Below are 506,087 nucleotides of genomic sequence, written 5' to 3'. Positions count from 1 at the left end.
GGGGTTTGACTCGCGTCAATGTCCAGGAGCCCTCGTCAGCCGACGCCTTCCACCGCAGCTCATGGCGGCCTTCTTGTTCTTCCTCTTCTTCTTCTTCTTCTTCTTCTTCTTCTTCCTCTTCTTCTTCTTTTCGCCTTCGCACGTGGGGTAGAGTCACGGGTCCAAAGCAGTCACCGATCAGCCGACCGAACGGTTTGTTGGTAGCGAGCGGCGTCACCTCATGAGCATGCCGACATCAACTTGGTAATCGGATAGGTCGCCAATTAGCTTGTATCGGCGTATTGCCGTTTTGCGATTTCATTTTGTGAATTGATTTGAGGAGTTTCCGCCCCCTTGGTGAAGTTATTGTGTCAGCAGCTTGGACGACCATGAGGACAACGAGAGCAGCAGCAACGGTGACGCAATCACAGCACGGGACACGGATCCTCCAGACAGTCACGGACATCGAACTCAGGCATCGTTTGGAGCTTCCGTCGATGTCAAGCGCCTGTACGTGCCAGGTGGTCACGGTGCGCGACACAGCCAACGTCGCCTGCCTTGCTCCCAGGTGGTCACGGTGCGTGACACAGCGAACGTCGCCTGCCTTGCTCCCAGGTGGTCACGGTGCGTGACACAGCCAACGTCGCCTGCCTTGCTCCCAGGTGGTCACGGTGCGTGACACAGCGAACGTCGCCTGCCTTGCTCCCAGGTGGTCACGGTGCGTGACACAGCGAACGTCGCCTGCCTTGCTCCCAGGTGGTCACGGTGCGCGACACAGCCAACGTCGCCTGCCTTGCTCCCAGGTGGTCACGGTGCGTGACACAGCCAACGTCGCCTGCCTTGCTCCCAGGTGGTCACGGTGCGTGACACAGCCAACGTCGCCTGCCTTGCTCCCAGGTGGTCACGGTGCGTGACACAGCCAACGTCGCCTGCCTTGCTCCCAGGTGGTCACGGTGCGTGGCACAGCCAACGTCGCCTGCCTTGCTCCCAGGTGGTCACGGTGCGTGACACAGCCAACGTCGCCTGCCTTGCTCCCAGGTGGTCACGGTGCGTGGCACAGCCAACGTCGCCTGCCTTGCTCCCAGGTGGTCACGGTGCGTGGCACAGCCAACGTCGCCTGCCTTGCTCCCAGGTGGTTCGGTAACCGTGAAATCGCCCCGTCAGTACGCGCTCGCGTGCAACGCGACGCTTACAATCAAAGCACTGGTGCCTCTGATATCTCAGAGGAAGAAGCCAGAGTCATTTGAAGAGAGCGATTCTAAAAGCCGTCAAGTAAAGAGATTACATTACTTAGAAAATACCAGGCACGGAAATATATTACTTTAAACACTCAAATAATGAATGAGAAAATGATGAGTGATTGTTTTGGTTTAAAGTGACCCTCGCAGCACTCTCTGTGTCCATGGAAGCACGCTGCTGTCATTGTCAACCAGCGCGCATTCGATTGAATTGGCATAGCCTAAGGTGACATTGTTCCACGTTGTACATTACACGGGGATTTAAAGTCAGCAGTTGAATTGCTTCCAAACTGAAGTGAGGCTGGCGCCATTGCTCCCTTCTGTTTTAGTGACCTCGAGTCGTGTTGTTGACATTCCACTTTTCTGTGGCAAGGCACAAGTCTAAACTAAAAGATATATTTTTATATTTTACCAGGTAAAGCCCACAGAGCTATGTAGGTCTTTTTCAGAAGCGACCTGGCCACAAATGATAGCTCAACGGAGTGGCTCATCACTTGGAAATGCATAGCAGCCAGATCCTCTAAACGCGTGATGTTGATTCTAAATGTGGAGGAGAAAACCGGAGGGACCCGGAGAAAAATGAACGCGACCACGGGGAGAGAGAGCATTCAACCTTCAAATAGACGAGCATCAGGGTCGGGATCGAACCCTGACCGAATGACCGGCGCGGCACGTCGACTCCTCACTTGAGCTGCTGCTGCCGCTGCTGCTGCTGACCACCACCACCACCACCACGTGCAACGGCCCACTGCGTGTGTTGGTGAAAATGGGCTACCACCCTGATGTTGAGTTCTCGCGCCACTGTTGGCGGAAGGGTCCCCACATGACGGAGCTCTGGAGAAGCCATCAGATGGTGGCCTACTCTATCGCACTGGCCAGAGGTCTTGGGAGCGGCAGGGGAGTACACACACTTTACCCCACCACGCGCAAACTGCCGATCAACAACACTGTGATGTGCAAGCGAGGTACAGGGACTCATTATAAGCCAACGTGGAGATAAGTGTGGATAATAAAGTGATCTGTTTGATTGTTCACGATTGTCAGTTGGGTTTATTGTGACGGATGTGTGAACGGTGTGCATATTGTGAGGAACCTACACACGGCATAGCAAAAGTATGATTCATTTTACCACAATTATCGGTGCTTTACATTTTATGGCTTCATATTTGAAAATGATTTATGGTATGACTGCTGAATATGCCTTCGGGGCCAGACAAGCCCAATAAAGTGTATGTTTATTTTACGAACCAAGCTGAGACCTTGAAGATCACTGCAGATCCCATGTAGACTGCCTATCCAGATCCGAACCAAGGATTTCGTTGTTGCTGCTGCTGCTGCTAGCTGACTCGTGCCAACTCTGCACTCTGACAAGGACATTGCATCCCTAAGCCACGGAGCCATTTCCAATGCGTCTTTAAATATAGTAATTCAATCTAATGCATTCCCTTAGGGTCCCGTGAGCTGGAAAATTCATCAAGCATACAGACAGTCACGTATATCATAATGACAGGTTTATGCAATTGTGTATTTGCAACGTTGGGATGAAACAGCTGTTATAAAAAAAAAACTATTTTCTTATTGCGCCGTTTTAAAACCAATTGCATTCCAATTGTGAAGGCGGGCGAAGTTGTGGTGCACTCCCGTTATCCCACGCTTTCTTGACATGAAAAACTCAACATTTTCGTTAATAACACTATGTGGTCTTAAAAGTATAAAATAGGCGACGTTTTGGGCAATGGCCCTTCCACACAACACATGGAGAGGCCAGAGAGATAGAGTCATTGTACCTCTCTGGACTCTCTCTCTGTGTGCTATGAATAAGGGCCAGTGCCCGAAACGTTGCCAACTATATACTTTATTTTTTTCATTTTAAAGCCACAGTGTTATTTACAGACGTGTTGAGATCGTCTGTTGTTTCTGCTTTGTGCAGCACTGCCAATGCTGCAGAAGCAGCACCAATGGATTTGTTTCACGTGGTTAGACAGTTCTCGGCGTCACGCGAAGATGTTCGCCGTGCACTGTGAGTCCACCTTGGAGTTGGACCGATCTCTTGTGCAAAGACGAGAGCAGGGGTTGGCAACCTGCAGCTTCGGAGTCGCGTGCGGCTCTTGAGATACTGAGTTTCTTACCGAATTACAAAACATAAAATGCCTATTCGTGTTATGATGGTTGCCATGTTGAACTAGAGGTACCGTTAGCACTGCAGGACTATGAGAGACGGCGAGAGCTTGGGGGGGGTTATTCATGCAGCAGTGGATTGAACATGACTGCGGCTGATGATGATGCTGATGATGCTAAGTCACCTAACCTGCTGGACTGCATGGTGGGCTCATTCCTGTCTCTGATGACTTTTAGACATTGATAAGCTGAGTCGACCTTTGACCAGGATTTGAACTTATATCCTTGCACTAGATGAAGTCGAGCGCACTGCTAAGAGCCATACAAACATGAGAGAAAATAATGCAATGCAATAATGAGAAGGAGAGCGTCAGTCCACTGCTGGATGACAGTCTTCCCAAGCCGCTACCATCATCTCTCGAAATCCTGAGATGTAGATCCACCTAGCAGCTGGCAGCATGTGAGACGATTCCATCGCTCCATCTCCACAATGAATGTCCCTTCCTTGGTCGCCGCTCAATAATTGTTATTGATCAATTGAGTCAAGAACCTGCAGCATTGAATGACACGCACAATGTCACTTGTTGACTCCACCAATAGGAGCTCGATTTAGCAAGACTACAGCTGTGTGTGTGTGTGCACCCTTGGGGAGCGGTAGTGTAGTGGTTAGCCAACGTCAGTGACGATTATCTGAACCGATCATGTGCCTCCCCGAGGTCGACTCAGCCTCAAATGAGTTCCTGGTAGGGTGTATAAAAATCGCCACTGGAGAGACAAAGGCGACCGGGCGAGGTGCTGGCCACCCACCCCCTCGTGCGCCGTACCGGACTTCATAGGTGCTCACTAACAGCACTTGCCCCAACAGTCTGCTGAGGCTACACGAGGAGGGATATTTATCTTTGACGTGAACCCGTTTCATCTTTATCTCGCTCTGACTAATACATACATCAGCCAGGCTGATGTACAAGCAAAATTATATTTCTATAAATCTCGCTGTAATGACGGCGCGGTAATGAGGTCTGCGCTGCGTGGTGGCGGAGGGGGTGGCTGAACGGGTGGGGGCTATCGACCCGGGTGTGTCCACACTTTAATGCGGCTCCTAAATCGCCCTTCCGCGCCCCCGCTCTCGCCCCCCCCCCCCCCCCCCAGCGCTGGGACTGTACGAGGTGCAGGAGGAGCAGGAGGAGGTGCAGGTGGAGGAGGAGGTGCAGGAGGTGCAGGAGGAGCAGGAGGAGGAACAGGAGGAGCAGGAGGAAGAGGTGCAGGAGGTGCAGGAGGAGCAGGAGGAGGAGCAGGAGGAGGAACAGGAGGAGCAGGAGGAAGAGGTGCAGGAGGTGCAGGAGGTGCAGGAGGAGGAGCAGGAGGAGGTGCAGGAGGAGCAGGAGGAGGAACAGGTTGAGCAGGAGAAAGAGGTGCAGGAGGTGCAGGAGGAGTAGGAGGAGGAGCAGGAGGAGCAGGAGGAGCAGGAGGAGGAACAGGAGGAGCAGGAGGAGCAGGAGGAAGAGGTGCAGGAGGTGCAGGAGGTGCAGGAGGAACAGGAGGAGCAGGAGGAGCAGGAGAAAGAGGTGCAGGAGGTGCAGGAGGAGCAGGAGGAGGAGCAGGAAGAGCAGGAGGAGCAGGAGGAGGACCGCGCGCCGTGCGTGCGTGTGCGTGTTTGCGTGCGTGCGTGTGCATGCGTGCGTGTGCGTGTGTGCGTATTGAACTCATGTCGCACACCGTGCGTAGCCAACCGTGCTAGTGGGAGGTGCGGGGGAAGGACAACACACTACAGACAAATGGCAGTTCTAAAGAAATTAGTTTTCGATTTGCATGGAGTAGCTGAGCGATATTTAATTCATCGGCGGTGTTGCTACAGAAACAAGCAACAGGAATATGGAGAATGTCTCAGGAAGGGAAAACAGAAGGGCTGGCATAATTAAAAGGATATTCATTTGCATAACGATTCCATCCAATTAGCCCGACAATATATACGTGTATTGTTGTTGGGGAGTTTTTAAGCCATAAAATACTCACTGATTTTAGAGACTTCCTGTGTTTGGATATTTGGGCAATTCCATTTTAATGGATTATTTGTCTTCTTTGGTTCTTTCGGTAAAGTCACGTAGAATGAGAATAAAATAATAAATTGATAAAATGAAATAACACAATAATATTCTCACGACGTTTCGGCCACAACACAAGCGGCCTTCATCAGGTGAAGGGACGAGACTGTCTGGTAGGACAGCGCTGGAGTGAAAGAGCCACGTTCAGATCACGACCTTTAAGCTGTGTGAGAGGAAACAAAGCGCCTTGACAAGGAATTAGCATATAATTTAGCATTGAAATGGCTGAGTGATTAGCTTGTGACTGGTCACAGAAATAGCTATGTTAAAAGTTCAAAGCATACACATCCGCAGAGGCACCCCTTGACAAAGGAATTGGCATAGAATTTAGCATTGAAATAGCTAAGTTAAAGCATACACATCCGCAGAGGCACCCCTTGACAAAGGAATTAGCATATAATTTAGCATTGAAATAGCTGAGTGATTAGCTTGTAACTGGTCACAGAAATAGCTACGTTAAAGTCAGAGCATACACATTCACCGAGGCACTTAGTACAAATCAAACAGGAGAATTTAGCATTGAAATAACTAGGCGAATTTAGCATTGAAATAACTGAGTGATTAGCTAGTGACTGGTCACAAAAATGACTATGTTGAAGTCAAGGCCTACACATCTGAGATATTCACAGTACTATATAGTGAACCAATTAAAAACTAAAATATAAATTACCTTAATGTTATCAATAAACTCTATATTCTCCAATCAGCTAAGCTACCAACAATAAGTCGTTATATATCACAATGCTATATGGCGAAAAAATGGGTGGATTCTTACCCTCAACTTTAGCACCACGGATAGCTACGGGCCCCGTTCAGACGGACGAGTTCATCCATGGTCGGAACAGAGGAGGGGGAGAGAGACAGCTGCGAGGCGCTGTTATACTCCATGTTGTAAACCATACCATTAACCGTGGTGTGAGAGGTATTAAGAGTCAATGCTGGCGAAAGAGCTGCGGTCTGAAGGTCATCGTAAAATACAATTAATTAAGAACAGAAATAGCGGGAGACAACCCATGCAGACGAGGGAATAATACACAAAAGTACCTATAACAATATAGATTAGCGGATAAAAACGCATCACCTTCATACAGGTCTCTCCACATTTCTTACACAATGCACCGGTCCAAAGGCCATCTGCGAGTGCATCATTGCAGTAGCGCTGATTGAGCACAAGCAAAGCGTGGACTGGTTTTGACACACGGTGTCTCATCAGCAGCATCAGGCTTGCTGAACTCATGCTGATGAACTCGCTGATGCTCTTGGCAATGACTACGCTCTTTAAGACATGGATCCCATTATGTATCAAAAGTACATAGAGATGGGTTCACAATCACAATTCTTAAACTGCCATCACCTGGGCACCTTGACCACACAGCCTGATTCCGAGATGGACAGATCACTGCCTACGTGATCCAGCAGCCCGTATACCTCCAATGCACTGGGTGACAGGTGTGACAACTCATGTCAAACACGTTGAGGTTCAACACGGGAGCCTGTTGACTGGTAGGCAAACTCCCTTGGGCAGCACTCCTTAGAAATAGGTTCAGCTTCGAGGCAGCGGTAACAACGATCATCATACTCGCAACGATTTTAACTCGCACCGCGCCTGCTCCACGCTGAGAGAGGACGACTCCGAGACGGAACACCTGCACGTATGGACATCAACTGGACATCTGTGAGAAAAGAGCTTCATAGCTCATCGGATTCCTTCAATGTAAATACATTGTCTGATTCTGAGGCGCGAGGAGGAACCACGGACGAGAGAGACGGCAGCAGCAGCTGGCATTGTGGCTTCTATAATGTCACGTGAAGTTATAAGAATTGAACTTAACGGTGGAATTGTATTTCACACGATCCCACGTGTTGGTAGGCCAACGAAGCCTGTTATGTGCATGGATGGAAGTAATCAAAAAGAGATAGTGCGAAACTCCGAGCGATTAAGTTGTATTCAAATAATTAATTCGATGTCTTTAGATATACTCACTTTTCAATTAAAATGTCTTAATAGGGTAAGATTATAGTTAATGAGGCTTTGTAGATTCAGAGTAATGGGCAATAGCTGGAAACATGAGGCCTCTGGAGGTGGTTATATCTCTAAGCAACGCATTCATTAATGTGCAAATATATCGACACCAACGCCAGATTCAAGGCTGGCGTTGTTACTTTTACTGAAAGGAGCAGAGGATTTTGGTGAGCGCTTGCAGGAGAATGACGTGAATGATGCCAGGGTTTTAGGTTAACGAGTCACGATAAGAGATGAGTCGACCACTGATGAAGGACTTTCTAATTTCAGCTGGAATTGCACGCTGCAACAGTTAGACAAGATGTAGTAGCGGCGGGTAAAGATAAGTTATTCAAACGTAGCGTAAATTTCTTAGCGCGAAAGACCTCGCTCGCAAATTACAAGTGCGGAGATACGAATCGGTGCATGGGCGGCGGTGGAGGGGCGGGGGAGGCGAGAGGAGTTCTCTGGGCGGGGGGAGTTCTCTGGGCGGGGGGAGAGGTGGAGGGGCGGGGGGAGTTCTCTGGGCGGGGTGGAGGGGCGGGGGAGGCGGGGGCGTTCTCTGGGCGGGGGTGGAGGGGCGTGGGGAGTTCTCTGGGCGGGGGGAGAGGTGGAGGGGCGGGGGAAGTTCTCTGGGCGGGGGGGTGGTGGAGGGGCGGGGGGAGTTCTCTGGGCGGGGGTGGAGGGGCGGAGGGAGTTCTTTTGGAGGGGTGGAGGGGCGGGGGAGGCGGGGGGAGTTCTCTGGGCGGGGACAGGGATGGGGGGCGGAGGGAGCACTCTGGGCGGGGGTGGAGGGACGGGGAAGGTTGGAGGGGGAGGCGGAGATGAATTTCACTGAGAATTATGGATCGGCGGGGCCGATGGCTGTGTGATGATGATGATGGCTGGGATTGGGCCAGGCTTGCTGTTCGATACCCACAGACGTTTTGCGGGCGACTCACAAACCCCGATGCCCAGAGCGACCACCGAGACAGCAGCGTCCCACGTGGCCTCCTATGGCAATGAAACTACCGTGCGACACCAATGATGAGCGTCTCGACTCGCATCGCCGACTAGGCGGCCACGATATGGCAGTGCAGTTACCGCAAGTCGTTTGGTTTTGTTTTGGTTTATTTTGTTTGGCAAGGGTAAAACCCATTGGGCGACAAATGCCCTTTTTTCCGACGATGGGGACCTGGCTAAACCATAGACACCTGCTTACTCCAGCAACAAGAATACGAGGACAAAGCGAATGCACACACGAGTGTACGCGGGTCAAGTTCCCAACGGCGGGTCCGTGAATCCACACGGTGCAGACAGCGCAGCGAACACAACGAGGCCGGGAGAGCGCATCCCGTGCACAAAGCATCGCGTCCAACAAGAAGCAGTGAAGATGTGTAAAATTGTACGAAATAATGTTCTGTTACTCCGCCTATTTGGACCTTTGAGTGTTAACCTCTTCTTCATACACACGGGTTTTCCATCGGCGGTCCTGAACCAGTGGTGAGATTCCACATTGCTATACCAGGGACCAGTCCATCCGTAAGATATCCACCGTTGACATCCCACTCCGTGGTGCAGCCTCACCAGGAGATGTCTATTTTACCGACTCCCAGAGGGATAATGGTGATGATGGGGGCTGGTGACCTAGTGGGGTGGGATTCAAACTGGCATACGGCTGAGGGCCTTTGTTGAGCTACCAACTGAACTACATTTCAGCATAAACAGCCACAGCTCGTGTTATTATAGCTAGCGACGTTCAAATATTAGCATAGTGACACCAGCAGTCGATGGATGACTCTTGAGGGCAATGCCCAAGAGTCTTTAAGGCCCAAAGTTGTGGCAGATGGCACGCATTGGTAAACCCTGGCAGGAAACTACCCGCAGGGCAGAAGGAATTTAACGATGACGGCGATACAGCCTGGCTACCCAGCCACCGATTATATTATCTAGCCATGCACGTGTCTGTGCATAGTGATTGTTCCATGAAGCATCACGACAGTACCGTGTGTGAGTGTGTTGTGAGTGTCTGTGAGTATATGTGAGTGTCTGTGAGTGAGTGTGTGTGAGTGTATGTGAGTGTGTGAGTGAGTGTGTGTGAGTGAGTGTGAGTGTCTTGAGTGAGTGTGCGTGTGTGAGTAAGTGTGAGTGAGTGAGAGTGTGTGCGAGTGTGTGAGTGTCTGTGAGCGAGTGTGTGAGTGTCTGTCAGTAGGGGGCACAGGTGATGCATCAGCCAGTCATCTCAGTCATCTTAGTCAGTCGACCCGTGGCACTTGGGTCTGCCCCGTGACCTCCTGCCAGCGGGCGTTCGACACTTCACGTGGCCTCAAGGTGCACATGGCCTGGCACAAGCGTCGTGGTGACGTCACCGCCACTTAGTGGCGAATGGCGGTTGTTGTTGTTGTGTGTATGAGTGTCTGTGAGTGAGTGTGTATGAGTGAGTGTGTGAGCCTGGGTAAATACGCGTCACCGAGAGTGACCTTGACCCGATTTCTACCAGCTGGCCCACCACATTGACTTGCCTCACTTCATCACTTTAGGCGAAGGCCGCACTCTCAGTAAAACTCCTCAAACTACTCACACCGCTCACCTTCTTTTGTGGAGAGAAAACGTTCGCGGTTTTTTTTTCACATTTGTCTAGTTATAACCACATTTGTGCCACAATTGGCATTTCTGGCCCTTCTAGAACGCCGTTAGAATTGACGTTTCCTTGTCTGTCGTCGATGGAGATTGGCGGAGCAGCGGTGAGCACCGTGGACTATGATCCACATGACGTGGATTCAACTCCCGAAACGTGGATAACATCAGCGGCCAAGTTGTGTCACCTTACACCGTCTTGGCCACCTCCTGCCTGCATTGACTTGGACTTAAATGGGCGCCTGGTACATCGTGCAAACATCAGCACTCGGGGAGACGAAGGCGACTGTGCGTGGTGCGCGCGACACCAGCGTTACCTCAATAGGTGCTCGCTAAAGGCACTCGGCTCTGTACGCTCGAATAAAGCTGATCTCTTTGGCTTGGCCTTGCTTTTATTTTATCAACGCATTTCAGAAGGCGGCGGCGGCGGGGTGGGTGGGCGAAACATTGGATGTGCGTGTTGTGCAGGGCGTGGTGGGCGGTAATGGGAAGCAGTGTGGACTTGGCCGGCTTGAGAGACGGTCAATATCGGCATCAAGCGAGAGGGTAGAAATAAAATGCACCGCAGAGCGCTGTGCGCCTTGCAGGCAGGGCACTCGCACAGGCGGGCGCCGCGCTCCGAGTGAAATGCAGCAGCGGCATCAGCACCACGAGCTCGTGGTTGCTCTTCTTGAGGTGGCTCAATGCGGCTTCGCTCACATTGCCCCTCTTGAACCAGCGGTCTGCAATACCGCATTCCCATGGTGGTGGTGGTGGCGGCGGCGTAGTGGAGGGGCGGGTTGGATGCCTTCCATAGCATAACCACTACAGACTTTACCCACGGGCTGGTACTTATTTTATTGACCCTGCTGGCTTAAAGTCCTGATTGTGAGTCGAGCATGAGTACTGATTGTGAGTCGAGCATGAGTACTGATTGTGAGTCGAGCATGAGTATTGATTGTGAGTCGAGCGTGAGTCCTGATTGTGAGTCGAGCATGAGTAGTGATTGTGAGTCGAGCATGAGTACTGATTGTGAGTCGAGCATGAGTACTGATTGTGAGTCGAGCGTGAGTCCTGATTGTGAGTCGAGCATGAGTAGTGATTGTGAGTCGAGCGTGAGTCCTGATTGTGAGTCGAGCATGAGTACTGATTGTGAGTCGATAATGAGCACTGATTGTGAGTCGATAATGAGCACTGATTGTGAGTCGAGCATGAGTAGTGATTGTGAGTCGAGCGTGAGTACTGATTGTGAGGCGAGCGTGAGTCCTGATTGTGAGTCGAGCATGAGTAGTGATTGTGAGTTGAGCGTGAGTACTGATTGTGAGGCGAGCGTGAGTCCTGATTGTGAGTCGAGCATGAGTAGTGATTGTGAGTACTGATTGTGAGTCGAGTATGAGTCCTGATTGTGAGTCGAGCGTGAGTAGTGATTGTGAGTCGAGCGTGAGTAGTGATTGTGAGTCGAGCGTGAGTAGTGATTGTGAGTCGAGCGTGAGCAGTGATTGTGAGTCGACCGTGAGTAGTGATTGTGAGTCGAGCATGAGTACTGATTGTGAGTCGAGCATGAGTACTGATTGTGAGTCGAGCATGAGTACTGATTGTGAGTCGCGTATGAGTAGTGATTGTGAGTCGAGCATGAGTAGTGATTGTGAGTTGAGCGTGAGTACTGATTGTGAGTCGAGCATGAGTACTGATTGTGAGTCGCGTATGAGTAGTGATTGTGAGTCGAGCATGAGTAGTGATTGTGAGTCGAGCATGAGTCCTGATTGTGAGTCGAGCATGAGTAGTGATTGTGAGTACTGATTGTGAGTCGAGTATGAGTCCTGATTGTGAGTCGAGCGTGAGTAGTGATTGTGAGTCCAGCCTGAGTAGTGATTGTGAGTCAAGCGTGAGTACTGATTGTGAGTCGAGCGTGAGTACTGATTGTGAGTCGAGCATGAGTAGTGATTGTGAGTACTGATTGTGAGTCGAGTATGAGTCCTGATTGTGAGTCGAGCGTGAGTAGTGATTGTGAGTCCAGCCTGAGTAGTGATTGTGAGTCAAGCGTGAGTAGTGATTGTGAGTCGAGCATGAGTAGTGATTGTGAGTCAAGCGTGAGTAGTGATTGTGAGTCAAGCGTGAGTAGTGATTGTGAGTCAAGCGTGAGTAGTGATTGTGAGTCGAGCATGAGTAGTGATTGTGAGTCGAGCATGAGTACTGATTGTGAGTCGAGCGTGAGTACTGATTGTGAGTCGAGCATGAGTAGTGATTGTGAGTCGAGCGTGAGTAGTGATTGTGAGTCGAGCGAGAGTACTGATTGTGAGTCGAGCGTGAGTACTGATTGTGAGTCGAGCGTGAGTACTGATTGTGAGTCGAGCGTGAGTACTGATTGTGAGTCGAGCATGAGTAGTGATTGTGAGTACTGATTGTGAGTCGAGCATGAGCACTGATTGTGAGTCGAGCGTGAGTAGTGATTGTGAGTCGAGCATGAGTACTGATTGTGAGTCGAGCATGAGTAGTGATTGTGAATCGAGCATGAGTAGTGATTGTGAGTCGAGCGTGAGTAGTGATTGTGAGTCGAGCATAAGTACTGATTGTGAGTCGAGCATGAGTAGTGATTGTGAGTCGAGCATGAGCACTGATTGTGAGTCGAGCGTGAGTACTGATTGTGAGTCGAGCATGAGTAGTGATTGTGAGTCAAGCGTGAGTACTGATTGTGAGTCGAGCGTGAGTACTGATTGTGAGTCGAGCATGAGTAGTGATTGTGAGTCGAGCATGAGTAGTGATTGTGAGTACTGATTGTGAGTCGAGTATGAGCACTGATTGTGAGTCGAGCATGAGTAGTGATTGTGAGTCGAGCGTGAGTAGTGATTGTGAGTCGAGCATGAGTAGTGATTGTGAGTTGAGCGTGAGTACTGATTGTGAGTCGAGCGTGAGTACTGATTGTGAGTCGAGCATGAACACTGATTGTGAGTCGAGCATGAGTACTGATTGTGAGTCGAGCGTGAGTAGTGATTGTGAGTCGAGCGTGAGTAGTGATTGTGAGTCGAGCGTGAGTAGTGATTGTGAGTCGAGCGTGAGTAGTGATTGTGAGTCGAGCGTGAGTAGTGATTGTGAGTCGACCGTGAGTAGTGATTGTGAGTCGAGCATGAGTACTGATTGTGAGTCGAGCATGAGTACTGATTGTGAGTCGAGCATGAGTACTGATTGTGAGTCGAGCATGAGTAGTGATTGTGAGTTGAGCGTGAGTACTGATTGTGAGTCGAGCGTGAGTACTGATTGTGAGTCGAGCATGAGTCCTGATTGTGAGTCGAGCATGAGTAGTGATTGTGAGTACTGATTGTGAGTCGAGTATGAGTCCTGATTGTGAGTCGAGCGTGAGTAGTGATTGTGAGTCCAGCCTGAGTAGTGATTGTGAGTCAAGCGTGAGTACTGATTGTGAGTCGAGCGTGAGTACTGATTGTGAGTCGAGCATGAGTAGTGATTGTGAGTACTGATTGTGAGTCGAGTATGAGTCCTGATTGTGAGTCGAGCGTGAGTAGTGATTGTGAGTCCAGCCTGAGTAGTGATTGTGAGTCGAGCATGAGTAGTGATTGTGAGTCAAGCGTGAGTAGTGATTGTGAGTCAAGCGTGAGTAGTGATTGTGAGTCGAGCATGAGTACTGATTGTGAGTCGAGCGTGAGTACTGATTGTGAGTCGAGTATGAGTAGTGATTGTGAGTCAAGCGTGAGTAGTGATTGTGAGTCGAGCATGAGTACTGATTGTGAGTCGAGCGTGAGTACTGATTGTGAGTCGAGCATGAGTAGTGATTGTGAGTCGAGCGTGAGTAGTGATTGTGAGTCGAGCGAGAGTACTGATTGTGAGTCGAGCGTGAGTACTGATTGTGAGTCGAGCATGAGTAGTGATTGTGAGTCGAGCATGAGTAGTGATTGTGAGTCCTGATTGTGAGTCGAGCATGAGTACTGATTGTGAGTCGAGCGTGAGTAGTGATTGTGAGTCGAGCATGAGTAGTGATTGTGAGTCGAGCATGAGCACTGATTGTGAGTCGAGCATGAGTACTGATTGTGAGTCGCGTATGAGTAGTGATTGTGAGTCGAGCGTGAGTAGTGATTGTGAGTCCAGCCTGAGTAGTGATTGTGAGTCGAGCGTGAGTACTGATTGTGAGTCGAGCGTGAGTACTGATTGTGAGTCGAGCATGAGTAGTGATTGTGAGTCGAGCGTGAGTAGTGATTGTGAGTCGAGCGAGAGTACTGATTGTGAGTCGAGCGTGAGTAGTGATTGTGAGTCGAGCGTGAGTACTGATTGTGAGTCGAGCGTGAGTAGTGATTGTGAGTCGAGCATGAGTAGTGATTGTGAGTCGAGCGTGAGTAGTGATTGTGAGTCGAGCGTGAGTACTGATTGTGAGTCGAGCGTGAGTAGTGATTGTGAGTCGAGCATGAGTAGTGATTGTGAGTCGAGCATGAGTAGTGATTGTGAGTCGAGCGTGAGTACTGATTGTGAGTACTGATTGTGAGTCGAGCGTGAGTAGTGATTGTGAGTCGAGCGAGAGTACTGATTGTCAGTCGAGCATGAGGACTGTCCACAGCTCACATCACAGGATCGTGAGAGATGGCGACGGCTTGGAATGGCCTTCATTTAGCAGTGGATTGATCATGGCTGATGATTATGATGACGACTGCCCACGCCTAAATATACAATGCACAATATGCAGCATATTACAAATATTAATTTGGCAGAAAGGCATTCAAGGTCAATGTACCACGCAGGTGTCATCATTATTTTTTTTGGCAATTGCGTAACTGGATACGACTTGACAATGGGGACTCAAACTCAACTCCATCCGGCTATATCGCATTGCATATTTTCTCTTCGTATTTAAACACAAATATATAGACAGGATTTACATTCATCCGGAACTACTGAGTCGGCACGGCTGATATTGTGGGTTCAGACCTGGGTCCCCAGAGGATATCACCACACAGTGCACACGGTACAGCAGAGGCGTGTGCTCATCGCGTGGCGAGCGAGGCGCGCTAGTACCGTGAATTCATAAGCAGTTCTTATTTGGTTCTTTCGGCAAAGTCACGTAGAATGAGAATAAAATAAAACAATAAAATTTTCACGACGTTTCGGCCACAACACAAGTGGCCTTCTTCAGGTGAAAGGAACAAACCTGTCGGGACGACAGAGCTACAATGAACGCCGCTAAGATTCGCAGCGTCTTTTAAGCTGGTTGAGAGAAAGTGAGGCACCTTGACAAAGGGGTTTACATATCAAACAGGAGAATTTAGCATTGAAACAGTTGAGGGATTAGCTTGTGACTGGTCACAGAAATAGCTCTGTTAAAGTCAAAGCCTACACATCCACAGAGGCACCTAGTGCATGGACGTCAAAGGGGCTGCAACAACTCAACTATCATACAGTAAACCGATGTGGAAAAAAATCGAAATCATAAGCAGTTGTTAACTCATCTCCACCGTAGTTTTCTCGACCACAAGGTGGTGCACTGATCGCTGCTGCTGCTGCGAGCGTTTTTCAATGGTACCGCCATCGTCACCGACAGCGCAGTCCCGAACGGCTATAGCGAGGCAAGCATCATTCAAACTGAGAGATTCATTTCAGAAGAAAGACAGAAAGAAAACCCTCCAAATTGATCTTGAAAGGTTTCCTGCTCGAATATCGATCTTTCTTCAAACGTCAGCGAATGCTCCTTTTTGTTATATTAATTTAATCTCGCAGAGTATTCAGAACAACTTTTCAGGGTGAAGGCGAATTATTCCGCGGGCTCGCGTGTAACCCCCCCGCCACCACCTGCCCCCCCCCCCCCCGTCCTGGTTACGACTCCACCCAACACTGAACGTTGGCCCAACGTTGATTGTGAATTTCAGCTGCACGTAGTTAAACCCGTTTTACAGGCCAGTCGGACTTACTCTGGCAAATGTCCAGCTACGAATTTAAAAAAGCATGTAAATGTATTGTTACTGCCATGCCAGCGGCATAGAGTTCATGAGCAGCGCGCCCTCTGTGTGGCGGATTCTCCTTCTTTCCGCGGGTCCTCGTCCTGCCAGTCCACAATCGATTCCTCGTCCGCTCGAGATGTCGTCACGTTGCTGCTGTCCAGCTCAACACACTCGATGAGCATAGCGCCTGTGCTGTGCAGAAGGGCCATTGCCCGAAGCGTTGCCGGCTTTATATGTAACTTGTGAATGTTGCAGATTTACTCTCCAACACACCGGTGGGCTGAAGTAGTCAACTAATCGGCGCGTTTTGTTGACGCGACAAAGCTCCTGACTGGCTGTGTCGGGTGGTGGAGGGGTTACGACACATTTATACTTACGCGAATATTCATGTCGCTATGTCAAGGGCACAGAGTTGTCGGATGAGAGTTCGATTCATCATGGCACGACGCGCGTGCAGGGCGCACGGAGCACACCGCGTTGATTGTCGCCGGATTCACCCCCAAGAGGAGGAGACTCCTCCACTGCCTCCATGCTGTGATGGGCGCGGCGCTGTTGGGAGTGGCGCCCTAGAATCTGTGACGGGGAGCTCGTTAACACCTCGTTCCCTACATCGCAAATAGCAACAATGCTGCGCTTATTTGACTCAATATAAAGCACGGTTACGCATTTGTGTGAACGTGATGTATGTTGAACTTCTTTCGCACCGTGCGTAGCCAACCGTGCTGATTGGAGGTGCGGGCGGAAGGACAACAAACTAAACACACAAGTCCACTGTGACAGGCATCGCACCACGGCGACTCGCCGAGACGCGAATGCCCAAATCGTAAATGGATGTGCCTCACTCATTGTCAAACCAATCGAGAGACAAATCAGGTTTTATTATCCTCTTTGCAAGGCGAGCCGACACGATGGCTGCGTTGCGACTTGCGTGAGATGCCCGTGCCTACAGAAACGAAGCAGGCTCTTTGAAGCACTTCTTGCTTGAAATCGCTGCCTTGTGAGGACTGCTACTGAGTGAATACCTCCCATGGAATGTTCACAGTCGCCGTCACTTGACGCTCACTGCGGTTTGCGGTGGGGCAATGGCGCAGAGGTTAGTGTCCAACGCCTCCTGACTCGCATTGCCGGTCACTGCTAACAGAAGTGGTGAGTGGTGCCTCGCCACGCCAACTCCATGTCCTCCCCCCCCCCACGCCTTCCACCCAAACTCCTTCACCAAAGCGCACTGCCCAGTACGGTGAAGTATGGTCAAACAACCCCCGTGACTGGCACGATAGCCTCTGGCGGTGGTGGCTAGGCACGTGGCTGACTTAATCAAGCACATACCGTGGGGGCAGCAGCGAGGGTGGGTGAATCACACGCAGATGTTGTGAAACTCCCTTCTCGTAGGTGTCCAGGAGATGCCATAACCCTGGCCCGTCAGGAGAAGGCAGTCCAGCAAGGTGGACTAATCGCCATCTGTTCCCATCTGTACGGGGATGGAGTGTTGCCACCTCGCGCAAGGCGTGGGTTTTGTCGGTGCACTCCGGCTTCATCCCCACGTGTATACTAAACGTTGCTCATCATTCATAGGCTGACAATATCTACACATTAAAAACCCAATGCAGGACCCTCTTGTAAAGGAGTGCAGTACTATACAGTACTATGGCTCAGGGTGGCTTTCCCGGATAAATAAATACATTATTCTTTAAAATAATAAATTTATTATTATTTTATTCTCATTCTACGTGACTTTACCGAAAGAACCAAAGAAGATGAATCCTTGCAGTCACTAAAGCTTTAAATCGAAATACATTATTATTATACTCAATTATTGTTATTATTACGTGGGTAGGCTTTCATCAGTGAATAAACAAAGGCACAGTATTTTTTAGATATATAAACTATTCATATATAGTTTTAGTATTTTATATTGTAATATAAACTAATGAGAATGTCTATTCAACAAAGCAACTGGACCGCTGTTAAGTTTTACGACAGTATATTGTGCATACAGTCAGCGCCCATGGTATCGCGATGCAATTTACGTGATTAAAACTTTAGATGTCAAATTGAAGCTTTGACTGCGGCGCATTAGCGAGACTGGCCGCTCTCGCCGACGATGACGCAACGGGGTCTTTAACGTAACCGTGAATTATCGCGAAAGCAGACATCGCTCACGCCAATTGAGACATCGAGAAGCGGTCCTGGAAGAGGAATCTAACCTCCACGTCCGCCCTGAGCGGTTCGCCACTGAGGAGCGAGACTGACTAACAAAGACAAAGACCCCCACACCCCCGTATAGCCTCAAACAGGCTTGGGGCAAGTGCTGTTAGCGAGCACCTGTGAAGGAAAACAAGGTACAGGAGGGGGTGGGTGGCCATCACCACGCCCGGCCGCCTTTGTCTCCCCAGTGACGATGTTTACTACACAGCGCACCAGGTACTTATTTGAGGCTGAGTCGACCTCGGGAAGACCCAAGACCGGTTCAGATAATCGTCGCTGGTGTTGGTGGCCGTGAGCGCGAATCGAACTTGGTTTGCCGAATTTGGTACACTGCCGTCTGTCGGGACTGACATACACGAATCCACAGACATTTGTCACTCCACTGCTGGATGACGCCCTCTCTCAGGCCGTACGCGTGGGTCACGGGGTTGTTCGAGCAACCATACTTCACCACGCTGGTGCACAGGTGTTTAGTGAGGAAGTCAGACAGAGGACAGGGTTCAGATATGACGTACACTATTGCCGAGTGTAGCCAAACTCACGTATCACAGTGCGCTAACTGCCGCGCCACCACTCCACCCGTGTGTATGATCGTTTCAAAATTCAGCGGAAATTGACGTCTCGCAGTGACGAGCCTTGAATGCACTCCTCCCTGGTCGCGGAACCAGAGACAAACGGTGGACATTCCACATTTTCATTCCGGGAGCCAGTCTACTCACAGAGCGTTACCGCATGTATCGCCCCCGCAGGGATGATTGGCCTTAAGGGCTGCTTGAGTCGCGAGCGCTGACCGCAGCATCACCGACGCGGGGTTTGACCCCGGGACTGCACCCTCCCGTCCCCATGCATTGCATACGATGTGTAGAGAGGGTCTCTTCAAACTATTGTCCACGATGTTGTTGGTGCGGATTCTTGGCGATGGCACGATCTGTGTGGTGATGATGCAGAGTCAGCACCGACACCATCATCGCGGGGCGTGCTGCGGGGGCTGGGAGGGGAGGGGAGGGGTGGGGAGGGGCGGGGTGGGGAGGGGAGGGGTGGGGAGGGGAGGGGAGGGGTGGGGAGGGGAGGGGAGGGGCCGCAGAACCGCACTCAATAATTAAATCACTGATTCGTTCGTTCATTCACCTACTGAATCGCTCATTCATTCACCAACTAATTCGCTCATTCCTCTGCCCACTCATTCGCGCATTCATTAATAAACCCATTGGCTCATTCATTTACCCACTCATTCGCTCATTGATTCATCCTAGCAATTGCTAATTTATTACCCACACTATCTCGGTTCAGTTATTCACTCATTTTATGATATACTACATAATTAATTGACCAACATAGTAGAGGTATTTACATATATACGTGTAAAATCATTGATACCTTCGTTAACTCATTCATTCAGCCGCAATTTACTCATGCGCCTATTTTCTCACTCGTTCCCTCACTCATTCACTTGTCCATGTACTGACCCCCTTGACTTACTCATTCATACACTCACTCTTTCACCCACTTACTCACTCAGTCACTAATTAAATAATTCATTCACATATTCGCACAATCTTTCCATTAGCTCATTCACTCCCTCACGAACATAATCATTGATCCGCTCGTTCGCTCTCCCACAATAACTCATTCGCTCATACATTGTTTCTTACTCATTCTCACCCACTTATTTGATCAATCATTCACCTGCTCACTCATCTATTCATTCATTTCCTCATTCACTAATTATAATCACCGGTCCGCTCACTCGCTCATTCTGTCACCCATTTAGTCACAAACTCACTCATCCCCTCACCCATCCCCTCACTCACGCACTCACCGACTCAGCCTACTGCACCATCCATCCCTTCTCAATCACTGTCCTATGCACTAATTTGTTCACTCACCTACCAATTAATTCATCTTCCCCCCCCCCCCCCCACTTAAACATTCACTCACTCACCCGTTCACTCACCCGTTCCCTAATCCATTCATTCTCTAACTCAATCACTCATCCATTCATTCCCTCACTCATCCACCCACTCGCGCCTATGCAGCCGCCTTGTCTACCCGCGATGCTGAATAATTGATGTTCGCTTCCAAGACAGTTATCGGGTCCAGCATATCTTACATCGATCCACGTTTCATAAATAACCTTGCGCACAAATGAACTTCATAGCAACCAAAAACAACCCAGTACTTTTACAAGTTGTATGCATTGCTTAAAATGCCAGTTCAGAATCACAAGTGCGACTTAAGAGTACAGGACCGCGCATATGAATCCTAAACTCAAGGAACAAACACATCGCGAATGAGCGCTATTCCGTCATGGCATTTCAAGTGAATCTAGAGCGATGTCAATTGTATGCTCTGTATTCAAATACATGTCCTCCCATAATCAATTCCGGTATGAACCAAACACGATGCATTGAATAGAAATAAACACACAATAAACACACAAAGATCCCCCCGTATAGCCTTAACAGACTGTTGGGGCAAGTGCTGTTAGCGAGTAGCACCTATGAAGGCCGCCACGGCACACGAGGGGGTGGGTGGCCAGCACCACGCCCGGGCGCCTTTGTATCCCCAGCGACGATGTTTACACATCGCACCCGGTCCACATTTGAGGTTGAGTTGACCTAGGGGAGAGCCAGGACCGGTTCAGATAATCGTCACCGGTGTTGGTGGCCGCGAGTTGATGTCGACTCAGATCACACGGGGTTTGTAGTGCAGCGTAACGCTAACCACTACACTACCGCTCCCACACGGGGAAACTGCATGGGCACGAGTGGGTGGTTGAGTGAGAGAATGAATGGGTGAGTGAGAGAATGAATGGGTGGATGGATGAGTGAGAGAATGAATGGGTGAGTGGTTGAGTGAGGGATGAATGGGTGGGTGGTTAAGTGAGAGAATGAATGGGTGAGTGGATGAGTGAGTGAATGAATGGGTGGGTGGATGAGTGAAATAACGAATGGGTAAGTGGTTGAGTGAGAGAATGAATGGATGAGTAGTTGAGTGAGAGAATGAATGAGTGGATGGATGAGTGAGAGAATTGAATTGGTGTATGGTTGAGTGAGAGAATGAATGTGTGGATGGATGAGTGATAAAATTAATGGGTGAGTGGTTGAGTGAGATAATGAATGGGTGGATGGATGAGTGAGAGAATGCATGGGTGAGTGGTTGAGTGAGATAATGAATGGGTGGATGGATGAGTGAGATAATGAATGGGTGAGTGGTTGAGTGAGAGAATGAATGGGTGGATGGATGAGTGAGAGAATGAATTGGGTGGATGGATGAGTGAGAGGATGAATGGGTGGATGGATGAGTGAGAGAATGAATGGGTGGATGGATGAGTGAGAGAACGAATGGGTGAGTGGTTGAGTGAAAGAATGAATGGGTGGATGGATGAGTGAGAGAACGAATGGGTGAGTGGTTGAGTGAGAACATTAATGGGTGGATGGATGAGTGACAGAATGAATGGGTGAGTGGTTGAGTGAGATAATGAATGGGTGAGTGGTTGAGTGAGAGAATGAATGGCTGGATGGATGAGTGAGAGAATGAATAGGTGGATGGATGAGTGAGAGAATGAAAGGGTGAGTGGTTGAGTGAGAGAATGAATTGGTGAGTGGTTGAGTGAGAGAATGAATGGGTGAGTGGTTGAGTGAGAGAATGAATTGGTGAGTGGTTGAGTGAGATAATGAATGGGTGAGTGAATGAGTGGGTGCGTGAATGAGTATAAACACACACACATACACTCACTGTCGCATAACGAATAAAACGTAATTCATATTAGAGTTGCATGTCTTAACCTCGAATATGATTTCACTCCCAAACCCGTTTTGACATTCTTTGCGCGTTCCAGATCGCACCGCAGTATTTCCCACCTCGTCCATTCATTTCAACGCAAAACCACAGATCGCCTTCCCGAATCGTAATCCGTTCACACAATGTACGACATTCCAATTGTCTGCTTGCAACAACAACAAAAATGACCGCTCACGTTGCTCGGCGAGAATTAATCAGTCGTGACCATTCCACATTCCCATGGCGCGCACGGGGGGGGGGATGGAGGGACTGCGGGAGGTTAGAGGCAGCCCGTTCTGTAGAACGATCACAACGTAACCAACAAAATCCAATTCGCTGTCCGTTTAATCCCGGATGGCAAAATACGCGACTGCCGATCACCTTCAACAAACAATGTGAGACAAGCGCTGTGCGAGAACCCTCGGCACGGTCTGTGGTGCACCGTGCATGGCACACCCCGGCGGGCAGAGAGGAGCGACGACTCCGGACTGAGAGCGAGTCAAGTGAGAGACGTGATGAGACACTGTCGGGCGGTGAGGAGGGAGGGAGGGAGGGAGGGAGGGAGCGGGGAGGGGGGAGGCGTAGCCGCGAACGCAATTCCAGACGCGAATCCGCAATGTGGCCACGTGTGGCTTGCAGTCAGCTGACGCGTGATGCGACACGCGCTGCGCAATTGTGCTGCGTTGGGCACAAAGGCGCCGCCGTATTTAAGGAGCGCCCGGCGGATGGAGAGATACAGCGGCCTGCTCGGGGCCGGCAACGGGCTACGATACCATCACCACCACCACATCAACAGCCACAGCAGCAGCAGCATCACCAGCATCAGCAGACTCCAACAGCACCACCGTTCCTCCTCGCACACCACCACCACCCACCACCGCCACCATGAGCTACACAGAGTCGAGCGTGAGCTCGTCCTACCGGCGCGCGTACGCCGACGCGTCCCGCGGTGGCAGCAAGCGCCTGCTGAGCACTCCCTCCAGCGGGTTCCGCTCGCAGTCCTGGTGCCGGGGCAGCAGCGGCGGCGGCTCCGGCTCCCTGGTGTCCCTGCAGAGGCGCCCCAACTACGCGAGCCTCTCGCACGGCTACAGCACCCCGGCGCTCAACTCGGCGGCGGACAGCCTCGACTTCATGAGCCAGTCGAGCGTGTTCAGCGGGGACTTCAAGCACTCGCGCGTCAACGAGAAGCAGCTGCTGCAGGACCTCAACGACCGCTTCGCCGGCTACATCGAGAAGGTGCACGACCTGGAGCAGAAGAACAAGGAGCTCGAGACGGAGATCTCCGCCTACAGGCAGAAGCAGTCGGGTCCCGCGCGGGGCGGCGGCGTGAGCGACGTCTACGAGCAGGAGATCAAGGAGCTGCGAGAGCTCATCGAGCACATCAACGGCGAGAAGACGACCGTGCAGATCGAGCAGGAGCACCTGGACGAGGAGATCCAGCGCCTGCGCGAGAAGACCGACGACGAGGTGCGGCTGCGCAACGAGACGGAGGCGCTCATCAACGCGTTCAGGAAGAACGTGGACGACACGTCGCTGGTGCGCATGGAGATGGACAAGCGCACGCAGTCGCTGCTCGACGAGATCACCTTCCTCAAGAAGAACCACGAGGAGGAGGTGGACGAGCTGCTCGCGCAGATCCAGTCGTCCACGGTGTCGGTGGAGAGGAAGGACTTCGCAGTGCCCGAGATCACGGCGGCGCTGCGCGAGATCCGCGGGCAGCTCGAGGGGCAGTCGGCGCGCAACATCGAGACGGCCGAGGAGTGGTTCAAGGGGAAGTTCTCGCAGCTCACCGAGGCGGCCGAGCAGAACAACGACGCGATCCGCTCCGCCAAGGAGGAGATCACGGAGCACCGACGCAAGCTGCAGATGCGCTGCACGGAGCTGGACGCCTTGCGCGGCACCAAGGAGTCGCTGGAGAGGCAGCTGAGCGAGATGGAGGAGAGACACCAGAGCGACGTGGGCAACCTGCAGGTACCTGGGGGGGGGAGGGGCTGGAGACGCGTGGGGTACGCGCGCACGCGGACAGACGAACCCCGCTGGCTGCACGTTTAGCCCCTCGACTCACAAGGGGATATGTTCTCACGATCCCGGTCGCCTCCTTTGCTTCTCCGGTGCGAATGTTTTCAAAAAGAAAAACGTTCATCAGAGCGTCATGGATGTCGATTGCTTTTGTGGGACGAATTGACTATCCGGGAAGCACAGGGCCGGTTCAGATGTAAGTTTATCACTGGTAGGGAATCGAACTTGGCTCGCCGGGTTCGTGACCCAGTCCGCTAAGCCACTACACCTCCGCTTTTTACGCACGCGCGCGCATACACGCACACATCGCACACACCACACACACCACATACACTTCACACACACGCACGCGCACACACCACACACACGTTCACCACACACACATACACTTCACACACACACGCGCACACACCACACACACGTTCACCACACACACATACACTTCACACACACACGCGCACACACCACACACACGTTCACCACACACACATACACATCACACACACACGAGCACACACCACATACACTTCACACACACGCACGCGCACACACCGCACACACACGCGCACACACACACCACACACACACGCGCCCCACACACACACATACACTTCACACACACACGCGCACCACACACACGCGCGCACACACACACACACGCGCTCCTTCACGCTGGACGCAATGCCGCTGCGTACGAAACGGCACAGCTCCTTGACAGATTGTCGACCCTGCTCAAACCTTAATCTCGCCCTGGTGCCACTGGCGGAAATTCCGCATTATCATCCAATCCATCGTAGGACAAGAGTCGACTTTCCAACAAAGTTGTACCGCACTTATATTTGATATAACGCATCGTGAGATTTGCCGCCTTCGCTAGTCGAGTAGTCGACTGCCGGCGCGATGAGTTTGTGATCGCTGGCGCAGCGTGTGGGGAACATTTCCGCAACGATCAAACTCCCGACCACTCAAACACCGATGCAGGCGACGGGGGGGGGGGGGGGGGGGGGTGATTCCGGCTGTAAAGGTTGCGAGCGCACGACTTGGGGAGGGTGGTTCACGAGAATCGAGAGGCATTTCCATCGGGGGGAGTGAAGCGAACAGCAGCCACGCGGCTTGCTCCAGCTGCTCTCGACGTCTTGCCTTGCGCGTGAAGCACGGCCAGGGAGGGTTCGCCACACACCACAGCGACCCGTTAAGCATAAGCCGCAAGTCACATCGCAAATCTGTAGGACGGCATAACAGGACGGACACGTGGCGGGGTGGGGGTGGACGGAGGGGGGAGCGGGGGGGGGGGGACTGCGGAGTAAGGAAGCGGGGAGCGAGCGAGCGCCGTTTCCCCGCAGGGTGAATCCATGCGATGCCTTTGGAGACATCGATTGAGGGATGTTTTAGTTGCTAATTGCTCTGCACACGGCGGCTCATTTGCGCACTAGAGGCAGCGGAAGTCGATGGAGCCAACGTGGGCCCCGTAAAGGGACTGCGCGCAGCCTTTGAAGACAGGAGAGTCGCGTAATGGCACATTAGCGAGATTTAGTGTACTGTCAGCGATTTGAAGCACTTTTGCCAATGCATATTTACTTATCAACGAAGATGCATCGGTTTATTTTCTTAATCGACAGACGTTGATAGAAATGCTATGCTATACATGCAATCCAACATATATTGATTTTGACCGCCGCAAGAATGCGAGTTTGATGCTGAGCACGCGGTGCTCTCAATGCGGGGAAACCGTCCTCGGTGTGACGTCACTGGCGCTTGGTTGGCTCAGTGACACGTGACGTCACAACACAAGGTAATCCCATGGTCATTGACGTGACCATCTTAACCATTGCCATGCAAACATGTTGAGATTTAGCTATCTATTTGCAGTCTATGACGCAGTGTGCAATTTGTATTTATTTTCAGTTTTGCTGCAAGTATGAGCCACGTTATAAGGAAACATTAATGGATGAATGTGAGGGGAAACCTTTATCACCCACATTGCCTTCATAGAAAACTTGACCTTTCACTTTATATAATCTTCCTACAGTTAATATAATGCAGCAATGAGCTCATTAATTCACTGCCTGTCAGCAAAGCCTTCACTTAGGGACAACGATCTCCCCTTCTGTGCCGGCCTTCATCGGTGCTACTCCCTGCCAGCACTTGGCCCAACATTCAGTGTGTGTGTGTGCGTGTGTGTGTGCGTGCGCGTGTGTGTGCGTGCGTGCGTGTGTGTGCGTGTGTGCGTGTGTGCGTGTGTGTGTGTGCGTGTGCGTGGGAAGCGACGGTGTAATGGTCAGCGCGCTGCGCTACGAATTCGGCGACCCGAGTTTGAATCCCGCTCAAGGCCAACACCGGTGACGAATTATCTGAACTGGTCCTGGACCTTCCCTAGGTTGACTCAGCCTCAAATGAGTACCTGGTGCGGTGTGTAAACATCGCCACTGGGGAGACAAAGGCGTGTGCCGTGCCTGCCTTCATAGGTGCTACTCGCTACCAGCACTTGTGCCGACAGTCTGTTGAGGCTACACGGGGGATCTTTGTCTTTGTCTGCAGGATGCAGCCCAGCAGCTGGAGAACGAACTACGCAACACCAAGTGGGAAATGGCGCGCCACCTGCGCGAGTACCAGGACCTGCTCAACGTCAAGATGGCGCTTGACATCGAGATCGCAGCATACAGGTGGGCGCCACGTGGTAGACCCCTCCATTGTCGACAACAATGATGACAACCATGACGACAACGATGACGACAATGACGACAACGACGATGACGACTCACATTCACAGATTTAACTGTGGGGGGCTTGGAGGCAGTTTTGTAATGTAGACTATTTTATGAGATAATTTTTACGAAAGATTACGTAACACAGACCCCTCTGCCTTACCAATCGCAAGCAGGAATTTATCATAGTCTGCATGCCAGAACTAAAACACCTCAGCCAATTTGTAGATATTGTAGATAGATCTGTCCTCAATTAAATGGTTATAATAAACCGATGGCCGCTCACTTTGTAAAACAATTATTTTAAGCTGAATCAGTACAAAAACGTGAACATAAATGTGCCAGTAATAGCAACATGACTGGCAGATGCAACCGATTGGCCCTTGCCCGAATTAGTTTGCTTGAATCGCCGTGACTTCGCCCTAACAACGAACGCCGTCGTCTCGCGCAGGAAACTCTTGGATGGGGAGGAAATCCGCTACAGCAGTGGCCCGCTGCCGACCCCGGCCAAGCCGCCCAAGGCCCCCTCGGCAAAGCCCAAGGCTGTCAAGGTCGAGAAGAAAGTGGTGAGCAAGAAGCCAGAGATCAAGGTGGAGAGCGAACCAATCAGTGCTCAGCTTGACACCGACCTCGAAGACCTCGCACAGGAAGAGGTGATGGAAGCAAAGGCAGCTCCGGTGGTCAGTGCCGAGAAGGACGAAGAAGAAGAAGAGGAGGAGGAAGAGAAGGAGGAAGAGGAAGCCGAGGCGGAGGAGGAGGAGGAGGAAGAAGCCGAGGCGGAGGAGGGAGAAGCTGAAGCAGAGGAAGAAGCTGAAGAGGAGGTAGAGAAGGAGGAGGCAGAAGAAGCTGAAGTTGAGGAGGCTGAGGCGGAGGAGACAGAAGCTGAAGCAGCTGAAGAAGAGGAAGAAGCCGAGGGTGAGGAAGAGGCTGAGGCTGAAGGCGAGGAGGCGGAGGAGGCTGAAGAAGTTGAAGAGGAAGCGATTGAAAAGGCAGAAGCTGCAGAGGCTAAGGCTGAGGTAGAGGAAGAAGAAGCAGAGGCTGAAGAAGAGGAGGAGGAAGAAGCAGAAGAAGAAGTTGAAGCTGAAACTAAAGAAGAAGTCGAGGCAGAGGCTGAAGTTGAGGAAGAGGGCGAAGCAGCTGAGGAAGAGGCAGAGGAAGAAGAGGCAGAGGAAGAAGAAGTAACTTCAAAAAAGGCTAAAACACAAGAGGCTGAAGTTGAGGAAGAAGAGGCTGAAGCAGCAGAGGCTGAAGCTGAGGAGGAAGCTGAAGAAGAAGCTGGAGAGGAGGACGTTGAAGCTGAATCCAAAGAGGAGGAAGAAGAGGACGGTAAGGAAGCGGACGCTGAAGAAGACGAAGCAGAAGAAGAGGAGGTTAAAGAAGAAGAGGTCACCAAGTCAGATGCTGAAGAAGCTGAGGCTGAAGCAGAAGAAGAGGCTGCCAAGTCAGAGGAGGAAGCGGCTGAAGAAGCCAAAGATGAAGCTGAGGAGGAAGAAGCAGAGGAGGAGGCTGTTGAAGAAACTGAAGCAGCAACGGAAGAAGCTGAAGCAAAGGAGGCCTCAGACGATGAGAAACCTGAGGAAGAGGTGAAAGAGTCAGAGGCTCCTGTTGCACCTGAAGCTAAGAAAGCCCCAGAGCCAAAAGCAGCTGCCAAAAAGAAGGCACCCGCAAAGGTGGAGTCACCCACGTCTGAGCCAGAGGATGAACCAAAAGCAGAAGTTGTTGAGAAGAAAGGCAAAGCTGAAGCTCCCAAACCCAAGGCCAAACCTGCAGCTGCCAAGAAGGAAGCCAAGCCGGTGGAAAAGGAAGAGGAACCGGAGGAATCCCCCACTGAGGAAGAACCGAAGAAACCTGCTGCCGCTAAGCCTGCCAAGGCCCCTGCCAAGCCCAAGCCCGCTCCCAAAGCAGAAGCAGAGGAGAAACCAGAACCAGCGAAACCCGCCCAGGCAAAGCCTGCGCCAGCTGCCGAGGAGGAGGAGGATGAGAAGGAGGATGATGAGGAAGAGGAGGAGGAGGTGGAGGAAGTGAAACCTGAGGACGCCAAACCCGTCAAGTCAAAGCCCGCCCCGGCCAAAGAGGAGGAAGATGAACCCAAACCCGCCAAACAGCCACCCAAGCCCAAGGCGAAGCCCGCTGCTCCTAAAGAGGAGCCAGAAGACAAAGCAGAGCCGGCAAAGGAAAAACACTCACCGGTCGAGGAGGCGAAGCCCATCAAAGAGATCGCCAAACCTGCAAAAGCGGCACCGGCAAAGGCTGACAAAGAGCCAGAAGCGGCCGAGCCCAAAAAGATCGAGGTGAAAGTGAAGAAGGTGACGAAAAAGGTGGTGGAGGAGATCGAGCAGAGCACGCAGCAGGAGGAGTCGTACGAGGAGATCATCGAGGAGACGATCGTCTCCACAAAGAAAGTGGAGAAGGTGGCGGCCCCGAGCAAGGAGCCCAAGAAAGCCGTCAAGGTGAAGGAGGCGCCCAAGGCTGTGGCCCAGGTGGAGGAGTACGAGGAGATCATCGAGGAGACGGTGGTGTCCACCACCAAGAAGCACGAGAAGGGCAAGGCGCCTGTCGATTCCAAGTGAGCCCTGGGAGAGGATTCGATGCCATTCGCTCAGTTACTGAGCATTGTCCAAAAGTGCAATACCGAGCCATGACGACAACAACACAGAACCCAGACCATACCCTACGATAAGAGTCAAACACTTGCACTATTAAGTTTACTTTTTAATCGATTATGCTGCATTGATGTTTCTGCTCGTAATGCTTGCAGAGACCACCGTTACCTTATGTGTTGTGCATGTAATACATTAAAAGTCAATTAATATTAAGAAAACAGAATGTTAAAGAAAAAAAATCTACGGTAATATGATGGAATGAATATCATTGAACAGATCTGCATGAAGGCAGACTTTTGGCAGAAACAGCATAAGGGCATTATTCAGCCAAAATAGCACACAGGCGGATCTATGGTGGTGCTATTCACTCTGCTGCCGGAGTAGGCCCTGCTCACGCTTCCAATAAACCAAACGTGCCGCGGCTTTATGTCTCCTGGTATTAATTTGTTTCCTGTCTTGCTGCTGCTTTGTTAAGCGAATAAATATCATCATGCGAGGCTTGATGTGTGTGGACTGGCAATACCCCGCGGGGAAACGTTGCCGGAGGCTCGGGAATTTAAGTTGGGTGAAGACACCAACTCGTGATGTGGCCAATATTCTCTCTCCATCACCCGAGCACCAATCCCTCCTTCTGACAAGTCACTCAGAGATGCCACTCAAGCATTACCTACACGAAGCCCATCATTCACTCTCATAATTCACTAAATTACACCCTTATGAAACAGGCCCCCTCAGTCAAATCATCATTCACTCTCATCATTCACTAAATTCACCCTCAAGAAACAACCCCCCTCAGTCAAATCATCATTCACTCTCATCATTCACTAAATTCCACCCTTATGAAACAGGCCCACTCAGTCAAATCATCATTCACTCTCAACATTCACTAAATTCACACTCAGGAAACAACCCCCCTCAGTCAAATCATCATTCACTCTCAACATTCACTAAATTCACCCTCAGGAAACAACCCCCCTCAGTCAAATCATCATTCACTCTCATCATTCACTAAATTCACCCTCAGGAAACAACCCCCCTCAGTCAAATCATCATTCACTCTCAACATTCACTAAATTCACCCTCAGGAAACAACCCGCCTCAGTCATATCATCATTCACTATCAACATTCACTAAATTCACCCTCAGGAAACAACCCCCCTCAGTCAAATCATCATTCACTCTCATCATTCACTAAATTCCACCTTTATGAAACAGGCCCCCTCAGTCAAATCATCATTCACTCTCAACATTCACTAAATTCCACCCTTATGAAACAACCCCCCTCAGTCAAATCATCATTCACTCTCATCATTCACTAAATTCACCCTCAGGAAACAACCCCCCTCAGTCAAATCATCATTCACTCTCATCATTCACTAAATTCACCTCCATGAAACAACCCCCCTCAGTCAAATCATCATTCACTCTCATCATTCACTACATTCACCTTCATGAAACAACCCCCTCAGTCAAATCATTATTCACTCTCATCATTCACTAAATTCACCCTCAGGAAACAACCCCCCTCAGTCATATCATCATTCACTCTCAACATTCACTAAATTCACCCTCAGGAAACAACCCCCCTCAGTCAAAACATCATTCACTCTCATCATTCACTAAATTCCACCTTTATGAAACAGGCCCCCTCAGTCAAATCATCATTCACTCTCAACATTCACTAAATTCCACCATTATGAAACAACCCCCCTCAGTCAAATCATCATTCACTCTCATCATTCACTAAATTCACCCTCATGAAACAACCCCCCTCAGTCAAATCATCATTCACTCTCAACATTCACTAAATTCACCCTCAGGAAACAACCCCCCTCAGTCAAATCATCATTCACTCTCATCATTCACTAAATTCACCTTCATGAAACAACCCCCCTCAGTCAAATCATTATTCACTCTCATCATTCACTAAATTCACCCTGATGAGACAACCCCCCTCAGTCAAATCGTCATTCACTCTCATCATTCACTAAATTCCACCCTCATGAGACAATCCCTCTCAGTCAAATCATCATTCACTCTCAACATTTACTAAATTCAGCCTCAGGAAACAACCCCCTTCAGTCAAATCATCATTCACTCTCATCATTCACTAAATCCACCCTCAGGAAACAACCCCCCTCAGTCAAATCATCATTCACTCTCATCATTCACTACATTCACCTTTATGAAACAACCCCCCTCAGTCAAATCATTATTCACTCTCATCATTCACTAAATTCACCCTGATGAGACAATCCCCCTCAGTCAAATCATCTTTCACTCTCATCATTCACTAAATTCACCCTGATGAGACAACCCCCCTCAGTCAAATCGTCATTCACTCTCATCATTCACTAAATTCCACCCTCATGAGACAATCCCTCTCAGTCAAATCATCATTCACTCTCAACATTTACTAAATTCAGCCTCAGGAAACAACCCCCTTCAGTCAAATCATCATTCACTCTCATCATTCACTAAATTCACCCTCAGGAAACAACCCCCCTCAGTCAAATCATCATTCACTCTCATCATTCACTAAATTCACCATCATGAGACAATCCGCCTCAGTCAAATCATCATTCACGCTCATCATTCACTAAATTCACCCTCATGAGACAACCCCTCTCAGTCAAATCATCATTCACTCTCATTCACTAAATTCCACCCTGATGAGACAACCCCCCTCAGTCAAATCATTATTCACTCTCATAATTCACTAAATTCACCCTGATGAGACAATCCCCTCAATCAAATCATCTTCACTCTGATCATTTACTAAATTCCACCCTTATGAGACAATCCCTTCAGTCAAATCATCATTCACTCTCATAATTCACTAAATTCACCCTGATGAGACAACCCCCCTCAGTCAAATCATCATTCACTCTCATCATTCACTAAATTCACCCTGATGAGACAATCCCCCTCAGTCAAATCATCATTCACTCTCATCATTCACTAAATTCACCCTCATGAGACAATCCCCTCAGTCATATCATCATTCACTCTCGTCATTCACTAAATTCACCATCATGAGACAATCCCCCTCAGTCAAATCGTCATTCACTCTCATCATTCACTAAATTCCACCCTTATGAAACAGGCCCCCTCAGTCAAATCATCATTCACTCTCATCATTCACTAAATTCACCCTGATGAGACAATCCCCCTCAGTCAAATCATCATTCACTCTCATCATTCACTAAATTCACCCTGATGAGACAATCCCCCTCAGTCAAATCGTCATTCACTCTCATCATTCACTAAATTCACCATCATGAGACAATCCCCTCAGTCAAATCGTCATTCACTCTCCTCATTCACTAAATTCACCATCATGAGACAATCCCCCTCAGTCAAATCGCCATTCACTCTCATCATTCACTAAATTTCACTCTCGTGAGAAAATCCCCCTCAGTCAAATCATCATTCACTCTCATCATTCACTAAATTCACCCTCATGAGACAATCCCCCTCAGTCAAATCATCATTCACTCTCATCATTCACTAAATTCACCATCATGAGACAATCCCCCTCAGTCAAATCGTCATTCACTCTCATCATTCACTAAATTCACCCTCATGAGACAATCCCCTCAGTCATATCATCATTCACTCTCATCATTCACTAAATTCCACCCTGATGAGACAATCCCCCTCAGTCAAATCATCATTCACTCTCATCATTCACTAAATTCCACCCTTGTGAGACAATCCCCTCAGTCAAATCATCATTCACTCTCATCATTCACTAAATTCACCATCATAAGACAATCCCACTTAGTCAAATCATCATTCACTCTCATCATTCACTAAATTCACCCTCATGAGACAATCCCCCTCAGTTGAATCATCATTCACTCTCATCATTTACTAAATTCACCATCATGAGACAATCCCCCTCAGTCAAATCGTCATTCACTCTCATCATTCACTAAATTCACCCTGATGAGACAACCCCCCTCAGTCAAATCGTCATTCACTCTCGTCATTCACTAAATTCACCTTGATGAGACAACCCCCCTCAGTCATATCGTCATTCACTCTCATCATTCACTAAATTTCACTCCCGTGAGAAAATCCCCCTCAGTCAAATCATCATTCACTCTCATCATTCACTAAATTCACCTTGATGAGACAATCCCCTCAGTCAAATCGTCATTTACTCTCGTCATTCACTAAATTCACCATTATGAGACAATCCCCCTCAGTCATATCATCATTCACTCTCATCATTCACTAAATTCACCCTCATGAGACAATCCCCCTCAGTCAAATCATCATTTACTCTCATCATTCACTAAATTCAGCATCATGAGACAATCCCCCTCAGTAAAATCATCATTCACTCTCATCATTCACTAAATTTCACTCCCGTGAGAAAATCCCGCACTCACATAGAAATCATTCTACCTCAGTCAAATCACTTGTCTGGGAATTCCTTAGCGCACTAAGGGAGTCCAGCAAAGGGGTGGCACATCTCAGAGTGTTCGGCCAGGGTGAGATGGAGGTCCGGTGCAGCTCTTCTGCTGGTGCCTGAGCGGTGGAGGACGCAAGCGAGAAGACGCACGGAACGGACTCTCCGTGTGGACATCACACCGCACCACACGCACCGGTTAAACTCGAGTGGCCAGACTCACATCTAGATGATGGTCCTTGTCATCAAACCTTTAGCAAGAATTGTTACCATTGCCCCTACGATTCAAAACGCAGCCATTCGTCAGCAACGATTCAGCCGACGAAGTGCAGCCAACGGTTTGAAGGAACCGTCACCTCCATGTGCACACAGCATGACCAACGTGCGCCATCTTGCTATCCAGGGTTCACGGGCCTGTCGGAATGAACGCTTCAAATGTCAACAGTAACATTTACCTTCATTTTTTTATTATTCAAATAACAGCATCGATAATGACAGTCGTATTTGTACAATATCACCAGGTGCAATGGGCACCATTTGGTGGAAAGTAAGCGAACAGATTAATCCTCGGCATGAGAATGTGGAATTGCTACTGCTGGCTCTGTTACACGAATAGAGAAGATCATTATGGACACTGGCCTGGTGGGACTTTGTTGCGTTGGTGTAAAGCGCAATGAACACAACACTCAACACTTTCGTCAATTATACTGCGGCTTTAAAGGGAAAAATAAATAATCGCTGACGTTTCGGGCAATGGCCCTTACATGACTTTGCAACGATGACTTCCTCAACACTCAAACTATGATCACACACTGAGTTTCGAGTTGCTGTGTCTTCGCGTAACTTCAGTCTCTTTGACGAAAGGGTATTTGTAAAATCAATAGGTTGGGTTAAAAAAAACATCCTTTAAGCAAAATACCCTCCTCAAGATCGGCACATACATTCGAAATAATAACAATCATCAAGGGCCCTTTGTTCATGCATGCCGGACGAAGGCCGCACTCGCTACTGGTAGAGGAGGCCGTGGCCGTGAACAATCGTCGACTGTGGCAGTGCGCAGAGTACAGCGCCACCGCTCCGCCAAGTGGTGAACGCTGCGTCTCCACTGAGGGCGATGTTGTGCCCCGTGAATGAGAGGAGAGAGAAGCGTTCTGAGTGGACTTCGCCTCCTCCTGATTGCAAGCCCAGCGATTGCCTGGCAATTGCCTAATAGAGCCAAATATACAGACCAACAATTAATGGACCGCGGTTGAGTTTGTCACTCACAATCTGTGGAACTGTTCGGATAATCAATTTAAAAATGCTCTTCGATATCGGTTTTTGGGTTAGATCGCGTAAATGTAAATGTGTCGTTAAACCCGCCACCACCCGACAGAGCCAATTTAGTAAGGTTTGTAATGTAAACAGAACATGCCAATTCGTCACTAGTACAGCTCACCGCTTGTGTGTTGGAGATCAAATCCACAACATTAACAATCTCAGTACGACGTTTCGCCAGTCATTGCAACTAGCATCATAAGGCGGACAGCCAGATTTGTGAAAGCCTACGTGTTAAACTCTCACTAAAAATCAATCTCTCACTAAAACTCAATCTCTCACTAAAATTCAACCTCTCACTAAAACTCAATCCGAGATAAGGGCCGTTGCCCGACATTGTAACGTATTACGTATATAACATGCTTTTTTAAATTCTGGCCCAATGAAGTGTTAATTAGTATTGTTTGTGCGCGTTAAGGACACCGCTTGAACAGAAGCAGGTGCATGTATTCAATCACAGGGCGCAGCTGCTCCGCCACAGGAGGATTGGAATAACATCATCACTCGGAACTCACCAAACCGGCTATTGTTGACACCATCTCTATATACATACACGGGTGTTGGGAACGGTCGGGTGTAACGCAGTGCAGGATTAAGCTAGTGCGGAACCTGTAGTATATGTTATAAAGAGGCCCTAAATATAAAAACACATTTAAACACGCACATTTTTAACTTGCATAGTAAAATAATTGTATTTTCTTTTCATTTGCTATACAGTCGGATAATACAGCAAATTGCTACCCTTAAACACCCAGTCGTTCATAAAAGTTGAAGGCGGTACAGTACTATAGTAATATAGTGCAGAATCACCGAACCGGAATTGATATCTTGAAAGCATTTAGCGCGGGGCTCTTGAAAGTGCGGGGCCCGTAGCTACTACACGTGCAGCGCCTGCACGTGTAGTAGCTACACGTGCTGCAGATACACGTGCCGCAGATACACGTGTCGCAGCTACACGTGCCGCAGATACACGTGCCGCAGATACACGTGCCGCAGATACACGTGCCGCAGATACACGTGCAGCGCCTGCACGTGCTGCGGATACACGTCCTGAAGCTACACGTGCAGCGCCTGCACGTGCTGCAGGCACTTTTTCTCCGAGGATAATCCGGCACTGGTGTAATGTCTAGTCTGGCAACGAAGAATGTCTGAAGACACCGTCCCTATGGTGGAGGTAGCACGGCTGGCTCGCTGCTCTGCTGGTGTCCACATCACATCGGAGAAAGGTGAACACGACGCGGTGGCGTGATGAATGGGATCACTTCTCACGACGCCGATTCTCGACACCGTTATATATGTAGCGCAAATCCAGACGGTGCAATATTAATTAGCACCGAGTGTGTCTACACAGCGGTCGTCGGGATCGGGACCCGAGGTCGATTCCCGCTCACGGCCAACGCCAGTGACGATGGTCTGTACCGGTCCTGAGCCTCCCCTAGGTTGACTCGGCCTCCAAAAGTAGTACCTGGTGCGATGTGCAAACCTCGCCACCGGGGAGACAAAGGCGGTCGGGCGTGGTTGCTGGCCGCCCACCCCCTCGTGTGCCGTGCCGACCTTCATAGGCGCTGCTCTAACAGCACTTGCCCCAACAGTCTGTTAAAGGCTATACGGGGGGTCTTTGTATTTGTTGTCTATAGCCGTCCCCAGGCAGAACGTGCTGCCCTGTGACGTGTGCACGTTATCCACACACAAGCACACTCGTGCCCTCGTCTTTCTATAGCTGATGTTGTTGTTGAGCGACCGCTTTAATTTTACATTGAGGTGCTTGGCGAGCCAGATGATCGCGTTGGCAGTAGCCACTGTGGCGATGCCTCCTCCCTTCCTTCACACGTGTGTGTGTGTGAAACAAGTGAATACGGACCTTTAAACAAACACGTCAATTCCTCGGACTATTGAAACTGCTCAAATGCAGTGCGCAGCGGCATATTCAGTGTTGCGAAGGCACTCCGTGTGGGTACACGTTTCGCCAAACCTGCAAGAGACTGCAAATCGATAACATTTGCGAATAACTGTCAAGTGTCCGCTGCTTGCTTGACCCCACAACCACCTGCGGGGGGAGGGAGGATTACAAGAATGCCCACACATCCAACTCTGTCTCTGCATGCAGGTCTCGCCCGTAGCATTCCTCGTGCCCAGAACTCAACGCCTGACTTGGTTGGTGGTGACGCTGTCGCTGCGGCTGCGTTGGCAGTGATGCACATTGAGCAACAAAGCAACGCTACACGGTCGTGAATAGTGGCTGTCTGTTACGCAATAGCTATTGCTAGATCTTCGTCGCCAATGTTGACCGTGGAACTCGGGTCGACGCTTTTCGGAGTGTATAGTGCGCTAACCACTGCACCACCGCTCCCGGGCACGATTTTCTTATTGCCAAACAACCTCCATGTCCCATACGACAAAGGGGGAGGGAGGCCTTCATCCCGCAGTAGACTGACCCAGAACTGGCGAGGCCTCACCGTTATGATTATATTCGGTGTCAAGCTGGCACATAACAACAACAATGATTATTACTCTGTGGGTCCGTGGGCATGGTGGTGTTCGGAACGCGATAATCCATTGGCGTGTAGCGGGGTGCGCGTTGCAAGGGGGTGGGGGGGGGGTGGGAGCTTCTCTCTCTCGCGTGCACGAGCACCGATTTCTCCCTGCCACACTAAAAAAAAACGGCAGCGTCAGCTCAACCGCGGGCCTCCCATTTTTAAGCTGCTCGATCAATCACGGACTCGAATCGATCAACGGCATAAGCGATAAAACGGCACGATTCGGGCGCAATCACGTTGCGTGGAACATGCTTTAGAGGGACCATTAAACGTTGCTCTCTTACTCTACGTTCGAGAGCATTTTTTGGGGCAGTGCTCGTATTCACCAGCGACCTTCATCCAGTGTTCGGAAATTCCACATTCCTATGGCGGGGAAGGGTTGAGACAATCTTATCCCATAAGACTGTTAGAGTATTTGCAAAGTTGTACCTAATTTTATCGACTTGAGGCCCAGTCTATCCAGAGCACAATCACTGCTTACTACACAAAAGTGGTACGGATTTTATTTCTCCTCGTGATGGGCTGTCAACCTCCCAAAGTGACATTTTATCTTTCTGTCTTGCCTGGCTCTCGCGTGCTCGCTACGGTGTTGAGCTGCCCTCATGCTGGCTCTCCGGCTGGCTCAGGGGGTCACGGCGATAAGACGACCCTGCTGAGATCCTGGATTTAATGTCGGGTGCCAACCGCGCCCATAATTAAACCGGCCCGCCCTTAAGTGCAGGGAATTGGTAGTCTCATCCCAGTCACCATTGGTTACACAAGAAATGCCCGTGTGAAATAGTTTTATTGGCCTAAATTTAGCTTTAGGCCAGCTCTCGAAATTTAAAAAAACACATAAGTTTGAGAAAGTCATGCAGCAGCAATCACAATGCAGTGTGTGGGAAAGTGCGCCCCCTGCTGTGTCAAGGATAGAAAATCTCCTTGAAGGATTCTTCTGAAGAATTTATGTTCATAAATCTCTTGTGTAGCTATTCTCTGGCAGTAACCTACTTGCTGTGTCGCATCATGAAGGAGTCTCGCTCGTTGGCTCCATCTCTGTGTGATCCACCTCTCGATCGCTATGGAGCCAAAAGTGTCTCATTGCTCCAACTCGAGTGAAAATACTCATCTCTATTCAGAATCAGAATATTTATTTATGGAGGAATTCGATGAGCTATAAAGCTTTTTTTTCACAAATGTCCAGTAGGGGCATGGGGTAAGAACGGTACAACAACAAACAGTACAACAACACGATCGTAGTGCAACGTACAAGAAAGGCAAACGAACCGCCCAAAGACGTACAAATAAAACCATCTCCATCCTACCAGGTAAAGCTCACCGAGGCCGAGGTATTCACTTTGAGAAACGACCTGGCTACAAATGATCGCTAAAAAAAAGTGGCTCATCATTTGGACATTACAATGGAATTGCACATTTCTACGGCAAGAGGCAGCCTTTTTACAGAGCAACCACTTGATGTTTTGTCACGTGGTATTAATTTTAACGAACTTATGGTGATGATGCCTTTAAATTAAAATTGTCCTTATCAACTAGTGCATACATTTAAATTCATAGCAAGTGGGGTCCCATCGTTGTGATAGTAATGGGAGTGTGATCAGCCCCACCGCCGATGTCGTCGTCAACATTCCACATGCCTATGGCTGGGACAAGTCACGACCAGATCTATTTCCCATCTCGACGTCAAGGTTATGGTAGCGTGGTGGCACAAAACAGCAGCCAAAACACATTGTACGTCCAGTCCGTGGTTGCAGAGTTTAAGATCGTTGCCCCAAACACACTCGGGTGGAGGCCAAACATGACCCCGTCCCCGATGCAGGACCATCCTGGATGTTTTATAAAGATGCCCCGAGAGTCGGCGCTGTGCCGGGGAAGTCCACGGTGACCGCGGTGTGTGAAATTATTCTCGGCAGCAGCACGGGAACAGCATGGGCACTAACATGGGGACATTGGGTGTAAAGGCAAGCGCAAGGCTGAGGTTCAGCCTTAACAGGTGGCATCGTATCTGATAGGCATTGAAGGCCGAGCCTACCGACACGTAGCAGCTGCCATCCTATCGGTCCCAATAAAAAAAAAACATTTGCCAACAACGAGCTAATGACTCGCTCGTTTCGCACGGTGTGCGCCAGAGCCGGCACCCCACACCCAGCACCCCACACCCAAGCGGCCTTCACAGTCGGTGGCGCCACAAGCCGGAGCACCTCCGCCCGCTCTCCGGGAGTTCGGCCGCGACTCCTCTCGCCCCGTCGCGCTCGTTGACTTCGAGGCGGCGTTTGGCTCGGTGCAGAGGACCGCGAAAGTGGACGGCGCCCTCCGAGGAGGGCGGTGCCGAGCGCCGGAACCAACGGACGCGCCCTGGGCAGCTACCGCGCAGCACAACGACGGCAACGGGCACCACGGCGGGGGTCGGACACGAGAGTCTGCGGGGGGAGGTGGGGGGCGCCCTGTTAGCAGCCCCGCTGGAGTTCGGCAGGGATCCCATTGTGTCTGCCTCTTTCTTTAGTCTTCATAAATCGGATGAGCGTCTCATCCTTACAATCACACCCTGCCGCTTTCCGTCCCGGGACGACCTTCTCCGATGGCAATAACTCACGAGGGCTGACGTGCGTGTGTGTCTCTCTCTCTGGGTCTCCCTCCTCTCGGTCTCAGAGCGAGAGGTTTAACTCCCGCGTGGTCTGACTTGAGCACAAACGTCGCCGTGACCCCCCCCCCCCCCCTCCACACGAGTCCTCCCCGCCACGGTGCACCTCATCCGACACCGCCGTCTGGGCAGATGGACCCCGGACGTCGTGGCTCGCCTTGCCGTGCGGGCAGAGCGTCCACAGGAGATGTGGCACGAAGCCCCAGGACCCAGGGGGCCTCGCGCTCCGTGATGCGGACCGCGCCTGTCTGGTGGGAGGCGCTTGGCTGAGAGGGTCACGGATCGCAAAGAGTCGGAGGGACATTCGAAATGGCCACAGTGATGGCTTAGTGCGGCGGTGGCTGCTGCCGCTGCCCAGGGGAGCCCCCACAATAGGTTTATGGCCTGTTGTAGACATGCATCATAAACATGATGACGGCAAAAAATAAAGCGTTCCGCGTATTTGCAGAAGGTGAATGGATTGCGGCGTTGCAGGAGCATGAAGGATGGTGACGACGAGGAGAGGCCTTCATACAGCACTTGATGGATATCATGGCTGATTATAATAACGAAGGAATTGTTGTCAAGCAATATATACAGTATTTGTGAAAATATTTGTGCAGCTATGAATGTTACGCTCTCGTGGAAGTATTTTTCTCTCCAATGCCATCCCACATGCCACTCAAACAGAAAATCAACTGAAAGAATGGAGACCTAGCGATGCTTCCCTGCCTGAAGGACATTCATGTCGTTATTAACCAGCCGTGGCAATTGTTGCGGTGGAGGGAGGATCTGGTGGTCTTTGCGTGGGGGTGGGGGGGGGGTCAAAAAACACCGAGCAGCCACGTCGTGTTAATTTGGCTGAGAGTTGAACCGTGAACTTTGATGAACGCCGGTAGGCTTGTAGCACAAACACGAATAGACTCGATGTGCAGGGTGCTCGCCCTCTTTATTTTTTTCTTTTTCTCGACGTTCTCCTTCGCGAGAGGGAACGCGCGCGCGCGCAGTCCATCGAGAGTTGCGTGCCCACGACAGCGCGCCGGCGTTTGCGAAGCAGTGACTCAATTTGCAGTCTCGCGTCGTAAATCAGCGCAATCCCACCGACGAGAGGCGATCTCGACCCCATTCCGTTCAGCGTGCACCTCTGCGTCCACTACAGCCTAATAATATCATTAAGGAGCCTCTGTTTTAAACACTACATTTTAACAGGACGATACGTTCGTACAAACGCCGGGCAGTGTCTTGGCTATAATTCAGCTAATTCAGTATTGTAAATTCCTCATTCCTATGACGGGTGCCAGGATGTGCATGGCGCGGCTATTGCGGACTTTGCCCACGCAGCATAACGAGACGGATATAATTCGTTGAATGCGTTGCGTGCGTGCGTGAGATTTAATGCGATACTCAGAAAGCTGTCGCGGCGTTTCGCCGACGCTGTAGACGATCTGTCTCGGTGTTGTTCGCGCATCCACGCGTCGTGTTCACCGCACCGGCCGCGAAGTCGCGCGGGTGACGGATGCATCGCGAATCTCTGGGTGCGTGTGGGTTGATTCGCTGCTCTCGGCTGCTCTGCACACGCCAAGTGAGGCGGGGAAAGTGAAACCCCTCGCTCTGAGACCGAGAGAGAGATACACACACGCGCACGCACGTCAGCCCTCGTGAGTTATTGCCATTAGAGAAGGTCGTTCCGGGATGGCAAGCGGCAGGGTGTGATTGTATTTGGATGAGACGCTCATCGGACTTATAATAATAACAACAACGGGTTTACTCATAAGCGAAATTGTTTTAATACCGTCGGCGAAAGGAAAAGGAGCCTGTTAACTCGTTGGCCGACTGGACTTCTTGAGAAAAGTATCATTCACGGCGATGAAAAATAACGAAGAGCTCAGTGGGCTTTAACTGGTAGAATAAAAACAATGTTTAGTTTTAGTTTACGTATTTATTTTAGTAATTTGTGTTACCTTTCCTATACTTTGCACTCCTATTATATTTTTGTATTGTAACTTTCTGAAACGCCTCTACTGGACATCTGTGAAAGAGCTTCATAGCTCATCGGATTTCTCCAGGATAAATAAAGATTTCGATTCTGAGGTGTCCAGGAATGTGAGGATGCTGCCCGGTTGTAAATAATAGCACGGATATCGTCCACCCAGCCTCATCCAGCAACACATAGCCGACTTGTAAACTTAAAATAGTCTCGAAGATAATTAAGTCTGACATCAGCCACTACACATTTACCTACCGAGACTATTTAAACTCGCTCTCTTCTCTCCGTAAACCTCTAACTTTTCTGAAGAAGGATAGATGGTCGAAACGTCGAGATATTACTTTCCTCTCCATAACAATATGCTAAATTGACCAAATAAGTCGTTTATGAAATAAAAGGGGTTTTCCCCTTTTTTCTGGCAACAAAACTGAAACCGTTTTACAAGGATTCATGCCTGCATTGACCACAATACCTGCAGTCAAAATGCAAACAAAAAACATACTATGATAATATATGCATTGTCCTTGAAACTGATTGGTCCATCTCGCCTAATTCGTTAAAAAACATGTTCATATCACAATGGTCTGAGTTGGGCTAACCAATTTCGCTGTCCTATACAATATGACAAACATTTGGCTTCCGTTTTTGATCGCAATATTGTCAATATGTTAATATTGTCAATATTCGCTTAGGCATGTTACAAGGCGTAGCTTCCAAACGGACACAAGTTGCACCCAAATAATTGAGATGAACAATCTCATCAAAATAATACGTTTAAACGTGCGAATTGTACAACGGTGTTCATCACGTGATGATCCGATGATGATGATGATGGCGATTCTAATATCACACGTTGGCAAATTTTCAACTTTTTTGTTGATGGAAACAATGATGAATCAATAAAAAATGGTAACTTGTCACAATGCTACGTACACATAGGTTATGTTATTGTTGGAACATTGAGCTGTCATGCATATTGACTTATGATAATGTATCTTCAACTTCTTTTGCACCGTACGTATTGGTAATAATACTAATACCATTTGTTCATCTAGGGAAGCCTCGCCGAGTCGTTAAACTCTCCCTGTATTTCAGAAAAGCCCCTTCAAATGGGAGTCTTTGCTCAATTCAATTTCAATCATTCTTGTCACGTCAAAAAAGGAAACCGCGAGTTTCTCGCATGAACCCCACCGCGGATTTGTGTTTAAATTAAGATGACGGTGGCGATGATGTAGATGACGATGTCTTGTTAACGACTATCGCTTGGGTGTGGCTCGGTAGGGTCCCTGGTGCAGGAGGGAGAAGGAGGAGGCTGTGCATGCGCGCTACGGGTTAATCGGTGGGAGCGCTCTCCTCGTCTCGCACGCGGCCGTGGCTGCTGCGCGCTGGGGTCGTGTGAGGCCAAACGCGCGGCCTCCATCCTCGGGCTCCTCCGCAGCGGCGGCGGAGGCGCGTGCACGTGGCTGCGTGCGTGCGCGCGTGCACGTGCCGCATTGCAGTACACTCGCGCCACGTAGGCTGCAGCACGCGCGCACCTGCACTGCGGCGCGCGCGTGTGTGCGCATCGATTCATCATCATCATCACACTCGCCATTATCATCGCCACACTCGCCATTATCATCGCCACACTCGCCATTATCATCATCACTTTAATTACACGCTCTTAATTGCGATTTCCATCATCGCCGTTATTAGCAACTATGAGTAATTGTACATTATTTCATGTTATTTTGCTCATCGTAATCCTCGTTATCATCTTATATTTTTCATTTTATTTCGAAATATCGTCAACATCGCTTCTGCCCATATACTGTACATCCAATCAATTAGTTTTTTCTTAGCGTCGTCACCAACAAATCAGACTTGTAATTCCCATTATCCCCATCATCATAACTAATTTACATACACATTAAACCACGTATCATAATCTCTTACACGTACTTTCATTTTATTTCAATAATTTACAACGTGAATAATTCAATTTACAGTATGATGATTAACGGTTAAGATATTAACATAAGTGCAATCATTACCATAATCGATTTAAATATATTATAAATAATAACCATTACATAGCCATACAAATTTGCTTCCACTATAATCGTCTGTAAAATTATCGTAAATTACAGCTGCCACTGTTTCGCGAGCGTTATATCATGACAATGCAATCAATGCCATCGCATTCGGAACAGTCATTAAAACATCGTGATACAGCACGCGTTAACCCATATACAGGATGACATCAATTGTATTAAATATATTTATTAACGTACACAACGCCTAATCAACCTTGAAGGGTAATTAATATGACAATCCGATACACGTTGGCGGAACGTTATCACCACCTTGAATAATATTGTTCCGTGCTGTGTACCTGTGTCACAGTGACTGCATTCGCAAGAGTCTGCCGTGTGTCGCTGCGATCATGGCAAGAAACGCGTTCCTTAACTGGACCGTCGTGCAGCTTGCTCTGGCTCGCTGATCATCACTCTGGATCACTGATCATCATTCTGGCTCGCTGATCATCACTCTGGCTCGCTGATCATCACTCTGGATCACTGATCATCACTCTGGCTCGCTGATCATCACTGAGGATCACTGATCATCACTCTGGCTCGCTGATCATCACTCTGGCTCGCTGATCATCACTCTGGCTCGCTGATCATCACTCTGGATCGATGATCATCACTCTAGATCGCTGATCATCACTCTGGATCACTGATCATCACTCTGGCTCGCTGATCATCACTCTGGCTCGCTGATCATCACTCTAGATCGCTGATCATCACTCTGGCTCGCTGATCATCACTCTGGCTCGCTGATCATCACTCTGGCTCGCTGATCATCACTCTGGCTCGCTGATCATCACTCTGGCTCGCTGATCATAACTTTGGCTCTCTGATCATCACTCTGGTTCGCTGATCATCACTCTGGATCGCTGATCACCACTCTGGCTCGCTGATCATCACTCTGGATCGATGATCATCACTCTGGCTCGCTGATCATCACTCTGGCTCGCTGATCATCACTCTGGCTCGCTGATCATCACTCTGGCTCGCTGATCATCACTCTGGCTTGCTGATCATCACTCTGGCTCGCTGATCATAACTCTGGCTCTCTGATCATCACTCTGGTTCGCTGATCATCACTCTGGCTCGCTGATCACCACTCTGGCTCGCTGATCATCACTCTGGATCGCTGATCAACACTCTGGCTCGCTGATCATCACTCTGGCTCGCTGATCATCACTCTGGCTCGCTGATCATTACTCTGGCCCGCTGATCATCACTCTGGCTCGCTGATCATAACTCTGGCTCGCTGATCATTACTCTGGCTCGCTGATCATCACTCTGGCTCGCTGATCACCACTCTGGCTCGCTGATCACCACTCTGGCTCGCTGATCATCACTCTGGCTCGCTGATCATCACTCCGGCTCATTGATCATCACTCTGGGCCGATATAATAATGTGGGTAACAATGCAGCGGAGAGCCTACAGCGGTGGTCCAAGCGGACAATTGACACCGCGATCAGAATGTAGAAGTCTCCGCCACTTCCTGAGTCATGCAGCAGAACGGATATTCTCGTCTACACGGGCACTGCTTCAACCCCTGTAACATATGTAAAGTGTCTGTTTTTTTTCTTCTTCAGTTTCTTCCCTTGCTCCGTGAGACGTGTTGACTCAGCGGGCAAGTCTGTGTTAAACAAAGCATCTCGAACTGAACACCTCTAATATGTATATACATCGAAGCGATTAACTCGAGTGAGATCACAAGTCGCCAGCGGCGTTCAGTGCGGGCGGTGCGGGGCCCACCCATCACGTGGCCCGACTCGGCAGGCAGCTGCTGCTGCTGCTGTGTCAGTGAGGGACAGCTGCTGCTGCTGTGTCAGTGAGGGACAGCTGCTGCTGCTGCTGTGTCAGTGAGGGACAGCAGCAGTGACAAACAAATCAAGAGCGCAGAGGCGCAACAAGCGCAAAGACCCCCACCCCCCCTCGTCCGTAGAGCCTTCAGCAGACTCTTGGGTAAAGCACCGTCAGCGTGCGTCCGCGTGAAGGGTGGCGCGGGCGCACACGGTACTCGTTTGAGGCCGAGTCGACCTAGAGGAGACACAGAACTGCTTCAGATAACCGTCACTGGCGTTGGGCCGTGAACGGGAATCGCACTCGGGTCGATTCCCGTTCGTGGCGCAGCGTAGCGCTGACCGCTGCACCACCGCTCCCCGTGAACGACAGGCGGCAGGAGGAGCACGCAGGGGAATGGAGCCTCGTGTGAGCGAGGCGTGCCCCAAGCTCGAAGGGCTCTTCCCTGTGCCGGCTCCCGGTCGCCTCCACCGCCTCCTGCGCTCAAAGTTCGATTTCAAATCCTGCTATTGAGGGTCAACGCAGCCCATCGTCTCTCTCAGAGTCGGTGCAGTCGTTATTTATTCACGTCTTCTACGGGACAGCGGTCACGCAGTGATTGCGCAATGCGCGGCATTCTCCCGGAGCTGCGGTTGTGCAGTGGGGATAGCGGCGACTCCCCACGGCAACGATCCTTAGAGCTCACACAGCATGAGCGCACACAGACAAAGATCCCCCGTGTAGCCCGTAACAGACTGTCGGGGCAAGTGCTGTTAGCGAGCACCTATGAAGGCCGGCGCGGCACACAAGGGGGTGGGTGGCCAGCACCACGCCGGACCGCCTTTGTCTCCCCACTGGCGATGTTTACTACACACCGCACCAGGTACTCATTTTAGGCTGAGTCGACCCAGGGGAGGCCCAGGACCGGTTCAGATAATTCGTCACTGGCGTTGGCCGTGAGCGGGAATCGAACTTTGGTCCCCGGTTCGTAGCGCAGCGTAGCGCTAACCGCGACACCGCCTCGTGTGTGTCTTGCGACATCGTCGTCGTATCACTACGCGCGTGTGCACGTTGAACTTCTGTCGCACCGTACGTTGCCAACCGCGCGCCAACTGCGAGGTGCGACCACTGCCGTGGCCAAGGAGTCGTGCCCAGCGGTGGCTCGGGGTGAGCCGCTGCTGCTGCTGCTGCCCAGGCTGCTGCTGCTGCTGCCCATGCTGCTGCTGCTGCTGCCCATGCTGCTGCTGCTGCTGCCCATGCTGCTGCTGCCCAGGCTGCTGCTGCTGCTGCTGCCCATGCTGCTGCTGCTGCTGCCCATGCTGCTGCTGCCCAGGCTGCTGCTGCTGCTGCTGCCCATGCTGCTGCTGCTGCTGCCCATGCTGCTGCTGCCCAGGCTGCTGCTGCTGCTGCCCATGCTGCTGCTGCTGCTGCCCATGCTGCTGCTGCCCAGGCTGCTGCTGCTGCTGCCCAGGCTGCTGCTGCTGCTGCCCAGGCTGCTGCTGCTGCTGCCCAGGCTGCTGCTGCTGCTGCCCAGGCTGCTGCTGCTGCTGCCCAGGCTGCTGCTGCTGCCCAGGCTGCTGCTGCTGCTGCTGCCCAGGCTGCTGCTGCTGCTGCCCAGGCTGCTGCTGCTGCTGCCCATGCTGCTGCTGCTGCTGCCCATGCTGCTGCTGCTGCTGCCCATGCTGCTGCTGCCCAGGCTGCTGCTGCTGCTGCCCAGGCTGCTGCTGCTGCTGCCCAGGCTGCTGCTGCTGCTGCCCAGGCTGCTGCTGCTGCTGCCCAGGCTGCTGCTGCTGCTGCCCAGGCTGCTGCTGCTGCCCAGGCTGCTGCTGCTGCTGCTGCCCAGGCTGCTGCTGCTGCTGCCCAGGCTGCTGCTGCCCAGGCTGCTGCTGCCCAGGCTGCTGCTGCCCAGGCTGCTGCTGCTGCTGCCCAGGCTGCTGCTGCTGCCGGGCGCAGGGGGCGCAGGGCGGGGGGGGCGAGGGAGCCGCGCGGCCGCTTCACGGCCACCGCGGGCGTGGCTGACAAATGAGCGCCACGCAGAGAACGACAAGAAATCTGGGAGCGCTAAATCTCACCCCCCCTCGCCCTAAATCCAATCGCGAGCAGCGTTTAAAACTCTCCCGCTTGCTCCTCCTTCCTCCTCCTCCCCTTGAGTGCGCGCGTTGGGTTCCGTAGCGCGTGGCGGGCTGCTGGGAGGGGAGGGGGATTGACGAGGGTATTGATCATCAATTAATCAATCCATCACGTGTTTTATGGAAGTAATGTGCGTTATCTAGATGGGGGGTGTTGGGGGGGGGGGTCTCCTTGAGCTCGGCTTTGCTACCGAGAGGAGTTCCTCTGAGCAGACTCGAAGCTGAACAACACTCCGCGTGAACCCCAAACACCGATTGCGCCCTTCGGACTACTCGGCCGGCAGCTCTAATGCCACCTTACAGTGGCCGGGGATGGCCATCTGGTGACGTCTTCACCAACTCGCACTGACCAGCGTGGTGAAGTATGGACGGAACGTGACAGTAGCGAGCACCTATGAAGGCCGGCGCGAGGGTCTTGTTTCAACGGTGTTGATGCTGCCCATCGCCGCTCCAGGTCTAAGTGTTGACCTCTAGCGGTGTTGACCTCTAGCGGTGTTGACCTCTTGTGGTGTTGACCTCTAGCGCGCGATGTGTTCGGGTCGTCGCGCGCTTGGCGGGGAGACGACAAAGCAGACGTCGCTGGGATCGTGACGCAGCGCCGTCACCACTCGCAGCTCTCCGTGTCGACGTCAGCCTCGTGTCGCCCACTTGCACGGAACACGAATAGTCCCGGGGCCAGCGTTTCAGGTGGTCGTGTGAAAGCGGTAACTAAATCCCCGATGTGGCGTGGCTAGCGAGCTCCCATTCACGCCTGCATAGGACACACGAGCGCGTGGACTCGGCCACATCCACGCGCGGCCAGGCGAATCATTCGGGCAACGTTGACAACAGTCGAATCCCAGGAGCGGTTTACACGCCACGTGCACCGTGGACAGGAATCGAACCTGAACACCAAACGCGTTGTTCGCGGTGTTTAGGACTTGGCACCGGATTGGCTCGCAAGTGACGACATCACATTTATCTCTCTGTTTCAGAACGAAACAGGAGGATTTCTCCACAAATCTGCCTGTCGCCTGATGGTGCTAGTTGTAATTACTGGCGAAACATCGTACTCGCATTGTGAATGTTGTGGATTTACTCTCCAACACACCGGTGTGCTGTACTAGTAACGAATTGGCACGTTCTGTTTACGTGACAACCCTTACTAAATTGGCTGTGTCGGGTGGTGGCGGGTCCAACGACATATATTTACGCGACCTAACCCACAACCACCTCTTATGGACAAACACCACGTGTCCTTCGTCTCGACACCGCATGGCGACTCGGGTCGCCCCGTCACCACGGCAGGCGCGGCGCGTCCGGGCCCACTCCTCCACTCCGAACACGTCCCTTCATTTCCTGCTATACCTTGCCGATTAACTCCAAACCATCTCCGATGGAGAGACGCATCCATTATGCTTCCAACTCTCCGACCCCCCCCCCCCATCCCACGCCGGTAAAGTGGGTAGGGTCCTCTCCATGGCACTCCCCGTATCTGACTCCCAATGACCCGGCACAGCGGAGTCGCTTCTGTACCTTGAGCACGGCTCGGGTGAGGCTTGGGCAGTGCTGCTGGTCTCTTTCGGTGATCCTGAGCCAGTAACAGAAATTCCCCATGAGTCCTGCGGCGTTGGACAGTCTCGACACAACAATGCCTCCGTTGGTGACGTCCAACAAAGTGGTACTTGTTTTATGCACGTTGAACTTTTTTTAGCACCGTACGTAGCCGCCCCGTGCTAATCGGAGGTGAGGGGAATGACAACAAACTAAACCCCCAAAATCAGTTGTGAAGAAATGAGCTTCCAACCCAGAATGTATCGGCGCCGCGTGGATGATGGGCTGTGGTCGGGTTGAAGCAGCGTATGTCGCCTTCACCCAGTCGGTCCCTCCTGTCGGTTAGACCCCTCCGCGGCCTGGTGAGTTGTATCTGGAGTACTTTAACGCTCTGCAGCATTATACCACGAGTGTCACCCAAGTGCCGATGTCACGGCAATGGCTTTTTGAAATGCAATCCCCTCCCAATTATATTCCATTAGTAACTCACGCGGCGAGCGATTCTGATAACGGCCTTGAAATGCAACATTGCGGGGCCCCCATGTGCCGCCACGTGGGGTGCATCGTTTACATTCGCGCGCGCGCTCTCTTCGTGTGCCTTGCCCAGCGAGCTTTGGAGCAAGCACAGTCGGTGATTATGAAATAATTAATCAGAATTAAATGGCAGAAAAAATGTAACAACGTACACTTAAATTTAGTTTGAATACACCCAGATATACTTAAATGTAGATGTATTGACCGTAGCATACAATCACAGTAAGTACGTTGAACTTTTTTCACACCGTACGTAGCCAACCGCCGCTAATCGGAGGTGACCTGGCCACCGACGACGGTGTGCCCATTGACACTTATGGGTGGACGGAGAGGGGGTGAGTGTTGCTCAGGAGCCTGTCCGCTGTTTCAACTGCTGCAGCGCGAGATGGAACCGGTGACTTATGGACTACAAGTTCGCTGTGCAAACCATCGCGCCGCGGCAGCCTCGCCCAATTTAGAACCCTCCTGAAGGAGAGTAATGAGACTCGGGCTTTCCTGAATAAATGCATTAGATTATCATCATCATCATCATTATTATTTGATCAAAGTAGAGATGGGCAATCTCACTGGGCTCTCGCCTCGTGTAATCAGTCGCTTGAGTCTTGCTACCCCGGGGAAGCGGTAAGTGCCAAGCGTGCATCGTGATACGCGTCCGTGATAGCCATCGGAGCGGGAATTGATTTGCAGCACGTGGTGTCTGCCTGGAACACATTCATTTTCATTCCATTTAATCCGCCGCCTCTGTGTCCATGATTTGATCATTAGATTAAGTGATCTGTAAAGTTAAAACAACCATACGTTCTTGCTTGATGAGTTCACTTCTAGTACATAATCAAGAAAGAGTACTAATTTTTGTTGTATTATTGTACGTGTGTTTGACTCCATCTAGAATAGACTTGGGATACTGCTATAGTTAAGGGGGCACCTTGATTTTTTTTTACTGTGTGCATGTGTAGTGGGTTCACTGGAGACACACACTTGACTTTGGAGGCAACACGTTTATTCCAAGACCACAACGGGGTAACTTCATAACCGGGCCAGGTCAGTAACACAATGCCTGACCCACGATGCCGAACGTGACGACCGAAGCCCGAAGTGATGTAGCACGGCGGGGTTCATTCCACAAGACAGCCCCGATCGGCTCTCGGGACCTCCCTCTTATGTGTATCTGTGTGTGTGTGTTTGCCCGGAGAACATCTCTGTCAACGAGGTGAGGAGTAATTCGAAAGCTGTTTTTAGTTTATGTGAACGAGGTTGAAGTTGTTCAAGGTTTTGACCTTTGACCCAACAATTCGGATAATTCGGTTTATCAGAGGCGGTGCCGCTTGACCCACTTCCGTTTACAATTCGCCCAGCGCGTGTCGCCTTTCACGAGTTAAAACCGCAGCGATCTCTACCAGCTGAGCTGTACAGTGCCTTGGCTGCCAGTGCACAAGAAATGATCCATCATAGTTGGAGCAATTACATTTCACCAGGGCTCACTACGAACACTTCGTGCTGCAGCACCGCGCGGCGGTCTTGTTATGAGAGCTCCGATGCACAATCAAGATCACGGTCTGGGTTAAGTTGCCCATCATCCTTTAGGGGCGTATACAATTAAGTACCAATTGTATGGGAAGCGAGCAATAACTTGATCTTTTAATAAACTGGTCCTGGCCAAGGTAATTGTGGAATTTTCAACGCTGGCTTACGGCATCTTTAATGGATAGGACACTTTGAGAGTGACAACTCAAATGATGCTGGAGCCTGAGTGATGGCCTGAAGCCCCTTTTACGGGAATCCAGAAACCCCTCTAACTGGCTCGGAGTCACCAGCAAAAAGAGGTGCTCGACGGGGCACGGTGGCTCTTTTTAACTTTTAATCTTTGGGCCTAAATGACTACGCATTGTACTGTGCCGTGTCGCCTCGCCGCGCATGAGAAATCCATGGGAAATCCATGGGATCCTTTTCCAACCCCGCCCTAGGACAGATCGACCGTCCGGGTCAATCACCGTGGGCACACGGAAGGCTCCGCAGGGGTCAGTAATTTCAGCGAGCAGAGCAGAGTCATTAGTATGGACAACTGGGGCACAGCATTGTCCAGTCAAAAGTCAATACTGTCCCTGTTCTGAAACAAATATACGCAGATTAATATTCAGAAGACACGCTCTGGGCCATGTCACCAGACATGGCCTGCCTGGCCACAGAAAAAAAAACGATTGACTTGTCTATATGGGAGTACAATGTGTGTATGTGTACAATGGGGAGGGGTGATGCAGTGGTTCGTGAACTGCCCGAAAACACCCAACCACCTGCCTTTGATTCCCAGCCACGGATAACATGAGCGGCGAGTGATATCTGAACCTGTGCTTAACTAGGCCTTTATTAGGTTAACTCAACCTTAAATTGGTACATGTTGCGGTGTGTACACTTCGGCCTTGGGAAGACAAAGGTGACCGGACGAGGTGCTGACCATAGCATACCCTCGTGTGCCACACAAATTGCATCACCATCCATCTAGATGACTAAAGCAGCTCAAGCCTCCCGTAAACCACGTGGCGACTGTGGCCACCCTCACTCTGAACCCCTCCCCTCTCCCCGCCTCCTGTGAAAACAGACGCTGCTCCATGCCGCTCATTTCTGCTTGCTCCTTCCCTCTCCTATTCCCTCTCTCCTATCCCCTATCATCGTCGTCGTCTCATCCCCGACATCTTGACCCGGTCATTCCTTCTCCATCTCCCCCTCTCCCTCTCTCCCCGCTGCTCATCTCGAGACGTGCCCTTCTCTTTGTCCCTCTCGGGGACTTCCGTTGCAGGATCCCTTTCCTTTTGCCGGACATCTTGCGCCCCCTTCCCCTCCTCCCCTCTGCTGCCCTTTTGAGCAGCTGACTGACTCTCTCCTCCCTTTCCAATGAGAGCAAATGGGGCACCCTGACACACGAGAATGGTGCAGGAAAGAATACCACGCGTTTCAACGAACACACAAATGTGTAAAAAGCGCGCACCAGCCTCTGTGCATGATGCAACAAAAATATATATCCTGCAGCATTTCCTGAAAAAGTGCAGTATGGTCCTCAAAAACCAAAATACATTCGAGCAAATGTGAGCGCGTGTATTGATGGGCACAAGTGTAATACATTTGGCAGGAACAAACTAAAATAAATCCCGTAACTGTCAAGTCCGTTCCACAATTAATGAACCGTAAAATTCGCGTGAACATCCCGCGACATATACAGCCTGGGCCGGGATTGGATGCGTCTTCCTGCAAGTACAGGACACTGATGGACTAAATAAATAAGACGTGGTGGCGGCTTTGAGGGCGAATCACAAACGCCGATCCCATCTGCCCGCTGCAGGCGGTGGCCTCTGCAGACACGGGGGGGGGGGGGGGGGTGAAGGAGTGGGGGGTGAAGGAGGATGGGGGGTGAAGGAGGAGGGGGGTGAAGGAGGTGAAGGAAGGGGGGGAGGAAGGGATGAAGGAAGGGGGTGGTGAAGGAGGATGGGGGGTGAAGGAAGGAGGAGGAGGGGAAGAAGGAAGGGGAGAGGAGGGGATGAAGGAAGGGGGGGGGTGAAAGAAGAGGGTGAAGGAGGAGGGGTGAAGGAGGAGGGGTGAAGGAGGGGGTGAAGGAAGGAGGAGGAGGGAAAGAAGGAAGGGGGGGGGGTGCTTCGTCTCTGCTGCCGCCGCCTGCTGAATGTAAAATGCCCTCTGGGTTGACGCCCGAGCAGTGAGAGCGACCACGAGGCCAATGCCAGGGTCGAGGCGGCGCTTGTGCGACTCCTGCCTGCCGGTGGCTCTGCGCCTCGGAGGAGGGGGGGGGGAGCGAGTCTGGGTGGTTGGGGAAGACTGCAGAGGGAGGGTGGAGGCTGTGGAGGGGGCAGGATAAACTAAAACTCTTTTTGATTTCCCCAGGCAAGGCTCACCGAGCCGTGTCGGGCTTTTATCAGAAGCGAACTGGCTGTCGCAAATGATAGCTCGACGCAGTGGCTTCCGGTGTGGAAATTTATAGCAGCAAAATACTCTCAACGCATGGATTCTAAATGTGGTGGGAAAAAAACCCGGAGGGCCGGGGAAAAAAATCCACGTGACCACGGGGAGAGAGACACGCAAACTCCAAAATAAACAGGCGTCGGGATCGGGATCGATGGATATGGAACCCCCCACGACCCTGTATACCAGGCCAGGTAGTTCACGTATCGCCACCGTGCTGCCCTGTGTGAGACTGGGTGGGCAGGGGAACGGGCGGCGATGGGGGAGATGGCAAGGGGAGGCCCAGCTGGTGGGTAAGGAGGAGGGAGCTCATTGGGCAGCTGCTGCTGTGGCTTCACTGCGGGTGTGCGGTCGTTGAGTGCGCGAGAGGAGCGTGCCTCGTACGTGCGTGGGAGCTGCGTGGGAGTGCGTGGGGGCTGTGTGGGAGCTGCGTGGGAGCTGTGTGGGAGTGCGTGGGAGCTGTGTGTGAGTGTGTGGGAGCTGCGTGGAGTGCGTGGGAGCTGTGTGGGAGTGTGTGGGAGCTGCGTGGGAGTGCGTGGGAGCTGTGTGGGAGTGCGTGGGAGGTGCGTAGGGGCTGTGTGGGAGTGCGTGGGAGCTGCGTGGGAGTGCGTGGGAGCTGTGTGGGAGTGCGTGGGAGCTGTGTGGGAGGTGCGTAGGGGCTGTGTGGGAGTGCGTGGGAGCTGCGTGGGAGTGCGTGGGGGCTGCGTGGGAGTGCGTGGGAGGTGCGTGGTGGCTGTGTGGGAGTGCGTGGGAGCTGCGTGGGAGTGCGTGGGGGCTGTGTGGGAGTGCGTGGGGGCTGTGTGGGAGTGCGTGGGAGCTGTGTGGGAGCTGTGTGCGTTCGATTTTCACTCACGATCCAAAAAAGATCACACAATTACCATTATCCGAACTGGTCCCACGCCTCCCTTAGATCGACTCGGCCTAAAATGAGTACCCGGTACGCTGTGTAAACATCGCCACTCGGGAGACAAAGGCGGCCGGGCGTGGTGCTGGCCACCCACCCCCTCGTGTGCCGTGCCGGCCTTCATAGGCGCTTACTCGCTAACAGCACTTGCCCCCACAGTCTGGTAAGGCTACACGGGGGACCTTTAGTCTGAATCTGACTACGCGAGTGACTCGTTCTGAATCCAGTTCCAGGTGAGTGCACGCGTGTGTCTACGAGTACACGCGTGTCTACGAGTACACGCGTGTCTACGAGTACACGTCTCTACGAGTGCACGCGTGTCTACGGGTACACGCGTGTCTACGAGTACACGCGTGTCTACGACGTCCGTGCTCCGGGCTGGAGGAGGGCGGGAGGGGAGGAGGGAGTGGGGGAGGGGTGGGGGGGAGAGGGGGCGAGGGAGGGGGAGTGGGGGGGGGGGCTGTTGCGGGGCTCTGCAATGCGGACAGCGGCCCGGGGCGCGGTCCGCCGCCCAGCGTCGTCACCACCAGCGGCGTCGTCGCCGTCGGTGTGGACACGGCGACAGCGAGAGACCGAGAGAGACCGAGAGAGATTGTAAACAACAACACGAGGCCCGGGGTCGCCTTTGTCTTCCCCAGTGCTGATGTCTCACTCAGCGCGCCAGCTGCTCGTGTTAAGGCTGAGTCGACCGAGGAGTGGCACAGACCCGATTCGGGCACTCGCGCCACTGATGTTGGCCGTGAGCGGAGAGCGAACTCGGGCCACCGGGTTCGTAGCGCAGCGCGCGAGCCATGCCGCTACCAAAGATAAAGGTCCCCCCCCACGTGTAGCCTTAACAGACTGTTGGGGCAAGTGCTGTTAGCGAGCACCTCACGAAGGCCGGCACGAGGGCACCAACAGCCGCCTCGGTCCCCCTTGCCCCTGCCTTGCGTGACGAGCAGCAGACAGCAGACACACAGCAGACACAGCACATAGCAGACACACTGCACACACAGCAGACACAGCACATAGCAGACACACTGCACACACATAGCAGACACACTGTAGACACACAGCAGACACACAGCACACATCAGACACACTGCAGACACACAGCAGACACACTGCAGACACAGCAGACACAGCACATAGCAGACACACTGCACACACAGCAGACACAGCACACATCAGACACACTGCAGACACAGCAGACACAGCACATAGCAGACACACAGCAGACACAGCAAACACGTTGCTGAGTGGGGGGGGGGATACGTTGGGGGGGGTGTGCAGAGAGTTGCATGGAGTTGTGAAGGAGAGTTGCGTGCACCGCCAGCGAAATTTAATTGCCCGGCTGTCAAGCGGTAGTCGATCGCTGTCCATAATTTAGCCACGTGGCCTCCCATTCATTTAGATTCGTCCACGTGTGTGGGCGAGAGAGAATTAATGAAGCTATCGTAGCCACGACGTGTTGTAGAAATGTTAAAAACAAATTTTAACTGGGATTAAAAAAAGTGTCTCCATGCAAAACGGAAAAGTGTTTCCGTTGCTAGTTGTGAGTGAACCGGTGGTGGTAATTCCACAATATCAAGGCGGGTCTGGTCCATGTATATAATGTACATTTAGGACAACTGTATATAAAGTGGCATACGTAGTGTCGAACCCGAATGGGTGATCGGCTGAATCACGGTGGCGAGGAGATGTTAACTACCTCGCCTGGTATACAGGAGATCGTGGGTTCGATCCCGACCCTGACGCCTGCTGCTGTTTATTTGGAGTTTGCGTCTCTCTCTCATCATCACGGTGGCGAGGAGATGTTAACTACCTCGCCTGGTATACAGGAGATCGTGGGTTCGATCCCGACCCTGACGCCTGCTGCTGTATATTTGGAGTTTGCATTTTCTCGCCTTGGTCGCGTGGATTTTTCTCCGGGTCCTCCGATTTATTCCCTCCATATTTAGAATCAACGGGCGTTTAGAGTATTTGTTTCCCTTCAACGTGACTTTACCGAAAGAGCTAAGAATATGAATTACTGCAGTCAGGAAAGCTTTAAATCAAAAACAAGTTTAGTTTAGAATCGCCCACCCCGACCGAGATTTAATCGTGACCCGGGGCTGTAACCACAGCGACCACCACCCCACTCTGACACCACGAGATGGCACAACATTCATACGAAGCAGACTGCTGCTGCAACGTGCCGCGTATAGTTAGTGGGGAATCTCAGCTTCAACTCTCCACACAGGAGTTCAAGGTTCTAAGTCATACAATTGCCAAGAAAATTCAAGACTCAGGCTGTGTGCGTGTATAATGCGCACACACAGGCGTGTAGACCATTGTGTTCCACATCAAACAACATATAAATGCACTCTCAATGGCATTCCTACCTTGTAATATTAAGGACGAGGATTGACTAATTATGGTATGTTTGCCAAGTCAAAATGTCCGCACGTTCAAAGCAGACTCGCTATGGCAATACGTATAAACATCAGGCGCTATGCGCATAGACACTCACGATTCCAACTGGGCGTTTAAGTCAAAGATACGGACCAGAGAAGCTACCCGTTCGCTTGACTCGCATCGTAACGCCAAGGATATTCAACCCCAAGGATATTCAGCAGCCAACCCATTTTACGAGTGCTCTCTAGTGGTCGAATGTGGCATTGTGGTTCCTGTGTTGTGAGCGCTGTTTGAGCCCATTGTGAATCATATTTGTGAATAATTATTTTGGGAAACAAGTCTAATTTCTTTTCACCTATTCTGTTCTCTGAAGCAGGAAGATGTCCTCAAAGTGGCTGTATTTCACACACACACACTATTGGTGTTCTTTATAAAGCAGCGACTTGGAATGAACACTTGGGTGCCTTGAGCGTACTCCTATATAACTGTAAAACATAGGATCCCTTTGTGTTGTTATCAACATCAACGTTGGTTGTCCTGTAGAATTAATAATTATTTGGTGATACTGTGCTGGCTGTGGTGCACAAGCAAAATGAAACGAACAAAACTCAACAAAGGTGTGAACAACACCGTGGCCTTGCAAATAAAAGATATATACCACGGGTGTCGTTTAGGATAATGGCACTTCTTCACAGCACGTAATGAGAGAGCGCAGGTAGACGGAGTCAGAGACGGCACTTTACACCACGGGGCCTAATGAGATTTATTTTATATTTTCTGATGAAGTTATTTTTTAAATTTGCATTTGAAGTGAACTAATATTAGCTATTGGGTATAAGATAACCCCTTAAATAATAAATTAGTATTCCTAAATAAAACATATAAAACCTGCTTTGTAATTAAGAATTATTGATGGTCACCACGTGACAGTTTCATGATGGAGATTTTATTTTCGCACAACAAAGACAAGTGAAAGACAATAAAAACAGATCAAGGTAAAACGGTGCGCAGGTGAGGTTGGAAACCCAAGAGGGCTTATATAAAAACCACACCAAGAATAGAACAATGTATATACACAAAACAGTTTGTTCAATGAGATGACAATTGTCCAACAGTACGCTTTTAATGAACATTTATTCTCATCCTTGCATGTTTATGTCGTTTGGCTTTCCTAGATTAAGAACAATACAAATTTGTAATATCTCTGATTGCATTTAAAAAGTGACTGTCAAGTTCACAGCTGCATGATGTTATGGTTATAACCCCAGTCGGTGGCACCTCGTGTGCGAGAGCCTTGCACTGAGTGGGCCACTATCGCTGATGCGAGTGGCGAAATGCATTTCACTGCGGTCACAATAATGGCGACTCCCTTCATCCCCATGGAGGAGGTAGCACCGCACCTCCGTCGTGCAGTTTAAACAAGGGTAAGTGCGGTCCTGGGCTATAGGTACCAACGTATCGGGTGGGATGTCAACAGTGGTTGTTATAAACAAAAGGTCCCCGCCATAGGAATGTGGAATTTCACAAACTGATTTGGACCGACAATGGATACTGAGCTCGCGGGATACATACACTCTTTGAGTTGAATATAATTAGACTAGTAACTAGCTAGTCAATGGAGAAAAGAATTGAGATTTAAATCGCTTGGTTCGCACACCGTCTGTGTACATTGCAGTGCATGCACAAAAGAACACAACAATTAAATTAACGAGGGCTACGAATCAGGCTTAAACCAATCATGACATTGCCATGCTATTTGTTGCCATTTCATGAATTGTTAATACACAGCAGCAGCAGTCGGCGCGGCTCCACCCGGCACTGCGGCGAGAGCGACATCAGGCCACGTCACGTTGCGCAGTGCGGAGACATTCACCTCGCTGCGCAAACTTCTACGGGGGAAATGCGCCAAAGCCGACCAGCGGTGATGCCGGAGTGCTGCAAAAATCACTCGGAGCCATCATTCTACGCGGACATTCTTACAGGCACATCGCCATCCCCTGCCTCTCTCACCCCACCTGCACCCTGCCCCCACCCTTACCCATCCCCGGAGCCGCGTCCCCTCCTCCCGGCACCGCCGCAACGCTTGGCCCCGTGAGATGATGTCCGGTGGGGGTTGTGGTGCCAAGCTTGGCCCCGTGAGATGATGCCCGATGGGGGTTGTGGTGCCAAGCTTGACCCCGTGAGATGATGCCCGATGGGGGTTGTGGTGCCAAGCTTGGCCCCGTGAGATGATGCCCAATGGGGGTTGTGGTGCCAAGCTTGACCCCGTGAGATGATGCCCGATGGGGGTTGTGGTGCCAAGCTTGACACCCGTGAGATGATGCCCGATGGGGGTTGTGGTGCCAAGCTTGACCCCGTGAGATGATGCCCGATGGGGGTTGTGGTGCCAAGCTTGGCCCCGTGAGATGATGCCCGATGGGGGTTGTGGTGCCAAGCTTGGCCCCGTGAGATGATGCCCGATGGGGGTTGTGGTGCCAAGCTTGACCCCGTGAGATGATGCCCGATGGGGGTTGTGGTGCCAAGCTTGACCCCGTGAGATGATGCCCGATGGGGGTTGTGGTGCCAAGCTTGGCCCCGTGAGATGATGCCCGATGGGGGTTGTGGTGCCAAGCTTGGCCCCGTGAGATGATGCCCGATGGGGGTTGTGGTGCCAAGCTTGGCCCCGTGAGATGATGCCCGATGGGGGTTGTGGTGCCAAGCTTGGCCCCGTGAGATGATGCCCGATGGGGGTTGTGGTGCCAAGCTGCCGCAAGAGGCCCACTGCAAGCGAACTGTCGGACCCTCATTCGGCACCCTGCATTGTGGTGGCAGGGTGTTATAGAGGGCTGCTTAGCGCCCAGCGTATCCACGAACAGCCACCTACGCTCCCCAGTTATGAACACGAAACCCGGCGTCGTCTCTCCTCTCTGTTGATATGCACTCGTGCGTTGTGTGTGTACAGCAGCGATGGATTCATGATATTAAAATGCAGAGCGCTTCGCGTCCGTCCGCACACTGGCTCCAGCTGTCACGAACACAGCCATCTACATTGTCAAGATAAACTAAATCGACCCCCATTTGTTGATGCTGGGGTCAGATCGCGAGAAAACAAGACCAACGTGTAAGTACAACATCCTCCACCCGACACAGTCGAATGAATAGTATTGTCACGTGAACAAACGCATTAATGTGTATTGCTTCAGAACACCGGTGTAATGGCGAGCGATCCGCAACAGTTAACTGTTAGGAACCTCATTGCTTATTCGGCTGTGTGGTGGAGGGTATACGACATACGTTGGTATCGTATTTACACGATCTGACCCATAACAAAACGATGGATCATGACAGTGGTCGCAGAAGGCTACATGTTAAACACTCGACACCAGATATTAACCCAGACACTTGCATTGCTTGTACCCCTACACTCGCCGCAACGAACGAACACAAACACCCTGCATCCCTATCATCACACTAACTCCACGCTCTGAACACAAACACCCTGCATCCCTATCATCACACTAACTCCACGCTCTGAACACAAACACCCTGCATCCCTATCATCACACTAACTCCACGCTCTGAACTCAGACACCCTGCATCCCTATCATCACACTAACTCCACGCTCTGAACACAGCACCCTGCACAGCGACTCTCACTGATGACACAGCACCCCGCATTGCCATCAACACACCAACTCCCCGCTGTTACATGCAAGCAAACCGATATCGTCCACAACACAGCGGTGACTCCCAGCCACTTATTGCACCGCGTCATGCATCGCCGCCACTGTCGCAGACTCTCACCGTCTCCCCGCTGATGCTTAGCACAGCGCCGTCCCATCGCCTCCAACCCCCACTGCATCCCACCCATCATCATCATCCCAGGGCCCCTCGGCACGGCAGTGACCGTTGCGTCCGAGCTGCTGTGAATCCAGCACCCGGCTTCGCGTAAAACACCACTGCCTCCCAGCGACAAACCCAGCACCCTGCACTCTCACCAAACATCGCCCCGGATGAGTCTGTGACAGACTGCTGGAAGCAAGTGCTGTGAGCGAGCACCTAGCAAGGCCGGCACGGGCCCACGAGCGGGATGGGTGGCCAACAGCCCTCCCGGCCGCCTTTGGCTCCTTAGAGGCGATGTTTACACCTCGGTGGACACTGAGCCCCGGGATAGAGACATCCACTCCAATTTAGACCGAACGCAGCGCCACCCCAATTCAATGTCAGTGCACGATACACAGCGGCTCCCCAACACCCCCCATCTACCCCTGCCATCTCCCCGTCTCCTCCACCCTACCGCCTTCTCCCCCCCAATGCGTAATGCGCGGCTCCTTCGGCCCCCCCCCCCTCTCAGATGTCCGTTCCGCTGCATTGGCGCCACCTATCTCGTTCGCCCGCACGCTGCCCTCGCATCCGCTCATCCCTGGGCTGGGAGCCAAGGGGGGAGAGAGTGGGGGGGGACAAGTGGGGGTGGGTGAAGAGAAACGCACACTCACACGTACGCACACACGTACGCACACACACGCACACACACGTACGCACACACACGTACGCACACACACGTACACACACGTACGCACTCACACGTACACACACGTACGCACACGCGCGCGCACGCAACCTCTGCCGGAATCGATGGCGCAGGCGCGCTGAGACGCTCTGCGTCTGGATAAAAAGCGGCCGGGTGAGTGTGTGCGAGACGGAGAGTGCCACAGCCCCGCCACGACTTGACAACAACGCCGCCGCAGCTCGAGAGCACGAGGGCGACTCCGACCACGAGAGACATTGTCACAGACGCTGCATCCAGCAGCAGCAGCAGCGACCTCCCGCCATGTACGCGAACGAGCGCCGCTCCGCGAGCTCCCTGCGCTCCCAGCAGCCGACGCGCCGCGTCTCTCCCGCGTCCGTGCGCTTCGCCGCGACTCCTTCCTCTTACTCGTACCCGGGGCTCGGCGCCGTGAGCCTCTCCTACGCCTCGGCGCCCCACTCCTCCTCCTCCCCCTACTACCCGTCGACCGGACTCGCGTTCGCCGACGCATTTGACTTCACGCAGGCGAACTCGCTCAACACCGAGATGCTGGCGCTGCGCTCGCAGGAGCACGAGGACCTCAAGGGGCTGAACGACCGCTTCGCGGGCTTCATCGAGAAAGTGCACTCCCTGGAGCAGCAGAACCGCCTGCTCGAGACCGAGCTGCTGGCGCTGCGCAAGTTCGAGTCGGGCGGTGCCGGCGGCGGCGCAGGGCAGCAGCGGCTGCGGGAGCTCTACGAGCGCGAGCTGCGAGAGCTGCGCGCCCAGGCGGACGAGGAGCAGGCGGAAAAGGCGCGCATGGAGGCGGCTCGGGACCAGCTCCGCGGCGTCCTGGAGCGCACCGAGGCGAAGCTGGAGGAGGAGGCGCGGGCGAGGGAGCGCGCCGAGGAGGAGGCGCTCCGGGCGCGCGAGGACGCGGAGAGAGCGGCGCTCGCCAACGCCGAGTTGGACCGCAGGTGCCGCCACCCGTGCACTCACTCACTCTCTCACGCTCCTCTCACTCTCTCTCTCACTCTCTCTCTCACTCTGTCTCACTCTCACACTCTCTCTCACACTCTCACTCTCTCTCACTCTCGCACTCTCTCTCACACTTTCACTCTCTCTCACTCTCTCTGTCTCACGCTCTCACTCTCTCGCACTCTCACTCTCTCGCACTCTCATTCTCTCTCTCTCACGCTCCTCTCACTCTCACACTCTCACTCTCTCTCTCACTTTCTCTCGCGCGCTCTCTCTCACTCTCTCTCACACTCTCACTCTCTCTCATTCTCTCTCACTCTCTCTCACTCTCTCACTCTCTCTCACACTCTCACTCTCTCTCTCACTCTCTCTCGTGCGCTCTCACTCTCTCTCGCGCTCCTCTCACTCTCTCTCGCGCGCGCTCTCGCTGTCACTCTCTCGTTCGCACGGGGCCGGGTGCGCACTCCGGTGAGCGGGCGCATGAGAAGGGGACGGTCGGTGGGTCACGGAGAGGATCCGCCGCTGAGTGACTCACAACCTCGAAACGGGCAGTGTGGAGGTGGCGAGATGGTAAACGTGACAATGTAACCTACAGAGGGCGAGTGATGCTCGATGTCGAGAGAGACGGGTGCGTGTGTGACGACCGTCAGCGAGTCACACGACTCTCTTTCAAATGTGGCCAATTGCAGAGTACCGGAGGAAACCCCGCTAACTCGTGACGTTCATCACCGTGCTACCGCGGTGATCGACGTCTCACGCGGGTCCCCTTGCTCGCATGAGCCGCTGAGGGCGACTCTCATCTCTCGTGCTGTTCGGAGGCCCCGAGCCAGTTGTGGAAATTCCACATTCTTATGGAGGGCATGGGATGATGGACTCGGTCGATCCCTGACCACGATTAGAACTTGCAACCCTCCAATGGTAAAGCGAGTGCTCTGCCAAAGTGTTTAAATCATCCTGATGAAGTTATATTACAATAATACCATAATATTATCACAAAATCCGAGTGATATTATTATCATACTATTAGTAGTTTTTCATGCGTGAAACATCTCATATGTTCTCCCCGTGGTCGCGTGGGTTTTCCTCCGGGCCTTCCGGGTTTTCCCTCACTTAGAATCATCATCACGCGTTTAGAGTATTTGGCTGCTAAACATTTCCACACGACGATAAGCCACTTTCATCGAGCTATCGTTTGTGGCCAGGTCGCTTCTGAAAAAGAGCGACAGAACTCAGTGGGCCTTGACTAGAAAAACAAAATAATAAAATACATCTCTTTTAGTTTGAGTAGTTTCGTTCAATTCCCGCAAAACCGAATATCGCTCTCTCCGCCAGCGGCGCTCCGTCTCACCGCGGCCCCACGCGGAGTCACCGAGTCTCTGTCCCCCTCGACCCCCGTGGCAGGATCGCGTCTCTGCTGGACGAGATCGCTTTCCTGAAGCGCCTGCACGACATGGAGATCTCGGAGCTGCTGCCCCAGGTCCGCTCCGTCACCGCCGTGGTGGAGATGGCGGCGGAGGCGTCGCGGCCGGACCTCTCCGTTGCCCTGCACGACATCCGCTCGCAGTACGAGAAGCTGGCGGCCAAGAACATGCAGGTGGCCGAGGACTGGTACCGCACCAAGTTCCAGGTTGGTTCATTTGTCGCCCTCCGTCTCGATCTCTCTCTCGTCAACACCTTCACACACCCCCGTGTTGCACATTAAGAAACGCGAGGTAACGTCGTTCGTCCACTCTTAATGTCTCCTCGGTTCGTCATCGGTGACAAAGTGCATTCTGGGTGATCAGGTTACACATTTTTGGCCGTGCATCCTCTGTTAAGCAAAGAGATATTTCGACATTTTTTTTATCATCCCCCATTATAACACGCGCGTCTCTGGGCTCGCAAAGTCGGTGGTGTGGTGCGGCACAGGAATCTCCTGCGTGGCCAGCATCGCCTGGACGGTGACGCGGCACGAACTGTGACCCCCGCGACCCCCCAGGTGGTGACGGAGAGCGCGGCCCGCAGCACGGAGACCGTGCGCTCCATCCGCGAGGAGAGCTCCGAGTACAAGAGGCTCATCCAGTCGAGGCAGTCGGAGATCGAGGGCCTCAAGAACATCAACGAGTCGCTGCTCAAGCAGATCCAGGATCTGGACGAGAAGCACGGCGACGATCTCGCCAGGCAGCAGGTGGGGTGGGCGAGTGAGCGGGTGGACGGGTGGGTGAGCGGGTGGACGGGTGGGTGAGCGGGTGGACGGGTGAGTGAGCGGGTGGATGAAATAGCGAGCAGGTGAGTGGTTGAGTGAATGAGTCCTCGGGTGGATGAGCGAGTGAGCAAGCGAGTAGGTGAGGTAATTTAGTGAGTTTGGTAGGTTGTGAATTGACGCGAGGAAGAGTGATTCGGTCAATGGGTGTGTGACTGACTGAATTGATGCTTACGAGCGACTGAGTGATCGAGCAATTGTGTGTTTGGGCATAAACTACGTGAGTGTGAGAATGAGTGAGTACGTGAGCGAGTGATCAGGCGAGTAAATGGGTAAGGCAATGGTTGAGTGAGTGCACAGGGTACATGAGTGAGTCAGTGAGGCCGATGAGAGAAACGATTGGCGAAATGATGAGCAGGTGATTACATTAATGGTGAGCAGGTGAATGGGTGGGTGGGTGGGCGAGCGAGTAATGATTGAGCATTGATGTGTAATGATCCAATTTCCTGGGGATTCTGAATTAATTATCATCCCATTAACTTAATTATTGGTATTTAAGTAGTGTGTGATCCAGTCAGTGCTATGGTTGTGTAACTGAAAAGCATTGGAAGGTTGTAAGATCAAATGATGGTCTGTGTAGTCAAATATTAATTGGAGGTTGATATAATACCCACTTTTTGGGTCATTAAAAGAGGTTGTCATATGGAAAGAGCGGCTGAGTGAACGAGACGATTAATGGAGTGAAATGTGAGAAATGTACGTGAAATATCCACCCCTGGATGAAGGTCACCAGCAGAGATGAACGCTGATTCATGACGCCTTCAAGCGGTGCGACGTTTGACTTCCACTGCAGTCAATTCGGTCTCGGGACGTGAGCGGGCGAGAACAGACGGAGGGTCTGCTCAAGAACAAAATAGGTGGTGCTCACCGTAGTTGGCAGTCCTGACCTCGTGCTGGAAATTCCACATTTCCAATGGCACGGGCAGCCCTTATATTAAGCATACATCCACTTGCGATATGCAAAGCTGCTGCAAACACACGCCAATGCTTTCTTGCTATAAGCACTGGCAATCGACCGCTGATTGGAGTCCTCTCCTGCCGGCGCACGCAGGAGCGCATCCATGAGTTGGAGGACCACATCCGTGACGCCAAGAAGGAGATGGCGCGCTACCTCAAGGAGTACCAGGACCTGCTCAATGTCAAAATGGCGCTCGACATCGAGATCGCCGCTTACAGGTGGGAGCGTACAGGTGGGAGCGTACAGGTGGGACCGTACAGGTGTGAGCGGCGCCCGCCGCGACTACGAATCGTGGATGGCCGCGGGGGGCCCGGGATCGGGTTAGCTGGGCGCGAGTTCGCCCCGCATCGGCTCCGATCGGAGCCAGTGCGTGGGCAGGGTTTGAAGAATGAGTGCTTCAGGGGGGGAAAAAGGTGTGATCGGGATCAGTGCCGGATTTTCCTAGGAGCAAAAGTAACTACATATATAGCTACGGGCCCTGCACTAAATGCTTCCAAGCTATCAATTCCGGTTGAGTGATTCTGCACTTGCGCTATTACTATAGTACTATACTGCCTTCAACTTTTATGAAAGACTGGGTGTTTAAGGTTAGCGATTTGTCCTATTATCTGGCTGTATAGCAAATGAAAAAATACAGTTACTTTACTATGCAAGTCGAAAATTAGTGTTTTACTATTTGTTCTTTTTTATTTAGGGCCCCTTTATAGGATATGCTACAGGCCCCGCACTCGCTTCATCCGGCACTGATCGTGATATGATGAACGAGTCCAAATGGTCAAACGTCTCTCCGCCCACGTGATACACGGGGGGGGGATGGGGCTTTGACAGCCGCTGGGAAGCTTGCACCCCGCCACGGCGTGAGAGCGGTGGAGCAGTGGCTCACGCACCGCGCATCGAAATCCCGTGACCCGAGTTCGATCTCCAGCCGTGGCTAACGGTCCGTGGCGAGCGGCATCTGAACCGGTCCTGGCGACGCGCAGCTGGCCAGCGTCCAAGCACGTCGACCGTGGGATGCGGAGTCGCGCAACCTCGGGTCTCGTACCTCGGCAAATGCTTGGCTTGGCTTTTATTTAGTCAATGCCGCCATCCACAGGATTCTTCCCTATTGTCTGTAGCGTACGCGTGGCACGCCACAGAGTGAAGAGGAAACGGGCACATTATAGAGTTGAAGAGAGAACAAGACCACACGTGCGATTTGTGGCGCTCCTTCCTCACTCCGACATTTTATTTTGTCAAAATTCCGACCTTAAAACGTAAAGTTTAAACGAAGTTGGCTTTAGCCCCCAACGCGGAACCCTGCGCGCCCGCATCCGCGGTGCAGGGATGAAGTGAGGCGTCGTGGGTAGAGGGCGCGGTAAGTCGGTAGGTGGCAGGGAGCAGGCCCGTGGGAATTGCCTCGGAGCCTCCTCCGGGACTTTGCGTGACTTGCGAGAGGCACCGCAGAAGGCTCCGTCCGGGTGGGTGGCGGCGTCGACGAAGGTGCAACTCTCGCCTCATCTTCTCGGTCACGCCACGAGAGGGCGCGCAGGTTCCTCGCGTGAGCGTCGTCGATTTGAGCCGAGAGAGTTCCTGCACCCTTCGCGTTTCTCGGCTCCGAACTCTCGCGAGGCAGCATTGTGGAGGGGGGGGGGAAGGGGACGGGCTACTCGGTGTAATTGCTCAGCGACGCATTCGTCGTCATCCTTCGGTCATCAGTCCATCAGGATAGAACCCCACGTGATGAGAGGGAGACGGACTGTGCCCACGTTGTGGACACGTCGCCCAGTATTGATGCGCAAAAAAACACTGCAGCAGCAAATCGCACACTTTCGGTTGACGGTCGACGTTCTAAGTGAGGACTGAGACCCTCAAAGGAATGCCCCCCCCCCTCCGCACGTGGTCACCCTCCCCCCTCCACCCCCCGTGATTCGTGGATCAAACGACTCACTCGAGACGCGGGTGTACGGCAGTGAGAGCGAACGCTGTCGCAAGAGGTCGCAACGCTTGGGACAAACGGTCCTTCGCTGACGACGCGTGACGAATGAACGAAGGCAGAGCCCGCGAGACTCTTCCCCTTCAACCTATTTTCTTTTCAACCGCAAACACCATTCGCAGGAAACTCCTGGAGGGTGAAGAGATCCGGTACAGCTACTCGCAGACTCCGCTCTTCATCTGACGCGCCGCGGGGCGAACGCGTGCCACGCTGGACCCGCCGCGACCCGGACGCCCGACCCACAACTCTGCCTGTCCTCGAAACTTCCCTCTGCCCCCCGGCCCTCCTATGCCTTACCAGTGCTGTGAACAGCAACGTGCGCATGTGTGGCACTTATACAGACATCACCTAGCTTAGTAGTGCGATTCTGACCACTTATTGTCACTGGACTGGAAACAAAATAAAATTAAATCAATCATGAAAAAAACACCATGAACTATCCGTGATCATTTGTTTGTATAGCATCGTGAAGTTGTTTGATCCTCTTTTTTTTCACTCTTCCCCTTTTCTTCAAGCAATCCGGTGACACTCGTGCCCGAGGATCTGTCGAGCCTCGATTCCTCCTCTGACCGCGTGATTGGCCAGGGCTGTAGAGGGAGGGGAGGGGAGGAATCGTTTTTCCCTGGGCCTCAGATCCAAGAGGAGCTCAGAAGGTGCCGAGAGGAATCATCGGCGATGGACTCCGGCCCCCCCGCGATTATCACGATTCCTCGTCGCGATTACATTTAAAAAAAAAAACACGTGGATTATTTTAGTTTTTGGTTAGCCAGGTAAGAACTCACGAGGCCAGGATAGATTCTCAGGCTCCACCTAACATGAACCTCACAGCAGAATGCAGACTGAGGGCATCACTAAGATCACAGAGGTCCCTGGAGCTGCTTCTCTGAGTGTGACCCCGGATAGGGAGCGAAGCATCATCAGCAGCAGCTCCTCCATCCTTGCCTCCCACAACTCCCACGTGGGGGTCCAGGAGATTGCAGTCATGGCACTCGTGAGTACATGACGTCATACCTACTGATGTTATAAACACAACACATACAGAAGTAACATGCAAAACAGTGTAACAGGCGTGTCGCCCTTAACGGGCGACATCCGAAGTTTTGTCGTGAAGTGAATGTTGGTTAGACGATCACTCCCACGTTCAAATCTCAGTCACGGTTCAGCCCCCAAAATGTTCCACACTTGGAACAACTTTTATCAACGTTAGAAACATGATTTTGAAATAAAGTAACAAAACACCAACTGTGACGCCACACATGAAGAAGCACAAACAGTGCTTGCAGGTGCCCGTCCATGCAATCAATTAGCGCCGCCATCCCCACCACCCACCCACCCCATCCCACCCCACTCACCCACCCACCCCACTCACCCACCCCACTCACCCCGACCCCACTCACCCACCCCACTCACCCACCCACCCCACTCACCCCCACCGCACTCACCCACCCACCTCACCCACCCCCACCCCACTCACCCCCACCCCACTCACCCACCCACCCCACTCACCCACCCCCCCCACTCACCCACCCACCCATTGCAGTGCCACCATGAGGCCACCCCCACACGACGGATCACGCGCGAACGCAGCACAGCGCAGCTGGTAAACAAACACAGCTGTAAACAAACACAGCTGTAAACAAACAGCTGGTAAACAAACAGCTGTAAACAAACAGCTGGTAAACAAACAGCTGTAAACAAACAGCTGGTAAACAAACACAGCTGTAAACAAACAGCTGGTAAACAAACAGCTGGTAAACAAACAGCTGGTAAACAAACACAGCTGTAAACAAACACAGCTGTAAACAAACACAGCTGTAAACAAACACAGCTGGTAAACAAACAGCTGGTAAACAAACACAGCTGTAAACAAACACAGCTGTAAACAAACACAGCTGTAAACAAACAGCTGGTAAACAAACACAGCTGTAAACAAACAGCTGTAAACAAACATCTGGTAAACAAACACAGCTGTAAACAAACACAGCTGTAAACAAACACAGCTGTAAACAAACAGCTGGTAAACAAACAGCTGTAAACAAACAGCTGGTAAACAAACAGCTGGTAAACAAACAGCTGGTAAACAAACACAGCTGTAAACAAACACAGCTGTAAACAAACACAGCTGTAAACAAACACAGCTGGTAAACAAACAGCTGGTAAACAAACACAGCTGTAAACAAACACAGCTGTAAACAAACACAGCTGTAAACAAACAGCTGGTAAACAAACACAGCTGTAAACAAACACAGCTGTAAACAAACATCTGGTAAACAAACACAGCTGTAAACAAACACAGCTGTAAACAAACATCTGGTAAGCAAACACAGCAGTAAACAAACAGCTGGTAAACAAACACAGCTGTAAACAAACACAGCTGTAAACAAACATCTGGTAAACAAACAGCTGTAAACAAACAGCTGGTAAACAAACACAGCTGTAAACAAACAGCTGATAAACAAACACAGCTGTAAACAAACACAGCTGGTAAACAAACAGCTGGTAAACAAACACAGCTGTAAACAAACACAGCTGTAAACAAACACAGCTGTAAACAAACAGCTGGTAAACAAACACAGCTGTAAACAAACAGCTGGTAAACAAACACAGCTGTAAACAAACAGCTGGTAAACAAACACAGCTGTAAACAAACAGCTGGTAAACAAACACAGCTGTAAACAAACAGCTGGTAAACAAACACAGCTGGTAAACAAACACAGCTGTAAACAAACAGCTGGTAAACAAACAGCTGGTTAACACAGCTGGTAAACAAACACAGCTGTAAACAAACAGCTGGTAAACAAACACAGCTGTAAACAAACACAGCTGTAAACAAACAGCTGGTAAACAAACAGCTGGTAAACAAACACAGCTGGTAAACAAACAGCTGGTAAACAAACACAGCTGTAAACAAACAGCTGGTAAACAAACAGCTGGTAAACAAACACAGCTGTAAACAAACATCTGGTAAACAAACACAGCTGTAAACAAACACAGCTGTAAACAAACACAGCTGGTAAACAAACACAGCTGTAAACAAACAGCTGGTAAACAAACAGCTGTAAACAAACAGCTGGTAAACAAACAGCTGGTAACCAAACACAGCTGTAAACAAACACAGCTGTAAACAAACGCAGCTGTAAACAAACATCTGGTAAACAAACACAGCTGTAAACAAACACAGCTGTAAACAAACATCTGGTAAACAAACACAGCTGTAAACAAACACAGCTGTAAACAAACATCTGGTAAACAAACACAGCTGTAAACAAACACAGCTGGTAAACAAACAGCTGTAAACAAACAGCTGGTAAACAAACACAGCTGTAAACAAACAGCTGGTAAACAAACACAGCTGTAAACAAACAGCTGGTAAACAAACACAGCTGGTAAACAAACACAGCTGTAAACAAACAGCTGTAAACAAACAGCTGGTAAACAAACACAGCTGTAAACAAACAGCTGGTAAACAAACACAGCTGGTAAACTAATACAGCTGGTAAACAAACAGCTGTAAACAAACAGCTGGTAAACAAACAGCTGTAAACAAACAGCTGGTAAACAAACAGCTGGTAAACAAATACAGCTGGTAAACAAACAGCTGGTAAACAAACACAGCTGTAAACAAACACAGCTGGTAAACAAACACAGCTGTAAACAAACACAGCTGTAAACAAACACAGCTGTAAACAAACATCTGGTAAACAAACACAGCTGTAAACAAACACAGCTGTAAACAAACATCTGGTAAACAAACACAGCTGTAAACAAACACAGCTGTAAACAAACACAGCTGTAAACAAACATCTGGTAAACAAACACAGCTGTAAACAAACACAGCTGGTAAACAAACAGCTGTAAACAAACAGCTGGTAAACAAACACAGGTGGAAACAAACAGCTGGTAAACAAACACAGCTGTAAACAAACAGCTGGTAAACAAACACAGCTGGTAAACAAACACAGCTGTAAACAAACAGCTGTAAACAAACAGCTGGTAAACAAACACAGCTGTAAACAAACAGCTGGTAAACAAACACAGCTGGTAAACTAATACAGCTGGTAAACAAACAGCTGTAAACAAACAGCTGGTAAACAAACAGCTGTAAACAAACAGCTGGTAAACAAACACAGCTGTAAACAAACAGCTGGTAAACAAACAGCTGGTAAACAAATACAGCTGGTAAACAAACAGCTGGTAAACAAACACAGCTGTAAACAAACACAGCTGGTAAACAAACACAGCTGTAAACAAACAGCTGGTAAACAAACAGCTGGTAAACAAACACAGCTGTAAAAAAACAGCTGTAAACAAACAGCTGTAAACAAACACAGCTAGTAAACAAACAGCTGTAAACAAACACAGCTGGTAAACAAACACAGCTGGTAAACAAACAGCTGTAAACAAACAGCTGGTAAACAAACAGCTGGTAAACAAACACAGCTGGTAAACAAACAGCTGTAAGCAAACACAGCTGTAAACAAACAGCTGTAAACAAACACAGCTGTAAACAAACACAGCTGTAAACAAACACAGCTGGTAAACAAACATTGCTGGTAAACAAACAGCTGTAAACAAACAGCTGGTAAACAATCACAGCTGTAAACAAACAGCTGGTAAACAAACACAGCTGTAAACAAACAGCTGGTAAACAAACACAGCTGGTAAACAAACACAGCTGTAAACAAACAGCTGGTAAACAAACAGCTGTAAACAAACAGCTGGTAAACAAACGCAGCTGTAAACAAACACAGCTGTAAACAAACAGCTGGTAAACAAACAGCTGGTAAACAAACACAGCTGGTAAACAAACAGCTGTAAACAAACAGCTGGTAAACAAACAGCTGGTAAACAAACAGCTGGTAAACAAACACAGCTGTAAACAAACACAGCTGTTAAACAAACAGCTGGTAAACAAACACAGCTGTAAACAAACAGCTGTAAACAAACACAGCTGTAAACAAACAGCTGGTAAACAAACACAGCTGGTAAACAAACACAGCTGTAAACAAACAGCTGGTAAACAAACACAGCTGTAAACAAACACAGCTGTAAACAAACACAGCTGTAAACAAACAGCTGATAAACAAACAGCTGTAAACAAACAGCTGGTAAACAAACAGCTGTAAACAAACACAGCTGGTAAACAAACAGCTGGTAAACAAACACAGCTGGTAAACAAACACAGCTGTAAACAAACAGCTGTAAACAAACACAGCTGTAAACAAACAGCTGGTAAACAAACAGCTGGTAAACAAACAGCTGGTAAACAAACAGCTGTAAACAAACAGCTGGTAAACAAACACAGCTGTAAACAAACACAGCTGTAAACAAACACAGCTGTAAACAAACAGCTGGTAAACAAACACAGCTGTAAACAAACAGCTGGTAAACAAACAGCTGGTAAACAAACACAGCTGGTAAACAAACAGCTGTAAACAAACACAGCTGTAAACAAACACAGCTGTAAACAAACACAGCTGTAAACAAACATCTGGTAAACAAACACAGCTGTAAACAAACACAGCTGTAAACAAACATCTGGTAAACAAACACAGCTGTAAACAAACACAGCTGTAAACAAACACAGCTGTAAACAAACATCTGGTAAACAAACACAGCTGTAAACAAACACAGCTGGTAAACAAACAGCTGTAAACAAACAGCTGGTAAACAAATACAGCTGTAAACAAACAGCTGGTAAACAAACACAGCTGTAAACAAACAGCTGGTAAACAAACACAGCTGGTAAACAAACACAGCTGTAAACAAACAGCTGTAAACAAACAGCTGGTAAACAAACACAGCTGTAAACAAACAGCTGGTAAACAAACACAGCTAGTAAACTAATACAGCTGGTAAACAAACAGCTGTAAACAAACAGCTGGTAAACAAACAGCTGTAAACAAACAGCTGGTAAACAAACACAGCTGTAAACAAACAGCTGGTAAACAAACAGCTGGTAAACAAATACAGCTGGTAAACAAACAGCTGGTAAACAAACACAGCTGTAAACAAACACAGCTGGTAAACAAACACAGCTGTAAACAAACAGCTGGTAAACAAACAGCTGGTAAACAAACACAGCTGTAAAAAAACAGCTGTAAACAAACAGCTGTAAACAAACACAGCTGGTAAACAAACAGCTGTAAACAAACACAGCTGGTAAACAAACAGCTGTAAACAAACAGCTGGTAAACAAACAGCTGGTAAACAAACACAGCTGGTAAACAAACACAGCTGGTAAACAAACAGCTGTAAACAAACAGCTGGTAAACAAACAGCTGGTAAACAAACACAGCTGGTAAACAAACAGCTGTAAACAAACACAGCTGTAAACAAACAGCTGTAAACAAACACAGCTGTAAACAAACACAGCTGTAAACAAACACAGCTGGTAAACAAACATTGCTGGTAAACAAACAGCTGTAAACAAACAGCTGGTAAACAATCACAGCTGTAAACAAACAGCTGGTAAACAAACACAGCTGTAAACAAACAGCTGGTAAACAAACACAGCTGGTAAACAAACACAGCTGTAAACAAACAGCTGGTAAACAAACAGCTGTAAACAAACAGCTGGTAAACAAACACAGCTGTAAACAAACACAGCTGTAAACAAACAGCTGGTAAACAAACAGCTGGTAAACAAACAGCTGGTAAACAAACACAGCTGGTAAACAAACAGCTGTAACAAACAGCTGGTAAACAAACAGCTGGTAAACAAACAGCTGGTAAACAAACACAGCTGTTAAACAAACAGCTGGTAAACAAACACAGCTGTAAACAAACAGCTGTAAACAAACACAGATGTAAACAAACAGCTGGTAAACAAACACAGCTTTTAAACAAACACAGCTGTAAACAAACAGCTGGTAAACAAACACAGCTGTAAACAAACACAGCTGTAAACAAACACAGCTGTAAACAAACAGCTGATAAACAAACAGCTGTAAACAAACAGCTGGTAAACAAACAGCTGTAAACAAACACAGCTGGTAAACAAACAGCTGGTAAACAAACACAGCTGGTAAACAAACACAGCTGTAAACAAACAGCTGTAAACAAACACAGCTGTAAACAAACAGCTGGTAAACAAACAGCTGGTAAACAAACAGCTGGTAAACAAACAGCTGTAAACAAACAGCTGGTAAACAAACAGCTGTAAACAAACACAGCTGTAAACAAACACAGCTGTAAACAAACAGCTGGTAAACAAACACAGCTGTAAACAAACAGCTGGTAAACAAACAGCTGGTAAACAAACACAGCTGGTAAACAAACAGCTGTAAACAAACACAGCTGTAAACAAACAGCTGGTAAACAAACACAGCTGTAAACAAACACAGCTGGTAAACAAACACAGCTGTAAACAAACACAGCCGGTAAACAAACAGCTGGTAAACAAACACAGCTGTAAACAAATACAGCTGGTAAACAAACAGCTGTAAACAAACACAGCTGTAAACAAACAGCTGGTAAACAAACAGCTGGTAAACAAACAGCTGGTAAACAAACAGCTGTAAACAAACATCTGGTAAACAAACACAGCTGTAAACAAACACAGCTGTTAAACAAACAGCTGGTAAACAAACAGCTGTAAACAAACATCTGGTAAACAAACACAGCTGTAAACAAACACAGCTGTAAACAAACACAGCTGTAAACAAACAGCTGTAAACAAACACAGCTGTAAACAAACACAGCTGTAAACAAACAGCTGGTAAACAAACAGCTAGTAAACAAACACAGCTGTAAACAAACACAGCTGTAAACAAACAGCTGGTAAACAAACAGCTGGTAAACAAACAGCTGGTAAACAAACAGCTGTAAACAAACACAGCTGTAAACAAACAGCTGGTAAACAAACAGCTGGTAAACAAACAGCTGGTATACAAACAGCTGTAAACAAACAGCTGGTAAACAAACACAGCTGTAAACAAACAGCTGGTAAACAAACACAGCTGTAAACAAACAGCTGGTAAACAAACATCTGGTAAACAAACACAGCTGTAAACAAACACAGCTGGTAAACAAACGCAGCTGTAAACAAACACAGCTGTAAACAAACACAGCTGTAAACAAACACAGCTGTAAACAAACAGCTGGTAAACAAACAGCTGTAAACAAACACAGCTGGTAAACAAACAGCTGGTAAACAAACAGCTGTAAACAAACAGCTGGTAAACAAACATCTGTAAACAAACACAGCTGTAAACAAACACAGCTGTAAACAAACAGCTGGTAAACAAACACAGCTGTAAACAAACACAGCTGTAAACAAACAGCTGGTAAACAAACACAGCTGTAAACAAACACAGCTGTAAACAAACACAGCTGGTAAACAAACAGCTGGTAAATAAACACAGCTGTAAACAAACAGCTGGTAAACAAACACAGCTGTAAACAAACACAGCTGTAAACAAACAGCTGGTAACAAACACAGCTGTAAACAAACACAGCTGTAAACAAACACAGCTGGAAAACAAACACAGCTGGAAAACAAACACAGCTGTAAACAAACAGCTGGTAAACAAACAGCTGGTAAACAAACAGCTGGTAAACAAACACAGCTGGTAAACAAACACAGCTGTAAACAAACAGCTGGTAAACAAACACAGCTGGTAAACAAACACAGCTGTAAACAAACACAGCTGGTAAACAAACAGCTGGTAAACAAACAGCTGGTAAACAAACACAGCTGTAAACAAACAGCTGTAAACAAACACAGCTGTAACAAACGCAGCTGTAAACAAACAGCTGGTAAACAAACACAGCTGTAAACAAACACAGCTGTAAACAAACACAGCTGTAAACAAACATCTGGTAAACAAACACAGCTGTAAACAAACACAGCTGGTAAACAAACAGCTGTAAACAAACAGCTGGTAAACAAACACAGCTGTAAACAAACAGCTGGTAAACAAACACAGCTGTAAACAAACACAGCTGGTAAACAAACAGCTGGTAAACAAACAGCTGGTAAACAAACACAGCTGTAAACAAACAGCTGTAAACAAACACAGCTGTAACAAACGCAGCTGTAAACAAACAGCTGGTAAACAAACAGCTGGTAAACAAACAGCTGTAAACAAACACAGCTGTAAACAAACAGCTGTAAACTACAGCTATAAACAAACAGCTGGTAAACAAACAGCTGGTAAACAAACACAGCTGGTAAACAAACACAGCTGTAAACAAACACAGCTGTAAACAAACAGCTGGTAAACAAACACAGCTGGCGGGCCCGTGGTGCGCCCCCTACCACCACGGAACGCATTCGATCGATCGGTCTCCGCTCGTTACGCGAACATTTGCTCATTTTGCGAACAATTGGAGTCTAAACTCAAATTGCTCGCCGTAGCGAATTCTCGTAGAAAGAACGCTCGTTAAAAGCGAGGCACGCCTGTACTGTTAAATAAAAACAATAAGAGAATACGTTTTCCTCTTTTTATCTGGCAACAAAACAGGTGTTAAGTTGTTAAAACACCAAACTGAAACCTTTTACAAGGAATCATGTTTGCATTTCGACCACAATACTTGTGGTCAAAATGCAAACAAAAAAATACTGATAATATATGCATTGTCCTTGAAACTGATTGGTCCACACCAGAGACAGCTTTCTTTTGAGCCTCGTCTCAAATTATACCAAAAATGATCAGTTTTTGTTTGCATTCTGACCACAAGTATTGTGGTTAATGAATACATGATTCCTTGTAAAATATTTCAGTTTGGTGTTTTAACAACTTAACACCTGTTTTTGTTGCCAGAAAAAATGGTAAAACGTATTCTTATATTTTGGTACTGGCAAAGGAGGTCCCATGACGTAAAAACAATAAGATTAAGGGCTGGAAAAGCACCTCCATCTTTATACCATTATTCCTTATGGGAAAATAACTCCCGGTTAACGCGAGTTCGCTTGTCGCGGCAATTTTCGGGAACGCATCCCCCGTGTTAAGTGGGGACTTGCTGTATAACGACCCCCTTTTAGCGCCGATTCGGTCAGCGCTCACTTCTCCGGGAACGCATCTTGAGTGCTTAGCGAGGTCTTGCCTGCACTCCGTGTTGAGTATGTAATCAAAACATCATCCCTATATCCTCGATGAACACGTATTAGTATCGCTTTCAATCAAAACAAACCGATAGTTATTGTAAAAACGATTTGAAGGAGAGAGTGATGGTTTCGGCAGCTTGGTTTAATGAGGACAGCAGCAAGCAATGCATGAAGACAATACTAATACTATAATATATAATAATACAAATGTTGATTGAAACTCTACGTCAAATAATTACAAAAAGTAACGAGAGCGCGTTACTTTGACAATTAAAAAAATGTGATCACATTCACATCACATTGTAAAAGTCCCAGGCAGGGCTGGTCCCCTGGTGCCTCAAACCCTCTGAAAACATCCTGGACCCCGGCCCGGGAACGCGGAGTGAGCAACATCGCCCAGCACTCGCTCGAGCAAGGGGACAAACACGACAAACGTCCCCGACTGTTAAACCCCTTAAAGGTAACCGACTAGCCAGGGGGTGGGTGACCAACTCTTCGAGAGCAATCCTCTCCGACACCGATGACCGGCTGCTCATCTGCGGGAGCACTCAAAGGGGTGGGGGGGGGGGCCTCAACCCGGCACAGCATCTGGAGGCGAGCGAGGGAGCGCAGTCACCTCACGAGCTGCAGCTGAAGCTGCTGCTGCTACTGCTGCTGCTGGTCACCAGGCTCCCGGGTTTCCGCATGCCCCGTCCCAGCCCGCTCCTGAACGCCCTCTTGAGGACCGAGCCGGCCCGCTCCTCCTCTCGCGCGGTGGCGCTCGCCGCCGCTGCCCGCACCGCCGCGCGACTCCCCTCGCGCAGACGCCTCGGGGGCCGTGGCCTCAGCCTCCCGGGCGTCAGGTCCGAGCTGTGGCCGCGGGGCTCGCCGTGTCCGGCCGCCCCGCGGAGGCGCCCCATCCCGTCGAGCGGCAGAGCCGCGCCTCCGTGCTGACGGTGCTGCTCGGCTGCGTTGGGGCGGCACGCGAGCGGCAGTTGGACTCCCGGCGCGGCTGCGAGACACCTCCGCTTCTGCTGGGAATTTGACACGCGCGGGACAATGTGGTGTTGGATGCTGTTTGCGGGCAGCCCGCGGTGGCTTCGCTGCAACAAAGACGGTGACGGCATCGCACGCTTTCACACGCGCTTCTGCGGCCGTCTGGAACGCTGCTCCGTTCAATATATAAGAAGCCACCGGCGCTACGCACTTTTAAATGTCGATTTAAAATTCATTTCTTTACAACTGCTTTTTGTGTTTAGTTTGTTGATCTCCCCCGCACCTCCAATTAGCGCGGTTGGCTACGTACGGTGCGAAAAAAGTTCAACATACACGCCCATCGCCAAACATTTGACCGAGAGCTTAAGGTTCTTAGAATAATTTTTAAGTCACTGGCAACAGAGCATTTACAACCAGCATAATGCTCTTTAAGTACAAATTAGGGTGATACAATCGCAGTCGTATTAAAAAAAAATGATCACTCCTTTTGTCTTAAAATACTGGTACATCAAAATGCACAGTTGGCTAACGGGACGTAACATCAGTGTAAGACTAAAAGAACATCAGAGAAATATTAAATTATCTCAAACACAACTGTCGGCAGTGGCAGAACATGCTTGTCAACAAGGACACTCAATTGATTTTGACAATGTTGCAGTCGTGTGTAAAACTAATTATTACTGGCAAAGACTAATTAGAGAATCCATTGAAATTGAGAGGAACAAGAATAACTTTAATCGCTCTGACAGCTACCGGCTCAGTGCGGCCTGGAAGCGTATTATTAAATAATACACATTACATTTTGATTTAAAGAATTACTAATCTACAACTCATTACTAATCATAACCAATGACTGATTACTAATCGATTATATAATTACATTACCCCCCCCTCCGCCTCTAATCACTGCACCTGATGAGTTAAGTGATGACGTCACCCTTTCTGCTCTATATAAAACCGGGAGCAAGCGAGGGCTTTACCATTCTGGCGAATTGCCCGATGATGCTGGAAGTATTTACCAGCGAAACGTCGTACTCAAACTGTAAATGTGGATTAACTCTTCAACACACCGGTGGGCTGAAGTAGTGAATTATTTGTCTTTTGTCAACGTGACACTTTTCTTTGCTGATTGGCCGTGTCGGGTGGTGGAGGGTTACGACACATTTATAAATAAACGCGATCTAACCCAAAAACCTTTATTATGAATAATATTGGTCGCGAAAGCCTACGTGTTAAACCCCCTTTGTAGAAGTGAGAGATAGTGCAGCCAGATGGGTTTACATAGACTGCTCTTTAAAATGTTAAAATGTGACGCCTTAAAATCTCTGGTAAATTTGAAACGTGTTAGTAATGCCGACTTTGAGTAACACAAAAATGTCGAAAGAAATAAAAGTGTATGCTTAGACTCGTTGGCAGACAAAAATGTCCTGTCGATTTAAGACACACAACTGCACTACCGGTGAACAGATAACATAAAATGTGTTTGGTTCGTTGAGTGTCCGTAACATTAAACCGTTTTAAATCACTCTACCCTCAAATGTGCTAGTAGAATCTCGTCGTGAGGTGAAGAAAAGTGCTTCTGAAATTCGGAGTCAACAGGGCCTCGCATCGTGCCAGCCGTGTCCATGGAAGTTGCTGCTACAGAACTGCTTCTGGAATCACTTCAATGGACTTAACCAACACCAGACAGCGCTCGTGCTGCGTAGACGGTGTTCTATGAAAGTGAATCATCGTACGAAGCACGCGTTAATGTTATCCTTCAGAGATAGTTTCAAGTTTATTTTGTTTAACCAAGGTGTGAATTCAGGAGAAGTATTATTTGGACGAGTGAGCTGGGTCACCCAAACGTGACAAAAACGAAACAAATTGTAGCAATGACGGAAAGCGATCGGAAAACAAAAACGTACTGCACCAGTAGCACACGAGGAATTGAAGATAGTGGGTAGATAAATCAGCGTTAAATAAAAACTCAATAGTGCATTACATGCGGCGCAAAATCGGCTCGGACAGATCACTCCCAGATTGATAACAGTGGACAACGAAGCTCCAGCGACATTCAACATGAATAGGCCGATGATAGTTCTCAACATATGCGTCAATAGCAAAATACATGTTGAGAGCAAAAGCAAATTCGGTATAAACTAAATTACACCGTAGTTCAAATTTAAATGAGGTCGGTTTTTTTTTGGTGGAGTCATGGGTGACCAGGATGAGATCATGAAACCCGCTGCACCTGAACATCTGAGTAAGCCAGGGTGACCGCAGCCTGCGATCGAACGTCAGGATGTGAGCGGCGATTGTGGCCCTCCCATGGCGCACTGCTGCCCGCGAGTCGAATGCCCCGGTGCCACGGTCAGTCACCTCCACTTTCCTCCCGAGCTGTGATCATCTGGGCTGTGCTCACCTGAGCTGTGCCGTTGCCCGCCTCGCCCGCTGTCCACGCCAGTGCTCCGATGCAGGCACAAAGGACCACGTATTTGACCAATGCGTAGCTGCAGCGACACGGACACAATTCACTGCTTTACAAAAAAAGAAAGAGACCCCGTAATTCTAGATTTGAAGCTATCGTGACTGCAAGGATCCATGCTCTTTGGTTCTATTCGGTAAAGTCACGTAGGTAAAAAAAAATAAAACAACACAAATCACGACGTTTCGGCCACAACACAAGTGGCCTTCATCAGGTGAAGGGACCGTGCTGTCACGAAGACAGCGTTGGAATCAAGAAAGTCAAGCCAGGTCGCGTCCTTTAAGCTGTGTGGGAGGGAACCAAACGCTTTGACAAAATAATTAGCATAAAGTGCTGATCGAACACTTAACACGGGGGGGGGGAGAGGGGGGGGGGGAAGAGGGAGGGGAATTTGACAATGCAAACGTTGTGTTGAAAGGAAAAAATTGCTGCTGTGAAAGTTTGGTATATCACTTCTTGGATAAATATACTGTACCATTGCTTTTAATTTATGAAGAGTGTCCACCAATAATGTCTACGTTGAACAAGTGGCTTTACTGTGTGTGTGTGTGTTTTGAGTGTCTTGGTTATGTGTGCTTTGTCGATACATGTACTGTTATGTGTTGGGTGTGTGAACGATGGCATAATCCCAGCCTTCATTATGTGCCCACGAACAGCACTTGCTCCAACAGTCTGTTACGGCTATCGGGGGAATCTTTTTCTTATAATCCCAAGAAACATGGGATATTGGGTCAAAGTTGGCCTAACGTTGCATATTTACTGGAATTATCTGAACGACCTGCATTGATTTCTGGCCATGGTTAACACTAGAGGTAAGTGGATTCTGAAACCTATCTTTGTTCATCCCCAAGTACCCGATGTGGTGTGTACAGTGAGGGAAAAAAGTATTTGATCCCCTGCTGATTTTGTACGTTTGCCCACTGACAAAGAAATGATCAGTCTATAATTGTAATGGTAAGTTTATTTGAACAGAGAGAGACAGAATAACAAAAAAAATCCGGAAAAACGCATGTCAAAAATGTTATTAATTGATTGGCATTTTAATGAGGGAAATAAGTATTTGACCCCTCTGCAAAACATGACTTGGTGGCAAAACCCTTGTTGGCAATCACAGAGGTCAGACGTTTCTTGTAGTTGGCCACCAGGTTTGCACACATCTCAGGAGGGATTTTGTCCCACTCCTCTTTGCAGATCTTCTCCAAGTCATTAAGGTTTCGAGGCTGACGTTTGGCAACTCGAACCTTCAGCTCCCTCCACAGATTTTCTATGGGATTAAGGTCTAGAGGCTGGCTAGGCCACTCCAGGACCTTAATGTGCTTCTTCCTGAGCCACTCCTTTGTTGCCTTGGCTGTATGTTTTGTGTCATTGTCATGCTGGAATACCCATCCACGACCCATTTTCAATGCCCTGGCTAAGGGAAGGAGGTTCTCACCCAAGATTTGACGGTACATGGTCCCGTCCATCGTCGTTTTGATGCGGTGAAGTTGTCCTGTCCCCGTAGCAGAAAAACACCCGCAAAGCATAATGTTTCCACCTCCATGTTTGACGGTGGGGATGGTGTTCTTGGGGTCATAGGCAGCATTCCTCCTCCTCCAAACACTGCGAGTTGAGTTGATGCCAAAGAGCTCCATTTTGGTCTCATCTGACCACAAAACTTGCACTCAGTTGTCCTCTGAATCATTCAGATGTTCATTGGCAAACTTCAGACGGGCATGTATATGTGCTTTCTTGAGCAGGGGGACCTTGCGGGCGCTGCAGGATTTCAGTTCTTCACGGCGTAGTGTGTTACCCATTGTTTTCTTGGTGACTATGGTCCCAGCTGCCGTGAGATCATTGACAAGATCCTCCCGTGTAGTTATGGGCTGATTCCTCACGAGGTGAGATTTTGCATGAAGCCCCAGGCCGAGGGAGATTGACAGTTCTTTTGTGTTTCTTCTATTTGCGAATAATCGCACCAACTGTTGTCACCTTAAATTTTGATTGAAAGCTTTCGTGACTGCAGGGATTCATATTCTTGGTTCTTTCGGTAAAGTCACGTAGAAGGGAAACAATAAAATAATACAAATATAAAACAATAACATTCTCACGACGTTTCGACTGCAACACAAGCAATCATCATCAGGTGTGAAAACCACGGCAATAAAATTTGAAAAGTGGCGTGTGTTTTTTAACGTTTAGCACCACGGAGAGCGATTTGGCAGTTATTCAGATAGACGAGTCCATCTATGTTCAGAAAAGAGGAGGGGGGAGACGAAAATAATGGATGCGGTCTGAAAGCCACCGTAAGCGTGAACAATCAATTAAGACCCGAAATGGTTTATCAAATCCTTCCCTTGATTGCTAAGCCAGAATCCATCTTCTCAGTTGAAATTGTCTCTGTATTTGTATATGTGGATAGCCTCATGAACGAATCTCTCATGGTAGCCATATGGCTTGCAGAGAACCTCTGTCTTGGAGAAGTCAATGTCATGTGAGCCTACTGAATTATAACAGTGATCTGCCACGGCCGAGGTGTTAGTCCTACCGTGTTTCAGGTCTGCTTTGTGTTCACGAATGCGGTCCGAGACATGTCGTTTGGTTTCTCCAATGTAACTACTACCACAGAGGCAACTTAGTTTGTAGATGCCAGGGTACTGTATGTCCGGAATTACATATTTTACAGACGGAACCAGATCACGGATTTTATGTAATGTGTTGAATCGGACCTGGATCTTGTGTTTATTCAGCCTTGTCATACAAACCAACAAAATCATCTCTGATTCAACCGCATTAATTGATCAAACCAAACAGTTCTTGTTGAAACCTTCTGCTGCCAGGCCACCAAGATTATACGGCTTACCAAAAATACATAAAGTAGATACACCCCTGCGTCCCATCGTCTCTACTATCAACTCCGACACCTACAAACTGGCTCGTTTTCTGTCTGAAATCCTGCGGCATTTCACTGGAAAAACCACCTCTGCGGTACAAAATTCTACTCACCTGGTATCGACAATCACGGCTTTTCCCTGTCCCCAGACGACCTGCTTGTCAGTTTTGATGTAGTTTCCTTATTCACCAAAGTTCCTGTACCTGACACCATCGCAATCATTGAAGACTTGGTTCATCAAGGACTAAACACTGAGGTACCCCCCTGGTGAGACACTGCTTAAACAATACATACTTCACTTGGAATGGAACTTTCAAACAAACTGAGGGCACCCCAATGGTCTCCCCCCTATCTCCGATTGTAGCCAACCTTTTCATGGAGAAATTTGAGACTGACGCCATCCAGACTGCCACTCTGCGCCCAACCTTTTGAAAGAGGTACGTGGATGACACTTTGTCATCTGGCCACATGGCCGGCCTGCTCTAGACCAATTCCTCGACCACATCAATTCCATATAAGAAAGAGACCTGATGGTTCAATGAGCCACTCTGTCTACAGGAAAGTTACCCATACAGATGCTTACCTGAAACCAGATTCCCACCACCATCCATCCCAAAAGAATTCCCTCATCAAGACTGCACCATAGAGCCCAATGCATATCCGACCAGGAACACATAGCCAGTGAACTCATGCACGTACACCAAGCTCTTAAGGCTAATGGTTACTCCGACTACACAATCCGCAAAGCTATCACTCCAACCATGAAGGACCCCCTTGAGGAGCCATTCAAAACCATCACTTTACCCTACATTGCGTGGATCACAAAAAAATCTCCAAAATCTTGAATAAACACAAGATCCAAGTCCGATTCAACACATTACATAAAATCCGTGATCTGGTTCCGTCTATAAAAGATGTGATTCCGGACATACAGTACCCTGGCGTCTACAAACTAAGTTGCCTCTGTGGGAGTAGTTACATTGGAGAAACCAAACGACATGTCTCAGACCGCATCCGTGAACACAAAGCAGACCTGAAACACGGTAGGACTAACACCTCGGCCATGGAAGATCACTGTTATAATTCAGTAGGCTCACATGACATTGACTTCTCCAAGACAGAGGTTATCTGTAAGCCATCTGGCTACCATGAGAGATTCGTTCATGAGGCTATCCACATACACAAACACAGAGACAATTTCAACCGAGAAGATGGATTCTGGCTTAGCAATCATTGGAAGGATTTGATAAACCATTTCGGGTCTTAATTGATTGTTCATGCTTACGGTGGCTTTCAGACCGCATCCATTATTTTCGTCTCCCCCCTCCTCTTTTCCGAACATAGATGGATTCGTCCATCTGAATAACTGCCAAAGCGCTCTCTGTGGTGCTAATGTTAAAACAAACCGCCACTTTTTTCAAACGTTCTTGCTGTGATTTTCACACCTGATGATGATTGCTTGTGTTGCAGTCGAAACGTCGTGATAATTTTATTGTTTTATATTTGTATTATTTTATTGTTTAATAATTTATTATTTTATTGTTTCCCTTCTACGTGACTTTACCGAAAGAACCAAGAATTTGTTGTCACCTTCTCACCAAGCTGCTTGGCAATGGTCTTGTAGCCCATTCTAGCCTTGTGTAGGTCTACAATCTTGTCCCTGACATCCTTGAAGAGCTCTTTGGTCTTGGCCATGGTGTAGAGTTTGGAATCTGATTGATTGCTTCTGTGGACAGGTGTCTTTTATACAGGTAACAAGCTGAGATTAAGAGCACTCCCTTTAAGAGTGTGCTCCTAATCTCAGCTGGTTACCTGTATAAAAGACACCTGGGAGCGAGAAATCTTTCTGATTGAGAGGGGGTCAAATACTTATTTCCTTCATTAAAATGCAAATCAATTTATAACATTTTTGACATGCGTTTTTCTGGATTTTGTTGTTGTTATTCTGTCTCTCAATGTTCAAATAAACCTACCATTAAAATTATAGACTGATAATTTCTTTGTCAGTGGGCAAACGTACAAAATCAGCCGGGGATCAAATACTTTTTTCCCTCACTGTATGTATTTACGTTCAACTTCTTTCGCACCGTACGTAGCCAACCGTGCTAATCGGAAGCGCGTGATCATTGGTACTGGGGAGATGAAGTCAGCCAGGAGTGGTCCATCCAACGCTCTCGCTAACAGCGAGAGCGTTAACTTCCCTGCATTGCTGATGCAGGCACATCTGAGAACTAACATGTGAGGCACACGTATATGAAACTAAAGTAAATAAAATAAAGCTATAAACAGGTTTGTCGAGCACCCAATGATAACGCAAAGTTTTAATTATAGCGGCATGGGGTGACGTCAATATAGTTAGCGTGTGGACTCGTGAGAAAATAACATAACGTAAATGAGCTGAAATTGCCCTTAAAAATCTTAAAATCCGAAATCCTCGTACCTTTTTAAATCATATTCTGTATATACTTTCATGTTATACACGCAAATATGGCCTGGTGGCACTTCCATAATGTATATGTGAAAATAACAGTTACATGTAAAATATACATTAGAAATTAATATAAGTTAACTTCATGAAAAACACACACATATAAAATGCACACACAAAACAACGATTCTCTCTTTGGGGTTATAGACCAAAGATGTGAGAGCTGTTAGCGAGCGCCTCTTAATGCTGGCATTAAGTTGCCTTTCTTGAAATGGTAATTGGACCCAGCAATGCATTGCTACGTGTATTGGTCCTTGTGGACTCACTTAAACAAATCTTCCCATCGTACAGTGTGCCAGCAACATTGTGTAATTTGACTTTTAATATCAATTAATTTATTTAGTCGTTGTTTTATGACTACTGAAGGGGGTTTTCTGTTACCCAACGAATATTGTTGGTCACTATTCCTATGCTAATTAAAAACGGGTCAGAAAACTTGAAAACTAAATTCTCATCAGGCTCCATGGTATCAAGTGGTCTCCAACTAATAAAAGTACACACAATCTCTTTTCTATTTAAAGCTTTCGTGACTGCAATGATTCATCTTCTTTGGTTCTTTCGGTAAAGTCACGTAGAATGAGAATAAAATAATAAATTGATAAAATAAAATATTATTGTGTTATTTTATTTTATCAATTTATTATTTTATTCTCATTCTACGTGACTTTACCGAAAGAACCAAAGAAGAAGAATCTCTTTTCTATTCACATATTTGCGCTACGTAGGACCATTGCCCAAAATGTCTCCTGTTATACATGTATATATATTTTTTCCACCAGTCACAGTGTTATTGAATTTATTGAATGTTTTTTTTGTTAGCTACTGCTGGGAAGCGTGTGAACTGGGCGTCACGGTAGCGACGTCAATCCCGCTTTTATGATCAATCCGATGAAAACTTTTGTTTTGTTTCATCCGGAATCTCGCATCACGGCCTTATTTTCGATTTAAACCGGAAATCGAGAGCGCATTCTTTATAATAATACATAGCCATATAGCGCATTCCTAATAACACAGACATGCTTACACCACAAGTGTTCAATTAAATCGCACTCACCTATCCATGTGCCCCGTTATGAGAGCCGTGATGAGATTGAGACACCGCCACCTCGCGCTCTGGCCACCGCCGCAATTTTCTCGACGACAATGAGCGACATCGTCCAGCCCTGGCGTCACCCAGCAGATCAATGCCTCTGCTAGCCACGTCTGTTCATGCACTAACCCGACACCGTGCAATGGAGCGAATGCATTAGGACTCAAGGAAGTTGAGCACACACACGTGTGTGTGTGTGTGTATATGCCAAGCGAGAACAATGGCTAACAGAACGGCACGAGTGTTCATATCTGAAAGAAAAAAAACAACTCAAGTTGTCATATAGGGGCGAGGAGCGATGGACGTGAAACAATGACACGTGTGTGTGCATTGATGACAAATGCATTAAGCACGGAGACAGGTTGGGCCCGATGTGGGTGATAGAAAACAGCGCGGCGGCAAGAGATCTCAGCAGAGTACCAGTATCATCATCATCCACGACAACAGCTCATGTGCATGGCCACTGACATTTTATTTAGTTTTAGTTTAGTTGATTTATTTTGGTATAGCCTTGTGAGCTATTCGGCTCTTGAATCGGGTGCAACCACAACAAACAAAAAACACGAACAAGAAAACATCTTAAAGTGACAATGTGACTGTGCAAACAGAAAATCTATGAAAAAAAACAGCAAAATATTCCTGAAAAAAGCACCGTACACCAACGCTGTGTGCAAAATATCCCAGTGGGATGCAAGTCAAACAAGAACAACCACAAGAAAACTTAAATTAAGGCCATCAGTCTAACTCCGTACTACAACAAAACAAACATGTCCAAACCAAAAAACGTTTTAGCAATCACCAAAAAATAAAGCCATAATTGCAACGTAACAGTGATCATAGGGATTGTGAACGAATTTTTACAATAAACTACATGAATAACATGTAACACCAAAATCCTAGAGCCATAGCTGGCTGCATGAGTTACTCCACAACAACAGAAGCATCAGTCGGAGTATCAAATTTTTCAATGCACCTTTAAGATCAGCACGCTAAATCAAAATACAGGTAATACTTTGCAGCGTCATCCGGACCGAAACATTTTATTTTATTTTATGCCAATGAATAGCAGTGGTAGCTAGGGGTGTACAACTCCTCTAGAGCAGTTTTGAGAGAAGATCTCATTGGTAGCGATTCAAGTTGCAGTTTATTGGCAATAGCATTGCTGACCCTGGGGGCATCAATAGCAAAGGCCCTTCCTCCAGTTTTTGCATGGCAATAGGAAATGTGAAGCTGGTAAATGAGCGAAGACCTGAGGTCAAATTTGTTCTTTGAAACAGAGAGGAGATCCAGCAGGTAGTCTGCGGATTTTTTTGTAAGAACATCGTGAATAAATAAGATCTGGTGCACAAGCCGTCGAACATTAAGAGATGTTAAGTTTGACCCAATGTAGAGATCACAGTGGTGAGTCCTATATGGGCAGTTCAATGTAAATCTTAAGGCCGAGTGATAGATGGAATCAAGCTTCTTCAATACAGTACTTGGGGCTGATTTATACACGATGTCACAGTAGTCAAGTAGAGGCAGTATGGTAGCTTTTATCAATTCCAAACGGAACATTGGGGGGAAGCAGTGCTTGTGTCGATACAGAAAACCAATTTGTATTTGTCTTTTTACCAATATAATCAATGTGATCTTCAAAATTAAGTTTTGAATCCAGGATGACCTCAAGATACTTATAGATCTTGACTTGCTCTATTTGATAATTATTTAAGGAATGTAATTGGGGAAAAATAACTTCCTGCTTTAGTCCTGGTGAGAAGCATAGCACCTTGGTTTTGGAGGTATTCAGGACTACTTTAAGAGCAACTAGCTGATGTTGTAGTTTGTTGAAATCACCCTGTAGCTTAGCAATCACGTCATCCGGAGAGCGGCCAGCAGTAATCAGTATCGTGTCATCTGCAAAAAGATTTACCCTGGAATGATCCAGGTCAGTGCCCAAGTCATTGACATAAAGAGAGAAAAAAAGGGGGCCGAGGATGGAACCCTGTGGAATCCCTTTTGTTGTCTTAACACTGTTTGACCTCCAACCATCTGTGAATACAGTTTGGGTGCGAGAAAAGAGGTAATTTTGTAACCATTTTACTGCGTTTTCGGAAAAACGAGGCAGCTTAGTTTACCAAGCAGGGTGTTGTGGTCTACTGTATCAAAAGCTTTGGACAGGTCTAGAAAAAGACAGGCACAGTACTGCTTATTATCAAGGCTACTGTAAATGTGAGAGTCTAATGCAGCAGATGTGGTGCTGTATTTTTTTCGGAACCCAGATTGTTTTAGATGTAGTAGATTGTTGGTGGACAGGAAACTGCTAATTTGGTAGGTCAATAATTTTTCAAAATTTTTTATCAACGGGGACAAAATTGAGATAGGTCGGAAGTTATTTGGATCACCTTTAGGGCCCCTTTGTGAAGTGGACGGACATAGGAATGTTTCCATTCTAGAGGGACTGATGCTTCTTTGATGGACAGGTAGAAAATATGGGCTATAGGTTTGTATATTAGGTGACCAACAGTTAGTAGAGCAAAGATGGGAATACTATCTGCTCCGGTAGAAGAGGACCCTTTGAGGTAGGATAGTTGTTTCAGAACATTACTTTCGTGGATTGGCTGGAAACTAAATTGGTTTAATGTTTGGACAGGGGTGTAGGAATTTGCATGAGCAAGGGTGACTCCCAATACATTATCAAAAAGATTACCAGCTTCAGAAAAATGAAGGTTAAAATTGTCAACTATTTTTTGGGGATCTGAAAAATATTCCCCATTTCGGTTTAAGCTCAATGGGCAGATTGTCTGTTTTGGATGCCTTTTCGATACATTTGATTGTTTTCTAGAAAATCCTGGCATTTCCATGTGATTCCAGAAGAGTGGAGGAAAAGTAGGCATTTTTTGCATGCCGTATTTTTTGACGCATCTATTCCTTAAAATCCTGTATTCTAGCCAGTCATTGACCAAATTACTTTTCTGAGCACACGCCCAAGCCTTGTCCCTAGTTTTCATGAGCTTTGTAATCAAAGGATCCAACCATGGTGGGTGGTTGCCTTTAGTTTTAAATCTAACCAACGGAGCATGTTTGTTAAGAATTTGGAGAAACGTGTACCTGGAGGTCTCCCAAGCCGTAGTCAGGTTGGGGATATCACAGACCTTGTCAATATCCGAGTGAAGCACATCATTAGTAAATACCTGAGTGCTGAAGTGTCTCAGAGTGCTTCTCAACCAATTTAGGGGGGATTTTGGGTCTGGCTGATGATCTCACCCCAAAAATGAAGGAGTGATCACTAAGGTTATTACCCAGAACACCTGTCAGTGTGGAATTGTGAGGGGCATTTGTCAATAGGACGTCAAGCAGAGATGACTGTCCCTGATTTTTTAGGTTGGGTCTTGTGGGGACATTTATTAATTGCAAAATTTGTGGCCACGGCCGGCGGGTTTAGCCAATTCCAATTAAGATCACCCACTAAAACTATTTCACCTTTAGGGAGGCCCCCAAAAAGCTCTCTCAGTGCAGATGCAGCTTCAACATCCTTCCCACTAGGCGGTCGATAGCAGCACACTACCAATATCTGTTGATTATTTGGGAGTTATTCTGAGAGCCAGGAATTTTCGACCCTTGGCCGTCTTGACGATCTCCGTGAAGTTTTCCATGGTCTGTGGCAATGTTGCCTTGGCAAGAACACAGCTTGGGGTCCGTGGCAATGTTGCCTTGGCAGGAACACAGCTTGGGGTCCGTGGCAATGTTGCCTTGGCAGGAACACAGCTTGGAGTCCGTGGCAATGCCGCCTTGGCAGGAACACAGCTTGTGGTCCGTCGCACTATTAACTAGGCCTCACTCAGGCTGTGCCTTGTGCATCATTAACCAGGCCTCTCTCCGGCTGTGCCAGGTGCACGATCCGCCAGGCCTCACCCAGGCAGTGTCATGTGCACAACTAGGCCTCACTCAGGCCGCGCCACGAGTATGACCAACTAAGCCTTACTCAGGCTGCGCCTTGTGCACGATTAGCTAGGCCTCACTCAGTCACGTGCAGTACTACCTAGGCCTCACTCAGGCCGTGCCACGTGCACGATTAACTAGGCCTCACTCAGGCTGCGCCACGTGCACTATTAACAAGGCCTCACTGAGGCTGCGCCAGGTGCATGATTAACCAGGCCTCACTCAGGCAGTGTCATGTGCACGACCAACCAGGCCCCACCTAGGCCGCACCAGGTGCACGATCAACCAGGCCTCACTCAGGCTGCGCCAGGTACACACACGAGTGCACATCACCACACCATCACACACACACGAACGCAGGAGTCCCTCTCGTTAAGGCCACTCTGGCACGGCTCACACACACACAGCTCACTCACACTCACATTTTCACACACTCACGCACAGTTTACACTCACGCAAAAAACTCATACGCTGCTACACACGCCGCCATCTTCAACAACAACACCCCTAGTATAGCCTGAACAGATTGTTGGGGTAAGTACTGTTAGCGAGCACTGCTGAAGGCTGGGGCGGCACACGAGGGGGCATCACGCCCGGCCGCCTTTGTCTCCCCAGTGGCGATGTTTGCACACCTCACCAGGTACTAACTTGAGACTGAGTCGACTTTGGGGAGGCCGAAGAACGGTTCACATAATCGTCACCGATGGTGGCCGTGAGCGAGAATCGAACTCGGGTTCTCAGGTCCCTAGTGCAGCGCCCTAACCGGTTGCACTACCGCTCCCCACACAGACACACGCACCAGCACTAATGTGCACACGGCCACACGCACGCACAGAAAGAGCCAAAAAAATGACATCTTGACCGAGTGAATACAGTTGCTACATTCGCCACGCTGCTTGATCTGCAAAAAAACACGGGAATGTGGCTGTCCCAATCACCGACTCGGGGCTGCCAATAGAGATGTGCACTGCCCCCCCCCCACCCCCCTCGTGAATGGCTGAGCGAAGGGTTACATCAACATTCGAGTGATGATGAGCGCTTGTCAATGGCGAGTCTGCAGTGCAGGTCTGCTGTGCCGCAAGCCCATGGACTAATTGGGCAGGTAACTTGTGCAATACCTTAAAACGCATCGTCTGTTGCTGTCGCGTGTCTCAAAGGCGCCTGGGGACAGGGGGCAAGGATGGCACGCGATGCAGAGAACATCATCAGCCATGAGCTATGCACTGCTGGATGAAGGCCTCCTGAAGGTGGTGTCATCTCTCACTTGTATCAGGACGCTAGAATCCACGCAGATCGTTCTACAGGAGCAGATGTCACCGCATGACCTCTGCGACGGTGAATGTGACCTCGGCAGTGCCCCCTCCTTTTTGGGTTTAATTTATCGCCCTGCGAGGGAAAAACTGCTGAAGAATCACTGCGCACTGACCACCAAGACATGCACACGCACACACCATCAGCCGTTCATGGAATAACATTTATTGCAAAAGCCATAAAATTAATATGTTGCAAGGAGGCACCGCGTCTCAAAAAAGGCACAGCATGAACACAAAAGGCCATGATTACAAAGTCTGGTAAAAATATGCACACCGCCTGTATCACTTTGCAACGTGCAGTTTTCTGGAGAGAAAAAAAAGAACCCCACGGCTGTAGTATAACAAAATGTCGCACTTCCATCCAGAGTGTTAAGATTCCAAGGGAATGACTCTCGATGCCCAACACTATTTCTGGTGCAACCCTAACCACGTTAATTAGCAGCCTTGAAGTAAAACACCGAGCTGTGTGTTTAAAGTCCACGTTTGGGTAAAAAGAAAGGAATAGTTTTAGATCATATATATACACACACATCTATCTGTACATCGTGATTACAGACGTTAGGATGACACGTGGCCAAAGACATTCTTTGTAAACATCCTGAGACAGAAGATGTGCTTGTGGAGAAAACCCAGGGGGTACAGGGCAAGTGGTGTTCGTGCTTTGGACATCATTAGACCCACTTAAATCGTTGTACAGTACTGCTTAAACGGAGAACACAATGAGGGAGTTCAACGCAATATCGCGCAGATGTTTGCAGGGCAAGAAAGCAACAAACCCGATGCTTAAGCCCTATGACAAAAGAAGAGGGCAATTGTGATTTAAAAAAAAATGTTTCTGCTGAGTTGGCCCAAACGTAGTCCGACGATCTCTAAATATATTGCCACTTATGAGGCTACGTCATTGTATTGCATATAAAGCGAGCCAGAACATTTCAGCATAAAATATGCTACAGTGGGTTTACGGCCAGGTTTAGCGTTAACATTAGAGGCGGGCGGGGGGGAGGGGTATAATTTAATTCATATTTAAGGTCAGCATTGGGGATTATTGGCTACAAGGTGTTGAAGTGGGGGCATTGTCCAGTAGCCCAGCACGGGGCAGCAAGGACGGTTTGAACCGTGCACTTGAGAACCTGAGAAAAAGTTTCTCTTCTTCAAGGCAGTCCCTGGATAGACGCTGGCATGTAAATGTGTTTGTTGTTGACATTACATTTATGATTATATTTCCCCATTCTCAATATGGGCCTATACCGCCAGCACAGAGTGAACTTACTCCCTGCAAATGATGTCAAGTGATCTATGATGTCCACTGGACAGTCGATGGTACAGACTGGCCCAGTTTTAGCTGCACTGACCACTGTCACCCAGCCACCCAGGATTTAATTGATATTTACGTATTAACGTGACCTTCATCCGAGCCAGCATGTTCACACGACACCTTGCATAAGGCACCACGTTGCATAGTCGTGGCGTGGGGTGATTATAAGTGTTCATAGTGCAAGGTAGTAACACAAAAAGGCATAGAGGTGAGAACTGTGAATTCGTCATGCACCAGTATCAATATTGCTCACCGTTACAGCACTGCCATGCAAGGGGTCACAGAGGCATATTCGTCTACGGAACGATCGTTTGCTATAAAGGAATTATCAGAAAATTACTTTTTTTGGCAAAAGAACAGGAAAACAATATTGTTGCCGCAGCACAGCGGCAGACAGCCAAGAGCAGGGGGAAAGGAACAATGTGTACACGTTCATTGCTTGCTTGGTGTATGTTGGCATAGAGTAATACTAATTGACAAGGCAAGGCGTCTCTACCGCTGATCTGCACCATCACCACACGGCAGTCTTCGCTGCACGCTGGCTTTCGTGCAACACAACGGTGGGTCCCAGTAGAAGTCACGAGGAAACACTTCAATGGATGAAATGGTCGCGGTTTGTGAAATAAATCACTTTTGACGAACGCAGCTTCGTAGTGGGCTGCTAAACCGTGATAATGTAGGGATTTTTCGCGAACAACCACACTAATCTGACCGTTATATCAAGAGGCTTTGAGGCGATAAAGATGCAAGTCTTATTCCAAGCCGTATTTACCAAGCACCCCTTGTTTTACCAAGCGCTGTTACAGAACAAATCACTTGCAAAGCGATGCACAGCCAGATGGCACCGCACACGGCATGGCACATTCAGAATGCAGGTTCATCCCTGGTCACCCGTCGAGTCAGCCCACCATCCTGCAGGGGAGTTAATACTAATTATATGTTTACCGCTTTGCAATGACGGTGGTTTACACAAGATACACATTTAGCCAATAAAAACCGTTTATACCTCAATGTATAACTACTGCAAACGTATTTAGCCCGAAAGCTGATACTGTAAGGTATAGTGATGGAAAAAAGTATTTGATCTCCTGCTGATTTTGTACGTTTGCCCACTGACTAAGAAATGATCAATCTATAATTTTAATGCTAGGTTTATTTGAACAGTGAGAGACAGAATAACAACAACATCCAAAAAAACGCATGTCAAAAATGTTATAAATTGATTTGCAATTTAATGAGGGAAATAAGTATTTGACCCCCTCTCAATCAGAAAGATTTCTGGCTCCCAGGTGTCTTTTATACAGGTAATGAGCTGAGTTTAGGAGCACAGTCTTAAAGGGAGTGCTCCTAATCTCAGCTTGTTACCTGCATAAAAGACACCTGTCCACAGAAGCAATCAATCAGATTCCAAACTCTCCACCATGGCCAAGACCAAAGAGCTCTCCAAGGATGTCAGGGACAAGATTGTAGACCTACACAAGGCTGGAATGGGCTACAAGACCATTGCCAAGCAGCTTGGTGAGAAGGTGACAAGTTGGTGCGATTATTCGCAAATGGAAGAAACACAAAAGAACTGTCAATCTCCCTCGGCCTGGGGCTCCATGCAAGATCTCACCTCGTGGAGTTGCAATGATCATGGGAACGGTGAGGAATCAGCCCATAACTACAAGGGAAGATCTTGTCAATGATCTCAAGGCAGCTGGGACCATAGTCACCAAGAATACAATTGGTAACACACTATGCCGTGAAGGACTGAAATCCTGCAGCGACCGTAAGGTCCCCCTGCTCAAGAAAGCACATATACATGCCCGTCTGAAGTTTGCCATTGAACATCTGAATGATTCAGAGGACAACTGGGTGAAAGTGTTGTGGTCAGATGAGACCAAAATGGAGCTCTTTGGCATCAACTCAACTCTCCGTGTTTGGAGGAGGAATGCTGCCTATGACCCCAAGAACACCATTCCCACCGTCAAACATGGAGGTGGAAACGTTATGCTTTGGGGGTGTTTTTCTAAGGGGACAGGACAACTTCACCGCATCAAAGGAACGATGGATGGGGCCATGTACCGTCAAATCTTGGGTGAGAACCTCCTTCCCTCAGCCAGGGCATTGAAAATGGGTCGTGGATGGGTATTCCAGCATGACAATGACCTAAAACACACGGCCAAGGCAACAAAGGAGTGGCTCAAGAAAAAGCACATTAAGGTCCTGGAGTGGCCTAGCCAGTCTCCAGACCTTAATCCCATAGAAAATCTGTGGAGGGAGCTGAAGGTTCGAGTTGCCAAACGTCAGCCTCGAAACCTTAATGACTTGGAGAAGATCTGCAAAGAGGAGTGGGACAAAATTCCTCCTGAGATGTGTGCAAACTTGGTGGCCAACTACAAGAAACGTCTGACCTCTGTGATTGCCAACAAAGGTTTTTGCCACCAAGTACTAAGCCATGTTTTGCAGAGGGGTCAAATACTTATTTCCTTCATTAAAATGCAAATAAATTAATAACATTTTTGACATGCGTTTTTCTGGATTTTTTGTTGTTGTTATTCTGTCTCTCACTGTTCAAATAAACCTACCATTAAAATTATAGAATGATCATTTCTTTGTCAGTGGGCACACGTACAAAATCAGCAGGGGATCAAATACTTTGTTCCCTCACTGTAGGTGCTCGCTAACAGCACTTGCCTCAACAGTCTGTTAAAGGCTACACGGGGGATCTTTGTCTTTGTGCGCGTGCACACATTCGTGCGGTTCTCAAGATGCGCAAGGCGGCGATAGTGCCTCGTGAGGATCTTCAGCTTTGTACCGGGCTGACAATGCACCACCGCGGGGCCCCCTTTGACGGTGGCTTTTAAGGAGACGGCATTTAAGTGTGAAGTACACAGATGCAGAGCCGAGGCTCTCGAGTAGTGAGGGTGCAGCTGCGGCTGTGACTCATTGACGAGCGCAGAAGGAAATTGTGTGTGCGGGCGCAATTGCGTTAAAGTGAATTGAACCTCGAGGGGGCTTAGCGCCCCGTCTTGCTGGGTGTAAGCAATGAGAACACTCCGTTTAGACACGTGGCAGGGCTTTCGAGACCAACATCCATAGTAGAGGTGTTATTGGGTTAGATCGCGTGAATATAAGTGTGTCGTGAAACCCGTCACCACCCGACACGGCGGCTAAGGGTTGGCACGTAAACAGAACGTGCCAATTCGTTACTCGAACAGCACACCGTTTGTGTGTTGGAGAGTACTCAGATTGTAAATGTCGTGGCTTGGCTCTCCAACACATCGGTGTGCTGTGTTTACGTGACAAGCCCTTACTGATTGGCTAAGTCGGGTGGTGGCGGGTTTAACGACACATATTTACGTGATCTAACCAAACAAAAACCTCTGTGGATGAGAACACTGATTGGGCAATGCGGGGTTGTTGGAAAGATGTTCAAAAACACGAGGATGTGCAGATGTTCCTATCACTAAAGGCTGACGTCAAAGTACGAAGTGCAAGAGTGTCTCTGTTCAAATGAACCTCCGATTAGCACGGTGGGCTACGGATAATGCGAAAGAAGTTCACCATACACACAATGCGTGGAACACATTCCCATTATTGTCTCTGGAGTGGTAGAAAATCCTCATTCCTAAGCAGCGAAACGTTCTCTGGATTGGACGAATATAATTTATTTTCCACATGGTACCGATGTTATTGACCATGGGAGATGTAAGGTGAGGAGGCAAGGATCTACAACATCGTGGTGCTAAGCGGTGCTTCCGTAGCGTCGCCCGCGTGTGATCACGGCGTGGCATGGTGGAGTCTTCCTAAGAACATGCAACGGGTATCCTGACCCCTGGCTGAGGAATGTGGAAGTTCTACCACTTGACCCAGGGTGGCCTGCAGAGATAAACATTGCCTAGCGATCATTTGAGAATAAGAACACAATTTGTGTTGGTCTGAAACCTAGCCTTCCGAAGCTACACGTTCAGTGTTTTTAAAGATCAGTAGTTTGTTTGAATTGTGTTCATAGAAGTATGCAAATCCACTAATGGATTTAGGATATTTAGTTTTATATGTTCATTGCTCACTCCTGTTGGTTTAAATGCCTCGTGCGGACACACATACACAACCATGCATGCGCGCTATACCTTGCCATCCATCCACCTTGTAAGTTCCTTATAGGAAAATCAAAAGATATCCATCAAGCCCGGTTGTTTTGTACACTATGTCACATCTAACTTGGACTTTTTGCAATGCAGTCTCAAAGCTGTCCACCATTGGGGAGGCGCTGTTCAAAAGCCACACACCTCGGTGGGCCTGGAGGATGCAGGCATCACGCGGGGTGCTTTCAGAGGCCCACTTATCATGCGCGCATCACACCTCCGGAAAAATATTAGCGGGACTGCCCGAAGATAATTCCTTGCAGTTGGGAGCCCAGATCGGAGCCGAGCGATCCGCGTGAGAGTGGAAGGGCCGCAACCGCGTGCTGGTATTACTCTGGGCAAGTGCTGCCCAATGTGACACTGCGCAAGCATCCCCCTTCGCAAAAATCAAGAGTCGTATTAATGATTTGGAAAAAGAGAATTAGAGGTTTTTGTGGCAGACAGAGAGCACAATAAGTCATCCCCTGGTTGAGTCATCAAAGAGGAATTCATTTGGTTGGGAGTTAGTGATGCACTAACTCTATCCCTGCGAGGGATAGGGGTCATTAAGAGGTGGGTGGGATGGTATGAAGCACTCTGGGATGGTGCGGATGTGTTCGGATGAATGACAGAGGAAATTGTGTTGTGTAAACATCGGTGTTATTATGATGGTCCAATGTTTGAAGATACTTTCAAATCCTATGCACGTGAGAATGAGTCAATGAAAATGTTAAGTCTACCAAGTGAAATTGAGCGGCGTTAGTGTTCAGACGTGCATTTGCAGTAAGAGTAATGTCTATGCTGCTGCTGGACTGCAACAAATCAAGAGAAAATCACGCTTTTAGTGCGTGTGTATCTGAAGTGGCAGGACAGAGTAAGCACCGTAAACATTCAGACAAGAACATGACAGGATATCATTTTTGACATCAAGACAGGGTTGTGATTAAGTGGGAGTGGGAGCACGGGGTGGCTTACAAAGACGGGCATTCTGGGAGGGACGCCTAGAAGTCAGAACCCCAAGGGAAGACTCACAGTGGACTCGAGAGGTGTTGACTATATAACAGTTGAGAGATCTGGCAGAAGGAAGCCGTGAAAAGGTGGAATAAGCGATAATAACTTCTTGATCTTGAGCCACATAGAATATTTTAGTAACGCCTATCCCACAAATAGAAGACGCTTTTAATAATTATTATTACTACATATCAAGGAACGTGTGATTTTTAAAAATACATATATTTTTTCTCAAATTCAGGCACAAAAATCAGCAACAGGTGGTCTATACTCATGCAAGTATCGCCACGTGGTCTTTAATACATTACGTTCGCTTTACAGCAAAGAGCACACGTGTTGGCAGTGTCCCAGAATATTACTTGAATTGAACCGGAGACCCATTGCATACCGGTCTCATTGGTGAGCTCGCTGGCGACACGAGGCTGAGAGGGCCTTCTAATCCAACCAAAGTTTTGTTCTCTTTGGGGGACTCTTCAATGTCGCAAGCAGCGAGTACTCCTGTTGAGCGACCACAAAAAATGACTGCTGCCACCACCCATTAATTTACGACAGCGCCACGTGCATAATTCAAGGGCAAAAAAAGATCTTCCTGTGACGTGATCAGGCCACGCCACCTTTCCCCCCACCCCAAAAGGAATGTGGAAGTTTGAGTGCCACGCTCAGTGCCACCGACTGAGATGAGCACTGCCCAACGCTCGTTTGAGACAGGTGATTGAAAAGTGTTAAGGGCGCAGGACGGTCCGCGAATGACAGCCCCCGATCGCGTGAGCTGTTGCAGCAGACGTCCCTAGAGCTGTGGCATGTGTCCCCTGGAGCCCTTTGGAGGGGGTGGAGGTGGAGTCCCCTTGCTGTGCTCCACTTTGACCGGCAGCGGGGGTGGTGGCTGGGTTGGAGACAAGAGCGACGAGTTATTTCGAGACGAGTGCAGAACCCTTTTGTGAAAACGCGTTGCAACCATAAGACGCCACTCAAAAGCATTCACTTTGCCTCCCGAGTGATTTCTGCTATTGAGCACGACGGTACGTGTGCAATATTTCGAAACTAACCCCTTCAGCCTCCCACACTCCGCGAGAAAACAACACGCATGATATTTCAAGGAAATCGAGATTCATTCAGCGGTTTCTTCACGAGGGTTAGAATGGTCAATCACAAAACTGGAAGGTTTTATTGTCCCAAACGAATAGTTTCTAAAACAATAGAATAGCAAGGATCAAATGGAACAGGGGTTATAAGTCCTCTTTGCTGGATCCTCCATTCCTGTGACCTCCACCAGTGCTGGAAAACTTCAAGGTTTACGAGGCGACTCTAAACACACTCACATTTTAAGGAAATCCTGCAGGGAGTAGTTACCACCAATTTAAAAAAAACGAGAGGGCGAGAGGTAAAATTTAATATTTTCATGTTTTACCCATGTCTTTAGGAACCACCCTCCTTGTGCAAGTGTGCACATGTACGTGAGCGTGCGATGCGTACCAAGGTAGAGTCGTCGCTCCCGTCTTGGTTCGAGCTCTTGATGGGCAAGGGTGGAGGTTCGACCCCACCACCATCCACCACGCATCCTGATGTGAATATCGTGAACTCGGAACCTGGTGCACGTAGTTTACATTGCACACACACACACACACTCCCATTAGCAGTTCAACATACATGCATATGTGGATGTTCATACACGTGCAGTTAAGCACCAACCACCTCCCCCCCCCCCCCATTGATTGTTTGAGCAGGGAGCCACCTTGACTATTTTTATTCGAAGCACGCTACGTGGGTGTGTGGGGGAGTGAGCTCGCACGCGCGGTGAGCTGGTGGGATTGCGTGCGATGATGCAAACGAGCGTCTGAGTGAGCGTGTGAGCGAACGAGCGAGCGAGCGAGCGAATGTGTACCTGTGCTGGTCGGGGAGAGCAGCTGACACTCCATGGACTGTGGGCGAGACGTGCCGGGTCCGGCCTGTGACTGAGGAGTCAGCGACAGACGGCGGTCTCCCAGGGGGTTCACCGCGCTTCGTGGCCGCTGGGGCCTCTGCGGTGTGATCTGGAACATGGACGACACGGGAGGGCCAACGATTATGACGTTGAACAAAGGTCGTGGAGCTGTCGATTACAAAGATGGTTCATATTCAATTAATTTGATTGCAACCTAAAGTCTGGAGCAACAAGCCCCTCAATTTAGAACTTGATTTCGGTGCCCGTGCGGCAGTGGTTTTGGCGGCGGTGTAGCGGCCAGCGTGCCGCGTTATGAAAGCCGGCGACCCGAATTCGAATCCCGCTCACACCGGTGACGATCATCTGAACTGGTCTTGGGCCTCCCCTAGGTCGACTCAGCCGTAAATGAGTACCCGGTGTGGTGTGTAAACACATCGCCACTGTGGCGACACAGGTTAGGCCGGGCCATGGATTAGGCCACCCACCCCCCTACTACCTCGTCTGCCACGCCGGGCGGGGGATCGTTGTCATCGGTGGCCACGCGGCGGCGCGGCGGTGCGCGTGGCCTCACCGTCTCGGTGAGCGTCACGACGTCGGCGGGGGCGCCGGACTCGGTGGCGCGGGCCTCGCGCTCCGAGCCGTCTATGTGACGGCTGCCGCGTTTGTGGCGCTCGCGCCGCTCGTCCTCCTCGTTGAGCTTGTCGCGCGACCGCGACAGCGTCCCCGTCGCAGGCTTCCTGGGCACCGGCGGGTCGGTGATGCTGCGCACGGCGGGAGAGACGCAGACGTTCACCCCCCCTCCCCGCCTTAAAAACACCGGCGGCGCAAACGCCGTCCAACCCAACGCCGAGGCCCAGAGCGGTCGTGGGCGACGTGCGTACCGCGGAGCCCCTCGCCGTAGCCCGGGCTGAGTGCGTCCAGAGTTACGCGTGGGGCGAAGATGAGAGCACGCGATGTCAAGCGTTGCGGCCCACGGAGGTGAAGCAGGGGTGCTCATGTGCCCCACCGACTGCAGTCCGGGTTGCCCATCGCTGCTCGACAGAGAACGCTAATGTACGTATGGATGTTCGACTTCTTTCGCACCGTACGCGGCCAGCCGTGCTAATCGGAGGTGCGGGCGGGCAAGGACAACAAAAACTAAACACAACAACAAGCACTTGATGCCACCCGCACCTCACCATCGCTTTCTGCCCTCTGACAGATGCCACAACTGGCGAGGTCTGCCACTGTGGGAGGCGTGCGGCCACGCGGCGTCGCCGAGACGGTGAGGCCACCGAACCATGCCGGTCGCCGCGCGGGTTAGCGAAGGCAGCGAGTACCGATGCGGCAGCAACAACGCATTTGAACAACGGCGGATTGTTGCTGCACCACCGTCTACCGCCTCACGGGACCCGGCGTTCCACGCCGTGCCACGTCACGTGCTCGCGTTGTCCACCAGCGGAGCGTCGCCCCCAACCCCCCCCCCCCAATTCGGGAGACCCGGCGAGCGTCCGCGGAGGGGGACCCCCCTACCCGTCGCCGCTGCCGAAGACGGTGATGTGGGGCACGGCGCCGTCCGAGTTGTGCGACGAGACGGAGGCCACGGAGGCCACGGACGCCACGGAGAGCGGGCGGCACGCGCTGGACGGCAGCGTGAACGAGCGCACCATGGAGCGTGCGCGGCTGCCTCTGTAGTCCTCCAGCGCCGGCTGTGAGAGAGGGGGGTGGGGGCAGACACGGTGGCGGGGGTCAGGCCCAGAGGCGGCGGTCAGCTGTGGCGGCAAAATACGTAGCAGCAATTGATAGACAGCGGCGGCGGCGGCAATGGAGGTACAAACAGGAGCGGGCAACGTCTGAAACGTCAGCAATCGCAATAAAAGCACTGGTGGCATGGCCCGGCTGGCTGATTTACAGCTGGAGTCTTTGATTGAAGCTGCGATCAGACCACTGTAGTTTTGCAAGGGGCCAGCAGAGAGCAGTGCAGCTGCACGGTGCGTGCGTGCGCGGCGCGCGCGACTGGGAGGGATACGCACCAGCGCGCGTTGCCCGTACTGCCGCTCCACCTTCTCGCGCAGCTGGCGGAAGCAGCCCTCCATTCGCTCGTGGAACGGGCGCAGCGCCTCCGACACCTTGTCCCCGTGGATCTTGATCCCAGCGCCCAGCATGGGGATCTGAAGACGAGCAGTCGTGAGGAGACGTGGAGGCACGGACGCGCTGGCACGCGGGCACGTGGACACGCGGAGACGCAGGGGAACGCGTGCGAGCGTAAGGCTGCCAAGCGTGCGCTGGGCCCTGACGATAGAGCAACTGCTGCCTCTCCACATTTGATGTGGAGATTTTATCTGGACAATTCAGGAACTGGCTGTTGCGTTTAGAACAAAGGTTGCTCCTTGAGACATGTGTTGTAACTTGTACATTATGTTCGATGATAATGATGATAGGACAATGGTGCGTGGCTTCGGCCACCGGCATTGCATAAGCTTTTGCCCGGGGGATGATTCCTTCCCCTCGGGCTACAGAGAGGTTTGGCCAGAGTGCTGTTAGTGAGCACCCGTTGTACACGCAGTATTATGGTGGATGTGCGGTAAAGCAAGCATCACGACCGGCTGCGCTTGTTTGTTCACCATCCGTGCTGACAAGTGACTCCAGGTACTCAGTGTAGGCTGGTTTTAGGTAAGAGTGACACACAGACCAATCCTCACTTTCCGATTGCCGCGTGCGTCGCCAGCTGTCTCAACTAGGTCACCGGGATCGTAAGCGTGGGAAGGATGAGTAAAATATCCATGGGAGGTGGCAAACGTGGGCCACAGTTACTACTACTACTATTTATTATGTTTTAAGCCCAATGAACTATATCACTCTTTTTCAGAAGCAACTATGCAATCACAAATGATATCTCAACGAAGTGGCTTTTCACGTGGAAATTTTTACGAGCCAAGTACTCTAAACGCATGACTCTAAATGTGGAAGGAAAAGCCAGAGGTACCAGACAAAATCCACGTGACCACGGGGAAAGAGACACGCAAACTCCAAATATACAGACGTCGGTGGTCGGGATTGAACCCATAACCTCCTGCATACCAAGCGAGGTAGGTGACATCTTGCTACCGTGGGGTCCCTTACCTGCCAGGCGATCAGGTCCTTGAGTTTGTTGATCTTTTCCTCATCCTCTGGGTGCTCCCGCTCGTATTTTTCCGTGAAGAAAGCCTGGGTGGGGCAAGAGTGGGTAAGGGATCATCGCTCGTGTGAGCCCCCGACCTTACAAAAAGGTCAGTGTCAAAAGTGTTTCCGTGCTCCAACAAGAATGGGGATGAAAATAAACTCTGCTGGCACCCCTGACATTGTAGTAGAAAGTCTGCATGACTGTAACAAGGCTGTAACAAGGGCATCTGTCCGTAAGACAACCAACTCTTGAATTACCAGATAGTGATGTTCCTTTATTCACTGCCCTTCTCATAATAGGCTAAACAAAATAAATAAAACGATCGACTTGCAACCTTCCGATTTTCAATGGGAAAGTCTCAAGTCCGGCATTGAAGAGGCAGTCGGCAGTACATATTACCAGGAAGACAGGGTTCCAGACAATAGGAGCAACAGAGGAGGAGGAGGAGAAGAAGCAGTCTCCGGGTACTGATGTTGTGGACGGGAAGGGGGTCGACCGGCTGCGTCGACGCGTGTGTGCGGAAACAGGGAGACGCACGAATGTCCTGCGGTTAATGAGGCCGTGATATCGCGGTGGAATTTAATGAACATTTTAGAAGCAGGGTCTTTTCATTAACCCGCCGGGGCGAATGTGTATGACAGGCCTGTTTGCTCTGCCACGGCCGGCTAATATTGCCATGACACCCACGGCCCAATTGCCCGTCACGAAGCGGAAGCTCGCGGCACCATTAGTTTCCCATCAGCGGGCGAGACGGCGGGGTTCAGGGCCCCTTACGGGACGGTAGGCATTGTCGTTTCTGTACGCGTGGCACCGCTGTGGTCAAAGGTGACAATGAGGCCAAAGTCAGCCCCTCCATGCACTGTGCGCGACAGCTTTACACTTTTGACGAATGTTTATCCAACTGTGCGTAAAGTTTGGAAGAGATGTGGATATCAACATTCTGTCCCGCAACAAGTCGGCAGCTGCCGTTTGCCTTACAAAGACGGCGAAGTCGCGTCATTACCGCGTGGACAGAGTTAACCAACGTTGGATGGAAAATATCAGCGTTGGGATGTGTGCATGTGTGTGCGTGCACATGCATGTGAACGCGTCTTCCTAGGTGCATGTGTGTGTGTGTGGAGCGGTAGTGTAGCGGTTGGCGCCCTGCGCTACGAACCCGGCGACCCGAGTTCAATTCCCGCTCACGGCCAACACCGGTGGCGATTATCTGAACCGGTCCTGGGCCTCCCCTAGGTCGACTCAGCCTCAAATGAGTACCTGGTGTGGTGTGTAAACATCACCACTAGGGAGACAAAGGCGGTCGGGCGTGGTGCTGACCATCCACCCCCTCTCGTGTGCCACAGTGCCGGCCTTCATAGGTGCTACTCCCTAAAAGCACTTTCCCCAACAGTCTGTTAAGGCTACACGGGGGCTTCTTTGTCCTTGTGCGCGCGTGCATGGGAAGCGTGGGGACCCGGCCACCTTCTCGTAGTTGGAGAAGCCGCCCATCACGGCGGGGTCCACGATGCCGTTGAGCAGCATGGAGAGAGGGTTGATGGGGAGGCTGCCGTCGTTCTGGTGCTGGTTCACCAGGTTCAGGATCTTCTCGTTGGTCTTGTTCATCGTCTCGATGGCGTTCTCCAGCGGGCTGATCTCAACCTGAGCACAAGCGTGCACAGGTGCGCGTACGGCGTTCAACGTGATGATGATGATGATGATAATAACAACAGCAGCTTCAGAAGTTGCTCAGTGGCCTCATAATGCCTGTGTCAGAGCACTAAACTGGCATTGCTGGGGTTGGTGGATCATGCAGAGATCATAATGTGCAGTGAGACTCCCAACCACATTGGCTCAGAGTTGGTCAAGAGATGGCAGTACAGAAAGTGGGTTTGTGAAGCTGCCTGTGCAGACTTTTGTGCCGTTATCCCCCTGCATGGAGGAGGGGTTTTCTCTGGGTAGGGCACTCCAATTCGCTGTGTGGATAACAAAACCTTCACGGGCAAGGTCTCTGCACTGGGCTGAACTGTGTGGAAAAGCTTTAACATTGCCTTTGTGTTAAGTTATTGGTGGGTAGTTCTCATAACTGGGTGAATTAATTAGTCACCAGTAGATTTCACATTTGGAATATATTATATTAAATGAGAATGGCTGTAAGCGGATCTTGTAAAATATTTAGCTGACCTTTTAAAAACCTTGGAATAATTTTTCTGTGTTTCAGAAGTTTTCTTGATAATTTTTTTTGGTCCCGATTTAGAAAAAAACTGCAAACATGACCCAAACCCATACGGTGCTATTTCAGGAATATTTTGATGTTTTTTTTCCTGGATTATCTGTTTGCACAGTCACATAATCACTTTAAGATGTTTTCTTGTTCATGTTTTTGTTTTTTTGTTTGTTGCGGTTGCACCCGATTCAAGAGCCGAATGGCTCACAGGGCTATACCAAATAAATGGAACTATGGAACTAAATGAAACTGGCCTGCCTGACAAAGGCAATCCTAGACTATGAATATGTGCACACACACATTTTATCACACACTATGCACAAATTAATATCTACACACGCACACACCCAACGCACACACACCAACTCACAGATGCATAAACACAACTCAACACATTCGTGAATAATACCGCCTTATCAAAGATGTGCTCTGAAGAAGGGCCAATGCCTGAAACGTCACCTATTATACATTTCCATTTATGGATGGGATACTGACGGATGTGTTGAGTTTTTTGTTGTTGTTATTTGTGCTTGTGCAACGGACCTCAATTTAGGCCGAGTCAAGCCCAGGGTGACCCACGCCAGATTTTGATACAGATTGTCAATAGTACCGTGCATAGGATTGTAGTGAGGTATCGTGCTAACCACAATTTGTCAATACTCTCCAAACACAATATATACAAGTGTACACCCACTCGCGCAGTCACCCACCCACTCGCACAGCCACCCACCCACACTGCCACCCACTTGCGCACCCACCCACACAATCGTCTCTGGGGAGGACATGTCTCCCTTCGTCTTGTCACATCTCTTCAAGAGCCTCAAGTGCAATCCCCCCGTCTCGCCGTGACGTCCCTCCCTCGTGCCGCTAAGTCGCGCCGGAGCCCCCCGGGCCTCCTCCCGCACCCCCCCTCCTCTCCACCCCCGCCGGCACGCACAACCGCCCCGCTATCCGCAACTCTCCGCGCCCCCCGCGTCCTCCACCAAAACTAGTTTCTTAGCGCATTCATTATTCAGAGCGTAATGCATATTGAACGCGAGGTCTCCTACCCCCGCCCTAATGAGGGCGACCCCTGGGATGGGCGGCGTCGCGCGTGCGACATCGCGTTCTATTTGTGCGATGTGCGTGACGTAATGCCAACTCGTAGATACGTCGGGGGGGAGTGGGTGGTGGGGTGCCGTTGCTGTGGGTGATGGGGAGGAGGAAGAGGGGAGGGGATGGGTGGGGGCCACGAGTGGCGGGTGGGTGATGGGGACTTAGACAGAAGCAATGGAATACTTTACACATAAGCCGATGAAAGCCCACTGAGACGCGAAAGATGTCCTTTTTACAACGCCAAAAAGCATGTCCCCCTACTCTGTTTGTCGGTGGGTTTTAAGCAATAGCGGACATTCCACCTTCTTTGTGATGAGTCGGCCGCTCGACAGGGCGGTCACCGTTACTCTTGACTTACCGAACGTGGCCCAATCATGCGGATCGGTCGTGTAGTGGTTAGTGCACTGCTCTACGACTCCCGGCGTCCAGCGTTTGATTCCCGCTCACGGTAAACACCGGTGACAAAAATATCTGATCCAGTCCTGGGCCCCCCCGAGGTTGACTCAGCTTTAAATGAGCACCTGATGTGGTGTGTAAATATCAGTACTGGGGAGACAAAGGTCGTGGTGCTGGCAACAACCACACTCTTGTGCGCCGTGCCGGCCTTCGTAGGTGCTCGTAATCAGCACTTGCCACAGCAGTCTGTGCAGCTGCACAGAGGATCCTTGTTGCAACGAATATCCCACTGTGCTATATTCAGCGGCGTTCAATTCCTTGGGTACATGAACCTGTGGTGAGACTCTCCTTGGCTAACTTAGGCCGATACATGAGTAACTAGTGCAGAGGCAAAGGCGGCCTCTTGTGCTACTGGTGATACCATCTCAATTTATAACATTTTTGACATGCGTTTTTCTGGATTTTGTTGTTGTTATTCTGTCTCTCACTGTTCAAATAAACCTACCATTAAAATTATAGACTGATCATTTCTTTGTCAGTGAGCAAACGTACAAAATAAGCAGGGGATCAAATACTTTTTTCCCTCACTGTACCAATTACCCCTAGAGCATGAGGCGAGACGAAGGATAATTGTCTCCTCTGTGTTTTATCACCCAGATCCGTGAAGCCACAACACCTGGGGTCTGTCTGGATACCTGCCACGTCAGCCTTTGCTGTGGGCCTCAAAGTGCACCTAGCCTGGCGCAAGTGCTGTGGTTTTGTCAGTGTCACGTCGTGGTGAATGGTGATTGTTGTTGTCGCCCTGTGGTGTTTATACCTTTGAAGTCTCAATGACTTCAAACCAGCGCAGGATTCCGGGCAGCCTGTACTCTGTACTGTAGGTGGTCCGCTCGATCCACATGTTCTGTGCACGCACACACACGCACGCACACACACGCACACACGCACGCACGCACACACGCACGCATACGCACGCGCACGCACGCACGCAAACACGCACGCATACGCACGCGCACGCACGCACGCACACACGCACACACAGCCAACACCAGGTTCATGCAAAGTGCATTTTATCTCAAGGACTCATCGTGTCATTGTTCCCTTCCGTCGACTCGATTCCACGGCTGTTGCACAGTCAACATCCCACGAGGTAAGGTCCGCTCTCTCGTACCCGCCCCCCCACTAGCTGGCAGTGGGTTTCCCATTATCCCACAGAGGATATCTGACCTCCAAGGTACGAGCGTACAATCTCATCATCACCACCATCTCGCTTCCCCTTGTTGTGTGCCACCACCAACGGCAGTCTTGGGCACCTGCCCTCCTCCGTCCCTCAGAGGTGTCTTGCCCGTCATTACCTCCTCCTGAACATATAAACAATGCTTCTATTGCCAATTATTTTCCGAACTTCCAAGTTGCTTTTCCTATCCTGCCGTGATATTTCTAAGATCGTCTGTCTGCACTCGTTACAATCTTCGTTGTGCGTGTCTGTCGAAGCGCAAAACTCGGAAAGTTACGATGCAAGAGGCACCTCGGAGAACAGACTAATGTGTATTCAGAATTTCATGTATTTATTGACGACTGGTAAATTAGAAAGCAATGCATTAATTAATCGCCTGTTAATTATAATTTAATCTGCGCGGCCAGGTGGCGTCGTTGGCGGCAAAGCAGTCGTGAGTTTGGGAAGTCAAATCCCAGTTGGGGGTTTGACAAAAGCCACCATCCCTCGGGGTCAATAAATTGAGAAAGAATGTGAGGCAAGCTAACTGTGGTAGTCTTCTGGAGAGAGAGCCCACCGCTATATACACATATATACATGCGTATGTTAATATTTATATATATACAGGGCCCCTCCACTGCTGGCTAATGGTTGAGAGCAGACGTGAGCGTTGCTCCCTGCGGGGCCGAGCAGGGAGACACTCTTTGTCTTTTATTCACTTCATGGGAGAAATCACGAGCGAGTTAGCGAGCGCAACAAGCGGGTCTGGAAGTCGGAGCGACGAAAGGCGTGGGCAAAACCAGCGGCTGACTTGAGGCATGGGAACTCGCGAGGGAGCACGTGGGCAGGAAGAGGGGGGGGGGGCGTTATGTCGGCTACTTACGGCAAACTCGTTGTCTGGGTCCTTGTCTCCCTTGCGCACAGGCCGGGAGTACGTGAAGCACTGAACCTCATTCACTTTGTAGAAACTGCATACGTACATACATACATACAAAGACAAAAGGTTCCCCCTCCGTATAGCCTTAATAAGACTGCTGGGGAAAGTGCGGTGAAGCGAGGACCTTGGAAAGGCCGGCACGGCACATGAGGGGGGGTGGGAGGCCAGCACCACGCCCGGCCGCCTTGGCCTCCCTAGCGCCGATGTTTACACATCGCACCAGGTACTCGTTTAAGGCCGAGTCGACCTAGGGGAGGCCCAGGAGCAGTTCAGCCATTCAGCACCGATGTTGGCTGTGAGAGTGGGAATCAAACTCGGATCGCCAGGTCAGTACCTGAGTGCATTAATCGCTGTGCTACCGCTCCCCACACGCACGCACGCACAGATAGCACGCCTAAAGACACACGTACAAGGAGGGTAGTTAGTCAAGCGCCGTGCATGCCGGCCAGCCTTTGTCTACCCCGTGCTGATGCTCACGCACTGCGCCAAGTATCTCAGCATTTTAGACTGCGCTCGTTTACAATGTTCCAGTGATGGAATAGGATTAGCAAACAACTCCAAACAATAGGACACCGCGTGCCCAAATCCGAGTTGGGATGCGCGGCCTCATGCTGCACGCTGGCTTTGTTTGGCTTTCAAGTATCAATCTGCAAGGGAGGCCAGGTAACACAGATTGTCAAATCTTTACAGCCCAAACGAGAATCACACGTGGTAAGTGTTCAAGATATTACAGTCTCACTCATTTTGGATTTCCTTTTGTTAAGAATCAGATCTATGTAAATATTTATACCTGAACACACAAAAAAAAGACAGCGCACCAAAATGTGTCACAGCCATCACGAGCCGATGCGACGTCAAACCAACAAGTCATAATGTCAGTCACGTGTATCTATAATTCAGCTGCTTAAGTCACAAGCCACAAGGATAACGTGAATTGCCTCGGGTAGAAATGTACCCCTCGGCATGTGATGATGATTATATTAGCAGTGTCAAATATTTGATGAGTAAGGCTAAAAGTAACGATGTCATTTCTTGATGTGACTAATTCAATTCTTTGAGCTGCAAACCAAATTCCATTGCCCACTCAGCGAATTGAATCTTGTGGGGTTTGTTTTTTTTCCCGTAAAGTCTCACGGTCGTGACGATACCGACAGGGTGGGTGGAACACAGATGTCCGTGTGGTACACGGCATGCATTCATAACCTTCGGGACCTTTTACTTTCATCTAAGATTTTTAAAAAGCATGGTAAAATATCTTCGGCATCAGACGGACTTCTGATTTATTCACATGTTCAGTTATTTACGTGCTTATTTATTGATGCAGCCATTCATATTCATATTGAGATTTATTTATATTTTACAAAAATAAGCATAACTTATAAATAACACATTCTTTTTTTTTTTGGGGGGGGGGGGGTGAGCCGGTCAAAGCACATTGACGCTAGAGAGTGCTGCAATTGTTGGCGTTGTGTTGGTCATCCGCTCCATCCGGTGTCACAGTATTCATGTGGTTCGCACGTTCTGTACAAAGTGTCCGTGTCCACGCGCACGCAACGCAACAATAAGAGCCACCCGGCTTTGAACGGGCTAAACGTAGCCACTGTCCCTCCCCAACGTAAACCAGACAGGGAGGTAGCTCCTTTGAACTCGTCGCTTTGACGAACATCAAGCATCGCCGTGCACAAACGGGTTATTGGGTGGCGCTTGCCTAGAAAGGTGGACCTTAACCAGAGGTGGAAATTCCACTTTCCTATGGCGGGGGCGAGTCTGTTTCACGACGAGCGTTGACTCGACACTGTGCGGTGCAGCCGAGTCAGGTGATGGCTCATCTCACCGAGCGCCGAGAGAGCCGAGAGAATGACGAAGGAGCGAACGCCACGAATGTCTCATCGCGACTCTCTTGGCGCTAACCGGACGACGCTACTCGCCGTGCCCGAATTAATGACATCACAACGCTCAGACATTGTGATGTCATAACACGACCACGTCGGGGGGGGGGGGGTGGGAGGCGCGTTAATGCGACGCTGCAGTACCTTTGGAGTTTGGGGTTAATGTCACAACGCTGCCGTGTTAAGGTGAAAGTCACAATAGCGCTAGGCTCGGGACGACATCGCCATGTCACTGCGCGCGGTTCGCACGCACGCACGCACGCATGCACGCACGCAGCCAATGGCGCCCAATGGGAGGTGCGCGTGTGGCGGGCACGCACACTCACTTGAGGATCTGATCGTTGACGCTCTTGTTTTTAAACTTGGGCTGGTCCCTCTGCAGGGGCTGAACGGTGAAGCACTGGATGTCTGTTGGTGGTCACAGTCAGGGGTCCATTCACAATGGTCGCCGCGCCTAGGTTGAGGGGAAGCCGTAACCCTAGGCACACCAAGAGGTCTCGTGCCGTGGATACATAACAGAGAGACGGCACGTCCTTGGCTGTCCTATACATGTTTGAGAGTTTAAACAATTATATATACTTTATGGTTATGGCCAAGTGTAGGGACCATCACTCTCGTAGTATAATACAATTCCAGTGCAGTGACATTGCTAAACCGCTATTGCAATGTGCCTCACTATGATTTTAAAGTCTTTTATTCCCCTCACTTATAAATATTTGAACTCTCATCCAAGAGCAACACACGGCCAAGATATAGATCTTCAACATTATACCTATTTGCTTTTTGAATTACATTTTATTTTAACGATTCCCCTTCCTATTACTTGACTTCTGTGATCATACCTAAAGCTGAGAAAGACATTCTACAAAATCCTCAGACTGCTTAGGATTCTGCATGATGACCCGACGCTCAAAGCCAGACTCACCCATTAGTACGTTTAAGATGCTCAGTGTTAGTGTCAAACGCTTACAGCTAATCGATGGCACCCGTTGGATTGTAAGGGAGCCAAATGCTTACAGAGCTAAACGATGGCAAGTTAATGTAAAAGGCTGAACGGGACGTCTCCCCCAATGCGTAGAGCATTCTGTGGATGGAAGAGTGAGCGCACGCTGTTTTATATCGCCACTGAAAAAAGAAATGCAAATCAGCAATTTTTTAATGAACTTTGCGGACACCGTGAGCGATAGCGACACGTCACATGCTGTGATGCACGGGGGGCATTAAGCCATAAAATGTCTCGATTGGCCGAGATGGATCGATAGCAAGATTGCCGATTCCACCGAGAGAGGGACGACGTGTCCTCCCCGTGTCCTCACAGGCGGCGCGGGGCGAAGGTTGCTACAGGTGATCGGTGCACACCCGTGACCCGGGGGCCGAAGAGAACAGGGTTGGTGGATCACGCCGATTTGTGCAACTCTCTCACCCGGTGGGTTGCAAGGTGGCCAAGAGCTGGCAGCACAATCCGTGTGCCGGCTCGCCCGGGGCCACGCGGGGGGGTGGGCAGCTGCCCTCGAATGTTCGACGCGAGCAGGGCGCGCCGACATGCCGAGGCAAATTACGCAAGCGCCGCAGCAATGCAAAATATCAAATATATGTCATGCGTATGGAGCATTCCCGCTAGGCCCGAGTCCTTCTGGTGACGCCGTGGAGGATACTCTGCGACGGAGCGCTGCGCACGTTCTCGCCGGGCGGACTCGTCGTCTTCATCTTCTCGGCGTTGGGGAACTGGGCGAGGAGGCGCGCCTCGAAGTCCTCTCGCCGCTCGTACTCCTTGCCGCGGTAGATGAACATCTTGTTCTGTGTGGAGACGGGGAAGGGGGCGATCGCAGGGTTGGCGGCGTGCGCTGGGAGTGGTGGGTGGCTGCCCCGTTCGCACAGGGCGCCGCTGCCGGCGCCGCCGCCGCACTCGACAGCCGCTCACCTTGACGCTTGCGGGGGTGCGATGACCCGTCGCCCAAGCCTCAGACTGAAGCACCCTTCGGAATTTAAGTTGTAGAGTAAAAGGTGAAGGCGGAGCCCTGCAAGTTATTGCGCATAGCAATGCTGGCGGAAGAGGGAGCTCTATAGAGCCGCTCTCGAGCGTAACTTAATCTACTCTTCCACAATGGGCGGATGCGTTGGACGAGGTGGGTGGGGCCCACACTTTAGCCACCTCCCAATCGACTGCGGTGCGCTCATTATTATTGCTGCTGCATGAACAACAATAATAAGCCACTTTGTTGGGCTATCATTTGTGGCAATGTCGCTTCTGAGAGAGAGCTATACAGCTCAGTGGACCTTACCTGGTCAAATAAATAAAATAGTTGAGTTTTAAATAGTTGAGAGTGTGCATGAGTTCCATCTGCCATGCCTTGCAGTGGAAAGAGAACCAGGCGTCGTGTCACCAACTGGACAAGGCGCTTCTCCCCAGCACCACACAACGCGATCACCCGGGGAAGGGCAAACGTGCAGAACGGGGCTCACGGATTCAAGCGGGGGGTGGGGGCTGGCGGGGTTTGGCCCATCTGGACGCGTTGATTTTGTTTGGCCCATCTCGACGGGTTGATTTTGTTTGGCCCATTACGAAGCATTGATTTTGTTTGGCCCATCTGGATGCGTTGATTTTGTTTGGCCCATCTGGACGCGTTGATTTTGTTTGGCCCATCTGGACGCATTGATTTTGTTTGGCCCATCTGGACGCGTTGATTTTGTTTGGCCCATCTCGACGCGTTGATTTTGTTTGGCCCATTTGGACGCGTTGATTTTGTTTGGCCCATCTGGACGCGTTGATTTTGTGTGGCCCATCTCGACGCGTTGATTTTGTTTGGCCCATCTGGACGCGTTGATTTTGTTTGGCCCATCTGGACGCGTTGATTTTGTTTGGCCCATCTCGACGCGTTGATTTTGTTTGGCCCATCTGGACGCGTTGATTTTGTTTGGCCCATCTCGACGCGTTGATTTTGTTTGGCCCATCTTGACGCGTTGATTTTGTTTGGCCCATCTGGACGCGTTGATTTTGTTCTCACGCTACAAGGGGGCAGCGTGGCTCCTCACCCGCAGGAATGACGGGAAGCCTTGCCCAAAGTAGCCCACGGCAAAGTAGTCTGGCTTGGGCCGCATCACCGTGATGATGTTTTCGTAAAACTTCGCCTGTCGTCTCTGTGTGCACAGACAGGCAGAGAGACAACATTCACTTATTTGTGACCCGGAAGAGCCCATTGGCTCCTGCAGTCTCTCTTATACAAGCAGCGGGTTTATGTAAAAGCAACAACAGCAAACAATTTCCAACGTGTAAACAAAACAATGCAGAAGGGCATAGACATCTGACTATAAAAAACAGTTATAGATATAACACCAAGCCAAGATACAGAGACAGCGATTCAGCCAAATAAAGATGTGACGCCGAACACTGCCAGAGTTAAACGTGCCACGATTGGTGCAGCGCACGTGTGCAGGCAGTGACGTTGTAGACTGAACAGCGTGGTACACGGGTGTATGCTTAGCAGCCGGCACACGTTCCCACTGTGTATTTACCTACGAGGGTGTTAATAATGCTTTAAGTGCTGGCTGGAATGAACGGATCGTTCGTTGTGCAATTCAGCCGTTGTGATTCATCGACGGCCAAGTTAAAGTCAAAGTGTCTCCCTGCTTCAATGAGCATTTGAAGCAGCGCTCATCTCCAGAAGTGGAAATTCCACATTTCCATGGCAGTGGCCAGTCGCTGCATAGGACAGCAGCTGTTGACTTTTTACAAAGTGGTACTTATCATATCAACCTCAGAGAGAGTCAACCTGTGACTGGGATTTAATTCCAAAACTTCTCTGCCGAGGAGTCCAGCGAGGTTAATCATACGAGCAAAAAGACAATCCAGCGAAGAGATTTGCTGTACTGCTATGTAATGATGATCTCTGCGAGATCCACCAACCCCCACCTCAAAATCAATGGATCACAGTTGGACTGGGCCGCAAAAAAAGAAAAATATATTTACTCACGAACGAGCATAGCTTACTCAGCCAACAAGATCTTTATTAAGGCATTATACGGCAAGCTACACGTTGTGGTTATTCAGTGCTGTGAGCTGAGTCAACGAGAGATGCAGTGAGGCTCGTGGCTAACGAGCAGCCCCAGTGGAGAGGGCCACTGAGGAGGTGCCTACCAGGATGTTGCTGAGCTGCTCGTAGTCGAATATCTCCGTCTCGTACTGCTGCGCCAGCTCCTTGCAAAGCCCGATCGCCTCCTCCCACATCTAGAGAACCGCACGAATGTGCACACGCACAAAGACAAAGGTCCCCCGTATAGCCTTGGCAGACTGTTGGGGGCAAGTGCTGTTAAGCGAGCACCTATGAAGGCTGGCACGGCATACGAGGGGGTGGGTGGCCAGCACCACGCCCGGCCGCCTTGGTTTCCCTAGTGGCAATGTTTACACACTGCACCAGGTACTCATTTGAAGCTGAGTTGACCTAGGGGAGGTCCAGGGCCAGATAATCTTCCCTGGCGTTGGCCGTGAGAGCTTTGGTCACTGGGTTCGTAGCGCAGCGCGCCAACCGCTGCACTAGCTCACGCACACACAAGGGGATAATGCATTAATTTAAGTTAGCCACTTTGCAATTCGTTGCTGAATTGAATTTCTCCGCATATCTTCCAGTTATGGGGTTGTTTGACCATACCTCACCACACCGGTCAGTATGAGTTGCTTAAGGGGGGAGTGGGTGTGCAGAATCAGTTTAGACACACTTGCCATTGATATCATCCGTGGCCGTTCATCAAACTCGGGACAAAAAGTTCGTAGCACGGTGCTCCAAACACCGCACCACCGCCGCCACCCGAGTAAAAGAGTGGCCAAAACCGCGTGGCCTAATCCACGAATTAAGACAACACCAGTGCACATGGCTGTGCCAGTTGGCTCGATTGTAACTGGCATAGAGCTGTGTTGGTCCCAGCGCCCCGGCAGTGTGTAAATTCCACAGCTGGCTCAAAGCATCCCAATGGAAATGAGCGCTGCCCCAACGCTGCTTGGAGCACCGATGCACTCTGACATTTGACTCAGCGCTCGGTGGGTAGAACAGCAGAGCAACTGATATGAAAAAAAAAATCAGTTCAAGTCTTGGGCATGGTCAACTGAGCTGGTCAACACTCGCGAGGTGGATACTGAGAGCACGGCCTATTGTGGATGCTCTCCATGGTGAGTGGCCACTTCACGGAGAGAAGGCTCGCCTTGCCAAACGAACGTCACAAGAAGTGGATACGACCCACCGATCATGCGAGCGTAGGGGCAGAGACTTTGACTTCAGGCACTGTAGCATTGCATCAGCTGTTGTAGCCGTGTTTGACAGGAGAGCCAAGTGATACTTGAACTATTCCCGTGCGTGGTGAAGTACGGTCACAACCCCCATGGCGTAGCGGGGGGTGGGTTGGTGGGAGAGGGCGCACCTTCAATTCAGCAATGGATTGACAATTGGCCATAAATCATTTTTTTTTAATCATAGCCAAGGTCTGCGCGTACATTTGTAGATGGTTAAACATTAATTACGAGAATAATGTGGGCAACCATCCCATTGCAGGACCCTCCTGAAAAATATTGAGACTCCATGAGTCTTGATGTGTACACCAAGTCAAATAGGTGCCCTGCTCAAACAAGCAATGGGGGCAGCACTCATCTCTATCGATGTCCCTGAGAGTGGTGTAAAGTCCACATTACCACGGCAGGGGCTAGTCTGGTTCAGAAGAAAACCACTCGACCAAATTGTTATGGATTTTACTTAACAGCAGTAGAGATATTTTAATCGATAATAAAATGCACACTGGCATGCATGCACGTGCACAAAACCACTTGCACATGCATGTAAAACAAAACACATTTAACATCAGACGCAACCCAAAAACAAAAACCGGGTTCCTATTTGATGGCAATATCACTATTAAAAAAAATGTTGGTTGCTTGAATTTGCATAAATTTCAAAATGCCAAATCACCTCTAATCCCAGCTCTGACTACAGGATGGTGTTGCCACCATTATGGGTCTCAAATTCCATTACGAGTGCCATCAACTAGCAGACAGTGGCTCGCGGCATGCACCGCGCATCATCGCTGCGGTCATGGGGGGCTCTCTCTCAGCTTGCACACGGAGACAAGGATGAGACGAGGATGAGACAAGGGTGAGACAAGGATGAGACGAGGATGAGACGAGGATGAGACAAGGATGAGACAAGGATGAGACAAGGATGAGACGAGGATGAGACGAGGATGAGACAAGGATGAGACAAGGATGAGACAAGGATGAGACAAGGATGAGACGAGGATGAGACGAGGATGAGACAAGGATGAGACAAGGAAGAGGCAAGGATGAGACGAGGATGAGACGAGGATGAGACGAGGATGAGACAAGGATGAGACAAGGATGAGACAAGGATGAGACAAGGATGAGACGAGGATGAGACAAGGATGAGACAAGGATGAGACAAGGATGAGACAAGGATGAGACGAGGATGAGACGAGGATGAGACGAGGATGAGACGAGGATGAGACGAGGATGAGACGAGGATGAGACAAGGATGAGACGAGGATGAGACGAGGATGAGACCAGGATGAGACAAGGATGAGACGAGGATGAGACAAGGATGAGACAAGGATGAGACGAGGATGAGACGAGGATGAGACAAGGATGAGACGAGGATGAGACGAGGATGAGACAAGGATGAGACGAGGATGAGACAAGGATGAGACGAGGATGAGACAAGGATAAGACAAGGATGAGACAAGGATGAGACAAGGATGAGACGAGGATGAGACGAGGATGAGACGAGGATGAGACAAGGATGAGACAAGGATGAGACGAGGATGAGACAAGGATGAGACGAGGATGAGACGAGGATGAGACGAGGATGAGACAAGGATGAGACAAGGATGAGACGAGGATGAGACAATGATGAGACAAGGATGAGACAAGGATGAGACAAGGATGAGACGAGGATGAGACAAGGATGAGACAAGGATGAGACGAGGATGAGACGAGGATGAGACAAGGATGAGACAAGGATGAGACGAGGATGAGACGAGGATGAGACAAGGATGAGACGAGGATGAGACGAGGATGAGACGAGGATGAGACAAGGATGAGACAAGGATGAGACGAGGATGAGACGAGGATGAGACAAGGATGAGACGAGGATGAGACGAGGATGAGACAAGGATGAGACAAGGATGAGACAAGGATGAGACGAGGATGAGACAAGGATGAGACGAGGATGAGACGAGGATGAGACAAGGATGAGACAAGGATGAGACAAGGATGAGACGAGGATGAGACGAGGATGAGACAAGGATGAGACAAGGATGAGACAAGGATGAGACAATGATGAGACGAGGATGAGACGAGGATGAGACAAGGATGAGACAAGGATGAGACAAGGATGAGACAAGGATGAGACGAGGATGAGACAAGGATGAGACAAGGATGAGACAAGGATGAGACGAGGATGAGACAAGGATGAGACAAGGATGAGACAAGGGTGAGACGAGGATGAGACGAGGATGAGACGAGGATGAGACGAGGATGAGACAAGGATGAGACAAGGATGAGACGAGGATGAGACGAGGATGAGACGAGGATGAGACAAGGATGAGACGAGGATGAGACGAGGATGAGACGAGGATGAGACAAGGATGAGACAAGGATGAGACGAGGATGAGACGAGGATAAGACGAGGATGAGACAAGGATGAGACGAGGATGAGACGAGGATGAGACAAGGATGAGACAAGGATGAGACAAGGATGAGACGAGGATGAGACGAGGATGAGACAAGGATGAGACAAGGATGAGACAAGGATGAGACGAGGATGAGACGAGGATGAGACGAGGATGAGACGAGGAAAAGACAAGGATGAGACAAGGATGAGACGAGGATGAGACGAGGATGAGACGAGGATGAGACGAGGATAAGACAAGGATGAGACGAGGATAAGACAAGGATGAGACGAGGATGAGACAAGGATGAGACAAGGATGAGACAAGGATGAGACAGGATGAGACAGGATGAGACAAGGGTAAGACAGGATGAGACAAGGATGAGACAGGATGAGACAAGGGTAAGACAAGGATGAGAGGACGGACACCGGTGTGGATGCGACACCACGAGAGGGAGCTCTGGCAGTGACACCTTAAAGTTACTCACAAACAAACCTCCAAATGTGTGTTGGCAGCCCACGATACGCAACCCAGGAGTACACACATTACACAAGTGGTTTACTTGGTTTTTTTTGGGCTGCGTCTTTAAATCCACACACAAGCACCGGAGCATTGACGTAAAAAAACACATTTGTGCAAACACGCGGGAACGGCATGACGGCACGACGCCACACAGGGCACCAAACAACAGAGCGTGCCACCGTTCATCATAAACCCGTGTCGTACTGTGGGGTTCGGCTCCTCTTACAGGCCCCCATCGCCTTCTCCTGCACATGATGCAAGGGCACGCACGCCACGCGGAGGGTGAGTACAATGTCACACGCTCGCCGTCGTGTGGACGCAACCCCCAGCGGAAACTTGGGGCACCTGTGATGCCGGCTGGCAGAGCCACGCTTGGGATCAGTGGTGCCAACACCACAGCCGTTCTCATGGGCCGTGTTCAGCTGCTGCACTGTGTTCGTGTCACGTGACGTCTGCCTCAAAGTAGACCCGTCAACGGTCCTCTCACGGTGACGACTGTAACAGGAGTCTAAAGTCAACAGGTAATCACAGCTAATGCCGTTGACGTCAGCACACCCTTGTTCACCACTTCTTCCCTCCTGCCAGATCCCACAACTTGTTGAATGGTTGAATGCAACCTCAAAGTTTTGCTTATAGCGCATCCCGGTCATCGAGACCTTGGGTGCCACGCTGACGCCGGCCTGGGCTAGCTGCCATCCTACATCCTGCAGATCCACCCCCGCCATCGCAGCGCCCCCTCGTCCTCACCACATCTGATAACAAAGCTTTGTTTACAAACACAGCACGTGTGGTAGCGATGTGTGACAAATAGTCAAACGGTGGTAGACAAAGGGTCAGTAAGTGGTAACGATGTTATTGATATAGACGAGCTAAGGTAACCCCCGCCCGTGCCCCCTGAGATTTGACCTCGTGACCTTCCAACTGCGAGCCGGGTGCTCTGACCACAGTTCCAGCGAGCCAGATTCAAATGGCATCAGGAGCCCTCTAGGAGTGGCCCAGGGTTTCCCTCCCATCACGTGACAGTAACGGTGGCATTCTTGCCTGGAGTGCACCTCCAGGGCTGGCCGAGAGGGTTGCACCACACCTCCTCATCGTGAGAGGTGTTGCACCACACCTCCTCATCGTGAGAGGTGTCGCACCACACCTCCTCATCGTGAGAGGTGTCGCACCACACCTCCTCATCGTGAGAGGTGTCGCACCACACCTCCTCATCGTGAGAGGTGTCGCACCACACCTCCTCATCGTGAGAGGTGTTGCACCACACCTCCTCATCGTGAGAGGTGTCGCACCACACCTCCTCATCGTGAGAGGTGTCGCACCACACCTCCTCATCGTGAGAGGTGTCGCACCACACCTCCTCATCGTGAGTGGTGTTACACCACACCTCCTCATCGTGAGAGGTGTTACACCACACCTCCTCATCGTGAGAGGTGTTGCACTACACCTCCTCATCGTGAGAGGTGTTGCACCACACCTCCTCATCGTGAGAGGTGTCGCACCACACCTCCTCATCGTGAGAGGTGTCGCACCACACCTCCTCATCGTGAGAGGTGTTACACCACACCTCCTCATCGTGAGAGGTGTCGCACCACACCTCCTCATCGTGAGAGGTGTTACACCACACCTCATCGTGAGAGGTGTTGCACCACACCTCCTCATCGTGAGTGGTGTTACACCACACCTCCTCATCGTGAGTGGTGTTGCACCACACCTCCTCATCGTGAGTGGTGTTGCACCACACCTCCTCACCCTGAGAGGTGTTGCACCGCACCTCCTCATTGTGAGAGGTGTTGCACCACACCTCCTCATCGTGAGAGGTGTTACACCACACCTCCTCATCGTGAGAGGTGTTGCACCACACCTCCTCATCGTGAGAGGTGTTGCACCACACCTCCTCATCGTGAGAGGTGTTGCACCACACCTCCTCATCGTGAGAGGTGTTGCACCACACCTCCTCATCGTGAGAGGTGTTGCACCACACCTCCTCATCGTGAGAGGTGTTGCACCACACCTCCTCATCGTGAGAGGTGTTGCACCACACCTCCTCATCGTGAGAGGTGTTGCACCACACCTCCTCATCGTGAGAGGTGTTGCACCACACCTCCTCATCCTGAGAGGTGTTGCACCACACCTCCTCATCGTGAGAGGTGTTGCACCACACCTCCTCATCCTGAGAGGTGTTGCACCACACCTCCTCATCGTGAGAGGTGTTGCACCGCAACCTCCTCACCTTGCCCTTGTCGAAGTAGCCGATGATGTCGCCGTAGAGCATCTCCTTGAGCTCGCGCTGGGTGTTGCCCTTCTGGGCTCCTCGCAGGTTCAAGTGCGACGCGCACGGATCGTCCGACCACTGACGACCGAAGGGAGGGGAGAAGAGAGGGGGGAAGAGTTGGGGGAGGAGAGGAGGAAGGGAGGGCGAAGGGCGCCGGCGGGGCAGCGGCGTCACGCAACGAAGTGCGATCATTCGCATGGTGATTGAGTTTGAACACAGCACTATGAGGCCGGCCACGGTCAGGGCTAAGGTGATACTGCACGTTAAAAGGTGATATCTAGACAGCAAAAAGCTCAGTCCTCCCAGCATGCTTTGCACGTCACGTTAGATCACCATTCTGTGCGTGTGTAATGCACAATGGCCTTGGTGTAGACCACATGATGATTTTAAATTGTGGCTATATTATCTTAGTCAGCAGTAGGGCAATGGGCTAGCTGCCATCATTGCCTCCCACTGCCTGGTGAGACTGAACGCGGTACAATCCTCACTGCCAAATGGCATCCATGCTCAAGTGAGAGTGGGGCGGTGTTCATCTCCATTGGCTGCCCTGAGCCAGTGGTGGACAACAATTCACATGCCGAGGACCGCTCTTGCCGAAGAATAATCGCTGTAGATTCTCCCACGCGGTGGAACTCGTTTAGCCAAACCCGGAAGGTATGATACAATGATCCGAACCCCAGCTGGGATTTCAACTCTCACACTTCAGACTGTGAGCTCATCACTCCAAGCGCACTGGGCCACGTGGGAGGACTTTACATACAGAACGATAAATCATTCAATTAGGAGTAAAGCAAGGCCCAATTGGACGTGCTCGCTGCAGGAACCTTGGGGGCTGGGCACGTTTGGCTAATGGGGGTCAAGGTTCAGGATGGAGAGTCAATGAGGCGAGTGAAGGAACGTCTGACTGCAACGCGCGCGGAAACGTACGGAACGTTTAGCGCAGGAATTTTGACAATCAAAGTCATGCGCAAACAAATGTTGCTTTCAATGCAACGATTAAAAACGCACTCTTTAGTCCACTTACATTGCGAGTGGTTGCACGGTCCCCGTTTAGCAAGCCGCTAGGCAATACCGTTTCATTATTTATGACGGGTCAGCAAATTGTAGAACCTTAATTAAAAAAACATCTTCGCCGTAACTTTCTGTGCTTCCGCTTAAGAGGTCTATTGTTTTTTTTTTGCGACGAGAGAATAATATAATTTACATTTTATTTATTTAAGCAGCTGAAATCTCGGAGTTTATATTTTTTACAAAAGCGCCACCTATTGTCAGCATTATTTTTCTCACGTGAATTGCTATTGCATGCACGATCTCGCCAACAATCCATTCAGTCTCAGATTTATATACAATGCTCGACTCATTATTTGACTTTCACAAATGGAAACAATGTACAGGCATGCATTTGGCACGACGCGAATAGATGTTTAATGTCCGGTGCTTTTTGTCTTACAATATTTGACTCTGACGGCGCTGTTCGCATCACAAGCTACGAGACAAAGTGTAAATTCGCAGAGCGATGCTGGAGAGCAGCGCTCGGTGGTGGATATCGCAGAGCGACCTCTGAGGCTCGTAGTGCCACCCAGACTAATGCTCGTTGTATGATAGTAAACCCGATATTTAAAAAAAAAAATTATCAACACTTCGTCAAATTAAGTGCAGAATTGTATTTAACGTGATCAGTAACATTTTTTTCTGGGGTTATTGGCGACTGTGGGCTGAGACCATCAACTCACTGAACCCGAGAAATGGGTTTACGCACCCAGGATCTTAGCGGTGCCGCTCAGCAAGCTGATTTCTGAGCCACCAGCCACCTCTTCAATCTTAGGATTTTTTTATTATTAATACAGTAGAATTTACTCATGGTATAGTCTTGTTTGTTTGCAGACCGAATATTTTTCTTTCCATTAAATAATTTGCATTTATAATGCGAAAACTTATTAATTTACATTTTTATTTTTTGATTTAAAGCTTTCGTGACTGCAGTAATTCATTTTGTTAGTTTTTTCGGTAAAGTCACGTTGAAGAGAAACAACAAAATAATAAAATATATATTGCTTTATATAAAAAACTAAGAATATGAATTTACATTTTATTTGTAACTACTGAGTAATGTTTTTGAAACGGTGTTTTTGCATCGTAGCGCTTTGCAAAATCCAAATCTGCTTCTGTTTTGCCGTACTTACTAAACCTCAGGCCTCCCTCGAAAGATCCTCGGTGCGAAATGGGTTCTTCTTACCACGTTGTAAATAGAGGTCATCTCGCGACTTATCTACCTCGCTAGCGTTCCAGAATTTTAGGGGCGATGCTCGCAGCACACGTTCGGAGCAACGGTCCTTTCGCTGGCTGGCTATACGCGACGAAAGAATGAACACCCGCAGCCCAGAAGTCACGACGGCACGCCACTGGCATCTATTTGTGGTGGGGGCGGCGGTGGATGGGAAGGAGGAGCAGTGTGGGGTTTGCAGAAGCCTCGCCTTCAACAGGTGGGTGTAGAGCAGCAGTGTGTACCCGGCCTCCGTGTAGTTGTCGCACTGCAGGTGTAGGTCGTGCAGCTTGTACAGGTACCTAGGAGGCAGCGGCATGCAACCGCTTGCTCACCGCTTTCTCTGGCACTGCGTTCCCAGCAGACCTCTCCCCATTGCTTGACACACGCGGTGGTGCGAGGGGGGGGGGGGGGGCACTCATCGCTGTGCGACAGGCCTGATGTGCAGGCACGTATCGGAACCCCTATATTATACATTATCTTCGTGCACAGGTAGCCAAGGTGGCTCAGTGGACCGATATCAGGCCTATTTACAGATCTGGAATGCCGTGTTTCAGCCACCAATGATTAAACTGGGTTGCCAAGTATTTTATTTTGTCTGTCACTTAATTCAGACTATCCAAATTTGGAGGATTAAAACAAATGGTTGATATCCATGCAAGGAAATATATAATGATGCACCACCAAGTGTGGCTAACAAGACTATTGAAGAGACTCCAGAAGTAGTTCTGCTACATCCTCTTCTGGGGCCAACCATCACCGCAACGCGATGTTCCGCCGCTCGCTGTCCCGCGTGGAGACCACAACAACGCGGGGATGCCCCCGGCACGACTGACGCAAAATTAGGAAAACAAATCCACGAATAAACAAAGTGAGAACTAAACAATCCATATGCAATTAAAAACACCGACACAAACTCATTTGTCATTAACGTTGCCTTAAAACGGAACAATATAATACGGGCAACAAATAAGATTATGACGGACGTGTGGATTTTTTTTTCTCTTTTGTGCTTGTGTGCACCACTGCCAGCAGCGTCGCCAAATACTTCGTGTGGGAATGAAGTCCATTCCCGTCGACCTCCTGGGGGTCAAACTCAGGGCGTGGCTCAACACTAGAGGCCTCCATGGCCACGGCACAGCAGCCACGGGATCTCTGATTAACGACGACGGCGGCACTGCCGCCGCCCCGAGCCAGCCAGGTGTGTCCGGGAGGCCGAGGGCGCGCGCAGTCTGGGCTTCGGGGAGGCGTCGGAGCGTAAATTGCGAGCGACGTCAAATAAATCAACGCAATTTCTCCGTAGAAGCAGCGCGGGCTCGACGCACGTGCTGCGTCGGAAATGCACGGCCGTGCCGCCGCAAAGTCATTTAACGCCGGCCGCTGGATTTATGCAGAAATCCTAAGCGTGTGGCAGCAGATCAGTCGTATCTTTTTATTGTGTGTTTTTATATGTGGCAATGCGCAGAGTGTTTCAAATTAAATGTCACATCCGTAGCAGGGCCTCGGTTTGGGAATCGTGGTAGGAGAGGAGGGAGGGGAGGACGAGGAGAGGGGCAGGAGGAGTAATTTGAAGAGGATACCTATTCATGGATAATTTTTGTTTCTCCGGAAGGAATTCGTTTTCGACAATAACTGCATGACGATTGCCCTTCCAAGTATTGTTGGGCATGCCGATGACTTCTTGGAAAGTGGTGGTTTTGTGATGATGATGGAGGAGCAGGAAGGTGCTCCAGCCACAGGAGCGCCCCTGGCTAATTTATTACAAGGCAGGAGTTTAAAATCCTGGTCAGAGTAAACTCAGGCAATAATCATCAACTTGATCTCACCAATGGTTGGTAACATTAGTAACATTTGTTGAGGCTACCCACTTGGTGGGAAGTTAGAAGTCCCATTTTATATAGTGACCTGGAATAGGAATGTGAAATGCCTACCCTTGTGCTCAGGATCCTAATTTGAATTGAGTATTGCTCCAACGTTTGTGAGAGCAAAGTGGCTGATGACTTTGAGAGACAGGAACACGTGGAGACACACGGTCAATTGTTGCACGTGCAGTCAAGTGTGGAACACATATACGGTTTGTTGTGTGCAGTTCTTAGGCACTGTGCAGTCGTGCAGGCGTTGTGTTCAGACCACGCAACTCACAATCAGAACACCGAGAGTTTATGAGTTTTGGTGCCAGGCACGGTGGCTCGTTTTGCTCACCGTATGTAGATCTCTTCCCGCTCGATTTCCTTGTAGAAATTCTGGACAAGACAAACGCAGGACACCAGTCAAATATAATTCTTTTCAATGTGATTGAAGGCTTCAGAGTTGTTATCGTCTTTGCGCCATACGTCCTGTTGCTGTATGCCCCTGTACCGTTCCCATTCCATTGTAATGTGCACCGATGCCTACGTTATTGAGGGCAACATTGGCACGTAAAATGAAGATTGACTGATTGGCATACACACAAGTTTCTGCCTTGACTATCTCTCCTCTTTAACATGTCTTGCATCCTAATACAAGACTACCTGAATACGCCTTGACAATAAGTTTAGAGGTGCACTTCTCCAATGTAACTGGAGCAGTGGAACAATCCACCACCCACCCGTCTCTTCACGTGGTCGTTCGACAAACTGTCACCGTTCAGGGAGTGGGATTCAGTTCACAAATAGATTTCTGTTGTTGTTTATTTATTTTTCTTTCCCTAACGCTGCAGTGGACGTAGCAGCCAGCGGTTCCCTTTGGGGGAGGTGACGCGAAACCCATGATATTGAACACGAACAGCACAGAGAGAGAAAAAACACCTCGATTATTACAACGGGCATTTCGATTGCATGCGCCCTGAACTCGACGGTGGATATTAACCGGCACATTTCGCGTCCCCAGTGCTGCGCATGTGAGAATTACGACTCCGTGGTAGCAGGGCAGCCGTGGGGGGGAGAGAGACAAAGAGAGAGAAAATCCGGGCCTGCGTGGTGGTGGTGGTGTTGGAGAGGGGTGAGTGGTGAGCACGGCACGTTGTCCACCCACCAGCAGGTTGACGGTGCAGCTCATGCGGTTGTCCATGTTCTCGTCGTGCATGATCATGCGGTAGTCCAGCAGCCGCTCCAGCAGTCGCTTCACCACGATGACGAAGCTCTCGCCCGGCTTCGCCAGGTACTTGTGCCGGCGACAGCTGTCGAGGAGGCTGCGGCGGAGAGGCGACGGCACGCGGGGGGGGGGGGGGGGGGTCACAGTGATCGGCGACCCTTCGGTGTCACACCCTACGGCTCCACTACCTCTGCTTGTCACATGCTGCACCTATGATCCGATGTTCACCGGTATCGTGCAACAACTCACATCTTCTCAAACAGGACCTTGTACTGCTCGTCACCCTTGCCTCCTTCCACCTCGTGGTCCAGCTTCGTGATGATCTCATTCTCAAACTGTGCACACGGACAGGGCCACAAATGCAAAATTAGACCCAAATCACAGGCGTGAGAAGTTGTGAAATGGAGGAGGTGGGAGATCGGCTGAGACACGACCATCGAGCACACACATACATACTCTTTGGTTCTATTCGGTAAAGTCACGTAGGTAAAAAAAGAAAACAACAAAAATCACGACGTTTCGGCCACAACACAAGTGGCCTTCTTCAGGTGAAGGAACAGAACTGTCGGGACGACAGCACTTCAATGACCGCTGCTAAGATTCGCAGCGTCTTTTAAGCTCGGTGGGAGGAGCAGGGCGCCTTGACAAAGGAGTTTACACATCAAAAATATCTGTGTTAAAGTGTTGAAGCAGCAGGGTGTTAAAGTCAGAAAATTAGCTGGGGGATTAGCATGTTTTTGTGTAGAGGGTGCAGAGGATGGTCACTTGTGTGTGCAATAGAAACAGCAAGAATCTGCTGTGAGGGGAGAGTATAAAAAAAGGTTTAATAGAAAGTTCGGAAGGAATATGCTTGGTATACCATCACTTGAAATTGCTGTTAGAAATTAGTTGACGTTTGGTATGATTTAAAACGTCTTTCCAATGGTTGCTTAATTTGAAACCATCCTCTCGGTTGAAGTTATGTCTGTGTTTGTATATCTGAATGGCTTCGTGGACAAATCTCTGGTGATAACCTGTAGGTTTACAGAGAACCTTGGTATCGGAGAAGACAATCTCATGATCACCCATAGCGTTGTAACAATGATCAGCGACAGCAGATGAATTCGTTCTGCCGTGTTTCAGATCTGATTTGTGCTCGCGAATTCGGTCAGAGATATGTCGTTTCGTCTCCCCGATATAGCAATCACCGCAGGTACAACTAAATTTGTAAACTCCGGGGTACTTTAAGTCAGGGATGACATCCTTCACGGATGGCATCAGGTCACCGATTTTGTGTACTGTATTGAACCGGACCAGGATCTTGTGTTTGTTTAAAATTTTGGAGATCTTTTTAGTAACGCCTGCTATATATGGTAGTGTTATGGTTTTGACCGGAGTATCAAGTGGTTGTTTCTGTATGGAGGGAGAAACAGCTTGGCGGATGGTACGGTCAGAGTATCCGTTTCTCTTGAGGGCCAGGTGTACATGTTTTAATTCACTGGTCAGATGGTGTTGGTCCGAAATGCAATGACCCCTGTGGTATAACGTTTTGATGAGATAATTCTTTTGAGCTGGGTGGTGGTGGGAATCAGACTTCAAGTAGGAATCTGTGTGGGTGGGTTTCCTGTAGATAGAATGCCCCAATGAGCCATCAGGTCTCCTCTCAAACAGAACATCCAAGAATGGTAGCTTGCCATCTTTCTCCACTTCCATGGTGAATTTGATGGCAGGGTGTCTGGAATTGATGTGGTGTAGGAAAAGGTTCAAAGCTGGGAGGCCATGTGGCCAAATGACGAAACTGTCATCCACATATCTCTTCCACAGGGAAGGTCTGAGGGTGGAAGTCTGGATGGCGTCTGATTCAAATTTCTCCATGAAAACATTGGCTATCACTGGTGATAAGGGAGAACCCATGAACCGAATAGAACCAAAGAGTATGGATCTTTGCAGTCACGAAAGCTTCAAATCCACACACATACACATGCAATAATATTTTTCCAAGCAAGTTGACTCAACAAAGCTAAATCTGATGACAAGGTATTGCTCATTGCTAGCGAGTTGTTTAGGACTTCACAAGGCGTTCGAAAAGGCTCGATCAGTAAGGACATTTTACGTCAGCTTTACGAGTGACAAAGCTTCAATTGATACCGGCAACCCACCTGGCCTTGATCAATTGATACCGTCAACCCACCTGACCTTGACCAATTGATACCGTCAACCCACCTGGCCTTGATCAATTGATACTGTCAATCCACCTGGCCTTAATTGCCTAACAAAGGGCCGAGGCCACACCCACCCACCACAACTCTGGCTTGGGATGATGACCACCACCATTCCACCCCCCCCCCCCCCCCGCTACGGAAGACCATGATGACCATGATGATAATGATGACCATGACGACAATGATGACCATGATCACCATGACGACCACGACGACAATGATGACCATGATGAGAATGACGACAATGATGACAATGATGACCATGATGATCATGATGACAATGATCACCATGATGACCATGATGACAATGATGACCATGATGACAATGATGACAATGATGACCATGATGACAATGATGACCATGATCACCATGATGACCATGATGACCATGATGACCATGACGACCATGATGACAATGATGACAATGATGACCATGATGACAATGATGACCATGATCACCATGATGACCATGATGACCATGATGACCATGACGACCATGATGACAATGATGACCATGATGACAATGATGACCATGATCACCATGATGACCATGACGACCATGATGACAATGATGACCATGATGACCATGATCACCATGATGACCATGATCACCATGACGACCATGATGACAATGATGACCATGATGACCATGATCACCATGATGACCATGATCACCATGACGACCATAATGACAATGACAACCATGATGACAATGATGACCATGATGACCATGATGACCATAATGACAATGATGACCATGATCACCATGATGACCATGACCACCATGACGACCATGATGACAATGATGACCATGACGACCATGATGACCATGATGACAATGATGACAATGATGACCATGATCACCATGATGACCATGATCACCATGACGACCATGATCACCATGATGACCATGATCACCATGATGACAATGACGACAATCATCACAATGATGACCATGATGACCATGATCACCATGATGACCATGATGACCATAATGACAATGATGACCATGATGACAATGATCACCATGACGACCATGACGACCATGACGACCATGATGACAATGACGACAATGATGACCATGATGACCGTGATGACCATGATGACCATGACGACAATGATCACCATGATGACCATGATGACAATGATGACCATGACGACCATGATGACCATGATGACCATGATGACAATGATCACCATGACGACCATGATCACCATGACGACCATGATGACAATGATCACCATGATGACCAAGATGACCGTGATCACCATGACGACCATGATGACCATGACGACCATGATGACAATGACGACCGTGATGACCATGATGACAATGACGACAATGATCACCATGATGACCATGATGACAATGACGACCATGATGACCATGACAACAATGATGACCATGACGACCATGATGACAATGACGACAATGATGACAATGATGACCGTGATGACCATGATGACCATGACGACAATGATCACCATGATGACCATGATGACAATGACGACAATGATCACCATGATGACCATGATGACCATGACGACAATGATCACCATGATGACTATGATGACAATGATGATCATGATGACCATGATCACCATGATGACAATGATGACAATGATGATCATGATGACCATGATCACCATGACGACTATGATGACAATGATGACCATGATGACCATGATGACCATGCACACGTCCGGTCTGTGGACGACTGGTTCGTTTGAGACGACAGGCACGAGCGGCATTGTGGGTTCAAATTCTGCTTGGAGGTCAACTCATGCCATCATCCTTGTGGGGTCAATGAAATGAAGCTCCGCTCTTACTCTGCTGATGAGACACTGTATATATCGACACAGATGCAGAGCGTTGCTTGTATCGAATTACTGCTCCTGAAATTATGCATTTCCAGAAGGCCGTGTGGGCCGATGCGTTGTATAAATAAATACCTTCAAATTTTATGTGGATAGACAGATGGATATATATAAAGGAGGTGTATCATCTGTCCATTTTGTTATATATGTGTGTGTACACTCCACAATGAGACCAATGATAATTTGAAGTTGCTGTATTCAGTCGCATCACAAGGGTAAGTTTCGGAGCCTTGGTAGACTCGGGGAGGGTTGCTGCCGTTTCACGGCGTTGACGCTGGACAAACTCTGTTTTTCCCCACGAACTGCTAAGCCACTCGGTCGCCACGAAGCCACATGCAGCTCACGGACAAATGTGCTCTTGGGCTCGGTGGATGAGTCTTGAGTTTAAATGTGAAATTTAGGAGTCAAGGCACGAATTGCAACACGTACAATAAACTTTGATTGGTGCCAGTGTCATTTATCTCAACCTAGTTAAGTCCTGAATGATGCCGATGATGCTATTGACGGAGGGTCTCCTGCCAAAAAAGTAATATCAAAGGTTTGTCTTTGCAATTGCAATTTTTTTTCCACGTGCAAAAAAAAATCCCTAAAACAACGAATCGGCAAAACATTGCAATTTAGGACACTCTTGAGAATAAATCCTCTCAGTGTGGATTTTATCGTTAAAGTAAAAACGTTCACGTGTTTATTCTGTTTAAGGGAGCTTTGGGCACTGCTTATATGTTTTGGTGCGGAGCCAGGGGCATCAATGTTATATTCCTATGGAAGGGCCAAGTGTACGCACTGTTCACGTCCTGCAGAGAGGAGGTCAACAGTGATGGGCTGAGTCGACCTCTTTGCCGAGATTTGAAATGCACAGTTCAAATTGCGTAGGCAGGAGCTTCGCCACGCATCCACCCACCCAAACAAACTGATTATTACATTAAAGTGTAAAAGTGGAAATGTTACAATTTCCGGAGGCACAATGCTTCACATTTCCCAACCAGCGCGGCGTGTGCCAAGACATGCGGTTAAATGAAGCCACTCTGATTGATGGGCCTGGCATTACAGGTTTGTGTACTTTTATTGCTATATTCAAAACCCCGTGCATCGTGCGTGCAATTTGCTGACAAGAGAACAAAAATAAATCACCAACAAAAGCAAACAAAGAACAAATGAGGAGCAAGGAGCGGTCACGTTCTGCTATGTCAGAGGGCACTACGTTCCCTGGATTTAATGACACGTCCCCGACGTCCGTAATGATCCTGCTGAAGGAGGTGGGGATACCATCCCTGATCAAACTAAACTATAAAGTATAACTATATTTTATTTTAACCACACTGAGCTGCATATCTCTTTGTCAGAAACGATCTGGCCACAAGGGATAGCTCAACGAAGTGGCTTATCACGTGGCAATGTCTATAACAGCCAAATACTCTAAATGCGCGTTTCTAAATGTGGAGGGAAAAACCCAGAAAAAACTCCACACGAGCATGGAAAGAGAAAACATGCCAACTCCCGAACCCACAACCTCCTTCATACCGGGCGAGGCAGTTAACATCTTGCCACCGTGACGACCCTTGACAAACAGGCCGCCCCCCCCTCCCCTTGGCCCTGGGCCTGAGTGGTGGATCTCAGGGAACACCGTCAGTTCTCTTTGTAGAATTCGAATTCGTTTTGAAACGTGAGGCTGGTGGCACGGGCAGGGCTTATTGGAGAAGAAAATACGCTCTCACTTTATTATTTTTCATCCTTAATTGAATGGCAAAGCCTTTACAGATTATGGCAGAGGTTCAAAAGCCACTCTAATTTCGCTATCCATTATAAAATCGCACTAAATGAAAAATGAAGCCGTGGAGGAGCACGGGGGGGGGGGGGGGGGCTGTTGAGGCATGGGGAATGGAGAGTGTAAATACAACACATTATATACATCAGGAATCTCATCTCCACCCACTGCCCTGGGCCAGTGACTGGGGTCAGTGGCTGGGGTCAGTGACTGGGATCAGTGGCTGTGGTCAGTGATTGGAGTCAGAGGCTGGGGTCAGTGACTGGGGTCAGAGGCTGGGGTCAGTGGCTGGGATCAGTGGCTGGGGCCAGTGGCTGGGGTCAGTGACTGGGGTCAGTGGCTGTGGTCAGTGATTGGAGTCAGAGGCTGGGGTCAGTAACTGGGGTCAGAGGCTGGGGTCAGTGGCTGGGGTCAGTGACTGGGATCAGTGACTGGGGTCAGTGGCTGGGGTCAGTGGCTGGGGTCAGTGGCTGGGATCAGTGCCTGGGGTCGGTGGCTGGGGTCAGTGACTGGGATCAGTGACTGGGGTCAGAGGCTGGGGTCAGTGGTTGGGGTCAGTGGTTGGGGTCAGTGGCTGAGGTCAGTGACTGGGGTCAGTGACTGGGATCAGTGCCTGGGGTCGGTGGCTGGGGTCAGTGACTGGGGTCAGTGACTGGGATCAGTGCCTGGGGTCAGTAACTGGGATCAGTGACTGGGATCAGTGGCCTGGGTCAGTGGCTGGGGTCAGTGGCTGGGGTCAGTGGCTGGGATCAGTGGCTGGAATCAGTGGTTGGGGTCAGTGACTGGGGTCAGTGGCTGGGGTCAGAGGCTGGGGTCAGTGGTTGGGGTCAGTGGCTGAGGTCAGTGACTGGGATCAGTGGCTGGGGTCAGTGACTGGGATCAGTGGTTGGGGCCAGTGACTGGGATCAGTGGTTGGGGTCAGTGGCTGGGGTCAGTGGCTGGGGTCAGTGGCTGGAATCAGTGGTTGGGGTCAGTGACTGGGGTCAGTGGCTGGGGTCAGAGGCTGGGGTCAGTGGTTGGGGTCAGTGGCTGAAGTCAGTGACTGGGGTCAGTGGCTGGGGTCAGTGACTGGGATCAGTGGTTGGGGTCAGTGACTGGGTTCAGTGGTTGGGGTCAGTGGCTGGGGTCAGTGGCTGGGGAGCTAAATGCCAATGTCGAGGTCTGCTGGCCATGACGAGAGAGGGCTTCAGGATACATTTTGTGCAGTTTTGCTGCTGTTCCTCCTCCGTTGAAGGAGCACAGACTACAGTGGTTTACTCTTTGGTCCAAATGGATGTCATCTAACACGTAAATAATTATACGGTTCGGATCTTTGTCACTGTCGTCAGGAGCGAAGGTGCCCGAGAGGATAAAATCAGCTCGTGTGCGCCGCTAAATGGATTGCTACATCGCAGGAGCGCACGGGGTGGCGACGGCTTGGGAAGGGCTTCATCCATCAGTGGATTAATCATGGCTGATGACGATGATGATGGCACACCTAATATACTCATAATTTCCACTTGTAACGCGCACAGTGTCCGCTCACTGTCATAGAGGCGTGAGGAACCGCGGACAAGCGAGAAGGCAGTCACGCGATGAAATGGTGCCAACTATTGCCCAAGTACTGCAGTCCTCTATATGTTAAGGTGTTATCGGCCAATAATTGTATGTTTACATGCCGGAGGAAACCGGTGCATCCGGAGAAAACCCACACGGGTGAGGGGGAAACACTCTATCCCAAACAGACAGAACGGGTGGAGTCCACATGTTTGCTGTACCGCCTTCTCCTGGCGATCTCTGGCATGGCTTCTCCTCGACGCCCACGGACAGGGAGTTTCACAACATTCATGCGGTGATCCACCAACCCTCGCCGCCACAGCGCGGGACTACAGGCGCGTGCGTCACCACCCGCCCGGGTTACACCTGCGCTTTTACCGTGCGCATAACAACACCAACGGTGTACCAAAATGCGGTTTGTGTAACGATGCTGTGGGCCGGTTGGCGCGAACCTTCTTGAAGGAGCCGTTGAAGTGGTACTCGCACTGCATCATGTCGAAGAAGATGGGGATGGTCGCCTTGCGTAGCTCAGTCTCAGGGATGAGAGTCATCTCCAGGATGGGTCCCACCATCTCGGGGATGAAGCGGATCTTGTGGGGACCTGTGCGGAGGGGGACGCGTGCACCACACCCGTGACTAGGGATGCAGCAGAGGCACTGTAACCGCAATCAGAAGGTTGTTTTGTTGAGCTCAAGTGTAAGCTGGGGGCTGACTCGGCTAACCATGTTTCCGGTTTCTAATAAAATGAGAACCGCTCTTTGGGAGGTTTGACAGCGGTTGTCCTGAGGAAAGACTGGCCTCTTCCAAAGGAATGTGGAATTTTAAAATAACAGTCCCTAAAAACTGAACGATCAATATTCTTGGTTCTTTCGGTAAAGTCACGTAGAAGGGAAACAATAAAATAATAAAAATCTAAAACAATAAAATTATCACGACGTTTCGACTGCAACTCAAGCAATCATCATCAGGTGTGAAAACCACAGCAAGAAAACTTGAAAAAAGTGGCGTTTTTTTCTTAACGTTAGCACCACGGACAGCGATTTGGCAGTTGTTCAGATGGACGAGTCCATCTATGTTCTGGGAGAAGGACAACAAACCAAACACAAAAAGCAGTTATATAGAAATTATTTTCAATCTAGGTTATTTAAAAGCGAATAGCTCCAGTATGCTTCCTAATATCGGAAGGAAGAGCGTTCCAGACGGCCGCAAAAGCTCTTCTGAGACCAACAATTTCCCTACTTCCGAGACCCCGCTCAGTTTTGGGTGGTTGAAATGTGTATTTGAACCCGGGATGTCTCAGCGACGGTGGCTCAGTAGCTCCGACGTGGCCATGGTGAGCGCCCAGAGCCACTCGGCCACCTCTGGATACGAAAAAAGACACTTTAATCAATTTTAATATTTGCTCCATTAAAATGCGACCGATCGGCGGTGCGGGTGGACATGCAGTGCCCAACATGAAAAATGCTTACGTTCCCTTTGCAACACAGCTGGCCATCCAAGTAATGAGGTCAGTGCTAATGTTCCACGCTGGGGGATTTGTGTAAGCGTGGGCTGACTGTAAATGCCGGTGTCCAAGTAGCCCAGTGCAGCGCACGCTGCCACTGGGCCGAGTTGAATCGGGCATTGTCTCCAGGGAATTACCAAAGTTTTCCACCTACTATTAAGCATGAAAAATCTAGCAACACAACGTGGAAGAAATGTACGATGCTCTCATAAACCCAATCCCAAAAACTTATTTTAAAAAGCGAACAGATGTCCTTCCTAACTAACCGTCAGAGCACTCGCCTCACAGTAAAAATTCTACAGGTTCAAATCCTAATTGAGGAGTGACTCAGCCTCTCTTGCCTCCGGGGGATACATACATTTACACTTTTTGTGAGAATTCCACCGTGGGAAACCTATGGGGAGATTGACCCCTACCATGGGAACATAGAATTTTCACCACTAGCTGATGTCTGCAGAGACGAGCGCACTGCCACACTGCACACGTGAGCAGAAATGCTTCATTATGACTCTGAAATTGCCAAAATTGTCTAGATCTCACACAAACACCGATGATGAATCTCAACGCTTCCTTTGCGGTGGAGAGGCGAGAGATTGGACGGGAGCTGGTGGGGCCCTCTGGCACTTTGCTTGCTGCAGCAGGAGGGCGATGACTCTTGCCTCCGTCCACGTGCTGAGGTTCTGTGCTGGGATCCCTCCGCGGCCGTCTCGCTTTTGTTCCCAGGGTTTCGAGGAGCTCTCGGTAAATTCCGTCTATCCCGGCAGTTGTATGGTATTCTGTGGCTAATATTGCCACGTTTGACATATAGGCCTTTATTACGGATAATATTGCCACGATAATCTCCTCCAATGTATGTCAGGCACATGTCACGTGGGATGACGCTGGGCACTGCTGAAGGTTCCTGCATTATTCTTTCTGGACCTCCCGTCCTGTGCACCTTGCTTGATGGCTTTGTTTGATGTCTGCAATGGTGCAGCGACAGTTCTCAGACATCTTTCCTCTCTGGGCCTTTGTGGGTTCGGCGGCCGCCAGATGTCGCAGTAATGCCCCCAGGGCTTTGTGGCCGGAGTCTCTGAATTCCGAAGACTCTCATGCCACATTCCCATGACTTTATTCGGGCGGCCCCTATGTCCATCCGGGTTGCCGGTATTTTCGATTCTGGAAGCCAGCGTGGAACTTAGTGCGAACGCTTAGATATACCCGTGTGTCACACACGGGTATATCTAAGCGTTCAGATGCCCCGCTATGTCATCACAAGCCCTCATCTGCCAATTAATGCACAGCGGCGCGTGCCTTGCGTGACGAAGCACTGGCTGTGCACCGCTCATGTTTTATTTACACCGCCCCCCCAACCCCCGGTCATCCGCCACCCCCCGCCCCAACCTCGGCTTCAGAGTGCACGGTACACCACGCAGGGGATGCATGGGATTGAGGTGGAGACGCGACGGGTCATTCCGGCAGGAGGCTGCCCGCGGGGCACGTCCGTGTGTCGGGCACGGCGCCAGAAACAATGAACGCTCGCGCTGGCAGCGCTCAGCACGGCCCCACACAGTGCAGCCACCAACGTTAAAACGACAACAACAACAATGTCTCCTTTGTGTGACCAAGGTTATTGACCTTTTGAACATTCGCTGTGTTTTTATTTGATGTTTTACTCAAAACATCAAATAGGTGCTTCTTGAAAAGAAAATGCATCCTACTGACAAATATTTACAGCTCCTGAAGTTGAAAAATATTTAGTTATAATGCAGTAAACAGCAAAAATATATATTCTATGTTCTATGGTTGTTCTATGGTTCTTTCGGTAAAGTCACGTAGATAGAAAAATAGTAAAATAATGAAAATACAGTTAATAAAAAATAATATATTTATATTATGAATGAATAAAATACATTTTCAGATTTACGTACACAATTTGGGATAGTTCAGATTTTCAGATATTTACATTATGCACGAATAACAAAAAAAAGTCTGATTGCTAACACGAGTGACGTGACCCAATGGCACGTCATACCACTTTTAGTGGGAAAGGCGTGGAGGTGATGTCACAGTAGCGATGTCATTTCTGTTTTTTTTTCATATGTAGGCCTTAATTTTCTTATTAATTCAAGTATGGGGAGCGCATCCCGTTTTCTATTTAATTTATCTGTAAGAGTGGAGTAATTTTCTCTTATCCTATTTGGGAATTTTTTCCGTAGTTACGGAAATAGAATATATTTTTTTACGGCTGTGTCAATCCATGCTATGATGGCCATGTGAGTTATTTGACTCAACTTCACCATGTTAGTGCCGGATTAAGCTAGTGCGGGACCTGTAGCATATGTTATAAAGGGGCCCGAAATAAAACAAACGCGTAAATATTAAAACACAAAAAATGTTACTTGCATAGTAAAGTAAGTGTATTTTTTTCATTTTGCTATAAAGTCGGATAATACGACAAATAGCTAACCTTAAACACCCAGTCCTTCATAAAAGTTGAAGGCAGTATAGTACTATAGTAATAGAGCAAGTGCAGAATCACTGAACCGGAATTGACAACTTAAAACATTTAGCGCGGGGCCCTTGAAAGTGTGGCTCGTAGCATTTGTAGGATAAGAAAATCCGGCACTGATGCTAGTCATTGCCGTTTGGTGAAGAGGAAAGGCCTAGAACGAGTTCCAATACCACTTCACCACAAATGTTCGCTGCGGCTGGAAATTCAACTCAGGTGGCCCGGGTTCAATAGTGCGGGGCGCTGACCACTAGCGGCACTTCAACTTACTCCCATTGAGTACCAGAGGGGGATGAACGACATTATATAATAGCAGCCAATGCGCCCATAAAGAGACAACCACTTTTAACTCTCAGTTAACCGCTACAGATTGTAGGGGGGAAGCGTTGCGAGCAAGCGCCCAACGAAGCCGCGACGCCGCATGGCGAAGCAGCGAACGAGAAAACGCCACCTTGGCAACCTCGGGACTGTACTGTAGTCTGGAAGTCATATGCGGCTTGCCACTGGGGTGTGCTGGGCCAGGAATGAATCTTGGGTTGATTGGATCACGGCGCAGTGCGTGCTAAACACCACTGGAACACTCTCGCCACTCTCTCGCCATCGTTGGCTGTTCCCTTACCCTTCTGTTATTGCTTTGACTACCACGGTCGCTGCTCCCACGAGCATCAGGCCTTAACACCGCCTCTAACCTCAGGGAGCTGTTTCGACTCGATTGTTTCTTCCCATCGGCGACGTGTTAAACGGCCAGGTATAACGGGACAGAACGTTTGCGTTCCACCTTTAATTCCTCATATTGATCAATGTTTCCCCCCGCCCCCCAAGCTCTAGTCACCTTGCTCAATCGGTGTGTTTGTTCTAATCTGTTGCGCTATGAGTCGCACTTTCACGTTGCTGGCTGCTTTGCATTCCATGCCTTTAGGGTTGCCTCAGCAACTGCAAATGATAAGCATTTGTGCGTACGTGCGAGTCATCCGTGCGCACACCACGACACGATCATCCATGTGCGCGCACACACACACGCCCGCTACGCATTGTTTACAAAACATAAGCGCGAGGGAAGAGATCGGTCATAGGAGCTGTGACGGGGAAAGTAATGACTGCGGGGTTGAACTTTAAAAAGCTGACAGCCAAGTCTATGATTGAAGAGATGGGGGGGCGAGCGTTCCATGGAGACAGGTCGACGTCCGTGCAAGCGGAGTGATCAAAGACTGGGCGATTAGTGGGGAGCGGAAGGGGCAGCATGGCAATGACCTGCCGCGGTGACCGAGTCAACTTGCTTTCGGGTAAATAAGGTCATAATCATACCCGGGGTGGAAATAATAGTGCTGTGGTTGCCTTGAGTCAAAAGTCTGTCTCATTAAACAAGCATGGATTAGTTTTCACCTACAGTGACAAGCGTTGAGTAAACTGTGTCATTCTACAATGCTGCGACGGAGGTCAAGTCTCTCCCAAGGAGAACCACAATGGACTTTTAACTAAGCGGTGCTCATTTTATGAAACCAGAGGGCCAATGGGCTGGGTCGACCGCTAATGGAGATTTGAGCAGGCAAAGCTGATTGCAGGTCAATTGCTCTCACGGAAGTGCCACTGGGCTAGATGTTGTAAATACTAATTAAGCTCTAGCAACACAAAGCCACTATTTTTGCAGGCTTTGGATTGAGTTTAAAGAGACCAAGAGTTGTGTTTCCATCCCGGGTAATCAGACAAAAAAGAGTGCCAATTCACATGCTGACACAAAGACAATTTCGATTGACATTTGGCAACAAAAATATGACCGCATTGCAGTTTGTTGTGCTAAATGCATGCCAGCGCCTATGCCGATCGCACACAAGAAGTTTATTAAAATTGAAAGATGAAAAAAAAATAGCTGGCAGGCGAGAGTGGGATTCTAAAAATGTGTCCGTGCCCTTAAACGCATTTGTAACGGCAAACACAGCATTTCACTTGTCTCCCCCACACCCCCCCCCCCCCAGGTCTCCCACGATCGCTTTCGCACCTCCTTTACTCGATCTTAATACATTCAAGGAGCGATCGCTCGCTTAGTGTCCCTCTGAGTGCCTCCTAAAGCAGGGACGGTGTCGCCGTCGAGAAAAAAAGCGCGAGGCAAAAACAGAAAAGCAATTTGGGTTTGCGCAAAGGTCATTCGCAGGCCCATGCATTACACAGCCAGGGGCTGTTAACATGTGCGCTTGATGTATTGATCTTCTCAAGTCATACATATCCCTTACGCAAAGGTTTGGGCCCTAGAGAAATCGGATGAGGGGACACTGCTATGGATTGCCAGGCACGGCATGCCGAGGCCCTCTGTGCTACCTGTGCCTGGCCCTTTAGAAAGCCGCTTGACAATAATATGGCATTTAGAGGCCTTTAAAACACTTAAGAGGCTGAACTTTGGCTCGCAATTCAAGTCAAATTGTACATCTACTCAAAGCGGAATTGCTGGGTGGCCCAGAAGCAGTCGTGCAAATGCACATTCCCATGGGTGGTGACAGTGCCAGTCTTTGCGTGGAATAACCACTGATGACTTCCTGCAAAGTGTTGTCAATTTTATCGACCTTGGAGAAATGATCGGCTGAGCCGACCACAACTGGGGCGTGATCCCCGTGACACTCTGATTGCGAGTCGAGAGATCAGTCACAGCGTCAGCCAGCTTGTACATCGGTCGTGCTGGCCATGCAGTCCGTCACGCTTCTGTTGCCAAGAAAGATCTTTAATTGCTGCTCTCCACATTGAACACGAGTCGTTTGTTAACAGCCCCATTGTTCCCTCTTCCCCCATTACTGATATTGGTCCCCCTGTGAAGAAAAGGCTGCCGTTAAGACGTCTCACCCTGGCAATGAAGGTGACAACTCCGACTCTGTCCAGTGAGCAGATTGGAGGAGAGGATTTGGTGAAACGTCTCAAAGGTCTCTCTGGCAACAGTTCTGAGATAAATGCCTGTAATCCAGTGACTTGTAATTCATGGGTCACATTTTGATCGTACTGTGTGCAAAACGCTCACCTACCAGAGTTCAGCAGTGCCTGTGGTTGACGCCACGGTGGATAGTCGGTTGTAGATCTCTATTGTAGGGTTTGAGCGTGACGGCATGCGCCTGTGACCCTGGCGCTTTAGAGGTTTAGGGTTGGGGATCACAGAGGTCGTTGTGTGTCCAGGAGATGGCAGTCTAGCAAGTTGGTTCCTGTGGTGCTACATTTTGAGTGCCCCCCCCCTCCCCCCGTGAATGTGGAATTTCTGTCTAAACCAAACTCTGAATCATGCAAAGGCTCACATGATACAATGAGTTGTCTGCTCTTTCTGGGTCACATCTTTTCCATACAAAGGCTCGATAACGGGAGGAATTTAGTGCACGGATAATAGTAAAGTGCATGGGCAAGAGGAACACACAACTCAGAGGGAGTAAGATAAGAAGGGTTGTTACTGTGTGTACGTGCACATATATGTGTGTGTGTGGAAATAAAAACGTTGGAATTGTTCTTATGTTGTCCACGTGCAGCTTGGCATAATTAAATGTGGTCTCGCAATATTGATGAGCAAAAAGTCACCTCGGTGTTAGAATCCATGGGCCGGGAGGCATATTATCTCACAGGGGAACATGCATCATCCATTGGCAGGGATAACCCTTCACCTGCACGGGGTGCAGTCTGAACACAAAAGACCATTCCCATCTTATCAAGGTAATTTCCAGAAGGGGCACCGTTCGCTCAATGATTAATGCCGCTTCGGATTTGCGAAGGGCAGCAACACAATCCTAGCCTGGATAACGTTTTTAAAGCGTCGTCTAAAAAAGTTAAAAGGAGAGCTACAAAAGCTGCATTGGGCTCACCGCTGTGAGCATTAAGCAACTTTGATAGAAGCGGGTGGCACGCCACTGAGATTCATTATCTATCTCATTTTAAAACAGAAAGGAAGCATGCTGGAGGATCACAATTATGCGGTGGCAGTGAAACAAAAAAGTTTAAAAGCACGGTGACATTGGCCTACGCTTGTGAATGATTAATGCCCACCCAGGCAGCAAAGCCAAAGGACGTTGATGGATGGATGGTGCTGCAGATAGAGCACACAACACACAATCGGACGCTTGCGAGTTTCATTTCTGAACTTACAGAGTGGATGTCCAATGGATAGACAAGATCAGCACAGCTCCAAGCTCGTTTAAAAGTGGTGATACTGACTTTGTGAGCATCTGAATTACGTTTAGAAACATTAAGAACGTTCAGTACCTTTTTTTATAATTGTGTTAAATAGCATACGGAGTTAGCGAATACGTACATGCCATGATAAGCAATTGCAACTGTTGGGACCAACAGCGGACTTCAGTTACACGTTCTGTATTTATGGGAAGTGGAGTTCACTGTCACAAAGTAGTCCACATATTTCAATGCAAATATGAAGATGTAGGACAGAGGCAGTGTAAAAAGAGAGAGGGAGCGACAAACAATCGCTTGAGTTAGGAACAAGAGCTTTAACAGAGAAGGGCCGGAGATTCGAGACAGCTGTACAACAATGGATATTCTAGACTCGAAGCCCAGCAGAGGGAAAGGAGTGACCTCTTCCATGATTCCGGGAATTAACGACCGGCAAAACAAAAGCAGTGACGCAATGATCAAATCTCAGAGTATTAAACAGTTTCGGGGGCACGTTCCTATCCGCTAAAACTTTTTACCGTGTTTGGCGCGCTCCCACGTATTAACTCGACACAGAAACAAAAGTCACGGTGAGGGCAAGACCACTGTGAATGCGTTTTCCATAGCAGTGCAGCCGACCAGAGCCGTCTGTGAACCGGGGCACACAATCGGAGCAGACACAAGCGGTAACGTTGACTAAATTAGTTTTTTTTTTCTCTTTCAATCTTGAAAACCATTTGCTCTCGGAATACAATTTTTTTTTTACGTGAGAACGCGCGGTCTTCTGATTGTGTGCCACCTTCGGGAAATGTTTGATGGTGACAGGCCGTAAGGAATAAGAAGGACGCGGAGAAAAATACTGACAAGGTAGTGCTCGACCAATAATAAATAAAGCGAGCATGTAATATTCAGCGCAATGAATTATAAATGCATGTTTTTTGGAAAGGATGCCTATTCCAAGTGAGCCAAACACACAGACGTGGAAGACACATCAGAGGGAGAAGGGGCCGTGACTGAAACAAGGAACAGAAAATGAATAAATGTAAAAATCCCACGAGCCAAGAACTTACTTCAAGGCACCACGCAAACCACTTTAAGCCGCTGTCGAGGCTTTAGCATTGCCCATGTGTGGGTCTGAGCGATGTTTTGAGTGCGTGTGTCTGTGTTAAGCTGGTACTGCGCTGTAGAGCAACGTGCCTCAGGTACTCGCAGCCGAGACGATCTCGGAGACGTTGCTTTAAGCAAATGCCGCACACCTCGTGGGGCATTGTGAGAAGACTGTCAACTCATTGTCAAGTCAAGTTTTAATGGGCTACATAAGACTAGAGAAATGAACTTGAGTTCACGAGAAAGATGTTTGATGCAGAAGTGATGCCTGTGTTGCTGTCAGGGTCAAAGAGGTAGACTTTAAAAAAATATAACTGCAAAATAACCGACTGAACTTTGATTAAAGGGACATGTGGAGAAAGCTGGGTGGCCCATAATCGGATGTTGGAAGCACCTTGTATGTTAGAATAGAACAGGAACACACCGTAGACAGTGATAAACTCAACAGGAGGTTGTGATGCATTTGGGATTTGTGCAGCAGGGTGAAGGGCAGGTAAATTGCGACCGGCATGGGAGTGGTATGGGGAAGTAAGCAAACCAAAGGGAAAAACGTGAGTCAGACGTTGGGATACTGTGAGAACAGAGCGTGGAGGTGAGGCGTCGACCGTAAGAGTTTTAGGAACTAGCAAAAAGGATGTCACTGACGGCGAGGTGTGGTAGTGGCAGCAGCAGCAGTGGCTGTAATAACCCCTTCAATAACCCACCACCACACTGAGTTACAATTACGTGATGGCCAAAAATACGTGTGAATTGTCAAGGCAGGAATTTATGGACTTACGTATAAACCACTCAGAAAAAGCAGAGAGATGAACTTCAGTGGGCCCAGTGAAGGTTTATGGTCACGGAGCTTTGTTCCGGACAGCGTTGCTTTCTCAACTGCTCCTGCGCACTGCGGTTATCTGGACACGTGGTTCTCGTTACCGAGAGGGCAACTCACAGTCAGGAGTTTGCCAATTCAATCGCGAGGCCGAGTTCAATAAAAAGCAGTAACGGTGGATATGGAAAGTGGGCTGTTGTTTTTCAAATTAAAAGGCTGGTCCCTGCCAAAGGAATGTAGAATTTCTCAACCAGTGGTTCATGACTGCCATGGGACATTTTAACCCTGGCTAAACGTGGATCCAGTATTATTGCATTTTTATGCAATGATTAAAGACAGCTCTAATTTTAAAGAGTTTTCAAGATGATCGTGGAATATGTCCGTTTTTATTAATCTTATAAAAACTTTCCAACCTTCCCTCGGGTTATCCTTAGCACTTGGGACAATTCAAAATAATAATAAATAAATAAATTGCCATCCAGGATGCAACGCCTGCGAATTATTTTGACAGAATTGCCCAGCATTCCGCTTTCGTTCTTGCTGACCACACACAACGGCAGTCTGTGGCTGTTTCACAAAATAAATAAACGCCTTTGTGCGAGCGTGGAGGTGTCTGCTTTGTGTTCGTCACAGGCCAGGTTTCGTGCGTGGCACGGGCCACTCAAAACTCCCAGAAGCCACAAATCATTCAGCAGGGTACTCGCAGGGTGAGGTGTGGGTCACAGCATTCATTAAAATGAGGAAATTACTGCATTCAATCAGCCCGGGGTTTCCCAGGCAGGGCAGAGATGCTAAATTACAGCCGTTTGCCCGCTGGGTTGGATGTTGCGGTGATGCGCGCTCCCTCACCGAGGTTGTACCACATGTCCCGGATCTCGAATCCGATGGCTCGCCGCATGTCTCCATGTCTGAGGGTGGCGGACGCACGTCGAGATGCACGCGTGCACACAGACGCACGCACGCGGGCACAAACACATGCAGCGCTCACGCACGTACGGAGTCACGCAGCCAGACACACGCACAGACAGAATGCGCGCGCATGCACACACCCCCATTCACATACGGGTGTACACGTGTATGACCATACACAGGCACCCGCGCACACACGGCCAAACACACGCACACAAAAGCGCATGCAAAAACACGCAGGCACACAAGTAAGCAATCGGCAAATGATATTCCAACAGCTAAGCATGCATCCTGGACACACAGTTTCAAAATAAAGTGCTGTGACCATTTGTATAACACCTATTGCCTTGACCTGGGATGGAGATTCACAGATCTGTGTCTCTCTCACACACACAGCATCTATTCGAGAACAACTTTGGGAATGAGCCACCACAAACGGAAAACAATTCACATATTGTTATCACTGATCTTGTAATACAGGTTTGAGTAAAACGTTGATGGAGACATCACAGCGACACACCCCGCTGCTCCTGACGCGTCGTCTGGCTTGACCACCTGAATGTGAAATTGTAGTTGTTGCTTTGCATTTACATCAGCCGTATGAAAGAAGAAGATTCAAACTTTAAGGAAATAACAAAACAGAATCTGTAAGTAGCAAGCATAATGTTTCGCTTATACTGGACGTTGTGCTTAACAGCCCTCAATCACCATCTGCAATTGTACCACGTCTCCCTACCATTGTAACTGTACCACGTGTCTCCCTATTATTGTAATTGCACCACGTGTCTCCCTATTAATGTAATCGTACCACGTATCTCTCTATTATTTCAAAGGAATATTTATGAACGCATCACCAGAAACATGGCCAGGTAATGCTGTATGGGGCAGCAGTGGCTGCTGAACAGGAGCAGGTTAAGCTACTCAACTTAAGACGAATACGTTTTAAGTTGAGGGCCCTTATGTACATGCCCTGCCGCTTTGTCACTCCGGCATTGTGTGGGTCACTCGAACGCATTTCACGACGCGCACCCGGTCACGGCACGGAGCACTAGACAATGCTATCGAAGAGCTCGCTGCACTGCCCTCTGTGGCTTGCCACGTTAGTCGCGGCAGCAGCCTATAACAAACCAGGTTGCGCACGGTGGAAACACAGTGTACAGGTTCAAACCAGCTGAGCTTCCAAGGTCATGTGCAATCACCCAAAGAATGTGCGCTTCTGCTAACTATGCAGAATATTGGAGCAGCAGCGCATTCGCCATTTGTTGCAGAGAGGTTCATGGTTCAAATCCAGTGGCCGCCCTGATTAATACTGCGGGTGCATTAACCTTCAAAGTGAACATTGAAGATCGCATCGCATCATTTGCAAGTGAAGGCCACTAAGTGCCGGCATTATGGTTCATATTTGCCACATTTGAAAAGTCACTCGCAAAAAAATTCAATTGGAACTCGTGTAACAATCGTCACCCCCCTCCCCCCACCCCCCACTGCAAAAACATGGCAGGATCCTCCTGAATAAATTCATGAGACTCGGTGAGGCTTTCCTGGGTGAACCAGGAGAAACGAATGCCCTGCACATCTCCCCCACGACGGCGGCACGGTCGGGATGTAGCTGGTGACGGAAAATAACGACGACAAAACAACGGATGTGAGACATGCAAGGTGCTGGATTATTCCACCCCTCCCCCCCCCCAACTGCGTCATTGTGAGCCGCGCGTTAACATTCGCCCAACGCCTCGCGGCAGGAACCGTAGCAGGAGACGACACTTCTGGTTTAAATACGTTAGCGGCGGACAAAACCAACAGGAGGTTTAACGTGGGCTGCAACACTAGGCTTCTGTTGCCTGGCATTCATTTGCTGCACGGGGGGGTTGGATGTGGGGGGGGGGGGAGTGTGCAACGCAATGAGTGAAGGCCGAACATAAAAGCACGCCTACGGAAAATGGTAAACAGCACCATTAAGCTCGGGCACTTGCTGTGGAAGCCGGGAGGTGTTTTCGCTGGTATTAAACCAACAGCTTGTTTGTGATGCATTAAAGGAGCTCGGTTTTGTTATTAGTTAACAGCTGGACCCGGGCCGGGAGTGCTCGGTTGTGCGTCCCAACAGCGCTGCTGGGAGGAACGGCAGAGACACGAGAGCACGCGCGCTTGCGAAATGCCCAAATTACTCAGTTCATCGCGCATGCAATTATCTTCCTGTGTTATTCTCGTTTTGCTCCAATTCCATGATAAATTTTTGAGCAGTGGCTGGTTAAAAAGTTGTGGCTGAAGGATGTGTGAGTAATGAAAGTATTTAGGCCATGGCTGCATGTAACAGGGTCTTTATGTAATTTCCTGCTTTGTGGATACGAGTCCAATTTGCACTGATCAAAAAGTTACTGGAAAACAGCGATAAGGGTGCGTTACACTACATTGCCGCATTAATATTTACAACAGGCCATTTTCGAATACCAATTTCTCAAGACCGTTGAAGGCACCTTGCAATCTTGTCTGGCAGTGATGTATTCCATTTTTACCATCACAATTACATTGTCGCTGTGCCATGTAAATCATCATAATGAGCCGGTAACATTCAGTTTTGGAAAAAAGTGTAATATCACAGTGTTGGGCAGTGACTCAAGATGAACAGGAATACTTTTGAAAACTCTCTAGTAGGCCTCTCTCTCTTCCAAACCCTCTTTACTCCTTGTTAAAAGTATTTATTTGTAAGGCAATCAAACATGTAATTTTTTTTAGTCCCCAGAGATGGAAAGCGTAAAATGAAGTCACGAAAACATTACACTTTGTACAGTTATTAGCTACACAGCCTGGGACCTAAAGGAATAAAACAGTGGTACCCATCTTCACATCAGCAGCTACTGCCCGGCAGCAACTGAGTTCACAACCCTAATCTGGATGAAACCGGCTGGAGTAAAAAAAAAAAATTGTTGCTCAGTGATTCAGAGAACTAATGCCATATCAGACGACCACTGAGCGGGCAACCGTTGAGATTCTGAGTTTGAATCTGGCTGGACACCTGAGAATCAAGCACGAGAGCTCAAGAGCATCTCGGCCCAACCTCCATTGGCCGAACGCAAACAAAAAAAATGACATTTGTGTTATCGCTTCATCCTTCGTGAACCTTTTTTTCGTACATCCCTCGGTAATTCTCCTCGTGAAAGTGCAAAGCCAGGGCTGCTGGGCGAGTCGCAGAGACGACTGCTCGGCTTAAGCAAAGGCGCCGCTTTGCGTGCTTAGCATTCGGCACACGCTGGTGATCAACCCCCCACCGCAGCATCCGTCGCTGGTTAACCATTGCTAATGCCCGCTTGCAGTGGATTTGACGGTTCCACAATTAATTTTCTCGTGAAATTGCTTTCCCTTTCAGAAACGGAGTTCATGTTAATCATGCCTCGTGGCAAACCGTGTGCATAAAGAGTCATATGTGTGTGAGCGCGCGCACTTGTGCGTGTCTCTGTCTTGCTGGCCACCCACCCCCTTCGTGTGTCATACCGGCCACTAAAAGCACTTGCCCCAAAAGTCAGTTTAAGGCTATACGAGGGACCTTTGTATGCATGCATGCGTCTAAGCATGTACACCAACCTTATCCTAAAGCATGTACACCAACCTTATCCTAAAGCATGTACACCAACCTTATCCTAAAGGGGCGAGACTCCGGAGTTCCTGTGGCTAAATCAGATTTACATGAACATAATGAGGCAAAATTAAGGCAAATTTAAAACGATGACATTTGAAAAACGTGTATCTTAAATTACATAACCACCTGATCTGGCTGCCTGCTGCTAAGGTTAATGTGCCCGACTAACTCTTAGACACGGTAGGCAGTTCAGACTCTGGTCAGGGGTTGACTCAGCCCATCATCTCTCCTAGGTTGATAGACAGAGTGCTGCGTTGTTGGCAATCAACGGTGGTTGGTCCGATGCAGTGACTGGGCCCCCGACCCAAGGAAAGTGGAATTCCCAGCGCTTGCTCAGAGCTACCAAGATAGATAGCCACTACCCCATGCTCACTCGAGTAGGGAGACTGGACTTGCACATCATGGGACCTCCTTTGCCAGTACCAAAATATGAGAAGAGGTTTTCCCCTTTTTTCTGGCAACAAAACAGGTGTTAAGATGTTAAAACACCAAACTGAAACCTTTTACAAGGAATCATGTCTGCATTAACCAAAATACTTGTGGTCAGAAACTGATTGGTTTCAGTCTGGTGTTTTAACATTTCAACACCTGTTTTGTTGCCAGAAAAAAGGGGAAAAACTATTCTCGGACTTGCACAGTTTAGTCATTGACCTTGTTTTGACCAGCAAAGGCTCTTTTGAGGGTCACGTGACACGGTGAAGGAACGCGTCTAAACTGTGGGCGCATCGCACACCGGCTATCGACCCTGGAAGCTGACACCGAGAAAAAATATATTTACGGAGGCATTCAATAATAGACCACACTTACTCAGCACTACGATGGTGTTCCTCCGTACTCTTTTAGAATTGTCCGGTCATCGAATGTTATTTTATTTTGTTGCCCTGAGGATTTGGTTTGGATAACTGAAGTAGAAAGCCAATATTATCCTTTTCTGTGCAGCCACCCATTGGCAAGGAAGCAGATGAGAACAACGCGCTACACTTTCGAATCACGGATGGTAAATGATAATTCAAACTCGAGTTTTAAGCAATGCTTGCTCGGTCTTCTAACACAAGCCATTATATGAGCAAACCAGCCACTTTTTGCAAATGTTTTAAATCCTAAAAAAAAACATGAATATAACGAGACGTCCAAAATCCCTCCTGACTTAGCACGACCTTTCCTTGATAGATGAATATTTCTACAAGGAAGCATCAATTAAAAAATACCATAATGATTTAGTTTTTGTGCAGTTGTTAGTGAACGAGGCGAGACCATTACATGGCTGAACTCGAGAAGAGGCATAGGCCAGGGAGTGGCTACCCCAGATTCAAATCAAAGATCTCATCGGTGCTGGTTTCGGTGATGTCACGTGGGCATTCTGAACCCTCTGGGGTAACTCGCAGTTTCAAACATGAACATTTGAAACACCTATTTTAAGATTACATTCAAGTGCACGGTGAAGTATTGGCATGTATTTTTTTTTTACTGCGAACATTACTATGAACTGCGCATACATAATTTCCGAATATATATTCAAAACGCAGAAACAGTTTGAAAAAGTAATTTTCACTTTTCAAATCTACACGTGGATAATACATTAAAATTATATATACGGTAATGTTTGAGTTATTGAACATGCCCATAAAGTGAGGAGGCACACACGCTGGAGAATTACAAAGGTTGCTGTTGATTGTTCTACAAAACTACACAGGGAATCGGCTTATTAAAATAATAATAATAATGTTATATGATTATCATTATTAAACAGCGTCATGTTGCAAATTGTGTCTCAAAATTGAGCATAACAAACCAGGTAACAGCATCAATGAAGGAACTAGAATGTCAGACGTAACACGAGCTAGCGAGAACACCACAGAGACACAACAGGAACTAGCGAGAACACCACAGAGACACAACAGGAACTAGCGAGAACACCACCACAGAGACACAACAGGAACCAGCGAGACCACCACCACAGAGACACAACATGAACTAGCGAGAACACCACCACAGAGACACAACATGAACTAGCGAGAACACCACCACAGAGACACAACATGAACTAGCGAGAACACCACCACAGAGACACAACAGGAACTAGCGAGAAGACCACCACAGAGACACAGCACGAACTAGCGAGAACACCACAGAGACACAACAGGAATTAGCGAGAAGACCACCACAGAGACACAACACGAACTAGCGAGAACACCACAGAGACACAACACGAACTAGCGAGAAGACCACCACAGAGACACAACACGAACTAGCGAGAACACCACCACAGAGACACAACACGAACTAGCGAGAACACCACCACAGAGACACAACACGAACTAGCGAGAACACCACAGAGACACAACAGAAACTAGCGAGAAGACCACAGAGACACAACAGGAACTAGCGAGAACACCACAGAGACACAACATGAACTAGCGAGACCACCACCACAGAGACACAACACGAACTAGCGAGAACACCACCACAGAGACACAACACGAACTAGCGAGAACACCACCACAGAGACACAAAACACGCTAAACGGGGCAACAGTAAACACTTGGCCTCTGACATCAGAGTCACAGGAAATGAGCCACAGGCATCCAAATGACCAGGCTTGGAGGACCGCTTAAATCGCTATCGCAGCGGTGTAAATGATCGTTGATCACGACCACACACTTTCCTTTTGGATATAAGGCTGCAGTGATATTTTATTTAAACTGATACATTTAAACAAAGCCCTAATACTAGTGCTGGGGATTAACGTATTACACGTAATGCAGTCACTATTATCAGGTTACAAAAGCCAGGTACCGCTAATCTGGTATTACCCACATTTAAAATATGTAAAGAATTACTCAGCACGTGACCAGTATTTATTTATTTAGGATTACTTTCGTAACATTTGTTTTCTTAGAATACTCCCCAAAAGCAATTGAAAGGGGAAAGTGACAGCACCAGCTGATTGGTTGCTACGAGGGACCACTCACTTGCTGACAATCTTGGCGCGTTTGGCGTGCGAGAAGTTCTCCAGCTGCAGCGACTCCTGCGTGAGGAAGGCGACCGACAAGTGGAAGTAGTTGTTCCACAGCTGACGGGAGAGGAGGGGAGTGGAGGCACAGGCAATGCTTTAGGGGTTAGGTTTAATTTTGGCACAGGTATAAAACCCACTGGGGCAATACATGTTAATTGTCGACAGAGACCTCGTTACACCATAGACACCCGGTTACAGCAAAAAAAAGAAACGTGTGAACATAATCCAATAACAACGACACGTGATCAAGTTATGAATGGCAAGGTCGTGCATAAACAACTACTGCGATCATCATTAGACCTCCTTTGCCAGTACCAAAATGTAATAATCGGGTTTTTCCCCTTTTTTCTGGCAACAAAACTGAAACCTTTTTACGAGGATTCATGTCTGCATTAACCACAATAACTGCAGTCAAAATGCAAACAAAAAACATACTAAATTTTTATTTAAAGCTTTCGTGACTGCAGTGATTCATATTCTTGGTTCTTTCGGTAAAGTCACGTTGAAGGGAAACAATAAAATAATAAAATATATATAAAACAATAAAATTCTCACGACAGTCATCATCAGGTGTGAAAACCAACGGTTTTCATACCTGATGATGACTGTGTTACAGTCGAAACATCGTGAGAATTTTATTGTTTTATATATATTTTATTGTTTCCCTTCAACGTGACTTGACCGAAAGAACCAAGAATATAAAAAACATAATATGATAATATATGCATTGTCCTTGAAACTGATTGGTCCACACCAAGGGACGGCTTTCTTTTGAGCCTCGACCCAATTGGTGCTCGATCAGGTGACGCCAAAAGGCAGACATGAATCCTTTTGGCGTCACCTGGTCGAGCACCAATTGGGTCGAGGCTCAAAAGAAAGCCGTCCCTTGGTGTGGACCAATCAGTTTCAAGGACAATGCATATATTATCATAGTATGTTTTTTGTTTGCATTTTGACTGCAGGTATTGTGGTTAATGCAGACATGAATCCTCGTAAGAAGGTTTCAGTTTTGTTGCCAGAAAAAAGGGGAAAACCCTATTATTATAACTACTGTGATGTGTGTGGTACGTGTAACAAAGGCGGCCAGCGTGGTGCTGGCCACCAACCCCCTCGTGTGCCGTGCCGGCCTTCATAGGTGCTCGCTAACAGCACCTGCCTCAGCAGTCTGTTAAGGCTCTAGGGGGGATCTTTGTCTTTGTGTGTTGCTATGGCCCTGTGCGTATGTCTGTGCGTGCACCAGTGTCTGTTTGTCCCACATTCGGCAAGATCGCCGATGCAACCAAACGCAAGTAAATAGTTATTTACTAGACTTGACACGATCCACCCACTTAGCGATCCTCACTACTCATGATACCAAAATCTAAAGATTTAAAATGGTTAACGACACGGAGATTAATGAGCATATGGGAATCTGCTATAAGATATTAGTTCGGCACTGCATCTTTTTGCCTCAGCAACAATTTAACAAAAATAATCATATAAATCCACCATAATCAGAAACATCATCATCATCTTTTCTGTGCTATTATTGTAATTGATATTAATTAACAAAAGTTAGGCCATTATAATATGATTGCAAACACAACTCAAATTTTGGACATAATTGCAATTCTATCTGGAGGCAATTCATCACAATTATCTAATGATTTGGCAACAAAACAGGGCATCCTACTGCGCGGAAGTTGTGCACAGGAAGACGTGGTTCATGAGCACACGCAGTGGCCAGGCAGAGCGACCCGGCCGGGGGAGGTCGAGCTCTCTCGGTCACAAGGCTCCGTTGGGGGGTGGCGGCTGAGCCCATTGTCCCTCTCGTGGCAATGCAACGAGACAATTTGTGGGAAGTCAACTGTGCTCGTCCTATAGCACAGACTATCCCCCATCATATGAATGTGGAATTTCCGCTGCAGGTTGAAGGCAGACAGGAAAAGAGTGAGCGCTCCCCCACGCCCAACCCACACCCCCCCCCCCCCCATTGCTCATTTGAGCAGCGAGGGACTTTGAATTGTGATGATAGTTTGAGAAAAAAAAGCTTAAGGTTCTGGTTATTGACAATATAGGTTTTTTTTGGGTTAGGTTGTGTAAATATATAAATGTTGTGCCGTTAAACCCGTCACCACTCGACACAGCCAACTAGTAAGGTTTGTCACGTAAACAGAACGTGCCAATTCGTTATTATTACAGCACACCGGTGTGTTGGAGAGCAACACCACATTTACAATCTGCGTACGACGTTTCGCCAGTAATTACAACTAGCTTCATCAGGCGACAGCCAGATTTGTAGATACATCCTCCTGTTACGTTCCTTTAAATAGAGGTAGGTGTGATGACGTCACTCGTGAGCCCTTCACGTGCGAGGTGGGGGGGATTAATGAATCCATCTAAAGTGCAGATAAATCTGGTTGTTATTCTTTGGTATATGTTATACATATGTATATTAAGAGACATGTTGTCCGTAGCAACCTTTATTTCTGGCACGATTTCATGAATGCCGTACATGGGAAAGGGCTCCGGTTGCTGCTAAAGAGACACATACACAGAAGCCAGTGTGATGTGTCTCTGTAACAGAAGCGCCATCCCAAACGACCAAATTATTCATATCATACCCGTGATTACAATGTTTTATTGATGGCGATTCTTTATTCATTATAATCTCGACAGCCAATATCTTGTGTCCTTGCTCCCACAACCATCACGGTTATTATTGCAGCCACTCACTCATCGTCGATCTGTGGAGGCTTTACAGACATTGGGGCCAGCGTTGCTTGAGAGCATCTCTTAAAGGCGCAAGATTAGATGAGACGGTGGTGTAGAAACAACCACAACCAGCCACCTTCCCAGAGATGCATTTCACGCACAGCACCGAGTACTTTTTTTAAGGCTGAGCCAAGCGAGAGAGGGGACGAGTCCAGGTTCAGATCCAATTGATGGAATGCAGTTGTACACATCACGTAGACTCCTCAATGCCACGCTGCAGGTAGCGGCCTCACTGCGCGACGCAAACTTGCGCTCAACTTGCCTCTTTTATAAGAAAAAGGAGAAATATACTGCAATAGCGGCAGTGGCCTTTAATGAAGTGGGATCTTTTGGCCCTGGCTAAAGCCTTTAATGAGATGACAATGATGATGTATGCTTGCTCATGTAATGATTAAGGGCAACGCGCTCGTGATTTATAACTGTTGTGATGAGAAGATAATTGTTATTTTGTTAATTGTCAATCTAATTGCAAGGTGTAATAGCTGCCAAACCGGGGTTGTTTACAACACTAACGACGGCGTTGTGAAGACTTTCCGACGGATTCGCTCCGTCCGTCCGTCCGTCCACAGTCGCCCGATCCAGCGCCATGTCCTGCCCAAGCCCCACTCACTTTCTGATTGATCAATGCGATGTCTCTAACCTGCGAGTGCTCTGCAATAAAATATGGAATGCTTACGAGAACAAACACACGTTGGAAAGCACAAAACAATATATGCTTATGGATCTATTTATTTTCCCCCCTCGAACAGGATTCATGATTGTCAAATGCAGAAGCACATTTTAATAGGACTTCGCACGTAAAAAAAAATTGATTCCCGTGAGTAATTATAATTTAATTAACAAATGTGGCATACCGATTGTGCGGTCTATACATATATATTGCATGTGTAATTATTTTGGCAGTGCATCCTGCCAAACAATTAAGAAAACATTTGGCACAAAAGCCCCATCTCTTACCTGCAACTCGAAGCTGACACTGTCCAAAAACATTCTGTTCAGCGTGTCCGCAAACTGGTTAATGGCTCGGAGGAACACCCTGCAAACCACACGCACAAAAAAACAAATATAGAGATCCCCCATATAGCCTTAACAGACTGTTGGGGCAAGTGCTGTTACAGAACACCTACGACGGCCGGCACAGAACACGAGGGGGTGGGTGGCCAGCACCACGCCCGGCCGCCTTTGTCTCCCTAGCGGCAATGTTTACACACCGCACTGGGTACTCATTTGAGGCCAAGTCGACCTAGGGGAAGCCCAGATAGTCGTCACTGGTGTTGGCCGTCAGCCGGAATCAAACTCGGGTCCCCGGGTTTGTAACACAGCGCGCTAACCACTACACTCCCGGTCCCCAACAACAACAACCGCCATTCGCCACTAAGTGGTGGTGACGTCACCACGATGCTTGTGCCAGGCTATGTGCACGTTAAGGCCACGTGAAGTGTCCCGCTCCCCACACACACACACAGACACGCACGCACGAGGACAACAATCCTCTGTTCAGCTTCATAGACTGTAGGGTCCAGTGCTGTTTGCGAGCGCCTATTAAAACACAGAACACTAGACGGGAGGTTGGTGTAGCAAGAACCATGTCCAGCCACGTTTATCTCCCCAAATATGTTATTCACACACTGCACCATGTACTTACTTAAGGCTTAGTTTATCGAGAGATTAATATTGCGCAGGGTCAGATATGCTGCTAACCTGTAGGAATGAATGCTGTTCGCAAGCACCTATTAAAACTGGCACAGTGTATACGTGGAAAGTGGCGAGCACCATGCACATCAGGCTACATGAATCTCCCCGGTGCTGACTTCTTTAAGCTCAGTTTGACCTCGGGGAGATACGGGTACGGGTCCAAATACTCTGTTTGGCACTGGTGCTGTGCACAATTGTCGGGATCCCAGTGCAAAGTGATAGCCAATGCACCACCTACTCCCACACACAAAGTCAAAGACAACGATTCCCCATTTAGCCTTAGAGGATGCAGGGGCAATTGCTCTTAGCGAGCGCCAATTGATGTTGACCTGCCACAAAATGAGACTGACGAGTCCAGCCGCTTTTGTCATCCTAGTGTTGATGTTTATACGTGGATCAAGTGTTCACAAATCAATTTACGTGGTGATTCTGCATTGGCGGTGGTGCATAAGCAACTCCGCGCCATCACGAATAACGCCGTCGCCTTACAGGTGACCCTTGCGACTTGATGTTAGAAATTACTCATCCTGCCACGTGGAATATCTAGCACAAACTCAAGACAGGGAGTGGAGAACACTGCCAAACGCTCATTGATGCAGGAAGACTACTTGACATGGCTTTTGACATTTGTTCAAACCGCTCTCTCCTACTTATTAATTTATCGTGTAATTATTCAGCCACCAAACATACTAAAAAAAAATGCTCCAATTTTGGCTCTTTTGAGTTGGTGGCTATTGCAAGGCTGTGCGAAGACAATGCACAACGATGGTATTGACTTACGGAGCAGAAAGGGATTCCCGTTTCGTTGTTCTGTTGGAGGCAACTTGTGACGCACGAGCTGCAAACGGAAATTCTGACCTGCGCATATTTTGTCTGGCTCCCGAGTGACCTCTCTCAAGTGGAGAGAGCATCATTATTTTCTACCGCTGTTAAAATGCATCAACGGATCAGACGAGGGTGGTCGAACAGGATGCGGTCTGTTTGAAAAGCAGTGGTCGGCCACAAGGCACCAGGAAGCCCAAAGGTATTCGAGTCACCAATGAGATGTCAACACCGTGTCAAGGGCTGCGCTGTTACTGCATCATCCAGTCTCGCCGGCCACCCGCACCCACCGCTGCCTGCGTTTAGAAACAACGCGCGTTTTACAGTATTTGGCTACTGCTATGAATTTCCACCTGACGAGCCACGTTTCGTTGAGCTATCATTTGCGGCCAGGCCGCTTCAGAAAAAGAGCTACATAGCTCAGTGGGCCTTACCTGGTAAAATACAAACTAGTTTTAGTTTATAGTTTAACGGAGCAAATATTCGCACGAGCAATGCCCAAATGGTTACTTTGAAACACAAGGTCAAGTTCAAGGGGTCAACACAGCCACTGGCATTGACGCCTCCAAAACTCAGCATCGCTCCTTCCTTCCACCCGGCAGATCGCGGGATCCTTCCACAGTCAACACCGGACGTGCGGCTTCTGCCCTAACAGTGCCGTTCACCGTCTGGCTTAGTCACCTGCCCCTCCGTGCCATCCTGGACATGTCTAGCATCATCCATAACTTCCCCTTCACAATTAGCTCCACTGTTAAGTCTACATTGTTGCATTGTAATTAACAAAATGACTATAGTCGCTAAGTGTATCCTGTCAGAGAATTTATAGCATCTTCTGCATAACCTATAGATAAAGGCCTGGAGCACAGCTTCTCTGACATGCATTATTCATGCTTCAAACGTTCATCTCTTAACACCAACGTTGACCTCTCTACTATTTTAAACTGGTTTATTCATTTTTCTTAGTTTTTTCGGTAAAGTCACGTTGAAGAGAAACAACAAAATAAATATATTTTGTTATTTTGTTGTTTCTCTTCAACGTGACTTTACCGAAAAAACTAAGAATATGAATTACTGCAGTCACGAAAGCTTTAAATCAAAATTTGGTTTATTCATTGTTTGTCCCATGAAAGGAAAGGCTGTGCCTTAGAAATGTGGATTTTCGACTCCTGGGTGAGTCACCCACAGAGACCCCTTTGTCACAACCTGGCACATTTGTACTTTTAATTGCTTTTAAATCATCAACCGATACTTAAAATAGCAACTATGTCAAATTCCATGTACGGAGAGTGCAAGCCTCACAAAATTTGTGTACACATACACAAACCATTATTAATACTCTCAAAATTAAATTTATCGATCGCCCAAGAATCGGGGCTGGAATTATCTGCGCATCAATGCTGTTCACGGGTTTATTCAATAGAGCGGCTGTCACAGTAAATAAAGTCGGAGTTTGCAAAGTAATTGAATGAGCACGGCCATGCATGGCTAATGCGTTCTTTATAAAAGCGGCGCGGCGATAATTCATTTACCCTTCAAACAATTTCATCGAACAACCGCAGTCCGCGGACCCCGCGTCCCACGCACGTAACGTTTGCGTGGCCCGACGCGGCCGTACACCACGTGCACGCGCACGCCCCGCGGCTCAGGCGACCGCTTGCAGGCAAGCGTAATGGACTGAACTGACCTGATCTGCGGTGACCGCTTTTTCCAGCAGGAAACCTGGTGACTTGGGGACGCTTAGTCGTCTGACCACTGCCGGTCGTAAATCAATAAATGTTGTATATTTAACCAGGTGGGCCTACGGGCTTCCGACAAAGTTGTACTGGATTTGTCAGATAATACTGTTGGGATTTCAAACTGCAGCCTTCCGATTGTGAATCACATGCTCGCACGACATTGCCACCTGATCGGCTGACATTACGGGGTAGTGAGGTTTGTTTTGTTTGTCATATATAGGGGCACTCAATTATCACGCTGTGAAAAATAACATCCTTCTTAAATGGCCACAAGATGTCAAGGAGTGGGCTGCGAAGATGAAGCCCACGAAACGAATTCTGGAGTCATTTCAATATTTAACTCAGGATGACCCTCCGCTATACTGTGTAAGGTGTGGTTTGTCACATTTCAATTATTTGACATCGATATATTTGCATGTTTTAGCCCGGAGAATGAGGCTCACTTGATTTATATTTTTAAAAACTAATTCGTATTATAGGCTATTGTGTGACTTAAGAAGCCGGTAACAACAAGACGTGTTTGTTTACGCTAGATTTCAAGTGCCAACCCAGCACTCTAATAGAGCCATCATGGGACTCTCTTGGGCATGTTAGCTGTGGGTGATGTTTACATTTGCAATTTGGCCTATTGACATCAATGCATCATGACGAATGTCTTATCCATAATAGGAGTAGCACGAGATACAGACTAATGTTCCTCCCATGACCAGTCCAAACCAAGAGTTTCATTGTCAGAACTTGATTTCTGCCAACGTAAAACGTGGCCAAACAAATTTTTAACCGACGTGTTTTTTGTTTTGTGTATGTGCAGTCATCGGTAAGACCATCGACTCGCTGCACCTGAGACTCTGCCATTTGTGTGAACTTCCCTGCGATTCAAACCCAGGATCCAGGTAGGGCCAGCTCTGCATACCGACCTCCAGAGTTTCAGACGTGAAAACGCACACCCGCTTACAATTCCGGGCGGTCGCAGGAATCTAATCATCGACTCTATGGAAACTGGCTGAGCAGCGAATGTGTTACCCACTTGGCAAACCAAGCATCTAATTGTTATTAATGACAATCACAGATTTGGTTGCACGCTTCTGTCATTATTTAATCAATGCCATTGCAGTCAAGATGATCAAGTATCCCCTGTTCAAATCACCATTGGGTGGTTCCTATCTTCATTTGTGTTCCTGAGCCTAGTGAGTAGTGTACATATTCCTATGGCAGGGGCAGTATATCCACAAATAAACCACTGAGATTTATATTCAAAGTGTTTCCTTGATATAAATGTGTGCATGGTGGAGTGTCGTGGTTAGCGCTCTGCACTATGAACCTGGCAATCCGAGTTCAATTCCCGCTCAAGCCAAAAACAGTGGTAGATATTTGAACTGGTCCCGGCCTCCCCTAGGTCTACTCAGCCTCCATTGACTACTTGGTACAGTGTATAAACATCGCCACTCGGGATACAAAAGCGGCTAGGCATGGTGCTGGCCGCCCACACCCTCATTGCCATGCTGGCCTTCATAGATGCCCACTAACAATACTTGCCCCAAAAGTCTGTTAAGGCTTCATGGGGATATTTGTTTTTATAACCCCTCAAATACAGGAACGTAGTGCTTTGTGCGCTGCACTATGAACACGGCAACCCTACCTTCATATAATTTATTGTTTTTAGGATAACAGCAGTCTTTCTGGTGCTTTGGAAAGCAATTGACAAATAACAGATTACAACGCATTTAAACTTGAATCCGTTCTTAACAACGAAAAGGGTGTCAGGGCCATTGTGAACTCGGAACAAGAGCGAATCCCCTCGAGGGTTATTTGTTTGAAGCTCAATTTCTCTCCCGCATCAATAGGTGGCATGAGTTTCCTTTGGCAAGGAGGAATTTCGAGGCGGTTCCGTGTTGCCTTGACTCGTTCATTGAATCAAGATTCAGAGACGTCCATGGCTGTGCGTGGCGTGTGACCTAGTTCACCTGTGACGTGGGCTGCCCCAACAACACCAGGCTCACCTGTAGATTGGAACCCCTTGCACGTGGTCTCCCCTGGCTATTCGTGCCACGTTTCCACAACCAGTAAGGTCGGCTGTGTGTTCCCGGAGCGCCCTGCAGCGAGCCGCGCCACTGACCACTGCGTGTCCCGCTTGCATGCTAAACCGCTGCGTGTGCCGCTTGCACGCCGACCGCTGCGTGTCCCGTTTGCACGCTGAGCCCCGCACGACGCGCACGACTGGTTCCAACGTCCGCCCCACTTTTAAACGCTGCGACCCCGTTATGGAAAGCCGGCTCCCGGGACTACCTTCCGACGGCTCAGCCGGTGTTGGGTTGGCCCGGCAGAGCTGGGAATGCGAGCCAGCAGACGTGCGACACCACTCACCAGCTCACCCTCCCGGCACACCTCCAGCACCACAAGGGGGGCAACCTGTAGCGCTCACCTGTTCTGCATCATGTTCATGATGACCCAGTCGGCCGGGTACACATTCTTGCCGATGAGGTTCTTGAACATGATGAATGTTTCCATCAGAAAGTCCTGGAGGAACGCAGCATCCATCCTCATCAAGCACAATCACATCAAGCCGTTGCAGTCGCTTCTTTCCTTCTGCCAGATCCCAGAAGTCACACCGTTGACAACCAGCCACCAGGGTGCGCTTCAACATTATCCCACCACCTGGCTCAAGTCTTACTCTATTCATCCCAGAGTCAACATTAGACCTCCAAGGAACATTGAGAGTATCCCACCATCTGGCTTTCGATCATCCTGAGTGTTTGCTTCTTTCATACGGCCACAAATCCGTTTTCATATTTGCTTATCATTTGAAAAATGATCACGAGTATCGTGCGTTCAGAGATACATTTGCAAGCTGACACCACGATGGAAAAACCAACGCACAGGGCGTGACGATAAAATGAGAATAAACAGCAATATTTCACTTCCCCAGTCGCGTGCGCTCACCATACGCACTGCATAATTTTGCCAATCACGGTTTAGTCTCTGCACAGAAGAAAGCCAAAATGAGGTTACCCTAATACAACTGACACATTAGAGCACAAAAAATGAATTACTTCGCCAACGCCGTCTGATATTTTTTAATCGTCTAAATCGTTGGAGGGATTAGAATAACAGATGGCAGTTAAACATTAATATGCCGCCAAAGCTGATTTTTTTTCTTCGTCATATTTATCCAACAGCCTTCCCATGTGGCTCCACACCGCAGCCCTAAATGTTTAAGTTGTTGGGCCTTAATTCCCCCCCCCCCTACACCCGCGTCCCCTCCATTGGGGAAGAGATGTCCCCCAGCGGCGCCGCCGTGGGGAGCGTGTCGCGGTGTCACCGGCGGCCGTGGGTTTCACATTAAATAAGCCCGGCGCCAAAGCACGGCAGATGTTCTTCCTGCACGTGGCGCCGGGTTCATACACGCGTGGGCGGGCGGAAGGGAAGGGGCGGGGGCGGGGGGTGTTTGCAAATTGACAGCCGCGTCTCATTTCTGCCACGTGTCATTGAGCTTAAAATGATGAGAGCGGTGAAATCAGGGCACGTGTTTAAGAACACTGCGAGGCGCGTGGGGCTGCGTTTTCATCCCGGCAGATTGTTTCCCTGCTGCTAGGAAACGCGGCTGGAGCGGAGAGCCGGCGTTACTCAGGGCGGAGATTCGTGGGTTCGAGAGGCGGCTTGGCATTGCCCCCTATTCCCTTCCTTTTCGTGCGGCAAGAAATTGCCCTCCCCGGTCGCTCCATCGCTCCCTGCGTGCGAGTAACGCGTTGCTCTGACGAGCCTGCAGCACGAATGCGGCTGCGTGTAATCTCACGCTGCAAGTGTATTTCCATTGTGCAGATTTTACTGCTTGTTAGCTTGTGCCGGTTCATCCCTTTTGATTTTACATCCATTGTTTTTCGGAATAAGAATAAACGCACAATTCCAGAACCAATTAAAATGCAGGCAGTTAAGTAATTGCGTCCACAACGCGGCATAACATGAGGAAGCAGCAGCCAGTTCGCATTTCTTTAAAAAGAAACAAATATGGTATTTTTATGTTATTAATAGCAACCTCGAGTCATAGTGCTCATACCAGTTCCTTTACAAAGGTACCTAATCGGATTGGCCACATTTATAAATGCGACCAAATCCGATTAGATTGACCACATGCAGCCGCCATAGATGGCCTGCTTCTCAGCTGCAAATGAAGGAGTCACTGCAAGCCTTTTTGGGGTTCTTAAAACAACATATAGTTCCCAATAAAAAAATATATTAAGCCTTGGAAACCTGAAAAGACTGACAGCGTGTGTGGGAGTGATGTGGCGCACGCCTCTAATCTGGCAACTTTGGTTATTCAAGCAAGGAGGGATTAGGAATTGGCACCCACCAACAGCGTGCATCAGAGCAAGCGTCCACCCCATCCGTGCGGAGTGCGAGTGTTTTCCGCATGTTATGTTTGGATTTTATCTGGGTAGGTGGGTAGGTATGTTGAACTTCTTTCTCGCACTCTACGTAGCCAATAGTGTTAACTGGAGGTGCGGGTACTCTTGTGTTTCCTCCAATATAGAGCAAGTAGCCCAAATAAGACCCTCATGAGGCTTTTTCCCTGGTTAAAACGAACACATATTGGTATTCATTGTTTGGAGTTGACTTACATCATCATCATGTTTATCTGGTCGATTAACTGATTGCAACTTTGTGGGAACTCATTAATATAGTATCATGAATACTAACTGGAACCCGATTCCGTAATGTGGAATTTTCACCGCTGGCTGAGGACCTCCAATGAATGAGCCCAGCTCCACTGCCCTTCAAGTGCAGCGACACCCTGACTGCCTTCTGTTATTTGTAGAGGAAAACACGACTTCTGTTCTGGTCTGCATCATGTACAACCTGATGTTCGTGCAGTAAAGCATGGGAGGTTGGTTATAGCATCAATGTGGACAGCGAATGGCTGATCATGATGGTGATGATTAATTATCAATCCCATGTTAATTTCTTATGAGTAGAGGACGTAATTAGTTTGAAGGTTTAACACCAATTATAGCATTTCGGCCGTGTTATGTATAACAAGACAAGAAAATAATAAATGTCCCTTCTGAAACTCCCTACAGGCAGCAGAGGTGATGGCTGCTAATTGAATGTAAACCCTGTTTAACAAAACGTAATTAATGGGGAATATCCGACAAGGGGTGGTGTCAATGCTGTGTTCTTCAAACAATGTCATGAGTTCATCTTTGATCACTGCATTTGCAGCCCTCTACCAGAAGTGGAAATTCCAAATTCTTAGGGCAGAAACCGGTCTCCGTAGAGGCATGAGAGTGTTGGCTTCCCACCACGAAGTAGCGATTTTCACGACCCTGTAAGAACGATGGGATGAGTCGACCCCCTCTGTTCACAATCGGCTGCTCGCGAGTTCTGATCTTGGCTCAGCTCGTCATCCTGCCACAGTCGACGCGGCGATTAAACAAGAACCGCCGCGTGCGAAGGCGACGGTGGTCGTCCTCTCGGGAGACCGGCCCCAACGCCAAACACCGGCGCCTCTCGATCACCGGCTGGCACCGCACCCACGCCGGTGGTAGGGCCTCCACCAGAGGGAGCTCCAGAGGCTATTTTGGGCCTACTCTTCCATGCTGCGTGGACGTCTTTGAAGAGATAGAAGTACGCACGCTTTAACCCACCACACACCGCTCACCGATTGGCTAACCATGGTGTGCCTATTTAAACTGCCGGGTGGAGTAGGGGTGGATGGGGGAGGTGGGATTAATAAAAACTATCCCCATCGTTCCGACTGCCGCGTCGGGATATTTAACCGGCTACCTCTGGATTGCAAGTCCGTTTCGTTAACCACGACAGCCCAGCAGCAACCCACCCCCCCCCCCCCACGCACCGCCATGAGCTGTGTATGCTGTGTCGTGAAGAAACAGCGTGCGTGCGTGCTCATTCAAGGAGGAGAGTGGAGACTCACAACGAGGTCGGAGCGTGTCTTGAACGTCTGGATGTAGTACTGGTAGTGGCTCTCGTCCATCTGTCGCAGGATGGCCGTCATGCACGCCACAAAATGGTTCTGCAAACGCACACACGCACGCGCCACCGAGCGAAGCATTACGTTAATCCCGTCCCACGTGGTTCACGAAGCAGCTTGCGACACATTATAGTCAACATGGCCGTTGTCTCCCCGCAGGCACATGCTGCACCGACCGGGCATCGCAGTCAGTCCGCCACAAGTTTCAAGTTTCCTTATGGGGGGGGGGGGACTAAAAAGGAAATGAAAGGGCTTCATCAAGCAGTTGATTGAGCATGGCTACCAATGACGATGAACGGTGGCACACAGGCCTGTAACCAGGCTTCGAGGTACGAAGGAGAAGTTTTTTTTTATTAAAAAAATTTCACGCACCGCAAACTATCGCGCCGGGATCGTGTTGACGGTGCGGTACAATTACACCAAACACTTAGTATTGGGGGCTTGCAGGGCCAACAGTAAAATCGGGACAACGCCTCACGTGTTGAGCGCAGACTGCGGTGTTTCGCGTGGGGAGAGGATGGAAGGGGGAGGGGTTGTGAGGGATAGGCAGGAGCCCCCCAACACCGGGGGGACACCCCAAGGGCACGGCGTCCGCGCGACAGCGGTCGTGGGAAGGGGTGCGGGGCTGAGGCAGCGGTGATGGCGAGCGTTTGTCTGGAGGTTCTCTGTACAGTCGATGGGGGACTCACCGTGATGGAAAAGTATCGTCTGCTCGTTTGTAGGAGGATCTCGCGTGTACCAATGATGGTAAGGGAATGCTACACCGCCACACTTTTAGAGACCAACCCAGTTTAGATGCCCCATTCTGTGTTCACTTGTCATTATCTTACTCACAGTGCATCAATCATTCAATATATATATCTCACCATATCGTGACATCGCTCTCAACAGCACGTGACGTGTTAGCTGCTTAGCGTGTCAAGTGGGACGTGCTAAACAATCATGGGGCGCGTGCAGCATGGAACAAGTTAATTTCTGCTTGGATGGGAGTAAATTGGTGTTGGCGGAAGGACGTAGCGTGATGGGCCGTGAGAACTGGAGTTTGGGAAACCTTGCATGAACACTTCCTCATGATATAAAACAATATCAGGTTTGCTACCATTTCAAGCCATGGCCTACTTGAGGCTGCAGAACAAGGCAATCCAAAATCTTTCAACTGACTTTGAGTTCGGGATTGTAAACGTGCTTGTTAAGAGCTGATACCTGTACGGCAGAGTGACAGCGACTCCCAATCTGAAGGTCGTCAGTTCAAATACGAATGGAGGTGCACTCAGCTCATCGTCTGTACCAGCCCTCTGTCAATCCACTTTTGGATGTAGGCATCACCGTGGTGTATCAATCACTGGGGATGCGTGACCGCGTTTCACCATGCCGGTGAGTGCGGGCCAGTGAAAGAGACTCTGGACCAGGTTAACGTAGCACTTACCACTGATGTTAGATGGGATGCTGACCACTGTACCACCATGTTGAGTGGATGAAAGGAATCATAATAATGAGGTTGAATAAAATTAAATGAGTACCACTTCGTGGCAAGGCACCAGCGCATGTTCTCAGAGAGAAGCTACCAACACAGAAATATGTAATTTTCATCGGTGGCTTGGGAGCACCAACAGAGGTGATCCACAGAGCCGCATGCACGCTCGCTCGTGACAGCGCTGAGATACTTTGACTTGACAAACACGGGTTGAGGCATCTGCCCGAAAGCCTTCGCTCCGTGGGACAATACCAAGTAATTAGTGGCTTGAGGGATCCAGAGATTTGAGCTTCGAGACTGCGGTGGCTCATTAGGCTGGGTTCCCTGACAAGGGAGTTGACGCTTTAAGAAGTCCCTTCAAACAGAAGTGGCTGGTCAGCTCTCAGGAGGTTCAAAATGCCTTCCGTGAGAACAGAGCCAGACTAGAACTGGGCCCGACATAAGACCAGCTTACTTCAGATATTGATGCCAGCAAATCAAGTACCTCTTAACCATAAAACCACTTGGGTATTAAAAAAACCTATGAAATAAGAGTATATACCAGGCTCTTAAATATAGTGGATTCGACAGGCTAGACCGGATCACGATTGGCCTGCACAGAATAACTGACCATGTAAACGTGTTCTTGGAAATTGACCATCTCCATTGACTACAGGTGTGTAGTTACTGGGCCCAGGTGACATATCAAGTATGGGCAGCTTTGTTGCGATGAATATAGTTCACAGAAAAATGAAAAAAGCAGCAGCAGCATGGATTCCTCGATTCACCCCACAGCGCACTCCATCGTGCCGCAAAAGTAAATACAAAATGTGTTTGTATAGATTAAAAAAATACAATTTATCACAAAATGAATAACTGGTGCTTATCATGCATGTCAATGTTCAAGAAATTAATCACAGGCAATTATAATTCTCAAAAAGCAATCACCTTTATTTATTATACATTTTATTTACACTATTTTCGAGGACTTATTATTATTTACACTTTGCCTATGCAGGTTTTATGGTTCTTTACATAAATGACACAGCGTGCGCTTGGGCTTCATTTCTCACGCAAAATTTCATGATCTTACTTGGGGGCCCCCAAGCCTTCTGGAACTTGACCCCTAACCTCCCCACTGACAGGGAGTGGGGAAGGGGGGTGGAGAGTGGAGGGTGGGAGAGAAGGCGGGGACATTTTTTCTGGAGCTCGGCCCTGGACTGCTCCAGCTGAAATAAAACCCTGGTGTGAACCAACGATAATTGTTTTGAACGTGCATCTGTTTCCCCCTTCCCTATTACGGGTGGCGGCAGTGTGCCCGCTGACTCGAGGGTTAATCCATCTGCCCGTGGTCTCAACGCCCTCTCTTGTCCGCAGACAGGTGACCCCTGCGCCGAACACCTGAGTGGGCTGTCACAGGCCGCGGAGGTTTGATGTATGTTTTAATCACGGCTCCAACGAGCTCCCCGAAACGCGATTGCTCATTTTCTGGGGCGTCGTCGGGATAGGGCCCGTGGGGGGATGAGAGGCAAGGCAGCATCTGGCAATCTAAAGAAACATCTTAGGGAGCACGCACGCATATGTTTTTTTTATCCGTCACCACCGTCGTGGCGGCTGCGTGCCGATAATTGCCTCCAGCAATGGTGGGCGGCGGGGGCAGAACCTGGCAAATCCGGCACAGAGGCTTTTAACTGCGACGAGCGCCTGACACAGTCTTTGTCGTCGTCGTTGTTGTAGTTGTGTAATTTGGTCGAGGGCAATTTTTTTAATTGGCAATCTGGGCCATAATTCTGGCACACGGTGGTCTACTTTTGGAAATGAGGTCTAGGGGGGGGGGGGAGTCTTTAAAGTGTATTTCAAAATTGACGGCACACTTAAACTAAACTATTTTTCATTTTACCAGGCAAGGCCCACTAAGAACCTGGGCCCAGATCCAGGTAGGGAATAAGCGATTTAACCAGGATCAAGGATTATAATTATACCAAAGACGATGGTCTCGGCTAATGACTGCATAACATTGTCGTATGCATTTTTTTCCACTCACTTCAGTCTAACCGAGAACTAAAGCACACGTTTGTTTATGATGGCTGATACGTGGTAAACCCCTCTTCAAACAGCACAACTGAGTTTCATAATAGCGAGAAACTACAGAAATATTTCTACGATATGAACTCCCCATGCCAGACATGAAGTGATACTTTGCTGACAGAAGGAACACATCCACTGCTCGTTGGAAGCACGTATCCTGAGCACGTTGTAAATCTAACTTATGATTATTACTCTGGAGAAAAGAGCTCACTCTCACCAAGGTCAATCATTGCTTTCTATGCCACGCTACAGACTCTGTGCTCTACGCCCTTTACAAGGTTTAGACACGTGATTACTTTTAAACTAAATTACGTGCAGGTCACGATAGCAGCTAAAATATTTTGAATGCATTTAATCGATTGATCGAAAAATGGAAAAAGCAGCGATACAAATATGGACGTACATTTTGATTTAAAGCTTTCGTGACTGCAGGGATTCATATTCTTGGTTCTTTCGGTAAAGTCACGTAGAAGGGAAACAATAAAATAAAAAATAAAAATATAAAACAATATATTTGTATTATTTTATTGTTTCCCTTCTACGTGACTTTACCGAAATATGGACGTGTTTTAATGAAATTAAAGATGCATTTTGATTTAATACACATTTTTATGGTGACATTTTAAAGCTGAAACCAGGCCACCCAGCCTGACGTGAGAAACACGGTCCAGTTTTTTATATATATAAAAAATTAATAACCATTATTTTATGAGGCCACTAAATTCTTTGATTAGGGGAACGAATAAAAGTGGTTATGTGACCGGCGTGACAATCTTAATGGCTGGAGGAGAACGCTCACGAACATATCCTCACAAGTAAAAGTCGCTGCCAAAACTAAGGAAAAACTTCACTCCCCGATGTGTTTTTTATATCGGTAACGCACTCTGGCAGACCGTTTGACTCGCTTTTCAAAGATTTTCAGTTAAAGTTCCAGCCAGCGCGTAGGGATCCACCCATCATCCATGCAGAGTCGATAAAAATATTTTTTAAAATGTTTGGCAAGCCAACGGCAGCTGTCTTGTTGGAATTGTCATCAACACGCTCAGAATCGCCAATGGGAGGCTCAGCAATGCCCCACGCTCATTTTCTCATACACGCTATTTAAATACGTTTCTAATGTGAAACGTGATGGATATGAGAACAGAAAACCTGGGGTTAATTGTATTTCTGAAGGAAAATAGAAAAAATAACACTAAAAATGTGGCACTTAATAAGGCACGAAAGCTCCATTAAACACTCCCCCGTTTGACAAAAAGCACCGCTCATTTTTCACGACGCTGTCATTGGCACAGGGCTTGTGGAGGTGAAGGTGACTTCACGTGGACGTCTGGGACTCGCGCGTGCTCGGAAGTACACACACGCGCGCGCGCACGCACGCACACACGCAGACGCGAGCGAGCGGGGACGGTGGCGGGCGCAAGCGCGGAGCCACGCGCGCGGATATCCTCGCTCAGGAAGCACACGCACAGGCACATGTGCACACACGCACAGGCACATGTGCACACACACGCCCACAGTACAAACACGAGGAATTAAACACATGCAATCACAAATTCACGCGAAAGATAATAAGACAAAACTCACTCCTTTGTGCTCAGAATGGCAATGCGGGAGAGCGTGCATCTCCGATGCCAGTGGCCCTGAGAAATCGCTGGCAACTCCACTTTCCTGTGAAAAGTGACATCTTCTCCACAAGACGACCACTCTTGACTCTCCACAGAGTGGTGATTATTTTGTTGAACCCAAGCGCATGGCGGGCTGACCACTGACCCAAGATTTAAACTCGGAACCTTCCTATTCTACACACATGCCCTTACCAAAGTGCCACTTGGATAGATTAAAAACGTCCTCCATTTATCGATAGATCCTACAGAGGGAAACCATACGAGGCTGGGTCAACCGAGGCACGGCCCAGACCAGGTTCAGATACCAATTGCATGTAAATACATGCACGCACACGCACGCGCACAAGCCAAACACACATGTAGCCAGGTACACACGCAGACCTAAGTGTATGCAGGAGCACGTACCGCTGGGTTGCCTCGATGAAAGACAAAGCCAATGATCCTCCCTCGATTTGCAAAAAAAACTATCGTGCGAGGTTCAGTTAGCAAGCGCCTATTAAGGCCGGTACCGGGGTGTGCTACGGTCCGCACAGAGCATACACGGCCACACTTACGTCCAGCGCCAACGTTCATGTCCACCCAACACCACGTCGCCCTTTCTGGACGGGTCAATGTAAGGGAGCCCCAAGCCAACGTTCAAATGCCAATTTGATTCCCATCACGGCTGGGTATCAAACCCACGCCACTGGATTTGTATTGGAGTTAATGGACCAATGTTCCACCACTCCTCACAGTATATGCAGAGATTCCAATCCTTAGTAGCCCAACGTACTGGTGGGGCAAAGGCTGTTAGCAAGCACCTATTGAGGTCTGTAGCAACAGTGCCACACCTGGCTCGTTTTGCCGATGTTTATACAATGCAGCGGGGGATTCTGTGAGGCTGAGTCGACCTAGGGGAGGCCCAGGACCGGTTCAGATAATCGTCACTGGTGTCGTCCATGAGCGGGAATCAAACTCGGGTTGCCGGGTTCGTAGTGCAGTGCGCTAACTGCTGCACTACCGCTCCACGAGATACACACACACAATACACACACACACACAATACACACACGACACACACACATACACAATACACACACGACACACACACATACACGATATACACACGATACACACATAATACACACACAAAACATACACACACGATACACACACGATACACACACACGTGATATACACACGATACACACACGATACACACACACACACACACGATACACACACGACACACACACCAGCGCACGTTGGGGGGCTCATTCACACGAAGGTGTTGCCTTTTACATTTTGCTCCGTGAGTTACAATGCACTCGGGAGTGTACCCCATCATTCTACGGCGAGCAGCAAGGCACGGCGATGGGGCTGCTTCACCGCGTGTGCAGGAAATCACTCAGGTGGACGGTGAATTTCCCCGCCGGGCGAGTACGCGGCTGCTCGGCCAGGGCACATAAACTTTCTCCAAAGGTGCCCTCCGCTCCACGGAAAACGCATGGTGGCCTAACCCCGGCGTTGGCCACCCACGCCGCCACGCCTCGCCACCTCCGGGGCTGCCCTGATTTATCGTGGCAGCGGCAACAAGAGAGCCGTGCCGAGCGAGAGTGCGCCGAAGAGCACCGGTAAATAACGCAAGCGGTAAAGCTCGGGGCAATGAGTGGAGCTGTATTGATAATTTCATAATGGTATCAATCAGGTGGTGGATGTCGCCCTCTCCGCGGTGTCTCTCTCGCCCCGCGCTGCATACTGAATCCTGCATCACCGTCTATTCCCTGCTTTATGAACCATGCCATGCATTATAAACCATGCCCTGCATTGCGAAACAAGCCCTGCATTAAAAACCTTGTCCTTGCATCTTGAACCGTGCCCTGCTTTATGAACTACACCCAGAAGTGTAAACCACGCCCTGCATTACAATCCATATCCCTATGTTACAAACTATGCCTTTGCTTTAAGAACCGCTTCTCGCATTACATTGTTTATCTCTGCTGGAAGCCCTGATTCCGTTGAGTAAATTCCACATTCCTATGACGGGGCCAGTCAATCGAAAAGACAACCATTGCTGACTTCCCACAAGGAGGCCCAGCCAAAATTCATTAAACACGTCGCACGGGATGGACAACTTGTGCCACCACCCCACACCCTGCACCCCGCACGCGGCACCCCGCACACCGCACGAGGCACCCCGCACACCGCACGAGGCACCCCGCACACCGCACGAGGCACCCCGCACACCGCACGAGGCACCCCGCACACCGCACGAGGCAAGCGGCATCCCACATGCGGTTCCTGCACACCGTTCCCCGCACAAGGCACAGGGAAAATCGATGCTATTACGCATGAAATACCACTCACGGGAACACTTTTACATGCTTAATATATTCATTTCCCCTGTAATATGTAGTAATTGCCTTTACGAGGTTTACTATAAAACAAATAGTAATAAAACACAGGAGTGAGGTAGAGTGCTGCTCAGCACAGTGTGCAATCGCTCAAGGAAACATTTCGGAGAATCCACTACCACAGCTTTATCATCACAGAGCTACCTCGTCGCAATGAACAGCAAAGAGGTGGCGCGGCATCTAAACAATAAAGTACCTGGATGGACAAAGCGCATCTCGCTGCGAGTTCGCTCCGACGAGGTGCTGCGTGCGGGGCGTCTCTCTGACGATGGCGTCCTGCGCGAGCATAAATCCTCACCCTGTGTGGTTGTGACTTACGAGCCAACGCTGCGGTGCGGGGTTAGAGGCCGCTCACAAGGCCCTCTTCCCGCACTGAACCCCACTGCTTGTGTGCAAAGGGCCCCCTGCCCCATCCACACCTGCAGACGATGACTCAAAGCCTTCACGCCATTATGCACAAAGGTATGAGGCCCAACAATGCGCTGCCCGATTTATGCCTTCGAGTGATGACTAAGAGTAACACCACGTCACAAAGGCACGAGGCTAAACAAGGGAACGAGAGACTCCATATGTCTTGGCGCCTCCACTCAGACCCGTGATATGGAGACTTAAGTCCTTGCACCACGTGGGCAAAGGACACACGGCACACAAAGTGTGCCGTCAATTCAAAGCCAATCGCGCGTCGTTTTGGCGCGCATCCTTTCGAGCGTAAAAATCTTCCAACGATCCCCAATAACGTAATAGAGATTATTGATTTGGTAACGATCCTGATGAATCGCTGTGTGTGGGAAGACCACAGTGGCTGTCAACCACCGCAGGAGGGGCCACCGAAGGGAATGGAGCACCGTTCAGAAGCGCGTCCAGAGCCGGGAGTCACTTTTGAGTGTGCGGTGTCGACCGTGTTTGTCGGGTGCCGTCGATCTAAGCGGAGAGAGGTGCACATCACGCGCGGAGAGAGGTGCACATCACGCGCGGAGCGAGATTTGAACCGCAGCGCTCCCACTCGGGCCGTCCTCCCCGTCGCCCCACGTCCCTCGAGCGACAAAACCTCCGCTCGTTTGCAAAGCCTCGGCTGCGCATCGCAGCGCACCGGCCTCAGGGACGCGCACACGCACCAAGACAAAGGTCCCCCGTGTAGCCTCAACAGACTGTTGGGGCAAGTGCTGTTAACGGGCACCTACGGAGGCCGGAACGGTACACGAGAGAGTGGGGGTGGCAAGTACCACGCCCGGCCGCCTTTGTCTCACCAGTGGGGATGTTTACACAGCGCACCAGGTACTCATTTGAGGCTGAGTCGACCTAGGGCAGGCCCAGAGCCGGTTCAGATAATCGTCACTGGTGTTGGCCATGAGCGGCAATGGAACTCGGGTCGCGGGGCCCGGATTGCAGCATGCTAACCACTGCGCCACCACTCTCCACGCACGCACACACACGAGTACAACTTACGCGCGCAGCCGCACAAGCCACCTTTATTAGGAGGGCAATTAATCTTCATTTACAGGTGCACCTCCACTGCCTGCCATCATCTACACGGAATGAATCTAATTACGACAAGCTAACTTTGTATCATTTTTTATTAACACCCCCCCCCACACACTGCTGTTACTTGTAGACATGTAGGCTATGTGTGGAGCAATTGAGAGTGCCAGGGAAAGCCAGGGGGTCACAATCATTCCCCAATGAGTTCAGTAATTTGTTGACTCGGGGAGAAGCCCAGGCCAGGCTTAGACACCAAAGTACCAACGGTGCTCACGTCCAGGGAATGAGCTGGGTAATTATAATACAGTACGAGTGATCACGGAGACGCGGTCTACTGCTTTGAATCCCATCCATGTCGGGGAGATCACCAGAGCTTGTGTGCGATATTCTGTGAAGCGGACACGACGGAAAGGCTTCCACATTTTGGAATGACTCACCTTTTAAAATTGTTCAATGGAGAGACGAGCATCCACCATTGGGGACGTGGAACCTGCACTCCCCCCTGGCTCACGGTGGATAAAGGAGATGGTCGCGTCCTGAAGCTCGTTTCAGTCAGAAGACACTTTGACTTTTTTGACCCTGACATGGCAGCACGGTATTGTTTTTCAATGGCTGTCACCTCATTAAATACAGAAAGAAGCGGAAGATCGTCACCTAACCCAAGCCAAATATTAACTTTAAATCAAAATGATAAAAAAAAAATTGGCCAGCAAGGGTAAAGCCTTTTTTTTCTTTCTCTTCCTTTTCTCATCATCTTGATACTGGCAAAAGGGTCCAAGAAATATAACTGTTTAACCCGAGCTATTTTCATGCTTTTGGTGTTTGCATTGTCCTTGTACTGTTTGCCTTTTGGTGGCCTTTGTTCTATAGTACCGTTAGACAAAGCAATACAAGAGGCTGTATCGGGCATAGGGCAATCAGTTTCAAGGAGAGGCCGTGCATCATCAATCGGATTTGCATGTTTCACCACAAGCATGTGTGGTGAATGCAGACCCGATGCTGAAGTGTTTCCCGTGTACAGCCCTCCCACGTGACGCTGTGCCGCACAATGTCCGACGTTTTAGTCCACCAGAAGAGGCTCCCAGTAGCTGAGAGCCACATTTAAAGTGTATATTTGGCCTCCTCTTCCATGTTGGTCAGGCCCAAACTGATTGGACAAAGCTAAAGGAAACTATTTTTAAGTGTGTGGGTGGTCTATTCATCATATGTTTAAACACTGCATCATATTTAAATTCATTTCATATCACAACCTAGAAATAACATGAGATACAATCACCAATTTAAAAAAAATTAAACACTGACACAACTCCGCGGGCTGATAAAATCTCTCGATCGGAGCCAGCTGGTAGCCTTATGTCAAATTAAAAATAGTGGAAGGGGGGGGGGGAAGTATTGAGGCTCACAACCTGCACAGACAAACATTTGGAAAATGTTAAGTGCCAGTAAGCTGTTGCCAAATATCACTCTAATGGACTACGACGTGACCCTATCATTCCACAGACACACTTTGTAACTAACAGTGCCAGATCTCAAATGTAATGTCATTTTTTGTATTGCCATTAGTGCAAATTTTATTTTCTGAAGGCTAAAGACATTTCAAGGTTGTCTCAAGTTGCACCACCTTACATTCTCCTCGATGTGCCTGCCCTTAAAAAAAACAGAAAATATTTACCGCATTTGGCGAGCCTCGCTGTTAGGAAATATGAATATGTAGTGACATCGGGGATGTCACTGTATGGTGCCGGCCCAGAAGGGCCGTGCCGTTCGATGTTCCTACATCGTGGACAGGGGAGGGGGTGCCCCGGGCCATGGCACTCTGGTTGACCCCGTAGACACCTGATCCGGAATGTCCACACAGGGGGCCCCAGGTGGGGGGACTCGGGAGTGATCACGTGTCCGGAGACAGCTCTTGAGAAGGATCGAGAGGGAACGAGAATGCTCAAGATGGCGGGCGGGGCCAAGGGCGGAGCGGCCCCGACCGTAGGGGGATATAAAGCGGGTCCCTGAGAGGGACCGGGGTCGCTGCATTCTACAAGCTGGAAGCTCAACACCTACAAGCTGGAAGCTCAACATCTACAAGCTAGAAGCTCAACACCTACAAGCTAGAAGCTCAACATCTACAAGCAGGAAGCTCAACATCTACAAGCAGGAAGCCCAACATCTACAAGCTGGAAGCTCTACAAGCTGGAAGCTCAACATCTACAAGCAGGAAAGCTCAACAACTACAAGCTGGAAGCTCAACATCTACAAGCTGGAAGCTCAACACCTACAAGCTGGAAGCTCAACATCTACAAGCTGGAAGCTCAACGTCTACAAGCTGGAAGCTCAACATCTACAAGCTGGAAGCTCAACATCTACAAGCTGGAAGCTCAACATCTACAAGTGGGAAGCTCAACATCTACAAGCTGGAAGCTCAACATCTACAAGCTGGAAGCTCAACACCTACAAGCTAGAAGCTCAACATCTACAAGCGGGAAGCTCAACATCTACAAGCTGGAAGCTCAACACCTACAAGCTGGAAGCTCAACATCTACAAGCTAGAAGCTCAACGTCTACAAGCTGGAAGCTCAACATCTACAAGCGGGAAGCTCAACATCTACAAGCTGGAAGCTCAACACCTACAAGCTGGAAGCTCAACATCTACAAGCTAGAAGCTCAACGTCTACAAGCTGGAAGCTCAACATCTACAAGCTGGAGCTCAACACCTACAAGCTGGAAGCTCAACATCTATACGCTGGAAGCTCAACACCTACAAGCTGGAAGCTCAACATCTACACGCTGGAAGCTCAACACCTACAAGCTAGAAACTCAACATCTACAAGCTGGAGCTCAACACCTACAAGCTGGAAGCTCAACACCTACAAGCTGGAAGCTCAACATCTACAAGCGGGAAGCTCAACACCTACAAGCTGGAAGCTCAACACCTACAAGCTGGAAGCTCAACATCTACACGCTGGAAGCTCAACACCTACAAGCGGGAAGCTCAACATCTACAAGCGGGAAGCTCTACGTCTCAAGCTGAAGCTCTCCATCTTACGAGGCAACCACGTGGTATGAGACCCGAGTGAGGGGTCGACCCTTCGTAGCAGTAACACGCTGTAGCCTGGCAAAGAGGCAGTTTCCCCTTTGTGTTACGGTATTACGGTGTTACAAATAAAAGTGTTGCCTCTAAAAGGAACAACGTCTGCGACTCAGTTGGACACCACTACACATGCATGCTGAGCAAACGTTTAATCTGAATGTTTGATTCAAAGCCTTCATTGAGGTGTTCGAATCGGTCACACCAACGCCCCGACAGAACTGCTGACCGCACGGTTATTTTCCTTCAGGAGGCATCCTCCCTGTCAGTCAGCATTTCAAGATGGTCGTTCAATCGACAAATTAATCAAGGCAAGCCAGTCATTTAAACAAACGATGATAGGCAGCTGAAATTCAATACTGCTTGAAGCAAGGGAGCCCTGCGGATCAAAGGGCCAGATTCACATTCTGGTGCTACAGCCAAAGCACATGCACTGGACTACATTGCCAATACTGTAGACAATGTTAAGTTCCCACGAAGAATGAAAACATCAAGTGGGAACAAAGTGAAATTAACAAATCGGGCTAACCCTGATGAGGAGTTTTCAATTAAGAGTGCCACGCTTTATTAGTTGCCCAAATGTCCACAAATAGATGGATGCAACCCCAAGCATATTTTATCATAGAAACACCGGTAATTTTATTTTCGTATTAAATCGAAAGTCAAAGAAGTAACGTGCAAAAAAAGAAACAAAACTTGCCACCCTACGTTTAATAAAATGCTAACATTGTACGAATAAAACCCTTTTATTAACTTTCCACGGACTCCAGTGAAGACATCTAAAGGCTATTTCAAGGTCGGAAGGAAGAAGGTTCCCCTATCTTCCTTGCGAGCCGTAGTTATAGTGCAGAACCAAATTTCATCAGATCATGTTTAAAATTGCATGGCCACCATCGCACACAATGATGAAGGCTCGTCCCGCACAGCCCCAGCAGCGTCGTCGCCGCCGCCGCCACGTGCTCGAGCCGCGTGATGTGGCTAATGGCAGGGGGTGTCCCCGAGGGCTCTCCGGGACACATTTACTGGCATAGAAAAAATGAGATTCACCACGTTTCTGCAAAAATCAAACAACAATCGTGATATTTTGGGGCAGATAACATGAACTGTCAATCTTCTTTTTTCTTCTGTGATGTATAATGTTAAAGTAGCTAAGAGATTATTAGATATTTTTTTTGTATGTCCATTTACTACCCCACACCAGCCTCTATAAATTAAGTAAAATAAAAATAATAATTTCTCTGCCAATGCCAGTGTAGGTAATTTACAAATAGTTTTACCATATTTAACTGTACGGTCATAATAACTACACACAAGTACGCGACCAATTACAGTATCGCAAGATCCATACATTAATTTGCATTTAAGTAGATTCTAATTGCATTATAAACCCATGTGAAGAGATACACAAACATCGTTCTGCAGTGCTCCCACAGGTAGCAGACGCTCGTGCAATCGCAGCACGGGGGAGGCCCCTGGAAAATGACTCGGCAGGGCCATCAACGGGCGGCTGACGTCCCCGAGATTCAAACGCAGCGTCTCGCCGTCGCGTCGGATCAGCCGCCACCCCTCCCTGACGCGGCCACGCGGCCGCCACCCCCGCAACGCGACCAGACGGAGCAGGAGCGGCGGGCGCCGAGGAGACGAGGCGGTTTGCGCCCACCACGGATGACAGGTGCCTCGGGCAGCACCTCTCGCATTAAAGAGAAGCAACTGTGACCGTGGACGGTGCAGCCAAGAGCGCTAAGAGGAGGCTTCAGGAGGTAATTGACAACTTTATTGCACGCGGCCCTCCATCTGCCCAGAAAAGTGAAGGCTGACGACTAGATCTGTGTTTTTGCTGCTTGCGCATCACGGAGGTACAGTGAGGGAAAAAAGTATTTGATCCCCTGCTGATTTTGTACGTTTGCCCACTGACAAAGAAATGATCAGTCAATAATTTTAATGGTAGGTTTATTTGAACAGTGACTTTACCGAATAGAACCAAAGAGTATGGATCCTTGCAGTCACGAAAGCTTCAAATCTAGAATAAACAAAAACAAATTCAGAAAAACGCATGTCAAAAATGTTATAAATTGATTTGCATTTTAATGAGGGAAATAACTATTTGACCCCTCTGCAAAACATGACGTAGTACTTGGTGGCAAAACCCTTGTTGGCAATCACAGAGGTCAGACGTTTCTTGTAGTTGGCCACCAGGTTTGCACACATCTCAGGAGAGATTTTGTCCCACTCCTCTTTGCAGATCTTCTCCAAGTCATTAAGGTTTCGAGGTTGACGTTTGGCAACTCGAACCTTCAGCTCCCTCCACAGATTTCCTATGGGATTAAGGTCTGGAGACTGGCTAGGCCACTCCAGGACCTTAATGTGCTTCTTCTTGAGCCACTCCTTTGTTGCCTTGGCCATGTGTTTTGGGTCATTGTCATGCTGGAATACCCATCCACGACCCATTTTCAATGCCCTGGCTGAGGGAAGGAGGTTCTCACCCAAGATTTTACGGTACATGGCCCCGTCCATCGTCCCTTTGATGCGGTGAAGTTGTCCTTTCCCCTTAGCAGAAAAAAACACCCCCAAACCATAATGTTTCCATCTCCATGTTTGACGGTGGGGATGGTGTTCTTGGGGTAATAGGCAGCATTCCTCCTCCTCCAAACACGGCGAGTTGAGTTGATGCCAAAGAGCTCCATTTTGGTCTCATCTGACCACAACACTTTCACCCAGTTGTCCTCTGAATCATTCAGATGTTCATTGGCAAACTTCAGACGGGCATGTATATGTGCTTTCTTAAGCAGGGGGACCTTGCAGGCGCTGCAGGATTTCAGTCCTTCACGGCGTAGTGCGTTACCAATTGTTTTCTTGGTGACTATGGTCCCAGCTGCCTTGAGATCATTGACAAGATCCTCCCATGTAGTTCTGGGCTGATTCCTCACCATTCTCATGATCATTGCAACTCCACGAGGTGAGATCTTGTATGGAGCCCCAGGCCGAGGGAGATTAACAGTTCTTTTGTGTTTCTTCCATTTGCGAATAATCGCACCAATTGTTGTTACCTTCTCACCAAGCTGCTTGGCAATGGTCTTGTAGCCCATTCCAGCCTTGTGTAGGTCTACAATCTTGTCCCTGACATTCTTGGAGAGCTCTTTGGTCTTGGCCATGGTGGAGAGTTTGGAATCTGATTGATTGCTTCTGTGGACAGGTGCCTCTTATACAGGTAACAAACTGAGATTAGGAGCACTCCCTTTAAGAGTGTGTTCCTAATCTCAGCTCGTTACCTGTATAAAAGACACCTTGGAGCCAGAAATGTTTCTGATTGAGAGGGGGTCAAATACTTATTTCCCTCATTAAAATGCAAATCAATTTATAACATTTTTGACATACGTTTTTCTGGATTTTTGTTGTTGTTATTCTGTCTCTCACTGTCCAAATAAACCTACCATTAAAATTATACACTGATCATTTCTTTGTCAGTGGGCAAACGTACAAAATCAGCAGAGGATCAAATACTTGTTTGCCTCACTGTAGCTCATTCAAAGGAACGTGATTCCCATACAAGTGACATTAATGCATTGATATTACTGTGGTATGGAGAAAATCTCTTATCGCCTGGTGTTGTTTTTATTGTCGGAACCAAAAGACTCAAAATCATAGTTTTGGTTCGAGTTCAAATCCTGATTGCGGCTGGACAGCCTATCGTGCTTTTGGGGTTGATGAAATAACTAGCACTTTGTGGGGAGTTAACAATGAACGTCGCATAGAGACGAGCCCGTTATGAAAATGTCATTTTCACCACTGGCTAAGTGCCAACTGTGGAGATGAGCACTGCCCCATGCCCGCATGAGCAGGAAGATATTGGCTTTGATCGGCCCTCCATTCAACTGAATAAACAAATGTACGAACGTGTCAACCGCAAAGAATGTAACAAAAGCGTTCCCACGGAAGGTGGGTTTGGAGGGCGTTCTTATCAAGGAGCTACTGCCCTGGGTAACCGGAAATCGCAAGTGCAACCTGTGTGTTGGTGTGTGCACGTGGCCACAGCACCGCCGTCTATTCAAGCTCGGGTCAGCGCGCAGTCGGATGGACACGTGCAGCCGTCGTGTCTCATTGTGCAAGGCGATGATAAAAGCAAACGCCGCGGGGGAGGCAAGGGCGCGCGCACACACGCACACGCAAGGAGGCAAACGCACGGCGGCGGTGCCGACGCTGCTCAGGGCAATTCCCTAATTCTTTGACGCTGCGCGCGCCCTTGTAAGTTGAAGCCTCTCCGGCGGGAGCTCTCTTGGCTTGGCCAGCAGTCGCAACGTCGCCGCGTGTCGGAGGTTACGTCACGGGAGCCCGATTGAGGGTACACGAAACAGCCCTCTTCATTCAGCGCTGGGTCAAGCGAAGGTCAAGGACAGGCATGAGAATGAGGCTGTGGAGCGCACACAACCCGGTGCCGGGGGGCACGTGGGGGGGGGGCACGTGGGGGGGGCACGTGGGGGGGGCACGTGGGGGGGGGCACGTGGGGGGGGGGGCACGTGGGGGGGGGCACGTGGGGGGGGCATGTGGGGGGGGCACGTGGGAGGGGCACGTGGGGGGGGCACGTGAGGGGGGAGCACGTGGGGGGGGGCACGTGGGGGGGGGCACGTGGGGAGGGCACGTGGGGGGGGCACGTGGGGGGGCACGTGGGGGGGGGCACGTGAGGGGGGGCACGTGGGGGGGGCACGTGAGGGGGGGCACGTGGGGGGGCACGTGGGGGGGCACGTGGGAGGGGCACGTGGGGGGGCACGTGGGGGGGCACGTGGGGGGGGGCACGTGGGGGGGGCACGTGGACCCCCGCGGAAAGGGTAATGGGTTGCGTTGAACCCCCCCCACCCCGATCGGGATTTTAACTCTCGATAATCATTGTTACTTTGTGTTGAGTTTGTTGTTTTGTGTTTAGTTTTTGTTTAGTTTGCTGTTTTTTGTTAAGTTTGCTGCCCATCCCCACATCTCCAATTAGCACGATTGGCTATGTACGGTGTGAAAGAAGTTCAACATACATACGTACACACTTAAATGTTCTATCCAATAAAGCAAGTCTGCAAATACATTGACCTGACAAATTTCGAAAACGGCGGGGCCTTTTTGTTGTTGCACGATAGCAAACGATAAACACTGGCTGGCAGGGAAGGGTTAAAGTGTTGTTGTGTGCTAGCGAGCCCTCATTTGCATTATTTATTACTTTCAATTAATGCGAAACGTTGACTGCTAACAAGGTTCAAACAAGTCCCAGGGGCGTGTGACCGAGCGGCGTCTCCTCTGTGAACGTAATTCGCGCGGCCTCTTCACCTGAAAGTCGTCCCCCGCCCCCGCCCCTCAACGCCCGGGACCTGAGAAGCCGTGGACGTGAAGCAGCACCTCGTTTTCCTTAAACCTGCTAATCTCACCCCCAGCGATGAAGTGGAACGTCTCCCAGTGGATGACCTATCATCCATATGGGATGGATACATTGAAAATCGAGTACCAGCATTGGCGGCTCACAGCGGGGAGAGCTACTCCACCTTCGAAGAAATGAAGGGCCGAGTCAAACCCTGACAGGGAATGTAACTCAGGGCTTTGTGACAGTGCCACCAATATGGCTGCGCCCGTTGTGCCGTGGCACTCTCCTCCACGTGCCCCCTTAGCCCCGAGTGCGACTGAACGGCCCCGTCCGACTGACGGCAACGTCACGCGGTGCTTTGCCTGCTCTTCCAAAGTGCACTTTTTAAAAATACATATACACCGCGTATAAATGCAATTACAGCGACACCGCATATACACCGCCGCAACTGCAAATTGGTTTTCCGGGACATCGCAACACAAGGGCACCACGAGACTTTGATTTGCAATGCAGCGGCACTCGCAAAGCAAAAGCACTTTGCATTCTACGCGGTCGTATCAAAGTCAGCACACGGCCTGCGCACACAATCAAAGGGCAAAACCAAAAGTGAGAATTCCAGATTCTCACGATGATAGCCAATGTATCCGCAAGATGACCATTTTACCAACTTTCAACAAAGTATTGTCGATTTTAGCAACCCCCGAAAGGATGATGGGCTGAGTTGGCGCTGCACCAGGATATAAACTCCGCATATCCTTTTGCAACCCTGAAACAAGTGCTCTGCCAAGTGCCAAATGGCGAATATAATTTAGTTTATTTTTTATCACATACGTTACTTTAAATCCCCTTTATTTAACCAGGCAATAAACAACCGTAACCCATTACCTATTTTTCAAAAGTGCTGTGGTTTAATTTTATTTTTATTCAATCATTACAAATAGTTAGCATCTCTTGCCATTTGTATCACATGTTTTAAATACTATCACCACCCTTTATTTACGAGCATACAATTCTACATATATGGCACGTGTGCTTTTACATGCGAATCAGTGGGCGTTTGTATGTTTGTATGTCGGGGAGCGTTAGTGGAGCGGTTAATGTCCTGCGTTGTAATTAATCCTGGCTACCTGGGTTCACTGCCTCACCGACTATGAGGGCGCAACCTGGCCACCTGGTATCTGGTTTAGATATCCTGGCTATATCCACTTAGTCAAAGATGAGTAAACACAGTGCTGCGAGTCCCCAACAGCACTGGGGAAACACCGAGGCAGCCAAGCGTGGAATAAAGCTGTACCATCGTCTTATGTCTGACGCCGAACAAAGTAGATGCTCGCTGAAAGCCCTTGCCCTGATGGTGTAGAACGCTAAACGCTCAGGTCCTGTGTCTTTGTGTGCGTGTGTGTGGATGTGTGCGTGTGTGTGGATGTGTACGTGTGTGGATGTGTGCGTGTGTGGATGTGTGCGTGTGTGGATATGTGTGCGCGTGTGTGGATGCGTGTGGATGTGTGTGCGGGTCAATGTGTGTGCGTGTGGATGTGTGTGCGTGTGTTTGCGTGTGGATGTGTGTGCGTGTGGATGTGTGTGCGTGTGCATGGATGTCTGTGTGTGGATGTCTGCGTGTGTGGATGTGTGCGCGTGTGGATGTGTGTACACGTGTGTGGATGTGTGTGCATGTGTGGATGTGTGTGCATGTGTGTGCGTGTGTGCATGTGTGTGCGTGTGTGGATATGTGTGCGTGTGTGGATGTGTGTGCGTGTGTGGATATGTGTGCGTGTGTGGATGTGTGTGCGTGTGTGGATGTGTGTGCGTGTGTGGATATGTGTGCGTGTGTGGATATGTGTGCGTGTGTGGATGTGTGTGCGTGTGTGGATGTGTGTGCGTGGGGAGCCGTGGCACAGTGGTTAGCGTTCCAGCTACGAACCCAGCGACCCGAGTTTGATTCCACGAATCGCTAAGATCATTGACATATATCTGAACCGGTCCTGGGCTTTCCCAAGGTTGACTTAGCCTTAAGAGAGTATTTGGTGTGGTGTGTAAACATCAGTAAAGGGGAGACAAAGGCGGTCGGGTATGGTGTTAGCGATCTACCCCCTCGTGTGCCGTGCCAGCTTTCCGTGTGCTCACAAACAACACTTGCTCCAACAGGGCTGTAAGAGAGAAACATTTTTTTGTGTATATATATAAAACTTTACATATATGAGCAAGCATATGTATTATTATTATTGAAAATACTTAAGCTGGAAAAAACCATGCGTGATGAAAAATATCGTTTTCACAGGTGTTTTGTATTTACTTGTGTGAATTGCATATGCATACATTCGAGTATATTACAGACATAAATATATGTATGCACATATGCACTGTATACCGGGCATATGAAAGAAATATGAAACGTAGGAAATGTGACGGCAATGATTGGTGTGATGGTGCGCCACATTCAATTACCATAACGCAATGTTATTTAGCCGGCGCACAGTGATATATGGGTAGTAATAAATAATTTAAATCCACGAGAATGCTCTATTGCATTTTCACACCCAACACCTGCACAAGCGACACCGCACTGAGCTTCTATGGAAATCTCACTCATGCCACATTCTTTCAACTTTGGGCCCTTTTAAAAAATATATATATAATGTACGCACAGGATGCTCGGACTTTCAAAGGCAGGATAACCGCAAGCGACTTAGATGTCTGGAATACAATTTGGAAAAATGTATCGTGTGGGACACAGAACGCGTGATGGGAAAAGATGGGTTTGAAAGGGGGCAATGCAGTGGCACCCAGAGGTTAGAAACCCTGGGGGAAGACTAAGAGCCACGTGGTAAGCAACTCGTAAGTACAGAGCTTGGAGGCTGAGCGACAGCTGTGAGATCTGGCTGATGGAAGGAAGTGACGGCTAGGCTGTTGGTGGTCACCAATGGAGTTGGCCAGAACGACCGCTTGACGATGAAAGTCGGTACATGTTTGTGTTCTTGATTGATGATTTTGACTGCACAACAGAATCACTCAAGACTTGTCATTATCCTTATTTAAATGTCTCCTTTTTAGCATCGTTGACTTCAAGTGCCCCCAAGTTCAAACGAACACATACACAGTGCACACGGTGACTGGTTGCCCGAAGCCAGCAGTGAACATTCCACACTCCTATGGCGGGGGTCAGTCCCTCCACGTGAAAACCACTGTAGACTTTGCGCAAAGTAGTTCCCGTTACCTGGGCCGAGTTCAATCTCGTCAGGGATTTCCATCTGTTTAAAGATCCCACATTTCTCTCGACATACCACGAAGGCGAAAGTGTTGTAAGTGAGAAACTATAAAGGTTTACTTGGGACAAGAGTGGGTAGTGTGACCAGAAACATGCCCGGCCATCTTCATATCCCCGATGATGAAATTTATTTACACACTGCCAGGTACTTACACCCCTGCGCACGCCTTCCTTACATAATTCTGAATAAAAATCACACATGCGCGTGTACGCAGGCACAAAGACAAACGGACGTGATAAAACTTAGTTCTCTCCTTTGAAGGAGAAAAGGTAAACCAGAGTAATGGAAAATGTGAAAGGCATAAAATAAAACTGGGCACATCCCATGTGCAATTTACAAAGTGTCCAAACATTTTACATCATGTACTTATAGGCGCCTAAATCTATAAAAGCTATTCAATTTAATGACCTTTTGGCAGAAACAAGGACCTTGCCTGTGTTCTTAAATGATTTCATTTGCCTAATAACGCACAGACGCAAGCCAGGCAGGCCCAGACTATTAAGCGAGTCTCTTAGATGACATGTGTAATGTAAGCTATGTGCCGAGTTTCATCGGAAAAGGTGTGCGCATTTGCTGCTTAATAAGACACGAACAATGAGCAATCTCCGTACATTTATTTGCACACACACTCACACACTATATCCACATGAGGCTAAAAAGTCACACACAAACACGCACGGATAAACAGTAAACACATGAGTGCATTTACATTTACTCCCGGCTCCCAAGTTTCCTCCCACAAGCAAAAACATTTGCCGTTATAACGGGGAATTATTCAAACGCAGGTGAATCTTTAAAAAAAAGCCTTGAGACTCAGCGAGGCTTTGCAGGATAAATAATGATCAGAGCTAATCAATCAAAGGGCATCATCATCGCCGCACTCAAATTAATGTTGGGCAGTGCTCATCTCGGCTGGTGACCCTGAGCTCCTGGTATACGTTATTCGTTTGGTGGAGGTCACAGAACAAGCGCTGGCCATCAAGTTGGTGCTCGTTTCATCAACCCCAGAAGCACGACGAGCCGAGACGACTCCACCCAAACGCGGATTTTAATCTAAAACGTTCCGATTGCCAGTGGGATACTCTCACCGCTAGCACCAAGCGGCTGAATGGTTAGCTTACAAGGCATTATTTTTTACGTAACGTATTCTCATCATTTAACGTAACGTGTTATCATCGTTATCATCATCTTCTGGCAGCGTAGTAAACGCAGACAATTTTTTTTATTTGGCTGTGACACCTGCGCACAATGTTCCCTTCCTACTAAGGGCACTGCGCTGTTTTTAAAGTTCGATTTAGAACAGCCGGTGGGACCTACTTTAGTGCTGCCCTGGCACGCGACTTGCTGAAGCGAGATTCGAGCTGCTAAACAAAAACAGATGTCGGCTCGACCGATCGCGTGGACGTATGGACCTGTGTTGCAATGGTTAGCCAACTGCCCCAAAAGCATCCAAGTCACCTCGGTTCAATTCCTGGCCAAAGAGAAAATGCCAGAGGAAAACTGGTGACTGAAACTGGAAAGACCCTCCTTTAGGTGGACTCGGCCTAAAATGAGCACCTGGTTTTGTGTCACCATCAGAGCTGGAGAGAAGAAGCTGGTCAATCGAGCGGTTGGTAATGCCACACTTTGTGTGTTGAAGTGAATGTGTGCTGGGCTCATCTCTGTTGGAGTTCCGAAATCGTTGACCGAAGCCCTGTACAGTCACATGGGGGTCAGTATCGACATGTGACAGTTTTGACAGGCCACAAGTTTGGTGCTTATTTTATCGACTCTGTAAGGACGATGGGTTGACCTGACCCCCTGAGTGAGGTGTTTAACTTGCAACCTGCCAACGACGCACTGAGCCCTCTGCCGCAGCTCCTCGCCAAACGTGACAATCCTTCAAGGGCCACCTTGACAAGTTGTTAGTTCGATTGCTTTTTTTTGCACGTGGCCTCAATCACTGGGACGCGTGGCGTGACAACGCCGAACTCCCATTGCGCAACCTGCAGTCAGCAGGTGGCCACCTCAAAGTCCCGCTCGGGAGGTGGCTCGGCCAATGGGCCACTCGGGGTCCTACAACAGGGGTCCTATAAGAGGGGTACCACTCCTGCGGGAAGCCAAAAGCGGTCATCCTACCAGGAGCTTGGCCACTGCCATGACAATGTGAGGTGTCTACTTCTGCCTGAGGGCTGCCAATATGAACAGTGCTGCCGCAATACTCCTTTTAGCAATGGTGGGGGGGGGGTGTGCCTGGACTTTTGTTGTCAGAGCCCCAAAGACCCACTTGCAATGCTCGAGATGCACCGGGTGTGGTGCACATACGCGCACCGGTCATTACGTTTCCTGCTCAACCAGTGCGCCACCGTCCACGGAAGCAGTGGGACCCCTTCTTGGCGACGCTCACGGGGTAACTTTGCAGCACTGGGAATGGCGTTTTCTGTCCGCAGGAGTGCTAGTTATTTATTTAAGGCACCACCGATGAGGCCGCGGATTTCTGTTTTCATATTTATATATGTGTGTGTGTGCAGCGTTTGTGTGGATCACGAGCGGTCACAGCTCGCTCGCCCCAGAATGAAAGGGTCACGAGTTCAAATCCAACCTCGGCCAGCCACAATACGCTGGAAGAATTGAATTATTTTTATTAAGATTGCATTTTCTGCTGCAGTGCCGCACAGCTAAACCCCAATTGCATAAAATGTGATCCAATGTTTAATAGGCTGAAATTATAGTAATTGTTAAATAAAAATGGGATTACATTTGAGGAATATATATTTTTAAAAACAGCAGCAGATACAAATTGCCACTCATGTTGCATGCTCAATAATACAATCCTCAGCTTTGGGAATTCGAGCACAAAACACCATCATTCAAATAACGAGAAGACAATAATTACTCTTTAGCCAAATATATTGCGCCCAAAGAGGTGGCTCCCAATTATTGAGGCTGTGAACCACAACGGTCCGACCACCCTTGCCTCACCAGTGCCGATGATGAATTTGTGCACCAGATAAAAAGTTTAGGGTCGGTCTACCGTGGGGAAAACCATGCTACGGTCAAGACGGTGAATGCCACTGCTGTTGCAACCATAGCGAGGAACAGAACAAAGATCACACGGGTCGTACCAAATTGCACGACCTGCTACTCGCCTAATTCCGAAGCCAAGCCCTACACACGCCATTACACAACCAAAACTATAAATAGAAGTTGGGTGTATAAAGAGGTCAAAGATAAGCTCTCCCCTTAAAATACGCACAGCCTGATGGGGATGTTACGTGACTGCAGGCAAACACAAACATCCACCGTGCAATGTGTTAAGCATATACTGTAAACTCGCACCTATTGTGACCGGCACAGCACACCAAGGCAGCGATGAGGCTCGCACCACAACTTGCAGTCTTCGTCACCCCAGCACTGATGGTTGAACGCCGCATCAGCTATTCCTTTGAGGCCAAGTCTACCTACTGGGAGGCCCAGTATAGATTCAAAAAACATGTGCAGTGATGTGTTTCAAAGCCACGAATCAAACCCAGGTTCCCGGGATCACGGCACAGTGCAATAATCATGGCAATACTGCACGGGTGCACATACAGTGACATCGGGGATGTCACTGTATGGTGCCGGCCCGGAAGGGTTGTGCCGTTCGATGTTCCTACATCGTGGACAGCACCGTGTGGGTGGTTGTGTGTAGCACCAGCCCTAGCGTGGACAGCACCGTGTGGGTGGCTGTGTGCGACACCAGCCCTAGCGTGGACAGCACCGTGTGGGTGGCTGTGTGTAACACCAGCCCTAGCGTGGACAGCACCGTGTGGGCGGCTGTGTGTAACACCAGCCCTAGCGGGGACAACATCATGTGGGTGGCTGTGTGTAGTACCAGCCCTAGCGTGGACAGCACCGTGTGGGTGGCTGTGTGTGACACCAGCCCTAGCGTGGACATCACCGTGTGGGTGGCTGTGTGTAATACCAGCCCTAGCGTGGACAGCACCGTGTGGGTGGCTGTGTGTGACACCAGCCCTAGCGTGGACAGCACCGTGTGGGTGGCTGTGTGTAGTACCAGCCCTAGTGTGGACAGCACCGTGTGGGTGGCTGTGTGTAGTACCAGCCCTAGCGTGGACAGCACCGTGTGGGTGGCTGTGTGTAGTACCAGCCCTAGCGGGGCTTGGCGAGCACTGGGATAGTGCGGGCACCACGCACAGCGTGTGGTGGGGGATCCCCCGCGGGGGAGGGGGTGAATGTCAGCCCAGGGCCAGGGTTGCCCCAGGCCATGGCACTCTGGTTGACCCCGTAGACACGTGATCCGGAATGTCCATACAAGGGGCCCCAGGTGGGGGGACTAGGGGGTGATCACATATCCGGAGAGAGCTCCTGAGAAGGATCGAGAGGGAACAAGAATGTTCGGGAAGGCGGGCGGGGCCGAGGGTGGAGCGGCCCCAACCAGAGAGGGATATCAGGCGGGTCCCTGAGAGGGACCGGGGTCTCTCTTCGTTCTACAAGCTGGAAGTTCCGCGTCTCAAGCTGGAAGCGCCTCGTCCTATGGGGGACCACGTGGTCGGAGACCCGAGTGAGGGTCCGACCCTTCGTAGAAGTAACTCCTCTGTATAGTGTAGTTAGCTGGGTGGTCATCACCCTAGGTGGTATCTGGTAAAGGGGCTGTTACCCCTTTGTGTTACAGTGTTACACATAAAGGTGTTGCCTCTAAAAGGAACGTCTGTGACTCAGCTGGACTCACTACACATACGCAAATAAAAATATCCCCCGTATAGCCTGAACAGACTGTGGGGGCAAGTGCTGTTAGTGAGCACCTTTGAAGGCCGGAACGGTACACAAGGGGGTGGGTGGCCAGCACCACGCCCGACCGCCTTTGTCTCTCCATTCGCAATGTTTACACACCGTACCAGGTACTCATTTGAGGCTGAGTCGACCTAGGGGAGGCCCAGGACCGGTTCAGATAATCGTCACTGCTGTTGACCATGAGCGGGAATCGAACCTGGGTTCATAGCGCAGTGCGATAACCATTACACCACCGCTCCCCACATACACATAGACACATGCGCCCGTGCATGTTTCGTGTGTGACTCACGAGAAACACACAGAGGTCTGGAGGCACCACGATTTATTAACAACTAACAGGGCTACGGGTCAACTACGCTCTGGGTTATCCTGGACCCCACCGGGTCTCTATGTAACTTAACTCCCCGACGATCCCAGAACCAAACGAAGCGACGTAGCGCGGTGAAGTTCCCTCTCCCAGACAACCACGATCGCTCTGCCCCCGTCCCTCTTACTCCCTCGAGCGTGGCCTCGCTCCGTCTCCGGCCACGCTCGGTCTCTCCCGACGGAACCGGGGCCAGCGTCACGTGTCCTTCGGGCCCACTTTGCCGGGTCCCCTTCACTACCCCGTGTCGGCACGTCCCCTCTCACTCTCTCTCTCTGTGACGGGAAGCCTTGCTCTCTCGGGCCTGCTTCTCCGCCATGTCTCCGCCGGCACCAGGGAGAGGTACGTGCGTACTCATTTACAAGTTGTGGGTGTAGCCGGCGTATACGCCATAGAGACGTTATTTACGTCTCTACACATTCGCATGGATGCAGACTCATTGAAAATTGACCAGATGCTCAGTCTTGCCATGTTAATATCCCTGAGCCAGAGAGGTTTCTCTGTGGTGTCTTTCAGGATAAGCTTGAATGTAGGAAGAGCAAGGGGGGGAGGGGGGAGGTTACACTCTCGTGGGCCTATTGGGAGCAATGCTGTGAAGACAGGGTACTTACTCTGCGACCGTTCACAATGGGACCTCGACCAACAGATGTCTCCGCAACCGTTAAAAACATCGCAATGCGCAGGGCTGGCCATAGTGGAGACAAAACAAAATCCCGTGGTGTAAAAAAACATAATCCACTTTTACAAAGATAAGATTTGTGGTCGTGGGGCTGACTCATAGTTAACAAATGTCTTGGTCTCCATCAGCTGTTTGGTGCCTCATGACCCCCCCCCCCCCACCAATTTTCTGCCCTGTGGGGCCCGGTAATAGATCCAGGATCTGTACATCTTTTTGGTCAGGCATCTAGGCGAGGACAGCGAGGAGGAGGAATGAATGAATTAATGAAAATACACGTTTTACAAATATAGTTTAAAGTAAATAAGTGATAATATCCACATTTTTCAAAAGATCACGGGGCTGTGATCATCTCTGCTGCTGGACCTGAACTTGCTGTTGAAAATTCCACATTCTCATTTAAGGCACAAGTCTTTTCTATCGGACTTGCAAAGCGGTGCTCATTTTTTTTTAATCAACCCTTGAAAATTTATAAGCCATCTTGCTCACACCCAAGCCAAGCAAAGCTTGACCTTGCGGCCATCAGATTGTGAATTTACATTATTATTTTATTGAAGAGGAGAGTGGGTTGTTTCCATCATTAAAAAACAAAAATCTGTAACACCAAGTCGCTGCCAGAGTGAGGAAAAGCGCACAACTTCTGGTGCCCCCAGGCCCTCGAACCAAATCCATGGAGACGTTGTTGGCCTGGTTACTAATCTGGGCCAGCCTGGCTCTTGCCCAGAAAAGAAAGCGCTGCAACACAGAGACGAGGAGGGAATTGGGCTCTAGCACCTGCCGGGCCACGCGGGGTTCAAGCCAGGATCTGATGGTGGATTTTCGGGTGACGTCTTGACCCTCTAATTGGCTTTGAATATGTGTGAGGGGAGGGGGGGGTTGTTGCAAGAAAAGAGAGAGGTCGAAAAACCAAATGTGTGAAAGGAGTAACGTTTCACGCACTTTCAGCTCGTTTAATTACGCTTCGAATTACTAATAGGAGTGTGTTGTGATTGATCTGCGTGAAAGTTTACAAGATCTATAAACCTATTTGCTTTCTGTTTCCTTTCGAGTTTTAACAGTTTTTATTCCCCCCCGTAAAATGTTACGGCAACAAAAGCACAATTTACGAAAGGGATATAAATCACCATTATTATGAATTATTAAAATAATTTGCTTCCATTTTATTAGGTGTACATTTTTGTAGCGTACTTTGTACGATTTTAACGAGGTCTACAAATGTAAGTATGGCACTGACCGCACCGTGGTTGCTACGGTGAACTTCTTGCAATTGGAAGGTTGCGAGTTTAAGACCTGCTCGGGGATCACCGTGGCCAATGCACGGTGGATTAAGTGAGTTCCCCTTTGAAGGCAGTCAATGACGGCTGTGCCGCAAAAGCATTGGCCTCCTCCGTAGGGTTGTGAAATGCGCGGTGCTGGCTCAGGGCTACCTATATTGAGATCGGCACCTCGCTCAAACTCACCCCTCTCAAACTCACCCCCTCAAAACTCACCCCCTCAAAACTCACCCCCTCTCAAAACTCACCCCTTCAAAACTCACCCCCTCAAAACTCACCGCTCTCAAAACTCACCCCCTCAAAACTCACCCCCTCAAAACTCACCCCTTCACAACTCACCCCTCTCAAAACTCACCCCTTCAAAACTCACCCCCTCAAAACTCACCGCTCTCAAAACTCACCCCCTCAAAACTCACCCCCTCAAAACTCACCCCTTCACAACTCACCCCTCTCAAAACTCACCCCCTCAAAACTCACCCCTCTCAAACTCACCTTTCTCAAAACTCACCCCTTCAAAACTCACCTCCCTCAAACTCACCCCCCTGTCAAACTCACCCCTCAAAACTCACCCCTCTCAAAACTCACATTTTCAAAACTCACCTCCCTCAAACTCACCCCCCTCTCAAACTCACCCCTCTCAAACTCACCCCCTCAAAAAAAACCCTCAAAACTCACCCCCTCAAACTCACAACTCACCCCTCTCAAACTCACCCCTCTCAAACTCACCTCCCTCAAAATGACCCCTCAAAACTCACCCCCTCAAAACTTACCCCTCTCAAACTTACCCCTCTCAAGCTCACCTCCCTCAAACTCACCCCCTCAAAACTCACCCCCTCAGCCGGGCGGGGGTGGAACTGAGAAGCATTGGACAGCCGCAGGGATCTGACACAAGGAAGAAAGAGATGATGAAGTGTGACACTATCGACTGCATTGGCTGTCACGACCTACCGACCCAGGATGTTATTATTATTATTATCAATACCACCAAGGCTCACAGCGTCCTGATGGTGTTGCAGACTCTTTCAGCATTCGACTCGTAACAAGTGGCGGTTCTCAACACGGGGCGACTGTGAACGGTGTGAGGGGTGATTCCGGTTTGGCAGCGGGGACGGAGTGAGCGCTCCCATCGCTCCTTCGCCTCGAGGCTTGCGGCGGGGCGGCCCTCGACTAATGACAACGCGTCGTGGCGGAGCGCCAGCAGCCCCGTGACTTACGGACGCACCACGGCCGCGGTGTTCATCAAGCAGGGGATAGAGTGAACGACAAATCAACGGTGAGCTTCGCGCACTCGATGACTCCACTTATACACATGCTCATTGGATTATCACAATACATAGGCTTACAGTTTCCCCTCTAAGCAGACTCACAGCTCTTACTCTACGTCTCCGTGTGGTACGCCCTTTCTCACAGACGTCGGCGATCTTGGCCTTCCGTTTAGCTCTCTCCGTGATGATACTCAAGAACCTTGCATTAGATACTCCTCACAGATGCAGCCAATTGCTTCTTGCGCCTATAATGTTCTCATGACACGTCCAAGCAATCTAACTTGCCTTGCTCTAATTATTCTTGTTTCGTTTTATTTAAGGTACCTGCTGTCCGCAGTCCACTGTTATGTTACTCTCTCCATGCCCGTTCAACACCCACCTTAAAAAAAAACACATTTATGTTTATTCTAATGTTTTGTTTGTTGGCTCATTGCGATTGTCCAGCTCACCACATCCATACAGAAGAACAGGCCTGCACATGTAACACTGTGGTATTCTAACTCGCGTCATTAATAATTTATTCGTTTTCATCATTACAGGCCACATTTTCTGAGATATCTTTTGACAGTGCTATTCTTCTGTTTATTTCTGTGACACACCTTCCATGTACGATTATAGTGCTACCATGGCTCCTGTAGCTACGCTTGTGAAAGACTATACTGCACCTCAGATGAAAATACGCAGCTCACTCAACCTTTGTGCATACAATACAACTAGGATGACACCGCAGGAAGGTGCATGCCTTCTTGAATACATAGGTGTATAACTTAGCATATACCCATACGTACAGCTTGTACTTTACAGAGGCTTACAAACTACATCCTGGCTTAATTTGAAGCTAAAACGTAAACAAGTGCTTTAACGGAACCGGGTTCCAAAGCCCATTCGCGTGAAGAAAAACTAATAATCACACAGTCCATGAGAATACGGGCGAGAACATGTACAGTAATAATAACATTATCAAGAATGGCTTGCGTATTTAATAATGTACGAATATGACATGCTTATTTATTATCACGCCCTCCGATTAGAATGTGGAACGTTGACCCCTGCGCGCGGGGTCAGAGAGGTGTGATTGTGACCTCGGCGAGTGGGCGCTCGTGACCTTGACGAGTGGGGCGCTCGTGACCTTGGCGAGCGAGTGTGCCCGCATGCAGAGGCACACCCGGGCCGCTGAGACGCGGACGATAAAATAACCCTGGGACATCTTCTGCAAGTGCAGGAGGCCATCAACCGCCAGCTGTACCATATTCCCATCACCCCGCACCACACCCCCCCCCCCCTCCCGATGTTGCGTGTGAACATTTAAAAGTCAAAAGCCAAAGCGTCTCCCTTGTTCAAATAAGCAGCGGAGTGGCGGCGCTCATCTGTGACGAAGATGACCAGTGTCGTCACGGGACGGCCACTGGCGACGTACAGGCACGTTATGAAGCATCGATGATTCATTAACTAAAATCGATTCTCATGCTCGCAATCCTCGCATCGCAGTAAGCATGGGAGAAATTGGCTTTTGTTATTAATGACTACTGCAAACTATGAGCAAAGTAAATGCGAATCGCACATTTCGGCTGATAGAGTGAACAACAGTATACAGGAAGGTGTGAAAGAAAAAAAGACAAACACCGCAGATCGTAAAAACCGGCGAACACAAAAACCTAACTCCTGAATCCCGACCCCAAATTGTAACAATCCATTGATTCTCAGTGATGGGGGGGGGGGCGAGGCAGAGAGTGGTCAACGGCTACAAAGCTCTTAAATTCCTACAAAGTGGTACGAACTATATCTACCCTGTAGACATTGTGAGCCGAGTTGACCTAACCTTGTCCAGGAATTGTTGAAAAGGCCACTGTGATTGTGAGCCGGATCGGTGTAACCACGGTCCCACCATCTCTCACGAGCCCACGTGCACATCTCCTCACCGGGCACACACGGCATTCCAGACAGCCTCCCAATACGAAGTGACAATGAAGAGTGGGATTAGGATACTAAAAGCAATCCATTTTCTGCTGGATCCGGTCCACGCTGTTCAGAAACTCACTGAGCCTGATGGCTGTAACTCATTCATATTCCTACGTCGATGCCAACGGCCATGCTACCATCCAATCCCTTCAACGGCATTTGCAAGCAAAACCAAAAGAAGAAATCGCTCTCTTCTGCACAGTTGCCTCCCATACTAATTTTATATATTTAAACGACTAGCAGGCAAACATTTTTTTTCTTTTAACACAAAGCACTCTGCAAAATACCTGTCAGAGTTACTTTCGTAACATTGATATATTAATGGGAAACGGTGATCCCGTGAAATTAAATAAAAAAAAACTATCTAAGTGTACACGAAAGTCTGGAAGAAGAACAATACTCTTTTGCCAAAACAAGTATTATTTTAAATTAATTTTCAGACACTGTGTTGGCATTCAAGCACCAATTAGTCATTGTTCCTCCCGGCTCACAGGAGCGCATGGGCAGTGCTCATCTCCAACTGTAGCCCTGGGCCAGTGGTGCGACTCCCACCACAGGCAGAGGTCGACTCTCCACAGGGCAACAATTCTAAACTTCCCATTCGCCAAGGTGACCCCGAAATTGGATTTGAACTTACAACCTCCTGATCCAGATCCAGGCGGTCGTCTGATCACGGCGCCGGCTTAAGGTAATACCGTGGACAGCGACGGCCAATACCTAGGGGAACATTATAAAAAGTCTAATAATAACAAGTGTGTGATTTATAGCGCACGCAGAATCCCTGCAGCAAGTTGCTAACACACGTCACAGTCACTTACACAATCGCAGTACAGGGCTCTCTTGCCCAAGATTAAATCTACCTAATATGCATTACTTTGGAAGTAATCATAAATGTAATCACGTGTGAATATTGTGCCACTTTAAAATACTACCGATAGCATTACAATATATCACTTTTACAGCCTTGAGAAACATAATACTGATTGTGTTTCTAAAGTAATCCTTGCAAAAGTGTAAATAAATATGGCCGGATGGCTGGATGGCTCGGTCACATCCGTTACCCATGTAATGTCCACATAGCCACAGCCTTTTGTTCTTCGCTCTCTAAACCCAGGTATCCTTGCTAGAGATTTCCTATTAGGTTACGGTCAAGGATATGGGCAGTTGACTTTTAAGCAGTGATTTTGCTTTGATTATAACAAGGACCACTAGCTGATGTAACTGGGATCAAGAGGTGTTCATGAAAAGCAATTTCTGAAGTCGTAAAATTGCTGGCCCTAAATAAAAGTGTTTTACCCAGCACGCCAAATGGAGAGCGATGGCCATGGGATGTGGGGTTGCAATAATCTTTAAAATCGTCAAATTCAGGAGCAGAAAATGAGCACAGATTAACTGCATCATCTCCATCATCATTGTCATCATCGTCGTGAGCTCTTCTACATCAAATACTAGATTATTATCAAGATAATTCATCACAGCATCGTCATAATCTAGTCTCAATGAAATCATACATTATCAACATGAACTTGAATAACTCTCTAAAATCAAATGTGTCATCATAATGTCCTCACAATCCATCAAATCTTCATTGTGAGCTCATCTCAATCAAATACATCATCACAGCTCTTTTCAATTCACCACCATAATCCCAAGGCGGGATTATGGTGGTGAGATATTACCTCCCTCGCCTGTTATGCAGGAGCCATGGGTTCAATTCAGACCCTGGAATCTCTATATTTGGAGTTTGCATGTGCTACCCGTGGTGCATGGGTTTTTCTACGTGTCCTACGATTTTTCCCTCCACATTTAGAAACGTGTGTTTAGAGTATTTGGCAGATATAAATGTCCACAAGATAAGCCACTTCGTTGAGCTATCATTTGTGGCCAGGTCGCTTCTGAAACAGAGCTACATAGCTCAGTGGGCCTTACCTGGTAAAAGAAAAATAGTTTAGTTTATAGTTTAGTTTAATGATGCACGGATTCTTCGACTACAACCAATCCTCGCGCTCGTAACGCACGCAGAAAATTGTACATGTAAGAATCGATACTTTACAAGTCAGGCTAAAATAAGTTTGTTTTTTACAAATCTATGGGACCCTTCTTGTCAGTGTCAAGATGATGAAGAAAATAAATCACGTGTGCTTAATGCAGACCTGATGCCTTGTGATAGGTGTCTCTTTGGCATTTTAACATCTTAATACCTGTATTTTTGTGCGAAAAGGGTGAAGCTTATTCTTTTCTTTTATCTTTTTACATTGCTCAGCATGGACAACAAAGGCCCGAAACGCCACGAGGTCAGCAACAAACAGCACGATCAAAGTTGTAATAGATTATAATAGTTAACAAATTTCTTGAATTGAGTAAGGTCATCACAGCTTAAGAATATAAACTGTAGGAGGGAATTGTAACTTGCTGATCCTCCGCTACTGGACATCTGTGAAAAAGAGCTGCATAGCTTATCGGATTCCTCCTCCTGCAGTCCAAATAAAGATTCTCATTCTGAATGAAATATTCTGATTCCACGGTGGAGCAGTGCGAGCGAAGAAGACAGGGGTTGTGACCTCCAGCACGTGGTGGCTCAATACAGCATGGGCTGACACAGAACAGGTCACATGTAAACGTTGCTTTTAGTCTGACTGAGCAAAGAGACATATATATAGGAGACACAACAAGCAAGAGAAAACAAAGGAGAGGGTACAAACGAGACCAAAAATGACCCATTCTTTTAGAGGAATTGCAACCCAGGATCATTGCAATTCATAAAATCACTGGGGCGTGGATGGCAGGGAAATCAGTGCATAACCAAGACTGATAACGCCTATGAGCTCCTTACAACACAAAGTTGAGCCGGTTACACAAACACCATACTCTTCAGTAACGTGCATGCGTAATAACCTGTCAAAGGCAGTTTAACATACCCTATCCCTTTGCCTGTCAGCTTTCCTGGGCTTCCTCCCTCGGCTCCCTTCCACACTTGCATCCCCGTTATCCCATCTAACGAACGCGATGCCGAGCGCGCAGCTTGCTTTTCCTTATCCTCGACAACCAGATCTCAGATGTTTCCTCTCCGGCGTAATAGGTTGGATTTCGCTTGCCACACGACCGGATCAATCCGAGCGGTGCCCCTCTGTGTTACGTAACAGCGCGACGGCTTTGGCTGCAGTGTCGTCGTCGGTTGCGTGGGGACATGACTTGGTAACTAATGTCAATAATATTCGCGCGGGAAGAAAAAAAAACCCGCACAAACAAAAGAGCGTCGGCGTTCTCAAAAGCTGCCCGTGAGTGCGCATCACAAATTTGGTTCACGCTCGTCAAGTTGACAATATCTGACATGGGATGACACTGGAATGGCGTGTCTCTGCAGTGGAAAGGTTAACATGAAAGCACTGCGCCTGTGCTCAGACGCTCAATAATACACATGAAGTATTACTGGATATTTGCCTTGACTTGCACAATTTTTCCCCCTCCTCCCCGCCCAAGTGGATTCGAATTTGTCCGCTGACTCGGGAGGATGTAGACCTGTTTAGACGCTGGACACATTTTTTTTGTAAAGTTCTTGGATAAAACCGTGAAACAACAGCAAAAAGAGAGTCGTTATTTGATGAAAAGGCACTATTTGCGAGGTAACTGCAAAGCAATATTGTTTTTGTTTTGTTTTACAAAGCAGTGTGGGTCATTTTGTTGCAAGGCAGCATGGGTAAAATAAGTTGCAAGCCAGAAAGTATTAATTGATTGTAAGGCAGCATACACCATGCCTTTACAAAGGAGTATGGGTATAGTGAATGAATAACAATTGCTTGCAGATTACTTTGGGTACATTAAACGTTCAGATTTTTCCCCGCAGGTGTCAACCCTCAAGTCAAGTTTGTCCACGGTGCTCGGTCACAAGCGAGGCACTAGACGGCGCAATCAACCTCTTTCATCAGTAAGGGACGCTCGTTAAGTGAACCAACTCGTTTGTTACGTAATGAAGCGATAAATACGTCCTCGGCAGCAGCTGTACGCAGGGCCTGAATGAATTGCACTCCACGAAGCGATAGTCCACCGTGGCCAATTCCCAGTGCCGCCGATGCAGCTGTTGCCGCTGTCCGCGCCTTCCCCTGGCCAAGGTTGCCCCGTGGGAGGGCGGATTTGAGCGCGAGAGCGAAACGAGCCGACGTGGCGCCCTCTCGCTCCCTGTCCCGCCCTCTCGCTCCCTGTCCCGTTACTTTTCACGCAAAACAACAAGCAGAGCGGATCTGATTTAGGGCAAACGACCCAGGTCGTCCAGCGACTACGCATGCACGTGCAACCACGTGCATTTGTAAACGCGAGGCCACTGGCTTTTGAGCGGCAACGGGGTTGATGATGATGGTGGTGGTGGCGGCGTGTGAATGCCCGCTCGTCGGGCGAGTGGGCACCCCGCGGGGTTTTTGCGTCGAGGCTTCTCGGGCCACCACTCGCCACGGGGAATGATTCAATTTTTTTTCCGGGTAAAGTGAAGCTCATCAAAAAATATTGGAAGAGATGGCTGTTAAAACCTGTTAATGCTTGCCTTTATCATCACAGTTGGTATTAGTTTTGCTTAAAAGGTTAATACTACTGCTCTGGAATGAGTCTGCAACAACGTTAAACAATGTAACTATACAGGAACGATTCACAGGGTACTTTTTGTCCGCACTTGTTGTTATAATTGTATTGGAATATATATGTGGACGCGGTCAGCGCACTCACATATGGATCAACCTGCAGCGTGGTCACCACGGCTCAACTCCTGCGTCTCCCTGGCAAGTTCCGCAGGGAATTGCTGCAGGACAATGTTACACTCTTTGCACAGAGCTATGGGATGAGAACAGCCAATTCGTGAGCACACTTGCAAATCTGTCGGGTGAAATAGGTTGCCTCCAGTTTGTGCCAGTAAGCTGCTGAGCTGGATATTGTTGGTCACGTGAATTAAGAGTCCTGCAAAATTAAGGAGCCTGGTCTATGAAGTCCAAAGTGCCTCAGTGCTCAAACGAGTGTGAGGAGGTGCTGATCCCATTTGGCGGCCATGATCAAGTGTTGAAGATTCCACATTACTGTGAAACAAGACAGTCATCTGTAGGTCAACCGCTGTTGACTTCCAAAAAAAAAGGTATTCATTTTATTAACCCCAAAGGGATCATGGATTGAGTCGACTGGAAAAACAAGAACCGTCTACCAGCGTCACCACTCAAAATATATCCCCAAATTGATAGTACAACATCACGACACATGAAGTGATAATGATTTCACCAGGCTGTCATCTGGTTAAATAAACGATGGTGAGTGGAATTTCAGTGTGCCGCGCTCTCGGCCGGCATCACGCACAGTTCCCAGCTCCAAAAAATTGCACACCGCGCGGCGTGAGAGACGACAGCGATTTTATATTGAGGAATCGTGCAGCATTGAGGGCCTGGGTTACGCTCGGTGCAGCGTAATGCAGCAAGCCACACACTTTTACAGTGTCCGGCACGGGCGAGGTCAAGCGACAACCCTCGCGCTCATCCGCTCGGCATTTCTCCTCCGTGCCCAGATTCTCCGTGGTTGAAGATGAAGATGACAAGGTCATCCCACAGCCAATGCTGTTGATGATGGCGGCATGCTTTGGAATCGCTCCCCTCCTATTACCAGATCCCACCACTTGTTGAAGGGTCGACACTTGACCTCCACCAAAGTGCGTTCCTGCATTCCCATCACCATCGCCTGTCTCGTCGCCTGAACGTCTTCACCTCGGTTGCCGATCTCTGGCCGCCTCTCCACTGCTCGTCCGGGTCACCTGTCCTCATTTATGTACGACGCACCTCGCCTACCCGTCACACAGTTGATTCTCTTATGGTCCTCCCCTAGATCGACTCGGCTTCTAATGAGGACACAGGAGGGTAGATCAATGTAAGCACCGGGGAGGCAAAAGCGTCCGAGTGTGTGCACACAGCACCAGCCAGGGAGAATGCGCACATTTCGCTGTGAGCTAAACCTTATTTTACACCCTGGCCACATGAGCTTTGACAAAGTGTAGCCACATTTTACCCCACCACAATTGACACAATACAATTACAACCCTAACATAATATTGGAAATCAATATTTCTCCATGCGCAAATGGGATGGTTCTCAACTGTGTTAGTAGCCCTGATCCAGTGGTGGAAATTCCACATTCCCATGGTGGGGGCAGGTTTATCCAGACAATTGTCAATCACACTTATGATGTTAATGTCGGTTTAAATTGTTTTGTTTTCAGAACAAAACGGCCCCAATTCGTGAAAACGATTCAAACGAACAGCCAACTTGGCTGTGGATTTGATTAATCCCAAGTAAAATAAAAAGGAGCCATTTCACTTTTGGCTAGCGTTTCGTACTTTTTCTCACAGGACACGCTCTGATTGCAGTACATGTTCCGCAAGAGGTCTCAGCTCTCGCGGAACATCCTGTAATCCTCCGTTCACCAAGCCCGCCGCGGTGCGGAGGATTTCCGAGGTTTAATTCTGAAAGGAAGACTCACCAATCAGTCTACCGGCACCGTGCCACTCGAAACCCAGCTACCCCAACCCTCCTCCGCCCCTCCCCCTGCACCACCACTTCACCGCACGCGCCCACCCAGCCAACCAGTGTCCAGCTCTGCGTCGCCTGATTTACGGGGCGGAGGGACGATTACGCGAAAGTGAAGCGTTCGCGAGCTGGGCAGAAAAAATAATACAGTGTCAGCCAATGGCTTAGAGCGACACAATAATCGTGCTTTTGCAAAAATCGCAATTCCTGGGAGATGTCGTATTCATTGACTGCGGGATACGTCAGCGTTTGCTTTAAAAGTAAGCTGTACCCGGTTACAGCTGCAAAGGTGGACTTGTGTGGAAGTTCTCCGGTCATCTTTTCTCATCTTGGCATCACCGCCTGACTGCCTGGGTTGAGGTGGTGAGTGTCTGCAGTGCAGATGTTTGGAGGTGGATTTTGGCGGATCTTGCGAATATGAAAACGTGATTGTTTGCTTCAAAGCCTCCTCAAATGGCTTTGAGTACCAATCCGTATTGGAATTGAGTGTTACTCTGTTGCACGCTTGGGTTTGTGGTTTTCTCCGACATTAAAAACAACCATTATAAAGGAAATGGCCAAACATCCCTATGTTGGATCCTCCTACGAGAAGTGTGACGTGCACTGAGCCTTTCCACAATCAAGGGCATTATTATATTTCTCAGGTGAGTGACGCTGCGGTCATAATGTCCCGTCTAAAGGTTACGAGATTAAATCTTCGCAGAGCATCAACTAAGCCCACGATCCCTCTGGGATCCATGAAGTACCACTTTGTGGGAAATCAACAGTGGACATCCGATTGAAAGGCTTGCCACCAACATGGGAATGTGGAATTTCTACCAACGGGCCTGGACCCACCAACGGGGATGTGTGCTGCTCGACACTTTCGTTCCTTTACCCCATGACCTTGCCTCCCGCATTTATGAAAGCTTGACCACTGTCCAATCCGAGATGTCGCACCATTGCCTCTCCATCAATCCGTCCACAACTGACATCCTTTTATTACCTTCTCCCTGCTCCCTTCCACCCCCTGTCCTGCCATCTCCTTGCCTCCCTTCTCCCTCACTCCTCCCGCCGCCTCTGCTCTTAACCTGGGGGTCATCTTCGACGTCTCCCTCTCCAACCACATCTACATGAATACATATTCTTATTCTGAGATCCCTGCCACTACCCGTACCTGCCACTTTCACCTATTAAATATTCACAAAATCCATCCCCTCATTGCACTCTCTGCTGCTAATCTCTTGAACCGCTCCCTCGTTTTTACTCACCTTAACTATCGCAACTCTCCTTTTCTCGGCATTCCTTTCTCGGATTGCGGTGTGTGGGGTGACGAGCGTGGGCCATTTAAAGCCAGCAAAGCATCAGTTCACAGAGAGCAATGAGGCGAACGCGCAATAAAGTGGGCACCAGTCGGCGAGGAAACGGCAGCCCCGACATACTGAGAGTGCCGTTAATACCACAGTAATATCAATGCATTAATGTCACTTGTATGGGAATCACGTTCCTTTGAATGAGCTACAGTGAGGGAAAAAAGTATTTGGTCCCCTGCTGATTTTGTACATTTGCCCACTGACAAAGAAATGATCAGTCTATAATTTAATGGTCGGTTTATTTGAACAGTGAGAGACAGAATAACAACAAAAAACTCCAGAAAAACGCATGTCAAAAATGTTATAAATTGATTTGCATTTTAATGAGGGAAATAAGTATTTGACCCCCTTTCAATCAGAAAGATTTCTGGCTCCCAGGTGTCTTTTATACAGGTAACGAGCTGAGATTATGAGCACACTCTTAAAGGGAGTGCTCCTAATCTCAGCTTGTTACCTGTATAAAAGACACCTGTCCACAGAAGCAATCAATCAATCAGATTCCAAACTCTCCACCATGGCCAAGACCAAAGAGCTCTCCAAGGATGTCAGGGACAAGATTGTAGACCTACACAAGGCTGGAATGGGCTACAAGACCATTACCAAGCAGCTTGGTGAGAAGGTGACAACAGTTGGTGCGATTATTCGCAAATGGAAGAAACACAAAAGAACTGTCAATCTCCCTCGGCCTGGGGCTCCATGCAAGATCTCACCAATGATCATGAGAACGGTGAGGAATCAGCCCAGAACTACACGGGAGGATCTTGTCAATGCTCTCAAGGCAGCTGGGACCATAGTCACCAAGAAAACAATTAGTAACACTACGCCGTGAAGGACTGATATCCTGCAGCGCCCGCAAGGTCCCCCTGCTCAAGAAAGCACATATACATGCCCGTCTAAAGTTTGCCAATGAACATCTGAATGATTCAGAGGACAACTGGGTGAAAGTGTTGTGGTTACATGAGACCAAAATGGAGCTCTTTGGCATCAACTCAACTCGCCGTGTTTGGAGGAGGAGGAATGCTGCCCATGACCCCAAAAACACAATCCCCACCGTCAAACATGGAGGTGGAAACATTATGCTTTGGGGGTGTATTTCTGCTAAGGGGACAGGACAGCTTCACCGCATCAAAGGGACGATGGACGGGGCCATGTACCGTCAAATCTTGGGTGAGAACCTCCTTCCCTCAGCCAGGGCATTGAAAATGGATCGTGGATAGGTATTCCAGCATGACAATGACCCAAAACATACGGCCAAGGCAACAAAGGAGTGGCTCAAGAAGAAGCACATTAAGGTCATGGAGTGGCCTAGCCAGTCTCCAGACCTTCATCCCATAGAAAATCTGTGGAGGGAGCTGAAGGTTCGAGTTGCCAAACGTCAGCCTCGAAACCTTAATCACTTGGAGAAGATCTGCAAAGAGGAGTGGGACAAAATCCCTCCTGAGATGTGTGCAAACCTGGTGGCCAACTACAAGAAACGTCTGACCTCTATGAATGCCAACAAGGCTTTTGCCACCAAGTACTAAGTCATGTTTTGCAGAGGGGTCAAATACTTATTTCCCTCATTAAAATGGAAATCAATTTATAACATTTTTGACATGCGTTTTTCTGGATTTTGTTGTTATTCTGTCTCTCACTGTTCAAATAAATCTACCATTAAAATTATAGACTGATCATTTCTTTGTCAGTGGGCAAACGTACAAAATCAGCAGGGGATGAAATCACTGTATGTCATATGGAACTGCTCACTAGCATTTGGACATGGCCTATAAAGTAAGTCTCCGTGCCAGGCAGCGCCGAGCTACCGAGCTCACGAGGTTCATTCACTCACACTTCACATTATTTCTAATTGTTTTTCATTCTCATTTTTTTCTATTGCCAGTCTCAATTACTTCGTTTTCAGTCTCGGTGTCAAAAGTTTCACTTTTAATTGACAGAAATACAACATATTCGGCAATAATTTTTTTGTTGGAAACATTTATTTTTTATATATATAAAACTGGCTGTAACATTTATGAAGATGTCTTCCGCTAAGTACCCCACCTCAACATTCGTTTCTGCTCTCGGCGTGACATCTGGCCATCGTGAGACCGAGGTCACTTATTTTAACTTCAGAATTATTTATATCACTGACCTAATCTCGCGGATTGGGATGTTCAGACCCCAGAGGTATGAGAGGTTTTCATTTCAATAATACAGTGGCGTTTCCAAACACTGACGAACGTGGGGGGAATATGCCAGAACAATGACGTTGAAATTAAATCGCAGAGGCTATATTCGGATGGCTGCACGATTCCAGTAAATTTGAACAGTCAAATACCCATGCAGCTTGGCTCAGTCGCAAGAGTTGCAACCGCGAGGCTAAACCAGCCAAATACAGGACCAATAGGAAAATCATGCTTTGAGAAAACAATACATCTGCAAACGTATGTAAACATCATTGTGCATTTATAATATACGGGCATCCATCGATGTGGGGAACAGATATATCTCTGAAAAGTTGTCTATAAAGCAAAATTCCATATATATTGAACCATATTTTCCCACTAACTTCGGAAGGTGGGTGTACAGTGTGCAACGAATGTAAGATCTAGCAAATGTGCAACAGTTGTGAGATTTGGCAAAAGGAAAGGAAGGATGGCATGGTGTGATGCCATCACTGGCATCGGCTGGCATCACCTCTTGGGTGCTGGTGGCTTGAAGGAGGTGCACGTGTGTGCTGAATTCGATCACAAGGTTGAATGAAGAATTGTCTTGGTCAGGGTTAAACAAAAAACATCCACAGCGCCATCTCGCCCGGAATGCGTGTCGCTGAAGAGAAATCTCAGCTTATGTGGAAGTCCTCGAATTAAATCAAAACTTAAAACCAATCGGGGCTTCCCGCACACAAAAAAAAATCCATCCGTCCCCTCAAATTGTGCAGGCACAGTGTTTTGTGCGTTTCGGAAACGCCATCTCATCTGATCGTCTGAGTGCCAGTTGTTCAACAGAGGGACCTTCTTAAAGCCAGAGGCAGTCATTGGCGTGTGATATAGAGCAATACGGCTGGGAAAACACCACCGGACATTTAATAATCTCTGCAAACTGGACGCTTGCAGGGCTATTCTGACCACGGTTGCGTGGTTCTGTGGTTTGAGAATTCGATCACAAGGATGCGAGTTCAAATCTCAGCCGAGAGCTGACTTGGCCTATCGTACATACGGTGGTCTTAAAATAAGTGATGAATTTAGGTGGTGAATTCAATAAGCAGAGTTGTATCTGGGAGAATGTCCTCCACTGTAGTAGGATAGATTGTATGTTACAGGTTTAGGGGCCATCACAAGGACACAATCACCTTTGATAATGGAATTGCAATGGGATTTCAATACCGGCAATGAATATGCTATCTTTGTTGCAACTGAATGTCCCTCTCACCAAAAAATAAAGGATGACCTCAGTTGGAGTAATTTCATTGGCAGATTTCCGACACGTATTCATGGCAACCGGTAAAGGGCATCACAACTGTTGGTTCTGTAATGAGACGTTCTGCTGTTGTAAAAAAAGATCCAGGGTGATAAATCTCGTCTCCCGGAGCATAAGGGCCAGAGGTGCAATAGTGATTTAATAGAAAAATTAAGGGAAAAAAGTGAGAGAAAAAATAACTAATTGAAAAAAAGGGCAATAGATAGGAAGTAAACACTACAAGACAGGACACCTTTAGCATGTTTATGCCAGGAGTGGTGGTTTGACAAGAGGTGGCGCGATGTTCAGCATGTTACGCATTTAAAACAGTTGTCCGTGCCAATTACTTTTGACGAGCCACGTGTAGCTGGTAAATGCCAGGGGGGGATTTGCCCATCCCCCCCCCCGTTACAATTTCACTCCTCCACCGCCGAGGAAATCCGCAAAGTGCCACTTTCCAGCGGGGGGGGGGGGGGGGGTGAAACCGAACCAAACACACGCATTGGATGCGAGGTGGCGGTCGCGTGGCAGTACAGAAGGTGCTCGTGGGCCTGTTCCGGGTGGTCTGCTTCTTCAAAGAGGGACGCAGATCAGAGGCACGAGGGAGGGGGGGGGGCAGGGCAGAGGGGGGTTTTCCGGATGCACTAAGTCCCGGCTGATAGGATGACCTGCCAGATTTGCATTCCACAAAAACTCTGCAGCATTAAGTATCACAAACCTGCCCATCATAATTGTATTATTGAGAGGGTCACAGCGTCACACAGTGCATGAGCTGCGTGAGAGCACGCGTGTCGTAGCACACGCGTGTGTGAGTGTGCGTAAGGGTGCCTAGTGTGAATGTGTGTGGGTACCTGGTGCAGTGTGTAAACATCGCCACTGCGGATACAAAGGCGGTTGGCGTGGTGCTGGCCTTCATAGGTGCTCGCTAACAGCACTTGCCTAAAAAGGTCTGTGAAGGCTATACGGGGGATCTTTATCTAGCCTAGGAACACATGGAAATGCACTTAAAAATCTTCACCATTTCCCCTCGCCACATTTCATTATCTTACCTGGACCAGCATGGAGGAGCGTTCGGAACACAAAACTATCAGCTGGGCTGAACTCACGTAAACAGAATTATCCATGCATGGGAAAGGGCGCGCAGCAGAGCACAGAGAGACGCAGGACAAAGAAAAACAAAACTCCCTTCAGTTTAAAGTCTGAAATGATAAAACACTTTATTTCCCTAGCACCTGGTGTCCAAACACAACTTTTGACTAGTGGCTTCTCATTCCAGGCAGAGTTTACCTAGCAAGATCCTCGCTGAATTCTTACCCTTGGCCTCAATTAACCAAGAGTTTGGCTTCTCAGCAGCGCAACGGACGGTTCCGGGAACAATGAGCTCACTGGACATCTGTGAAAAAAAGCTTCACAGCTCATCGGATGTCTCCAGGATGAATGAAGATTCTAAAAATTCTGATGGATGTGTCGAAACATGAAAGTAGGAACATTAAAAACTGGTCCCCCACGTGGTGTTGCTTCAGCCAGAGTTGACTTGGCAGAGTCAATTAGAGGGTTCTCAAGTGAGACTGAATCAACCCAGCAAGATAACTTACCAGGTTGCCTTTTCAGCCTCAGGTGGCTAGAAGTGGTCCCCCAGGGTCTTTATTTCAGGCCGAGTTGACCTAGGAGAGGTACTCTGCAGGCCCAGGAAAAGCCTTTACGAGGTTCTTATGTGCCACACACGTCAGTGGCCCCATACCAATGAATCACCTTTTTTTACCTTAACATATACATGTATTTAATTAAGCAATCATGTAGTTCATATTCTTAGTTCTTTCGGTAAAGTCACGTTGAAGGGAAACAACAAAATAATGCACCGTTTAAAAATAAATGTATGCAAACCAACACACCTGAAGACGACCGTTTGTGTTATGGTCGAAACGTCGTGAGAATTTTTATTGTTTTATATATATTTTATTATTTTGTTGTTTCCCTTCAACGTGACTTTACCGAAAGAACTAAGAATATGAATTACTGCAGTCACGAAAGCTTTAAATCAAAATTTAATCATGTAGTTGTGTATCTGGTGCTCTGTGTAAAAGTTACATGTAAAAGCATTCGCGAAATAAATCAAAACTTTACACTAAAGACATCCCTAAAGGGTTGCTATTTATGGCAAAATTGACCCAAAACAGGCAAGCAATCAAGTCAGTTCCAGTCTGCGTTGACCAAGGAGAAACCTTTCTTAAGAAGATGAGAGGTGATGATTCCCCATCCTCCCCATTACAATGAATTGGCAAAATTATTCTCAGCATCAATTATTTTTGCACTGCTGTGTGGAATGCAGTGGCCACCAGCGGCTGCAAAGGTCACGCGAACCCATTGCATCCAACGTACACGAATGTAGAAACATAAGATGCATGCGACACGAACCTAAGAATACACATCAATCGATGAATGTGCGCACGATTACACCTCTGTTAAGAAGGCAGCTCTCAGATTTTCTTAATCTCGGTCTGCCTTAACCTATGAGATGCCTGCACTGAGCACCGAGTCCTGACGATCGATGCCAGGACAGAACAAGTGTCAGGAGGAATGGCGTGGATAGAGGCACCAAACAGTTTCTCCCTTTTACCACGTCCCTCCCTGTTTGTCCTCAAAGCTTAGGAGGTGCGGTGAACTTCAAGGATCCTAACAAAAGACCAACAAAAAAATCACCACCACCTCTACCGCCACCACCAGCAGCAGCAGCAGCAACAAAGTGAGAAGACAAAACAAAACAAAGACACCCTCAGGCACGGCATCGTGAAGTTCACAGCGTCTTGTGAAGATCTATAAGGCTGCGCTGAAAACCGTGCCGTTAAAAGCAAATAAATAAGCAAAGATGTCAGAAGCAGGCTCGGCACTGTTGAGGAGTGCGATACGTCGCAGGGCGTTGCGAGCGGCGAGGCTGGCTACGGCGCGTTGGCAGCGTGCAGGGATAAGAGCAGTAGGGATGGCGTTTGTAGAATGCATGGATTTTCTCTGATTCCTCTGGTTTCCTCACGCATGCAGTAGCCACGTCTTCAGACTGGCAGGGCGCTCCTGTGTGAATGCGATGGTGAATATTGTTATCTATTTATTAGGATTCAGCTCTTTGACTTGTAATGTAAACGTTATTCCCTTTGCTCCTCAGCACTCTTCCCATGTGAATTGCGTATTCCGAGTGCATGCGTTGATCAAGTATAGCATATGCAGAACACGACTTTCATACCATCGTTTCATAAGAATGTTGGAAACAAAAAAAAAACGAGGATTTAAAAACCTAAATCTGTAGACTATTGTAAAACAATCTCAACAATTTAATCCCTGCCGTGTCCAGACATGAGAAGTTTTACTTTGATGCATTATCTATTTACGTGGCACAATCTTACAGGAAGCCAATCGAGGCTTTTATAGGCTCTGTGACAAATTGCAAATATAGGGGATGAATATAAAATGAGCTGATATTATAGCAAAGACAGGAATATTCCGTTACTATATGGGTCAGAGCGCTGCACTTTTACAAAGCAATTGTAACTGAATACCGGTGAATGAGGATTTGTGGATTTGAAGGCAGAAAAGGGTAAGGTACTTGGAAGTTCCATAGTTCATTTATTTGGTATAGCCCTGTGAGCCATTGAGCTCTTGAATCGGGTGCAACCGCAACAAACAAAAACATGAACAAGAAAACATCTTAAAGTGATTATGTGACTGTGCAAACAGAAAATCCAGGAAAAAAACATCAAAATATTCCTGAAATAGCACCGTACACCAACGCTGTGTGCAAAAATCCCAGTGGGATGCAAGTCAAATAACAACAACAACCACAAGACAACTAAGATTAAGGGCATCAGTCTAACTCCGTACTACAATAAACAAAAACATGGCCAAAACAAAAAAAAGTTTTCGAAATCACCAAAATAAAAGCCATAAATGCAATGTAACAGTGATCATAGGGACTGTGACCGATTTTTTTTACAATAAACTACATAAATAAATTATAACACCAAAATCTAGAGCCATATTTTAGGCCACTGAATAGCAGTGGCAGCTAGGGGTGTACAACTCCTCTTGAGCAGTTTTGAGTGAAGTGAGAACAACCTAAAAGCACGTGAGAGAGGGGAGCTGGGAAAGGGCAAATCACCGAGAGGCACTGACGTGGCAACTGTGAGTCTTCAGTAGAGGCAATGACTTAGTGGCAGACAGTGGTGATGATGCGAAGCCTAGGCCTTGCAGACGGGGCGTCAAACGTGCAGAATGAATGAAGAGATGGTGATTTCTGGAGGCACGATTAGCTCAATCATTGGTCATGATGACCTCTTTATCTTCAGGTGAACTATGAAAGAGCAAGAATGAACCAGGAGAAGGGTTTCCATGTGGAATATGGCCCAAAGTGTCACGACTTTTACACACCCCGAGTCAAACCAGCAAACCCAACCAGACTAACCACTCTAACCACAAGGCCATAACCTGCAAATGAGTGCGTGTCAATAAACTACACTATTATTGTTATTATTATTCTTATTTCACCAGGAAAGGCAACCTGGTCACAAAAGAAAGCTCAACGAAATGGTTTATCACGTAGAAAGTTATGGCGGCCAAAGACTCTAAACTCGTGTTTTTAAATGTGGAGGGAAAAACTGGAGGACCTGGAGAAAAATCCACACGACCACGGGGAAAGAGAGATGCAAACGACAACTATACAACGTCGTGATTTTTTTTCTATCTACGTGACTTTACTGAAAAACCCAAAGAGCACAAATATACAGGCGACAGGGTCGGGATCGAACCCACGACCTCCTGCAATAAATGTAACGGCATAATATTGGTTTAAAAAAAATGGTATTACTTAAGAGTTGAGCTACTCCTAACAAAACGGGTAACCGAGTGGTTACGGTCCGTTCTGGGCAGCGTGAGCCTGAAGTTAAGGCTTGGGGCAAAGCCGTTGTTTGAAGGAATACAGAAAGCCCGTTATTGTTTATTAGCCAACAGACACCCGCTGGGGGCCTGCTTCATGTCTGGCAGAACAATGCGTCCCAAGTGTGAACACCATTTTCACATCATCCCGTGGCATCTTTTACGTACAATCATTATTGACATTTTTATTATTTGCTGACATCACTGGGAATGGATGAACGCAATTTTCAATGATGATAATAACAATGACAATGGATATTTCGCTTTACCCATGAGAGTCTCACTGAGAGTCGAGTTTCTTTTCCGGGAGGGTCACACTGGGGATGTGAGCCTACTGTACACAACACTCGGCCATGAGGTGTCAGTGCCAGGTCTCTAATTTCCCCAAGTCAAGTCAAAGCGTCTCTACGCTCAAGTGAGCAACTCGGCAGTTTTCATCTCCATGGGCAGCCTTGAGTCTGGTTGTAAATTCCGCACCCCGTGACAGAGTCAAGACTATTCAGAGGATGTCAAATGTTCCACAACCTCATCTTTTAGTTTTCACCATGGTTGCTAAGCACAGGCTGCAAAATATCAAGCGGCCAGCAACAAACAGCACGACTGATTGTGTACCAGATGAGTTTATAGGTTTCTCGAATTGGTGAAGGCTGCGAGAGGTCAGGAAAGGAGACAACGGGGCAGGGGGATTTCACGTGGAGCGGTGCGAGGGGAAGCAGCAGAAAGAGAAACATCGTAACCTGGCAGCATGGAGGCTGAACACAAACTGATCGCAACCAATGGGTCGGGCAGCCCGAGTTCTCCACTGAGTGGAGGAACCGATGAGTGAAGTGTGTGGGAACAGGAACCATTGTAGTAGCAAGAGAAGAGTGATACGGAGGTGACCGACCATCTGTGAACGAGTGGCTGTAGTGAAACAGTGAGTGCTGGATCATCAATCGACCGGACTGCTTCACTCTGAAATCTATCGAGTGCAGTGAGGTGGAAACTGGATGCTCCACCCCAGATATTACAACTTATGTTGTGCATTGTAAGTTAAATTCATTGTTCAGAGTTATCAAGGGCTTTGGTACAGAAAATAAATCCAAGCTTCTTTGGTGCCTCCTTAAACAGATTCGTAACATAGGCAATTCCATGATGGGCCCAATGCAATTTTTGTGCAGAGCTGTGCCATGCAGACGAATGATTTTACGAGGAATAAGAATTACAAAATTAATATGGTACTGATTTTATTGATGCTGGGAGGATGATGGACTGAGTCACCCGCCCCTCCACCAGTATTTGAACTAATGACCTTCCAATTGTGAGTCAAGTGCTCTAAGTAACAGCACCATGTGACTGAATTGATTATAAAGAGGCTCCTAGTTAATAAATAACAACTGCTCTTTCCTTGCCTGTTTAAGTGTGTGCTTAGCTAGGAAGGATATCTCATTGACCACGCTGCCACGTGACAATAATTGGCTCGCAGAGAATGAATGGTGCGGTAATCAAATGAATGAATGATAAAACAATACACATGCAAGAAGAGGTTGCTTGTGGCATTTGGAATAGGCTCGGGGTTATCGTAGTTTTAACGACAGCACACACCACCATATGGTCAATATTAGAATTGCATTTTTATCGATTCCTTCCAATAATTCATGTGGGTTGTGCGCACCGTCCTTGACTCATTTCAGAAGGCAATTTGCCCCCCTTGGTAAAGCAGCAGGGCCTCCGGCCACGAGGTCACGAGTTACATTCGCGGTCGAGAGTTGACTCGGCTTACAATGAACCCTACAGGGTTTGTAAAAACGAGCACCGCCATGCGGTGCTATCGCAACGTGTAAGACGTCAACTGTGGTCCTCCTGTCTATGAGAGACCGCTTACTGTCACAGGAATGTGGAAATTCTCTACATACAAGAACAAAAAGTTGCTCCAATTTTCCAAGGCGCAACTCATATCTGTTGTAAGCCCTGAGTGAGCCACGGGAATTCCATTATCCTCTGCCAGTGGAAAGTTGCTCGATAGCACGGCTTTGTTGGCTTCCCACAATGTGTTATTAATTTAATCAACCCCCGATGAGCAATGGGCTAAGTTAACCCCCTGAATGAGATTTAAAATACATTTTCTAATTGCTTGTCGTTGGAACACTGTACTCTTTGGTTCTTTTGGTAGTCACGTAGGTAGAAAAATAAAATGAAAAATAATATATCACGACGTTTCGATCGCAACACAAGCGGTCGTCCTCAGGTGGAAAAAAATATCCAGCAGTGGAACACCTGAGCTCAATGTTTGACAGTTGGAACACTGTCAAACATTCTAAACTTTGGGGATTTGAGCGATGATTTTAACAAAAAGACCAACTCTTCTGAACTATGTTACGGGGGTCTTGAGTATCCACTTACTTTACAGCGGGGGGGGGGGGGGGCACACTTTGGTAATTCACGACAAACATGGGCTCGGTTATCAAGCACGCTGACTATTCCGTTTCACCATCTGAACACTTATGCAATCCACACCAAGCGAGCAGGTGACACGAAGAAGTGTTAGTACCCACACCATATCCCAGGAGAAGGGATTGGCCAGCTCACAGCAATGCATCTGCAATATTGGTAAAAGCAATGGTAGATTGAAGTCGTTTCGAGCATCTCGTTCTGGTAACATGCTGCCAATTCCGACCGGTGTACGGGCAGCGGTGCGTAGACTTACACCAGTGCGTGAACACGTCACTCAATTACGGTAAACGGTCTGAGCTGTGGCCCGCCGTGCGTCACGACACGGTGTGGGCCTAAACCCGGTATGAGGGACGTGGAGGCACCGCGCGGTCCAGAGGAATGGTCTCATCTCCCGATTGGGGGGGGTGAGTGTCCGTCGGTACAACGGGCCACGGCGCTGTGTACAGTGCGCATTAACGTGCTCAATGAGAAGAAATAAATCAGCGAGCGTGGCGACCGGCGGAGGAGAAACGACGAGCGATGCCAAGAAGACGCCGCCGACGACAGCGGGGAAAGCAAACAAGAGCCTGCAGCTTTGAATTCAAGACGTCTGGTTGGTAAAGCCACACGCATCGGCTGTTTTTTTTTTGTTTTACTGAAGTCAGCATCTAATTTAGATTTTTCATTCATTACTGCAAATTAACCGGCTGGGATGTGCGAGGACGGATTATGTGACTCACAAACCAAAGGGTTGCGCATTCAAGTCCCAGTTGGGGGAAAAACCAAAGACAAAAAGACAAAGATTCCCCATATAGCCTTTGCAGACTGTTGGGGCAGGTGCGGGTAGTGAGCACCTCTGAAGGCCTGCACGGAGGGGTGAATGGCCAGCGCCACGCCCGGCCGCTTTTGTCTCCCCAGTGGCGATTTTTTTCACATCACACCAGGTATTGATTTGAAGCTGTGTCGACCTCGGGGAGTCCCAGGACCGGTTCAGATGATCGTCACTGGCGTTGGCCGTCAGCGGGAATCGGACTCGGTTTGCCGGGTTCGGAGCGCAGCGTAGCGCTAACCCGCTTCATTCCCGCTCCACACGAATCAGCCTACCACCATCATCATCTTCCCTTCAGAGTTGGCTAAACATGTACCGCCTTGGCAGCAAACAGCAGTGGGTTATCCGCTGAACTTACGCGCCTCTGTCAAACAAATGTGGAATTTCCACTGCTGGTTGAGGCCCACCACCAGAGTTAAGTGCCGTTCCACGTTCATTTTAAGCCTTTGATTTTTGTTGTTGTTGTTGCTTACAGACATCAACGCCCGACGAAATTTGGAACCGACGTGTATTTAACATTTGTCGACCGTGTCAGAGGCTATCGCGGATTTCTCCGCTCGCCCTCATTAAAGGCGCGATGCTAAAGAGCAGGAGGATTCCCTCCTGGGAGGGCGGCAGTCAACGAGGGCGCGGGGAGAGGCGGGGAGGAGAGGCACAACATCCGCTGCTGCTGCTGCTGCCGCTGCTGCTGCGTGTGCGCGAGAGAGCAGGCAGAGCGAGCGAGGGAGGGAGGGAGAGCGCGAGCGAGTGTCCCACCGCGCGCGCACACACACACGCTCACCCCGCTCGCTCGCACGCTCGCACTACGGGTTAGAAAGTAGCGGAGGATCACGACTCGCTCTGCTCTCACTCTCTAGCCCCCGTGGACTGGGGGCAGAGTGGCGGACCAGGGACGGCACGGGAGACAGATTGTGACCGTGAGATGGACCGCATGACGGGGGTTGTACGCGAGTCTGCACGTCAGACCTTGCCGGCGGCCGAATAAAAGATCGTCGGATGACGAGAGAAGCATCGACACGCCGGTGACTTAAACTGTGATCGCCTGCTAACGACGCCAGCTCAGGTGAGGTGGCTGCTGTTATTGTTTTACGTGTCGGAGAGCACCGACCACAATTGCTATCACGAATGAGCAGACGCAACTGTGCGCGTAAAATTAAACAATGAATGAGGTGATCGTGTTAATGTTGTGTTTCAACACACACACACATGTCCATAATCATAATAAATGCGTCTAGTTTGTGTATGGTGCGTATGGTAATTTAACAAGATCTATAGGATTAGGCTGGATACTGGGATAAAACAAGGCACTAAAACTAAAGGTGGAAGTTGCATATCTCGATATACATTAGAACAGCGGACGAGCACAGCAGCGGCGCATTGTGTGATGGCTTTCACAGGCAAACAAGCGATTAATTATCAACACAACAAGAAGGGATCGGGGAGCCCACGATACCCCATTGATGACGGTGGGACAAGCGAGCACTTTATGCATCTGTTTAACTTTGCATGGGCAATTCTAATTTCCTCGTGTCAGGAGGAGGCCCCGTGCATTATCTTGTGAATATGTATGAGGCGTTACACGAGGAACATGAGGAGCGGGATTAAATCTGCAAAGCTGCGACTGCCCCATAAATCTAACTTGCTCTGTAATCAGGGCGGGGAGGCGCTGGGCGGTTTGGGTGGAAGGAAAATCCATGGAGAGGCGAGGAAACCAATAACGTTCGAGTTGTTTAGCCCAAGCCGGTGCCGTAGCGCAAGGAGGAATGCTTCGGGACGGGGAAATCGGCGCTGCCTCGCCACGCGTGGCGAAAGCGCAGACGCAGGCGATGGCGGCGGCGACGGCGAATGCGAGTTCGCCAAAAAATCTCGCCGGCACGGAGAGATTTTACCGCCGTCACCGGCGACGGGATGATCCGGTGAAGGAGCGACGGAGGTGCTCGCGTCCCTTCGATCGCTGGCAGCGCCGCCCGGACCGCCCCCGCCCCGCCGCCAGTGACAAAAGAGTTCGACCTTGTGGCTTAGCGGCCCGCGGTTTACAAGTTCCAGAAACTTCAAACGAATTACGATTTAGTAAAAACCTGAAAGTGAGAAATCCAGTGACCCGTGATTCATTTGACTTCGGGAAGGGGAAGGGAATGTAAAAGGAGCTACGCGACTGTAACGGTTTTGAATCGCTGACCCGCCGAACGACCTGTGTGTTCACGTGCGTTGATCTGTGCGTCTCCCCGCGCGCTGTGGAGTGCGAGCAAGGTTGGGGTGCCTGCGAGTCGACACTGCACAGGAGGAGCCGCGTACCGGACGCGTGGAGGAGCGCAGCCACTCTCCAGAAGCTCACCGGACCGCGGTGGATTGATTAGCATATCTCTGAATGCCATCATTTTCGTCACGCTTGTACGACACGGCAGAGAGTGGAAACATGCAATAGCTACACAACTGGCAATGGAAGCAAAATGCTTAACAACTGCGTATCTACGTGAATCTACGTATATTTAAACTGTGTCTGAAACTGCAGAAAGAGACGAGTTGGATACACAAGGTGCAGCTGATGACCGTGCGTGTGCCTCTCAAAGTGATAACTCTTGCGCTGAACTGGGGGCACGTGACTTTCAACATTGAAAAGCTGCCAGAATCGTTTGACGAGGCGCGCCTCTGCCCAGTTCCCACGAGGCCCGAGCTGCAGAAGAGCCCCTTCAAAGAAGCAGAGGCTGGCTTGGTCAACTGTCTTCTGAGGCAAGTGGAATTAAAATTGACTGAAAATGAAACCCCCGGTAAGTGAAGAGGGAAATAATAACAACGATGTCAATAAAGGAAAGGAACAAATGAAAGCGCAATATGAAATAGGTTTGCTCGGAACGGATGGTTTATGACCTTGTACGCGCCGAGTGAATCACAGTCCGGTTTCACGACATGCAGCGATGTACCCTGACGTGCGTATGAGGCTCCGTGTAATGGATGTTGCTGCTGCTGTAGCTGGGTAGTTCACTGTGAAACTCATGGAGAAGGCCCAGGGCCCACCTGAATGCAGCAATTCACTGCATTGACAAGGGACAAAACGAACAACAAACCAAAACCAAACCGGTGAAGCTTCAAATCAAGATCGATTAAATCAAGCAGAAAGTGCAAGCAAAAAAAGGAACTTAACGAGAGAAAAGTGGAAAATGACGATAATAAAAATAATCATAACGAAACCTATTTGAAAGAAAAGCACGCGCATGCCGAGAAAGTAGCAACGCTGCATAAAAACGGTCTCAACAGTGGCACAGCAGCCGGCCGGGAGCAACCCACGGCCGCTGTCGCCCCCCCGAGCGGGCAAGCGCGGACACCGCGCTGCCCGCCGCCACCGCCGGCTCAGACATTTTCAAAGCGGGACCCAAAGCGGCAGCGAGTGACATCGTCGCGCCAGCCGCTCGCAGCGAACGTAGGAGTAGCGGCGGTGGGGCCGGATCGCCGTGACCAAGCCGGGGGCGAGGAGCAGGTACCGACGGGAGCGCGCGGCCGGGATGGCGGAAACGCCGAGTCTCGGCGCCGGGGAGCCAGTAGTTGCCAACGCCTCGGGGCTCGCGAATATGTGCCGAGTCAGCGCCGGGTCAGCAGCTCGGAAAGCGCCACGTGAGTAGGCGGGCAAGCGGGGCTCCGCCGGGACGCACTCGGGGACGTGCCGTCACGTTCGGCGGCGACGTTGGGGGGCCACGAGCCCTCCGACGCTGCGCGCAGCAAGGAAGCGATTTCCCGTGCGAGCGTGCGCAGTAATGTGACCGCAGGAACAATCAACAGACACGCACACAGAAAACTAAATGACATTAAAAAAAGGCTTACTGTTGCGAAATGAGTATGGTGCAATCAGCCAGTGGTAGAAATTCCACAGTCTGGGATCATAATCCCACAGGGCAACCAGAGTAGAAAAGAAAATCCACACACGTCTCAAGAAACGGAGTTCACCTCTGTCGGCAACACTGAATCAGTAGCAGGAAGTGTGTATTCCTATGGCAGGGGCCAATAGGAATATAAAGACACACTCACATATTATTTGTGCAGCGCCTCTCCATTGAATGCACGTAAAAGCACTTAAATCTACGACAAACACAAACGTGCTGTTATTCGCAGGTTATAGATCCTGCCATGGGTGGGATCTAAAGAAATGTGTTAATTTTGCTTTCCCATTAAGTCCACCGTGAGACTTGTTTAATCTGTTATGCTGCCACTGCACCGAAATGTGCCAACTTAAGACAAATTCGGGAGGCGCAGTAATTAAGAACGCCTTGGAATGCAGTTTTTATATTTGTTTTACAAAACGAGAGATGTGTAAATTGCTTAGCGGCAGTTTAACAGATACTTGGCGTCTGTCCTGGCGTCTCATGCATGCCGACGGTTAATACGGTCACAGCGAGAGGGTGGAGTGTGGTGAGCTTGCGGCAGAGGAGGCTAGCGACAACGAGAAATTGCAGATAGGAGAAGAGATATAGGTGGAAAGATAGCGGCACAGGGAGATGGACGAGTGCGTCCAATAGTCGGCGATCGCCGCAGGCGAAGGAGGGAACCCGGCAAGGCACGAGTGGGTAGGAGGGAACGCGGAGTTATTCGTTTCGCAGCCAGACAACAACGCTTCACGCGCGTTACGTCGGTGAAAATGCAGAGGTGCGAGGCCGCCCGGCGCGACTTCGAGTGACAGACCAAATGGAAACGCTGCGGCCCGCACCGGCAAGCGGCATGAAGCTCAGCGAAACCCCGTCGGTGGCGAACTGCACCGAGAACGCGAATCCGACGTGCCGCCCAGATGACCCCGGCCAGGCGACGGCCGACTCGGACCACCCGCCGGACGCCTCGTGCAAAAAGGTGCCGACTGACGGGAGCTTCAAGCTCGAGGACTGGCTGTCAGAGGCGGGCCTGTCCGCCGCCAGCCACAAGAACAACAATAACGTGGAGATCCTGTCCACCGCCATGCACGTGCTGCAGAGGGCCGACGTGATGCTGCAAGGCCTCGCTCAGGCCGACGGGCGGGCGGGCGATGCGGAGCAGCGGCCCGCCGGTGGCGGGCGGCCCGACGGGGCGCACGAGCGGCCCCCGAGCGAGCCGCCGTGGGCCCCGTACAGGCGCGACGCGGACGGGCTGCCGTCGGCGCGCTCGCCCCGCGCGCCGCCGTGCAACCCCCTCGCCGTGCGGCTGTCGAGGCTCGGCGGGTACGACGGGAACGCCCAGCCGTGGAGGGGCGGCGTCGGGCAGCTGCCCCGGCCTCCGGCGGTGGCGGCGGAGTCCGAAAAGCGGCGCTCTGCGGATGGCGCGCCGACGCGGTGGGGCGCTCAGGCAGAACGCCCGGACTGTGGGCCACCGGCGGCCGTGGCGTGCGGCCGGCCCGCGAGGCCGGCTCTTCTCAAGCTCGACGGGAGGGAGGACGTGGAAAAGCGACGGCGCCGGAGGCAGCTCAAGGCCTTCCAGGTGCGCTTCAAAGACCTCTGCGATGACGCCGACGAGGGCGGCGGCGGATCGGCGGCCGCCAAGGACGGGGACGGCGGAGGCCGCGCGGTGCAGGCCGACGCCAGGCCCGAGATGGACGCCGAACCAAGGAGAACGCTCGTCAGCAAAGTGCCCACGTCACGCCGCTTCTTCCGGCCACTCCACTCGCGCTTGGGAGAGAGGACGCTGCACAGCTCGGCGACGCAGACGGCGGCGGCGGCGGTGGCGACGGCGCCATCCGGGGACGGTGCGGGGAGCGCACAACATGTGGCGGCACCAAACGCGTGCTGCCCGGGGAGCGCCCGTGGTGCTCGGTGCGGCCAGTGGCTTGACGACGGTCCGCAACCGGCACCAGCGGACGCGGAGTATCAGCCTTCGTCATCGAGCGCTAACGGGGAGTCACGTGCGGTGGCGAACGTGCTCAACGTCGCTGGAGCTGCGCACGTAAAAAATCACCAGCCGGTAGAGACAGCGTGCGGTGCGCGGTGGCTGCCGGCCACCACTTCTGCGATGGAACCAACTCAAAAGTTTAGCGGCGATGCACAAATGAACGGTGATTGGCGAACGTCGCCCATCGCGAGGACAACATCTCCTTGCCGCGACGGCTGCGTAAAGCCGAAGGACCGTTTGAACTCTTCGCAGACGAATGCGAGCAGCTCTCCAAGCACGGGCATCGGGGCGTCGGACACCAGAGCAAGCGACGTGACCGGCGTGCAACCTCAGGGGGGCGAGCGCGGAGGCCAAGAAACCTCAGCCGCGGCGGTCTCTCCACCAGCGTGCTCCGATGCTGAGGTCGGGAGAACAGACGAGGCCGTGGGACAGGGTGCTGGCTCTTCCTGCGCACGAGAGGAACCGGAGCCCCGTCGCGACACGCTCAACGGTGCGTCTCCGAATGGATCCGCGGCCGAGGAGAGGGAGCGCGCGGTGCGGCCGGGCGAGAGCCAGGCCTCGGCCGACAGGGAGGGACGAGGCGGCGCGAGTGACGCCGAGGCGCCGCCGAGAAACGACGCGCGGCGGGGAGAGGAAGCGAGCGGCGACGCCGGCGCCAAGGGAGACGCGGGCGGCCCGGAGAACGAGCGGAAGGACGAGTCGAGGACGGCGCCGGTGGCCGGCGAAGGGACGAGCGGGGGCGTTGGTGGCGGGAGTGGCAGTGGGGGCGGCAGTGGTGGCGGCGGAGAGTCGCAGGCCTCGCAGAACGAGGTGAACGCGCTGCGGGAGCGCCTGGCCGCCATGGAGGAGGTGCTGCGTGCGAGCCAGGACACCATCAAGCTGCTGCTCGAGGTCATACGGCAGCTGGAGCGGGCAGACGCCACGCGAAGGGGGTAAGGCGGCACGCACGGGGGGAAGGGGGAGGGGGGGCACGGGGCTCGCGCGTGCACACGGGACACGGGCGCGCGTGAACGGACGCACATGACAGAGATGAAGAATTTAAAAAGTTTGAATATACACGTGCGCCTCATTGAAAAAAGCTCAATTTTCAAAAAAATATTTGAAAAGGAAACATAATGGTTTGTCGCACACATTCTCCCTCCTCCCCATTGTATCAGCTGGCCAAGAAAATGTCTCGCTTGAAAAATGTACTTGCAGATGGTTACAAAGTAAAATCGGATGTTAACACTGAATAATTTCTCTAGATCCACGCATAAAACCCTCTGATCTTGCAACACTGTGAGCAAGGAAGAGGTGCCTCCGTACAGGAAGCAGTTTGCTAAATTATATATGTTACCTCCAGATGTAAAGAAAATCAGTCGGGGAAATGAAGCCACAAAATAATAATTAATCAACTTAGTCAACCCACCAAGGAGTCGACTGCGTTGTTTAGTGGAACGGTTGAAGGTGAGGGACGTAATTTGTTCTTGTTACAGTCTTCCGTACTCTATCATTTGCTTGTGTTATTTCTTTGGTTCAAGGGACCCTATTTCCCCAATCTGGCAACGCTGATCTGAATTGCACAAGCATGCAGGGCCCAAAGGGCACTTTGCGCGCAGTTTAAAAATGCACACGTGGCTCTGTCGGCAAGGAGGCACCGGAGGGCACATCTTGCTTCACAGACCGTCAACTGCACACTCCTACGGAAGGAACCAGATCACCTACAGGGTTAGTGATAATGCTGACGCCCCAGCGCATAGCGCAGCCTCACTGAGTGGTGATTATGTTACCGAACTAAAGGGGTTTTTAGATGCACACGTGCTGTCTATTTATGTGCGCATACACAATGTTTGCAGTAATTGTGTAAACGTTGCCATTGCCGTCAGAAAAACACGGGTCTCGGTAGCTTGCAGAGACTTATCGTGGCTCTGTTTTCAGGGCTGGAGTGCGGACTGCTGTATATGTGACGAACATGCGGGCGCGTTTCCCTTATTTTTCACGAGAGGCAGATGTTGCCACTTAAGAGCAGCGGATGCATGAGAGAGAGGAGCGCTCAATCTCTCACTCTGTGAGTTTTTGTCATTCGATCGCTCGCTCACAACACTCTCTCATTCTCTGTAGTGCAGTCTGTGCTGCTCACCACTCAAGCTTACGAGTCATGTTCCTGCAACTCCTAAGTGGCCGTCGTACACAAGTGTGAGAGTGTGCATATGAACGTGCACGTATGTACGTGTGGGTGTGTGTGGGGATCGGAAGTGGAGCAGTGATAGCCCGCTGCACTTCCAACCTGGCGACCCAAGTTCCGACGATTGTCTGAACCGGTCCTGAGCCTCACGTAGGTCGACTCAGCCTAAAATGAGTACTTGGTGCGGTGTGTAAACATCACTCTGGGAGCCAAAGGCAGCCGGGCGTAGTGCTGGCCACCCACTCAATTGTGTGCGGTACCAGCCTTAATAGACGCTCGCGAACAGGACTTGCACCAACAAGTATGTTAAGCCTATCCCGGGGATCTTTGTTCTTGCATGTATTGTGCGTGGGTGGAAAAGTGGTGCAGCAGAGGCACGGACACCGTGCTCCCATCTCAATAATCCGAGTTTGATTTTGTGCCACGGGACAGCATCGTCAATGGCACACGATAATTGAACTTGTCTCGGGCCTTGCCCGGTTCAACCTGGGCCTCACACGGGCGCTTCGTGCAGACTGTGAACATCCGCATTGGAGAAACATTCGTGGCCGGCCTTGTGAGCTAATAACTACACCCCCACCCACCTGGTGCTACCACATTAACAGGTAGTTAATAAACACAGCATTACCCCAACAGCTACTTAACGAAGCGGGGACATTTGCTTTTTATGCATGTGGCTATCTGACTTAATGCAAGCCAACAGGACTCGCAACTATAGTCAGTGACATGAGTATGAGGGACTTGGCGTGGAGCTATGCATTCGCCCGTAAGTGCATGTGCAAGCGCGCATGTCTGCGTATATACGTGCCTGTTCAAGCATATCTCTATGCACCAGGCAATGTTTAAACTCTTGATAAACTTGAAATGCGTAAAACGTCAGAGCCTGCGATGTAGCGCACAACAGTGGAAGGAAACTGCCACCCAATCGATCGCCGCAACGCGACGCTCGCAATTATTGTCAGCAAAGTGCAATTTTCTCACGAACGGCAACGTGTGGCAAACGTGGCACCCACGCACACGCGCAGAGACGCACACAGTTACAGCCACAGGCACACACACAGCCACAGGCACACACACAGCCACGGACACACACAGCCGTGAACACACACACAGCCGTGAACATACGCACAAACTCTAAGCTCTGAAACGCCCTCATTGAAGCTCAATGTGATACAATCTAAGCAATGCGGATTTAACAAAAAATAATGCCGTCCCTTAATTCCATTCTCCGCTTCCCGTATCTTTTTTTAAGCAGCCAATCAAATAAAACATTTGAAGGAGTTTTTGATGAGACAAAGCAAGGTAATCTTGTAAACTAATCATCTGCAAGCGCTGCACATGCAAATTCTAACCAGCAGTACTAAGCAGACTGATACGTTGCTGTGAGAGGTCTGTTTCCCTATTGTCGGAAGAGGCAAAGGAGGATTAAATACAATCTGAGTCAATGGAATTTAGGAAAATTTGAGGAATCTTCGTTTTTGCGGAGTAAAAAAAAAGACACTCTCCCCACTCAGAAAGACCCCTGGGAAATGGTCATCGCCCCACCCTGCAGCCCTGACCATACCCCTGGTCACCCTTTGCCCAATAGCGGTGGTTCATCCTCCGTCTCTGATGCCACCGCATCTGGGACCCCCTTACCCTCGCTGACTGCGCTAAAGACTTCGTCCCGCTTCCGATGTCCAACCTCAAGCCTTCATCTTCTCCTCCGCCACATGACCGCCTTCCTAAAAACCTTCGACGCCACCAATACTGCACCGCAGCCGTCACCTCCTCGGTCACAAATCCCCACCTCAGTTTCCTTCTCATCCCTTCTCCCGTCCGTGTCGCCCGCACGTCCCTCCTTTGGCCATTTCCACGCCACGCGTCACATTTTAGACGCACCGCGTCTTGGTGCCATCCCTGAGACGCTTTACACATCCAAAACGGAATTTTGATTTTGCATTCCTACAGCGAACACCGAGGCTCTGCGTGGGAGGACCACCGTTGAATCTCAAAAGAGAGGTACACATTTTACTGGCCATTGAGGGGGGGGGAGGTGGGGATGGATGGGCTCACAGCCGCCACCGGATGGCGAGCCGAACGCTAGGAGCACAGCGCCCCCACGGCCGGTTGCGTGTGGAGCGACCGCATGGCACGAGCATTAACATCCCAGTCACGGCCCCCTCCTGCTATCGAGGCCAATAAGTAATCTGACTGCGCGCAAAAAAAAAGAACACACAAAATCTTTACATGACACGCACACGAAAAAAATATCACAACATTAATTTCCTTCTGACGTGAAACGAGCCAGTTAATTTATATATACACACACACACACTCTCACAGGACATGATAAAGCATTTCAATTTGAGCATACGGCGATTTTTCATTTATTCCTTTCGTCATTCATTAAATAAATGGATGCCGCACGCCTGAAATTTTACCGCGGCAAGGTTGGGGTTGGAAGGTCTCCGCAGACCCAGCTGAGATGTAATCATGCCGGACTACGTGGGTTCACGTATGGAAGCTTAGTGGCCCAGTGGCTAGCTGTGCAAGTGGCTAACCACTGGGGAAGGTTTGCACCACGTCAAAGGTTACATCCTATGATTGATACATGACACTGCAGCTAATGCAAAGTGGGCATTCGAGTACCTAGTAGATAACTCGCGAGAGTAGGCTATCGTGTTCCCGTGTTGTAGCTTACAGTTTGGAATTTTAAAGATATCCACGATGGCATCGCAAACAAAAAATTTCATGAGAGTTGTTGTTTATTTACCCAGGTAGCTTACGCAGAATTCAGCAATTAATTTTTACATAACATTGAATGCAAGATTTCATGCAAGGAAAATTACAAAACATGTGTGTGTGGTGCATTGGTAATGTAGTGGCTAGTACACTGCGCAACAAACCCCAGTGACCCGAGTTCGATTACCGCTCATGGACAATAACAGTGGCAGATATTTAAACCAGTCCTGGACCTCCCCTCGATCGACTCAGGCTTAATCATGTACATGGTGTGGTATGTAAACATCAGCACTGGGGAAACAAAGGCGGCCGAACATCGTGCTGACTACACCACCCCTCCATGCGCCATGCAGGCCTTCATAGGTGCTCGCTAACGTCACTTGGCCCCACAGCCTGTGTAGGCTTCAGTGTGTGGATGCATGTGTGCATACAGCCATCACAAAGGTGTGCTTGATAAAGCTTAATGTGGGGAAACTCGCTGCATTATTAAGCAGTGGTCACAGCTTGAGTTGATATTATCCATCTTCACAAAGGACTGCCACAGCTGCTCGCATTAAGGCCTACGATAACAAATCTACACGAGCAGCAATGCCTGGCACGATGATATCACGAGTTCAATCATTCAAAATGCACATTCTTTACGCAGGACGGCCCCAATGAGTTCTCAAGACTCTTAATCGGGAGGGTCCAGCATGGGGTGTTTCACTGCTTCTGGGCCAGGTGGAATCTCTGACGGTGAGAGCACTTGACTCAACTACCAGAGGTTCGTGAGTTAAAATCAGTGGTCGACTCAGGCCACCATTCATTTGGAACACATGGCACGAGTGCCCTCTTCACCCTAGGAATGTTGAATTATCCACCACTGGTACGGAGCTGCCAACGGAGATGGGCATTGCCCCGTGCTCGTTTGATCAGCGAGCCACTTTGGCTTTGACTCTTTTTACACGAATGAATGTTTCAGCAGGTCTGAGGAAACACCAACACCTTTAGAAAAAGCCCACACGTGAGCAGATAACACTCAGTACCGACAGGACAGCAACCTACATCCCATAAAGCCTCATTACTACACACATTACACCCAATCTCTGCGTGATCCACCAACCCCAGCCGTACATCACACCAGAGTAATGCAAGAACCACCACACTACATTCAGTAGAAACTTTTAAACTGAAGGGATGCATGACCAGATATTAGCGACGTTCAAACATACAGGAGGATATGTTGTGCATACTCAAAAAACAAGCAGTTACATGCTGTGACCGAACAGCCCACGTACAACCTTAGACTTGTGGGAACAAAGTCTCAGGGGAAGGCTAACCGATATTCATTGGAAATAAACGCTTAATAAATGACTTCACTTTAAATGTTTAATTTTTTCAATACACGTTAACCTTTAAACATCAATTGAATGCCCTGAAATGCAGGGCTACTTTTTTTTTGTCTGCCTGATTTGCATTCTGCCGAGGTTACGGCTCCCAACATGTTTCAGCGAGGACAATCGAGAAATTGGAAAATCTAAAACAACCTGCGAGCACGAAGCACTCCGCCCGCTGGGAGAAGGAGACAATCACAACGTCTCAATGATTGCTGTCGCGCAAATAAAATGCCACTCTACTAAATGCGTGGGTGTCGCGGCAAGCTCTAAGAGAGTTCCCCCCCCCCGCCGCCGCCCCCCATGCCGACGAGAAAGGGCTGGGAGGCTAAGAGGGCTCATAATGGCCATATCAGAGTCCAGAGTCAGTGACACTGACACCCAGCGCTCAACTCCAGGGTTTTATCTGCCTGCAATTAAACAGGGTTGAAAAGTGAGTTCATGGTCTGAGCACAGTAACTAATGACCGGGGATTGTACCGAGGCTCAAGGCCATAAAAGGAGATGAGCAATGCCCCGCGGCGCTCACTTTGACGTAACCAAGATTACTCTCACGCGACGAGTGACGGTAATAAAGCGATCAGCTTCATGTTGGACCAGCAACCCTGAGCCAGCCTTAGAAATTTCCACATTCCTATGGTGGAGGGAAGTCTCTTGCTTCTTCCATGTATTGGAGGAGGTAATACAGCAATGGGTTCAGTCTGACGATTATTCAGTAGACCGGCCCTGTTTGTGGATTTAATGTATTGGTGTCGCATTTCAAGCGCAATTCCCCTGTATGAATGGGTCTCCTATGGGTAAGCGGCTTGTCCTCCCACAAGCCAAACGTACGTTATTGGAATTTCACGAAAGAATACCCAATGCAGGATCCTCCTAAAACGTATTGATATTAAGCGAGGCTCTTCTGGATAATTAAAGGACAGTGTTATTACCTCACCGGGAGCCATGTAGACAAAGATGCACCGTGTAGCCTTACCAGACTGTTGGCCGTCACGGTACGTGACACAGGGGTGGATGGCCAGCACACGACTGAAGAGAATGGTCTCCGGCAGTTCCACGAGACATCCCACGATGGGCATTCGCGTAAAAGGGCCGCGGGAACCCGTGCGTGTAACTCGGTGTTCCTTAATTACACGGTGCTTCGATCCTGTGATAGAGCCATCAGGAAATAATTGATGAACAATGCCAAAACACACGATGAGTTGAGAAGACGCCCCCCCCCCCCGCCACATCCCTGAGCTCACAAACTCTCTCCATCCCACACATCATCTGCTCAAGTCTCCTTCTCTGCCCTCCCTCACATTTTAATGCCGGCCACCATTTATTTACGAGCGTCTGCCTCACGTGATATGCGATCAATTCATTAGGGCTTTATTTGTTGGGCGCTTTTTTAGGATTCATTTGTCAGGGTGAAAAACACACACACATAGTGAGAAGTGGCATCTCGTTTGCATTTAGTGCTTGCCAATTATAATAATAATGAGGGGACTAACATATAAAGGATGTGTGTATGCATGCACCCACACGCGTACGCGAGGGTGCATGCATGATGAAGTGTTACAGTAATTAGCCCAATGGATTACGAACCCAGAGATCCCAGAGACCATGGTTCAATCCGTGGCCACGATATGTAACATCTGTGGTAAATGTATATAAACTTGGTGCCATCCTTCTCTGGGTCAGCTTAGTGTACATTTAAGGACAGGGAGTGTTGGACAATATCAATATTTGAGAAGCAAGTCATCAGTAACACCGCCTGCCCTATGGAGCAGATTAAAAGTACTTTTTCATTTTCCTCTTGCGTGTCTAAGTGTGTGTACAAAGATCTGTTAAGGCTATACGGGGGATCTTCGTCTTTGTACGTCTGTGGAAAACTTCCCGTATCTGGGCATTGTGCTAATGACCAACTCTGGTTTGGAAGCGGAGGTCTCACTCCGAATCAGCCAAGCGGCATTATCTTTTCATCAGCTGCGTAATGCTGTGTGGAAGCTACCTGGCCTGTTGCTCCATACGAAGCTCCGGGTCTTCTGGGCCACAGTTATGCTATCCCTTCTCCATACTTGTGAAATGTGAAGCCCTTCAAAGGAACATCTGTGCCAGTTAGAAACATTCAGGCTTGCTTGCATATGATGCATCCTGGTTTTAACCAGACTGCATCATGTGAGGAGCTCACAGATCCTTGAAAGATCTGGATACAGTCCCATCAACAAGCTCATCTAGCAGGCAGGGCTGCATTGGCTGTGTCATGTAGCCCGCATGCCCAGCCACTGCATTGCCAAGCAGCTTCTGTTTAGCCGGATAAATGGGGCTAAACGAGTGCAGCATAGGCTGGAGAAGAGATGGACTGATGCGGTACAGAAAGATGTGGAGCTGACCGGACTTGCCAATGACCAGTAAGAGAGGTGTCACAATCGGACTCTATTGAGGAGACTCGTGAAGGACGCTACTGGGCAGTTTGAGGCAGTCACCCTTCAACAATAACGGTGGGCTAAAACACCATGGAGAACACAGATGGTGCATCTGCCATTAATGTCAGTCAATCAACCCAAAACACTTGGGTCTTTCCCGTGACCTCCTGTCAGCGAACCTTCAACACTTTGTGTGGCCCCAAGGTGTGCTTCGCCTGGCACAAGCACATTGGTGATGTCACCGCCACTTTGTAGAGAATGGTGGCTGTTGTTGTTATAAGTCTGCGACGCAAGTTTGATTCCCACTCTTTGCCAACATCAGTGACGAATATATGAATAGGGCCTGGGCCTCCCCCCAAGTAAAGCCTTAAATGAGTACCTGGTGCAGTGTGTAAATATCAACACTGGGGAGAGAAAGGTGGCCAGGAGAGGTGCTGGTCACCCAGCTGCTCGTATGCCGTGTTAGCCTTCATAGGTGCATGTTAACGGCACTTGCTCCAAAACTCTGTTAAGGCTATCCGGGACGGCCTTTAGTCTGTGTACGTCTGCGTGCCTGTATTGCACTCGGTATGAAAGGCTCTGCATTTTAGTTTTTTTACGAGCTTTTCCCATGACATGGGCAAGAGTAATATTTTAATGGAATTCGTGTTTCAATAAAATTTTTAGATTATGCATTTTCAAATATGGCTCCGCAAAATTGTAAAGGCTTTGAAGTGTACGGCGTGGAAGTTGTTAAGTTGTAATGCAGGTTAGGGGCACCCCCCTCCCCCCCTCTACTGCAGTGCGAGCTGACCATCATCCTCCACAGACACTGCATGCTGCTCATTCATTCCAGTGTATGCAACTGCTACAACATTTCATCGTCATGAGATGGTTATTTTTGGGTCGACTCAGCCCGTAAACCTTCCAGGGTCACTAAAATGAAGTGCTATTTTACGGGCAGTAAACCGTGAGTTCGTACAGAGACCGGCTCCACCGTAGGAACGGGGAATTTCTACCACCGGCCGGCCGACGTCAATGACCATCATGCCATGCACTCGTTTTTCACGAGAGCTCAGCTAACTCTGAAGCAAACGTCCGCAGATTGAGAAAGTGAAATGAGCTAAAAACGGCCGTGTTCGCTTCTCAAAACTTAAATTCACAACCGCGTCCCTTTGCCGAACAATTTGATCGTTTCTCCTCCGCCCAGCAATGGCGTGTCGTCACGGAGCCATCCAGTCCCACGGGTCGGGCCTCACCGAGCCCCCTCGAAAAGGTCACGCCGATGTACGGAGCATGCCGAGACCTTCTCTTCATTATCTCCGCCGCCGTTGAAAAGCTCCCACCATTTCAAATCGCGTTCCCAGCACCACTGCACCCCGCCCGCAGGGGAAAGCTGGAGGGGGGGCCGGCTCGCGGATCGGCGGCGAAGTGCTCCCCGCTAGTTGAGAAGGCGCCGGCCGGCCGGCGCGCACGCAAAGTGACTGGGGGCATGGTGGTAGTGGTGGTAGTGGTGGCGGTGGTGGTGGCGGTGGTGGTGGTGGCAGCGCCGCCATTGAAATTAAATCTCGAGAAGCGATTCCGTTTGGAACCGACCCGCGCGCGGGGCTGCTCACAGCGAAGCTGTCGTTAGGGAAAGTGAGCACGAGCGTTTGTTTGTTGTTGCTTCCACCGAGAGATTGTTTACAAAGTGAAGAAAACGTGTCACCGTTGAACTCATTTATGACGCCAACATATGCTCGCCCATTATTACTCCCTTCCAGCAACTTACGCCATGAAACGTATCACGGTTCACTTTGAGTGAGCTTGCGTGTGAAACAACTGCCATTCAATTTTGTTGCGACTGCCTTCAAAACAATAGATTTAGTTTTGATTGATAAAATAGCAAGTCAATTTCATAGCGCGATAAATTCCGAAATTATTGCAACTTGCTTACATTACGTTCAACCCTGAAACGAGTGATATTCACTGATTTGAGAAAGAATTGTGAAACGTTGAGAACAATCACTTTCTCATAATATCACCATGCTACCTGTCCACTCACCACTCGGTTAAAGCTGTTGAATACACAGCCCAAAACACAGTTTTAAAATAAAACGCCGAACACATTGGGTGGATAGAACCGTGAGCTTTCAACACATTTTGGAAAATGTTCACCTTTACTCTGCGCTCCTCTAATTTGACAAGGGCACTATTTTGTCAACAACGTAAAACATATAAAAGCCGCAGGAATGAATCAAACAAACGAATGAAGCAAACGACACGTAGAGGGGATGCGCAGGCCAAGTCGGAGGTTTCCAGCCGGGACGAATGCCCAATGCGGAATAATTAAAATGTACACAGCATTTCTTTACGAGGGGGGGAAAAAAAAACCCGAAAACATTAAAAGAGAAAAAAGACTCCGCGCGTAACAACAACGAGGCACCGATGGGGAATAAACAAGAGAAAGGTCAAAGACGTACCGCAATGCATTATTAAACTGATGCAGCAGTGGTGTCGAACGTGAGCCGGGGCAGCGCTCACTTTATTATCGCGCTTTAACAAGCCCGCTGGCATGTCTTCGTGCATGCGTGCGCGCTGTCGAGTGTAACTGCAACAATGCCACACGCCGCTAACCAATTTAATAAGGGCCATTTATAACCCCGGCGAAAGCATCGTGCCTTATCGTGCATTTGTAACGCCATTCAACGTAATTAGGCCCAACAGGTTGCGTGCGCTTACTGGTCTGTGCATTTGCGCGAGGGTGCGTGCGTGTGTTTAAATGTGCGTGCGTGTGTTTAAATGTGCGTGCGTGTGTTTAAATGTGCGTGCGTGTGTTTAAATGTGCGCGCGTGTGTTTAAATGTGCGTGCGCGTGTTTAAATGTGGGTGCGCGTGTTTAAATGTGCGTGCGCGTGTTTAAATGTGCGTGCGTGTGTTTAAATGTGCGTGCGTGTGTTTAAATGTGCGTGCGTGTGTTTAAATGTGCGCGCGCGTGTTTAAATGTGGGTGCGTGTGTTTAAATGTGCGTGCGCGTGTTTAAATGTGCGTGCGTGTGTTTAAATGTGCGTGCGTGTGTTTAAATGTGCGTGCGTGTGTTTAAATGTGCGTGCGTGTGTTTAAATGTGCGTGCGTGTGTTTAAATGTGCGTGCGTGTGTTTAAATGTGCGTGCGCGTGTTTAAATGTGCGTGCGCGTGTTTAAATGTGCGTGCGCGTGTTTAAATGTGCGTGCGTGTGTTTAAATCTGCGTGCGCGTGTTTAAATGTGGGTGCGTGTGTTTAAATGTGCGTGCGCGTGTTTAAATGTGCGTGCGTGTGTTTAAATGTGCGTGCGTGTGTTTAAATGTGCGTGCGCGTGTTTAAATGTGCGTGCGTGTGTTTAAATGTGCGTGCGTGTGTTTAAATGTGCGTGCGTGTGTTTAAATGTGCGTGCGTGTGTTTAAATGTGCGTGCGTGTGTTTAAATGTGCGTGCGTGTGTTTAAATGTGCGTGCGTGTGTTTAAATGTGCGTGCGTGTGTTTAAATGTGCGTGCGTGTGTTTAAATGTGCGTGCGTGTGTTTAAATGTGCGTGCGTGTGTTTAAATGTGCGTGCGTGTGTTTAAATGTGCGTGCGTGTGTTTAAATGTGCGTGCGTGTGTTTAAATGTGCGTGCGTGTGTTTAAATGTGCGTGCGTGTGTTTAAATGTGGGTGCGTGTGTTTAAATGTGCGTGCGTGCGTGTGTTTAAATGTGCGTGCGTGTGTTTAAATGTGCGTGCGTGTGTTTAAATGTGCGTGCGTGTGTTTAAATGTGGGTGCGTGTGTTTAAATGTGCGTGCGTGTGTTTAAATGTGCGTGTGTGTGTTTAAATGTGCGTGCGTGTGTTTAAATGTGCGTGCGTGTGTTTAAATGTGCGTGCGTGTGTTTAAATGTGCGTGCGTGTGTTTAAATGTGCGTGCGTGCGTTTAAATGTGCGTGCGTGTGTTTAAATGTGCGTGCGTGTGTTTAAATGTGCGTGCGTGTGTTTAAATGTGCGTGCGTGTGTTTAAATGTGCGTGCGTGTGTTTAAATGTGGGTGCAGTGAATTAGGTGTTTAAATGGGTGCGTGTGTTTAAATGTGCGCGCGTGTGTTTAAATGTGCGCGCGTGTGTTTAAATGTGCGTGCGTGTGTTTAAATGTGCGTGCGTGTGTTTAAATGTGCATGCGTGTGTTTAAATGTGCGCGCGTGTGTTTAAATATGCGTGCGTGTGTTTAAATGTGCGTGCGTGTGTTTAAATGTGCGCGCGTGTGTTTAAATGTGCGTGCGCGTGTTTAAATGTGCGTGCGTGTGTTTAAATGTGCGTGCGTGTGTTTAAATGTGCGTGCGTGTGTTTAAATGTGCGTGCGTGTGTTTAAATGTGCGTGCGTGTGTTTAAATGTGCGTGCGTGTGTTTAAATGTGGGTGCGTGTGTTTAAATGTGCGTGCGTGCGTGTGTTTAAATGTGCGTGCGTGTGTTTAAATGTGCGTGCGTGTGTTTAAATGTGCGTGCGTGTGTTTAAATGTGGGTGCGTGTGTTTAAATGTGCGTGCGTGTGTTTAAATGTGCGTGTGTGTGTTTAAATGTGCGTGCGTGTGTTTAAATGTGCGTGCGTGTGTTTAAATGTGCGTGCGTGTGTTTAAATGTGCGTGCGTGTGTTTAAATGTGGGTGCGTGTGTTTAAATGTGCGTGCGTGCGTTTAAATGTGCGTGCGTGTGTTTAAATGTGCGTGCGTGTGTTTAAATGTGCGTGCGTGTGTTTAAATGTGCGTGCGTGTGTTTAAATGTGGGTGCAGTGAATTAGGTGTTTAAATGGGTGCGTGTGTTTAAATGTGCGCGCGTGTGTTTAAATGTGCGTGCGTGTGTTTAAATGTGCGTGCGTGTGTTTAAATGTGCGTGCGTGTGTTTAAATGTGCGTGCGTGTGTTTAAATGTGCGCGCGTGTGTTTAAATATGCGTGCGTGTGTTTAAATGTGCGTGCGTGTGTTTAAATGTGCGCGCGTGTGTTTAAATGTGCGTGCGCGTGTTTAAATGTGCGTGCGTGTGTTTAAATGTGCGTGCGTGTGTTTAAATGTGCGCGCGTGTGTTTAAATGTGGGTGCGCGTGTGTTTAAATGTGCGTGCGTGTGTTTAAATGTGCGTGCGTGTGTTTAAATGTGCGTGCGTGTGTTTAAATGTGCGTGCGTGTGTTTAAATGTGGGTGCGTGTGTTTAAATGTGCATGCGTGCGTGTGTTTAAATGTGCGTGCGTGTGTTTAAATGTGCGTGCGTGTGTTTAAATGTGCGTGCGTGTGTTTAAATGTGCGTGCGTGTGTTTAAATGTGGGTGCGTGTGTTTAAATGTGCGTGCGTGCGTGTGTTTAAATGTGCGTGCGTGTGTTTAAATGTGCGTGCGTGTGTTTAAATGTGCGTGCGTGTGTTTAAATGTGGGTGCGTGTGTTTAAATGTGCGTGCGTGTGTTTAAATGTGCGTGTGTGTGTTTAAATGTGCGTGCGTGTGTTTAAATGTGCGTGCGTGTGTTTAAATGTGCGTGCGTGTGTTTAAATGTGCGTGCGTGTGTTTAAATGTGGGTGCGTGTGTTTAAATGTGCGTGCGTGCGTTTAAATGTGCGTGCGTGTGTTTAAATGTGCGTGCGTGTGTTTAAATGTGCGTGCGTGTGTTTAAATGTGCGTGCGTGTGTTTAAATGTGCGTGCGTGTGTTTAAATGTGGGTGCAGTGAATTAGGTGTTTAAATGGGTGCGTGTGTTTAAATGTGCGCGCGTGTGTTTAAATGTGCGCGCGTGTGTTTAAATGTGCGTGCGTGTGTTTAAATGTGCGTGCGTGTGTTTAAATGTGCGTGCGTGTGTTTAAATGTGCGCGCGTGTGTTTAAATATGCGTGCGTGTGTTTAAATGTGCGTGCGTGTGTTTAAATGTGCGCGCGTGTGTTTAAATGTGCGTGCGCGTGTTTAAATGTGCGTGCGTGTGTTTAAATGTGCGTGCGTGTGTTTAAATGTGCGCGCGTGTGTTTAAATGTGGGTGCGCGTGTGTTTAAATGTGCGTGCGTGTGTTTAAATGTGCGTGCGTGTGTTTAAATGTGCGTGCGCGTGTTTAAATGTGCGTGCGCGCGTCTGCGCAACAAGTGGGCAGCCTACATCGCAGGCGGAGGGAGAAACGGTGCGCGTGGAACGACGGACGATTCGTCAATGACATCCAAGCCTTACGCTCATGACGTAGGCAGTGAATTAGGTGCGAGAAACAATTAATGATTACTCTTAGCAAACGTCATGCACGTGTAGAGGCTCATTTAGGGCTAATGGAGTGAACGGGACGCGACGAACAAGACGTAAAATATGGGGAACACAATGCGAACGAGAGAGTCAAAAACTAAACAAGACCTGGATACTCCTATAGACCACAGGACCGGAGAGAACAACACGCAAAAGAGTAGTCACGGCTGAGATTCGAACTCGCACCCTTTGGGCTGCGAGTCGTGTTCTGCAAACAGCACGACCCAAAACAACAGCACCTCCCCCTCACCCCCACCACTCCAGTGCTTGCTTCTGCCGAGAGGCACCTTTGGCCCCCGAACGAGCGTTAGATATTACTTAACGGAATCGGACATTGTTCACGAACGTACGGAGAATCAGACGGCCGATGCCCCCTGTCAGGATCTACCTCGCCCGGGATGGTGTGCCACGTCGACAAGGGCATGGAGGCGGTTGGGTCGGGGTGGAGCAAGCAGTGGGAGGTGGGGGTCTGTCGGGGAAGGAGACAGCGAGAGGATTTAAAGGGGCGTCCGTAGACGGCTGGAGTCGGTGCGGTGGCTAGGAGATGTTAACTCCCTTGCCTGGTATGCAGCAGTACGTGAGTTCGATCCCAACCCTGAGAGCTGCTGTATAGTTAGAGTTTCCATGTCTCTCTCCCCGTAGATTTTTGCGCGGATCCTCCGATTTTTCCCCACCACATTTAGAAACATGCATTTAGAGTATTTGGCTGCTATAAATTTTGCCGTGATGATAAGCCACTTCGTTGAGCTATCATTTGCGAAAGCCAAGTTGCTTCTCAAAAAGAGCTACATAGCCCAGTGGGTCTTACCTGGTAAAATAAAAAAAAATTCAAGTTTAAGAGAGGCTGGCGAAGTCAAGCCGAGTGGCGAGACCTTTGGCAGAATTCCAACGGCTGTCGTTGGCTCCGCCCCCCCGCCCGCCTCCTATAGCTGACACCATCCCAGCCTGCACCATCCCAGCCTGCAGGCTATCCCGAGGAAACCCTTTAAACTCGCCCACAAATCGGCTTGAAACCTGGAAGCTCCCACTGTTGCATTTATAGGCAGGGAGGGGGGACTAACCAATGACACAGAACCACAACGCTTCATCAATGTGTCCTGCATGTGTCAGTTTTACTAAAGCATTCCTAAAGTGTCTGCAATGCCCATTCTTGAGGTACCATGGTAAGACCTGGGTCAGCAAAGTCTCTCCATGTTCAACTGGGTATTGGGTGCGCAACTCCACTGGCTGCGGTCAGGCAAGTCGGGGAAAAAAAGTCCACATTCCAATGGAAGAGGCCAGTCTCTGCATTGAATAGCCACTGATTACTTTTCAATAAAGTGACAATAATTGTATTGACCCCCAGAAGAGTGTCGGGCCCAATCAACTCTTCGGGTGAGATTTGAACTCGCGATCTTCGGATTACGAGTCGAGCCCTGGGCCAAATGAATGCGCAGGATCGGGTATGGCTCTGGTTAGGGCCCAAGGATAATAGGATAATAACACGACCAACGAATCGCTGTTTTATGTTTCCACACTGAATCACGTCGCAGGACTTGAGCACAACGGGGGCTGCGTGGAGGGGTAGGCTGCCCACGAGCCCCACAGCCACACACGGCATTGTAGATGAACATGAAAGAGTAATGATAGCACACGGCAAACCGAGGGCGTGAACCTCAATGCATGCAGTGGTTGTGGTTAATGGGTGCTAATTGATACGTAATTTAAAACAGAGCACAGATGCCAAAGCAATATTCACGTTCTGGCAGCAAGCGGTAATTTGCAAGCAGCGCGGGGTCTGGAGGTTCAATTTGGAAAGCCCCTTTGTGAGCGTGATTGAGATGCTACAGAGTGCATTTGGGTGGGAGGTGAGTGAGTGGAGGGTGGAGAATTGCCTATCGGCTGCGTTAATTAAGGCCCTCACAACACGCGCTTGCAAACCCGCCTGCGTTTGCAGCAGGTAATGTGCGTCTGCGGTGCACAAGAGGAAAGCATTTGCAGAAATATGTAAACTACGTAGCTACGGTGAGCTGGACCAAAGTCTTTTAAGGACAGCAAAGAGCATTAAACTGAATTGAAAAACTAATTTCAACCCAGTCAACTTAAATATCAATCGGCTTAAATGCCTGCATTTTCAGTCGTCACAGCATCCGATTTTTTGAATCATGTGAGCACAACCAGCCAATGACAACTGCCTAACCTCAGCACAACAAAAGCACAGTGGAATTGCCCCCACTGATTCACGGCTGCCAGATATTTATCGGTGAGAAAATACATCATTAGGTGGTACGTGAAGTGAACGGAGCGGTGAAATTCAAGGGACGATGCGAGAGGTACATCGCGGCTGTTGTCTCGTTTCAACGCTGCCTAAAATGAACGCGGGCGTGGTGGTTGCGTGAAATAAGTTGTGCGTCTCATGCCCGCCAGTGTGGCCCAGCCTGCGTCTCTTCCAGGGACTGAACTGTCCCCCAGGGGGGAAAGGTGTGGTTCATTTCTAGACTGTTCCATAAATAATTACTGGAGTGGTTTCGAGCAAAGAGGCTCTCGGAGAGCGGCGCATGGGCCTGAAAGGCAAGTGAGTTCTTAAGCCCCCCACGTGGCCATCCCATCAAGGCAAACCGCCTACATCACTCTCTAGCAGAGACGAGTGCTGTGCCCTGCAGGAGAAAACCATTACACACGTGGGATGTGTCCCTTGCCAGTGGCGAGGGCCTAACGCGCCACCTCGAACACAGTGCTGCGACCGCATTGCCAGTGCCGTGATCTCCTATTACTCAAATGTTTAGAGCATGTAATCGCATTACTATTAACGATCGCACAAAAAAAGGATAATTGCGTTTTTTTATAGTTAGGTCTTTCGTTTTAAGAAATAAAAAAAAGTATTAAAATAAAAAAATATGATGTCATATGGGTGGGTTAATTTGGGAGGACAGCAGAAGCCGATGAATATAGATTGGGTTGCAAGGCCCACCGTATTGACAGCACGGTGGTGTTATTTCCTTGGTGAAATCAAACAATTACATGTTAATTTGAACAGATCAATCAAAGTGATCGAGCAGTCACATTTCTCAAACCCATCAACCTTGGCGGTGGTAGTCCGAGTCGACCCTCGCGGCTCACATTTAAACTTCACACTTTGCCAATCGTGAGTCGAATGCGCTCGCCGCGAAAAGGCACGGGATGTTAACCTCGCCGAGCCAACCCAGCCACCTCGAACACGGGGTAAACACACTGACGTCGAGCACGCCAAACGCGTCTCTCGCAGGACGCGCACGGGGAAGGAGGTTGCGTTGCCGCTGAGCGTCTGTAACCCGATGCTACCAAAAACAAATCGTGTAAAAACATCCACCGTGGGCACGCGCGCGGAGAGCCTCGACTCCTCCGTTCCAAGCCGGCGGCGGCGGCAATCGGCGGCGTTCGCCTCGTTAACATTCACGGCACCGGGCGTAGCCATCGAGGGGGCGACTGGCAACGGGCCGCGCGCACGCGCCGCGGTTTATTCACGGCGAAACCTTTTGCGCGGTCCGTGGCTGGCGCGAGGAATGTTAAAGAGAGCTGGAGGATCGGGTCTGCTGGGACCAGGCGGGTCTGACAATGGAGTTGGATGAGACTGAGCACGAGAAGCCACAAGAGCACGTGAGCTCTGACGGTTTGGAGACTTATTTATCCGGGGTAATACCCACTTCGTTTAAGACTCATTCAAAAAAGTCCTACGTAAGGAATTTCCCGTGCACATGGCACACAGACACCACCATGCAGCGGCCCACATCAGCATAACTTTTCAGATTACTGCAATATTGAATGCAAGTGCCATTCCACATTGCTCCCCATCCAGACGGCATCCACTCAGCGTGATTTGGACAGCTCAAGCATAGCGCATTCCTTTAATAGCGCCGGCCAACCACACTGAGCGATAATAGCTAGCCAACCGGAGCATGTCTTACTGTCCAAGTGTCATTACTGGGTTCCACATTATTAAGCTTACTATACCACGGAAATTGAGATTTTGGTAGCATGCATACATTTTTTGTATATATTGTATGTATTTATTACACATAGGAGTTGATTTATATGATCACTTTCTGATGCACGTGGAACATTATGGTGCACATTGCCGGTTGCCGGAAGCATGATTCTCTGCTGCACAGCAGCACAAGAAGGGCGACTCACGATGCATGGCAACAGAGTGGGCTACACATATAACAGAGCACAGCCCATTGTAATATAGGGTGATGGTTGTGGCGTAAGCGAAATGTTCAGAGATGATAGTAATATGATCGCCTGCCCAAGAAACAGCCAATCATGACACTTCGTCAGATTGCAAATGAAGCCAACTGATTCAAAAGGATGGGGTTTATTGAAAACTCAGCTTCTAGGATGAAAAACTTGTCTTAGGCAAGTATAAAATAAACATCTGCAGCACATCGTATGAGGCTACTGACAATAATCAACCTTACACTCAACGCCCTCCAGTGCCTCCTGACCAAACCACTAATGATTTATGAGATAATCCTCCTGTTTTCAAGATCACTCCCATCCTCCCTCTGCCTGTCTCTCTGACCTCACCCTTCTCTATTTGCCTCTCTGCGCCGCCCTCCGCCCCAACAAGCAAGTCTCTCTGTTGACCCCTCCAGTCGGACACCGCTCAATGGGAGGTCACTCCTTTTCCTCTGCTGTCCAACTTGGTCTAGGGCTTCCTTCCCCGCTGGTCACCAGCACCGATGGGGTCCCTAACCCTGTTCAACTCCAGACTAAAGGCCTTCCAAGTCCAAGTAAATGGTGGCGGGTCAACTCAATCCAACGTCCCTCTGCCGATGAAAAATTGGCACGTCAATAGCGAGTGGGTGTTGCGTGGGGATTGTGTCCCCAGTCGCAGGCATTCCATTGCTCGCAGGCCGGCAGCGGTGATCATCGACACCTAAAAACCAATCCTCGTCCGAGCGGGGCGACACCGTTGCCTTGAAATCTTAGCAGGTGGGGAACTTCCTTCCAGATGCAAATGCAGATTCTGTAAAATCCCAACACTAGGAAGACGCCCTTTGACGATGCTTGCCAAGGGGACAACATCCACACGGCCTCTCACACAGTCTCATCAATGGTTAGTTTCATTGCCACAGGGCTCCTCACACAGTCTCATCAATTAACTTATTCTGCCTTTTCCCCCACAGGTGCAAGCTTCTTTTGGCAATAGCAAATAGCTGGCCAGGACAGTCTTTCGCTGCCTCCCTCCCAAACACGCTCCCTTCTGAAAGCTGATTCAAGCAAACCAAAATGCAAACAACAGTGGGGGCTCTTGCTCTGTCTCGCTCTCTCTCTCAATTTTTGTGAAGTCGCAAGTGACAGCTTTGGGGTTCCTCTTTCTCACATCTGTGGTCTCTTCCACACCGAGGACAAAGAAGCATTTATTTTTTTTGCGAGACATCTGCCCTCAGAGTTTTGAACCTAGAACCTCAGCATTGACACCCAGTGCCCCCAAACAGCCAACAGGCCTTGAAGCCAAGGGGAACTCTGCTTTGCAATTTCTTGTTTGATTTTATTTTTCAATAGAAAATTCTCTTAACATCTCAAAGCTGATATGTGTGGGACCTTGTAGCAGAAGCCAATGTTATTATTCATTCTTTTGCGGCGCTTATGAATACTTCATAAGGATGTGATGTATACGTAGGCTTTTGAAAGGCACCAAGGGCAGCGATATTCAAGCAATGCCAGTCAAGCGATGTAATTGGCCAAGCACTGTAACCTGACCTGGGCCAGGCAGCGCCTGGTTCCTTGGTATAGGTGGAGCAGAATAATTGGCCACAAATAACCGGAATCAGTGACGTCGGCAGAGACCCAGGCCTGGTTGGGGGCACACCTCTAATTCACCACCCTGGAGGTGGGGATTGGTGGATCACACAGAGACACCCACATGGGGGACTACGGGTTGTACTTGAAAAGGCAGCACAGTAAGTCAGTGCAACTTTGATTGCTGTTCCCTTGTGCATGTGAGCTTTCTTAAGACACTGTGCTTTCTTCCCACAATGTAATGCAACACTGCTCAATAAGAAATAAGCCAAATATCCCAAAGCTACAGCCTCCTCAAAAACATCCTGAGGCTCAATTGAGGCTTACCTGGGCAGGATACAACCAGTGGAAAAGGCCTTATTACTGGTGGTGCAGCTGGCATCCAATGAAGGTGTGGTAAACCTTTTTTTATTCACGGTTGGATCATGTTTATGAATTGATGTATTTGCTTACTTTCACTTTGGAGTGAAAATAGGTGGCAGCCCATTGATTAGCAAATGTTATATTTTGCAAGGGTAATGGAAGCGCGAAGTTATAACAGCGCAAGCCAGTGTGACAGGAGTAGCACTTAGAGGTCAGTCACCAAGCAGATGGCGTGCGACTGCAAGAGCAGACCATGGCGGTTGGGTGTCGACTGTGGCATAAGGGGGAAGACCTAAAGCCAGATGGCAGGCGACTGTAAGAGCAAAGCCTCTGTGGTCAAGTATCAATTGCATAACAGTTATGGGACCTGGAATAAGGAAGCGATTGTCAGATGTGATGGGGTGAACAACGTTGGCAATGTCACGGAGGGCACTGCCAGTGATGCCCTTTTGAACTTGAAGCAAGACAGCCTGCTGCTTTTAATTACAAAACAGCATTACACTGGCCTCCTGATTTCTGCAGCAAAGTCAATAATGTTGTAAGCAGGTGTCAATAAATGTGTCGGTTGACACGAAATGCATGACAACAATCATTTTGGGATCACTGTCGCTTTGAAATTAAACGCACAGCTCACAAACAGCGGATGAACCAACGTGGGGTCAGAGGCCAAATGTGAACGCTTGGCGAAACGCGGTTAAACGATTCTGGAAAATCCCTTTCGGTGCAAAAGTAGATGCACGGCATCGCTTCCCGCTTGCAAAATCCACTGTCGAGTAAGCGCCTACAAGGCGATGGGCGAGCGTGTGCATTATCCTGTCCGCACGCAGAACTATCATTCCTGCAACCTACCCCACCGTGAACATTGGTTACAATTAGTTGTAACACATAAAACAAGATTGCAATAAGATGCTAGTGACAAGGTAAATTAATATTACAATTTACTACGATAATGAGCCAAGAATGTCTGTGTCCCGTGCGTGACGTCATTCCATGTCGACCAGCCCCCGTCATTAATAATCATGAACAGGTTACGTCCTCCACATGGACCCCCCCCCCCTCATTAATAATCATGAGCAGGTCACGTCACTCCACATCGAACAGCCCCCCTCATTAATAATCATGAACAGGTGACGTTCTCCAAATGGACACCCCCCCTCCATTCATAATAATTAGCGGCTGACGTCACTCCACATGGGGGGCCAAGGCGCCCCCTCCCCCCTCCTCAGCGTCAACTCACAACCCTCACTACAAAGGCAGAACCCTCACGTCACGTGATCTCCATAACGCTATTGAGACATAGAAGTAAAAAGGACGTCACGATGAACAAGGGATTATAACCTTTAAATGCAATAATTCTGTCACCACGCCCTTACAAATTGCACAAGCATTGATGCAATGAATATCACGTTACGGTCTGATTTTCACTTGCAAGTTTCAGATTTACTGCAATACACCCGTCCTTGGAAGGACAAAAAGCTAGTTAAGAAATAATTGTGACTGACAACCCATGACGAAAATCAAAACAAACCTAAAACAGTTACTAAGTTACAAATGCATTCATAAGTGCTGGCCTGAGTTATACCAACGCAACCACTGTCACCATGAAATGCACAATGAGGCTTCCAGCCACGAACTCAGATATTAATGCAAAATAAACGATTACCAATCCTGACATAAACACAAGTAATTGCTCCCGTATTGCCATTGATGAGGGTACGTTGTTTACGGAACAGCGGAACGACATAACTCAAAGTGGCTCCAACGTGGCCGTCGGTAGGCCGGAGCCAACGGTACGCAGTCCACACTGCTGTGGCAGATGAACATTTAGTGGACGTGTCAGCAAACACCGTTCACGCCTTTTTGGACCGTGACCATGCGTGCGTGCGTGCGTGGGTGGGTGCGTGCGTGCGTGGGTGCGTGGGTGGGTGCATGCGTCTTCATCGCTCGTTGTTGGTTCAGTCATCCTCCGCAAAAAAAAAATCACGGATCGCGAGTGGGATTGTAACACGACGGTGAAATGTTAACCGGGAAGAAGATGATCGCCGTTTCAATTTAATCACAGTCACAACAGTAATGAGGCAATTTGGATTTCAACGAACTCTCACCTCACTTACATTCCCAATTACTATATAACCACAACGGCATTTGCAATTGTACAAAAAACTAAATAAAAATCACAGTTACAGCACCTAATAGAATGCGTCCACGCCGGTGGGGTTCAAATGTCGAATCGCTGGCCTTGAGGCAGCCGTGGTCCCCATCCGAGAGGCTATTTTAAATTATATTTGTGTCGTACGAATACACGCACATTCAATCGGCCAGAAGAGCACAGCCCGTGCACATTACGCATGGCTGACGTCTGTTTCATACCCATCGCACAGGAGCACCGTGAAGAGATGAGGAGAGAGAAGGCTGGATGGCTCATGGGGATCGTATAAACTTTCAGCATTGAGATGCCACTGCTGAGGGTCTCGGTTGTGATCCGGGTTATGGCCTCCTGCCCTCAAATGGTTTCATAAGCGTGGCAAGACTGTGTTTTCAGGCACCGCTTACTGTGCAAAATAAACACGGCACATTACACTTGCTTTGCCACTTAAATGGGACATTGTCCAGCTCTGCGCATTCAAATAGACAAACTTTGGCAAGAACCTTTTTGTCAACCTTGGTTCCATTGCACAGAGTTACCCTTTGTCCCATGGCCCTGTGATGACCACCATCAAAGCAACCGGTCGGGTTACCAGAGCAGGTGGTCGGAAATTCCACCCTCTCATCATGCAAGCCAGCATGTAGACAGGAGCGGTATGGCAACCTTCCTCAAAAGTAGCACTCACTCCGTTGACATCAGAGGAACATTCGCTCCCTCCGAGTCGACCCAAGGCTGGGGGATTCGACCTCCCGCCGGCGAGTCGCGAGCTCCAACCACGCCGCCGCCTGGTCAGCGTCAATCGAGGAGAGACGGGCCGTTAGGCGGTTCGGCGCCCCCGGACGCGCGTGGGATCGCGAGACAAATGGCAAAAGTGCGGCGCCCCAGACGCGGCAAAAGTTATCGGAGTCTCATTCCCGCTAATGAGAGTGTGTGTGCGCGCGCCATAAATAACAGCGCTCACTGGGGCAGTCTTCAGCACCGCAATTAGCGGCGCTAATTGGCCTGTTGGTAGCACTTTTGCTTTCTGAAATTGGTGCTGCCAATAATTACCGTCGATTGGATCGCGAAGCAAAGGAGCGGAAGATTTGGATGGGATGTGTGCGACTGGGAGACTCTCTCGGTGGCAGCGTTATCGTTCTTATTAGATGGCTGTCTCGCAGCACTCCCCGCTCCCGTGTCCCTCCGTCTGCCACACTCCCTCCCACACAACGCAACTAACCCAATTATGCACCCAGTGTAAGATAAACAGCGCTGTTTGCGAGTACATATTCAGGCCAGAAGAGCACACGACGGGGGGAGGTGGTGAAGCCAGCGCCAAGTGTATCTGGCTGCCTCGATCTCTCGATGGTGCTTGATGTTTTTATTTAACACCGAGTCAAGAAAAGGCGAGGCTCAGGGCACAGGTTTAAATACAACGTGCTACTGACGTGCATGGCTGGGCTACACGTCCAGGTCTCTGGAATCGTACTGCATGAACGACAGCGTGGGCACACAAAACGCGCGTGCAAATACAAAGACCCCCGTGAAGCCTGAACAGACTGTTAGGGCAAGCGCTGTTAAGCGAGTACCTAGGGGGTGGGTAGCACCATGCTCGGTCGCCTTTGTCTCCCCCGTGGCGATGTTTACTCACTGCACCAAGTACTCATTTGAGGCCGAGTCGACCTAGAGGAGGCCCAGGAACAGTTCAGATAATCGTCACTGGTGTTGGCCGTGAGCGGGAATCAAAATCGGGTCGCCGGGTTCGTAGCGTGCCGCGTGGACACATGCGCACACGCACACAGACAAGCAAAGATTCCCGTATAGCCTTTAACAGACTGTTGGGGCAAGTGCTGTTAGCGAGCACCCATGAAGGCCGGCATGGCACACGAGGGGGTGGGTGGCCAGCACCACAGTGCGTGCACACACACAAGCGCAAAGACACACGCAAACACGCTCGCATGCATGTACACGTATTCTCGCGTACCCAGAAATCCAAGCCTTGAGGAGGACATCTGTCTCTTGCCTTCATCGGGAGACTTCTGGAAGTGCTCACTTTTGCCAAGCGGCTTCTCCATAATTACAGGCGTGCGTAATTACCACCGGATGCATATAAGCTTTTCATTTAAAAGGGGCTTTGTCGTTTTTGGAAATAATAAGAGTGTGCCATTTATATTATGTAGTGCATGTGTATTCCGCTGCACATTATGATATGTACGTGCATTAGACTGTGCATTTGTACTTGCAAAAGACTGTGTTTATGCATTGGACTGTGTGCGAATGTATACACCGCATAACAGCGTGTACACGTGTACTGGCACACATTAGAGGCGCCACTGCCTAAATGGACTCCCGCTTGGTTCTAAAGGACCCTCTGCAGGTGATCCGAGAGGGCAAGGCTGCTGCTGTTGGTAGATAACGTCACTCAGAGTGGGACGGTTGCAAGTTCCACACCCAGTCGGGGGATCAACTCAACCCATCATCTCTCCATTGAGAAGAAAAGGAGTACCGCCTTGTGGGAAGCCAACAGTGATCGTCCCGCATATATATAAAAAAAAATGGGTGCTGCCAAGCGAATGTGGAATTTCCACCGATGGCTCCAAACCCGTTTGCGGAGAGGCGAACACGCCGACCAGAACGCTCCTTTGAGCGTGAAGACGCTTTGACGATCTCTATCTAACTTACCGTCCCGCATGGCAGAGTGGCGTACCGGACCGGGCAGGACACTAACAACTGCGCCACATGTCGCCGCAGCGCCTGCATCATATACAGGTAACGCCAAATTATAGCACGACACGACGCCGCGCGATATCCTTCCCACCCCGCGGCACAGACGACTGTCGCATTTGCGGCAGTACGCTTTCAGAAGCCAAAGTGTCTCGAGCTCAAACGAGTGCCGGGCGGCGCTCGAATCTGGCGACCGGAGGATACGTCACGTTCTTGTCGTGGAGGTTGGTTGGGGGAGGTGACAGTTTTATGCACAGGATGGCCACCGTTGACCTCTTGACAAGTTGGCACGAAGTTGTATTGGCCCTCACGGAAATGACGATACTCTGAGCCAGTGAGCTTCGAGCGGGATTTGAACTCGCAACTTTCCGACTGCGCGTAGTGTAAACGAACCACAGAGTCATTTCTGATATGAGACAAATCAAGAACCAAGATTAGTTTAAAAAAAAACCCTATTGTAGTAGAAAACAGTCGTCAGCTTAATTAGTAACTAGTGAGGCCTTGATAGAGATAACAACACGGGTGCCAAAGATTTTGAGGGAGGAGCACAGGACATCGACTAGAGCAGCAGCGGCAGCACACTGGCACACGTCCCAAACTCAAGTTATCTGAGATGGGCACACACAGTCGAGTGACAAGATTAACTATCGCATAGCGACATGTCAAGACACCACACGAGCAACACCGCCCGCACTCAAGCTCGTCGATTTAAACCGCACGACATCATTTCACATCATCAGATAATGAACTGGCTGGGGTGCGATAAAATGACTTCCACTTTGTGGGAAGTCAACACTGGCCTGCCCTTGTCCTACGGGAAAAGACTAGCGCTCGCCATGAGCGTGGGGAATTTCAACCTCCAGCTCAGAGCTGCCAGTGGAGACGACTGCTGGCCCGGCGCTCATCTGCATGCCGGAGGCGACAGCAGCGACGCTGAGAATCCATTCGTGCACACTTTTACCTCTTGTCTCGAAGAATTATCTCCCGATGGGTGACGCGTGGTTGGCGGCAGTCGATGCGCACGAGGAGATGCACTCGAGAGGCAAACGAGGGAGGAGAGACAGCCAGGGACACACACGAGCGCGAATACGCTGGCGCGCACACAAACTCGCAGAGACAGATGTTGGCACGGAAAGGCACTGGGCACCGACAGATGCTGGTGCAAAAAAATGACACGGATATTGGCACAGGCAGAATTAACTGCCATTGAAACACACAGGCACACACACACACACATATACACCTGCATTCAAAGCATAAACACATTTTGGCCATCAAAGACAAAGCTCCCCCCGTATAGCCTTAACATACTTTTGGGGCAAGCGCTGTTAGCGAGCAACTCTGAAGCCTATACCTGGCCGTCTTTGTCTCCCTAGTAGCGATGTTAACACCACACCAGGTACTCATTTGGGGCTGAGTCAACCCGGCGACCCGAATTCGATTCCCGCTCATGGCCAACATCAGTGACGAATATCTCAACCGGCTCTGGGACTCCTTGAGGTCGACTCATGCGTAAGAACACACGTTCGTACACACTCGCACACACGCGCACACATTCATACACACTCGCACAAACATGCACACATTCATACACACGCGCACACATTCATACACACTCGCACACACTCGCACACACACGCACACATTCGTACACACTCGCACACACACGCACACACTCGCATACACACGCACACATCCATACACACTCGCACAAACACGCACACATTCATACACACGCGCACACATTCATACACACTTGCACACACACGCAAACACACGCACACATTCATACACACTCGCACACACACGCACACATTCATACACACACGCACACATTCATGCACACTAGCACACGCACACATTCATACACACTCGCACACATTCATACATACTCGCACACACACGCACACATTCATATACACTCGCACACACACGCACACATTCATAAACACTCGCACACATTCATACACACTCGCACACACGCACACATTCATACACACTCGCACACACACGCACACAAAAAACATTCTATTCAAGGACATGATTTCTCCAGACTTGCAAGGTGAAGACAAAGACCCCCCGTATAGCCTTAACAGACTGTTGAAGCAAGTGCTGTTAGTGAGCTGCGCCTAAGAAGGCCGGCACGGTGCACGAGGGGGTGGGTGGCCAGCACCACGCCTAACCGCCTTTGTCTCCCTAGTGGCGATGTTTACTACACACCGCACCAGGTACTCATTTGAGGCCGAGTCGACCTTGGGGAGGCCCGGGACCGGTTCAGACAATCGTCACTGGTGTTCACCATGAGCGGGAATCGAACCCAGGTTGCGCAGTTCGTAGCGCAGCAGCGCGCTAACCGCTACACTACCTCTTCCCAAGCACAGACACGCACGCACACGCACACACACACGACCTCCCTCACACATGCACACAAGGCAAATCATCCCTCGAGCGAACCCATATATGAAGGCACAAGCTTCATCAGTGAGCACCTATTAAGGCTGGGACGTCAGGCTGATTGGGGCTTTACCAATGACACACCAGATGCTCGTTCGCTATCTCAGTGTCCCACTGCTGAGACACAAAGGGAAAGTCCATGCCAAGCACAAACTCTATGCTAATCACTATTGGCGTAACCGAGCTGGAGTAGGATACAGGTAGGTGGCAGTGTTTGTAATTGATTAAGTGCTCCAAATCAGCAGACACACACCCATTGAAAACCACCGCCATTTTCCACCAAGGAGAGGTGACATCTCTACCGCGCTTGTGCCAGGCTAGGTGCACTTGACGGAACTGCCGAGCGTCAAACGCTCGCTCGCAGACACTCACTGAACAGATCGAGATGATTTGTGTTCAGAGACGTCGTTAACTGGCAGACGTATCACCTACACTCCCCAGCGTGCAAAACGGCTCTGCCCTAGCGGTCTGAGGCTCTGCTCTCTCTAGCAAGTGTTGCTCCTCTGCCTACCAATACGAAATGCAGACACTAACACCAAGAATCAGGCTTTTTCCCACCGAGTAAAGCCCATTGAGCTAAGACGCTCTTCCTCAAGGGCGGCTCGGCTGGCAGACATCAAGGCATTCATTCAGACGTACGTACATACGTCCGCGATCACTCACGTGGGATATTCTGCTACAGGCTCTCAGGTCAGTGGATAAACTTATGGTATGAAGCCATCCATATTAATGATGAGATATAGGCAGTGAACACCAAAAGCATAAATGAGCCCTTGTGTTAGGTATAATAAGTACTATCGGGGCCTTTTAAAGCCACATCATCACAAATTGTAAATACTGTATTGAAAGTGTCTGCAAATTGGAATGGCCCTGAGCCAAATGGTAGAGATGCTACATTTCTGTGATGTGGTCAGTCTTTCCACAGAATAACCACGGTTTGCCCACTCACAAAAGTGGTTTTCACTTTATTAACAGAAGACGTTTGATGGGCTGAGTTAACCTCCGACTGGGAGATTGGACCTCGTGAGCTTCCCATTGTGAGCCAAGCCATCAAAAACTGCAGCTTCATTCTGAGCACACGATGGAGGAAGGGCTGTTACGTAATTCTCGAGAGCGTGGTCTTTCGCAGGACACGAGGTCTCACGAAAGTTATTCTAGAGACGGGAGACGTGGGACACGGGGAATGTCCAAATCCCTGCGTCAGCACGGCGGCTCACACGAGGAGCAAAGTGCTCACGGGTTAAGTGTCATCTCGAGCGAGCGGATCGATACCTCCTGAATTTTAACCAGGGAAATATCGAAGGCGTTATAAACTGCAAGGTGAACAAGGGAAATACCAAAGGAGGTGATGTATGCGCCAGGGGGGCTCATCAATCGTGGCCGGGAGCACGGCGAGGGAATGATATCGGAGGTAGTGGGGGGGGGGAGCTGAGGAGGTATGATCAGCAGGACAGCATGCAGACTCTGAGCTCTAAGGGCTTACCGTACATTAAAAAAAACACCATCAATAGGACTTTGTAAATTTGGCTGACAGCAGCACCAATTTTACAGGATTTAACAATCGCTACGAGACAAGCGGCCTGTCTGAGCATGTTTTGTTTTTTTACGTCCGAGTTATCGCCCAAAGTAACATTAATGTCCTATATTTTTTCAAAGAAACGTAACTACACCGCAAGACTATCTAACGAGGGGAGCATTAATTTTGTTCATGAAATTAGTGATGAATATATTTGTCCGTGAAGCTTTTTAAAATATTTTTTTTTTAATTTAATCAGCGGTGACATTGAGTGGATGAAAATCATCAGGCGCAACAATGACTACGACTGCCGCCCACCAACGGGGCCAAGTGCGACTGACTCACGAGACTGAGGAGGAGACTGAAGGAAGACGCAGACCGAGATCATTTAGTAACAGTATTAGAGACTGCCGTGCGCCGAGGAAGACCAAAACTGGCAAATGGAGTTCCCCGATTGGGCGCCCTGATAATATTTGAGGGAGGATTGCGCACCCATCACACGAACATCTCTCGGCGTCCACCGGTCCACTCAGTTCATCGTAACGGCGTGCCTCCTAGGGGGAGGGAGCCTCTACCGCAGTAGGCGTGAAAGCTTTCCTGCTTATCGGCGACACGCGTGCGTGCATGAGTAGACCCTCGCACGCACGCCTGCATGAGTCGACCCTCGCGCAAGCGTACGGGATCGTCTACACGGGCCGGCACTCCTGGGACTCCCGTTCGCTCCGTGCGGCTCACCTCGCTGACTTACCATGTGGTGTCTCGAGGTGTACGATCTGAAAAGTGCAAACATGGCTTCTCGTGGGCCAAGAATGTTCCTCTCATTGAAGCGGGCGCCTCTCCTACGCTCTCTTTCCTCTGGAACGTGAATTTTAATTCCCATTGAAGGTAAAGAGTGAGTGGTCTCCCTGTGCCAGCGAATGCGAGGCATTGCTCATTGTCTATGGTGACCCTGAGCCAGTGATGGAATCGTACGCATTCCCATGGAAGGGCTCAGTCTAGCCTTCATATCGCCACGATGGCCTCCCAACATTAGTTGGATCTCATTTTACCCATCAAACAGCAATAACAATCGGACTTATACATCTCCATTCGCATTGTGACCCAAGTTCAATGATCCAGTAAATGAGCTGTTAAGGCATAAAATATATTGCATGCCATTTGTTGTCATATGTTAAACAAAATTTGAGATGTGAATCCATTCCCGTGGATGTTGAAGTGCCATACCCTTGTTCGCCAGGAGGAGGCGACACAGTAAACTATGGCCTCCATCTGTTCCATCTGTGTGGGAGGGGAGCGTTGCCACTTCACACGCGCGGGCCTCCTCCGGGCGCCCCGGTTCTATCCCACTCATTAATTGGCCGATAACACCTTAATATACAGAGGACCGTAGAGCTTGGGGGGAATTTGGCACCGACTCATTCTGTGTTTCCCCCTCGCCACTCTGCCTCCTGGAGAGTGAGTGAGCAGCGTGCAGTGACTGCGCATAACGAGCTGAAACTATAGGTCCAGCGCTAAAAGTGCAGCATCACCCAGCCGAAGACGTGAAATGTTTATTTTATTAATTAAAATAATAAATCTTGGACCTTTACATGTATGTTCTTCTTTCAAAAGTGTCATATCAGAAAACTTTGGTTTCATAAGGGCCAACTGTAAAACAAGCTAATGTACAGCATGAATATATATTTGTTCCTTCCACTAGGCAGGTGAGAAAGAAAGTCTTAATCTTTTAACGAATTGTCCAATTAATTTTATTTCCCCTGTCCTGCATGTCTTATACAGAGTACTAAAGAGCTGTTAGGCCAAAGATGAAGTACTATTGCTGATATGAAGTGTTATATCACAAAGAGGCAAGTTGTAGGAGAGCGAACCTCATTAAAAATGAAGTTGCTAAATCTGCCTGCCCTTGCCATTCATCTGCATGTTCCCGCTGCTGTAGCCTCGCTCACACATAAGCAGTTCTTTGGGTTGGGTAGCCGAGGTCTGGGAACACGTGCACACACACACACTCACCGCTGAACCAGCTCGCATGGAGTTGAAGGTGATGCATCTCACAGGCATTGCACGTGGTCACACGACGGATATATTCGTGAATCAAATCCCGGTTGGAGGAGGACTCTACAGGGTCGTGAAAATAAGGTTTTGTACCGTGGCGAAAACGTATCTGGACATTCTGCCGCCCACCAATTGCTGAGTTAATCTGAACAATTAGCAACTCCCGTTGGGGCGTGATGCAGAGGCGTCTGTGAAAAAGAGCATCGTAGCTCACCGAATTTCTCCAGGATAAATAATGCCACCTTACTTCCTCCACCCACTACTCATGAGCCTCGCTGTTTTTACATGCATCTCGGAGCAAGCCGCAAAAAAAAATTTTAGCCACCAGCTAAAGTAAAAAAAAATCATCATATACTTTTTTCTAGTAGGTGGGGGAAGTTAGGTGGCAGGGACGGACACTCAAAACTCTCTGCATGACATCCCGTGGCCCTGGCGGGCGTTGCTAATTGTTCAGATGAATGTGCCGGGTGGACGGCGGCACGGACACGAGTGAGAATTGTTGCCACTTTGTGGGAGGTTAAAAGTGGTCACGTGAAGAGAACGGAGCCCTCACCAATCACGCGCAAGTGCCTCCGAGCGCAGAGACGCTTGCACGAGATTGTGCCACTTCTGATTTTTGAGGCCGTAAAAAAACCCACTGCATTTGAGAACCTGGTTTAATTACAAGTGACCGTCCAGATTTGAGTCCATGATCTCAGCTGTGCTAGGCCAGTGCTGTAACTTCACATTACCCCCCAGAAAAGCGGGAAAAAAACAATCTGCACGGGCCATAAATAAATGTAGTACCGGACATTGTGAAATTAAAGAGGCCAAATAAAGTTACCCCAGAAGTTAGATCCGTGGCATCACCTTTTAGGGTTGATGCTGGACATAATGTGAAGCTCTGCTGATTGAGAAAGACCCAAAAAGAAGTGTATTAATGTCGCGGCACAACTCCCGATTATGAACAGTCACATACATCATGTTAAGCAAAAACAATGAATCACATTATTTTACAGGGGTAAATCATCGGAATCAAGGGCCTACCTATATGCAGTTGACAAGAATACATTTTCAGGACCGACGGCCCATTATTTGCATGCACGCGTGCATTTCGTTCGCCACCTTATTATTCCTTCGCTACATCGTTATGACGTGGCCTCTAACCCTGTCAAACGTTTCGAGAAAAGCCATGAATTTTTTTTGTATTCTGAAGCCACGATTTACAGCCAAAACCCCACATTAAACTGCAATGCAAGCTTGAGAAGAGGAGAAGGCGTGAGCACAGGGGGCGCGAGGCAGCGGGGCAGGTGACAAACCGGCCTGAGATTGCAGGGATGGAATTGAGCGTCGCTCTGATAAGGCAAAACCCATCGCGAAATACACTCCGACGTGCACCAAAGATGACACACTCCTCGTTCGGCATCTGCACGTGCGCAAGACGCGGCGACACAACCACTGCAGCCCATAATGAACGCACGATGTCTGGGCTAGTCGCAATGAGTGGGGGAGGAAATGACGTTTGGTATACCTCCGAAAGCTCCTGTTACAAAGGGTTTCTTAAATAAATCGACATGATTGGCATGAAATCAGACAAACTCAAATGAAACAGCAACCAGACCGAGAATGTAATCCTGACTGCCAAAGAATATAAAGCAATAAAAGTGGGGAACATATTTTTTAAATGTTGCCGACAAATGGCTTATAAGCCTATTTTTGTGTTCAAACTCGTGCAGGATCTCATGTAAGATCACAGGTACAATTTTAGTTTGAGATTACACACAGGCTATTTCATTGCCCCAATAAGGCTGAAGTTGAGATGCCAGTCGAACATAAGAGCAGCTGTCGTCACAGTGCAGGTACCCCTCGCTCTTTGCGAGTTCGGTTCATGCAATTTTGCGTAAATGCAGCTATAACCGATTTCTAACTCAAACTTTGCTAATCGTGCGGTTTGAATTAACTCGACATGCGTCTGTGCGGTCGGACGTGGGACATAGTGTGTGATGTGTGTACTGTGTGTGTGTACCGTGTGTGTGCCGTGTGTGTGTGTACTGTGTGTGTGTGCTGTGTGTGTGCTGTGTGTGTGCTGTGTACTCTGTGCTGTGTATGTACTGTGTGTGTACCGTGTGTGTGCTGTGTGTGTGTGTGTGTACTGTGTGTGTGTGCTGTGTGTACTGTGTGTGTGATGTGTGTACTGTGTGTGTGCTGTGTGTGTGCCGTGTGTGTGCCGTGTGTGTACTGTGTGTGTGTGTGCTGTGTGTTCTGTGTGTACTGTGTGTGTGTACTGCGTGTGTGCTGTGTGTGTGCTGTGTATGTACTGTGTGTGTGTACCGTGTGTGTGCCGTGTGTGTGTACTGTGTGTGTGTGCTGTGTGTACTGTGTGTGTGATGTGTGTACTGTGTGTGTGCCGTGTCTGTGTTGTGTCTGCTATTGGTCGCGAAAGCCTACGTGTTAAACTTGTGTCTGCTACTCGGCAGGCACCTATCTCGTACGGTTCGCTTTGTGCGCAACCGCACGTCTACAGCGTGAAAGCGAACCTCAACTCGACCGCCCATCGGAAGGCTGCAACGTTCAAATCCCAGCCGGGGTTGAATCTGCCCATCGTTCCTGCATAGCCGATAAAATGAATTGCACCACTTTGTAGAAAGTCACCGGTGGTTGTCCTGGGAACTGGCCTCAGAATGGTGATGTAGAATTTCCATCACTGGATCATGGCAATCCAACGGAGATGAACACTGGCCCATGCCCATTCGAGCATGGGAAGACTTGAGAGAAGAGATTTGTGTGTGTATATATATAACACGTCATGCTTGTCTACAGTCTCAAAGCAGTATGGATAATTGAGCAAGACATGCCTCTGAAAAATTTCAAGGGTCTCTATGATCTCACTTCTAAGCTGCTGCCCAAGTGAAGGGTGTTGAAAGGCTTCCAGAATGAAAGGAAAATAACACTTCACTCAGTACCAAAACAATAGCATCGCAATCGGGTATAATTGGTGAAAAACTGCAAGCAATAAAACTGAAAGGCACTTGATATGGGCAGTGCATCATTCACCTCCCAAAACTGGAAGCGAAGGCTCACAATCGTGGATTTACAACCGCTATATTCAATTGCAGAGTGGCGTCGACTGCCAAGAGATAGACATAAGGATGGATTCCGTTCCGTGCCGTTCCTCTCGGATTTGCTCAGGCGCTCCGTAAATCAGACGCCGGCGCACAATGCACGCTCGCTTGGCATGGTGGTGGTGGTGGTCTTCGACGAGCAAATGAATCACTCACCACGCTTACTTAGAACCAGGTGAGCACGGCCGGGAACGCGAGGTCACTCCTCTCCCACACGTGACTGTGGGTCGACGTTAGAGGAGTGCGAGAGAGAGCAGACGGGATTTAACAACAAATTATATAACTGACTTAATTAGAGGGCACACACCGAACGGGGTGCGGGGAGCAGAGGGCCTTGTGCAGTTGCCACTGGGCAAGACGTTCCAATTTCGTTGCCGATCGGCATCGCTGCATGTTATAACCAACGTTCCCCGTCAGCTGTGAAGTGCACATTAAGCGCCGGGTAAAATTGTACCAGAGACCCTTTGACATCATTTGCACGATCAGCTCAACCTATGCTGATGTCATGAACCCTAATCAAGGATGTGGAAACGATGCTCAACCAACTAAATTAATTGAATTCAAAGCTCCAGCCAAATGATATATCATTAAGTCGGAGTGTCACCACGCTCCAAGTAAGCAATGGGGCCCGCGCGATTATCGCTGATTGCAGAGCAGTGCGGTAAATTGCACATTGCTATGGCAGGGGTCAGTCTCTGCACTGGGCAAACACTTCTGTCTCCCCATCAAGCGGCACTCGTGCCGTCAACCTCGCGGGGATGTCACAGTGGGCTGACCACCCCCCCCCCCCCCCCCCCGACGAGGGCGAACCTACGAACTTGTGCGAGGGAGTAACGCACAGCTACACCTCGCAGGATCTCGCTGTTGCTGTAGCTGTGCAGGAGTTAATTTAACATCAACAACATTGCACAAAAAATACATTATTCAAGAGCCGTGAATGGTACATTAAACCAAAGCAAGGGGAAATAATGGGGGAAATAATATGTGCACAACAGGAAACAAACATCACCATTTCGCAAGTAATAACAATGATAATTTTCCTTTTTAAAACAGTGCGGCTATATTTACACATCCGCGCATCTTTATCGTCAGGATGTCAATGCAGCTGCAAGCATTCACACAATGACTGTTGACAGATTCATCCGACAGACGTGTCACTTTGGGCTGTAATTGAATCCAGCAACGGTTTCCGTCGTGAGATTGCATATTGAAAATGACGGTGCGCCAATGCACAGCTCCACTCTACGTTGTACATGACAGGGTGAGACAACTTAATGAAATGACATATGAGCTAGACAGGCCGGAAGATCAGCGTGTGTGCTGTGTGAGCACGTACGTGTGTCTGTGTGTGTGTGTGTACGCATAGGCCGTGGTGGTGGGTGCGGTGGTTAGCGCCCTGCACTGCAAATCTGGCGACCTGAGTTCAATTCTTGCTCACAACCAGTAACAGTGGCAAAGATCTAAACCGGTCTGGGGCCTCCCGAATGTCGACTCAGCCTTAAATGAGCACCTGGTGCAGTGTGTAAACATGAGCAGTGCGATGACAAAAGGCGGCCAGGGTCTTGTGACAGAAATTTTACCAGATAATTACGTGGCCTACCCCAGAAATCAACGATTAATTATCGGGTGGATTGAAGTTAACCCAGATGCAGTTCTGTGACGTCAACTTCCCTCTCAGGCGCGTGCCCTGACAATGCGACGTGACTCCGCTTGCAATCGGAACTCCACAGGAGACGACGAGTCTTAATTTCGTAACACGACGCCGAGTGCGCGATTGGAAAAAAAAAAAGACTCGAAACGAAAAGTGAACGCATCGAATAATTTCGGCCCGAAAACTACGCGGCCGTGAATCGCTGTGGCATCGCTGTCAATGGGCGAGAGGCTCGTGGCGAAGCCGAGAGCCATTTCCCCAAGGATGGGTGCCCATCAGACTGCAAGCTGCTCTGCCACGGCGGCTCCAAGCAATCACCCAAAGTGGCAGAGCTTGGTCCTGGGAAATGAAGAGCGGACTGCAACTGTGATTGCAGATGTTGTTGTTTTTTTTTTGTACGGACTCAAGTCAACGCAAGGGCCATGCGGAGAAAGCGAGAAGCGATATTTAACACGCACAGGCATCCCGGTACGCACGGGTGTAATGCTTCTACTTTCCTGTGGCGTGAAGCAGAGGTAAGCCGCCGTTGGTTTGGAGCAGCAACACAAGTTATGGGTCGATGTTCGTATACTTGCACGCGTACGCGGCGAGCGAGCGCGTCCGCGCGCACGAGGGCGGCACTCGTCGCTGTCGGCCGCCCGACGCCGAGCGGTGGGCATTCTGCAACCCCGCGGTGGGAGGCAAATCCCGACACAGAACGACTGCTGTGGTCTTTCTGCAAAGCGGCACCCCTTAATGTTGACCCTGGAGGACTTGCGCGAGCGGTCAAGTCAAGAACGGCTGCGAGTCAAGCACTATAACAGTAAGCGTCACCAAGTAAACTGCCAGGAGGGCACAACTTCATTCTTTAATTGGGGAATTTTTTTTTGTATATTGCACACTGACAGCCCTTTCTCAAACCACTGCTGGATGAGGTCCTCTCCGTACCATGCGGCTAGTGGGTGTTAATTGTCCATACTTCAACACGTTGATCAGTGTAGGTTGGTGAAGGTCGGGAGCATGGCAGTGGGGCACACACAAGTCGAGCACGACATTGGATTTTGCTGCACTGCCGTCTGCGCCTGCAACATAGCCGCGAGCCTATAACACCTGTGGTCTCACACGGTGGTCACCAATTCGTGAGGCTCAGGCCTGCTTGGCTTCCGAGATCCGGCACATCACGGCACATTGCGGGGTAATTAGTCCATAGTGTAATACCGAAATTTCCCTAAGCTACACGAGCGCGCTACTGCCCTGCGCTGCCTCGTCATGAGGTTAAAGAGCTGGGCGGTGCCGGAGCAGTGGTGGTCACGGCACAGACGAACCCCTGGGACGCTGCCGGCGGCAAAACCGGCGTGCGGGGCCCCACGATGCCCTGGCAATCATGGTCGGGTGAGCCTGCAGCACTCGTTCGTGTGAGCCACAGATACGGAGTCCAGGTCGCTGCGCTGGCCCGCAAGCAGAGATTCAGCCCCGTGATTGCTGCAGTGTGATGCCATGATGCGCCAGCGGTGGAAATTCCACATTCCTATGGTGGGTGCTAGTCGCTGTCGAACTAATTTCGACTTCTCCTGAAGCGAGAGTCACTGTACCTTGCACCGCGACGACGGTGATCGACCGATCGGTTGTGAGCCACACGATACAAGTTCAGCACCACTTGGCCATATTCACCAAGTGTTACGTAAAAAAAATGACACAAATGAAAAAAAGCAACCGCACATCTAAAATGTGTTCCCATCAAGCCCCAGATTGCCATGAATGCCCTCTGGTAAGAGGATAATGATGGCCAAGCACGTGAGCTAAATCAAAGGGCAATTTGGCTTCAGAACAGTGAAGCTCAAATGAAAAGCCTTTCAGTTTGTGTTCTTACCCCGCTTCTGTGTTTCTCTTCAAACACGCTCACTCCATGCCCCGCCAATAAATGCAACAACAAGTTTTGCGATAAAGGGGCTTACTCCGTGTTTGTGATCACACCCGATAATCACTCGCTTTTTGAGGTCATGCCAAAAGTATCTCGCTCCCACGAACGGATACAATTCCAATGCACGCGACCCTCCCTCACTTCAGCAGACGTGTCCCATGAAGCGCGTGGTACGCGGCAGTAGCACGCAAGGCGGAGAACGAATGTGAGCCTGGGCAAACGGTGCATCTGTATGGCATTCTGGGCGGGTCGGGGTTAATGAAGTAAGGCAACCATTGGTCGTCCTGTGCCGTGAGCACCTCCGCTGGCTCAAAACACAACCTACGGATGTAAACGAGCCGCCAGGCACGCTTTGTCCGAGCGCGGCGCGACGCCGCTCTTTTTCTCTTTGCGGTGACAAAGCTGGGAAAGTACGCGCTCGTGCGTGTGTGCCTAGGTCGACTCGGCCTCAAATGGGTACCTGGCGTGATGCGTAAAAACATTGCCACTTGGGAGACAAAGGCGGCTGGGCGTGGTGCTGGCCACCCACCCCCTCGTGTGCCGTTCGGGCCTTCATAGGTGCTTGCCAACAGCACTTGCGCCAACAGTCTGTTAAGGCTATACGGGGGATCTTTGTCTTTGTTGCGTGAGTAGGTAGGTAGCGCGCAGTGTTCCTCTGTGGAATAAGTTGAGGATTCTACCTTGCCAGCAAAACGAGCCGAGGCACGTACGTGCCGCTACTTAAACAGAACACGGCGAAGGCACACTCTGTATTTAACGCCTCGGGGTAACGTTTAATAAGTAATTCCCAGAGCATGCGCAGCATTAAAATAGCAAGCCACAAATACTCTTTGAAGTTTAAATGTTGACCTTTATTTTCAATGTGACTGTGCAATGCCAAAGGTTTTAATAACATCAAGCACTACGGCGCTATAATAGCCTGTTATTTCTTCCAGCTTCAGCTCTTTTAAGTTTTATCTTTTGTTTATTTATCCTGCGCTCAACCGTACATATATATCGCCCTGGCCCTTGCTACAAGGCAAGGTAACCCGCACCAAAACTGCACGGCCAATATTGGTGACGCATCACAACCGGGGGCGCGTCGTGCTCGTGCCGTTCGCCGAGATGCGACTGCCGCGCCGACATGGTTCACCGTCGCGCGGCGGAGAAGTCTCGATGGAACCCCCGGTCGGGAGCCGGGGGACAAGGCCAGTCAGGCCGCACCCGCGCTGCCGGCTGGGCTGCGCGGCGCTAGCTCGGCACGGCGATGAGTGACGCTGCGACAAAACGACGCGGTGGGATCTTCGACGGGCTTCTTGTTAAACGGCCGGTAACCATTTATGGAATCGGTGGCCGGTTCAGAAAGTCATGAAATGGCCATCGTTTCAAACGGAATGCGAGCAACGAGGGCACCCATTGGCGAGCGCGTTCACGTGACTGGCACGGCGGCGAATAAGCCACGGCGTGGTACACCGCTTACCCTTCGTTTCGTAGCTAAAAAGGTGAACGCGGAGTGTTTATTGCTGGGGACGTTTCTATGCATGCGGCAATCCCGTATCTGGTTTCTACCGGTTTTTCATGCGGTTACCGGTTATGCACAGACAGATTTGAACAACCCTACACTTTAACAAAGCATATACATGTTCTAAATATATACGTTACAGACGCCACATCATATGACCTATAAGTGCAGAGCTGTAATCTGCTTTTGAGGAAAGAGGAGGGGGGGGGGGTCGGTGGATCATGCAGAGATCGCGTGTGTGAGATGCCCTCCCACAATAATCCATGAGCCCAGACCACAATTCTCACTGGCTGGCAGCGCCTAAGAGATGGCGTAAAACTTTAGTCGTTCTCATTTCTACTGTGAACTGTGTGATAACCGTTTGAAATGAGTGGGCTATCAAATAAGACACTCGTGGTAGTAGAGCAACGAGTTCACCAAGGACTAGCTCGGAACCGTGACGGTACCACGTAGGTTATAATCACTCGTATTGGCCGTTTCATGGGTGCTATTCAAGTCTTGTTACCTTAGTTGCTACCGATTTCTGCCCTGGCCCATGGGTCACAGGGAGTGAGGTGGCCGGCAGTAGAGCAAAAAAGGCTTAATGCATTCGTGCTGCATTCGGATGATTGCAGTGAAGTGACCATTCACAGCGGCTGGTCACTATGTGCCGCTATTGTGGTCCAAATTTTCTGCAACCGATGTACCCCTTGGTAGGTGCCCGCTTATTCCGATGCGTATCGGAAGTCGTATTACTCACCCAATGATTAGCCACCCCGGGTGAGTCACACTCCTCGGCCAGGAGTTGAACTCACTACGATCTGTTTTTTTTATTTGGGCTGTTCTACCGCAGTGCCACCCGGTCACGTAGCTAAAAAGGCACACACGATGTAGACCTGTATATGTGATGGATCAAATTCCAGGGTAGCCTGATCATAACTAAGGCTGCCTGCCTGCCCTGTCAAAATGCTCAGCAATTGGCTTTGCTGAAGCAGCAAGGTTAAGCCTAGCTAAAGTGGGAATGATTAGAGGCTTGAGGGTTTTGACAGCTAACGGGCATTGAGGCTTTTAAAAAAAATAGGATCGTGATGGGATCAATCAGACGCCGAGGTAAATGCGTCTCCCAGGGACAACCGCCCACAGTCCAGCATTCCACACGCAACAGCGCTCAATGGTAAATGCTTACGAATCATTTGAGTTGCACCAACCATTGTTTTGTGAGGCCGTCAATCATTGCCAAATGTTCAAGCCTGACCCTATAAAAAAAAACTCCCACTTCATCGTAATTTCCTGGGGTTGATAAAATATGTACTGCATTGTGGGAAGTAAGCATTGGTGATTCTAAAAAAAAAAAGGCCCCCATTATTGGAACGTGGAACTTCCACTTCCGGCTCAGGGCCGCAAAATGCTCATTTGAGCAGCGAAACACTAACTATTTGGCCTAGCCCTAACCTTAACCCTACATCTAGTGCTAACCACAATCCTAATTGTAACCACACATTAACCACATTATTAGTGAGACTTCATAAAACAATTGCTATACGCCCGACGAAAATGTTCCTCGTGATAAATTACAAGGAAAACATTTACCATTGCAAAATGTTTCTTATTCTGAGGCCTTTCTGCAGGCCCAACCACTAAAGGTAATCAAAATATTAGTCATGAAGCTATATTTAACTCCGAGGCCCGCCTCAGTTAATAGTGTAAACTGTCACGAATTACATGCCCTGCCACGGTTGGTAAACACGGCAAGTCGGTTAATGACGGTCACTCTTTACCGGAACACTGCGTGCCGTCACCTGTCATCCTGGAGCATGCCAGTCAGCAGCAAGGGGAGGAGTGGGGGACATTATCCTCCACACCACGGCACCGGCTCAGCCACTGGTCTCTCTCACATTAATTGCCCTGTGATGCTCCACTCTTGAGATAAATAATAAACAGGTCAATCCTCCTCCGTAACCACCCCCCCCACCCCCCACGCAAGGCCTCGGGGCCACGTCTTTCTCGACGACGAAGGCACATTTTCCTCCAGCGCCTCGGACCCACGTCGGTGGCAGTGGCCAATGCCTTCTTCCCGTTAATCCTACCTGACAGTGCGATAATGTATCGTAATTGCTTTTCGATTTCCCTCCTCCCCCCCCCACCCCGATTCTCCATGATGCGGACCGACTATCCCGGAAAGTCAAAACCCACCCCCAGCGAGCCGCAACGCCTCGCAATTAAAGGTCGGCAAAGAATTGCGACTCAGCCCTGTTCCAGTTGAGCCTGGCTTGCACGTGATCGCGATGACGCGTCCGCGCGGCAACGTGCCCGCAGAGGAGCGGAACCGGCGCGTGGGTTGTGGCTTCTTTCAAAAAGGGGGCACCTCCTACCGTTGCTTGTGTCTATACGTGTGGGGAGCGATAGTGTAGCGGTTAGCGCGCTGCGCTGTGAACCTGGCGACCCGGGTTCGATTCCCGCTCACGGCCAACACCAGTGACGATTATCGGAACCGGTCCCGGGCCTCCCCTAGGTCGACTCAGCCTCAAATGAGTACCTGGTGCGGTGGATAAAAAACATTGCCACTGGGGAGACTAAGGCGGTCGGGCGTGGTGCTGGCCACCCACCCCCTCGTGTACTGTTCCGGCCTTCATAGGTGCTCGCTAACAGCACTTGCCCCTACAGTCTGTTAAGGCTATACGGGGGATCTTTGTCTTTTGTAAGTATGTATCGCCAAAGACTCACTTAACTACACGACCAAATGCTGTAACCAGTGAGCTGCCAATATGGTTCTGGCACCTGACTCCCAAACGGAAGGTCGTTAAGTTCAAAGCCAGACAAGGGCACCGACTCAGCACTTCCGCCCATCACAGGAGATAAAGTTAACACCACTCTGCGGGAAGTCAACAGCGGTCAACCCATGGATGAGACTTTTTTTTTGCCATAGGAACGTCACTGTTTCACACCTGGTCCAGGACTGTAAATGGAGATATGTGCTGCAGCAGGCCCATTTGAGCTAGAATACACTCTGACCGAGACTTTTGACTTGGAGTCCACACAATGAAAGAACGGCAAAGCATCATGCCGCATGCCACACGAGCCGATTCTGACGGGGGCTTCAATAGTGACCTCCTGATTACGAGTCGAGTCAAACGACACGTGGCACGCAGCTCGGGTGGGAAACGGGCAAACGTTTACGTGCCCACATCTTACTCATCTCACGCCACCTCTAATCTTTGTCGCCACTTCCTCCCCGGTCTATCCCCCGTTTCCCCCCCCCCCGTCTCCACGGTCCCCCCATCCCCCCCCGTGTCCCCCATCTCCCTCGTCTCCCCTGCCCCGACGCTACGCTACCCCCCCGGCACCCAGCGTGGAGCACGACTTCAGGCAGCAGGAGAGCATGCTGCACCAAGCGCTCACGCCGCCGCGGGGGTGCCGCGCCGCGACGGCGCTCCCGTCGCCGCACGCCCTGCTGCCGCCTGCGTTGCCGCCGGCGGTGGCGGCGGCCCCCGACCCCTGCCAAGACGGCCAGGACCTCCAGCCGACGATGGCGGCGGCAGCGGCCAGCGTCGCGCCGAGCGACCGGCACGGAGGGCCGCAGCCCAGGGGGGCCGCGCGCAAGAACGGCAAAGGCTGCTTCTGGTTCTTATGACAGCGCCCCCCCCCACCCCCCCCCCCCCCCCAGCCAGCCACGTGACTCGGGCATTGGCAAATGCCAGTGGAAAAAATATTATAATAATAAAAAATTCAAATGACAATTGGTGACACCGAGAGCCCCGAGCACTTTTATCCGTTTACATGCAGCGACCTGACGTGCACCCCGGGTGTTCTCGTGCTTCTCGTCTCGAGGCCCCCGCAGCGGTGGTGGCGGTAGCGGCGGGGATAGAGGGATAGAGGGACTCGCTGCGCCACGGGAGGTGCGCCGCCGCCGCCGCCGCGTCGTCGCGCACGGCACACACAGTTTCAGTTTATTTATTTTGGTAGAGCCCTGTGAACCATTCGGCTCGTGAATCGGGTGCAACCGCAACAAACAAAAAAAACAAAAACACGAACAAGAAAAACATCTTAAAGTGACTACGTGTTGACTGTGCAAACAGAAAATCCATGAAAAAAAACAGCAAAATATTCCTGAAAAAAGCACCGTACACCAACGCTGTGTGCAAAAAATCCCAGTGGGATGCAAGTCAAACAACAACAACAACCACAAGAAAACTTAGATTAAGGCCATCAGTCTAACTCCGTACTACAACAAAACAAACATGTCCAAACCAAAAAACTTTTCGAAATCACCAAAAAATAAAGCCATAATTGCAACGTAACAGTGATCACAGGGATTGTGACCGAATTCTTACAATAAACTACATAAATAACATGTGACACCAAATCCTAGAGCCATAGCTGGCTGCATGAGTTACTCCACAACAACAAAAGCATCAGTCGGAGTATCAAATTTTTCAATGCACCTTTAAGATCAGCACGCGAAATCAAAATACAGATAATACTTTGCAGCGTCATCCGGGGCGAAACATTTTATTTTATTTTATGCCAATGAATAGCAGTGGCAGCTAGGGGTGTACAACTCCTCCAGAGCAGTTTTGAGAGAAGATCTCATTGGTAGCGATTCAAGTTGCAGTTTATTGGCAATAGCATTCCAGACCCTGGGGGCATCAATAGCAAAGGCCCTTCCTCCAGTTTTTGTACGGCAATAGGGAATGTGAAGCTGGTAAATGAGCGAAGACCTGAGGTCAAATTTGTTCTTTGAAACAGAGAGGAGATCCAGCAGGTAATATGCGGATTTTTTTTGTAAGTACATCGTGAATAAATAAGATCTGGGGCACAAGCCGTCGAACATTAAGAGATGTTAAGTTTGACCCTATGTAGAGATCACAGTGGTGAGTCCTATATGGGCAGTGGCCGCCTCTCAAGAAATCAAGAGCACCGGCAAGTGAAGGGGCAAAAGAACAGAAAGCCGCGTGCTTTGCTGAACACGTCAAGCTCTGAATATTGTCTCCACGTTTGAACGTGCCGCAATGCCGCGCTACCCCCCCCCCCACCCCCGTGCATACACTGTGAAATTGTTTGCAGAGCACTGCAGGGATACAGAACGCGCGCGCATACAAAAGACCCAGGCGAGACTGTTGGGACACGAGCCTTCAGTGGAGCATCTATTAAGGCCAAGGGCAACGTACAGCGAACCAAGCGATTTTAGGCGGAGTCGACACAGCGGAGGCCGACATCGCAGCAGTGCTCGTCTACGGGCAGGGGCTAACGGATGTTGGACAGAGCACGGCGCGAGGGGAATGCCACGTGCGCCCGACTTAAGAGCCGCCCTCCGCGAGACACCGCCCGCCCGCCCGCCCGCCCGCCCGCTCGTCAAGTACGCCCTCGCCCGCAGCCGCCCGTCATTTCCTGCCGATCGCAAAGCGGCAGGAACTCACGACGAGCCAGGGCAATGAAACCCCTAATTGTCAAAGGGGATAAAAACTGCTATGAAATCAAGCGCTCCGTGGCGAAAGGCACGAGACGACGGGAGCGGCGTAGGGCTTTGCGAGATCGGTTTCGACTCCACGGCAAAGCCTCTCCCTCAAGCGTCGTAACAGCCTCGTGGCCGTTTCTTGTTTTTTTTTCGGTAAAGTCACGTAGAAGGGAAACAAAAAAATAATAAAAATATAAAACAATAAAATTCTCACGACGTTTCGACTGCAACACAAGGTAATCATCATCAGGTGTGAAAACCACAACAAGAAAATTTGAAAAAAGAAAGAACCAAGAATATGAATCTCTGCAGTCACGAAAGTTTTAAATCAAAATTTAGCCTTGTGGCTGTTTCTTCGGAAGCTCCGTACGGTGGCAGCGCCTCCACGGGCTGCGGACTAAGAACGACTCCGGTGTACGGATTGATTTTTACTTTTTAAGAGGACGGCATTCGTAAAATGCTCGAACGGGTTTGTGCAGTGAAGCTCTAAAAAAAAACATTTTTTATTGAGTCGCAAGGGTTCACCAGCTTCTTAAGGGGTTGTTTACACCCAAAGCAAACTTCTGCAATATTTCGTGAAATGTTAGTTGACATGTCCGTGACGTATTAGCGGCACCTCCTTTGGCTAAGAGAGTTGGAATGTTATTAAATAAACGAGTCTCTAATCACAGTTAATTTTCAATCACAATAGCAAAAAACAATAACGTTATATATTTTAAGTATATTCAAGCAAAAGTTACATTAAGTATGCAACGCTGTTAAACGGTGCATTATTTGTTGCTAAAAATTGATACGTGTTCAACAACATCGTGTTTGTATGTATTGACTGTATAAATACATGTACATACAGATATATAAAGACATGCACATATTAATATATAAACAAATATACATGAATAAAAGGCTGTGCGCTATTCAATTTCCCGTATGATAAAGGGCAATGAACTGCATTGCAAACCAATGAACAGTAACCTAAGCCGCTTAATTAAATTAATTCTGCGCCGCCCCGCATATTAAAATCTTTATTTCCCGGGAGGACAGGTCGAGCCTTGCCACCGCAAGCGGAGTCCTCCCCGTCTCAGCTCGCGGGTCGTCGCGCACGCAACCCTGGCCCCTAACCAGGAACCTCGAGCCCTCGCAGGCACGGCAGCGGCTGTCAACGCAGACGCCACAACCGAACGCCGTCACTTCTCTCCTGACATATTCTGGACTCTTTATCTCCGCGCGGAGTTTTCAGCACCACACCTGCAGGTCACAACACTGCCCCTTTCTGCTTCATTCCTCCCACTTTGGAATTCCCTCCCCATCGTCTCTGTTCCTAAGCTCCTACCGCCGTGCTCACGTCAAGAAGCATAGTGACTCTTATCTATTGCTACTTTGAGAGTGCTGTTGGCTGCCAGCAGCTTGGCGTTTTGGGCCTCTGCTTAGCCACTGCATATAATAATAATAATCACTACTACATTTGGCTTAGGCCTGCTCCTTATGCCAGAGTCGAGAACCTACCTTCTAACGGTGACCCACCTCTGGTTGCCACTCCAATGCCAGTCTAGAGTAACGTGCCCCGGTCCCTCCTGCACGTGCCCCAGTTTTTGTAAACCCCTCTTCCTGATTACACCTACGGCACTTTGCCGCCACATTTGCTTTTGGAATTTCACAGTTGCTTGCCTCCTATATTCTGCAATGAACTCTGCAACGCTTTTAACACGTGCGAAATTAAGCCTTCAGATCTGTACGCAAGCCACGCTGGTGGCCTGGGGTGCAGAGCAGCTTTCGTGAAATTAAAAATCTACATCGTGGAGAATGACAGTTGTCGCTTCTAAACCGCATGCAAAAAAAATTCAAACTTGGCTTTCACTTGAGGGCTTTTTAAAAAAAAAAAGGGGACACCCTTACCGTGAGTACGCGACAGTTCCCATATACGTCCGTAGCCCTGAACTACTTGCAAAAATGTCGCGTTGCTATGGCAGGGTCATTCAATCTCAAGGACAAAAAAACCACTGTTGACTTTCCATGGTGGCGCTCACTTTACCGCCGTGCTCACGACAGGACGAGCCGACCCACCCAACAGGGAACGTGAACGCGCAACCTTCCTATTGCGAGTTGGGAAAAGTACGCAGGGGCAGACGTGCACACAACTCGCCTGCACGAGGGCAACGGGCCCCATGCTCTCGCCGTCTCAGCAGGACGACCGAAGAGAGATCAGAATAGCCTGCGCACGACAACGCTTCTTCGTTTGTTCCGCTATCACAGCTCGGTGCCTTCCGTGATGAGAAACGACTTCACTCCCCGTCTTGATGACAGTACAGCTGGGATATGCTGTAATCGGCGCAAAAAAAAATCCACAAAAATTTTAAACGCCATTAAGTGAGTGGAATGGTGCCCCTGTGGCTGCTCAACGGTGGCAAAGGATATCGAATTTAGAGCTGAATTGCATTACCTGCTTGCCAGTGATTGCTGTGTGCACACTCTCGTTGGCATTAGATAGATTGATTTATAGGCACGTACATAGATAAACTATATATAACCAGGTAAGAGTCCCACTAAGATACACATTTCTCTTTCAAGGGAGAACCGGAAAAAAGCATCAGAAATTTAAAAAAATGTAAGCGTGGTCCCAAATTAAAATAAGTCTTGAGTACTGCTCATTTCAGGAAGCAACCTAAGCCAGCCAGTAGCAATTCCACATTCCCATGACAGTGGCTAGTCTCTCCATTAGATGACCACTGTTGTCTGTCCAGAATGTAAGCATAGTTTAAGTGCAGCTGAAAAACAGAGCTGGATTGCAAGGTGACTAATCGATTTCAGTAAAGCAAGTAGGTTAACTCATCGGTGTGGACTTTTAGAGTGTTCTGCTCACGTAAGCACGGGTTTTTTCGCGATACTATGGTTTCGTTTGAGACGTCAACCACAATTAAAAAGGAATCAGTTTAACATGTAGGCTTTCGCGACCAATATTACTCATAATAAAGGTCTTTGGGTTAGATCGCGTTTATTTATAAATGTGTCGTAACCCTCCACCACCCGACACGGCCAATCAGCAAAAAAAATGTCACGTTGACAAAAAGATAAATAATTCACTACTTTAGCCCACCGGTGTGTTGAAGAGTGAATCCACATTTACAGTTTGAGTACGACGTTTCGCTGGTAAATACATCCAGCATCATCGGGCCCGATGATGCTGGATGTAAATGTGGATTCACTCTTCAACACACCGGTGGGCTAAAGTAGTGAATTATTTATCTTTTTGTCAACGTGACACTTTTTTTGCTGATTGGCCGTGTCGGGTGGTGGAGGGTTACGACACATTTATAAATAAACGCGATCTAACCCAAAGACCTTTATTATGAAAAAGGAATCAGCCAAACATCTTGACACAGAATCCTGAGACTTAGATGTTTTCTTGCAAAAACGAATGACGTTTTAACTTTACTCTTTAACCACAGATAGATGATCGGCTGAGTCGGCAACTTGGCTGGGATTTGAACCGGTAAATATCCCAGAGCGAGGACAGGGCACTCCAACCCGTCAGTGCTACCCTGCAGAATCGACCAATCCGTATTCGCTGCTCTATGATGCCACAACCCTCGACCTCGATCTGGCGACCTTGACACCGAGAAAACAACAAAAAAAACCCGTGAAGTGCCGCTGCGAGTTGTGACATTTTCATTTGCTTCATCGATTTCGCCAGATAAGGAAAGGGCACAAAATGCAGTGGCCCCAGCGTCAGATTCAGTCGGCGTGGTCAGCGCCACCCGTGATGGCGACGGGCGCACACCACTCCCCCACCTTCCAACCCAAAACAACTGCTGCCATTCCCTGGCGAACGCCATTTCCACAGAGGGATGATAATTGCAGGGAGCAAGTCCCGCGGGGAATATTGCTCCGGGGAAATGTGACCGACGTCTTGGTCACGGGCGCAACGGGGTCACGGCAGGTGCGTTAACATCACTGGCACAGAAGTGGCTGGGAAACGATCGATATGGATAACTCAACACCATTGACATTTTTGGATGATTACTTTTGCATTTGTCAGGAGGGGTGGGGGGTGGGCTGGGTGTTTGCACAGGGACGCTTACACTCTTGACCAAGCGGCATGACGAGTTTCCAATCTGTAGGATATTCAAAGGACGAGAGCACAAGTGTGTGAACGATGGCCGCAAGCCGAACCATCCGCTGAAACTACAATTTTTATTGCCCTGAGCCCAGCAGCGTGTGCCTTCATTACACCGATGATGTGAGCCAGAAATCCTGGTCACTCACGTGCCATGACGTCGGACACATCGCTCAACCCACTTTATAAACTCACAACGTAACAAAAAAAAGGGTTAAAGTGTCTCCCTGGTTAAAGGAGCAGTGATCCAGCACTCGTCTTTGTCGGCGGAGCTGAGCCAGTGGTGGAAATTTCTCATCCCAATGATAGGTGCCGGTCTCCGAAAAGGACAATAGCCATAGAGTTTATTCAGCACCAGTCGCCAGCCATGGTCAATCCACTGCTGGATGAAGTCCTCCCCGATGTCGCCACCGTCTCTCACAATCCCGCGATGTAATAATCCACCTAAGCCCCTGCACACGAGCTGATGGTATTTTATTTTATTAAATGACTCAACTGCAGCTTTACACACACACACAAAAATCAGAGACACCCAACAAGCTCACTTGTATTTACTGCAAATTAAAATGGCCACGCACAATATGCACAACGCTTCATCAACTGCCCAGCAAAGTATAAGTGTCGACTTTATAGCCCCAACATAGAGGAAGCGGGTCTCAATCACCCAGGCGCAACACAGAGGAAGTAGTGGAGAGGGGCCCTGAGGGGGGGGGGCCTGAGAGGAGGGGGGGGCCTGAGAGGAGGGCCTGAGAGGAGGGCCTGAGAGGGGGGGGCTGAGAGGGGGTGCCCTGAGAGGGGAGGGCCTAAGAGGGGGGGGCCTGAGAGGGGGGAGAGCCTGAGAGGGGGGGGGCCTGAAAGGGGGGGCCTGAAAGGGGGGGGCTGAAAGGGGGGGCCTGAGAGGGGGGGTCCTGAGAGGGGAGGCCCTGAGAGGATGGGGGGGGGCCCTGAGGGAATCCATGCTCTGTAATGCACAGCAGTGCTCCCCTTTACACCCCCCCCATCCCATCCCCACATTCAGAAGCAGTGAATCTGGAGTGGATGAGGAAGCATTCAAGTTCAGGTTCAAGAGACCTCACATCCAAAGCCATTGATGACACCCCACCTCGCCATCACTTCCTTCCTTCTGCCAGATGCCACAGCAGTTGTAGGTTTACGCCCAGGGTGTGGATGTCGGACCCCCCTCCCCCCCCCCCCCCCCGTGTTTGCGGTGCCCGAGCATTGCCACCGGTCACCGTGCACTGCTCGTGCTCAACAGGAATCATTCAACCCGCTGGTTCAGAATGGACGCGCCTCCAATTAGACCGCTCAGATGGGGGGGCAGGGGAAGGGGGGGGGGGCTTAAAAAGCAAAGCATCGCTGGACACTCACCGGCAGCCAAAGTGCATGAGTAAGTGTTTTAGAGCAGAGCGCCGGCGTGGCCAATCGATGCGACGGCCGTGTTACACACCCATGGGTGAGCGCCACCCATCAATCGATGAATCAATCTGCACGTACCTTCAGCACGGGTGGGGGGGGGGGGGGAGTTGTTTGTAGTGCCGGCGGTAATACGGTGTGCACGCTCGTGTTTTGCTCCCTCCCTTCAATGCTCCGCATCAAATGTGCGTTCTTTATTCAACACGCTTGGGGGAATGGAACTGCGGCCCACATGCTCCTCCTCCGGGGTTGACGCGTCGACGATCACTTTTCACGGAAAGTTAAACGTGCTCTTGCCCGTGGGAAGAACTTGGCTCCCACCATAGGAACGTGGAGTTTCCACAATGCTGAAGAGCTGCTGACAGACAGCAGAACGGCCACGTTGCTCGTCTGTCCAAAGAGCCTCTTAGAATTTGTATTTTAAAAAAACCTACGTATTTATTTAAAATAATATGGAAATGAAGTAAATTGCAACGTAGACCTCAAGAGGTAAGTGGCAGCAATGAATGTTAACAGTGTGCAATTTAACTCCCCGCGAAGCTTCATTTCGCTCAGCCACTTGGTGCTGTGGCAGAACGGACGCGTCCCAACTCATCGTGGGAGGCTGTGCACTCATCTCAGGAAGTGGTCAACTCAGGCCATCGTCCCTTCAGGGTCATTAAAATGAGCCCCACTTTGTCAGAAATCAAAAGAGTACAATATAGAGAATTCCGCCCCCGCCAAAACAATATGCAATTTCCGCTACAGCCTCAAGGTCAGTAACGGAAATGAGCATTGCCCCGTGACTTTGTGAGCATAAGGGCCACTTTGATTTTGATTTGAATCTCCAGCTTTGGACAGTAACTGTGACACAGCCATACAACGTTCACTCCACTACGTTAATCACAGGCACATAATTATACGGGAAAGTGTGGGGATCGAACCATCAACTCGACGGGAATGTAAGCTCCGACCCCCTAAGCTATCGAGAAGCCACTGATCCGCACATGCCTTATTATTGTTGGGTAAACAATAACCTGCATTATTACTGTCATGTAGGGTTTTTAATGTCTGTTGTACCATTAAGCGCTGCGAGAATTGAGCAATTTAGTGCATGCGCTTGGGGCTTAATGCAAAGCGGAGAATCAATAAAAGCGGCCGATATGGTGCAATTTCCCACCAGCATTCTGCACGACTGCTTCTTCAGCAGAGCCAAGTTCTTTTTGGCTGCGTAAGGACCCTTACTTAAAGATACGTTGCAGAAACACAGAGCGGCACCCATAGCCCCCCCCCATCCCGCCCCAGCACCCCTACGCTGCAGTACGCCCTAGGGCTGAAACGGCACGTGTGGCTCACCCAGGGATTCATTTCAAGCATGTTTTATTTCTCTCCTTCCTGGCGGCACTTGCGATATTCAGTCTCGGCCCATTTTTGTTTAATAAGATCCGTTTAAGAATGAATTATGCACTTTATATCATGATTTTATTTTGCCCGGCAGAAAGAGAGCAGTGGGGAGGGGGGGGGGGGAACAAGAATATTTAGAAGGCGGCCTGGGTCGAAGAGGGTGCGGGTGCTGTACTCGTGGGTCCAGTGCAATGACTCTGGTGATGTTCACATCCGGGGCCTAATTCTCAGGCTCACACACCGGAGGTTAAACTGGATTCAAATTGTTTTTCCTTTCAACAAACTATATATTCCCGTTGGGCTATTTGGTATCGTGGGATCGCGTAATTTCTGCTCGCAAAATATCATGCGTGCTGCTCGAGAACGGTAACACGGAATATGACTCCAACGGAATTAATTCTTATTTTCAGGTAACTTCTGTACGTCACTTAACCAGACACGCGTATTCCCTGGAAAAATGCAGTTGTTTGCACGGTTAGCAACGTTAAATCTAAAATCACCTTTGAGTGATTGGTGACCAGGCTAAGGCTGTCAATTCGCTCCGCTTGTTAACCCGGTTTCACCACGAGCGGATAAAACCACTCGTGGCGAGCTTGGCTTACAACACAACGATGGATCCTCGGGTTCTCCGTGGAACCCAGACAATACTCTGGCACGGTATTCCACCCCCCGCCGCCCGCTCACCCGAGACACCTGACTGCCTCTGCACTCATTTCTCAAATCGAGCAATTGTTCAGTAAAGCAATCCTAACGCTATAGAACTGCAATTTACCTAAATCAACACAATGACTGATAATAAAACCGCCCTTCTGCACGTACAAAGCACCACAAGAAACGTTCAGACATGGATGTTTGTAGTAGTAGTTTACGGATCACTGTACACTCAAGAGTGCCCGGCTTAAAAAAACAAAAAAGCTACGACAAAGCAGGATACTGGTGCAAGTGACGAATTATGATAAATATACGAGAGGGTATTAAAGTTGGAGAGGATATTAAAGTTGGGGAGGTCATTTCAGAATACGAGAAGGTGCCAATATAATCTCGTAAGAGGAGCCGCAATCGGGAAGGCAACGCATACCGGAGCACGGCTTGCCAAGACTGGCATCGGGAGTTGGTATCCAGAGGTCAGCAGTCATTGGAGGAGCAGGTGTAAGAAGATCAAGATGTGCCAGCAGGTGTAAGAAGATCAAGATGTGCCAAGTTATCAAGATATGGCTGAAAAAAAGAGTCGGGATCAGTGTTATCGGTCGCGATGACCTATGGATAATAATCTGAAAGCCGTAATGGCTAAATTTCTACACGTGCCAATATTGAATGAGATTCTTGTATCGAGCCGCTCTCTACACGGTTAAAAGGAGAAATGTCTGGTAAGCGGTGGTATTAGGGAGACACTGATAGCAGATCCATGTTATAATTTTCCAAGGGCCATTCCCCAAAGTGACCTTGCTCTCTGCGTTCGGCAAGTCAATGTTAAAAGGTCATCCAGGGCCAGCGAGACTCATGCAACCAAACTTATCTGCCACTTGCTTCCTTTCTTCGGCTAGATCCTGCAAGCAGCGACGAGTCGATGAATCGTACTCCCTCAGGCTCGTGCCTCGACTGCGAGAGCAGAGCCCGAATCAAATGGTGCAACAACAAAAAAATCCTCAGAAAAAAAGCGAACGGGTAAAGAAAAAAGTGCAAACACTTTCGCATTAAAATTCACATCACAGATGTAGTCCACAGTGGTTTTCTCATTGCACTTAAAAGTGGTTGTAAAGCTACGGAAAATAGCACTTTTTTTATCTCGTAAAAATCCTAATGCATATAAATAAAATGCACACTTTAAATCGTGGTAAAACGAAGAAAATGTGTTTTTTTCTCTCCCCTGCGCGATCATTGCTAAATAAGACTTCACTACGCTGGACGTCCCGCTTCATCAGAGAGCCGCGACGAGTGCATCGCGGCGTAATGCCTTCAGTCTTGCCGCGGGGCGGATCGCACCGCGCAATAACGAAGGAAATGCACCAGGGCATACACACAACGCAGAAAAGCACCGCGCACTGCAATATAAAAGAATGCGCACCTGGGCAGACACGCACGAAGAATATGATGAGCTGTGCCGAAATGAGGGATGTGCACAGTTCCATACACACAGGAGCGCACGTGCACACTTCCATACAAATGTGAAAATACGTGCATGCACGCATATATACGCACGCCGCCGGGGCGAACACGCAAGTGCATGGACACGCACTGACACACAAAGACAAATATCCTCGGTATAGCCTTAACAGATTGTTGGGGCAAAGTGCTTGCTGTTGGCGAGCACAATGCCTGGCCACCTTTGTCTTTCAAGAGGCGATTTTTATACATCGCAGCAGGTACTCATTTGGGGCCGGGTCAACCTAGGGGAGACCCAGGACTGGTTGAGATCATCGTCACTGGTGCTGGGCGAGAACGAGAATCGAACTCGGGTCGAAGCGTTTGTAGTGCATGGCCATAGCCACTGCACGACCGCTCCCCACTAAACACGCACACACACACGTACATCGCACGTACATCGCACGTACCTGACTGAAACGAAGGTAAAGAATATGCTCTCGAGCACTCAATAATGGAGATTCGCTCTTTTGTTGTGGATATATTCTTCTGGTAATAATGATGTTAGTGAGCACCTATTCATGGACTCATATCGAGCGTGCCAACAACGTTTGGCACGCTCGATATTGAAATGATATTTGACTGATGATGATCATTATGTTCCATGGGTTAAAGGTACAAGTACATGAGCTGCCCCTTTCGTCAATCCACTGCTGGATGAGGGCCTCCCCACACCACGCAGGGTCATGGGGGTTGTTTGACCCCGCTGGTCAGTGCGGGGGTTGGTGAAGGCGCGATGGATTTTGCCGCACTGCCCTGTGTCGCACACGACGTAGCTCCCGCAGCAGCCTATAGCACCTGTTTTGTGTGCGGTGGCCTCCCATCAAAGCTCCCTCGAGGCTTGACTATGCTTAGCCTCTGGGTTGTGATGAGATTGGAAGCGTTCTGGGTGATGTGGCGATAGGCTTCGGGTTTAAAGGTAGAGGGGTACTTTAATGCATGGCACTGTACATTCACTTATTCTCACTTTGGACAGCAGCCTAAGACAATCAGGCGATAAAAAAGGGCTCAAGTCACGGGCATCGACAAAGGCAGAAACGCACACGTGCACTCGCTCACTCGCACGCGCACACGCAGCCAAACAGCGGATCCTGAATGTCGCTTTTGCAGGATGAGCCGTCGCCAGTCCTATAGAAGGGAATTCATTCATTCGGTCACCTTTTCACAAACCTTTAAATCGTTTAAAGTTATTGCGTTCCATTTTTAAATTGTGCAGCATGCACGTGGGCGGCCAAATGCAAAGAGTGATTAAAACGAACAAATCTGTGTATGTGGACATTCCCACGCACGCATGCACAGACCCTCGGACGACCTGGTGGCGTTGTTCACACTATTAAAAATATATTTTATTTACCAGGTAAAGCCCACTGAGCTATATCGCTCTTTTTCAGAAGTGACCTGGCCAGAGATGATAGCCCGGCGAAATGGTTCATCAAGTGGAAGTTTACAGCAGCCAAATACTCGAAACGCATGCCGATTCTAAATGTGGAGGGAAAATCGGAGGATCTGGAAAAAAAATCCACACGACCACGGGGAGAACATTCAAGCTCCATACTACAGTAGGCATCAAGGTCGGGATCGAACCCACGACCTCCTGCATACCAGGCGAGGTAGTTAACATCTTCTCGCTACCGTGGCAGCTGCCCCCCAAACTCTCTCGACAGCTGCTGTCGGTGCCCTCCTTAGATTACACCGCTCAAATCCACAGCCAAAACGCGCTTTAAAACATAAGCGTCGCTCAAAATCCCACGCAGCATTTAATTTACTTGAAAAGCCGATGACAGAAAGCCACGATAAGAAAATCTTCTGTGGACGACGCAATAAGAAAGGCGACGCTCACGCGTGGTCTGGACCAGTCTCACGAAATGGAATATCTCAAACAGATGGTAGTGTCACGTGAAAAGTAGACATTTCACAGTTGTACGTGTTGTGAGTCTCAGTACCATTCCCCATTTGTGTTGGTGATACAGTGTCGCAATTTTAATACATGCGCATGAGGCTCCCAATAAATTAACTGGCTTGACCAGCTTGTCGTGGGGCTGGAATTATTGCATCCTATCTTTGAAAAAAAAAATGTAATTGCGGACCCATAGGAGGCACCAGCCCGATGTGTCTACTTGCCAAGCCATATGTTTAATAACTCAGTGTCTCTATGCTGAAACAAGAATTAACACACTGCTTACCTGGGCAATTTTCCACATTCCAATGTCAGGTGAAAGTCCATTCATAGGACAACCATTTTTGATTTCCCACAGATTAAAATTATGGACTCACCCAGGAAAGATTATGGAGTGGGTTGACCTCTGGCCAAAACTTGAGCTCGCAAACTTCGAATGGTGAGTCAAGCACTCTAACCACGGTGCCACTGTGTTGGAAAGTTCCAGGTCACTTGCTGTGTTAGTTAAAAGGGAGAACAGACGTAAAAGTGCATGATTTTGTAGAATTATTTTATTCCAGCTGTTAAGCAGAAGCCCTAGGTCTAAAACAGAGACCAGGAGCCTGAGAAAGCCATGGAAAAGTGGAGTGTTGAAAAGCTTCGGGAACAGTCAAATAATCAGAGGTTTCAGACAGCAATTGGATCTTGCCACGAGAATGTAGAATTGTCAGCAGTCGCTCAGTGCTAGCAGCAGAGGGGAGCGCGGCCCCCGTTTGTCATTGGGTCAGGGTGACACCTTTGACTCGGACGTAAAATTTCATTCAAAACAAAATACCGTACAAATAAACACGGCTCGCCCGCAAAGGATTTACACATTTTAATCGTGGGCTGCTACACTCAATTCGTGCGAACTGGTGAGGTCATCGTAATCTCATTTGACTACATATAGGGTTGCACGGTGTACGGTAATGGAATCATTATAATAAATATGATCTGTCGATGAAATCTCTGTTGTTTGCCCGAGGCCACCAAATAACACCGCAGGCTGGAAACTGCAGAGCAAACAAACGGGGTTGTGCAGGCAGACAAACGGCCCCCGACACACGGAAAAACTGATGACACAACACCTCGGGCCAATTACACACGGCAGCGAAGCCCACGTGCGCGGCACACACGCATGGCTGCTCGTATATTATACACGAACCGTAATTACAATTAAAACAAAAGTGTCGCCTGAATTCCGAGTGTCTCTGCCGAAGCTTAGTCATCAAAATGTTTTAGTGACGCACTAGATGATTGGTGGCGTTTTTTTAAGCCTTCTTTTGCTGGGTATTTTTTTTTGCTTTCGCAGTGAAATTAAAAAAAAACCACGAACTGTGTTTACAACCTGCCCCGGTGCTCCAGCCCTCCAGCCCACAATTAAGGCAGCTGTCACACGATAATTACAAGGTCCACATGAGCACTCGCAAAGCTCAAACGCGCGCACAGACGCACGTGCACGCGCATGCGCGCGCACAGAGAGCCTGTCCCTCGGCGCACGAGACACAAAATGTCGCTACCCTCGACTGCGCTCACCTGTCGGCGGCGCACGTCAATCACCGACAAAACGCCACTGCTCGTCAGCGGGCGCGTGCGGCGTACACTCGCACACAGTGGTGCGTACGGCGCGATAGGTTTCAGTGGCGCGCACGACGCTACAGTTTCAGTGGTGCATACGGCGCTACAGGGTTCAGTGGTGTGATATGACCCAGAAATAAAACGTGTGTTAAAATCAATGACATGCGGTTCATTCGAGATGGTACGCCCATCGCTGTGACCTGAAATGGAAATACAGGACATCTTCCTTTTAGTTCAAATGGACTGCTAAGGGAAGATGCTGCGAGTGAGAATCTATGATGTGGAATGACAGAGAAGAAAGTTATTGGACAACACCATACCCAGCCGTCATCCCAGCACTGATGTTCATATAAAGCACTGAGCAATTTACAAGGTGAAATTGAGTACGATTGGACACGTTGATTAATGGGCCCTGCAGTTGAAATAGGGGCTACGGAGAGTGAGCCCCGGCAAGGACGTGGGATTCACACAATTGGCTCAGGGCCACCTGTGGAGAAGATCAAGATGGCACTTTGAAATTGGCGTGAGAACACAACACAAAGCACAATGGAATATATTAAACCAGACGTCTGTACATGACTATGACGATCGATTTGCATTTTTTTAAATGTGATATTTTAATACATTTCAGCCAAGTGTATATCGAACGTCCCTTGGTCACTGCTTACATTTGAATCTCATTTCTATTTTGAAAAAATATTTCATTGCGATGATCTGTTTATTTTATTTGATGATCAAGGGAAAGATTAGAATATTTGTCAGCGATATTCGCAGATCAGAGTCCTTGTGGATGAGAAGGAAATATTTTCAAATTCATCTGAAATCGCTCAGTAAAACATTTACATCCGAGAACCACTTAACGTCCCCAGACTTTCCACCTTCGTCCACCCTGCCGCTTCCGCTTGTTTTATGAACCCCGCTGCGGTGTTTGCTCTCCCCGTCTCCGACTGATATTTAATAAAAAACGGTATTTACATCGAGATAAAGGGAAAATCTACGAGAACCTCGGGCGAACAGAGGCGAGCGAGAGAGAACGCAACTGGAAGTTTTAAGGGGGGGGGGGGGGCACGCGGCACCCAACCACCCCCCCCACCCCCCCCCGTGTCCGCGCCAGGCCGAGCGCCGGCCGAGCGACACTTCTCTGCTGCTGCGGTGACGCCGGGCGAGCGGTCGACGGTGCCGTGAGATCAAACGGTCCCGGCGGCACTTGCACGGCGCTCGTAAATCCCCCGCCAAACGGTGGCGCCCGGCAGGCGGTGGCGGGAAGCGTTGGCGAGGCGAGCGGCTGTGCACGCGGCGCCTTCGATTGTAGACCAAACAAGGCGGCGGCGGCGGCCGCTGATGGGCACGCCGGCCGCTGATGGGCACGCCGGCCGCTGATGGGCACGCCGGCCGCTGATGGGCACGCCGGCCGCTGATGGGCACGCCGGCCGCTGATGGGCACGCCGGCCGCTGATGGGCACGCCGGCCGCTGATGGGCACGCCGGCCGCTGATGGGCACGCCGGCCGCTGATGGGCACGCCGGCCGCTGATGGGCACGCCGGCCGCTGATGGGCACGCCGGCCGCTGATGGGCACGCCGGCCGCTGATGGGCACGCCGGCCGCTGATGGGCACGCCGGCCGCTGATGGGCACGCCGGCCGCTGATGGGCACGCCGGCCGCTGATGGGCACGCCGGCCGCTGATGGGCACGCCGGCCGCTGATGGGCACGCCGGCCGCTGATGGGCACGCCGGCCGCTGATGGGCACGCCGGCCGCTGATGGGCACGCCGGCCGCTGATGGGCACGCCGGCCGCTGATGGGCACGCCGGCCGCTGATGGGCACGCCGGCCGCTGATGGGCACGCCGGCCGCTGATGGGCACGCCGGCCGCTGATGGGCACGCCGGCCGCTGATGGGCACGCCGGCCGCTGATGGGCACGCCGGCCGCTGATGGGCACGCCGGCCGCTGATGGGCACGCCGGCCGCTGATGGGCACGCCGGCCGCTGATGGGCACGCCGGCCGCTGATGGGCACGCCGGCCGCTGATGGGCACGCCGGCCGCTGATGGGCACGCCGGCCGCTGATGGGCACGCCGGCCGCTGATGGGCACGCCGGCCGCTGATGGGCACGCCGGCCGCTGATGGGCACGCCGGCCGCTGATGGGCACGCCGGCCGCTGATGGGCACGCCGGCCGCTGATGGGCACGCCGGCCGCTGATGGGCACGCCGGCCGCTGATGGGCACGCCGGCCGCTGATGGGCACGCCGGCCGCTGATGGGCACGCCGGCCGCTGATGGGCACGCCGGCCGCTGATGGGCACGCCGGCCGCTGATGGGCACGCCGGCGTTGCGGGACCGCGCGCGTGCGTTTGTCCGTGCCCGCGCACGCAGAGAGAGAGAGAGACCCCCGTCTCCTCTCGTGTCTTGTGGGCCAGAGGGTAAATTAATGGTAGCAAACGCGTATTGACTTGGTATGCCACAGAACATACCTCAGTGGGCTTTGCCCGGTAGGATGGGGTTGGCTAAGTTTGATTTGTTTGGGTTATTTGTTGACCGTTCTTGTATTTTGCGCCACTATCACGTGGTGTCTTTGTACTGTTTGTTGTAACGTTTATACCCGCCCCGACTGGACATCTGTGAAGAACAGCTTAATAGCTTATCGGATTACTCCACTATAAATACATATTCTAATTCTGAACTTGCCCAGACACCTTTGTCTCCCCTAGTGGGGACCTGAACTCGGGTCACCGGATTCGTAGCGCAGAGTGCTAACAGCTACACTACCTCTCACCCATCATTCCAAAGACGAAGATCCCCCGTATAGCCTGAACAGACTGTTGGGACAAGTGCTGTTATCGAGCACCTATGAAAGCCAGCACGGCACACGAGGGGGTGAGTGGCCAGCATCGCGCCCGGCCGCCTTTGTCTCCCCAGTGACGATATTTACACACCACACCAGGTACTCATTTGAGACTGGGTCGATCTAGGAGGAGGCCAAGGACCGGTTCAGACAATAGTCACTGGTGTTGGCCGTGAGCGGGAATCGAACCCGGTTCGCCAGGTTCGTAGCGCAGTGCGCTACCCGCTACACTACCTCTCCCCCATCACTAGACAAACACACGCGTGCGCACGGTTGGCTACCTACGGTGTGAAAGAAGTTCAACATACATACACGCATACACACGGCTCGGAGGGTTACAACGTGTATCCTGAATATGGTTTTTGAAAGCAACATTCTATAATTGCTTTATTGGATCTGTGCAAGTTCAAGAAATGAAACTCAAAGACAAACTGGCCGCTCTCTTCGTGTATTCCCGAAATAATATCAAAACACGGCCACGCTTTTCGTTTACAGATAAGAAACTGCTGCGCTACGAACCTGGCGGCCCCGGTTCAATTCCCGCTCATGGCCAACACCGTTCATCATCATCCGAATCGGTCCTGAGCCTCCCCTCGGTTGGCTCAGCCTCAAATCAGTACCTGGTTCTCCAGTGTGTAGTAAACATCGCCATTGGCGAGACAAAGGCGGCCAGGGCCACCCACCCCCTCGTGCGCCGTGCCGGCCTTCATAGGCGCCGCTCGTCAACAGCACTTGCTCCAAACATCCGATAAGGCTATCCGTGGGATCTTTGTCATTGTGCTCCCGGGCTTCCTAAGCTCTCAACAAGAGGTTAAGGGACTCCGGCGTTGCTTTGTTGTCACTAATAGGCAACAGGGGCAGACTCCGTGAAAGTCACCTGGCTATGACTTTCAACTCTGTTCGTCTCATTAACAAAGTGCCAAACTCGTTTCTGAGAGCCCGGGATACATAAGCGAGGCCTGCATCTCTCCAAAACGAAAGCCCATCTAAGCGTGCCCGTTGTTGACAAATTCTGCTGCCACCGCCGCCGTGTTTCTCGTTACATCCCTGCACGGGGCGCTCACTCCAAACTCCCACGCACACACACCCCCAATAAAAATAACGACGTTGTCGTTTGCCAAACAAAAACCCTGTGACGTCCCGAATGCAGGAGGTTTACAAAGGGTAATGAGCTGCCATTCAGTCGAGCGCTAATGCATCGAGCCTTTTCAAACAATCCTGACTGTGGCCGTGGGCAGCCCAATTTTGACCGTAATCAAGGTCAGTCATACTTTTCACGGTAATTAAACTCTTCAGAGATTTAAAATTTTTAGGTGGTAATTTACAGTCAACGTAAATGCACGCGTTTAGTCATAACAAATGACGTCTTTCGAATTTATGAATTGGCATTTTGATTACAATTGACAATGGACTTGAAAATTCAGCATATTAAAATGTAATTTCTGGTGAATATAAATAACTAGGACTGGAGACGAAAAGGATCCAACTTCCTTATGTTAGTGTGCTTCAGTCCACTGTATATCTATACAATAGTATAACTGTAGGGCACAATATATATCTGGCTAGATGGCATTCCAAATTTACAATCATGAGATCAAATCCCGATGAGGGGGTTACTCAGCCCATCATCCCTTTGGGATTGATAAAACAAGTACCACTGTTCAAGGTCAAAGTGGAATTTCCACCGCTGGTTTATAGCAGCAAAGAGTGATGAGATTTGTTCCATGCTCGTTTTCATCAGGCAGATGTGACTTGTATTAAAAGAGAAAGCCAACCTCCCTGGCCTTCTGTATTAAAGACACATGTTGTTAGCAAGCACCTATTATTAGGGCCTTTTCAACACACAAGTGTAACAGTGCAGCCAGAATCACACCGGTCAATGTCTGCTCCATGCTGAATATCACGCATTGCATGCAATTCCCATTTTAGGCCTCGTCGGCCTAGGTGATGGACAAGACTCGATCGGAATACAATGGCCACTGGATGTGCAAGGTTGGGAATCAAACAAACGTGGCTTCATAGCAATGTTCATCAACATCTGTACTGCCGACGCTATTGGGCCAAGTGCCTCTTGCGAGCACCCACGAAGGAGCTGTACACTCCTAAGAAGGCCGGTAACCGTGTTTCTTCCCAGTGTTTACACACCGCGAGAGGGCTGTGTCGACCTAAAGGAGTCCCACGACCACTTCAAATATCCGCTACAAATGTCAAGCCGTGCGCGGGAACCGATCACGAGGCACCAGGTTCGTAGAGCCGCTCGTTAAACACTTCACCACCGCTCCCAACGTGTGTGTGTGTGTGTGCAAATACAAAGACCCCCCATGTAGCCTTCACAGACTGTTAGTTAGGACGTAATGAAGGCCAACATGACACACGAGCAGAGTGGATGGCCAGTACCATGCCCAAGCATGGTCCCCAAGCATGGTGTTGGCCAACCATGACCCAAATGGTCATGTTTACACACTGCACCAAGTATAAATTTGCACCAAGTACAAATGTGTCCACCTAGAATAGGCCCAGGACTGGGTTGAGATATTCACTGTCACTGGTGTTGGCCGTGAGTAGGAATCAAACTCTGGTTGTCAGGTTCGTAGCGCAGCGCGCTAACTGCAGCACCACCGCTCGCAACACGCAAATGCACACGCGCGCGAGCAAACACGCCCACGCTGCGTACACTTAAACACATTATTGAATATCAATACAGCGTATTAAAACCTAAAATGAATCTCGATTCATTTGTTGCAAATGCAAAGCCAATGATGAATGTGGCACGGGAATGCATCGCCGCGCGGAGTGAACGTGCCGTGCGAGCGTGACGGAGTAACGCAGCCGTTCCTCTATCACATAGACGAGTGGCCGGGCTCAGAGTGGCCGGGTTCACCGTGGCCGGGTTCAGCGTGGCCGGGTTCAAGGTGGCTGGGCTCAGGGTGGCCGGGTTCAGCGTGGCCGGGTTCAGCGTGGCCGGGTTCAAGGTGGCCGGGCTCAGGGTGGCCGGGTTCAGCGTGGCCGGGTTCAGCGTGGCCGGGTTCTGGGTGGCCGGGCTCAGAGTGGCCGGGTTCAGCGTGGCCGGGTTCAGCGTGGCCGGGCTCAGAGTGGCCGGGTTCAGCGTGGCCGGGTTCAAGGTGGCCGGGCTCAGGGTGGCCGGGTTCAGCGTGGCCGGGTTCAGCGTGGCGTGTTTCCTGTACTTCACTATGATGTGAAATCACAACCATGCCAACGCCGCGCATGCACTGCCACGGTGGTGGTGAGAGGCTCATTGGCAGGGCCAGGAATATTTATGACTTCGGAGATTACCAGCTGTTCGAGCGACTGCTCACCAAAAAATCCGCATCCCTGCTTACTACTGCCATGGCAACGGCACGAGCCATTTTTAGTGGTGGGCAGAATGTCGAGCACCCAGCCTGACAAAGCTGTGCAGATGTCCAACTTTGATTAAACGTGATAAAATACTTATGTCATCGCCATCACGAGCCAGGATCTATCCACCCTAGATCACGGCCATCTCTCACGGTCTTGTGATGCCACAACCCATCGTTGCTGCTCCATCTCAGATCAAATCCAGCGGGCACCGTTCTTTCCAACGATGTGTATTGCCTAAGCCCGCTTGCTCTTCTTAGTCAAAAAGACGTCTCGAGGATGATCTCTATACCAGAAGTTAAAAACAACAAAAAGGAGGCTGCAATGTTGGGCTCAGGATAAATACATACAATGTTTTCTCCAGGTTAAAGTTGTGTCCATCTTCAAAATAATGACGATGGAGGTCATCTTCATTGGTGGACCTGGGCGTGACTAGTCAACTTATCCAAAGGATGCCCACCGTCACTTCATCAAATCTGGACAGATGGACTGAGTTAACCCCAACCGGGATTTCAACTCTATAACCTTCTGGGAAGCGATAGTATAGCGGTTAGCGCACTGCACTACGAACCCGGAGACCCGGGTTCGATTCCCGCTCACGGCCAACACCAGTGACGATTATTTGAACCAGTCCTGGGCCTCCCCTAGTCGAGTCAGCCTCAAGTGAGTACCGTGTGTGGTGTGTAAACATCGCCACCGGGGAGACAAAGGCGGTCGGGCGTGGTGCTGACCACGCACCCCCTCGTGTACCGTTCCGGCCTTCATAGGTGCTCCTGAACAGTGCATGCCCCAACAGCCTGTTAAAGGCTATACGGGGATATTTGTCTTTGCTATAAATTGCGTTCAACATTGACGGATTTGGCGAGTTCAGTTTTAATGAATGTTCTTGGATCTGGAAGGAAACTGGGGCGCCCAGAGAAAACCACCGCAAGTAAAGTGAAAAGCACTGAAAAGTACACAGACAGGCAACAAATGTACTCGCTGTCCAACCAATCCCCCTGGCCACTTGGCAGCGCAGCAGACACGAGTCTCACATGGCACCGCGCCGAGCCATGATAAAGAAAAGCAATCTCAGCCGCCCGCCGCACGAGACCCGCTCGGGGTGGCCAACGCACCCCGGAAATGGAGGTAGTCACCACATCCCCTCGGCCGGTCGCTGTCTACGTGGGCGGGCGTCCGCTCATTGGAAATATCAGCCTGCTACCGGGGCGTGAGAACAGCTTGGGACGAGCCAATTTTCCACCCCCTCAGCACCGGTTCCAACCAATGTCTGCTCAAGCACAGCTTGGGGCAGGGGGCACACGAAACACCAAACCCAAAACTTGGTAACTTTTGATGTGTTTTTGGAAGATGTATCAACATAACGTACGTATAATCATTGTTATTATTTAAGTGTGTTTTTTTTTCTTTTTCACCAAGGCCAGCTTCACGGTCTCAGCTGTGTGCTCCTTGGGATGTTCAGACAGCTGGGGGAGAAATTTGTCTGCCTGGAAAAAAAATAACCCACGCCTAGTGGGGCGAATAAACACGACGAATAATAATCAGTAACAGCTTAGACACCCAATCGCCGCACGACCTCCAGAGGGCGCGTCTCATTTGCTAGCCCTGGTCCCATCACCGCACGGACCGTCAACCCCCCACAGAATTCCGGTCGGCGCATTCAACGGAACGATTGTTAGAGGCTCGGATCGGCACTGGGCCTCCATGGGCACGTGGGCTCAACACAGGAAGGGAGTGTCGGGCGGGAGAATACCGAGCAGGGGAAACTCGTGCATTGGCCCCAGCTCTGAAGGCTGCCAGGAGAAAATTGGTTGCCACAGCAGCTGTCTCTGTGACACGGGGATTCGCATAATAGGGTCAACTTGGTCAAAACACAGTGACGGCCGAGAGGCTTAAGCGCTGGGCCGACAACGCCGAGAAGCAAGCTGCAAGCTAACAGATCGTGGTGCCCAACGGCGGCAAGTTGATGATCTCACCGTGGCTATCAACGGATTGCACGTAAAGCATCAGTATAATTGGTTGTCGCTTAATGGGGAAAAATTCCCACTCTGAGAATGAAACATTTTGGTTTGTCAGCAATGCCGGATAAGTGACCTATTAAAGTGACTCAAAAAAGTCGTTCCGTCATATAAAATCTCTGGTGCCGTTCTCCAACACGATGCGACGTTACGCTGATCGCACCCTCCGGGTTTCGGATCAAAATGTGCCCGTCTCACGACAAGTAATGCCATGTATCACAATCGGAACGTAATTGAAAATAGCAAGAGCAAAAGCCTCGTGCACGCATCAGTGCGAGAGGCATCTACACAAGTCGGACTGAATGTCAGCGTTGCTGACGTATTGGAAGCGCGCGGCGCTCGTGAAGACGGGGGGGGGAGGGGGGGCATACCCGCTCGCACAGATCAGGCCTGCCACCTCCAGTGCGCCCACAGGACAATTCTCTCTCTCTTTCCTCTCCTTCTACGCACCAAAGGGTGGCACGCGTCAGCACTTCTGCCTTAAAAGTGCAACACAGCAATAGCGTTGGCTTCTCTCTCCAATCGGATCATTTGCAAAAAGTGGCCAATCAGCACGGGAGCTTTATAAAAGCAATTAACCGCAAGGTAGCGCTCAGCACCAGCATACTTGCATGCTCAGAGGTGGAAAGGACACTGAAACGTGGCATACCTGAAACGTGGCGTACCTGCGTGTCCACCCGACACGGCAAATTTGATATTGGACGCGAAAGCCTAGGTGTTAAACCAAAGTAATGAACACTTTGTGCGGATTGTGTAATGGTGTGACATCCAGTGTTGGATATGAGGCACACCAAAGTGAATTCAAGAAGAAGTTCCGTCACCTGTTGGGCACCATTCTCTGACGTGAGGGGAGATTACACTGCTCACTACACAATGATTCCCGATGGAAATATCTTTGTCTCGTGAAATGACTTCACCGGCAACCATGTGAACATAAACGGGATGAAAACAAGTTTCACTTCATGCTTTGACGAGCACCGGGGTGTTGTGTCAAGGTGTGTAATTTCCACCACTGACATAGGGCCACCATTTATCATGTACCGAGTGGTTTTTATGGCTTTACTTGCGGATCTCAACAACCAGAAACGTCGCAATTCCCCCCGTGCCGTTACCTCGCAAGTCGACGAATTGCCGTGATTCGGTCCTACGGTTAATTCAAGAGCAAGTCGTTTTTCTCACGTTGTGGCGCCTGCAGAATCTGTGGTGGCTGCGAGATGCCGTCATGAACCGACAGGGGCCACACCAAACAATCAGAAACGGTACACAGATCAGTCTAAAATAAATTAGTCACATGCAGAAATTCAAAGCATGCATCTTCAGCGTAACAATCAACTTTAACGCGTGATTTGATTAATCATTACACGCCTATCGGCAACCATCAAAGCAATAATCAGAGTGGCAACTGTCTAGTGTCCTCCCAGTCGGCCTACCAAGTGTTCACCACCTCAATTCATTGGCACAAAAGCCAGTGGAGTCCAACATAAAGATATCGCCCAAAGACTCGCACTACCCCTCTTCACGAACGAACGCTATTTGCTCTTCCGATTATGACGGCGGGAATATTCATCGTGGTGTCCGTGCTGTTTTTACATCATGGATATTCGACTGTGAATCTCGATCCCATGCCTAATGAAATGTAACCCCCATGTCTCAAACGAGACCTGACTGCAAATGTAAATGATGGTTAAGATCTGTTGTGCTTACTCGGCAGTATATGCATTGCGTGGAGCAGCTAGGCAGGTGGCACTGTGGCTACAGCGCTCGACTTACAACTTACAAATAAAAGGTTGAGAGTTTAATTGCGTTTCCGGGACCAGCTGAGCCCGTCCTCATTCCACCGAAGCATTTCGCGGGAAGTCAACTTGCGGTCATCCCAAGGAGAGAACAACCTCAGCCAGGGGAACGTGGAATTTTTACCACTGGCTCAGTAGCATCAATGAAGATGAGCACAGCGCCATGCTTGTTTGAGAATGGAGACGCTTTGACTTTGAGTTAATCGTCTGAATATGCGTTTCGTGTTTTTTTATATATATACAGCAGCAATTTGAGTTAACTGCACGAAAGCTGTAAGATCAATTTAGTTTTTTTTATTGAAGTGGAATTGATTCCACCCGCGTTTCCTCTTGCGCATATCACGCAGCCGGACACACTGGCAGATGCATAAGTGAGTGTGGCCTGCTGATAAGTGTTATATGTAGGAGGTCTGCTGTGCTGCACAATTGGCAGTCACATTGAATATCAGCTAAAAGTCAAATTGGTTAAATAAGCAATGAGGCAGCACTCCTCTCTGTCGGCTGTCCTAAGCAAGGGGGTGGAAATTCCATGTGCCTATGGCAGGATCGAATCGTACCCTGATCAGGATTTGAGCTGTGCTACGGTGCCGCTGTCCGATTATTACGCCATTTGACGGCGTCCAAGATTAATTGTGAAAGTCCGTCAGCCAAACTGTTCTCTTTATTAGGAAAGCAGTCACTTGCCCTTCACCCGCTCAATAACGGCACCTTTCTCCTCAGCACATTCGCTTTGCCCGCGTAGGCGAGAGGCTTGAATTCCCACGGACGTGCCATCTGCCAGCAGCACGTGGACCTCGTGCTCGTCAACACGGCTCACAGGAGAGCATGGCCCCATTCATGTCCAGATTTTCTCACCAGGCGATTAGGTCGCTCATTTTCCTCTGCTGCACCCCCCCCCCCACCCAATAGTCTGGGACTCCCATCCTCCAGCCATCTGTACTGCCGACTCCCCCACACGTCCTGTTTCGACTCAAGAACGCCTCTTACAAAAAGAAGCGTGCACCGTTTGTGGACGGCACCTATAGATGCGGTCACATGTAGACAGCGTATAAAGCCACAGCAAGTCAATAAAGATCAAGGTGTCATCACGGCCAGTGCCACTGAAGCCACCGCACCTCGACTGTTGTGCAGTCACCACTTTACTTCCTGTAGTGTTACAGCACCCTAACACCTGGCTGTATGCAGGTCTTGTTGGTCACTAATGACTGGGTGCCTATTGCAATGCCAAAGAATTGCAGCCTCATCTTCCTGATGACATCTAAAATCTTCTCCATGCCCATTTATTTTTCTTAACTTCCAAGTAACTTGATCCAGCAATGACATTCCTAACTTGTACTTGTCAGGCAGTGGTGGTGCACGCCTGTAATCCAGCGCCGCGGAGTCGAGGGTTGGTGGATCGCACAGACACATGTTGTTCCCGTGGGCATCTAGGTGCCATACCCTGGGCTTGCCTCCAGAATGTGGTACAGCAGTTGTGGATTCCACCTGTTCCTCCTTCTGTATGAGATAGTGTCTTGCCCCATTGCACACGTGGCTTCTCTCGGGGGTGCTCTGCTTTCCTCCCACATGTAAACATTAATTGACCGAAATAATCTGAAAACATAATGGACCGCAGAGCTTGGACAAATGTTGGCACCGGTTCACGGCCTGGATGACGCTTTCCCCTCCTGTGTGTTGTTCCTCACGCCTCCAAGTCATTCTCTCTTTACAAACTGAAATTGCTGGAAGCACCACACGTTTTCACAAGTGCCGATGTTTACACATTGCTCCTGGGAATCGCTCAACACTGAGTAGATCCAGGGGAGGCCCAGGACTGGTTAAAATTTTCACCGCTGTTATTGGTCATTCGCGATTTTACATGACATTCGTGAAAAATTACTTCATAGCTCATGGGATTATAATTATTCTAATTATGAGCGGGAATCGAACTGGGGTGGCCGGGTTCGTAACGCAGTGCACGCGAACCACGACACTGCTGCTCTCCCACACATGCTCGCACACAGAATCATAAATCATACATTTGGGTGGTTAACAATGAAGATGAACCCAGGAGACTAGGCCCCTGCGGGGGCTTTGTGCACCGACACGCGAGATGTCCGGCTGCACGGCCCACTGGTTAACCTTTTCCACCGGACTGAGTTGCTGCCTTTGTTTTCCCGCCCGCTCGGGACGACTCGGCGGAGCCCCTGCGGGGGGAGGGCTTCTCCGCCCAGGCTTCAAGGAACTCCCCGTGCGCCCAGTGGCTCGCTCCGTGCACATACCTGACGGACACTGCACCCTATTTATGTGCAAATGAGCCATTTATTAATGTGCAAATTAGACGAGAGACCTTGATTACCTTTGGTTACTGATGAGGAAAGGAAAAAAAACACAACTAAGAAAAGGTAAAGATAAAACAAATGAAGCCTTGGCGGTAGAATCTAAGGCCGTCTCTGATTCTCAATCTCGTTTCCCCTCGCAGCCCCGCACAGGATGAGATAAAGACTCCGCCAGAACACTAACGCTGTGCATCGGGGTGCTGTGAGATATTTGCAGCCGTTTGACGGTTCCACAAGCGACACTATGGATATTTCCACCCAATACGGGTGCATTGGGAGGCACAGGCCTCCAAAGGCTGCCTTTACCAGGGAGTGACAATTCGAGATTTGCATGGCAGAGACTGGTCTCCGCGACGGTAACCGAGATGAAGTTTGCGACCTTTCCGAGCGCTTTCTTTAACCCGCGAACCCTCGTGGTTTTGTGAGCAATGGAGAGGATCGCAGTTCACATGACACCCGCGAATAATAAGGGCTTGCCGATAAAACTCAAGTTGCAGATCAGGGGAGTGATTACACGTATTGAGTTTTACAAAATGTTTTGGAAACAAAGAACCCGGCTGAACGCCATCAAGTCAAACACAAGGCACATTATTGGGCAGTGATTATTTCCATCGGTATTGAGCTAGTGGAGGAAGTTGCACATTATCACAATGAAGACCTATCAAGAATGCACACAAGAAATTAAATCACGCACACACACACATAGGTTATGACAAATTTTAAAAAGGTACAGATTATATGAGCATTAGGTCAGCGGTTGAGAGCTGGTGGTAGAAATGCCAAATTTATTTGGCAGGGACCAATTTGTTACGAAAAATCAAACCACTGCTGACTCGCCACATAATGGTGCTCATTGCAATTACCCAGGAAGAATTTGGTATTTAGTCGGCGTGGATTTGGGCTCATGTCCCTATGATCATTATGATTCAACGCCGCGACGTGACCAAAGTGCAGAGCACGCACACTGCAGCACCTAATATTTAAGCATTGCTAAGGAACATTTACCACTCCCTCTGCCTTCAGCCAAAGCCACGCAGACGTTCTACGTGGACGCCAAGCACTCGCAACCACAGGACGCCTGAAGGATCTTCTCTCCCTTCGGGCAGCACCTAGCGCTGCTTTGTGAAGGTTTATTGAGGACAGCCGCACAGGGAGGGCAGCAGCAACAGGTGCTCGCTCTGGGTCCTCACCTGGCTAACCTGCCACACGCATTGACAACGTGCAACGGACCCATGCATACAAAGACAATGATCCCCCCGTATAGCCGTAACAGACTGCTGGGGCAAGTGCCGTCAGATGAATGCCTACGAAGGCCGGCACGGCGCACGAGGGGATGGGTGGCCAGCACCACGCACGGCCGCCTTTGTCTCCCCAGTACTCATTTGAGGCTGAGGCGACCTAGGGGAGGCCCAGGACCGATTCATATAATAGCCACTGGTGTTGGCCGTGAGCGGGAATCGAACTCGGGTCGCCGGGTTCGTAGCGCAGCGCGCTAACCATTGCACTACCACTCCCCACGGACACACACACTGAACAGCAACGCTCTAGCGTTGAGCGTTAAACAAGTTAAGCAAGTTTAGAATTTAAAATAAAATCTATGAGTATCTCCCTCCTTCTCAAGTGAGCACGAGGCGACGCTCGTCTCCATCCTTGGCCTGGAGACGGTTGTTGAAAGTCCACGTCCTTTTAGTGGGGGGAACAGTCTCTGAATAGGACAACCAGTGTCCAAGTGCTTCCTCTTCATTGAATTCTGTCACTGAACAATCGTGAAGAGCGTGGGTTGATCACAGAGTACACCCCCCCCCCCTCCTCAAACAGGAGCCACTGATAGGACTAGAACAAGTGATGGGAATTCCACTTTGAGGTGGAAGTGTAAAATACGATAATAAATACCATGAACATGAATCGCTAAAAGCTGTTCATAGCTGGATGGTCACTTAAAATTTTTGGGCAAAGCAAAGCAATGATGTGAGCACGGCAGACATTTGCCGGCGTTTGTTCGTGAGCAATGAACGCGAAGAAAACCTCCTGCCGTGTCAAAAAACGGCAATGAATGGGTGCGCAGAAAGACAAGGTCACTTATGTTTCAATATCGCCTCAGCTGACGGGCTTTGCTGCATCAGCTGAAATAATTTGTCTGTTATCACGCCAGGGAAAATTTGGTACGTGTCTGCCTCCTGCCCACCAGCGAGCAGACACAAACGCACGCGCGCACGTACACGGGGGAGGGAGGAGGGGTTGGAAAGGGGGGCATTCATAATGAGCGCCCTCCGTCAGCTGCTCAACGAAGGGGATACAAGCTGCTGTCAAAGCTGTCTTGGTGCCCCGCCTGGAAGCCTGGGTAGGCGTGCACCTGGGCCGGTGCTCCCTGAGCGACCGTGCTTGCCGCATATGCTCGTTTCAATATTTTACGGGCGGCGTTAATATACATATATTTTTGAACGTACCGTACTTTTATAAACTCTGTCTGGAAGGAAACTCTCTACGACAGCTTTACCTCTGCCAACGCGACTTTTTGAAATCGAAGAGTTGTGGATTTTTTAAAATAATTAAATGCAAAACAGAGATAAAATAAGGTTACGCCCCAAAAGCCTGTCAAGGCTCTACGGGGCCTTTGTCTTGTGTAAATCACCATAGGTGCAGCACCTTTAAAAGTGCATGCATGCACTATACACAGTTATTTTACATATGCAAGTATGCATACTAACACAGTCATGTAAGTTCAAACGTACATTATTGAAATCTTATTCTTAGCTCTTTACATATGCAAGTATGCATACAAACACAGTCATGTAAGTTCAAACGTACATTATTGAAATCTTATTCTTAGCTCTTTCGGTAAAGTCACGTTGAAGGGAAACAATAAAATAACCGACACACCTGATGACGACCGTTTGTGTTATGGTCGAAACGTCGTGAGAATTTTTCATTGTTTTATATATTTTATTATTTTATTGTTTCCCTTCAACGTGACTTTACCGAAAGAGCTAAGAATATGAATTACTGCAGTCACAAAAGCTTTAAATCAAAATTTATTGAAATCTGTTGATGAAAAAACTCACTACACATTCCCAGTACACTGTGTACAATATGTCCTGTGCACTGTCCTGTTTTTCATCCAAGATGTCACATTAGTTTAAGGCTGACCATATTCTATGAACCTCAATATTTAACTGAATGATGTGCAATGTTAATGTCCAATGCCTCCCACGCATAAAGACAAAACAACCACGGCAGCCTGCAAGTGCCACTAAGTGGTGGCTACGTCACCGCGGTGCTTGCGTCTGGCTAGGTACACTTTGAGGCCACATGGAAGTGTGTCGCAGAATCGCTGGCAGGTGGTCACATGATAGACCAAGACGATATGGATTCACGAACCATGGTGATCGACACACATACGCATACACATACGTGCTATGTACATTAATCTCACAGGAACAAATGTGTTTCCAGCGCCGTGAGCATTCTGTTGCTTGTGCTCTCGCTGAACAAGCAACCACAAGGTACGAGCACGCGAGATATTTGCACTGAACGCGGATTCACTTGGCAGAGATTAAAAGAAGTTGATGGCCACAGGGAAGAGGAGGAGGAGGAGGAGGAGGAGGAGGGGGGCGCCCGGAACTCACCATGAGAAGGGAGTTGTGGTCCATGGCAATGACGGTTCTATTCACGGTCCTCAGCAGCGACTCCATGATGAGCTGGATGTGCATCTCTGTAGGGCCCTGCGCACGCACGCACGCACGCACCAACATACGGAGACAGAGACGACACACTAAGTCTTGTAGACCGCAGGGGCTTGCGGACATTGCATGAGCGCCTCTTCGTGACAACACAGCACACGTGGGGAGCTTGTGTTGCAAACAACTCTTCCATGAATGGAAGATCAATGACTCGTCAAAGTGAGAATGTGGTGAGGTGCCAACCATCAGGCGTATCGCTGGTGACTCGAGTCTTCTGATGGAATGGGTGGACTCCACTCAGCTCCCACCCCAGATGCCAGGGAATGGCTTACATTAACAATACAATCGTAACCTGTTGCTTATTTCAAACGCCATCTGAAACATGAGTTGACAACGCTCCGAGACACCTTTGGCTCAATTTAAGGCTGAGTGAAAGTAGCGAATACACCACGACTAGTTTTTAACACCTTGTGCCACTGATGGACATGGCCAGGAATCAAACCAATTTTTCTAGGATTGTAGTGCAGTGCACTACAATATGACTCCTCCAAAAAGACAAAGATTCCCCGCATAGCATTAACAGACTTTTGGGGAAAGTTCTGTTAGCGAGCAGCATCTATAAAGGCCGACACAGCACACGAGGAATTGAGTGGCGAGCACCACGTCCGGCCACTTTTGTCTGCCTTGTAGCAATGTTTACACACCGCATCAGGTACTCATTTGAGGCCATGAATGGGAATCGAACTTGGATCGCCGGGTACGTAGCGCAGCACGCTAACCACTGTGCCACAGCTCCCCACACACACACATATACAGTATACAGAACGATGTCTTTGACCAGTATTACCTCTGGCAATGACGGATGATACCAGTCCAAGGACTGGTAAGTGGCAGAGGCCGGTTGCAAATATCTCAGAAACACAATTTTGATGTCAACATCTGTATCGACACCGTACGATGCCTCCAGAAGCACCGTAAACTCAGCCTAAACGCATTATTCAAATAACGTTTCACCGAGCGTTTGAAGCCAGCGTACGACGATGGCGAGGTTTTCATTAAAACGTATTTTTGGCCTCGGCTTGGTTTATTAAGCCATGAAATAAGACGCCGCTCACTGATGCCATTGAATGTGAGTGCTATAGAAATTGACAGCAGCTACTCTGAATATATTTTAATCAATTATGAATTGCTACAGCTCACAGATTTTACAGTTTATTACCTATTAAATTACGTGTAAATATAAGCATGCGAGACCTGTTATGCGTAGCTCTTGTAATAATGGAGATACCAGGTGTGATTTCCTCACAGGCTACAACACTGATTCAGAAAAGTTGCAAGGTAAAAGTTCACCTGTTAGGAAACACTGCGTTGGAAAACAGACACGAATAGACCTTCTTGGTCCAAGGGCCTTATATTTCATTTTAATTGTGTTGCTGTTTCAGGCCCTTGCTTAGTTTGTGTGTGGTTACCAAGCTAATTTGCATAGGATGTAATTTTGGATGTTTCTTCAAGCGTTTTGTGTCGCATTACACTCTTTGTTATTTTGTTATGCGGCTCATCTCCTTGTCCTCGCATCCTGAATAAGGCACTCGATGTCTGTCGAGTGTCTCATCTCATCTGGAAGAGCAAAGGCTTGTTCAGTGAAATATAGTTGCTATGCGAGCTGGAAATGCCTGTATCACTTGAGAAAAGATAGCCAACATCCGAATGGGATAATGGAGGGGTACAGGTCAGATCGAGTTCGTGAAATGCACATTCAAAGGCCACATATCGAGGGGGGACACCTAGGGCGAGGAAACCAAGAGACAACCTTCGTGGTGAGGTGTCAACTGTGCGGCAGTTGTTGGCCCTGGAAGGAAGAGAGAAGTAATCGCAAGATGTGGTCACATCAATGGCACTGGCAATGATGACCTATTGACCTTTGTGTGGGGGAGAAAGTCTCTGTTAAATTAAGTGGAATTCAAATTTAGCATTGGCCATCTTCAAATTATCCATCCACCCTTTGAAAGGCTGAGTTGACCAAGGTGAGGCGCAGGTCACGTTCAGAATTAAGTGATGACTTGTGTTTACTTACCTTAAATCTACACAAATTCAGCATGTTCAATGTGCATAAAGCTACACTTTCAGTTTACAAAAGGATCAAAAAGTTTTGAAACGGACCAACTGCCATCACTCCAATTACCACTCCATTCAGAATGCCACTACGCAGAAGGCAATCAACCCCACTCTGAATAGCACCGGTAGATTGAATAAAATTACCCCAATGTGAATTCTGTAATAACTACAGATGACTCGTTGAAATTCTAATCTTAGATTGGATGACCAAGAAATGAGCCCATTATTACACACGACCTTTCGTGGCGTCGCTGTTAATGAAATCGCGTTGGCCAACAGCTGGATATTTGTCCGTATCATAACTGCCTTCACACGATGATGGCAACTTGCTTTGAGTTTTTTCAGGATGAGGGGGGTCCCAGTTTACAGCAATAGAGGCAGGGAAGACAGAAATGTGCGACTGAGAACCGCACAAGTGAAGACTCAGGACTGAAGACACTGCTTGGTGAGCGGCACACCTGACACTAAAGAGACAGCTTGCAAGGGTTGGGAGGTTCAAATCTAAACGTCACTTGGGTATTATGTTGAGCCTATGCTGTGGTGTGCCATTAAAGACCCCGTGGTGTCGCTCACCAGCACGTGACAATGTGTGCTGTGGCACGCCGGACGATGCCTCGATTGTAAAGTCCATTCAGAGGACCTGGGAATGTGGTAGAAATTCGACATTTTCATCGCGCGGGCCAGTCTCTCCATAAGTTGACCACCGTTGAGAAAACTAAATTGAGTGGTATCCATTTCAAGACAACTCTCCTCTCTTCCTCCAGGACAAAATGACGTATGAGCAATTGTCGAGACATCCACAGCAGGACCCTCTCCTTGGGAAAAAGAGAACGAAGGAGCCCCAAGACTTAATTGAATCTTTCCTGCATAAATAAAAGCCTAGTAATTGTAAAAAAACACAACATCCGTCCATTTGGTTGTCATTTAACCGACGGCATCGGAACAGAATGGGTTGGTTCAGCAAGAGCCGATTCAATCAGGACCATCAGCAGTCCCTCAAACACACGAGTACACGCAGTGCGGAATATGTTATTTTGGAATAAACTGGGTTCGATGTAGATCGTTCACTGTTTAGACCCCGGGTGAGAGAAACGTACAAAGCTTGTACAATAAAAACAAAAACGGGCAATAAAAAAACGGCATTACTCTCCTGTACGGCAGCTGTCAGGAAGATGGAGAACGGAGTGTTTTGGATTACGTGTCAGAATAAATGCTGCATCGGCCATCAAACAGACGGAGAATGGTTTTTGCGGTGGGTCAGCCAGAGAAAATATCTCAACGGGGACACGCGCTCAACCGTTGCAGCGTAGCACTACAACTGCGTACACAACGACCAGACAAACGTCAACATTCCAAGCGGGCGGGGGGGGGCTTCCAGCAGCCAGATCCTTGATGCATTTATTTGACGATTTCTCGCACCGTGCCTTTAGGTGGCAAAGTGTGCCACTGTTTTAATTGTACTATTATGATGAGGGATTTGTTCGTTTTGTTCTTGCGTGTGGCAATATGTTCATGAGCTAAATGCCAATGTCGTGGTCTGCTAGCTTAGAGTGTGCTTCAGGAGAGAGTTTGTGTAGTGTTGCTATTCCTCCTGCACAAGGAGCGCAGGCTACAGTAGTTTACTATATTATATGGTCTGTTGTTTGGGGTGTATGTCCACAGTGGATTATAGCTTAAATTTTCCATTTATGAAGGTATGCACAGCAGCCTGTTGATGTTTCGATCCGGTTGATCGTGACGCCGGTGTCTTCGAGGAATGTCAATGCCAGAAGGTGCGACTTTTGTCAAACGAAGTGTTTGTTTTGGACATCCCCAACGTTCCACTCTGTTCGCCAGCGTCCTTCTGGACCTGGGTCAGATTCGAGGATGGTGGCAGCGCGATTCCAGAAGGGGGCATCGGGACTTGAGTTGGCGGTGAGGCCGATTTTGTTGAGATCTCGTTTGTCTTTGGCAAGAAACATGTTTAAACTCCCTCGCTTGTACATAACCAGTCGTGAGCAGTTGCGCTAGCCCAGGGGTCGGGAACCTTTTTGACTAAGAGAGCCATGAAAGCAAAACATTTGGAAATTTATTTCAGTGAGAGCCATATAATATATTTTAAAAGTGAATTCAACTAAATGTCAGTATAATAAGCCTCTGAATTTATTCTTTTAAATAATGTTTTTATAACACTCACCATTAATGCGACTTCTGGTGCTGCATGGATTTGCTGATGTCTTTGTAGTCGGGTTGGTACTTGGTGAGGTTAAGCTTCATGCAAGCGTTGAGGCTTTCATCCGTTAAACGTGATCGTAGGTTGGACTTGATGTTTTTAAGATGTGAGAATGACTGCTCACATGCATACGTAGATCCAAACATGGTCAATACAGCAATACTCACACTCTGCAGTGTGTGGTATGTGACAGGAAGCGCGTTCCAAGTTTTGAGAATCAGCTGGTCTTCGGGTTGGAGTTTTTTCATTTCTGTCCACATGTGCTTGCTCGCCAACTCCGCTTTCTGTCGTGTGATTCTTTCAAAATCTTCATTCAGTGACTTGAACTTATTCACCCACATGTCTGAGGCCTTCAGGTCAGCCACTTCTGCTTCAAAATCTCTGACGGAGACACCAGGGATGTAATTCAGGTCGGCTGTGTTCAGTGAACACTCGTTTGGATGGGTGATGAACTTAAAAAGACGAGTGTGCTCACGAAATTCTCCAAAGCGTGCTTTGAAGGACTGTAGGAGACTGGATGTGCAGCCAGCTAGCTGGTGGAGATCAAGGTTTTGAATGGGCTCACTTGCTGTGCATGCATCTTTAAATTGGCTCAGTTTTTCAAAATGTAGTAAACGACCTGTTTCAAGATCCGTGATGAAAAGCTCCAGCTTGTTTTCAAAAGCAAATACAGCTTGTTGAAGGGATAACACTGTATTTCCAATGCCTTGCATTTTCACGTTGAGCTGGTTCAGATGTTCAGTCAGATCTACGAGATAGTAAAACTTGAGGAGCCACTCGGTGTCGGCTAGCTCAGGATGCCCGACGCCTTTCATTTCAAGGAAAGTCCGGATTTCATTCAGGCAAGCCGCAAAACGGCTAAGCACCTTCCCTCTTGACAACCAACGCACATTGCTGTGCAAAAGCAGACCAGGATAGTTATTTACAACTTCATCCAGCAGTGTTTTAAACTGGCGATCATTTAAGGCTCGGGCAACAATAAAGTTGATCACACGAATGACCAGCGACATCACTTTGCCAAACTGCCTGTCACACATCTGAGCACAAAGTGCCTCCTGGTGTATAATGCAATGGAAACTTAGGATGGGTCTATTTTCATGTTCACGGAGAAGCGCCACAAATCCTTTGTTTTTCCCCACCATACACGGAGCACCATCAGTACACACTGAGAGAAGTTTATCCATAGGTAGACTTTTTTCTTGAGCAAACTCCATGAAAGACTTGAATAAATCCTCACCTCTTGTGGACCCTTTTAATGGCAGAACAGCAAGACTTTCTTCGCGCAGTGTGTCACCAACAGCATATCTTGCAATCACGCTGAACTGCGACAAATGGCTCACGTCTGTTGACTCATCCAAAGCCAGAGAAAAGAACGGCGCTGCATTTATGCCCTTCACTTGCGTTTCCTCCACTTTGTTTGCCATCACGATGGTACGATCATGAACAGTTCTTGCCGACAGAGGCATGTCTTGTATCCGTTTGATTATCTTGTCTTTGTTCGGAAGATCATCAAAAAGTTCATTGGCTACATCCAGCATGAACGTTTTAGCATACTCGCCATCTGTGAATGGTTTTCCGTTCCTCACTATTGCTAAAGAACCAGCAAAGCTAGCCGAATTATAGTCACCTTGCCGGGTCCATACGCGGAGTTGCTGCTGGCTAGCTTGCACCCTGCTCAGAAGCTCTTGGCACGCTTTCTTTCTGCTGTCTCCCGCAGGGTATTTTGATGCAAAGGTAGCGTGGCGCGTGTCGAAGTGCCGCTTTACATTCGACCGTTTCAACGATGTAATTTTGTCATTGCAAATTAGACACACCGCAGAACCCGCTCTCTCCACAAAGGCGAATTCTTCGGTCCATTCGTCCTGAAATGTACGATACTCGTCGTCTTTTTTTCTTTTCGCCATCTTCTTCGTCGAAGGGTTAGCTTTGAGCTAATGACCGAGCAGACGCAGTCTCAGACTGATTCAAAAGGGGGCGTTTACCTGTTTTACCCAGCAACGGCAAACATAGGCCAGTATCATCCAATTAAAATAATGGACAATTGCTCCTGCAGCCCTGAACAGGACATGCGCAGTGAAAAATCGATGGATGGATTAAAACAAGTGAGAATATTTTGTTTTATCTGCGAGCCATATGCAATCATCAAAAGAGCCACATCTGGCTCGCGAGCCATAGGTTCCCGACCCCTGCGCTAGCCGGTTGCTTACAGCAGAGACAGACGCCACCGGAATCGCGATGCGCTCTGCAATCTGCTGCGACTCGTTTAATCGCGTGCACGTTCGCAGACTTACGATTGGTTGTTAGAGACGTGGGTGGAGCTAACCAGCAAATGGGGCGGGGCTATGCTACAGCAGGGCGTGGCCATGGACTGCATCCGTGCCAGATGCGCGCCAGTCGAGAAACCGCGTGGAGCGTGCGAACCCTGACGCCACAACGCAAGATGCCAGCCACGGTGGCACGCGCGGTGTTGTATTATTCACGTTCGTTCATTCCTATACACTGCTGTACGCGTGGCGGCAACGTCAAGGGTGTTTACCCGTTTATACAACGTGGTTACCTCTGATTGAAGGGGAAAAAGTGTGTAACCCAAAGTCAAATCGAGGGAGACAGAAGGGAAAGAGGGGGCAGGGAGTTTGCTTCCAACTTACAAACTTAAGAACAAGTGAAACTTCAAATACTTAATTACAACTGTGTATTCAAAATGTTTTATGTTAATGCATGGTTCTTTCCGCAAGGGAAACTTTTCCTTGTGTAACAAAGACGGTGGCTGAACTTTTCTCATTTAATGCCAATAAAGCGGCTTGCTCCGTCTCCGTGCCACCGCTGACAACTGCCAGCTCCATCGATTCGGGTAACGAAAACGCGACGCGACGCTGGCTGTGGCGGTGCTGATGTTATTTGATCGTATTGATCTCTCGGTGCATTCGTGATAGAATCCAAGCAACCCGTGGCTCTGCATTTCTGAAAAAAGCTCCCCACTCCTAATAAGCTTTCAGACCTTTGAAGAAGCGGTTTGAAGCAAACTCACATGCGCATGACAACCCAGAATAATAAAGACACCGATAAATGCCATCGACCAAACTGTTTAAACCGCGCAGACCATTGCCGCACCAACAGTCGGCACTGATTAGGTGTGGTACGTCACATGGGATGGGGCCGTGCGGTCAACGCCATGCCTCGCCGCATTTTTCTCCCCTTTGCGGACGTCGGCCATGCTCTCTGCAGGCCGAGTCGACCTAGGGGAGTTCCCCGTGCGAGGTTCGGATACAAATAGCCGCTGGAATAGAGTATTCGTCCCCGATTCACCATTGCCGGAATCGAAAGCATCATGAGCCATGCAAAAGGCCGCTTTATAAGCAGGCGCGGCTGAACGGGTGCCACCACAAGGGTCATCGTAGGGGAGGTCGGGCGGGCACATCGTTCCGCTGCCGTCGAGGAAGACGAGCATCCCTTTGTTGTCCGGAGCACCGCGACGAGACGGCTCCCCACCGTACAGGGACGAGCGCCGTGTCAACCAAAGCGATGGAGACAAGCAACGTCCCAGCACTTCGCGAACGCGAATACCTTTTCGTCTTTTACCTTCGTCACTATTCGTGGGTGGGAAAAAAAATCAAGCGAAGGACTTACGACCTGGGCTACCATCAAGCATCAGCAACCGCAGCAGAGATAAATATATAAAAGCAATCTGATGCGTGCCGAGACTTTTCAGGCCTGCGGGAAGCAGCTGTTGTAAATCACGGCAGTCACAGTCACCAGCGCTCAGTGGCCCTGCACTGCTAAGACTGACACAGCCGGATTACCAAGGGGCTATTACAAAATTCATTTCAACATTTTATTTTTTAAAAAAAAGTTTGCCTATTGCTTCCTCGGGTTCTCATTGACCTTGGTCTCGAAAAACACCTCAGGGTGCAGTGACGGGACACCTTGAGGGTGCGGACGGAGGAACGCAACCTGCACGGAGCCGAGATCGCCGAGGGGAAATTGGAGTCGTGGCGGCCGTTCGGCGATCCTGCTCCTAAGCTGGGTCTGCATGGCGCCAACGATTCGACTCAAAGGCAACGGTGAACTAAGGACGCATTCGGCACGCTGCATATGTCCATTTGGCGATGCTACACTGGCAGTGGTGCACAAGCACTCTTAAAACGAGAAACGCAACACACTCGGCAACAGCACTGCGTGCCTTAAAAGAAAACAAGAAATAGAAATCGGCGACATCGGGCAATGGTCCTTCTTTCATAGCACCTACACAGAGATGTTGGGCGACCCTCGTGTAGTTAGGTCTGCCAGCTCACGGCGCTATGTAATAATGTGTGGCTTTCGCCTCTGTTTATGGACTACAAATAAGGTCCATTGCCCTTAACGCTACCGACTTTGATTATATTTTTTTTCCTTTTACGCCAGTGAGGTTTTGAGGAGCGTGTTGAGTTCTGTCAACATGCCCACGACAATGAGGATAGCAAAGAGGCAGTGACGTCTCAATTACGAGAGCGGACGGGTGGCCCACGGTTTTATAACGCGCATGTATGGCCCACGGAGCCAGCCACATTGAGAGATCCTGGGTTTTAATCTGGGTTTCAGCCACCCTGCGTTGAAACCGGGTTCTCAAGAACACTATGTGGATGGTCTCGGCACCAGTCAATGGCAAATGCACACAAAAAAATTACCTGTGAAATGAAGAATTGTTCTTTAATTCACTGATATGGGGGGCGGGCAGGGGAAATATGTTCACGAGATGGATATTTTAAAGTTCACGTGGGGCTACAACACCCAGCGTGAATAAGAGGCCAATTGAATTAACTCCGTGAGTAATTCTGTAACGTCACTTGTGACACTGAGAGTGAGGAATGTAAAAGTATGAATCTCTTCATCCCGTGGCATGATGCTGATTGCACGATTGAAACATGATTTGTACTGTGTGCTTATTCTTTTAAGTAAACCATCATATACTGGCAGCGCAACACACAAGCCACAACTGCCTGGAACTAAAAATTGCACCATGAATGAATGCCCCACACACGACTGCATTTTACCCATATCGTTACCCACAAAAGGCTTGAAGATCCTTAATGACCCGAAATGTCATCATATGAACTACAGTGAGATAAAATGCGTGCTCCGATCGATCCGTTCGTAAGGGGACTGTGATGCGATGCACCCGCACCAATCGCAAAGCGCTGGGGCAGACCGAACGCCAACCCGTCAGGTTATCGGCTGTACAGCAGCAAAACCCCCACAATTTATTATCTCTGCCCAATATGCCTTGCTAAGTGAACCCTCTTGCAGCCGTATCTGCCAGCTCACGGCACTGTGTAATGTGTAGCTTTGCACAAAACGCTCGATTTTATGCCCATTACCGAATGTGCATCGATAATTTTTTTCATATTAATCTACCACCTGGCAATTTAGGCTCCATATTCGGGCCAGCGCTCGCTAATTAGGCCTTGACGTCCACGCATCACTCCATGGTAAATTATTGCTGCCTTGCGGTTAAAATAAATTATTATGGGTTTTAATGCGATTCATTTAGGGACCTGGTACTTTGCTTTTTTAAATAATTCATGGCATGCTTAGGAACTCACTTGCGTGTGTCATCCAGAGCTGACATTTATCCAAAGTTTGTTGAAGGAATATTACACTCAATTTACTTTTACATGGTTGCGCAGTGTCGAAAAATTAAACAAGAATCAAACCGTGGCACTGTCACCACTCGCTGTCTCAGGGCTGCCAATGGAGACGGGGCACTGCCCAGCAGCGGTGCGAGCGCGGGCACGCGTGACCTCGTAATCAGACGACGTTCGTGTTACCACAACGTAAACATCTGCAGGGGCACACGGGGACGAGACACCGTGAGCGCAGAATCAATCCGTGGATATTTGCTTTAGGTAACCAAAGACGGCGGAAGACAGGTTGGGTATCTGCTCATAGCCAAGGTCACGAGGGATATCTAGGACAACTAACTTCACGCAATGAATTAAGACAGCCTACGACTCCTAAGGTCAACGTACTGTGTGTTTTTAAGCATTCAATATCTTTGCGTCCGCAAGCCTTCAGTGATATTTTTTTTGCGCACGTCAATTCAGCGCCCTTTATTTAACCATGTGGGCCCCACTGAGATTCATTACCATTTTTACAAGGCATTTAATGGCTCGTGACGGGGTCCGCAACACTCAATAAACTAAGAGTTTACCACCAAATTATAAAAAAATCGCCACATCTATTTCGTTGCCAATTATTGCACTGGGTCTGGCCATTGTCCTTGAAGACACCTGGCTCCTAATTGCAGTCAGATGCCGTGTAACTATCCGCTGACTCTCCGTGGGATGCACGCGCTGGGCTGTGTGAACCCAGGGGCCCTGTGCTGCTGCTGCTGTAGCCGTCTGGCCAGCCCCATAAACACGGTTCCGGTTCCCCCGTGTCCGTACCAAGCGGTGTAATGCCGGAAGCAGCCCATCGCAGTCAGCAGATTTGAGAAATGTTTGTCAAGTCGGGGAAGTCTGCAGTGGTTGTTCTTGGGAATGGGTGGGATGTTACCACCGTAGATTTTTGCGGTTATGCTGTACCGCTCCCCCGTCATGTTTTCACGGTTGTGCCACGCGCTGTTCGGCACGATGTCCGACGTTTCGTGCCACGTGTTGCTGGGAGCTTCTTCAGAAACCTACACGGTTGCTGAATAAGCTCCGAAAAAGCGAAGCGAAATGTCAAAGGCATCACACCAAGCAAAACATCGGAGGGATTGGACATTGCAATAGAAATCTGAAATTCCCCCTACTAGTTCGGGAAGATCAGTGGGGGTGAGCAATACCCAATGCTCAATTAAACCGGGAGCCACTATCATTTTTTATTTTAACCTTTGATTATCAGTGATAACCTTAGGGATTCTATCTAAATCCAGCCCGGTGGTACTCTGTGGTTATTGCGCTGCGCTCAGCTCGCGATCGAAGGGTTGTGAGATCAAATTTAACTTAGCCCACCATGGCCCTCTGGGAGTCGACAAAGTGAACAACCGCACTGCCCAGGAGAGAAAGCAAGAGTTTGATGCTCCGAGCAGAGAGTGTCCCATAAAACCGGTGTGGAATTGCTCGCGCTCTCTCAGCACGGCCAGCAAAGATCAACAACCAACCCCCACCACGCGTGGTGAAACGGGAGACGCGGACTTTCTTCGTACACCCCCGGCGCACACTGAGAAGAACGGTGGTGACATTTCCAACGCTTGCTCAGGGCCACCACCAGTGGAGAAGAGCTCCGCACAACGTTCGCTTGCATGGAGAGATTTGTTTTTCCCCAACACCACGTTTGCATAATTGAGACGTACGTTAGCGCATGCGGATTAACGTCATTAAAAAAGTTAATAAACGTCACTGAACCGGCATTAAGGTAATTTCCCGTGTACGGCAAAGCAGGCGTGCGATAACAACAGCGCGCAACGGGTGCCTTGCACTCGGCGCTTGGAACACTTGGCTCGAGGTCTCGCGAAGAATGAAACAAACAAAAATTGTACGCAGCACAGCATGCGCGGTGCCAGGCAAAAGGTCGTGCGGTGCAGACCGCGGGGGAGCACGGTGCTAATTACGCTGCCTCTTGTACACGCACTCACAACTCCACAATCAATCACGGGCGGCCACAATTAATCACGGGGCCCGACAAGCCTGCGCAGACACTCCGGAAATTAAAATTTTAAATAAACAAGCCGTAGCAGCCGCTGCACAACAACAATAACAAAAGAACAGTCAGGTCATTGGACTCTTAAGTAAACATAGTTGCAGATAAATTTTGATTTAAAGCTTTCGTGACTGCAGTAATTCATATCCTTAGCTCTTTCGGTAAAGTCACGTTGAAGAGAAACAATAAAATAATAAAATATATATAAAACATGAGAGATTCGTTCATGAGGCTATCCACATATACAAGCACAGAGACAATTTCAACCGAGATGGATTCTGGCTTAGCAATCATTGGAAGGATTTGATAAACCATTTCAGGTCTTAATTGATTGTTCACGCTTACGGTGGCTTTCAGACAGCATACATTAATTTTTTCGTCTCCCCCCTCCTCTTTTCAGAACATAGATGGACTCGTCCTTCTAAATAAACTGCTAAATCGCTGCGCGTGGCGCTAACGTTTTTTATGCCGTGCTGACATTGGAGTCGAATTAACAGCGGACTGTGAGGATGAACCGACTCAGTGGAGGGCAGCACGCTGTGCAGACCACACAACTTGAAGGCCCAATATAGGAGTGCACGATGCAATGCCTGAGTCTATACGTCTTGTCAACTGACTGTGCCAGTAACACAGTGAATTTCTAAATTACTTCTGAGGGCTGAGTAGCCGGGATTTCAGTGTGCTCACCAATGAGCCAGCAGCATGTGCCGAGTCAAATGTTTCAGTCACACTGTTGTCGGGAAATTCAATGCTCACTACCTTTCAGAAACGGTGGTTAAAATATACATTCCAGTATAGGAAGTGTAGACATCCCAGAACCTGGTAGTTATTTTATAAAATTCAGGATGATGGGCTGAGTCGATTTCCAACCAAGAGGTGACATCATAAGCTGCCAGTAGAGTACTCTGGCACAATGCTATGCATCACCGATGGCTACAGAATGGATTTCAGGACTGCACTGCTGTTACACTCCTCAATACGAACAGAAGTATGCCCAAAAGCTAGGTTACACTGGCGTGAACACAAAAGTATGTTTTGTGCACTTCTAACTATGTCTGGCACTGTGGTCAGAGTGCTCCAAGTTTGTCAGTTCAAATCCTTCAAGGAGACCGACTAGCCCAACATCATTCAAAGTTCAACAAATAAGGTCCCACGTGGGAGGTCGACAGTGGCTCATTGAGCATAAATGACCACAGCCATGGGTCAGGAGTCATTGAATCACTGTGACCACCGATGAAGATGCATAACATCCCACACTCGGCTAAGCGCATGGGGAATTTGATCTTTGATTTAGTTCACGAAACACTGAAGTGTGATGACAAGCGTGGCTGACATGCTCAGGTCTACCGAGGGCATACCCTGCATGTAAACGAAGCCAGGCTGCCAGGCTCCACGCCAGGCTGCCTGGCGAGTCCGTGGACCAGCACTGGCAGGATCTCATTTGAAGCTTCCACAGCACGGGAAAATGGAAGCACTTGCCATCATGGTAGGCCCGACAGATTAAAAGGCAAATTGCATGTATAAATACCAGTCATTACAATGTCTTCTCCGGACACAGCTGACATGGGCACTCATTTAGTGTCAAATCCTTAACTCCAAAATAGAAGTGCATTTTCACAGAGACAAATCATGCACGTGGAAGGCTTTTTAATGACATGAAGTTACTGTGCTCAAGAAGCCAGGAGGCACAGTCAAACTGGGCAAGCGAGAGTTGCTCAGGACATGTTAACTTGAGCCTAATTGTCTGGGCAGTATGCAGCACAAACGACTACGCCACGTTGCAATCTACTTTTGCCGTGGACAGATGATAATAAACTATTTATAATCGTTTACAGGCCTTTGTCTCAATCCACATCTTAATAAAGGTCTCCCACGCTGTGTTGGTGATGGGAGACCGTTTGACCAAGCTTCGCTGTGCTGGGCAGTGCTGGCTGGTGAAAGGGAAGAGCCCAGGGCACATTCACACGTGACTTGCCCCCACAATGTTAGCCATGACCAGCAATTGAACTCCAGTCGCCGGGTTCATAGCGCAGTGCGCTAACCACTGCGCCCTCCGTATGTGTGCAAGTAGATATAAAAGCATCCTCATTGCCCTCTTCAGCCACGAAAAAATGTATTCACCATTGTGGTTGTATATTTGTATTGTTAATTAAATAAAGATGACCACAGAGGTGTATGTAGAAGCAATGCGGATGTTGACCTATATGTAGAGACTGTTTTTAATTGAACATTATCAACTCGTATATCTTGATTTTAAGCTTTCGTGACTGCAGGAATCCATACTATCTGATTCTTTCAGTAAAGTAACGTAGATAGAAATAATAATAATAATAAAAGAACACGACGTTTCGGCACAGGAGGGGGGGAGGGGGTTTGTCGAGTCTACAAAACCCTCCCACGACTCTACAAAACCCCCTCCCGTGCCTCTATAAAGCCACAACAGCAGATCATTCTTTCTCACCTGATGACGGAGGCTTGTGTTACGACCGAAACGTCGTGTTCTTTTATTATTTTTTTCTATCTACGTGACTTTACCGAAAGAACCAGAGAGTATCAACTCGTATATATTGTGGCTTCCTTCAGCATGCATGCCTAATAAACGAGGGATTGGCCAAGGATACTGTGGAGGAGCTTTCTAATATGGAGCCTTTGAGATGCAGTCAGGATTTCCTGGATGCATGGTCAGGCTGTTTAAATGCTCCAACATCTGCTGTGGTGGTGCCAAACCAGTTGTGGAAATTCAGGCAGTGCCCAGCGTGTCTTCCCAGAACAAACAAAAACCTAACCGTGCATGAAGGCACATCATATAACATGTATATATATAACAATACTCACACGTAGAAAACAACTGTTAAAGGATGTCCACACGCAAAGAAGGGTTGGTGGATATATAGGTGGTCTCTCCACAATGGAAATCAGCCTTGCCATTAGTACAAAACAAGTGTAGTAAATATAATTACTTTGTGGCTTTGAGGCAATTTCAAAACCGAAAATGTTATTAAATTACATGCAAAAAAATGTATCTGCATTACCGAATTAGACGGTTTAATCAGTGCCAATATTTCCAAATTGCATGCCATTTTAATTTGACAAGCGGTGATTTAATAAAGCATTAAAATTCAGAAAGTCCACTTCAATGATGCCAATCAGACTACACTGCACTCAAGCACTTGCATTACAAAATATAAAAAACAACAAAAAAACAGACGTTAGTGCTGATTAAAACCACAAGTAGATAAAAAAGCCAAGTTTCCTCTATTCCGTCAAAGAAAGAGCACCAACACATTGCGGTTTGTAATAACATCCCATCCGACCACGTGCGCAAATTCATAGCCGCCAACCGCAAAGATGCAAATCTCAGCCTTAATAGCCGGGCCTACATTCAAAAATATTGCGTGTCAGCTTGACGATTATTTATTTATCGCGCCCCTCTGACCCGAGCTAAACTCCGCAGATTGCCAATGTTTCAATGCGAGTGTTGCACTCGCAAAGACCGGCCGTACATTAAGTCACCCACTTGCGCTTATCAGATGCCTTGTCCAATAGGTAACATCGGGTCATATGCAATCGTAAAAAAAAAAACAGAGAGAGAGAGACGCTGCCACCAAATGGATTGCTGGCTCCGTCACGCTTTAAAGAAAACGCCCGGCGGTGTTCACGACAGCTCATGGGTCCATCCCATCGAGGGCTGCGATTCGTAGGGTACACGGCCGTGCCATTGCACACCATCCGATTTACGCCACATTTCCACCAAACCCTAAAACCTTTCCCGGTGACAAATGATAAAACAAGTAACCGCTTTGTTATGAAAAGGCAACAGGCAGCGGTCCTTTCGATAGATTGACTCCTGCCATGAAAATGTGGAATTTCCACCACTGGATTGGGGTCACTCGTGAAGGTGCGTGCCCCCGATTGCGAATTTCTGCAGGATACACTTTGCTTGTTTTTAAGACTTTTAACGCCCTCACCATAACAGGAATGTAGACTTAACATTCCTGGCTCAAGGCCACCCAATGAGATACTCTGAATTATATACTTCAACACACCAGCAGTCAACTACCAGATTATTGAGATAAGAGTGAGGCAGGTGGCAGTGTAGCTCGGGACTATAATGCGATGCCTCCCGCCGGGCCAGAAGGCAATTTTTAGGCTCGCGGGGTAATGAGTCAAAGAATGAATGCAACACGGTGGGAGGAAAACGAGTTAACGTACTCACTGTGGAGTTGTAGACTAAGACTTTTCATCCGGCCTGGAACATGTGACCCAGACAATGAGCGCGATCATTAAAGAACTGCATGTTCCAATTACACGTACAAGCTGGGAGAACATTCTGTAAGACATTCAGACATTTCCTGCTCTGGACTCCCTCTGTGGCTAGGCCTTTTGAGCGATAAATAAGAATTATTGGGTGCTGAAATGCAAGCCCCAGCAAATTATAATTCCCGGAATTTCTTACCTTTTCACAGAATAAGAATCAAGATCTTTATTTATTCCTGGAGAAATCCAATGAGCTACAAAGATATTTTTCACAGATCTCCAGTCCGGGGCACGGGTTCAGAAGATTACAAAGACAAACGATACAATTGGAGTGTAAAGTATAGGAAAGGAAAACAAATCACTGAAAATAAAACGTTAATTATAAAAATTAAACAACGACAAAACTCGATTCCGACCCCCCTTGCACGTGATGTCAAGGCCACGGGGGAAAACATGTCATATGTACCGTCATCGATGCCAGGCCATTCATGACGGTCCATATTATGGAGGGATAACTGGGCACATAAAGTTTCATCGATTAAACCTGATTGCTATGCTCACAAGACATTGAAGAATTAATTATTTTACGATTCATGCAAATATGTACACTTTAACTTCGACCAAAGGACCGAAAGTGTAACGGATAAAATGAGACGAGAGATAAAAGTAATCATTTATTAAACTAAATCGCGACTCCGAATCGTCAAAAAAAATTGGACAAATTCATCAAATCGTGGGGGAGCCTGGAAGGGGGTGGGGGGGGAGCTGGGAGGGGTGGTGAAGATGGATCTGTAGAGGCCTTCGTGTTTATTTACGTGCACATGAACGCACCGACAGTGGTAAACGCGCCACGGGATAAACTACAAACAGGCGTCGAAGGAGCCCCCACCACCCCACCTCCAGCGTCGTCGTTATCCCACAAACCGCGGAGAGGTGCGCAACGAGCTATGACAATCGATGCCACGGCAGGAGTAGGGGCACAAAGAGGCGCTCTCAAAATCGCAGCGAGGGAGGACGGGTATAAAATCACCGTGATGCATGCGTCTGCATCAAGTCGCCAAAGATTGCGCCTTGAAGTGCATTGAAATGCCTGTAATGGCAAATTGGCAGGAGAAAGGAAAAAGGGAAGAAAAACTTTAAATCGCCACGGGATCTCGTAGAGACAATGAAATGAAGGCACACGCACAGATGCATTAATACGTTTTCGCCGAGTGAAGGTTAATGGAAAGTTAATGCGGATCCAATGCTTTTTCCCTTTCAAGAGCCGTGAATTTTCTCGTTATAAAATGTCAAACTCTCTACGCTCGCCGCCTCCTTTTTTATGTTTTCAATCAGCGCTCGCCTTTTATTGCAAAAAGAGACAAGCGCGCAATCAGATGCTGGCCGAAAACTGAGATGAACGGCGATCTGTGGTCATGGACTGCATCCGGCTGCCTGCCATTATGCTAGATGTATGCTGAACTTCTTTTGCGCACTGCATAGCCAACCGTGCTAATTACGGTGCTTGACTCACGACGGGAAGGTGGCAAGTTCAAATCCTGGTTGGTTACCTAAGGCCATTCAAACCCCTGCCATAGGAATTAGAAATTTCTCCCACTGGCTCTGGCTCACCAGTGGCGGGCAGCGCTGCGCGCCCCATTCCCCATGTGAGCATGCACGTTTGCTGAACCTATTCCGCATCATACGTCGCCAACAGTGCTATTCGGAGCGTGCATAAACTTGGGACTTGACTTATCGATCCGAAGCCGAACAACGGCTTCAGAGAGCTTTCCTCTGCTTTGCTCATGGCTGTCTTCACCAGGATCACGCTTTGGCCGGGTTGGCCGCTGCCTCTTGCGAACAACAGAACTGAATTATGAATGAGAGGATAGGCGGGATGACTGATGGACGAAGACAGACAGACAAGCTGTCGGGCGGCAAGGCGATGAAGGCGAAGGGACGGGTGGGCAGGCAAACAAAAACAAATATGGGCAGCTCCACTTCAGCTAAAAACCCTTCAGTGCATGCCGATTTGTCGGTGGCAATTTCCCACCATGACTTGACAGTGTTAAACACGTACCCTTGTATGCGCGTGAATCCTTTCAGTGTGCTGGCACGATATTGGTTGTGGTCAGAGTGCCGAGCTCACAACTGGAAGGTTCAGTTCAAATCCTGATAGGAAACGGGGGGTGGGGGGGTATACTGAGCCCATAAACTTTGGGAGATACAAAAAAAATGTGTCACTTTTGGAAGTCAGCAGTGCTTGGCTCCATGAGTGACTAGTTCCTGCCACATGAGCGAGGACCCTTCCCCTGCTGGTTCAGAGCCACCAATGGGATACGAGGAGAGTCGATCCACAGCTCGTGCAGCCAAGGAGACTATGATAATTTGACTGAGTAATGGGCAACAACAACAGGCCTCTTTTCAAAAGGGAAAAACAAATGTATACCACCCGGTCGCTGTCATCTCTTAAAACAAATGAACAGGAAAGAACAATTGCGAGGCAGGACAACCTAACACTGAGCATATGATTAGCATTTGTTGGCGAACAATGAAAATGTTGTCTAAACCAATCATTATAAAGTCTAATGACCACATATGCTCCCAAGAGACTTTTATTGCTAGTTGTTAAAGGCTGATATGCCTTGTGGAGGGCAATGGAAACGTATCACCGTAATAAAGTGTGTACACACAACTTCGCTTCTGTGGTTCTCCGAGGCCGAATATGAATCACAACAATCTCCTTGTGTTGCGTCTCATCTGCAAGCCCCTCATTACGCAACTGCTCACTCGCCCCCGGAGGTCACCACCGCGCGCCTCTGCACCCAACGCTCCTGCCAACTCGCCCGGGGTGCGTCCGCCGAAAAGGAAGCGACTCGATAAAAAAAAAAAACACTCAAAAGAACGACCACTTGCCGACTCCACGACACGACCGTCGCCGTGTCAATCCGTGACTCGGGTGCCAAGCTGGACCCTTGCAGTTGCGAGCCGCGCTTTCCAACCGCTTGCCAGTGAACGCCACCGCACCCGCCGTCTCTTTCCTCGTGCAAGATCCCAAAACCCGAGCACAGTCCTCACTTGCCCTTCGAGGTCTGCTCTCTTACAAGGTCATCACTGCCCACCGTCTTGGCGTTTTGTCTTCCCATTGGCCATCGCCCCCAGGGTGCCACTCCCAATGGCTGTTCAAGAAACCTGCCACACTCAAAGGCGGCTCTAGTCGAGGGCCAGTAAGTTCCAGCGTCGATATCCATGGCCAAATCTGTCGTGACGCAGCACCTGCTGCCAATTTCGCGTTTACTCCACGACGCGGGGAAAGGGGTGGGAACAAGAGGTGCCAATTCCACGCGAGCAGACCCAGCCACGAGGCTTGCTTCAGGATTTATGGCCAGAGGCTGCCGGCCACCGGCCGCTGCTTTAATGTGGATTGATCGCCTACGGCGGGGAGATGGAATGGCAGCAGTGACACATTCATCGTTCGTCTGCGGCGGGCGGTCAACCTGAATGGCGGCGGTGGCGGAAGGAGACATAGCATTTAGTCGGAGACCTTTTTCCACTACCCCATACATCCCACAATGTTGTTTTGGTGCACAAATCAATTAGAGTGAGGGGCATCTCTCGTGTGCAACGGCACGGACATGCTTATACATTGCAGGGCATGCGTACTGGTCACTAGTCAACAACGCTCTTAACGCGAACCTTAAACCCGTCCCTATCATTAACCCAGCCTGGGCACTTAACCAGGCTCAACATTCACTTCCGCTTGCTTCTTTACATTTGGTGCTAAAGAGCACCACCAGACTGTAAGGACAGAGCTATTATTTTGGGGAGCACGCACCCACACACACGCAAAGTAACCCGGCGCTATTACACGCAGATCACACTCGTGGGAGAGCAAACTCATTTTTATAGTTTCATTACGGGGCGTGTTGATTGCTGCGCTGTGCATTGCTGCACGAGCCCAAAATGCAAACACTTACTGGGCTATTTGTTTTTGTCCTTTTTCCAATTTTGCCCAGATGCAATAAATGAACTGGAACAAATAAATGCAAATCAAACTTGAAGAGAGTTTGTAGAGATTGCGTAATACTAAAGGGCATAATGCCAGCTAAGATACTACCCTTAATAATACAGCTAAGGTTGGGTTTCAGTTTGATGTGAGCCCTATTTTCCAAGTATGTTATGATGACAGTGCAGTAATCATTCAAAGTGTCTCTGCTCAACAAGCATAGGGAAGAGCTCATCTGCCATTATGGTCCTACACCAGTGAAGTATATTCCACGTATCTATTCTCGAACAAAAACACTGGTTGACATCCCACAAAGTTGCACTCGTGATGCTGACCAAAGGTAAACCCTGATCAGGTATCGAACTCGCAAACCTTTCAATTGTGAGGTGGGCAACCTGGGGACGTTTGACTCATTTCATTTTGAGCGCTTTTGAATATTAATGCCAAAATGATTGGAGCTGACCATTAAATTCACACTGCAGCCAGCTTATAATAATCCCTGCTGGAAGTCACTAAAGCACCCCATCCGAATGTCAATCATCATGAGTGGATATTCCAAGAAGACACTGACCCCTGCCATGGGAATTGTGTAATTCCTAACATTGGTTCCGCTCCAGAAATTGAGACGAGCACTGTCCAACACTTGTTTTAATATGAAGACACGTTGACTTGATTTTGGCAAGGTTAATGGAACTGTTCTTACTTGTAAGACCAGTTCACAGCTTTAGTATTACGTTGCTCAAATCTCAACAGCTCAAATTACTCATTTGGGCGGCAGGATAGCACAGTGGTAGCACGTGTGCCTCACAACAAGAAGGGCCTGGGTTCCATTGCCGGCTCGGAGTGTGGAGTTTGTACGTTCTCTCCCTGTTCTGCATGGGTTCTCCAGTTTCTTGGCAAAGCTAAAAAAAAACGATGTGACACTGGTATTGGCCAAATAATGCAATGCGGAAAGAAATAACTGCACATTACTCAATTGGGATAACACACAGCGAGTGACAACATCACTCTCGTGTGAAAACTTGGCAAGAACCTCTTTGAAATACATCTTGAGGCTCGCTGAGGTTTTCCTGGCTACACGTACAAAAGTAATAATAATTATCACTGTGTAATAAATACCGGGTGCGAACGTTGCAGCACACGTTGCTCATGGATGTATTTTCATTTAAAGACATGGAAACAAACATATTAACAAAAATACGTATTCACAGAGACACTCTTTACAATCTGCCTAAACGCCTCCCGAAACATTTGTCCCCCTCTGCTCCTTTGCGGCAAGCTACGGTCTACAAACTCTAAACTTCACTTGCAATTTAAACGCAATAGGACATCTGCAACGGGCTGGTTGTCCCGACACGTTTGCCAGCAGAATTCTCTCCTTCTGTCCAATCCGTTACCCACAAGCGACAGCCACCTGTTACCTCCCCACGAGCAGACGCAAGCCGCGTGCGCACTTTGCACATACGGTGGCGACAAAGTGGGGAAAACACAGGATGATCTTGGGCGCTAATGCCTCTTCTGGTGTATGCGTGTGTGTCGTACGTGGCCAACCGTGCTAATTGGAGGTGCGGGTGGAAGGACAACAAACGAATCACAAAAAGCAGTTCTAAAGAAATGAGTTTTCAAGCTAGATTTAAAAGTGCCTAGCTCCAGTGCCTTCCTATAATCGAAAGGAAGAGCGTTCCATACGGCCGCAGAAGCTGTGTCTCTGTGACAAGTTACGCTTGCTTGTACTCGAGCTATACCTGTACGTGGGCATACATTGTCATGGAGACTTTTGCTTTTCTAATGTTTAACGTAAGCGGATGTGATGCAAGCGCTACATTGTGTAAAAATATAAAAGCTTCATGAATGTTTAATTGCGAATGGATGGAAGGTGCGTCACAGAGGAAAAAACATCAACACTGTTTGCAACAATGGGTTCTAGATTAAAAAAATAATAAATTATTGAGAACAAGAGTCAGAATACTTGCCGTGTTACAGACGTTCTATTCTTGTGTATGGATGTGAAAGCCGGACTTTAACAAAGACCCTGCAAAGCAAATTGGAAGCCAGAGAAATGTGTGTGTGTTTTTTTAAGGAAGATTTTAAGCATTTCATGAATGTATTACGGAGAGCAGAAGGGCACACAACAAGAACATTCGTAGGAATAATTAGAGCAAGGCAAATTAGATTTATTGATGTAATGAGAAAACAAGGGACTGAATATAACGTTTTGATTGCAAAACATATATATACGTACAAGAAGCCTGGGAAGACAATGAATTAAGTAAATAAGCAATATGAACAATTGAAGGCAACTGAGAGCGTCTATGACAAAACTCTCTCGAGTAAATGTCATGGACACTGGGCTGGCAAGACCACAATCTCCGACGTCTTTGCGAAAGGGCACGGCACGGGGAGGGAATGTTTTTCTGTTGTGTAGTTGTAATCGAAAACTTGAGCGAGGTCACAAGTGCGTGCCTTTCGCTTCCCAGGGCCAACCCCTACTTTGTGAACAATCCAAGGTTAGCTGCCTAGACAGTTGTGCACGGATCACACTACAGCGTAATATCCGCTGTGAGGTGACGTTTACAGACCCCCCCCACTGATGCTAAATCGGAGGTGTGGGGGAAGGAGAACAAACTGAACACTTGCTTTGTCTGCATGGGAACTACGGGTTTCTTCGCGCACGCCGAATACTCTGAATGAACGGGCCATTCCGAGTTGGCTTTGCCGGTTGTTCCCACGGAGCCATCGGTCGGGCGGAGGCCGGAGTGCCGGTGACGGCTCGCACTGCCGACTTGCTCGGCGCCTCCTCCTTCTGAGCAGAGCGCTTTCAATCGCCAGTGCGGCTCGAGCCCCCCTCCCCGGCCCCCCCACGCGTGGCGGCGGGGCCCGCGTCTTTTGTCACGGGCCAAATCTTGTGGCGACCCATCTCGCTCTCTCCCGCGCGACCCGTACAAAGGCAATGCGCTGCAATTACTAACGCGTATTCCTCCATTCGATGTCTCAATCCAGAGCTGATGACGCAGGACACGACGAGTGTGCGGGGGGGCGGGAGCAGGGTGGTCCCTCGTTTTGAGTTTTAATTCCTCACCGCTCGTAGCTCGCCCCAAGGGGGGAGCGCGTCGGCCGCGAGCGACGCCAGTGTCGCGATTTTATTTCGGCGGGGAGACCAAAACGCTCCCAGCGGTGCGGCGCACGCCACGGATGAACACCGCGGACTTTCTGGGAAGATATTTTTTCCGTCCCGAGCACATCGTCGGTCTCCTTACGAACAGCCCCACACCACGAGCAGTAAGACTCGTGTGGAAAACAAAAAATACTCGAGACTGCACGAGGATTTCCTGAATCAATCAAATGATGAATATAAATAACTTTAATGGCCTCAGCCCATGAATGTATAATTTCCATCACTTATTCAAGGATGCCAATAGAGATTAACATCACCCGGTATCAAACTTGTTTTTGCTTAGGATTGGTATTCTTTATGAGGAGCCTAATGTTAACCCGCTGAGCAGAAACATGGACTTTACAAGCGACTAATTTGTATAAATAGATGTGAATGTTCCCCATGAAACGGTTGCGGTAATTTCCCCAGCCCACGTGGACAATGACTGAATGACTGCTCTGCTGCTTAAAGGCCAAAAGGAGATTTAAGTGTAATGAGACTTTCTAATTTCACTAATGTCCAATTTAAAAGCAATACTCTTTTAAAAAAAAATACTGAAAGCATTTCCTCCATATAACTGTACAAACTGCACCAAGAAATTTTCACCGAATCTGGACAAGGTTTGTTTCCCACAGCTTTCGGCCTCCTCACTTGATTCCTAAAATCTAACTAACTGATGTCTCCGTGCCTCAGGCACTTCCATCGATTTCACAAAACCCTCTGGGTGGATGAGTTTGTCTGCAAGTACCATTGGTATAATCCCGCAAACCTGTGAAGTTCTAGATGCCCTTTAATATGCATCTGCGTCGGGTGGGGGGGAGGGGGGGGCATTTGTCCACCACGAATCCAAACATCTTACTCCATCTCCTCGAGCTCACGGCCCTCTGAGCGCACACCATAAAAAAAGGTCGGAAGAGCTCCTGAGCTTCACCTATTTGTTCATTACCTTAGCCGGTTAATGGTGCGACTGTAAAGCATCGGAAACAAGCGACGTTCAATTTACGGCGAGCTGCAACAGCAGTCGCGAGAGCGCGTCGGAGTGCAAGTGGAATCGTAGCCTGTATGCACGCATTTGATTAACTACCTGTCACCGGATGCATTCGAATAAAAGTTTACACGGACGACTCAATTAGGTGACTTACTCTCGCTAATTATGTCGCACTGGCGCTTTTCCAGAATCCCATGGCATACGTCCAGTCCAACAGCATTCCCGCTTGTATTGCTATGTTTAATAGAGCAATAAATCATTACTATTTACCAATCCTTTACCCGTGCATGTAACTACGCAGGAATATTTACCGCAAGGCGTACATATTATATTTTGGGATACCAGGCTATGTTTACAGACCAGTGTCAGAGTTCTGCAATAAAATTGCAAAGTCAAAGTGCCCGATTGAGAGTGCGGAATCGCTCATCGCCATCGGTGGAAATTCCACGTCCCTATGGTAGAGCACATACACTGGGACAGACACTGCCGACTTCATACAAAGATATGCTAATTGTATCGTCACCGGAAACATCGCGGCTGGCCCAATCGCGGCTGAATCGACCGCACTCTCGCCGCAGGGCCACCCAACAAAACAGACTTGCGCACAGAGGTATCCACGGAGAAGAACCACATGAGTAAATATGAAGCTGTGCGCTTCACGGCTAATCTGTTTTGGCAGTGCAGAGTTCACGGGAGAGGCAACAACTTATTATCGATCAGGGCATTGTCAACTATAAATATGGGAACTGGACAGTGACGAGTGTTTTTGAAGTGCATTTTATAGTGAAGCCAACAAGCTGCAGCTCACATCCACGCAGAGAACTACTCAACAGGGCGGAAATGTAGAAAAGAGCGCAACGTGATGTGAGTGCCTCAAGCGTCATTCAATCACCACAGAGATCTACTTCACGAAGGATGATATATTCCCAGAGCTCTATCTATGGAAGAGACTACTTTTATGAATACCGATATTAGCGTGGCGCTGTGGCACAGTGCTTCGTTCGCACTGCGTGGGCCGACAGGTTCATCAACCCCACAGAGGTGGATAAAACGATCGCCGCTTTGTGGCACAGCGTTTGCCCTATAAAGACCGGCTCCCCGCAAATCAAACGCGGGTTCCGACCAGCGGCTCGGAGCTACCAGTGGAGATAAGTGACACCCGACACTCAATTGCGCATGAGGATAGAACACTTTGAATTGAATTTGATTGCAGTAACCCTTGAGTCACTTACGCGACAATCATCGCAGCAGTTTTATACACAGATCACTTATGTATAACGAGGTGCCATGGAGGTTACTTAAACCTGTAGCAATCGCTCTTCCGCGCACTGATGATGAACTCTTATTTGCGTAAAAAAAGTCTAACTTACTGATTGCTGAATAGCACGATAAGAAAAAAATTGATTACGAAAATTTCAAAATACAGCGCGAGATAAAATCGAGATCGACTCTCGTTACCTCATTTAGACGGGAAAAAAACATTTAAATAAAATAAGCATTCTGTAGAGTAAAATGTCCAAAAATTAAACCTGCAGCGGGGTTAAATTTACAGGGGTGGCAGCCGCTTTGAAAAGAATTGCAAAACAATGAAATCTCAATAGCCTGAGAGAGAGGGCAGGGGAAAAATTTAGTTTTGGAAAAATGGTTATGCTTGGCGTCGCTCCAGTGGTTTCACATTTGAACACAGGTGGAGGGTGCGTTTGACAATTTGCTTGGAAATGGATGTGCGCTGGGCCATGCAGCGAGGAGGGTAGGATGCTGATACAACAATATCCCCCCCCCCCCCTGCAGGGCCAAGCACAACATAACCCAGCACTCACGCAGGGCCCAGCCCAGCAGTGCAGCGGTTAAAACCTTCAGTTCACAATCGTCCCTCTGGCATTCGTAAAAAGAGCACCACTTGGTGAGCCTTTCTTATGGGGAGATTGGTCCCCAGCGCAACGGGAATGTGGAATGTGCGCCGCAATGGAGTGGGTGGCCGAGGGTCAGAAGCGAACCGAGCCAATGTCTTTGGTGCCTCTACACCTCGCCACCGCTCTCCCTTCCTTCTGCCAGATCCCGCAGCTGTTTCTGCAAAGTCGACAACACAACTGCTGAAAATAAAAAAAAATTATCTCGAGGGCGACCAGGGGAAAAGTGGTGGGATGAAGGAGTTCCAATTTGGGTACAAGTGGATGGGTGGGAGAAATTATACATAATTGTGTCATTAGTAAGTAACCGTCTAGGGCAGAGAACACGGAGTATGCAGCGGATCTGCAGTACACAGAGCCTTGCAAGAGAAGAGTTAACCAGAGAGAGCAGTGAAGAAGGGGTGACCAACCACAGCTCGGAGGTTTTTTTTGGTTTCCCAAAGAGGCTTGGACACACTTCGGGTGCAGTGTACAAACAGAGCAGCAGAGTGAGGTCTGCTCTTACAGTGCTAAACCTTTGTCTTAGTGACCGACCTCTCGGTGCTTATGAAGACGAAAGCTGCACCGCTGCTCTTGGCACAGAGTGATGCTTCGACCTGACTTTGCCTTGCCCTACATAGCACAGCTAACACAATTAAAAACTGTTTAACAGCAAGCGCTGCTGAAGAACTGCTGACAGTGGTGGAACCATTACTGAAACTGCGCAGGCATGCGAGAGCATCACCTCTTGCAGTGCCCAAACCAGAACCCAACTTCCATGCCCCAGCTAGACAAGCTGGCTTCCAGGCCGAGTTCCATCTGTTCCCAAATTCCTATGGAGAGGGCTTGTTTATCCGAAGGACAATCACCGATGATGTATACAAAGTGATATGCTTAACCGCAATAAAATTAAGCATGACCCCATGCTCAAATGAGCACATTGGAGGTACTAGCCTCTACTGGTGACCCCGAGCCAGCATTGGAAATTCCACATTTCCATGGCCGGAAACCGGTCCCTCCCTTGTTGTGAATTTATTTTTGAAATCCCACAAAAATATATACTAATTGTATCCAAGAATGCATTCATTTTAACATTTCCATATGCTGTTGTTTTGTTCTACAGACATTTCTTTTCAGTGACTACAACAAACCGGGTTTGCCGATCTACGCAATTAGTCGCCAGTAAAATGGCAATCGCTCCGCGGGGCTTCACGGGCCACCTGCCGCTCGCTCGCATCCCACGCCGTTCCGGACGTGGCCAACCGGCGGCCCGGCGATCGCTACGATGCCGAGGAGCTTGGGGGGGGGGGGGGGCAGAGGGGGGGGGGGCAAAGGCGAGTGGAGCCACAGAGCGGCCAACGCGGCGCGTCGAGGGCCGCGCCGCCTCCCCCCTTCCCCCCCGCCCACCAACACCCTCCCACCCGCGGCCCCCCCGAGGCACGGCAGCCTCGCGAGGCCACGTCTGGACGCGTTTCGACGCCGCCGTTCACATCGACTTGCCGGCACGTATGCACACCGCTATTATCTCGCCCAGGAGGACAGAAAAGACAGCGCGCCGCGTCTCTTTGGTCTGAAGGCTCGGTGACACGCAACGCTGCTGCAGTGTTATCGGTCGCATGCCGTTTCGTCAATTATTTTTATTCAGTTTTTAAGAGTTTTCTTGCGTTCCATTTTACTCTCCCCCATGCCTCTATTCATCCTACGTTTTTATATTTGCACCGCCTCGATGGCTTCTCCGCTGATAGCGACACGTGCCTCAAGTCAGTGAAGGCGTCTCCAATGAGCATTGGACAGTTCTCATCTCTGTTTGGTGGCCCTCAACCACCTGTGGAAATTCCATATTCCCATGGTGGTGACCAGTTTCTCCATATAGTAGCCACATTAAATTACTTATTATGATGATGATAATGCTGTTGCTGATGAGAATGCTGCAGTCCTACTCTGGATAATGCTGAAATTGGTTCTGCCAGTGATGACGCATTTGCTGCTGCTGATCCTGCGCTATTACAAATCATGGTGAAGCCAGGGACGACGGTGATGACGAGCATAATAATGATGGTGATTATACAGCTGCTGCTGGTGCAGCTGTTTAAGATGATGACGCTGAATTGCTGCTGGTGACGGTGCTGTTGCTGGTCGTGAAGATGTTCTTGCTCCTGTTAATGCTGCTGCCACTTGCCGTACTGATGAGGATGATGAAGATAACCACGGTTATATGAAGACAACGATGATAATGATGACGCTGAAACAAGTAGGAACATAACACTTTGCAACTTGTCACGATTTGAGGTCACGATTTGATCAAACAGTCTATTTTTACCACAACAGTACGGCAAGAGTAGCACATCAAGTGGCCTTGGAGGTCACACGAACCAATTATACATAACAGGCACGAACAAAAAATAATTATCTTCTTTGGTTCTTTCGGTAAAGTCACGTAGAATGAGAATAAAATAATAAATTGATAAAATAAAATAACACAATAATATTCTCACGACGTTTCGGCCACAACACAAGCGGCCTTCATCAGGTGAAGGGACGAGACTGTCTGGAGGACAGCGCTGGAGTGACTCCAGCGCTGTCCTCCAGACAGGAGTGACTCCAGCGCTGTCCTCCAGACGGTCTCGTCCCTTCACCTGATGAAGGCCGCTTGTGTTGTGGCCGAAACGCCGTGAGAACATTATTGTGTTATTTTATTTTATCAATTTATTATTTTATTCTCATTCTACGTGACTTTACCGAAAGAACCAAAGAAGATGAATCCTTGCAGTCACGAAAGCTTTAAATCGAAAAAAAAATAATTAATTGTGACGTGCGCGATTTGACGCACATATTATGAGCATGGCAATTGATTTAAACGTATTAATCAATGCATTGGTAAATCCCGATTAACAACGCTGCTGCTGAAACTAATGAGGACGACGGTGAGGATGAAAAAGCATCGACAGTCGCAGCGGCAATCCGAATGCACCGCTTACCCAGGCGCTTGCGCCTCGAGTAAACCCCACGGTGACGAGGAGGCGGTGTGGAGGCACTTACCACGTTTTTGAGGTGGAGAACTTCCAGGACGTTGCTGAGCAGTTGCACGCAAGGCTCCAGCTCCTCCATCTTTTCCAGGTAGGACTTGAGCTGCTCCGTCATCATGGGCAGCAGCACGTCACGGCACTCTGCACACGGGGGGTGGCAGGGAGTGAGCGAGGCGCCGTCAACAACAACAACAACAGCCGCCATTCGCCACTAAGTGGCGGTGACTTCACCACGGTGCGTGTGCCACGCTACTGCGCACTTTAAGGGCACGTGAAGTGTCTAATTCCATGGTTCTATGGTTAGGGCTAGTTCATCCAAAGGACAGGCCCTTTTGACATCCCACAGTGTTACTCATTTTGACAACCCCATCAAGGTTATGTAGTGACCAACCCCGAGCAGGATTTAAATTCGTTACCCTCGTGTTCATGAGTCAGAGTGCTACAATTAACAGATTCATCCAATCGGTGCAGTAAACCACCAGCGAAAAGTGTGCAGAGCATGTGGCTCTGAGCGTGCTTGTGCATTCTACCTTTGTGCAAAAACAGGTCCCTGTACACCATTTCAGTCATGCAGCACAGCTTCTGCTTGGTCAGCCGCTCTTGCGGAATGTTCCTGATGAACTCCTGGAACAGGTGGCTGCAGGGTGAGAGAGACGGCCCAATGATGCGTCAATCTTATAAACGACAAATAATATAATTGCACCTCAGTTGGCCCGCAGAAAGGTGTAAGGCCCCCCCCCCCCCCCCCCCGGAAGAGCCAGACATGGTGACAAGCACCAGTAGTCTCGTTCTTCAGAGGCAGCACCGCCGAGTCCCAGAGAGGGCTGCTGAGTCGCTGAGAGATAACTGTACAGCGAGTAGGCTGCTGACCTGTCTGTGTAGATTTCTCATTGCTATCGCCCTAAAAGTGTTCTCTGGATACTACGGTTCCATCTCGCGTGCATCAACGCTCATTGGCGGGTCAAACAACAGCAAAGCAGGACCCTCCAGAATGAGTCTTAAGACGCACCGAGTGTTTCGCTGGTGTCTCACTGCTAAAATTAACATGTGGTGGTATTCATGTGCACTGATGGATCTGAGCCAGTGGTGGAAATTCCACTTTCCTAAGACGAGGACGAGTATTTCCAAATGATACTCACTGCCGACTTCTTAAAAATTGGCACTCATTTTAGATACACCCAGGAGAAAGGGTGAGAGACTAAGGCAACAACGACCAATGAAACGTAGAATTTGTGACCTTCCAATTGTGCGCCAAGGACTCAATACCACAATGCCAGCGGCACGGCAGTAGCACAGAGGAACGACGAAGCTGCAGCGGTGACAATGAAGGGAAAAGTCAATGCATTCTACGGCAATCTCACGAGGATCCCCACAAAGAAAACACAGCGAAGAGTCATTTGAAAACTTCAATAATGCAATAGCAAAGACCACGAACAGAGCGTCACCACAGATGTCAGACTGTTATGCGATTATTGTCTCTTATTGTGTTTATAAAAATACAAAACACAAATCTCATACGGCATTGTTCAGCTGCCCCTTCAAAATGTACGCGGATTGCCGCCAATAATTCCCCAGATTATTGCGGCCGTGTTGTGGCTCTGGCTAACTTCATGGAAGGCATTGTAATATTTATTTGTGTGTTTCGCCGTGTGATATTGATTGTATAAATGCGTACCGTATAAGTTACAGAACTCAATCATTTATATGCGCGTGTGGTTGGTGGGGAGTGGTGGCGTAGCGGTTAGCGCTCCGCTGCACTACGAACCCGGCATCCCGAGTTCGATTCCCACTCATGGCCAACACACACAGTGACAATTATCTGAACTGGTCCTGGACCTGCCCTAGGTCGACTCAGCCTCAAATAAGCACCTGGTACGGTGTGTAAAACTCATTACCACTGGGGGGACAAAGGCTGCCGGACGTGGTGCTGGCCACCCAGCCCGTCGTGTGCCGGGCCGACCTACATAGGTGATCGCTAACAGCACTTGCCCCAACAGTCTGTTACAGACTATACGGGGAATTTTTGTCTTGTTTGCTATGTATGTGACAATTAGCACGGTGGACACCCTTTCAAGTGTTCGATTAGATTCTGTCAAACCAGGTGGTGACAACTCAAGAGACCAGGATGAGTCTCATTTGCAAGACTGACCTGGGTTGCCACAGTGACAAAGGCAAATCGAACAAAACAAATAACAGCAATGACGGAGAGCAATCAGAACAAATAAAACAATGAGATGATGCATCTCAAGGAATTATCCAGGTGGAAAGTTTAAATATAATCAATATCATTATCCTCCCCCTTCCACACCCACCAAGTCTAATGCTGTAGAAACGGTCAAGCCATGTGGGCTTCAGCGAAACACAATATCTGCAAAGGTGCACGCGGAATTTGTGAGAAAGTGTGTATAATGGGAAGAGAGATGACACAATGGTAAGTGCACTGCACTACCATGTCAGTCACTCAAGTTCGATTCCAGGTCACGTTATGCAACCTCATTGGACAATGGCATATGACTGCACTACCATGTCAGTCACTCAAGTTCGATTCCAGGTCACGTTATGCAACCTCATTGGACAATGGCATATGAGTTTGTCCTGGGCATCCCCATGCGTGACTGAGCTTTATATGACGACCTTCTACAGCAAGTCACACGTGTCAGTACTGGGGAGACTCTTGCTGGCCACAGCAGCTATTTGTGTGCTGTTATGCTGGCCTTTAGAGGCGCTCACTAACAGCACTTACTCCTAGCAGTCTTTCTGCGCGTGGGGCACAGTTGTGCAAAGGTTAATGCACTGCATTACAAGCCCGTGACCTGGGTTGGATTCCGATTTATAATGTGCCAGGCTTTGGAAATTCTTGCTGCATAATTTGCCCCTTTGGTCTGTTCAGCAAAATATAAACCTTTGGCTTGGTTTCAATTTAAGCGCACATACAGGCATGCCTGCGCAGGCAACCAGCAATGTTGGTTGGTAACCCATGAACTGTGGTGTCAGAGCAGCCACTCAATACACTGCCAGATAATGCACTCTCCTCACTGCTCAATAGGCACTTTCCACGTTAGCGGCCCGAATTTATCTGAATCGCATTACAATTGATCGGGTGGACCCGCTCTGGAATTGGCTTGAATGGCCAATGAACCGATCCATTAATAGATAATGAACGCGAATTATCCAACACACAATTCGGCGCCATTAATTGCTCCGAGCCGCTGGGGTGCGCCTTGCGCGGGGAGCCCCTAGCTGGGTGACCGGCTCACAAAGTAACCGTCACGATCTTCTGACACCAAAAGCAGATGTTTTCCCGGTGGCTCAAGGATTCTTTAACAAACGGGCAGCGCACGGTCAAACGGGGCACGGTGTCTTGGCCAAGCGGTGGTGCGCTCGCCGCTTCTTGCAGAGATCCGTGGCTCGAATGAGCGGCTGATTGATTGAAATGTCAAAGGTCTCCACCGCCCACCTGCCCCCTCCCTCCACCCAGAATCCACCCATCACAGGTCGGCAACACTTCCAAATTTCACTTTAACAGATTCACGCAGTAGATAAGCGCCGCGAGATTGCACTGTCGACGGATTTTCAGTAAACGACGTTGATCAATTAAAGCGGCGCACCTGAGCTCCGTCAGATGAAACACACCGCGGACGTCGCGCACGATCAGAGGCAGATACTTCATGGCTGCTCCCTGCGAGACACACACGCGGGACACAAGGAGTCAAGTGTGGCAGGAGAACAAAAGCAAACGTACACATGTCGTATATCGCACACGTCGAGTGGCGGAGCTTGACCACCCAGTGGTGAGTGCAGTGAGCTTAACTCACTAGTGGTGAGAGTTGTGAGCTTGACTCACTAGTGGTGAGTGCAGTGAGCTTAACTCACTAGTGGTGAGAGTAGTGAGCTTGACCACCCAGTGGTGAGTGCAGTGAGCTTAACTCACTAGTGGTGAGAGTAGTGAGCTTGACTCAAGTCACAAGGTCAAGAGTTCAAATCCCAGTCGGGGGGCGGGGTGTGGTGAGCAATTTTAGACCAACATCCGCATGGGGTCGTTAAACTGACGACCACTGTGTGGGAGGTCAACGGCAATTGAACGAAAGCCCGGCCCCCCAACCGTTGACATGCTGGGACTTCCACCACTGGCCTAAAGCCACCGATGGAGATGGGAGCCGCACTGCCGAACAATCGAGAAGGGACGCACTTAGACTTGATTACAGCGATCAGCAGCAGGTGCACGCTCAGCAGGCAGCAAACGGAGCCAGCAATCCCATCGTGTGGATTGCTAGGGGTGGCGGACGGACGCACGTCTGTATGTTGAACTTCTATATAATCGTACCGAGCCAACCGTGGTAATCGGTGGTGCAGGGCGGGGGAAGGACAACAAACTTAAGGTGCAGGTTGTGAGATTTCCAAAACCTGCTGAGCTGAAAAAGTGGCCAGGAGGAGATGGCCGGACTTTGATTCGGATTGTTTTTATCAAAGTATTTTTTATGCACACAATAATCTTCAGATAGAACATCTCGTTTGCGTGGGTGTCCCAGGATATCGACCGACATCGCACGCAGCAAACACGTGACGTGCACATGCAAATATTTTTTTAAAGCAGAGCGTGTGGGTTCGTGGTCTACACTTGGGGGGGGGTGGGGGGGGGGGGTGGATGGGCCGTTATTCGGTGAGGGGTACATTAACTGGTAACTAAAATACATACACATGGTGTTAAGGTCATCCTGTAGCGTTCAAGTTCGGGAGGCATAACCTTAGCAGGCACTGGTGCACCAGGGTCTGACCGTGGATAAGTGTATGATCAGCATGCAGCGCTGTGCGCAAACCTCCCCAGTCCATCACCCGTGATATTGCTGTTCAATGAAAAACCCTGTTGGCTTCCATTACTGCTGCGTGCAAGCCCAACTCCAGAGTGATGTTTTATTAACGATATGTAAATGTACACACACACACAGAGCGGTGTCCCGTCTGTTGGTCAGAGGGGGCGGTCGGGCGCTACGGAAGGGCGGGAAGCAGAACGTGAGCGTTGGTGTTTATTTATTTCATTGAGAATTTGCATTGCCTTATTACGAAGGCCGGGGTTAGTCTCCTATCCTGAGCAATCACTTGCAATTCCTGAAGCGACGGCCACTGCGTAGAGCGCTTTGCGAAAGCCGGGCAGGGCAAATTAACGGACACGTGCGCACATTTCCGCAAAACTTTGCTGCGAGAACAATGTCCTCGGTGATTGCTGCTGGCACTACGGGTCTGCTTAGTCAGGACGCCGAGTTGTCCTTGGCAAAAGACGGCGGCAATAATGTACTAGGAGTTGATGAATGCTTAACCATCGCCATGTGTGCACACCTGTTCAGACTAAACAATCAACCCAAGCCCCTTTTGGAGATGTGTTTACTCGGAAAATGCGAGTCGTTTAAGTTTGAAAATGGGATTTAGCAAAAACCACATGTGAAACTTTGCAAGCACTCTACACGGATTCCAAATCCCAGTTGAGCGTCTACTCACCCTCGTATCTCTTCGGGGTCAATGCATTTGGTACTGCTTCGAGAAACTAGACCCCCTACCATAGTAACGTGGAACTTCCCATGACCGGCTCACGATCACCAATTTATTTAATCGCCACCCAAAAGCTTGGGTGCCCAAGGAGACACTTTGATTTTGAGGAGATGCTAATCCGGTGAAACAACACCTCTCTTTCATGGTCAAAGTAGACACGGAATGTGGAATTATTTTAAGGTCACCGTCATACGTAAAAAATAATAATCTGCAAGTTTCTCTGGTATCGCGATATAAACATAAGCAATCATAAATTTTATATGTGTCGCATATACACGATTTAATGCGTATTCAACTTGAAATGTGACATGGGGTGTGATTAAACATTTTGCATTTTTATTGGATTGAGCCAGGGGCATTTTTTCATCAACAAATCTGCCAATACATGGGAATTCTAATTTCCTTCAAAAAAAGTACAGCATACAGAATTGAAAACGGTTATGTAAAATACTTATTTTTATTATTCATACGTACACGGTGTTTACAAATATTCAAGCGAACTGCTTATATTCTCGTGATCAAAAGCCTGAAGTGTTTATTATATTTCATGTCTGTCAAAAAAATTTTGTTTGAGAAATATAAAAGCAGCAACACTCCGGAGCTTAATATTCATTTTGACAACCCTCATCACTTTTTATGCTTTTCACTCGCCACAGCTACGACGAACAAACCTTCAAACGATTGCAATACCTGTTATTACCGTGACTAGGAATGACTCCATCTTCGGGAACCAAATTAGAGTGCGCTAGCTTGAGACAAATTCCTGAGCAGTGACGGCTGCATAATCAGTGTAATAATTCCGCTCGAGGGCGCAGCATTTACCAAGAGCCAGCCTCGCGCTCGCACTAACAGCGCGCTTTGGTAATGCACCGCGGCGCCGCCAATAGGAGAGCGGATATCGAATAGAGAGAACTTGACAAAGCTCCGTTGATATTGTCCATGTTTTACGGGCAGTAACTGGAAGGCAATACGCCCCAAAATGAAACGAAATTGCTCGCATTGTACGTTTCCATCTCCCCCGTATGTTAGAGGAGAGCCAAGCCATTCAACGTGAAATTGGTAAGTTTATCAGATAACTTTCCGGGAGCAGGGTGTAAAACAGCAACTTTTGAAACTTGGCAATCTGCCGGCTGGAAGATCTTAAAACAAGCGAGCGACAGAGGCGAGTGCGAGGTCCGCGAGGGAGCAAGCACGTTCTGCCAGAGCATCTCACCACCGCGGCGCCCCATTGTGGCGAGATGTTAACTACCTCGCCTGGTATGCAGGACGTCGTGGGTTCAATCCCACCCTGACGCCTGCTGTATATTTGGATCGCGTGGTTTTTCGCGTGGTTTTTTTCTCCAGCTCTTTCGGTTTTTCCCTACACATTTAGAAACACGCGTTTAGAGTATTTGGTAGCTATACATTTCCACATGATAAGCCACTTCGCTGAGCTATAATTTATGGCCAGGTCGCTTCTGAAAAATAACTTTATAGGTCAGTGGGCCTTATCTAGTAAAAAATATATATATAGTTTAATAATTGAAAAATAGAGTACTGGCAGTCTAAACCATTTGATCTGATATTTTGGGCTCATTGCGAACACGAGCAAGTGTACATTCAGAGGTTGTCTCCCCTCCTGAAAGTCTGCGAAAAGCACGGTCGAGTTTAAGGGTTTCAGCCCAACCAGTGACGACAGTTGCAGGAGAATCCTTCGAATTAATTTGAGCCTTTCACTCGACCACGCGACAGCGAGGAAGCAGATAATGTATGCGGCAGCGGGCTTTGCTCTCTCTCATGTCGTAGCAACGAGTACAATGAAGGCCCCGTACTGGCACTAGTGACCGGAAATGTTTGGGGGTTAAGTCAAGATGTATGCTGCAGATACCAGCGGCAACGTTTTACTGCCAAAGGATACAAAGAACACGTTGTGAATTTGCAGTCGATTCTTTGAAGTCCATCAATCTGAGTTGCGCTACAGTTCAGAGAGTGCCTGATGGAAGCGTTGACCGTACTGATCATCCTCAGTAAGAAGTGCCTTAATGGCAAATGACAGTGGCTCTTGCTGTGGGCCAAACTGGTCCCCCCCCGCAATAGGAACGTGGAATTTCCACCGCTCGCTCAGGGCTTCTTGGAAAGAGGAGGACTACCTGACGTTCACTTGACGTTCACCTGACGTTCACCTGACCAGGGAAACCCGTGCGTGAGGTGTTTTTCTTCAGGTGAGAGCCGAGTATGACGATTCGTTCATTCTTTACCGCTGGCTCTTCTTGCAGGTCAACGCTGCTGTTGTGATGTCGTGTGCGCCGTGCATAAAGCATTCATGGCACGCAAACATTTTCTCTCGAGATGTGACAGTATTGGGTTGGCTTCGTGTCACACCGACTGTAACAGTGCAATATTTCAAAACTTTTTTTGTTCGCGCATTTTTTGACAGGGACACCGGGCCCATAGATGTCGCAGTTTAATATAAACGCCATGCATGAGCAATCTCCACATTCTGCCAGCAATGATCCCTACTTGTGACTGTATGATGAGGAAGGAAACAAAAAACTGTTCCAGTTCAACTGGCTTATCCCTTTAACAAGTGACTACACTCTTCACTTCCTCGGAAGAACAATTTTGCTAACCTCTCAATAGCTTGTGCAACCTCACGATAGCTTATTCGTAAAACCAATATTGTCAATGCATTCATTTGTTTGTCCTGGAGCCCAAAAACAAGCCTTGCGATGGCATGGCATTGTGAATGGAGTGTGCGTCATGAAAGGAGATGAAAAGCCTTTTAAGATCCTCAATCCTTTATAATCCACTGGAGAACAAGTGGCACCAGAGAGCTCATTAACACACTACTCTGGCAACATCTGACACATAAACAAGAAACTCAAAATATCAAGGTCTACAATTCTGTCATTATCATCAGCTGTGGTCTATCCACTGCTGGTTGAACGCCTCTCCAAGCCGTCAACCTCTCGAATGGTCTTACAATGTAACGATCCATCCATGTCCCGCACGCGAGCCGATCTCATTGCCCCATCTCCGCAGTGGTCATCCTCTTTGAGGCGGTCCTCTCCTTTGGCTACCGCTCTGCCTTTAATCTCGACCATCGGCCATCACCCTTCTAATGATGTGTGTCCTGCCCAAGCCCAATGACTTTCTTAACGATCAATCTAATGTCTCTGATCCACGTGTCCCTCTTTCTGTCTCTCAATGCTGTTCCAAGAATGCACCCTCTCTACGCTTCTTTCTGCACCTTTCAGATTTTGTTCCATATTCAGTCGGTGTCCTTATTTCCCAAACCATACGTCGTGACCGGTAACATCGTACAAAGATTAAAAGCGCTGTAACTAGCTTCCCAGCGTCAGTTTAACACACGGGCTTTCGCGACCAGTATTATCCGTAATATAGTTGTGTCGTCAATCCCGCCAATACCCGGCACAGCCAATTAGCAAGGCTTGTTACGTAAGTTATCACTTCGGCACAACGGTGTGTTGGGAGAGTAAACCCACTACAACATTTACAATTCGAGTACCGTGACATTTCGCTGATGATTACAACAACCAGCGTCATCAGGCGGTTAGCCAGAATTGCGAAACGTGTTTACACTAACGCCTGCTGGATTTTAAGAGCAGGATCGCTAAAGATTCTCCCAGCCAGCCGTCGCGCCTAAGCAGGGAACTTAAAATGGTGACGAGCACGGCCACAGAGATGTTACGTGTGTATTAAATCAATGCCTATGTAAACAAAAAAAAAATTGCACGAGCCGAGTTCCCCGAGGGCTGGGCACTGGAATGGTGTTCCAGTGTCTACATTCAGAGCATGTCGGTGATCACTGTGTGAATAAACGGAATTATTAGGCACATTCGTTTGTTGCGCTTCGTTCCAAGGTCCCAATATCAAAATGAATAAATGATAGGGGAGCAAGAGCAGGTTGGCGTGCTCTTGGCAAAAACACATTTCTCTACCTCTACATAATTTATCTGACATGTGGTCAATGTCACATTTGAAATTGGAAGGTCGCAATTTAAAATCCCAGTCGGCGTTCGTCTGAATCCACATACCTCCAATATTGTAAAAAACCAAGCCCAACTCTTTGACAAGCCAACCTTGGTTGCAAGAGAGAAAGAGAGCGGTCCTTGCAATATAAATGTGGAATTTACACCACTGGCTTAATATGCCTCCAACAGAGACGCCCACAGCCCCCTGTTTGTTTGAGCACAAAGACACTCTGACCTTTTGCTTTTCATTATTCCAATGCCCATTATATTTCCTCCACTCGGGAGTAATACGTGCGACAGGGAGTAATTACGTGTCGAGCAATTACCAGCATCCACCAAGCTTTATGCGCATCCCAACGCCAAACAATTGCACGGTCCTCAGTGGAGAGACAATATCTTGTTGACTGAGACAACCATCTCATTGGCTGCGCAAGTGAATGCTTCCCTGCGCACCCACCTGCCGATGATTTGAACGTTTATTTTCCGTGTGCAAATTAAAAACAGTAAACTGTGAGCGGACACGTTTGGCTCCCGAACGCAGCCAGCGGGAGGTTTGGCACTACCGTGCAGTGGCGCTGGAACCTAAGGGAACCACGTGGCATGACGGGGATGCTGCTGCGGAATGAACCAAACACTTGGGACACTCTTCACATCAAAGCATCTCTCTGCTCAACAAAGCCATGGGGGCAGTGTGGATCTCAGCCGACGTGTCCTGAGCCCCGAACGTCCGACATTCCTACGTCAATGGCCGGTTTCCTGACGAGACAACCACTGTGGACTTACTACAAAGTGGTATTTAATTTAGATACCAGAGGGAGATAATGGGTCAAGCTAACTCCACTGGGAAATGATTTCATGATCCTGTGATTGCCAGCGGGGCATTCTGCCACAACACCCCCCGACCGGTACCGCTGACGTGTCTAAAAGTGCAGTGATATGACACCCAAGGGGTTTCGCCGCCACTTCTGCTCATCTGCCGGCACAGCGACATGGTCCTACAGAGTGCGGATTAATGCGTGCCATGTTTCAAACATCGACGGATATCGAACCCGGCTGTCACCCAAAGCAAGGAGGCAGCGATTAGAAAAAGGGCATCACCTGCACGAGCAGCGTGGAGTCCTGGGTATTGCGCATCATGTTGTTGATAGATTTGAAGAGCTCGCGCAGGGAGTCCTCAAACTCCTCCCTGTCTTTGTCTTCGTAGAGCCTGGGTGATCAGACACACACACACGCCATGAGCCCAGGCATCTGATTAGTACGATTGGCTACGTACGGCACGGAAGAAGTTCAAAATAAATAAATACATACAACGAACACGCGCACTTGAGAGGCAATGGTTAAATCAAGCAAAAAAATATAGACTTGATCGTGAGGCTGTATTTGTCCATGTGTGTATCTGTGTGTGTGTACATGTCTATGTGTTAAGCGGTTAGCACGCTACGCTACGAACCTGGCAACGCAAATTCAATTCACGCTCACGGCAAACATAAAGTGGCGATTATCTGAACTGGACCTGGGCTTTCCCGAGGTCGACTCGGCCTCACAGGAGTACCTGGTGCGGCGTGTAAACATCGCCACTAGGGAGACAAAGGCAGCCGGGCATGATTTTGGCTACCTTCTCCCTTGTGTGCCATGGTGGCCTTCATAGGTGCTCACCAACAACACTTGCCCCAAAAGTCTGTGAAACCTATACGGGGGATCTTTGTCTTTGTTTGTGTAAGAAACTCACAAGGTCCGGCTGATACCTATTACCATGAGGGGTGGACAGTCCTCTATTTGTGGCAGGACCACAAACATCAGGGAGTGCCTCTCCTTCAAAATAAAATAATGGAGAGGGCCTGGGAGTGTTGCGGTAACGTGCGGGAGGTTGCGAGTCCCAGGCTGTTGTACCCTTGCCTTTCCATACACAGGGAGAAATGAACGCTGGTGGTGGTTGCAAATGCCCCCACCAAAGGTGGACATCCATGAAGAGGCGTGGGCAAATGCTGATGGGTAAGATGCCTTTGATTACATCTCCCGGCTGTTTGCTAAAATGACCCATCAGGAGAGTCATCTTTTTGGGTGACTTTAAAGCCTGAGTCCGTCAAGACGCTTGCACTTGGGCATGGGGAGACTGGAAAACATGGACCAGATGAGCTCACCACTAACAGCAAGAGACTTCTAGATTGTGGTGCAGCTCATGGGCTTGTAATGAGCAATATGCTGATCTATCACTGGCCCGTGGACACATCACCACCTTTGATGCACCAAAGGTCCAATCAAGAACCTCTGCTTGACTATATATCGACATAACAGTCAATGCATGTTCATGCCTCTTTAACATCTGGACTGACTGTGGAGCTGATCTGTTAGATGTGTTGCTTCGACTGTGGGGATAGGCACCTACAATGGAACCCATGCAAACCAACAAAAAAGCCTGGTCTCCACCTAGCTTGGCCTGTCGTATGGACTCCTGCGAGCGAGCCTTCAACAATTCACCCGGCTTCTAAGTGCACGTGTTTCGCGCACTATACTATGATCCCAGACGCTGAGGATCGACTTTCAGTAATGTACAATATCGGCATGAGGTATATGAAAGTGGAACATGCTTCTTCTGGATCAACCCAACCTAAAACGAGTCCCTTGAGCGGTGTGTAAACGTTAGCTCTGGTAAGATAATGGCATTACAGAGAGATGCTGGCAACACCACCCTTTGTGGCTATACTGACCTTAACAGACACTTGTTAACACCACTTGATGCTATGGTGCATATAAGGTGAAATTGTAGAAATGTGTCCTTGTGCATGGGTCTTACAAACGCTAGCATGCTCTTTATGGCTCGGGTTACATTCTAAACCACCCACAGCAAATACAAATGAGCTTGTGAACCCTAGCCCGCACCTTCTTGTGGTCAAATTAAACTCAAATAAGTACTTAGGGTGTCAAAAGCAATACTGAGCAGGTATGGGCGAATGGGCTAGGCGCTGGGTGTCATGCCGGCCTTAACAGCACCCACCCAAAAATCTATACGGCTAAGCGGGCCGCTGGGTTCATCGTCTTTGTGTGCACGCTCACGCAGTGACAAACAAAGGATATTCCAGTGTCCTGAAATACAGTGACAAAGGTGGATGCACGAGCCGACTCGAAACGCATCCAGGCAAATGAGCGCGTCTCGCGTTTGGCGACCGAAGCACGCGCATCTGCATGAGGAGGCAATCAAAAAAACCCATTAAATTAAAATAAAACACCTGAAACAAGCTCATCCATTCCCTCTACAACCAGGAAAAATAACACCCACAAGTCCCTGCTAACATCATACCAGAAAGTATTAAGGAGTAATTTCCCTTAATTGGATACAATCAATGAGATGGAAGGGTGAGGAACAAGTCCATCAATACCGGGCCCCGAGCACCTGTGCTTGCAGCATGCTAATGCTGCCAGCACTCTGCCGCCGTTGCTGCTGCGCATGGCTCGCGTGCGTCAAACAGCAGCAGCAGCAGAATTTAGCGCAGCGCACGGCCGCTAACTAACGAAGCAGCAGCAGCAGCAGCAACATCCTCGTGTTGAGCAGGGGTAGGGTGGGACGAGTGACCAGGGTCAAGGCCAGTTCGAGGATGTCAAGATAAAATCCATGACTTTCCGAGATTTTATTTGGCAAAATTTGGTTGAGAATTGTTCTTTAACTCACCGGTGAGTGGAAGAAAAAAAAAGCAACTGGCACGTTGTAAAATGTTTGTACGCCACGTGATAGTTTTATTTGTTTGGCTCTGTGGGGGATATGTTTTCCGTACTTGGGCAGTGTGCTAATGACAAGCTCTGGTTTATCATCTGCCGTAATGCTGTGTGGAAGCTACCTGGCCTGTCGCTCCCAACAAAGCTCCGGGTTCATATTCTTGATTCCGGGTCTGCTCGGCCACAGCTATGCCTTCTCTGTATTTTCGCAACGTGGAGCTGTCTAAAGGAACATCTGCGCCAGTTTGAAACATTCAGGCTAGCCTGCCTACGATCCATCCTGGGTTTAACCAGGCTGGAATGTTTGAGAAGTTCACAGATCCTTGAAAGATCAGGACACTGTCCAATCGCTGAGCCCTCATCTGCTCGGAGTACGTGTACCAAGTGGACCAGGTCAGACATTATTTTTCAAGTATATTTACGCAACCGCTGGTAGTGGAAATTCCAAATTACTGTTAAGGGGCTCTGTATCGTCAAATTCCCATAAAGCGGTACTCATCTCCATGACCACAGGTAGAAATCGGGCTGAGCTCACTCCTGATTGGGATTTAATTCCCCTTAGTCTCACAAATTGCAGCACTCATCAGCAATGCCAGCCGTGAATGTTTTTGAAGGTGTTAAGGAGATCCATCACATCCGCCAACTTAAGCCGTAGTTTCATACAAATAGAGCAGTGGTAGCACTCACGGTTTTACTTTTCAATTAATTTATGTTACAACACGTACATTGCTTTTAAGAGGGTTTTGGTGGTGTCGATGTTATATAAACTTTTGCATTTTATCTCTTGCACATTTATGTTTGGCCTTAGTGACGCTGCTGCAATCATTCCACTTCTTTGCTCACTTATTTTAGCAAGGCCTCCTCTGAGAGAGACAGATGGTTTCAGTGAACTCCAAGCTGGTAAAATAATATGAGCAATGATTACCTTATTTCCTTTAACCACAAAAGCATGGCTTTAGCGCAAGACTCTAGGAGGAGCGTTACATATTGGGATGTCTCACTGATTCCATTTGGGGTCATATTGCAGGCGTGAAGATGCCAGGACAAAAATCCGAGTGTAGTATCAGCAGAAGATCATGACTTATATAACCAGGTAGGAGCTTAGGTGCGACCAGAGCAAACCCATTGCATGAGAGGAGATATTACAAAAAACCAGCCAAGGCAACTTATCAATCTATTTGCCATACAGCCTTGAACAAAAACCTCGTAAGAATTACTGATTGACTCAGTTTATTTATGACCAATGCAGTTATTTGATTAACATTTTATCATCGGCCCTACACCCACATGAAAGGCTTTTATACATGAACACAAGTCCACGTGAAAGTCCAGGATATTCTCTTTGACAAATTAATTTTTTACTGCAAAGGAAATAAATGCATGTTCTTCCCAAGGGTAGTGTCACTAATGCATATCATTCACTCCACTCAAATGTTTTTTTTAACATCCATAGAGGACATTACACGGCATTTGCCATTCGGTGACCTACTTTGGTGTTTTGGCGACATACCAACCACAGCCTGCAGAAATCTCCCTCGAGCAGCAACATCCTGGGACACCTAGACCCCCCAATAAGGCCAAAAAACACACATTTACAGGACTCCCCGCAGCTTTCCAGTATACCTTTGGCATCTGGATAGAATGATAGATATGATTTACACATCAATGGAAAGTGTAACATAAATGATAGAAACACAATCCTGTGTTGGACAAGAGCCAACCAACGTGGAATAATAGACCTGGTGTTTTACAATACACCTGATTGATTGTCCTTCGTGAAAGTGACGATGACCGTTTGTGTTATGGTCGAAACGTCGTGAGATTTTGTATTGTTTTATATATATTTTATTGTTTCCCTTCAACGTGACTTTACCGAAAGAGCTAAGAATATGAATATTAAAAAAACCGGTTATGTACGGGGAAACGTGCTTCAATGCGTTTCATTATTTAGTTATGAATGACACGAAGATTCTCAACCCCAATGTCCCCTTTGGGGTCGACAACTACGAGAACGGTCTCTCGTTGTGGGGGACGAAGAATCGACACCGCTTGGAAGGACCCTGGGGTGCGAACAGAGAAGAGGCACCGCCTCGGTGGGCACTGGAGCAGCAGCAGGGAGACGGCGCTCTGCGAGAGGCGGGTTTCGCACCCCGGTTACGAGCTTGCTTCTAATTCCATACGATCGATCGCCGCTAATGCGTGGAATAAGGATCAAGGTGTCGCGCTGGAAGCTGTTGTCCCTTCCGTGAAAGATGCCTGCGCGTGATTTATTTTATCGTGGAGACGCTGTTGCACGGCAGCTTCCACGCAGTTCTTGACAGAGCGGGACCATGAATACCAATGGCAAGGAGACCAAGACGATTGGAAATATCGTGCTGCTGTAGCTTCCGTCCACCTTCACGGCCGTTGAAATGTTAACATCGTCTTCCACCTGCCCTGCAGTTGAGGACTTGTTAACCCATGGCTTATTATAATGGCGGCCTATTCTCATCATGTCACAGCATCGTCAAAGGGTATATGTGGCTTTTAAAAAAATCAAGGCGTAGTCACTGGCAATGAAGACCAAAAACCAAACCACAAACAAAGCGACCAAATCACGTCGCCTTCGCCGTTTACGCCGCTGCTGGCGTTGGAACTTGGGATTTGTTTTCAAAGACGATGTTTGGACAAACCGTTCAACAGCACAAGACTCACATTTTGCATCTGCCATTTCAGCTTTGTCACTGCATCGCAATAGGGTACTCTTGCGAATGACGCCACGGGGTATTTAATGGAGGGCATGTAATAAGTGCACCCCCTTCCGTGAACACGATGGATTGTTACAATTAAAATCAGATTCAACTGAAGAATTTACTTGATTTGTCTCATTTGTGCTGTCACGTTCATTCCACGAGCATGAGCCTAACAACATTTGCATAAATTGTAAATATTAAATGAATGTATCACGAGCGCAGGAATCAATTTTAATGGATAAATCAATGATTATTTACATGCTCGGTATTTAACATTCACAAGGGGAGGCCATTGTTAAGCCGGAATGAATCCATATCCTACATTGTACAGCCGCATACAACCAAAGCGAATAATACATCGGCCCTCCCCTCTGCAACTCGCTGCACACATCCCCAGTTGACAGAGCGATCGAGATTCACGCTGGGTCTTCGCATTGTACAATAATGGATGTTGTTTTATATTACACACGCTGCCAAGTGGCTGCGCCGAGCACGTCCACTAATTGTTGGTAAATTAGGCTCGGGTTTTTTATCGCGGCAATGATTTTATTTTATTTTAATGCTCTGGTCATAATGCCCACTAAAGCCTAAAATTGTTTCATCGCATGGCTACACTCCTACAAACACCACGAGGCGCGGTGCTCAAATGGAGAAATTAGGAAATTGCTAAAAAAATGGGATTTACGCAACAATTAAATGGAAATTAATAATAAAAATGACAAACAGCCTTCGTTTTATAATTACACACATTTGTACTCCTTGTTCTCCGACAAAAAATTATAGATCTCTGAAGAACGTTTTCTAAGTGGTGAAAACAAGATGTTTAAATAAGACCGCATCCCTATACACCGAGTTCTCGCTGCTTCAGTGAGCAAGGGCACTCATCCCTGTTGGTGACTGAGCCTCCAGTGGAAAAGCCACATTACTATGGCAGGGACCATTTACAGGAGTTGCAATAGTCACAACAGTGATCAACTCACAAATGTAAAGCGATGAGTTGAAATCCTAGTCAGAGGTCACCCAGCCCATCATCAGCTGTGCGGTGGAAGTCAATACTGGCCATCCTGTTGAGTTGGGCCCCTCCCAAAGGAATGTGGAATGTCCACTGCCGTCTCGGGGCTGCCAATCGCCGAAGAGCAGCGCCCCACTGCTACTTTGCATGGGGAGACACTTAGGCGTGACTATGCAATTAAATGTGCATTACATATCTCCTGAAGGACGATGTTGGGCAAAACAATTAACTCCGAAGCCAAAAACGTTGTGACACAAGCGGCCTTGATTTGTCAAACTCCTTAGCGCAGCCACGCAATCAACTCTTCCAGACTGCCATTCTAAGTCTATTGATGTGGGACGCAGCAAATCGAGAGATGAACCACAACCCACACGATCGTCACAAAGAGGCTCCTCCACCCACACATTGTTTTTTTCGAAATCACTACATTTGGTGGGAGGCTGAACAATAGCACGATATGCTTAGCATTGTAACGTTCGACGACAAAGTTATCTCTCGACATTGTGCAGTCTTGGCAGGCTAATTCATAGAGGATGAGCTACAGTAGAAGGAGAGATATGAATGCAAATATCACGGCTAGCCCACACGACCAGCGTAAGAACAACATAGGGAGCGGAGCGCCCCTTTATTTTTTAGCTCAGTGCCTGAAAACATGTTATAAATGCTTTGAATGAGTAACACAAAAACGCATTGTGACAATGTTTCCAGTGCTGGACTGACCACCAGCAACACGTTTACGAGGTTTGAATTTAAGGATTTGACCATATTATTTTAATTTTTGGCTTGTGCCGGTACACAGCTTTAGCAACAATTCTACAACCGGTAACTTTTGAAGACTCATTATTGATATAACACAAAAGCACTTTAAAACAAAATATAGGCTCATGTCATTCTAAATTGAATATTTGAGGTAATTTCAACAATTGCCCTCAGGTAGGGTATAATTGCAATCGTAAACATTGTTAAGGGGTGGTCACCGACCCCTAAAAACTCCTCATTTGAAGTTTCACAGCTTCATTGGAATCAGTCTCCATCAACATTGCCACATTCTGTCCACACTCAAGTAAATAAACCAAACGTCATTGCAACCGATTTGAGAAAACTGTGCCTGCAAAACGGCATTAAACCATTTAGTTCTCAAGATGTTCAACATTAACAACCCACTTGGAGGAGGCAATTCTATTTTTTCGCGGTGTTTTTTTAAAGTAAAACTGGTTACATCATAGGAAACAAGCTAATTTTCTTCATGCTAAATAAAGCCAGCTGACTTACGAACAACGGGGAAGGATGGCTATTTCTAGAGTTAAGCTGTAGAAGAGAAACCCATTGCCGTCCGCGTGTAGTTTCGGGAAAGCAATGACACCCCGCCCAAACCTCTGCAAGCGTGAAGTCTACGTTCCAAGCGAAGGGAGATTCGAAGAGAAAAGGAAGTGCTTGTGGACAGAGGGACGAGGAGCAGAATATTTCGTATGCAGTGTGGTGTGACAATGGCCAACTAGATATGTATCCGTGTAACCCTTCGCCATTCCAGAACGTCTTCAGAGCGAGCTGTGATAAGGGACGATATTCAATCCAATGGATGCGCTCTGCTGCGCAGTTCGCAACGCTTCATTTCAGTCTGCCGGGCACGGTGGCACAAGCCTTCCTGCAGTCTGGTGCTTTGGAGCACGGGGGGCTGGTGGAGACACTCTGTACTGTCAGTTTAGGGGACTGCACTGTGGTCTGTAGATGACAGCTGAGCAAGTTCGCGATTGATCTATCGGTATGGACTTTGTCTTACCATTATACCCTTCTAAGTGCAAGTAATTTTGTGGAGCACTCTGGTTTCCTTCCACATGTCGAATGCTCACGTAACGACTTTGCCCAGCATCCCAGCGGAGTGTGCTCCGTAAGAATGGTCTTGAGGCTGCCCGAGTTTTATGAATAAGTAAATAAATAACTAAATCGGTTTCTTCTTCGACGGACATTGGGCGGTACACATCTCCTTCAGTGTTAGAAATTCCACATTACCATGCCAGGCACCGGTACTACTCTTATAATTGTTCATCCAAAATAAATCAATGCGAATACCTCGGCCATGCCAAACAATGGGTCTAAAGCAGCAAAGCCGTGTTGAAATAAACGGCGCATTCCACTGCGACACCCCTTGGAAAATAAGCAATGTTGCAATAATGGCCGAGGAAAAAATCAAACAAACGACGAAGTGGGGGGGGGGGGGTGAAGCCTCCTCTTCTAGGGTCACGGCCAATCACCCCGCCCCCGTTTTGTCCAGCGAGCGAGCAAACGGGGCCACCGCACACCCACGGACAGGGCCCTTGAAGGACTCGGGCAGACATCGCTAGGGAACCACCGGCGTCACTGCACAACCACGCATCGCAGAGCCGGATGAGCGGGAGGCGAAGGCGTCGAGGATTAGCGGGGGGCTTTTGTTTCGGCGCTGTTACCATGCGGTGAAAATATTTATTTCAAGATTTTTTTTTTTCCTCTCACATTTAGCTGCTGAAACAGCCATCACAGATTGCCGGACGGCTCGGGGAGGTATAAGGACCGTATCGGAACACAACACCGGCATCGCCAAGATCCCCCGCATTTATATTCGAGGCGTCAATGAGAGATTAAATATCCAGCCGGGCAGTGTTGTTGTGAGAGCGCTAAACTCACAAGCGGAAGTGAGAGCTCGAAGACATTCAGTCACCGCTTGACATTAAACGAGGTTCTCCGGTGTATTCAGTGGATGGTCCAAGCCTGCTTCACGAATGGGCATCCATGGACATCTTCATGGCTCTCACTTGGCAAGTGTATGGGCTACTGCACAAATGAAAGACATAAATTTGTGGTGGTGCTTAAGCAGGCTGAGCGAAGCTACGAGGATTGTGGTAGTAGCGGAGAGAGGCCTTCTGACGAGGCAATGAACGTGTGGCCCTGTGGTGTCTCCTCCGGGGTCGTTCCCCAACCTGACTTCGCGATCTGTTGGCCATGGGTAGTTAATGGATCACGTGATTATGAGCTTTGAGACAGAACTGAGAAAAATGTAATTGGTGTGAGACTAAGAGAATATGAAATAATGCAAGTAATATATGAACCCATAAACGCTGCACACTCTGGAGATCTTCACGTGCAGGTTCTGAACTGGAATGTTTGTCCAATTCTCATTTTTTTGGAGGAAAAAAAAATGCTCAAGGTTTTCTGGAAAATGAGAACATAAGTGTGAATACGTCAGTGTGATTCAACGATAAGAACAATTGGCAGACACGATGGAGGCCGAGCAAGAAGGTATTTTCCGCAGTTTTTTAGTTTGGGTGAGGTATAGAATAGGGAGGGGGACATGAAAACGCACGCCCCACATGCATCAAAGACAGAATACATGTATGGTCACAGTGATAGCAATGTAAATCTCTGAAAACACATGCAAAATAGATAAGCAGACAATGTCTCCTGCATCAATCTGTCTCTCCACATGTTACTTATTAAACAGCTGACTCTAAGCCCCATCCACAGAGAGTCAAACCAAAATAAAACCGACACGTGTCCCCCTGCCCCCACCACTTAAGATGGGATCATCTGATGAGTGCGTGGCCCATGGAGGTTCCAAAAGCCACCACATCCTCAAAGAACCCACGGTAGCTGTATAATTACACGCGGCCCCTATCCACCCTGTCGCCCCGTGGAGAAATTGCCGCGATTCTGCCGAGACGAGTGCTCGTATCGCCGTGCGGAGATATCAGAACACTTGGGCGAGATGCCGCCAGCCCCTTCGGTGCCATCAGAATCAGAATCTTTATTTAGACTGTAGGAGGAACCCAATGAGCTATCTTCTTCCTCATCTTCCTCATCTTCTTCTTCTAGCGTATGGCAAGTATGTGCAAATCACATGTCCACGTTCAAGTCTTGTGAGCCATGCGACAGCTTCGGGAGTTGTCGCGACGAATACTGCTCAGTCCGCCGGAGAGAGCGCGGGCGTAGGACGATGCAGTTGTTCGCCATACGGATACCATTATCTAGTTCGGGTGGGCCGCGGTGACACTGTGGGTTGGCTTAAAGTCTTCACTTTCGGAGGGGAGGTGTGGGCACAGCGACCAGTTCCTGTTCGGAAACGGTTGATGGAGCACCGTAAGTTTTCTTGGCAGATCAAAGCAGTCCGGAGCAATGGTGGGGTCGATGAGCTATTTAGCTCTTTTTCACAAATGTCCAGTACGGGCGGGTCCATCACCATAGGGTCCCGCTTATTTAGCGAAATATAAGCAGGTTCCCCTCGCATGCCCCGACAAGAGCGAAGGGGCACGCGCAATGCAACGGTGGCATCCCAAGTCAAAGGCCAACGGATCCCACCAAATAGTGAAGCATTGCGGCATTATACATTTGTTGAAAGTAACCCAGCTGTGTATGTTGCATACACCGTCGCAGGTACAGGAGGAGACTAATTAGTTGTCCCAACAGAGTCGTGTGAAGCAGTGGTTGACCGGGATGTTCAGCATTTCAAAAGCAGCCACGGGAGTGGATAGAGGTAAGTCCAAGTGTCATCCAATTCCTTTCTTACTTACGTACGTTTGTTAGAACATCAGAATACATGGACAAACCCATAATATATATAGGGCGACAGCACTGCAGAACTCATACAGTGGAATCAAGAAACCAAATTGCAGTCAGTTCAGGAGGGTTTGGGGTCAGATGATGATTTCAGTGCGATCCACCAACCCCCCCCCCCTTCCAAAGCACTGGATGAGACGTTAACTACCACATGCGGCTAAATACACAAAAGCACATTTAAAAAATAAATTTCTGATATAAGGTATCAGTTTCATTTATTTATTACTCACCTCCTGAAAGCTGAAATTATAACTTCAAATTCTGACGTGTGTTAATTGTATTCGAAATTATAATAAACGCAAACTTTTAAATTATCAATAAACACAATGAAACACTTCATGTGGCTGTATTAATGTCATCTGTGTGAGAGAGAGCAAGAGAGTCAACGGTTTACTTACACAACTGGCTGTGGGCTGAAGCTTACGGAGATAACCCATTGGGCTGTGGAGCACGGCGATTCGAGGGGCTTCTGAGTTAAGGGTGCTCTGGTTCAAATCTAACCCCTACTGCCAATCAAACCTCAACCACGTAACGAGCACATCGCTGCACGAGCACTTAAGATAACACATTAATGAGCGAGGCGTTGTAATGGACAGTGAGTTTGGGCCAACAGTGTAATTAACATTTAATTACAATTCCCATTATGATTAAAATTCATAAACACGAGGTGTATCGTGCAGTCAAAAGTCAAAGCATCTCCAGGCGCAAATGAGTATCGCTAGGTCCGCACTCAAATGAGCGTGGAGCTGTGTTCACCTCAATTGCTGGCCCTGAGCCAATTTAAAAAAAATTCCACATTCCTACCGCAATGACAAATCTCTCCAATTGGACCACTGCTGCCGACTTCCCACAGAGTGATATTTTATTTTATTGACCTGTGGCAAGTGAACTATGCTTCTGTAATGGAGGGGACTGGTCCCCATCGTAAAATGTGGAATTGCTACGACTCGATATCTCGTGACTTCAAGCCAGGATAAGTGCTGCCCAATGGCTGTTTGAAGACACCTTGTATATGACGAGGATGTTTTGTGTTCAAATTGAATTGGTTCAGTTCAGAGACAAAAAGAGGCGCACGTGACTTAGAGGACATACAGAGCTTAAAGATATCATTCAAACTGGGCTTGGGCAACATGCGTTGCAAGAAGGGACGAGGGTCGATGGGGCAAGTGATGGAATGGCAGTCAGGGAATGGAACTCGTCTGAGATGACGTCAGCCTAGGAAATGTAGCGACGAGATCGGCTCGTGTGCGGGTGCCAGATTGTCAAGTCGCAGAACCGTGGGAGACGGCTTGGGGAGGCCAACATCCTAGCAGCGGTTAATCATGGCCGATGATGATTATTAAGTGTATGCACGCTCAAAAGGCACGAGTGAAGTTCATTTCCATTGGTGGCGCTAAGGAAGTGGAGGAAATTCCTCATTCCCGGTGTCAAGAGCGGTCTCCCTCGAGGATACGCGAAGCGTCTAACCCAAAGAGTCCGGCGTTATTTGAAGAAACAAAGCTCGTGCTTCAAACCGAGAATGACAAAACGTGAACGGTGTTCGCTCGCGTGTGGTGTTACCGACAGCCCGGCACCCGGCACGAATGGGTACGTACTGCACGAAGAGGATCCTCGACCGCACGATGAATTTGAAGACGTACTCCAGGGACTTCATGGCACGCAGCAGAGGGTCAGCGATGTCCTTGGCCTGCACGTTGTCCACATAGTACTTGAGCACCTTCGTGAGTTTCCTGAAACGGCACGACAGGGCTCATGGGCACTCGATCATCGGAGCCGGCGGGCATCCTCGCAATCGCTCATTGCTCTCACGGCCGCCATCATCGCTTGGCGTGTCATTGCCGTGCTCAGCACATCGCCATCGGCACCATCACTGTTAATTCAAAACTGCGGTCACGATTATTATTATCATCATGTACCACCCCACTCACATGGTCATTGAGAGTCAGGCTATCGGTCATTATTGGATGATTGGAAAAACGTAACGAGTCAAAGCATCTCTCCGCTGCGACTCCGCTTTGACTGAGTCGCTAATCTCTAAAGGTGTTCCCTTGCCAACGGTGTACATTCCACATTTCCAAGGGCACATGCCAGCCTCTAAAATAGGACCGATGTTGAACATTTCTAATTACCCAAATTATTATTCGCTATAGCAGTGCCAGTTTACGAGCTCATATCTCAATATATGAAAAATCTGAGTTAAAAGGTCTCCCGGATTTAAATGAGCATGGCAGATTCCTGATTTCTGTTGGCCTGGTTCAGCAGCACTAACCCCACATTCCCATGGCGAGGACTATGACCACATAGGAAACCACTCTGTTGAAAATGTCAACATGACCCTCAACAAACCTACAAAAAAAATCACTGCCCCTGAATAACAACAACGCTTTCCAAATTCTTGATCGCAAAATAAAAGAGGCAACTAATCTCAACAGGCTCCAAACAGGTCAAAGGCCACCGCATTGAATTGACCCGATAGATATTTTGCAATGGCCACACGTTTGCATTGAACAAGAATGGGCAAAATGACAAGGGGAGCATGATTTGCTGCTGTTGAGTGATTCAGACAGGCAAGATGAAGGGCCAGAGTTGACAGGCGGAGTTAAACAGAATGATCATGGTGCTTTACCAGCACAATCCCCGGGAATTACAAGGCTCAAGAAATTGGAAGCCAGCAAGCGGGTGACATTTCCGCAGCTGGCAAAGACGAGCTGTAAGCCGCCCACTTTGAAAACTTTCCGAGGATTAAGAATTAAATCTCCAACTAAGCCACGGAAATTGCAGCAAATGAAAAATATGTTTTTTGCATAGCAAGCATATGGCACCATTTCATTCGCACACTTGCATTTTGGTCACATTGTTACATCAGCAACCGAGTATAAAGGGACCAATTTATTGCACTGAATAAATAAAAGGGCCCATCACAAATCCAGTGTCCATATAACTTCATGATTGGAAATGTGGTTTTGGAAAACTGGAAGCTTAAGACAATTTATAGCCAATTGTTACAGGATAACACGGCTCTGCATACGCACAAGCAGACACGTAATTAGGTTGTTTGCTTGAAATATGAGCGGCAAACATGTTATTGACGCTGAAATATTCGCACACGCTGTGGTGTGTAGGTGTTCGAGTGAGGTAGTGTGTCGAGCATGAGGAAAATGAGCCACATCCGAGTCCACATTCTCATGATGAGGACTATTCTTTTCAGTGTTTACTTCTTGACAATGTGGAACTAGTTAGGTTTTTTTTTTCCTCAAAAAAGATGAGTTTAGCACTTAGACTAAAGCGACGGATTCGGCCAAACTATCCGAAACCTTCAACCACCTTGAACAGACATCAAAACCTGGAATCTCTTAATCTGTGTTAAAGAAGAAATATATAGTGTGTTTTGGGGACCTATTCCATCAGCCTGCGGGCCACGTTTAATTCCCTCATGTAATTTTTCACATCACGTGAACTTTAATTTAAAAATCCCCAGGTGCTCTTTGTTAAAAGAGTAGGGGCACCGACCCTGGTGTCATGGCTATTTATCCCACCGTGCAGCAATTAAATCTCGGGCCGGCTCTAATTCGCCAGCTGCCTGGGCCAAATCTCAAATACCAAGGCTCCCCCTCCCGTCCCCCTTGCCAAAAACGAGCGCGGGGAATGGAAGAGAGAGCGCTGGGTGGGAAGCGTCGAGGACACCACCGCCGCGCCTCAACGAGCGAGCGCCGGCATCTCCCGAGCAGCGAGCGCGGCGAGATGGAGGCACCGGCGCGCGCCACCGCTCGACGGGAACACGCGCGCGCGCCCGAGCCGGTTCGTGGCAAAGCTGCGAGGTCAGCCAGACTTCAAAGGTCAATAACCCCGCGAGAATGTTTTGAAAACTTCTCTGGTTATTTAAGCAAGACCATAATTAGCGAATCACTGCATAGCAGCTTTTCCAAGGATTGCTTATATTTAAATGAGGAATAAACGACCGTGTTGAAAAACTGCAGGCTAATTTGCTGGAACGAGGGGAGCCAATTAAAAATTTCATTTTAATGTGCTGCACTTTATTGCAGAATTCTGGGTCAATTAGATGAAACATCAGTCACATATTCCTTGTTAGTTTGTTGTGGGACATGTGTAGGTATACCAAAATGCCAGGCCACTCTTTGTCCAAGCACCGGGCCAAATATCTGATAAATTATCCACAATTAGCCGACGCGCGCAACGAAACAGGGTGCAAGCAGCCAGCTTTAACGTGGGCGAGTTCAGCAAGAAATGCAGCCCTGAGCCTCCCGCCGTCTCTCCCCAAGCGAACCTCAGGACTGTCCCCCTCGAGCTCGGCGAATCAATCGCATTGCCGCGCCAGCTGCTCTCCATCCTCTGTCAATTCATGGGTAAGGTGAACAGGGTCATCGTGGCCAATAGCACCAATGCCACCGCTCCGTCACTTCCTTAGTCCCGGCCCAATGCTGCACAGTCGACACCTGACCTCCAAGGTCAACCATCTGGCTTTAGGTCTTCCCCTTGGGTCACCGATCTGTGCGTGCCGACTAGGATGCCTGTGTCAGAAACGTTGCCGATTCCCGATTTCAAATTACTGACGTTCCGTTTACTGCATTTTTGTATGACGTCGTTGAGATACTCTCCAGTTTGTAATCGGGAGCTGGGTGATCATACGGGGAAAGAACACAAGCGCATGCAAGCGCATACGAGCACGGTTGGTGCCAAAAAAAAAGATCACTTTATTTTGCTTCTTTACCCAGGAAAGTCTCAGAGTCTCAAGGCTCCTTTATAGGAGGGCCCTGCAGATGAAGCGAGATGTTGGTGTCATGCCAATTGAGTGATTTGCAGGTCATGTTTAAGCATTTAGGATGTTTGGCCAATACCAGTTGAAATGTGTGGTTTATTCAAGCTATTCAAGGAATGCACTTGGCCTTCAAGCAGTGAGCAACTTGCGACATCAGAGACGAACGGCTCGCTACCCGTGGTGTTAATGGTCACCACACTGGACATGGAAATCGAAAGTCTTCGGTTCCATCACCTGGCATGGCAGTTGAAACAATGGGGTAAGTTTCTTAAATCCTCCCGCCTCTGCCGACCAACTCAGCTGTACAAATGGGTTCACCACAGTTAGCCAATCGGTCGGTCGCGTTTGATGGGGTAAAGTGTGGGCATCCCATCCTCTTCCAAGAACGTCTGGCCATAATGGAAGAGTAGGCCAAATAACCTCTAGGAGGAGCTCTCTGTAGTTATTCTCCAGTGGTGTCCCTTCCACCAACATTTGCGTGATCAGGCGATCTCAGGGGCTGCACCTTTAACCGATTAAACCCAATAATCGTGAAACATTGAATGGACCTTTTGGAACTGTGCAATGACCTTCCAAGCACAGTTGGCATTGCTGCCAGGAATGTGTTTTCATGCCGAGTGGCGAACAGGCACACACAGGGCGGGCGAAGCACCGAGGGCCACAGGTGCGCCTGTACACGCAGGCGTTCTAACACGGGCGTCACGAATTTGCGTTCGAACTGGAAAATCGACGACAAAATGTACCATCGCGGCCTACACCACGGATTGTCTCTAAACCTTGAATTTAAGTCGGTAATGACCGCTTTGGACTTTAAGTTGCTTCAAGAGATGTAAATAAAAACCTGCTGATATAAACTGTTATTTATTGTTGTGACGAATGAGCCTACGACTGAAATGGTGGGTTGCATTGGTGGAAGTTTACAAGCGCAAACAGAGACCTTCCACCTGAGTCATTATCCTTCGTGTCATGGAACACGCTTCTGCTGTGCACACAGAAAATCCAGAGGCTCGTTTTTTTTCCCCCTTCACAAACTTTTTCAAAACGAGTGATTAATATTTGTTGTTATTTTATTGTTGAGAAAGGGGGTTTGTTTAGTTTCATTGTTCTCTTTGTTTCCGTCCACATTGTTGCATTTTAAAAATTTGCTACCAACCAATAACAGCTCCCGGAGAGTTGCTTTAAACGTGGAGACAATATCGAGAATTGTTGTTGTTGTTACTGTTGTTATTTTTATGAACGTGGTAATTGTTGCGTGTGTTTCTATTTTACAAAGCACAAACAAACCGGGACCTAAGAAGTCTGTGACCTCGGGTTGCAAACCGCCGTGATTAATTGTGAGTTTTACAGCTGAATTCCAGCTTTGCTTTAATGTTAAATTGAAAAACTAGTGCACACCCGGTCCTGCTTGCACAAATGCATGTTGTTGATTATCACGTAGCCATGCGCAGCAGCAACAATGCATCAAATTACTACTGGAGATCAACTAATTAGTTCATTTCACATTTTAATTACCAATAAAAAAACACACAGAGGACTTAATTAGTTTGTGTCTCAGTCATTTGCATGCGCGCATCTGAGCTAACATCCGCCTGTATGCTTATATGTTTAGCGAAACAGTTCAAAATGTATTCAGAGCACAAGATTTGAAAATTCATCAAGGCTAACGCTCACAAGAGCTGATCAATATTCCATTGCAACTAATTTCATACAACAACGGCCACCACTTCGCCCCTAAGTTACGGCGACGTCGCCAGACCGAGTGCGCCAGGCTAGCTCCAATTTGAGATCACGTGAAGTGGATTAACCGACTGTGATGACTGACAGATACACCAACTGTGCTCCCCAATGCGCCAACGTTTTAGCTGCCCAGCGCTTTGCTCTTTGTGAGCGTCGCTCCTCTGCCCTCCATCGTCATTGGACCATGACTTTCTCAAAATGCCCAGCAGCGTCCTTCACGAATTTCTTCCACAGAGGCCGATCAATGTTGTGGCATGTGCATATTAAAGAGGCATGTGCATGTGTTAACATCAATGCAGACTCTCTACAGCTCTGACCTGAGCTCTCTACGGCTCTCAGCTGAGATTGCGGACAGAAAAAGGGAGCTAAATAGCCATGACATGAGCTTGCAAACAGATGAGCGGATTGGATATTGCACAGGAGGATTTGGTGCTGGGTGAACTTGCTAAGAAGTGGTACCGGCAATTTCAGGATCAGCCTGTTTGTGTGCGCAGGAAGTTTGTGAGAGATGCTAGTAATAATAATATAATAATTTAAATTCATGAAGTGCCCTCAAACAATCGTTCTCATGGCGCTAGTGGACAGCTGGCAGAGCTGTCTTCCAGCAACAACAGGGCGCAAAACTCACAACAAGCCAGTGTCTAGCAGAAAAGATGCAGCGGGTTGGCATAATGGTACATGGGCAATTCACCATGCTCTGTTAACTCATGGCACCTGGGGAATACCCTATGCCACCCTATGGGCGAGCCCTTGCTACTCCAAATTACAAAGTGCACCAAGCCTGCTACATATGCCACGGTGATGTCACCATCACTTAGTGCCGAATGGCGTCTGGTCTTGTTGTTTTAAAATCAAAGACAGTGTGCTCATGCATGCGTGTGTGCGTGTGTGCCAGTGGTGGTGTAGCGGTTAGCGCTACGCTGCGCTATGAACCTGGCGACTCGAGTTCCATTCCCGCTCACGCCCAACAACAGTGACGATTATCTGAACCGGCTCTGGGCCTGCCCTAGGTAGACTCAGCCTCAAATGAGTACCTGGTGCGGTGTGTAAACATTGCCACTGGACCCTACTGGGCAGTTGAAGGCAGTCGCCCTCCAACAACAACGAGCGGAGCACCGTGCAGCTAAAACACAGCAAGTTGGTGCATTTTCTAGTCATCTCAGCAACCTATGGCACCCGGATATGTCCCGTGACCTCCTGCTTGTGAGCTTTGAACATTTCACGTGGCCTCAGAGTGCACATAGCCTAACACAAGTGCCGCGGTAATGTCACCGCCACTTAGTGGCAAATGACGTTTGTTGTAGTATGGGTGTGCGTGCTTGTGTATGTGTATAGATCAGCATGTGTGTGCGTTCGTGCCCGTGCATACTTACGCGTAGGCCAGCGTGGCGCTGAAGTGCTGCGAGATGTAGGCCTCCAGCACGGGGTGAAAATGCTGGAACTTGCGATCTGCGATGAGTCCTATTATGAAGATCTGCGGGGATCACAGATGGCACACGCACAGACAGACGTGTCAAATCATCATTATGTGCCCAGTCGCATGAGGGGGCGGTGTTGCTCTCATCATCGTACATGCCTTTTGTGAGATATGACAAACTACCACCTTGGCACTCAATTTTGGGCTGAGTAACACCTAAGAGAGACCAGCTCAGGGCAGAGTTATAGGCTTCCAAATTCATGCATAGGCAGGGTTGTGGCACAGTTGTTGCAATTAAAACTAAGTATTTATTATCGCGTTACTTTTTCTGTACACGTACAAAGATCTCTCCAATATACTTAATATACTGACTGGTAAAGCAAAAATCTGCTACAGGCAGAGGTACGCAGCACTTTGCCCAGCTGCTGCCTTTGTCTCACACGACGGCCGAGTGTTCTTTTGCGAAACAATAATTATATTTTGACTTAAAACTAATTAGATTTGATCGTGTTTGTTTACCGCGGAAAGCCTCACCGAGCCTGGGTTCCTGCCAAGTTTTAGAAGCAGTCGTGTGACGATTGCGGTGCTGTGTATATTCCAAATTAGCAACTTGCGGGTATTTGTTTTTTTATTTGGACCGTGACCCCTGGCACGCAATGGCCTACTCTTGCGAATGACACCGCGGGATCGTTAACGTCCACGGTGAAGCAGACCGGCGTGTGGCGTTTGTGCTGTTAACACGCACGCCGGATTAATCCTGGTGGCCGCTGGATTGGAACCGTGGGACTCTGCAACAAACGGCAAATCGAGTTACCGCTCGGCCGTGTCACCGCCAAAACTCTGCGGTTGTGTCACCGGGAAAACTTCACTCGGCTTCAAGCCTGGGTCTCAATCGTGCTCTCTCTGTGGTTGTCCAATGAGGAGACTGGCCTCTGACATAAGCATGACGTGTGGGCACCAACAGGCATGAGCAGTGCGCTCTCTTGAGAAGGGAGGAGGGGGGGGGCTTTGATTTTTTGCTTCAGGAAGTCTGGCCAAATCCTTATCCGTTCTTTGGGAAGAGGGAAGAGCCTAAAGTAGCCTGAATAAAACCTGGACAATGCAAAGGGATAACACAAGTGAGGCGATAACTCCACGCAGCTGGGGAGGAAGCCTACTTGCTCTACTGGGTGACATGCTTGAATATCCAGCACGGGTGGTTTGCATCAGCCTAGCTGGGGGGGGGAGGTGGGGGCTGCAATAGGCATTCATTCCGGCCGCTCCGGACCCTGCGAGGATTCAGAATCGAGCCTGGCACGCCGGCGTCGGAGCGCCGCAGGCCACCTTCATCTCGCCGCACCCGACGGCTGCAGAGCCGCGAGCACAGACTCAAGGGACCGTGGGGGTCAATTTTTCACGAGGTTATTGGACAATCAAGCAGGCAAATTCATCACCGAAAACCCCCCCACGGGGTAAGGGGGGTGAAATCGACCGGCTGCAAATACCTTCGGCACCTGCCCACGCCCCTGCTGGCCTCTTTACGAACGCGGCAGCGCGCACAATGGCGCGCCCGCAACGTACGCGTGCGGGCGATTGACGCGACTGGAATTCCGCTTTGACTATCGAGAAATTTGCGGCTAAGCCGTGGACCTGGGACGACGAGCACGGCCGGGTGGCGATGGCGCTCCGGTGCTCGGCTCGACCGCGAGGAAGGCCGAGTGCAAATTCCAGCGGAGGGTTTCGCTCGGCCTGTAATCCTCTTGGCGGTGACAACGCGATCACCACTTTATGGTGGCAGTGGTTGTTATTTGGATCTACGGGCGCCTGTCATGGGAATGTGGAATTTCGGGGATGTCCCTCTTCATTATATTTTTGTTCCATGCCATTTGAGCTCTCAGAACAAAATGGCGGAAACCCCAGCGAGCAGCACGTGTTAAGGGAACGGCCCGCGGAAGAGGTTTTTGGCAGCAAGTTCTCCTGAGACATCCTTCAAGTGACTTTGTTACCCTTTACCCAACAGAGGGTGCATTTTTGGACTCTGCAATGAGATTGCTGCACGGCGATTGTCAAATGTTTTTCAATTCTCACAACAATAAATTTGCAAAATCAAGCGGGAAAAACAAATGCATGTGCCGACTTATTTTGCGGGGTCAATGGTTATGAGGTGCCACTTCAATTCCCCGAGCTCGAAGCCACCGCCAATCTGAAGTTGCCAACGCCGATGAAGTCTGCGCCGCTTGCCCGCATGAACAGGCAAACACTTTGGGCTATTGCCCATTGGCGGTTTTATCCCAGCCACGCTTTATTCTGACTTTACTACCCGCATCATGATAAGACCCCAGAAATGTTTATGGAGAACTCTCAAGCAAGCAACGTATCGTCGCATCGTGCCGAAGACCAGCCCCTGCAAGACGCCATTACAAACCACTTATGATGTCACTCGAAAAAGGCTTTCTCACCCACCACAATGGGGTGCGCGCTTGTGCAGTGTAATGTGTTTGTTAAATGGCAATCAAACTAAATTTGTATTCATTACAACTGGAATAATCCGAAATATAAAAAAAACATTTTGATATTGTTGACTAACACTGTCCGCATAGGATATAGCTTCACCGCGCCCGTTTGGATTCGAGTTATTATTGATGACGTCATCACGGCGTCACACAGCCCTAGAGGGTGATGTGTGCACGGAGAAGCCAGCGGCGTTATACAATGGACGATGACGTCATGCGTACCAGATTTAAATATAAGCCAATGAGGAACCCAACGTCCAGACGATTCTACCAAAAAAACCGGAGTCAATCTTCCAAAAGATTTTGGTCCCGACTGGTTTGTATTTGATGTTATTTTTAAAAAAAATTGTCCTTGCCAAGAGAAACGCGTTTGTTTTTATGCTTGTTTTCGACATCCAATTAGGGAGATGTACTGTGTGATGGATAGATGCTTGCCCATCATATATTCATTGGTAAATTGGCTCAGATCATCGACTCAATAGCCCAGAGAACGTGATCTAATCATAGGTGACTGAACTTCATATACTTCAAAAAGGCTTTTGATAGAATCTGGCAGAAGGATATGGCAAGTTTAGAAAATGTATGGCATCCCCAAAAGAGTTGATCAAGAAAACATAAAACATCTAAGGCAAGTTGATGAGTTCAGCGAACAAAGCCAAGAAGGCTGATGGAATGGAATGAGACAAGGATGTATGAGTGAGACAACACGCGCACTGTCACCAGACTTGTTCCACTGTACACGTGAGATGCTGCAATGACTCGAACACAGAGATGCAACGGTCGTCACACGCTGGACAGCAGGGGGATGGAGTAAGCTTGGAGTGTGGGATGATATTGGGCTCATAGCAATGTCCAAAAACGGTCTGCAGAGAACAACCAAGAAGGCAGACCGGGAAAGCGGAACATCTGAAATGAAGATCAATTTGGGAGAAAAAAAACATATCTATTGGAAGGGACATGGGGAAGAGGTAATATCCAAGTCAGAGAAGATGACATGAGCATAAACATAAAACTCTGTACTTTAGGAGGACTACTCCCGAAAAATGGGCATTACAACGACGACAAAACTATATCGAAGGAGCTGCTGCTGCTGCATTTAGAATACATCACAAGATCTACAAGGACTCAAGACAGTGAGATTAAAATGAAACTAGCAGCACACGAGACATGGGTCACACTTTTGCTGGAGTGTGACAAAGGCAAGAGAACAAAAATAAAAATGAAAAGAAAACCAAGAGCAAAAAATAACACTACTACTACGACTACAGAAGATTTATGAAAGATGACCGAAAAGCATTGGACACACTATCAGTTGCCCTTCAAAGGACGCCACACGTGGCAAAACATACCACACCACAAAAGATAACACACCGCAAAACATAGCACACCGCAAGGATTGAGAAAGAGGAAGACAGAGGATGTGTTGGACAGACAAGCTTAGGGATGGCACACGACAAAAAGGGGTTAAAAATCTGATCAAAGCCTTGAACCGCGGTCAAAACAGAAAACAGTGAAAACAATTAATTAGTCTCCATCGTTAAGCAGAAGAGCCAACTGCAACTTCAAACTCTCACGCAGCATCTCGGCAGTGCCAGCTCCAGCTGTACCGCCGATTTAACCGATACACAGCATGGGAACTTTGTGGCCAGGAGTTGGCCCAAAAAACCCATCCCAAGCCTCTGTGAGTGCAAGGAGAGGCTGGGGAGGCAGAAGGTGGCAAGGCTCAAGCAACGGGACGCACACACTGCTATCAGTCTTGTTTTGGGTCCAAGATAAACCTTTGGTTTTATGGTTATGCATATATATAGGTCTATGCTGTTGGTGCTTATGAGGTAGAAACACAAGTAACCAACAGAGGGGGTTTTTAATTATTTTTGTAATATTTTGTACCTTATCAAGAAATGCATATATAACGAATGACCATTCATCTTGCATTATCGTGATTAAATTAGTGTTAATTTGACGGGAACATTTATATTAAACATGATTACAACTTTCCTCGTATTGTTAAGCTGTTGTATGTTTACTATACAAATGCCCGGACCATGGGACAACATATTAGCCACCCTTGGGTCTCTCACCTCGATTAAAATAACGAACCTTACTGATTAATACATTTGTTCGCGTTAGTAAGACTAGGTTTGGAATCTCTTGGGTGATTAATTTGGGAGAGTCGTTATTGTCTTCACTTTTCATCAAGGGCACACACCTCACCGATCGATCAGAACTCAGCACGGAAGATGAAATCCGAAGCATTTCAGTGCACAGCGGAGAGATGGCGAGCCTTTGATGACGACCGCAAACAGCCAGCCAAGTGGACACAGCGATACACGAGACTACACGCAGAGAAATTAATTCCCCTTTTAGCTATACGGAACCGTAGGCGGCAACTTACGTGAGCGAGCACCGATTACAACAGCCAGGTGTAGCACCCGAGGGGACGGTGTGACGAGAAGCAGGCTAAACCCAACCACCGGTGTCGCCACAGTGCGGATGGTTACATACCCACACCAGGTACTCATTTGAGGTCGAGTCGACCTAGGGGGTGCCCAGGACCAGTTCGGATAATCGTCACTGTTGGTCGTGAGCGGGAATCAGACCCGGGTCACGGGGTTCGTCGTACGGCGCATTAGCCACTTCAGTGCCGTTCCCCATACACACACACACACATGTAACTAACATGTAAACAACACAAGATGGGAAAAAGTTCATTAAATTAACAATATTGAAAAATGTTACTTCTCAGTAAATGTTGTGCCACTGATATTAGTTTTCAGTAGCAACTCCAAGCTCAATTCTCACATTTAAAGGGTTTTCAAGTCAAATAAGCACGCACACGCTAATGACGTGACAATGTCCGAGTCAAAACGCTGGAGACTGGGTCGACGGATCAAACGGAGGCCACAACCACAGCACCATCCTCGATCGGTATCGCTACACATTCCAATGATGAATATTGTCCTAATATTGATCATCCAAAAAACAATGTAACAGCTGCTTTACAGAAGCAACTGTCCCCAAATAATGACAACCTCAGAACCACCAGGCAAGATCAATGCACCAGCACTGCTTTATTTTTTTTACCAATTCCATTAATAGCAGAGGACTGCCAAGCTCTGCTGCCCAGCTACCTCCCAATGCACTTGTCTCTGCTGCACTTCCTACAACCCAGAATGAGCGAGGCAACAGGGCACGCACCTAGAGCCTCTGCCGCCGCTGTTGTTTCTCTGGGCACGTCCACCGATCCCGAGAACCCGTGACTCCAGCCACTCCCTCAATCCCGCGAAAGCCAGTGACTAATAACAGCCATCGGTCTTGCACCGTCCACCACCTTTAACGACGTGGCCTTAATGAGCAGCACTCACAGGTCACTCGCCCGTGCATGGGTTACGCACTTCTTTATTTGCGACGCGCCTTGCATTCTAAATCTGACCTGCGGCGACGCACCGTGCACGTACGCATGTTGAACTTCTTTCGCACCGTACGTGGCCAACCGTGCCAATCAGAGGTGCCGGGGAAGGACAACAAACTACACACGAAAAGCAGCTCTAAAGAAATTAGTCTCCGACCGAGATGTACGTGTGTGTGCACCACCTCGCATCGGCACCATCCCGCGGACACACGGGCAACACTCGATCTTGGTTTGCACCCTGCTGACGAGACTCGGAAAGTCAAAATTGGCCCAGAGTTCAACTAGTTGAAGAAATGCTGTAGGAAAATATGGGTAGAGAAGGTTCAGAAGCTGACAGGCCAATATGGTAATTTGCTTTATTCTGATGCGGTAAAAAACAAATACCTTGTTTGTTTATAACTAAATTACACGCCAAAGTCCACCACAACAAAATACATCGAGACATTCAAAAGTCAAGTCAAAGTGACTCCTGGGTCAACCGAACATTGGCCACTGCAAAAGTCAAAATTCCACATTCCTATGGTTGAGACCAGTCTATTCATAGCTAACGGTCGGGTTTCTTATCACCCAAGAAAAAAATCGCGATGATGGGTTGAGTTGACCCCCAACCTGGGATTTGCTTGCCACCTTCCCATTAGGAGTCAAGTGCTCTAACCACAGAGCCGCTCGGCAGATATAAGACACTGCGAGCGTAAACGTCCTCACGGCACTTTGTTTGGCGAGTCACCCGGTCAAGCGCAGGCACGGTTAATATTTGCGCGTGCATCGCCGTCATAAATCAGCCGCTCATACAAGACCCGGCGCGCATCGGGCAGTAACTCTCCGGCAGCTTACGGTGCATTCTGCCGTCACAGGTGACGGATGGCTTTTCAATCCAATTACTCCGCGCCGCACTGATTACATTTATTCATCAGACAAACAGGTGATTTACCACGGTCGCTGGCGCTCGCGGGAGACACCGCCCCTCGAGCGGGCGGTCGCAGGACCGCCCGGCTTAGGAAGTGCCCCAGCAATCTTGGCCAAGATCGGCGAGGAGTAAAATCGTCGGCCTCGTTTCAGATTTCCCCCATGGCGCTGTCCGCTGAGTTGACGGCGCATCGCGGTGCTGTACAAAGTCCCGGTGTCTCCATGCTCCAACGAGCGTGGAGCATCGCTCATACCCTTTGGCAGCCCTAAGCCAGCAGTGGCAATTCCACGTCCCTATGGTTATAAACAATCTCTCCATGACATAATCAACGTAGCGCTTTTGTCAACGCTGGTGGGACAATGAGCGGAGCCGAGACAAGAGTGAGATCTGAGCGTGAATAAAATCATCTTACTGCAGCGTTTTGAGGGTGAAAGGATTGATATACATCATAGTCATTGGGGCTATCCAACTTGTAAACATGCAGCCATCAAACTACCCAATACAGTGGCTACTTGAACCCAGCGAAATGTGTTCATGCATATCAAGAGTGGTAAGCTTCCATAAATTGTTCTTGATGTTCTGCGGTGTTGCCAATATGCCCCAGACCACTTTTCTGCTACAAATGTTTAACTTAAGTCCTTATTACCACCTTCATCACACTCCCCAGAACGACTTCATAATTCGTGATATTTGCAGACAAAGTACAGCCACCGGGTGAATCCGACTCAGATGTATGCGTCTGAAAAGAACATTAAAAATTCAAATCCCACAGGATCAAGAGCTTAAATTATGTACTGGTGCTGAAGCTCAAATCTGTCCAACCAGATCCACTTTTGTGGTTTACCATCCCGGTCAGGTGGCACTGTGGTAGAGAACTCAATTCACCTTTGTCAAGTCAACATATGGAGAGAGTGGCTACACCACGGGATTGAGGAATTTCTACCAATGGCTCAAGAGTGATTAACAATAGGCGACTCTCATTTGCCGAGGGAAACAATGTGACTTGACTTTAAAATGTATGCAATTGACAATCACTGAATTGTGTATCAAATTTACAGAATACAAAACAAAACCTAAACGCAAAAAAAAACGCATTTTCCATGCAAGTCACCTCCAACCTGCACTGCGGCACAACGGTAACGATTTGGCACGAATAAAATGCATCACCGCCTCCAGCGACTCGTCCGCCAGATCAACCTGTTTTCCACTTCCACATAGCCGAAGCATGTCATTTCACCGTTTAATGGGCGGGACACCTTTCACGACGCCAGAGATGACAGCAGCGATACAAGTGAGCCGCAGGGCGCCGTCAAGCCAAGGCCGCCGCGGGGGGCTAATGTGTCACAAGCAGGGATACATGCTCGTGACCGGGGAGCATTTTGGAAGGGTTTATCAACGACGGATGTGGGTTCAGCCGCACACCGCATGTCGTGTAATTATGTTTTCATGGTGCGCTTCTGTGCGTCGCTTTGTTGCCCCAAGCATTGGCTGAACCTCACGCATTATCAATGGTTTACCGCAGGGCTTTGTGGATTTCAGGGTGGCAGGATGGGGAGGGGTGTTTGTGGGAAACATGGCCCTCAAAAAGAGTGTGCTTAGGAAGTGAGTGAATGGAGAGTGGAAAGGAAGCATTTAGTCTGGTGGGACTGTGGATAAAATGCTCGACTTGCAGTCAGAACGTCGCAGGTTCAAATCCAAGGTTCAAATAAAAAAAAACATCCAAGGTTCAAATAAAAAAAACATCCAAGGTTCAAATCCAGGTTCAAATCTAAGGCCCTTGAACGACTTGGCCCATCTTCTCTCCCGGGTCAAATGGTCCTGCCCAATGGTTATTTAATTTAGTGAGAAGCTGATGCCTGCCATGGGAATGTGGAATCTCCACAACTGGTCCAAGGCCAACAATGGGAGTGAGCATCACTTCACGCTTCTGTGGATGGAGAGACAATGATTTAACTCTTAATTTTAATAGGGTCCTTGATTATCATTTTAAAAGGTGACTGGCGTACAACATGACCACTAATGTCTCACAATGACAAATGTCACAGTGCTAAGAGTGCCATCTTAACGCCTGATGAAAAACTAAGAGCGTATAAGCAAACTAATTGCATTAGTGCAGGCAGAACACTGTTCCTGCCAAATGAACGTTGATGGGAAGTAAGGAAACGTCATCTTAAAGTGACAATTTGTTGAACTGAAAAGACATTTTCTTTGAAACAAACATTGGCTACAGTTGGTCGGTTAGACACTGAAAAGCAAAGTATATAGGCAACCTTCCAAAAGGCTGTCTCTCGTATATTTAATACATTTCCGCATCGTGGTGCCGGCAAAAAAAACATAACTAGGTGGGGACTTTATTTATTTTTTTGCCATTTCATTTGGGCCACATGCCGGTGATAAATCAAGCGTGATTTTGCACACGGCACAGCTGTGCGTTAGGCCCCACTCACTAAGATGGATGCTTTAATACCGGATCTGTTGCCACTTGGTTTTTGAGCTAAAAACTATATTGAAGATATAATTTTGTGTTTCCTGCACAGGGGACCTGGGGACAGAATACAAACTCACAAAATATGACATGGTGCCATCTCAATAAATCGACACTCGCATTTTCAAGGTGTGCATACGCAGCACACAAACACAAAGACACACATATCCCTCTTCAGTCAATGAAATTGATTATCACCTTGGAAAAGTTCCATTTGCCTACCCTGTCCTATTCACCAACACAGCCAGGTGGCATTGTAACAATCGGATACGTGTATTTCAGAATTCGATTCGCAAGTGGACTCATCCCATCATTCCACCAGGGTGGATAAAACGAAGACCACTTTGGGGGAAGTCGACAGTGGGCGTACTATGGAGAGACTATCCATATTCTTGGTTCTTTCGGTAAAGGCACGTAGGAAGAACCAAGAATATGAATCCCTGCAGTCACGAAAGCTTTAAATCAAGACTATCCATACTTACGAAATATGTAAAAGGTTTCAATCACTGGCTCAGATCCGCCGTGAGAGATGAGCATCACCCAATGCTGACAATACCCCGGGTCACCCACTTATCCGGCATGGCCTCTGGGAATCTTACGTTAGATTTTCAGGAAAGCCCTGCTTTGCAGTGTTTGGTCAATTAATTAATGAGCATTTGGCATGTGTGGGGGAAATGCTGAAAAAAATAAGTAAATTTATGCACATGAGCGGATAACACTAAAAGATCGTGCACACAGGTCAGAAACATATTATTAAAGACCACAGCAGAGCATGAGAATTGCAGCTTTACAGATAATCCTGGGATGTGAACATTACATCCCTGATTTAAATTAAAAACCAATGAATATTTTTTTTTAATATTTGACCATAATTTTCTATTACATTTTCAGGGACTTGCAATGATCAACTTGCAATGTCACATGTAGGGGGACAGTTCAGAATCAAACGAATGACCTAAAAATAAAACAGCAATAATAAGGCCAATATCTGTGAAAGATAAAAATGTTCCTTTTGCGTTTACAAATCAAGATCAAAGAGCATCGTAATGTAAAATATATATTTATTTTTGTTTATTTAATGAACAATTACAGGCTGTCCTCGACTTACGAACGAGTTCCTATCCTGAGAAACGTTCGCAAGTCCATTTGCTCGTATCTCGGAACTCAATATTCAATCGTACACACGGTCAGTGTTATAAAATGTGTTACGGTTCAATAAAGAGAAGGACCGTTAAGCTCATAACAAGAAATATTGCAACATTTGCATGTAATACTGTAATGAATCCTGTCTTGTAGATAAAACAGAAAATTAAGTAACATGAAAAGAAAGAAATCAGTTTTATTTCACTTACCTTGAATGAAATGGTGCACTGTCGTTGTACATTATGCGAGACGCTGGGAATCATCACGTCACGCAGAGGGTTGCCCCGCCGAACAAAATAGTTCCGCGGTACGGTTCATAAGACGTGACCAAACGTTCACAATTTGGATGGTTACAACAACAATAACATCTTATGGCGGTTCGTTCGTAAGTGCGGCTGTTCGTAAGTTGAACTAGCTAGCAATCTCGGGGACTGCCTGTATATCTCGATCGTGCTGTTGAAAAACAAACTTTTGGAACTCCTTCAGGCAGGAGGATGACACCACGATAACTTCAGCACTCCCCCGTGCCCCTCTACCTACACCACACAGGACTGCTTCGCACAAGTTAAGCAATGGTTTGTCAGTAAACCAATCTGGTTACTGGTGTCAGCCCTCAGTCGGATTGAGCTGACATAAGTAAAAAAAAAAAAACTCAATTGTAAATGACGTGCAATGTTTGAGTAGCCATTTGGCGACTGTGCTGAAGCAATTAACTCTCGACTTGAGAGAAGGGATGACAGCGGGATTCGAACTCAGGTGTCCCCACTTTTGTGGCTCAGTGCTCCAACGGCCGTTCACCCCGCCATAACCCCTCCGCAGCCACCACATAGCTGGGACTGCTTAATGTTACACAGGGGCTACGTTGTATTGTGATTGGGCTATTACTGGTGTGTCAGTGTTTTATTGTTATGACATTTTTTTCTTACCTCTGATGTACAGCGCTTTGTGATTAGCAATTTGAAAGGTGCTTTATAACACTGAGTTTATTATTATTATAAACAGTTGCTGTGTTGACGGTGTGTGCTAGTTCTATATTTTACAGGGATTGTAATGACTATCTGCCAGACAGAAAAAATTTACCTCCGCTCGTGTTACTCTGCGGTGGGATTTGCATTTATAAATAAAGCAGGGAACGATTTTCACAAAATGCATTGTCAAGAGAACACATGTGTACACTGCTTTGAAATGCACGGTGGGTTAAACCAGTCTCATAAGTGAGGCTCGCTGAGAATTTCTTCTGGTCCCTCAAGATGAAATAATCGCTGCTAAAATAAACAACACACGGATGGGCCAAGTGAATATCAATTACCTGCAACTGCGCATCGTTCAGCGAGTGCACCAAAGCGCCACAATGCAAAGCGAATGGAAAAATAATTGAAAGTAAAGTTTGGCAGAAGAGAGTTTAGAATGCAACTAATAAGGTCATGTATCGTGTGAGGAGCCAGCCGCGATCCTATTCTAGCCAGTTTGAATGCGCAAGCAGCGTATGTGGTACATCGCAACGGATAAGCGTTACAGTGGCACGCGCGTACACGCACATACACGCGCTCGCATACACAGACACTATTACCAAGACACGAGCCTCCTGTTTTTAAGGTATTCATACATGTATTCATCTATGTTGGAGTCGATCTCTAGGAGATGTAGGCCAGGTTAAAATGCCACGTGCTGCTGATGCTGTGTGGCCAGGAATTGGACCATAGTAACCAGGATCATAGCGCAGCACAACGGACATTCTTATGCGTGCACATGGCCAGTGAATATCATTGCACACCCCCAACTCATTATTCTGATGACCCACCTTTCGTAAAACCGAAAATAGAAAAGTCTGAACCCCAGACAGCAACAGCTGCCTAGCACTCCTTTGCAATTATAAAGAATGGCGGCCTGCTGCAGGAGGCTGCTACGTGTGGGGCGTGCGAGCAGTACGGAGAGAGGGCAGGATAATGAGACGGGCACTAGGGTGGCAACCGGATGTAGGGAACCGAGGGGGAAGAACTGAAGCCAGAAAGAGGTGGTGAAACCGTGACACCAGACCTTTGAAGTCAGGTGTCGTCTGTGAAACGTTTGCAGGAACTGGAAGAAGGGAGGAAGCGATGGAGAGGTGTGGTCGTACACCAACCGAATTGGCCACAGTGACCTCTTGACTATTGACTTGCCTCTTGCTGCAACGTAATGAGAACGCTGTGCTAATGTGATGTCTGAAGACTGAGCAGGGACTTAGTGAAGATGCAAAGGGCTTAACAAGGACAAATGAGGTGGCACATTAATTGATATTTAGAGGGAAGACGCTCGCTCTCCATGGGACACCCAGGAGCGAGCGGGTTGGATAGACGCATTCATTAGCACTCAATAGCACTAAAGACTGGGTCATAGCATTGGCTGCAACGCAGTGCAAAATCCAAACACACCATCTTGTGGCACAGGGAGAATGTTCATACCAAGCTATCAGTGTGAGTGTAAAACAGGGTAGCATGTAGCAGGAAGATATAAACAAAATCAATCAAACGCAATGGAATCCTATAGAGGTATTGATGTGTGTGTGTATATATATTTTATTATGAGATATACTGCATGAACACTCGTGAGCTGGGTTCACTTTTGCGTGGACCTGCCCTGTGATGACCCGGGCAAAATGAATCTCGCACACATCTGGCCATACGAGGTCAGCCACTCAACTCGCGAGGTGTGGGCCACACCTCCCCTTCGAGTGCCGTCTCCGCCATGAAGGGGGTGCTCAAAAACTCAGCGGGTAGTGGTGTTGAAGGGCACTCAGCTCAAAATCAGTTCGACGTGAACTCGAATTCTAATCGCGGCTAGATTTGGCACAATATCCCTGCGAGATCAATACCAAAAAAACTACATTGTGAAAAGTGCTACGGAGATTCAGGGCAAAGCCATAAAAATGTGGAACTTGCACTCCTGGTTCCAAATGCCAACAGTGAGGAGTAGCACCTATTTATCTTTTTTGAGAAGTTGATGCTTTGCCTTTGAACTTGTCCTGAATGTAAAAAAAGGAGCATCTGCCTTCAAAATCTATAATGTTAGCCAAAGTACACACCACAGTCAATCCACTCAATCGAGAGATGGGGCAGCTTTCATATCCCGCGATGGCAAGTCCACATTCCCATGGCGGGAACTAGATATTTTCCACGTGTTGACATGTACTTATGCAATTTGAACTTATATACCTAATCTATTTTACGTAATTTATTTTTAGCAGTGATTTTCTTTGGATGCCTATACTTTGCACTCAGATGGTTTTGTATTGTTTGTTGCTGTAGCCGCCCCTACTGGACATCTGTAAAAAAAGAGCAGCTCATCGGATTTTTCCAGGATAAATAAAGGTTCTTATTTTGTGGGAGAGAGGGGGTGTTGTGGTGGGGTCGGTCAGCGTTAGAGGTGGACTCTGGATGATGGGGGCGGGGAGGTGGCCTTACCAGGGCATCGAACACGAGGCGGTCGTAAACCTCACTCTCCGAGTTCTCCATCATGATGTTGAAGAGTGCGTCCAGTGTGTCCTGCAGGAACTGTTCACCACAGCGGGAGGCCGGGGCGGGGGGGGGGGAACAGGGCGGCAACGTGAGGCGACACGAACACGCACAACAACAACCGCCACCACGACGCTTGTGCCAGGCTGTGTGCACTTTAAGGCCACGGGAAGTGTCGAATGCCCCCGCTAGCAGGAGGTCACGGGACTGACTCGGGCGCCATAGGTTCACGTCCACCGGCCACACGCAGCAAGAGGCAACAGGGCCACACAACACCAAGACGAGGTGCGACACCGCGCGTTGCAGGCCCATGCGCTGCTGTTGGTCGTGGGCACAGTGCGAGCCCTTGCCTTGACCACCTCCTCGCCGTTGACCTTCATGAGCTGCCTCAAATTGGCCTCCAGGATGTTGGGGTTGGAGCGCCACTTCAATAGCCCAAGCAGTTCCACTGTGAAACAGAGACCACCACCACCACCATCATCATCCACTGTATGCTGGGGATTTACTGATGGCCTAATAATAGTACCAAGTAAATACTAAAACCTGGCAAATTTTGCTCGTTGCTTATATTGTTTATCAGTACTGTGTGGATATTTAACGTTTTATTTGATCTGCAATCACTTCCTTACTTATTAATGATCTCAAATACCCCTTGGTTCTGGCAACTTGAATGTACAACTGCATGGGAGAAATTATACATAAAACAAGATGATGGGGATGATGATAGTGATGAAAATTGAATTGTCACCCTATTTCAACAATCATGGGGCAGCGCTCATTAACATCAATGGCCCTGAGCCACTGGCAGACATTGCACATTCCTACGGCAGGTTCCACTATGTCCATGAGAGAACCCATTTGACTTTCTTTCAAGTAATATTCATTGTATGAACCATAGAATGGTGATGAAAAGGTGAAGTCTTTCACCATCCTGGCCTAAATACATGGCCACTCGTAACCTGTAATCCAGGTCGGCTGGAGCTCTAACGAGGGCACTCCAATTAGCACGGCTGACTATGTAAGGTGCGAAGGAAGTTGAACATCCATACACACTCCACTTTTGGAAGGTCGGTTTGCAGTCAACTCAGCCCATCTGAGTACCACTTATGTGGGAAATCAACAGCATTTATTCTATGGATAGAATGGGCACCACGTTATACATGTGGAATTTTCCATCACTTGTTCAATACCACAGATAAGCACTGGCGAATTCTTATTTGAGTAAAGATATACTTTAACTTTCGAATTACAAGTAGGTTAGAGCCCACAACTAAGACACCGACGTCTCTTCTTTGAGACGGAATGAGACAAACCATGCGTCATTTTTTGTGTATATATGTAAAGGTCACGCTCACCCACGTATGTAAACATCTGCTGGTTGCTGTAAATCTCACGACAAACATACGCGGCTTCACAATTTCACACGCATGATTTGCTCACAAATTTAACGGCCATGCAACTTGAGACATGACACGAGAGATAAAGCAACGGCCAACACTCGTTAGAGCACCACGACACACTCGGGCACTTTTTAATTAATTTTGCGACAATCACTAAGCGCCACGAATGATTAAAAATAAAAAAAAACTGACGAAACGAGACCGGAAACACGACAACAACTCGGCAAACGGGTGACCGGTCGGTCTCACCACCGCCGCCAAGTCACGAACGGATTCGGGCATGGCGTGGGCGGAAAACGCGGTGCGAAAACGAGGGCGGGGGGGGGGGGTTACACCCACCGTTCTGTGTGAGCTTGGTGGAGCAAACGAGCGTGGAGATGTAGAGGCGCTCCTTGCTGACCGCGAGGCTGCTGGCAGGCAGCGGCTTGGACGGTGACTGCAGGGTGGAGCGGTCATCCATTGACGTGAGGCCCAGATACGCCGACGCGTCCTCCAGCTTCTTAGTGTCGCCCTGCGGGGAGCGAGCGGGAGAGGGCACGAGGGTCGAAGGCTTGAGTCTACTTGCCTGGCAGAGCGATGTGGGGGGGGTCACAGCGAAGAAAGTGTCCGTCGTGCTGGCTACACGGGTCAGTTTAAAAATTTTAAGCGCATCCCCCGAGCGAATGAGTGAGTGTCCACGCTCATCTCAGTCTCCGGCTCTTAAGGGGGCGCTGAAGGATCCCCGTAAAGCATTTAACAGAGTTGTGCCCCGTGTGTTAAGGGAAGACGGGTTGGTAAGGAAATATTTCACAGAATATCTGCTGAAAAATTCTTAAAAGTCACACAATGTCATACACTCCACAATGAGATTTGTTGCCACGTGGGGGTCAAACTAAACTTTTTTTTTTATTCTCAGAGCCAGAATTTTGTCAAATTAATTGCAAAACCAGTTTTAATATGATGGGATTTTTGTGCAGTCGTTGGTGATCAGGCCAATATTATAAACTCACTACACTTGAGAATCTCAGCTAATCATGGGTGGATGCCCAGAATGGAATCCAGGATCTTAGGGCCATTTCTGTGGCTCCACCTTCCAAGCCACCCGGCCACCTCAAGTAACTGCCATTTTTAACATGCAAGGTGTGCAGGCAATCGATGGAAACGGCCACCATTGGAAAATAATGATGCAATCTTTTAACTTGGGGCCATCACATTGAAAGGCCGCTGCTGATTTTGCATAACGATGATGCTTTTCTTGTCATTTCAGGCAGGTTCGCAGGCAAAGGTGAGCAGAGAGTTGAATAGCACGGAGAAAAATAAGAGTAATTCCTCCCGTGTAATGCGAGGACCCCCCCCCCCCCATCAGTGGTGCAGAAGATGTATCACTGCAAGAAGATGGACTACTCTCCCTATATCACAATCTTACTCAACTGTAGTGCATTCATTACGACTTATCGAGCTGTCATGGTAGACTCAGAATGCCTACAGAACCCTGTATTCCACACCGGATGTTGTGCATTAACTTGCGAAAACTGTTATAAATCATCCAGCATGCACCTGTCTTCACCCACCCGCCCCGCAGTGCTCGGAGACATGGTTCGTCTTTGTTTGCACGTGTGCGTCGTGGGTAAAGGTGCAATGCATAACGTTTGCTTAATATGCGAGGGAATTGTGCAACCTCTGCGTGTAAACGTGTGCGCACGCGCAGTGTGCGTGCGATTTGTGCGTTTACAATTAGTGAGTAGTGTACAAGTGTGACTGACTTAGTGTAATGTGTTGAAACGTGTGCGCGTAGTGTAGCGTGTATTTGCGTCATACGTCAGGGTGTTGTGTGTAATGTATGTGCTTACGTAACGAGTGCATTCGATGTGCGTGACAAGTGCGAACGGTGTATATATCTGCGCGCAGCGTGTACGTGTGTATCGTGTGCACACGTGTAGGTGTTTGTGTGCATCACGTTTGATCTGCAGGTATGTAACGATGCATCAATTCAGACCAGAATCGATCGTGACATGCAAGATGCGCGAGCACAAATTGCGCGTAACACACTATTCATTTTCGCAAATTGTGAAAATGATCCGATAATGCTATAGATGACAAAGAAAACCGTCCAAACAAAAGTGGGAAAAAAAAAACCCAACGACAATGAGATGGAAGAATGAAAACATTATCAACGCCCAAATCTGAATTGTGAACCCACATCATGACAATTCATGAAGTTGCACGTGGAGTTGACTCGTGACATGCCCCAGAAAACGTGTGCGTGTAACGTGTGCGCGCGTGTGTACATGTGAAGCATGGGTGTAAATGTGTTTATTGAGCGCGTGTGTAATGCGTGTGCAACAAGTGCACGTAAGAATGTGGTCTCTGTGTGTGTATGTGTGTATAAAGTGTGTGCGTGTGTAGTACGTGTGTATAACACTCGTGTAGCGCGTGTTTGTGCGAAGAAGAGTGTGTGAGCACAAACGTGTCACGTGTACAGTGTTATGTATGTATATTGAGCTTCTTACGCACCGTACGTAGCCAACTGTGCTAATCGGAGGTGCGGGGAAAGACAACAAACTATGTATAAACGTTCCAGAGTTGTGGACAAGTTATACTGACGAACTGCATAAAAACAACGCGCAGTTTTGCGTCAAGAGATAGCCCGTGACTTCGTTCGAAAGATATACACGCAAGAAGTACGGAATGTGTTGCGTGTGTGCGTTTAATGTGCGTGTCGGTAGGTGCGTGCGAGGGCAGTGTAAATGAGTACCTGGCGCGGTGTGTAAACATCGCCACTGGGGGGGCAGCCGGGCGTGGTGCTGGCAACCCATTCCCTCGTGTACCGTTCCGGCCTTCATAGGTACTACTCGCTAACAGCACTTGCCCCAACAGTCTGTTCAAGGCTATACGAGATATCTTTGTCTTCGCGAGCACGAGCACGGGCGTGGGCGTGTGCTTGGGAGTGGTGGTGCGGTGGTTGGTGTTATTCTACGTTCCTTGCGAGGTTGGTTCAACTCCCATGCACGTGCGTAGCAGGTGATCTCCGAACCTGACTTGAAGACTCCCCCACCCCCCACCTACATAAACTCTGCCTTCACAGTGAGCACTCGATGGGGAGTGTGAAGATCAGGAAACTTGGCGTGGCGCTGGACACACCACTCCTTGAATTCGGTGTCAGCTTCAACCGGTGCTCGCGAATGGCACACAATCCAGCCAGCTTGAAGGGTTGCCAGTTCACACCCGGTCGAGGGTCAGCTTTGCTTTTCGTCCCTTCAGCGTTTATAGAAAAAAATATATATATCGAGACTATATCGTAATGGAGAGACTTTTGATCATCATATGAATATGCCAGAGCAGACAGGTGGTACCAACTAAGGAAGCACATTTTAAGCAATGGCCTTTTATTTGTACAACAAATATGAGTGTATTACTTAATAACCCCACTCATTTGAAGTAGATATTGCATAATTTCCTGTGTTTAGCCACATAGAACCACGAGGAATCCTGCCAGCTCAGGTGGTAACGAAGAGGACAAACATCTGAACATGAATTCCTGCAGTCACGAAAGTTTCAAGTCAAAATGTATTGGTCCTGAGCTCATGGATTACACCTCTACCTCGGAGGCATCTAATTGATATGAGCACTGCCACAGTGCTCATTTGAGCAAGCCAACACACTTTGGCTTGATTCCAAACAAGAAGCTAACTTTGACAGGCTTACAAAGAGCCGAAGTGCAAAAACGAGCCATTAATCTTCGTCTCCGTGCACAGGAAGGCCAGTCCAAGCGAAGAGGGTGTAAGCAACCGTATTAATCGGTGTAATTGTTGCCCAATAGTCCGGTGCGGCTATCATTAAAGTCGTTATTATCGGCCAACGCTGCCCTCGGCGGGCGCGTGTCGCCAACCACCCCGCACGTGCTCGCTCTCTCTCTCTCACAAGCTCTCTCTCACAAGCGCTCGCTCTCTCTCACAAGCGCTCGCTCTCTCTCGCTCTCTCTCTCTCTCTCTCGCTCTCTCTCTCTCTCACAAGCGCTCGCTCTCTCTCACAAGCGCTCGCTCTCTCTCGCTCTCTCTCTCTCTCTCTCGCTCTCTCTCTCTCTCACAAGCGCTCTCTCTCTCTCACAAGCTCTCTCTCTCACAAGCTCTCTCTCACAAGCGCTCGCACTCTCTCACAAGCGCTCGCTCTCTCTCGCTCTCTCTCTCTCTCACAAGCGCTCTCTCTCTCACAAGCGCTCGCTCCCTCACAAGCGCTCGCTCTCTCTCTCACAAGCGCTCGCACTCTCTCACAAGCGCTCGCTCTCTCTCACAAGCGCTCGCTCTCTCTCGCTCTCTCTCTCTCACAAGCGCTCGCACTCTCTCACAAGCGCTCGCTCTCTCTCACTCTCTCTCTCTCACAAGCGCTCTCTCTCACAAGCGCTCGCTCTCTCTCGCTCTCTCTCTCTCACAAGCGCTCGCTCTCTCTCGCTCTCTCTCTCTCACAAGCGCCCTCTCTCTCTCTCACAAGCGCTCTCTCTCTCACAAGCGCTCTCTCTCTCTCACAAGCTCTCTCTCTCTCTCACAAGCGCTCTCTCTCTCTCACAAGCTCTCTCTCTCTCTCACAAGCGCTCGCTCTCTCTCTCACAAGCTCTCTCTCACAAGCGCTCGCTCTCTCTCTCTCTCACAAGCTCTCTCTCTCTCACAAGCTCTCTCTCACAAGCTCTCTCTCTCTCACAAGCTCTCTCTCTCTCTCACAAGCTCTCTCTCTCTCTCTCACAAGCGCTCTCTCTCTCTCTCACAAGCGCTCGCTCTCTCACAAGCGCTCGCTCTCTCTCTCACAAGCGCTCGCTCTCTCTCTCTCACAAGCGCTCTCTCTCTCACAAGCTCTCTCTCTCTCTCTCACAAGCTCTCTCTCTCTCTCACAAGCTCTCTCTCTCTCTCTCACAAGCGCTCTCTCTCTCACAAGCGCTCTCTCTCTCACAAGCGCTCTCTCTCACAAGCGCTCTCTCTCTTTCTCTCACAAGCGCTCGCTCTCTCTCTCACAAGCGCTCGCTCTCACAAGCGCTCTCTCTCACAAGCGCTCGCTCTCTCTCTCTCACAAGCGCTCGACGTCCCCCAGCGCTCGTTTCCGAAAATGCAAAGCCGTCGTCGAGACACAATCTGCCAGGAGAACATCTGCTGCGTCTAAATCTCACGCCAGTCTCTGGGTCGTCGCTCCGCATCGTGAGGAACGAGACGGAGCACAAGGCGCTAACGAGCATCGGAGAGGGCTACGGATTGTCCTCGGTTCTAGGAGCTCAGAATGAGAATCAGAATATTTCTCTATACTGGAGGAATCCGATGAGCTATAAAGCTCTTTTACACAGATGTCCAGTAGGAGTGGGTAAGAATGTTAAAACGAACAATACAAAAAAAAACATGGTAGTATATACAAAAACTGTTACTAACTCATAGCTGAGAGGGTTACTGATTACCCGCAGTTTTAGAAGTGAATTGATTCATTCAATATGTCGTACGTTCAAAGTGATGTAATGTTATTACTATATCATCTTCATCAATAACTTTATTCTAAACAACATATATTAAGTAAATTTTACCAAAAAAAAGTACATTATTGTTGGCTTCTTTAACACGAGATGAGACCCCTCCTATACTGATCTGAGCATGGACACTCTTTTACTTTGACTTCGAATCTGTCGGTAATTTGATTACTTTTTGCACAATTTAACTTTTAATCTTATTCTACTTTAACCCAGACCTGCCTTGCATAAAGGATGTGCATTTAAATTATTTAAATAAATCATTATGAACGTCGAGAGACAGAATAACAACAACAAAATCCAGAAAAACGCATGTCAAAAATATTATAAATTGATTTGCATTTTAATGAGGGAAATAAGTATTTTACCCCTTCTCAATCAGTAAGAATTCTTGCTCACAGGTGTCTTTTATACAGGTAACGAGCTGAGATTAGGAGCACACTTTAAGGGAGTGCTCCTAATCTCAGCTTGAAGCAATCAATCAATCAATCAGATTCCAAACTCTCCACCATGGCCAAGACCAAAGAGCTCTCCAAGGATGTCAGGAACAAGATTGTAGACCTACACAAGGCTGGAATGGGCTACAAGACCATTGCAAAGCAGCTTGGTGAGAAGGTGACAACAGTTGGTGTGATTATTCGCAAATGGAAGAAACACAAAAGAACTGTCAATCTCCCTCGGCCTGGGGCTCCATGCAAGATCTCACCTCGTGGAGTTGCAATGATCATGAGAACGGTGAGGAATCAGCCCAGAACTACACGGGAGAATCTTGTCAATAATCTTAAGGCAGCTGGGACTATAGTCACCAAGAAAACAATTGGTACCACACTACGCCGTGAAGGACTGAAATCCTGCAGCGCCCGTAAGGTCCCCCTACTCAAGAAAGCACATATACATGCCCGTCTGAAATTTGCAAATGAACATCTGAATGATTCAGAGGACAACTGGGTGAAAGTGTTGTGGTCAGATGAGACCAAAATGGAGCTCTTTGGCATCAACTCAACTCGCCGCGTTTTGAGAAGGAGGAATGCTGCCGATGACCCCAAGAACAACATCCCCACCGTCAAACATGGAGGTGGAATCATGCTTTGGGGGTGTTTTTCTGCTAAGGGGACAGGACAACTTCACCGCATCAAAGGGACGATGGACGGGGCCATGTACCATCAAATCTTGGGTGAGAATCTCCTTCCCTCAGCCAGGACATTGAAAATGGGTCGTGGATGGGTATTCCAGCATGACAATGACCCAAAACACACAGCCAAGGCAACAAAGGAGTGGCTCAAGAAGAAGCACATTAAGGTCCTGGGGTGGCCTAGCCAGTCTCCAGACCTTAATCCCATAGAAAATCTGTGGAGGGAGCTGAAGGTTCGAGTTGCCAAACGTCAGCCTCAAAACCTTAATGACTTGGAGAAGATCTGCAAAGAGGAGTGGGACAAAATCCCTCCTGAGATGTGTGCAAACCTGGTGGCCAACTACAAGAAACGTCTGACCTCTGTGATTGCCAACAAGAGGTTTGCCACCAAGTACTAAGTCATGTTTTGCAGAGGGGTCAAATACTTATTTCCCTCATTAAAATGCAAATCAATTTATAACATTTTTGATATGCGTTTTTCGGGATTTTTTTGTTGTTATTCTGTCTCTCACTGTTCAAATAAACCTACCATGAAAATTATAGACTAATCATTTCTTTGTCAGTGGGCAAACGTACAAAATCAGCAGGGGATCAAATACTTTTTTCCCTCAATGTAGGGTAGTGTAATTCAGCACGAAATGCGTCTAGGATCACAGAAGCAAAACCAAACCAGAAAATAACGCCTAACAGGACAGAATAAAACGTGTTGCTCATGTTCGTAATAAGAAAACCATCCAGTCCTGTAATCAAACAATGATCTGTCCCTGGCGAAACGGAAATGTGAGCTATGCATTTCGCTGCATCGGGGCCGTTCAATCTCTGATATCAACAATCACGAGCCAATTTCCATCCCTGTCGACACGTCTGATCTCGGATAAATTGCTTCCGGATGTCTGTGGGATGATAAGCCTTCTGGCTGAGACATATATTCGGTCTCTAAGCAAAAAAAACAATGTTTGACTATTGGAATCAACAGTCAAAAAATGGTCAGTGAAAGTGTCTGAGCTAGAGGTGACTGCAATCTTCACTGGAGGCCCTGCACCAGCAGTGGAAATTCCAAGTTACTATGGCAGGGGGTAGGGCTTTCAGAAGAACAGCCAGTTGACTTGAGTGATGGGCTGAGTCGACCCCCGACCGCGATTTGAACTCGCTCCGATCGTAAGCAAAGTGATTTTGCTACGGCATCCACCAGCCTGCGTGTTTTTAACTGTCAGTGAGAAGTCACAGCACGTTTCAGTCTCGACAATGAATCAGCACTGCAGCGTGAATCAAACTTGCACAAATGACAACAGTGGTTGGAAGCAGTGAATTTATCTCTCGACCTATTACGGTCGGAACGCCGCAGGGGTCTGTTTTAGGCCTACTGCTGGGTTTTATTTATGTGTAACATCTGTCGACAACATGCTATAAAACTAACATGTGGATGGAATCGTGTGTGAGTGTGTGAGTATGTGTGTATGTGTGTGTGGGGAGCGATAGTACAGTGATGAGAGAACTGCGCTACGAACCCGGTGACCCGAGTTGGACTCCCACTCACGGCCAAGAGCAGTCTAGATAATCTGAACCGATCCTGGACCTCCTCTACGTCCATTCAGCCTCAAATGAGTACCCAGGAAGGTGTGTGAACATCGCCACTAGGGAGACAAAAGCGGCCAGGCGTGGTGCTGGCCACCCACCCCCTCGTGTGCCGTGCCGGCCTTCATAGGTGCTCACTCACAGATAGCTTGGTGCACAAAATCAGTAAATGGTACAAATATTTAAATCTCTTTTTTATTAAGGACTATAACATGGCGTATTAATGGGTTTTTCAGAAGATTCCCACATAGGCATGTTTGGATAATTTCCTTTTTAAGGAGTTTTTGTTTCACTTTAAAGTAAACAAAAACAGCTCAAGAAACGCTACTCAATATGTAAGAAAAACACTCAGTTAGTTCTGTACAAAAGAGTTTGTGAACCCATTTTCTGCACCGCTATCTGCTGGTTAAGCAATTTGACGTATTTGTACAATCCACCAACCCTGGTCTCTCAAGCGATGGATTGCAGTCATGTGGAACCACCACTCCTAGGCATCTCCTACGTCAATTCAGCATTAAAATGGCATCTATTGAGGTGCGTAAACAATCAGTCCTCGGGTGACCAAGGCGGCAACGCATGTCGCCTGTTGCACTACCCCCTTAAGAACTGCGCCGCCCTTAATGGACGCTCAGGGCATTTGCTGGTACTGTCTACGAGGCGTCACGGGAAGTCTTTTCTGTTGGCAGCCAACGACCCTCCGCTGCTACTGTGCGCACGACGGAGGGCATGCTCCATCAGCGGCACTCTACAGCGGCACAGCTAGCAATGCCTGCGAGCGAGCAAGCACCGTCAGGACAAAACGACGCTCGTAAGAGCAACTCGCACCAAGTGTTGCGGCATATCAACTTAGCTGCTCAACGGCTCCACCACCAGACTCGACGCGTAAGTTTAACGAGCAAGTTACAAATCGCCACTGGCAAGCCCTGAGCTGGCGTTGGTGAAGTCGACTTCACAGTCACTCCACAGGACGGAAATAAATGGCGACTCGCCAACCCAACGCCATGAGCAGAGTTGGTCGAGCTGACCTCCGCCCTCAATTTGAACTCGCGACCTTCCCATGGAGAAACGGCATTTGAAACCACAGTGCCACCTGGCCGGAATACTACATCGTGCACTGCATCGCGTACACTAAAACGTGATATGGTGTTCACCGAACTTCCCACTGACACCGACACAGTGAATGGAACATCAGCCCAAAGTACTGAAGTGGATCTCTATTACTCTGGCTTCCACAGTTTAAAATTGCTTCGAGGAAACGTTGACGCGTGCACTATTCACCAGTGCACATCCCTCACAGATGCGGTATCACTGGCTTCTCTTGGATTCATCAAATCATCAACGACTCACCTAGCAAATGTCAATGAGCCTTAGTACAAGGCCATGTGCACAGGTCATCGCGGATCGATGCAACAGATCACCACTCCCCCCCCTCCCGCTGCTGTCCCAAGCGAAATGACCGACTGAATTCCTAGAACACTCGTCCCAGTTGTGTGCAAGCATGCTACGCTACTACGTTAAATGTTTTCGGTTGAGAAGGAAGCAGATTAAGGGGGAAACTAAGAGGCAGTTTGGATAATAGTCAAGCCAGCTAATAGGTCAGCTTGCTCACAGACATATAGGCTAATTAGTGAAGCAGCTTAGTAAACAAACTGTATAATTGGCTAGCAAGCTAATAGGCACTCTGTAGGACTGATTGTATAAGAGGCAAGCCACCTAATAGCCAGGCCAGCTACAATCCAGATAGTTTCATAGGATAGTCAAGTAGGCTTACACAAATTCACTTGTGAGGTAAGAGGCTCACAGACAGGCCAGCTCTAGACAAGGTTGCCAAAAGGCATTCGAGCTAATAGGCAGGCCAGTAGGCATGGAACAGCACATTCATTCAGCAATTACAATTGGCTCTTACACCCACAAAACATGAATCAAACAGACACATAAGATGCCACATATAGGCCAAAGGAGTGAAGAAAACTCGATAAAGGAGACAAATAATAAAGCCAAAATAAATGATGCCAGTGTATGGAATAATAAATATCTATTCTTTCATCCTGAGCCTAAAATCGCTGGGAGGAGGTTAATATTGAAATTCCCGCTATATTGCCGGCAGTCTATTAGTTAAGCTGGCTGGCTCATAGGGAGGTTGGTTAATCAGTAGGCAAGTGAATAGGCAGGTTGGTTAATTAGTAGGCAAGCGAATAGGCAGGTTGGTTAATCAGTTGGCAAGTGAATAGGCAGGTTGGTTAATTAGTAGGCAAGCGAATAGGCAGGTTGGTTAATCAGTAGGCAAGCAAATAGGCAGGTTGGGTAATTAATAGGCAAGTGAATAGGCAGGTTGGTTAATTAGTAGGCAAGCAAATAGGCAGGTTGGTTAATCGGTAGGCAAGCGAATAGGCAGGTTGGTTCATCAGTAGGCAAGCGAATAGGCAGGTTGGTTAATCGGTAGGCAAGCGAATAGGCAGGTTGGTTAATCGGTAGGCAAGTGAATAGGCAGGTTGGTTAATCAGTAGGCAAGTGAATAGGCAGGTTGGTTAATCAGTAGGCAAGCGAATAGGCAGGTTGGTTAATCGGTAGGCAAGTGAATAGGCAGGTTGGTTAATCAGTAGGCAAGCGAATAGAATGGTTAATTAGTAGGCAAGCGAATAGGCAGGTTGGTTAATTAATAGGCAAGTGAATAGGCAGGTTGGTTAATCAGTAGGCAAGCGAATAGGCAGGTTGGTTAATCAGTAGACAAGCGAATAGGCAGGTCCGGCTAGTTCGAGCCAGCCTGGAGATGTACCTCGTCAATGTTTCTGCTGCGACGGATTTTCGCGTCATCTACAGATTCGAATTACCTTGTAGACGATGAGCGTGTGAGTGTTGTCCAAGAGGGTGGTGCCATCGTATCTCATGAGCTTCACGAACGCCATGCCAAACACCTTCTCACTGCGGTCTTTGGCTGGAGACAACATCAAAGGGAACACACAGAGCGTCCCGCGGTTACAAGGAGAGCCGCGGGGATGTTACACGCCGGAGGACCCAAGCCCTCTGATCCACGCCACTGGCGGTCTGTCCAGTGATGTTTTCAACCACGTCGCAGCGTGGATGTGTAAAAGTCTGTTTTTTTTTAGATAAGGCGTAGTTGAATGTGGAAAAAGCAAATCGTGAATGTGTGAATCAGAAGCAGATGTTCACCAGATTAAGGAATTTGGCAAATGATCCCAATCCAGAACCATGCAGGCTTCGGTGACACTAATCTGGACATTTTTGTTACTTGGAAACTAAATAATAGCCAATGGAAAAAAATAGGTATACATTATAAATAACTCTAAAAACGTCATATATTACAACAAAAAATCTTCAATGAGTCTGCATACTTTTTCAGAGGAGATATATACGCGTAAATTATGTTTTGCTTGCGAAAGAAAATTAGATAGACAAAACCAATGCAAGCAAGGGATGAACACTCAACACCAACAATCTACTAATCCTGCTTGCTGTATCACCATCTCCTGCACACCTCGCAGTCCAGCAGGTTAGGTGTAAAATGACACGGTCACGTTAATAACAATAATCTCCATTTATCTGGGAACAGTTCGCAAAGTCTTAAAAAATTGCTTTCAGCAGGGTCCTACATTAGGGCTATTTGGACCAACATCGTGAATGACTAGTACTGTTGTGGCATCATGTGGGAGAGGACCAGAGAGAGCAGAGAAAACCCAACAAACATAACGAGGTGGGGACACACAGCACTACCATCTAGCGGTCACCTCGCAGCAGCACCGTGCCTACTATGCCCGATGTAAGCCGTACTGGCCACCCATTCAACTGCGGTGGCCATGCGATGTTATCTCCCTCTCCTGGCACACAGGAGGTCGTGTTGTATATTTGAAGTTTGCATGTTCTCTCTGTGGTCACGTGGATTTTTCTCCAGAGTCCTCCAGTTTTTCTCTCCATTTATAAAAAAAACACGAATTTAGATTTGGCTATAATTCCCCTTTCAAAAAACATGACATAAGCCACTTCGATGGCCTATCATGCAAGTGAAAAAAGTAAATAGTTACTAACCAGGCTCAGACCGGCTAAGCTTCTGAGATGTGATTAGAAGCAATTGAGGTAATTTAATCACGTGAATAATGCCCTCTGGGTAATCCACCGACTCTGCTGGTAGAGCATTGAACTAAGAGGTATGTGCCACCACTCCTGGCATAAACCATCTCCCCGTGAGCAGAGTGCTGTGGGTGTGGAGAGACTGGCAAGAACGCAAGCGGGTGCGAAGGCGTGTTGGTGTCGTTGGTCCTTGACTCACACTCGACGGAGGAGCGGTGGCGAAACGTGAACCTCAGGTGACTGCGATACATGTCTTCAATGGGCACTGCCACCTGCAAACGACGACACAGATAAAGATCCCCCAATCACTCTTACAGACCACTAGGGCCGAGCGCTATGAGCAAGCACTTATTTAGTTAGGCCAACGTGGCAGTTGCAGATGTCTCCATAACGCGAATGTTCACACAATGCCTGAGCTACTCAATTAAGATTTAGTCAACCTAGGGCACGCATAGGTTTGGTTAGGATTCCAATTACCACTGTCGTTCCACATGGCATGAAATGAAACTTAGATTACTGGGGTTTCAGGGGAGTGTGTAAACCACAAAAACATTGCTTACCCACACACATCTAAACACGCTTCATCTACGCGCATGCACATACGGATATACAGGACACAGAGAGAGCATGCACACGCAGCATGTGCTACCAGCACAGATGTACAGCAACAGGTCAAGAGGAGGGCACACAAGACGTGCACAGTGTACACACACACACACACATATAAGCTGAAGAAATTTAATAAAATAATATCAGTGGTGAAAAAATACTGAGGAAACATTTCGAAGTAACAAATGACACGAGTCATTATTAATGTGGGGCTCTTAAATTGAAGAAAACACTCATTTGCGAAAATGGAATGTGGAGTTTCCACCAGCAGCTCAGGGCTGCTGAGCGATGGCCGTGAACACCACCTCACACACCAATGGCTTTGTGGGTAAATTAATGAGACGTAACTCACCTTGACCGTCTCAAACCACTGGGGTGCCTTGACCTGGTAGTAAACCACCGACTTGTACTCTGTTACGGGGTTGGTTCCAGCGCCCAAGCAGATAACATTCTGACAAAGACAAAGATCCTTCACTCAGACTTGCAGACACAAGTGCTGTTAGCGAGCACCTATGAAGGTCAATACGGTTCCAGAAGCGGCAGTGTGATCAACATCAAGCAAGCAAAAATCTCTATCAGTGTTCATCTTGACAGAAAGCTGCAGGTACCCATTTAGGGCTGAGCTGACCTAGAACAGATCCAAACAAGGTTCATAAAACAGGAATGTTGTGCATGGCCAAGAATCAAACCTGGGCTTGGACGGGAAATCAGCCTGGACCACCGATTCCCCACAAACACACACACGTAACATAGCGATCCATTTTTACCACTGACCCATCTAGAATTATGGTGGGGCCTGTGTGTAACAGAACAATTGAAGCTGAGAGTTGGTGGATTACTCAGATTTATGAAACTCCGAACAATATCCCAGCTGGGATTGACTCAGCTTCTCATCCTTCAGGGGATAATACAATGAGCAACTCAGTAGCACTTTATAGAATGCCAAGAGTTTGCATCCTGTGGAGAGAGTGGGCCCCCACCATGCAAATGTGAAAATTTCACCAGTGGCTCAGGGCCACTGTATGAGATGAATATGCAGCAATACTTGTTGGAGCAAGGAGACACTTCACCTTCGCTCTGACATCACCAAAACATAAACGTGACTTTATTTTCTAAAACTACACCTTTTTCGATCACGTCCATAGCTGAAGCATTACTGATCAGTTGAGTTAATTGCCGAAACAAACGGGGCAAATCCTGTGAGAAAAATAGAGTTTATTTCCAAAGCAGTTGCTACAGCAGCGAAGCCATTGCTTGGGCAAGGCACGCAGATGCCCTCTGGTGCGCGCGGTGATAAATGCATGCCCACGTGCACGGGTAAACGTGCAGACAAGCTGGTAGCGGAGCATGATCACGGACTTAGTTTGCGGACGGAAGGACGTTTTTATTAACCGCAGCCCTCCGCTAATTTTTGGTGGGGAATGTGCAAAGCGTTCTTCTTGCGGGCCACAAAGTAGACGCCAAATAACCCGCGGACATCGCCATTTGCCAAGTGTTGGGTAATGTTTGGTAACCCACCGGTCAAGGTAAGGCAAAGCGTATCACAGCTCAAATGAGCAATGAGGCGGTGCTCATATCCATTGGTGGCCTTGAGCCAGTGATGGGAATTCCTCATTTCAACAGCAGGGGCCAGGCTCTCTTTAGCTCAGCTCCTGCAGACTTACGTATTCTATCACCGAAAAGGAAATATGAGCTGTCAATCCCCCAAAACAGTATATTCACTGAATTACTTTCTGATTTTAAGCCGGGTACGCTAATGATATTGCATTCAAATGTCGAGGAAATGGCAGCAGAGCAAATAGGTTCCAGTCCCACCCACGAAGATTTGAGTGTCATTCCCTTGTAATACCCAGGGGGGATATCACCACATAATTATATATATATTTTACAAGCAAAACATTCACTATGGAAATTCCAGAGCACCCTGATGCAGTGACTTCATGAAAAAGAGTCTTCATCTTCAGCGAGGTCTTCTTGGATGACCGGCTCGCTACACAACAACAGGACTTAGAAGCACTTAAATAAACTGTGCATCTGTCTCAAACGGTGTGCACCTACATCGCCCTCCAAAGCGCAGCAACATGTCGGGCTGGTGCTACCCCACCCGACGATCACCTTTACTGCCACAGAGTGAAATTCACGCCCTTCCCCCCCGCCAATCCCTGGAAATTCGCAACCACATTGGCTGCGAGCTTACGGATGGGAGGGCATGACAACAACATCGAGTGATCCTGAGCAGTGTTTTAATTGGGAACGGGGCGCTACCTCCAAGACTTTTCCTTCCTCGTCGCAGACGCACATGGTGACCTCGGTGTTTTTGGGCGTCGTCTTGTTGCCCTTGTCGAACTCCCCGTTTAACAGGGTCACGTAGATGTCGTTCCTGACGTCCCCTGCGATGCGGCGTCACGGTCACGCAGGAAACAGCAGCAGCGGCACACGGCAACGTAATGTTAAAGTCACTAACGTCTTATTTGAATAAATAATCAAGCCAAAGCTTGATACACACAGTCAACAACTGAATTTATTGGCAGGTGTGACAAATTCACACCTCCGTGAAGGTGCGCCGATTTGTCCTCCGCACACCATGTTCTCGCTCCCTTTGTCACATCTGTTCCCCGAATATTATTATTTGTTCGAATCCTTCTTCATATGGTGAAACAAATCTCCCCATGGGACAAGGATAATCTCCGCAGGAAGCCTACTATATCCATAGGCTGAGTGCTATTGCCGGAGGTTGACTGATCGTTACCGGCAAGAATAGATGACAAGAGGACATGTAATTATAATTGTTATCGTTGTTACGCACCAGGCATGATGATTTCTGGGAAGCCCAGCTTGCGGGCGATGGCTGTGGAGCGATCGACCAGATGGGGGAACTCCTGGCGGATCTGCTTGATGTCGCCATGAAGCATCTTCAGAGAGACGTAAAGGCCTGTGTATGGCACCAAAGACAAAGATCCCCCGTATAGCCTTTAATAGACTATTGGGGTAAGTGCTGTTAGCGAACACCTATTAAGGCTGGCACTGCACACGATGGGGTGGATGGCCATCACCACAAACAGCTGTCTTTGTCTGAGCAGTGTTGATATTTACACACTGCACCAATGTACACATTTTTAAGGCTGAGTCGAACCTTGGGGAGGCCTAGGACCGGTTCTGATATTCAACATTGATATTGGGCATGCGCGGGAATCGAACTCGGGTGGCTGGGTTCACAGCACAGTGCGCTAACCCCCGTGCCGCCGCTACCACTATAGGGGTGTATAGTGTGTGTCCCACACATCATGACAGAGATCCCCCAACAAGCCGTACGCAATGCGGGGGGGGGGGGTGGGGCAAGCGTGTGGCCAGGAACACACCAGGCACCTTTGTCTGATCTTTACACCCTGCACTGTGTACTCGTATTAAGGTGAAGTTGGTCGAGTGCGGGCCAAGAATAGGTTCCAGATGCCACTTTGCCAGAGTTCAGGATGGCAGATTCGCCCATAATTACAATCAGCAACTGCTGATGACGTACGTGACCAACCAGTGAACATCTAGGATGCTGTGGCTAGCCAGGCTTGTTTCAGGAACGCGCACAAGAGGGAGACATTCATTTTGCACTGGCCCAGGAAGCGGTAAGTACATAAGGCAAAGTCAACCCTCAGGCTTTTACTGACATGCAGTTACAAAGAATATATGGTCTCTGCTGTGCACGCTGCAACACAGGAGCCTCGGGGCACGACCCTGCATTGCATCGGCGCCATCGCCAGCAGCCAACGTCGCACTCACCCTGGCCCTTGTGGTTGACCTCCTTAGACGACACGACCTTGCTGATGACGTTCTGGAGGAAGTCGTTTTCTCCTGACAACCTGAATGAGAAATTGGAGGTGAGGTGGCGGGGAGGGAGGCTTTGTCTTTGTCACCTGGCTGGGCATTAATGTTCCGCAGCGTACATAGCAACGCACGCCGCATGCACGCCGCATGCACGGCGCACAGGGGAATACAGCAGTGTGCCCGCGGATAGGCAGGCGGAAGCAGGAACACGCTCGGAGATGGAAAAGAGGGAGGTGGACAAATAATGCAGCAAGCAGGAGGAGGAGGAACAGGAGGAGGAGGAACAGGAGGAGGAACAGGAGGAGGAGGAACAGGAGGAGGAGGAGGAACGGTTATGATGAGGCCTTCAGGGGCCCTCCGGTTTTTCACTCAACATTTAGAGACAGGCATTTTGAGTATTTGGCTGCGATAAATTCTCACGTAATAAGCCACTTCGTTGAGCTTTAATTTGGGGCCAGGTTTCTTCTGAAAAGAGCTGTATAGCTCAGCGAGCCTTATCTGGCATAATAAAAAATAGTTGATTTTTTCAGATAAAAATCTGCACAGCACTCCGAACGGGGCGACCGTGAAGCTACCTACCTGGAAGATATTTTAAAGGCCCTGTGCTGTGATTCTTTGAGGGCACTGGGTGACGTCACGTGACGGAACCCCGTCCGGGGCTCGGCAGCACAATACTCCAACGGGTGACGCGTCACGCCGGGCGAGAGGGGGGAAAGTGGAACTACTCACTGCTGGAAGGGGATGAAGTGCTCCTTCTGCTCGTCACTGTCCCCCTTGCCGTTGATGATGTCGGTGATTTCCATCACTGCGGCGCAACAACAACAATAAGCGTGTAACGATTTGTGACGATTCGGGGGTCACGAGATTCTAGAAGAAGTCCTTTTTGCCTCTTTTGTGCCATCCAGTTCGTATGAATAATTTACACGAAGCATAGTTGATTTTTATGCAAACAATCTGATTCAATTTTAATCGACGAATCATTTAGACTTCTACAAATCTGGGAGCGTTAACTTGAACCACACAAATGGCTTCTGAAAAAGCCACACACCTTGGAACGTAGATATTTCCACATTCCCAGGTGATCGATTCAAATGTATATTTTGAAATGAGTCAGGGTAATCAAGCAAAAAAGGGTAATGCTCATCTCTGTTGGTATACCGAGCCAGTGGTGTAAATTCCACATGCCTATGACAAGGGTCAGATTAACCACAGGAAGGCCTCAGTTGACTGCCCATAAGCAAAAGTGACTGTAAGAGCATTCAAAAGCTCAAAAGCGCAGTGAAACACCGATCCTTAAGGCCTGCTGTTTGGCGGATTACTTTCAATTTTTCCTGTTACTTCTTTATAAAAAAAATTTCCTTTGGACACACTGGTCCTCGCCAGAACAATGTAGACTTTCCACCACTCGCTCAACGCTACCAAACAGAGAGTAGAACCCTTATTACCACACTTGACCAAAAGAAGGGAGACAAAACTGCGATTTCTCAAGAGCCCTTGTGCAACGGGGTTTTTCTTCAAGGGGCCATGGTACGAGGGGCGGGAAACGCTGCTGCTGCTGCTGCTGCGACGATGGGCGCTGCTAAGGTCGCGCGCTCGCAATTACCGGCCACCCCGAAGGGGCGGCGCAGCCCCGAGGTGCTCTTCTTGGGGTGGGTCTCCTTGAGGTCCATGTAGCCAATCCGGATGATCTGGCACACCAGGCAGATCCTGTCCCGCTTCAAGTCTCTGCTTCCAAGGTCCTTTTCACAAAAAGTGGACATCCCAAGGTGGGAAAAAAAGGGATAAAAAGGGGAATTTTTTTTTTCGTGAAAAACGAGCCAGCCGCTGATTCAGATGTAGAGGAAGACGTTACCCAATAAAGATTTTGTGATATTTTATTTCAATGTCAAAACCGTATTGATCCACAGCGAGGCGGCAGTTTGTATGTTGCCGAGTCCCTCCCGCCATTCCAAATAATCACTCAAAACTCTCCAAGTCAATAGCCACAAGTGACCATATATCTCAGTGTCATTGGAATGGACAAATTGTTCATGTTTAACCATTGCAACGCTTGTTCATCACCCTGGTAATGGCTTTCCATGTTAAGGCGCTATGGAAATGGTCACTGTGATTATTATAGATTGTTTTAACTGCATATTCATTCACCAATTTTAAATTCCGAGCTATAGGACGGTGTGCTACCATATTCTTCTCCGCGGTACTGGGCTCCACGTTAACTAACGTGGAGCAGCTCCAAACGTGCACCATGCAGCAGCACGATGTCGCTGGGGCCACGGAACTCCCACCTCGTCAACTGAGGTGAAGGAATTTCGTCGAGGCTGTCATGTCCCGAGGAAGGTGCTACGGAGGTCTCTCTCCCTCTCTCTCTCTCTTCTGTACGGATTTGAATTGAGTGGCCACCGTGAATCGATTTCTAGGTTTAAAATCCAGCTGCTTCGCTTCGGAGGAGAGAAAGTGAATGTCACTTTTGCCCTTGGAGGTTCGCACCGCAGTGGACACGAGCTCACGGTGGGCTCCACCGTTTGATGTGGCACACCGCGGATCCGTTGCGGCGATTCGTCTTCTGCTCAGGCTGCGTGCCTCGCCGTCACATGACCATCACATTCAATTCTTTATTATCGAGAATGACGCTTCAAACTCGATGCATTACAGCCTGACACAGGCCAAATTTTGCGTGTACGAAATAACGTCTTTATTGCCTTACTTGAAAACATATTAAGAACAACATTGGCTTGGTGTTCACATTTTAATACAGGTCTATGATTAATGGTATTGATAAAACTGTTTTTTAAGCCCATGCTTTATGTACAATACAATGCAATCTGAACTAATGGAACATGTATATGCCACAGTTTGATCGGATTAATATATTTTTAACGAGGGGGCTCACAATACTGAACAAATTAAATTGAGCACCAGCAAACGCCCCGAAGAACATGGTGATGATTTTTTTTTAAGATAGAGAGGAATCCCTTCTATTTATCCAGCTGGTAAGGTACCACTTTGGCAAGAGTACTCATCTCAAAACCCAAAGGTCACAAGTTCAAATCCCAGTTACGGATCAACAGGTTCATAAATTGAGTACCACTTTGTGGGAAGTAAACAACAGCTAATCCCCTGCCATAAGAATATGTAACTTCCACCTCTGGCTCAGGGCCACCAATGAGATGATCTCCACCCGTCACTGGTTTAAGCAGGGGCACGCTTTTATACTTTTGGTTTTGAACGTCATTTGGCAAAATCATGGCCCCTTCAATGCCCCGAGAAACCAGGAGCGACTCCGCTACCGGTCGTGCAACAGGGGCCAGTTTCAGAGCGAACACTCACGGTGAAGACGACGCGCAGGTTGTTGAGCTTGTTGATGTCTTTGGGCATCCCTTGGCTGCCCCACTGCACCAGGTAATTCTCACTGTCCTCGTGGGAGGGGATTGTACAGCAAAAAACAACATGGCCTAGGTCATGTGCGCTCAAATCCAACCTGCAATCTCTGGCAATTAAGATACTTTAAACTGAGATTGACAGCTGCCATTCGAAACGTACTGCTATTCTCAGGAGGGCTTTGAGTTAGATACCTGTATAAACTTAGCAATGTTGAAACCTTTAGTACATCGATAATGTTAAAGTTATATATAGGTGGTGTATAGCAGTCGATTGATATTGGGAAATAACAAGCTCAAATCCCAGACGTGGATCAACATAGCCCATCATTCTTCAAATCTTAATAAGATGAATACCACTTTGTCAAATAAGGACTTGTTTCATGTATTACTTCAAGCGTGCAAAAGTTGTTTACAGGGCCTTTGATGATGTTGAGCGTCTCGCAATTCAATAAATAGGTTTGTCATGGGGTTGTGCTGTGATTCAAGAATGTGTGCTTCACTTCCGCCGTTGTAACGGTGGACCCTCGAGTGGCTGCAATCGATATAAGTTTCAAAAACAACACACCTCACCGCGCCTGACAAAAGGCACGTATCGTGAGCATGAGGATGAATGATTACACTCCAACTGCTCAACCTACCCTTCTGTCAACTTCACAGATTGCTCTGCTCATGGATCAAATTCAGCGCCCACACACAGAGTAAAACATTTGCATTAACACCGTGTGACGTCTCGTTGGTGACGCCGCAAGAAGCCTCACCTGATGAACATCCCCTCCGCGGGGTCGTAGAGGGACATGAACACCTCCGACTCTTCACCGATCTTGCACACAAAGTTCTTCACGGTCACAAAGAGGCTGTGCGAGTGCATGCCCGCCAGGTTTGCCCGGAACGCGTCCTGATTCTGCGCGAGGTGAGCACGGAGGGGACGGGGAATCAAGTGTTATGGGCATGTTTTGCTCGCACCTCCAACTTTACGATCGAACGCCTATTTGTCTGTTTCGCGAAACGTGTGCGCGTTACAAATTGTTTCATTTTATTACCATTATTACGATTGTTTCTTTGTTCAAATAGGCAAAAAATTGTATTAACAACCAAGACCAGACATCGGAAGGAGTAGGCAGTATGAATCTTTCCCTGGATCGTAAAGATGCAGCGGTACAATACCAACACCGTTTCTTGTAAAAGCTATGGATACTAATATAAAAAAAAATCGGCTATTGTTTAAAGAAAATCCAAGTGTCTCTCGAAGTATCAGTGCTATTGCTAAACATGAGCCATTGCTATAAATTCAACATTCCTATGCTAGTGCCCAATCACATCATTACAAAAAAAACACTAAGTGGTACTCAATTATTTTATTGACCACGAACTGGGACTTGAGACATTGACAGAAAATCTGAGTGAGTGGAGTGTCTGCCTGTGCGCAGTGAGTGAGGCAGTGTCTTCGTACTCTGAGCGAGGCAGTGCTGAGTGTCTGTGTGCTGAGTGAGACAGTGCTGAGTGAGTGTCTGTGTGCTGTGAGTGAGGCAGTGCTGAGTGAGTGTCTGTGTGCCGTGAAGGAGGCAGTGCTGAGTGAGTGTCTGCGTGCTGTGAGCGAGAGAGTGCTGAGTGAGTGTCTGCGTGCTGCGAGTGAGGCGGTGCTGAGTGAGTGAGTGTCTGTGTGCTGTGAGTGAGGCAGTGCTGAGTGAGTGAGTGTCTGTGTGCTGTGAGTGAGGCAGTGCTGAGTGAGTGTCTGCGTGCTGTGAGTGAGGCAGTGCTGAGTGAGTGTCTGTGTGCTGTGAGTGAGGCAGTGCTGAGTGAGTGTCTGTGTGCTGTGAGTGAGGCAGTGCTGAGTGAGTGTCTGTGTGCTGTGAGTGAGGCAGTGCTGAGTGAGTGTCTGTGTGCTGTAAGTGAGGTAGTGCTGAGTGAGTGTCTGTGTGCTGTGAGCGAGGCAGTGCTGAGTGAGTGTCTGTGTGCTGTGAGTGAGGCAGTGCTGAGTGAGTGTCTGCGTGCCGTGACGGAGGCAGTGCTGAGTGAGTGTCTGTGTGCTGTGAGCGAGGCAGTGCTGAGTGAGTGTCTGTGTGCTGTGAGTGAGGCAGTGCTGAGTGTCTGTGTGCTGTGAGTGAGGCAGTGCTGAGTAAGTGTCTGTGTGCTGTGAGTGAGGCAGTGCTGAGTGAGTGTCTGTGTGCCGTGACGGAGGCAGTGCTGAGTGTCTGTGTGCTGTGAGCGAGGCAGTGCTGAGTGAGTGTCTGTGTGCTGTGAGCGAGGCAGTGCTGAGTGAGTGTCTGTGTGCTGTGAGTGAGGCAGTGCTGAGTGAGTGTCTGTGTGCCGTGACGGAGGCAGTGCTGAGTGTCTGTGTGCTGTGAGTGAGGCAGTGCTGAGTGAGTGTCTGTGTGCTGTGAGTGAGGCAGTGCTGAGTGAGTGTCTGTGTGCTGTGAGCGAGGCAGTGCTGAGTGAGTGTCTGTGTGCTGTGAGTGAGGCAGTGCTGAGTGAGTGTCTGTGTGCCATGACGGAGGCAGTGCTGAGTGAGTGTCTGTGTGCTGTGAGTGAGGCAGTGCTGAGTGAGTGTCTGTGTGCTGTGAGTGAGGCAGTGCTGAGTGAGTGTCTGTGTGCTGTGAGTGAGGCAGTGCTGAGTGAGTGTCTGCGTGCTGCGAGCGAGGCAGTGCTGAGTGAGTGTCTGCGTGCCATGACGGAGGCAGTGCTGAGTGAGTGTCTGTGTGCTGTGAGTGAGGCAGTGCTGAGTGAGTGTCTGTGTGCCGTGACGGAGGCAGTGCTGAGTGTCTGTGTGCCGTGACGGAGGCAGTGCTGAGTGTCTGTGTGCTGTGAGTGAGGCAGTGCTGAGTGAGTGTCTGTGTGCTGTGAGCGAGGCAGTGCTGAGTGAGTGTCTGTGTGCTGTGAGTGAGGCAGTGCTGAGTGAGTGTCTGTGTGCTGTGAGCGAGGCAGTGCTGAGTGTCTGTGTGCTGTGAGCGAGGCAGTGCTGAGTGTCTGTGTGCTGTGAGCGAGGCAGTGCTGAGTGTCTGTGTGCTGTGAGCGAGGCAGTGCTGAGTGTCTGTGTGCTGTGAGCGAGGCAGTGCTGAGTGAGTGTCTGTGTGCTGTGAGCGAGGCAGTGCTGAGTGAGTGTCTGTGTGCTGTGAGCGAGGCAGTGCTGAGTGTCTGTGTGCTGTGAGCGAGGCAGTGCTGAGTGAGTGTCTGTGTGCCGTGACGGAGGCAGTGCTGAGTGAGTGTCTGCGTGCTGTGTGTGAGGCAGTGCTGAGTGAGTGTCTGTGTGCCGTGACGGAGACAGTGCTGAGTGAGTGTCTGCGTGCTGTGTGTGAGGCAGTGCTGAGTGAGTGTCTGTGTGCTGTGAGCGAGGCAGTGCTGAGTGAGTGTCTGTGTGCTGTGAGTGAGGCAGTGCTGAGTGAGTGTCTGCGTGCTGCGAGCGAGGCAGTGCTGAGTGAGTGTCTGTGTGCTGTGAGTGAGGCAGTGCTGAGTGAGTGTCTGTGTGCTGCGAGCGAGGCAGTGCTGAGTGAGTGTCTGTGTGCTGTGAGTGAGGCAGTGCTGAGTGAGTGTCTGTGTGCTGTGAGCGAGGCAGTGCAGGAGGGGGCCCCACCGTTTTCTGCTCCTCCTTGCGGCGGTCGGTGATCTGCTTCGTGGTGCTCTCGTGCGCACGGAACAGGCTGACCGTGCTCGTTTGGTCAGGGTCCAGGATATTTCCATCGTCATCTCGTACCACCAGGTCAAGGCCCAGAATGCTGCACACACAACACGTGGTGTGTAAGGTAGCATATGTATGCAAATTGTCAAAGGTGCAAAGTTGATGCTTTGGTGAAGTTTCATGATGAATAAAACGTTCGTCAACATTATTAAGGATTTTCTTTGCTTACTGTCATTTAGAGAAAACATATACCTCAACGGTTTGGCTGACTAGCCTTCTTCAGGAAAGAATTGAGGTGATAATAAATTATTATTATTATTATATCCTCGTGTGTTATCGTGGGCAGACTTAACCCATCATTGCCCCACTGTCAACCTCAATACGACTTTGTGGGATCTCAGTGGTTGTCTTGGGTAAACACTGGTCGCTGTCACGGCAATGTGGAATTTACAGCAACGTCTTTCGCGCCGTACATAGCCAACCGTGCTAATCAGAGGATGACTTGCTCATAACCCATGAAATACTGAGATCGCGCCTCCGATTAGCATGGTTGGCTACGTACGGTGCGAAAGAAATTCACCACAAATACATCTAACCAACGCAGACTTCTAGGACAGTATCCATGCCTGGGCACTCCTCTTCTTGTCCACACGGTAGGCACCAGCACAACATTTATCCTCTTATTTCCTGACAAAACGCAGCTTTGGAACATCCTTAGCCTTCTTAACCACATGCAAATCTGCCTCTTCACCTCTTACCCACGGTCAAAAAACGCATCGCCTCTTACATGTTCCTGTTTCTGTCTGCTTTGTGCTGTACGCGGAGAGGCTCTACTTGCTGGGTAGCGGCCAGAGGGTCGTGTGATGTGAATGTGAACCTATTACAGAAGGCCCGGCACACACCAGGTGATGGCGGTGTAGCTAGGACTCGCCCATCTGTGTTTGTTTCCCCAAACAATAATATTCACACACCACACGAGATGATAATTCCATAACTAGATCGCCAAGACCATAGTACGGTGTGCTAAAGTCGGCACCACAGTTCCACACAAAGACAAAGATCCCCCAGTAAAGCCTTAACAGACTGTTGGGGCAAGTGCTGTCAGCAAGCACCTATGAAGGCCGGCACGGTACACGAGGTGGCGGGTGGCCAGCACCACGCACAACCGCCTTTGTTTCCCCAGTGGTGATGTTTACACACCGTACGAGGTACTCATTTGAGGCCGAGTCGACATAGGGGAGGAGGCCCAGGACCGGTTCAGATAAGCGTTACTGGTATTGGCCGTGAGCGGGAATCGAACTCGGGTCACCGGGTCAGTAGAGCAGGCACCATAAGCCTTTGCCAGCAACGACCACTTCCTGTCAGCCTGCCCACCTGTTTCCGTAGTCGATCCTGGCCGTCACCTTCTGCTTGAGCTCCTTGAGCTCGTCAAGGGGCAGCGTGCCGGACAGGATCTGCGAGCGCCAGTTTATCAGCTCGTACATCATGTCACCCAGCTGCCTGAACCTCTTGCTGTCATAGTTCTGGGGAAAAAGCGCACGTGCTCATCAATAAAGCGGACGAAGCGTAGCGACGTCGCAGCGGCCATGCAAATGCTTACCAGTGTGAGTGACAAATATGTTGAGTTTTTTTTATTTAACGGAAGAAACTACTACGGCTGTTGTGCATTAATGCTAGGAGTTTAACTTGGATTCTTCATCTTACCACAGTGCACTTTCCACAGCATTGCTTCTTTATACCAGCACATTCAGACAAACAACAAAGACAAGTTCCCCGTATCATCTTAACAGACTCTTGGGGAAAGTGCTGTTAGCGAGCACCTATGAAGGCCGACACGGTACACGAGGTGGCGGGTGGCCAGCACCAAGCCCGGCCACCTTTTTCTCCCAAGTGGCAACGTTTACACATTGCACCAGGCACTCATTTGAGGCCCAGTTGACCTAGGGGGAGGCCCAGGACCAGTTCAGATAATCATCACCGGTGTTGGCCATGAGCGGGAATCGAACTCGGGTCGCCAGGTTCGTAGCGCAGCGTGCTAACTGCTACACTACCGCTCCCCACACACAACAACACCGCCATTTGCCACTAAGTGGCGTTAACGTCACCACAGCACTTGTGAAAGGCTATGTGCACATTAAGGCCACAAGAAGTGTCGAACGCCCGTTCGCAGGAGGACACGGGACAGATCCAGGTGCCATGGGTCAACTGACTGAGATGACTGGCCGATGCACCACCTGTGCCCCCTACTGTGTCAACTTGCTGTGTTTTAGCCACCAGGCATTCCGCTCATTGGTATGAGCGTCGCTCCTCTGCCCTCCGTTGTTGCTGGAGGGCGACTGCCTCCAACTGCCCAGTAGCATCCTTCACGAGCCCCCTCCACAGAAGCCGATCTTGACACCGCTGGTACCAGTCATTGGCAAGCCCGTGCCGCACCTATTTAGCCCCTTCTATCCAGCCGAACAAAAGCTGTTTGGGCATGCGGTGGCTGGGCATGCAGGCTACATGACCCAGCCAACGCAGCCTTGCCTGCCGGAGCTCATCGAAGAGACTTTGTCCAGATATTTCAAGGATTTGTGAGCTCCTCACACAATCCAGCCTGGATAAACCCAGGATGGATCGAAGGCAGGCCAGCCTAAATGTGTCTAACCGGCACAGATTTTCCATTAGGGGGGTCCACGTTTTCGCAAGCATAGAAGGGAGGGCATGACCGTGGCCGAGAATACCCGAAGCTTCGTGTGGAGTGACAGACCAGGTAGCTTCCACACAGCATTACGCAGCCGATGAAAAGATAATGCCGCTTGACTGATTCAGAGTGAGACCTCTGCTGTCAAACCATAGCCGGTCGTGAGCCAACTACCCAGGTATGGAAAACTCTCCAGGTATAGAAAACTCAGGTGTCTTATGCGAGTGATGAGATCTGTGCAATCCATCAAGCGAGCATCGAAAGTTCTAAATTGTTGGCACAAACCATCAGAGAGACCGGTTCTCTGATGCTAATGATCGGAAAGGACCTCTCTCAATTGAAGCCATTCATCAGCCCAAGGGCACTGCCAGAGTAAGGTGGGCTGACAGGGATAGGGGTGGTTAATACACGATTTAAACTATTTAAACTATTTTTTATTGTACCAGGTAATGCCCACTGGGCCATATAGGTCTTTTTCAGAAGCGACCTGGGCACAAATGATAGCTCACCGAAGTGGCTTATCATATGGAAATGTATAGCAGCCAATCACTCTAAACCCGTGATTCCAAATGCGGATGGAAAAACCGGAGGACCCGGAGAAAAATCCACACGACCACGGGTAGAGAGACAAGCAAACTCCAAATATACAGCAGGCGTCAGGATCGGGATCGAATCCACGACCTCCTGGATACCAGGCGAGGAAGTTAACATCTCGGCACCGTGACGCCCCTAAAAGTCAGAGATGGGCACGTGTTTGTGCCGCAACGGGCGCTCACCACATAGAGATGGCGCCACGTGACGGCCCACTCCCGCAGCGTGGTGGTCACCTCCTGCACAAGCGGCGACTCAGTGGGTCCTGGCGCCACCACCTCCGTGCTCCTAAAGAGAAGACGTGCACCGACAGGGACGTGGGCACCGCTCAATGCTTGTTTGGGCAAGGCACACATTTACTTGGGAAAAACTGTCACGTCTGGTCTTTATTAGGTATTTTTACTTTACAATTTCTAAAAAAAGAGCTGTTATAAATAATAGAAATGACGTGGGCACCGCTCAATGCTTGTTTGGGCAAGGCACACATTTACTTGGGAAAAACTGTCACGTCTGGTCTTTATTAGGTATTTTTACTTTACAATTTCTAAAAAAAGAGCTGTTATAAATAATAGAAATGACGTGAGCACCGCTCAATGCTTGTTTGGGCAAGGCACACATTTACTTGGGAAAAACTGTCACGTTTGGTCTTTATTAGGTATTTTTACTTTACAATTTCTAAAAAAAAGAGCTGTTATAAATAATAGAAATGTAGAACTGTAGCAAAGTTCAACTGCACTGATAACTCCTCAGAAATCAGAAACCAGCACGGAGATTCCATGTTCAGGAGTTTGAATGTTAAAAATTCACAGTGCAAGTACTTCATCCAGCTAAGGCCTCACAATGAGGATGTGTTGCTGATACAATGTGTGCCCTCTATTGGGCTCGCATGGCACTGTGTGTATTCCCATAATGCTGTACTTCCCAAGTGCTTTCACGACAGCTCTATAACATACGGTCATGGAAATAGAACGAACACAATAATGCGAGCTTACCCCTTTTTGTCAAACAGTGCATTCTTGATATGAATGTAGGCAGATGGGAAGATACCCTGTGGAAATCAGAGAGTTAAGCCAATCATCAAATAACAAAGAACACAAAATAGAATATTCAGATTTCAATGTTAAAGCACAGAAAGTCAAAACCACTCTGTGGACCTGCAATCGTAGCTCTGACACTACGTAACCCTAATTATTAATTATTCCTCTGCGTTTGACAAAAGCAATACTCACTTTGTGGCCCACGCAACCGTGGATATTATATTTATAGGCTAGCCCCTGTCATGGGAATGTGGAGTTTCCAGTGTGGGCTCAACATCGCCAACGGAGATGAATAATGCTCCATGTTCGTTTTGAGAAGGGAGATACCTTCATTTTCACTTCCGATTACCCGACTGAAGTTCCCTTGATCTCCGTTGCCAATGCACACGTCACGGCTGCTCGTGCATTAAGCAATAGACAGACTCGTCTCTCATATGCAACACTACCTTAAGAAAATAAAGGAATGCTTACATTGTGACAGGGTACACACATTTCTCAATAAGGTTAAAAAACAGCAATCAACTCAGGCTTTTCTCAGCAATATTATTATCTTGTAACAATTGCACTATTTTTCCAGTAACAAGTAATTTAGCCCACAAGAAATTAACATGCATCACCTTAAGAATGAACGTGGTAAATCATTGAGAATTATATTGCAACTTTACCTTCCGTGCCTTGTTCTTGATTGTATAGCCTCGAAACCATCCTGCAACCGTGGGGAGATAAAATACTGCATATCAACGCACCTGAAAATAGATTTACATCTGTAAAAGTGAATATAATTGCATTATCAAGAGCAGGTCTATAATGTGCACGTGTGTATGTATATGTAACACAATGATTAACAAGAATGAGTAACAATCCCAGTGACCTTGTCCTTTCAACTCCTTGCCATGGATACAATTAGTGGCAAGTGGTATGAGCCTACCCTGTGACGTGCACTAGGTCAACTCAGCCTCAAGACGGTATAAACATCAGCATCGACAAGACAGAGATAGCTCGCTCTGGTACTGCCAGCTCTCTGGCTATGTCCCATGTCAGATTTATAATGGCTGCCTGCAAGTAGCACTTGGCCCAACAGTCTGTTAAGGCTATACGGGAGATATTTGTCATTGTTGTTTGTCTGGTTGCGCTCATATAAAGAAGCAATACTGTGGAAAGTGCATGGCGGTACGATAAAGAACCCAAGTTAAATTCCTAGCAATGATGCATAACAGCAGTTGCTGCGTTCAATAAATAAATAAAGCTATACATATTCGTCATTAACACTTTGGCCTTAAAATTAAACTTATGTAATAGGCGACGTTTCAGGAAATGGCCCTCCTTGGTAGCACATTAGGAGAGGTCAGATAAATAAAGTGAACGGGTGTTGCAGACTGCACATAACAACATGGGGCCTGATGAGAATTACATTTAAAACATTTTCGCTCAAAAACAGTTTTTTTTAAGGAATATGGAGTTACTTAATAAGTAATTAATGTTTACGTGACAAACCCTTGAGTATTAAAAAAGTATTACGAAAAAAATAATGTAAAATTGTAAAAAAAAACTTGCTGGCACAACGCATTGTGGGGAATATATTTTCGTTTAAGGGCACAGTGGTAATTGACTGTGCGGAGATTTTTCGTTTTAACTGTGCTTATGCACCCCCTGCCAACGCAACATTACCGAACACGCCGTTAAATCCACCTTGTAGTGCAACGTTTATCCACTGGGGGTCACCACTAAGCCTCGTCAGAGAGCTCTGTGCAACAGCGTAACGTGGATGTATGAAAATTCGCGGCACTCAGTATTTGTATAAACGCATGGTTTCGTCAAGTTCAAGATTGACGCATGTTTAAAGGGCATTGGGCTATTTGAGAGATGTGCCACACGTTGACAGCATGTGTACATGTGCACCGAACGTACAGAGGCTATTGTATACACAATGGCTGAGCTGTGCGTGGCGTGCGCGGTGCGCGTGCTCACGCGTTGTGTGTATATTGTGTGCAGAAGCACGATTCCAGCGGTTGGCTACATACGGTGGGAAATAAATTCAACATAAATACATTGATGTGCGTAGAAAAGCATACGTGTGTGCCAGAGGAGAAAGTATATATATTGGTAGGCATGTGTGTATATTGAACTTCTTTTGCACCATACGAAGCCAACCGAGCTAACGTCTGTGTTGTGCTTTAACGGAAGCTTATATACGTGTGGTGTGTGTGTGTGCGCATTGTGTGTACATGGCAGAAGCACATGTTTGTATATAAGAAAGCACGTGTTTGAAGAGAAGCATTATTAGTGTGTGCAAGGTGCGTGTGTAAACAAGTGTGCGGTGTGTAGTGAGGTGGGGAGCGCACTGCACTATGACGAACCCAGTGACCCAAGTTCAATTCTCGCTCCCGGTCATCATCAGTGACGAACATCTGAACTGGTCCTACACCTCCCCGAGGTCGACTCAGCCTTAAACGAGTACCTGGTGCTGTGTGTAAACATCATCACTGGGGAGACAAAGGCGGCCGGGCGTGGTGCCCCCTGCACTACCTCCTCGTGCGCTGTGCCAGCCTTCGTAGGTGCTCGCTAAGGGCACTTGCCCCATCAGCCTGTGTAGGCTGCAGGGGGATCTCTGCCTTTGTGGCGCGGTGTGTGCCTCACCGTCACAGCTCTCCAGGATGTGCACCACATCGCCGATCTGCAGAGGCAGCTGGTGCTCGGTGTTCGCCGACAAGTTGAATATGGCTACACGTCACACACGGGTGACACGGGAGACACGGGGGAAACGGTTAAACAAGAGGAGACACAGTGGACCACGTGCACGCCCAAACGCAGAAGTACGCACAGGGAAACAGGCAATTCTGTGAATGCGGACAGGCACACCACACCATAAAGATGCAGTGGATCGTACATAAACACAGCAGATGACATAAACGGATATAGAGACACATGCACAAGCAGCAGGCGCATATGAAGTCACACGTACGGACGTACGATTAAAACAATTACATTATAGATATCATAGATGAACACAAAATAGGACAAAGACACACTCGGAAAAATACACAATGGGACAGACACATACACGAGAAATGCATTCGGACGAATTAAAAATTCCATACAAACACAAGGGACAAATATACGTGCACACAAAGGAATGCAAACACATGCAATGACACATGGCTGACTCCTCATTTCATCATGTATTCACTAATTATTAATCATTTATTCAAATTCATTATTTATGTATGATGCATATTGCACACACAAAATAATCCAACAATTACCCCGGTATCGTGCTGAAAGGAGAAATCCAAAAACACTCTGACCACTTACACCGCACGTCAAAATAATCAGATGTAGAATTTAAGGATCGTAATGAAAGGACTGCCGCTATAAACTTTTCAAACGCGTGGCGAACTAGGTGAAACATCAACAATCCCAAACACTGTTACGGTGGGAGGAAAGGGGGGGGGCTTAGGGGGGTGGTGGGGAAGGGCAGCAGAACATCGCTTGTTCAAGGACAACGCAGCAAGCCATGCATTAATCACGAGGGCTTTTGTACGGCGCACAGGATGCAATGTATAGGAAGGCAATGTGCATGCTACGTTCTCAAAACAGAGTGCCATCAACCCAAAAGGCATCGGGCTTAAGCAGACTTGCTGGTGGCAAGTGCCGTTATCGAACAACTATTAAGGCCAAAACCAAACACATGGGAGTCACGTGATCAGCACCCAGCCCGGCTGCCTCGGTCACCCCAGCGTTCATGTTGACACAGGACGCCAGGCAAAGAGAGAACACTGGGGCAGGGGGGGGGGTACCCAGGGTAGGTTCGGATCCCAATTTCAATCGATGCTGTGCATGACCAGAAGTGGCGCGTGGGTAACGGGGATCGTGTCACGCTGTGTGCACGAACCACGACCTCACTGCCCCGCGTGATGTTATTCAAATTGAGGCGCACGGCTACCCGCAACGTAACTGGACGAGACACGCACACACGCACACACGTGCACAGGGACACAGAGTTGGCTACACATCCCGGCTTAAATGGGAAAAGTAGCACTGGCCAGGCCTCCACAGCGGTCCCATCAAGTGAGGCTTGGAGCTTTCTCGTCAGAGCCCAGGGAAGTCATTAATAACATAATTCATTTAAGGTGTGAATAAGCATCGACTGTGCTGCACATCGACTTGCTGCCAACTCTTGAGTCAGCACTTCTAAACTTTTGGCTGAAATTCAAGGGCGTTAAGGCAAAGCACCAGCAAGTCAACGGTGTTGTCAGCTAAGAGTGGGCAAAAGCTTTTAAGGAGCCACACGTATCACCGTGGAAATGAGTAAAGTGTGGCGGCACACGCCTGAAACGTAACTACTCGGGTGTGGGGGTTCGTGGGTCAAACAAAGATGGGAACCAATATGAGACTGGACCCTCCAACCTGGACACCACAGTGCGAGCGAGTATAGCAAGTAGCTTGCAAAAGGTTACCTTATTATATAATCTTCCGATGGTAATTCTAGTTCCAATAAGACCACTAATTATTGAAATAAGATACATTAGGAGCCGTCCATAAATGACGTCACGCGATTTTGGGCGATTTTTGACCCCCCCCCCCCACGTCATACGGCGTCACAAGAAGTCAGACCCCCTACTCAAATATGACGTCACAAAGCTCTGCCCCCCCCCCCCCGCCCAAAACCATATTTCCATTTTGAAAATAAACCATGCTTCAAATCGCTTTAAACTATTGTCATTGTAGTGCGTATTTAACGTGGCGCTGCACTCTGATGTTGTAGGAGTGTTGTTATAACAATTAGTGTTGTTATAACAATTCTATATTTATTTAAAGTTGCGCATTTTGATGTGACGTCACATTTATCAACCCCCCCCCCTCGTCACACATCGTCACAAATGTCTGACCCCCCCCTAGGCGCGTGACGTCATTTATGGCCCCTTAGTATAATTTTTATATTTGTTATCAGACGGTCATATCAGAAGGAGAGGCTTGGACAATGACACACATTTTCAGATCTCATCCAGAATATTGACGACAGTCGGATGCATCGGTGTACGGCACCGTTAGGAGCTTTCTCCATTAAACTGGCAAAGCTGCCAGGTCGTAATCCATTTCTCATCTCAAAGGGCGTGCCCCGTCGCTTCTGTCAAGCCTCTGCGCAAGCGACCGATGCCGCACGAACTTCACCGTCGTCCTCGGCAGCACCTCGCCTGCCGCCACTGCCAAGCCGCCCACAGAAGAGGGAAGAGCCGCTCGAGAAGGGCAGAGCCCCCCCCCCCCCCACAGCAAAATCAATGAGCGCTAACAAAAGCCGCATTTATTATATGGCCTTGTTTACTTCTTTGGAATGCCCGATGCAGCAACAGCAGCAGGGGACTCGGTATTCCATGTTTAAACACAAGCGCCCTTATTCAGAGGCAGCCTCACCTAGCGGTGAGAAAGACGTGTCTCCGAGCAGCGGTGAGCCAAGTACAAAGTGCCTCTCTGCTCTCACGGACATGGAGCGGTGCTCATCTCCATTGGTGGCCGGGTGCCGACAGTGGAGCGTCCACATTCCCAGTCATGAAAGCCGGTCTTTCCACTGTCTTTCTTCAGGTGTTCGCAAGCAAAGACCTCCACAAGTAGCACGGTTGGCTACGTAAGGTGCGAATGGAGTTAAACATACAGACACATGCAAAAAAAGACAAAGATCCCCCGTATGGCCTTGAACAGACTGTTGAGGCAAGTGTATTTAGTAAGCACCTACGAAGGTGGCCAGCACCACGCCTGGACGCCTTTGTCTCCCGAGTGGCAAAGTTTACACACTGCACCAGGTATTCATTTGAGGCCGAGTCGACCTGCTCGTGAAACAGGCTCTCGTTCCCGTGCGGGCCCCCTTTTGGCACGTGCAGTCCAGCTGTGGTTTTCACAATGCGAATGCAGCCTGACTTTCTCAGAGAAGCGAGTAATGCTTGATTCGTCGTCTCCGTCTGCGCGCAAATGTTACGTCAGGACGATGGGAGTTTTCATAAACCAAGCATGATATCGGCAGGCTGTTATCTTGCTCTATGTGCTGCCCTTACGAGTCAAATATTCTCAAGGGAGAAAAGAGTCCAAGAGCCTTGTTGCTAGCGAGCGAGTGAGCGAGCCGGCCGAGTGATGAGTGGGCTATGGAGACCCGACAGGCCGGGCCGGCGTACACTGCACAGTATCTGGCTGGCAGAGGAGCTGGGGGGGGGCACTGCGTACAGAAAGAGGGTGTGGACGCACGATCTCAGCAGCGGAGTGCTGCAATCGAGGATACCAATGAGGCCAGGTTTATGCCTGCATACGTATGCTAGGTGCAGGCAGGATTTGCAAGTAGCCTTCAACGGACTGTTGGGGTGAGTGCTGTTAACGAGCATCTATTCAGGCTGGCACGGCACACGAGGGGAGGTGAGCGGCCAGCACTACGCCCGGCCGCCTTTGTCTCCCTAGTGGCGATATTTACACCTTCCTGGGTACTCATTTGAGACCAAATGGACCTAGAGGAGATCCAGGATCGGTTGAGACAACCGTCACTGGTGTTGGCCCCACAAGAACAAACGCACGCACACATGCACGCACATACATACACACACATACAAAGACAAAGATCCCCCGTATAGCCTTAACAGACTGTAGGGGCAAGTGCTGTTAGCGAGCACCTATGAAGGCCGGAACGGTACACACACATACACACACATACATACACACACATACATACACACACAGACACACGGGTGCCCAGTAGCACGCCTGCTCTATTGACACATCCGTCCGAAGTCCCCAAACAACGCTTTTTGCAGCTGGCCGCCAAGATCATTAAATCGTGCTTTGCACGTGGGGGGCAGCCGGGCAGCGTGGCGAGGGGAGGGCGTAGACGAGATGAGCACGGGGGAGTGGGGCTGGCTGCAAGTGAGTGGTGAAGGACCGAGTGGAGAAGGTTGTCCCCGATAATCCACACGCGCACGAGGCCAAGTATCCCTGATAATCATAACTGGACAGGTGGTGCTGTTGTTGGACCTCCTAACTCGCAATTGCAATGTTGAGCGTCCGAATCCGGGTCAGGGTTGACAACCAATCACTTCTTAGGAAGTGAATAAAATTAAGACCACATTGTGGAAAGTCATCATGGGGTTGTCCTATGGAGATACCGTCTCTTCTTCTTTGTCCTACCAGACAGTCTCGCCCCCTTCACCTGACGAAGGCCGCTTGTGTTGTGGCCGAAACGTCGTGAGAATATTATTGTTATTTTATTTTATCAATTTATTATTTTATTCTCATTCTACGTGACTTTACCGAAAGAACCAAAGAAGATGAATCATTGCAGTCACGAAAGCTTTAAATCGAAATTTAACCGCCTCTACGGGGAGGGATTCCACACATCCTTAAGATCATTCAACAGATTTCGGGATAAGAAGGCTCAACTAATCGAGTCTCTCACCTTTCTGAAGAGATGCCGCGACTCTAAGGCTCTTTGTTCCTCTCACACAGCTTAAAAGCCGTGATCTGAACGTGGCTCTCTCACTCCAGCGCTGTCCTACCAGACAGTCTCGCCCCCTTCACCTGATGAAGGCCGCTTGTGTTGTGGCCGAAACGTCGTGAGAATATTATTGTGTTATTTTATTTTATCAATTTATTATTTTATTCTCATTCTACGTGACTTTACCGAAAGAACCAAAGAAGATGAATCATTGCAGTCACGAAAGCTTTAAATCGAAATTTAACCGCCTCTACGGGGAGGGATTCCACACATCCTTAAGATCATTCAACAGACTTCGGGATAAGAAGGCTCAACTAATCGAGTCTCTCACCTTTCTGAAGAGATGCCGCGACTCTAAGGCTCTTTGTTCCTCTCACACAGCTTAAAAGCCGTGATCTGAACGTGGCTCTCTCACTCCAGCGCTGTCCTACCAGACAGTCTCGCCCCCTTCACCTGATGAAGGCCGCTTGTGTTGTGGCCGAAACGTCGTGAGAATATTATTGTGTTATTTTATTTTATCAATTTATTATTTTATTCTCATTCTACGTGACTTTACCGAAAGAACCAAAGAAGATGAATCATTGCAGTCACGAAAGCTTTAAATCGAAATTTATACCGTCTCTTGTCATGAGAATGTGGAGATTACACCACTGGCTCATGGCAACAAGTGGCCATGGGAGCCACACCGTTGCTTGCTTGAAACAACGTGAACATTTATTTGTCGAGGAAAACCGAGTTCAGTCCAAAGCCTCTACTTCGGAAGTGCCCTTTGCTCACGAGACTTGATCCCTTTCTTATTTGATTGCACCGACGACGACGCCGTGAGGAAGGAACACAAAGAGCCGTCGTTTCAGCGTTCAAATAAGTCCAAGGAGGAAAGGAGCTATAATCGGTGGTCCTGCAGCCTGTGGTGTAATTAATTCCACATTCCTATGGCATAGGCTTAGTGTTTACGTAGAACCACCGCAGTCTCTTCCAAAAGCTACAAATACCCAGCAACCAAACACGATGACGCACAACTCGGGATTCTGAAATTCAACCGGACCAATCAATTGCTGACATGCCTGCGGAGTTTTCACGCCCTGGAAAACCATAACCGGCTGTCCACCAACAGGCAATGTGGCTCACAAGTAGCCACGTGTGCTTGCACAGGTTACAAACAAGGCCTTCAGGAATGTCGTATAAATAACTCGGAACATTTTGGACATTACTGCCTTTTTACATTTAATAAACAGTCCCAACAGCTATATATTGAAATTACCAATATGTACACGTTTTGATTTTGCAGATTTTGATTTATTATGTTATTTTATATTGTTTTTCAGCAATAATACTGAGGTTTGCATGGTAATCCTAAGTGTCACCCTATTCACACAAACAATCTGGGGTAACTCCTCTCCATTGGCATCCTCAAGCCAAGCCGGTGATGGCATTTCCACATTGCCAAAGCGGGGCCAAATTACTCACTGGATGACCACCGTACACCCGTCGAACCTAAAGATTTAATAGGGTAACCCCAACGTGAGAATTGCTATCTCAACCTTCCAAATCTTGAATGTGGTTGCACTCTACCCAACCGTGCCAGCAAGCCATATACATGTTTAAACATCATATACCCATACGTCATTTTGCTTATTCTATTTGACATACCGATATAGTGCATATAACTGATAAATGACACGTAGTAAAATACTGTTGATTTGAAGCTTTCGTGACTGCAGAAATCCATACTCTACGTAGGTAGAAAATAAAATAAATCTAGCAGTGGAACTGCTGAACCAGCTGGTTCAGCAGTTCCACTGATGGATTATATTTTTTCCGCCTGAGAACGACCGCTTGTGTTGCGATCAAAACGTCGTGATTATTTTATTTTACACCTACGTGACTTTACCAAAAGAGCCAAAGAGTATAAAATACTCTTGTTTGTGAGACAAGACGAACTGGGCTTCGACAGTGAAAGATCATCAATAAGATAAAAAAGTGATGCACGACTGCTCCCTCCTTTCGTTTGACCCCCACGATGAGCACGGTGGGCTACGTACGGTGCAAAACAAATTAAACGTACATACATACATATTCCTGATGAGATACACCGTGCCGTGAGCGACCTCTGTAAAGATGAGCTTTTTTCCAGTCCCACGGATCCCACAATAGTTACACGACTCGCAATGTTTACAGCGCAGCCTCTATTGTGCACAGATGAGGCTTTAATGCTCTGTTTAACACGTAGGCTTTCGCGAATAATATTATCCGAAAGAGGTTTTTGGGTTAGATTGCTTAAATAATAATACACTACTTGATCTACTTTGATACTCGACTTGATCGCCATTTATAAATATACGCAAGTCTTGGAATTATTCAGGAAAGCCTCACCACTGAGTCTCCAGACACTCTTTCAGGAGGGTTGCACATTGGGATGTTTGGACCTAAACCTTGTTTAAATAAGTGTTTTGCATGCGGAAAGGAAATCGCAGTGCCGGGGGAAAACCCAGGCACACGAAGCAAAAATGGTCACGCGGTCCACTCGGACAATTAAGTTCGGAAACCCACTTTCTGTACTGCCATCCCGTTGCCACCTCACAGCCATGCCAGTGTGAAAGTCTCACGGCGGCGACACAATATGCATAATCCAACCCACCTCATCCGCAACGCGCTGCATGCGTGCGCCACCTCGCCCGGCATTTGCAAAAGCTTTTAACTGGACAGCTTCTCTACGTTATAACTCTGGGTTTGCATCCGCGTGCCGTAAAGCAAGGTAAATGCGTGACACAAGCATGGCACCCTCCGGCATGCGAGAACGAAAGCAGGATAAACTATTTTACAGAGGGCACGCTTATCTGCTGCTCCGATTGTTTATGCGCCATTACCGCATGCGTGGCGGCTTTTGTTTATGGAACCGTACTTTCGGAACCCGATGAAATCCCCACTGTAAACACCACGGTCACTGGAAGACTCCTCCGTGCCTTGCTGCTAACGTGTTTTTAAATGTTTTTAAATGCCAAGGTGCACTGAGAGACTAACGGTCAACAGGCTCGGTTCTCACGGCAGCTTGCGCGTTTAATTCCGTGGGACCGCGGGGAATCACGACTACTAAAGGGCAAACAGCAGCTGTTACGGTCTGATAAAAGACCCTGTATGTATGCATGATGAACTTCTTTTGCACCATACGTAGCCAACCGTGCTAATCACATGCAAGAGTAGGCTACCGTGTGCCCATTCCACTCTCAAAACAGCAACAACCCTCGTGTAATATTCATTACCCCCCGTGTATTCGCCATCCCTCGCGGTATTGAGATGCCACAATCCAGCTCGCTCCTGCAGAAGAGAAAATCCGATCGTGACATCTCCATGGTGGTCATCCTCTTGGGTAGAGCAAAACTCCTCCGTGGATGCTCTAAATGTGTTTTTACATATCTATAGGGCCCTTTTGCCAGTATCGAGATGATGAATGATAAAAAACAGGCTTTCAACTTTCTGGCATAAATACAGTGTGTTAAGATTTTCAAACACCAAAAAGACACCAATTACAAGGCAACACATCTGTATCAACCACAACAACTTGTGGTAAAAAATTTTTTTAACAAATCAACTTTATGGCAGTACCCCGGGGTACCATAGTACCTCAGCTCTCGCACAATGTCCGTGATGCAGTAATTTTTAGTCTGTTGATGGTCGGCGATGCGGCAATCGACTCATCTCGACGAGCTGTACTCACGATGCACCACCACCACGGTGCGTACCGCGAGCGTTCAGGGTTCCAGCGGAATCGTCCTCGCTGCGTGTCGACATCGCGGAGTGTGGCACTGATTTCGGATTGATTGGTACCCCAGTCGCGGAGTGAAGTACACCCCTGGGAAAAATAGTGTCCCAGAAATAAAATATTTAATTGCCTTGGCCAGTTTGTATTATTTGGTACCCCGGGGTACCGCCATAAGGATCAAATGTGCTTTTATAATGTATGCGACGAATATCGAAACAACAAAATCAAAGCAATTTGCAGGGTAGGCGGAGGTGAAGGCCGAGGCAACGGATACGAGAAAGGACAGATGATGCTGTCAGCGACGTGAGAATGGCTGGAGGCGAAGCTGATTGAGTAGCGGTGTCGCTGTATTTGCGGTATCACAGAAAAGGGGGAGACATAAATTGGAGTATCGCTGTACGTAAGTGGTCGATGGTAAAAAGAAAAATCCCCGAACGCAGCTTGCTCACATGATTGCTAGTCCTCTAAATGTGAACGTTTCAAATCTGTAAATCGGCCAGGTGGCACTGTCATTACGGCAACAGATCTACAATCACTAAGTTTTCAATCCCAGGTGGGACGACGGCTCGGCCGGTCATCCCTCTGGGCTCATTAAAACGAATACCGCACCACGTAATGAGTCCACTGGGGGTTGTCCTTCGAAGACTCTGGCCCCTGCCATGGGAATTACGAATTTCCACCATGAGCTCAAGGCCACCAATAAACAGGAACACCGCCCAATTTTGACCAAAGAAATTATTTTACGCTGCTTGTCCTAGTTATGGAGACAAGTAAATGTACTGGATTAGGTGGAATATAAATGCACTACTGCACTGACCGAGCCTTAAGGAAGGTTGCACTAACAGTTGTAAGCTGTCAGTCCTGCTAGCTGCGTGTTTCTGCACCAGTGTAAATTACATTCCTTTGTCAACCACTGGAATTACATTATGTAAACCATTAAGGAACGCTGACGTGGAAATTTGCCTAACAGCTCAGGTCCTCCGCACATCTGCGACGTTGAAATTAAACTTTGTTTTGTTTTTTTGTTGGCATTTTCTCTGCCAGGCCCTCACCGAGTGGCTGTTCAGCGTAATTAAGTAATTGTTCGCAGCCGGGCGGTTTTTGATGTAACTGCGTGCATCCTACAGGACTGCAAAGAGGCAAAAAGAGTGAACAGTCATCTTGCTTGCACCCTAAACCTGGCACTAATCCAGACGCAACTGCAAGCCTCCGTGTTCAAGACTTTTAGCTGTCACATTTGATGACGTCGAATACAAATCGTGCCAAAGTTGTGAGACACTTTGGAAGGCACAGAAAAAAGGCTTTTAAAATAAGAGTCCATAATGCATCTGTCAAGAAATCCATGCTCGGGTGAAAGATAATGGTGCGACTTATTCCACATTTGTATTTATAGCCTGCACTGTGAATATATAACCGATCTAGAAAACAGGTCAGTTTTACAAAAAAATATATATCCATACATTCTCCTCATTTTATCACTCATCTTAATCTCCTAAAGAATAAACAAAATGTGAGAAGATGTTCATCCGCTTGGCTGGCACCGTCATTGGAGCACGTGACTCGCAATATGAGGCTACGAGTTCAACCCCCAGTCGGGGCTAGTACCAGTCCGTTGTCCGTCAAGAGGCCAATTAAATGAGCACTACTTTGTGGGTGAGCTGACAATGCACAGCCTGTGAACATACTAGCCCCCAGCATGGGAACGTGGAATATCCACCACTGGCTCAGAGCCTCCCCGTCGAGATTTAGCATTACAAAAATGCTCCAATGAATGGGAAGCAGGATTTATTTGTTGAGAATTATTAATTGTGCTTGCTAACTAGTCATGGTGTAGGCAATTATTGGTATGTTGTTTAAAATCATAGTGACTTACTAAATTTACCAATTTAACTGAACTAAGGCACTCTTACTGTATCGGAGAGATAAACGCATTCACAATCCCAAAGGCTGGTGAAGTGCTACTTGCATGACAAACGGAATTCTTGGCTATCGAGAAATGGGTCATATACCTTGAAAGTTAGTTCAGGGAATAATTACAGCTTACATTGCAGTTTCCTCTTTAAAATAAACTATGTGATTACAAAATGGCATTTTGTGTGGTGGCCTGAGCATCTGAGGAGCCTCGCGATGGCCATGTCAGCAGTGAGTGAGTAAACACTGCCAACATATTCTTGGATTTCAGTCCTGGGTTCCCAACGTAAAACTGAACCAGGTTCTCAATTGCAGCGAGCTGTTTGGACTCATGATTACCATCAACAACGTATGCACAAAAATAAAGAGGAAAAAAATATACGTTTTCACCTAATTTAGGCTAAATCAGCTCTAAAAACGTCGTCAGATGAAGACCATGTGGCGGACCGCTCTCCAAATAGCGTTTGGCGAGACCCGGCGGGTTAAAGAAGCCGCAGAAGAACTTCCTCCGTGGTGACATCTGGGGCATCCTCAGCTGATTGAAGGCGTTCCAGAAGGATATTCATCATCTCACAACATGACTACACCCGCATGGCCTGGATACAACTAAACGTGACTACACCCGCATGGCATGGATACAACTAAACGTGACTACACCCGCATGGCCTGGATACAACTAAACGTGACTACACCCGCATGGCCTGGATACAACTAAACGTGACTACACCCGCATGGCCTGGATACAACTAAACGTGACTACACCCGCATGGCCTGGATACAACTAAACGTGACTACACCCGCATGGCCTGGATACAACTAAACGTGACTACACCCGCATGGCCTGGATACAACTAAACGTGACTACACCCACATGGTCTGGATACAACTAAACGTGACTACACCCGCATGGCCTGGATACAACTAAACGTGACTACACCCGCATGGCCTGGATACAACTAAACGTGACTACACCTGCATGGCCTGGATACAACTAAACGTGACTACACCCGCATGGCCTGGATACAACTAAACGTGACTACACCCGCATGGCCTGGATACAACTAAACGTGACTACACCCGCATGGCCTGGATACAACTAAACGTGACTACCCCGTGCGGGTTTCGTCATGTTTCAGGGTGCTAAAAGCGTGCCGGAGCGCCGAGTGACAGTTCTGAGATCCAGGATTCGAATTCACCAACCACCTGTGATTGAATCAGATTCTCAAGGGCAACCAATGACTGAATTGTTTTCAATTGACTTTGCAAGAATTTCTCTCATGCTATCTTCCCGCATCATCCTTTCACACAAGATGATGGTGCACTGCTCGCTGGAGTAATATCCGAAGAGGAATTTGTTTGTCTCGCTACATGATGCCGACAGTAGAACTGTCATCCAGTTACGCATTCTGGAATGCCACCCCCAGATTCGGGAGAATGTTGGCGAACGAGACTGGAACAACACGGACGTCCAGAATAAACGCCTCACTCGAGACCCAACCATCGCACCTCATCCTGGCTGTGACATTTCTCCTCCTCGAAGGCACTGGTGTGACCATCAGCCACATCAGAACATGATATCCTTCACAAATATAAAATGAAAGACAAGCTAAAGGAGTGCGACTGTGGCCATCCAACCGAAACGATGGACTGTACTGTAAAGCAATGTAGTTTGAATGCTCTTCCTTCCGATATTAGGAAGCCACTGGAGCCATGCACTTTTAAATCTAGATTGAAAACTCATTTCTTTAAAACTGCTCTTTGTGTTTAGTTTGTTGTGCTACCCCAGCGCCTCCGAGTAGCACGGTTGGCTACGTACGGTGCGAAAGAAGTTCAACATACGTACGTACATAGTCCGCACTCCCGCAACGGAGTATGAACAGCAAAACTACATGAACTCTCTCCTGAAACACTCTCCTCGTGGCCATACACAATTATGTCATAAACGATTCAACTTTAAAAAATAAGCCTTTAATTTCTCTGTGAGAGTAACGTTCGCTTTAACTTAAAAGGTCATCGTGAATGGCTAACGGAAGCCTCGACCGGCCACGCTGCCTCCTGAGCGGACGGACGCACAGCGGTTGGGGGAAGAGACGTGACACACGGGCCCCGAGGGGCTGTGGGCTCGCCTGCTCGAAGCGCACACGCGGCGACACGGGGCGAGGGCCGAGGCGCCACGGGCGCGCAGCAGAATCCCCGCGGTGCACAAAGAAGCGTTTGGCGCAGACGCGGCGAGCCAAGCGAATGTTATACCCCTGAGAAAGTTTGCCGTCAAAAGATTCCCGGGCCAATTAGGCGCAACACAGTTAGAGCGACTGTTCGACAAGCACACATTTCCACTCGCACTTTTGTTTATTAGAGCAACCGCTCCCCTAAAGCACTGTCTGCAAACGTTTTTTCTCAAACTTCCTTCTTACAACCACCCTGCCGCGAGTAATGAAGTCATAAAGTCAGCACGGTGTGTCTGCCTGAACGAGCATGACGCGGTGCGAGTGTTCAACCCGCATTACTATGGTCAAGGCCAGTCTCTCAAAGAGACGACCGATGTTAAAATAAATCATAGTGATTCAATGCTCAAACATAGTTTATCGCTCACTCCAGACGGTTCTAAACTATTTAAGGGAAATCCACATTAGTATGGCAGGGACCAGTATATGTATTGGATGACCACTGTTAACTTATTTTAATCAATCTAAGAAGGATGATGGGCTAAATCAACTCACGATCAACAGTGTAATGAGAACAGCTGTTGAATAGTACGGCGATGATAATAATAATGAAGGAAATTACATCGATGCATTAATTGCACCAAGGAAGTCACTTCAAAAAAGTGCTACCATTATGCCCATGCATTGCCACTAACCCACAATCTGCTTCTCCTGTAAAAGCAAAAATAAATTTTAAAAAAATAAGCTCGCTCTGCTAATAATAAACCGCTTAATAAAATAAAAAAACCCTCACAGTAGCCGTTCGACCACGTGCTTCACTTCCTGGAGACATGGACACTGATCCAGAGCCCTCCCTGCACACAGCCAAACTTTCAGCAAAGGGACACACCCTGCAAACCAGGCCGCCCTGGACACGAGAAGCCACGCATGGCTTTGCAATGCCCCTGCGGGCCCCTCCCCTTGTGTAAATACGAGAGACCGCTGACTACAACCTCGTCCCAGTGTCCGCGGCCCCTGCTCAGACTCAAGCAATGCTTATCTCCCGAGCTGCCGAGTGGCGGAGCGGAAGTTCAACTCAATGGCCCCTTAATTAAATCGGCGATAACCCATTACACGTTTTTGTTATCTCTTTCGCAAGTGAAAACTGACGAGCGGGTTTGTATTTTTAGAATTTAATGTACATTTTCTTGGACAGAAATCCGTCCGGGTGGTATGTTAGTTGGAGCGCCAAGGTCACAATTGGAGGGGTGTTCAAGGTTCAAGACCGATCATCGCTCTGGGGTGAAAATCGTTTAACAAAAAGTCTACGGTAATTGATTTAAGGGTTTTTTTTTCATACCAAGTTTTGCATGTGGGAGAACACCAGAGTATCTGGAGAAAACTCACAAAAAAACATGAGGAAATAACACTCAAAGTTCTACAGGCAGATCATGCCCTGGCCACCTCAAAGGCGTGTAGGTTTGGAATTTCACAGCATGTGATAATCTCTGTGTGATCCGTCAACGTGATCAAAAAGCACGCTAAATTATAGTTTACATGTGCCACAAAGCCAATCGTTTGGTTGGATTTAGATTGAAAAAAATAGGCAAAAATCAATATGAATGATGCTACAGCATCTTTTCATCTTTTCCAGCAGCTGACAGCGAATATTGGTGGTTAACAAACGATTCCAGGAATGATACAGCGCAAATATTGATACAGTGGCAAGGACACCCAAATATTCAGCTGAATATCCACTTTCAAAGAACAAGACTGAAAAATGTTACAGAGAATGATAAACGTTGTTTTGCTCATCTGAAATGCACCACCGCGGGCAGGCAACGTCTTCAGGAATGCTCCTCCACCCGCTGAAGCTGTTCGACCGCTTTCCCTAAAATGAAGAAACTCCGCCAGCGAATAACGCACCCGCACTGTGTTTATCCGAGTGTAGGTGTTAGCGTTGTCCTGCTGCTGCTGCGTAAAATCTACCCCGACGTCCGTCGTCGTCGTCATCGTCGCATTCGGCACATGGCACGAACGTGACAACGCAGATAACACGGCACACGAATGCAGACCAATACGAGCACGGTAGCAAAAGTGAGACACAAAAAAAGTGAACAAATCCCTCAATGAAACTGTTGCAATTCGTTCAACGTATGTATTTGTGTTGAACTTCTTTCGCACCGGAACGCAGCCAGCGGTGCTAGGCGGAGGTGCGGGTACGTATTGTCAATCACTCGACGATCGAGCTGCTCGCTGCCCATTACACTTCACACCGTAACAAGATTTAGGTCTTCATAAGTGCGCGGCTACACTAATTCCAATAAGCTGAACAATGCGTACAAGCTGCGGAGCATATAGAGGCGACGGTGACGACCCGCCGCAGTGTTAAGTCTCAAGGAAGCAGTCTGGAGAACTTTACTGTTAGCGCCCGCGGCGGCTGTCAAGAGCGTGCCCCCTGCTCTTGTCCAACAACACTCGCGCTGACATGCAGTGGAACAGCGAGGACCGGACAAGTCGCTGCACTTGAAGGCTTTCACCCAGCGATTCCGTGTGCGGTAGTATAATGGGTGGCTCGCCGGCCTTCGAATGCCGCAAACCCAAGTACGATTCCCGCTCACGGCCAACAAAGGAGACGGTCATCTTAGCCGGTCCTGGGCCTCCCGTAGGTCGACTCGGGCCTCAAATGAGAACCTGGTGCAGTGTGTAAACATCGCCACTAGGGAGACAAAGGTGGACAAGCGTGGTGTTGGCCACCCACCCCATGTGCCATGCCGGCCTTCATAAGTATTCACTAACAGTACTTGCCCTAACAGCCTGTTAAGGCGATAGTGAGATATTTGTCTTTGCCTTTTGACAGGTACTTTCTATTAGTTTTGCAGAGGCATAAATACTTTTATCACTCTATTAAATGAAAGAAACCGTCCCATTTTAAAGTGTAGACAAAGTACGAGGTCGGTCGGACAACGACGTGTTAAGCTTAAAGAGCTTAAACAAGCGTCACCATTCACTCAGAACAAGGCATGCCACAATACACGAGCAAGATCAAAGGTCGTCATGCCCATTGCCACCGATGCCACCACTTCCTTCCCCTTCTCCGAGATCCCACAACTGTCAAAACGAAACCTCCGAGGGTCCACTCTGAACAATCTGATCACCACCATCTGGCTGCAGGCCTTCCCCCTTGGTCACGGACCTCAGGGCATGACCCCCCAATCCCTGCATTGGTCACCTGCCCCTCCCTCCAATCCCATGCTTGTCTACCTCGTCCATTACCAATGCTTTATTCAGAACTTACAATCTACTTGCTCGAGCCGGACATGAAATTCCTAGCTACCATCCCCACGTGAACCAACGTGGATAATTAATGTGGTCGCTTTGTTAACGTCCAGCTGTCTGACGGAAGGGATTGCAGACGTGTTAAAGCGAGACTTCCTGAAAAAGCCTTGAGACTAAGTAAGTCGCACTGTCCAAGAGAACTTGTCTCCACGTTCAAAGCAAGCATGGGGTGCTACTCATCTCTGATGATAGCCCTAAGCCCGAGCTGTAAATTCCACATTAGTATGGTCGGGTTAGTCTATTCAAAGTATCACAACCGTGAACCTCCCGCAAATGGCACCGATCTTATCACCTTTTTCAGAAATAATAGATGCGTCGAGCCCAAACGCGATCGCGACTCACAGATTTACAACTGTAAGCACAGGGGTTGAAAGCTCAGATGATATCGTTGCATCTCCGAGATGCAGTGTTTTGGTCTGCCCACTACATCCCACCTGCCAACTTAAAAGATCTCACGTACATACAGTACACACAACCCTACATACCGAGACGCTGCATGCAATACGTGAACACAAAGTGTGCGCGACAGCGCGTGGTTTACACACGGCACTATAAGCAGATCCCCCAGTTTGTTTTTATTCCTCCACTTCCAGACAACGGACCCCCCCCCCCGCCAACACTGTTGCCGCGTAATGATGTTTGCGTGGCCGCATGTGAAGGCCACACGAATAAAAACAAACGCAGCCCTTTAAGGGGGGAAACATTCCCCCGTGTGCTTCGAAACTCTCCCATGGGCAAGGCCCGTAACGGACCCACGCGGGACTCCCACGACACACACACACCGAGGTTTTTGACGACACCTGCAGGGTCTGAAAACAGGGTTTTTCTTTGCCTAGCCTGGGTCCCACGGAATTAATGACACTCCTCCTTTTTGCGGACAACACCTCCTGCTGCTTCTTATCAATTGAAGTGGCAAACAACCGAGAGCCTCATCTCGTTGCTCGTTTGTGAACGTGCCGATGTAAGAAACATTATAAGGGTTGCCTAAGTTCCTTTGCAAGCCATTTCTTTTTTTACAATTGCAGTTGCAGGTATGGGGCAGTGGAGGTGGTCCCACTTAGCCTATCATTTCCAATCGCAGTCAGGGTTTGAGTTAGACCACCATCCCTCCACGGTTCGTAAAATGTGTACCAGCAGCAGTTGTTTTTGGGATAGACTGACCCGCGTCAAGGAAAAGTATAACTTTCACCAGCAAGCTAAGAATCTGAGCACTCGCCCTGGCTAGTTCAAACGGGGAAAGACGGACACCCTTTGACAGTAGTGCTCAAGTCTTCGGTACGGTACGAGGAATACGGCATCATGCTCCGAGCCTTAGAATCATGGCCACTCACGTCCGTGATATATTATGCCGCGTTGAAAAATTGCATCATTATAATTATTACAAAGCAGGTTAGTTTGCGCGGACTCGTGAACAGCAGGAATGGGGCCGATCTCTGAACAAAGCCGAGCGCTGTTCGCCTCGGCTCAAAGGTTGGCCCCCAGCCCTCATTGTCAAACACAACCGAGCCTTCCCATACGCGCAGGATACACAAAAGGGTCCTGCGCTCTGTAAGACTTCTCCTGGATATTAAACGTGTACAACAAGTAGGCTGCCCACCGATCTGTACGGACTATTTGGAAGGGTTTGCCGGTTACTCAACACTGTCAATCTGCTAACATGTAACCAGTCATATGCCAATTAAGGACTTTTTTGAAATTGTAATTCTTATCAGACCTCACGGTATAGAGTTCTGTATTTGCCGAAATGTCAAGTAGAACCCTACTGTATGTTGAATTCAGGCCAGAATTTGATTGTCTTTGAACAATGCTGCTCAAATTATGCACTCCCCGAAGGCCGTGCGGCTGATGGGGGTTGTCTGCTTATTTATTTTATTTATATTCAACACAATGAGGTGTATGATCCATCTGGAAAGCGGTCTTTTCCTGGACTTAAAAATTGTTTGGCTATTAATATTGCCTGTGACCATACCAGGAAACTGAATGCAATGTGACATGGTATAGAAACTTGAGTAATTAATTAAAGTATAATTTCAAAAAAAATACACAACGGCTACTGTATGTGACGCGCTGCAAACTCTACAGGTCGTGGCTGGGTGGGAGTCGTCACCAGTGTTCAATTTGGCTGCTAGCTTTATGATAGACACACATGCCAGCTCTTACAGCTGACCATGGGTGCAGCGCGCGCGAGTGGATTTAAGAACCGTGCAAAACATCTTCACGGAATTTCGCAGAAAGCAGCCACCATAAAAAACGAAGGTGCTTCACGCTTACATAGGCGGGCAGCTGACGTGGTTGACGAATACAAATCTTAGCCAAACTCTTGTAACAGGAGATTTGCTTCCAACATTTCGTTTTAATCCCGGTGATTTCAGTTCAATTCACAGCCCCATTGTTGGCCCACTGCTGGTGACTTGGTGGGATTTAAATGCTTGCACTCGAACTCTTTGAATGTCTCTCCGGCAATTGTAAGGCAGCACAATGTCGCTGAAACCAAGATGTTCGCCGTTAGGCGTGCAATGAGTCACACACCCAAGTGAGCTGACGAATTCTCACAATTTGGCGTCGCGATTCCTAGAGACTCGATTCTTATGTCTCTTTTTCTTTTCTCTCATTTGTGTTGTTCATTTTTTTAGATCTATTCTTTGTCTAAATTGGTCCAGTGATGTTCACTCCATGAGTCTCAATGCAAGCTACTTAATTTTTTTCATCCAATACACAATAATTACGAACGCTTTTCTTGAAAATAATCGATTTGTTGTCAGAGCCTAAACTCACATTGTGCTCCACCTACTCGTTATAAAGGTACCTTCTTTATTAATACTCAGGACAACAAGTTGCGGGACCACAGATTTTTATTGAACAAGCGAGACATTTATCACAGCAAGGAGAATGTAGTCATCATCATTATGAAATATTTATCAGGATGGTCTTGTGGAAATATTAAGTCAATGTTAGTCGGGATCTCTGTTTAATAGTCAAACTGCTTCACTTGCTAAAAGCTGTCATTTAATAAAGGCTGGCATGGCTCAACAGGTGGGATTACAAACAATTATTATGATTAACTCTTTAATGATGGACAGGCACACGTATGATGCATCAGTTGATTAATTAAAATGTATTCTCAATCCCGAATGTTGCTGATAGAAATAGTAAGAATTGGTCATTCGTGGTTGATGTGTATTGCACGAAAATCATATGCAAATGTTCAAGTAAAAACGAGAGCAGAAGAAGCTCCGTCACCACCGAGTAAAGGAAGGCATGTGTCGTTACGTATTGCAAAGCTCAATGAGATCTCACCTGGATAAACAAATAACGTGCCAAGTGGTTTATGGGGAAAGGGCCTGCACTTGTGGGATTAAGCACCTGCGAGTGGTGTCCTTTCTCATATGTATCGCACGGACCCACCCTCCCCCAGAGACACCTCTGACAAACACGGGTCTTCAGAAACATTACCCTGCCATTATGACAAATTAAGCCACCCCTGGACCAGCGGAAGACCACAAATGTGAAGCGCCGAAGCGCACACGTGTCGGTGCGCAACGACGCTTAACAAGGAAATGCGGTTTTGCACGCACCTCCGATTAGCACGGTTGGCTACGTACAGTGCGAAAGAAGTTCAACATACATGCATACGTACTGGCCATTATGAATGTCCACACAGATAGGCGAGCGTTCGTGGTTAGCACATCGCGCTGTGATAATGGTGGCCCTGGATTCAATTCCTGGATATGTACATCAGCGGCATGCAGTATCCGAATCTCTCGTGGGCTTCCCCAAGCTCAACCTCAGCCTTAAATTGGTACCTGCTATCGTGCGAGAACATCAGCATTGAAGATACATTGGTGGTCGGATATCGTGCTAACAATACCACACCGTTGTGCTCCAAGCCAAACTTAATAAACGATCTTAATCACTTGTCCCTAGAGTCTACATGGAAAAACGGGAATCTCAGTCTTTGTATGTAAGAAGGCACGCACGCGTGGCTATACAATTGTTGTGTATAAGGTTACGTGAATGTATCCGCATGTTGCAAAGTAGATCAATGATGGCTGGTGCAATACCAGAAATGCTCGCGTAGACCAAAGCAAGTTTCGTCTTGCCTGCAGCAAGGATTCCTGTGCGCACCGCTGCAAGCAATACGCTGCAAGAAGCGCTGAAGCTAAAGCCGAACGCACGTCCAGAACCAGAACCGGTGCAACATAATGGGGCAGGCAGTGCCACGTGCACTCGCTCACAAAGGTGCAATGGTCAATGCAGGACCCTAAATGCGATTGCCCTGGGTAAACAAAATGCATATTATCGGGGGTTTCTTTAGGTTGTACTTCATTTCACTTACTTTTCTTTCGTTATAACCCACATGTTCTGGCTGTAGAAAATATTTTCTGGATAATCCACATCACATAAACATCCTCCTACAATCACTTACCAAAATGTACAACTCTACATAGATTCAAGCTCATAATGCAATCAACCATAGTTGTCGCATGGATTGAATGGGCCATGCCATAGGAATGCAGATTTACCACAAATGGCTCAGTCAAATAGAGATGAGCACTGCTGCATGTGCTATGACTTGACTTGGAAAATAATCTGCTAGCAGTAAGGCTTCTTTTTTATGCATTTTTTAAGCCAAGATATAAAAAAAGGAACGGGAATAAGTCAACCCACATGACAGGCAATCAACTAAAACAATGAGGCATCTGCACATTTTTGGATTGCAATTTCATTTTCTTATCTCACGGACAATCCAGCCGGGTGGCACTGTGGTTAGGGTCCCTTTCTCAAAAGCAGGCTAAGAGTTTACATTGTGGTCAAGTTTTGACAGAGCCCATCATACCTCTAGGTTCGATAAAAACAGGTACTACTTTGTGCCACCAACATTAATGACCACTGCCAAAAACTAATTTCAGGACGGAGACATGCGTGACTTTCTGGATGTTACGTTTTACTTACACTTACTAAATATCCAGTGTAGCAGACAGGTTCCGCATTTTTAAACATTTTCTCATTGGCTGAGAACCAGTGATTAAAAGTGACATGAATGAGAGGTTAGGTTGCAGGAGGTCACATGTAGATGTTAGTGCAGCTTTTATAACAAACAAGTCAAAAGCTTTCCTTGGACATTGATTATACAAAGAAAGCTTTTGACTTAAATTCGAAAGATCACAGGTCATAATGAGGGTGGGGCGCTGACTATGCTCACCGTCCCCTCTAGAGTGAATTTTAAAAAGAGGACCACTTTGTGCGAGACAAAAATAAGTTGTACTTCAGATAGGATATTCTCTGGACATGGTAATGTGGACTTTACACCACTTTACTCTTGACTGCCGACAGAAATGAGCACGGGAAAAATATTTTTTTCCTCGTTTTCTTGTTGTACTTGTTTTCCACTTGAAAACCGAGCATGTGATATGACGCATTATCCATGTGCAGGAGCCATGTTTATAATTTCAGTTGTATTGGCTAGGTCTCACTTGCAAGTGCCGTTTTGAGGGCAGCATGACCCCATGGCTAAAGAGATGTTTACAACAGAGAGGGTCAACGCGAACCGAGTCATGGCTGCGATCTGAGCGGAGAGACGCGAGTGGCGACGCACTGCAATAGTTTTCGTTTGGGTTCACCAACAGCACTGTATTTCCTTCAAGCGCCATTCTGCAGCGGTGATGAATAATTTTGGGAACGCCCGTCAGCGGAACACTGTGCCGGAGCATTTTGCTCAAGTGCACTCTACCATGCCAGGAAGCTCGGGTCTTGACTTCAGAACTCAAGGAAGTGTCTGAAATGAAGACGTGTTATGAAACGCCAGACGCCCTCCATATGTAGCGTTGGCACTGCCACTGCTTGCCACATGCAGTCGATGTCATCTATAAGTTTAAACTGTTTCCGCTTCTGTGATGGAGTTTGCGTTGAATGGCCATAAACCGAGATGGTTGGCAGATTAAATGAGGACTGTTATTCGGCATTGCTGGCTACAAAATGGATTTTAAAATGGTACTAAGTCAGCCTTTGGACTTGATGAATGCTAAATATTTATTCATTTTAACCCACTGGAAACATGATTTAAATATCCGAATTTATGAAATGACAATAGGCCAAAACTCAAAGTGTCTCAATATTCATAGTATGGGGTAGTATTCACTGCCATGGCAGCCCAGTCATAGAAATTCAACATTCCCTTATAAAGGCTTTGGAATATCTAAAGGACAACCCACAAAGCCACTGATTGCACTCCAGAGTTACCCTCATTTGTAATTCACAATAACAGTATTGTGTTCATTTGTTTAAATGTAAGTTGACACTTTTTGTTGGTAAACCTGCATTTGATCCTGAATATTACATCAACAGTTGGAATTTTGCTTAAGACAACGGTCACAAAAAGGTTCAAGAAAAAAATTCATAGCTTAATTCTACTTGGATCATCTAAGCGTCTGTGTTTCAATAATAATCTATACACCATCCAAATGATGAATGGGCGGCTAGAAAATGAGGAAGTTCCTTCACATTTAAAAAAAATTATTTTTACTGAGGCTGCCATAAAGTGGTTAAATAGCATTGGGGTATTCAAAAAAGGAAATTAGATGTTATCAAATTAACCACAAACCCCAACACTCCCGAGAAACCAGACCTCAATTCAAAATCAGAGAGTGGCGGGTGATTGACCTAGGACTCTACACTTTCAAGAGAGAATGATTTCCACGCAGATAAGCTGCCTATTATAGTGCAGCCTATAACCAATAATATGAATCCCTGCAGTCACGAAAGCTTTAAATCGAAATAACATACGGAAGTTAAAAAGTTTGAATGGTGCAGCCTGAATCTGACCATTGTCAGGGTGAATTTATCACGGGTTAATGTTTTATTCCCATCTATACTACCACCTCAATAATTAATTATCGTACGAATGGCAAAAAGGTAAAAGCGTATAAATGCTTAAATGAGCACATGGAGAGGCTCTCATTTGGTGGCAGCCTCACAGCCTGGAAGTGGAAATTCGACAAGGGGCCGGTCTCTCCATGGGCTAACAACTTCTGGTTTCCCACAGAGTGGTACCCATCGTATCAACCCCGAAGAGTAGATAAGCAGAGTCGACCCTCAGAGGCGACTTGAACTTAGGACTTTCTAATTGTCCAGCATGCTAACAATACTGCCGTCTGAATGGAATAATATTTTTTTTTATCGTGGAAGGGATTCAATGAGTCTCAAGATTTTCAGGATGGTCCTACATAAAAGGTGTGGCCAATTTTTTTTATCAAAGCATATTTTTGGATGTGGTGAGGAAACCAGAGAAATCTCAAACATGCTACGGGGAAAACAATGACACTCTACGCAAACAGCCTTTCAGAAACCTACTTGCTGTCCTGTCTGATATGGGCACCAGGTTGCCTGAAACGTGTGCGACACACACTCGGCTCGGTCTCTGACTGACCCACCAACCCTGCTAATAATCACCGCATTTACCCCACACGCGCCACAACACCCGGCAAACCCAAACCACAGCACCAGCTGGAGGACGCTTAACGCAAAAATCTCATGCCCCTAAAATATTCGGCCGAGCGGCACAGTGGTTAGACTACACAGTTGCAGGGTCGAAAATTAATATCCAGGTTCGAGCTCTATGCAACCAATCATCCACTCAAGAGTAAATAAAATTATTAAGTCAGCAGTTGGCATCCTGTGGGGAGACCCCCCCCCCCTTCACCCACGCCCCCCATCCGCAATGGGAATGAGGAATTTGCACGACTGGCTTGAGGCAAGCAATGAGCACCGCCCAATGCTTGTCTGAGCAGGGATACACAACTGTCACAAAGCCAATATTTAACGGATAAATTAATTGGACAATTTGCTTTGAGCTTGTAAGGTCAGTAGATACTACTGCAGCAGCTTGGGCACCACCGAGTGATAGCGACTTTACAGTGGCATTGCTTTAAATGACGTAAACTTCCAAACTCTCGTAGCACAGTAAAAAGGGCAGCCTTCCAAACAAAAAGATGGGTCCAGGCGGCCAATGACAACACGAAAATAAGAGGTCCGGGAAGACAACAATACTTTTATACAAACGATGATGCTGGTTGCTGCGGCGACAGTTTATACATTTAACAGCAACAGCACGGTATGCCATCTTTACCAACGTGTCGCTTGGGGAGTGCTGTTGTGTTTCTTACAATGGTTGTGGAAAATTACATTCCATTCCGAGTGTTGTTTGTGTACGAGTCATGAAATGAGACCAAGACCGGTGAGGTCATTACACGCTGAAAATTGCCATCATCCACCAGCTGAACACATGCATAATATTTATTTTGCACGCTTCCATAATGTGGTATCTTTTAAGTTTGTACAAGGTGTAATTCAGTTGAATAATGTGGCGAAATCTTAAGGACAATCCGTAAGTATTGGCATTCACCCATCGTATAACAAGACATACATACAGAATAGAAGATCAAAAACTAGGTAGATACCAGTGCCACAAATGCCACCAGACCTCGCCATCACTTCTTTCCTTCTGCCAGATGCAGAAGGAAAAATAACTGTTACACTGTCAACCACCCGACCTCTAAGCTCCGCTTTTACTATCTCATCATCACCATCTGGCTTGAGGTCTTTCTCTCCACCGCCAACCTCAGGACGCCACTCCAATGTCATCTTGGTAAACTGTCCTGTATGCTGCAGATGTGTCTCACCCATAAGGTCCTCTTCCTGATTTAGTCTACAATCGTATCATGCCAGGTTCTGTTAAAAAATGTCAAAGTTGCAGAAACATTAGCATGCAACTATCACAATCATCCTTAATCACCCATACTAAGCATGTACCTGTCCTTCCATCTGTACCTCCGATGAGTACGGTTTGCTACGTACGGTGAAAAATAAGTTCATCATACATACATGTTTTGTTTCTTAGTTGCTGCTGGGTTAAAGTCAGGCTCTCTGATCGTTTCAATAAATAACCCTCTATTCTTCCAAACAAAAGATTGTGTTTACCTGAGCACACACAACGAGCAGCTGGACGCGGGCTCCTGCGCCGCTTCGCATCCCATGACGCACAATATCAAGTGAAAATTTAAAATTTTCATGAACAGCTACGTGGGCGAAGGCACGGGGGCCACAGGAACTTCCAGCTGCGATCGGCAAGCCAAGGCCACCTCTCCGTAGTGCACGTCGCTCACACAAATGCATGCTGCTTGTTTTTGCCTACTTTTTGTGGGCAACACTGCTATAGAGCTCTTGCTGAAATGAATTACAGGATGAGCGCGTGCTTGTCAAATATGTTCCCGTTCTAAAAGCTGACCAAGTTGTGCTCATTTATGTTACTTTCTGCACTGCCACTGACTACCAACTCTTGGACTTGCAGGTTAGGAATCTCACACCTAAGATGTCTGCACGTTACAGCAAGCCCACCTACAAATCACTGTGGTAGACATCCCAAGTTTTTATTAACAAATATAATGAGTTCTCATATGGCAAAACAAAAATAATGTGCATTTACGCAGGAAACCGGTTTGTTCGTTGTATTTCTTGCCACAGGAAACGTTACAAGGCCGCTGTTCAATTGTCCTGCGTGAAGGCACGCCGTACAATTATGGGGATATTTCACGAAACACAATTTTTTTCAATATACAAGCATTTCATTCACAACGAGATATCTTGCACTCATCTTTTAAAAGTGGCGTGCAAAGAATGATCACGATCATCGGTGACCATTGCACGGAGCCTGTACAAGCCCGCAGCTATGAAACAAAACGAGTCTGAGACTTTCCTTTATCTACACTAACACGTTTTCAAAAGAACCCGAGATAACCCATAAAGAGCTCATAAAGGATCCCCCCACCAAAGGTGCACTGAGTGGCCGTATCAAAGTGTTGTCACAACTCGGGCCCAGCACAGTCATTTGAGCGTGGCATTGTGGATTCTTATGTTTCATAGTCGACAGTGAAAATGTCAAACCCTGAAAAAGAAAAGTGATGCTGAAATGGCATTTACTATAATAGGTTTTCCCCTTTTTTCAGGTGTTAAGATGTTAAAACACCAAACTGAAACCTTTTTGCAAGGAATCATGCCTGCAAGCACTATCACAGTAATGAGAGCTCAGGGTGAGCAGCTACATCATGGGACCTCCTTTGCCAGTACCAAAATATGAGAATAGGTTTTCCCCTTTTTTCTGGCAACAAAACAGGTGTTAAGATTTTCACTTAAAACTTTCGTGACTGCAGGAATTCATATTCTTGGTTCTTTCGGTAAAGTCACGTAAATAGAAAACATTTTTAAAAATATTGAAATGAAATTAAAATAATGAAAATAAACAAAAAGATAAAAATAATACATTGAAATTAATAAAAGCAAAAATCCAGCAATACAAAATGTTAATAGTAAAATTTCAAAAAAATGTTTTCTATTTACGTGAATTTACCGAAAGAACCAAGAATAGGTGTCAAGATGTTAAAACACCAAACTGAAACCTTTTACAAGGAATAATATCTGCATTAACCACAATACTTGTGGTCAGAATGCAAACAAAAAAAGTACTCTGATAATATATGCATTGTCTAACACCGTTGGAGACTAGGCTTGAAAGAAAGCTGTCTCTGGTGTGGACCAATCAGTTTCAAAGACAATGCATATATTATCAAAGTATGCTTTTTGATTGCCTTCTGACCACAGGTATTGTGGTTAATGCAGACAGGTTTCAGTTTTGTGTTTTAACATCTTAAGACCTATTTAGTTGCCAGAAAAAAGGGGAAAACCTATTCTCAAATTTTGGATGCTCACCCCGCGCTCCCATTACTCTGATAGTGGCACTGTCTTTGGGCTTTTGATTTAAAGCTTTCGTGACTGCAGTGATTCATATTCTTGGTTCTTTCGGTAAAGTCACATTGAAGGCAAACAATAAAATAATAATATATAAAACAATAAAATTCTCACGACGTTTCGACTGTAACGCAAACAGTCATCATCAGGTGTGGTTTTTCAAACCTATTCTTATATTTTGACACTGCCGAAGGAGGCCCCATGATGGCATTTACTCCATAAGGCTGGCATTTACTACATGCGCATGTCTTCACAATGATTACGCAACTGCCATTTCAAAATATTATCCAAAACGCAGCAATAAAAGAGTTAATGTTTTTTTGTATATTTCACTAAGGTGCAGCATTAATGTACAGAATAGGAACTGAAATTAAACGCGCATTGCAACTTTTCCAACAACGCTAAATCCAAGGTCAGAAAAAACGAGCGCTGCTTCTCTGCGCTATCAAACGCTCGACCACAAATCAAAGTTGACGGGCAATTAACTTAATTCCTCAATGGGTAACCAATTAATTCGGCCGAATATAATAAGCATATAAAAAAGGACCGTGTCATCTGGGCTGGTGGGGTTTTGGTTATATGCCCCGTGTTGAAACCTCAGCCCGATGTCAACTCGGACGAACACGATGTCGTTGAGCTTGAGTGTATGGCACGAGTTTGCGTGTGTGCGAGCCAGGCACTGGTTCTGTGCAGAGTGGAAAGAGTTTTCACCGTAAAGACGTTTCCATGCCACTGCGGGTTTTTAAGACGCCAACTGTACAACTCAACAGCTGACGGCAGAAGTGGCCAGCGAATATAACCCGACGATGGCAGCTGCCCCAGGCCTCAAATAACGAAATATCTCTCTCTCGACACACAACGACGACAACAGCTAATGGGTTTAAAAAAAGAAAAGAAAGCAACGCTATTGGATAATTACAAAGTTACCACCACTTTCACCACGCGAGAGAGCGGCGTACACTCAAACGGTGCGAGTGCACAATCACACGTACACTAAGGGGCCGTCCATAAATGACGTCACGCACCTAGGGTGTGGGGGGGGGTCAGACACTTGTGACGATGTGTGACGAGGGGGGGGGGAATTGAGAAATGTGACGTCACATCAAAATGCGCAACTTTAAATATAGATTTGTTATAGCACTAATTGTTATAACAATCCGACAAGATCAGAGTGCAGCGCCACATTAAATACGAATTACAATGACAATAGTTTAAAGCGATTTGAAGCATGTTTTACTTTTAAAATGGAAATATGGTTTGGGGGGGGGTAGAGCTTTGTGACGTCATATTTGAGGGGGGGGTCTGACTTTTTGTGGCGTCGTGTGACGAGGGGGGGTCAAAAATCGCGTGACGTTATTTATGACGGCCCCGAAGGCACATTCACTCATGCTCACACCGTCAACACGTGCACACAAATGCACAAACACGCAGGTCGGGCATCCAATTGACGACCCTCTTGGCACTTTGCCTTGAAAACTTCATTCACATAAATACACTCGCCCTTCACACAGCCCACCTTATACCCACCACGACTCGCACGCTTATACCCTGGCTCGCATTTCCACCGTTCTATCTATGCCAGCTACCTCGTGCCCTCTTTCTCCCATGGCCCTAACATTAAACCCTGCACTGCCCTTCAATCAACACATACCCTGCACCTAGCCCTGCCCTTTTGATGAATGGGCCCTATCCCGACCAGCACTGCTGTAACAGGCGCTCTTGAACACACTGTGAGCACTTCTTCTGCAAATTAGACATTCTGCGTTGCACTTTCAATATACCTCTACAGTGCCCATGCATTAGCGCTGCCGTGGCCCCGGTCAGCACTGCCCCCAGCCCGCTGGGTTCTACCTCAACACTCACCCCAAAAGCCCTGCCCACTGCCATGTCCACCACTCTTATATATGCCTCTTGCCTAGCACGGCAAAGACACGATAACTCCCCGAGGTGAAATCCCCTGCCCAGGGGCAGCTCCTCCCGGCACTGCCCTTCCCATGCCGGATCTCATCCACCTCCACTGGACCTCGCCTCAGGTGTCCCTCCCCCAGCTCCTTGCCCCTGTGCAGCCAGCTCAACTCTCCCCTGTCAATCACAGCGCTGCTCATCACAACCCTCTCGCCGCGCTCCTTCCATCACCACGCTCTCCTCTGCCCTGCCCACCCTGTGACCCCCCATGCCCGTGACCCCCCATGCCCCTGTGACCCCCCATGCCCCTGTGACCCCCATGTCCCTGTGACCCCCCATGCCCCTGTGACCCCATGCCCCTGTGACCCCCATGCCCCTGTGACCCCCCATGCCCCTGTGACCCCCCCATGCCCCTGTGACCCCCCATGCCCCTGTGACCCCCCATGCCCCTGTGACCCCCCATGCCCCTGTGACCCCCCATGCCCCTGTGACTCCCCATGCCCCTGTGACCCCCCATGCCCCTGTGACCCCCCATGTCCATGTGACCCCCCATGCCCCTGTGACCCCCCATGCCCCTGTGACCCCCCATGCCCCTGCCAGCCCTGCACCTCCCGGCCGTGCCCTTCTACTCGTCCCTCTCTACCTCCTCTCCCCGCCATCCCCCAAACTCACCGACTCCGTGTTTCTCCTTCGCCACCGGGCACCATCGCGCCATAGTCGGCGCCTGCACCGCGCAAGAGGCGTAGGGAGACGAGGTGGACGAGCAGAAGAGAGGAGTCCGGGCACGAGAGACGAGGAGGAGAGGGGGAGACAGCGTCAGCAGTGACAGGTGAGGGGGAACCTCGTCAGTCCACTCAGCGCTCCGCTACAGTCGCCATGTTGGACCGCCTCGTCACGTGGCCCCAACGTGCCCTGCCCGGCACACGCGGACCCCACCCCCTCACCTACGGCCCCGCCCTTATGCACAGCTGAGCCCCACCCCTGACACTTAGTCCCGCCCCTGACACTGAACCCCACCCCCTGAAACTGAGCCCCGCCCTTTAATACCAAGCCCCGCCCCTTGCACTGAAACCCGCCCCTGACACTGAGCCCCCACCCCCTGACACTGAGCCCCGCCCCTGACACTGAGCTCGCTCCTTGTAATCCCCTGAGGTTCTTCGTCCCGCCCACCAGACTTCCCACAACTCCTCAAGCACCACCCCCTTCAACCACTTAACCCCGCCCCTTACATTAGCCCCGCCCCTCTAATCGCGGTGACTCCTCCTTTGGGGCCGTCCATAAATGACGTCACGCGATTTTGGCCGATTTTGACCACCCCCCCTCGTCACACGGCGTCACAAAAAGTCAGACCCCCCCTCAATTATGACGTCACAAAGCTCTGACCCCCCCCCCCCAAAACCATATTTCCATTTTGAAAATAAAACATGCTTCAAATCACTTTAAACTATTGTCATTGTAGTGCGTATTTAATGTGGCGCTGCACTCTGATGTTGTAGGAGAAAACATTTATTAAAAAGGAGGCGTTGGAAAGCTGAAATTTAGCATAAAATTTACTTGAAAATATTCAACGTCTAACTAAAACTGCAGATGTTCAGAATATTATATTGAAATTATCTTATAATTATGACATTAAAAGTAATTATAACTATAAAAAAATACTTAAAACTTTGTAGTAGAATCACATATTCATTCCACAGAATGGAAAGCCCTGGTCGAATCATTAGAATCAAAATGTTTAATAACAATCATTCAAAAAATGTAGAAAATGTATGCTTCTCCATTCTCCTATGGAGAAGCAAAATGCTCCTTCATGGAATAAATAAAAGGTGGCCTTAGTAAATTTAAACAATCAAATAGTTAATAATGAAAATTGATCAAAATTAGTGTTGTTATAACAATTATATTCAATCAATATTTACTTAAAGTTGCGCATTTTGATGTGACGTCACATTTCTCAAACCCCCCCCTCCCCCCTCGTCACACATCGTCACACAACGTCACAAATTCTAGATTTAAAGCTTTCGTGACTGCTAGGATCCATACTCTTTGGTTCTATTGGGTAAAGTTATTTTATTTTTTACCTACGTGACTTTACCTAACGTCACAAATGTCTGACCCCCCCTAGGCGCGTGACGTAATTTATGGACGGCCCCTTCTCAATCCCCGCCTCATCCACTATTTAGCCCCGCCCTGTAGATTGCCCCCGCCCCCCAGTTGCGGTGACTCCTCCTACAACCTTCCCTCCCACCCCTCCTCTGCAGCCCCACCCCGAGGGTTTCTTCGGCGATCTTTGGCACACGTGGATGGGGGAATTCGCGGGCATTCGAATCAAGGTGGATTAATCTGAAGGATATTTAAGTTCAAGTTATATTTAGTTTTGCCAGCTGAGAACACAAGAGACCCAGAGGATAGCCTCATTTGCAGGCGTGACCTAAGGGAGGATCGCCAAAATGACAAAATCAAAACAAAGCACAGCAACGGAGCAATTCGAATTCGGTAAAAAATAAACTCACACGAGATATCGAAAATATTTCACAAACAAATTCAATGCTAAATAATACATTCCATGGAGAGTAAGTCGGCCAGGAAAGTACAATTACAAATGACACTTCAGGTTGAGTTGTGCTTAGTTGAGTCCATACTTCTTTGTATATACAGTACTTAAATGCTATTTCCACTTAATAAGTATTCTATGGTTCTTTCGGGTAAAGTCACGTAGATAGAAAAAACGTGTTTAAGTTCCTCATTGCCTCTTCACAAATTCCCATGGTGACTGCCACAGGAATGTGGAATTACCATCACTGGCTACAGTCCACCAATCGAGGCGTGAGCACTGCTCCAGTGTTCAGTAAGCAGGGCTGCACTCACTGTGTCGCGAATAGTGTCGGGTGTTGGCCGAGGAAAACCTAACTCAGAATCTGTCGTTTCCGTCCTTGAGACACGACAAGGCAAAAATAAGTTGTACGAGGTGGTGGTACCCACATGTTCACCCACTCACAGCTGTGTGCTAATCTACCCCCGTGAAATTGGTCTAATCCTTACCCACGAATTTAGCCCGGTAATTCTGGTTTTCAACTCCAGTGATCAAGACTTTACGACAGCGTTGATCTTCACTGCAAGGCCCCTCGTGGCCTTTAGTGCGGCCCCTGACCTGCGGGCCCCTGACAGTACACAAAGAGTGACAACACCTCCCATTATCGTCATCATCGTGCTGCTGTAAAACCCCAATGGTTTCAAATGTGTTGGCGGCCCTCAAACTGACGTCTTAACGGCGAAAGTGGCCCTCCCCTCTGAAAATGAGTGATGAACGACCTGCCTTACACTTACAGCGGCTCCCACTGAAGTCCTCCCAAAGCACTTGCTAGCCACGGCGTACTGACCCCGTGGGATTAAGCCATGCCATGTCCATTTCGCGCTGAGGTTTAAATTTAGAGTGGACATGATCATCAATTGGGGAGGGCTTACGCCGCCGCCACGACCCCCTTGTGGATGCCGACTGATTGCTGGGTGGCTAGGAGTAGAGGGGGGATGGAGGCAGACGGCGGGCTGGTGTGGCGTGTGTGGGAGAATGTTTTGAACGGGGGTGTTGGTTGGCAGCGTGGGAGAGAGAAGGGAGAGGCTGGGTCACAACAGGGGCGGGGGTGGGGTGCGTGGCCGGGCCACTCGACTGCTGCCGGGTGAGGAGCAGAGAGAGGGAGGGTGAGAGAGAGGGGAGTACAGTGTGGTAGAAGAAGAGTAATAATAAGCGACGTAGGCGGCTGTTCAGAGGTCGACGACGCCTTTTTAGCCGGAGCAAAGGTCCCTTCTCTGCACCGAAGACGTCGAAAATCCCGAACGAATCCCGACGGTACGGAGTGGGCACGCAGGCGGTTTATTCCGCAAGGGCTCAGTGCAGGATCGGGGGCTGGAGGGGGGAGGGTCTCTGACTACCCTCGCTGACAACTGCCCCGAGACCAGCAGGATCCAGGGAAATGTCAACTTACAGGCTCCACGTTCCTATAACATCGAGAAGCGTAGGGCAGCCAGTCATGCTAAGGTTCTGTAACGGCATTCGTGGTTCACTGGATGAGGTGAATGTGTGTGTGTACTGTATATATGACTGGCATTTAAGCCAGCACTGGCTGTGCATTCGAGGTGAAATCGTGACCTGGTGGTGGTGCAGGAGGAAGCCGTGCGATTTTTGCACCAGATGTTTTTTTTGCACAAAGGTGCCACTTTCCGAAAGAGGAAACCGCGCGTGTGATGCCACCTCAGGCTTCGCACAAAGGCGAAATTCACACGGGTACTCGGCAGCTTTACCCGCAGGCATTTAAAGAAATTGATGCCAACATGTTTCTGGAATGTTTGCACAATTTCACGTTTTACAAGCGTTGAACCATAATAGTTCAATCACGTGGGGGCCCTCTGCCAGTCGTCTGCTGGACGAAGAAGGCCATGCCCTCATAGTGTCCCTCGTGAGGTTTGTTTGACCATACTTCATCGTGCGGGTTGGTGAAGAGGTGGAAGAGGAGGTGGCGGAGGTGAGGGTGGCCAGGACCGAGTCAGATACCACTCGCCACCGATGTTAAATTGTGGATGGGAATCGAACTCGCGTTTCTGGGTTCATCGTTCACGCTGCTAATCACTGCGCCACTCATCCCTGCCGCACTAATAGTAAACACGATAACCAAAATATTTTATTTTATACATATTGTATAGGAACGATTACGTATTCCCAGGGAATAAATAAGTGCATTGTAGTTTTTCAAAGGGAATTCCTGTTTAAATGGCATCACCAGTTTAATAAAGCACCGCCACGGCTATAATGCTAAGCAATGGAAGTTACGGAGGCCAAAATCACTGAATGTGTTTCCTGCAACAACAGCCACATGTACGGCAGTTTTGCGGTATAATCTTCCAGGGCTACTCGTCATGATTTCAGGCTTTGCTGACCAAAGACCAGTTACTTGCATCACAATGTGGCTCTGATGGCACACTAGTCATAGAAATGGTGATTGTAAAGCGTGTACGTATATGATAATACCAATTATTATAATGTCTAGTTGTATACAGCGTCGTTCATGCAAATTGCATCTCACAATCGCCGAGGAGCCACAGACAAGCTGGAAGGGAGCCAGACGGTGAGTTGGCACCAATAATTTCCCGAGCTCTGGGTTCGTACCCAGTATCTTAGCCGGAACTGGAGGAACAGGAGGATTTCTCCACAAATCTAGGTGTCGTCTGATGATGCTAGTTGTAATTACTGGCGAAACGTCGTACTCAGATTGTAAATGTTGTGGATGTACTGTACTAGTAACGAACTGGCACGTTCTGTTTATGTGACAAACCTTAATCATTCGCTGTGTCAGGTGGTGGCGGGTTTAACGACACATTTATGTTTACGTGATCTAACCCAAAAAAAACCCTGTAGTATGGATAATATTATTCGCGAAAGCCTACTACGACTACGTGTTAAACCAGGTTCTCACGTCAAGTCAAGTTTACTTTGTTGAACCAGCTGAGAACTCAAGAGACCAGGACGAGTCTCATTCGCAAGTTTGACCTAAGGGGGTTCACCAAAATGACAAAATCAAAGCAAATCGAGTACAGAAATGAAGTAAACAGAAGTCAGAGCAAAGTAACCATGGCACATAAGAAATCGAAAATTTTGCACAAATATAAGGGTTCAATAATGCATTCTCTGTAGCGTGAGTCGGCTTGGGAAGATTATTTTTAGACTGGTCACAGCCCAATTACGAATTCATTTACAGAAAACACTACATACTAGCTTTTTGCCCGTCCAAGGACGGGTGTATTGCAGTAAATCTGAATCTTTCAAGCGAAAAGCAGACCGCGACGTGATATTCATTGCATCAATGCGTGTGTAAATTGTAAGGGCGCGGTGACACAGACCTATTTCATTTGAAGGTTATAATCCCTTGTTCATCATGACGTCCGTTTTGCTTTGATGTCTCAATAGCGTTACGGAGATCACGTGATGACGTGAGGGTTCTGCCTTTGTAATGAGGGTTGTGAGTTGACGCCGAGGAGGGGGGAGGGGGCGCCCCGCCCCCCCCATGTGGAGTGACGTCAGCCGCTAATTATTATGAATGGGGGGGGGGTGTCCGTTTGGAGGACGTCACCTTATAATGATTAATAATGAGGGGGGCTAATGAGGGGGGGCTGTTCGATGTGGAGTGACGTCACCTGCTCATAAATGAGGGGGGAGGGTGCTCCATGTGGAGTGACGTCACCTGAGGGAGGGGTCCATGTGGAGGACGTAATCTTTTCATGATTATTAATGAGGGTGACTGGTCGACGTGGAGTAACCTCACGAGCGTTACACACAGACATTATTGGCTCACTATAGTAGGTAGTAATAATGGGGGGGGGGGGGTGTCCATTTGGAGGACGTTACCTGCTCATGAATATTAATTAGGGGGGCTGGTCGATGTGGAGTGACGGCACGAGCGTTAAGGACAGACATTCTTGGGTGATTATAGTAGGTATACAGTGATTAATAATCATACAAACCTATACATAGACACAAAATATTTGAGTCGAATGCAATTGTGTTGATGGTCCTAGCACAGTCGCCAATTAATGCACAAAAAACATTTTATTTTTACTAATAAGGCTTATTTCAGCTGTGAGAATTAAAATGTGTTATTTTATTCACATGCCTGGAACGTCTCTGACAGGGCCTGTGAGTTGGCACATCATCCCCATGAGTGTTTGTTCAGGCAGTCACATATCAACCTGGCAAGGATGTACGACCTTGACCTATCCAGTGACCTGCTAACCTACCAGCTTAACCTAGTGACCTAGTCAGTGACCTCCTGACCTACCAGCTGACTTAAGGACCCATAGAGCAACATTGACAGCGCCGACTTCACCAACCATACGGCCGGCCGAGTGGCCAGCTGTCTGGTAGGCCGCCCGACCTATTGACCCCGTGACCAGCTGACGTTTCGCTGGTGATTACAACCAGCTTCATCCGGCGATTATCCAGAATTGTGAAGAAGTCGTCCTGGATTTAACAAAAAAACTGGGCTGCTGGGCCAGGGCCGTGAACACAGACAAACACTGCCCTGTGCTCGCGTGGGCAGGGAGAGCGCCAGGACTCCCGCCTGCCGTCACGCACCATCCTAGCCAATGTGCCACCCCCGTTCGGCACTTCTCTCCCGGCAACCACGTGGCCCACACATCTTAAGAGCTGTCACTGCCCAGAGGCCGGGAGGTCGCAGGGTGGGTATGCCAAGTAACCACGTTCCATTCATTCGGAGAGTGAAAGGCATGGTTAAAGGACAATGTTTGTAAGTCATGCGTGTCATGACTCTTATTATATGTGGGGTCTTAGGCAAGCGAGGCAGTCTGGACCAAGCACCAAGCCCTTTCTTTGCTGCTTCGACTCAGTTTATTGCAACGTTTTATGGACCCAGCACAAAGTTGGATTTAATAATGACGTACGTGCGACTCTTATTTTCAGCAGACACTCGCAATAATTGCCACTTGGAACCGTAAGCTTCACACTAAAATCGCTTGCACAGAGCTAACAAATGTATCATAATTTATTGGTGTGATTATTCATATTTGCTGATTCCTACTTTCTCGGACATTTGGCCAACATCGCTTTCCATACATGCGCCGAGGCATTCTGCAGCATGGGAGACACAGAGGCATTTTGCCTTCATTTAGACTCATCAGCATGCCATACCCAGTTTCTAACTGACAAGCATTATAAGAGTGAGAAGACCGATACAAACTCTAGGGCCTCTCCAAATTCATACCAACACGGAAAATTTTACTGTACTGTGCATTTCAAGAAAACCTGTAAATAATCGAGTTGTAACGTTTAACATTTCACCCGCGCCAGAGTCTGGAAAGCCTGCTAGCTCAACCTCAGTTAGGGTTCAACACCGCCAATCATCTCTCAAATGTTGATAAAGTACCGATTTGTAGGATATGTAGGATATCATTCCCATTGTCCCCACAATGGGAATGAGGAGTTATCACTGGTCCAATATGTATTTGAACACCAAGAAAGCGAGACACGTATTTAAAATTATGGAATCATGAGACACTGTAGCTCAGCGGGCACAACATTGGGCCCGTGATCTCAATTCGCGAGTTAACATCCAGATCAGAGTTACAGCTCTCTCCCAACACGCACGTGTCCTGTCGAACCGCTGATAGATGAGCACCTCTCCAAGTCGTGTTGGGTCGTGGGAGTTGCTTCACCATACTTCAACCGGTCACTGCGGGTTAGTGAAAGCAGCAGGGAGCGTAGTACGATGCAACGAAGGATTTTGCTACACCGGCCTCTGCTGTCTACCACACAGCCCCGCAGCAGCCGACAGCAACACTTGTCTTTATGCATGTTGATCTCACATCCAGGAACTCTCCGGGCTCAGAAGCTTAGCTTCTGAGATCTGATGAGATCAAATGCATTTTGTGTGATTTCGTCACATGCCTATCCGCGGATTAATTTCGGCTAGGGGTCTGTCCAGGTCAGCGACCCGGAAAAATATTTCCCCAATCCGACACACCACATCCAGTATACCTCCTCGCATGTCTATGGCTGCTGGTCGCGCCATATTCAAATATTCAGTGAAACAGAGGGCCCTGCCGTGGCTTATCCCCAACATTTTGAGTAAATTGATCACCACCTGGTGGCCAGTCAGAGTGAATGCCCCGTGTCACTGAAAACCACCACCGGCACGCGAACGCGTCTCGATGGGCGCGGTGGCCACTTGCGATCAGCGAATGAGCGAATGAAGCTGTGAGCGAGTGAACGAATTGACGAACGAACGACTGCGACAGATGAAGTACGTGAGCACGCGGGGGGCAGCAGCTGGCAGCTCGTTCCGAGAGGCGCTGTTCTCGGGCTACGCGGTGGACGGGGGCCTCTTCATGCCGGAGGAGGTCCCGCGGGTGTCTGCCGACACACTGCGGCAGTGGCGGGCCCTCTCCTACCCGCAGCTCGTGCAGAACATCTGCTCCCTCTACATCTCCCCAGACGAGATCCCTGTGCAGGAGCTGGGAGGTACCCCCCCATCTCCACCCTCTCCCCCACACTCTGCTTGGTCTCTTCTCTAAGGGGCGTTCAGCACACGGGATGGAACAATTCGGCCCATTCCACTCTTTGATGAATTGTCACGATTCGTTTCGGTTGGCAGCACTGAGCCATAGCTGGACATTCCATATTCCTATGACCAGGACTAGTCTCTCTTGTCGTGTGATAACCTCTGTTGACTTCCCACAAATTGATACGAATTTCATTAACTCAAAAGGGATGGTAGAATGATTCTACCACCCCATCGGGAATTTAACTCACGACCATCCAATTATTAGTACCCCCACCACAATGCTACCCAGCCACATAAAACATGACTACTTTTTGATATGTAAGGAAAGCATCTGCACGGTTCCTAAAATTAAATCAAATGTATTAAGTTAGACAAATGGGCCACTCCGATCGATGTTTTTCCTGCAGCATTTGTTAAATCAAGTAAAACGCCTGACAGGTTTCGATTTTTTCTAAATCTCATCAGCAAGAGTGCGGCCTGTTAAACAAATGCTAAAGGGTTGTTCGACGTGATCGGCAAGATGCACTCACAAATGCCATGGCGCTATAAGCGATTTTTTTTACGAAGGCAGAGTGAAGAGAGAAATGGTACCAAATGATAACGTCATTAACACGTAGGCTTTCGCGACCAATATTCATAATTAAGGTAGTTTGGTTTAGATTGCATTAGTATAAATGTGTCGTTAACCCACCACAGCCAATTAGTAAGGTTAGTCACGTAAATAAAACGTGCCAATTAGTCACTACTGCAGCCCACCGGTGTGTTGCAGAGTAAATCCACAACATTTACAATTTGATTACTCAAATTGTTTTATTTACGTGACAGACCTTACTGGTTGTCTTTGTCGGGTGGTGGCGGGTTAATGACACATTTATACTCACACGATCTAACCTACAAAAAAAAACCCTTTGTTATGGGTGACGTCTTCGCTTTGAAATGGACGCAACACTCTAGTCACCGTGCTGCCGTCGCTTCTCCTGTGACGGCACGCAGCTCTGATCGAGCGGGCCCTCAGCCGGTTTGCCCACAGTGAGGTGGTGACCTTCAAAAGGCTCAGGGATGGCCTCAACGTCCTCGAGCTCTTCCACGGCCCCACCATGGCCTTCAAGGACCTGGCCATGTGCTGCCTGGCACAGTTCATCCTCTACTTCCTGCAGAAGGAGGACAAGCATGTCACCATCGTAGTGGGTGAGTGCCTATGTGTTCAGTCGGGTCATTAGAAGATGCTGCGTTGATTTTAACCTTTGTGGGTTTTTTTTAATTTAATGATTCAGCATCAAAGTGTGTTGGTCAAAAATGCCTCTGTACCTTGTGCTTTAATCTTACGGGAATTATTTTCAAATATCTAAAGTGTCTGGTGTTTCGTCGAGAGGGCCATGTACGTCAGTAATCCAGCACACTGTGTAGGCGAGGGTTTGGTGGAGCGTACCAAAAAAAAACTCCCTTCGCGTGGGCCTCGAGGTGTCACACCCTGCTCGCCAGGAGAAGGCGATACATCAAAATGTGGACTCCTCCTATTCCGCCTGTATACAATAGAGTTTAACACGTACGCGGGTTTAACGGCACATTTATATATTTACGCGATCTAATTGAAAATAAACTCTATTATGGATACAATAGAGTGTTTCCCCTTTGCATGCGTGGGGCTTCTCCGCATGCTCAGGTTTCCTCCAACGTGTCAACAACTCAATTATTGGCCGATAACACCTTAACGTGTAGAGGATCACAGAGCTTCGGCAAATGTTGGCATCGGTTCACTGCCCGCCTGATGCCTTCCCTCCTGCATGCGTGCTTCCTAGCCACCCTGTGAGTCGCTCGCTCTCTCTCTCTACGAGAGTGAGTGCCTCACCGAGCGGCAGTCGAAAAACCTATTGCGATGATCGGTATCTTATAGTAAGCAGTGAAGAGCTGGTGGTAACAAGAGCAGCCGCGGTGTGCGGCAGTGCCGGATGAAGCTAGTGCGGGGCCTGTAGCATATGTTATAAAGGGGGCCATAAATAAATAAAACCCCCATAAATATTAAAACACAAATTTTTTTACTTGCATAGTAAAGTAATTTTACGTTTTAAATTGCTATACAGCCAGATAATATGATAAATCGCTAACATTAAACACCCAGTCGTTCATAAAAGTTGAAGGCGGTATAGTACTGTAGTGATAGAGCAAGTGCAGAATCACTGAACCGGAATTGATAGCTTGAAAGCATTTAGCGCGGGGCCCTTGAAAGTGCGGGGCCCGTAGCTACTACTACTACATATGTAGCTACTGCACGTGTAGCTACTGCACGTGTAGCTACTGCACGTGTAGCTACTGCACGTGTAGCTACTGCACGTGTAGCTACTGCATGTGTTGTAGCTACTACACGTGTTGTAGCTACTACACGTGTTGTAGCTACTACACGTGTTGTAGCTGTTGCTAATACGATGATCCGGCACCGGTGTGTGGGTGCGCGCGCTTCCCCCGGCTCACGGCAGGGACCTCGGGAGACACGGGCGGCTCGGCGATCGCCAGCTTGCGAGGGGCGAAGCGCGCCGACGTGGTGGTGCTGCTGCCCGCCGGACGCTGCAGCCGCGTGCAGGAGCTGCACATGACCACGGCGATGGAGGAGAACGTGCACGTGTTCACAGGTGAGCCCCTCCCCCGGTCGCCGACGTCCCCCCCCGACGTTCCCCGGCGACGCGAAACGCGCGCACGAGGGTCGCCAATGTCGACGATAGCAACCACGGGGAGCGTCATCAGAATCGGAATATTTATTTGGGCTGGAGAAGGAATCCGATGAGCTATAAAGCTCTTTTTCACAGATGTCCAGTAGGGGCGGGTAAGAACGATACAACTACAAACAATAAAAAAAAACCATGATAGTAGTACAAGAAAGGTAAACATCACCCAGACACATACAAACACAACTCAACCATCCCCACCCCGTCTGCACCACCACTACCACCAACGGCATACATTTAGTTTTTCACGCTATTTTCCCTATTAGATCTGCCTGTCGTTGAGTAGAATTCATCACTTATACATTATTTCGATTTTATTTCGTATTCATCGTACGCTAAAGGCATTCCTTTGACAAAATACAAAGGATGTGTAAAGTCCTCTCTCTCTCTCTCTTATCTGATGGGGTAGATAGACACGCGGGGCAGGAGCCACAGACACAGAAACTCGAGCACCCGAGGTCTCCAAGCGGACCCTAGGGGGCCCGTCGCAACCCCTCTGCTGAGTGAGCGAAGGGGCCAGTGACGGAGCTCTTCCTGGCAACCCCGTGTCCGGCCGTACGAGGCCGTCCGTGTCAGTCGGCAAACCGATCTTGAGCGTCATCCGCCTCTCGCGGGGCTCCCTGGAGCCTCCTTCTGGCACAGCAGTGACGCGATCAAGACGAAGGATTGGTTGCCGTCGTTGTGACCGCCGTGATGACCACCCACGTGTGTGTTCCCCCCCCCCCCAATCCCCCAGTGGAAGGCTCGTCGGACGATCTGGACGAACCCATCCGCAGGCTGTTCGCCGACTCCGAGTTCACGTCGCGCCACGGCGTCATCAGCATCAACTCCATCAACTGGGGCCGCGTGCTGGTGCAGGTCGCTCACCACTTCTACGCGTACTTCCGCTGCACGGATGGCGGCGGCGGCGGCGGCGGCGCCGAGGTGGAGGAGGAGATGCCCACCGTGGAAGTCGTGGTGCCCACGGGGGCGGCGGGCAACGCCGCTGGTGAGTCGAGGGGGGCACGCGAGGGAGGAATCAGAGTCGGAATGAGAATATTTATTAATGCTGGAGGAATCTGATGAGCGATGAAGCTCTTTTTCACGGTTGTCCAGTCGGGGCGGGTAAGAACGCTACAACAACAAACAGTACGAACACAACAAGGATGGGTGGGTGGGTAGGTGGCACCGCATGCACCATCGCTAACCATCCAACTGTTTTAACAAAGTAAATAAATTCCGGCCAAACAATCGGGTGAAGGCCTCTCCATGCCATGCTGGTTGGTTATGGGGATTTCGTGAGCACTCTTCGTGCAGGGTGCTGAAGCGGTGGGAGGGCAAGGACTGGCTCTGATATCACTCACCACGAATGTCAGAGCCGTGGCCAGGAAATCGAACTCGGGTCGCCGAGTTCACACCGCAGCGCAATAACGGCAGCGGCGACCACCGCTCCTTCCGCCACTGCTAATTAATTAACGATTGATTTTCCACGAGAGCATTGCTGTTTGGCACCACATTTCCCGTCCCGGCAACGAGCCGTGTCGCTAGTCGCTCGTGAACAAGGGCACGGAGGGAGGGCTGCGGGATTTGCGCAAAGAAAAAGTGGCGGAGCATTGGGCTGAGACTCCAGCAGAACCCTGCCGCCCGGCGTCACAGCCGGGTGCGTCGCGAGGTGGATGGGGCTGCCGATCCGGCTGCTGTGCGCCGTCAACCAGAACGACGTCGTCCATCGCGCCCTGCGGAGCGGAGACTTCAGCGTGGACGGCGCCGTGAAGCCCTCGCTGGCCTCCGCCATCGACATCCAGGTCGCGTCCCTCGCGTGCCGTCGCCCGTCTGTGCACAAACCACAGCCGGCTAGCGGCAGCGTAGCTTCAACTGAAACTAAACTATACAACTATTTTAGTTTTTTTACCAGGTAAGGCCCACTGAGCTATGTGGCTCTTTTTCAGAAGCGGCCTGGCCGTCACAAATGCTTGCTCGACGAAGTGGCTTACCGCGTGGAAATTTATAGAAGCAAAACACTCTAAACGCGTAATGTTGATTCTGAATGTGGGGGGGGGGGGGGAACGGGAGGACCCGGAGAAAAATCCACGCGACCACGGGGAGAGAGACGCAAACTCCAAATATACAGCAGCAGGCGTCAGGGTCGGGACCGAACCCACGACCTCCTGTGTACCAGGCGAGGTAGTTAACATCTTGCCACCGTGCACAACCGCACCCGGCTAGTCACAGCATAGCTATCTGTGCACAGTACACAAACCCTCTTGTCAAACCGCTGCCGGATGAGGGCCTCCCCACGCCGTGTGGTTCCGGGAGAATTATTTGACTTCACGCTGATCGATGCAGGTTGGTGAAGGTGGGCAGCATACACCTGGGAGCACAGATGTCCTCTGGTCGAACACCTTGTGGCGTCTTCTGGTCGAACACCTTGTGAGACTAGGCTCGAAAGAAAGCTGTCTCTGGTGTGGACCAATCAGTTTCAAAGACAATGCATATACAGTAAAACCTTGGATTGCGAGCATAATTCGTTCCGGAAACGTGTTTGTAATCCAAAGCACTCGTATATCAAAGCACTCGTATATCAGTTGTGATCACGTGACGCTCAGCAGACAAAGCGTATGCGTACTACTACTCGTATTGCAAGACCTCGCTCGTTTATTAAATTAATATTTATTTTTAAAAATTGCTCGTCTTGCAAAACACTCGCAGATCAAGTTACTCGCAATCCAAGGTTTTACTGTATTATCAGAGTATGTTTTTTGTTTGCATTCTGACCACAAGCATTGTGGTTAATGCAGACATGATTCCTTGCAAAAGGTTTAAGTTTAGTGTTTTAACAACTTAACGCCCGTTTTGTTGCCAGAAAAAAGGGGAAAACCCCTTATCATATTTAGGTACTGGCAAAGGAGGTCCTATGACCGTGTGTGTTAGACTCTCGTGTGTGTGTTAAACCCTGGTGTGTGTGTTAGACTCTCGTGTATGTGTTAGACTCTCGTGTGTGTGTTAGACTCTCGTGTGTGTCTTAAACCCTGGTGTGTGTGTTAGACTCTCGTGTGTGTGTTAGACTCTCGTGTGTGTGTGTATGTTAGACTCTCGTGTGTGTGTTAAAACCTGGTGTGTGTGTGTTAGACTCTCGTGTGTGTGTTAAACCCTGGTGTGTGTGTTAAACCCTGGTGTGTGTGTGTGTTAAACCCTGGTGTGTGTGTGTTAAACCCTGGTGTGTGTGTCTGTGTGTGTTAGACTCTCGTGTGTGTGTTAAACCCTGGTGTGTGTGTATTAGACTCTTGTGTGTGTTAAACCCTGGTGTGTGTGTGTGTTAGACTCTCGTGTGTGTGTGTTAAACCCTGGTGTGTGTGTGCGTTAGACTCTCGTGTGTGTGTTAAACCCTGGTGTGTGTGTTAGACTCTCGTGTGTGTGTTAAACCCTGGTGTGTGTGTGTTAGGCTCTCGTGTGTGTGTTAAACCCTGGTGTGTGTGTGTTAGACTCTTGTGTGTGTTAAACCCTGGTGTGTGTGTTAAACCCTGGTGTGTGTGTGTTAAACCCTAGTGTGTGTGTGTTAAACCCTGGTGTGTGTGTGTGTTAAACCCTGGTGTGTGTGTGTTAAACCCTGGTGTGTGTGTGTGTGTTAAACCCTGGTGTGTGTGTGTTAAACCCTGGTGTGTGTGTGTTAGACTCTCGTGTGTGTATGTTAAACCCTGGTGTGTGTGTTAAACCCTGGTGTGTGTGTGTTAAACCCTGGTATGTGTGTGTGTTAAACCCTGGTGTGTGTGTTAAACCGTGGTGTGTGTGTTAAACCCTGGTGTGTGTGTGTTAAACCCTGGTGTGTGTGTGTTAAACCGTGGTGTGTGTGTTAAACCCTGGTGTGTGTGTGTGTGTGTTAAACCCTGGTGTGTGTGTTAAACCCTGGTGTGTGTGTGTGTTAAACCCTGGTGTGTGTGTTAAACCCTGGTGTGTGTGTGTGTTAGACTCGTGTGTGTGTTAAACCCTGGTGTGTGTCTGTGACCCACGTGCGCACTGCAGGTTCCCTACAACATGGAGCGCGTGTTCCACCTGTGCTCTGACGCCGACACGGCCCTGGTCCGAGACGTCATGACACGCTTCTATGAATCTGGCCAGGCCAACCTCCCCGCGACCCTGCAGAGTAAGGTGTGCACACACACATCTCTACAGAGCACGGTGTACACACACACACACAGCTCTACAGAGCACGGTGCACACACACACACCTCTACAGAGCACGGTGCACACACACAGCTCTACAGAGCACGGTGCACACACACACACAGCTCTACAGAGCACGGTGCACACACACACAGCTCTACAGAGCACGGTGTACACACACACACACCTCTACAGAGCACGGTGTACACACACACACACACAGCTCTACAGAGCACGGTGCACACACACACACACACATCTCTACAGAGCACGGTGCACACACACACACAGCTCTACAGAGCACGGTGCACACACACACACACAGCTCTACAGAGCACGGTGTACACACACACGCATCTCTACAGAGCACGGTGTACACACACACACACCTCTACAGGGCACGGTGTACACACACACAGCTCTACAGAGCACGGTGTACACACACACACCTCTACAGAGCACGGTGTACACACGCACACACACAACTCTACAGAGCACGGTGTACACACACACACAGCTCTACAGAGCACGGTGCACACACACACACAGCTCTACAGAGCACGGTGTACACACACACAGCTCTACAGAGCACGGTGCACACACACACACATCTCTACAGAGCACGGTGTACACACACACAGCTCTACAGAGCACGGTGCACACACACACACACACCTCTACAGGGCACGGTGTACACACACACACAGCTCTACAGAGCACGGTGCACACACACATACCTCTACAGAGCACAGTGTACACACACACACAGCTCTACAGAGCACGGTGCACACACACACACATCTCTACAGGGCACGGTGTACACACACACACAGCTCTACAGAGCACGGTGCACACACACACACCTCTACAGAGCACAGTGTACACACACACAGCTCTACAGGGCACGGTGTACACACACACACAGCTCTACAGAGCACGGTGCACACACACACAGCTCTACAGAGCACGGTGCACACACACACACCTCTACAGGGCACGGTGTACACACACATCTCTACAGAGCACGGTGTACACACACACACACACCTCTACAGGGCACGGTGTACACACACACCTCTACAGAGTACGGTGCACACACACACACCTCTACAGGGCACGGTGTACACACACACACACATCTCTACAGAGCACGGTGCACACACACACACCTCTACAGGGCACGGTGTACACACACACACCTCTACAGGGCACGGTGTACACACACACCTCTACAGGGCACGGTGTACACACACACACACACCTCTACAGGGCACGGTGTACACACACACACACCTCTACAGAGCACGGTGCACACACACACACACAGCTCTACAGAGCAAGATGTGGACACACACGCCTCAGCTGCACGACAATTCAAAACCTTCGATTTAAAGCTTTCGTGACTGCAAGGATTCATCTTCTTTGGTTCTTTCGGTAAAGTCACGTAGAATGAGAATAAAATAATAAATTGATAAAATAAAATAACAATAATATTGTCACGACGTTTCGGCCACAACACAAGCGGCCTTCATCAGGTGAAGGGACGAGATTGTCTGGTAGGACAGCGCTGGAGTCTAGAATATTATTGTGTTATTTTATTTTATCAATGTATTATTTTATTCTCATTCTACGTGACTTTACCGAAAGAACCAAAGAAGATGAATTCAAAACCTCTTCCTAACCCTGGACTAAACCAACCAAGCCAACCAACACCGAGCACTAAGCCAACACTGAGTGCTACATCCAACGCACGCTCATTCTGGCAAATTGCCCTCTGAAGCTCGTTGTTAATTGTTTTTTTTACCATTTTATCTGGCGACAAAACTGACACCTGCTTTCCGACCGCAGGTATTGTGGTGAATGCAAACATGACTCCCTGTAAAGAAAGTGTCAGTTGTGTTGCCAGATAAAAGGGTAAAAAATAAATTATCATATTTTGTTTCTGGCAAAGGAGGTTCCAAAGCTCGTTGTTGTTGTTTCAATCGAAACGTCGTTCTCAAATTGTAAATGTTGTGGGTTTACTCTCCAACACACCGATGTGCTGAAGTAGTAACTAAATGGCGCGTTTTGTTTACGTGACAAACCTTACTAACTGGCTTTGTCTGGGTGGTGGTGGTGGGTTCACGACACATTTATATTTACGCGATCTAACCCCCAAAAAAAAAACCCTTTGCCATGAATAACATTTGGTCACGAAAACTGGCTGACGAACCCGCTAGCCTCCACCTCCGGTCCGACTTGTCGGAGCTAACACGGCCCTACCCTCGCATGGCACGGGGGCCACGGGCAGATGCGGGAGGCGCTCTCCTCGAGTGCCTTGAGCGACGCCGACATCTCGGGCGCCATGCAGCGATGCTGGCAGGAGAACGCCTACCTGCTGTGCCCCCATTCCGCTGTCGCAGTTGCCTTGCACTACAGCCGGCCGACGCCGCCCGGGTGAGAGCGTCCCCCTCCCCTCCACCCCCCCCCCCCCCCGGGGGCCCTTTCCAATGCGAACGGCTCTTTCTCAGAAAAACAAGTCGACTTCCCATTTTGCGCTTCGCGTTTTTTTTGTTGCGTGACATTTTTTGGCAGCGCCCTGGCTGGCGTCCTGTGTGTGTGTGCAGGTTGGAATTTCTCTCGCACCTTACGGAGGCAACCGCGCCGGCCGGAGGAGGTGCGGGATTAGAATCGCACGGGAATGATTAGAGTCGTGAGAATCGCACTGTGCTCGTATTGGAGTCACGCTGTCGTTGAGTCACCGCCACCACCCACTGTGATTCTAATACGTGGAAACCTTCAAGACCTATGTACCGATAGACCGAAGCTATATTTTATTTGATTTGGTGCTTTCGTGACTGCAGGAATTACTCTTTGTTTTTTTTTGTGACTTTACCGAAAAAAACAAAGGGAGGCTATAGTTTATTATTTTGGTGAAATTTACCTTTGCCTGTTTGCTATTTGGCACAATCCACCGCAGTCGAGCGTAACGTGTTATTTCGATTGTGTAATGGCAATATGATAGTGGTGATCATAAGTCAGTATCTCTGTCCGAGTCCATTGGTGAACCTCAGCCACTGGTGACAATGCCACATTCCCATGGCAAGAGCCAGTCTATCCTTAAGACCAACAACTGCTGACGTTTCACCAAGTGTTATTGAGTTTATCGACCTCAAGAGTAATGATGGGCTGAGCCGATCCACATTTGAGACACGGAATCTAACCTAATGGTTCATGATAATGGTAATGATGTGAGATTAAAAACGGGCCACTTAGCACACATTAGTGTGTCTGTGTGTGTGTACGTGTACACACACACATACACACATTAGTGTACACATACATTAGTGTACACACACAATAGTGTGTGTACACTAATGTGTGTGTGTGTGTACACATACGTGTACACACACACACATTAGTGTACACATACACACACACATTAGTGTACACATACATTAGTGTACACACACAATAGTGTGGCGGTTGCTACGAACCTGACGACCCAAGATCATTTCTGCGTATGACCCACATCGCTGACGGAATATCTGAACCGGTTCTACGCCTCCCCTAGGTTGACTCTGCTTTAGATGAGTACCTGGTGCGGTGTGTAAACATCACCATTGGCGAGACAAATGCGGTCGGGCGTGGTGTGCTTGCCATACCGGCCTTCAAAGGTGCTCACTCACAGCACTTTTCCCCAAAGTTCTGACGAAGCTAACACCAATGGGGATTACCTGTGAACAGACAGTAACAGGTACTGCTATTTTAGTGCAACACAAGCGGGAGGTTACAGGAGTTACAGGAACAATGTGCGTGCACAATGTTGTGTTGATTAGCATATGAATAACCCAGCCGGTAATAGGTACCCATTGCGATTTGTGTGCATTCATTAATCTCCTCTAACTTGGCACGGGAAGGGCTCACAAGTGACGTCATCACACTTACCCCTCTATTTAAGGAACGAAACAGGAGGATTTCTCCACAGATCTGGCTGCCGCCTGAGTAAGCTAGTTGTAATTACTGACGAAACGTCGGACTCAGGTTGTATATTGTCGATTTGCTCTCCAACACACCGGTGTGCTGTACTCGTAACGAATTGGCACGTTTTGTTTACGTGACAAACCTTACTAATTGGCCGTGTCGGGTGGTGGCGGGTTTAACGACAGAAAAAAAAACCCCTTTTATTATGGACGGGGGAAATATTTGCCTTTGTGCGTGGGCCGCAGCGCGCACAGGGTCTGCCTTGCGACGGCCTCGCCCGCCAAGTTCCAGGAGGTGGTTGAGCGCGTCGGCCTTCGCCAGCCGGAGCACCCCGAGGTCGCAGCGCTGCGCGGCCTCCCCCAGCGCAGCGTCCCCATGCGCCGCGGCGACGACTGGGACGCGCTGCTCCGCAACGCAGTGGCACGCATCTCCCGCCGGCGTGCGTCGCCCGCCCCCTAAGCGCAACGTCGACGCTCGCACCGCCGCTCGCACCGCCGCTCGCACCGCCGCTCGCACCGCCGCTCGCACCACCGCTCGCTCCGCACGCAAGCTCCGATTGGCTACGTACGGCGCCGAAGAAGTTTTCAGCATGCACACGTGCACGGCGGTTATATCCGTCTGTTAAATTCTCCGACGGTTGTTGGCGACTGAACAGGCGACCGCGGTGCGAAATGTGCGCTGTGTGATCGTTGAAATAATTTCTTGTTCTGCAGTCATGTACACCTGATTTGTACAATATTCAGTAGTTTGTTGATTGAAGTGAAGAATAAATATTGCTGTGGAAACTAATGAAAATTATTCCTGGTAAAAAGCCACACATATGAGCATGTATGGTTGGAACTGCTTTTATTGATTTACAAATTACTGTAGTGCCTCCTACTTAAAAGGGCTTTAAAGGCATCTAATGCACATGATCACTCCTTCTCAGTTGCCGGATTACATGCGTGCTACATCTAGACATTTGGATGTTTCTTTATTCAGCAAATACTCTGCTTATTGTATCTTCTGTTGAATCAACTGCACCATGAAAGGCGCATGGATTGACAACACTAGACCTCAAATTTGCCTACAGCACAAAACCATGCACGGCTATGTACATCAAACCTGTCACGGTTGGTAACCAGATGGGTTCGCATGCTAACGCCTGTATCAAAGCACTTGGCCCGCGCTGCTGGAATCCTGAATCTAAATCACAGGATATCAAGTGGTGAGTTGATAGTCATAGCCTGGTTGCTGATAATTGCACATATACATTTTAGTTTTAAATTCAGACCAGCTTCCTAAACGGCAATAACGCCGAGTCGCTGGCTTGGTTCTGGGTAATAAGAGATCCATTGAGAATACAAAAGTATCGTGTTCTATACAGTGAGGGAAAAAAGTATTTGATCCCCTGCTGATTTTGTACGTTTGCCCACTGACAAAGAAATGATCAGTCTATAATTTTAATGGTAGGTTTATTTGAACAGTGAGAGACAGAATGACAACAAAATCCAGAAAAACGCATGTCAAAAATGTTATAAATTGATTTGCTTTTTAATGAGGGAAATAAGTATTTGACCCCCTCTCAATCAGAAAGATTTTTGGCTCCAAGGTGTCTTTTATACAGGTAACGAGCTGAGATTAGGAGCACACTCTTAAAGGGAGTGCTCCTAATCTCAGCTGGTTACCTGTATAAAAGACACCTGTCCACAGAAGCAATCAATCAATCAGATTCCAAACTCTCCACCATGGCCAAGACCAAACAGCTCTCCAAGGATGTCAGGGACAAGATTGTAGGCCTACACAAGGCTGGAATGGGCTACAAGACCATTGCCAAGCAGCTTGGTGAGAAGGTGACAACAGTTGGTGCGATTATTCGCAAATGGAGCTCTTTGGCATCAACTCAACTCGCCGTGTTTGGAGGAGGAGGAATGCTGCCTATGACCCCAAGAACACCATCCCCACCATCAAACATGGAGGTGGAAACATTATGCTTTGGGGGTGTTTTTCTGCTAAGGGGACAGAACAACTTCACCGCATCAAAGGGACGGTGGACGGGGCCATGTACTGTCAAATCTTGGGTGAGAACCTTCCCTCAGCCAGGGCATTGAAAATGGGTCGTGGATGGGTATTCCAGCATGACAATGACCCAAAACACATGGCCAAGGCAACAAAGGAGTGGCTCAAGAAGGAGCACATTAAGATCCTGGAGTGACCTAGCCAGTCTCCAGACCTTAATCCCATAGAAAATCTGGAGGGAGCTGAAGGTTCGAGTTGCCAAACGTCAGTCTCGAAACTTTAATGACTTGGAGATCTACAAAGAGGAGTGGGACAAAATCCCTCCTGAGATGTGTGCAAACCTGGTGGCCAACTACTAGAAACGTCTGACCTCTGTGATTGCCAACAAGGGTTTTGCCACCAAGTACTAAGTCATGTTTTGCAGAGGGGTCAAATACTTATTTCACTCATTAAAATGCAAATCAATTTGACATTTTTGACATGCGTTTTTCTGGATTTTGTTGTTATTCTGTCTCTCACTGTTCAAATAAACCTACAATTAAAATTATAGACTGATCATTTCTTTGTCAGTGGGCAAACGTACAAAATCAGCAGGGGATCAAATACTTTTTTCCCTCACTGTAGGTGTCAACATTCTCTGTGATCCAGTGAACTCATTTGCCACGTTGCTCGAATGCAATTGTACACATGGGGTGATGCTGGTGATATGAAAGAGCAACAGTATGAAATGTACACGAAACACATTTATTCACAACAACACATTGGCCACATCATAAACTTAGTTGTAAAAAAATACACGTATATAAATTTGACACAAAGAGATTGGCTGCCACAACAAACATAGAACATTGTAGAATTAAGACAATGCAGATTTTGTGAAAAAGACAGGTCTACCAATGGTGAACAACACACCCTTTTACACTAGGTGATAGTGCTTAGGTTACATGAGCAGTGCCAGATTAATTTGTATTGCGGATTCAACTTTGATATAAGTTAGGATACAACAATATTATTTATTTAAATAGAGCACGGATGGGCATAACTTACGCCTAAGCCCAAGAGACCTGGAGGAGCGACGAGCCCGTGATAAAACAGCTTGTATACCTGAAGCAAACATGTTAACATTATGATGACTGTGGTGCTGTGATTATGGTGAGAGATTCACAGTCGAAAGGTTGCAAGTTAAAATCCAGACCAAGTTTGGCTTATCATCCCTACATGGTTGATAGAATGCGTACCACACTATAGGCAGCTCAACAGACACGGACTAAGAATAACGGTGGTCATCAGCAGCCACTCCTCACATTAGGGTCCGGCTCAGTGTTTAAAGTTGATGGCTGTGGACTGAAGGCGATGTACGTTGGCAAGGAGTGCTTAAACTGTTTACCGACCGCTCCAGTCAATAGTAATAGGTTTTACCCTTTTAACTGGCACAAAAACTGACACCTTTATTCAAGGCATTATGTTTGCAATAATCACAACACAAGCAGTCAAAATGCAAACAAAAGAGACAACTCTGATAATAATATGCACTGTCCTTGAATTTTATTGGTCCACACCCGAGATGGCTTTTCTTAGAGCCTAGTCTCCACTGGTGTTGGACCAGATGACGCCAAAAAGGCGTAGTACCAGATGACGCCAAAAGGCGTAGTACGCCTTTTGGCGTCATCTGGTCCAACACCAGTGGAGACTAGGCTCTAAGAAAAGCCGTCTCGGGTGTGGACCAATCAAATTCAAGTACAGTGCATATTATTATCAGAGTTGTCTCTTTTGTTTGCATTTTGACTGCTTGTGTTGTGGTTATTGCAAACATGATGCCTTGAATAAAGGTGTCAGTTTTTGTACCAGTTAAAAGGGTAAAACCTATTACTATATCTTGTTACTGGCAAAGGTCTCATAATGTAAACGCTCCAGTCAAGTTCACGGTCATTACATCCTTTTATTCCATCTGCAGTAATGATCACAAGCTTGTGTTTTAACACAATCCATTATTCCTCTGTAGATGATGGGCTGTGGGGGAGGCTGACGTAAGACTGTGGAATATCACCATGGGTTCAAAGCTGTAAATGGAGAGGACTACTGCCCAATGCTTGTCTGAGCATGGAGACAACTGATTTCAATTGAAATTAAAATAACAAAAACACCATTGAAAACATGTGCACAAAAGGCAACCATGTTTCTGGTTTAAATAATATTTCCTTTAGCCGAGTAAAAGTGCATAATTTGTTGCATAAAGAATTGGAAATTTTTAAGCATTCGACTTTGAGAGCCATTATATTGTGTGAAGAGAGACGTCTATTACTGCAATTCCATGGTCTGCTCTATTTTTATGTTACTATCAAAATCATGAAGTTTGAGTTTATAAAAATGATCTCATTATTATGTTTAATTGTGTTTACATTTAGAATTGTATTCTTGCACTGCACACAGCTACACACCACAATATGTAAGGACACAGCAGAGTAAAAAGTGTAAAAAAAATTTTGATATTCTCAGTTGTATAGAAATTAAAACAATCACGACCTACAATGTCAACAACTGTGCTCATGAGAAGCATATGTGTAGGTTGTTAGGCGTCTGATTTATCATATTATTATACCAATGGCAGGACTTTTTGATAATTTTACAAAACAAAAACCATGCCATTCGCAGGTCTCAGGAACTGTGAAATTGTAGTGCGTATATATATTGTACCCTCCTTGACTCAAGACAGCCATGGCTTCATGGTTGGTAAAATGAGTATCACTTTATTTGAAGGCAATAGTAGTTGAAATGTGAAGAGACAGGCTTCGGCCATAGGAATGTAGTATTTCCACCGCTGACTCGGCATCATCAGTGGAGTTTTGGTTGCGCCCACAATCGTTCGGTACACTCAGGCACTTTTAATTTCGACATGTCTTCCTTTGAGATTACGGCTTTGCTCTTAGAGCTTCCCCAATCTCCCCCAAAGCTTACAAGCCCCCCATACGTTGTTTGCCTTGAACCGTGCTCCTCCACAGGCGCTGGAGTCACTCCCACGCTGTGCTTCGACCCAGCAATTTGTTGGTTACTCTCTGCAACACACAAACGCAGGAACACGAGCTCTCAAAAGTACTTCCTTGTACATGTCGAGTGCACGTTTATGAAGGTGGAAGGAAAAGGATGGATAGGGGTGGAACAGCCAGCCAGGGAATAAGATCTTGCAGACATGGTAATCAAAAACAACTTTGGCATTCTACTGCAGGATTGAGCTTTGATTAGAATGTAAAGCAAAATGAAACCTTCGACTGTAAAAAGACTCTCCCTATTCAAAAAATAAGTTTGGGTAGAGCTCATCTCTGTTGGTACCTACCCCTTTAGCCAGCACAATAAATTCTACATTCCCGTGACAGGGGCATGTCTTTCCCTGGGACAAACACTACCTGGCCAGATAGTGCCGAGGTTAGGGACCTCAATTTGCGATTGGGTCGCATGTTCAAAAGTCGGTTGTGCAGTTGGCTCGGTCCATCATCCATCGAGGAGAGATGCAATGAGTACCCCTTAGTGGGAAGTCAAAAGTGGTTATCTCGGGAATATTCTGGTCCTCGCCACAGGAATGTGGAACCTCCAATGGCGATGAACAATGCAAAACGCTTGTGCGAGTGTGGGGGCACAGACCTCACAGTTGCGTATCATTGAATACAAATCAAAGCACTCGCACGGAGTGTGTCCGTACACACTGTATATGCACTCTGATCCCTTGAATGCAAAGATGCCCCCCATGTGCAGAGGGGGTTGGTTGGGAAGCGTCTCACCCTTTGGAAGTTGTCGGCCTTGAGGCGGTTAGACTGGTACTCGGCAAGCTTCTTCTCCACCTCTCGCCGCCTCCTGATCTCGGGTAGTTTCTCGTACAGCCTGTGTGTGTGCGCATACGCATGCGTACGCGCACACACGTACATGCACATGTGTAAATGCAAAGACAAAGATCCCCCGTACGGGCTTAACAGACTATTCGGGCGAGTGTTCCCCGCACCTCCGATTAGCATGGTTGGCTACGTACGGTGCGTAAGAAGTTCAACATATATACATGTAAGTGCTGTTAGAGAGCACCTATGAAGGCCGGCACAGCACGCGAGGGGTTGGGTGGCGAACGCCACACCCGGCCAGCCGCCTTCGTCTCCCGAGCGCTGATGATTACACATTGCACGAGGTACTCATATTAGGCTGAGTCGATCTAGGGGAGGCCCACGACCGGTTCAGATACATGTCACTGGTGTTGGCCGTGAGCGGGAATTGAACTCGGGTCGCTAGGTTAGTAGCGCAGTGAGCTAAATGCTGCACTACCGCTCCACATACGTGTAAACAAGTACACATATGCACACAATCTGACAATCAGGCTTGCTCACATACGTGCACACAAGATCCCACGTATAGCATACGCACATCACTCACACGTCCGTACGCACACTCATCCACCACTTAGCATTGTCGACATAGGGGCAGTGCTATTAGTCATGTGTGTTAAAGCTGCCACAAGGGGGTGGTGTGGTCAGTACATTGCAGGATCATGGGAGACGGTGGTATAACTTGGGGGGGACCACCTTCATTAAGCATTTGACAGATCGTGGCCAATAATGGTGACATACTAAAAACATTACACCGTATATAATCATCATGGTTGATGATGTTGATTCAAAACAAGCAAACTCTGGACCGGTTTTGACACTCAAGTGCCTCATCAGCAGTCAGGCTTGCTTGGAAAATCCATGTTGCCACAATGACCAGTAATGGAACCTCCAACATCAGCATCCCAGTGCAATGCAGTGAACACTGTTACCATTATCCAAACTAAACACACACACACACACATATAGACAAGATGCACTTTTAAATATAAAATAAAGACCTGCCAGTAAAGAGACGCCATGGCTTGGCACTTACGATTTTGATCGCACAAATGCCTCCTTCTTGGGAACCACTCTCTTCCTTGCCAAAAAGAGATTATCTGCAGGGATGAACATGCCCATAGGTTCACACACAATGACAAATGCCAATTACAAAAAAGAAAACCCATCTTCAAAATCTGCAATATAATGCATGCAGTTCCATTGTGCCAGATGATGTACATTCGTGTTCAGCAGCAACCGTTGAGTTAGAGTAAACACGTTGCAATGACTGATATATGTCAGCTGTAGCTTCAATGGAAAAAAAGTCCAAAATACCGGTGGCCAAGTTGCCTACAATGTTCAAATCAATTTGTGCATGATGATGGTCTCAGCCTGGTAACAACTTATTGCCTATAAATAATGTCAAGTATTTTTTTCATGAAGCCCAGCTTAGCTCTGAGGACTTAAATGTATCACTTTTAGACATCGAGTCTATACAGACAACGGAGCAGCATTCGAGGGCTGAACAGCAGAGGTCTATCCAAGCAATTCCAGTAGCTGTTCCACGGTATCACCTTCTAGAGACATTCCCTGACACGTGGTGTGATGCTGCGTTCAGTTAGCTCAGAATTTGCCACTAACACTGTACTTACTGCACTTGGCAAAGGCAAGGCCTCTCATCCCTGGCAACGATGAAGCTGTAAGAGAGGCAGCAGACAGCAGTGAGGGTGGATGCAGCAGCGCACGGTACCGAAGATGGGGTGGGTTCGGACAGAGCTCGACTGCCCCTGGCCGTGCCGTCGCCGACGTCCCCGCGTCCCCCAGCCGAACAGGCGCTCCCTCTCCTCCTGCCACACGCCCTGCACGCGACGCTCCTCCGACATGAGCTGCAGTCGCTTGATGCGCTCGCGAGAGCGGTACACAAACGCCGGCCGGTTCATGTGGAGGGCCTCCTGTGGGTGGCCACACACAAGACATTCATCAACACTGGTAATGATTCGCTCAGAGGGTGAATTGTTGTCTACCGGTGCTGTGAGTCTTGAGTAACATCTCAACACACAACCTCGATGGGCCAAGGGTGTTCACCTGCAGGGTGAGGCGCTCAAGGGAACGCAGCGTCCCTCCTGCCAGCTCCTCCTCCAGGTCGTGCTGCTGCATCTCCCGGAGAGGCGGCCGGGACCTCAATACACCGCCGACACCAACGGCGGCGCCACTGCCACTCTGCTCCGGGCTGTCCCAGCCAGGGCCATGCCATGCGCTGCTCCTCTCGTATTGGTCGCCCGCGTGCACGGACACGTTCTCCTTCGCCCCTTGTCTAGAGACATCCGAGTCCTGGTCCACACGTCTGTCCAGCGGCACGAACCAGCTCACGGGCTCTGCGACGTACAACAGAGCAACGGGCCCCGATACAGCAACCGGTGTAGTGCTCTTGTGATGCAATGTGATCAACTCCGAGTGCAGTGTGGCTTTGACACAATGCAACCGGATGTTTCAATGGCTAGTAGAGAAGTACCATGATACGAGAGCATTTTATGTGTCCGTGAAACATCTGCCACAATGTTACTGCGATATAACAGAACTTCACGCCACTGCGTCTATGAAGCACTAAGCGCAGTGCTGCAGCAACACAACACACGGACACGATTCTATGAAATGCCCATTGTGGTGGAGCTTGGTGTTCCATCATGTCTAACAAGTGGTGCCTTGTTATTGTATTTGGGGAACAATATGTGATTTGATCAGGTTGGTACTACCTAGGACTTATAAATTAAAGACACAGATTGTATTGGCATTTTCCCCAATTGTATTATAACTGGGTTTATTGGCACCATGTCATGAGAAGAATAACTGTCCAAGAGTGCATCACCCAGTGTATTGAGAAAGGTCTCTGAAAAGTGGGATCACAGATCTATTTCCGTGAAAATAGCTTCTTAGTCATGCTAGAAGCAATGCACCTTCACACATCTCTGATTATATGCGGAATTAAGTGAAAGCCAAATTTGATATTTTATTGCACCGTCAATCGTCAATTCGCTACACTTGAGAAGCTCAGGGTTTGCCTGGATTCAAACTCTGGATCTCAGCAGTGCCGGTTCAGTGGTCTGACACAGAACAAATCCGCTGGGCAACTCGGCCACTTCTCGAGGATGAAAAATTCACTAAGCGAGGCGGCAACAACACCGTAAATCAGCACTCAATTACACAAATGGAGTGTGGAAAAGATGGTGGAGAGGAGCGATCGTCTCACTGTGGATCGGGCGCTGGCGTCTGCGGGGGGCGCGGCTCCGCTTGTCGTGCCGGTTCTGCTGCGCCGCCGGCACCGTGGCAGCGCCGTCTTTGTCGCTCGCTCGCACGGGGGAACCGCGTGTGGACTCCCTGGGGGGGGCTGCTGTAGCAGCGGCGGCGGCGGCGGCAACCAGAGCCGGGGATGGGAAGGTGACGCCCACATCCCGCGTGCGCCTATTCGCTCCGGGCACCAGCTCCAAGTCTCCTGCACACGAGTGTGTGCGTAGGGGACAGCAGAAAGGCGGCAGCACCATATGAGTTATGTTCCTGAGCATCATTAGCGCCAGCAATTTAGATCCAACGCTGGATGAAGCTCACCTGAAGTTGTCGCCGTCCCTCGCAGCCCTAAATTGCAGCAAATTAATCTCGCTTCTTTGGCGCACGAGCTGATCTCATCGCCCCGTGTCCACGCTGGTAGTCCTCTCAGGCCAGTTCCCTGCTTTGACTGTCATTCTATTACTGGTCTCGTCCATTTGCGTTCATTTTTTTTCAGGACATGTTATTGACGAATGTGTAGAGTTACTGTTTCTTGACAACCAGGTTTAATTAAAGGTGGCGGTCTGGATTCGGTTGAACGCTTTCAGTGGTGCCAGCTCAGCACTCAGTCCTCTGAGCCACCTCTCCCAGTTTTCTGAACAGCCAATATAATGGCTATAATTTGTGTTTGTTCTCTGAACCACGTGTTCCTCTTTCTGTCTCTCAATCATTCTCAGCATGCATCTCTCCATTTTTGTGTACTCTCCACCTCTTAAACCATAGTCTTTGTCAATGTTTTACATCCATGTCACAGGCAGGTAATAATGATCTTTTTTAGGAAAACTTTCCAATATGAAATAAAAATCACTACAAGCATTATTTTGATCTGTTTCATGAGCATAATTAGGACACCATAAACACATTGCATTTGGATAGCGTACATTAGGACTTGTGCTAACTCATGTCTACAAGTGCCGTATCCAATATGATACAATGTATTAAATCTGTTGGCACTTATGTGGTTTATTTGGTGGATAAGAAGACTTTAAAGTTACATTCAAGCATATTTTTATGTAATTATTTTGACGACACTGCAATGTCACTTCCAAAAATTTTAATGTCAGTGCAGTGACGTACTAGACTATGCCGTGGCAGTATACTTGCCCATAACAGTAAAGTATGTTTTCTCTCCAGAATGAAGCTCCACCTTCACGTTGGACAGTCCAGGGCGCACGCCATGTGTACGTACCAACAGGATTATTTATTATTTCTTTGGCCACGTGTTGCTTTTCGGGACCCAAGCACGCACCTGCCTGTACCCCCTTGCTGCGCTGTCTGCCGCGGCTCTTGACTGGAGGTGGCGGTGCCGCGTGGCTGCTCTCCGAGGGGCTGTCTGTGGCAGCGCCGGATGATGACAGTGTGTGCGCCTGAACACAAAACACACAGGGAACCATGCAAGACAAAATGTAAAAGGCCCGTTACGCTCAAGGGCTTCGTTTCAGGAGAGTGGGAATCAGGGCTCCAGCAGCGTTACAGAAAGAGAGTCACCCATTGCTCCATAAAATTTAAAGATGCAAAATTGACACAGTTCAAATACGCTCTATTCATGGTCCAAAAAATAGCTAAAAGTAACCATTTTAAATTTTCACAATAGGACGAAGCATATAATTAATTCTCCCCCCATGCAATCCTATGATTTGTCACGATTCTGAGTCGTGACTCGATCCAAGAAACCATTGGTCTCAATTGTATTATTTCGCCTCGGTTGCACATTTACATTGAACACCTCGGCTTAGGTTGCCACAGGGCACGTTAACTGATCATTAACAGTGGAATAAATATTACCACCGGAGTGAATTGGTGGAGGCCTCTTGTCAGCTACAAACATCACTCCAAGTACAACATCCAGATTCAGAATCTGTATTTATCCTGGGGGAGGAATCTGACGACCTACGAAGCTTTTTTTCGCAGATGTCCATAAGTCTGCCTGAAGGCCGACCCGTCCACTCAAGATGTCTGCAATAGTTTCCCAGTGAAACAGTAATGACTGCCGAATAGGCCTCCGAGCCAGCACAGCTACCCCCTCATGGAACCGCATTGATTTGTTGTTCAATCTCCTGTAAGCAGCCTCTGGCAGGGGCTATTTGCTTCCTTCCTACACAGCTGGATGACCAGGTGAAAGTCTTAGCTGCAACTGTGGCTGCATCCACCAGGGGTGCATGCAAGTCAGATTTCTCTACCGCTCCCCTTGACGGTGTATATTTCTGTTGCAACAAAGTTGGACATTTATCCTTGCTGGGCAAGGTAGCAATTTTACCTGCTGTATATTGACATCTAAATATAGGGAGCAGTGGTTAATTAAAGCAAGCTATTCAAAGACGTGTAATACATTAATAAACATTAAGACACAATAAAATTCTCCCAATCCTGGCATAAAAGCATGCAACTAAGAAATCATTATTTGTAATTTATACATGGTATGTGCTAATGTATATTTGGGCCATGGTAATGAACGAGAAAGAACAACAAGATTTGAGGGGGACAATATCAATGAAACTGTACAAACAAAACAATAATGGAATGGTGAATCGAACGGTGAACACAATAGAATCGCCCGGGTAGCAATTGCCTCGATCCCTACAAACATGCCGATGCTGCTACACTGCAAGTGAAGGCTGAAGAACGAGGCCCCAACGCAGCCTGCAGGCTCCAAGTTACCCTTGAGCCACGCTCCGCCGCGCCGCTCCGCCGACCCCGCGTCGCCACCTCCACGACCTTCCCTGGTCCCTCTCTCTGCCGGTGCACGGCATCATGCAGGGACCGCAGTGCTGGCGATGACAGACGCACCCTCCCGGGCCCGAACGCGCGCACCAGCCGCGCCGTGTCGATGGTTGACGCGGTCTCCGCCACGCTGCTCGCATCGTCGTGACGTCCGTCCGGGTCTGTGGAGATGGAGGATGCGGCCAGCGAGGATGGCGGCGGCGGCGTCAACCGGCCGCCGCCACCGCGACTATCGCCGCTCCAAGTGTCTTCCAAATCTAAAGACCTCTGGCGACGGTCACCAGTTTCGTCCAACCTGATCGAGGGTTGAGTGGAGGAGACCGTATCCATACCCGCCCACATTCCTCCCGTCGGCGTCAACCGGGCACCTTTGCCAACCGATTGCGAGCGCCGGAGATGACGCGCCAGTTCCTCAAGTTTTTGTAGCAGCGCTCCCTCGTCGGCGCCGTCCAGGGCGCGCAGCTGTTCCTGCCGAATGGTGAACCTGCCCCAGAGCTCGTCCAGGCTCGGCTCGGTCGTCCCTCTCGTGCCTCCGCTTGCACCGGGCGAGGTGGATTCGACGCCCGTCGACCGGTGCTGACGGCGCTGCGCGTGCGGTTCTGTGACCTTGCCCGAGCTCTCCTGCCAGACCCGCCGCTCAGCACGTCCCGTGCGCTCGTAGGCGACGGGACTGACGGTGGGTGCCGCGGACCGAGATCTCTCCCTGCCACCCCACGCCGATCGGGCATCAGGGGTCAAGCCAGAGTCCATCCACGCGCCCCGTGCACGCTGCGCCCCGTCAAGGTGGCGTATGTCGATGGGCGGGCCCCGCTCAGCCGAGCCGACGGACGTCCAACCATTCAACTCAGGCGGGTAGCGGATATTGTGCTGTGCAGTGGTCCGGCTCACAGAACCTCCCTGGGGTGGGGGTTGCCAGGAAACGCGGGAAGGACCGGCTGAGGTGGAACTCGGGCCTCCAACAACCTGCCTCAGCTCCATGTGCCTGTCCCGGCTACCCAGCACCCCCGCTGGAAACGTGGGCGGCAGCGCGTTGTTTGATCCTGTAATGACAAGTCAAGTCACAAGCAAGCGCGGATATACCAAAACACATGAACAAACACAGAGAAATGCCTCAAATCTCTGAGCCAGCGATAACATTTTTAGATGGTATTACCACAGAACGCCCTCTTACTAATTCTCAAAAAGTGGCACTCATTGTATTGGTCCCAGTGGTAAATATCAGCTTGGTCTGGTCTACCTCCCAACAGAATTTTTAATTACAATGTTTCGATTGCGAGTGTTCCCCGTTGATGAAGGCGAGGTCCGTGGTTGCTCACAGTCCTACCGGGGTGTGAGCTCTCTGCCGTGCTATGCGAGCTGCACGGTGAACTCTTCCCAGTGTTGCCAACAACAGCCGGGATGTAGAAAAGTTCCGAGCTGCCGGCTGGCCGGTACGGGCACACCAGCGGCTGGTCTGCAGGACAACATGTGGGTGTAAGCATGAACACACGCACCTCCGATTAAAATGGTTGGCTATGTACGGTGCAAAAGAAGTTCAACATACATACATCCATACATGCAGCTAAAAAAAAACACATTTGTCACCGAATGGTGGCGACATCTCCAAACGCCTGCGCCAGGTTACGTGGTGCCTCATGGCCACAAAGAATAAACAGGCTCATGGTTTAAAAGACATTGCTTCGCCTAAAGGAATGATCATGTTGGTATATGCTATGAGTGAGGAGAACATGAGGCGTCAGTATGACTGGCATTACTCCTGGCTAGCAATGTCTCAGAAGTGTCGATGTTAACACATTCCATCAGGTAATCCTGTAAGGCTGAATTGATGTAAGGAGAGTATAGTATAGCTTAAGTTTCTTCTAGCTTAAGAAACTACCTGCCATTGATCTGTTGTGACCAGAAATCGAACCCAGGTCGTCAAAATGGTCATGTTGTAAACTAACCACTACGCAAACCCCTACATCTATTGATGGCTTGACCAGGGTTTGAACTCCACATTCCTATGGTGGGGGCCAGAAAGGAACAGCTATGAGTTTGGTACTTTAACTACGGTGCCACCCAGGTCTATAAACATAACACAAACTCTTAGGCGAATACTTAACATACCACCGGTCATTTTTATCAATGTATACATGAAAATAAACAGTGGCAGTTGTGTTTCTATAAAAACAGAAACAAGCATTATCACCCATACAAAAGTTGTGTGGACACAGTTGTCAAATAATCCAAGGTGCTCTTCACAAAGAAAAAAAAAAGCTACCACGGCAACATTATGGATAAACTGCTTCTGCAAAATTCACCTTGCGTAAGGCAGCGTTCCTCAGAACTCCATTTCGGCTAAGTAGCATTTGTGGCAGTTGAGTGGCCATAACGCGACGAGTGATCGCCGAGATAGAGCACCGGCGGGGCGCGAGTGACGGTGGTGCCGAGTGGGCTTCACGGCTCGTTAATCGATCGAATTTCCACGTTCAAGTGGCCTTGTTCTTGGGACGCGCTGTACGATTACTGCCTAATGGACGGTAAACGGCGGCCTTGATGACTGCAACCGTACATATATTGCATAAGGTAAAGCAACAACAACAAAAACATGCTCCTCTTAATCTTGAGAAAAAAAAGTGCCTTGCTGCAACGTGAAAGACATTGTGAGTCGAAGAATTCCTAAATATTTGGCCAGGAACATCGGAATGAGCCTCGAGGCTTTCTCAGTAGATTTTCTGCTTATGTTGGGTCAATTCTTATTCTCATTTCAGGATTCATCAGGTAAAGTAAGAAAATACACACTGAGCGCAAAAAATCAAACTTCATATTGAGCAGTACTCACTCCTACAGACATCTAATTGTCCTGTCACCAATTGTCTCACGCACATTCAAGCTCTCATTTGAGCAGAATCCACTGACCCGGCCTCCAATGTCACCGGATTACAGTGATGTGCCACTGCACCCGGTCAAAAAATCAGTTCGTTCAAACGAGCTAAGACAGCGCTGCTCTCAAGTAAATACAAGAATTGCTCAATCACAGGAAGTCGACTCACACGTGCGCTTAAGATCACAGTGTGCTACTTTACCCGCCGTGCCCTGTGCAGATGCTGAAGATACGAAGGTGAAGGAAAAGCTGAGGGGATTGCCTTGTCCGTGCGTCACCGGGGGATGCGAGCCTTCGTGAGTGCTGATGGAGGGCTGCACTGCCGGGCAGGCGTGCTGAAGGGAGCGAGTGTCTTCCTGCCCTGCAGTCGCCCTCAATTGGAGCGTTGGAGCCTCGGAGCCTCGGAACCCTGACGGACTCGCACGTCCCCGTGCAGCTTGCGCTATCACTCCACCGAGATGACTATCACTGCCATTATCGTTGTTGTTGCCGGTAAAAATGACGGTGGAGGAGGTTGGAAGAGAAGACGATGGCGTCGCTGTAGGTGGCAGTGAGTGCCCAGCCTTGGCTGGCGACAGTTTAATGTGCATGTGAGTGAGGGCTGAGCGGGCAGATAAGCGAGTGGGGCCATGGTCTGAATAACCCGACTTGTCCTCACCACTGAATGGAACGGGAATTTGCAAATCTTTCGATGGGGCAGTATTGGCAACCATCAAATATTCAACTCCGGGCTCCGCTCGCAATCCTGCCGGTTGTTCATAATGCACGGGGGTGTGAACGAGTGATGCCCCTGACGACGGCTGGTTTTCTGGAGACACCACGGAGACCTGCGTCTGGGCAGCGATCACCGTAGACGGAGACGGGCTGCGGGTGGAAGGGGACGAATCTCCGCGCTTCCGAGATGTGAAGGTGATGGATGAGATGGGCCTCCTATATTCATGCCCTTCAGGTGGTGTCTTCTCGCCAGCCATTCCCATCACGTCTATTAGCTCAGCTCTAAACACCTTGTCATTCGAATGACCAGAATCCGAAATCTCATTGGTTCCACGGTGAAGGTCGGGCACGCTGCCCAGCGTGGCAGCCCTGAAGCGGCGGTCCGTCACCCAGGCCTCGTACGAAGCGCTTCGTTCCCCATCCGTCAACCCTACAGACCTCTCCGAGGCCCTGCTCCGATCTTCAGGCAGCCGATCCGGGAGCCTGCAACTGCCCCGGCGGCTCTGGTCTGCCCGGCGTCCTGCAGCGCTCTTTTCAGGCAGCCTGGAAGGGCTCTGTTTCTCGCGGAGAGGCTGCCCTCCAGATATGTCACCCCTCACGCCCGTGCCATCAGGGACGCTCGACTGAGACCATTTCTGGGAAGGAAGCTGCTCTCCAGGCACAGGTTGGCGGGGAGGGTCTGGCAGGGCCGGTTGCTGCTGCTGCCCGGGTGCAACTCTCGCCAAGCCGACACTCGAGTCGAAAGGCTCGTCTGACAGACGCTGGAGCTGGCTCGCGATGCGGAGGCGGGCTCGCTGCAAGACGTTCAACGGTTCCGGCTCGATGACGCTGAGGTCCAGAGACGCCAAGCGCTGGGATCCGGACGCCTCAGACAGGATGTGAGAAACCCGGGTGAGGGTAACGCTCTCTGACTCCGAGTCTGTCTCACTCTGTAAAACACGAAGCAGGAAAACGCATTGAGTGGGACTGTGAGAACACTCTGAATATATAATTCAGTGAAATTTGTGTTGCACCGGCTGCCTTTTGTTTTGTGAACACATGAAAAATTTAATCAGACTGTCGAACGGAGAGCACATCAAATAGACGCGAGCTTCATACAGCACCTAGCCTGTATTTTTTTTACGTGAAAACTCTCTGCTGTCAAAACCAGTTATAGAGATATAAAACTAGTTTTACTTTAGGGCACTTGCACAGCTTTTTGAAAGTTCACGCTATATGAAGGGTACATTCATGTCCAAACCTGCGCAAGCGTACTCCCGGTATTTGCAGCGATACATATACTTTCCGATCACTGGTACATACGAATGTGAGTTAGGAATACCTGCACGGAGCCAAGAGAGACCGTTGCTGATAGGGGGCTGTCCGGATACGCGAGTGACAGGTGTTGCTAACAACCAAAGCATGTTTCTATGTGCAAACACCAACGTCAAACAACGCCGTTTGTCGACGGACGCCGTTGACAAGTTCAAAAACACATTTTACGTTTAACAATTAAAGATATGTGCACGCACGCCGATTTCTATTGTTTATTAATATTATAGTTTCACTCTGCAGGCACAAAACCCAAGAGTCAAACATGTAAAGATGCTTGATGTAAAAAGATCCTAAAAATGCATCAAAGTGACAAGCGTGAACCACAATTCCTTTTTGTACACAGCATAAAGGAATATTTTGTACAAACATTACGAGATTATCAGCGCTGTTTAGCAGCTCCGAACCTATGACAAATTTGAAAATTAGGTTTAACTATTTGAAGTCACAGTGAACAAAACTCCTTACATTTTCAACGCCTCAACCTGCACAATTGTTGTAGATAGTTGAGCCAATGTCCAAAGTCTGACAATTCATTATTAGTTATTTATAAATTGCCTGCAATGATTTACCTACCATTGCTCGCACCTACAATAAGAACGAGTGGCTACGTACGGTGTGCAAAGAAGTTCAACATACATACCTCTCAATATATTTTCTATTCATACATTCCTGCAGGATCTTATTCCTAAACAAATCAGGAATTAATGTGTTCAGTGCTTCCCTTTTGCACCAAGTATTGCAATTCCCCACAAAGCAGAAAATACTTTTCAGCAGAAGAATCGCCACACAAAACCATAAGTGCTACAAAAGCATAAGGGACATTTGAAACCTCAAGGATTTAGTATTTTAGGAGAAAAAGCATCACACAGACCAGAGTCCCCAACCACTTTACCACCAAATTACTCCCTACATTAACTCGCTATGTAATACTAACACGTGGAAAGAAAGGTGCCAAGTGTTAGGAGTGGCTGTACAACTCCCACAAAGCAAACAGCAGCTGGCATTGCAGTAAAAAACACACAATGTCAAGGCTGGCGTGACAGGGCAGACACACAGAGCATTCTTCAGCGCTATTGCGGAATTACTTACAGTGAGGGAAAAACGTATTTGATCCCTTGCTGATTTTGTACGTTTGCCCACTGACAAAGAAATGATCAGTCTATAATTTTAATGGTAGGTTTATTTGAACAGTGAGAGACAGAATAACAACAAGAAAATCCAGAAAAACGCATGTCAAAAATTGATTTGCATTTTAATGAGGGAAATAAATATTTGACCCCCTCTCAATCAAAAAGATTTCTGGCTCCCAGGTGTCTTTTATACAGGTAACGAGCTGAGATTAGGAGCACACTCTTAAAGGGAGTGCTCCTAATCTCAGCTTGTTACCTGTATAAAAGACACCTGTCCACAGAAGCAATCAATCAGATTCCAAACTCTCCACCATGGCCAAGACCAAAGAGCTCTCCAAGGGCGTCAGGGACAAGATTGTAGACCTACACAAGGCTGCAATGGGCTACATGACCATTGCCATGCAGCTTGGTGAGAAGGTGACAACAGTTGGTGCGATTATTCGCAAATGCAAGAAACACAAAAGAACTCAATCTCCCTCGGCCTGGGGCTCCATGCAAGATCTCACCTCGTGGAGTTGCAATGATCATGAGAACGGTGAGGAATCAGCCCAGAACTACACGGGAGGATCTTGTCAATCATCTCAAGGCAGCTGGGAGCATAGTCACCAAGAAAACAATAGGTAACACACTATGCCGTGAAGGACTGAAATCCTGCAGCACCCGCAAGGTCCCCCAGCTCTCAAGAAAGCACATATACATGCCCGTCTGAAGTTTGCTAATTAACATCTGAATGATTCAAAGGACAACTGGGTGAAAGTGTTGTGGTCAGATGAGACCAAAATGGAGCTCTTTGGTATCAACTCAACTCGCCGTGTTTGGAGGAGGAGGAATGCTGCCTATGACCCCAAGAACACCATCCCCACCGTCAAACATGGAGGTGGAAACATTATGCTTTGGGGGTGTTTTTCTGCTAAGGGGACAGGACAACTTCACCACATCAAAGGGACGATGGACGGGGCCATGTACCGTCAAATCTTGGGTGAGAACCTCCTTCCCTCAGCCAGGGCATTGAAAATGGGTCGTGGATGGGTATTCCAGCATGACAATGACCAAAAACACACGGCCAAGGCAACAAAGGAGTGGCTCAAGAAGAAGCACATTAAGGTCCTGGAGTGGCCTAGCCAGTCTCCAGACCTTAATCCCATAGAAAATCTGTGGAGGGAGCTGAAGGTTCGAGTTGCCAAACGTCAGCCTCGAAACCTTAATGACTTGGAGAAGATCTGCAAAGAGGAGTGGGACAAAATCCCTCCTGAGATGTGTGCAAACCTGGTGGCCAACTACAAGAAACGTCTGACCTCTGTGATTGCCAACAAGGGTTTTGCCACCAAGTACTAAGTCATGTTTTGCAGAAGGGTCAAATACTTACTTCCCTCATTAAAATTAAATTCTAACATTTTTGACGTGCGTTCTTCTGGATTTTTTTGTTGTTATTCTGTCTCTCCCTTTTTTCTTCTTGGTTCTTTCGGTAAAGTCACGTAGAATGGAAATAAAATAATAAAAATAAAACATAATAAAATTCTCACGACGTTTCGGCCACAACACAAGTAGCCTTCTTCAGGTGAAGGAACAGAACTGTCGGGACGACAGCGCTTCAATGAACGCTGCTAAGATTCGCAGCATCTTTTAAGCTAGGTGGGTGAAGTAAAGCGCCTTGACAAAGGAGTTTACATATCAAACAGAAGAATTTAGCATTGAAATAGCTGTGTTAAAGTGTTGGATCAGCAGGGTGTTAAAGTCAGAAATTAGCATGTAACTGGGAGATTAGCATGATGTTAATGTGAGGGATGAACATGTGACTGGTCACGGAAATAGCTATGTTAAAGTCAAAGTTTACATATCAACAGAGGCATTTAGTATGTGGACGCTAAACGACTGCAACTACCTCAACTATCATACAATAAACCGAACTGTACATACTCTTGATAACATTGATGTAGTTTATATTTTAGTTGTTTATTAGTTTACTATGTGGTATTCATTATATAGTGTAGTGTATACTCAGTTACTTTATGTTAATAGCTCAACTTATTGAAGAATATATTGAGTACATTTATTATATTGATGTAGTTTATACTTAGTTTTTTCACATCGGTTTATTGTATGATAGTTGGGGTAGTTGCAGTCCTTTAGCGTCCACATACTAAATGCCTCTGTTGATATGTAAACTCTGACTTTAACATAGCTACTTCCGTGACCAGTTACATGCTAATTTCTGACTTTAACACCCTGCTGATCCAACACTTTAACACATCTATTTCAATGCTAAATTCTCCTGTTTGATATGTAAACTCCTTTGTCAAGGCACTTTACCTCTCCCACCTAGCTTAATAGACGCTGCGAATCTTAGCAGCGTTCATTGAAGCGCTGTCGTCCCGACAGTTCTGTTCCTTCACCTGAAGAAGGCTACTTGTGTTGTGGCCGAAACGTCGTGAGAATTTTATTTTATTGTTTTATTTTTATGATTTTATTTCCATTCTACATGACTTTACCGAAAGAACCAAGAAGATGAATCCCTGCAGTCACGAAAGCTTTAAATCGAAATCTGTCTCTCACTGTTCAAATAAACCTACCATTAAAATTGTAGACTGATCATTTCTTTGTCAGTGGGCAAACGTACAAAATCAGCAGGGGATCAAATACTTTTGTCCCTCACTGTATTAGACAAAGCACTTAAAGACTATGGGTTGTGCAATACAAGAACGTCATCAGCGAAACATGGGGCAGGACTATAAATGTTAAATAGACTTTAACTTTGCATCGCATGAAAGCTATGTTGCACGTTGGAGGTTGGAAACGGTTGCATGTTAAACAGCTCAGTACACATATTGCGATGCTATCAGGCAGTTATGCTTATCAATGGTTTAAGTGCTTGTTCTAACTTTCAATGTTTCAGCCAGTTTTTTTGATCAATTCATGACTTCACATCACCATGGGGAAACACACAGCGCTCCAGATGTTGAAAATCACTCTCATGCCAACATCCAGCTCTTCATGACGACTGACTCCATTAACCAAACCTCATTATCCACTCTCACATTCTACTTTAATGCAGTCTCATATTGGATTAGTTCTAACTTTCAAAAATAAAAATTACCAATACTAAAGTACAAATACTTAAGCTAATTGGCTTATCAAGCCCAAGTGACGCACTGCTAATTTGAGGAGTGCGCCACTGACAGCCCAAAGCCAGTTATGAATATTCCACATTCCTATGGAAGAAGCCAACAGGACAACCATCATTGACCTCGCACAATGTGCTACTAAAAATACCCAACAACGCAGGGATAATAATAATAATAACCTAGGTTGACCCCTAATCTGGATTTCTACTCGCAACCTTGCAATAGTTCAACACTAAACCAACCGGTCTTATTGAAGTATTCTCCAACACAAGTGAACCTGTCTCACAGTGCACATGACACCTGCTCGTGAAGGCCGTGTACCGTCGTGACAAGGGACCTCAGGTCCCCTCTCTGCATGGACGAGGGCTCTCCATGCGAGCTCCTCCAAGCGGGGTCGGCACCGTCCCTCTCCAGCTTCAACTTCGTCGGCAGCTCTGAGGTGCAAGGGGGTTTGGGGGGTGTGGATTAGTCACAAATTCAGAAGCATAAACTTATAAATTATAACAAATAATTTCGTACATTTCAGATTCACGTCATTCTTATAGAGTAAGGCTATCACGATGATACCATGTTTCACATAGTCTGAAGTAGTTTCAGTTAGGGGGCGATGTTAGTATGTGGAATCCCAATTGAGTAATGTTCATGTACCACGTACCTTATAAATTGCTGGTATTTGTATAAACACACATAAAAAAATAAATTACATGAAATAGGTATTGACGTTAGTGAAATGTCAAGAAACCAAAATGAACACCTTTTGCCCTTTGCTCCTCCTCATCCGATCTCTTGTAGATGCCCTCGGACAAATCGTCAGGTGACTTGTCGCTCAAAAGCACCGCCAGTCTCTGCACCACAGACTCCATGCTCACTGCGTCAGCCTCACTCCGGAGCCTCCCTGGCGCGATGTCTGCATGGATCTGTGATGGTGGTGGAGGTAGTGGCTGCCCGAAGCCTACACTCGTATCCCCCTCAGTAGCCCTGCCCTGACGCGAAGGCAGGCCGGTGTCCTCATGAATCTGTGACGGTGGCGGTGCCGTTCCCACCGAGGGACTTGCACTTCTCGGCAGGCCGCCCGCACCTTGCCTGCGCCTCTCGGTAGAGCCGGCGTCAACGCTCCCGTCCGAGTCTTCCTGTGGACCGGCATGCTCCGTCGCGCCCCGCAGGATTGCGCGCACCCTCGCCATCACGTCGTCATCGTCTCCGCCCTCGTTGCCGTAGCCGGACCTCGGGGCGTCCGTCCCGCTCTGCAGAGGCCGCGCCTGTGGTTCATCGTCAGCACGGGAGGATCTGCCCGACGAGCTGCTCTTGTCATCGTGCGAGGGATTCCACGGTGCCCTCTGCGGCCGAGGGGTGATGCTGGTGGTGGCTCCACTGCAGCCTTCGGGCTCGTGTCTGGCCGAGCCTGGTATGGTTTGACGCTCAACGTCCTGCTCACTCTTCCCAGCAGAATGAAGATCTAATTTGGGCTGCACGAATGGACTTGACACGTCGCGAGCTTTAGCTGCCCCCTTTGCTACACCCGGTCTGGGATGCTCTACGCTGCCATGATCATCCTGGCCAAGTGGAAAGTAAGACGACTGATAATGTTGCTCCGTCGAGGGAATCTTACCAGTAAATGTGCTGGTTTTGTCAAACTCAGCTTTTCCATCTAAAAATACTGTACGGTCACCCTCGGGCTGAAGCTCATGGCTGTTGCTTGGCCCTGTCCTGCCATCTGTGCGCAGCGATTTTAGAATGTCTTGTTCGTTGCTTTCACACGAAGCGTCGAAGGTGCTGTGATCATAAGTCCCCGCGTCCCGTAACAGTTTCTGAATTCCCAGCGCAGTCTTCGTTTCAATCATCGAATCACTCACTTGGCTCTGCGCTGGCTCCGTGGACTGGCTGCCAGGCCAGGTTTCCCCCTGAGCATTACTGCCCTTGTCTTCATAAAAATATCCAGCGTGAGCCTGGTAGGAGGGCTTTTCAAATTCCGAACTCTTGGCTGGGCCAGAGTAACCAGCTAGGCCAATGCTCCCAACTTCATACACGCAGTCCTGTAGCCTGGAAGGTGTACTGCTTAGGTCACCCCTTCGGTTGTCCAGATCCTCCATACTCAGCACAGTGTCCGCTTCACGTTCAGAAGACGCTGGAGCCCTCACTCTCACGGACTGTTCGCCCTCTTGCTGCGAGTGTCCATTATCTACGTCATTCAGTAACATGAGATAGGAGCGACTATTGCCAGACCCTTCCAGTGACTCCCCAGGAGCTGCTTCAGAGTCTTCATTGGTGGCTCTGGCCTGAGACCTTGTGAGAGAGGACGACAGGCGGAGGGAGGAGTCGGAATCCAAGACGAGGGAAGTGCTTTGGCCAAGTTCTGAGCGTAGGCTGTAGCCAGAGCCTCTGCCCAGTGACCCATCAGCACCTGTAAGAACAACAGGCAACAGGATTTGTTTTTCTATTTCAGTGGCTATATCGGTAGACGCTGTCAAGAAAATCAAGTAATCTCCTTGCTAAAACATTGGGGTGGCGGCGCTCATCTCTGTTCGCGTTCCTAAGTGAGCAGTAGATACTCATTTCTATGAGGAGTATCTACTGAGTCAGGACAAGCAATGCTGACTTCCCCTAAAGTGATAGTAATTGTATTGAGAATAGAGGGACAATTACGCTGAGCTGACATCTCATTGAGGTTTCAACTTGCAATTTCCCGATACCCCGCACCTTCAAATAGCACGTTGGCTACACGCGCCAAACCGCTTCCCCCCCGCCATGATCGGACCGCGCCGCATACCGTTAGACACCGCTCCGTCAGATGCCGAGCTGAGCCCAAAGTCCTTGACGGTGGTGAGCTCCGACGGGGAGTAGTCACGCTCACACAGGGGGCCCCGGCCGTCCAGCATTCCCGTCATGGACGGCGGCTGCTCGATGCCCAGGTTCCGTAAGTAAACCTGAGACACGGTGGCAGGGGTGGGCGCCGATAGCCCAACAATGAAAACACAAACTCGTGTATGGATGTCGAGTGTCTCAGCACGGATTGCGTTCTGTCCGAACTTTAGGGAGCACATTTAATACCAACGCTGTGTGTCCTGTACCGATGCTGTGCATGATATGCTGACTCCAAATTTCACGCAAAGCAGACTCATAGTCCGGCTTGAAACATTTGTTCCACTCCTCTTATAACTCTCAAGATGTTGCACTTTCTTTCATTGTTGCCCTCGAGTGTTTTTAATGAATATCTAAAACGGCATAAGTTTGACAAATATGTCTTGCTTTAGCTTATCGAGTGTTATGAATTTCCAAAGAATGCTAAAATTATAAATATGCATTTGTTTTGATGCTTGTCTCAGGCAATTCTTCTCAATCATAAATGCACAGCATACAGTGAGGGAAACAAGTATTTGATCCCCTGCTGATTTTGTATGTTTGCCCACTGACGAAGAAATGATCAGTCTATAATTTTAATGGTAGCTTTATTTGAACAGTGAGAGACAGAATAACAACAAAATCCGGAAAAACGCATGTCAAAAATGTTATAAATTGATTTGCATTTTAATGAGGGAAATAAGTATTTGACCCCTCTGCAAAACATGACTTAGTACTTGGTGGCAAAACCCTTGTTGGCAATCACAGAGGTCAGACGTTTCTTGTAGTTGGTCACCAGGTTTGCACACATCTCAGGAGGGATTTGGGATTTTGTCCCACTCCTCTTTGCAGATCTTCTCCAAGTCATTAAGGTTTCGAGGCTGACGTTTGGCAACTCGAACCTTCAGCTCCCTCCACAGATTTTCTATGGAATTAAGGTCTGGAGACTGGCTAGGCCACTCCAGGACCTTAATGTGCTTCTTCTTGAGCCACTCCGTTGTTGCCTTGGCCGTGTGTTTTTGGTCATTGTCATGCTGGAATACCCATCCACGACCCATTTTCAATGCCCTGGCTGAGGGAAGGGGGTTCTCACCCAAGATTTGATGGTACATGGCCCCGTCCATCGTCCCTTTGATGCGGTGAAGTTGTCCTGTCCCCTTAGCAGAAAAACACCCCCAAAGAATATTTCCACCTCCATCTTTGATGGTGGGGATGGTGTTCTTGGGGTCATAGGCAGCATTCCTCCTCCTCCAAACACGGCGAGTTGAGTTGATGCCAAAGAGCTCCATTTTGGTCTCATCTGACCACAACACTTTCACCCAATTGCCCTCTGAATCATTCAGATATTAATTGGCAAACTTCAGACGGGCATGTATATGTGCTTTCTTGAGCAGGGGGACCTTGCGGGCGCTGCAGGATTTCAGTCCTTCACGGCGTAGTGTGTTACCTATTGTTTTCTTGGTGACTATGCTCCCAGCTGCCTTGAGATCATTGACAAGATCCTCCCGTGTAGTTCTAGCCTGATTCCTCACCGTTCTCATGATCATTGCAACTCCACGAGGTGAGATCTTGCATGGAGCCCCAGGCCGAGGGAGATTGACAGTTCTTTTGTGTTTCTTCCATTTGCTAATAACTGCACCAACTGTTGTCACCTTCTCACCAAGCTGCTTAGCAATGGTCCTGTAGCCAATTTCAGCCTTGTGTAGGTCTACACTCTTGTCCCTGACATCCTTGGAGAGCTCTTTGGTCTTGGCCATGGTGGAGAGTTTGAAATCTGATTGATTGCTTGTGGACAGGTGTCTTTGATACAGGTAACAAGCTGATATTAGGAGCACTCCCTTTAAGAGTGTGCTCCTAATCTCAGCTCGTTACCTGTATAAAAGACACCTGGGAGCCAGAAATCTTTCTGATTGAGAGGGGGTCAAATATTGATTTCCCTCATTAAAATGCCAATGAATTTATAACATTTTTGACATGCGTTTTTCTGGATTTTTTTGTTGTTATTCTGTAACTCACTGTTCAAATAAACCTACCATTAAAATTATAGACTGATCATTTCTTTGTCAGTGGGCAAACGTACAAAATCAGCAGGGGATCAAATACTTGTTTCCCTCACTGCATGCCTGATGTAAAAATGAATACAGTAATAATTAAATACATGAGTAAGTGAGCTAGGGAGAGAGTAGGTAAGTAGTAATTGAGGGTGTTTAGTAAACCAGTGATTCATAAATGAGTGAGCAAGTAAGTGGTGAGTAATTTAGTGAGTATTGGTGTGCGAGCAAAACCCGTACAGGGATGCGCTGCTCTATGTCGAACTCCTGATTGCCCGTGCCGTAGCCAGTGCTGGTCCACGGTGGTGTGTAGTTGTCCACCTCGAGGCTGGCTTGCGATCGTGCTGTTGACAGAGCCGGGGTTTGATTCCCAGTCTGGCTTGGACCACAGGAACGCGCGGAGAACAAAGCATCCATGTCCTGCTCCGCAGAGATGTCACCGAGCTGGCCCAATGAGAAAGCCCCCGCAGTCGACAGGGCCAGGGCGAAGGAGCCGCGCGTCACTGGGGACGAGCGATTGTTGCCAGAGGCCTCGATGGCTCCCGCATCTGCACCGTCGATGTTTCCGTTATCAGGTTCGGCTCCGCTCGGCACACTTCGCTCCGAGCGCTCTTCGCGGCGGCTCTCGTTGGGGTCACCGCCGGCGATCAGCAACGACCCCTCCAACCAAGAGTCGGTGACACAGGTGGTCTTCGAAAAGCTGGCAGCTAAAGCCATCGTCTTATAGCGCAAGCTGGCGCGTGAGCCATCTCTTGGACTGTGTTTCATGACATCGCTACGATTGTAAATCTGGCCCCAGTGCCTGTTGGTGTCACAATCGGATGAGTTCACCTGTGGGAATGACTCACTGTTTCCCTCGGGAACATAGCTCTGCACCGGCACGCTCGCACCTCGCAAGACGAGATGTTTTATGGCAGATATCTGCCTTTTGTCTTCCTCAGTCAGCACCACTGAAGCCATGGTGCCCATTAAACTGGGGGAGTCCGTATCGCCGTCTGCGTTACCCCCGACGACGTTCCGCGTGAGGGATCCGGCTTCGCTGGTGGATCCGACCTGGGTGCTGGCAAACCGGCAGCCAGTGTCATCCACTCCAGCTTTTGACAGTTCAGCACCAACACAGGATAGTGAAAGTAAGGTGTCATCAGCTGGAGGTTCTTCCTGACCCAGGTACGCAAACCTTGTTGCCTGCAAGTACCGCTCCCTCTGCATGCCCGCTTCATTTTGCATGCCACCGCGTGACTCTTCGGATGCTGAGCTGCTGGGTTTATCGTCCATCGGAGCTCGTGACGGACCCGCAATGCCACGCGACGATGACTGCGACTCTTCCTCCCGCCACTCGCTCTCCTGAGATGGCTCCTCTGGCAGCCCAGGGAGACGCTCTGTGTCCTCGTCCGGCTGGCGGTCATCGAAGCTCGCGCCGACGATGGGGTGTTGGGATAGGGATAACTCGGCGTGCATGCTGGAGCCTGACACTGGCAGCTTGGTATGCTCTGAGAGGTGACCTCTGGGGCTCCACTCCATACTGTCAGTGCCAGGTGAGATGGCGTGCTGTGTTAGGGAACAGAAGACCGAGCTGTCTGCTTCACCGTACGCACTCAAGCTAGCTTGGAGCTCATGGGCAGATGGGAGACACTGCGATACAGCTGACGGATGCTGGAACGTTGGGAGTCTGGCACTCTCCGGGGAACGCAACTCTTTGACTGCCTTCACACTCGGCGAATCGCTCAGTGACATTTTCTCCACTTCACGATTGGTTGAGTAGCCTTCGAAAGTGAAGTCTGTGCTTGCAATGCTCTCCCTGCAAGAGAACAAGATGAGAATCAAGTACCACCTACATTACTAGTCCTGTATGATGTGAAATTACGTAAATGTGTGTCTGTGTGTGTGCGTATGCATCATGCCAGCCTTAATGGATGCTTAACAACTACTGCCATGACAGTCTAATAGACCAACAGAGTGATATCTGTGTGCGGGGAGTATATTTGTTCACAAATGAAGTTTTACAAGTGCAAATAACTCAATATTAAGGTATTATTACAGGAGGAGAACAAGGGATGATTACCGCAGGCAAGTAAACTCCAACTCGGAATGCTGCTGCTGCACCGAGCGCTGCATCAGGGCGGAACCGACAGCACCATCCCCATCCAGCGCCGTCACGAGCAGAGACAGCACTGGCGACAGAAGACTGTCCTGCACCTCTGCAAGTAACAAACCAGGTTATGTATGACCGGGCAAGAGCCACTGAGAATAAAATGCATCTTCAGCAAGACCATTGAATGAAGAGTGTACTGACAGTGTACTCAAAATGTGGCCATATTTAGGATAATTGCGTTATTTGAGTTGTGCACTGGTGCCCCTGATCCAAGGGTGGCAGTTCACATCCCATGACAGGGGCGGTCTCCAATATGCTAGCGTGACACAGGAAAAAAGCACATGGCTCACAATGGTTTGGAGTGGGCTTGGCCCATCCTCCCTCATGCAACTATAACGTATCACTTTGTGGGAAGTCAACAACAGTGGTAGTAATATAGTGCAACTGGTTACTGCCATGGGAATGTGCAGTTTCCACCAATGGTTCAGGAATGCCAAAATAGATGAGCAAAGGCTAAAGCATGGGGACACTTTAACTTGTGAGTGCTTATTAAGAGTGTACACGGTCTCCGGTGGAAATTTACAAAATAATTGCATAAGGGACTGGTGGTGTTCACAGGAGTCCTGTGCTGGCCCTGGATAACAGGCTCCCCCTGCCTCAGTCTCACCGAGTTGAGCACTGCTCACTGGATGAGGAGGCCAGGAGCCCTGGCTCATGGCCACGGCTTGGTCACTGGTCAAGAAGCTGTCTCTCTCTGCGATGGTCTTCTCCTCTCCGTTGCTCGTGTCGGCTTCCATCTCCAGTGGGAACCAAACCTCGGAGCGCTGGTAGAGATGCATGGACACAAACACACACACAGAGACATACGCGTACAACTCATTACATTTTAGTGACATTTCATCTGGCTGGCTGGCGTCGTTAAGAGCTTTTCACTCGCAATGAGAATGTTTTGCGTTTTCTATCACAGAGATCGACTCAAACCATCAATTCCCTGGCAGTGATATATTATGCACCCTTTTCATTCATTATGATGCAATGGTGAAACTGGCACCCACCACAGGAATGTGACATCGCTGAAACGGCCAATGAAGATAAGTGCTAATCGGCGTTCATTCAAGCAATGACACGCCTTGAACTGATAATTGTAAAACCTATATCCATTTAGAAAATGTGTTTTAAACATAGAACATTGAATCGTCAGATGAAATGTGTATCGTAAATGCTGTTGCTATTGCTGCTGCTTCTGATGACAGAAGATAAAAAGCAAAAGAACAAGGTCGATGACCAAACGCATTTCGCCTTAATTCATCAATTGCATGTCCGAGCTGCGACAAAGGACATCTTTCTACCACAAACGCACATGCCGGGCAGACCGCACGACTCACATCGTCAACACCGGTTACCTGGCAGGCGCTGCGTGCAATGGTCTCGCCCAGGGACAGCCCACTGGTGTTCGACGCGAAGGTGTCGCTGGTGCTGCTCGTTTGTTCGCTGCCACCCCTTGGGGTGGGGCGAGTCCTTCCCACAGCATCCTGCCTGTCCGACCCCTCCTTCCTGTCTTCATCCTCCTCCTCTTCCCCCCCGTACAAATGGCCAGGCACTTCCAACCCACTCGCCATGGCTCGTGGGGCTCTAAACAGGAGAAGAACACAAGTTGTAACAGCAAGCTCTAGCGCATCAATGTTAACATACAGTAAAGCCCATTTAAATTTGCTGACCCGCCCATACTCGACATCTGTGAAAAAGAGCTTTGCAACTCACCAAATTCCTACAGTCTAAATAAAATATTTTAATTCTGAATCTGTACATACAATTCGGATATAAATAGCATCTAAACGTGAACGGATCTAAATAAGCTGTACACAGTCGCGATATTTATATTATAGAAAAAAGGCAAGGTCTTGAGCCTGGACTTAAAGCGTGGCACAGAGTGCCGAGCCGAATGGGATTCAGACTATGGGGCGTCAGGGAATAACACAAGTAATAAGACTCCAGTCATTTACCACAGGAAACTACGGGAACAGAAATTTAATCTCTATTAAAAAAAACCTTGCAGGGAAAAGCCACACAAGTTTTGGGGCACAGATAAGTTCACAATCCTACTTGCTGTACCGCCTACTGGCGTCCACTCATTTTTGCAAGTGCCAGCGCCGGTCCTCCTCCGTGTATTCAGCAATCTAGCGACGACGTCCTCGTGCCAAGAAGAAAATAAATCTCCGCCTTTTGCACAGCTGATGATGAATGAGAGGCACTCGTCAATAATTCACGGGGCTCACCCAGCCACCCTACCCCGCGTGTTGTCACGGCTCAAGGGCCCCTTGGAGCCGGTGACAGTTGCAGGGATTTCTCCTTCTGCTGCTGCTCTTGCTGCCTGCCAGGAGAGCGCAGGACACACACACCGTGTCCATCACAGACGACCTTTGCCAGCGAACTCTGTTAAATCACCTGAAACGTTAAGTTCTTATAGCAGTTTTTGTTGTTGTTGCCGCTAACGTGTGTTAGAGGGGAAAATACCATTATTAATATACTGCAGGAGAGGCAACAAATATGCTTTAAATGTGGTGATGAGAGCCCTTCCCACACGATGCCAGTCGTGTTGGTTATTTGACCATACTTCACCACGGTGGTCAATGAGGGTAATCGTAGACGTGGGAGCATAGACGTTCAGTACAACAAGTGCGTCATGCTGCACTGCCCTCTGCTGCCCCGCAGCAGCCTATAGCAGCTGTTAGGCAGTGTTCACCCATCCAAGCACCTCATCCAGGCTCAACACTTTGCTTAGCTTGCGAGACGGAGCCAGCATTCCGACCCGATTCGATCACAGGCAGAAGCAATGAATAAGTCACTAAAAAATATAAAAATAGTGGCGACATTACACATTCCTGGGAGCTGGTAGGAACGTTGGGTTGCTCGGTCCATGGCCAAGGTCAACGGCGGCACCACGTGGTGTATTCCGCAAATATGCCCGACTGTGAGGGCGGGCACAAGCCGGCGTGAGTAGGTGAAACGTTGAGTTTTATAAGGGCACCACGGGGTGACCAGCCCCTCCCTACCCAGCCCCACCCCTCCCACCCCCCACCCAGCCCCATCCTCCCCACCCAGCCCCTCCCCACCCAGCCCCGCCCCTCCCATGTTTGGATGCACGACGGACGGACACAATAATCCCCTGTGGGCTGGTGGTGTAGTAACCAGGAGGTTCCTGCCAGTACTAATGCGTGATACTAATACCGTGCTACGTTACGATACCCGACTATCCGTACGCGAAGGAGGGGAGCCGTATGTAGTCTGCTACTCTCATATGGCAAGGTGGTTTTAACACTTAGTAGGCTTGCACGACAAATATCATCCATAACAAAGGGTTTTTGTTGGGCTTAGACCGCGTAAATTATGTGTCGTTAAATTCCGTCACCACCCGACATGGCCAATATTAGTAAGGTTCGTCACGTAAACAAAACGTGATAATTCGTAACAAGTACAGAACACCGGTGTGTTGTACTACCCAACAATAAAAACACCTGTATTATGGATGGCAAGGTGATGATATTTGCAGCATTATACGCGATGTTACTATATATACAGTGTGTGTGTGTGGAGGCGATTAAGCAATTCGGCAAGCCTCCTGTTGGTAGGACTTTGGTGGAACGCAAACGCGATCGTAGCTGTAGTCGATTGCGTATCTTGTTACAACGACGCCTTGTTAATGTCGCATTGCACGTCGATGCTGCAGCAGTGAACAACAGCTGCGTGCTGTAGCAGCAGCAGCAGTAATAATAACAACAACAATAAATAATGCGTTTAGCCGTATTCTTGCACTCGGATGTAAAAGCGAGATTCGCTACTCACGGTCTCCTTCACCGCAGCTGCGCGCAGCACAACACGGACACCGGCATTGCAGCGGACAACAACAACAATAACAACAACAATAACAAACAGTCACATTCACATCGCTGACGACGACGATGACGATGAGGGGAGAATCGTCCCGGGGCCGTCGTTTAAGCGCCGGTGGAGGTGCCCAGGGGCCCCGGCACGCGCATAGCAGCAACGGCGCTCAACGGCTGGGCGCACCGCACAAGACGCCTCACTCGCAACACGGTCATCGTCTTTTCTAGATTTAAAGCTTTCGTGACTGCAAGGATCCATATGCTCTTTGGTTCTATTCGGTAAAGTCACGTAGGTAAAAAAATAAAACAACAAAAATCACGACGTTTCGGCCACTTGTGTTGTGGCCGAAACGTCGTGATTTTTGTTGTTTTATTTTTACAACAACAAAAATCACGACGTTTCGGCCACTTGTGTTGTGGCCGAAACGTCGTGATTTTTGTTGTTTTATTTTTACCTACGTGACTTTACCGAATAGAACCAAAGAGTAACGATCATCATCATCATCGTCACCATCACCAAACTGAAACCTTTAACAATGAAACGTGTCTGCATTAACCACAATACTTGTGGTCAGAATGCAAACAGGAAAATACTCTGATAATAGATGATTGGTCTTGTTGCCAGAAAAAAGTGGAAAACCTATTCTCATATTTTGGTACTGGTGTGGACCAATCATGTTGTGTCTCTCTGTGTTGTCTCTCTCTCTGCTTGTGTCCCCGTGTCTGTGTTTTGTCTCTCTCAAATTTAGCAATCTTTGGAAGGACGTAATCAACCAGGTAAGGTGCTGACTGTTGTGTTAGCCGACTCTCTGTGTTGGATTGCATTGTATTCCTAAGTTCATCTACGTTTGTTTTCGACCTGATGACGATTGCTTGTATTGCAATCGAAACGTCGTATTCTATTGTTTATTTTTTTGTTTAATTCCTGCAGTCACGAAAACTTCAAATCAAATTTAATGAAGATACTGTCAGACCATGTTTATTTTTGGTATTTGTTGTTCATGCAGACATGATTCCTTGCGAAATGTTTCAGTTTGGTGTTTTAACATCTTAACACAGCTGTTTTGTTGCCAGAAAAAAAGTGGAAAACCTCTTCTTATATTTTGACACTGGCAAAGGAGGTGCCAATGATGAGAGTCATCATCTACACCACGAAGTGTTCAACAAACATCAGGGCGTACAGAGAGCACAAAGCACGCCTTTGGCTGTGTCGCGTCTTGTCCTCGCATCGAGACGCCGAGCGCTGCCCCCCCCCCGTCCCCCCGTTCGTCGCACGCTCGGTCCGGGGCCGCGCGAGGTGCGCGGGCCGGCGGGCGGGAAGCCCCCACCCACAACCCCCACCCACAACACCCACAACCCCCACCCACAACACCCACCCACAACCCCCACCCACAACACCCAACACCCACCCACAACACCCCCAACACCCACCTACAACACCACCCACAACCCCCACCCACAACACCCACCCACAACACCCCCAACCCCCACCCACAACACCCCCAACCCCCACCCACAACACCCCCAACACCGACCCACAACCCCCCCAACACTCCCAACCCCCACCCACAACCCCCCCAACACTCCCAACCCCCACCCACAACACCCCCAACCCCCACCCACAACACCCCCACCCACAACCCCCCCAACACCCCCAACCCCCACCCACAACACCCACAACCCCCAACCCCCAACACCCACCCACAACACCCCCAACCCCCACCCACAACACCCCCAACACCCACCCACAACACCCCAAAACCCCCACCCCCAACACCCACCCACAACACCCCCAACCCCCACCCACAACACTCCCAACCCCCACCCACGACCCCCCCAACACCCCCAACCCCCACCCACAACACCCCCAACCCCCACCCACAACCCCCCCAACACCCCCAACCCCCACCCACAACACCCACAACCCCCACAACCCCCACCCACAACCCCCCCAACACTCCCCCAACACCCCCCCCCCAACACCCCCCAACACCCCCAACCCCCAACCACAACACCCCCAACACCCCCACCCACAACCCCCACCCACAACCCCCACCCACAACACCCCCAACACCGCCAACCCCCACCCACAACCCCCCCAACACTCCCCTCAACACCCCCAACCCCCACCCACAACCCCCACCCACAACACCCCCAACACCCCCAACCCCCACCCACAACCCCCCCAACACTCCCCTCAACACCCCCAACCCCCACCCACAACCCCCACCCACAACACCCCCAACCCCCACCCACAACCCCCCCAACACTCCCCTCAACACCCCCAACCCCCACCCACAACCCCCACCCACAACTCCCCCAACACCCCCAACCCCCACCCACAACCCCCACCCACAACTCCCCCAACCCCCACCCACAACGCCCCCAACCCCCACCCACAACCCCCCCAACACTCCCCCCAACACCCTAAACCCCCCCACCACCAACCAGATACGCCACCTAATATTTAACGAATGCATTCAGAATGAAACGAATAGAAACATGAATTTGCTTCACATTTCCACTGATACAGTGCGCGCAAAATAGCGCTTCTAATTTGTCAAGCCACGTGCCACGCGATGTATTTGTTCGACGGGAGTTTTGTTATCTGTCATTCGAATGACGCGATGCGTGTGGTCATCAGGTGGCAGCACAGTCCATCACAGCCTGGCGACACACCCCGAGAAGGCCGACAGCAGCAGCCAGCAGCCCCTTTCACCTCGAGAGAAATACCCAGATACCTGGGGCATGCTAAAACCGGGCGTTAATTTCAGCCACAGCCTGCTATCATGGTCGGCGAAACTTAAAAATATTCCGTGCCTCGGCACAGCACATCCGGTAGTATATGCCTCTCGCGATGGCTGTTTTTGCTGTTTTTTTCCTTGATTTTTCTGTTTGCGCGTAGTCACTTTAAGATGTTTTTTTGTTCATGTTTTTTGTTTGTTGCGGTTGCACCCGATTCAAGAGCCGAATGGCTCACAGGGCTATACCAAATAAATGAAACAGAAAACTGAAAAACTGTGGCTATTAGTTACAAGCCGACTCTCGCTCACCCAGCGACCAAGACGATATTCAGTGAGAAATCAATCTCTGAATAACAACAACCTACCATATAATAAAACATACCAAAAGGGTGTTATTAATTGAGTACTGGCAAATTATAACCTAAATTCATGTAGGTGTTTTTTTGTAAAGGTTTCATTTTCAAAAAATGTATCACAAAACGATTGTTTTGCATTTAAAACGAGTGCTATTGTTGACGCTATGTGAAATTGATGGTAAAAAACTACAAACGTCTAAGCTTTACACGAATAAAAAAAAATACTGTCGCACACTTAAACCCCAAGCAAGGCTCTCCTTGAGGATCCATCAGTTAATGGCACGTGTCTTCAATTTCCACACCCCCAATTCTTTGTTTGGTTCTGCTAGACCGGAAATGTGAAACGTGTGAGAGAGAAAAAGCGTTGGCTAGAAAAGATGATCGCGATTCTTATAAGTGGGCGATTGTCTTTCAGGTCCACCGTCGGCATTTGGAGTGCTCGTCAGTTTATCAACCATAGAAGGTTGATGGTCTGAGTCCAACCCACAACTTTAGATGTCTCAAAAACATGCTTGCCGTATTTGTTGTGCTTCGAATGCTGTGTTTACCACAGCAGCAAGAACTGCAGATAAGTTGAATCCGGGCGCCAGTGTGATATTGATCAGTGTGCAAACAGCCCCGCGAATTAGCGCGCAGTGTGGATCTTGTTTCATTCGTAAAAATTAAGATGTTTCGATGTGAACGGTGTTATCTTGACCCAGACACGTAGGGGTGACTACAATAGCAATAAGACTCATCCAGACGCATTCTGGTGATTCTATCTGGTAATGAGGATTTCGCTTTGCATGTTCCTATTGTACTGCAGTTATGTGTATGTGTTCGACTGTTTAAAGTATGACGATTCAAGTGAAACCGACACTCCACACACACAACACGAAGAGTGACGACTCATCGGGGGACCTTTGCAGTATGCAACACTGGTCGTGTTTTGAAGGGTACTTGTGAAACATAGTCGGCCTCTTATTGCTGGTTACTCAAGATTTTAAACGTATCATAATGCAATGCCCAATTTGGAATGTTTCAATGCCAGTTCCCTATTTGACTAGTCTCATAACTATATGCCTTTAGTACGATAGCATACACAGAGCTGCCGAACCTAATTCCTATACGCACACTGCCGCTGTCTCTACCCATTCTATAGCGTGGTGCGTGCATTCCCACCGCTGGTGTGCTGCCTACGTTGTGTGGACATGAGCACCGGGGGCACAACGGGGTATCACGCACGGGCCTGCAGCAGTCGGGACAAGACTGAGATGAAGGCAAATCAGATGATGCTGATGCGAATGCAAAGCAGCACTTGCAATGCCAGCGATGGTAAGAGTCAAAGCCATCGTGTCTCCCCGCTCTCATGAGCAAGAGAGTCAACTGAGCCACATTCAACCGTGATGAAAAAGTGCAGTGCTCCTCGATTTATCTTAGCCATATACACAACTAAAATAAAGGGGTTTCTTTTTTTTTTCTTAAACACAGACACAAACATATGATATTGTATCTGTATACAAAGCAGGATATGCACATCTAATCTGATCCAATGCAGTGTAACTTTAACTTTTCTGTTATGGGTGGCACTTTAATCAGATAACTTTCAGTGTTTCATGAAGAAGAAAAAAACCGGTGTGCTCTTGCAAGTTCCGTGGGCAGCATGCCTTCTGTTGCTATTAAAAAGTGAATTATGCTTGCGCGTTTAAAGATCAAATATGTAAACATTAAAAAAAACTATGAAAAGTACTCGATTGACACTAACCTTCTACATAGCCATCATCACCATCATGAGCCATGATGAAGGCCTTGCAAATCCGCCACTCTCCCTGCGATGCAATAATCCATCGAGCACCCTGCCACGCGCGTGCTGCTCCGTCTCTGCGATGGATGTCGCCTGAGGCGTATCCCCTCCTTCGGCTGTCACTCCGTCATTAGTCTCGACCACCGGCCACCATATGCCTTCCAATGACGTCTCGAACGTGTACGTTCTCTGATTCATGTGATCCTCTTTCGGTGGTCTCGCTGTAATTCCAAGCTCGGATTTCTCTACGCTTCGTTTTACACTTTTCAGCGGTCGTTACATTTTCCTTATCAACGTCTTTGTTGCTGATCCTAATATCAAAGCAAATAAATATACACTGCTTAAATAAAGTACTTTATTGTCAAGGTATATTGGTATCTTGCTTTTCATGATGAATATGTAGGCTCCATACTCTTTGGTTCTATTGGGTAAAGTCACGTAGGTAAAAAAGAAAATAACAAAAATCACGACGTTTCGGCCACAACACAAGCGGCCTTCGCTTGTGACTTTACTCAATATAACCAAAGAGTATGGATCCTAGCAGTCACGAAAGCTTTAAATCTAGAATATTTAGGCTCCCCTTCTGCTAGCAGTGGCGTGAGAAAATAAATGTCAGGGCTGCACCTCTACCCTATTTTGATAAAAACTGTACATTTAAGCCGCGTTTCCACATCCATTAGAAACTAGACTCGAGCCTTCCCGTGTAATTCTTGGTGTGGCCGAGCATCCAGAGTTATTACCTGGCTTGTGTTGGAAGTGAAGAATATTTAGCATCGTTGTAGAGAACTGTGCCATTGTAGGGTTACTAGGAAGGTGGCTTATTTAAACCACTGTTTTATCTCGTGTCTGAGCCCCTTGTGCTTCATTTGAACGCGAGACCAGCGCTAGACCTCGTGTGTTTCCAGGGAAAGCGTCAATGTGTGACGACTTTCCCCATGCGTTCTGCTGATGGGAAAGCAATGCACCTGACCAAACTGTGCACGATGCACCCAGAGCAAGGGCCAATGATGCAACTCAGAAGTTACATTATTACACGCTGTCCAACACGGGCCACTTAGCTGGTAATAAACACCTCGTAACAACCGGAGATCTAGAAGGAATAGCATGTCGTCATGATTTATGATGGGGTCATTTACCCTAGAGGGATGTCTGTCGTTGGCTCGCTTATTTTCCTTTCAATTCGTTTTTTGTTGTTTTGGTTGTCTTTACTATACAAGTCCCTTTGGGCGGCCCCACCATTCACGAAGAGAGTGAATGGGTCAGGGAAGAGATCTGCACTGCACGTGTCACGGTCGTCTCTCATCGGCTCGGTGGCAATATCGCGCCAATCCATTCCATTATCGTGTTGTTCTAAATATCAGTAAATGACACCTTACAGAGCAGTGATATTGGGCCTCTGTTGTAGGAATGTGGAATTTCCACCACTGTCTGACGCTCACAAAAGATGGTGGGCACTGTCGCACACTCGTTTGAGCAAGGAGACGTTGACTTCAAATATATATTTACAAAACCTCGAACGTTCAAGAAAAGCCAGGGAGATAGCTGTTGTGGAAGGGAGTCCGAGTTTCATATTTACGTAGAAATCTTAACTGGATGAAGGTCTCCCATGTCATCTTGGTAATGTGAGGTTTAGACTATACTTCACGATGCTGGTCAGTATAAGTTGGTGAAGGAAGGTTGGACCAGGACTGGTTCATGTTACTCACACCAATGTTAGCTGGGGCCAAGAATCAAACTCAGGTCGCCATGTTCAAAGCTCAGTGCGATACCACTATGCCCATTGCTCAAATGTCACCTGAAATGTGAAATTTAAACAAAGTGATGCTTAGAATCTAGAATTAAACCCGGAACCATTTCCCTTTTGTTTGGTTTATTACCCACATTTAATTGCGGCAGGACATCCATAATTATAGATCCCAGCTCTGTGGGTGGGCGAGAGATACAGGTTCCAGGCACTCCACTGCTCCTCATAAAGAGCAGAGGCCAGACAGGGCCTCCAGTGAGCCCCAGCTGCCCGGGACCTGATTAAATCAGCAGCTGAGGCTGGTAGGTGGCTATGGGGCCTTGGGCATTGGCGATTGGCTAATGAGGGTCTGTGGTGTGGGTGAGGGGTCCAGGTATTGTCTTGGCTTATAGAACTTGCCTCCTCTTCACAGCCTTGAGCCAGCAGTAGAAATTCTATATGACTGTGGGTGGGGGTACATCATGCATAGGACAATCTCTATTGTAAACAAAATGGGCCCGATTTTCATTGAGCATTGCACAGTGGTCATCCTATGCAGGCACTGGTTGCTGCTATAGATATGTGGAATTTCCACCACTAGCTCACATAAAACTATCCCCATCTTCCTTCTAATACTCATACACTACTTGAGTCCCACGAAATAGGCATGAACACATTCAAATGTAATGAATGCTTGTGGGGTATGTTGCTTAAAAAGTGTATATTTTAACCTGTTCACAAATGTCAGTTTCTCTTAAATAATATCAACACTTTATTTTCATCCCAAAGTAAACAACCCCATGTAGCTGGGAAATTGCATTGTTGAAATTCAAGCCAAGGTTGAGGTGACTCCAAGCTTCAATGCCTCACCTCCACCTCTCAGGCTGACTGGGAAGATGTCAAATGTCGCGATGGCTCCTGAGTGGCAACCGGGAAGTTCTTCTTCCATACGTACCGTGGTGTTAACCGACGAGGAACATTCATGGAGTGCGACGCTCCGATTTCAACCAAACCGTTGTACATTAACAGACCAGGGTGATAGAGAAGGATTGTGTTGAATGTTGAATTTCAAGTGCCCTCAATTTAAACAAATTAGGATATACTAGCGGAAAATAATGAAAGAGAAACACGGACGAAGTTTACGATAAGCAGCAGCAGCAGCTCATCTGATGAATGTGGCCTCTTCACATCAGCACTGGCCTTCACAAGCATACAATGTGAATGAAGAGGATGCATTTGCATGAGAGATGTTTGGGTTAGTCTGGTGGTTTAAGCGGGTAACAAAATATTGCAGTAACACACAGATGCAAAAACCTTTTTGCATTTTTTACACTATTGCATTCTATTTTACAACAAAAATAACCATATGAGCAATGTCGTGAGAAGTCAGACGAAGTTTATTTATTACATTTCAAATTAATGCATTTTGATGTGTGTAAAACGATCACAAATGTTCACTAAATAATTTTTTTTTTATCAAACTACCAAAGGGTGGCAGGTATCTGTCTGTTCTTGGTCCCAAGGCAAATGTGGAATCCACTTTTCCATTGTGCAGACCGTTCTCGTCTTCCTCACAAAGCCCAAGCTGTATTTACAAATCACATCATAATCTGTTCATAATAAAGGTTTTTGGGTTAGATCGCGTTTATTTATAAATGTGTCGTAACCCTCCACCACCCGACACGGCCAATCAGCAAAAAAAAGGTGTCACGTTGACAAAAGACAAATAATTCACTACTTTAGCCCACCGGTGTGTTGAAGAGGGAATCCACATTTACAGTTTGAGTACGACGTTTCGCTGGTAAATACATCCAGCATCATCGGGCAATTCGCCAGAATGGTAAAGCCCTCGCTTGCTCCCAGTTTTATATAGAGCAGCAGGGTGACGTCATCACTTAACTCATATCAGGTGCAGTGATTAGAGGCGGAGGGGGGTATTGTAATTATATAATCGATTGGTAATCAGTCGCGAAAGCCTACGTGTTAAACTGATCATAATCTGTGTATGAAATACACACACATTCGCTTTGCAGACAAAGCACATGCAGCCCACACAAACGACGACATTGTTTTGAACTCGAATAAACGTCCATAATACATTTTTTTAGTTAGATCGCCTATGTGTGAAACTGAAATAAACTTCTAGCGAAGAATGCTTGGGGATAGCAAAGGGCTAAAGCGACAACACTGGCACACAAGTTCGTTCCCTGTCACACACTCTGATGGCCCATTCCCTATGCTCGTCCAGCACACAATCCACTCTGATGGCTCGTTCCCTACACTCGTCCAGCACACAATCCACTCTGATGGCCCACTCCCTACACTCGTCCAGCACACAATCCACTCTCATGACCCGTTCCCTACGCTCATCCAGCACACAATCCACTCTCGTGGCCCGTTCCCCACACTCGTCCAGCACACAATCCACTCTGATGGCTCGTTCCCTACACTCGACCAGCACACAATCCACTCTGATGGCCACTCCCTACACTCGTCCAGCACACAATCCACTCTCATGGCCCGTTCCCTACGCTCATCCAGCACACAATCCACTCTCGTGGCCCGTTCCCTACACTCGTCCAGCACACAATCCACTCTGATGGCTCGTTCCCTACACTCGTCCAGCACACAATCCACTCTGATGGCCCGTTCCCTACGCTCGTCCAGCACACAATCCACTCTCATGCCCATTCCCTACACTCGTCCAGCACACAATCCACTCTCATGCCCATTCCCTACACTCGTCCAGCACACAATCCACTCTGATCGCTCGTTCCCTACACTCGTCCAGCACACAATCCACTCTGATGGCCACTCCCTACACTCGTCCAGCACACAATCCACTCTCATGCCCATTCCCTACACTCGTCCAGCACACAATCCACTCTGATCGCTCGTTCCCTACACTCGTCCAGCACACAATCCACTCTGATGGCCACTCCCTACACTCGACCAGCACACAATCCACTCTGATGGCCACTCCCTACACTCGTCCAGCACACAATCCACTCTCATGGCCCGTTCCCTACGCTCATCCAGCACACAATCCACTCTCGTGGCCCGTTCCCTACACTCGTCCAGCACACAATCCACTCTGATGGCTCGTTCCCTACACTCGTCCAGCACACAATCCACTCTGATGGCCCGTTCCCTACGCTCGTCCAGCACACAATCCACTCTCATGCCCATTCCCTACACTCGTCCAGCACACAATCCACTCTCATGCCCATTCCCTACACTCGTCCAGCACACAATCCACTCTGATTGCTCGTTCCCTACACTCGTCCAGCACACAATCCACTCTGATGGCCACTCCCTACACTCGTCCAGCACACAATCCACTCTCATGGCCCGTTCCCTACGCTCATCCAGCACACAATCCACTCTCGTGGCCCGTTCCCTACACTCGTCCAGCACACAATCCACTCTGATGGCCCGTTCCCTACGCTCGTCCAGCACACAATCCACTCTCATGCCCATTCCCTACACTCGTCCAGCACACAATCCACTCTCATGCCCATTCCCTACACTCGCCCAGCACACAATCCACTCTGATGGCTCGTTCCCTACACTCGTCCAGCACACAATCCACTCTGATGGCCCACTCCCTACACTCGTCCAGTACACAATCCACTCTCATGCCCCGTTCCCTACGCTCATCCAGCACACAATCCACTCTCGTGGCCCGTTCCCTACACTCGTCCAGCACACAATCCACTCTGATGGCTCGTTCCCTACACTCGTCCAGCACACAATCCACTCTGATGGCACGTTCCCTACGCTCGTCCAGCACACAATCCACTCTCATGCCCATTCCCTACACTCGTCCAGCACACAATCCACTCTCATGCCCATTCCCTACACTCGTCCAGCACACAATCCACTCTGATGGCTCGTTCCCTACACTCGTCCAGCACACAATCCACTCTGATGGCCCACTCCCTACACTCGTCCAGCACACAATCCACTCTCGTGGCCCGTTCCCTACACTCGTCCAGCACACAATCCACTCTGATGGCTCGTTCCCTACACTCGTCCAGCACACAATCCACTCTGATGGCCACTCCCTACACTCGTCCAGCACACAATCCACTCTCATGGCCCGTTCCCTACGCTCATCCAGCACACAATCCACTCTCGTGGCCCGTTCCCTACACTCGTCCAGCACACAATCCACTCTGATGGCTCGTTCCCTACACTCGTCCAGCACACAATCCACTCTGATGGCCCGTTCCCTACGCTCGTCCAGCACACAATCCACTCTCATGCCCATTCCCTACACTCGTCCAGCACACAATCCACTCTCATGCCCATTCCCTACACTCGTCCAGCACACAATCCACTCTCACTGCAACGCAAGCATGAACGGTGGCCTCAAATTCCTCACGTGCGATGGCGGGGATGGAACGAGGAGGAGGGCGGAGGACGAGGGGTGCTGTTGGATGATGTGGGATGTTGTGCGAGAGACGGGGAGGCATCCATGAAGGTTGTGTGCGGGTTAGTGAGGGGGGAGGCGGGCGAATGTGGTGAGAAGGTGTGCGAGCAGGTGAGGGCCGGTGGCGGACAGGGGGCCTGCGATGGTGGCGAGGGGCTGGGCTGGGGTACAGGTGAGGCTATCGGTGCGGGCGCTGCGATTTGCGAGGTCTGGGCTAGGCGGGCGGGGGGTTTGTTGGGTTAATTACCAGGTCAGTCTGATCTTGCTCAAACCACCCCGCGTCTGTCTGTCGGGCGCGTGCCGTGCGCACGCCACATTCCTGCCCGCCGTGAGCATGACGGGGAGATAAAGGTCTGCCGCGGGGAGATAAGCATTGGGTCGGAGCAGACAGGTTCCATCTACGCCTGGACAGACCCTTGCCTGGCGGCTCGCGAGGCGCGTGCCGCTGCAGTAAATCTGCACCTCCGCTGCTGAAAGGGAAAGGGAGAGAGGGGGAGGCAGAGCGGGTAGAGGGGGGTGGAAAGAACCGGGTAATAAGCACTTTCCACAGTTCCGATCCTTATCGGTGCATTACTGCGTACCTGCCCGGCAATGGGCATAAGGGTCCTGCATAAACACGTGATTATTTCTGGTATAAACGATGGAGCTTCTCGATAAAGACTTGCCTCCAAAAAACAATATTCACTGCGAACTCAGGCATGCGGTATGGCCCATAGCGAGTAAAAGAAAGAGCGAACATGCGTAGAACTTCACCGAATCAGACGTGGCTGTCATTGCTGGGAGCTGATGGTGGAGGGTGAGGTACGATTCTCAGTGTACTATGAATGTCATCACACCAAAACACAGTTTTTGGATGAATAATGATGAATCAATGGGTGTTTGTAGTTTCAAACATATGCCTGTTGATTGAATTATTCGTATGCCGCGCTTAAGGGGATGCAATGATGCAATTGTTTTGGCCAAATTGTCCACACTGGGAAAGCGAGTAAGCCAGCCGAGTAACTGTTCGTTGAACAGCTTCTTATTTGAGTGAGGTGAATCAAACCACACGTTTGGTGACACTGCCTTGTTCCTGATGGTATGGTCCACGTGTGTAAACGCTGAAAAATACTCACGGATAGTAAAATAAGTCATTACGCAGCCTTTTGTCAATCCACTTGCTGGATGAAGGCCTGGCCACACCATGCCAGCCACAGAGGTTGTTGACCATATTTAAAAATGAACGTTTTATTAATGATGGTTCCTCGCTTTCGGTGGTGACAAATTGCGAGAGACAGAGACAATGTCTTCGCTAAGACGGGATTGTAAACGCCATGTTCTTGGGGGTATCCATTATAGTCTGGGATGGCTCTTGAGTGTGTTTTGGTTTCTGTTGTGGTGTTTAGAGTAATAATACTGCAGTGGCATTAAAACACATATACAATGTCCAAACTGTTATGTTTATGGTGTTTACACTGATTTGTAAAGACCCACTTAATGATCTTGTGACCGGTGAGTGGTGGTTTATGGTGGAAACCAGCGTGAGCTGGCCATGGTGGGGTTTGTTTTTTAATTCAAAAGCTAATTTAAATCAGACTGTGTCTTGAGTGAAAAAAATGTCTTCAAATCTTGCATTAAATGATCGCCATTCAAATAACATTAAGGGCTCCAACCATTTCACACTTGCAAACATTCGCTCTGTTATTTGACCAGGTGGAACTGGAGCTCGAGTAGTCAATACACAAGGTTGCGAGTTCAGATCTTAGATGGGGGTCGATAAATGGGAAAATGCTTCGTGAACGGCCTTGTGATTGTCAATACTCAATGGGCCCTCGTGTTCTTTGATGGTGCACAATCTGTTGCGGTTTTTTTTCCAGAAAAGGAATGCTGATCGTGACAACGGTAACGATTCTCATAATCGAGGAGTGGTTTAAATTTTCCATGCGTCACCGTTACTGTGTTGCTTCGTAGTTGTTGGGGAAGGCTTGTTGTAGATTATTTACGCTTGCATGGACGTGTCAGATTTAGATCCAGATTTGTGAATTGTGGGCACATCCATAAACACACACACACATACAAACCCGTTGAATACATACAACACTTTCCAGCTCATGTAAAACTCAGCAGATCTTGCACTTTTCACTTTAATAAAATACAGTTGTCAAAGTGGCTCAAGTACATCTGAGAGAGGTACTCAGTTCAGTCATTACCGGGCAATGAAGTGTTCTGAGATACAAGGGACCATGCCTGACGATTGACTACATGGCCACTTAGTTTAACGGAGTGCACTGATCTTGACCTTACAGTTTTATAGTTCTATGTCCGTTTTTACAGCACGTTGTTTAAACCGTGCCTGTGGCCAAATCACCCTTCTCATCAGATCCCAGAAGCTAAGCTGCATTGAGCCCGGATAGTGCTTGGATTGCCTATACGAGCCTGTAGGGCTCCGTGGTGGGCAGCAGAGGGTAATCCAGAAAAAAAGCCACCGTTGTACCGTACTTCTACGCTCCCACAATTATTGTCCCTACCTTAAAATCATTTTGCCCAGTTTGGTGAAGTATGGCCACGTAATTTTTAATGAATTTGGAGGCCCTCATGCAGCAGTGGATAGAACAACAAATGGCTTTACCTGCAGGTGTAAGCAAGCGAGAGGCCTGGCACGGTGGCACACCCCAACCAGCCAATGTTTTTGAGGCAGGGATCGTGGCTCGCACAGATATATTAACTCGCACGTAGGTGGCCAGTAGATGGCAGTACAGCAAGTAGCTTTCCGACCTGTTTTTGCCCCATGAAATGTGTGGGGTTTTTCTGGCATTGTGCAATTTCCCTTGACATGGAAAACTGAGAGGCATTCCATTCAGGGTCCTTCTGCAAATAAGTTTTAAGGGGTTGGCAACGTGGCAAAGTGGTAACACTTGTGTCTCACAGCAAGACGGGCCTGGGTTCAAGGCTGGACTCGGGCACATATCTGCGTGGAGTTTGTATGTTCTGTCTCTGTTTTGCATCGGTGTTCTCCGGTTTCATACAATAGTGTAAAAAATAATGTAATTGATGTGACCAAACATCCCAAAACTGCAAAATTAAATGGAAATTACTGAATTTGGAAATAAACAAAGCAGCATCGCCCCCTACAGAAACACTTGGCCAGAGCATCCGGAAAAAGTCAAAGACTCGCTGAGGCTTTCATGGGTTAACAAGCAAAAGTAATAAATAAATAACATGCATAAGATCCTGTAAAACATTAATCTTCAGTTCATTTGTGAACTTGTACATGACTATTAGATAGACAACATTTTAAAACATTTTAATATGAAGGCAGATATGGATAGAATGGATGAAATAAAGAGGCGGATGGGAGTGGGTTGGAGTGCTTTTGGATAAATTGATAATGATGAAAAGCAATTTACCAATGTGCCTAAGTGTATATATTAGCAATGTAAGTGTATATTACGTGCTATCACATATGGAGCAAAAAACATGGAGATGGACGAATCAAGTGGAACAAAAGCTGAAAAGTGTGCAAAGAAGAAAAGAGAGGTAGGTGTTTGAAACTGGTGGACATGAAGCAGACAACATATATGAGAGCTGAAGTGCACGATATGGCATTATCCGAACGATTAGGTAATAATATGTAAGCAGATAATATATCTAATTAATATAACTGCCCCTCCATATGAAGAAAAATACTTATTTACACTTCCAATCGACCACAAGGCTTTCTCGGAATGCATCATTTCAGCAGCATCGATTCAATGTCAGCAAACCCCTGGATTTGTTTCAACATTCAGTGCTTCATCAGCAGTCAGACTTGCTTGAACCAATGCTGGCGAACTGCCAGATGTTACAGGCAAGGTCCCTCTCCTTATGATGTGGGTCCTAGTTTGACTAAAAAAAATAAGCAATGCATTGTACAAATTCATAATCACGAATGTCTATGTGCCTGTCTATCTAGCCATTGGACAAGTGCCCTCTTGTGGCTGCAATTGGCGGATATGGAGTGAAGGAAGGAGGAGAGTGATGGAAGTCTTGAGCAATGCGTGGCCAAAGGTGCAGTCTCCTCTTGCTATTTCTAACGCTGCACTGTGTAGAAAAAGTCAAAGCGATTTGCTGCTCGAATGAGCATCGACGCAGTGCTCATCGACAGCGCACAGTCCTGAGCTAATGGTGGGCATTCCTACGGCGGGGGGCAAGTCCATCCGAGCACTCTACCCCGACGATGGGGTAGAGTGCTCGTTTTATTAGCTCTGGAGGAATGATGGGCTCGCTTGATCAACCCTCAACAAGGATTTAAACTCGCAAACATCTGAGTGTGAGCTGCCTGCTCTACCACTGGGCAGCGGCGAACATATTTCCTCTCCCAAAAAAATAGTGAAAGTAATGGCAATTCCACATTCCTATGGCAGGTTTCAGGCTATCCACAAAAACGATATTTGCTGACTTCTTAGCGAGTGAAACCCACCGCTCGTTTTAATGTCCACTGGTGGGAAGTTGAACGCGCAACACTTTGACCATGAGTTCTCTGCTCGACAAAACGGAGCTATTTTGTGAATGAACGTACATTAAAGGGTCCCACTGCTCATAAAGGCAATGAGGCAGCGCTCATCCACATGTCTAAGTTGGGCCCCCCCCCCCCCAACCTGTTTCCATAGGACAACTCCCGCTGGCATCACACAGAGCGGGTGACTTGTTGTTACGAGTCCACGAGGGATGGCTACGGCACCGTAGGCATTGTGCCCGCCACGGCGGCAAACTGCGGGACGTTTAAACGACTTGCTGCGCGTGGCCGCCGAATCGAGGTGGCCACGGACGCAGTGCTCCGTCTGAGCACGGCGGAACTTTCGCTCGTCCGACTGACGCGTGGTGTTGCGCAAGAGTCGTGGGGTCGAGAGATCTTTCATTCATTCTTCATTCATTTCCGCAATCTCTCGGGCAACCGACTAAACAAGCAAGAAAGACAACGCCCGCACGCCGCTACCATGCCGCATATATGAGCAACGCGTACTGTGTGTATACTGTACGCCACGTGTACATTTCAATGTATTCATAATGTACAGGCACGTCACTCTACTGCTGGATGATGGCTTTCCCCGCAAACGCGTCGGTCATGATGGTTCATGGGGGTTGTTTGGCCACACGTCACTGCCCTGATCAGTGCTTAACATAATGCGTTTCGATGTTATTATGACGATGACAATGATGATGTTGGATTTGATGACGATGATTTTAGCGGTTCAAATTATCATGGTGAAATGAAGATGCTGGCAATGATATATAATGATGATCTGCGTGATAACTGAACATGATGATGATGACTATTGTGATGACGCTGCTGCTCCAACTGCTGACGATCCAACAACCCCCAACCCACGTCCATCCCAATCCTGTGTTCATCCACCAGCATTTGCCTCCAAAGTGCACACAGCACTTAGGCGCCTCTTTAAAGCCGAGTAATGGTAGGAAAGGCTCAGAACAGGTGCCACTGATTTTTGCCTTGGCCAGGAATTGAACTCAGGTCAAAGTCGCAGTCTTAACCAATGGGTCACCCAGTGCCGGACTAAGCTTGTGCGTGGCCTGTAGCATATGTGTACAAACCTGGTGGCCAACTACAAGAAACGTCTGACCTCTGTGATTGCCAACAAGGGTTTTGCCACCAAGTACTAAGTCATGTTTTGCAGAGGGGTCAAATAATTATTTCCCTCATTAAAATGCAAATCAATTTATAACATTTTTGACATGCGTTTTTCTGGATTTTTTTGTTGTTATTCTGTCTCTCACTGTTCAAATAAACCTACCATTAAAATTACAGACTGATCATTTCTTTGTCAGTGGGCAAACGTACAAAATCAGCAGGGGATCAAATGCTTTTTTCCCTCACTGTATGTAGCTACTTTTGCTACTAAGATAATCCGGCCCTGGGGTCACCACTCCTCACGTATACACATTCGGATCAATAAGCAGTGGATTTTACCAATGACTGTAAATTGAGAAAATCCATTATTACAGATTAAAAGCCAAGATTAGATTAATTAAGGCAAAAAATACAGCATGCTTGAATAGCAGCGAGCCACGCTTCGGGAGCGTGGCTCGCTGCGATTCTACACGATGGTGGAAAGTTTCCGTATAATCGTGGAAACTTTCTGATATCGTTCACTCTGCCCAAAGTCTGCTCTAACCCCCTCCCCTCCTCCCCATTTTGGGCCATTCTGCAATGGTGGCACTGCGAGTGGTGGAAAAGGCGAGGTCGCGTGTGTAGGATTGTACACGCATCAATTGCAAAATGCAGAAATGTTTCCGGTTTTTCTACGAAAGGCAGCCCTGTCCTTTTGGCAAAAATGTGGCGGAATGATGGCAAGATCGCTACGTGGCTTTGCCCATTTTACTTTTTACACGCGGTACAGTTTCAATACATTTCTTTACATCTTTTGAAAGTCGCACACGGTGAAAGGAACCCTTTACAATGTGAAACCTTTTATTTAATTTAATCTGATATCAGTATTCTTATCTGCGATGACTTATCCGCGAAATAAATGCTTCTACTAAAAGGATTCGTATGAGTTTGTGATATTTGAATAACGTTCCTGATATACATCACAATCACACGTGAAGTATATTTTTCAAAGGAGACACATGCAAATAAAAAGACAGCATACAGTGAGGGAAACAAGTATTTGATCCCATGCTGATTTTGTACGTTTGCCGACTGACAAAGAAATGATCAGTCTATAATTTTAATGGTAGGTTTATTTGAACAGTGAGAGACAGACTAAAAACAACAAAATCCGGAAAAACGCATGTCAAAAATGTTATAAATTGATTTGCATTTTAATGAGGGAAATAAGTATTTGACCCCCTTTCAATCAGAAAGATTTCTGGCTCCCAGATGTCTTTTACACAGGTAACGAGCTGAGATTAGGAGCACACTCCACAGAAGCAATCAATCAGATTCCAAACTCTCCACCATGGCCAGGACCAGAGCTCTCCAAGGATGTCAGGGACAAGAGTGTAGACCTACACAAGGCTCGAATGGGCTACAAGACCATTGCCAAGCAGCTTGGTGAGAAGGTGACAACAGTTGGTGCGATTATTCACAAATGGAAGAAACACAAAAGAACTGTCAATCTCCCTCGGCCTGGGGCTCCATGCAAGATCTCACCTCGTGGAGTTGCAATGATCATGAGAACGGTGAGGAATCAGCCCAAAACTACACGGGAGGATCTTGTCAATGATCTCAAGGCAGCTGGGAACATAGTCACCAAGAAAACAATTGGTAACACACTACGCCGTGAAGGACTGAAATCCTGCAGCGCCCGCAAGGTCCCCCTGCTCAAGAAAGCACATATACATGCCCGTCTGAAGTTTGCCAATGAACATCTGAATGATTCAGAGGACAACTGGGTGAAAGTGTTGTGGTCAGATGAGACCAAAATGGAGCTCTTTGGCATCAACTCAACTCGCCGTGTTTGGAGGAGGAGGAATGCTGCCTATGACCACAAGAACACCATCCCCACCGTCAAACATGGAGGTGGAAACATTATGCTTTGGGGGTGTTTTTCTGCTAAGGGGACAGGACAACTTCACCGCATCAAAGGGATGATGGACGGGGCCATGTCCTGTCAAATCTTGGGTGAGAACCTCCTTCCCTCAGCCAGGGCATTGAAAATGGGTCCTGGATGGGTATTCCAGCATGACAATGACCCAAAACACACGGCCAAGGCAACAAAGGAGTGGCTCAAGAAGAAGCACATTAAGGTCCTGGAGTGGCCTAGCCAGTCTACAGACCTTAATCCCATAGAAAATCTGTGGAGGGAGCTGAAGGTTCGAGTTGTCAAACGTCAGCCTCGAAACCTTAATGACTTGGAGATCTGCAAAGAGGAGTGGGACAAAATCCCTCCTGAGATGTGTGCAAACCTGGTGGCCAACTACAAGAAACGTCTGACCTCTGTGATTGCCAACAAGGGTTTTGCCACCAAGTACTAAGTCATGTTTTGCAGAGGGGTCAAATACTTATTTCCCTAATTAAAATGCAAATCAATTCATAACATTTTTGACATGCGTTTTTCTGGATTTTGTTGTAGTTTTTCTGTCTCTCACTGTTCAAATAAACTTACCATTAAAATTATAGACTGATCATTCTTTTGTCAGTGGGCAAACGTACAAAATCAGCAGGGGATCAAATATATTTTCCCCTCACTGTACGTGTTTTTTAAAATTTATTTTTGAAACATAGTTTTTTATGCGATGCGGTCTAATAAAACATCACACACCACGTAAACGTCCACCAATAAACTGAACACTGCTAGTGATTCATATTTTGGTTAGAGACTTTAAGTGTCACAATATCATTGAAAATCAAAGGGAAGTATTTTACCTCTAAGAGGATAAGCCCCTTCTTGTTGATGCAATACCACACGTGAAAAGGTCAATCGGTGTAACCTCTCATTGTGGATAATCCGAGTGATCTTATGGCCCCCTGGGGGCTGGTGGGATTTGCAATACAATACATTACTAGAGATTGCTTTATTCGAGCTGACGTGAATACATTTGGCAGCATCTGCCACTTCATTGTTTTTAGAGGCAGAGCAAATCTGGGTGTTAGTGGAGCTGCTTCAGGGGTAGCTTGGTTGAGTCCAACAACAGTGCCCTTGTGTGACAGCCTGGCTCACATCAGGGTATGAACCAATGCTACTCTCGAATTAGCTCAGGTTTGTCTTCTGTCACAACAGCATCTGGTTCCCTCTGTGAATATGCCCAGCAGTTGTGGAACCCTTCTATGTCATGTGATACGTTATTTAAACATAAGTTCTGTATTTATACAGAAAAGAGCCAGAAGAGAGCAAGTTCAATGTACCACAAGTTTTTGCAAAGGTGACACAGGATCACCGTACCATTGACCACATTACCGGACTCTGCTAGAACTTCCCTCTGGCAAAAAATAATGGGAAAAATCAAGTCACAAAACTGCTGAATGGAGCCGGCGAGGAATTACCCCAATTGAGGAGCTCGCATCTGGCTCCAATTCCAAAATGGCTCACATGGCAGAGCCTAAGCAGATTGAGAGTGGGTTTCGGCAGATGCAACTCTCTCATGAAATAATGGGTGGGCTTCTGCGCAACCGAACAATGTGCTTGTCAGGAGAAGCAAACCATGCATCATCTCCTGAGATGTCCTGCAGTGTGACTTGACCGAAAGACCCAAGCGTATGAATTCCTGCAGTCACGAAAGCTTTAAATAAATTTTGATCATTTAGTTACAAAGGCCAGGCTGGGTAACCACTGGTTGCAACGTTCACTGTGTGACTGTTGCAAGTTATATTCCCAGTTGGGGGTCAACTCAGCTCATCTCTCCAGGGTCAATAAAATTAATATCATTGAGATGGCCACGTGGAACCGGGGTCAGGGCAAGAAGCCGTCACTGCTAATATTCTGGGTTAAAATTCGGCAGCGAGTTGTCTCCGCGCGGTCACCAATCACCACACACACACAAAACCCATCATATTAAATTGGGGTTTTCACGTAATTCAAGCTCTGGAATTAAATATCTAAGTTTGACTGCCATGAAACAAACTATTCTCTGCAGAAGGGCATGTGGATACAATGAATTGCACTTGAAGAGATATCACACGCAACATTTTGTAATATCCGCTTCTGCAGGCCATTTTCTAAGACAGGGTGATTCCGTGCTGTGTGAGTTTCAATCTCGTGACATGATGTGGACAGAACAAGTGCAAGGCAATTTTGAAACATCCCAAATGAGTACCACTTTGTAGTAAATAAACAGTTGTTGTCAGCTGAGCAGTTTTCTCTCACACGTCACATGTAAGTACAGAAACACTTCAGCTCTTAGCCTGATGTTATATATTGCATTGAGCATCAGCAGAAATATATTTTAATCCTGTGCTGAGGCGAGCCGTGCACTGCATCCAAAAGCCTTGGATATTCAATCCAGCGTCTCACGTGAAGCTGGCTCGGTGCCAATCCTCTGAGCACCCAGGAGTAAAACGCCCCATATTTTACTTTCATTTATTTTGATGTAAACGTGAGATAGCTATGTTTTTCTAACAGTGGACCCGCATCTAGGAGATTCCATTCGCACCGCAAGAACAGCGTGCTTGGACTGCAGTAGCCCTGTGACTGAGCAATTCAAGGCACCAATTATATTGAATAGTGCGCTGTATTTAAATTCTTCCGCACAGATTGGCAATACGGTACCCTGGAATTCCCCGTTGTCTATTGGCAGTGAAGTTGCTAATGTACCGTTCATATCAGACCGAACATCTAGAAAAGAATATTAACAAAGTGTAAGCATGAAATCAACCAACACTTTCATTATTTTATGTCTTCTAAAAAAAAGTGGTGGCTGAAGATGTAAGAATGTACCGTATTCTAATAACGGGTGGCTCTCCCCACCACACCGTGTCGGTAGTGGGGGTTGTTTTGCCATACTTCACCACACCGGTCCGTGTGGATTGGTCAAGCAAACGCCACTGATGTTAGCCGTGGTTGGGATTCGAACTTGGCTCACGGGGTCAGAGCGCAGTGCACGATGCTGTGATTTCCCTACTGGACTGACAGGACGCACTGTTCAAAATAAAGTGTTGAGGAGTGAATCCACAACATCCACAACATTTACAAAAAATGTTTTTGTAAATGTTCTGGATTCACTCTTCAACAAACCGGTGGGCTAAAGTAGTGAACTATTTGTCTTTTGTCAACGTGACACTTTTTAACTGATTGGCCGTGCGGGTGGTGGAGGTCGACGACACATTTATAAATAACGCGATCTAACTCAAAAACCTTTATTAATACTGGTCGCGAAAGCCTACGTGTTAGGACATACTGTATATACAGCACATTCAAATAGTTAAAGTGTCATCAAGCTCAAATCGGCATGAGGTCGTGTTACTAATACATATACACACTCACTCACGTGTATTTTGTTATCAAAGGTCAACATGATTATACATTTTACCTATTTTTCCAACACTCACCAAGTGCTTTTATTTTGTGACCTTGCCTCAGCATTGACTCGGCTTTATTACACAAAATGTGACGGTCTAAATAAAATATAGTAACAAGTAAACTACGAGCTTCCAGCTGACCTCTTTTCATACATTTCTATAAAAAACACTAATATAACATTTTACAATTATCATCAATTAACATTGATTCTTTTCATATCCCAAATTGAAATATTGAGATCATTTTAGTGATTTACCGACTTTGTGGTTTTCCTGTGGATCAACTGGGCCCCAGCATAGGAATGTGGAATTGCAACGTCTGGTTCAGGGCCACCAACGCAGACGATCACTCCGTCATTTGAACAGAGAGATGCATGAACTTTGATTCGAATCATTCTCTACAGGCAGGACAAAGTTGATAACATCAAAAATGGATGGCTCTGTACCGCCATATCCTGCACCAGCATTGATATATTGCAGGGGGAGTGGAGGATTGTCAACATGAGCAGAGGACATCTCCCCCCCCCCCCCCCCCCCCTCAAAAAAGAGAGGCAGCAATTCCACTCTGAGTAAAGGACACACATTGGCGTGTTTAATAGCAGCTTCTTTACCTTTTCATAAGAAGTAAAAAAAGAGCAAAGACAAACCCAATGTCGAGCAAGCATGGTGACTCGCGAGCCACTGGTAGAAATTCCATATTCTAATTTGTGGGGGCGAGTTTGTATATGCGAAAGCCAAAGAAATATAGAAATTAATCATGATTTATTACCCAAAATAACCTCAAATGTTCCAAGACCCCTTTTCAGGAGAGTCTTTTGAAAAGGGACCAATTCCGTATTGGAAAGTCTCGCGTGTGGGAATAAAATGGACTACGTGGAGAAAAACCAGCAATGCAAGCAATTTAAACTGTTATGGGTCGTTGCATTACATCCTGAGCTCGATTCCTTGTCATTCAATGGCTGCTTTGTAGCTCTACACGTGGGTGATCCGTGCACACGATGTTCACCTGATCCACCAACTATACATCAAAATCACTGGAATGAACCAGTCGGGAATGTGTGTGCAGTATAGTTACTAGAAAATAAGGGAGGTAGCCAAGTGGCTTAGGGAACTCACAATGGTCAAGTCAGATCATTGAATCGGCACCACCTAGAGTGTGGGTTGGAATTCAAGCAGCCACCCTTGGTTCAACCGGGACTTTAGATGTAGTGAGTCGATGGTCCAAACCATTCACCAAAAGGTGTTGTTTTAATTAATAGCAATTAATTGGGTGCAGCAGCGCAATCGCTTGCTCGTAAAACTGCCGCTAGAAGGCCTTCTACTAGCAGGAGCTCTAGATCACATCTCGAAGGTGTTATTGGCCAACTCTTCCAGGCTTGTGTGTATTTGTAAATATGAATGCGTCTTTCAGAAAGGACACGGCACAGACAGAGAACATCTTGAGTATTGTGTTAAATTGTGGTAAAACAGAGCCATGTTAGAACGTTAAATTACTCCACTGTGGACTTCCCAACACCTCAATGTGCCATTAAAATACTCCGCTTGAGACTTCTAAATGCATCACTATTGCGTTAAAACACAGTTACGAAAAATATGTAAAGTTGTATCAACATTACAAGGGTAGAAATTTGTTTAATGCAGCCCTTAATCCAGTGCTGCAAGTGCACTTCTCGTAGCTATTACAAGCAGGTTCGACTCAAGTTGTTGCCTGCACTTGAACCACAAGCGGGGAGAAGTGATGTAAGCTTTGCTGTAATTCAATAACAGGTGGGATGAAGTTTGATCCTGGATTCATACGGCAAGTGTCAGTGGTGAGCCAAATGGTCACGCATCCCATAAGCCCCGAGAGATGCATATTTTTGGAGTGAGAGCTCAAGAACCAAGGAACCACCGCTGGTGCAGAATTACAATCACAACGGCTAGTTGTGGACACGATGTCAAATGTTGTGTTCACTATTGCTCCTTAGTCGATTATAGTAGATTTATTACACTATTTCAATCAGGGTAAACGTTTTAACAAAACCCACATTCATCATCATTAGACCTCCTTTGCCAGTACCAAAATGTAATAATAGGGTTTTCCCCTTTTTTCTGGCAACAAAAATGAAACCTTTTTACAAGGATTCATGTCTGCATTAACCACAATACCTGCAGTCAAAATGCAAACAAAAAAACATACTATGATAATATATGTGGCATTGTCCTTGAAACTGATTGGTCCACACATTATTATTATTATTAAAACCCACATTTCCA

General features: G+C 48.6%; 6 protein-coding genes and 3 long non-coding RNA genes across 22 annotated transcripts in view; 5 read left to right on the top strand and 4 right to left on the bottom strand.

Annotated features, from left to right (window-relative positions):
- Positions 1-16,827: 16,827 nt before the first annotated feature.
- On the bottom strand, positions 16,828-22,510 carry LOC142924173 (uncharacterized). Its single transcript, XR_012941356.1, has 2 exons — positions 22,155-22,510; positions 16,828-19,163 (listed from the first exon to the last, which is right to left on the bottom strand). It is a non-coding gene; the product is annotated as an uncharacterized LOC142924173 (long non-coding RNA).
- Positions 22,511-22,676: 166 nt separating this feature from the next.
- Positions 22,677-29,708, top strand: LOC103091809 (uncharacterized). Its single transcript, XM_032950280.2, has 3 exons — positions 22,677-23,929; positions 26,516-26,640; positions 27,134-29,708. Exons 1-3 carry the CDS (start codon positions 22,844-22,846, stop codon positions 29,250-29,252), a joined length of 3,330 nt encoding a protein of 1,109 aa, XP_032806171.2. The 5' UTR covers positions 22,677-22,843; the 3' UTR covers positions 29,253-29,708.
- A 5,014-nt stretch (positions 29,709-34,722) lies between these two features.
- LOC142924172 (uncharacterized) lies at positions 34,723-60,423 on the top strand. Of its 2 annotated transcripts, none has more exons than XR_012941354.1 (2): positions 34,723-36,248; positions 59,234-60,423. It is a non-coding gene; the product is annotated as an uncharacterized LOC142924172 (long non-coding RNA). The 2 variants fall into 2 exon arrangements; XR_012941355.1 differs by lacking the exon at positions 59,234-60,423 and adding an exon at positions 39,686-42,270.
- A 1,593-nt stretch (positions 60,424-62,016) lies between these two features.
- On the top strand, positions 62,017-68,510 carry LOC116940447 (neurofilament light polypeptide-like). The gene is made up of 5 exons (XM_032950281.2): positions 62,017-62,908; positions 64,311-64,536; positions 64,888-65,076; positions 66,203-66,327; positions 68,204-68,510. Exons 1-5 carry the CDS (start codon positions 62,256-62,258, stop codon positions 68,262-68,264), a joined length of 1,254 nt encoding a protein of 417 aa, XP_032806172.1. The 5' UTR covers positions 62,017-62,255; the 3' UTR covers positions 68,265-68,510.
- Positions 68,511-93,397: 24,887 nt separating this feature from the next.
- On the bottom strand, positions 93,398-431,016 carry LOC116940448 (dedicator of cytokinesis protein 1-like). 2 transcript variants are annotated; one of them, XM_032950283.2, is made up of 52 exons: positions 430,743-431,016; positions 401,381-401,464; positions 399,409-399,449; positions 398,699-398,754; positions 397,892-397,994; positions 395,807-395,955; positions 394,388-394,529; positions 391,578-391,720; positions 390,767-390,848; positions 389,043-389,178; positions 388,169-388,244; positions 387,395-387,474; positions 386,430-386,555; positions 385,889-386,013; positions 383,976-384,074; positions 383,214-383,286; positions 381,760-381,863; positions 371,082-371,253; positions 369,693-369,790; positions 369,292-369,381; positions 355,369-355,469; positions 349,077-349,211; positions 336,538-336,646; positions 329,530-329,600; positions 326,452-326,558; positions 325,935-326,062; positions 296,583-296,678; positions 166,203-166,301; positions 162,696-162,790; positions 156,978-157,056; positions 153,223-153,323; positions 146,557-146,615; positions 136,116-136,264; positions 128,533-128,618; positions 128,224-128,380; positions 127,414-127,454; positions 125,423-125,513; positions 122,907-123,026; positions 116,625-116,714; positions 115,523-115,627; positions 114,145-114,286; positions 112,816-112,897; positions 110,547-110,631; positions 109,265-109,351; positions 106,215-106,391; positions 104,714-104,797; positions 103,624-103,761; positions 103,124-103,299; positions 102,183-102,372; positions 101,573-101,720; positions 101,164-101,276; positions 93,398-100,573 (listed from the first exon to the last, which is right to left on the bottom strand). In XM_032950283.2, the coding sequence occupies exons 1-52, from the start codon at positions 430,783-430,785 to the stop codon at positions 100,478-100,480; spliced, it is 5,559 nt and encodes a 1,852-aa protein (XP_032806174.1). In that variant the 5' UTR covers positions 430,786-431,016; the 3' UTR covers positions 93,398-100,477. The 2 variants fall into 2 exon arrangements, with proteins under 2 accessions (XP_032806174.1, XP_075922064.1); XM_076065949.1 differs by lacking the exons at positions 93,398-100,573; positions 101,164-101,276; positions 101,573-101,720; ... (9 more) ...; positions 115,523-115,627; positions 116,625-116,714 and adding an exon at positions 120,590-120,921 and having other exon boundaries at positions 430,743-431,014.
- Positions 216,262-266,636, top strand: LOC116940449 (uncharacterized). Of its 3 annotated transcripts, XM_076065950.1 has the most exons (5): positions 216,262-216,568; positions 217,642-217,847; positions 219,025-223,557; positions 248,455-248,526; positions 265,984-266,636. In XM_076065950.1, the coding sequence occupies exons 3-5, from the start codon at positions 221,459-221,461 to the stop codon at positions 266,264-266,266; spliced, it is 2,454 nt and encodes an 817-aa protein (XP_075922065.1). In that variant the 5' UTR covers positions 216,262-216,568; positions 217,642-217,847; positions 219,025-221,458; the 3' UTR covers positions 266,267-266,636. The 3 variants fall into 3 exon arrangements, with proteins under 3 accessions (XP_075922065.1, XP_032806177.2, XP_032806176.2); XM_032950286.2 differs by lacking the exons at positions 216,262-216,568; positions 265,984-266,636 and adding an exon at positions 252,711-254,343 and having other exon boundaries at positions 216,683-217,847; XM_032950285.2 differs by lacking the exons at positions 216,262-216,568; positions 248,455-248,526 and having other exon boundaries at positions 216,683-217,847.
- Positions 431,017-433,725: 2,709 nt separating the features above from the next.
- On the top strand, positions 433,726-452,506 carry THNSL2 (threonine synthase like 2). 3 transcript variants are annotated; one of them, XM_032950290.2, is made up of 9 exons: positions 433,727-433,917; positions 438,873-439,095; positions 440,132-440,326; positions 441,613-441,765; positions 442,595-442,846; positions 443,494-443,642; positions 445,858-445,983; positions 448,289-448,434; positions 450,207-450,510. In XM_032950290.2, exons 2-9 carry the CDS (start codon positions 438,873-438,875, stop codon positions 450,418-450,420), a joined length of 1,458 nt encoding a protein of 485 aa, XP_032806181.2. In that variant the 5' UTR covers positions 433,727-433,917; the 3' UTR covers positions 450,421-450,510. The 3 variants fall into 3 exon arrangements, with proteins under 3 accessions (XP_032806180.2, XP_032806181.2, XP_075922063.1); XM_076065948.1 differs by having other exon boundaries at positions 445,858-445,978; positions 450,207-450,369; XM_032950289.2 differs by lacking the exon at positions 448,289-448,434 and having other exon boundaries at positions 433,726-433,917; positions 445,858-445,978; positions 450,207-452,506.
- Positions 452,507-452,684: 178 nt separating this feature from the next.
- On the bottom strand, positions 452,685-482,047 carry LOC116940451 (uncharacterized). Of its 8 annotated transcripts, none has more exons than XM_076065944.1 (19): positions 481,814-482,047; positions 480,247-480,341; positions 479,374-479,602; positions 478,638-478,794; positions 477,941-478,076; positions 476,119-477,676; positions 473,757-473,913; positions 471,744-473,390; positions 471,290-471,423; positions 464,912-466,352; positions 463,171-463,299; positions 461,784-462,886; positions 460,375-460,492; positions 459,052-459,294; positions 457,890-458,179; positions 457,555-457,756; positions 456,859-456,922; positions 455,733-455,832; positions 452,685-455,012 (listed from the first exon to the last, which is right to left on the bottom strand). In XM_076065944.1, exons 3-19 carry the CDS (start codon positions 479,587-479,589, stop codon positions 454,968-454,970), a joined length of 7,740 nt encoding a protein of 2,579 aa, XP_075922059.1. In that variant the 5' UTR covers positions 479,590-479,602; positions 480,247-480,341; positions 481,814-482,047; the 3' UTR covers positions 452,685-454,967. The 8 variants fall into 8 exon arrangements, with proteins under 8 accessions (XP_075922059.1, XP_032806187.2, XP_075922062.1 ...); XM_032950296.2 differs by having other exon boundaries at positions 480,260-480,341; XM_076065947.1 differs by having other exon boundaries at positions 481,908-482,047.
- A 21,606-nt stretch (positions 482,048-503,653) lies between these two features.
- The window catches only part of LOC116940452 (uncharacterized), a 17,893-nt gene continuing 15,459 nt past the window's right edge, over positions 503,654-506,087 (bottom strand). The window contains exon 2 of the long non-coding RNA XR_012941353.1: positions 503,654-506,087. This exon is cut by the window's right edge and continues 6,965 nt beyond it. This is a non-coding gene — a long non-coding RNA (uncharacterized LOC116940452).

The sequence above is a fragment of the Petromyzon marinus genome, chromosome 9 (genome assembly GCF_048934315.1).
Source record: "Petromyzon marinus isolate PM22_M1 ecotype Great Lakes invasive population chromosome 9, UKy_Petmar_22M1.pri1.0, whole genome shotgun sequence".
Taxonomy (NCBI): domain Eukaryota; kingdom Metazoa; phylum Chordata; class Hyperoartia; order Petromyzontiformes; family Petromyzontidae; genus Petromyzon; species Petromyzon marinus.
This window is presented reverse-complemented; position numbering and strand designations above follow the sequence as displayed.

What these genes read in the sequence shown, in the direction of transcription:
- LOC103091809 (XM_032950280.2), top strand. Translation starts at nt 22,844, where the DNA reads ATGAGCTACACAGAGTCGAGCGTGAGCTCGTCCTACCGGCGCGCGTAC. An exon ending in GCGACGTGGGCAACCTGCAG is followed by an intron (nt 23,930 to 26,515) that starts GTACCTGGGGGG and finishes CTTTGTCTGCAG; the next exon opens with GATGCAGCCCAGCAGCTGGA. An exon ending in ATCGAGATCGCAGCATACAG is followed by an intron (nt 26,641 to 27,133) that starts GTGGGCGCCACG and finishes CGTCTCGCGCAG; the next exon opens with GAAACTCTTGGATGGGGAGG.
- LOC116940447 (XM_032950281.2), top strand. Translation starts at nt 62,256, where the DNA reads ATGTACGCGAACGAGCGCCGCTCCGCGAGCTCCCTGCGCTCCCAGCAG. An exon ending in ACGATCTCGCCAGGCAGCAG is followed by an intron (nt 65,077 to 66,202) that starts GTGGGGTGGGCG and finishes CGGCGCACGCAG; the next exon opens with GAGCGCATCCATGAGTTGGA. An exon ending in ATCGAGATCGCCGCTTACAG is followed by an intron (nt 66,328 to 68,203) that starts GTGGGAGCGTAC and finishes CACCATTCGCAG; the next exon opens with GAAACTCCTGGAGGGTGAAG.
- LOC116940449 (XM_076065950.1), top strand. Translation starts at nt 221,459, where the DNA reads ATGGAAACGCTGCGGCCCGCACCGGCAAGCGGCATGAAGCTCAGCGAA. An exon ending in GCAGACGCCACGCGAAGGGG is followed by an intron (nt 223,558 to 248,454) that starts GTAAGGCGGCAC and finishes CCCGCATGGCAG; the next exon opens with AGTGGCGTACCGGACCGGGC. An exon ending in AGCGCCTGCATCATATACAG is followed by an intron (nt 248,527 to 265,983) that starts GTAACGCCAAAT and finishes CCCGGCACCCAG; the next exon opens with CGTGGAGCACGACTTCAGGC.
- LOC116940448 (XM_032950283.2), bottom strand. Translation starts at nt 430,785, where the DNA reads ATGGCGCGATGGTGCCCGGTGGCGAAGGAGAAACACGGAGTCG. An exon ending in GGACATGTGGTACAACCTCG is followed by an intron (nt 136,265 to 146,556) that starts GTGAGGGAGCGC and finishes CCCTCCGCACAG; the next exon opens with GTCCCCACAAGATCCGCTTC. An exon ending in TCTACACCCACCTGTTGAAG is followed by an intron (nt 123,027 to 125,422) that starts GCGAGGCTTCTG and finishes TTCGGTCGTCAG; the next exon opens with TGGTCGGACGATCCGTGCGC.
- THNSL2 (XM_032950289.2), top strand. Translation starts at nt 438,873, where the DNA reads ATGAAGTACGTGAGCACGCGGGGGGCAGCAGCTGGCAGCTCGTTCCGA. An exon ending in GCATGTCACCATCGTAGTGG is followed by an intron (nt 440,327 to 441,612) that starts GTGAGTGCCTAT and finishes GGCTCACGGCAG; the next exon opens with GGACCTCGGGAGACACGGGC. An exon ending in CCTCCGCCATCGACATCCAG is followed by an intron (nt 443,643 to 445,857) that starts GTCGCGTCCCTC and finishes TGCGCACTGCAG; the next exon opens with GTTCCCTACAACATGGAGCG.
- LOC116940451 (XM_076065944.1), bottom strand. Translation starts at nt 479,589, where the DNA reads ATGGCGAGTGGGTTGGAAGTGCCTGGCCATTTGTACGGGGGGGAAGAG. An exon ending in TGACGGAGCGGTGTCTAACG is followed by an intron (nt 473,391 to 473,756) that starts GTATGCGGCGCG and finishes TTGTTCTTACAG; the next exon opens with GTGCTGATGGGTCACTGGGC. An exon ending in CGGCGGAGCGTGGCTCAAGG is followed by an intron (nt 460,493 to 461,783) that starts GTAACTTGGAGC and finishes TTTTGTGTTCAG; the next exon opens with GCGCACACACTGTCATCATC.